The sequence below is a fragment of the Aquarana catesbeiana genome, linkage group LG13 (assembly GCF_042186555.1).
Source record: "Aquarana catesbeiana isolate 2022-GZ linkage group LG13, ASM4218655v1, whole genome shotgun sequence".
NCBI classification, from domain to species: domain Eukaryota; kingdom Metazoa; phylum Chordata; class Amphibia; order Anura; family Ranidae; genus Aquarana; species Aquarana catesbeiana.
Genome location: NC_133336.1, coordinates 75,576,079 through 76,152,794, shown reverse-complemented (window position 1 = coordinate 76,152,794; position 576,716 = coordinate 75,576,079). Strand labels below are relative to the sequence as shown.

Below are 576,716 nucleotides of genomic sequence, written 5' to 3'. Positions count from 1 at the left end.
TTACTCCATATGTAAGGGAGCACCAAAAACTAAAGCAAACTATAAACTGATCAACCATGAAGAGAAAGTTAGGATTTTTGGTTCCTGGAGAACAGAGAGCACAGAGGAGGTGGTATTCATGATTACTTGGGTTATGCTGCTACATTCAGGTGAATGGGCATTGGACAAAAAAAAAAAAAAAAAGCACAATTATTATGAGATAATTGGACATGATTAGAATTTAATATCACATTTGTGTTATCATTTGCACTTTATGAATTTTACTGCACTGTATACTGCTAACATTTATGCTATATTGAGGATCTGTCGCACTCCGTGAGTCCACACCCATTGTTTTGCTGACAGTTAGTGTGTTGTGTAAATATTATATATATATATATACACACATTTTCTTTTATTCTAGTTAGCGCCATATACTTTATTTTTATAAGCCCATTACAAAGCCGTCTGTTAGACCTTCCAGCCAAAACTGGTGTCCACAGAGGCATGAACATCTACCTGCTAAAACTTAGTAAATGTGTGTGTGTGACCAGAAGATCAAGTACAGCCTTACAAACTTGATCAACAGAAGCATGATGCTGTATAGTCCAGGAGTCACTGACATTTGTGGTGAAATGGGCTTTGATGGGGAAAGAAAACCTGCCTGAAAATACACAGGCTGTGGACCTTTGTAGTGAGGATTAGGCTGGACAACCTCGCCCACAAGTCACAAACTGTTTCCAATACTGAAACCTTACAAAAGGTAGTTCTGGAGAGATCTTGCAGGTTTTAGACCCTTTGAAAAGACGCCAACTAGATGGATCCACTAGATCCATATCTGGTCATCTGAATGTGCCACAATTGGTAAGCAAGGAAGAGGCATTAGGCTAAACACAGGAGCTAATGCTTCAAGAAGTATCAGTTGTGCATCAATGACATTGAGCATCCAGATCTATCTAGGTAGGAGGCAACCTCAGCTGGTCTCAGTCAACCTAGTAGATCAGGGGGTCTGTCTGGAGAGGAAGTAAGTTGAAGGGTACCATTAAGGTTGCTACATATTTTGAGGACAGGGACTTCTGAGGTGTGGTGGCTCAGATGGGACACAGCTCCAAATACTGGGTTGACATATGGACTGTAGCAAAGGGTCTGAAGGGGAGGGGACCCAAAGAGATGAGGGGAGGTGCATCAGTTTGTACAGTAGCACAGGGGAGAGAAGAGGGGGTAGCTTTAGGGAACTCCAGAGGCAACAGATTAGCCTTTGAGCCTAGGGAGGTGCCTTCTGCATGTGAAAGCCTAGAGGTAAACTACCCAAGGACCTACTTCTAAGAGGGGGCAAACCTTCATGTATAAGGATTTTCAGTGGGCATTGCCAATCTCTGGGCCCTAGTCCTAATGGCATAGTATCCTTGATCAAGTTTAGGATCAAAGAAACAACGTTCCTTGAAGGCCAAGCATTTCAGATGCTTTTTTGATATAGTATCAGCATCCCAGCAGCTTAACTAAAGTGTTCTGTGCATCTGTACAGACATCAGATTCTTGTAAGGTTACACATTAGGATGCTTGCAACAATCCAACACAACTGAAGGGTAAGAATGCAGATGTCTGCTCCACGTGCTCAATCCAAAACAGATCTACTCTGGCAGTGGAGAGATCCTTTTTGAGGGATCTAACCTATTCTGCTACAGCTTGACAGATTAGGGTTACAGCTAATGCAAAACTGAGGAAGAACCTACCAGAGCTAACTGGGATTTAAGAAGGGATCACAACTGCTGGTCAGTAGCATCCTTACCCAAGGATCCATAGGTATGCATTTACCGGTTTAGTAGTAGTTTAAGTTAGGTCACTGGTGGCTCCATACTTTTAGTAATTCCCCCTCATAAAGGAACAATTCCAACCCACTCTCAGATAGGACCACAGACCCTTCATTCCTTTTTTGTCTGGGAGAAGACGTTCTACATCAAGTTCAAGGGAAAGTAAAAAAGTGCAGACTAAGAGATATGGGCTCCTAGGGAAATCAGCAGCACTACTGATAAAGGAAATATCAAATTCCCAACGTTGGTTCTAAAAAAAAGCAGTTAATGGATAGGTCCAACAATGGGCTAGAATCCCAGTGACATTTAGAACGATAGGACACTACATTTCCTAGTTATCTGTCAAGTTCTACTCTACATTTACCTTGGAAGGCATGCAGATGATTTATGTCACTACTATTTATCTCTCTACCTCATGAAAAGGTGGTGCACATTTAAACTTTAGTATGGTAATCTCACCTTCACTTTTTATCGGTGGGTTTGTTGAGAACTTATCCCGCCAACCTTTAATCTTTGTATAGTCAGTCGTCTTTCCTGTCCTAGACACAAAAGGAAGACCTAAAGCAAACAAATAGAGAAAACATATTTTAAGGCCAAGTACTCAGGGATGATTAGACCAATTTGTATGAAAAACATTTATACATGGGTTATCCAGCCGTGACAGGCCACCCTCCTCCTCCAGGTCCAAGCTGAGCAACTTGACAGTTGGAACAGATCAAACACCAAAGAAGTGGTGCAGAGAATCACAGCCAAAACCAAAAAGGTACAGCATCATCCCCCAGGCTATCTTCGCCCAGAGGGTGCTGTGCTGGTCGCAGGGAACCTTCTAAGACCTTCTAAGGAATCCCAAACCTTGGAGTAAACTGAAATCTGGCAGGGAGACCTTCAGAAGGATGTGGAAGTGGCTGCAGGAGCCTGAATTCCAAAGAATGTTGGCTCTCAAACTTGCAGGCGAGAGGGGTTTGGGGTGTGCACCGTGACCGTGCAATGACGGCCCAAAACTAGCCTGCCCACTTAGGATGACACCATGTTTTCCCGCACCAGGTGACACCAACCCTAGTGACGCCACTGCCTTAATGACCTTATTGTGGCGTCGCTCAACATGTATCACGGAGGTGCTCCTGACGATGTCAAGAAGTATTTGATAGAAAAGTCAAAATTTAGCACACAAGAAATCATATTTATACCAATTAATTTCTATTTGAACATATACAAGTTTGAATTAGAGTGAGAGGTGGAATTCCAGGAACTATTGCACTTTTAAAAATGTCCTGTTTTAAAAAAGGCATGTACCATGCATTATCAGCAATTTCATTTAACATAATAAATCATATGAAAACAGCTACATTTAAGTGCATAAGACTGCTTATTTGTATAAATGGGGAGATACATCTCTTGAGGTGAGAGTACATCTTGAGTGGCACGATGGTGATTGTGGTGCACTATTTCTGGATAAATATTTCACAATGAAGATTAACAAACTGGAACACAGATACATTTGAGGGCGCTACAAGCATTTAGGAAGATGTCCTGTTCTGTAATGCAAAAGGACATTATTAAGGAGGCCATGATGGTCTCTGGCAGCTTGGGACTCAGTGGACAGATGTATGTGAAAAGAAAGCGGGTTAATGAGATTTGAAATGCTCTGGGTATCCTGTTGTTTACTAGGCTGAGGAGGGGGGAGATCACTGTTTGTATTGTTAATTGTGCTAATTAGCTCACCTATTGTCTGCTAGCAAACTACTGTTGGGATATGTTTATACTTGTAATAATGCGTATTGTACTTTGTGAGCTCGATTCCGGCAAGTCTGACCTGGAATGAGACCTCTGAGTGTTCAGGTGGCTAATTGTTTAATTAACTTAATGTTTATAGTGTTACCATATATACTAGAGTATAATCCGAGTTTTTCAGCCCATTTTTTAGGCTGAAAAACTCCCCCTTGTGCCGTACTTTTTATTACTAAAACAGCGTGTCTCCCGTTGTGTATTGCATTCTGTTCAGCCGTCCATTGAAACAAAGCCCACCCTGCCTCCTCCTCGTCTGTGATAGGCGGAACACTGATACAGTTTCCCAGCATCGTATCAGTGTCCCTCTATCATGGACGGACGAGGAGGAGGCGGGGCGGGCTTTGTTTCAATGGACGGCTGAACAGAATGCATTACACAGCGGGAGACACCTTTCATTACTAAAACAGCGTGTCTCCCGCTGTGTAATGCATTTTCTTCAGCCATCCATTGGAACAAAGCCCGCCCCGCCTCCTCCTCCTCCGTCTGTGAAAGAGGAACACTGATACGATGCTGGAAAACTGTATCTGTGTTCCGCCTATCACAGACGAGGAGGATGCGGGGTGGGCTTTGTTTCAATGGACAGCTGAACAGAATGCATTACACAGCGGGAGACACACTGTTTTAGTAATAAAAGGTACGGCTGCAACTGGGCACAGTGAGGCTGCAACTGGGCACAGTGAGGCTGCAGATGGGCACAGTGAGGCTGCAGATGGGCACAGTGAGGCTGCAGATGGGCACAATGAGGCTGCAGATGGGCACAGTGAGGCTGCAGATGGGCACAGTGAGGCTGCAGATGGGCATTGTTTACCGGTAGCTACTGCATTTTCCCACCCTCGGCTTATAGTTGAGTCAATGTGTTTTCCCAGTTTTTTGTGGTAAAATTAAGTGCCTCGGCTTATATTCGGGTCGACTTATACTAGAGTATGTACGGTAATCATATTTCTGTATACATTTGCATTAGATAATGTGATCAGCCTCACCTGAATGTAGTGTATAAAAAGCCTGTATTCATGTTTACTAAAGAGTCCCAGGTTTGCAGCTAAACTAGTCCTGCCTAGTTCTTGGTTGCAATATGCGGCTATAATATCCGATACCTATGTTCAGACTAGAGGAAGCTGTATACTGATGGAAGCACTCAAGCTGAGTGTAAGACGGTTCTGTCACACCTCAGACCGTTTCACACAGTAGTGTTGTGTTCATGTGCAGCTTTCCTGGGGTGAGCAGAGCGGTTGCAAACTACTCCTATAGCTGCAGGATCAGATACCAGAAGATCCTGGGTTGGAGTGCTGGAAGTATAGCAAATAACTGCACTCCCAGTGCTCAGTAAAAATGTAAATGGTAAATAAAAGAGTAGTCCACAAGGTGGCAAATACTTTATTGGACTTAACCCCTATAAGCCAGCTTAGTTTTAAAAAGCGCATTTATTTCTGGAGTTCCTCTTTAAATGTACACCTTTCAAGTGGACATTAGATAAACTTAGTCATACCAGGAGAAATTTTGTGCACAACAGCTTTTAGGAAGGTGTACATATTTATATAACAAGTTACAAAATACTGTCTTAGTATCCAGCTTCCTATGCTATATCTCGGCTTCCTCTGCGTTTCTCTTTGTGCAAGGCAGTAAAGTTTTACTAATAAGACATTTACATTACTGATTTCCTGTTCAACGGGGCAGCGCTAGGATACTGCCGGCAAAACGCCGCTATTGCGGCGCATTGCGGGAGGTTTTAACCCTTTCAAATCTGATGGTAAAACGCCGCTATAAATAGCGGCGTTTTACCGCCGACGCTATAGGCGGCTCGGTGTGAAAGGGGTCTTAGTGTGGTGAGCATAGCTTTCAATCAGTCTGAGCAAACATTGCTATGCACTAATTAAAAAAAAAAAAAAAAGAGAATAAAGCACTGTCATTGTGCAATATTACTGCACAGGAATCATATTCTGCATTTTAATGAAATAATTAAAAGGACTACATGAATTAGTTGCACTGACCTTCCGAGCTTAATCCACAGTTATCCCATCTGGAGTCACTGGTGATGTAAGGAAGTGGAAGCTCAACTCCTAGATACCGTAGGTCAATACTCATTGCATGGTCTACAATGTTCAGCCTTAGCCCCACTATGCAAAAAAAGTGCATTATTAGAACATAACTGAGGAAAATATACTGCAACCAAATAAACCAAACAGGGATTTAAACACAGATACAGAAACACAAATTAATACCTTGCTGAAGGGCAGGGTGAATGACCTGTCTGTGTTTCATTGCCTTAAGCTGAACCAGGAGCTGTCTCTCCAAATTTACAATTTTTTGTTGTTCCTCTAAAAGAAAGCAGAGAAATGCAAAACAGCTATTGTGACAACTGGGATCTGGAAATGAGAAAGAATGATTTGCACAAGGTGGCATGCTTGAAAATTCCAAGTCTTGCAGTTTCACTATAAAAGGGAGTTTGATAGCGATTTACAAGAACACTTGATATATCTTATATTCATGTGGTGATAAAAGAGAACTAATTTAACTGAGGCGGACTGGGAGGGCTGTGTCTCTTCCTATGTCACGAATTTGATCTCTGCATGAGATTGCTTTATTCAATTGAAGTTTCTGCATAGAGCTTACTTAATGCCTCAGAGACTAGCTGCTATTTACCCTGATAGGTCCTCGTCATGTCCCCGCTGTGGGAACATGGAGGCTTCTTTTCTACATATGATTTGGTCATGCCCCCCTTTTGCAGGAGTTTTGGGAGAAGGCCCTTGCGGATATTAATCAGGCTGCAGAAACTACCCTTGCACTAACCCCTGAGGTCACATTGCTGAATGTAATTGCAGACTCCACTGTGCGGAAATATACCAAACTATTCATAATATAGCTACATACTATGCCCGTGGAGAGATTTTGCTGAAATGGAAGGCTACATGCCACCCTTTCTTGTCTCCTGGAGAAATACCCTGAATAATGTCCTACCTTTGTATATAATTACGTACATTAATAGGAACTGTCCGAGTAAATTTGACAAGATCTGGTCCTCCTGGATAGACTCTTGGGGCTCCCTGCAAATGGAGATTTCTCCACCTAGCCCAAAGGTGGACCCAAAGAATTGAACATGCTATTTGAATGGGTCTCCCCTGGCATGTTTACGGTACCCCTCCCTCTCCCACTTACACCCCCCCCCCCCCTTTAGTGATCTCCTTCTTCCTTCTTTATCCTCGGGCCCCCCCCCCCCCTTCCGTTCTATCATCCTGCCTCTTCCCTCTCCTACCCTCCATTCCCTTGCCCCCCCCCCCCCCTTTCTATATGAGACACTCCAATGTATGTCTAGGACCCACTGGTTCAGGTGATGATGTGATCCTGACCTCTATCAGATGCTCCAAATAAGTAGTCTATTCTGTCAGTTGTATATGAATGGTCTCCCCTTGTACAGTTTTCTCTACAGTACAGTGTTGTGAACATGTGTACCTGCACTTTTATGTATGCCATGCAACTATTTTCTGTTACTGACATGCGATTACTTTAATAAAAGTTCTTTTAATCGTATTAAAAAAAAAAAAAAAAAAAAAAGAAGATGAATTAAAGAAGTATGGCCAAATTTGTTGTCCATACTTCTATGGATTACAGAAGTGCAGTTCATTCTGCAACTCCTATGACCCGTTCTCAGCCAACAGCAGGCTAACACCTGCTGTTGGCTGATGTCACTCAGCCAGTCCAGGGAAAGATCCCGACCATATGGTCAAGATCCACCCAGATGCCTAGACTGGCACCTGGCTCTGCCTCTCAGTGATCCGCTGAGAGCCTGAGCCAGCCCCTCCTGCCCCCCTCCACAGCCCAGCACTCCAGTGAGCACTGAAGGGGAGATCAGAGAGCCACTGACAGACTATCACAGCTCTCTGCTCAGAGAGGAGGGAGAGAACTGAGTAATCAGCAGTGTTTGACTGCTCAGTTCTCACTGCAGAGCCGGCAGGGGACAGATGCAGCATTGGGTCAATGCTGCAGTCACCTAGGTGAGTATAATGGTTTACTTTTTTTTTTTAAATCCAGAGCTTCTCTTTTAAGTTAAATATTGGTTTTACCTGTCAATTCTACATGCACTGCTGGGTTTGGAGGAGGTAATGGTATATCAGTCTTAGGCTTTCCTCCTGTGTGAACATCCAGTGCTTCCTAAGAAAATAAACATTTACAACCTGTATATTATCAAGAATTAGAAGTCCATTCTCATTAACACAGCTTGACATAAAGCAAGTAATTAAAATAGATATAAAAATGGTTTGGTTTCTTCATAGCATCTCTTCACAGAACAAAGATGACAACATAGTAAGCACTTAATTTAGGTTAACATCGCGATTCTGGCCACTCACACAGCCAGAGTCCGCGAACCCAGACAGAAGACGGGTGAAGATGGAAGCCCCGTCAGTGAATAAAGCTCATCAATAGAAGGGCTTTGTTCTAAGGTAAGTGTCACATAATGTTCTAGTATACGATTCATGCTAAAACACATAATGTTGCTTTGCAGGGGGAAAAAAAACAAAAAACACATACACTACTTACTACCGCTTTAACATGTACATTTCTATATACTGTAGTATGCAAAATTACTATACCTGGCTGATACAAAAGCTTGTATAGAATTTAGTTAGGTAACGGTCTTGGACTTCTTATGCTGCTGTGAAGAGAGCTAAGCATCTTTACACAAGGGCAGCAAACCTATTAAGGTTGCTATGTTACCTACTGGATGTAGTCACCAAAATGTATGACTTAACATAGGAACACATATTTATGGCTAAAACATCTTTAAGGTTAACAATTCATAAGAAAAATATGGGTGTTGCCTTTGCTGATGGTTTGAAATTGCCAGGCTAGTTTCCTGGCAAAACACAGGCTTGGGCCTGTCTAGGACCCTATGGCTAACTCAACAAGTTGAGTGCCCAAGCAGGATCCAGTGCCCTAAAGATCATGACAGGCTGACTGTACTTCTTTAATCTGGTGGCGTTCAGGTACAGTCCCAAAGGCATAGCCAAGGAGTTAACTGCAGTTACTATGGTGCAGCAGGACCCTAGATGGTCCATCACCTAAGAGCACTAGCCAAAAAAAAAGATAGGATTTTTATTACAGCTTATTATTTATTACTGGTCAAGTAAAGTTTACTCCTCTATATAACCCCTCCTCCTTCCAGGAGCACATCAGTTTTTGCAACAAAGCAATATACTTGTATCCCAAAAGAGAGGTGGGACCTCTGTGTCCCATGATGTACTCCAAGAAATATGGCTCTTTACAAGAAAGAGCAGCCAATTCTGAAAACCTCCTTGCTGAGGATATAGCAACCAAAAATACCAACTTCCTTGTTAGAAGGACTAGGGGAATCTGTTGTCTTGGTTTAAATGGCTGTTTTTGTAACACAGACAAAACTAAGTTTAAGTCCCAAAGGTTCAAGGGAGGTTTGATGGGCAGATTAAACCGTGTCACCCCTTGTATAAAGCCCCGGACTAAGAATGAGTAGCAAGTGGTCTTTGAAATAAGACAGATAAAGCTGAGACTTGGTCTTTAATAGTACTTAAGGCCAATTTCATTTCTACCCCTAATTGTAGAAAGGCAAGAATTCTGCCTAGGATATATCTCCGAGGGTACGAACCCTTGGATTCACACTAGGAAACATAAGCCTTCCAGACTTTATAATATATAGTTCTGGAAGCTGGCTTCCTAGCATTAATCAGGGTAGAGATAACTGACCCGGAAAGCCCACGTTTCTTTAGAATGTGGGTTACAATAGGCAAGCCATTAAATTTAGAGACCGTAGGGAACGATGGAATATTGGTCCCTGAGAGAGCAGATCTGGCCATAGTGGGAGGGACCATGGGCCCTCTGCTGCCATCTTTACGATTTCTGCATACCATGACCTTCTGGGCCATGCTGGTGCCACCAGAATTATCAGCTTTCTTTCCAGCTTGATCCTGCAAAGAAGTCGAGGCAACAACTGAATAGGGGGAATGCATAGATCAGTGAAAACGGATCCCATGGGGTCACTAACGCATCCGTTCCGCATGCGAATGGATCCCTTGCTCTGGTCACAAAGTTGACCAACTTTGTGTTGAACCTGTATGCTAGAAGATCCACGTCCGGAGCCCCCCATCTTTGACAAACAGCCCGAAATATGTCGGGGTGAAGAGACCATTCCCCTGGGAATAACTGCTGACGACTTAAGTAGTCCGCCTGCCAATTCTCTACTCCCGGAATGAAGATTGCAGAAAGGCATGGAACATTTCTTTCTGCCCAAGTTAGAATATGGTTCCCCTCTCTCTGTGCTGAGACTTTTGGTGCCCCCTTGGTGATTGATTTAGGCTACAGCTGTGTCATTGTCGGATTGAATCAATCCCGTAACCTGAAAGTCCAGGCCTTTAGAGCCAAACGTACTGCCCGAATCTCTAGGATATTGATGGGCAAGATTCTTTCGGTTCTTGACCACTGTCCCTGGACAGTTGTCTTTTCTAGTACCGCTCCCCAGCCTGAGAGGCTGGCATCCGTCGTTACCACTTTCCAGATGACTGGTCTGAAGGATTTTCCTTTCAGCAGATTCTGGGTTAATAACCACCAATTAGGCTTTGGGCCACTCTTGGGGACATCCGCATTGGTAAGTCTAAAGCTTGATTTGTTTTGTTCCAAGCAGATAGGATACTGCAACAGTCTTGAATGGAACTGGGCATAGGGAACTGCTTCGAATGAAGCTACCATGGTTCCTAGCAACCTAATTCAGAGGCGAATGGAGGGATTGCCATTTGACCTGACCCTCTGCACCAGCTCTCTTATGGAATTGATTTTTGCTTGAGGCAAGAACTCCCTTTCCTGGGCTGTGTCTATGATCAGACCCAAGTACTCCAGCCATTTTAGCGTTATTTAAGGAAGATTTCTCTAAGTTGAGAATCCAACCCAAACTTTTCAGATAGTTGGTTGTAGTGCGTACGCTTTGCTCCAAACGAGTCACTGATTGATATACAAGTAATAGATCGTCTAGGTAAGCTACAATTGTTATGCCCAGTGCCCTTAACCTTGCTAGAGGTGGGGCTAGCACTTTGGTGAACACCCGAGGTGCTGTGGCTAGCCCAAAGGGCAGGGCTTCAAATTGAAAATGCTGCTGTTCCAACTCGAACTGCAGAAACTTTTGATGAGCAGGAAATATAGGGACATGCAGATATGCATCTCTGATGTTGATTGACGCCAGAAGTTCTCTTCCTAGGATAGAAACTACCAACCTAATTGTTTCCACGCGAAAGGAGCGGATCTTCAGGAATTGATTTAGCTTTCTTAGATCTACAGACTGAAACAGACTGTCCTTTCTCTGGATCTTTGGGAACGCTTGACCTCAGTAAATGAGACGGTGGAAAGTCCCGAAATTCCAGCTTGTACCCCAGCGTTACCGTGGAGATGACCCATCTGTCCTGAATTTCCCTTTTCCAGAATTCAGAAAATTGCAGAAGTTTTCCCCCCACCTTCGTGAGGGGGGTTGTCTCTTCATGATGAGGCTTTAGGATTCTGTTTTGCAGATTTTCTACCCCAGGGCTTCTTTTGTGCCTGGGTCTGACCCTGAGGTTTTCCTCTAGAGTCTAACAGCAAAGGCCGTCGCCACTGCCTAGAGGCGGAAGCCCCTAACGCAGGGGAAAGAGCCCATTTAAATGAAGGGTGTTTATATTTTCTTTTGACTGGTAAAAAAGTACTTTTCCCAGCAGAAATTGTGTTGATATATTTATCCAAGTCTTCTCCAACCTGTCGGTCCCCATGAAAGGGGAACCCAGTTAGGAGGTTTTTACATGGTGTTTCAGCTGACCAATTGTTTAACCACAGGATTCTGCGCATATGTACAAGGATAAGCGTAAGGCGGGATGCCTGGTGAATAGAGTCTTTAATGCCATCTATGGCAAAACATAATGCCTTAGGTAGTTCAACCAAATCCCGAGCTTGTTCTGTAGGAAGCTCTCCTTTAAGGATTGGTAGATGCCTATCGCGGCGACTGCGGGCTGAGTGACGGCACCTGCTATGGAAAAAGAAGATTTTAGCAGGGATTCCAACTTCTTATCTGTTGGATCCTTAAGCATCTGTGCATTGTATACAGGACAAGTTAAGTCATTATTTACATTGGAAATCGCAGCATCAATTGCTGGTACTTTCCATCTTTTGGAGACTTTCTCCTCCAGAGGATAGAGAATTGAAAACCTCTTTAGGAGGGAGAAAATGTTTATCCGGTTTATCCCATGCTGCAAAAATAAGATGTTCAAGTAATGCATGTGCAAAAAACGCATGCAAAGGATGGGAAGGTTTTTAAAGAACCTAAGGAAGAAGCCAAGTTTTCATGAGACTCTGTTAGAGGCAGCATGAAAGTGGAACGAACCATTTCTGTAAGAGATTGTATCAGCAATTTTTCAGATTTGAGAAGCTGAAAAAAGGTTCATCTACGGTCGTTTCCTCTGCAGAAGAATCATCGGTTTGTTTCTCTTCCTGATGGATTGAGGGTAAAACCTCATTGTGTGCCCACTGTTCCCCTTGCAAAGCTGAAGCGGGGGAGGGGGACCTAGTATGCTTCCAAACTATTTGAATGGAGGATGCGATTAAAGCTGCTAATCTTTCTTCCAGACCCTGAAGGGAGGAGGAAAGGGCATCTTTAGTCACGTATACAGGTGCTGAGATGTGAGAGGCAGCTGCACCATCAATTTGCTCCAATGGCTCACCCCGAGTTGCAATAATTGGCAATTCAGGCAAGGATGACAGCATGGAAATACAGTTGGAAATCCCAATGCCTGGGGGTGAAACCTTTACTCTTTTGGCTTTTGTGGGGTCTTTTTTGGCAGGCATAGTCTTAAGTACAAAAAACAGGAGGTGCTATACACATTGTACTAAATCGCTGAAAATAGTCATGACTTTTTAAAGCTGCTATAAAGTTCAGCCTAGTGCTGGAAAAGAATTTCCTTCCTGTATCAGGAATGCCAGTTTTGCAACTCATACATGTTCCACAGCTCGTGTGTCCCTGTGTGCATGCAGCTTGTTTCCTCCTCATCAGCAGAGGAGAGACTGACACAGCTGTATATTTATCTGCTTTTAGCCTGCCGTGCATCCTCGTGGACGTTTCACGGCACCTGCGATAGGCCCGCCCGCCCCCTCCAAAAAATCCTGCCCCCCCCTTTTTTTTATTTAAAATGTTTCCGGCGCCTGAGCACGGCGTTTGCAGTGAGGCACAGACATGAGTAAAAATACAGCCACAGTAGCAAACATTAGCTGTAAAATAGCGGGACCTTCTGCATCCCCCGTGGCGGGGGGGGGGGGGGTAATGTAAGGGGGGTGCAGAACTGCTGTCCCCTTAACCCTCTGGTCTTATCAGGAAAAGAAAAAAAAAAAAAGAAATTTTTTGCTGATTTTTTACCTTGCAAATTCTCCTCCACACGCTGTGCAGCCAGACACGGAACTGAGCAAACAGTGAGACAACAGAATAAGGTATGTGCATAGACTCCATCTAGTGGAGATTTTAAGGCATGACAACATCTTTTCCCTAAATGAAAGAAAATGCATAGATGTTTTTAACATCTAAGTTTTCTTCCCTTACCTTGTCGCCGCCGCAGGATTGTGCTGAATTAACAGAAAATCCAACTTTGACCCATCACGGCGGGTTACGTTTAGCAAACCTTCAAAAACTGGGTCCAACTGCCTTGGGCCTTGTATAAGCACCTCATCAGGAAGCTTAAGGTAATGTACAAGACCTAAGCCCTGGGTTCCTGGGGTCCAGCCCTACAAAGGGGCATTACAGGCAAAACCTCGTGCTTCGGATACGAGGCCCAGGTACCATCCACTTTAGGCCTCAGTGGCACTTCTGAATGGATCTGGCTTCTTTTTATGGAGGAATTTAAATCCAGCATGGATCCCTCCTGGAGCTCCTCAGAGCACTTCTTCACTCGTGACCAACACCTTAGACACTGGCGAAAAAACTGATGTGCTCCTGGAAGGAGGATGGGTTATATAGAGGAGTAAACTTCCTTTGATTGGGTTTACCAGTGTCAACACCTGAAGGTGGCCTATAACCCATGAATTACTTAAGGCTCTGTGTCCCATGATATACGATAAAGAAATAGGATTTTTATAACAGCTTACCTGTAAAATCCTTTTCTTTAGAAGTACATCACAGGACACAGAGCCATAGTAATTACTATGTGCGTTATAGTCCACCTTCAGGTGCTGGACACTGGCACACCCTTAACAGGAAGTTGCCTCCCTATATAACCCCTCCCATACCGGAAGCATCTCAGTTTTGTAGCAAAGCAATACACGTGTATACTAGAAAGAGGGGCGGGACCTCTGTGTCCCGTGATGTACTTCAAAAGAAAAGGATTTTACAGGTAAGCTGTTATAAAAATCCCATTTTATTTAATTGTACATCACGGGACACAGAGCCATAGTAATTACTATGTGGGATGTTCCAGAGCAATGCCAACTGAAGGGAGGGAGACACAACAAAAGTAGGGCACCATGAGATTAGAGGATTTATACTGCAGCTTGCAGCACACTGCACCCAAAGGCGACATCCTCATGTCTTTTTACATCCACCTGATAGAATCTGGTAAATGTATTGATTGAAGACAAAGTTGAGGCCTTGCAGATTTGAGCCATGGAGGCTTTGTGATGCACTGCCCACGAAGCACTAACAGCCCTAGAGGAGTGCATTTTGATTTGAGAGGGTAGAAACTACCTCTTTAAGCCATAAGCTAAAATGATTACTTGTCGAATACATTTAGAATAGTAGATTTCCATGCTGCCTGTCCTCTTTTAGGACCTTCAGACAATACGAACAAAACATCCGTTTTCCGAATCTAAGCAGTCGTCTTTAAGCAGACTGCTCTCACCACATCAAGAGAACGTAGCGATTTTTCTTCCATAGAACAGGGTTCTGGAAAAAAATGAAGACAGAACAATATCCAGGTTTAGATAAAAACCTGATACTACCTTCGGTAAAAAGATAGGATGAGGATGCCATGCTACCTTATCCTTGTGAACAATAATGACATGGCTCTTTACAAGAAAAAGCAGCCAATTCTGATACCCTTCTTGCAGCAGATATGGTTACCAGAAAAAATAGTTTCCTTGTCAAAAAAGGACCAAGGGAATATGTCGTATCGGTCAAAAAAAAAAAAAAAGGCCTTTTTTTGTAACGCCGCCAAAAACTAAATTCAAGTTCCAAGGGTTCAGGGGGTGACCTAACCGGGCATTAAGCAGTGTTACCCCCTGAATAAAGTTACGAACCAAAGAAAGCGAAGCACGTGGTCTTCGAAATAATACCGATAAGGCCGAGACCTGTCCTTTGAAAGCACAAGGCCAGTTTTATTTCTCACCTGATCTGCAGAAAGTCAAGGATTCTACCTTTGACCTATTTCCTGGGGTGCAACCCCTGGTTTCACACCAGGAGACATATGCTTCCCAGACTCCATAATATATAATTAAGGAGGCCAGCTCCCTTGCATTAACCAAGATAGAAACCACTGAACCTGACAGCCCATGTTTCTTCAGAGTGTGGGTCTCAATAGCCAAACCGTTAAATTTAGTGTTTGTAAAGTAGGATGGAATACCGAACCTTTGCGAAAGAAGGTCTAGCCGTGGTGGTAGGGTCCATGGGTCCCCTACTGTCATCTTTACGATCCCTGCATACCAAGATTTCCTGGGCCCCGCTGGAGGCCACAAGAATCACAGACTATCCTTCCTGCTTGATCCTGCGAAGAAGTTGTGGACGCAGGCAGAATAAGAGGGAATGCATAAATCAGCGAGAACCGATTCCACGGAATAGCAAGGCATCTGTTCCACATGCTAGCGGATCCTTTGTTTTTGACACAAAGTTGTCGATTTCTTTGTTGAACCTGGACGTAAACAGATCTACGTCTATGATCCCCCATCTTTGACATATTGACAGGAAGATATCAGGGTGAAGGAACCATTTTCCGGGGAACAACTGCTGGCGACTCAAGTAGTCCGCCTGCCAATTTTCTATTCCTAGAATGAAGACCGCCGATAGGCAAAGTACATTTCTGCCCAAGATAGGATTTGATTCACCTTTCTCTGGGCCACACAACTTCTTGTGCCCCCTTGTTGATTAACCCTTTCATGACTAAGCCTATTTTTGAAATTTGGTGTTTACAAGTTAAAATCCGTATTTTTTGCTAAAAAAATTACTTAGAACCCCCAAACATTATGTATATTTTTTTTAGCAGAGAATCTAGAGAATAAAATGGAGATTGTTGCAATATTTTATCACACGGTATTTGTGCAGCGGTGTTTTGAATGCAAATTTTTGGAAAAGGGACACTTTCATGAATATTAAAAAATCCAAACAGTAAAGTTACCCCAATTTTTTTGTATAATGTGAAAGATGATGTTACGCCGAGTAAATAGATACCAAACATGTCACGCTTTATAATTGCACGCACTCGTGGAATGGCGACAAACTACGGTACCTAAGAATTTCCATATGCGACGCTTAAAATTTTTTTTTACGGTTACCAGGTTAGAGTTACAGAGGAGGTCTAGTGCTAGAATTATTGCTCTCACTCTGACGATCGCGGCGATACCTCACATGTGTGATTTGAACACCGTTTACATATGCATGCGCGACTTCCGTATGCGTTTTCTTTGCTGCGCGAGCTCGCGGGGATGGGGGCACTTTAAAAAAAAAAATTTTTTTCTTATTTATTTTATTTATTTTTAAATTCATAAATTGTGCTTAAAAATAACGTTTTGATGACTTTTATTGCTGTCACAAGGAATGTAAACATCCCTTGTGACAGTAATAGGTGGTAACAGGTACTCTTTATGGAGAGATGGGGACCTCCCATCCATCCTTTACACTTCAAAGTATTCAGATCGCTGAAAACGGCGATTCTGAATACTGTGTACTTTTTTAAAACCGGCGCCATTGGCAGCCGAGTAAACGGGAAGTGACGTCATGACGTCGCTTCCGCGTTTACAATTTGAAGGCTGGAATGAAGCCGCCCACAGCTTTGTTCCAGCCCACCCCCAGCCGCCGGAGGCATCGGATTGGTCACCGAGCCTCCGGATCGACCAAGAGGCCCGGTAAGAGCAGCCGAGCGGCTTTTAGCCGTATCTGTTGTTATACACAGATAGCCAATCGCCGGCTCTAAACAACGGTACCGGGATGATGCCTGCAGCTGCGGGCATCATCCCGGTATAACCCCCGAAAGCCGATTACGCACATCTGCGTACGGTCGGTGGGAAGGGGTTAATATAGACCATTGCTGTGGCATAGTTGGATTGAATCCTGGCAGGACCGTAAACTGAACGTTCAGGTCTTCAGAACCAAGTGCTCTGCCTGAATTTCTAGAATAATGGGCAAGGTCATTTCTGATCTGGGCCACTTCCAAACTGAAGGAAGGATTTTCCCCTTTGCAGATTTTTGGATATCAATCATAAACTGAGGCTCTGGCGTACCCAGCCTACAGTACCTGATATTTCCAGGTGGTCCATCCAGGTGCTAACCAGGCCCGACCCTGCTTAGCCTCCAAGATCAGACGAGATCGGGCGCTTTCAGGGTGATGTGGCCATAGGCTTTGAAGTCATACACATTGGGAATCTAGAGCTTGAACCCTTTGTTTCAAGCCGATAGAATAATGTTTTGCAGCAGTCCCAAATGGAACGGAGCATAAAGAACGGCCTTGAATGAAGCCACCATCTTTCCCAACAACCTCATGCAAAGTTGAATAGAAGAATTAATCTTGCTTTGATCACCTACAGTCAGGTCCATAAATATTGGGACATCGAAATCTTTTTGGCTCCGTACACCACCACAATGGATTTGAAATGAAACAAATAAGATGTGCTTTAACTGCAGACTTTCAGCTTTAATTTGAGGGTATTTACATCCAAATCAGGTGAACGGTGTAGGAATTACAACAGTTTGTATAGGTGCCTCCCACTTTTTAAGGGACCAAATATAATGGGACAGATTAACAATCATCCATCAAACTTTCACTTTTTAATACTTGGTTGCAAATCCTTTGCAGTCAATTACAGCCTGAAGTCTGGAACGCATAGACATCACTAGACGCTGGGTTTCATCCCTGGTGATGCTCTGCCAGGCCTCTACTGCATTTGTCTTCAGTTCCTGCTTGTTCTTGGGGCATTTTCCCTTCAGTTTTGTCTTCAGCAAGTGAAATGGTGAAATGCATGCTCAATCAGATTCAGGTCAGGTGATTGACTTGGCCATTGCATAACATTCCACTTCTTTCCCTTAAAAAACTCTTTGGTTGCTTTCGCAGTATGCTTCGGGTCATTGTCCATCTGCACTGTGAAGCGCCGTCCAATGAGTTCTGAAGCATTTTGCTGAATATGAGCATATAATATTGCCCGAAACACTTCAGAATTCATCCTGCTGCTTTTGTCAGCAGTCACATCATCAATAAATACAAGAAAACCAGTTCCATTGGCAGCCATACATGCCCACGCCAAGACACTACCACCACCATGCTTCACTGATGAGGTGGTATGCTTTGGATCATGAGCAGTTCCTTTCCTTCTCCATAATCTTCTCTTCACTCTGGTACAAGTTGATCTTGGTCTCATCTGTCCATAGGATGTTGTTCCAGAACTGTGAAGGCTTTTTTAGATGTTGTTTCCAAACTCTAATCTGGCCTTCCTGTTTTTGAGGCTCACCAATGGTTTACATCTTGTGGTGAACCCTCTGTATTCACTCTGGTGAAGTCTTCTCTTGATTGTTGACTTTGACACACATACACCTACCTCCTGGAAAGTGTTCTTGATCTGGCCAACTGTTGTGAAGGGTGTTTTCTTCACCAGGAAAATAATTCTTTGGTGATTCACCACAGTTGTTTTCCGTGGTCTTCTGGGTCTTTTGGTGTTGCTGAGCTCACCAGTGCATTCTCTCTTTTTAAGGATGTTCCAAACAGTTGATTTGGCCACACCTAATGTTTTTTGCTATCTCTGATGGGTTTGTTTTGTTTTTTCAGCCTAATGATGGCTTGCTTCACTGATAGTGACAGCTCTTTGGATCTCATATTGAGAGTTGACAGCAACAGATTCCAAATGCAAATAGCACACTTGAAATGAGCTCTGGACCTTTTATCTTCTCCTTGTAAATGGGATAATGAGGAACTAACACACACCTGGCCATGTAACAGATGAGCAGCCAATTGTCCCATTACTTTTGGTCCCTTAAAAAGTGGGAGGCACATATACAAACTGTTGTAATTCCTACACCGTTCACCTGATTTGGATGTAAATACCCTCAAATTAAAGCTGAAAGCCCGCAGTTAAAGCACATCTTGTTAGTTTCATTTCAAATCCATCGTGGTGGTGTGCAGAGCCAAAAAGATTAGAATTGTGTCGATGTCCCAATATTTATGGACCAACTGTAAATCAGTTCCTTTATGGCGCTGATCTTTGCCTGGGGCAAGAATACCCTTTTCTGGGTGTACCTAAGATCAGATCCAAGTATCTTAGCCCTTTTCATGGTTTTAAAGAAGATTTCTCCTAGGTGAGAAACCGACATAGATATTCCAGGTAGTTGAAAGTGGTGACCATACTACTCAGCCTCATGAAGAGGGGAAGAGTTCAGCCCAGGTGGGGGAGTCCGGAGGAAGCAAAACCCCCCAAACTTACCGGAGGTCTGCCTGCTAGCCCTTCACGGTGGGTTCTGGTAACAAACCTTCAGGAACCAGGGACCCCACAATCCTGGACCTGTAATAGCACCCTGCCAGTAAAACTTTATGGCCTTAGCACCAAAAGTACTGGATCCCGGGGCCCAGCTCTGAAAAGAGAAGCGTTTACAAGCAAAACCTCGTTTCTTCGGATACGAGGCCCGAGCACCATTCAATTTGGCCTAAATGACACTTTGAATGGATCCGGCTGCATAGCTAGCCCCAGCAAGGATTGCTCCAGTGGAGCTCAGCACAGCACATCTTCACTCGTGACCAACACCTTAGACACTGGCGAAAAAACTGAGATGCTCCCAGTATGGGAGGGATTATATAGGGAGGCAACTTCCTGTTTAGGGTGTGCCAGTGTCCAGCACCTGAAGGTGGACTATAACCCACATAGTAATTACTATGGATCTGTGTCCCTTGATGTACGATTAAAGAAAAAGCACAGAAAGCATTAAGGTAAAAAACTCTCTCACTTTAGAACCACTTTAATACATCCCAGGTGTTTTGCACACAAAAAGGTGTGCGAAGTTTTGTAGATTTCTTTAGAAAAGTAACAACAGCCTGAGTAAAAAGTCCTCTTCCCTACCAGCTGTAGAAAATGGCCCTAGCTCTGATTCTGCAGACAGACCACCGCTTCCACATAAAGTGCAAGGGTCCTTCTGTAAAGCATGCTGTCAAGGAAAATGCATTTCTTCTCAGACTAAGACTTTGCATCCCTTTTGGAATGTATTTAGCTCAATTAAACAGAAAGTACAAATACATATTGCACAACTAGCCTACATAAGAAAGTCCACTGCTTTAGTGATGTCACTGGGGGGTAACACAGAGAAAAGGAAAAATAGGATTTTTATAACAGCTTACCTGTAAAATCCTTTTCTTTTAAGTAAATCACGGGACACAGAGCCATAGTAGTTACTATGTGGGTTATAGGCCACCTTCAGGTGATGGACACCGGCACACCCTAAATTAAAAAGTGCACTCCCTATATAACCCCTCCCACTGGTGGGGGTACCTCAGTTTTTGTAGCAAAGCAATACACGTGTATACCAAAGAAGGGAGGGACCTCTGGGTCCCATGATGTACTTCAAAGAAAAGGATTTTACAGGTAAGCTGTTATAAAAATCCTATTTTTTTATCGTACATCACGGGACACAGAGCCATAGTAGTTACTATGTGGGATGTCCCATAGCAATGCCAACTGAAGGGAGGGAGAAAAAACAAAGTAGGGCACCAAGAGACTAGAGGACTCATACTGCTGCCTGCAGTACACTGCGCCCAAAGGCGATATCCTGATGATCTTTTACATCTACTTGATAGAATCTGGTAAATGTATGGACTGAAGACCAAGTTGCGGCCTTGCAGATCTGAGCCATGGAGGCTTGGTGATGCACTGCCCAAGAAGCACTAACAGCCCTGGAGAAGTGCGCTTTAATATGAAAAGGAGGAATTTTCCTCTTTAAACGATAAGCTTGAACAATCACTTGACGACTCCATTTAGGAACAGTAGATTTCGATGCTGCCTGTCCTCTTTTAGGACTGTCTGGCAACACAAACAAAACATCTGTTTTATGAATCTGAGCGGACACTTTCAATAGACTTTGACCGCTCTCACCACATCAAAAGAATGTAGTGACCTTTCTTCCACAGAACGAGGTTCTGGAAAAAATTAAGACAGAACAATATCCTGGTTTAAATGAAAAACCGATACTACCTACTAGAAATTCAGGATGAATAAACCAATATGGTTCTTTACAAGAAAGAGCAGCCAACTCTGATACTCTTCCTGCAGAAGATATGGCAACCAAGAAAATTATTTTTCCTCGTCAAGAGGACCAAGGGAGTATCTCGTATTGGCTTCAAAAGGCCTTCAAAAGGCTGCTTCTGTAAAGCCGACAGGACTAAATTTAAGTCCCAAGGGTTCAGGGGTGACCCAACTGGAGTATTAATCTGTGTTACCCCCTGAAAAAAGTTACGAACCAGAGAGTGTGAAGTGGTAGTTAAAAAAACACAGATAAAGCCGACATCTGGCCTTTGATAGTACTCAAGGCCAGCTTCATTTCTAATCCTATCTGTATGAATTCAAGGATCCTACCTATGACATATTTCCTGGGGTGCCAACCCCTGGATTCACCCTAGGAGACATATACCTTCCAGATTCTATAGTATATGACTCCGGAGGCCGGCTTCCTAGCATTAACCAAAGTAGAAACTTCTGAAGCTAAGGGCCCACGATCTTTAGAATGTGGGTCTCAATAGCCAAACCGCTAAATTGAGCACTTGTAAGATAGGATAGACTATCGGACCTTGCGAGAGAAGGTCTGGCCATGGCGGTAGGGCCCAAGGGTCCCCTACCGCCATTTTTACGATCTCGACAAACCAAGATCTCCTGGGCCACAAGAATCACCTCCTTCCCTTCTTGCTTGATCCTGCGAGAAGGCGCGGAAGCAGCAGAACAGGAGGGAACGCATAGATCAGTGAAAAACTGATCCCACGGAAAAAACCAAGGCATTTGTTCAGTATGCCATCGGATCCCTTGTCCTTGACACAAAGTTGTCGATCTTATTGTTGAACCCGGACGCAAACAGATCCACGCCCGGAACTCCCCATTTTTGGCATATTGACATAAGATGTCGAGGTGAAGGGACCATTCTCCCGGGAACAATTGTTGGCGACTCAAGTAGTCCGCCTGCCAATTCTCTATCCCTGGAATGAAAATTGCTGATAGGCAAGGAATGTTGTTCCCCCAAGACAGAATATGATTCACCTCTCTGGGCTGCATGACTTTTCGTGCCCCCTAGTGACTGAAATAGGCCACAGCTGTGGCATTGTCGGATTGGAACCTGAAAAGAGTCGCCCGAATCGCTAGAATATTGATGGGCAAGGTAATCTCTGATTTGGACCATTTTCCTTGGACAGACGTTTCTTCCAGGACTGCTCTCCAGCCCAGAAGGCTGGCATCTGTTGTTACCACTTTCCAGGAAACTGGTAGAAAGGATTTTCCCTTTTTGAAGATTCTTGGATATCAACCACCAATTAAAGCTCTGACGCACTACGGGGGATAAAAACGCATTGGGAAGTCCAGAGCTTGGACCTTCTTGTTCCAAGTTGACAGGATACTGTTTTGCAACAGTCTTGAATGAAACTGCGCATAAGGAACGGCCTCGAAAGAATGATCAGCCCCAAGTACTGCAATCTGCTTGATGGTTTTAAGGAGGATTTTTCCAGGTTGAGAATCCAACCTAGGTATTCCAGGTAGATGACTGCTGTGACCAAACTTTAATTTTAAGCAGGCTACCGATTGATCTATCAAGAGAAGAAGATCGTCTAAGTAGGCTAGTATCCTTATACCTTGAGCCCTTAACTTGGCTAAAGGAGGAACCAGGACCTTTGTAAACACTTGAGGTGCAGTAGCTAGACTGAAGGTAGAGTTACAAACTGAAATAGAAGATTTTCTACCTGGAAGCGTAGAAATTTCTGGTGAGCAGGGGAAAATCAGCACATGGAGAAAAGCATCCTTGATGTCGATTGACGCCAGAAGTTCTCACCCTTGTAGGATGGAGACTATTGATCGGATTGACTCCAATGCGAAAAGAACGGATATTCAAAACAACCGGCTTAGATCTTTGAGATCTAAAATGGGTCTGATATCTCCGTTTGGTTTTGGAACCGTGAAAGGGTTTGAATAAAACCACTAATCCTTGCTCTTCCAAGGGGACCACCGATATCACTCTTTGAGCCAAGAGATGATCCAAAGCTAGAAAGAGACTTTTTTCACTGGATCTCTGGGAACGTCTGAACTGAGAAAAACTAGGAGACAGGAACCCTCAGAACTCTAGTTTGTAACCTAGAGAAAATTGAGTAAGCCACCCATCTGTCTTGGCATTGTTCCTGCCAGACCTTTGAAAACCGTAGAAGCCTTCCCCCAACTCGAGTGAGCGGGGGTGCCCCTTCATAAAGAGACTTTAGTATCTTGTTTTATGGGTTTCCTACCCCAGGTCCTCTTTTGGCCCTGGGAATGACCCTCTTGAACCTGACGGTGGAGGCCATCATGACTGCCTGGAGGCTGATGCCCCCGACACCGGAGAAGAATCACGTTTGAAAGAAAAAATGCTCAAACTTCTTTTTAACTGGTAAAAGGGAACTTTTCCCATTAGAAATTCATTGGATATACTTATCCAGATCGTCTCCAAATAACCATAAAATGGGAAACTGGCCAAGAGCTTTTGCATGGCGCTTTGGCTGACCAACTTTTCAACCATAGGATTCTACACACATGTACCAGCCCTAGCATGAGCCATGAGGCCTAGAGAATAGAATCTTTCATAGCGTCTACTGTAAAACACAACACTTCTGATATCCCGGCCAAATCTTGGGCATGCTGATCAGGAATAATCTTGAGTACCTCCATAAACTGGTCCTTTAAGGACTGAGATACTTTGATCGCTGCCAGCGCAGGGTAAACCTGCGAGCAAAAAAATAGCTCTTTTTTTTTAAAAAAAAAGGAATTCCAACTTCTTATCTGTTGGGTCCTTTAGCATATGAGCATTGTCTACTGGACAAGTCAGGTTTTCATTTACAGAGGATATAGCAGTGTCAACTGCTGGAAATCCCACCATTTCTTATAGAACTCTTCCTCCATAAAAAAAAGTACTGAAAAACTTTTTTTGGAGGAAAAAAAAACTGTTTATCTGGGTGCTCCCACTCAGAGTACATAAGCTTTTTTTAGCCATGAATGGATAGGAAAAGCATGAACAGATTGAGGAGGCTTCAGTGAACCCAAACTAGAAGTGGGCTCATCGATTGACTGCGGCTTATTGGCAGTAAAAATGTGGAGCGGACCAATTCAGTGAGAGACTATACCAATCGTCATCTCTCGCCCTTGTTCCTCAGCATGAGGGTCCTTAGCAATGGACCTGTTATGTTTAGTCCCACTCTGGGATGCAATTAAAGCATCAATTTTTTTGCTCCAAACTTAAAATGGTTGGAGAAAAAAAAAACTCCTTAGTAATATACACGGGCTGCAGTGTTATGCCCTGTACACACGGTCGGACATTGATCGGACATTCCGACAACAAAATCCATGGATTTTTTCCGACAGATGTTGGCTCAAACACACGGTCACACAAAGTTGTCGGAAAATCCGATCGTCCTGAATGTGGTGACGTAAAACACGTACGTTGGGACTATAATCAGGGCATTAGCCAATAGCTTTTGTCTCTTAATTTATTCTGAGCACGCGTGGCACTTTGTGTGTCGGATTTGTGTACACACGATCGGAATTTTCCGACAACGGATTTTGTTGTCGGAAAATATTATAGCAAGCTCTCAAACATTGTGTGTCGGAAATTCCTATGGAAAATGTGTGATGGAGCCTACACACGGTCAGAATTTCCGACAGCAAGGTCCTATCACACATTTTCCATCGGAAAACCCTATCGTGTGTACAGGGCATTAAAAGCAGCTGCAACACTTGCCCCTCCTGATGGCTCACTCTGATCACCATACTCTCAGGGGAGGATGCCCTCTTTATTGAGATGGTTCTAGGCTTCCGTGTGACTGTAGAAGTCTTACAAGAGCACCTTTTGAGGTGTTTTTACCCCCCCTTCTTCCATAGCCCAATGCACAAAGCAGAGGTACTACCAGAAGGAATGTATACACTTGCTTGAGCAATAGTTCAGCTCTGTTGCTGCCATTAATGCCCAGCCTGATGCAGCAGTAAATGTGTCAAAGGAATCCCTGTGTCACCAAACCATTTATATGCCACCATTGCTCGTGTCCCTCCGAAGCCTGCAACAGCAACAATGGTGTCTATTAAAACACTCCTTCCCGCGCTGGGCGTTGGAGGACGCCAATGCGCGCTAAGCCCCGCCCCCCGTCGCCTACGACTTCCCCTCCCTTTTTAAAAAAAAAGAGCTTTTTCCCACGCAAGCGCAGGCTCCAATCCTATGGGATCAACAGAGAGAGGGAAAAAAAATGGCGAATGGGGGGGGGGCTGGAAGCCGCCGAGCAGAGTGGGGTTCGCGTTGCTTAATTTTTTCTCGTTGCGCTCTTTCCCTGAGAAGAGGGGAAGAAAAACAACACCCCCCCCCGCCTTACCGGAGGTTTGCTGCTGGCCGGAGACTCCATTTACCTTTCCCATCACAGGGTTTTCTGTGGTAAACCAACAGACCCAATGTTCAACCTTCACGGTGGGTTCCTTTAAACCTTCAGGAGCTGGGGATCCTCGAGAAAACCCACAATCCTGGACCTGTAATAGCACCACCGCCAGTAAAACGTTATGGCCTTAATACCAAATAGTACTGGATCCTGGGGTCCATCTCTCTAAAAAGAGAAGCGTTACAGGCAAGACCTCGTTTCTTCAGATACGAGGCGTGGGCCGGGTACCATTCAATTCGGCCTAAAAGACACTTTGAATGGATCCGGCAGCATGGCTAGCCCCAGCAAGGATTGCTCCAGTTGAGCTCAGCACAGCACATCTTTACTCATGACCAACACCGTAGACACTGGCTAAAAAACTGAGGTACTCCCACCAGTGGGAGGGGTTATATAGGGAGTGCACTTTTTAATTTAGGGCATGCCAGTGTCCATCACCTGAAGGTGGCCTATAACCCTCATAGTAACTACTATGGCTCTGTGTCCCGTGATGTACGAAAAGAAATATGCCCTCTCCCTAACCACATTGTTTCTTAGCCAATCACAAGGCTGCATACTGATTGAATCAGCAGAGGTTATTTTAGACTGAACACTGACCACTGCATTTTATTTTTTTACCTTTGAAGAAAAAGCGACAAATAGCACTCCATCCACATCCTCTAGGTCTGGCTTGAAATCTGGGAACTGTGAAGTTTCTATAGGCGGCTTCTTCTTTGGGGGGCGTCCTACTTTAGCACCTTTGTTCTTCGGAGGTCTCCCTCTTCTTTTCTTTATAGGTGCCTCACCATTCTCATTTCCTGGGGTCTTGGTTGCTCTGGGCTTGCTTGAAGCAGAAGGGGACTTCTTTCTGCGTCCACGATTGGATCGTATATTAAGTGGGACAGCGTAGTCAGCATAAATTTTTCTTTTAATAGGTCTTTTCTCATCAGTTCTGCTAAATTCTTCCCTTTTACAAGTAATAGTGCTTGGGAAAATGTCACTACACTCTTCTTGTTTAATGCTCTGCATTGCTGTATTAGGTAACGCAAGCTCTTGTGAATTTGAAACATTCTCAGCAGTCTTCTTAGTGGAACATGACTCCAGGTACACCACTGGCATTTTACCATCTTCAAGTTTCAGCAATTTTGCTTTTGCCACTCCAGATGGGCTTCTTACAGAGTGCTTCCTATCCGAATGAAGCTTTGTACTAAATTGTGCAAAGTGCCTCTCTAAAATTGGATAGTCATCATCACTGTGTGAGTACTCATCTGTTACGTCCTCATCAGAGTCCTCTTGTTTAACCTGTACTCCCATGTTAGATTGAGTCTTATTGTAATCATAGTTGTCCTCAGGTTCTTCCTTGATTTTAATTTTAGGCTGGCTTGGAGGTACAGATGGAGTTGTCGCAGTACGCGTGTCACCCAAACTATGAAGAGAAAAAAACATTTCAGCTTGTCCAGTACTTAACCACTTCAATACCAGGCACTTTCACCCCCTTCCAGGCCAATTTCAGCTTTCAGAGCTGTAACATGAATGACAATTGCGAGGTCATGCAACACTGTACCCAAATGAAATTTTGATCATTTTTTTCCCCACAAATAGAGCTTTCTTTTGGTGGTATTTTATTACCTCTGGGGTTTTATTTTTTGCGCTATAAACAAAAAAAAACCAACTATTTAGAAAAAAAAAAAAAACACAATATTTTTTACTTTTTGCTATAATAAATATCCCAATTAAAGAAAAAAATGTTTTCCTCAGTTTAGGCCGATATGTATTCTTCTACATAATTTTGGTAAAAAAAAAAAAAAATTGCAATAAGCGCATATTGATTGGTTTGTGCAAAAGTTATAACGCCTACAAAATAGGTTATTGATTTATGGCACTTTTATTATTATTATTTTTTTACTAGTAAAATCTGCAATTTTTATCGTGACTGCGACATTGCGGTGGACAGATCGGACACTTCTGACACTATTTTGGGACCACTGACATTTATACAGCGATCAGTGCTATAAATAGACATTGACTACTTTTATAATGTCACTGGCAGGGAAGGAGTTAACACTAGGGGGCGATCAAGAGGTTAAATTTGTTACCTAGGGAGTGATTCTAACTGTGGGGGGATGGGACTGACTGGGGGAGGAGACCGATCAGTGCTCCTATATACTAAGAACACACGATCTGTCTCCTCTCCCCTGACAGGACGTGGATCTGTGTGATTACGAACGATCGCGGGAGCCCGGGGGACACCGCGGCCGCCAGGCACACGCATCGGCTCCTCGGTGACGTGGCTTGTGCACGGCGCCCCCTATGCCGGCAGGAAGCCGTGGACCTCATATGATGCCCGCCCAGGATGGGAGATCCCATCTGCGGACGTCATATTACTTACTATAGCCGGGTAATGAAGTGGTTAAAATTGGTATGGGTTACATGTACAATGCAACATTCTTAACCTAAGGGCCTTGTGTAAAAAAGTGAGTGTTATTGTCACAAACATCAGCCAGTCAGCTTCCGATTCCCTTGCTCAAGGCAGCGTCTAACATTAACAGCGCAAAATACTTCTGTGGGTCACAGGAGTGCACTTAGTTATGCACTCCTGTGAACAGAGTCTAAAGCCCACTGTTGGCTGACATCACAGAGCTGGTTCATGCTCTGCAGGGAGCCCAACAATAATTTTGGGATCAACCCATATGCCTAAACAGTTGGCTCAGTCTTTAGGCGAAGTGAGAATAAAAAAAGCGGCTTCTTCTGAGAAAAGCTACACTGTTCACCCTCCCCCTTCTCCTTGCTTTTCCATACACAACTCCTACTGTTTCTGTCCCACAATACATTGTGTTCTGTGAATGAAGGAGTAGTTGGATGACAGACGATCCTCTGTCCATTCATAGAACACGATGCACTGTAGGAATGTAGTAATACTGGCAATATGAATGGCAGAGGGCAGTGGGTGGGCAATATTTGGCAGCTATAAAGGCGGAACTGCAGGGATGACTTGGCAGTTGCAGCCAAATATAGGTAATAGGGCACACACCATTACCTAATGTGGTTGGTGCTGTGTCTACAAAAAGAAAAAACACACCATTCAGCTTTAACCGCTTCAATACCAGGTACTTATGCACCTTTCTGCCCAAGCCAATTTTCAGCTTTCAGAGCTGTTGCAATTTGAATGACAATTGCGCAGTCATGCTACACTGTACCCAAACAAATTTTTTATCATTTTGTTCCCACAAATAGAGCTTTCTTTTGGTGGTATTTGATCACCTCTGCGATTTTTATTTTTTGCGCAACAAATAAAAAAAAAAGACTGAAAATTTTGAAAAAAAAAATACAATTTTTGTTTCTGTTAAAAAAAAAATGTAAATAAGTAAGTTTTCTCCTTCAATGATGGGCACTGATATGGCTGCACTGACGGGCATCGATGAGGTGGCATCAATAAGGTGGCACTGATGGCCACAGCACTGATGGGCACTCATAGGCAGCACTGATGGGTGGCATTGCTGGGCATCACTTGTCTGATCTGCTGCATAATGTTGCCAGTCAGTGCCCATTTGTGGGCACTAATTGGCATATATTTAGCCAATACGGCATATACGTACCCGGCCATCCACATATTGGGGGCTTCCCTGGTGGTCCTGGTGGCTTCCCTGGTGTTCCAGTGTTGGCATCCAAGGGTGGGCTGCTCTGATAAACAATCAGTGCAGACACCCCTGTCAGGAGAGCTGCAGATCGTCTCTCCTTGCGTCTGTCAGATGCGAGTGAGAAAAAGCCAATCAACGGCTCTTCCTGTTTATATCGTGATCAGCCATGACTGGAGGCTCTTTACTGAGATCGGTGTAGCGGTGTGTCAGACTGACACACCGCACCACCGATTGTGGCACGTGGCGGCTGTTATCCTGCTGGATGTCATTGCCCCCTACCATGCTGAATCATGAATGAACTGTGATTAACCACAATTTTTTGGAAAGCCGAGTTAAATTTCACTTGCCACACCCAGGCCTGATTACTGCCAGACCTGTTGAATCAAGAAATCACATAAATAGAAGCTGTCTGACAAAGTGAAGCACGCTAACAGATCACAAAAAGCCACACGTGTCACGATCTAAAAAAATTCAAGAACAGATTAGAAACAAAGTAATGTACATGTATAGGTCTAGGAAGGATTTCAAAGCAATTTCTAAGGCTTTGGAATTCCAGTGAACCACGGGGGGGCATTATCCACAAATGGAGATAACTTGGAACAGTGGTGAACCTTCCCAGGAGTGACCGGCCTACAAAAATTACTCCAAGAGCATGACGACTTCTCATCTGGGAGGTCATAAAAGAACCCAGAACAACATCTAAAGAACTGCAGGCCTCACTTGCCTCAGGTAAGATCAGTGTTCATGATTCAACAATAAGAAAGACTGGACAAAAATGGCATCCATGGGAGAGTTTCCAAGACCAAAGCCACTGCTGACCAAAAAAGAACACAAAGGCTCATTTCACATTTACCAAAAAACATCTTGATTATCCCCAAGACTTTTAGGCAAATATTCTGTGGACTGAGACAAAAATGTAACTTTTTGGAAGGTGTGCGTCCCGTTACATCTGGCATAAAACTAATACAGTGTTTCATAACTAGATCATACCAACAGTCAGACATGGTGATGGTAGCGTGATGGTCTGGGGCTGCTTTGCAGCTTCAGGACCTGGACGACTTACAATAATTGATGGAACCATGAATTCTGAGCTCTACCAGAAAATCCTAAGGCCTCATGCACACTGGACGTTTTTTACAGCAGCTGTTTTTCGGCTTCAGACGTTTTTTCTACACTCAATAAACTCCCAATCATGTTATCCTATGTGTCCATGCACACATAGGCTGTTATCAGCAGTGTTTGGCTGGGGCGTTTTTTGGATTTAAAAAAAACCCAAAACTAGTGGGTTCTGAGAGGAGTTTTTCAACTGTTGTCAGCTGTAAAAACGCTGTAACGTAAAAAAACGATGATAAACGCTCACCAGCATTTTTGATCCATTGAAAAAAACACGCTAAAAGAAACGCTAATAAACGCTATTGCAAAAACATTCAAAAACTCACTGCAAAGCTACTGGCCTCTAGACCTGACCTCAAGCTCAAGTGCACTTGGGTTATGCAGAAGGACAATGATCCGAAACACAACAGCAAGTCCACCTCCGAATGGTTCAAACAAAGCAAAATTTAGGTTATGGAGTGGCCTAGTCAAAGCCCGGGCTTAAATCCAATTGAGATGCTTTATCATAACCTTACAGAGGCCGTTCATGCTGGAAAACCCTACAATGTGGCTGAATTAAAACAATTCTGCAAAGAAGAGTGGGCCAAAATTGCTCATTGCCAGTTAATGCAAACACTTGATTGCAGTTGTTGCCACCAAGGGTGACACAATCTGCTATTAGGTTTAGGGGGCAGCTACTATTTCACATAAAACCAGGTAGGTTTGGACAACTTTTTGCCTTAATAAATGAAACCATCACTTAAAAACTGCATTTTGTATTTACTCGGGTTAGCCTTGTGTAATAATAAGATTTGTCTGAGTCATTTAAGGGTGACAAATATACAAAAAAAAAAAAATCAGAAAGGGGCAAATACGTTTTCACAGCATTGTATGTGGCCGTGATGCAATTAAGCTCAGAGGACAAGGCAAGGCCTCAGGAACACACAAAAACCCAGACAACTGGCAGTCAGTGAGTGTTGGATGGCCTAGGTCACAGTAGACAGGCAGTGGGAACTGATCAGGGATCAATATTCCAATTGGACCTTTGGAAAGCAGGAGCTGGAAGGTGCTTTAACGCTTAATAGTTGGAAAAAGAGCGACAAGCACACACAAAATTTAAAAGCAGGGAAAAAAACAAACATCAAAATCCCTTATGCCGCATACACACGGTCGGACTTTCTAGAAAGCTAGGTCCGACGTACTTGCCGCCAGACTTCCGGCGGACTACCGCCGGACTTTCTGAACGGCCGGACTTGCCTACACACGGCCGGACTTTCCGGAATCCGGTCTTCCCGACGGACTTCCGCCGGACTTTCAGAATGAACGGACTTTCCCACACACGGACAAGTCCGTTCATTTTGAACGTGACTTGGGTACGACGGGACTAGAAAATGAATTCAATCTCGCCGCTTTTTTTGGCGAGATTGAAACCTTGCGAGCCCCGTCGCAGGCCCTTAGGTCTGGTATGGAACTTTAAGGGGAACCCCCTACGCCGAAAAACCGGCGTGGGGGTCCCCCCAAAATCCATACCAGACCCCGATCCGAGCACGCAGCCCGGCCGGTCAGGAAAGGGGGTGGGGACGAACGAGCGCCTCCCCCCCCTCCTGAACCGTACCAGGCCGCATGCCCTCAACATGGGGGGTGCTTTGGGGGAGGGGGCGCCTTGCGGTGCCCCCCCCACCACAAAGCACCTTGTCCCCATGTTGATGAGGACAAGGGCCTCTTCCCGACAACCCTGGCCGTTGGTTGTCGGGGTCTGCGGGCGGGGGGCTTATCGGAATCCGGGAGCCCCCTATAATAAGAGGGCCCCCAGATCCCGGCCCCCCCACCCTATGTGAATGAGTATGGGGTACATGGTACCCCTACCCATTCACCTAGGTAAAAAGTGTCAATAATAAAACACAACACAGGTTTTTGAAATAATTTATTAAACAGCTCCGGGGGGGGGGGTCTTCTTCCGTCTTCGGGGGTCCCTCTGGTTCATCTTCTCCCGGCGTCCGGTTGGTTCTTCTCCGCTCTCCGGCCTCTTCTCCCGGTGTCCCAGGTCTTCGGCCGGCCCCTCCGCTGTCTTCAGGTAGCTCTATTGCCAGCGGAGGTCCGGACTTCTTGGCTTCTTGTGTTCTCTTCTCTTCTCTTCCCCCAGATGTTGACACGACGCTCTCTCCGGCTGGACTGGTCTCTGAGGGCTGCGTTGTGACTTATATAGGCGGAGACCCCGCCCCCATAAGATGTCACAGTCCCTGGGCATGCTGGGACTGTGACGTTTTAGGGGGCGTGGTCGACCACGCCCCCTAAAACGTCACAGTCCCAGCATGCCCAGGGACTGTGACATCATAGGGGGGCGGGGTCTCCGCCTATATAAGTCACAACGCAGCCCTCAGAGACCAGTCCAGCCGGAGAGAGCGTCGTGTCAACATCTGGGGGAAGAGAAGAGAAGAGAACACAAGAAGCCAAGAAGCCAAGAAGTCCGGACCTCCGCTGGCAATAGAGCTACCTGAAGACAGCGGAGGGGCCGGCCGAAGACCTGGGACACCGGGAGAAGAGGCCGGAGAGCGGAGAAGAACCAACCGGACGCCGGGAGAAGATGAACCAGAGGGACCCCCGAAGACGGAAGAAGACCCCCCCCCGGAGCTGTTTAATAAATTATTTTAAAAACCTGTGTTGTGTTTTATTATTGACACTTTTTACCTAGGTGAATGGGTAGGGGTACCATGTACCCCATACTCATTCACATAGGGTGGGGGGGCCGGGATCTGGGGGCCCTCTTATTATAGGGGGCTCCCGGATTCCGATAAGCCCCCCGCCCGCAGACCCCGACAACCAACGGCCAGGGTTGTCGGGAAGAGGCCCTTGTCCTCATCAACATGGGGACAAGGTGCTTTGTGGTGGGGGGGCACCGCAAGGCGCCCCCTCCCCCAAAGCACCCCCCCATGTTGAGGGCATGCGGCCTGGTACGGTTCAGGAGGGGGGGGGGCGCTCGTTCGTCCCCACCCCCTTTCCTGACCGGCCGGGCTGCGTGCTCGGATCGGGGTCTGGTATGGATTTTGGGGGGACCCCCACGCCGGTTTTTCGGCGTAGGGGGTTCTCCTTAAAGTTCCATACCAGACCTAAGGGCCTGGGATGCCCCCCGCGCTCGCCGCAATGGGAAAATTAGTTTTTCCTATTGCAGCGAGCGCGAGATGCAGTAACCTGCTCCTCCGTCGTATCTGGTCCTTCGGACTAGCATACAGACGAACGGCTTTCCGTCAGGAACTGAGTCCGGCGGAGGTACGACGTAAAGATTTGAAGCAGGCTTCAAATCTAAAGTACGTCGGATTTCCGCCCGAAACGGTCCGTCGGAAGTCCGATGGAGACCACACACGGTCGGATTGTCCGCCGGACTTGGTCCGGCGGCGTCTGTCGGACTTTTGCAGGTGAAAAGTCCGACCGTGTGTACGCGGCATTAGTAAAAGCAGCACATAAAACACACAGTAAACATTGTGTGGCATACATTTAACTCCTTGATCGCCCCTAGATGTTAACCCCTTCCTAGCCAGTGTCATTAGTACAGTGACAGTGTAAAGTATTAGCACTGATCAATGTATTAGTGTTACTACTGATGTCAGTGTACCCCCCAGCCAGTATCAGATTGCCTACCACACTATCACAGTCCCACTATAAGTCACTGATCACCATCATTACGAGTATATATATATTAAAAAAAAAAAAAAAAAAAAAAAAAAATTCCAGTATCTGTACCAGACGCTATAACTTTCACGCAAACCAAATTATATACACTTACTGGGATTTTTTTCACCAAAGACATATAGCAGAATACATTTTGGCCTAAATTAATAAAGAAATTAGATTTTTAAAATTTTTTTATTGGCTATGTTTTTGTTGCAAAAAATAAAACCCAGTGGTGATCAAATACCACCAAAAGAAAGCCCTATGTGTGTAAAAAAAAAAAAAAAAGGATAAAGATGTAATTTGCGTACAGTGTTGCATGCCCTCACAACTGCCAGTTAAAGTAGCGCAGTGCCGAAAAGCAAAAAAATGCCCTAGACACGAAGGGGGTAAAACCTTTCGGAAGTCAAGTGGTTAAAAACATCTGTTACTGTTAGAAAATTATTATGACAGAACATAGAACATAATTTCTGTTTACCTGCTAAGTTGATTTAGTTTTAGAAGTAAATTCTGTAGGACTGTGTTCTGCGAATTTGAAAGACTCCGTAATTCTTGCTTGGCATTGACAGATTCATTTTCAGTGTCAGCATCAGACTGCTCAGACAATGAAATAGACGCTTTTCGTTTTTCAGTGCTTTCTGGATCATCATGTTCTAACTTTTTGCTACCCGGTGAATCTTTTGCTTCTGTGTAAATCTTAGGCTTGGCTTCTTTAGGAGGCCGCCCCACCATAGTCCCTTCCCTAAAGCCTTTGGCAAAAGGATTGCAGTCAATCTTTAGTTGGGTAATCTGAACATTCTGATATGCAGTTACTGCAAAAAACTCTGTCTGTGGGAAGCTGAAGGTGTGAACATCAGGTCCATTAAGCTGTATTACTTCCGTGGCCTTGTCAGCAGGGATAACATGTAGCCTTGGCAAGTAGCGGTGCATAGAGTGGAGGATAATGTGACCTTCTTGGTCCAAAATATTATTAGTTAACTTTAGCTTATAGAAAGAAACAGGTTGGTGCATCCAGTACTGCCCTGTTGACGGAGACTCAGGGTGAATGAATGCCCTTCCTAGTACATGCGGTTCTGCTTTTCCACCAGGCTCCCACCACTTGCCATTCCACTTGTATTTGTGAGTGTCCAATGGAGTGATGTCCATAGCAAGGATGTACTTCTGGTAAGGGTCCATACCCGATATCCAGTAGCGACAATAAGGAAACATCCTTCTTCCTTGCTTTGTTAATACCATCTCTGTACTACAGCGGTAAAACTCATTCCACATGTTGTTGTTATCCAGGGTTACAGTAATTCCTCCAGAAATACAATCAGCTGACAGAAAGGTATTCGACTTTGATTCATGAGGTCCAGGCTGGACAAGTGGTGCAACTGCCGATGCATCCCGGTTGGCTACAAGGATCCTTTCTTCTTTTTCATCACCCTCAGACTGGTGTAAGATAACGAAGTAAGCAGGCGTTGTTGATGGAGGTTTACTCCCACTTTCTGGAGCTGCTTCTAGCATCTTATTTTCCTCCATGATGGTCAAAAATCCTGAAAACTTACTCACTCATCAGGCTTCAAATACCATTGAAAATTCATTTTCCTAAAAACAATATATGGAAATTTTAATTGGACATTGTCAAAAAAATATTTTATGATGTACAGTTCAGAGTATGAACATTATTAAAGGGACTAACATTAAAAAACCTTCCCACTGTACTGGTGACTTCTAAAGGGGTTCTGTCCTGATCAAGGTTACCATTTAATTTGTTTGGTAGGATTATTATATTTAAAATTATATTTTTACCTTGTTTCCTTTATATGCTCTTGAACTTTACTGTGCTGATCCACAATTTTTTTTTCTCTGAAGTGTATAAGAGCTTAACCTTCTTCTTGGGGGGGCAAGCAAAACCACCCAAAATATCATTATGACCAACATATAGAAGTGAGCTGGCATAATTGAATTTAGATTATGTAGCTTCACAACTGACGCATAAATACTAGTGGTTATACCTAAAGTTAATACCTCAGCCTTAACAGTGGATGCAGCTATACTTTCATTCTTAAAGTCCTTAGCTAATTTATGTAATTGGAAACATATACCCCCAAATTTATTCAGGATCTAGCTTTAAATCATTTGAGGCTCTTCAGCAGAATACATTGTTTTTGCCCTATATTCAATGTTAGCATGCAGTGGCGGCTTAGTTTGGGTTAACAGGTGTAGTTGTGCAACCACATTCGCTAGAGAAAATGTTAGTTATCTCTGAACATAAGAAATTGCCCCCTACTTACTATTCAAATTTGATATCCCTGAAATTTCATAAACCTTTCAAATTAAATAATCAATGGAGGTTGGATGTCCTTTATATTCCAGAAGAGATTTGGAAGATAGTGTAGTCTTAAACCATCTTCTCGGTTATATCCTCTAGGGTAGGGGTCTCAAAACTGGCGGCCCTCCAGCTGTTGCGAAACTACGAGTCTCATGAGGCTTTGCAAGGCTGACAGTTATAAGCAAGACTCCCTCAGGCAGAGGCATGATGGGACTTGTAGTTCCACAACAGCTGGAGGGCAACCATTTTGAGACCCCTGCTCTAGGGTATGAGTGCTCAACCTGTGGCGCTTCAGCTGTTGCAAAACTGCAAGTCCCATCATGCCTCTGCCTTAGAGAGACATGCTTGTAGCGGTCAGCCTTGCAATGCCTCCTGGGACTTTTAGTTCCGCAACAGCTGGAGGGCCACTGGTTGAGCATCCATGCTCTAGGGAAACCTGATTCAGCTTAAATTTATACACAGAGTGTACTTCTCAACTCTATGTCTTGATCACATGAAACACATCCCCCTAATCCCTATATTTTTAGGGGCTCCAGTGAGCCGACTTTCTACAAATGGTGTGGAACAGTCCTATGATTTAAATGTATTGGATGCAAATAATGGCCTTCAATAGCGAGTACACCCAATATCTTTAGTCCCCTTTGGTTCTAGGAATTAGCAGGGAACTCCATTTTAGTGCTCCTCCTGTTTTATGCTAAAGGTTGATAGCTTTAACTTGCAAAAGGGTGAATCCACCCAATATTAGTGAATAGAAGGGGCTGCTTAATTTGATGGTGATTTTTTTTTTATGCCCTTACTTGCAAGTCCAGGAGCTGCCCCCAAAATTTTAAACCATTTGGTCTAAATGGGCAAATATGCCAGACACTTTTGACTGTTAAGAGAATGATGTGTTGTAATGGTGTGGACCACTGACCCTCTGTCTGGACAGTGCCAATTGGCCCTGTGCTGATCACATGCACTCTCCCCAGGAAAAAAAACAAACAAAACTTCTAGCAATACACACCAAACTGAGCATATGCAACTTGCCCCAAGGCTCTGTTCTATTAGCAGATAGATTGGGGGCTGTGGAAGAAGGGGAGGATCAGAGAAGACAGGATCAAACAGCGTTTTTACACAATGCAGAGGATTAACCTCTTAGGTTCCACAGTGAGTATAATAAACATGCTTTACTGCATATACAGACTGATTTTACGGTTGTGGGTTTAGTAACACTTTATTGAAAACTCTATTGAAAATCTTGAAGACTGCAGTCCACAAACGGTCACCAACAAATTTAACTGAACTTGAGCAGTTCTGAGTGGGCAAAAATAGCTATGTGCAAAGTTAGTAGAGACATATCCCAACAGACTAAGGGCTATAATTAAAGTAAAAGGTGCTTCAACAAAATACTGACACAAGGGGGGGTTGGGTGATCCTTTTTCCAACATTTTGGTGTCATATTTTGCACTTGGATGTTATAAGTTGCACTGAGTAAATACAGCTGGATAAAATAAAAAAAATAAAACTGTTTGTGTTTTCATTTCAGGCCACACAGCAACAGTGTGATTATTTTAAGGGGGGCGATTCTATTCTATACCCACTGTATGTCTAATCTATATATGGATGCATGTCTCCTATATTCTAGGCCATTCCTTCCATCACCCTCTATTTTTGCACTTCAATTTTCCCCTTGATGTACTAATTTTTACCTAATTTACAAAGATATAGAGCATGGGTCTCCACATTTTTTTTAGTATGAGGGCCATATCATATTGTGACAGTCCAAGGCTCTGCCACTGTCTAAAAGTGGGCAAACAAATGATTGTTCTCATGAATGCTGAGTGTCTATCTATGCTAAGGGGAGAAAGTTGATCTTACAGCTTTCTCTGGGTTTTGTAATATCTAGGTTTGTATCTGCAGTTCAAAGAGGAGGGACGAAGCCTCCAATCCGGTGTACAGGAGACTCAAATTCAGAATACTTTATTAATCCCAAGGGAAATTATTAAAATACAGTTACATTCAACTGAGACACAAAAACACAATAACGAACGGTTAGAAAACAAGACAAAATAACAAACAATAAAATTACTATTAACAGCAAGTTAAAGTGTTACTAAACCCAAAACAGTAAAATCAGTCTGTAAATGCAGTAAAATATGCTTGTTATACTCACTGTGGAACCTAAGGGGTTAATCCTTTGCATTGTGTATAAAGGCTGTTGTAGCCTGTCTTCTCTGATCCTCCCCTTCTTCCACTGTCCCAAATATATTTCCTGATAATACAGAGCCAGGGGACAGGCTGCACATGCTCAGGTTGGTGTGTATTGCTAGTAAAGCTACACGATTCTGGATAAAATGAGAATCACAATTTTTTTTGCTTAGAATAAAGATCACGATTCTCACGGTGTAACATCTTTTACATTATAGAAAAAAAATTGGGCTAACGTTACTGTTAAGTTTTTTTTTTTTAATCGTTGAAGTGCATTTGTTCTCACAAAATTGTGTTTGTAAGACTGCTCTGCAAATACAGTGTGACAAAAAATTATAATATATATATATATATATATATATAAAATTTTTGGGGGGTTCTAAGTAATTTTCTTGCAAAAAATAATGATTTTAAGGCCTCATTCACATGAGGCGGACTCTGTTTCCACGGAGCCCGCCTCGGTCCGCCGGCTCAGCGGGAGATCTCTCCGTTCATCTCCGCTCAGCCGGCGGATGACAGGTCCCTCTCTGCTCACTGAGCGGGGAGGGGCTTGTCAGGCGCCGCTGCTGCCTATGGAGGGATCGGATGAAAACAGACAGCGTGTCCATTTTCATCAGATCTCACCCGATCTGATAGCGACGTATCTGGACGTAGGGCCATCCATCTGCTTTCAGCGGATCGGACCGGGTCGGATGTCCGCAGACATGTCTCCGCTGACATCCGTCGCTCCATAGGCTAACATGGAGCACCCGTTCAGGTCCGCGTCAAAACTGACAGGCAACCTGAACGGTCCGATCGTGTGAAAGGGGCCTAACTTGTAAGCAACACGTGTCAGAAAAAGGCTTAGTCTTTTAGGCCCGATTCACACTGGTGTGACATACGCTCCGACTTTGGGAGCACATGTCACATGACGTGTATAAATCAATAGTTCCCTATGAGAGCCGTCTTAACTGGCCTGACACGAGTCGACCCAACTTTGGTCCGTTTTCAGCCTATTCAATATCATTAAAGTCGGATCAAAATCGGATCCTTATCCTAACCATCCAACTTGTGACATCCGACATGGTAATTACAGCAGCAGGAATAGGAATTTTTGCCACACTGGGATTGTTTTAATTGGTCAAAAAAGGACAAGTGTCAAAGTTGGAGCAAAATCGGATCCTGTTCATTTAAGTCGGATGGAAGTAGGACCGATGTTGCAGGGCAAAGTGGGATCGACAGTTGTACAACAGTCGTGTCATACCAGTGTGAACTCGGCCTAAGTGGTTAAACTGACCTCATTTACAGACCGAAGTTCATCCCTTTGATCTAAAAGAACCAAATGATACAATATTTCTTTTTATATCTCTCAGCACTGAGCAATGTTGTGATAAACATTGCTTTAATTTTGTAGTTAAGTCTATCTATATGCTAGTGCATCTAACACTAACCTTTCCTGGTTTAAGATTCCTGGGACTGCCACATTTGACAGGAGGCATGAAGGACTTTATTCAGTTATCTTTCATTTGCTCTACACCTACAGTGAGGGAAAAAAATAATTTGATCACCTGCTGATTTTGTGCGTTTGCCCACTGACAAGCGTTTGCCCACTGACAAAGAAATGATCAGTCTATAATTTTAATGGTAGGTTTATGTTAACAGTTTAAGACAGAACAAAAATATCCAGAAAAACGCATTTCATAAAAGTTATAAATTGATTTGCATTTTAATGAGTGAAATAAGTATTTGATCCCCTATCAATCAGCAAGATTTCTAGCTCCCAGGTGTCCTCTATACAGGTAACGAGCTGAGATTAGGAGCACTCCCTTTAGGAAAGTGCTCATAATCGCAACTTGTTACCTGTATAAAAGACACCTGTCCACAGAAGCAATTAGATTCCAATCTCTCCACCATGGCCAAGACCAAAGCACTGTCCAAGGATGTCAGGGACAAGATTGTAGATCTACACAAGGCTTGAATGGGCTTCAAGACTTGGTGAGAGGGTGACAACAGTTGGTGCGATTATTCGCAAAGAAGAAACACAAAATAACTCAATCTTCTGAGGCTCCATGCAAGATCTCACTTCGTGGAGTTTCAATGATAATGAGAACGGTGGGCCAGAACTACACAAGAAAATCTTGCCAATGATCTCAAGGCAGCTGGGACCATATTCACCAAAAAAACAATTGGTAACACTACTCTGTGAAGGACTGAAATCCTGCAGTGCCCCCAAGGTCCTCCTGATCAAGAAAACACATGCACAGGCCCGTATGAAGTTTGCTAATGAACATCTGAACCATTCAGAGAACTGGGTGAAAGTGTTGTGGTCAGATGAGCCCAAAAATCAAGCTCTTTGGCATCAACTCAACTCGGGGTGTTTGGAGGAGGAGGAATGCTGCCTATGACCCCAAGAACACCATCCCTACCATAAAACATGGGAGGTGGAAACAATATGCTTTGGAGGCGTTTTTCTGCTATGGGGACAGGACAACGTCACCAAATCAAAAAGGGACAATGAAAGGGTACATATACCGTCAAATTTTGTGTGAGAACCTCCTTCCCTCAGCCGGGGCATTGGAAATGGGTCATGGATGGGTACTCCAGCATGACAATGACCCAAAACACATAGCCAAGGCAACAAAGGAGTGGCTCAAGAAGAAGCACATTAAGGTCCTGAAGTGGCCTAGCCAGTCTCCAGACCTTAATCCCATAGAAAGGGAGGGAGCTGAAGGTTTGAGTTACCAAACGTCAGCCTTGAAACCTTAATGACTTGGAGAGGATCTGCAAAGAGGAGTGGGAAAAAATCCCTCCTGAGAGGTGTGCAGACCTGGTGGCCAACTACAAGAAACGTCTGACCTCTGTGATTGCCAACAAGTTATGTTTTTTGCGAAGGGGCCAAATACTTATTTCACTCATTAAAATGCAAATCAAATTTAAAAACTTTTTTGAAATACATTTTTCTGGATTTTTTTGTGGTTATTCCGTCTCTCACTGTTAAAATAAACCTACCATTAAAATTATGGACTGATCATTTCTTAAGTGCTTACAGCGATAAAGACTCTTTTCTTACTTTTTGGAAGGTCAGAGTGAAATAAAGGGCCCAATGCCTCACTTATATTCAATTGAAGCCAATGGAGCGCACATCACGGAAACTGGATGAGACGTTTTGCACATCATTTCCAGGTTCATTTTAGTTAAAGTGATTTTTTTTAAAAATAACAAAACAAAGCTTTACAAACATATCATACTTACCTCCACTGTGCAGTTCGTTTTGCACATTGTGGCCCCAAACCTGGTCTTCTGGGGTCCCCCGGCTCCTCCTCGCATCGGTAAACACCCTGGGAGAAGCGCTCTCCCTGGGGGTTACCCTTGCGGGCGCGCTCCCGAGTCCAGCATTTGCGTCCATAGACACAGAATGCCGGACTCGGCCCCACCCCCCGCATCATTGGATTTGATTGACAGCAGCGGGAGCCAGCCGAGAACCCCGGGCAGAGAAGGTGAGCGTGTCTCCGCCGAGGGAACAAACGAGCTCAGATGAGTAAATTGGGGGGGGTCAGTGTCAGAAGTTTTTTCACCTTAATGCATAGGATGGGAGATCAGTAAATGGATGTGTGCTGTAGGGCTGAACAACTAATCGATTACGAAATTAAGCGATTACTATTTTCATAAATCGATTAAACCGGCCAGTAACATAATGGGAAAAAAAAAATAAAAAAATCGCTACTGTAAATATTACTTTCACAGTTCTACAGTAAAAAAAATGCACCCCTTACAGTAGCGATTATCTGCTTTTTTTGTACTATAAAAGGGCTCATTTTAGTTTTTTTAACCCCATTATGTTACTAAAAGTCTTAGACCTGGTTCACATCTATGTGTTTTTGGTGCTTTTTGCAGAAACGCACTACAGTTTATTTACACGGTTTCCTATGGGACATGTTCACATCTATGTTTTTTTTCCAGCCACTGTGTATTTGGAAAGCGTCAGGGACTTTTTTTTTTAAATGCAAAACTGTGCTTTTTTTAGTTCAATATACTTCAATGGAGAAGCTGCAGAAAAGCATGTAAATGCGTTTTTTGCAGCAATTTGTGTTTTTTAATCTGCCCAACAACAAATTGGCCAATAAAAAAAAAACACAAACAAAAAAAAAAAAAAAACAAAACAAAAAAACGCAGAATCGCAGCAAAATCACGTGCACAAAAATCAAAACGCACAGCAAAAAGCACTGCAGAAACAGATCAATAGCAAACTGCATATGTGTGTACCGAGCCTTATGCTGGCCACACGGATCAATTTTCAGACAAAAAAAATCTTTGTACATTCGCTGAATAAAAGAATATTTGAAATTTTCACTTGTTTTTAACTTTCTGTTTTTAAAATAATTGTAATTTCTGAACGAAAACCGCATACGTGGACTGAAAATTCCTTTGACCAAGAAATTTTCTATTATTTCCAAATTTTCCCATCACTGTGGTTGAAAATGAACGTCGATTTGACCCCACTAATGATTAAGAAAATCGAACGAATGTTCTTAAAATGAAATTTTTTTTTGAAGGAAGACATTGTTTTTGTTTTTTTAAATAAAAAAAAATTGATCTCTGAGTCTGATGATATTTACCAGATTCACCCTTTAATAGTATATATCCTCTAACAGCATATACAGAATATCGCTCCTCTAATAGTATATACAGCATATCTCTTCTGTCTGTTATTCTCAGAGTGGTTTAGATATTTTACTCCCTAACCATATAGTTGGTTATATATATTTATATTTACCACTGCATAGAGCTATTTAAATATAAACTGCCTTTTTTAAAAACTTTACACATTAACTAAATTATACACCACACATCTTTTTAAGGTTATTAACCGATTGAAACAATAATTGGCCAACTAATCGATTATGAAAATAATAGTTAGTTGCAGCCCTAGTTCGCTGATCTCCCTCCCATCTGTGGTCACACTACAGGGGCCAACGAAAGCAATCTGGTAAACACTGCGCAAACTGTTGGTGCTATATAAATCCTGTATAATAATAATAATAATAATAATAAATTAATAATTGTAGGCAGCTGTTCAATAGAAAGTCAACAGATTGCTTGTGAAACACACATATTCCTAGTGGCTGCAGCCACTGGGAGCGTGTCTGAAAATGCCACTGTCTTTAAAAGTGATTGTAAACTCAATATTTTTTAAAACAAACAAACAAACAAAAAAAAAAAAAAAAAAACGTACCTGCTCTGTGCAATGTAATTGCACAGATCAGTCCTGAACCTCCTCTTGTCGGGTCCCACCAGTTCTCCTAGCTCCTGCGCTTCTTGATGTGCCGCCATAGTAGGAAGCCATTTCCTATCATAGAACACCTACGAGCTTGATCGCGAGCCGGGCTGCCAGTGTCCATAGACAGAGAAAAGCACAGCTTGGACCCGCTCTCATCTCAGGATTAACTAATGGCTGCAGACGGGCACAGGGCTGGACAGAGTGAAGACTCAAATATTATTATATATTGGGGCTGGGGGGGGGGGGGGGGGGGGGCTTGATACATTAAGGTAAAAAAAATAAAATAAAAAAAGTTTAGGCTTTAGAACCACTTTAAGCCTTATGCAGGTGGCGGTAAAATGGTTTAAGCTCATTGAAACTGCTTAAAAACCCTTTTCGCATTAGAGGGTCTGCCGTAAGGTGAGGAACCTGCCGTAGATGATGGCGCTCTAAGTAGGCAAACGGCTCACATCCACACGGCAGGAGAGGCCCATTCATATAGTGAAGCATGATTTTGTATTGTGGGGTAGAACTCCTTTCTTCAGTAACCACCTTAATGCACTAAAGGAAATTCCCAAAGAGGGATTTGCTTTTGTACAGCATGTGCAAAAGACAGCTTTTACAAGGACAGTCCACCTATCCAGCTTTAAGCCATAAGATTCTATGCATATGCACAGAAAGTAAAGGCATTCTGCAAATTTGACAGATTACACTCTCCATGGCTTCTATACTGAAGAACAATGCGGAGAACAAGAGTTGTAACTTTGCAGCAAGATTAGAATTATCTGCAAAATCTGAGAAAGTTCACTATTCATTTCTCTAATCCAGTTTGCCATGGTCCGGCAAAATAAATCTCCAACTGCCTATCAACTGAATCCTTAGACTGCATTCGCACAGGAGCCATGCTACGAAAGCCAGCGACAAGAATCTACAGATTCCTGTAGCTGGTATTGACAACAGTGTATGGATAGCTGTGGCTGCCAAGCCCATACACTGCATGGCAGGCTGTTGGCAGCTGCAGCTATTTGTGACTGTTTGCACAGGCAGCGATTACCTGCAGTGATCATGGCTGGAAGCACTTTTCTGGGAGATGAGCAGCATATATAAATGTACAGGGAAGCTCTGTCTTAGCTTATCGACATAGCTGGTCCTATACCAGATATAGGTTTTACTTGTCATGGTGGGCATACCAAAGGGGTCTTCAGGGTCTGGGTGCCAAAAGGAATGGACCATGGCCCTGGACTTGTATAACACCCTACAGCTAACTCACTTGCTGCATCATGTACTGAGGTAAATGTCAAAAGCGGGATCCAGTGCCAAAGCAAACATTACAAGCCTGCCTCAGTGTTGTTGGTTTCAGATACAGTTCCCAAGATGTACATCGAGGGTAACCAATCCATAAACTCGTAATGAGCCATAAGCAGTAAGATCTTGATAGAAGTGTCAAAGAAGTAAAACTGGTGAAAATTAGAAAAATTCTTCTCCAACAGGAGAAGGGGTCCATCTCCTAAGGGCACTACTAAAAAAACAAAGCCTCGGAGTGGTAGGGTTGTATGGGTACACCGTGGGGGCTAGCTTCCAGCAACCTGAAGGTAGCAGCATATAACCCATGGTCCCACTCAGAAACAACTTTTCTGTACAAATAAAGATCATCACAGCACAGTGATACATCACAGGACACAGGAGTTCATATTTATGACGACTTGGGTTATGCTGCCACCATAAGGTCAATGGAAACCGCCTCATGGAAACTTCACAAAAAATGCAGGAAACCCCACCCAAGCATAATCGAGGTGATGGCCACCAAACAGGCAAAAAGCAACAAGAAAATCTCTTGAAGAGATTCAAAAGGATGCATGCAACTGCATGACAAGGCGACCCCAGCCCTAAATACAAACCTCAGCTGCATCCAAAATGCATTGGAATCGCACTAAAAACTCACTCAAATAGCACTGCATAGGTGTGACCCTAGCCTAAAGCAGGATGGAAGATCGAACCCTGCAACAGCAACTCTGGACAATCTGGCAGAACTCATGGCTCACCTGCCAGAGATTCAGCATTCATTTTTCTTGGCCAAGTAGGTGCGACCAGAGTGAACAGAATGCCCTCTACCTTTATAATGCGTGACAGATGATCAAGAAGCTGAAGTTGAGGGGACGCAAAGATAAGAGAAAACTGATTCCAAGGAGTTAGGCCCTTTCCACTAGAGGTACACCGAATGGAAATTTTGGTGCCAAAACCGAAACAAACAAAAACTGAAAATTACATATTTAAAAAAAAAATATATATTATATTATGAAAAAGTGTAACGGAGGAGAAACCTACTTTTCCATCCGTTTTCGGATCGAGTGACGACGGACTCTACGGTCCGTCATCACCCGATCCCCCATAGGGGAGAGCGGCGCTCTGACAGGTCCGTCGCTGCACAGTGTGCAGCGATGGACCTGTCATTTTCCTGCTCAGCGGGGATCGGTGGAGCGATCCCCGCTGAGAAAGCGGATGTTCATGGGGCGGATCACGACTGATCCGTCCCATGTGAAAGAGCCCTTAGACTTACTGGTAACTTGTTTTCCAGGAGTCTTTCAGGACAGCACCTTGAGAGAGAGTGACTCCACCCACTTGTCAGGAAACACACCTCCACCAATCTTTAAAAGGAGGCTCCTTCCCACTTATCAGTAGTAGTAGAGAATCTCCGGCCCAAGCTGGAACACATAATCAGAATATGGTTAGTCACAGCATAGTAATTTAAAAACAATAAGGGCGGGTTGCTGCTGTCCTGAAAGACTCCTGGAAAACAAGTTACCGGTAAGCCTAACTTGATTTTTCCCTTAACGTCTTTCAGGACAGCACCTTGAGAGGATAAAAGAGACTTACCCACTAGGGAGGGACCACAGCCTGCAAGACCTTTCTGCCAAAAGCCTGATTGCTTGCTGACAGAAGGTCTAGTCTGTAATGACGGACAAACGTTAGGTAACTTGACCATGTAGCCGCCTTACAAATTTGATCTTGGGTGGCACCAGCTATTTCTGCCCATGTAGTGGCCTGAGCCCTGGTAGAATGTGCTTTAATTCCCAGCGGGGGAGATAGCCCCGACTGAGTTTAGGCTGCCAAAATAGCGGATATAAGACCATCTAGCTATTGACCCCTTTGATGCTTGGTGGGCCTTCTTTTTTTCCAGAAAAAAGTATAAAACAAAGAGTCCGAAGACCGAAAGTCCTTTGTTACTTTGAGATAATGTAATAAAGTCCTTCCTACATCCAAATTGTGAAATTGGCTTTCTTTCTCCCCTGAAGGGTTTGAGCAAAAGGTTGGTAGGATGATCTCCTGCGACCTGTTGTGGGCCGACGCTGACTTTGGCAAAAACCCCGCATCGGTTTTGAGTATAATCCTATCTGTGTAGATGGATAAAAAGTTTTTTAACCAATAGGGTGAGTAGCTCACTAATTCTCCTTTCTGATGTTATTGCAATCAAAAATAAAGTCTTAAGAGTAAGATTCTTCAGTGAAATTGCTTGTAGTGGTTCAAAAGGTTCCTTTGTGAGGGCTTGTAGGACCACTGATAGATCCCAATTGGGAAAGTGCTTAGCTGGAGCTGGTCTGGATCTATTAAGTGCCTTGAAAAATCTTGTTACTAAGGATTTAGAAGAGATTGGTCTTTCCAGAAAGACTCCCAATGCGGCTACTTGCACCTTAAACGTGCTGACTGACAATCCTTTGTTTGCACCATTTTGAAGAAATTCTAAAATTGACACTAAATTTTGTACCATTCTATTTGTCAAACGACAACAGGAGTTGTAGACTTTCCAATATTTAGCATAGATTTTTCTGGTTACGGTTTTTCTACTGGAAAGTAAGGTAGTTACCAAAGGTTGAGACAAACTTATTTCTTAACAACTGCTCCTCAGATACCAGGCGGTGAGGCTTAGACCGGCCACTTCCGGATGATGTATCGGACCTTGTAGAAGCAAGTCTTGCCGGAGAGGCAGCTGCCAGGATGGTTTGACTGCCATCTGCAGAATGGTGGTAAACCATGCCCTTTTGGCCAAAATGGAGTAATTAGAATTACTGCCACATTCTCCCTCTGTATTTTCCTCAATACAAACGGGATTAGTTGAAACGAAGGAAACCCAGATGAAAGTTCCAAGGCTGTATTAACGCATCTATCCCCTGGGAACTGTTGTTTCTGTGAATGGAGAAGAAAACTGGGAGTTGCGTATTTTCTTCTGATGCAAACAGGTCTATTTGTGGCTGGCCCCAGGCCCTGGTGATCACTGCAAAGACTTCCGGATTCAAACTCTATTCTGCCTCTTGAATCCGTCTTCTGCTTAATCTGCCACTACATTTAGAGTGCCCTTGAGGTAAACTGCTGATAAGGACAGCAAATGATTTTCTGCCCATCCTAGGATCTTTGAAGCCAGTAACTAAAGTCTTTTGCTTCTTGTGCCCCTCTGCTTGTTCAGATAGGCTATGGTAGAGGCATTGTCTGAGAGAACCTGGACATGGAAACTTTGAAGACTTGGAGAGAAGGCATCCAATGCTAAGGTCACTGCCCTTAGCTCCCTCCAATTTGAGGACCTTTTCTCTTCTGCCTGGGACCCAGCTCCTTGTGCGAAGTTCTGACCTAGGTGCGCTCCCCATCCCCTTACGCTGGCATCCGTGGTTACCACTTTTTCTATTGGAAAAGACCATAGCAGGCCATCTGACAGATTTGCCTGATTTCTCCACCACCAAAGCGATCGCTTGACCTTGATGGGGATTTTTATCTTTGTCTCCAGAGTTTCTGTCCTGTGATCCATGTTCTCAAGAGGAAACTCTGAAGAGGTCTGAAATGTAACCTTGTCCATTAAATGGCTGGCATGGTTGAGGTTAGGGTTCCTAGGGCTGACATGACTCGTCTGACTAATAATTCCTGATTTGCCAGGGATGCCACGACATTTTGGACTTTTACCATTTTCTCTTCTGGGAAAAAAACTCTCTGCTCCACTGAGCTGATTTGATACCCCAGAAATTGTACTTCTTGGGCTGGATTGAAATTTGACTTTTGCACATTTACGATCCAACCCAAGGCTTCTAGATGATCACGGCTTTTCCCAGGTCCTCTAACAATTTCTCCCTGGAAGGGCCAAAGAAGAGCAGGTCGTCCAGGTAAGGAATTACAGCTATCCCCTGCAGGCGGAGAGGTACGAGAGCTTCTGCCATCACCTTTGTAAATATTCGCGGGGCAGAAGAAAGGCCAAAGGGAAGGGCCTTGAATTGTAGGTGCAGAAACTCTTTCCCCATATTTATCACCATACTTAGGAACTTCTGAGACTGAGGGGCTATAGGGATATGTAGATGCGCATCTCGGTCTATCGATGCCATAAAGCACTCCTTTGTCAATAGGTTTCTGACCGTGAAGATGGAGTCCATATGAAATTTTTTGTATAGGACCGATCTGTTCAGCGGTTTCAAGTTGAGGATTAACTGAAAACTTCCGGATGGCTTTTTTATCAGGAATATATGGGAGTAGAATCCCTGATAAAGCTCCCTCTGTGGAACCTGAGTCACAACCCCCAGATTTATCAGATCCTTTAACAGGTTCTTCATCGCTAAGGCCTTTGTTGCATCTTTTGGTAGATTTGTTATAAAGTACCTTTCTGGGGGCGATCCAAAAATTCTATTCTGTACCCTCGGGCCAGCATGTACTGCTTTTCCGTTATGCTTTACCAATAAGGGAGAAAACCCTGAAGTCTTCCTCCCACCTGTAACCAGCTGTCATTGCGTCTTGCTGGTTGACGCAGGAGGATGGAAAAGGACATTTCCTTTGCCTTTTCCCCTCTGCCGACCAATTTTTCTTTTTCTCGAGGCTTGTTTTGTTCCTGAGCCCTGTGAGGACGAAAAAAACCTTTGACTGGCTGTTTCTTCTTCTAGACAGGAAAAGAATTCTTTTTATCTGCAGTCCTGTCAAGAACTGAGTCCAAATTGGGCCCGAACAATAAGCCCCCTAGAAAAGGGACCCCGCATAATTTGTTTTTAGATGCTGCATCCCCCGGCCAGGTTTTTAACCACAGAGCCCTTCTGACTGAATTAGTAAGGGCTGCGGCTTTTGCTGTCATCCTGATAGGCTACAGCTGCTGACAGCGTTGAAAAGGGATCAAGGATTTCTTGCTTAGGAGAATCAGCTATTATATGAGCCTTAACCTGATTCACCCAATACTCCTGGAGACGCAAGTAGTTGCCATTGCTGGCTTAAGGTTTCCCATGATGGATTGCCAAGCCCTCTTCAGTTGTTGATCCATCTTTTTATCCATGAGGTCTTTTAAAATCCCCATGTCCTCAAAATGCTAGATCAGTTGATCTTGACACTTGAGAAAAGGCTGCATCGAGTTTTGGAACCTTATTCCAGAGAGCCGCTGGGTCTTCATCAAAAGGGAACCTTCTCTTATGAGCCCTTGAGAAGAAAGGTTTTCTTTCAGGATCAGTCCATTCTTTCTTGATTGTCTCCGAAATTACTGCATGGACTGGAAAGGTACGCGTTTTGGACTTGCTGAGTCCTGCATGCATCCTGTCATGCAAAGACAAATCTTTACGCTCTTCCTCTAGGCCCAAAGTAGCATAAATTGCCCTCAAGAGGCTGTCTACTTGATCCAAAGACAACTGTACTTGGAAGGCATATTTTCCAGCTTGTCATCATCCTCATCTGATTCTTCATTAGAATGTGAGGGGGAAAGCCCTTCCTGGTTCAGAGGACCCATTTCTGCCTCCACTGCCGGGACTAACAGTGAGCCTTGAGAGGATTGCGAGGTAGTAGGCTGACTTGAGGATGGATTTGTAAGTGAGGATCTAAAGGATTGAATGGTAGCATCCAATTCTTTTTTGACAGATGTGATCAGATCGCTGCATGCGGAAGAAGCTTCTTCATTTAACCAAAGAGTCAATGCATGCTTGACATAAAGCCTTTTTCCAGCTTTCGGGTAACTTAGTTTTGCGTGAAGGACATTTCTTTTTAATCCCAGGGTCAGAGCTCTTGACCTGCCATGATAAGGAAAAAAAAAGACAAACCATCCTTTTGGGTCAGCCTGAAACCATTCAAGATGCTCACCACAGGTGCACAGTGAGAGAAACACCAGACTCGTGTGCCCAGACAGGCCCCCGCCACCAGGGGGAAAACACACTCTAACCCCACTAAAAACTAGGGAGAGCTAGAGAGAGACCCCACAGTAAAATAGAGCAGAACATCCAGCCTGCTCCTTACCTGGGCCTTGCTGGTGCCTGTGCCTGTCCTACTTGCTGCGGTTCCTGAGTCCATGTTGAGGAAGCAGCGCGATGCTTGTGGCGAAAAAGCACCAGACGAGACCCCCCCCCTCCTCTCCCTGCGCTTTCCGATGGAAATGACACCCAGCTCCTGCTTGTCGGATGCCGCCCCACTTCTGGCGGATGCAGTCCTCTGACTGCCCTTCCCAAGATGGCGGCGTCGTCGTCAGGAAAAAAAAAAGCACATGTCCTGGAGCAAAAATGAGCGACCGAACATGCCTAACGCCCCCGCCTGGGAGCGGCGACCTCTGGAGCAGTCCTGGATCTCCCCGAGCACTGACGAGGGAGAAGGAGCCCATCCACCCGGCACTACATCAGCCTGTGGAGATGGGAGGAACCGGCTCTCTGTAGTGGAGTAGGGAGCCTGGCCTTTCAGGACAGCACCTTGAGAGCTCCTAACTCCCCCCATGTGTTCCCTCTGGAGGAAACACAAAAACTGATAAGTGGGAAGGGGCCTCCTTTTAAAGATTGGTGGAGGTGTGTTTCCTGATAAGTGGGTGGAGTCACTCTCTCTCAAGGTGCTGTCCTGAAAGACGTTAAGGGGAAAAAAAAAAAAATGCACCAAAACACACACCTCCCATTTGAAATGCAGTGAAAAACGCAGCAAGAATGCACCAATAAAAGCATCCGTGTTACATTTCTGATCTGTTTTTTGAGTCACATGACCTATGAAAAACACCATAAGCACAGTAAAATCGTAGTAAAAAAAAAAAAAAAAAAATTCGATGCAAAAGTGTTTTTCGGTACTATTATCAGCACCTTTTTCTCTTATCGGCAAGATCTGGGGCACATAACTGTCAAGTATGCTATTAAATCTTGCCACCAAGAGATCTACGTCTGGCATCCCCTAGCAGAAACAAATCGGTGGAAATACCTCTGGGTAGAATCCATTCTCACACAATCAGCTGCTGATGGCTGAAAAACTCTGCCTGCCAATTTTCCAAGCCAGGAATGTGCATGGCAGAGAGGGCAAAAGTGTACAGTACTATCCAAGACAAAATCAGGTCCAATTCTTCTTGAGCAGCTACTTCTGGTCCCTCCTTGATGACTAATGTATGCCACAGCCATGGCATTGTCTGACTGCACCCTGACAAAGAGCCAAATCGCCTAAAGTTATAGGATTTTACATTCACTGAACCATGAGGTTTTCTGGAACACCTCCACAGCCCGACAGGCTGGTATCAGTCATCAAGATGTTCAACTTCAATGGAAGGAAGGATCTCCCGGTATCCAGTATCTGCATGGATACACATCATTCCAGAGTCACTCTGATTTTGGTAGACTGATGCATCTGTAGATCCAAGGACTACCAACTTCAGACCCATACTGAAAAGATATTGCACTGAAGAGCTCTACAATAAAATAGAGCATAGGGGACTGCAACCCAGCTACCATCTTCTCCAGTACCATCATATAAGCCTTCATCAAGGGCTATCCAAGAACCTCAGGGACTCCACCTGGGATTAATGAGCTAGGAATTTTGCATTTCTCCTACGGATCACTACCTTCAACTAAGCCTAAAGTTCTCCATACGTTGCATCAGAACCAAAGTCAGCTTCTGAAGGTCTGACCATCCAGCTGTACCTCTTCAGAACTTGGACCTTCTGCTGGACATTTGACATTAGTTTTTGAGTCCACCGCTCCTTAAGAATCATGTCATTCAGGTATCCCCAATCTTGATACCTAAGCAACTGCAGAACCGAAGCCAATATCTTGGTTTTCACACACTGGGGGCCCATGGACAGGCTGAAAGGCAATGCTACAAACTGGTAGTAGGGATTCTCCACTACAAACTGCAGAAACAATTGGGGAGGCTGGAAAAACATGTTGGGAGGTAGGCATCCTTGACGAAGCAAAACAAATCACCGACTGGGTGAACTTGATCCAGAATTTTGGTGCCTTGGGGAACCTGTTGAGATCCTTAAGGTCTGGACTTGGCTTGGAAACCATGAACAAGACATGAGACCTCTCCTCTTCTGGCACAGGTGAGTAGTCCCTTGGAACAACGGTTCTTACAGGGCCACAAAGAAAACTGCTTTTATGTGGATCTGTAGACATGTGAGCAAATAAAGTAGTGGTCTCCAAACTACAGCCCTTCACTTGCTTCTATCTGGCCCTTGGGGCACCATTCCATTGACACCAACGATGGGGCACAATTCCTGCCAATGACACCAACAATAGGGCATTGTTTACCCCCATTGATGCCGGGACATTTTCTACTCCTGATGGCCATGGTTCGGCCCCACTAAGGTCTGAAGGACCCTTAACTGGCCCTTTGTTTAGAAAGTTAGGAGACCCCTGACAAGGGGAGGAGGGGGAAGCAGCAAAACTCTAGCTTGTAGCTTCTAGACACCACAGTCTGTGACTTCCCAAGTTCAGACAGCCACAAAGGCCAATAGATGTCCTCTTCACCCATGGAAGTGTGGGCACCCATTCACTGTGAGAATATACCTCCAGAACTGGATGACTTGGGGGTCCAGCACTTCTTGCGGAATTGGGATGTAGGCTATCGCATAGAGTGTGAAGCTGTTTGCTTACAAAAGGAACTAAGAAGGAGTCCCCAGTTTCCGACCCCTTGGAAAACCCCATGTCTTGGAAATTTCCACATCCTTGTGGTACCAGTGAGCAGAATGCTTTGAAGGTGCAGACGCCTTCTCTGAGTGAGCCCAATCACATATATCTTACATAACTTCTTGTGAGGGTGGACTGGAAAGGACTTCTTATTTTTTGACAGTTGCTATGACCCAAAACCAGGGACTTTAGAAGAGGATTCTGGCAGCAATAACTTCAGGTTAGTGTGTACCACATTTGCCAGGAAGCTCATTATGGTCTTTTATGTCTGAGACAGGCATGGACCCCGAGGTACCTCCTGGGAGGATTTGCCTACAAAGGATTTCTGATGCTCAACAGCTTCCTCATCATAAGGAGTTTCTTCCACCACCTAATCCTCCCTCAAAAGGGAAGGAAAGGAAAGAAAGTTCCCATATTAGCATCCCCAGAGTTCCAAACCAGTGACTAACCTTGAAAGCTGATCACGCAGCTCAGATAAAACTGAACAAAATCTCTTCCTTGACACACAGAAAGTGAAGGATTGTCCCATGAAACAGTGGAAATAGCAGATAAGAGCAGGGGTTCATAGCTAATCTGACCCCTTGGCTGAAGGGCAAACTTTGCAGGGGTCGCTGTACCCGATGGAGATTTGGAAACCCAACCCAGCGACCCCCCCACCCACTTCTCTGCTTGCATGAGGCCATGGCCTAAGAAGGGTTAAACAGACCTCTGAATGCCTGCGGGTAGCACTCACCCAACTAAGAGGAATGTCAGCCTATGCTGACAAACGTGGCAAAGCAGCCCTTAGCAGACAATTGTCCCATTACTTGCTGTGCCTGCCAATTGCGACTGATCAGAGCTGAAGGTGAAAATGGAGCCGATTCCAGTATTCCTCATGATTTGTGGATTCCAGCGCCGTGGCAACAGTGTAGGACCAGAAGCTCAGGGACACGTGTACTGCCCTGCGCACGATGATGTAATCACGCACACTTCAGACTGCCTCCTTTGAGATCCACTACTGCCTTATGTCGCTTCCATAGGGAAAAATTGCACAATCACCTCAGAAACACAGGGAATACTGCCAAGGGGGAATGCCACATGCTCCATTATAACCTCAGAGGCACTCACCAGTCTAAGGTTGAGGGCCAGCAAGCCCAATTTTCATCCATCACAGCAGATGCACCCTGCAAGGCCTTCATAGACTATACTCCCCTCCTGCCTACAGGATCCAGCGATGACCAGCAGGCATTACATTCTGTCCCCACTCTTAAATGCAGGTTCTGGGTACAGTCCTTCTTGGCCTATTGGCTATAGCAATTGATCTATATGAAATCCACCTCTGCCACATCAACGGTGTTAGAACAGGCGGGACATTGGAACTAAGCCAATAACAGGAACATCTTCAGACACACACCTGTAGGCATATCCATCACCGAAGGACACTAGCTAATAATGGAGACTTTGATGAACTGGAAGGGGTTATGTCTGCGCAGGGTGTCCATTCATCTAAAGGTGGCAACGCAAACCAAATAGTCACGCGTATAAAAGGCCTCTGTGTCCTGCAATGTATGATTAAGAAAACAAAAAACATGCCATAAAACATAGTTGGGGGTCTTTTGCAACACACACACACATATATATATCTATATATATATATATATATAGATATATATATATATAATATATACCAATGGAAGAGGCACTCGCAAATCTACCATTGAAGCAACATAAAACACGTTTCTTGGCCAACGTTTTAGCAAGTTTATGTTGCTTCAATGCAAGGCCCATGAGCGAGTCTTCCACTCCACTGTTTGTATGTACTTTCCTTGAGTACTCCCAGGTAATCTTTGCTCTTATCTGAGTGTGGTGCCCAACAGTGCACTATAATGTTTTGTACTCGGTATCAGCAACAAAGGAATCAGAGAACAAAATTCCTCAACTTCCTCTTCATATTACAGCAGTTTTTCTCTTCACTCTTCAGGGGAGGAAATATTTTACAGTCAGTCAGGTGCTTTTATGGTACCTTATTCAACTGGCTGTCAGTATTTATTCACAAGACCACTTCTCAATGCACTAATATGAGATGTTGAGAATGTCCTCTCTACTTCTCATTGCACCTTCATAAACTGCTCCACAGAGATAAGTCAGCAATACTCCTAAGACCCCATTCACACAGGGACGACTTGTCAGGCGACCTAGTCGCCTGACAAGTCGCCTCCCGTTCTGTACTATGGAGCCGTTCTAAGGGGAGCGACGCAAGTCGCTCCGACTTAGAAAAAGGTTCCTGTACGACTTCGGGGGCGACTTGGGGCGACTTGCATAGACTTCTATGCAGAAGTCGTTTTGCAAGTCGCCCGGCCATTCGTTTGCAGGTCGCCTCGCTGAGGCGACCGGCAAGTCGTGTTGCCCCTGTGTGAATGGGGTCTTACAGTGTGTTATTTCCATTCAACAAACATACATCACAGTAATTATTAGGGGTTCCCTGAAACCAGAAACATTTTTTAGGCCCCTTTCACACTGGGGCGGTGGGGGCTTCGGCGGTAAAACGGCGCTATCTTTAGTGCCGCTTTACCGTCATTTTAGTGGCATATTCGTGCCGCTACAGCGGCGGTATAGCCGCGCTGCCCCATTGATTTTAATGGGCAGGAGCAGTGAATACACCGCTCCTTCACTGCTCCAAAGATGCTGTTTGCAGGATTTTTTTTTTCTCTCCTGCCAGCGCACCGCTTCAGTGTGAAAGCCCTCGGGCTTTTACACTGGAGAAACAGCAGAGGCAGTTTTAGGTCGGTTTGCAGGCGCTATTTTTAGCGCAATAACGCCTGCAAACCGTCCCAGTGTGAAAGGGGCCTTAAAGTGCTTCTAAACTCAAACTGATTTTTTGTTTTGTTTGTTTACTTCCCTCCCTAAACACTTACCTGACTCATCTTTCTGCTCCAGTGCCATCCCGACTGCAGCATTGCTCTGCGGTCTTCCTGGATTCACAGGAGACTGAGGGCAGCAGGATCCATAGGCTCCTGCCACTGTCAATCTCCTGTGAGGAGGTAATAGGTGGTGCGGCTTGCCAGAATAGTGTGTCTATGGATGCACAAAGACCAGCTCTAGAGTTGCCACCTCATCCCTTTGAACCCGAACACATATTAATGTACCTATTACACAGGTTCTGTGGCTGATTAAGGTGGTAATTAAACTCACTTGGTGCCTTATCTGCATTAAATTAGCCACAGGTGTGTAATTCATATGTGATCGGGTTCAAAGGGATGAGGTGGCAACCCTAACCAGCTCAGGAGCGTACGTGCACAGGTGCTCCCTTGGAACCCGGCTTGCTAAGGGGGCACCTGGAAGAAGGAGCAGGCAGCACTGGTGGGGCACCGCCAAAGAGGAGATAAGGGAGTGCTCTGTGCAGCATCATTGCACAGAGCAGGTAAGCAGAACATATTTTTTATTTTGCATCACTATGGTAAAAAGGACGCGCTATGTTAAGTGACTGAGAAGAGGGGAAATCTGTTCTTAGAGTGACAACGCTGCTCCTTCAAAACAAATGAGTGCTGTCATTCCAAGACTGAAGCATTTAACTGTCATTAAACTAAAAAAAGAAAATGGAAGCATCCATCTCATCTGCAGACTAGTGACCTGCAATCTATTAGAATTGTGTTTTTTCCATTGGAGTTGCGCTTTAACCAGTAGAGCCCTTTATTGCCGCTACTCGGATCTGGCACGTCTTCCATGCAGAGCAGTGATCGGCCTCTTTGTGCTTTCTATGACTTCCGGCCACAGCCAGTCCCTCCCTAACACTTCTGACAACAAGCTCCGAGCACGGCACATCGCCCTCCCCGATCCCATCCTCATCTACTCCGCCTAACACTGACATTAATAGCGGAGAGCCATATCTCCCCCCATCACACTGTGCACCGCACAGTCACACTTTCCCACCATCCGACCTCGGAGTGCCACTTACACTGCTCGCCGCAGGCTGTGCATACAGCTGACCTTTCCCTCCAAGCAGCACACAAGCACCGCCGACAAGCCCCGAGTGCAGGGGACACGTCCCATCCGGCCGCTTTACTCTACACGTGTCTTCGGGGTTTGTTTGTTTGTTTTTTTTTTAGCTTTTTTTTAGCTTTATCCTAAAGAAAAAAAAGCTGCTCCACCGTTCTTCCAACCACACGGGAGACACCGACTGCGCAGGCGCAGAGCGGGCGGCGACGTCACTCACCTGGCATCGCCAGCAGGAAGAGCGCGCGGCTCCAATCACGTGCTGCTCACAAGTCTGGGAGCAGGAGGGGCGGAGCTTACCGAGCAATCGGCACATAACCCCCCCACATCATCCAATTAATTCATTTTATAGACGGGACACCAGAGGAAGCGTGACCCCCATATCAACTCCAACACTACATCTGTCATTGGAAAAAATAAATCAATAATGAAAGGTGCCAAATTTCACACCTTTACACCATTTACACTATTAAACATCATTATCTACAGCCACATATATTCTAGGGACGCTGTGCTTCTTAGTACATATGCAATGTTGTCTTACATTATATAAAAGCATACATTTCACCAAGGAACAAATTGTGAGCTGGACTAGAGAATTTCCTATTAAAATAGAAGTTCACCCTAATACTAAAATCTCTAAATCTACAGGCATCCACAATCTAACACTAACCTATCTAGCCTTGTAAAGAAGAAATTAGCTATACATTCATTTTCTAAAGCCACTCCGCTCTGGTCTCACACTAAGCTGTGTAGGAGGGTGCAGAGGAGGCAGCTGACAACAGAAGCCCCATATGGGCGAGGTCACTTTCCTGACATTTTACAACAATTGTCGGCTGTGTCCTCTGCAGAGCTTTCATCGGGCAGGACCCGAGCGGCTTCAGAAAAGGTATGGATAGCGATTTCTTCTTTACAGGGTGTACTGACTGGGAGTAGAGATAAATCGCTGTTCCTGATCACTAGGAACAGACAATCTCTCTCTACTCCCCTGACCAGGGGCGGATCCTGAGCCTAGTCTCGGGAGGGGCACTGCCAGAAAATTTTGCGGGCAATTTGTCGGGGCAATGGCTGGTGTTGGCGCTTCAATCATCACAGCGCCATGGTTGATATGGTGTCAGGATGATTGAAGCGCATTATTTCTATTATTACATTGTAATATAAATTTAAATAGTTCAACTCACCATAATGCAGAATCAGTGGGAGCCCTGAGTGTGTCACTTGCTACCGTCGCCTGCCACCAGATGCAGCGTGTCACTTGCCACTGTCGGCTGCCACCAAATGCGGATTGTCACTTGCCACATCCCCTGCCACCAGATGAGATTTGTCACTTGCCAATGTCACCTGCCACAAGATGAGGATTGTCACTTGTCAATGTCACCTGCCACAAGATGTGAATTGTCACTTGTCAATGTCACCTGCCACAAGATGTGAATTGTCACTTGTCAATGTCACCTGCCACAAGATGTGAATTGTCACTTGCCAATGTCACCCGCCACAAGATGCGGATTGTCACTTGCCAGTTGCTGTGTCCCAGAGTCAGGGCGGGTAGTGAGAGATAATGTAATCTCTCTGCTGCCCATGCCTGCACAGCGATGGCGGTGTTCTGTCAGAAGCTGAGCTGTGGTGATGGTGATGCAGGGTGAGAGATGATATCAGAAAGCCGCTACTCATCAGAATATGCAACCAAAGTGATGTTGCATTGCGGCCATCTTGGTACACCCCCACTTGTCATCAGTAAGCCTAGAGTTAGAAGTCGGCAAGCGGACATCTTTATACACCCACCGGAGTCTTGCTTTTCACAGTTATTTTTAACAGTAAACTCAGCTTACTTAGTGAAATATCAGTTGAGTTTACTGTTAGAAATAACTGTGAAAAGCAAGACTCTGTTGGGTGTATAAAGATGTCCGCTTGCCGACTTATAACACTAGGCTTACTGTGGACGAGTGCGGGAGTACCAAGATGGCCGCGACGCAACGTCCCTTCAATCACATATTCAGAAGGGGAGCGGCTTCCTGACAACACCTGCCTGCTCGCCTCGCTCAGTCACACGCCAGCCCGCTGGCATTATTGTTCACTCACCAGCCTGCCCGTCCGATCGCTCACCCGCCGGCCTGCTCAGTCAGCCACCGGCTCACCCGCTCATTCTTTTCTCGGGGGGAGCAATTGCCCCATTGCCCCCCCCCCCCCTGGATCCGCCCTTGCCCCTGACACAACGGGGTTCTGTTTGTTTACATTGACAAATCCCTGTTCTGGCTCTCCATAGAGCGATAGTGGGTGGCCGGCAGACATCACGGCTGCTGGCCACGCGCAGCGGCACGCGCTTGCTATAGCCTTTAAAGGGACCGCCATACCGGTACGGCGATTCCAGTAGCCGAGCCAACCTGCCGCAGTATAACTGAGGCGGCTGATCGGCAAGCGGTTAACATATATTTTCACATTGAAAAAAGCTCAAAATTAAAAAAAAAAAAAAACATTTATTTCATTTGTAAATAACTTTTCAATGCTTTGTACCACTGCTGACAGCTGAAGTGTAAACAAAACAGTTGCGTTAGGTATCGGTAATTGGTATCGGTGAGTACTAAAAAAAAATAAAGTATTGCTATTTGTACTTGTAAAAAAAAAAAATGGTATCGGTGCATCCCTAATAGCAACCAAATCTGATCCGAACCTGCGCTACGAAGGTCTATGACCTGGTCACAAGGTACAGGTCACCTTGCCAGGTACCACGCCTATCGACTAGTTGTCTGTAGCTTGTTTCTTCACTTGGTTACCCTTAATAACTACATTCCTCTACTTGTCTTGCCAAGTAAACCCTTTTGTAGTGGTGTTACTTTATACCCCATAGTGTGTTTACAGACCCAGGTTCCTTTACTACACTAAAACCAACATGCACTCCTTTGAATAACTTCAGACCCGGCTTATACTGAACAAGTGTGGCATAACAGTTCAATATGAACGTCTTTCCCCTAACTCCCCTAACGTCTAATCCCTTACCCCAGCACGGGCCAGCCACTAATTTACTAAAACCAAACACAGTTCAATCCCCCTACAAGTTGGAAAGCTAGAGGAAGTGTCAATGGACTATGAGTGAAGAGATCACTGCACTTGTATTCTACTGAGAACTGCAAGCCATCTTCTGCAAAGGAAGATGGGAATTGTAGTTCATACATTTACAGATTTCTGTGAATGAATGACGTGGACATGAAGGCACAGTCTCGCCAATTTCAAAAGTGACAGCAGCTGTTGGGAATAAGATTCCCCACATGCTATCATAAGGGGGCATTCTGGTGGTGGGGTGGTCCATTTGGCACCATATTATATGTTATAAACTAAATACAGGTGTAACATGGTGTATAAGATGGAGTTTGCCTTTAAAATACTGTAAATTGTAGCCACGATAGGGAAAGAAAACTTTCCGCAATGGGACTAGACCAGGGATGAAGACAAAAACTTTGATTGACAAATTCTGAAGAAATAATATCTAGTCATAGAACTAGCAACTGTCACATAACAAGTGCATAATGACTGTTTAGATATTTGCATACCATTGTTACACTAAATAAAGGCTGATCCACTGCAGATATAGTCCATCTTTATCCAGTGTTCCATAGTACAGATGTACGCAGGAATGTGCATGTGCCCTTACTACCATGGTTAGAATTAAATTCAGGAAACATAGCCAAAAACAAACACATCAAGTCAACACATGACAGATGTGACACCCTTAGGACAAATAAAAACAACTGCAAGCCAAGTAAGGTGTGAATTTAAACCACATCCCAGAGAGAAGGAAGGACACTGCCAAACCATTACAGTCTGTACACAAAAAATGCAGAAACTCTCATACAGTGTCAGGTGAGCACCCTTTTCACACAGGCCGTTCAGCTGATTCACCCTGGCATGTTCAGGTGATCCGTGAACAGATCCTCTGCTGAATCGGAGCAGAATGGGAAAGATGTAATTTTTGTGACCTTCATGTCCGTTCAGAGTTTATCTCCACTTAAAAAATGGAGCCTTCCGGATTTATATTAGATCTTTGGGCAGCCAGATGTAAACCAGGGGCGGATCCAGAGTCTAGTCTCGGGAGGGGCACTGCCAGAAAATAAGGTATTGCTTACAGAACTGTATTTATCGTATCATACAGTCCTAACGTTGTTTAACCACTTCAGCCTCGGAAGATTTGGCTGCTCAATGATCAGGCCATTTCTTGCGATACGGCACTGCGTCGCTTTAAACTGACCATTGCACAGGTGTGCAATGCTGTACTTAAACAAAATTGACGTACTTTTTTTCCCCACAAATAGAGCTTTCTTTTGGTGGTATTTGATCATCTCTGCGGTTTTTATTTTTTGTGCTATAAACAAAAAAAGAGCGACAATTTTGAAAAAACCACAATCTCTTTTACTTTTTGCTATAATAAATATCCCAAATGAAAAAAAAAAAATGTCCTCAGTTTAGGCCGATATGTATTCTTCTACATATTTTTGGTAAAAAAAAATCACAATAAGCGTATATTGATTGGTTTGCACAAAAGTTATCGCGTCTACAAAATAGGGGATAGATTTATGGCATTTTTATTATTATTTATTTTTTTCTACCGTCTTTCTATGGTGATCAGCGATTTTTACTGGGACTGAGATATTGCGCCGGACACATTTTTGGGACCAGTGACAATTATACAGCGATCAGTGCTATAAAAATGCACTGATTACTGTATAAATGTCACTGGCAAGGAAGGGGTTAACACTAGGGGCGATCAAGGGGTTAACTGTGTTCCCTAGTGTGTGTTCTAATTGTGGGGGGGGGGGGACTGACTAGGGGAGATGAAAGATCGGTGTTCATACTTTTTATGAACACACGATCTGTCTCCTCTCCCCTGAGAGAACCGGGATCTCTGTGTTTACACACAGAGATCCCGGTTCTCGCTCTGTTCCGAGCGATCGCGGAAGCCCGGCGGTCATCATGCCCGTCGGGCACTCGAATTGGCTCCGGCGCAGAGCCACGGGCACGCCCTACTAGTGGTCCAAAGGCGAAGCGATGTAAGGTAACGGTACTTCGCCCAGGGGATCCAACCTTCTGCAGTAAATCTGTGGCGACTGGTTAGGAAGGGGTTGAAACAGTGACACGTTTATCATTCCAAATGAGATTATTACATTACAAACAGACACATTTGTAATGATTACTGTACCCCACTTGTGTCACTGTCTTCTTCATTACTGTCCCCCACTTGTGTCACCTTCTTCATTACTGTCCCCCACTTGTGTCACCTTTTTCTTCATTAATGACTCCCACCTGTGTCACCACCTTCTTCTTCATTACTGTCCCCCACTTGTGTCACCTTCTTCTTTACTGTCCCCCACTTGTGTCACCTTCTTCATTACTGTTCCCCACTTGTGTCACCTTCTCTTTCATTATTGTCCCCCGCTTGTGTCACCCTCTCCTTCATTACTGTCTCCGCTTGTGTCACCTTCTCCTTCATTACTGTCCCTCTTTTCCACTTGTGTCATATTCATTACTGTCCCCCACTTGTGTCACCTTCTTCTTCATTACTGTTCCCCTCCACCACTTGTGTCACTCACTGTCTCCTTCATTACTGTACACTACTATTCCATCCAATCCTCACCTTATCCCCTCTCTGGGGCAAGGCTCTGGTGAATGGTATACTCTGGAGGGTGGCTGTGCTTTGGAGTCTATAATATTTTCTCTCCGGATCCGCCCCTGATATAATCAGTTTTATTTGGATTGGAGAAAAAAAAAGGACACAGATATTTTCCTTTGTTTTGGACCTGGACAGACTCATTAATTTACATCTGCTTGCCCGTGGAATATAATGTAGTTTCCAATCAGGTCTGATTTAAAAATTGGCTGCCTGCACACAGAACCTGGCAACTCAAGCCACATAAACAAATAGCCAAATCATGGTGTACAGTCTTAGTGCCCAAGTAAATGAGACCATACAGGATGATAGGGTTGCACCAATACCACTTTTTTAAGACCAAGTACTGATACTTTTTTCAAGTACTCGCTGATACCGATACTTTTTTTAAAGTCATGTGACAGTGGCATTAATATGCAGCACTGATGACGCGTGGACTGTGTCAATAGTTTTTTATTTTATTTTTTTTTAGTGTGTGGTGAAGAGATTAGCTTGGACGTGTTATTTGGATATACCGTATGTACTGGCATGTATCACGCACCTTCACTTTAAGAGGGAAGTTTCAGGAACAAAAACTTACATTTTAAATAAAGAACTGTGAAGCAAAATAAGGATCAGTGCCCATATGCAGCCACACAAGTACCATGAATGCAGCACCCCATTGCCATGAATGCAGCACCCTCATTGCCATGAATGCAGCACCCTCATTGCCATGAATGTAGCACCCCCATTGCCATGAATGCAGCCCCCATCATTGCCAGGAATGCAGCACCCACCATTGCCCTGAGTGCAGCCTGATTGATGCCCATCCATCTGCAGCCTTGGAGGGGGACAGGGAGGAGGCGGGACGAACGCCAAAAGATTACATATAGGAAAAACTCCTGTTTTCTTGGGGGCCTCTTTAATAGAAAGTCCCGCCTCCTATGATGGACAGAACAGTCCTCCAATGGCAGTGCAGGAGACGAGACTTCCTATTACTGAGGCTGCATGTAAACAGGAAATTCTCCTGTGTGTACGGCACTCATCCCGCCTCCTCCCTGTCCCCTCCAAGGCTTTCGGCATATAAATCTTTTGTGGCCCCAGCGCTGGGAGATTGTTGGGGGCCACAAAAGATATATATGTCCAAATAACCAGGCGGGCTGTTCAAAACCGTAACGCGGGCCGGACTTTGGACGTGCCTGCTGTAATATATGCATATATGTCCTGTAATAACTAGAACAATAATTATATAAATATCCTGTGCATACAATGGGCATAGAAAAGAATCACCCAGCTTTAAAACAATCACATTTGTTGCTTTGCAGCCTGAAATGAAGACACACAGTTTTTGTTTTATCCAGCTGTATTTATTCAGTGCAACTTATAACATCCAAGTGAAAGATATAACCCCAACATGTCAGAAAAAAAAATTAAAAGCATAATCACTGAGTTGGAAAAAGGATTAGCCCCTCCTAAAAAGACTTGTAAACTCAATCAGGTGTAACTAACCTTATCAATGGCACACAAAGTCATATGACTTTTAATTGTTATCAGCTGTGATCATTTTGATTACCTCAGCCTGAAAAGAGCTTTCCTGGAGCATTTCAGTCCCTGGTAGTGCAACTGAAGCAAACAGTCAACTATGGGTGGCAAGGCACTGTCAAAAGATATCCAGAAAAAAAAGCTGTGGACAGGCACAAGTCAGGAGATGGATACAAAGAAAAAAAAATTCAAAGGGACTGAAATGCACCAGGAAAGCTCTTTTCACGCTGAGCTAATCAAAATGACCGCAGCTAATCACAGTTCACAGTCAAATGGCTTTGTGTACCATTGAGAAGGTGATTAGCTACACCTGATTGCGTTCACAAGTCTTTTTAGGAGGCGGTGATACTTTTTCCAACTTGGTGATTCTGTTTTAGATCTTGTTTTTTTTGTTTCGGACATGTTGGGGTTATATTTTTCACTTGGATTTTATACTGCAGCTGGATGAAACAAAAACTGTCCGTGTTCGTTTCAGGCTGCAAAGAAACAAAATTGCATTATTTTAAAAGGGGGGGGGGGTGATTATTTTTTCTTTACCCACTGTATATATTTCAGGGCATTTATACAATTTATTGATTACATGTTATATATATATTTTTATGCTCTGTAATAAATGTCCCGTAAAATAACATTTATATATTTATTTCAGTATATGTATACAATATACACTTGTCCACTAATAATTGTATAAATGTCCTGCCATGTAATGAATATATAAATGTCCTGTGACCCCCACTAGTGAAATAGATGGTAAGCTCTGCAGTGACATCCCTCCTCTATCTCCCTGTGTGTGTGATGATTGTGAATTCTCTGATCTTTCTCCGTGTAATGATGACCCGACATACAAGCAGCCCCTTTCCTCCCGGTTGGGTGGTGGGGGACGTTACCCTCGAAGCTCTGCGCACACCCTGAGCTCGCGCATGCGCGTTATGTGCTGGCGGTCACGTGCTCTCCCCTCCACCCGCCACACTGCACTCAACACGTTCCCTCGTCCGCCATTGCTCAGCTGCTCACACGTAATCATTTTAACACCCAGGAGAGCCGCTCTTTACGCCCGGCGGGATCAGCGGTCGATAGGACACGGTCCCGTCGTCAGAACATAATTATTGCAGGGAACAGTACCGCCCGCGGTGCCGCATAAATCGCCCAAACCGCTCCGGCCAATCAGACGTGGACCATACGCCGCCAAAAACACAATGCTAGAACGCCAGTGATTGGCTAGCGGCGTCACGTGTCCCCCCACACCTTCATCATCGCCTGTTCGATAGATAGGGCTGTGTCGTACAAAAAAAAGCAGATAACGGGCGAACCCGAGCTAGGGATGTGTTTATAGAGCGGGCACAGGCTGTGACATGCATTGTAGTGACCGGCGTGCTTACTGCCACATGTTGGAGGATGGAGTGTACCTTTCACAACGGGGCTCACTTTTCCCTCTGCGCCACACCTTCTCCGCGCCCCAATACACTCCGCTATCAGCGGCCGCCACTTCGCGTGGAGGAGGGCTCTGAGCGCCGCATTGGCTGGGGCGGGGTCACGTGCCGGCTAAGCGGGCTCCGCCCACGGCTGCGAGGTGGTGGGGGTGTGGCCGCTCTGTTTGCTGTCAAAATGAAGACAGTAATGACACGTGGGTCCATGAGGTGGGGGGGATGGGGATGGATTTTAAAAATACCCATGGCTCCCAATTGTCCCTGATTACGAGGGACTGTCCCTGATTTGGTACAAAGTCCCACTGTCCCTCATTCTTCTTCATTTATCCCTCTTTTTGGTCTGAGCTACATAGTTGTATATTAAATGCACTATTTTATCTTTCAAAATGTGTTTCTCAGTGCTAAACCTTTCATCCAATTTCTAAATTGCTGCATTTGTAAATTTTGAAAGCCAATATAAAGGAATAGTAGTGATAAAAAAAAGCAATCGTGGGTTTAACTAATCTTTTTTTTTTTGTATAATTCTCCTTTAAGAGGGCGTGGCAGGGGGTGTGTCCTATGCCTACATACTTTTGCTAACTGTGTTCCCATCTCAAAAAGTTGGGAGGTATGAAAATACCACCCAGATGTCAGAATTCAATCGATAAGAGGGAGACTTTCCCAATGATTTATACATAAAGGTGGTTTGACCCCTGTACAATTTACCCCCTCCATGACCAGGCCCTTTTTTGCAATACAACACTGTGTTACTTAAACTGAAAATTGCGCGGTCATGCAACGCCGTACCCCCCCAAAAAATGTATGCCCTTTGTTCCCACAAATAGAGCTTTTTTTGGTGGTATTTGATCACCTCTGTGTTTTTTATTGTTTGTGCTATAAATAAAGACCGGCAATTGTGAAAAAAAAAAAAAAACCTCTAGTAGCGGCGATCAGCGACTTATAGCTGGACATTCTGACACTAAGTGACACTTTTTGGGGATTAGTGATACTAATACAGTGATCAGTGCTAGAAAATATGCACTGTCACTGTACTAATGACACTGGCTGGGAAGGGGTTAACATCAGGGGTGATCAAAGGGTTAAAGTGATTGTAAACAATCACCTTGTAAAACAACCCATTCAGTTTAAAATAGAAATGAAAGGCAAAACATTTTTGTATAGATATAAAAAATATATATTTATAAAGGTTTTTTTTTTATAAGTGATCACTTTTCCTCTGTTCTCAGCTGCATAAGAGCTGGGGGCAGAGAAGAGGCAGCACACTGAGTTTGCCAGTGAATGACTGTACAGCGAGAGGCATCTCAGGACCTGATCATTAGAGGAGAGCAGTCTGAGTTCCCAGCATAGCTAGATAACTGAGCATGCTGTGCTCTCTCGATTAGTGTGGTCAGTTTTTATTAGGAAAGCATAGGACTAGCAGGAACACCAGGGCTTTCACATCACAATACAAAGAGAAGAGGATGCAGGCACATATCAGGAATATGAAATGGGGTGACAAACGCTTTAACTGTGTGCTTAGCTAGTGTTAGGGGAAGAGATGGGATTTTTTCCCTGCTTTGCAAAGACCCAAATTCCATCTCATCCCCCCTGTAAGAACGGCAATCTGCCTGGTTTACATAGACGGATCACAGTTCTATCTCTCTGCTTGATGATCAACAGGTGGCGGAGGACATCGATCATCTGGCATCCACCGATCGGCTTCCGCTATTTGTAATCACAGCAGAAGCGAGCCGGCGCGCATTCACACCCCCTACCTGGCTGTGTATATATACGTCATCCAGTGCACAGGTGCCGCCTTGTAGCAGTAAAACTGCTATAGGGCAGACCTTAAGTGGTTAATATATCACTATCTGAGTATATCGAGAGACAGGGCATTTCCAGCTCACAGCTTTCTGACCTTAAAGCACTAAGTAGGAAGGCAAAGGTCCCCCGCCACACCCCAGTTTTGCAAACCAAGAAAACATTAAAGTGGTGTTCCGGCCGAAAATATACTTTTTAAATAAAAATACCCCTATAATACACAAGCTTAATGTATTCTAGTAAAGTTAGTCTGTAAACTAAGGTCTGTTTTGTTAGTTTATAGCAGTAGTTTGTTATTTTATAAACTTACAGCAGGCCGTGGCCATCTTAAGTGTGGGCATCTGAAGCCAGACTGTATTTCTTCCTGGATCTCATCCTTGCAGACCTCGCACATGATCAGTGCAGCACAAGCAGTGTAATAGGTTTCAGGTCAGGTTTCCATAGCAACGGCAGTGTCAGAGGAAGTTTCCGCCCCTTCCCAGAAGGCATTGCAAACAGGAAATGATGCGATGGGCCGCGGCCAGGGAGGAGGAAGTGAAAAATGAATACAGCAGATGTACAGTAAGTGCTGAGAAAAAAAAAAAAAAAAATATCCAATTCGTTTACAGTGCACAGTTTAGTGAGGGATGCTGAAGAGTTGTAAAAGTGAGTGGAACTCCACTTTAAGTAGAACTAAATACTTGATAGAAGCCAGAGTTTTAGTAGTCAGCCCATTTAATACAGGGGACCTTAAAGATGTTGTAAACCCTTACAGGCCACTTTTACCTACAGGTAAGCCTAGATTAAGGCTTACCTGTAGGTGCAAGAAATATCTCCTAAACCTACACGGTTTAGCGGGTATTTGCAAAAGACTGGCGCCGTAGACAACGGGGCGCAGGCGCACTGAGCGCGCCGTTTCTAAGGGCAATTGTGCCGCTAGTGGCGGCTCCCACGCGCATGTGTGAGAGTGACGTCATCGCGGCTCCGGCCAGTCACAGCGCCGGAGCCGAGATACCTGGAAGTCACTCTGGGAGATATGGCAGCGACGGAGGAGGGGAATGAGGACTGCTTCCGGGGCTTCGATCTCAGGTAAGTAATTTATAATGAGCTAGTATGCTATGCATACTAGCTCATTATGCCTTTGTCTTGCAGGGTGTTTATTTTTTTCCCAGAGAGTTTACTTCCTCTTTAAATGAATCACTTCTGACAAGTTTTCCTGACACCAAAAGAAAAAAAAGGTGGCAGGAGGGAGCTCCAGGACACAGCCCACGATTGAGAGCCTCAGCTCTGTTCCTTCCCTCCAATCAGCTCTCAGAGCTTTCCTCACCGAAACATGTGATGACACGCCCCCCCACCCCCACCCTTTGCTATATCAACAGAGCATCTTATTCATGATTTGAGAAGATATTCTCTCTTTTGTTTGCAAAACTATTTTCTATGTTGTGCTGAGAGATCACTAGATTTGGTAAGTGACTGTTTGATCTGTGGTGGAGGATTCACGTGGAAAGCACTTACCTGTCGTCTTTTCCTTGCACCTATTTGATAATGTTTGCACAGACTTTTATCACAATTATTTATCAATTATCATGGTGATAACCCCTGGATGACTACACGTACATTATGTATCACTAATCTTATATAGTGTATACTGTTATTACAGTAAAGGGTCACTATCATAACCAACATAAGGATGCAGGATGCTACTACATTTTTAATGTGATTTTAATGACCTTTTAACCACTTGCCCACTGGGCACTTAAACCCCCTTCCTAACCAGACCAATTTTGAGTTTTCGGTGCTCTCAAATTTTGAATGACAATTACTCAGTCATGCAACACTGTGCCCATATGAATTTTTTGTATTTTTTTTTCACACAAATAGAGCTTTCTTTTGGTGGTATTTAATCACAGCTGGGTTTTTTATTTTTTGTGCTATAAAAGAAAAAAAAGACAGAAAATTCTGTAAAAAAAAATGCATTTTCTTTGTTTCTGTTATACAATTTTGCAAATTGGTAACTTTTCTTCATACATTTTGGCCAAAATTTATACTGCTACATATCTTTGGTAAAAAATAACAACAGTAGAAGTACTGACGGCCTATCTAATTTCTTGAGACCCTAAGGCCCCTTTCACACTGGGGCGGTGGGGGCGTCGGCGGTACAACAGCGCTATTTTTAGCGCTGCTGTACTGTCGTTCTTGCAGCGGTATTCGGCCGATAGCGGTGCGGTTTTAACCCCCGCTGGCGGGCGAAAAAGGGTTAAAATCCCTCGTACAGCGCGGCTATAGCCGCGGTATTTCCACGGTATAGCCGCGCTGTCCCATTGATTTCAATGGGCAGGAGCGGTTTGCAGGACTTTTTTCACCGTCCTGCCTGCGCACCGCTTCAGTGTGAAAGCCCTCGGGCTTTCACACTGAACAAACAGCGGAGGCTGTTTAGAGGCGGTTTGCAGGCGGTATTTTTAGCGCAATACCGCCTGCAAACCGCCCCAGTGTGAAAGGGGTCTAACAAGCCAGGAAAGTACTAATACCCCTCAAATGACCTCTTTTTGGAAAGTAGACATTCCAAGGTATTTAGTAAGAGGCATGGTGAGTTTTTTTGAAGTTGTAATTTTTTTTCCACAATTCTTTGCAAAATCAAGATTTTTCTTTTCTTTTTTTTTGCTTCACAAAATTGTCATGTTAGCAGGTTATTTCTCACACACAACATATGCATAGCACAAATTACTCCCCAAAACACATTCTACTACTTCTCCTCAGTATGGCGATACCACATGTGTGAGATTTTTACAGCCTGGCCACATAGAGAGGTCCATTATGCAGGGAGCACCATCAGGCGTTCTAGGAGCATAAATTACACATATCATTTCTTGACTACCTCTTGCACTTTTGAAGGCCCTGGAGCACCTGGACAATGGAAACGCCCCAAAAATGACCCCATTTTGGAAAGAAAACACCCCAACGTATCTATGAGGCATAATGAGTCTTTTGAACATGTCATTTTTTTCTACAATTTTTTGGGAAATGTGGAAAGTAAATGAAAAGGCATTTTTTTTACACAAAGTTGTCAATTTATACAATATTTCTAACACATAGCATGTACCTACCAAAAAATTACACCCCAAAATAGATTCTCCTCCTCCTGAGTATGGTGATACCACATGTGGGAGACTTTTCCACAGCCTGGCCACATACACAGGTCCAACTTGCAGGGAGCACCATCAGGTGTTCTAGGGGCATGAATGTTAAATCTAATTTGACTACCTCTTAAACTTTTGTGAGACACTGATGGGCACTGTAGTGGCATGGATGTGGCATGGATGAGCATGAATAGGGATGGCTGGGTATTGCTTAGTATGGCTGGGTATTGCTGAATATGGCTGGGTATAGCTTGGTATTTCTCAATATGGCTGGGTATTGCTGAGTATGGCTGGGTATTGCTGAGTATGGCTGAGTATTGCTGAGTATGGCTGGGGGTGGATGGGATGGCTGAGCAAGGATGGGAAGACTGAGCATGGATGGCTGGCTGAGTATGGATGAGCATGGATGGATGGATGGCTGAGGATGGACGGATGGATGAGTGCTGGAATGGGCACAGATCAGCGCTGTGGGCACTACAGATCCAGCCCACAGCACTGCTGTACCCGATCTCTCCGCTCACACTGTACTGATCGGTACAGAGAGGGGAGAGAGGAACCGGACATGACACCGTTTTGTTTACAAGTGATCGCTCCGTCATTTGACGGAGTGATCACGTGGTAAACGCCCGCTGTCAGCGGCCATTTACCATGATCCGTGATGTGCCGGGTCCTCGGGACCCGGCGGTCACAGATACTTCCGTGTGCGTGCCCCAGGGGCGTCCTAGTACGCCCTCCCAAAGTTATCGAGCTGCGCTGTAGCCGTCATTTGGCTATAGCACAGTTGTTAAGTGGTTAATTGTGCATCAATAAAGTTTGTATCAAAAGAGAAATATGGGATTTTAAACATTTTTAGAATAATACTTACCTAGGTGAATGCTGCATCTGTCCCTCGCCGGCTCTAATGCTCCGTACACCTGATCAGAAATTCCGCCAGCAAAAGTCGGATGTGAGCTTTTGGTCAGAACCTCCGACCGTATGTATGCTCCACATCGGACTTTTGCTGGCAGAATTCCAGCCAGCGAAAGATTGAGAGCAGGTCCTCTATTTTTCGGTCGGAAAAAGTTCCTATCCGGAAATGCGTTTGTCTGTATGCAATTCGGACGTGCAAAAAATCATGCATGCTCGGAAACAATTCGACGCATGCTCAGAAGCATTGAACTTCATTTTCTCGGCTCATCGTAGTGTTGTACATCACCACGTTCTTGATGGTCGAAAGTTCAGAGAACTTTTATGTGACTGTGTGTATGCAAGACAAGCTTGAGCGGAATTCCAAGATTTTTCAGACGGAAATTCAGCTTGTGTGTACGCGGCATTAGACTGAGAACTGAGCGATCAAACACTGCAGATCAGTCGGTTCTCAGAGCTCCCTGAGCAGAGAGCTGCTGACTGTCAGTCACAGCTGTCTGCTCTGCCCTCCAACTGCGCTCATTGGATCGCTGGGCAGTGGAGGGGGTGGGAGCAGCTCACTGAGAGGTTGTGCCGGGTGCCAGTCCAGGCATGTTTCATTTGAAATTAAATCATTAAATCTTTATTATTTTTTTAGCTGTAACATTGTGTAGGTGGCTTTCTGCCAGTCAGGCCCCTCCAGCTTGTGTCTTAGAATAACAGGGAGGTGAGACATCAATCAAGATGTAACATCCTGCCCCCATTGTGTTTAGCTGGTTAGTGGGCATGGAGGAGGAGGGAGGGCTTAAGCTGTCATTTACCACTGTGTATACACTTACATGTGTGATTCTATAGTCACATGGGCTGCTCAGATGTCATAGGAAGGAAAGGCTCAGCATAGAAAACTGAGCATGTGCAAAGCTGCCAACACTGCTCTGCAAAATCCCCAACTGCAGTGGGGACATGGACAGAAGGGGGAGGCAGGGAGCAGCAGGATGAACCATTTTTTTTTTTGCAGAATGCAAAAAAACAAATCTCATAGGGAGTGAGTATTAAAAGCATGTAATACCCCATTTATTGATATGTTTTAACCACTTAAGCCCCGGACCATTTGGCTGGCCAAAGACCAGAGCACTTTTTGCGATTTGGCACTGCGCCGCTTTAACTGACCATTGCGCAGTCATGCGACGTGGCTCCCAAACAAAATCGACGTTCTTTTTTCCCCACACACAGAGCTTTCTTTTGGTGGTATTTGATCACCTCTGCGGTTTTTATTTTTTGCGCTATAAACAAAAAAAGAGCGACAATTTTGAAAAAAACGCATTATTTTTTACTTTTTGCTATAATAAATATCCCCAAAAAATATATAAAAAAAATTTTTTTCCTCATTTTAGGCCGATACGTATTCTTCTACATATTTTTGGTAAAAAAAATCACAATAAGCGTATAGTGATTGGTTTGCGCAAAAGTTATAGCGTCTACAAAATAGGGGATAGTTTTAGGGCATTTTTATTAATAATTTTTCTTTTTACTAGTAATGTCGGCTATCAGAGATTTTTAGCGTGACTGCGACATTATGGCGGACACGTCGGACAATTTTAACACATTTTTGGGACCATTAGCATTAATACAATGATCAGTGTGATTAAAAATGCATTGATTACTGTAAAAATGTCACTGGCGGTGAAGGCGTTAACACTAGAGGGTAGTGAAGGGGTTAATGTGTGTCCTAGTTTGTTTTCTAACTGAAGGGGGATGTGGACTGTACTCTGTATGAACAGACGATCTGTCAGTTCTCCCCTCATAGAACCGGAAAACTGTGTTTACACACACAGTTCCGGGTTCTCCGTGTGCCCCGAGCGATCGCAGGAGCCCAGCGGTGATTGGGACCGCTGGGCACTCGCATCGGCTCGGGGGGGTGAGCAGGGGGGGCGCACGCCCCCTAGTGGCCACAGGGCGAAGCGTCGTTATATAACGTCGTTTCGCTCAGCAGTGCCATTCTGCCGCAGTACAACTGCGGTGGCTGGTCGGCATGTGGTTAATGATGATGTGGGTTTAATTACATTTAATAATGTTTTTCTTTTTTTTATAGATTCAATGAACTTGTTATTTATTTACTCATTCATATACTTTGCACTGGCACTATTGAATGAGAAACTGTCACCACTCTTCATTAGGCATGAGCTCGATGTTCGGGTCGAACATAAGTTCGACTGGAACATCGGGTGTTCGCCCGTTTGCAGAACAGCGAACATTATGGGGCCACGTTCGTGGGAAATTCGAGCGCTGCGGAACGCCCCATAATGCACTGCTAAGAGAGTCATAATTGGTCAAAAGCAGGGTGCCTTTGGCCAATTATGGCTCAGGGGGACTCATTTCATGCCCCGCACTATATAAGGCTGCCTATATGGCGGACCTGTGTAGTGTTGTTGGTGTGGACAGAGACAGTGGCGGAACTATCAGGGTTGCAACAGTCGCACTTGCGACTGGGCCCTGTAGTTCTCTGCCACTTCAGGGGGCCCGCCGACTCCCCGTTCGTCAGCATGAGTGGCCCACCTGACTTCCAGTGTGAGTGTGTGTCTATTTGTCATGTGTCGGTGGTTCGTTCCATGCCACGGGGAGGGGGCTTTCGCAGACTTCGAAACCAACAGAGCATCCACTGGGTTACTGGGTCTTGAGGCTGGACCACTAGCCAGAACTTGCTCAATATGCAGTTGAGCTACTGGCCTGTCCTGCATCCAGCGTTTTATTCTGAACGCACATTCAGTGCTGCTGGAGGGTTTGTAATAGATCATAGAGTGCGCCTGTCCACAGACTCCAGTGATAGGCTCACATTCATAAAAATGAATCAGTCTTGGATCAGCAGCTATCAAGCACCTGATGCTGATGTAACTGATGGCATTTTCTATGGATATGGGATCCCTTGAAGACTGCCTATGCTGAGTGACTATCCTATTTCTCCTCAATCTTGATGATGCTAGCTTCCAACAATATTTTTTATTTAGGGCATCACCACCACCATCTAAGGCCCAATTTTTCTGCCCCTGTTTAACAGGGGCATGTAATTACAATTTTTGATCTAATATTTCACAGCAGGGCCTGTTCCTGCGCCCAACAAGAGTATATGTGAGGGGTTACAGTGTTGTGGCACCACCACCAGCACCCATGGCCCAATTTTTCTGCCCCTGTTTAACTGGGGCATGTAATTACAATTTTTGATCTAATATTTCACAGCAGGGCCCATTCCTGCGCCCAACAAGTGTATCTGTGAGGGGTTACAGTGTTGTGGCACCACCACCCAAGGCCCAATTTTTCTGCCCCTGTTTAACAGGGGCATGTAATTACAATTCTTGATATAATATTTCACAGCAGGGCCTGTTCCAGCGCCCACCAAGAGTAACTGTGAGGGCTTACAGTGTTGTGGCACCACCACCAAAGGCCCAATTTTTCTGACCCTGTTTAACAGGGGCTTGTAATTACAATTTTTAATCCAATATTTGACAGCAGGGCCCGTTCCTGCGCCCAACAAGAGTAACTGTAAGGGCTTACAGTGTTATGGCGCAACTACCACCACCACCAAAGGCCCAATTTTTCTACCACTGTTTAACAGGGGCATGTAATTACAATTCTTGATATAATATTTCACAGCAGGGCCGTTCTTGCGCCCAACAAGATTAACTGTGAGGGCTTACAGTGTTCTGGTACCACCAACACCTAAGGCCCAATTTTCTGCAGAGTATGTATGGCAGGCCGTATAGTATATATACTGCTGTTCAGAGTATATAGTGCCTGGGGGACCCCCACGCCATTTTTTTAAAACATTTAGGTGCGGGGGTTTCCCTTAATACCCATACCAAACCCAAAGGGCCTGGTAATGGACTGGGGGGGGGGGGACCCATGTCATTTTTTTCAATGATTTTCATTTATATTGTCGGGACCCAACAATACATTACAGCCGCAAGCAGTATTACATGTCTTTTTTTCCTCTAGAAATGTCATTTTGCTGTGGTATTGTTCTAAACACAGAAAACTGTGCCACTTTACAGGCATACTATAAACACCCCCCCCCGGCAGGTTATTTAAAGGAATACTTAATTTTTATTGTTTCACTTTAAGTATTATTAAAATCACTGCTCCTGAGAAAACTGAAGTTTTTAAAACTTTTTTTTGCATTGATACATGTTCCCTGGGGCAGGACCCAGGTCCCCAAACACTTTTTATGGCAAAAACTTGCATACAAGCCTTTAAAATTAGCACTTTTGATTTTTCACGTTCGTGTCCCAAAGACTTTAAAGGTGTTCGCATGTTCAAACTATTTTTTTGCCTGTTCTGCTGTGAACCAAACCGGGGGGGTGTTCGGCTCATCCCTACTCTTCATACCTGAGGAAGCGCACCTTATACATACAGTGAGGGATAAAAGTATTTGATTCCCTGCTGATTTTGTATGTTTGCCCACTGACAAAGAAATGATCAGTCTATAATTTTAATAGTAGGTTTATTTCACCAGTGAGAGACAGAATAACAAAAAATATCCAGAAAAACGCATTTCAAAAAAGTTATACATTGATTTGCATTTTAATGAGTGAAATAAGTATTTGACCCCTTCGCAAAACATGACTTAATACTTGGTGGCAAAACCCTTGCTGGCAATCACAGAGGTCAGATGTTTCTTGTAGTTGGCCACTAAGTTTGCACACATCTCAGGAGGTATTTTGTCCCACTCCTCTTGCAGATCCTCTCCAAGTCATTAAGGTTTTGAGGCTGACGTTTGGTAACTCGAACCTTCAGCTCCCTCTCCAAATATTTTCCATGGGATGAAGGTCTGGAGACTGGCTAGGCCACATCTTAATGTGCTTCTTCTTGAGCCACTCCTTTGTTGCCTTGTGTTTTGGGTCATTGTCATGCTGGAATACCCATCCACAATCCATTTTTAATGCACTGGCTGAGGGAAGGAGGTTCTCATCCAAGATTTGACGGTACATGGCCCTGTCCATCATCCCTTTGATGCGGTGAAGTTGTCCTGTCCCCTTAGCAGAAAAATACCCCGAAGGTATAATGTTTCCACCTCCATGTTTAACGATGGTGATTGTGTTCTTGGGGTCATAGGCAGCATTCCTCCTCCTCCAAACACGGTGAGTTGATGCCAAAGAGCTCAATTTTGGTCTCATCTGACCACAACACTAAACCCAGTCCTCCTCTGAATCATTCAGATGTTCATTAGCAAACTTCAGACGGGCCTGTACATATGCTTTCTTGAGCAGGGGTACCTTGAGGGCGCTGCAGGATTTCAGTCCTTCACGGCATAGTGTGTTACCAATTCTTTTCTTGGTGATTATGGTCCCAGCTGCCTTGAGATCATTGACAAGATACTCCCGTGTAGTTCTGGGCTGATTCCTCACCGTTATCATGATCATTGAAACTCCACAAGGTGAGATTTTGCATGGAGCCCCAGACCGAGGGAGATTGACAGTTATTTTGTGTTTCTTCCATTTGCAAATAATTGCACCAACTGTTGTCACCCTCTCACCAAGCTGCTTGTCGATGGTCTTGTAGCCCATTCCAGCCTTGTGTGGGTCTAAAATCTTGTCCCTGACATCCTTGGACAGCTCTTTGGTCTTGGCCATGGTGGAGAGATTGGAATCTGATTGATTAATTGCTTCTGTGGACACAGGTATCTTTTATACAGGTAAGGAGCTGAGGTTAGGAGCACTCCCTATAAGAGAGTGCGCCTAATCTCAGCTCCTTACCTGTATAGAAGACACCTGGGAGCCAGAAATCTTGCTGATTTATAGGGGATCAAATACTTATTTCACTCATTAAAATTCAAATCAATTTATAACTTTTTTGAAATGTGTTTTTCTGGATATTTTTGTTGTTATTCTGTCTCTCGCTCTTAAAATAAACCTACCATTAAAATTATAGACTGATCATTTCTTTGTCAGCGGGCAAACATACAAAATCAGCAGGGAAGCAAATAATTTTTTCCCCTCACTGTGTATATATATATATATATATATATATATATATATATAAGCGCTTTTCAATCTAGTGCTTATAGGTAAATTTAGTGGGTTATCTGTTCATACATATATCAGATTTGCCTCTGTTCCAGCTTGGCTGAGTTGCATGTAGTTTCTCACTGTGCCTGTGGGTGTCGTTGTCGCCATGGGTCGGTGTTGGAAAGGGAACACGCTGAAGTGTGTGAGTGCTCCTCTGTCCCGGAGATAACTCGGTGGAGGTGGTCCTCCGAGTTGCATTTTGGGAGAGGGTATTTATGGGACAGACGCCATGTTTTGGGGTTCGTTTTCGTTCCGCCTGCTGGCCCTCCTGGCCGACAGGTATATGCTAGGAGTACTACCTCGTGGTCCTCCATCCGGGAGGCCCACGTCGCTGCAGCGTGTGGGTGGGCCCAGAAGCCTGTCTGGGGCCTACCACAGTGGCAGAGGAATGGTCCTGGGCTGTCTGTCCTAGAGGGAAGAAGCTGGACAACTGAGAAGATCCCAGGGGAGGACCCGTCATGGAAGGATCATGCAGAGTGCTGGTCTGGAGAGGGGCCTGGTGACTCAGTTGGAGGACGCATCCTAAAGTAACCCTACCGCATAGTACTGCCGGGTCGGCTTAAAGGTTCTAGTGCTGTGTTTGCTATTCATCTTAAACCATTACATCCTGTGGCAGAGGATCGTACGGGTTTTGTTCCAATCAAGTCTGTGGCAGAGACTTTTGTTCGTGCTGCGTACTGGCTGCTAGGTTAGTGAGAGAAACCTATCCAGGCGGGCAAAGATTCAACTATAAAGAGAGAGTACATTCATCTGCAAGCTCTCAATTCCTAATACTACACCAAGAAAAGGTATTTGAACTTCCCTGCAACTCTCCTTCTACCTCTTTCCTGCTACTTCCTTCAATCTACGTTTATTAAAGCATTGGAAAAGATACTCAAGTGTCTACATTGTCTGGTATTAAACTCAACGGAACCCTAGACCCGGTTCTGGTGAAATAGAGGTGGCGAAGGTGACAGTAACAGCCCGCTTTAAACCAGCAGCTCCACCGAGAGTTATTGCTACATATATATATATATATATATATATATATATGTTATGCTATTGGCTACTTTTGATATAGTATACTGAATGTTTGTAGGGTGGTGAGGGCCACATACAGGGTACTTTATTATATGTGTTAGATTATTAAAATGATGTTAAAACAGAGCTCCACTCAAAAGTAGAAGCTCCGCTTGTTCGCACCCCCCCCCCTCCACTGCCACATTTGGCACTTTTTTTGGGGGGGGGGGAGCGGATACCTATCAAAACCAGGTACCCGCTCCTATTTCCAGGTAAGATCGCTGCACAAAATTTTTCCTTCCCCCCGCTGCCTTCTGGGAGACACACAGGTCCCAGAAGACAGCAGGGACCATTCAGAAAGCACAGCGGGACTCGCGCATGCACAGACTGTGAAGCCGCAAGGCCTCACTTCTTGTTTCCCTTAGTAAGGATGCCGACGCCTGCACCTGAAGTCGATAGACAAGTAAGTGTCCTTAAATTAAAAGTCAGAAGCTACAGTAGTTGTAGCTGTTGACTTTAATTTTTCTTTAACACAGGCTGGAACTCGACTTTAAATTATTTTTTTGTTTGTTTAAAAATAACAAACATGTCATACTTATCTGGTCTGTGCAGTGGTTTTGCACAGAGCAGCCCAGATCCTCCTCCTCTCAGGTCCCTCACCAGCGCTCCTGGCCCCTTCTTTCTGTCAAGTGCCCCCATAGCAAGCAGCTTGCTATGGGGTCACCTGAGCCGAGCCGCAGCTCCATGTGTCCATTCAGACACGAAGCCCCAGCTCGGCTCCACCCCTCTCTCTCCTCATTGGCTCACTGATTTTGACAGCAGCGGGAGCCAATGGCACTCATTGCTGTGTCTCAGCCAATCAGGAGGGAGAGTCCCGGACAGCCAAGGCTCTCGTGCAACATGTCTGGATCGAGATGGGGCTCAGGTAAGTATTAAGGGGGCTGAGAAGGGCTGCTGCACACAGAAGGTTTTTTTTATCTGAATGCATAGAATGCATTCAGATAAAAAAACCTTCTGCCTTTAGAACCCCTTTAATATTTTATGTGGCTATATTATGCACTCAATTTTTGAAATGAACTTAACAACTTCTGGACCAGCCACCGCAGTTTTACTGCGGCAGGTTGGCTCGGCTGGGCAAATCGACGTTATCTTACGGCGGCTGCGCTGATTGGATTCGCTTCAGAACCGATCAGTCTCCAGGCCCAGGCTAATGATTTCTGGCCTGGACTTGCTGATCGGTCCTGACGAATGAAGTGTAAACACAGACAGGGAAAGTGATGTGATCTCCCTCTCTGGAATTCTTTTCCATTCCAGAGAGAGGAGAGAGGACATCCAAATGTAAGTTGCACCAACACAACACTGACACAGTACACATAGGCACATTTTTCACCCCCCGATCACCCCCCCGATTGCCCTGCCCCCCAGTTAACCCCTTCACTCCCTGTCACCGTGTCACCCAGTGCAGCGTTCATATTTTTCTTTGATCACCGCACTGGTGTCATTTGTGACACTAATCAGCATTAGGGTACTTAGTAGTAGCCCCAGATAGGTCTAGGGACCCACCTAACCCCCCCTAATAAAGGTTTAACCCCTTAATCACCCCCATGTCACCAGTGATCACCGTATTAGTGTCACGGCTGATGCTGGTTAGCTAGTTATTTCTTAATAGCGTCAGGGCACCTGCCGTACATTACCTAATAAAAGGTTCAACCCCCTGATCACCTGGTGGGTGATATCAGTTAGGTTTTAGCGTCAATTAGGGTCTGCGTTGCCCCAGGCAGCGTCAGATTAGTGCCAGTAGCGCTAACACCCAGGCACGCACAATACACCTCCCTTAGTAGTATAGTGTCTGAACGGATTAATATCTGATCTGATCTATACTAGCGTCTCCAGTAGTTTAGGGTTCCCAAAAACGCAGTGTTAGCGGGATCAGCCCAGATACCTGCTAGCACCTGCGTTTAGTCCCTCTGCCCAGCCCAGCTCACCCAAGTGCAGTATCATAGTTACATAGTTACATAGTAGGTGAAGTTGAAAAAAGACACAAGTCCATCAAGTCCAACCTATGTGTGATTATGTGTCAGTATTACATTGTATATCCCTGTATCCCTTTGTCTCCACCCGCCCCTGTGCTGGCCCCTGCTGGCACCTGCCGTGTATGTTCCTGGCTCTCCTTTAGTATGGAGGGACTTCTCAGTGCTGACAGTTGCTTCCCCAGATTCAAAACCTGGGATTCCAGGGAAACAATGTGCTTACATTTTGCACATCAGTATTCGCCCTCGATCGGATGATCAAGGAACGCATACATGCAGCAAGATGTACAAAAAGTCTCCTCTCCACACCAGCCGGGCATCGTACCTATTAAATTTAGTGAGGATTGGGGATTTTACCCTGTCCAAATTACCTAACAGCTAGCTTCCTGGCACTAATACTCAAGACAATACACAGGTACACAACAAGACAATACACAGGTGCTCCCAGACCTACGTGCACTCGCAGAACAGTCGCAGACCTACATGCACTCGCAGACCACTCGCAGACCTACGTGCACTCGCAGACCACTCGCAGACCTACGTGCACTCGCAGACCTACGTGCACTCGCAGACCACTCACAGACCTACGTGCACTCGCAGACCTACATGCACTCGCAGGCCACTCGCAGACCTACGTGCACTCACAGGCCACTCGCAGACCTACGTGCACTCGCAGACCTACGTGCACTCGCAGGCCACTCGCAGACCTACGTGCACTCGCAGGCCACTCGCAGATCTACGTGCACTCGCAGACCTACGTGCACTCGCAGGCCACTCGCAGACCCACGAGTCAATCGATCACTGTCACTTACAAAACACTAAACACATAACTGCAGCATTCGCAGAGTCAGGCCTGATCCCTGTGAATGCTAACAGTTTTTTTTGGTAGCGTTTGAAACAGTCTCTGACAGTCAGGTGCTCTTTTTGCCTGTGAGTCTCACTAGTGTACCAGTAAATTTAGAGGCCAAAATTTCCAATCGAAGGTACACTAGTGAAGAGGCCTACACATTTCTGAGCCTGACAGATGAGAGTGAAGAGGTAGTCACCCATCTGTCCGATTCTGGCTCAGAATACGAACCAGTAGACAGCAGCGGCACCCTGACAGATAGCTCTGATGATGGAGTAGTGGTCCCTACCAAGGTCAGGCATACCCAACCCCATTTTTCTGCTGTTGTTGAGGTGCAAGAACCGCAGGTCCCTCATATGGAACAGAGAGCCAGTACTAGTGCCGCTCATCCTTCTGGTGAACTGGCAAACACCAGCAGCCTAGTACATCCTGGTCCTACATCCAGCACTGCAGTAACACTTGGTGATGTGGCGAGTTCTATAAGTGCAGTTCAAGCTAGTGAGGTGGCTAGCACAACTAGTGTCCCGCAGCCACCAAGAAGACAGACCCATCAAGCCCATAGTTCCCTTCCTGCTGCATTTGCCAATCCAAATTGTGAGCCCACCACTTCTGCAGCACCTATATTTTCCCCATTCACTGGTCAACCCAGAATTCAGGTGGAAACAGTTGATTTTACGTCACTTGATTTTTATTCGCTGTTTTTCATGGAAGATCCCTTATAGATCTGTTGTGCACCAAAGCAATTTGTATTCTGGTCAATTCATCGCCGCTAATCCCCTTTTGCCACTTGCCAGAGATTGGAGACCTATTACGGTCTCTGAATTTAAGACCTTCCTGGGCCTATCCCTCCTCATGGGTGTATTATCCCGCAACTTGTGGCAAAATATAAAATATTCCATGGACTCAACATGCCTCTAAGCATATAGCTTGGGGTGTCTACTTTCCAAAATTGGGTCATTTGGGGGGGTTTGTGCTATCATGGCATTTTATGGCCTTCGAAACTGTGATAGGTAGTGAGGAGTGAAATAAAAAATTTACGCCATTAGAAATCGGGTGGTGATTGGTTTTCGGGGTCCTGCACGCGGCTAGGCTCCCAAAAAGTCTTACACATGTGGTATTCCCATACTCAGGAGAAGCAGCAGAATGTATTTTGGGGTATAATTTCACATATAACCATGGCATGTGTGAGCAATATATCATTTAGTGACAACTTTGTGTAATGTTTTATTTATCATTTTTCAATCACTTGTGACAAAAAAATAAAATATTTAATGGTCTCAACATGCCTCTCAGCAATTTCCTTGGGGTGTCTACTTTCCAAAATGGGGGTTTTGTACTGTCCTGCCATTTTAGCACCTCAAGAAATGAGATAGGCAGTCATAAACTAAAAGCTGCGTAAATTCCAGAAAATGTGCCCTAGTTTGTAGACACTATAACTTTTGCGCAAACCAATAGGTATATGCTTATTGACATTTTTTTTACCAGAGACATGTGGCTGAATGCATTTTAGCCTAAAAGTATGACTAAAATGTAGTTTATTGGATTTTTTTATAACAAAAAATAGAAAATATCATTTTTTTTTTTAGAAATTTTTGGGCTTTTTCTGTTTATATTGCAAAAAATAAAAATCGCAGAGGCAATCAAATACCATCAAAAGAAAGCTCTATTTGTGGGGAAAAAAGGACGCAAATTTTGTTTGGGTACAGCATTGCATGACCGCGCAATTACCAGTTAAAGCAGCGCAGTGCCAAATTGTAAAAAGTGCTCTGGTCATTGAGCAGCCAAATCTTCCGGGCTGAAGTGGTTAAATATTAAATCTACACCCGAGCAAAATTACATAAAAATTTGTTATATAAAAACATGTAATTAATTTATATGCCCAACAAGTGATCAGAAAGAATATACAGTAAAATCTTGGATTGCGAGCATAATTCATTCAAGAAACTTGCTTGTAATCCAAAGTACTCTTATATCAAAGCAAATTTTCCCATAAGAAATAATGGAAACTCACATGATTCGTTCCACAACCATTTATTCGTAAGTCCTTGAGTTTATAGTCCATATAAAAAAAAGATTATAGCAATGTGATAGGTTGTGTAACCATAAAATGTCCATCAACAAATGGAAGCCTCCACGAGGGGATTAGAAGCAAAATCCAGCAGGAGCTACAGAGTATAAAAGAGAAGAGAGACACCCAGATGCCTGCATACTTAGATGTGCCTGTTTTAATCATCAACCATGTGAGTTGCTAAATGTTGTACCTTCATTAAATGTAGCCATATTGCTACACTTAAAGGTGCCTCTCTTCTCTTTTATACTCAGTTTTGATACAACGCTACTTGTATATCAAGACATCGCTTGTATATCAAGTCAAAATTTATTAAAAAAATTAGCTTGTCTTGCAAAATGCTCTCAAACCAACTTACTGTCAAACCAAGGTTTTACTGTATACAAAAAACAAAAAATATATATAAATCCACATGAAAGAGCTGTGAGTCTTTCAGCTTAATTAAGCCAAAGATGTAAAGAAAAAATAGACAGTGCTCTTTTAAATGTCTAATAAAAATAATACCCAAAATATCTCATCCTAATTAAAGTGCTCAGTGCAAAAAAATATATGTAAACAAATCAATAGAACAATAAGCAATTGTGCAAAAAGTCCATAATATGCAGTCCTTAATTAAAGTACTCAGTGCAGGTAAATTCATCCAAATGTAAAGGAAAGTGACACCCTGGGGAATAGTGCTCTTCCTTTCTCTCCCAATAGAAGCACACCGCACTCACCATAACAATAGGTGACTATGAACATATCTTATACAGCTATGAGAAAGACTGTGGGAGGAGAGACATCTAATGGACAAAGATATGTACTGCAGGTTCCATAGAACCTGTTAGCTTTAGAAACTGTTAATTCTATTACACATGGACAATATATATAAAAGAGAGACAAACTATTTTTTCTTCTGTTAATTGTAAAACATTACCAAATATAGGAATGAAAGATGGACTGAAACATATAATTAACAATGATTGCAATTTAGCAAGTGAGGATATGTTAATTAACAGGTATGTTTAAACATGCTTTATTAGGTCACAAAGATTTATAGTACTTCCCCTATTCTTCTTGCAGGCCAGTCCAATTTTTGGAAATCACAACATTGTCATTGTAAGTATTATAATTAATTTCATTTAAATTCATTTAAGCATATAGGATTTACTAGAGAAGTATTTTTTATGAACTATGGGACCAGGGAGAATTGTGACACCAATATCAAAGCACCAAGTTAATCAATCTCACCTTCTAGGCAAACCCATATAGATGCAAATTCAATCTAACATTTGTCATTGTCAGAATATCCAGGTACAAATGAGTAACAATGTTAAGTGACTAATTTTGAGGAATAAGAGAAGGGAAAGTTAATATTGACATTGATGTGGTATTCCCTGCAGTTACAGATATGGGGCAATTTAATTGCAATTCACCTAAAAGAGAAGCCCACAAGGGTGGAATGTAACAGGTAGACTAAGAGATATCCCCTGTAGCCTCTAATTGGCTGTCTGGGTCAGAGTTTGCAGAGTAAGTCACATGTAATTTTTTAACTTAAGCTTCCTGGGCTCTTCAGCACTTTCCTTCTTGTTCCTTGACATCAGGGTCTTTATTCTTTTACAGCCTTTAAAAAGGGCTTTGTACATCTACTACCCGAAGGCAGTAACAAAAATAGGAGGAGGAGGGTAGATCACAGTCTCGTTCCTTGTGGGGGTATGCCTTTAACCCAATAGCAGCAAGCAGGTGAAGCCAAGTTTAATCAACGATCCTTCAATGCTGATCAGAGGGTACCCCACAAAGACCAAAGGATTGGGCAGATCATAGATGTGCGCAGCCAACTGCATTAGGGTGTGCCTCTCAAAGCTCAAGCACACATGCATGTGTGTGTATATCACCAATCCAAAAAGAGCTCCCAAGACTGAGCTATCCCACTGGGCCTTGGTCTTGCGCATACCTCTCAATTTTCTAGGATGGGGATGAGGGATACCTATTAGCAAAGGTATGTAGGCATAGGACACACCCCTGCCACGCCCCCTTAAATGAAAATTGTACAAAAATATGATTGGTTAAATTCACAAGTGCTTTTTTACCACTACTATTTCTTTATATTGGCTTCTGGATTTTACAAATGCAGAAATTTAGAAATTGTATGAAAGGTTTAGCACTGGGAAACACTTTTTGAAAGATAAGTAGTGCATTTTATATACAATTATATAGATCAGACCAAAATGAGGGACAAATGAAGAGAAAAGAGGGACAGAGTGACATTGTTCCAAATCAGGGATAGCCCCTCGAAATCAGGGACAGGTGGGAGCTATGCTTATGGAACTGTGGAGATGGCAACACCCTAACACTAAATGTTATTCATATTTATCCTCAGTATATCCTACTTCCTCCAGAATTGATCTGGCCTTTGCCACTGCTGCCCTGTTGCCGGTTGTGCGGGATGTTACTTACCCCCCCCCCCGGGGGGTTGTCAGACCACTCAGCATTACAAGTATCCCTGCAATTAGCTGAACGCAGGCCTTGTGATTCTTGGCGACTGACTCCGGGCTGGATGAGTGACACTTTGGTCAAGCCACAGGTACAATCTCACATGGTTATTTACTGGCAGGTGAATGAGGAGTCTTCTACGGTACCGATGGTGTGGGATGCTTTTAAGGCAACAACTAGGGGGACTATATTTCTGCCATTAAGGTGGCGAGAGTTGAGCATAACCATGTCACCTCGGTGTTACAAGACCGCAAACAGGAGTGTGCCCGGTCCCATGCTCCCTCCCCTGAAACCCTAGCTAACCTGCAGTTTGCCAAAAGGGAACTGAGTCTACACTACAAAGCCTGACACATGGCTCAGCAGGGGGCTGAACGCATTTTTGAACAGGGTGATAAAAATTGGAAACTTTTGGCTCTACTTACAACAGATGTTGAACCCCAAACTGTTATTCCCTGTCTTACCTCCCCTTTTGGTGACCTAATCACCTCTAGAGAAGAAACCCTACAGACCCTGGTATCTTATTACTCCGATTTATATTCACCTATTGCACCGTACTCTAGGGGAGATTTGGTGGCAGTGCTTGAGCCCTTACGATTACCCACTTTACCCGAGGAGACTTGTGCCTTGCTCAATGCCCCCTTAAAGGAGGAGGAGGAGGTGGCTGGTGCGATTGGCTGCTTTACTAATCACAAGGCCCCTGATCCTGATGGGTTGCGAGTGGAGTGGTACAAACATTATTTAGAGCTCCTTTCCCCCACATTTTTGCATTTATATCATGATTGTCTCCCACAAGGCTGCCTTCCTCCTTCTTTTTATGATGCTCATGTGGTACTGATAGCTAAACCCAACAAAGACACCCTGCTTTGTGCCTCCTACACACCCATACCCCTATTTGATATGGACTTAAAAAATCCTTATGAAAATACTGGCACGTAGACTTACAGTATGTCTGCAATTTAATTTGTTATTTCCCTGGATCAGACAGGGTTTATGCCAAAAAAAGCTATGGATATCAATCTTAGATGGATTTTTACACATGTCCAACATCAGGAAACATCTAGTGGGTGCACATTAGAGTTTCCAGATTTAGAAAAGCTTTTGATCCAAAGACTGGTAGTATATGGAAATAATATTGACTAACATTTTGTTAATTCGAATGTATTTCATGTCTCCTTATTAAAACCTTTAGTCTGCAACCGCTTTACCATCTCAGGTAAAGGTTATACAGGTTGAGAACCATGAGGACTATGAAGTACAGTCCATTGTTGACTCCCGTAGGTTCTGTTGGTGCATACAGTACCTGGTGCATTGGAAAGGGTACGGTCCGGAGGAACGCTCTTGGGTCTCATCCTTGGACATACATGCCCCTGCCCTCCTCCGTGATTTCAATAGATGTTTTCCTCTCAAGCCTGGTGGCCCTTTGAGGGGGAGGGGTCATTGAGGTGGGGGTACCATCAGGGCTGGGCTCAGCCCTTCCTTCTCAAAGCTGGCCACTCAATTGTCGGCTAATTGCCAGCTCCTATCTCTCCACAGTGACTCACCTGTTGATGATATCCTGTTTGTCAGTCCTGCGTACTTAAGCCTTCCAGTCCAGATGATCTCTGCCTTCGCCTTGGTCACATCTCTAGAGACGCTCTCCTGTGTTCCTGTTTAAGACTTTCTTGGCTGACATTCCTTCTGGCTCCAGATCCTGCTTGATGTTCTACTACACTCATCTCTGGCTCCTTGATGTTTTGGCTTGGCTGACTATCCTTTCCGGTTCCTGAACTCTGGCTATGTTTTGACTACGTTTACTCTGTTTACCTTTTTATTATTATTATTATTATTAAACAAGTTTGACTTAACTGTACTTCTGTCGCAGTCTGATTAACGGTTTCTGACACTTATCTAACTAGTCTGATCTGGCCAGTACTGTCATGACGCCGCCCATATTTTCTTTCACTTTCTATCAGTCACATGATGTTACCACCTACTTAACTGTTCCCTTGCTGTTAAGAAGATATGAACAGGGCCGTCTTTAATATTGATTGGACCCTGGGCAAACATTTCCTTGGGCCCCCCACCATGCAATTTCGCTCTCCACCTCTGAGACATACAATAAATGGCAGATGCTTAAAATACATTTTTTTTGCAGCAGCAGATCAGGTAGCGATTGTGATTGGTAGCATATCATTACCGCTCACAGACTGGTTGCTAGAGGTTACAGCTTATCATTACTGCTTGCTGGCCGTTGCTAGAGGTTACAGCACATCACTACTGCTTGCTCATTGGTTGTTAGTGGTTACAGCACACATTACCGCTCACTAATTAGTTGCTAGGGGTTATAGCACATCATTACTGCTAACTGGTTGCTAGAGGTTACAGCATATTATTACTGATAACTGATTGGTTGCTAGAGTTTACAGCACATCATTACCGCACACTTACTGGTTGCTAGAGGTTACAGAACATCATTTCTGCTTGCTGGCTGGCTTGTAGAGGTTACAGCACACATTACACCTCACTGATTAGTTGCTATTGGTTACAGCACATCATTACTAACTGATGGTTGCTAGAGGTTACAGTATATCATTACAGATCACTGACTGGTTGCTAGAGGTTACAACAGATCATTACTGCTTTCTGACTGGTTGTTAGAGGTTACAGCACATCATTTCTGCTTGCTGATAGGTTGCTAAAGGTTACAGCACACATTATGGCTCACTGATTAGTTGCTAGAGGTTACAGCACATCATTACTGTTCACTGACTGGTTGCCAGAGGTTACAGCTTATTATTGCTAACTGACTGGTTGCCAGAGGTTACAGCATATAATTACTGCTCACTGGTTGCCAGAGGTTACAGCATATCATTACCACTCTCTGACTGGTTGCTAGAGGTCACAGCACATAATTTCTGCTTGCTGGTTGGCTGCTAGAGATTACAGCAGCACATCATTACTGCTAACTGATGGTTGCTAGGGGTTACAACCTATCATTATGGCTCGCTGACTAGTTGCTAGAGTTTAAAGCACACATTAAGGCTCACTGATTAGCTGCTAGAGGTTACAGCATATCCTTCCTGCTTGCTGATTGGTTGCTAGAGGTTACTGCACATAATTACTGCTAACTAATCAGTTGCTAGAGGTTACAGCAAATCATTACTGCTAACTAATTGGTTGCTAGAGAGAATATGCTACAGACTCACACAGCAGTCCCCTTGCCAGAATAGAAGTGTTGTTGTCACGTACCTGATGGCGGAGCCCAAAATGCAGGGAGTAGCTTCTCGTGTGCCTCTGGCTCAAGAACACCTGATAGAGGAAACAGGGACTCAAGAGCACAGGGGGCCACAAGTGCTTGGCAAGTGGCAGATGTAGAGCTGATCCGGACCTCTGGTGCAGCAGAAGGAAGGCATGCAGGAACACTGGAACAGCTGACTGTGCAGAGAAGTACCGTAGCTGGCAGGAACTCAGGAACAGCAGGCAGCAGGGAGGTGTTCTGTAGTTCAACTGGAGCACTGGAACAGCTGACTGTAGTAAGATGCACTGCAACTCTGGCAGGAACACTGGAACAGCTGACTGTGCAGAGAAGTACCGTAGCTGGCAGGAACTCAGGAACAGCAGGCAGCGGGGAGGTGTTCTGTAGTTCAACTGGAGCACTGGAACAGCTGACTATAGTAAGATGCACTGGAACTCTGGCAGGAACACTGGAACAGCTGACTGTGCAGAGAAGTACCGTAGCTGGCAGGAACTCAGGAACAGTAGGCAGCAGGGAGGTGTTCTGTAGTTCAACTGGAGCACTAGCGAGGTCGGGTCAAAACTGGCGGGCAGAGCAGGTACCAGACAGGGGCAGAAGAGTAGTCAGGGCACGGACCGGGTCGGCAACAGATAGGCAGCAAACAGCCGTAGGAGAAGGCAGGAGAATAGTCAAACAAGCCGGAATCAGGGACTGGCAGCAAACAGGAGTAGTCAGGAGCAGGCCGAGTAACAGGAATCAGGTAGACAGGAATACTGGTAGCTTAGGGTCACAGGGAACGCTGTAGACCGGACAGCAAGAAAGCATGCTGACAGGCTCCTTTAAATAAGTCCACTGGCGCCAAACACTGTCACACTGCACGTCTGCGCGCACCCACGCGTGCCCGAGTACTGATCGTACATGCCCGCTCGCACCATCGCGCACCCGCATACACTCGTTCATGCTAGCGCGCACCCGCATGCGTCCGTTCGTGCTAGCGCGCACCCGCACACGTCCACCGGCTCTAACAACAGGAGTTTTGTGCACCGATCCTCCGCCCACAACTGTGCTAACAGGTGCTAACAGGATGTCTTTCATGACATTGCCCCCCCCCCCAAGGGGCAGCCTCCGGATGCCCAACTGTGCCATCTTACTTGGATGGGACCTCTTAAAGGCAAGAATCAACCTCCTTGCATGAATGTTAGACTCCGGCTCCCAAGAGTTCTCCTCGGGCCCATATTCCTTCCACTTTACCAGAAACTAGACTTGGTTACGTCTTCTCCTGCAATCCAGAATGGACTCAACCTCATATTCAGCTTCTCCATCAATGATCACAGGTTCAGGGGGACCGACCTTCTGGTTGACAAAAGGATCAGGAACTGCGGGTTTGAGTAGGGTCACATGAAAGACCGGGTGGATCCGGAATGACTCTGGTAACTTTAATTCGTAGGCCACATTATTAATTTTCCTTAGGACTGGGAAGGGACCCACGAACTTAGGGCCCAATTTCTTGGAAGGACAGGCCAGTCTTAAATTCAACGTCAGCCAGACCTGATCTCCGGGGTTAAGGTCAAGCCCCCCCCCCTTCTCTTCTTGTTGAACACCTCTTTATTGTAGTTCTGGGTCCTTGCCATAGTCTCCTGCAGGAGTTTGTTATTTGACTCAAAGAAATGTAGGTTCTCTTGGACAGCTGGTACTGGGCACTCCGGGATATTATTAGACAGGAACAGAGGATGGAAACCATAATTTGCAAAGAACGGTGATTGCTTCATGGCAGAATGAACAGAATTGTTGTAAGCAAATTTGGCAAGGGGTAGAAGCGGAGCCCAATCGTCCTGGGAGAAAGAAGAAAAGCAGCGCAGATACTGCTCCAGCATCTGATTTGTTCTTTCCATCTGGCCATTTGTTTGAGGGTGATAAGCAGAGGAGAAGGAGAGGTCAATCTTCAGAGATCCACAAAGAGCTCTCCAAAACTTGGAAGTAAATTGCACCCCCCCGATCTGAAGTGATATTTGCAGGGATGCCATGAAGCCTCACCACTTCCTTGATAAATGTCGTAGCAGTTTCAGCAGCAGTAGGTGTGCCCTTCATTGGTAAGAAATGAGCCATCTTGGATAATCTATCCACTATTACAAAGATTGTAGTGTAACCTTCAGAGGGTGGCAGCTTGACAATAAAATCCATGGAGATCATCCTCCATGGCTTCTCCGGGACAGGTAGTGGTTTCAACAGACCCCAAGCTTTAGACTTGCTGCCCTTGTTTTGAATGCAGGTGGCACATGCTTCCACATAGTCCTTGCAATCTTTTCTTAACTGCGGCCACCAGAACGTGCGCTGAAGAAGTTCAGATGTCTTATGCACGCCGAAATGGCCGGCCAGCATGTGATCATGACAGGAACTAAGAACTGCTGCTCGCATCTCCTGAGGTATGAAGATTCTATCCCTAAACCACAGAAGGTCATCTCTAGCCTGTAGAGCTGTATCAGGTGGAGCAGAAATGTCCCTGGAGACTTGCTTGATTTGTGAAAGTAGATCCCCTTGGAGCAACAGAAAGTTTCCTGAGGACAAGATGGTGTCTGGAGGAGAAGATGCTTCAGATCCGCTGTACATTCGTGACAGCGCGTCGGACTTGGTGTTTTTTGACCCGGGACAATAGGTTATATGGAATGAGAATCTGGTAAAGAAAAGTGCCCATCTGGCCTGTCGTGGTTTCAACCTCTTGGCAGTCTTCAAATATTCCAGATTCTTGTGATCTGTATAAACAAGAATCGGATGAGCTGCTCCCTCTAAAAGATATCGCCATTCCTCAAGCGAGGCTTTAATCGCTAACAACTCTCGGTCGCCCACATCATAGTTCCTCTCTGCTTCAGATAGTTTGCGAGAAGAAAAAGCGACTGGGTGCAGAAGAGCCCTAGGCCCCTGTCTCTGGGAAAGCACCAACCACTATTTCCGAGGCGTCCACCTCCAAAATATATGGCAAAGTGGAATCAGGATGTTTCAAAACTGTGGCTAAGACAAACAGATCTTTCAGCGTTGTGAAGGCCGTCTGCGCTTCAGTAGACCAGTGGAATTTAAGGCCCTGCTTGGTGAGCCTTGTAATGGGAGAAATGATGGTGGAGAATCCTTTGATGAATTTTCTGTAGAAATTTGCAAATCCTACAAAACGTTGGATTCCCTTCTTGTCAGTAGGAGCGGGCCAGTCCAGGATGGCGGAGACCTTCTGAGGGTCCATTTTAATGTCCTCCACGGAGATAATTAAACCAAGGAACTGGATACTTTCTTGTTCAAAGACGCATTTCTCAGGTTTGGCGTAAAGGCCGTGCAGGCGAAGTCAGGTCAAAACATTTCTGACATGTCCACGATGTTCAGCTAAGGAAGAAGAAAAAATCAGGATGTCATCTAAATAAATAATAACAAACAGGTCAAGATAGTCTCTGAAAATGTTATTCACAAAATGCTGAAATGTAGCAGGAGCATTACAAAGTCTGAAAGGCATGACTAAATATTCAAAGTGCCCAAACCGGGTACGGAAAGCAGTCTTCCATTCGTCTCCCCTACGAATGCGGACAAGTTTGTAGGCACCACGAAGATCTAACTTAGAAAACACTACTGCAGACCCCAGTCTTTGAAAAAGTTCTGGCACTAATGGCAAAGGATAACGGTTTTTAATCGTGATCTTATTAATTGCCCGATAATCCACACAAGGGCGTAGAGAATGGTCTTTCTTCTCCAGAGATTCCTGCTCCTGCCGGGGACGTGGAGGGTCGGATGAACCCTCTTTCTAGATTGTCATCAATGTAAGTCTTTAATACTCCTAGTTCTAGTTCTGACAAAGGGAAAATTCTCCCAAAAGGAATCTCTGCTCCTGGAAGGAGCTCAATTGGGCAATCGTATGGCCGATGGGGAGGAAGAGTTTCAGCGCCCTTTTGACTGAAAACATCCAAAAAGCTGTGGTAGGCCTCAGGTACAATTTGACAGATCTCAGCGTCAGTTTCCATGCATTGTAGGGAAGAAAAGGCCTTGGTGACTTCTGGTAGACAGTGTTGATGGCAATAAGAAGATAGGAACTCAATCTTCCCTGAGATCCAATCAATTTGCGGGTTATGGGCCTTAAGCCACAGCATGCCTAGTATGATGGGAAATAGAGGAGACTCAATGGCATCTAGACAAAGTAGCTCTTGATGAGTGCCGGCAATGGTGGTGTGCAGAGGTGCAGTCTCCTGGGTTACTGGCCCTGATCTGAGAGTAGAGCCATCGGCCAAATATACTGAAAGTCCTTTCGCTCTGGGCCAAAGGGGAATGTGATGTCTAGAGGCGAAGGACAAGTCTATGAAGCCGCTGCAAGCCCCGGAATCAATGATAGCGCTGGTTGGTATATTCCCTCCTGGGAGCTGTAAGAGAATCGGAACTGCCAGATGAGAAACATTATTCAGTACAGCAGGGGAAACAGAAAAGCACTTACGAAGCTTTGCCGGGCATGTTCATACAAAATTTCCAGATTCCCCGCAATACAGGCACAGGTTACCAGCCCAACGGCGTTAACGCTCTTCAGGAGTGAGTGAAGGGCGTAAGAGGCCCAGCTGCATCGGTTCCGGAGTATCTGAGGCAATGGTGGTTGAAGCTGGAGGAGCAGAGTGGGGAGAACTAGGCATATGGAGCAGCATCCAGACAGGACGAGAGGGACCAGAGGATCGCTCCGTACGCCGTTCTCTCAGACATCTGTCTATTTGAATAGAAAGGTCTATGAGGTCCTCTAAAATCTCTGGAATACCCACTCGGGCTAGTTCGTCCTTTAAGGATTCCGAAAGGCCCATACGGAACTGATACCGTAGGGCAGCATTGTTCCAATTCGTGTCAGAACTCCAACGTCTGAATTCCGACACGTAGTTCTCCACAGGTCTGCGGCCTTGCTGTAGGGTGTGCAAAGCTGCCTCTGCAGTAGCGGTTAGCTGTGGGTCCTCATATAATAACGACATGGCCTGAAAGAAGGTGTCCAGGGTATCGAGTGAGGTATCTTTCTTTTCTAGAAGGCGGTGGGCCCAGGACTGGGGCTCGCCTGACAGCAGCGAGATCACGAACCCCACTTTGGTGGCCTCCAGAGAGAAAGTCCTTGGTTGAAGGGCAAAAAAGAGTTCATATGAGTTACGGAAAGACCTGAATTTACTCCGGTTACCCGAGAATCTTTCAGGCGTGGGGACCCTGGGTTCAGGCGGCAGCATCACCACTGAGGGTGCAGCAGAAGTCCCGGAAGCTGGAGGTGTGGATGCTGCTAGAGCTTGGATTCGACCTTCCAGCTGGGTATAGCCCTCTTGTAGGCTTTTTACTGCCTGGGTAAGTCCAGCACGATGGCAGCAGAGCTCATCCATGGGAGAGGCTCCCTGCGTGGGCTCAGACATGGCTGTCCGGTACTGTCACGTACCTGATGGCGGAGCCCAAAATGCAGGGAGTAGCCTCTCGTGTGCCTCTGGCTCGAGAAACCCTGATAGAGGAAACAGGGACTCAAGAGCACAGGGGGCCACAAGTGCTTGGCAAGTGGCAGATGTAGAGCTGATCCGGGCCTCTGGTGCAGCAGAAGGAAGGCAAGTAGGAACACTGGAACAGCTGACTGTGCAGAGAAGTACCGTAGCTGGCAGGAACTCAGGAACAGCAGGCAGCGGGGAGGTGTTCTGTAGTTCAACTGGAGCACTGGAACAGCTGACTGTAGTAAGATGCACTGGAACTCTGGCAGGAACACTGGAACAGCTGACTGTGCAGAGAAGTACCGTAGCTGGCAGGAACTCAGGAACAGTAGGCAGCAGGGAGGTGTTCTGTAGTTCAACTGGAGCACTAGCGAGGTCAGACAGGCCAGGTCAAAACTGGCGGGCAGAGCAGGTACCAGACAGAGGCAGAAGAGTAGTCAGGGCATGGTCCGGGTCGGCAACAGACAGGCAGCAAACAACCATAGGAGAAGGCAGGAGAATAGTCAAACAAGCCGGAATCAGGGACTGGCAGCAAACAGGAGTAGTCAGGAGCAGGCTGAGTAACAGGAATCAGGTAGGAACGCTGTAGACCGGACAGCAAGAAAGCATGCTGACAGGCTCCTTTAAATAAGTCCACTGGCGCCAAACACTGTCACAGGGGACGTCTGCGTGCAACCGCGCGCGCCCGGGTACCGATTGTACATACCCGCTCGCACCATCGTGCACCTGCATATACTCGTTCGTGCTAGCTCGCACCCGCATGCGTCCGTTCACGCTAGCGCGCACCCGCACACGTCCACCGGCTCTAACAACAGTAGTTCTGTGCACCGATCCTCCGCCCACAACTGTGCTAACAGGACGTCTTTCATGACAGTTGTCCTGAATTGCAGCAAAATGTAACATGTGGCAGAAAAGATGGGGTTAATGAAGCCGACCAGGATTACCTTCAAAACAGTACTGTCAATGATCATAGCAAGCAGAGATAAGTGATAGTACAGTGGCTAAAGCTGTGAAATAGTTCAGCTTGTTGAACATTCCAGCTGCCTGCTCGTCCATGCCGACCAGTATGCACAGGCAGCGCTGATAGTGTTAATAGTAAGCAGAGAAGGGTAATAATAGTTTAGCAGCTAAAACAGTGGAAAACATCACCTCAACTAAGCACACATGCTCATTCAGAGTCAGAACTCTCCCCGTCCACTGGCTTTCGGCTCATCCATGCTGCCTGTGGAATGTCATTGCCTCCTCTCTGTGATACTTCCTCACTTCCTCGGCTACTGCAGCTGCTTGTCAGTGTGTTTCTCCACTCAGCCATCTCTGCTGTTAGTAATGGTGCCGCTTACTGCTTCCCTTTCTTTTCAGCTACAGCTGCACATGGCTAGATGGTGGGCCCTACAACAATGTTTGGGGCCAGGGCAGCTTTCCCGTTTGCCCCACCTTAAAGACGGCCCTGGATATGAATTCTGATTGGACTAAACTATACAGTCACAGCTATAACACGCCTAGAATACACTTAACACACACCCATATTTTATGCATATTCATACATATAAAATTGTATAACCTGTAGACGTAACCACAGAAACACTTTCACTTTACTCGCCTATGTTGCTGAGAACTGTGTTGTATTTCTCCACTGCAGTGAAATAAAATTGCACCTATTTGGATCTACTATCTTACCTGAATAGTCTTGTTTGGAGACTCCCTAACCTGATTTAACAGAATAGTTCCTGCAGCTCGGATCCAGTTCAGTGGGCTCCCGTCCAGAGAGACATGAAACCCATGTTGAGCAGACAAGTGGCCACAGTAAGAAACTGTTATTCTTACTTATTCTGCTCTCTGTGGCGAGTAGTCGGTGTCTGGGGACCATTGGCTGAAGGAGTCTTATGGTGTTGATGAGATGGTGAGGTTAAGGTAAAATTGAGTGTAAACTAGAGTAATGTTGATGTTACACAGTTTGACCCAAATAACTTCTTTACTTTACCTGTTGCAGAAACAATAGAGCTGATAATAATTATCATTGTTGATGTTTTGTTTCTATGCTTGGGGTGTCAATAGATTTATGAGACTTGTGAGACAGTCTGACCAGAGGACTGTAGCAATGAGCCTGTGTGGCGAGTAATGCCTATGAGGCAAGTTTATAGTCCTGTGTGGTCAAGTGTAATAAAGTGCCATTTGACAGCTACTGTCAGGAGAAAAAAAATTTGGGTGACGACCCACAAATTTTGTAAGTAGAGTGAGGACTCTAGATTGGGAGCACAACGCTTCCATAGACCTCTCAAGCTGGGAGAGGTAGAAGTGGCACAAGTAAATGAAGTCCTATGACAGACAGATATGGACAGTGGTTAAGAAATGACACCAAGACTATTATAGGCTGGACCAAAACAGAACTGATCTAATGCCAGAAGGAGTTATGATCTATTTCCTTGGGTTTCTGTGTATGTTAATTTTTATGGCAGATTGACAGAGTTGGATAAGGGGATTAAATATGTACAATATTGGATTTTTGAAAGTAAGTATGCAACGTGATTGAACTTCAACTAGTTATGAGCCTGTCGAAGTTTTTCTAACGTATATCACTGATGGGTCCAGCAAAAGAGAATTAGACCAGACAATGCACGTGTTATCTAAATGTTTAAGAAATGTTTGAGAAGCAGAAAGATAATGCTAAATATGGCTGAGTTTAAAAATAAGTGTGAGAAATAATTTGGGAGATGAGAGCTGCTCATTTTTCCACACTCCTCACCCCTCCCCTCGCGTGTGACTCTGTGTAAGAAAGGAGTGAGGTGCCCCTCCCCTTCACATTCTGTCAGAAACCATGAATCAGACCGAGACAGAAGTGCAGTTAAAATTACATTTGTTTAATAATAATGAACGGTAAACAGAGCAACATAGTCAAATCATAGCCAGAGTTCGGTAACCAGAACGGATAGTCAGACAAGCCAGGACGTCGGGGAGCCAGAGATCAACATACTTCAAGACAGGCCTGGAAATCAGGAAACCGGAGAATCAGCGTAGTGGAACAGCAAGCAGGATCAGGAACCAGAAGGGACATCAGCCAAGCAAGTCTTCAACAGGTATACAGGAGAGAGTCTCTGGATGTGTTGACCAAGGTGAAGGCAGAGAGGAACTGAACTGAACAGCTTAAGTAACCAGGACTGACAAACAGGATATCATCATCATGACAGCTGAGCGGCCTGCTCTGAGAAGGAAAGGCTGAGCCCAGCCCTGACACATTCCCGTGTACCATTGTGTGTTTGTAGAAGAGAGAAATCAAAAGTTTATTGATGATTTAAAGAAGTAGATAGGAAACATGAAAGTGAGTTGCACTAGAAAGAAAGTGGACAGAATGTTGTAGAATTATTAATGAGTGGCCCTCGTAGAACAAATCAGGTGGCTTGCTGGATGTGAGACAAGAACAGGCTGAAGATGTTTTTTATTATTTTAAACGTGTCCAGACCATGGCAGAGACAGTAGGAGTGGATCTGGCTGACCGCACTAACATTACTGCCATAGGTTGTAAGAATGCTGTTGTGATGGGACTTTAAGAATCAATAAGGAAACGGTTAATGGCAACAAAACCAAAATGGAGGGGGTTTGAATGGGCTTTGCTAAGAGAAGTGTGCAGTAGCATTGAAGCCCAGAGAGAGGTGAGAAAAGAGAAGACAACAGACTTAATGTTTTTATAGCTCAAGATAATGTGTTTTTCAAAGAGATACCAGGAAATGTTTAAATTATAATAAATTGGGCATCTTGGCAAGAGGCACAGATACCAAAGAACATTGTGAACAAGAGAAAAGGAATAACAGAGTTGCAGTTGAGGAATCAGAGCTATGATAGCCTTTGTTTGGCTGGTGATTTTATGGTTGCATTCATTTCTGACCCTGCTGAGATAAATCACATTAATAAATTTAGCGAGAAAAATGAGAAGCAAAATTTAGTTTATGCTCATCTAATGCCAGAGACCAGCAACATGAAGAAAAAGATGGTGACAAAGGCAAAGATGGGACTGGTGCCAGTACTTTAGCATCAAGTTCAACTGAGAGGTGTCCAATTTGTCTGAACAGTCTTTTCCTGGAGGTTGGCTTTCCAGAAAATTGTTGTCACACTTTCTGTATATCCTGCATTCTTAAATGGTGTGAAACCTCCTCATCCTGCCCTGTTGACCGCAAACCCTTTCAAACCGTGTATAAAATAGATCCGGTTGGTGGATGCACCAAGACCTATATCGTGGCAAGAACACAAAAAGAAAACTGTAGCTGCAACCTGTGCCAGTGGTGCTGTACAAAAGAGAAGATATGCTTTAGAATGGATCTTATCAGGAAATATGCAAATGAAATCTTGAAAAGTGCAAGGACAAAACATTTGTCATCAGCAAGGCTGAGCAAGTATGAAGCAATCCTGCTTGAATTAAGAGAAATAGAAGTGAAAAGATGTACTACAATTAATCCTGCCAGAATTTTCCCAGAGAGAGAAGAAGACCTCGAAGAGGAGGGTGACCACATCTGTTTAAAACTCACAGAAGAAGAAATGCAACAAATCTCCCCAGTAAAGGATACTCCTTTTTAAAATCCTGATCTGATCCTGTTTGTAGACAGCTCACGCCTGTACAAAGATGGAGTCCCAAAAATGGCATATGCAGTGACAACAAGGAGGAAGTGATTGAGACCCAACTACTCCCTTCATCACTTTCAGCGCAGGTTGCCAAAGTGGTAGCACTCACAAGAGTCTGTGAGGCCACAAAGGTTTAAACAGCCAACATCTACACTGGTAGCAAATATACTCTCGGAGTAGTCCATGATTATGGACCTATATGGAAGAACAGAGGATTCACAACTGCTGTAGAAGAACCAATCCAAAACTGGAAATATGTTCAAGAACTTTTTTTTTTTAAGCAGTCACCCTTCCAAAGGAAGTAGCTTTTCTGAAGGTCAAGGCACATACTGGAGGACAACCCATGGAAGAAAAAGGAAACCAGCTGGCTGATCATAGTGCCAGGAAGATCACTGAAACGCCATTGGAAGCAATCATGACTTTAATTACTGATTTTCAAAAAAAAAAAAAAAAAGAAGTAGCCCGTAAAAGATTGAAGGAAAAGAAGAGAAAAAATACAGAAAGCGAAGAATTGATTAAGAAATTGCAAGAATCTGCATTTGATGATTGAAATAAAATCATGTAAAAGGGACAGAGCAAAGAAGGATCAAGATGGACTCTTGTGCAAGGAAAAGGGTATATGTGTTCCTCCTCAAATGGAGAACATGATCATACAACTAGCTCATTGCTCATTTCATGTAGGCCCTAAGGCAATGGAGAGAAATATTAAAATGCTGGATGGTTTACTCACTCCAGAAACGCATGTCAAGGCTTTGTTGAGGAATGCATACTTTGTGCTAGAAATAACCCAGGAAAGACATTTGGCCAAGCCGCTATTCCCTTTCCAAAGACTTCAGCTTGAATACATCCAATTGCCCAAATCAGGCCAATACCAATATGTTTTGGTGTTCGTAGACATGTTTTCAGGCTGGATAGAAGCCTGGCCGGTGGCTAAAGCAAATGCCAAGACAGCAGCAAAGGAGATCCTTTCCGAAATATTATGCCACTTTAGAGTCACTGAAACCATAGAGTGTGACAGAGGAACACATTTTACTGGACAGAGCATGCAAATTATATGCAAGGACTTGGGAACTGAGCAGGCCTTCCATGCCCCTATCTTCCTCAGAGTTCAGAGAAGGTAGAACAGTATAATGGAATCATTAAAGACAGGCTAGCTAAATTAATGCAGGAAAGGGAAGACGGGTCAGTAAAGAAACAATGGTCAGAACTGTTGCCTCCGGTTCTTTACAGCATCAGGACTACCCCTACTTATAGGTCAGAGAACTTGAGCCCTTATGAGATTTTGTTTGGGGAGCCCACCTAAGACAGGGTTTGCATTTTCCACATCAAACTGCTGTAATGTATAATGATTTTTTTTATGCAATTGGCAAATACGAGCAACTAACTGCGATGCACAAGCTTGTTTTTGATTAAATTCCAGATCCAGATCAAGTAAGTGGAACACATCATTTACAACCAGGTGATTGGGTCCTAGCAAAAGAACATGTGAAAGTACCTTTGGGACCAAAGTTTGAAGGACTCAACCAAGTGCTCCTGACAACTAGCACAGTTGTAAAGTGACATGGATACATGCCAGTCATTGCAAGAAAGTACAGCTAATTTCAAAAGATGAGTAAACTACTGTTATGCCTTTGCTTGATCTTAGCAGTCAAGGCTATTGAGGAAAATCACCTGAACAAATTACACATGCTAACAGGCATAAGAAAAACAAAAACAATAACAAGAATATGTGACAATATCAAGTAGATAAATACAGTTCAGCAAAAAACAGGGGAGAACTGCTTACCCAACAGGTCAATTGCCAGGTACAAAACCCAGCCACTCAAAAATCACCCCCCGCGGCGGACCAGAGGATTGTGCGGAATTAAAATCTAATGAGAATAGGGGTCAGAGTGCAAACATTGGTTCAGATAACACCCGTATATGGCAAAAACTGTGCTCCAGGGGGAGAAAGTGAGGGCGAGGGGGGGGGGGGGGAGAGGGTGGAGAAGAGTGAGAAAGAGGGGATAGAGATATGAAGGGAAAGAAAGAAAGAAGGAGAGGGGGAGGAGGGAAGGAGGGGGGGAAGGTCGAAAAAAAAAGAAGAAGTGGGGGAGGAGGGAGGGAAAGGGGGGGAAGGAGGGCAAGGGGAGGTGTTGAAATGGGAGGAAAAGCAGAGGGGGAAGAGGAGAGAGAAAGGGGGGAAGGTGGAAAACAAAACGGGAAAGGAAAAAGGGGGAAAAAAGGAAAGGTGAAACGGGGGGGAAGGATTAATTTAACACCTGGAAAACTGTATCCTTATGAGCCAACCAGAAATTGGCCTTAACAAGGCCCCAGACGTTAAACCCATTTACCGTCATTCTGAGTTTAAGCAATACAAAGCTGCCCAAAAACTAGTATGCCCAGAAATACCACAAATGTTCTATTATTGTGAAAATATATTTTATGCTAAATATAACTTAAAGTGGTTGTAAACTCTCCCCGACAACTTTGTCCCGTGTAAATTAGCATAAAAAACCCTAATGAACACTGCTTGTAGATATCTCCTTACTTGCTTAGTATTGTTGTAATCCTTTTTGTTCTTTAGAATGACTTCACTGAGCATGGCCAGATCTCCCCTGATTTACGGCATACTCTGTGTACTTGTCTGTCTATTATCAGATCTTCCTATGGCACAACATTGAAATCCCACAAGACTGCATATTCATTCAGAGCTTCCTACTACACCCCATGTGACATCACATGGAGTGAAAACTTGGGCATCGGACAGCATTACTGCAGCCTTATCAGCTGAAGCTGATAAGACTGACACAGGCAAATACTAGATAATCGGCACAAGTAAACACTCTGAAATAAAACAAGTCAGCTATGAGCAGTGAAGCAGGGTTGCCAAACGTTAGATTGAGAAGGAGGCTTAGTTAACAGTACAGGAAGTGCTCAATGTAGGGGCAGAAATACACTCTACTGTGGACAAGAAAACAATACTTAAGATGGCGATGCCTTACCCCTGGAAACAAGTTTTTTATAGTTTCTTTAAACAGTAATATGCGATTTGGGCCGGATTACAGTTGCTATAGTTTGATAATTACTCATTATAATGGACTAAATAAAAAGATGCATCAGAGTGGGAGAGTTTACTTACTCTTTAAGGCCCTTGGGAATATCCCCTTGTTTGACAAGGAAAAAAGGTATACAATGTGGCATTATGATAGGAAATATGACCAACCCAGATTACATTTTGTTTAGAAATGGTTAATTTTCATGGATTCAACAGATTCTTTTTATCCTCATAGGAATAATTGTCATAGGACTGCTTGTTTATTTGTTTTTCAGTTGTGCTTAAGATTCGTATGGTGCCGAGATGGGTGATGCGAATGACTAAAGATATGTATCCACATACACCCTAAGAGGAACTTTACACCACTTAGATGTGAAATAGTACTGTGGACCCTCTGGTATCATACTAGGTAGGGAGGATATGGTAGTGAGCCCTCTATAGGGGTCAAGAGGAGGGAAATGAGTAGAATCATAGGGGTCTGACAACTATGATGACCTTCGCTGCCAGATAAGAAGCAACAGTTTATTCCCTTTTTGTTCCGAGAATGGACTGTCTTATCTAACTAGTCTGATCAAGGTACAGGCAGAAGCACCCAAGATGCGACTGCTTGATAAGGGATATGGCCACTCTGAAATCAACTCAGAGATCTCTTGTACTCTGGAGGTAGACAGGGCTTCTTTACTCACTACCAAACCCAAGCTGGACACTGACAATAAGTTTAGATGGGCTATGCTGACTACCTTTTCCACCCAATATCGCCAGATCAAGGCAATTTTCACAAAACATTGGGATATTCTTAAGAGTGATCATATTCTTGGGCCTTCTTTACCCGAACAGGCCAAGATGATTTTCAGGGGGGCACCCACACTTCAGAGCAGAATAGCCCCCAACATTATCAATCCTCCTACACGTACGACATTTTTTCAGGAACTAACTGTTTTTTTCCCATGCAGGAAATGCACGGTGTGTCAACATAATACGGGAGTAGGTCGGAAAGTGGTCACCTTCAGTTCTTCTGTCACCAACAAACAATATTCTATCAAACATTTTTGCACGTTTGCGACCCACTATATTGTTTATTTAATCACCTGCCCTTGCGGGAAGTAATATGTGGCTCGCACCATCCGCACTTTTTCTATCAGAGTGGCGGAACATATTTCCCTAATTAAAAGTGGGGACACAAAACATCCGGTGCCCAGACATTACAGATTACACCACGATCGTAATCTAAAAGGCACCTCATTCCTAATCATTGATAGATACATAGCCCCGTGGAGAGGAGGGGCCAAAACTAGGGGGGTCTTGCAACTCGAGACCTTCTGGCTCTACGAACTACGCTCCTACTCGCCCTATGGCATGAACATAGAGTGGGATATTAATGCCTTTATTAGTCAGGCCTGATTAGATTTATATTTATTTCATATTTTGACCCTATAGTTACAAATCTCTCTCTTCATTTGTTCTTAATATTTGAACCTTTGGTTGCCAATCTCTCTCTTTATTTGTTCTTAATATGATTATTTGTGTGTGATCATTTGTGTACAGGTGGCGCCACATGAGAGTCCATTCCATAAGCAGCTCATCTGTCCATTTGCACCACTCTTACACCCGTCAAAGATTTTTATACCCTTTTTTAGGTTATATATATTTGTCCTTTAGAGAACATCTAATATATTATCTAATACATCGTACTATTTTTAATTCAAACATATGTCATCCTTATATAAAACAACTTTTTGTTATATAAAACAGCTTTTTGTTACACAGCCTTGTTCCCTATATTTAGTGGATGTTGAACATCTTCCTTCTGCTTTACAGGGATTTTATTTATGTAGTCACACACACGGTTGGTCACATGACCTTACCACGCTCAAGGTAGAGGGATACTTTTCCCTTTTAGTGCAGTTGCGTGGTGGCTGTGACGTAAGACGCACGTTATGTGTCAATATGACATGAGCGCTTCTCCTCCTATTGGGCGCGACCTTGGGTGTTGGTAGTGCGCATGCCCTGGATGGTCGACTTTACGTAGTTTCCGCCCGATGGTTAGCACGGACTTGATTTTACGTGCCTGTGAAGCGCACATCCTGGAAAGACGTTGTGACGTCGTCTCCGCTTATTGATTGGTACGGGTCATATCTGTTTAGGCCATACCGCTTCCCTTTCAGTGTACCTCCCACTATGTGGACATACACTGTGGAACGCATTTCCCTACTGTCTAGTGTAGTAAGGTGGAACGCACGCGGGATCGCCATCTTGGGCGAAACCGGAAGTACATCCTACACGCACCGCAATGGCTTGTGTTTTTGGCTCTCATGATGGGGGTCACTTTCTATATAAACATGGGATCAGCAGCAGTGGTGGGATACCCCAGATGTTGTCCTTTTAGAGACGAAACGCATGGGGGCGATCCCCACTGCTGCCTACATTGTTCTCGGTGCACTTCTATTTCTAGCGCTACACTTTGTTATTTCACTTATCTAACTAGTCTGATCCAGTACTGCCCATGTTTTCTTTCACTTTCTATCAGTCACATGATGTTACCACCTGCTTAACTGTTCCCTTGCTGTTAAGATATGAATACTGATTGGACTAAACTATACGGTCACACCTATATCACGCCTAGAATACACTTAAAACACACCCATATTTTATTGCATAGTCATACGTATAACATTGTATAAACTGTAGATTTAACCTCAGAAACACTTTCACTTCACTCGCTTATGTTGCTGAGAACTGTGTTGTATTTCTCCACTGCAGTTAAATAAAATTGCACCTATTTGAAACTCATTTTTGGGAGGCGTGGTCTTGCTGCGTGCCGTGTTGCCAGGGGACTCTATGGAGACAAACCGCGCAATTAGATTGCGCGGTGTTCACCCATGCTCTGCACCAGCTGTCTTGCATTTTGATTACTATCGCGATTGGTTTCTCCTCTTCTTATAGTTGTTCATATACTGGCCCTCAGACCTCTTTTTGAGATGCTGAGGGAGTGATTGTTCATGAGCATTTGCAAAGTTAGTTCGTTTATTGTTTTCTGACAGGTTCTGGCATGCTTTTCTCGGTACAAACAATGTTGGGGCACAGGATTGCTGCAACCTTTTTTGATTGTTGGACACAATTTGTTAGCAATCTGACTTTGATACAGATATACATATATCTTTTTTGTATTATTTTATAACAGCAATGGCTCCTGTTTTGGTGGGTGACTACTCTGCTCCCCACCATGTTTGAGTCCTCGTAGTGAAGCAAGCCCCGATTCCCACATATGATTTGGTTACCCGGTGGATTTGGATGGTACATGCCCCACTGACCAATTAGTTTCCTGACATAGTCAATCCTTTCAGATACTTGCCTTACCTGAATTGTTTGCCATGTAAGTAAACAAATTCATGTATTAAATCACATGTCATGTTTATGTGCTGCATGGTTTGCTATTTGGCTGAACAGTTATAAATATTACCTTGTACTAAATATGAATTACCTATATACTCCCTTTTTCTTTGTAGAAATTCTATACCCATTTGAGTCAATAACATAAAACCTCAGAAGAAGGACTTTTAGTCCATAACATGTAAGGTGTTATTTACATTGTATCGATTGCCGCCAGTCCTTTGCACCAGGATGGCGATTCATCTATACAATTGTATCAATCAGGGTATTAGATATGGCATTTATGCTCTGAATGTAGTGTCTGTACGTGTATATTATTGATATTTTGTAATAAAATGTATACTTTTATACTACTGGTTTGATCTGTCTATTAACAACCCCAAGGGGTGCCTCACCGTACCTTTGGTACCAGGTGTTCTTTCTATGTTTGTTATAATTGGGTCAGACAGATCAAGCATTTTCACACACAGTCACATCCCTCCTCTAATGTTTTGACTTTTAGGAACTAAAGGCTATTCTCAATAGACACAGACAGGGCGGCTTGGGAGTGACCATGCACAGGTGCCCCCATGGAAAGCAGCTTTCCATGCGGGCACTTGCCAAAGAGGAGGAGCCTGGAGCGCCAGCGGGGGGACCCTAGAAAAGCAGGATTGGAGCAGGATTGGAACTGCTCTGTGCAAAACCAGTTTTGCACAGAGCAGGTAAGTATACCATGTTTGTCATTAAAAAAAAAAAAAGCTTTAATGTCGCTTTAAGGGAGGTGTTTTTGTCCCTGCATATTTAATCATAAGGTTGCAGCCTTAACTAGTTTAATTCCATACCTCCCAACCTTGAAACTTGTTAAAGACGGACACCTTGGGCCAGAAAAGACATGTGGTGCACACAGCATGCTGCAGCGAGATCAGGCATAGACTACATTGCACTGAATATTGAGCTTGGCTTAAAATGGCATGGTAAAATAAAGTCTTCGTCTTAGTCCATGTACCTATAATGCCCCGTACACACGGTCGGATTTTCCGATGGACATTGTCCGATCGGAGCGTGTTATCGGAAATTCCGACCGTGTGTGGGCTCCATCGGACGTTTTCCATCGGATTTTCCGACATACAAAGTTGGACAGCAGGAGATAAATTTCCGACAACAAAATCTGATCGCGTCAATTCCGACCGTGTGTGGCCTGTTCCGACGCACAAAGTGCCACGCATGCTCAGAAGAAATTCCGACACGGGACAGCTCGTTCTGGTAAACTTAGCGTTCGTAATGGATACAGCACTTTCGTCACGCTGCAATGTTCAAAATGGTTTAATACAGCGCACTCTCTTCTTTATAATGTGACAAGAATTAAGTAGTTTTGCTGCTCATATTCACACACACTTCTCACAAACTTCTTTCGTTACTATTTATCGGGATTCCCTCAATATATTTTGATTTCTCACATCTGACAACATATTTTTTTTATTTTTTTGACTTTAATGTAGAATCTTTTTTTGTGTTTCTCTTTTTTAATTTTTTTTTTTTGGTGATTTTGATTTGTACTCCCGAAAATGTTTGTGTGTTTTTTGTGACAAGTTCCCACAACACCATTGATATGTTGTTCTATTTAATCTGTAGGAGATTGTTTGTTGTTGTTGTCTCTTGTTAATTTCACATTTTATGTTAGAAATGTACCTGAATCGTCACCAACAAACTGTCCTTTTTGGATGAAAACACACACAGGAGAGTAGAATTTACCTAAAAATATTTTATTAAGGGGTCACAACTATAAACAAAGAGGGAGGCAACGCTGGAGAAACTGCAGAAGTGGGCGAAGCCTTGGACCCCCAGGGCAGACATCAATTATTTAAAAGCAAAATTGGTGGCCTGAGGAGTCCATATCTAAGGGAGGGCAGTCTGGTCCAGAAGTCCCAGAGATGCGGAAAGCAGCAGATGACATCTGTGTCCCCAGGCTGTGGTCATACGAGAGACTGCAGCTTTTGTCAGACCAGACTGAACCCAGGGCAATCACTCTTTGGTCTTCCTTCCACGCTTCCTTCCAGCCTTTGGCTGTGGTGGTGGAGTTGTGGCAGCAGGAGGAGGAGCATCGTCGATCTCAATGACATCCGTCTTGTGTGTCAGTTCCCCACTCTCCCCCTTACGTAGGACTTTATAAATCAGGTCCTCAGAGATCTTGCGTTGGCCCTCCTGCATGCCCTGCAATTTGGTGGCAGCCATGCAGGCAAAGGCCTCTTCAGGACTGGGGAAGGCTCTGAGGGACGCCAAAGCCTCCTGAATCAGCCTGTATGCTGAATCCTGCACAGGACTGGGAGTGGCCTTCCTGGCCCTTTTGTATGGCAGGTGGAGGGGAGGAACCTGAGACTCAGTCAGGCTGCGACTTGTCCCAGGCTTCTCTTGGCTGACACTTAGCCCCGCCTCCTCCTGGCTGCCACTAATCCCCGCCTCCTCCTGGCTGACACTAATCCCCGCCTCCTCCTGACTGCCACATTCCACAGCCTCCTCCTGGCTGAGGTCTTCCTGTGTATGAAAAAGGGACATAGTTTTAGTTTTTTTTACATCAATCACACACAATTTTCACCTCCTGACTGCTGCAAATTGAATGTTAACAAATATAACAGACTATCCTTCTGAGCCCAGCATTTTTCATTCTTGTCCCAATTTTGGGTGCCCACTACTGTCTATTGATATGTAAAACACTTTTTTTAATCAGCAATTAATGATCAATAATAACATCTATAGTAAACATCATTTCTTTATTGCCCAGAAATCTGTAGAAGAATGCTATACCTGACTCCAGCTGGGCTCCTCCACTTCTTCCTGGCTGGAAGGCCCAGGTTGGACATCAGAAGCCTCAGCTGGGATGGAAGGAAGAGTGGAAGGAAGAGTAGAGAGGGATTCCCTGACTTCAGTGTGGTCTGACAGAAATCGCAGTCTCTCGTAGTACCACAGCCTGGGGACATAAACGTCATCTGCTGCAGCTCCGGATCTCTGGGAATCTGTGACCTTCTTGCGCTCCCTAAGATATGTGCTCCTCAGGCCACCAATTTTAGCTTTTAAATAAGGGATGGTTGCTGTGGGGACCACCGGCTTCACCAACTCCAGCAGTTTCTCCAGCGCTGCCTGCCTCTTTTGTTTGTGATTATAGTGGGGGTGTCTCACCTGCCACAGACAGGGCAGCTCCCTGTACTTGTCTATGAACAGGGGCAGGAAATTGTGGTCGTTGAACCCATCCATTTTCTCTGCAAGACACAACACAAGACAAACCCTAATGTCAGGCCAAACTCCCCTAATCTTGTTACAATATAGGCTTCAATTTCGAAGCAGTATAGGCCCAAGTTTAGATCCTACCTTCTTTAGCACGATCGGCGTTTCCGATGCTCCTTCCTCCGCTCACAGATCGTACGTAAGACGCGCGCGTTACGATTTATACACACTGCGCATGCGTATAACTCCGCCCGCCCCTGACGTTCTTTCTATTCTATTCCCCGCCCCTTTTCGTTCGGCGCAGTGGAGGAAGAGCACATGGCGGATAGACAGCAGGATCGTGCTAAGTACAGCAACGAGGAGGAGGAGGAGGAAAGGCCGGAGCCTGAAACATCCCAATCCAGAAGGAGATTAAAGGACTCAAATATGTCCTTTGGGGAGATGTTGGAGATGGTGGACATCCTGAAGAAGGCCGACTATGATGGAAAGTATGGGCCTTACCTCAACCCCAATGTCCGAAAGGCCAAGATCATGGCGAAAGTGGTCAGGAGTCTGCACCGGAAATTCAGGGTACGACGATCGAAAGATCAGCTCAGGAAGCAGTGGTCGGACCTGAAATTACGAGAACATGAGCAGTACAGAAAGATCCGGAGAGTGCTGCAAAAAAGTAAGTAGTTGTGCTGTGTTCCTATTGTTCTTGTGTTTATTACGTTCGTGCTGCTCCATGTGCTTTTAGGAACTGTTGTACAGTTTAAAATGGCAACTTTCATGTTCATGGGCACATTATTCGTTCGGATCACACATTGTTATTTCGGACTATAAAATACCATTGTTTAGGCCATATGCATTTGGCCACCATTTTGAGGCCCTATACTTGTCTTCAAAGAATTGGGTTGTGTAGATAGCTTTGTTACTAGAATGAAATGCAAACTAGATTCTGTGTAAGGAGAGGACACAGAGCAGCTGTTTTCACATCTGGACACTGGAGCACTAGTGTGGGACCCCAGAACACCATTTTTATTAGGGGGGCCACACAGGTGCTCCAGTGTATACTATAGGGGGGGGGCTACATCTGTGAAGCTTGTATCAAACAGGTAAAGTATCGCAGATTGACAAAGGACACTAAAAATGCTACATCTTGGAACTCTGCTAAAATAGATCATTGTACCCCACTTCCAAACAATGTTTCATCTTTATAGTTCTGCCATCAAATATCTGTGTGCTAAGTATACCATTTTTGTTTTACATAGGGGAGAAAAGACTCGGAGGACACCCCTCATCCGAGGAGACCAGAGCCCCCCCCCCCCTCTGGAAGAAGGGGAAATCCACCCAACACAAGATGAGCAGGAGGAAGAAGACGTGGTGGAACTAGTCACCACAACAGGTGAGTGTCTGCGACCACAGGCTCCGATAAGAGATGGATGGCGGCATATTTTTTAGACCTAATTTATTTTGGGTTCCTCTCTTTTTAGGTGATCGTGAGGTTGTGGATGAAGATCCTTTCACATCAGAAAGTGCCCAGATCGTGATCGGGGAGATCATGGGGTGTAGTTTACAATTGGAAATCATCAAGCAAAACATCAATGATGTTATTCCAAAATATAAAAACATCATTGATGTTTTGGGGCGAGTTTAAAGCCCCTCCAAATCACTTTCTTCTTTTGTCTGCTACAATGTGCAAAATGTTTTTGTGATTTTTCCCAAAGCCAAATTTGGAGGATGCACACAGTGTGTCAACATGTGCTATCTGCCATCACGGGAGATCAATGGACGCGTTTTGGGGGTGCAACCCCTTCCTCAATAATAAAGTAGCGGTGAGCAAGGGCTTTCTCCCCCAAAACACGTCCCTTGATCCCCCGTGATGGCAGCTAGCACATGTTGACATTGTGAAATTTGTGTGCATCTTCCAAATTTGGCTTTTCCTGGGGTGATTTCCCCCCATCTGAACGCAATATCAAACACAGTTCCTAAATACTCATGTCTGATATTGCCTTCAAGTTCTACCAAATGTGAACTTTGTAAGATCAAGATTTGTGTCTTTCTTGTGGGTTTTACACAGGCCTGTTTTCTATAAAATGCACATTTTGATTTTGGATAATGCCACCACAAAAATTGTTATACAACAAACATGTTGGTTTGTCAGAAAAACCTTTGGTAAATGCACATGTGATTGTGCAGGTATTAAAAAGATTGCTCATCAAGAATGTGTGGATTATTGTCTCAACGCTACAACACTTTTGGGGTGATGTAATTGTTGTTTTCTGAGAAAATGGGGGTAATTTCCTAAGGACAAATCCTCTTTGCACTACAAGTGCAGTTTCAGTGCAGTTGCAAGTGCACTTGTAGTGAAAAGTGTCTTTGCATTTAGTAAATAACAGCCAACAGTGCTTTGTATAAGGTTACACAATCACGACATTTTCTGGACTCCACACATTTCTGTCAGGGTCAGCTCAAACAAACACAAGCAGTAAATGTCCACAAAGAAGAGCCTGGGGGGAGATGCCTGTCGAGAACTTGAGGTCCTGCAGGCTTCTTCCTGTGGCCAAATACCGCAGGGTAGCGACCAACCTCTGCTCCGGAGTGATGTCTTGCCTCATGCAGGTATCCTGCCTGCTGATATAGGGGGTCAGCGAAGCCAACAAACGGTGAAACACGGGGTCCGTCATCCTGAGAAAGTTCCTGAAATCATCAGGATTATTCTCACGGATCTCACGGAGCAAAGGCATATGACAGAACTGGTCACGCTGAAGCAACCAATTCTTGGTCCATGAACTCCTCCCCACCCAGTTCATGGACTGGACTTGTGTCAAGGTCAGGACCCCAACACCAAGCACCCGCACAGCACGAACTCTACGAGGAGTACGCATACGAAACATGGCTAGAAAACGGTCGGCTGCTCAGAACGAAGTAACAGAACGCACTGAGGAACAGCAAGGCCTGTGAAGAGCGACCTGAAAAACAGCAACGAGCGGGCAAGATCGCACAGAAAACTCTGATACGAACTGACTGCATGCACTGAAGAGCAGATACAAACCCACAAGCACAAACTGAACGGCAGAAAACGATCTGAAAGCCACGAGTCTGAAAAAGCGCGAATCGTCTCTCACCAAACTTTTACTAACACGAGATTAGCAAAAGGAGCCCAAAGGGTGCCGCGCTTGGTTCTGAACCGGCCTTTTCTAGTCTCGTCGTACGTGGTGTACGTCACCGCGTTGTTGGCGATCGGAAATTCCGACAACTTTGTGCGACCGTGTGTAGGCAAAACTTTGTCCGACCGTGTGTACGGGGCATAAGAGTCTCACACCCATAAACCTAAAGAATCAATATAAAAAAATATAAAAAAAACAAAAAAGGCAGTGAGGTAACTTTTTGAGCCTACCTTGTCATGGAAATTCCACTATATGATGTGCGTATTCCATGTCACTTTCTGCTTTTTGGTATAATGCATCTTAGTACGCCCGTATAAGTAAACAGACACGACCACCATCTTACATCCTCAGTTCCACAGCACGACTGTCCTCTGGAGAGCCTGAGTTTTGTTTATTTATAGTACTTAACAATAGAGCTTGACGGTTTTACAATCGGCCAATCAAGCACAGGCATTCCTTCAAACAGGAGGAGTTATACAAATCTCAACCAATGAACAATGACTAGGGGAGTCTTATGGGCCTGTCTGGGCAGGGTGTATGATTTCCCGCCCCCTGTCTCTGTAAGCTATCATCATGGCTGGCCTTGGAATCATGGACACTGTCTCCGTGGACAACGCGCCCAAAAGATTCCAGTTTTTACCGTTGGTGTGAATCCTTATTCTGCATTGTTCAGATAACAATGCATACCCGGGATTATTCTACCATTCCTGTGGATGGGAGATTATCTGCAGGGGCACGCCACGGTCCCCCAAATGTGTTGATCAGGCATACAGGGGTGACACGAGCGTACATCCGCTCATAACTGATAATGTCTTTGCAGAGTGAACACATCCCCCTCAGATGATTGTCTGTGCTTCGTACAGGGGCCCTTCGCTGGCGGACATATCCCCACTCTGCAAACACTTCTCTGCATCCTCAAGAAGCTTTTCACTACCAGATGGATCTCAACCAGCGTCAGTCTGCCCCTGGCAGCACTTTAGAGCGGGCTGCGGGAGAACTAACACTGGGAGACACTATGACAATACATATTAAATGCATCATCATAAAATCTCAACAACAAGCTTAAAGTTGAACTTCAGTAAAATGCTTGCATGCCTCACAGCAAAGATAAACTGTTAGTGTCAATAAACCCACATTATAAAAAAAACTATCAATAAATGCTATATTACATGCTGTTCATACTCATTTAGTAAATATGAGATTCAATTTCTATATCCTACTAAAACCTGGTTGATCCTGCTGTTCTCTTTCTCCACCTTCTGTTTATGTCCTTAATTTAGCTAGGGAATTTGCAGCTGTTGTGGCAACTCTGCACATGCTCAGTTTTCAGTGAATTTCTATGCTGAGCATTTCCTCCCTATCACATCTCAGCAACCCATGTGACTATAGAGTCACACATGTGGGAATGTGGGAGTATACATAATGGTGAATAGAGAGAATAAAAATGGGGTGAATGGCGCTCCCTAACTGGGGGGGTAAATATATCTATTTGTACATCAACAGTGCTACCAAATCACTAAAGTGATTTACACTATGTGATAACCCCCTATACCGTATAACTGTGTCCAATCAAATCAGTCACTGCTGATAGTTAATGATCAGTTATACCATAAACCATTAATAACAAAGTGTGAAACTCAGTGGTATAAAGTCATATACAGTGCTAAACATATATGCAAAATTGTGTCAGTCTATTAAAAAATGTGCATCATATCAAGTCCAACATGTAGATATCCAAAAAATGAAATCATCCAACAAAAAATATGAAATATAATAGAAATAATAAAGGTGTCCAAAAAATAAAAAGAAAATAAGTGAAGCTCCAAAAAATGGCAAAAAATTGTGCTCAAATTGAAAGGTGACTTCTGTGCTCCCCCTATGGCTCCCCACTCACCAGCTCCTTATACCCCTAGAGAGGTGACAGGCAATATGGAACATCATAGGTAGTCCTCATGGATGGTCTTCTGTGATCCCTCTGTCAATGGCCCGTGCTTTCACTGAAACAGGACATCCGGATCGGTCAGCCGCACATCACAACCCCTGCCACCATATCCAGAAAGGAGATCCTGCAGGTCTTCAGGGATAAGTCTTCATTGGAAGAGATAACACTCCCATAGTGTAGTATTTTAGAAAAAAATGCTTTTATTTAAAATAATGTAAAAATACAAAAAATTCCCTATATCAGGAATAAAAGCTACCAAAACATTACAGAGTATGTTCAAACGGTATACAGGAAGAGCCGTCTCGCAGAGTGCGGTCCTGCTGTGTTCCAGGCTCCCTGTCTCCGTACCGGAAGTGACGTAAGTGCGTAGACCCGCCTTACGCGTTTTGTCATCGTTTTCAAAGGCGGCACCATCTTGCTACACCTCAGTTTATGTAGCGAGGGGACATGCGAGATCCTCCCCTCTCCCACTGCTATGGAGGACATTATTGGGCGTTCTAGATTAACCCTCCCTCAAGTGCAGGCCATAATGGAGAGTATAAGGAAACAGGGACCGTCCGTCTGAAATAGCCTAATCCCACTACTTGTTAATGCGGACCAGTGCATCTCCGCTCGCCTTTACAAATATATGCAGACATACCTTGCAAAGTGTATATATATGTATATGTAACAGGCATCATAAATCTTCATAAATATACAGTTACAAAAAATAAAAGTAAAAAGTAAAAAATAAAAAACAAAATAAAACATAGCTAAAACATGTCCCTGAATGAAATCATATCCATACCTATAGTGGGTCATTGGCCGAAAAAAACCCCAGTGGTGAGTACCAGCATTACAAGTAACCTCCTTGCAAAGCCAGATACTACCCTGCAAAAAACCCAAAAGTAAAGGCAAAGCCTAGATATGTTCATTCATAAAAAGGATACCAGAAAAATATAAAGAGTATAGGAGTAGTGAACCATAAAAGATCCTGATATTAGCTACAAAAGAAATCCCATTAAAAAGTTATTATATAAAAAAAATATATTTTTTTATTTTTTCCCTTTTATTGGAAAGAAACATTTATACATATGTGTATATAAGTGTATGTGAAACATGTATATTAAAGTGTATACTCAGATGATGACCAATAAAAGCTGTAAGGGTCACCCTACCCAATGCGTATCTACATGTAATAACCTATATAGGGGCGAGTGGTTCTCCCTACATATGTAGATGACAAGGGCATTCGATAATATAAGTAACATGAGTACTATGACATGTTATTAATTGTCTTATCTGATATTCTTTCTGATCCACTGTAGATCTGAATACTTCCTTCTTTCTTGGTTGAGGTTTACTGACTCTACAGGATAGGCATCTGCGACATCTGTAAAATCCTTTCATGTCAGAAAAAATTTGGATTTGCTTGGGGGATCAATGACATTATGTACAAGGTGGTTGTGAAGGGTAGGTGCTTTCCAATATACCAATTTCGGTTTTACAGGGAGAATTTTGGATAGAACACGGTTTTAGAATGGGCCAATATTTCTTAATAATACGCTCAACATCCTTGTATTGGTTGTTGAACCCTGTAATGGACGCTATTTCCAATTGTTTCCATTTGTTCATTTTTTTGTCCTGGTTTTTTTATTGTTGAGCAAAGTGTTTCTATCCATATTCATAATCTCTAATTTGAGCTTAACCAGGTTGTCCTGTATATATCCCTTCTCCTGGAATCTTTGGATAAGGAAGTCAGCCTGCGCTTCAAAGTCCTCAAGTTTGTTACAATTCTGGCGTAACCTAAGTAGTTGACCTTTCGGGATGTTAGATTTCCACTTAGGGTGATGCCAGCTGGAAATGGGTATGTATCCGTTCCGATCAGGACTTTTAAAAAAAGTACGGGTACTTAGGGAATCCCCTGGTTTGAAGATCTCCAGATCTAGGTAGTCTATCTTCTGAAGGTTCCATTTTCATGTGAACGTAATCCCATATCTGTTCATGTTTGGATCTTCAAGAAATTTCTCAAAGTATCCGGTGTACCCGTATCCGGTGTACCATCCCATAATATGTAAAATCATCGATGTATCTCCTGTACATTTTAATTTGGGGAATGTTCCTACTGTAAACATATTCCTCCTCCCACATGTTCATGAACAGGTTCGCCACGCTAGGAGCGTAGCAAGCCCCCATAGCAACACCTTTTGTTTGCACAAAATACTCCTTGTTATACCAAAAGTAATTACATTCCATTGCTAGCTGTAGGCCCTCAAGGATGTAATTAATCTGCCTTTGCTTCATCCCTGTATTTTCATGTAATGCTTTTTCTACTCCAAGCAGCCCATCTTGTTGTTCAATGCTTGTATACAATGAATTAACATCTATTGTTGCCAACACCCAGTTATCCACACCCTTTATCTTTTGGAGTTCTTGGATAAGCTGTAAGCTGTCACACAGGTACGATTTGCCCTGCTGTACCAGTGGTTTCAGATATTCTCATAGTTGTGAAAAGACCGAATTGATCCCACTGATAATGGGCCTCCCAGGTGGTTTTTCGAATCTCTTGTGGATCTTCGGTGTGTAATATATAACTGCGGTTTTTGTAGAATTTGAGAACAAGTATTCAGCTTCTTTTGCATTCAGTATCCCCATATCCTTTTCTTTTTTTACAAACTTCCTTAATTTTTCCTCATATTTTTTCTTTGGGTTTACCTTCAGCTTTCTGTACGTATTTTCAACTCTTAATAGGTTATCCATCTCCTCTTGATAATCCTTTTTATTCAAGATAACCAATTCTCCTCCCTTGTCGGCCGGGCGTATGACTACTTCATGTCACTTGCCTATCTCCTTGATGGTCTTCCATATATTTTTGCCTTTCTTGTCCTTTCTTTCCAGATTTCTCAACTCCTCAACCATTTTCTTAAATGAAGTCAGACATTGACTCCCTGGCATTTTGGGGTTAAAATTAGAATTATTCCTCAGGTTGGTTTGAATATACTCTGGATTTTCTTTAGTTCTGCTATCTGTATTCATGGCGAAGTGTTTTTTTTAAATTTAGTTTCCTCATGAACTTCTGGAGGTCAATATAGGCTTCAAATGTATCTAAAGTCTTATCAGGTGCAAATTTTAATCCTAAATTAAGAACCTGATGTTCTTCATCTGTAAACGTTGCGTTACTTAAATTGTAGATGCCTTTTCCTAATGCACTCTTCTTCTTTTTCTTCCTACCTCCTCTGCATCCTCTTGTCTGCTTCTTCCTTCCGGGTTCCTTTGTATTTCTTCTGTGTCTCTTCAGTCCCTTACGGGGCTGTAATCCCGGCCATAATTGGGGTTTGTCCTCTCTCCATATCCCCAGTTCATGATTGGGGTTTGGTCTTCCCCAGTTCTCCGTTGGTCTCCTCTCTGAGTGCCACCTGTTCCCATTCTGTCCTCTCCATCCATGGACCCTGTAGGGGGCGCAGGCCTTCCATCTTCCTGGAGGTCTGTCCCGCTGCCTTTCCCTGGGAAAATCCCTCTCCTCCCTAAAGTGTCTCCTATAGGGGGAATAAGGGCCCTGTTGATTTCTCAGGGGTGAGAACCTATTATATATGGGTACATTGTATCTCATATTATTCAGTGTTCTATATTCAGGAGGTTCCTGATAGCTGACTCTCCTATAATCGGGTCTGTCCGGAATCCTATTAGGTGGTCTTGGTCTACCACTATTCCGTACATTGGGATTTACTGGGGGTGATGGTTGGGGATTGTTGTCCACTAGTCCCAACATCCGAGCTCCAATAGCTTCCTCTGGGGTTTCATCCATTATTGTGTCATCCAGCTCATCATTGTGATCTCCCAACAATGATTGCCACTTGTACACTTTCTCATTCCTATAGTCAAGGACGTCCCTCTTAATTTTTTTTCTGTTTTTTGGTTGATCCTGCTGTTCTCTTTCTCCACCTTCTGTTCATGACCTTAATTTAGCTAGGGAATTTGCAGCTGTTGTGGCAACTCTGCACATGCTCAGTTTTCAGTGAATTTCTATGCTGAGCATTTCCTCCCTTTCACATGTTAGCAACCCATGTGACTATAGAGTCACACTTGTGGGAATGTGGGAGTATACATAATGGTAAATGACAGCCCACTCCCTCCCTCCTCCTCCATGCCCACTAACCAGCTAAACACAATGGGGCAGGTATATTACATGTACCTCAACCATGACATTGTACTGCCATCTCTTTGTTTACCTCACATTCAGTGTTTTCATTAGGATCACAGACTCACTCTTTGTTATCCCAGATGATCCTGGCAAAGGGGAACCAAATTCTCAATCCACCATTTTTTAGTGTCTAAAATGGATTATTGTTCATGCCTATGGTCTCAAAAATTGGGTTGCACCCTTTGCTGTCAATGCACACTCCACTGGATTTTTAAGTATTTCTTGAACCTTTTGTCATCAGGCAACATTTTCCCAGATTTGGTCCTTTGTTCACATGTTTTCTTAAGTTTTGCCAGGTAGAAGTTCAGGTCCCAGCTAATGCCAGCTTTAGGCATAAGATTCTTCAGGCAGCTCTGGAACTGCAGGCACTCCCCGTTTTTTTTTTTTAAAGTGGTCCTGTTAAGCTTTGTAAACACGGTATGATTGTTGGCCAACCGAGCATCTGATTTTTGTCAAAAGGGCATGTGCCCACTGGGAGGAAGAATGTGTGTTCAAAAACCGACCCCCTGAATTAGTATGCTACCACAGGGAAAGGTGGAGTGCAGCTGATATCACTCTGCTCTCCCCTCTCTTAAGACTCCAGCCAGAACTATAGGAGTTGTGTCGGCTTATGAGGCTGTCAGCTCACTCTGCCGGCCGGCAGCAGCATAAACCAACTATTAAAAAAAAAATCCTCTACTAATGTGAAGATGGTTCTGGACTACAACATCCAATACAAAAAGTTTGATATCACTCTGCTCTCCCCTCTCTTAAGACTGCAGCCAGAACTATAGGAGTTGTGTCGGCTTATGAGGCTGTCAGCTCACTCTGCCGGCCGGCAGCAGCATAAACCAACTATTAAAAAAAAAATCCTCTACTAATGTGAAGATGGTTCTGGACTACAACATCCAATATAGAAAGTTTGAAAAAATATCCAAAGACATTGACCAATATTAAAGCAGGATAGGATTTTGGGTCCAGCCCTACATGAAAGGCCTCAGTTCATCTATAAGAAGGCACCCACGCTCAGGGACAGACTGGCGCCAGGTGTAATCGACCCCCCTAGCCAAGTAGAGAATAGGCTCTTTTCTTTTCTGGCTGGCTTCTATGCATGCGGGCAATGCCCAGCTTGTAGGCAGGCCAGGAGCAATGTGAAGAAAAGAAAGGATTTTGTGGCAGCTGCCACAAATAAGACCTATAAAATCAAAGAGTTGATTACTTGCGCAACTACAGGAGTTGTATATATGTTGGAATGTGAGTGTGGCTTGCAATACATAGGTAGAACTTCTAGACCGTTACATGTCAGAATTAGCGAACATGTTAATAATATTACGAAAGGACTCATGCCCCATAATGTTTCTAAGCATTTTAAATTGTTTCATAATAGTGATCCCAGACACCTAGGGGTGTTGAGAGAGTTAAAAAACATTTGGAGGTGGGGTAATTTTAGCCGACAACTCAGCCGTCGTGAATCATACTGGGTATATGAAACCAAGGTGGCAGCTCCCATGGGTATAAATGTAGGGTTTGATTTAAATTGTTATATTTCGGATTGCTAATTGATTATTAGGTTCTATATAATTTTTTGCATTTAATCTTAGAAATTTCTCAGTTTCTATTAATTTTTTGAATAAAAAATTATTTTTTAATATTAATATGTATTGTAGAGTGGAGGTTGGTTGTTCTGATGTTTTTAGTTTTAATTTTTCTTCTTTTATATATTGCGCAATGGTAAGTTTTGCTTTACTTGTAACTCATCATAACATTTTGAGCACCATTGATGGATATATTCTATCCTAATTGTGCCATTACGATCCTTCCCCTTTCAGGTGTGTTTGCCTGGGACAGGGCTTACTGGGTATGCGGGTCAGTTTTTGCCCTGTATGTCCACGTTTGACTGGGCTCCGGCTGACTTACTGTACTGAGTTCAGCCACTATGTCCGTACGGCGACTAACATCGTTAGGATCACCACTGTGCATGTCTGGTAATCAGGTGGCTGTGAATAGGGCTGTGTTGTACGTGCCTCCGAACACCGCTGATGAAGTCCCGCCTATTGGGACGATACACATGCGGGAGGACCCGAACAGGTCAGCAGCAGCCACCTTCCACTCAGTCTCTGTGAGACATGCATGCAGCGAACGTTTTTATTCTTAGCACTGGGACCACAGTGCTTCATTTGTGAGAATTCTTTTGGATACTAATAAAAATGTATTGCGTATATACAGAGCGCACAATGCATGTTTTATTTTGATCTTACATGGTACAACGAGGTTTGTCTGTAACAACATTGATTGGGAGATCCGATGAGCGATCTGGAGCAGTAAAGCAGTGGAAGTTTATTATCAGCTGGGTCTCTGGAAAAGCACTTACACCTCCATTTAACCCTTTGTGAGGGGAAGGCTTGTGTTGACCTGTTAGTTCAGTAGGTCCATTGTGCAAGGTGAGCGGCTTGTATTACTGTCGGTGGCAGTATTTTCACAAATCTGCACAAGATTGCAAAGCATTTTTACAAGTGTTCACAGCTTAGGACTTTTTCTGCTTTACTCCCCATTTACCTGTTTGCATGGACTATCTCTCTGAAGATTTTATAGCTATCCATTTATAATTTTTATGTATTTTAGTTTTTAATTAGTGCTGCACTATTTATGATTTAAAAGTAAAATAACCTGACAGGGAAAGGAAGGGTTAAAACCCCTATCTAGAAGAAAAAAAAGCTTTGGCTAAACATACATTTTGGGCCCATTAATACTTTGCCATGTTTGTGCATTGTGTCTTGCGTTAATGCGCATTGTGTTAGGCAGTGCATTTATTTTAAATGGGCTGCTAATGCACAAGAATGGACAAAAGAAATGGATATTCAGCATTTTATCCAATACCACACATAGCAGCATATTACCATGTGTGCGCTGGAGCTGTGTTGCCTTAGCAAATTGAGGTGCCATTCAACATGAATGAACAGAATCACAATGCAGTAATGCATATAACGTGTTACATGCATTAAAACACCATGCATTAATGCGCAAAAGTGTTTCAGTCCTTGAAGTATTTTCCTTACAGGATATAAGACCAATAAAATATAGCGAGAGTTGTCATGAACAAAATTCTCACATTTTACTTCCCACAGGGCAAAATTTAAAAAAAATATATGTAACAATTTGGATTATTTAAATAAAATTATTTAAATTGAAGAGGGGCCTCAAATGATTTTCTTTTAGTCTTGAATTTATCGCTCTGCTTAAATGCTGGTCACATAACCAACGCTGGGATACTAGGCATATGATATCCACTGAAGGGCTGATAAGTTCCCCTTCAGTAGAGAGCACATGACCATGGCATTTGGTCACCAAAAGATAAAATGTTTTACGGGTTTTAAGAAGGTAAAATGCTGACATCTCTCTAATGTTTTCCACAATGCCTGGCAACATCATTTTTGTAAGTCAACATATACACATGGCTAGGTATTTCTCTGCAAAATTGCAGCATTTCTTTAATTTATGAAACATTGTCATATGACAGCAGTCCCCATTGTGCAAATGTCAGCATTGATTACTTCTTGTAATTGTGTCCCCTGCTGACCTGCAGCATAGGCAGTGACCCATACAACTGTAAAAATACCCACTTTTTTAATATAAAAGATACCACAATAGCAATGAGCATTATGTCTTTTGGCCCTGGCATAGAACATTTTTTACTGGAATAGCGTGTTGTCTAAGCCCCACGGGTGGGGCGAAACATGTTGGGGTGTGGCCTGGATGGTGTTAGGCTGAGGCTGCTATCACTTATTACATGCAGGGCTTGTATGTTGTGTAGTGGCTGAAATTTTTCTCTATTTGTTTTGTGCATACAAAATAAACATTCATTTAATATCGGTATGTAAGCATATACATTTGTGCAGTGCTATACTTACAGTAAATAAATATATTAAACTTAATATTGTGATCTTAAATAAGTATAATGTGCAAAAAAATCTGTACATTCTTAAAAAAAATCAATGCATAAATAGAAAAAAGGTGCCATAAATTTCATGTGTCAAATGATGGTGGGGCGTGCGGCTGTCGCTCTAGGTGGACGTCATATGACGGCTCCAAGAACTGCTGCTCTCGCGCACACGTGGGGGCGCGCAGCGCGGCAATCAGTGGTGCGGCGTGTCAGTCTGACACACCACTACACCGATCTCTGTAAAGAGCTTCTGATGGATTGGACACGGCTGATTAAGATGTAAACAGGAAGAGCCATTGATTGGCATTTCCTCTGACAAACCCGAGTAGAGAGCCGATCGGCTGATCTCCTGACAGGGGGGGTCTGTGCTGTTTATCAGCACAGCCCCCCCTTGGATGCCTACCCAGGACCACCAGGGATTGCCACCACACTGGACCACCAGGTATGCCACCCTAGACCATCAGGGAAATGCCAATCAGTGCCCAGGCAGCTGCCAATCAGTGCCCATCCCCAATGCTTGCCAGTGCCATCAGTGATGTCTATCAATGCCATCTATCAGTGCCCAGCAGTGCCCATCAGTGCCGCCTATCAGCGCCCAGCAGTGCCACCCATAAGTACTCATCAGTGCAGCCTTTCAGTGCCCACCAGTGCCACCCATGAGTGCCCAGTGCCGCCTATCAATGCCCATCAGTGCTGCATATCAGTGCCACCTACTAGTGCCCATCTTCAGTGCCCATCAGTGTTGCCTTATCAGTGCCCATCAGTGAAGGAGAAAACTTAATATAAACTTTTTTTTTCAAAATTTTGTTTTTTTTTATTTGTTTAGCAAAAAAAAAAAAAAAAAAAAAAAACGCAGAGGTGATCAAATACCAACAAAAGAAAGCTCTATTTGTGGGAACAAAATGATAAAAATTCTGTTTGGGTACAGTGTAGCACGACTGCGTAATTATCATTTAAACAGCGACAGCGCTGAAAGCTGAAAATTGGCCTGGGCAGGAAGAGGGTGTAAGTGCCCAGTTTTGAAGTAGTTAAATAATGCAAATACAAAAGTTCAGTAACCAAAAAATTTTGACCATTTTTTTTTCATATACATCTTTTTATGGCGAATCAGTGAACAACTCCTTCCAACACCACCACACCGTTTGTGTTTGTGAATCTGCCCCCCTTTTTATTGACCTCCAAGTTATAAGAGGTCTAACCAGGCAAAATGGTAACACTGATGGGAATTATGTTATACACTTCCAGCCCCATGGGTCATCATCAAAAACAACAATTAACTGTCATCCAAGCGGCTCAATCCGTTTCCAGTGTCCCTCAAGGCAATAAGACCAAACATAATGCTCTCTGTTTAAAGTCTTTTATTAATCAAATAAAATAATCCAATATACTCACACAACAGAAAACAGCTGGCGCAGAAATAGTAACATCTCTGCTTCCTTATGGACCGGGGACACTAAAGCCAAAGAGAGATTAGAAACACTGTTGCCAGCAATTCTGATGCTGAGAGGCTCCACTATTGCATGTTATAACATTACACCAGTAGGCTCCCCCTTATGCGTTATGTCCCTGGGAGGAGACTTCATCAGATGGTGACCCGCAAAGCTGGAACTTTAGTAAATTATTCCCATCAGTGTTACCATTTTGCCTGGTTAGACCTCTTATAAATTGAAGGTTAAAACAAAGGTGAGCAGATTCACATACACAAACGGTGTGGTGGTGTTGAAAGGAGGTGTTCACTGGTTTACCAGGAGATGTAAATGTCAAAGAATGCGCTACATTTTTTTTTTTTTTTTTGGTCACAGAATGTTTTTATTTACATTATTTAAAGACACATGAACTTGATTGCACTTTTTCTAATTTATGCATTCATTTTTTTAAAGATTTTTTTTTTTGCACACAATATTTATTTGAAATCACAATATTAAGTTTAATATATATACAGTAAAAATGAATAAATTCACTTACACCAATAATATCTAATGCAGCTGCCATTCCAAACCTTTGATAGGTATTATCTCACAAATATAGGCTCAGAGGGCAAACCATATGTGCAAATAGCGTCTGCAATATAATATAAGAACCCTGTAATCAGTGCAATTAACCAAATACTGTTGAACTGTAAATAGGAGCCCCAAGATGGATTCCTATGTGCAACTATCAATAAATCTCAAATCATATTCAAAAAAGATATATATGTGCCACAATATATTAATATCAAATGTTCAAAGCAAAAACAGTCTATTGTATTATAAAATGCTTAGTCTCAGTACATATATGCAAATAGTGGCATCTTGCACATGAATAAAGGGCCTTGCGCTTTTCTTCATATAAGGATTTCCTCTCCAGTGCCACCAAATCACCACGTGTATAATGAGGGTCCCTACTCACCAGACGTAGTTGACCCTCTTGTCATATGACGAAAAGGAGTCAGAAATCTCTTTGGTGGTCTCTCAAAGACCCGTGATCACTTCTGGTGTTAGCCAGTATCCTTTTCCCGCAATGGATTCTTGTGGCATGAGGAGTTAATTATAAAGAAAACGGAGAGAAGGATGGGCCTCCCATAGTGTAAAAAGTTCAGTTTTTTTATTAAAAGTCAATCCGAAGCTGGCATACAGTAAAGCATTGCTGTGCGTTCCAGCTGTGTGCGAGTCTATGCACCGTGTGTTCCAACTTGACGCGTCCTTATTATACATGCGGTGATTTGGTGGCACTGGGAAGGAAATCATTATATGAAAAAAAGCACAAGGCACTTTATTCATGTGGAAGATGGCACTATTTGCACATACAGTGCCTTGAAAAAGTATTCATACTCCTGGAAATTTTCCACATTTTTGCACGTTACAACCAAAAGCATAAATGTATTTTATTGGGATTTTTTGTGATAGACCAACACAAAGTGGCACATAATTGTGAAGTGGAAGGAAAATGATAAATGATTTTCCAATTTTTTTACAAATAAATATGTGAAAAGTGTGACATGCATTTGTATTCAGCCCCCCTGAGTCAACACTTTGTAGAACCACCTTTTGCTGCAATTACAGCTGCAAGTCTTTTTGGGGATGTTTCTACCAGTTTTGTACATCTAGAGTGGGGAATGGGAATAAAAAAGCATCACATCAGACCTCTTGGTAATGCAGAGATTAAAAGAACTGATTTCCTGGCCTCCAACAATATCAAAGGGGCTAGATATAGACTGAAATGCTGACCTGGGTCAAGGCATTTGCTTGCAGTGTAACACCACCACCCGGTGGAGGCCAGCACCATACTTTCTGGAGGATATTCAGGGTAACACCATATTTCCTGGTGCTTAGAAAGGACTGCCCCTTATAGTTATAGACAGAGGACTATACGGGGTGGATAAAAGGGCATCTGAGTGAGTGGTGTTTGTGAGTGCTTTAAGACTGCGAGGGCCAACGATGAACTGTCTCTTTTTTTCCCCTGAGCCCAGCTAAAATACAGAACACAGAGGATGGACTTGCGTAATGTAGCATCTCTGTTCTTTACTTTCTATATGCTCTGTAATATGCTTTTAGATTTCTAGGTTAGTGTTGTACATTCTTTGTAAATAAATAAGACCTTTGCTTCTTTGAGCATTGTGTTTATTTTTGTAGCCAATATTGTCATTATATTAGCACCATTAATAATCAGAAGTTTGATAGACTAGCTAATTATTGAAACAGACAAGATATGTATTATATATATATATATATATATATATATATATATATATATTAAAGTGAGTACACCGCTAAGTAAAAATGTCCAAATTGGGCCCAATTAGCCATTTTCCCTCCTCTGTGTCATGTGACTCGTTAGTGTTACATGGTCTCATGTGTGAATAGGGAGGTGGTGTGTTAAATTTGGTGTTTTCGCTCTCACTCTCTCATACCGGTCACTGGAAGTTCAATATGGCACCTCGTGGCAAAGAACTCTCTGAGGATCTGAAAAAAAATTGTTGCTGTACATAAAGATGGCCTAGGCTATAAGAAGATTGCCAAGACCCTGAAACTGAGCTGCAGCAAGGTGGCCAAGACCATATGGCGGTTTAACACGACAAGTTCCACTCAGAACAGGCCTCGCCATGGTCGACCAAAGAAGTTGAGTGCACGTGCTCAGAGTCATATCCAGAGGGTGTCTTTGGGAAATAGACGTATGAGTGCTGCTAGCATTGCTGCAGAGGCTGAAGGGGTGGGGGGTCAGCCTGTCAGTGCTCAGACCATATGCCACACACTGCATCAAATTGGTCTGCATGGATGCCGTCCCAGAAGGAAGCCTTTTCTAAAGATGACACACATGAAAGCCCGCAGTTTTCTGAAGACAAGCAGACTAAAGACATGGATTACTGGAACCATGTACTGTAGTCTGATGAGACCAATATAAACTTATTAGTTCAGATGGTGTCAAGCGTGTGTGGTGGCAACCAGGTGAGGAGTACAAAGACAAATGTGTCTTGCCTACAGTCAAGCATGGTGGTGGGAGTGTCATGGTCTGGGGCTGCATGAGTGCTGCCAGCACTGGGAGCTACAGTTCATTGAGGGAACCATGAATGTCAATATGTACTGTGACCTACTGAAGCAGAACATGATCCCCCTCCCTTTGGAGACTGGGCCTCAGGGCAGTATTCCAACATGATAACGACCCCAAACACACCTCCAAGATGACCACTGCCTTACTAAAGAAGCTGAGGGTAAAGGTGATGGACTGGCGAAGTATGTCTCCAGAATTAAACCCTATTGAGCAATTGTGGGGCATCCTCAAATGGAAGGTGGAGGAGCGCAAGGTCTCTAACATCCACTAGCTCCGTGATGTCGTCATGGAGGAGTGGAAGAGGACTCCAGTGGCAACCTGTGAAGCTCTGGTGAACTCCATTTCCAAGAGGGTTAAGGCAGTTCTGCAAAATAATGGTGGCCACACAAAATATTGACACTTTGGGCCCAATTTGGACATTTTCACATAGAGCTGTACTCACTTTTGTTGCTAGCGGTTTAGACATTAATAGCTGTGTTTTGAGTTATTTTGAGCGGAGAGCAAATTTACACTGTTATACAAGCTGTACACTCAATACTTTACATTGTAGCAAAGTGTCATTTCTTCAGTGTTGTCACATGAAAAGATATAATAAAATATTTACAAAAATGTGAGGGGTGTACTCACTTTTGTGAGATGCTGTGTGTGTGTGTATATATATATATATATATATATATATATATATATATATATATATATATATATATATATATATACATACATACACACACACACATTTTATATATATATATATATATATATATATATATATATATATATATATATATATATTGAAAATTCATGTATTTTTTATTTTAAAGTAAAAAGTACACTGAAATAATCAGGGGGTGGTTTTCGGATTCCCCCCACTTAAATTAATAATCTGTACTATCTATCTATCTATGCATTTATTATATACAGCAGGTGTCTTTAAACTTTCTAGAAAAAAAAAGGCCAGTTTATTGTCCTTCAGACTTTAGGGGGGCCAGACTGTGACTAGTGGGAGTGCAAATTTTCCTGGCATCAGTGTGAGTAAACAGCACCACATTTGGTATTAGTTGGAGGAATAGTGCCCCATCATTGGTATTATTGGCAGGAATCTCACTCCATTGTTGGTATCAATGGGAGAAATGGTGCCCAATTGTTGATATCAAGGCCAGATAAAGGCAAGCAAAGGGCCACATCCGGCCCCTGGGCCGCAGTTTGGAGACAGTTTGATCTACAGTATAGCACTGCACACATGTATATACTTACTTGGTTTTTTTTGGCTGTGAGGTGATTACAGAGTAAAACTAACTTGTTGCATAGTGACATTTGTTATTATCTGTATGTACCTGGATAAGCGCTAGGTACTGAAGGTTTAGAATGATGGAAAACTACCTGGATTTTCAGAAGTGGTCAACAATGGCAGCCACCATATTTTTTTAATGACAGGTTTACTTCAAGAATGGATGGCTTCCGACAGCTGCATCATGGTCATAGCAGTCTAGCCCTTTCTTGCACTTTATTTATAAGATACCATAAGTGGAAGGAAGACAAACAAGTATCTAAGTGAGGAAACTTAGGTCGCTGGACTAATGTTCTTTATTTAGAGAAAACTATTGATACAATGAACCTCACTTATGTGAAGATGTATTTTAGATGTGCTTGGTCTAACCCTGAGTGACAGCTGCTAAAGAGTTCATCCCCAAACACAAATTTCAAATTCCAATAATCTACAATGCGCAGACATGAAGGAGTCTATTTATAAATGTTTTCACACAACATTAACACAACTGAATCCAATAAAAATGTGTGAATCTTGCATTTGCATGACTTTTGTATGAAAACATTTATAAATAGCCTCCTAAGGTACGTCTGGCTAGTCTGGTCCTCTCAACAGAACAACTGACTGGTGCAAAGAAGGTCAAAGTCATATATTCTAGAAAAATATTATTTTGGTTCTGGAAGCATAATGGCACAACAATTTTTCTCTTTCTGGAAAAAAAACATGAATTAAATATGACACATGCAACCAACTGTTTTTTCTAAGATAGCAAGGAACCTACAGGCGTGATTTAGCCAACATTATTTTCAACTGAACACATCAGTACTCGCATCACACTTCTCTTTCTAATTTCCCTTCTTGGAAAAGTCTATTATTTAAAAGAAAATGGGATGCCTATAGATAAATCAGGGTTTTAACCAAAGTTTATAAGTCTTCAGATATTGCATTGAGTAGTTGATCTTGTAGCTCTATAGAAACAGGGAAGCTTTAGCTGAGCAAGTTGATGCAGCGGTGAGGCTGTGATACCATTCAAACAGAGAAAGAAGAGTTGGTTATCGATGAGCTTTAGTTGTGTAAAAAATATGTACAGTAAAGTCATTTTAGGAATTCATCTATCGAAGGCTGTTTTACAGCCCATTTCAATACTTACATTGTCTATACAATTTTATATAAAGTTTTACAGCTGAAAAAAAAAAATTTACATTTTTATTGATGCAAATCCATAAACAATTTATAATGCCTAGAATTCATAATGTCCACCTGGATCGTGGGTTGAGCTTATACAGACACATGGCTTTAAAAGGATGCAGCTAAAGGTATCACATCCCGCTGTAAGCTTGAAGTTTTTACTAAAGGTTAATGACCACATGAGCTTCCTGAATTTCTTCCTCATCGTCCTCATCTTCATTAAGGAGGCTTCTGGCTTCCGGCGCTTGTGCTGATGGAGGCCGCTCGTCCGTGTCTCTAAGGCACCCAGGGTTCACAATATAGCGATAGTCGCCAGAGACTGCTGCAGCCCCGCATGTCTGTGAAATGTCTATGCAGCAGTCATCGCTGTCAAAACCAGAGTGAAAAATGGAGTCCGCAGCAGTGGCTCCACAAGTCTCCCCGAGATTTACATACAGTGGATCTTGACTCTCTGATAATATAGATAAGCGGCCCAAGATGGTCTCTAGCCGTCTTTTTAGGTCTGTAAAGCAGGGCCTCCTCTTGGGCTCAGTGATCCAGCACTGGCACATCATTTCATACCTGCAATAAGAGGCATTGATTTATTTCTTGTCACATTAAAAATAATCTGATTCAATCAGGAAAAGGCATGAGGAGAAGGATCAGGAATCTTATTATTGCATTATATTTGTAAAAGCGTATCTAAACCCAAGAACAAAAATGTGAAATATCACAAATTACCATTTCCTAGGTGTGGTGGCTGTATTTATGTCTAGGATTCTTCTTCTTTTTTTTCACCTGGTGATGTTGCCAGTAACAAAGTTCCTGTCCTAGGGTGCCAATGCTCTCTCACCGTACTGTATCTATTGAAGAGCAGTTTTGGTGTCCAAGGACAGGACAACACCTTCCTCTCTTCTCTTTTCTGTATCATATTGCAGTTCACTTAGAGAACTAGGAACAATGCTAACTAATGAGAGGTAGTAGAGGCAAAGAGCAAAAGGAAGCTATCCATTCAGATCTCTCTGGAAGGATTAATAGGTATATTTTGCAGTTAATGAACAGACATATAAAAATATTTTGAATGGTATATTTGACAGGCCAAAAGGGAACACATACAGTGGGGAAAATAATTATTTGATCCCCTGCAGATTTTGTAAGTTTGCCCACTTACACAGAAATGAAGGGTCTATAATTTTTATCATAGGTATATTTTAAATGATAGAGATAGAATATCAACCAAAAATCCTGAAAAAACACATAATACAATGTTATAAATAGAGTTACAGTTCAGTGAGTATTTGATCCTCAAGCAAAACATGACTTAGTACTTGGTGGGCAAACCCTTGTTGGCAAGCACAGAGGTAAGACATTTCTTGTAGTTGGTTACTAGGTTTGCACACATCTCAGGGGGGACTTTGGTCCACTCTTCTCTTTACAGATCTTCTCTAAATCCTTAAGGTTTCTTGGCTGTCACTTGGCAACTCGAATTTTCAGCTCCCTCCATAAATTTTCTATAGGATTAAGGTCTGGAGACTGGCTAGGCCACTCCATGACCTAAATGCGCTTCTTCATGAGCCACTCCTTTGTTGTCTTGGCGGTATGTTTTGGGTCATTGTCATTGCTGGAAGACCCATCCACAACCCATCTTCAGTGTTCTGACTGAGGGAAGGTGGTTCTCATCCAAGGTTTTACAATACATGGCCCCGTCCACTGGCCCCTAAATGCAGCAAAGTCGGCCTGTACCATTAGCAGAGAGCATAATGTTTCCACCTCTGTGCTTGCCTTAGTCAGAATTTTTCTTCCTCCAAACACGGCAAGTGGAGTTAATGTCAAAGAGATCAATATTGGTCTCATCTGACCACAGCACTTTTCTCCCAATCCTTCCCAGAATCATTTAGATGATTATTGACATGACTGAGGAGGGGGACCTTGCGTTGTGTTGTCAGTGGTTTGTTTGGTGACTGTGCTCCCAACTGCCTTGAGATCATTTACAAGCTCCTCCCGTGTAGTTCTGGGCTGATCCCTCACTTTTCTCATGATCATCCTTACCCCATGAGGCAAAATCTTGCATGGAGTTCCAGGCCAAGGGCGATTGAGTGTTATTTTGTATTTCCTTCATTCATGCTTCTTGCTGATGGTCGTGTAGCCCATTCCAGCCTTGTGCAGCTCTACAATCTTGTCCCTGACGTCCTTTGACAGCTCTTATCTCTTTCTTGCCCATGATGGTAAGGTTTGAATGGAAGAAAGATTCTGTGAACAGGTGTCTTTTATACACATAACAAATTGTCGTTAGGAGCACCTTTTTAAATTGCCAGGACTAATCTGTGTACCACATGAGTACATACTGTAGCCAGTCTGTGGGAGTCAGAATTTTTGTTGGTTGGTAGGGGATCAAATACTTATTTTACTCACTGAACTGCAACTCAGTTTATAACATTTTTCAAACATCATGTGTTTTTTCTGGATTTTTGGTTGATATTCTGTCTTTATCATTTCAAATACACCTATGATAAAAATTATAAGTTTTGCTTTGGAAGTGGGCAAACTTAAAAAAAAATTTGATCACCTTCAGATTTTGTATTTTCCCCACTGTAAGAGAAATATGTTGTTAGGGTTGCATACACTTTAAAGCGGGGTTCTGGCCGGGAAAAAAAAAAATTGAAAGTCAGCAGCTACAAACACTGTAGCTGCTGACTTTAAGTAAGCACACTTACCTGTCCTGGGTGCCCGCGATGACAGCCGACGCAAGGCCGACCCGTCCCTCGGCTCTTGGGTCCTGGCACCGCCATCCTAAGGGAAACAGGCAGTGGAGCCTTACAGCTTCGCTGCCCGTTTCCTACTGCTCATGCGTGAGTCACGCAGCGCTTTGTGAATGGGACGCGATGTGTTGTGGGACACACACAGTTCCCATAACACACCGCGCCCCATTCCCCAGAAGACAACGCAGGGAGGAGAAGACTGAACATCACCGCGGAGTAGGAAGAGGCAGATTAGGAAGACTGCCTAGCAACAGCCATTTCAGGTGAGTTAAAAATTATTTTTTTTCTTCCATTTTTTTAGGGATTTTTTTATGCATTTTTTTTTTTTTTTTAGTGGTGGACCTCCACTTTAAATATATTTTTTCTAACTAATCCAATATTCATGAAACTGAAGACTAACAATATCCATGCTGTATACCAGCTATACAAAAGACATGCTAGAAGACGAGGTAGAAAATCTGATGTCCTTTTAAGTGCCACACAAAAGTCAGATAAAAGTCAGTAAAGGTCTGCTGGTATGCTATAGTAGGCACCTCCAGGTCTATGCAAAACTGTTTAACTTTTTTTTCTTAAAAAAAAAAAAAAAGAGACCCTTTCCCTTGCTCATGTAATACAAAGTAAAAGGGTAAATCAACTCCATCTCTCCCCAGCAGTGTGTACTCGCATTTCCTTGCTACTACGCCATCCTGTTTGGCCTCCAGCAGTGAAGTGGAATACAGGCCACTTTGGTGTATGGGTGAGCCTGCTATTCACTCCCCCTCTCTTATGTGACAGTTCTGGTGCCTACTTATTTCTCCAGGGCTGTCAAATGTCATGATAATAGCCCATAGCCCTGTGTAAGCTTCGACAAGTCCATACAGGCAAAGAAATGGGTTATTTTCTGCATCTGCTCACCCCTAACAGACAAATCATTTTTCCCCTGGCCTATAGGATCAGTATTTCTGTTGTCATAATATTCTTCTTTAGGGATTCGTGCAGGTAAGGAAGGAAAGAATAAGTTCTAAATGTAAAAGGTAAGCTTTAACCAGAAGCAGCCAACTGCTCATGGAACATGGAAGCTCTGTTTCAATGTGGGTTTTGCACAAAGCAGTGTTTGCACTTTCGGGATGCTGAATGCTGATTTTCAATTCGTCGTTGACATTGATCTCTCAGCAAAAGTAAATAAGCAATGTTTTATCTGCACATCTGCCACAAGGTGGCGCTGTATTCCCAGTTTTAACTTTGCCTGTTGCATCACCTCTTTCTCTATTGTTATTATAAGAGCTAGTAAAGCATATGAACTTTTCTGCCCACCTGTATATTTAATTATTGGCACACAGGTGATTCAAAAATTGGCATTAATGCCTAATTATCATTAAGAATACCATATTTACTGTTTGGCAGAAAAAAATCAAGCTGAAGGTGTTCGTTCACTGGTGAGCACTTTACATTGTGGGAACAATGCGCCTTTAACTTCTTAGCTTTCCATGTCTGCCACATAATAGACTTCCACCCACTTCCCAATGTCAGGCCTGCATGGGATTAAAAATGTTCTTAAAAAGCCATTATTACTATTAACACTTCTGACTCCTATGGGGAGGTGGGCGAAATCTGAATATGATTTTGTGCATGCTGATGATGTAACTTTTAAAGGGTCTTAGGCATCATCTAGAAAAGCAAGATCACTAGAAATAACTGTTCGACTAAGGTCCGGATCACACATGTGCCTTTTAGAACTATTTTGTGAGAAACCAAATTCAAGATGTACAGTATCTCACAAAAGTGGGTACACCCCTTACATTTTTTAAAATATTTTATTATATCTTTTCAAGTGACAACACTGAAGAAATGACACTTTGCTACAATGTAAAGTAGTGAGTATACAGCTTGTATAACAGTGTAAATTTGCTGTTCCCTCAAAACAACAACACACAGCCATTAACCACTTGCCGACCGCCGCATGTACATATACGTTGATACAATGGCACGGACAAGCAAATGGGCGTACAGGTACGTTCCTTTAAATTTGCCGATGTGTCATCGCGTGCATGCCGCCGGCCGCGAGCTCCGTGATTGTGATCGCGGGTCCCGCAGACTCTATGTCTGCGGGGATACCCGCGATTGTCTCATGGAGAGGAAGAACGGGGAAATGCTGATGTAAACAAGCATTTCCCCATTCTGCCTAGTGACACTGACACTAATCACCGCTCCCTGTAATCGGGAGCGGTGATCAGTGTCGTGTCACGCAAAGCCAATCCCCCCTACAGTTAGAACACATCCTTAGGACACACTTAACCCTTGCAGCGCCCCCTCCTGGTTAACCCTTCACTGGCAGTCACATTTACACAGTAATCAATGCATTTTTAATCGCACTAGTCGCTGTATAAATGTGAATGGTCCCAAAATAGCGCCAAAAGTGTCCGATCTGTCCACCATAATGTTGCAGTCACGATAAAAATCGATGATCTAGTAAAAAACTAGTAAAAAAAAAAAATTATTAATAAAAAATGCCATAAAACTATCCCCTATTTTGTAAACGGCTATAACTTTTACACAAACCAATCAATAAACGCCTATTGCGATTTTTGTTACCAAAAATATGAAGAAGAATATATATCGGCCTAAACTGAGGTTAAAAAAAAAATTTATATATTTTTTGGGGATATTTATTATAGCAAAAAGTAAAAAATATTGCTTTTTTCAAAATTGTCGCTCTTTTTTTTGTTTATAGCGCAAAAAATAAAAAAACAGAGGTGATCAAATACAACCAAAAGAAAGCTCTATTTGTGGGGAAAAAAGGACATCAATTTTGTTTGGGAGCCGCGCCACACGACTGCGCAATTGTCAGTTAAAGCGACACAGTCCATCACCTTTACCCTCAGCTTCTTTAGTAAGGCAGTGGTCATCTTGGAGGTGTGTTTGGGTCGTTATGTTGGAATACTGCCCTGAGGCCCAGTCTCCAAAGGGAGGGGGATCATGTTCTGCTTCAGTAGGTCACAGTACATGTTGGCATTCATGGTTCCCTTAATGAACTGTAGCTCCCCAGTGCCGGCAGCACTCATGCAGCCCCAGACCATGACACTCCCACCACAATGCTTGAATGTAGCCAAGACGCTTGTCTTTGTACTCCTCACCTGGTTGCCGCCACACACGCTTGACACAATCTGAACCAAATAAGTTTATCTTGGTCTCATCAGACCACGGAACATGGTTCCAGTAATCCATGTCATTAGTCTGCTTGTCTTCAGCAAACTGTTTGCGGGCTTTCTTGTGCATCATCTTTAGAAGAGGCTTCCTTCTGGGACGACAGTCATGCAGACCAACTTGATGCAGTCCGCGGCGTATGGTCTGAGTACTGACAGACTGACCCCCCACAATGCAACAATGCTTTCAGCACTTATATGTCTATTTCCCAAAGACAACCTCTGGATATGACACTGAGCACGTGCACTCAACTTCTTTGGTCGACCATGGCGAGACCTGTTCTGAGTGAAACCTGTCCTGTTAAACCGATATATGGTCTTGGCCACCATGCTGCAGCTCAGTTTCAGGGTCTGGCCAATCTTCTTATAGCCTAGGCCATCTTTATGTAGAGCAACAATTCTTTTTTTCGGATCCTTAGAGAGTTCTTTGCCATGAGATGCCATGTTGAACTTCAAGTGACCAGTATGAGAGAGTGAGAGCTATAACACTAAATTTAACACACCTGCTCCCCATTCACACCTGAGACCTTGTAACACTAACGAGTCACATGACACCGTGGAGGGAAAATGGCTAATTGGGCTCAATTTGGACATTTTCACTTAGGGGTGTACTCACTTTTGTTGCCAGCGGTTTAGACATTAATGGCTATGTGTTGAGTTTTTTTTTGAGGGGACAGCAAATTTACACTGTTACACAAGCTGTACACTTACTACTTTAGATTGTAGCAAAGTGTAATTTCTCCAGTATTATCACATGAAAAGATATAATAAAATATTTACAAAAATGTGAGGGGTGTACATACTTTTGTGAGATACTGTATGTAGAGCTGTGTGTCATTATAATAAATGGCACTGGTTACACCCATGGTTATGTAGCCTTGCAAGTATTTTGTCAAAAGGTCAGGGCCATAGAGATGGAATCTGTCTGCATGAAAAATGCACACTATATTGTGCTTTACATAATTTTCTTTTTACAGAAGTATTGTTTCTACCAGAAAAACATAAATACACATTAAAATGTGCTTGATGTCCTTGTAGGGCTCCCAAATATATAAAAAGACTAACTGTATAAAGGTAATGACCTCATGCACAAAAACAATTCACAATGCTATAGATTAAGGCAAAAAAATCCAGTCCAGTTTAATATTAAAAGGTAATGTACAATAGACAATGTGGTTAATGCTCAGCTCCTGAACCAACAACTGCTGCACTTGGTGTGATGTTAGGCTATAGAGGCCTGACATACCTGACCTTGTGGCCATTCAATGCGGGGGAGCAGCAAGACATCATCCAGTACCAGGATGCTGGTGAGCCAACACAATGCAGGTGGTGTACAACCACAGGAACTGAAGGTGCTGTCCCCAGAAGCCACATGACGTGGATGTGCTGTTAGTGCTCAGCCATACGGCTGGTACAAGAAAAGGACCACAGAGACAGTCTGCCAGGCGGATAACACGTTTCTAAGTTCTGGCTTCTTTCTCAAAAAAAAAAAAGCAGCTCCAAAACGTGTTGTCCACTTGGGAGACCTTGTGTGTGGTCCATCCTTTTCTTGTCCTGTTTCAGAAGCTGGCCATTAGACCTGCTTCTGTTGAGGGTTCCTACTGAAAAAAATCAGTATTTGTTCAGTGTATTCTGATGGGGGGCTGGAAGGAATGCGTCAGAATACAATATCATAGCAAGAGAAATCCCTGCATTCATCTCGCTTGCGTGGATGTGGGAATCCTGTGAGTCATTTTTGTTCAGCCCACTGGTTGAACGAATAAAAAAACTGAGTATACCTAGCTTAAGTTTGTAAAACCTGCTTGAAGCAGGTCAAACGCACGTAAGCAGGAGAGCAAGTCAAATGCACCGGTCGATGAATTCTGTATGATCTCAGAATCGCTTCGCATGGATACCACTGACACAAGCCCAAAGCCAACCAACCATGGTCCAAAAGTCCAAAATGATATCCATAGTGTTTGTAGCCCTTTAATTGCTTGTATTTTTTTTTAATTCACTTGAAATAGGTCTTTCAAAATCTTTATGCTTCAGTGGTGTGCTCCAGCTATTAGCTGTTCCTAGGTCTCATTCCTCCTGAATGATATTTTCACAGCCAATTTCCTGCAATCTCTCCTCCTCAGTACAATGTAAATAAATTCACTTTTAATAGGATGCAGAATCCACACTAAGTGTACAGCAGATGTTATTATTAGGTCCTATTTTTACTCAGGCCATCTTCAGATCTCTCGCAGAAAAATCTTAAAAAAGTAAAAAAAATAGCACAGCATTTCCAGGTTTCAACGTCCACAGAATGTGACACAGGTAAACACTTTACTTACACCTCATCCAGACAGTCCGGCGGTTGCTTCAATCTATTCCCAGCAATGAGGTAGCTGTAGATTTCAGAGTTTTCAATGCCAGCATAGGGTGTCTGTCCCAGGGTCACTATTTCCCAGAGGGTGATGCCAAATGCCCACTAGAGGATTGAAACATTTTAGTTACAATGACAATTGCTTTTGTATAATAGGAAAACAAATGTTGCACATAAATTAGAATCCACTGTGTTAAAGCAAACCTAGACCTAACCCATACAGTACTAGGGAGTATTTTACAAAGACCAGGAAAATATTCTATATCTGCTTGTTTTCTCAATGTCCACACTACCTCAAACTCATACTCCTTGCACATTGCCATCCTGTGGGTATAATGGGGTATTTTTTTAAAACTATAAGTTAAATTTTTTTTTTTTTTTTTGGATAAAGAATTTTCCAAAAATATACATATGACGTTTACACTTGACCTCATAATTGTAAACATGTATCTGTCAAGGAGGTATAAGATATTTGTATGTATTACATCAATATGACATAGTAAGCATCACTCTGGCAGATATGAGTAACCACACCAATAGATCGCACCTAAAAGGAGTTTGTAAACTTCACCCAATATTTGTAGACATACTCATTTTGAATACCCAATTGTGCAGATGAATTTGCTTTTCACATGATTGGATAATTTATTGAGTGAAGATTCTAAACTCCTTAAAGGCCTCATTTAGACTTGCAGCTGGGGGGTGTCAAAAATGCGCATCTGAGCCACATTTTTTGCCGCCTGCCAACCACCCCACTTTAAGTTGCATTAGGAAGCGATGGGGGATGTTTACATGCAGTGGCCACAATGCTTCTGGTCCGTGGCCACGACATGTAGCGGTACTCTCTACAAAAGAAAGTTTATAGGGAAGTGCCACAAAGCCCTGCAATCACGTGCAATGCACGCAGTTGCAACGTGATTGTCTGCAAAATTGGGGCTGAAACATGCAGTGAGGTGGCGTTGCATCTCTGGAAATGGATCAGGCTTCAGAGGCAAAGGAGATTTAGATGCAAGTCTAATACTTTTTCACTCCAGGTACATTAAGCTGCTTTGATATGCATTGTTCAACACAGTTTCAACACAAGGACACATAGAAAACATTTATTCTCTATGTGCCCTGATCACACCATTTTTCCCCTTTATTGGTTGAACACGATGGACTTGTGTCTTTTTTCAACCAGACTATGTAACACCATACATGTGCTTTTCGCAAATACACAGCATATCAGGCCCTTAGTAAATTAGCCTCATTCCAGCTAGTGTGATCTGGGAATAAGCTCTTCCCATTTGGATATTGGACTTTTCCAGGAAACACATTTATAAAATACCCGAACCACCTCAGCTGATACTAGTTGATTAAAGCCATTTTTTCCCATTTAAATGTATTTATTAAAAGTTTTTGATAGAGTGGCAAGAGTTAAAATTACTGTCAGGTTTCTAATTTCTGTCTGTGACCCCATTGGGGAGATTGTCCTTCACAGGAAGGCACAGAAAGTAATACAATTACAGTTTGAGGTTTTAAATCACTCTAAAAATGAGTTTCCCTGCCACCATGTTGGAGAGATTTACCATCACTTTTTATCATGACGGAGGCTTTGCCCTTCTTTGATCCAAAATTAAATGAAAGTTTTGGTTGAAGTTGAACATTAAACATTTTATTAGCCAAATAACTTATGCTTAAAGTCAGCAGAAAGTTTAAACTGTTCTCCACAGATTGTGTTACTTTAGGTTAAATTGTCTCTTGAAACAGAAGTTAGCAATCCCTTGAAAATGAAAACACATGGTGCAGTTGCCAGAACTGAATTCCTTCTCATTGTTTTGTCATTGGTTGTCACAGAAAACTCTTTGACACACATTGATCAAAAATTTGGCTGAATTTAAATCAGTGTGTGGACTTCACTGCTTTACATAAGTCGATTGTTAAGCCCTTGTTCACACTGATCTGATGCAGGAAACACACAAGATTCGCTGCATTTCCCTACATTGCATCACACAGCAAGCGCATGGCGTCCATGCGATCTGCTGCAGGTCTCAATGTTAGATTAACGAAACCCCTAAACAGATTGCAAAACACAATGCGATTGCTGGAATGCAGTGCGATTCAGGTGCAGAAAAAAAGGGTCCTGCGCCACTTAGGTCTGGATGCGATGCAATTTGAGCCATACAAAATGTATGGCTCAAAACGCACAGCACAGATTTCGTGCATGTGATGCGCGCTGGAATGTGGTGCAACTCCTGTGCGTATCACGCACTAGTGTATCAATCAGCAGCTGTAGCCAATCAGCTGCAGCTGTTCATCAGTACACTGTCAGAATACAATGTCCTGGCGGGTGTGGGGGGATTCCTCCATCCATCTTGTTAGTGTGAATGGATGGAGGGAAGAAAAAAGTGAACCTTGTATGGCCATTTTCAACCAACCAACCATGCAGTCGTAGGTGTCCCAATAGAAAATATAGCTGAAACTGTAACTAGGCAAAGATACCCCTTTCATAACAATACATGCTTCCCTATATCTGTAAAAGCCTCTCCATACTTATGGCTCCAGTGCTGGAAAAGATGTTGATCTGTATTGTACTGTACTGTACAGTGCAAACCCCAGTGCTCTCTGTCTAATTTCTACTGTCAAGAGGATTGAGGGAAGACAAAATAAATAAATGATTCATATAGTTATAGTAGCAGCAATTTAAATAGGATTAATACATTTTAATTAATGAATAACTTTACTAAAAAAAAAAAAAAAAAAATCAAAAACAATCTGACCTTCACATCTGCAAACCACAAAGTAAAATGGATATCCATCGTCAATAAAAGCAATTATTTATATCTCCTGTGTACCTGGATGCTGGTCCACTATATGAAGAGATACTTGTAAGATCTACAAGTAATCAATACACACACACTGCATCCGGAAAGTATTCACAGCGCTTTACCTTTTCCACATTTTGTTATGTTACAGCCTTATTCCAAAATGGATTCAATTCCTTATTTTCCTCAAAATTCTACAAACAATACCCCATAATGACAATGTGAAAGAAGTTTATTTGAAATCTTTGCATATTTATCAAAAATAAAAAAAAAAAAAACGAAAAAGTACATAAGTATTCAAAATAAAGAAAATAATGAATGTAATCCTGGTAATACTTTCCAGATGCACTGTAGATACACTTGTGCATGTTAAAAATTCAGGCAGAGAACGCAGACATCCCAGGGTTCTACAGAATGTAGATTGAACAGTACATTTGTAACAAAAAGCACCCACCACATCACTGTACACGGTGTAAACATTGTCTGCCAGGCTCTCCAGTGCTAGCCACTTGACTGGAAGCTTAGATGCACACCCTTGGCGGTAGTAGTCTCCGCTGTAGATTTTCTTAGAAAGACCAAAGTCTGCAACACACACTGTCATGTCCTCATGTAACCTGCGAGAGGAGAAACAGAAACAGCCATTGCATACTGTATCTCATGACATCTGTTCAAGTCATCACATGTTTTGATGTGTTGGACACCAACCACTGCAAAATATGATTTTTGCCTTTGGACATATTAGGAATTATACAAAAAGTCACCAGTAAAGAACTTAAAGTGGCTGTAAACCACCTTTATTTTTTCTTAAATAATAAACTTGCCATACTTACCTGCAGCCCGCTTCTCCTCTTCTAGGGTCCCCCCGCTCGTGCTCCTAGCTCTACTTCTTCTACGAGCAGTTAACACTTGCAGTGTAGGCACAGCCCAATACAAAAGAGGACTTTTTAGTTTTCCAGAGTTCAGCTTTCATATAAATTTCAGATTGCCTATCCAGGTACCTGCTTTTTTAATCCTGCAAATCAAGCACCGCCTGTCCCTGGGTGACTACACTCCTTTCTACACTGTATTTAGGTGGTCACACAGGCTGGACTTCAAACATGTCTGCCTTTGTTCATCTACATTGCATGGAGGCTGATGGGATGAGTGGTTTAGATCATGAAGAAATGATTCCTTTTATTTCAGCTCACAGGAAGCAACAAGAACACTGCATTTCTGGCAAAATTAACAGGTATTTTCTGTACTCGCTGAAAATATTTTTAGCCTTAAAAAAGGAAACAAAAAGCAGCCTGCACACATCTATGGACTGGTAAGCTGCAGTATTTTACATTTTTCAGCAAAGCTGCCAGCTAGGCATCTGGGTGTCCTGCAGAGTCTGGACTGGCTGTGTGACATCAGTTATCAGTGGACTTTAGGCCGCTGTTGGCTGAATACGGGTCACAGGAGTGCAGAACGAAGTACACTCCTGTGACTTACAGGAGAAGTAGGCCCAAAAGAGCTTTGGCCCTACTTTTTTTAAGGTGCGTGAGGAGAGCAGGGTCCACCTGAACCTGGAACACTAAATATAATATTTAAAAACACAAATGGGGAATACTGCCATTCACCTCCAGAAGGTGATAGAGGGTATACCTCTCATCACCGCCAAGAAGCTGAGATGGTTAACACCTATAACTGGAGGAAGGAAGGGGGGGGGGTGTGAAAGGTAGAAGGAAAGGGTTACAGGAAAAGAAAAAGAGGGGGGGGGGCGCGGGTTGGCCAGCATTTCGCGGTAAATATAGAAATGAGGAGAAGGAAGCCTTAATGTGATGACACTTGGGGGGTTATTTGCTAAAGCTGGAGTTCGCAAAATTTGGTGCATCTCTGCAATGAAACCAATTAGCCTACAGGTTTTATTGCCAAAGCCTAATTGAACAAGCTGAATTTAGAAGATGATTGGCTAACATGTGCAGATGCACAAGGTTCTGAGTGCACCAGTTTTAGTAAATACATCCCCCAAGATAGGAGGGTATTTTGTTGTTGAAATGAGGCATCTTGTAAAAAAAAAAAAAAAAAAAAAAAAAAAGGTTAACCAGTTTTTGGCTGATGGTTTCCCAAATATATATATATATATATATATATACATAGAGGTACAGGGGGTTTATGAAATACAATAATGTTTAGAAAACCATTTCCCAGTGGCATTGGGCTTTGGACCAGAAGGTATGGCCCAACAGAGCCACAGATCATACTCCTTTATTATCCCTATTTACCCATCCCTATGTCTTCCCTGTGAAAAAAAAAGCAGCTAAACAATTAAAAATTGTGGGAACTATTTCAGGTGCCAAATGTTTGTTATTTATTGGATCCAATCTTGTGACTTACACAGTACAGCCAGGTTCCTGACCCCCTCCGAAACAGAGATGGATCAAGAGCATAATGCCAACTTGCTGATTAAACAGTGAGGGAACAGCATCACACTAGCATGGTAAGTTTTTCCTTCCTGTCAGCATGTTCAAATTATTTTCCATCTGAAAATGACATGCTAATTACCTAAACTATAGTCCTAAAGTAAACTGCACACCCTCCGTTTGTCTATAGTTGTCAATGTAAATAAAGTGCTGTTCAATTAAACACAAAAAGTTCAATCACTGTCATCACATGGTACACTGCAGAAAAACCTGATTGGTTGCTGGTGATAGCTCTCCCTATCAGAGTTTGCGTTCTGTTGTATATGGCAGGAGTGTCCAAACTTCTCAAACTTGGGCCAGTTTACTGTTCCTCAGACTTTGAGGGGTCAGTCGGTCAGTGTGAGTAGAAAATGCCCTGGTGTCAATGGGTGTAAACGATCGTCCATCATTGGTATTAGTGAGAGGAGTAGTGCTCTATAATTGGTATCAAGGGAAGGAATAATGCCTAGTCATTGGTGTCAGTGGGAGGAAATGTGCCCCGTTGTTGGTGTCAATGGAAGAAATTGTCCCTTAAGGGTACTTTCACACTGGGGCGGAGGAGGGCGTCGGCGGTAAAGCGCCGCTATTTTTAGTGGTGCTTTACTGTCGTTTTATCTGCGCTTTTCGGCCGCTAGCGGGACGCTTTTAACCCTCGCTAGCAGCCGATGAAGGGGTTAATAGCGCCCGCAAAGCGCTTCTGTCAAATCGCTTTGCAGGCGCTTCGGCGGTGCTGCCCATTGATTTCAATGGGCGGGGCGCTTTAGGAGCGGTGTATACGCTGCTCCTAAAGTGCCCCAAAGATGCTGCTTGCAGGACTTTTTTTTAATGTCCCACAAGGGCACCACCCCAGTGCGATAGCACTCGGGCTTTCACACTAGAGTGACAGGAGAGGCGCTTTACAGGCGCTATTTTTAGTGCTAAAACGCCTGTAAAGCACCTCGGTGTGAAAGTAGCCTAAGGTCTGGATATAGGCAGGCAAAGAGCTGAGAGTTTGGAGATCACTGGTATACAGCATTGCAGGAAGCCTGTATTAAAGGAGAAGTACAGCCAAAGTTTGTTTGGCTGTACTTCTCCTATGGATCACAGAAGTGCAGTTCGTGTTGCACTCCTGTGACACGTTTTCAACAGACAGCAGGCTGAAGTCTGTTGTCTGCTGACGTCACAGAACCGGCTTAGGCTCGGGCAAGATTGCGACCAGGGAGTCAGGATCCGCCCACATGCCTGGACTGGCAGCCCTCTGCTCTGCCCCCTCCTTGCTCACTGGAGCGGGCAGAGCAGAGGGCTGCTGACTGACTTCTCAGGGAGATGCGAGAACCGAGCGATCAGCAGTATTAGATTGCTTGGTTCTCAGCGTCAGAGCCGGCAGGGGACAGAGGCAGCATCAGTCCGATGCTGCATTCACCTAGGTAAGTATGCATCAAAAAATAAAAGTCCACACTTCTCTTCAGGCAAATTCAGGAGCTCCAACGCAAACAGCTAAATACACAGATAAGATACATATATGGGAGTGTTATTTTTCTGCCAAATATTTGTATTTCTGTTCATCCAGTCCTAAGATTTCCACAGCTCTACCACAAAGCACAGTCATGTCTAACAGGGCAGGAGACCAGACTTCTCTGCTGCAGTTTAGTAACACTTACAGGTCTTTTCCCTCCCCCAAGCTTGTGATTGGACAGTAAAAAAATGAAGCAGCAGGCTGATGAGCTTGTATCCATCATTCTGCTCTCTCCTACGGTCAGGATGCTCCCTTTAACATACCTGACCGGCTAATATTTGAGAGCGGCGCTCACATGACTGGCCGGCTCTCTCCCCCTCTCGTCTTGACTGACATCAGCGGGGGAATCTCAGCCCCGCCTGCTGCAGCTGTCAGACAGGGAGAGGAGAGAGCCGGGCCAGTCAGGTGAGTGCTGAGCGGCGCTTTGAAATCAGGTATAGCCGGCATTTTTTTTTTATAAAACACAGAGACAGGAGCACCTAGCATTAGGAAACAAACAGCATTATATAAAGTTATAACAGTGGGTTAACAACCACTTTAATATAAGCAACACATGTCAGTGGCAAATGGTTTGTTTCGTCTCTCTAACTACTAAATCTGCAGGAAATCTGCAGGAAATCTTGTTCTGAAAGAGCTTGTTTTGAAAAACAACAGACTTACTGGCCAGATCACCAGATAAAAATAAGGCAAACAAAGCCTGAAAAAGAAAACTAACGCAGCCAACACATCTAAGGATTGGTAAGCTGCAATATAATAAATGTTTGCTTTTGGGTTTCAGTTTTAATTCTATATTTTGAAAGACTTTACATCTTTGTTGCTTCTGGTTTTCGTCCATGTGCCTGGAGGTCCGCTTACACACACACACATACAGTAATGGTAAATTCACCCAGTGAAACTAGCACTTCCCTAATCTGTTACTTACTACTTGAAGTATACAAGGAAGGGATGCTTAGTGCTCGCCCACAGACACTGAGCTGAGTGGTTGCCAGGCAACAGTATACTAACCAGTGTAAACTATTTTAAAAAGTCAGAAAAAAAAGAAAACCCACAGCTTTCTTATGGCAGCGGCTGCAGCTTAGCATGGGAAAAAATAGAGGTTTCCAGACAACAAGGTAAAAATAGCTTTAGCTAACAGAAGAAAACTGTCACACACAGCTAGAAGACGTTTCATTTGCTTTTTTAATGAAAAATTGAGAAGACGTCATACCTAAATAAGCATATGAATAGTTTATCACCTGAGCAGCACTATCATACAGGAGACGTCAATTCGCTAGCCAACAGTTTAGTTATGGATCACGCTTATATGAATACTTAGGAGGTTTATGTTAATGCAAACGTTTTCTGAAAGCGGAAAAATAACACACAAAATTTCCGCACAGGCAGTCTTCTGCAATAAAATAAACGTACGAAATCACCATTAAAGATATTTGCGCTGCCCCTACACTCTGTACTCTATACAATATATACAGTGCCACAAGTCATAGGCAGGGCCGGATTAACATAGGGGCTATGGGGCTATTGGAGCTGCAGCTTCAGGCCTCTTCCTTAAGATAAGTCCAGCCCAGTGGTGTGAGTGAATCCCTAATGCTGCCCAGCCCTTCTCTGTGTGCAGCGTACACATCACTGATATGCAAATTGTGACGGCATTGATATGTAAATCATGGTGGCATTAAAATGTAAATTGCGGTCGGCATTGATATGTAAATCGTGGTGGCATTAAAATGTAAATTGCGGACATCATTGATATGTAAATTGTTAGCCCATTCATAGGTATTTCTGGTCCACCATCACCTTTGCTGAATGCTGCTGATATTGGGTATATCCAACAAGCCCTGCATGTCACAGTCACTGAGCCTGCCATCAGCCTGTATGGCAAAGGTGAGCAGATGGATGGATTGGGGGGCGGGGTGTCCAGAGGTAAACAGAGAAGGTATTACAGTTTGGAGGGCAAAAATGACCAAAGAAAGGGCGTGCAGGGGGGGGCTGGTGTGCAAAGATCAGCAGAGGCATGGAGTTAAGCAGAGATGAGAGGGTGCAGGGGATGATTTGGGGTGCAGAGGTTAGCAGTGAGATTTAGAATGCACAGGTGTACTGAAAAGGGGTGGCTAAAGATGCAGCGATAAGTAGAGAGGCAGAGAAGGGTCTGTCATAGTAAATATCCCTGTTACATAGTTGGTAAGTGTAAGACTCGATTCACATCAAGCAGATGTGACAGAGCGCGCACGTTCCCATGCATCACATGTAGGGCAGTCCCTCCCACTCTTACCGCAATGTGGCTCCACAGACATTTCACCGTGGCATGCTATGCCCGCCACATTACTACCCTACTAAATCTACCCAAAGGCACTCTCTCTCTCACCCCCTCTCTCCCCCCAACCCCCCCTCTCTCACCCCCGCCTCTCTCTCACTCCCCCACCCCCTTCTCTCTCTCATATCCCCCCTCTCTAATTGATTGCATTTTCATTTTATTTATTTCCATTAAAAGGCCCGCCAAAATCATCAGCCCCAGGCCCATGATGCTATTAATCCGGCCATGTTCATAGGATACAACATTGACGTTCTAACAGTCCATAAAAGTGCTTCAAATAAAGTGCTCCAATTCTTGAACATAAAGTGACTGTGCTCCGTACTGATAGGAAAAAAACGCTTGTTCCTGTCACTACTCTCGTCCCCTTCTAGGACCGAACTCACCGCAACTTGTTGACCTCTTGAGTACATACTGAGGTAGGTCAAATTGCGATTAAGATCTTTGGTCAGCCTCTCAAGGTAAATCACCATCCACAGCCCCACAATATTCCACACACGAGAAAGGAACCCAAAAGATCTCATTGTGCAATGTTGTTCATTAAAAGCATTCCCCACATAATCATTAAGTGATTGTAAAGTCGTTTTTTTGTTAAAAATAATAAACATGTTATTATACTTACCTGCTCTGTGCAGTGGATTTGCACAGGGCAGCCTGGTTCTTACGCTTCTCGGGTCCCTCTTTGGCTCTCCTGGCCCCTCCCTCCTGACAACTGCCCCCACAGCAAGCAGTTTGCTATGGATGCACCTGAGCCGAGCTGCAGCCCTGTGTGTCTATTCAGACACGGAGCTGTGGCCCAGCCTCCTTTCTCTCTCCATTGGCTGACTGAGTGATTGACAGCAGTAGGAGTCAATGGCGCTGCTGTTTCAGCCAATGAGGAGGGGAGTCCCGAGCAGCCGAGACAGGTAAGTATTAGAGGGGCTGAAAGGGGCTTCTGCATAAAATGCATTTAGATAAAAAAAAAACCTCTGACTTTAGAATATGCACTCACAATGTTTAGTGCCTCTGTTTGTCAAAATGTACTAGGATGCCGTTGCTCTAATGCTCCAACACATGGTGCTAACTATATTATAATTCATAATAAAATGAACTTACCTGCCTGCTTACAGACTTTTGTACAATACATAGCTCACTTTACATTTCTGGCATGGTGCAGAAGTGGCAGTATAATTGTACTCCCATGCATGTGCAGGAAAAACATCATCCAGCGCTAGCAAATTAAGACGGGCGAATACAGACACCCAGAAGAAGTGGGGAGAAGATGTCCTCACCTGTAAAGAATGTCACCCTGCACCTGACAATCAGGACAATCGAAAACTGACACATGGAGGAAGCTAGAGAGAAGATGTCTACACCGGTGAGGGAAATTGTGGGTATCAGACCATTCTGGAGGATAGATAAATATGTTAGTGCCACTTTAAGTGAAACATGAAAGCTGCCTTTACCAGCTTCATTCTGCAGACACTATTTGCCTGGCTATCATGCGGAAAGAAACCTAGTCACCAGTCAATTAATTTCAGCAACAATCTTCTCATGAGATTTGATGTGCATTTAATGTATGCTATTTACCTATAAAAATCTCCCTTTGCGTAGACATCCAATAGCTCTGAAATTTTTGATGGGTGCTGCCATCTTGGTTGTGATATCAGCAGTCCCAGCAGACTCAGAGCATCAGACTCTGAGCTGTCCTTGGCAGCTACATAAACATTATGTAGGGAGGTGAAGGAAGTGGCAGAGGAGCTGGTAAGCACAGAAAATGATACATGTCAAGAAGACGAGAGGGCTATGATGTGCATGGAGGGCAAGGGCAGTGCTACGAAATTTACTTGTCCTGGAGAAATAACATTTTCTAGCAACTTCAAAGGCAAAAAAAAAAAACTTTTGATGAGAAGGAAATACACTTAAGGTAATCATTTAAAACACTTGAATATTCTGCGCTTTTACCTGCATTTTTTTTTTAACTTTGCGAAAGGATCTCCTTCATACATTTGGTAATACAATGACAGTATGCAGATAGGAACTTTGGATATTATTTTGACTTTCCTGATTTGCTATTTGGTCCAGGTCAATGACTCAAAGTACTGAAGCCAGAGAGTCGGTATTACAGCCAAGCAACTAGCAGTTTTAGAAGGTGGTCAGTAATGGCAGTTTTCAAGTTTCTTTCGGAAAAAGTTTTCTATGAAAGACAACTGCAGTTTTGTATAATCGTGGTCCATACTCTGCTACTGTCTCTCCCCACTCAGATCAGAAGTTCTGGCTTCTCAGTGTTCTGGTCAGGATGGATTACCACCATTATTGTCTATGACTACAGTTAAAAAAGAAAACCTTCTTGGCTTATAAATCAAGCTTGGAAACTTCAGCCTTGAAGGAAAGTGCAGTATCGTTTTAGTTTACACTCACCTCAATGTTAACAACCCTCTTCTGATTCACTTACTAAAACACCCTTTTTGGGTGTTTCCATTGGCACTCACCTCATATTCTTTGTAACATTTAAATGGATGATAGTGTTCCTTAATTTTTAGATTTTTTAAAAGCGCTTTTTAAACTTTGGCCGTGAGCCACATAGGTTATATCCTTTTAAACTTATTGCCCATGGGATAATACTTTGCAGTGAGTTCCCATACAGTCTTTTTGAAGAATTCCCATTTCTGTTCTGTGTTCATCAATGCTAATATTCCCTCCCAGTCTAATGCCGCGTACAGACGATCGGAATTTCCGACAACAAATGTTCGATGTGAGCTTGTTGTCGGAAATTCCGACCGTGTATATGCTCCATCGGACATTTGCTGTTGGAATTCCCGACAAGAACTGTTTGAGAGCAGGTTCTCAAATTTTCTGACAACAAGAATTGTTGTCAGAAATTCTGAGCGTGTGTACACAATTCCGATGCACAAAAGTCCACGCATGCTCAGAATCAAGCAGAAGAGCCGCACTGGCTATTGAACTTCATTTTTCTTGGCTTGTCGTACGTGTTGTACGTCACCGCGTTCTTGACGTTCGGAATTTCCAACAACATTTGTGTGACCGTGTGTATGCAAGACAAGTTTGAGCCAACATCCGTCGGAAAAAAATCCATGGTTTGGTTGTCAGAATGTCTGATCGTCTGTACGCGGCATAAGTCTTGTAGAGCAGCCCTCAACCTTGGAAATTTTGCTATCTTAAAGTGGAGTTCCACCCACTTTTACAACTCTTTAGCATTCCTCACTAAACTGTGCACTGTAAACGAATTGGATATTTAAAAAAAAAATTTCTCAGCATCTACTGTATATCTGCTGTATTCATTTTTCACTTCCTCCTCCCTGGCCATGGCCCATCGCATCATTTCCTTTTTGCAATGCTATCTGGGAAGGGGTGGCAACTTCCTCTGACACTGCCGTTGCTGTGGAAACCTGACCTGAAATCTATTACACTGCTTGTGCTGCACTGAGCATGTGCGAAATCTGCAAGGATGAGATCCAGGAAGAAATACATTCTGGCTTCAGATGCCCACACTTAAGATGGCCACGGCCTGCTGTAAGTTTATAAAATAACAAACTACTGCTATAAACTAACAAAACAGACCTTAGTTTACAGACTAACTTTACTAGAATACATTAAGCGTGTGTATTATAGGGGTATTTTTATTTAAAAAAGTATAATTATGGCCGTTATGGTCACTGCTACCCAGATGTTCCTTTAAATGAATATTGGTAATAAGCTCTGCATGGTTTGAGATTATCAGGTCCAGCAGAGCATCATTCCTAGTCGGGGGCCTCAATAAGCTGCACCATAAAATCGTCTTGTAATAGTTTTTTAAATTTTTGCCCTTCAACGGTTCCAGCAGTGCCATTACTTCACTCAATTTCTGGGTAGTTAAAATCCCCCATTATTATCACTGTCCCAGCCCTTGCAGTGCTTTCTATCTGTGCAAGGAGCTGAGTCTTCACCTTCTCATTAATACTGGGAGGTCTTTAATAAACTCCAATGATAACCTTTGTAGTACGCATACCCATGTACATTTTTACCCATTATGCTTCAGATTCATTACACTCTCGATCAACTAGGTTCTCTTTCACACTCGCTTTGAGATCACTTCTCACATAGAGACAGACACCACCACCCCTCCGTTGTACCCTGTCTTTCCGAAAGAGAGCATAGCCAGGAATATTAATAACCCAGTCGTGTGAAGAATGAAGCCAAGATTCAGCAATACCAATTAAATAATAGTTCTCCTCATGCACCAGAGCTTCCAACTTATTTTTCTTGGCAGACTTCTGGCATTGGTGAACACTTTAATTCACCCTCCCCCCTCAATCCTAATTTAAATACCTCTCCAGCCTTCTCTAGACCTCTCTCCCTATGCACAGCAGACCCCCTTCCATTAAAGTGCAAACCATCTTTAGCATATAGGTTGTACCACAATGGAAAGTCAGCCTAATGCTCTAAAAACCCAAATCCCTCCTTCCTACACCAGGTGTTTAGCCATGCATTAATTTCTCTAATCTCCCACTGCCTTTCCTGTGTTGTGCATGGCAGCAAAGGCAATATTTCAGAGAATATCACCTTGGAGATCGTTCCTCTTAACTTGCAGCCTAGTTCTTTAAATTGGTTCTTAAATAGCCTCCACGTTCCATATATTCTGTCATTGGTTCCAACGTGGACCAAGACAGCTGGGTAATGCCCAGCCCCTCCCAGTAATTTATCTAAACCGCCACCACATGCTGAACCCTAGCACCAGGGAGGCAGCAAACAATTTGGTTGAGGCGATCCTGACGACAAATTATTCTATCAGTCCTTCTGATTATAGAATCCCCTATTGCCAATTGTCTAGGCCTACCTGCACTACCCTTCCCACCTCTACTAGATAGGCTGTTAGGGGTAGCAGTGACATTTAGGGCTGACACCTCTGAGCTTTCCACCCCCACATCTTCACCCAACTTGGCAAATCTGTTAGGGTGCTCAAACCTAGGGCTGGCTTTCCTTTTCTGTGAGCTCTACCACTCCCTCTAACTGCCTTAACCCATCTTCCTACCTGATAATCCTGACTTACCCCTCCACCCTCCCCATTAACCCTACTAGCCATCTGCTCATTGACCAGAGGACCCCTTTCAAGGCTGTCAGTTCTGCCCAGTATTGCAACTTGCTCCTCCAGATCTCAAATGTGAGCTTCCAGAAGGGCAACCCACTCACATCTGTCGCATCGGTATCCATCCTGGAGCTGTTGCTCCTTTACAGTCTCCTTTACAGTATACATGCGGCACACTGTGCACTGCACAAAACCTTCAATCTTGCTAGCACACATTTTCCCAGGTACAAAAATGATATTACTAACAGGAAATTTCAGACATTGCTTGAAGACTCCTGTTATAATCTCCCGTTTTCAACTCTGGTTTTTAACTCACCACCTAGTCAAAGTTCCAGCAAGCAAAAAAGTGCAAGCTCAAGGATAAGCAAGCTTAGAAATGAGTTCTACAGGAAGTTATGTAGGAGCTGAAGCACCTGTAATCAATTAACCACTCTCCTTAAATAGTAGTCTGCAGGAAGGCAAGCAAAGAAAAAAAGGCTATTTAAAAAGTGACAGAAAAGGTGCTTAAAAAGCTGCAAGGAAAGACACCAAAAAAAAAAAAAAAATAAAACTAAAAATGCAAACACAGCAATCACCAGCAGTCAAAAGCAAAACTGTTTTTCAATCTCCACTCAAATTTCCCACTCTTCAGCTTCCAACCAGCAAAATCTGGCAAAATCTTACAACCCCTTTAATAAAATAATTGTTGGGTATAATTCTCAGAGAAGTCTTCATTATCATCTGGAATGTAAAAACATTAATTGGGAGTCCTTTACCATACTGTCCACTTTTATTGTATTTTTGTGGGAACGTGTCAGCATAATGTCCAGGCAGAAGGCCGCAAAATAAATTCCTACCCTCAACACAAGGACGTCTTATACTTGCTAGGTCCTTCATACTCTTGGGAAGGAAAGGAAAAAGAAAACCATCTGCTTTACTGGCCTCAGACTCCTACTGCTTTGGAAATTGTAAATTTAGTTAAGCAATGAAATTTAGCTTTCCCAGTCTTTTGGCAGGGAACATTTGTGAGGGGCTCCCATTTAAATTCAACTGCCACCCCCTCTAATTGGCCTTTAACAATATTGTGCGAGTATGTGTCCTAGATTCCAGGAGGCTGCGCAGTAACTGAGCTAAGTGAACAAAGGAACTGAACACTCTGGGAAGATTATCAAGTCACTTAATATCTATTTAACATTCAGGTGTCTCTCGGGTGACACGAGGAGCAGCTGCAAGGATTTATGAAATACATTTGCCATAGAAAGTCAAATGAGAATTTATCATTTAAATATAATGTCAGTTTTAAAGGGCAATTGCAGCCAATAAGTTAAGTACAATTTCTGACTGCCCCATAGCAGATTTACTGCTACAGGGAGGCTGTGCTGCGCAGGCTCACGTATATATATGTGATCCTGCACTTCCGGGTATCGGTGCGAGTGCACACCACTGGCGGCTCACTCCTGTTGTGATTTTACACAGCGAGAGCTGATCAGCGGGTCTCGTGGACCAGATGTCTGCCAGCACCCGCTGATTGTTCAGTACACTGGCAGAATGGCAGTATGTAAACAAGGCAGATTGTCATTCTGTCAGTTCAGCAGGCATGGATCCTGTGTTCCTGTAAAGCAGAAACACTGATCCATGCCGTCCACTAGTAAAAGCACCTCTCCCTCTACACTAAAACATTAGCTAGGCACACAGTTAACCCTTTGATTGTCCCTGATGTTAACCCTTTCCCTGACAGTGTCAATGTATATCTTTAGCACTGATCACTGTAATAATGTCACTGGTCCCCCAAAAAAGTGTCAAAAGTGTCAGTTAGCGGTCCTATTTGTCCACCGCAATATCATAGTCGCCCTATAAGTCGCTGATCGCCACCATTACTAGTAAAAAAAAAAATATATTCCATAGTTTGTAGACGCTATAACTTTTGCGCAGACCAATCAATATACGCTTATTGGGATTTTTTTTACCAAAAATATGTAGCAGAATACATAATGGCCAACATTTTTGAAAAAATCTGATATTGTACATTTTTTTTATTGGATATGTTTTATAGCAGAAAATAAAAAATATTGTTTTTCTTTTCAAAATTGTCGGTCGTCCTTTGTTTATAGCGCACAAATTAAAAACTGCAGAGGTGATCAAATACCACCAAAAGAAAGCTCTATATGTGGGAAAAAAAGGACATGCATTTTATTTGGGTACAGTGTTGCATGACCACGCAATTGTCAGTTAAAGTAACGCAAAGCCGTATTACAAAAAATGGCCTCGTCAGGAAGAGGGGTAAATCTTCCGGAGGTCAAGTGGATATACAGAAACAATTTTCGCTGCACAAAAAGAAAAAGGGAGCATGTACAGTTATGTACCATATTGTGATGTAATTTATCCACCCCTGCTTTGTCATGTGACTGTACAATAAAAGAAGTACATTTAGAGCCCAAAATGGCAAATCGAAGGTACACTAGTGAAGAGGCCTACACGTTTCTGAGCATGACAGATAGTGAAGAGGAAGTCACTCATCTGTCAGATTCAGGCTCAGAATACGATCCTGTAGACAACAGCGGCTCCATGACAGATAGCTCTGATGACAGAGTTGTGGTCCCTGCCAAGGTCAGGCGTACCAGACCCCGAACTTCTTCTTCTGTCGTTGATGTGCAAGAACCACAGGTCCCTCGTATGGAGCAGAGCAGTACTAGTGCTGCTATTCCTTCTGGTGAACTGGCAAGCACCAGCAGCCTAGTACACCCTGGTCATACATCCAGCACTGCAGTAACACGTGATGACGTGGCGAGTCCCATAAGTGCAGTTCAAGCTGGTGAGGTGGCAAGCACAAGTAGTGTCCCGCTGCCACCAAGTAGACGAGCACAGGCCCATCGTGCCCATAGTGCCCTTCCTGCTGCATTCACCAATCTTAATTGGGAACCCACCACTTCTGCAGCACCCGTACTTCCCCCATTCACTGGCCATTCATGTGGAAACAATTGATTTTACGCCACTTGATTTTTATTCGCTGTTTTTCACTGAAGATCTCTATAGATCTATTGTGGACCAAAGCAATTTGTACGCTGGTCAACACATCGCCACTATTCCCCTTGCCCGTGGTTGGAGACCAATTATGGTCTCCAAATTTAAGCTCTTTCTGGGCCTTTCCCTCAACATGGGCATAACTAAAAAGAATGAGTTGCGGTCATATTGGTCCTCCATGACCAGGGCACGATACGAGCAGATCTTGCGGTTCATGCACTTCAATGACAATGAACTCTGTCGTCCTTGTGGAGACCCTGGATACGATCGGCTCTACAAAATTCGGCCCCTTGTAAACCACTTCAACCAACGTTTTGCAGACTTGTTTACTCCCCATCAAGTTGTCTCCGTTGATGAGTCCCTGATTAAAGGGGTTGTAAAGATAAAAATTTTTTCACCTTAATGCATTCTATGCATTAAGGTGAAAAAACTTTTGACAGTACCGCCGCCCCCAGCCCCCCCGTTTTACTTACCTGACGCCTCGAATCTTCGCTGCTCGTCCTCATTGCAGCTCAGCCTGGTCGCTGATTGGCTGCAGTGGATGGATTGAAAGCAGCGCAGCCATTGGCTCGCGCTGCTGTCAATCACATCCGATGACGCGGCGTGCCGGGGGGCGGGGCCGAGTGATACAGCGAGCGGCTATAGCCGCCGGCTGTATCACGGGAGCGCGCCCGCAAGCACTCACCACCATGCGAGGGAGCTCGCATGAAGGTGGTAAATGCTTGCGGGGAGGAGCTGAAACAGCCGCCGAGGGACCCCAGAAGACCAGGTTCGGGGCCACTCTGTGCAGAACGAGCTGCACAGTGAAGGTAAGTATGATATGTTTGTTATTTAAAAAAAAAAAAAAAATTACCTTTACAACCCCTTTAAGTTTTCTTGCCGCTTGTCATTCAAACAGTACCTTACCAACAAGCGTGCCAGATACGGGGTCAAGATGTATAAGCTCTGTGACAGGGCCACAGGCTATACATGTAGTTTTATGGTTTACGAGGGAAAAGATGGCCACGTAGAGCCGACAAACTGCCCTGGCTACATAGGAAGCACTGGCAAGATTGTGTGGGACTTGGTGTCACCCTTATTCGGAAAGGGGTACCACTTATATGTGGACAATTATTACACGAACGTGCCACTTTTTAGTCACTTGTTTGATCAGCAGATTAGAGCATGAGGCACCGTGCGACCTAATCGCCGGGGCATTCCCCAGCGGCTTGTAGATTCCCGTCTTAGGCTGGGGGAGAGAGCCTGCTTCAAGTGTAATAACTTGCTCGCTATGAAATGGAGGGATAAGAATGTTTTCGTTCTTACCTCCCTTCATGCAGTCCAAGTCCAAATTACTACGGCGACTGGTGTTGTGGAGAAACCCCTCTGTGTCCATGAATATAACCAAAATACGGGAGGGGTGAACCTCAACGACCAGTTGTTGGTGCCGTACCTAATTGCCCGTAAGGCCAGACGCTGGTACAAGAAAGTGTCTGTTTATTTATTTCAATTGGCTTTGCTGAACGCTTATGTGCTATACAGAGCTTCAGGACGGACTGGATCCTTCCTTAAATTCCAGGAAGAGATCGTCAGAGCCCTTCTGTTTCCAGACGGTGCTCCACCTCACCTTCCCCAACCAAATGCAGTAAGCCGGCTGCATGAGAAGCATTTTCTTTATCTGCTCCCAAGTACCCCTACCCAACGGGCCCCCCCAAAAAGATATTGTGTCTGCAGCAAGCGCGGATATAGGCGTGACGCCCGCTATTATTGTCTCCCCTGTCCTGACAATCCTGGTCTTTGCATTGGTGAATGTTTTGAACAGTACCATACACTAGTTGAGTATTAGCGCAGGGTACAGCACTGCACAGACTAGGCACACTTTCACAGGGTCTCCCAAGATGCCATCGCATTTTGAGAGACCCGAACCTGGAACCGGTTACAGTTACAAAAGTTACAGTTACAAAAAAAAGTGTAAAAAAAAAAAAAAAAATGAAATAAAAAAACAAAAATAGTTGTCATTTTATTGTTCTCTTTCTATTCTCTCTTTATTGTTCTGCTCTTTTTTACTGTATTCTATTCTGCAATGTTTTACTGTTATGTTTTATCATGTTTGCTTTATAGGTATGCAATTTTTTTATACTTTACTGTTTACTGTGTTTTATTGTTAACTATTTTTTTGTTTTCAGGTACGCCATTCAGGTGCAGAGAGGATTTATTTATCTGGACAGCAACAGCATTTGCTCCCATGATACATAAAGTCGTGACTCCAGCGCTGTCAGAGGTGATTTCACCACCACAGTTAAAAAAATAAAAGAGCATATTTGCCGAAGCATGGGGGCAGCAGGGACGAGGGGCGATTTGCTCCTACCTTTTGCGGGTGGATGCCCCCATGCTTCGGCATATATATATATTTTAGGCACAGGTTGCGTTAAAAAATGTTTTATTTTTTACTATGTTTTTTTTTGTATTTGCTTTGCAGGTATGGTAAGTGTTACTGTTATACTGTAATGTTGCTTTGTTTTATTGTTAACCATCATTTGCTTAGGAGGTACGCCATTCAGTTGCAGCGCGGATTTATATATCTTGACAGCAACAGCGTTTGCTCCCACGATACATAAAGCCGCTGTAGGAGGTGATTTCACCACCACAGTTAAAAACAAGAGCATATATGCCGAAGCATGGGGGCAGCAGGGGCGGAGGAGCGATTTGCTCCTACCTTTTGGGGCGGATGCCCCCATGCTTCGGCATATATAAACGGTGTAAGTATGCCCATCATTAGAAGTGGGTGGATGAAGGGAGGTATTCTAATGGTGGACATACCCACCAATCAATCTCTTTTTTTCATGCAGCCCACAGGCTGCATGAAAAAAAAGTTTACAATATATGCCCAACAAGGACCAGCAACATACTGGTTCTGGTTATACCAGAATGATGCCTGCAGGTTTAGGTATCATCTTGGTATCATTCTTTTCAGCCAGCGGTCGGCTTTCATGTAAAAGCAATCCTAGCGGCTAATTGGCCTCTAGACTGCTTTTACAAGCAGTGGAAGGGAATTCCCCCGACCGTCTTCCATGTTTTTCTCTGGCTCTCCTGTCCCAACAGGGAACCTGAGAATGCAGCCGGTGATTCAGCCAGCTGACTATAGAGCTGATCGGAGACCAGAATGGCTTCAAACATCTCTATGGCCTAAGAAACCGGAAGCTACGAGCATTTCATGACTTAGATTTCGCTGGATGTAAACAGCGCCATTGGGAAATTGGGAAAGAATTTTATCACACCGATCCTTTGAGGGCAGAGGAGAGATCTAGGGTCTAATAGACCCCAATTTTTTCAAAAAAAGAGTATCTGTCACTACCTATTGCTATCATAGGGGATATTTACATTCCCTGAGATAACAAAAAAAAAATGATTAAAAAAAAAATGAAAGGAACAGTTTAAAAATAAGATAAAAAAAGCAAAAGCACCCCTGTCCCCCCCTGCTCTTGCGCAAAGGCGAGCGCAAGTGTCGGTCTGGCGTCAAATGTAAACAGCAATTGCACCATGCATGTGAGGTATCACCGCAAAGGTCAGATCGCGGGCAGTAATTTTAGCAGTAGACCTCCTCTGTAAATCTAAAGTGGTAACCTGTAAAGGCTTTTAAAAATGTATCCAGTTTGTCGCCACTGCACGTTTGTGCGCAATTTTAAAGCATGTCGTGTTTGGTATCCATGTACTCGGCCTAAGATCATCTTTTTTATTTCATCAAACATTTGATTTAAAAAAGTGTGTTTTTTCCCAAAAAAAGCGTTTGAAAAATCGCTGCGCAAATACTGTGTGAAAAAAAAAAATGAAACACCCACCATTTTAATCTGTAGGGCATTTGCTTTAAAAAAATATATAATGTTTGGGGGTTCAAAGTAATTTTCTTGCAAAAAAAAAAAAAATTTTTCATGTAAACAAAAAGTGTCAGAAAGGGCTTTCTCTTCAAATGGTTAGAAGAGTGGGTGATGTGTGACATAAGCTTCTAAATATTGTGCATAAAATGCCAGGACAGTTCAACCCCCCCAAATTACCCCATTTTGGAAAGTAGACACCCCAAGATATTTGCTGAGAGGCATGTCGAGTCCATGGAATATTTTATATTGTGACACAAGTTGCGGGAAAAAGACAAATTTTTTATTTTTTTTCACAAAGTTGTCACTAAATGATATATTGCTTAAACATGCCATGGGAATATGTGAAATTACACCCCAAAATACATTCTGTTGCTTCTCCTGAGTACAGGGATACCACATGTGTGAGACTTTTTGGGCGCCTAGCCGCGTTCGGGACCCCGAAAACCAAGCACCGCCTTCAGGCTTTCTAAGGGCGTAAATTTTTGATTTCACTCTTCACTGCCTATCACAGTTTCAGAGGCCATGGAATGCCCAGATGGCACAAAACCCCCCCAAATGACCCCATTTTGGAAAGTAGACACCCCAAGCTATTTTCTGAGAGGTATACTGAGTATTTTGCAGACCTCACTTTTTGTCACAAAGTTTTGAAAATTGAAAAAAGAAAATAAAAACAGTTTTCTTGTCTTTCTTCATTTTCAAAAACAAATGAGAGGTGCAAAATGCTCACCATGCCTCTCAGCAAATAGCTTGGGGTGTCTACTTTCCAAAATGGGGTCATTTGGGGGGGTTTGTGCGATCTTGGCATTTTATGGCCTTCGAAACTGTGATAGGTAGTGAGGAGTGAATCAAAAATTTACGCCCTTAGAAATCCTGAAGGCGGTGATTGGTTTTTGGGGCTCCGTATGCACTTAGGCTCCCAAAAAGTCCCGCACATGTGGTATCCCCGTACTCAGGAGAAGCAACAGAATGTATTTTGGGGTGTAATTCCACATATGCCCATGGCATGTTTGAGTAATATATCATTTAGTGACAACTTTGTGCAAAAAAAAAAAAAAAAAAAAAAGTTTGTAATTTTCCCGCAACTTGTGCCAAAATATAAAATATTCCATGGACTCAACATGCCTCTCTTTAACTAGCTTGGGGTGTCTACTTTCCAAAATAGGGTCATTTGGGGGGGGGGGGGGGGTTGTGCCATCTTGGCATTTTATGGCCTTCAAAACTGTGATAGGTAGTGAGGAGTGAAATAAAAAATTTACGCCCTTAGAAATCCTGAAGGCGATGTGATATCCTCATACTCCGGAGAAGCAGCTAAATGTATTTTGGGGTGCAATTTCACATATAACCATGGCATGTGTGAGCAATATATCATTTAGTGACAACTTTTAGTAACATTTTTTTTTTATTTATCATTATTCAATCACTTGGGACAAAAAAATTAATATTTAATGGGCTCAACATGCCTCTCAGCAATTTCCTTGGGGTGTCTACTTTCCAAAATGGGGTCTTTTGGGGGGGGTTTGTACTGCCCTGTCATTTTAGCACCTCAAGAAATGACATAGGCAGTCATAAACTAAAAGCTGTGTAAATTCCAGAAAACGTACCCTAGTTTGTAGACGCTATAACTTTTGCGCAAACCAATAAATATACGCTTATTGACATTTTTTTTACCAAAGACATGTGGCCAAATACATTTTGGCCTAAATGTATGACTAAAATTGAGTTTATTGGATTTTTTTTATAACAAAAAGTAGAAAATATTTTTTTTTCAAAATTTTCGGTCTTTATCTGTTTATAGCGCAAAAAATAAAAACCGTAGAGGTGATCAAATACCATCAAAAGAAAGCTCCATTTGTAGGAAAAAAAGGACGCAAATTTCGTTTGGGTACAGCATTGCATGACCGTGCAATTAGCAGTTAAAGCAACGCAGTGCCAAATTGTAAAAAGTGCTCTGGTCAGGAAGGGGGTAAATCCTTCCGGGAAATGGTTAAGGGAAAAAATAAAATCAATAAATTCCTTATCCTAAACCAGCCCACTGATGATGCCTTGCCTGATCTTGTGCATGCAGTTTACAAGCTGTGGAACAGTTTTTTTTTACTGAACAATCCACAGCCCACACAGTGCATGCACCGGACCTGAAGGCAATGTTCATGTGGCCTTCCCAGGGGACCTTGTGAGGTGCAAAAGTTAAATGTAAGGTAATCAAAAAACATTAGCCTCTAACATGATTTTAGATCATCATACACAGGGAATTTTTAGGTTGTGGGGGGGGGGGGGGGAGTCTACTTTAATACATAATTAATTGTATTTTTTAAATGCTAGTGGCGCAAGTACCTGAATTTGGCACACTAACAGTCTCTTGAAACACTCCTACAGAAGAGCCCAGACAGAGAGGGAGAAGCAACACAAGGAGCCAATCAGATGTGCTGCAGTGCTAACACGGAACATCAACTGATAGCGGAACAATCAAACTGACAGAGAGATGAACTCATCAGTTTGCTGCTTCAATATCACTGTCCAGTCACAGGAGGGCAAAAAAGACTTCTAAATATTACTTCATTGCAGTACAAAAAAATCTGGTTCTCTGTCTCACAAGAGGAGTTGTGCCTTAGTGTGGAACTGTGGAAATCTCAGGACCTGATGGACAGACATAAAAATCTATTGGTAGGCAAAACAACTTCCGTATACAGAATGTAGTTCACCATTTTCTTTTAGCTGTTCACCTAAACTTCAGCTCAGTTCACACCAGGATCGCACAGAAATGTGTGCTGCAGGAAAATGCACATGGAATTGGCCTTTCCCGCACTTCTGGTTTGAACCAGCCCCAAAACTTATTAAACAAAAAAAATTAGAAGAAGAGGAGCCAATACGGAAATCCCTTTCTTATTCTTACAAAATCTTACTGACCCTTACATCCCAACAGGATCCCCCATACCTGAGGAAGTGGGAGAGATCTTAATATCACGTTTACAGAAGGTCAAAAAAATCAAATCCTCTTTTTCACACAAATCCTCCTTGTGTAGCAAATACCAAGAAGTCACCTACAAAATCCTGACACGTTGGTACAGGACCCCCTCTCTGTGTTAGCATCCATATTCCCAGGACATAGTCCCCTCTGCTGGAGATGCGGCACACAGAATGGCACATTACTTCACATTTTCTGGGAGTGCCCAGTCTTGACCCCTTTCTGGAGACAGGTTTTGGGAATCATCCACAAACTTACTGATGTGGCTCTCCAGGACAACCCAGCAGCAATACTCCTGAATCTGACTCCAATGTCCAGTAAGCGTTACCGCAAATCCCTATTGAAACACCTCTTGAACGTGGCAAGGGTGTGTGTTCCCAGCATGTGGAAGCAGCAGTCCCCCCCGACAGTGACACAGTGGTTTGCTAGGGTTTGTTTTGTTCAGTGGATGGAACACCTTACAGCTGCCTTGAGGGAAAAGGAGGAGGAACATATCACTCGATGGATACACTGGGATCTGTTTCGATCCTCAGATGAGTACCAGTCTTATATTTAGGTGTCCTGCCCTTGGATAATAGGGTCGCGGGTCGTCAGCCTCCCCAGAACTTCACACCCACCCCCCCTTCCTTCTTATTTCCCCACATTTGTTCCTCTTTATCCCTATCCCTTTCTTCCTCCAATGACACCACAGGTGTCACTTACCCTTCTTCCCCATAATTAAGAAAAGACCCTCGGTTTGCGATATCCCATTTTGGTAGCACTCCTATGTTTCTAGGATTGAGAACCATACCTCATATGGAATACGACGCCTAGAATTATACCACCAAAACATAGTAGTGTGATATCTGGCCAACAGAGATAAGCAAGTCTTACCTCTTGGGGGGGTCACTTATCCCCCAGTTAGTCTTCCTGAATAATCCGTGCAGCTCCATTGGAACTATGCTTAATTTACTTCTATTCTTATCTTCGGTTTGAGGATTTTCTCTTCTGTACTGCCAGATAAGACAGGCCGAAGTCGTTAACCCACGATTTCCTGCTTCACTTACACATTCCAATGGAACCTGACTGCTACCACACCAATGTACATTGTATTGCTTGAATATTTTTTTTTTTTATGTCTAGCGATTAACAGAAACAGTTAAATGCCTTATTGTATTCCTTGTTTACTTGTATAAACCGCATTCCTTAAATAAAAATAAAAAATAAAAATTGAGGTAGAACTAAATATTATACGAATAGTGGAATAGCTGAGCTGCACTAAAGTATAGGAAAGAAATGAGCAGATAAGAGACTTTGTTTATGAGACAAACTGCTTCCTATTCATTCTCCCTGAATCTTTAGAGATTGAAATGTGGACAAAATAAAGGTCATAGATAGAGTGCTACATTATTAGTATTTAAATATTCATGTTTAATTCTCAATTCAATTTTAAAAGAGGGTCACTGGGGCCCACACAAAGGTTCCATTGGCTGTTCCAAAAGCCACCAAACCCGTGAAGAGCGCCTACCAGTAAACATCGGTCAACGAAGCTTCCATTCACTGTACCAGTGGGTGCTTTTCACATTCATTGGGACCTTATTTGCACTTGACTTCAAGACTGGTCTTCTTTCCAGTAAAAAAAAAAAAGCAAAACAAGCAAGCAGACAGATGCGGCTATTCTTAGTATGCATTATTTTTGAATTTCCTGATCCACCTGCAGTTCTCTCCTTTAATTTTAGTTTTGGAGCCATTCATTATTCTCTAACAAAGGACAGCTCAGTTCTTGACAATCTTCCAGAATAATCAAATAATCTAGATAGGCTTAGGGTTCAGGTGCATTGTTTTCGCTGGGTCTCCTAGCACAGCATGGTTCTGGGCAACAGACACAAACAGGGGTTAATGACTTTACTGGCTTTGAAAGAGAAAATTTCCTCACTCTGCTCTTCATCGAACATTTGCTGTTCCAGTCATCAGCATGGCATGCGTCCCTGTGCCAGCTTTTCTCAGACTGGAGATTGGAGTCTTCTTAAATGCTATTTGTGCCTAGTTTCCTATGCGATATGATGTTTTCCCTACACACAATTCCACATCTTTGGAATCTGTTGGTAATTATTATTTTTTTTTATTGGCTCTAACAAAACAAGGGCAAATTCTAGCCCAGAGTATAAGGATCAATTTATTGCAGCAAGGTGACTGTGCTTCATCCATATGTATCAGACATAATGAAGGAGAAGAGAAGAGCCTGTGCAAATGAGCCACCATATGGTGCCTTGTGGAAAGCCACATTTCAGTAAATATGGTCCTTAGATATCCCAAGCTTCGGGAAACAAACACTATATTTTTATCTCTGCAACACTAAATAACTGTACTTTACAACACCATATGTCGTTAGTGCTGCAAGGAATATATTAGCATCACCCCTGAGCTATAGCTTCGTAAGGATTTCTTGTTCTTACTCCTAAGCTCTCTTTCTCTATCCCCTCTTTGATCTCCTCCTTGTGGGGTTCTATCTGTTCCCGGCTCAGCTAATGACCTTAGGGTTACCATAAAGGAAAAGCATTGTGGAATTTCAGCGAGCATAGGTTTGTTTTAAAGTCAAACTCCGGCATGAAAACTTTTATGAAAATATATTCCTTAAAGCAGAACTTCACTGAAAATTAAAAGTTCCACTCTTCCTCCTCTGCCAATAAGTAAAACACTTTTTTATGAGTGGGTACCTAGTTTTGACAGGTATCTGCTCCCAATTCTGCTGGAATTCCCTAGGTGATACCAGCAAAAATGTAACCCCCTCCCACCCTGCCCACAACCTCCTGGAAGACATTACAGGTCCCAGGAGGTTGAGGGATCATTCACAGAGTGCAGCGTGGCTTGTGCATGGGGAGCCAGCTGTGAAGCCACAGGGAGTCACAGTCGTCTCCTCAAAGTCAACATGGCAGCACCGAGGACCCAAAGACTAGCAAAGAACCGCTCCGGGTGGGGATAACGTTGGATCCTGGGACAGGTAGGTTTCTGTTTATCAAAAGTTAGCAGTATTTGTAGCTGCTGACTTTAAATTTTTCAAAAAATGACTGAAGATCCTCCTTATATTCCGAAAAGCCATTATGGGGGGGGGGGGTGTCTCACTATCTGTTGGATTTTTTCAAATGCATTTTATATCATGGAAAATGCAATGGCAGTTGCTGAAACACACAAAGTTAGAAGGAACAACCAAAACTCCCAGATGGGCAACGAGGAATTAATTAGTAAGGATTTATGGCCAGACCACCTTGTTATTGGAGTATTTAACAGTGGCAGCCCATCCATACAGGGCGCAGGGGTGCCCCCCCCATCCATGCGTCTGGCACCCTAATTTACATGTTTTTTTTTTTTTTTTGAAGCATGTGATTAGAGCCAGAGGCTCTAATAAGCTTCAAAAAAGGTTGGGCTCGGGGTGCAGAGCACACCCACTTGTGTGACAATAGCGAATTATTATTCACTATTGTCACCGATTCTCCTCCTAGCCAATCAGGAAGCGGGTCATGAGACCAGTCACCTGATTGGCTGAAAGGAGAGGCGATCCGATAGGCCACCTAGGAGGAGAAGGGAGGAGACGCATGGAGGAGAGGAGGGAGGAGACGCACGGTGTGATGCAGGGGAGGAGGAGATGCAGGGGAGGAGGAGATGCAGGGGAAGCTGCCGCCCGCCACCCAGAGCTGCCGCGACCTAGATGGGGCAAGTGCGGGGTCGGTGACCCAACTGACCGACCTGACCAGTGGGCAGGTTGGCTTGAGGTGACCTGGCGATCGACTGGGGGGGGGGGGGAGTCCAAAAAAATATACCACCGGCTGGTATCCAACATACAGTATCACAAAAGTGAGTACACCCCTCACATTTTTGTAAATGTTTTATTATATCTTTTCATGTGACAACACTGAAGAAATTACACTTTGCTACAATGTAAAGTATTGAGTGTACAGCTTGTATAACAGTTGCTGTCCCCTCAAAAAATAACTCAACACACATCTAATGTTTAAACCGCTGGCAACAAAAGTGAGTACACCCTTAAGTGAAAATGTACAAATTGGGCCCAAAGTGTCAATATTTTGTGCGGCCACCATTATTTTCCAGCACTGCCTTAACCCTCTTGGGCATGGAGTTCATCAGAACATCATAGGTTGCCACTGGGGTCCTCTTCCACTCCTCCATGACAACATCACGGAGCTGATGGATGTTAGAGACCTTGCACTCCTCCACCTTCCGTTTGAGGATGGCCCACAGATGCTCAGTAGGGTTTAGGTCTGGAGACATGCTTGGCCAGTCCATCACCTTTACCCTCAGCTTCTTTAGCAAGGCAGTGGTCATCTTGGAGGTGTGTTTGGGGTCATTATCATGTTGGAATACTAACCTGCGGCCCAGTCTCTGAAAGGAGGGGATAATGCTCTGCTTCAGTATGTCACAGTACATGTTGGCATTCATGGTTCCCTCGATGAACTGTAGCTCCCCGGTGCCGGCAGCACTCATGCAGCCCCAGACCATGACACTCCCACCACTATGCTTGACTGTAGGCAAGACACACTTGTCTTTGTACTCCTCACCTGGTTGCTGCCACACACGCTTGGCAACATCTGAACCAAATAAGTTTACCTTGGTCTCATCAGACCATAGGCCATGGTTCCAGTAATTCATGTCCTTAGTCTGCTTGTCTTCAGCAAACTGTTTGCGGGCTTTCTTGTGCATCATCTCTAGAAGAGGCTTCCTTCTGGGACAACAGCCATGCAGACCAATTTTATGGCAGTGTGCGGCGTATGGTCTGAGCACTGACAGGCTGACCCCCCACCCCTTCAACTTCTGCAGCAATGCTGGCAGCACTCATACGTCTATTTCCCAGAGAAAACCTCTGGATATGATGCTGAGCATGTGTACTCAACTTCTTTGGTTGAACATGGCGAGGCCTGTTCTGAGTGGAACCTGTCCTGTTAAACCACTGTATGGTATTGGCCACCATGCTGCAGGTCAGTTTCAGGGTCTTGGCAATCTTCTTATAGCCTAGGCCATCTTTATGTAGAACAACAATTCTTTTTTTTTCGCATCCTCAGAGTTCTTTGCCATGAGGTGCTATGTTGAACTTTCAGTGACCAATATGAGAGAGTGAGAGCGATAACACCAAATTTAAACACACTTGATCCCCATTCACACCTGAGACCTTGTAACACTAACGAGTCACATGACATCGGGGAGGGAAAATGGCTAATTGGGCCCAATTTGGACATTTTCACTTAGGGATGTACTCACTTTTGTTGCCAGCAGTTTAGGCATTAATGGCTGTGTGTTGAGTTATTTTGAGGGGACAGCAAATTTACACTGTTCTACAAGGTGTACACTCACTACTTTACATTGTAGCAAAGTGTCATTTCTTCAGTGTTGTCACAAGATAATAAAATATTTACAAAAACGTGAGGGGTGTACCCACTTTTGTGAGATAATGTATATAAGGGATGACGTTGCCCACCAGCCTCCACCAATAACAATTATCATTGTTGTGTGGACTTTAAGTCATTGGAAGCCTGAAGACTTCAGATTGGAGGGTAAAGTTGCATCAAAGAAGAGGTAGGTGTAGCTTTGTATAGTGATTTGTAGATGAATTTTGAACTGTAAAGTCTGTGCCAAGGCTAAGAAAACCAATGCATTCAATAAAAATCAAAACCATCATAAATAAAAGATAAATTATGTACTTACATGCAATTGCGGGTGGCGAGGTCCCGGTGGATAAAATTTTTGGAACTTAGATATTCCATTCCGCTACAGATGTCAATCATGAATCTTATTAATGTCTGTATAGGCAGAGTCTGTACAAATGAAAGCACAATAATGCAAATTAATGTATACAATGTATCAACATTTAAAAAAAATGAATATCGATTTAGAATGGACTAGAGCGTGAAATCAATCAATCAATCATATCTTATCGCTTTTACATACTTTTCTTACAATGGCAGAAAAGAATAGTAGTTGTCTGGAAGCCAACACCCTCAAAAAGTATATTATGTTCCCGTAAACTCATTAACATTGTGCAACATATTGCAGAGCAAAGAATCCTCCAATTGCATAGTAAAAGCTGAAGATTTTTTCCCGGTTCACAGCTTTTTTTCAAAAATGTGTAACTGAGCTTAGTTTTTTCTATAATTATGTTAAAGTCCTGTGACCAGTTAAATGCTTAGCTTGCATGACCCATTAAAGGCTTAATGTACACTAGCCTACACTGGCAGCTAAACTTGAGTTTAGGTGCTCTTGGTGTTTATTGGCCAAAGCTCCTAAACTCAACTCCATAAAAGCCTGTGTCAATATACACATAGGCTTTTAGCAGAGTTTAGGAGCTGGTGTGTTTAGGTGAGCTTCAACCTCCGTCTCCTGAACGCAGAAGAATCGCGTTCAGGATAGAAACGTTTTGGGCGCCAGCCACTGGAAAACATAAAACGTGGCAAGACCGCAGCAAAAATATTCTGCAATTTGCATTTTCCTGTGGCTGCAGTAAATGTAGGCCAGTGTACATGAAGCCTTAGACGAAAGGGAATATATATGGGTTTTTTTTTTTTTAAAAAATTGCTGTGTGAACGTCTCAATCATTCGCACAGCTGTCATCAGTAATCCCTGTACTTTACCTACTATGTTTATTTCCATTGATTGTAAAGCTCCATCTAATGGCCATAATGTAGTATTTTTCTGAAATACCTAAAGCATGAATATACCACATTATGGCCAATAGATGGATTTGATGATCATAGGAATTAAACGCATCAGGCTACATTTACACCGGCGATTAGGATAGGTGGAAATAGTAGCAGCAGGAATCATTGATTCCTACTGCGACTCTCAGTGGCTAGGTGTGACAGCCGGCCCTGATCACTATAATGACACGTTGCCGGCGGCCACAGCTGTTCGTGACTCTCTACACAGCCAGCGATTACCTGCGGTGAGCACTGCAGGTTGCACAAAAATGGCTATGCGGACAGCAGCGAATAGCTGCGGCTGCTGGTGACCTGTCATTAATGTGAACAGGGCTGGTGGTCTCACCTAACCACAGCAGCAATCTCTGAGTCCTGCTGCTACTATTCGCACCAGCCCTAATCGTTGGTAAAAAAGTAGCCTTAAGCAAATTACAGGAATTATTTGCGACAGCTGTGCCAATTTTTTAGACAGAATATTGTTTTTATATATAGAGATAACATAGTGTTTTCATCAAATTTTACATACATGTGTAAAAGAAATCAGCTTGATGTAAATAATATTACCAATGTGTGTTAAACCTTGTTTCTATGTATAATTTGTGATCAATTTGTGATCAGGGCAAACATATTTGCTCGTTGCATGCACATGGCTCCCCCTGCCTTGCAGTGTGACACTATGGTTGTGCCTTGGGCAGAGTAAACACTAGGAAAATTATATGAAAATCCTCTGAACATTTGAACATCCTTCTAAAATAGTTTGAGATTTGGTTCGCTTTTAACATTTGATTGTGGAATGAATGGACCAAACAAAAACCATATACACTGATAGAAGTTCATATATTTAAGAAAAATTTTCCATCCTGCTCCTTCAAATTTTCTCATCGCTGTGGTGGATAACAAATGTCTACTTTATCCCACTGATTAGAAAATTGAAGGAACGTTCTAACAAAAAAGTTTAACTAAATTCTACTAGTGTATGACCAGTCCTACTGCTCCTTCTTACAATGCAAGTCTATAAGTCAGTTGACTCACTAAAAACAATGCACTTTTTGCAACTAATATCTTATCTCAACAGTTGTTAAAGGCTGCGAGTGAATGCAAGTTAGTGGCTAATCTACAAATTGCTATTTTTAATACAGAAGAGGAATCAAGTTAAAACATGATAATCACTGCAATTATAGCTCAAAATATCTTCTTTCTGAAAATACATTACACTATTTAACAACGGTGATGTTTCCTTAGGGCGTTTGACTACAACCTCTCCAATAAATACGACAAGCTGGAGGCTCTAAATGATTGACAGTGTGTGCAACTGCATTCATGCACGACACCCAGATGTGATTATGTCCCCAGCAGGCACAATGACTTCATATTATGCTTATCAGATACACCCCTCTCCCATTAGAGACCTCCTAGAGTTTGTTAAACCTCAAAAGTTTAAGAAGAGTTGGTAGGCAGAAAAAACTTTTCATCTCCTAAATAAAAAGTTCAAGTTAAATTATCTTTGCATCAGAAAAACAACATGTGGCTAAATCTGCCAACTAACACAGAATTAGTGCCATTGCAAACAAGCCTGAAGCGGCAGAGAAAGATTCACGCAGAGCCTGTAAATGAGTCCTCCGCCACCACAAATAATCTGGCCAATTTACAACTCAAGTCTGTGTTCTCCAAGGAATGGAGCTCTGAGCGGTGTCACTCTCAGCCAAAAAGAAAAGTCAAAACCAAGCGTTATACTGGGTAATCATGCATCTATCCAGAGCAGCTTTTCCTAATCTTTTTAACCCAGAGGAACCCTTAAAATAATTTTCAGGTCTCAGGGAACCCCTGGTTAGATAAGTCTATTGGAGTTCATTAGGAAAACGCCCCTTACATTGGTGGTAGTAAGTGGGAAGAATATTCCCCTTGCAGAGGTGGCTAGAATGACACCCTTGCAGTCATGTCGCTGGTTCTGCCAAGTGGTATTGGACCTGGAACCATGCAGGCACCATCAAATGGGAGGTCAGTTAGCCACAGCTCAAGAAACTCCTAGCTATCCCTGGAGGAACCCTGAGGTTCCACTGAACCCTGGTTGAGAATTTCTCCTAGCGGAGGATGTTCTATATTTCTTCTTGTAAGCGTAATCAGTGCCATATTAAATGGTACTAACTACATACATCCTGGCAATCTCACAATCACTATATATTATATGCACTTACTCAAAGACACAACGCCACTGTCTCTTGACGATTTCGAAATCTGCAGGATCAGCATGTCTAAGATTGAATGCTCTCAAGGCGTAAATCCTATTGGCTGGGGCGGGGCTTATTGGTCGATGGTCTACCGGCGATAGAAGTACCTGCTCTGCATTTAGACATACGTTTTTATCATAGGATAGCATAGACTTTAAAATCCTCTTGCTCACCTATAAGGCGCTTCATGGCTTGGCACCCCATTATCTCTCTGAACTTATATCAACTTACTCCTCCCTTGCAACCTCTGCGCCTGAAATTCTGGTCTGCTGTGTGTGTGTCCCCTACTCACCTACACTCGATGGGAGACAGAGCCTTGTCCTGCCATGCTCCAAAACTCTGGAATTCATTTCCAAAGAACATCAGAGAGTCATCTTCTCTAAACGCAAATCAAATCTAAAAACTTTGTTTAGACAAACTTTTACATAATTGTCCCTTTTTTTCCTTTTGTTACCCTGTGTATTTGTGTTTTCTTCTTTCACTGCTTTGAGAAGCTATCTTTAAATGCGCTTTATAAAATAAAGTTTTACATAAGCTCATACATAGAGACCAGTCAGGGTTCATTCCCACTAGATCCACAGCCCAAAATATTAGGAGACATTTTCTAAACTTACAGCTCCCTGTAGACAACACTGGAAATCTTCTCACTGGATGCAGCTAAGGCCTTCGACAGTGTCGAATGGCCATACTTGCGGAAAGTGTTGGATCATATAGGCCTAGATATAAATTTCATTAGCTGGGTTAAATTATTGTATGCCCAACCATCGGCCTGGATCAGGGTTAATGGGGAACTATCTGCTGCTGTTTGCCGTGGCCTTGGAACCTCTCGCGTTGCGAATACCGGGGGACAGTAACATAATGGGGTTTCAGCGCGGTACGCGCACTGATGTAGTGTCATTGTATGCTGATGACACACTACTATATTTGGGTGATACGCAGGAATCATTGAGTGCAGTCATGACTCTTATCAAGGCCTTTTTTGCATTGTCTGGCTTCTCCATTAATTGGAACAAGTCAGTACTAATGCCAATAGAACCAATCATGGCCCCCTTGCTTGAGTGTGCGGCAGTGGTGCAGGTGGCGCCCTCCTTTCGCTATCTAGGCGTCCAGGTATCCCCGGATATATCTCAATATATAGTCCCTTAACTTAATCCCCCTACTTGCTAAATTTCAAGATAAATCTAATGCTTGGTGCAAATTGCCACTATCCGTAGTGGGGAGAATTAACCTTATAAAAATGGTGTGGGCCCTCCAATTACTGTACATATTTAACAAGTCCCCAGTCTGGATTCCACAACTTTGGTTCGACAGGATAGACTCCCAGTTCAGGGAACTAATCTGGTGCAAAAAGACAGCCAGAATTAGCTTATCAACGTTACAATACAACAAAGATGAAGGGGGACTAGCGGCACCTCACTCTAGAGCATTTTACCTTGCTTCCCAGCTACAGTAGCTGGGGGGGGGGGGAATTGATAGACACATCAGACCCAATTTGCAGGCTTCTCCACACCACAACAGCACTGACATGCCTGGAAGCGAGTTATCCACATTTAGATCCTGGGGCCCCAACTATACTTCTTTTAAAGACACTATGGTCCTCCATTAAGCGGCTGCTGGGGATATGAGGTTTCCTGACTCATACCCCCCTTTGGCGAAACTTGAACTATAAAGAGCTATTCAAACTCAGAGGGTTTGGGAATTGGGAAAGAGCAGGAATAAGATACATCACACAAATATATAATGGGCCTAACCTCAAATCATTAATGGAATTACAAACCGAATTCGATATACCACGTGCTAACTTCTACAAGCATTTACAGCTGCGACACGCACTACAAACGCAGTCAAGGCAAACATTGATTAGATTGACAGACCACTCATTAATATAGGAGATCCTAATGGAAGGTAAAAAGAAAGGTGTGATCTCTAGATGTTACAACATGCTTTTCAATGCAATCCAAGATCCCGCCAGCCTACCTTGTAGGCGTAAATGAGAGGAAGATGTGGGAGCCATGGATGGGGAAATATGGAACTTTTGCCTCGCCTCCGCCCCCCCGGGTCTCAGGATCCGTCTCTCAAAAATTATCTCATCTTTATCTGCTACATCGGGCATATAGGACTCCGGTACGACTTCATAAATGGGGAGTACGTGACACACCCCTCTGCCCAAAATGTGAGAAGGACAATGGTGACCTCATGCACATGCTCTGGAAATGTCCCAAACTCTTCCGCTATTGGAAGGAAGTCCTTGACGCAATATCCCAGGTTTATACTATCACTATACCACAAAACCCTATGGTATGCCTGCTGGGTGCCCTGGATGAGGAGATATTAACACCATCAGCTCACGCGGTGATTCTTCATCTGCTATATGTTGCCCGTAAGCTAATTGCACAATTTTGGGTAACTCCCAGGGTTTCCACTAGGCGACAATGGGTTGAACAGGTTAATAGACTGCTAATAAGAGAAAAACTAACATATCAGCACAGAAATGCACCACACAAATTCAATGCAATGTGGCAGGCTTGGTTGGATGTTCCGGGGGTTGGCACCACATCAATTGGTCAAAGACAGACTTTTACAGGGATAGGAGTTAAAAGACGCTAACTTTAGTAGCTGAAAAGAGAACATACATAGCACTTGATTCAAGTAGTATTTATGACTTTGGTAGGTCATGTAGAATGCTTGGGAGCAGGATGTCCCCAGGGCCCTGGGGGAATGTAGAGCCCATTAGGAATATTCAACGGTCTTATTTTTCTTTATGATTTTCATTTTTTAATTGGTTCCTTCTTAATTAATTCTATCTGCTATGCCTTTCTCATGTATCATTGCATATTATTTAGGATGTTTGAATCACAATACAATGTTTGACAAAGCAACTTATGATAACAATTGTTTTATATCTTATCCTGTAATATCCTGTATGACATGTGTTCGGCACAATGAACAACAAAATAAAAATCTTTTTCTGACTAAAAAAATAGAAATAAAGTTTATTATTATTGGCTAAATAAGTCTATATACATGAAATGATAGTCATCTGATAAGGCCAGATTGATCTATGACAGCCTTTCATAACTTATTTTCCCATAGAAACCCCTAAAATAATTTTTAGGTTTGGGAGACCCCTACTAAAATCAAATTATTGGGAGTCAATGGCAAAAATGCCCCTTACATTTGTGGTCAATAGAAAGAATGTGATCATTACAGTGACAGAAGGAATGCCACCCTTGCAGACAACTAAAATGAACATTGGTGTAGTTTTGCCAAGTGGCATTGGTCCTGTAACTATGCAGGCACCATCAGATGGAAAGTATGCTCAAGGAACCTTTACCCCTAGCAATCTCTGGAGGAACCCTAAGGTTAAGAATGGCTGGTCTAAGATCTCTTGTCTGGTGGAAAGCAGATGCCCGCCAGCAACCCTAATGAGACAGATTACAATTTTTTTTCCTTTATCATTACAATTCTCCCTCTGAGCATCTCTCATTCACTGCATCCTCCTTCCACTCTGCATTAACATAAACTTGCCTAGTCAGCAGAGCTAGAATGCCTGGGGTTGTCAGAAAATATCTGCACTTGTGACCTATCTTTTAAAGTCTATATGCAGTAATTAAGTGCATTCAAACTGTGCAGTGTCCAGTTTTGCAGTCAAATTTGAGAAAACTCCACTATATTTTTATATGTTTTCCCATGTACACAGCATACCTAAAATACTTTCTATCTTTTAGCTGCTTGTTTTGAGCAGGCCTTTGGAAGACAGCAAGCTACTCTGAATAATTTAAATGAAACGAAACTCAATCTGTCTCCACTGACAGTGAGGGACACACTGAGTTTCCCCTCATTATCACAGCAAAGCAGAAGCTCAACTTTTAGTTCTTTAACCCTTTGTTAGGACAGAATGTTCAAAATTACAACCGATAATGAGATCTGCAAGCACAGTACAGAAGAATTAATTATGGTAGTCATCAACTCTCCAGTCTCATCTGCATAGCAGGGGGAAACTTCAGTGTTGGAGTTTTTAGAAAAGGACATGTAAAAAAGTACACAGTTTTTTGCTTTTAATTATGCTATGTGAATGAGAAGATGTAACAAATCTTATGGAGCTGCTGCAAAAGTGGAAGTACACTTTAAAGTAATATTAAAGGTTTGTTTTGTTTTAAAATAGTAAACATGTCAATTACCTGCTCTGTGCAAGGTTTTGCCCCGCCAGTGCTTTGGGCTCCTACCCCCCATGCCAAGTGCCTCAAAGCAAGCCACTTGCTATGGGGGCATTCATGCATGCTCGCTCCCGAGCCCTGCTCTGCATGTCCATAAGGCACACAGAGCAGGGCCCCGTCCCCCATTCTCTCGTCACTGGCTATGATTGACAGCAGAGGGAGACAATGGCTCCTGCTACTGTATCTGAGTCAATGAGGATCGAGAGAGCTGAGGGAGTCTGGGTTCTTGTGCACATCACTGGATGGAGAACGGGCTCAGGTATGTATTTAGGGGGGCTGCGGCGGAAGCTGCATGCAGGTTTTTTACCTTACTGCAGAGAATGTCCCAGCCACGGCACTACCTGCACGGAGTTTGCATGTTCTCCCTGGGTCTGTGTGAGTTTTCCCCCACACTCCAAGGACATGCTGGTAGTAGCTTTATTCTGTCTAAATAGGTCCTATTATGTGTATTTAGGAATGTGAGTAAGGGACGTTAGATTGCAAACTCCTTGAGGGCAGGGGCTGATGCGAATGTACAATACACATTTATATATATATATATATATATATATATATATATATATATATATATATATACACAGTATATATATATATAAAGCGCTGCATAAAATTACAACGCTATATAAGCACCTGTGATAAAATATTTGTTTGTATAAAATGTCCATATTATCCACATACAGGATGATCACTGCTTCTTTCTGAACAATGCTTACCACTGCAAGAATACATAAATCACCCATGAGAGCTCAGAGTTAATGTTGCCTGTAAGGCAAAATACCTTAGACTGCCTTGTTATGCTGTTGCAGTCAGGGTTCAAGACAGTTAAGACATAACAAACATCATTTATAAAAATAAAAAAAAAAAAAAAAAGGGAAGGATCAGGGGCTGACCAAGACTCTTTATATTCAGTCAAATGATCATAGATGTGCAGGTTTTCCCTCATTCACTTCGTCTTTAAGCACACCATTACCCATAACAACTTGATACAAAATAATATTCTTTAGCAAGAAAAATACATTTCACAAAATAATTATGCTTCAAAAATGAGTGTGTGCTGTAAATTGCCCCCAGCATTGCTCTTGTTTCTTCTAGCTGGAGGCTGCTATTTTGCTGAAGCCCAGAGTGCCTGAGCAGAAGTTAAACATAAATCAGAACTAAACCCAACAGTTTAAAAAAAAAGTTACATTCCTGAAATGCCACCATTGCTGTCACATTTGCTTGTTTCCTCAACTAAGCTGTCAAATCTTCAAATAACTAGTGTCATAACAGACCACATGTGTAGCACCCCAGCAGTTGCAGATTAAACAAAAACAGCTTCCTTGGCTATAAAGGATAAGAGGATTTAATGCTACCAGCAAATCGGCTTCTACAAATTCGTCAGCGCCTAAAGGTGCCTAAACATGGAGAGCAACTGAGCATGTGCACAGCAGGGTGAAACAGTGTATTGCTGAATTTTAAAACAGTGTAGGCACTTCTTTTTAATGTTTTACATAGTTATAATTGCAAAGTGGACTCTAGGCCCAGGAAGTTAGAGATGAGATGTCATCTAAAATCTGACAGCTGTTGTACTGCCAACTGCCATATCTTATGTGAGAGCCCCATGTTAAGAGGAATGTACACTACAGAGCTCTGGGCTTGATACTGATATATTAACTTAGGAGCTAGAAGACGGAGTGTGATATCGGCATTCAAAATCCAGACAGCTGACAGAGCAGCAACTGTCACATCTCCAGGGGTCTTTTACCTTTGACAAAGAGTAATCCTAAATCAAAGCTAAATTGGAAGGTAAACATGTTTCCATAGGCACGTATATAGACTTATATACCTAAAGACTATCAGATTCAAATCCTTGCATAAGATCAAAGATACTAAGGATGCACCAAAACTTTGGCCGCCAAAACATATCGGCCGAAAAATGGCCTTTTTGGCAAAATGCCAAAAAGGAAATCATACCGATAACGGTGCCGAAAATGGGTGCCGCCTAGTACGGGGGTGTCGTTCTGGAGCGTCCCCGTCCAGCCCTCTCCTCCCTCCTCGACAAGGTGGCTGAAAGCAAAACAGTGCTCTATCTATGGAGGAAAGCTGTCAGCACACCGCGTTAAGGAGCAGCTTGTCGGTATGATCAGCGGGAGGAGCACTATCAGTGTGCAGCACCGCAGGGGGTTAATGCTCCTCCTGCTGATCATACCAACAAGCTGCTCCTTAACGTGGTGTGCTGAAAGCTTTCCTCTATAGATAGAGCACTGTTCTTGGCTTTGCCTTGCTAACATTGCCCTGTCCTGATCCTGTCTGACATACTAAGGCAGGCTGCATGATGGGCACTGGTAGGCTGCTGGGCACTGGTGAGGCACAGGCAGGCTGCAAATAGTGGGCACTGGTAGGCTGCTGGGCACGGTCAGGCTGCATTTAAAGCAACCTGGTGAGGCTGCATTGATCTCCTGTACCACGTCTGCAGTCTCTGACCATCTTCTGTACCACTTCTGCAGTCTCTGGCTATTTCCTGCACCACGTCTGCAGTCTCTGGCCATCTCCTGTACCACGTCTGCAGTCTCTGACCATCTCCTGTACCACGTCTGCAGTCTCTGACCATCTCCTGTACCACGTCTGCAGTCTCTGACCATCTCCTGTACCACGTCTGCAGTCTCTGACCATCTCCTGTACCACGTCTGCAGTCTCTGACCATCTCCTGTACCACGTCTGCAGTCTCTGACCATCTCCTGTACCACGTCTGCAGTCTCTGACCATCTCCTGTACCACGTCTGCAGTCTCTGACCATCTCCTGTACCACGTCTGCAGTCTCTGACCATCTCCTGTACCACGTCTGCAGTCTCTGACCATCTCCTGTACCACGTCTGCAGTCTCTGACCATCTCCTGTACCACGTCTGCAGTCTCTGACCATCTCCTGTACCACGTCTGCAGTCTCTGACCATCTCCTGTACTACGTCTGCAGTCTCTGACCATCTCCTGTACCACGTCTGCAGTCTCTGACCATCTCCTGTACCACGTCTGCAGTCTCTGACCATCTCCTGTACCACGTCTGCAGTTTCTGACCATCTCCTGTACCATGTCCGCAGTCTTTGACCATCTCCTGTTGTATGTCTGCAGTCTCTAATCATCTCCTGTACCATGTCCGCAGTCTCTGACCATCTCCTGTACTATGTCTGCAGTCTCTGACCATCTTCTGTTGTATGTCTGTAGTCTATGACATCTCCTGTATCATGTCTGCAGTATCTGACCATCTCCTGTACTATGTCTGCAGTCTTTGACCATCTCTTGTACTATGTCTGCAGTCTCTGACCATCTCCTGTACCATGTCCCAAGTCTCTGACCATCTCCTGTATAAAAATATTTTTTAAAAACAGTCATTTTCGGTATCGGTTTTGGTTTTGGTCCTAGAGTATTTTTCATTTTCGGTATCTGTTTCGGCACCAAAAAACCCATTCAGTGCACCCCTAAAAAGATACTCAGTTTTTTTTAGTTTCTGGCAGTGGAAAATATTGGTATGTCAACACAAGCCAGGGTTCAGCAGCCAACTGAAACATCAAAATATCAAAGCTACACCTCCTGACAAACTTACAATGGGTTCTTCTCCAATGCGAGACATCAACAGGAAGGTGTGGAGATCACCATGCTTCATAAATGGTAGGATGACCATTGGAACTGGCAGCCTTCCCTTTGTACGGCTTCTCAGACTCACTCCTGTGAATGATATATGCAGAATTAATACTTTGGGTGCCGTTCAATCAACTACAAGTGACTAAACTGCACAGCATACTTTATATATAGAGGTCTTCAAGCATAGACAATCTCAACACTGATGCCTGCAGCAAATGACTAAGAGAATGTTTAGTGTTTTGTACTGCAACTTGTTTTAATTGATTGTAGCATTGTTTTTATCTGCAAAACTCTACTGCTACCCAAATGAGTTATCATGCAGCAAGACCAAATTTTATGTGTATGCTCCAGGCTTCCATATAGACTCTATGGCAGGTCTATGAACTTCCACTTGTACATAGTACCACTGCACCTTTTATAAACTAATTGCATTTGCCTGCACTATTAGCACCTAACCAATCACAGTTTTGTAATAAGAAAAGAACACCATCTGCCCTAAGGATCTTGGAAAAGGGGCTTTCTACTCCCCAAAACCTTGGGTTCTTCCTCCTCTATTCTTTTACCAGGGTCTGGTTCTGCTTTCCTTCTCATCATTTTATTCTGGGTACTGTATTCCTCCTGGTATCTTTGAATATTTGGTATATGACTAAGGTTGGCCATAGACAGAGTGAATTTCCTTCCTGCAGTCACGGGTTGCAGGAAAGAAATCTCCTTTTTTCCCCCCATTAACACAGTGTTGACAGGGGAATGCCTCCCGTGGAGCCACTGTGTTCTCCCGGGGGATGCTGTGAGGGATACCATTTGGATCACACTTCTTGATGTTGTAACCCCAATTGTGTACAATATTTTATACTAGGGTTGTCCCGATACCGATACTAGTATCGGTATCGGCACCGATACCGAGCATTTGCCCAAGTACTTGTACTCGGGCAAATGCTCCCGATGCTTCCCCCGATACCTAGAGGACAGCTGTGATCGGCGCGTGGGGGAGTTACAAGATTCTCCCCCAGCGGCTTTCACCAGCTTTAGTGACATACAGCGGTGATCGCTCACAGCTGACTGTCACTGCATCCTCCTCCGTGCCCCCTCCGTTCCTCTGTGCCTCTCCGCTGTCCCCTGCATTCCTCTCTCCTTATCTGTCCCCCTCTGTACTCCCCCTTCGTTCCTCTCTCCTTATCTGTCCCCCTCCGTTCTCCCCCTCCGTTCCTCTCTCCTTATCTGTCCCCCTCCATACTCCCCCTTCGTTCCTCTCTCCTTATCTGTCCCCCTCCGTTCTCCCCCTCCGTTCCTCTCTCCTTATCTGTCCCCCTCCATACTCCCCCTTCGTTCCTCTCTCCTTATCTGTCCCCCTCCGTTCTCCCCCTTAGTTCCTCCGTCCTCCCCCTCCTTCCTGTGTGTATGGATAGAGTCAGCTGACTCTGTCCATTCACATAACTGAAACATTGTAATCTCCTGTGATTACAATGTGTCAGTTTATGAATGGAGAGAAGCCGCTGTCTTCTCTCCATTCATTCTCAGTGCAGCTGAGGCTGCAGAGAAAGGGACTGGGGAATCTCTATCCCCTGTCTCTTTCTCTGTCTCAAGGGGGAGATATCAGAGGTCTGTTAAGACCCCTGATATCTCACCAAAGCCCCCCAAAAGGGCTGATTAAAAAAAAAAAAAACAATAAAGAATAAAAAAATATTATTGTAAAAAATAAAAATTGTAAAAAAAACCAAAAAAAAACACACACACATACAACGTTCACCCCCCCAAAAAAATAGCAAAAAAAACTGTCACGTGACATTAAAAAAAAAGTATCGGTAATCGGTATCGGCGAGTACTTGAAAAAAAGTATCGGTACTTGTACTCGGTCCTAAAAAAGTGGTATCGGGACAACCCTATTTTATACTATGTAATATGTGATGTAATATGTGTGGTTCAAACCTTTCAAATCGAGAAAATAAATGTTATTATTTAATCTTATTTTTTTGGTTAGAAGTTGCCTTCAAAGTCCTATAAAGAGCAACTGTGGTTTTCCTAATGTAGACATTCGAATACAAGGACATGCATTACAGGTTGATCAACAGATGAAATGAAGAAAAAAAAATAATGCAGCCACCACATCTATGGACTGGTAAGCTGCAATATATTACATTTTTGTTTTAGGGTCTATTACTGCTTTAAGCCAATAAGTTTAATTTTTATAGCTGGAAGGTTTGGAGTTTAAGTGATACCCTTTATTGTATAAGTAACAACTTGAAACACTATAGACGCGATTTAAACAATGTGTGTTGACATTTGATCACAATCAGCCAAGAAAATATTGTGCAACAGGAGAAATCAGAGAACCAAGGTTATCTCAGCACTCACGTGACAACCACTAAAGCAGAAAATTTGTCAGACCGAAAAAAATAAAAAAAGATCATGGAGGAAGAAGGAGGCAATACCAAAATGTCATAGCTAGTTGGTCACGTTCTAAATCAACCTCATTTATCACAATAATATACACAGGCAGATATGACTGATCGTCAGTTTAAGGAATAAACAAGTCTATAAATCATCTAACCAGAGTGTAAACAACCAGGAATGGAGTGATTGAATGGGGTGCAGTCATTGGCCCCTAGTAGGTGGTCATGATAGATTAAAGCAGTCGTTAAGCCACTGTAATATAAACTTCTTATTCCCTCTGTATCATAAGAACATGTGTCCCTGTGCTTGTGTAATATAAAAAAATCCGCCGATCTGTAATGATATAAGCCCTGCTCCGGGTGCACAGCCGATTGCTCTCCTCTCTTCTGTCTCGGGCTCTGGCTCATAGCTGCAGTGGGCAGGGACGAGCTGTCCCGCTGACGTCAGTTGGGGAGGCAGAGGAGAGAGAGCGCCGACGATCAGCTGAGCGCCGGGAGCTGTTTATACAGGTACAGATCGGTGGAGTTTTTACATTACACAGGCACAGGGACAGATGTTCTAACAATACAGAGGGGATAAGAAGATTTATGATAGGTAAGAGAGGAGCAGGAGCAAGGGGGGGCAGCCCAGGGGAGAGGAGGACAGAGGACACAAACAGGGAGAGCTGAAGACAGGAAAACTGCGGCTGACGGAATCACATAAATAGACCATGGTATCAGGGGCTTAGCAGCCATGATTATTGTGGTCTGTTTGCAGGGGAGAGGGTATAGCCAGGCAGGATCAGTTTTTTAGGGTATACAGGGGGCCAAATGACACAGCACAAGCACTGGGCTGTATAACATGCTTTAAGGGAACAGGATCAGGTTTTTTTTTGGGGGGGTTAAAAAACGCTTTAACCATGCAGCACAATTGCTAGGACTAGAATATTAAACTAAAAAAAGGAAAGTGTGAGGGTTAGCAAAGGCAAAGAGACAAAATATTCTAGAGCAGGACTGTATTGGGGTATTATACTTCTACAAGCACACCAGAATGTTTACACCCCCAGCACAGGTTCCATCCCTTTGTCATGCACATTTGAATGTTGTTTCTCAAAGTCTAATTGAATGAGCATGTTGTCTCCTTTATAGCCACAGCTAAATTTTAACTGTACTATACACAGAAGAGTGATGGTTACATACTTCTTTAAAGCAGAACTAAACTCTCTCAATCAAGATTAAAGTGCTACTAAACCCAGGACCCTGCATTCACTATATCTGGTCTCCCACAGTACACGGAAATTCAATTATTTTAGTAAATATAAACTGCTAAACACCTTTTCTCATCAGCAGTATACAGCAGTCTTGTGACTTCTATCGGTGCATGGTTAAAGCTTGTAGGAGGAAATTTCATTCTCCTCTGACTGTCCTATGAGGCTGCATGACCCCTGATCCTCTGTCTGGACAGCGCTGATTGGCCCTGTGCTGATCACATGCACCCTCCCAAAAAGACAAAACAAAACAAAAAAACTCAATAGCAACACACACTAAACTGAGTACGTGCAGAATGCCTCCAAGGCTCTGTTCTATCAGCAGATGGATTGGGGACAGTGGAAGAAGGGGAGAATCAGAGAAGACAGGACCAAACAGCCGACTTTTTACACAATGCAGAGGATTAACCCTTTAGGTTCCACAGTAAGTATAACAAGCATGCATATACAGACTGATTTTACTGTTGTAGGTTTAGTAACACTTTAACTATTTTTCAAACCTAATGCTTCTAGCATTGGTAAAAAAGGGAAGAAAGTGTACTATATTTTCTTGCTTTAAAGCTGCAATAAAGCCAAAACTAAACATGTATCGTATTGCAGCTTACCAATGCTTAGATGTGGTGGTTGCATTTGTTTCTTTTATTAGGCTATTTTCTCTCTGTTTCTACCCGGTGATCTGGCCAGTAACACACCTCCTGTATTAGAGTGCTTTGGACAGCAACATTGTCAGTCTGGGGGGGGGGGGTTAGATGTACTAGCAGATTTAAATACACGAACAAATAGAAGCCAAACTCCAGCTCACACTTTATATTCAGTCGTTGTAAGCATCCCTGCTAGTGTTTAACAGTTTGTAGCATCTCTATAACTGATACATTCTGCTTGTGAGCTTGTTCTTTTGAAAAACAATAGACTTACTGGCAGAATCACCAGATGAAAATAGAAGAAAATAATAGCAGCCATCACATCTAAGAAATGGTAAGCTACAATATAATAGTTTTTTTTTTAACACATTTCTTCATTTGCATCCTGGATTCTGATGTAGGGATCTGCAGCCCTTTACTGTACATGTCTGTAAATATATTATGGATACACTTCCTGCCACTGGTTGTTGGCTTTGAAACCCCAGGAGGAGGAAGTGGAGAGAGAAAGTCTCAGCTGCATGTCCTGTCCATGCTGCTAAATCCTGTACCAGAAGAGACCATTATAAACTCCTAGGGAGGGACTAAAGGGCAGAGTAGATCAGGGACGTGGGGTGAGGTCAGTGGCTGGTGAGGCACTGGCTAGTATCAGAGCCAGATACACACAGGTTACATACGCCACAATCGTTAGAACGAGAGCAATTATTCTAGCACTAGACCTCCTCCGTAACTCTAAACATGTAACCTGTAAAGAATTTTAAAATATCACCATAACAGTGGTGTGATGTAAGGCGGGATGAAATGCAGACATTCTGGATAACACCATGTAAGCAGGTGCTTACAGGTGTGTGGTACAAAATAAAGCTCACTTTATTTTCAGTGTACCATTGCGTTAGTAAGTTAGCAGGCTGCTTATGAGTTAGGAAAGGTTCAGCCTGCCTACTCCCGGATGTTCATGGCTCTGCCCCTTTGTGGTGGACTATAAACACATAGGCAGCCTATCGAAAATTTTGGATCTTCCACTTGAGAGTTGACAGGAGAGTGTGCTGCAGGATGTAATTCTACCAAGAACATGTGGCTTCCCCTTTGGGGTACCAGAGCCAGAATATGGACCTTACAAGGAACTCTTCCTTTGCTTAGAAGTATGACGTGGTAAGCCTAAGTTACGATGAGTTGGAACCGTGTCTGTAATGAACTGTGTTGGATTAATGCTGTACTTGCAAGGAAGCTTCAGTAAATTTTCTAAAAGTGCTAAATGCCTGTTCTGAAGTTCTTTAAATGGGTGCATTAAGGAACATGGTATATCTAAAAGAACAGGGTCTGAAACATCAAGGGGGATGAGGAGAAGTAAGAGAGCCACCATGTAGGGGTTAACCGGACAGTGGACTTGGCAGGAAGATGTCCAACATGCTGAATGCTATAGCAACCAGCCAGCGAGGAGTCCTGGGCATGGGTGGTAGCAAGAGGGTTGGTGGTCTGACTCCCTTCCCAGTGTTCATTAAAAAATAGGAAATCACCCTGGGACTTTAAATTAGGTAAATGCAGTCTCAAAATTTAATAAAAATGTCATGCAAACATAAACAATATGAATCATAGCCAAGCCACTAAAATGATACATACAGTAAAAAATGTAATTACACGTATCATGGTATAAATTGTAAATTCCTAGTGTTCAGTGCTCCACATGCAGCCGGGACTGAAATTGCAGCACAAGGAACCTATGGACCTAGCTGGAGGTACTAGGAGAGTGAGAGAAGTGGATCCACATGCTTCAGATACTGGAAAATGTATTTGGTAGATTTTTGCATTTATTTCACAAAAAAAAAAGGTTATTGGGTTTTGAGTATTGGTACAACTGTGGGGCTACAGAGGCAAGAAAACAATAGGAAGATGTCCACTGAATAGAGCAGAGGTGACACTGCAAATTACATCTTAATCTATGAGGCACAGTTAACTGCATACAGGGCCTTGAAAAAGTATTCATACCCCTTCAAATTTTGTCATGTTACAACCAAAAAACGTAAATGTACTTTATTGGGATGTTATGTGATAGACCAACACAAAGCATCACATAATTGTGAATTGGAAGGAAAATGATAAATGGTTTTCAAATTTTACAAAAAAAGTCTGAAAAATGTGGCGTGCATTTGTATTCAGCCCCTTTTACTCTGATACCCCTAACTGAAATCTAGGGGAACTAATTGCCTTCAAAAGTTACCTGTGTGTAATTTCATCTCAGTATAAATATAGCTGTTCTGTGAAGCCCTCAGAAGTTTGTTAGAGAACCGGGATAAAGTTGTGGAGAAGTTTAAAGCAGGGTTAGGTTATAAAAAAATATCCCAAGCTTTGAATCTCTCACGGAGCACTGTTCAAATCATCATCTGAGTATGGCACAACTGCAAACCTACCAGGACATAGCCGTCCACCTGAACTGTCAGGCCTGGCAAGGAAAGCATTAATCAGAGAAGCAGCCAAGAGGCTCATGACATCTCTGGAGGAGCTGCAGTGATCCACAGCTCAGGTGAGAGAATCTGCCGGGGGGGGGGGGAGGGGGGGGGGGTTGCGGCACAGGAAACATGTGGAAGAAGGTGCTCTGGTCAGATGAGACCAAAAATAGAACTTTTTGGCCTAAAAGCAAAACGCTATGTGTGTGGGATCCCCACCGTGAAACATGATGGTGGCAGCATTATGTTGTGGGGATGCTTATCTTCAGCAGGGACAGGGAAGCTGATCAGAGTTGATAGGAAGATGGATGGAGCCAAATACAGGGCAATCTGATACCGCGTACACACGACCGGACTTTACAGTATACTTGGTCCGGCGAACCTGAGTCCGTCGGACAATTCAATCGTGTGTGGGCTCCAGCTGACTTTTTTTTTCTCAAAAGTTTGACGGACCTAGAAATGAAACATGTTTCAAATCTGTCCGACGGACTCGAGTCCGGTCGAAAAGTCTGCTCGTCTGTATGCTAGTCCAACGGACAAAAACCGATGCTAGGGCAGCTACTGGGTACTGGCTATGAACTTCCTTGTTTTAGTCCGGTCATACGTCATCACGTACGAATCCATCGGACTTTGGTTGATCGTGTGTAGGCAAGTCCGTTCATTCGGAAAGTCCGTCGTAAAGTCCGTCGAAAAGTCCGCCGGGCAAAGTATGCCGTAAAGTCCGCTCGCATGTACGCGGCATTAGAAGAAAACCTGCAAAAGACTTTTCACCTTCTAGCAGGACAACGACCATAAACATACAGCCACAGCTACAATGGAATGGTTTAGATCAAAGCATATTCATATGTTAGAATGGCCCAGTCAAAGTCCAAACCTAAATCCATTTATGAATCTGTGGCAAGACTTGAAAATTGCTGTTCACAGATGCTCTCTATCCAATCTGACAGAGCTTGGGCTATTTTGCAAAGAAGAATGGACAAAAATTTCACTCTCTAAATGTGCAAAGCTGGTAGAGACATACCCAAAAAAGACTTGCAGCTGTAATTGCAGTGAAAGGTGGTTCTACAAAGTATTGATTCAGAGGGGCTAAATACAAATGCACGCCACACCTTTCAGATATTTATTTGTAAAAAAAAATGAAAACAATTTATCATTTTCTTTCCACTTCACAAGTATGTGCCACTTAAATATTTTATGCAGAATTAAGTTATAAAAATAAATATTAACAACAACTTTATCCGTGCCCAACAATGCAGGCTGCCCGTGTCCGCCAATGCAGCCTGCATCCGCCAATGCAGCCTGTGCCACCAATGCAGGGGAGGGGAGCCACTGCCCGGAAGATCAGAGCGCGGGGAACATAACTGCTTTCATTTCAATAGCTGTGTGTTCCCCGCCACACGCCATCAAATACAACCCCTTCCCCTTATCCGGGGAACTTTGATAGACAAATCAACCGTCCCAGGATTGGACGAGTGCTCTGTCTATCAAAGTGCCCAGGACAAAGAGGAGGGGCTGTATGTGACGGAGCGTGGCAGGGAACACAGCTATTGAAATGAAAGCTGTTATGTTCCCGGCGCTCTGATCATCCAGGCGGTGGCTCTCCCCTCTCTTCCCCTCCAATCGCTGGGAGAATGGCTCCCAAACAACCCACATGCCAGCAGTGCTTGACCCCCCCCCCCCCAACCTCCCAGGCAGCCATAGCTCGCCAGCCCTCAAAATCCACTCGCAAAATGCGAGCAGGTGAGTTGAATTTTTGAGGGCTGGTCTATCACATAAAATCCCAATTATATACATTTACGTTTTTGTTTGTAACATAACAAAATGTAGAAAATTTCAAGGGGTATGAATACTATTTCAAGGCACAGTATGTTCAACTGCAATGTAAGCTGGAAGAAGCTCCATCAGTAGCACTACTTATGAGGGACTGTGCCTCAATGGGGGTAATAGAAGGAGTAAGGTCTTCCAGAGTCCAAGATAGGGCTAAGATGTGAGAAGGGGGGGGAGAGCATACAGGAGAAAATCCATCCAAAATCTGCCAGGGGAAAGGGGAGAGAGGGGGAGGCGGAATCTCGTGTAGGCCAAACCATTACACAGCCAAAAAGAAAATGTCCATCCAGACGATCATACGGAGAGTAAAGAACAGTTGTAGATGGTCATTATAGGTTATCCATGGATCCCAAATCTTCAAGAATTTGGCGTGAGTGTCGGTAAATATAGATGCGAAGCTTCTCATGGACCATGGTTCCCATGAGCTGCTGTGTAACTTCAGCGAAATTAAGGAATGGTTGGCACCAGGCTCTGGCCAAGGTCTGCCGGGCTGCTAGGAACACAAACCCCACCAGTTTTCTCTGGGCTTTAGTCAAAGACAGGATCGACTTATGCAGCAATGCTTCCCAGGCTTTGCGTGCAAGATATATGTTTAAGACCATTCAGAACATTGCATAGATCCAGCATCAAAATCATAGGACCTTGGGGCATGTCCACCAAATATGGAGAAGGGTGCCTGGTTCCCTGCATCCCGAAAACACAGAGGTGATGCAATGGAGCAAATTTGCCTACCCGCATCACGGTCATGTACCAAAGTTAGGGGTGCGGAAATTAATCGCTGCATCGCGATTCGGGTGTCCCCAATGCGGTATCGATGCATACGACCAGAAAGTCGATTGCCGGGTGACGTCATCCAGATTTGCCCCGCCCCTCCCGGGAGAGCACTCCGAAGTGCCCCGCTGTATGTGCTTTTTAAAAAATATGGAACTTCATACCGGATTTCACAGTACAATACATGCCGCTCATGTGACTGCCCTGCCTCTCTCCTCTCACGTCTCAGGTCTCTCCCGGGTGGGGCTGAGAAATCCTCGCTGACGTCAGGAGAGACATGAGACGTGAGAGGAGAGAAGAGAGAGGCGGGTCAGTCAGGGCAGTCACATGAGCGGCATATATTATATTGTGAAATTCGGTATGAAGTTCCATATTTTTAGAAGGGGTATAGAATAGAAGGGGATTGGCCGGAAGATTGAGAGACCGGAAGTGATGCAAGGAGTGTGTTTGACACACGGCTACATACAAACAAGCTTGTTTTGAACTCTTTTGATGTAAGAGGCAACTTGCATTTTAAAATAAATTGTATTATCTTTACATATTACACTATGTGAGGCCTGTTTTCTTTTATTTCCTTTAATGGCAAACACTAAACGTCCATAACGGAACCACAAGATTTTGAGGCCATTCAAGCTGTCAGCAGAGAGAGGGCTTGCTCAGCGGATCGTGAACCACGTCCATAACCACCTACACGGACATCGATTGGGAGTACTGACGGCACATAGGCGATCCCATCCCAGGATATTGATCCAAGGTGTATTTTTCTCCATTTGGAGGTAAGGGCTCTGGGAGCATTACGTGACTATTTAGTCAGGAAGATTAACATCAATTTAACAACACAACTGTTTATTTAGAAGATTCACCACGATTATGGATACTCATGATTATTTTAATTAAGCTATCACTTTGATGGACTTTTTTGATGTATACACATTTTATTTTGGATTTCAGCTATTGTGTTTACTTTTTCACACTATTTGGGATTATTTTTCTATAATATTAATGTATTAGAAGTCTGCGCGGATCACTTTCATCATTATTTACTGTTTTTTGTGTTTAGTGTACACTTCAGATCTTGCAGCCATTTCATGTATTTCACATTATTAGTTTTCATTGTTTATTCACTTAATTAGTAGCGCGAAGGACCTCACTTTAAAAATCCAGCGACGTGGCCATCCAAACCCTCCCTTCTCTCCCCCGCCTGTCCATGGCGCTGGCAGCAATACTACTGTGGGCATCCGGCTGTGACAGCTTGCAGCTTCACAGCCGGGTGCACATGTCTCACTGTGCTGTCCTGCATAGCCGGGCAATCTTTTGGGACCTGTGATGTGTCCCAGAAGATTGCAGGGAGGAAGGCCCAAGCGGAAGTGGGAGCTTGACGGTAATCGTGATGCATCACGGAATCTAATCGAATCGTTGACCAGATAATCGTAATCGAATCGATTTGTGAGACCAGTGAAGATGCGCACCTCTAACCAGCATTTTTTTTTGCATTTAAATAAAGATAAGCTAAACAGACAGTACCACATTCACATGGCGTGAAATATACATGCTTTTATAGGACATTTCTAAATGCATATATTGTAAATGCATGTAATGATTTTAAATGGTTTAATGCAGAATGTGCATTTACTTTAGGTGCCTTCAGTTTAGCCATGTTTAGAGAAAATAGAAATCTGTGTGTCCGGGGCATCCAAACGCGTGTAAAGACCAGTACATTTAAAAGCAGGAGAGCTTGAACTGAGGAATATGATGTTTGTGTGTTTAAATGAAACAAGGCAAGATGTCCATATGAACAAAGGCTTATATTTCAGGGCAGTTACCGTACTTGCTTTTTATTTTGTTCTCTCATCATTGAATTGTATACCAGTATCATGCATTTCCTCTTCCATGTAAAAATATTTTTATACAAGACCCATCGTGAAATTAAGCTCCAAGCAAATTAAAAGTGTATAGCTCTGAGTTTGATAACATGAGCTGTAATATTTTGGCATGTGAAACTATCTGTGAAAACATCATTAGAACAGTAAAAAAGTGTAATTCCTAAAGGATGTGACAGGGCATCTGCTCATTTTAATAACAGCAATATATGTTATTAGTCTAGAACAAATCTGCCTGGTTTCTAGGCAATTGTTTTTGGTCTTGATCAAAGTGGAGAAGAGCTTCAGTCAGCTTTTTATTTTTGCCTCCACTAGGGAAGTTTCCACTCCATCGCTTGTCCCTGTGACACCAGGGCAAAAAAATTAAAGTAACAGGTCACAAGGACAAGAAGGCAGAGATGGCAATAAAAATACTTTACATAGGTTCTCACTTTTCCCTACTGTGCAGCTGTCTCTGTCCCTATGGTCAGGCCTGCATCCCTGGAGCCTGCAGGCACACAAATTTTGACTCCTAAAACAACCTACCCTCCCCTCCCCACCACTTTACTAGCATCGCTTATTTTACAGGGAAAGCTACCCATTTGCCTTTAGCCACAGGCCTATCATGCCTAATGGAAAACTTGGCTCTGTATTACACCACTGGAGAGATTTCACTTCTTGCCCCTCTGATTTCCTGTCACCAGGATAGGAAGTGAAGATACATCTCCTCAATGGGAACACAAGCAAAAAAACCTCCCCCACTACTTTCCAAAAGAATCAAAATATTTGGTCATTGCTGGGCTGTGGGGTGGCACAGTGGTGTAGTGGGTAGCACTCTCGCCTAGCAGTAAAAAGGGTCGCTGGTTTGAATCCCAACCACGACACTACCTGCCTGGAGTTTGTAAGTTCTCCCTGTGCCTGCGTGGGTTTCCTCCGTGTACTCTGGTTTACTCCCACACTCCAAAGACATGCTGGTAGATTAATTGGCTTCTGTCCAAAATTGGCCCTAGTGTATGAATGTGAGTTGGGGACCTTGGATTGTGGGCTCCTCGAGGGTAGGGACTGATGTGAGTGCGCGATGTATGTGTGGAGCGCTGCGTAAATTGATGGCACTATTTGGGTACATTAAATAAATAGGGTTACTTGTAGACACGCAGCCACACTCACTCAGGTTGAACTGGATGGACTGGTGTCTTTATTCAACCTTACTATGTAACTATGGCTTTAGCATTCCACTGTAAATGGGAACCCGTCTCATCCATCACTGTATTGGCTGGTAAAAGATTCTCAAGGAGACAATAAATTACATATACTCAATAGCTTTAAGTACAATGAGGAAAGTGCCAAGGCAGTTAAATAAAGTCCAGAAAAGACTTTTATTGAAAGTTGTCTTTAGTAACACAGCAATGCATTTGGGACCTTCAAAGGCCCTCTTTACCTGGCTATAGGAGATTACAATAAAAGTACAATAAATATATGTCCTAAATGGTTCACATTGGGTAATATGTATAACTGATTATATATTTAAACAATACTAACCCAATGTGAGCCATTTAGATGATATATTCATTGTACTTTATAAGTAATCTCTTAAAGTCCTGATGAAGGGGAACCTTTAGAGCCCTTGAATTATGATCTTTTTACTAAACAACTTTTAATAGAAACCTTTAGTAGACTTTATACCGATGAACTTGCGCTTCACTCCCGGTACTTTAGGTTGGTCTGAGACACAAGCCAACCTATGGCCCTTGTCTGTAGATTTGTCTCTTTCGAAGTGCAGCAGTACAGAAATGCAACAGGACAAATTTGCATAGTTTTGAACAGTAGTAGCTTAAAAATAGCAGGAGTTTGGAGACAGCTAACTATCTTTGGTTAGTACCTGTGTTTGATTTTAAGTAAATCTTTTTTAAAATGCCTGGTTTAGTTCAGTGCAATACTTGTTTGGCATTTGTTTATCGTGGTACTTTTTGGAAGCTGGAAAGCTGTTCCATTTGTATGCAGATTTCTAGTCTACATGATGAAAATGCTTGTCTAAATTTCTTGGTTTGTGCCCTGCAGTCTGAGATCAGCAAGCGGTCTAATCGTGTTAGTTCTGTTGAGCTGCCCTGCAAAAGGCCACCTTTTCCTCAAAGACTATGCAGGAGAAGAGTGAGGCTGTGGACCATAAACATATAGCTTTTGGTGTGACACTGCATAACCCGTATAGCGTTCTTTCTGAGCTAGAAGCAGATACAAAGGTTGCAAACATAGCTGCTTGTGAGATGGGCAACCCTTCTCTGTATAGAAAGGAGGACACTGAAAAAAAATTGCACTGCCAAAAGTAACTGTTTTATCTGAAGTTGCAAACCAGGCAAGTGTTGTAGATAAGGCTCCTAAAACGAGAAGTCACATTGTTGGTGGTGATTCAATTGTAAGAGGTGTTTCTTTAGGAAATCATGTGGAAGTGTTAAAGGAAGTTAGGTGTTTGCCAGGTGCTACTGTTAGGAGAGATAAAAGGCGCGTTTTAAAAATTGCGTAAAGAGTGCAGTGTTGATGTTGTTGTGCACCTTGGCATTTTCAGAGGTCTTAATTGTGCATAATGGACAAAAAGAGAAAGTACTTCGTATAGCACATTTCAATGTTCGGTTAAAGGATTGGTGCAAAGCTGAAGGTTTTGGTTATATTAGATGTGATCAGGTGGTCTGGCATTGAGCTGTAAAAGAGAGATGGTCTGCATCCCTCACGCCAGGGCCGTCTTTAATATTGATTGGACCCTGAGCAAAAAAATCCCCCCCCATGCAGTTTCGCTCTCCACCTGCTCACTGACTGGTTGCTAGAGGTTACAGCACACATTACGGCTCACTAATTAGTTGCTAGAGGTTACAGCACATGATTTCTGCTTACTGATTGGTTGCTAGAGGTTACAGCACATCATCTCCTCACTGCCTACACACCATGGACTGGGGAGGTGAGGGGACTCATTAATAGACAGAAAACTCCTAGGGATCCTAGGACTCAGTGGCACTGCTAGGGGGAGGGGAGGGTGTGATCAATGGCAATGATGATTTATTTTTTTCCCAACTACCAATATAAAGAGGAGTTTCAACACTGGCCACCAATGTAATAGGGTTTTACACTAACCACTAATGTAATAGGGGTTTACATTGACCAGTAATGTAATAGAAGCATTCACAGTAACCACCAATGTAAGGAAGGATTTACACTGACCACCAATGAAGGGGGACATTCACACTGGCCACTAGTGGGAATGTAAGGATTCTACACCAAGCACCAATGTAATGAGACGATTTACACTGACCACCAATGTAACTGAGACATTTAGCCTGTGTTCATATTTGTGTGTGTGTTGGGAATGCATGCAAAATCGCTTTCCTGACACCACAGAAACGTGCTGCCCTTTACCAGATACACAGCAGTGCCATTAATTGTTTTTGTGTGATTTTGAAAGGGTTTGGGACTTTCTTCCGCATTTGTAGCACACAGAGCAGCCCACTGAAATGAATGGGCTGCCTTACACCTGACCTACATCTTTTATCCACTCTGTCAGTGCACATTTTCATACTAAAACCCATGCTAACCTCTACACCCCAAACCATCCCATCCTCTCCACTCCAATCCCCCTCCTTAACTCTACCTGCCTCCTCTGCTCATCTTTGCACCCACCTTCCTTACCTCCATACATAACCTCCTTGCTCACCTGTGCACCCCAAACTGTAATTCCTTCTCTGCCTACCTCTGCACACCCCACATGACCCTCCATCTCACTAATTTGCTTACCTTTGCAGAACAGGCTGATGGTAGGCTTAAGGACCACAGCTGAAGGCAGGACTTTCAAGCATGCCCCTTTATCTCCCCAGTGGGCAGCATTCAGTATAGGTGATGGTGGATATGACCTCAGGGAGGCACGATATATATATATGAATACTGCCTCTATTTACATATGAATGCCAGTATTTACATGTAAACACAGGGTCTGCAGGTGAGTCATCTGTACACAACAAAAGGGTAGAGCTGGGCAGCAATAGTAACAGAACTTCACACTGAGATATCAGGACACAGCACAGGACTAAAACCTCAAGGGAGAAGGGGCAGCTGCCCCTTTTGCCCTGCCTTAAAGACAGCCCTGCCTCACGCAAAAGCATTGAGCTTCTTAGTATGGAATTTAGGAGTTTTTTTGTACTTGCATTTAAACTGAGAAATGGGGGCAGAGATGTAAGTGATGAGGAGCATTCCTGTCCCCAGCAGGTTGAAACAAATGTGAGGGTTTGGGTTGCTAAGAACTGGGCTGATGGGGTGGTCACTTTAGGTAAAGTTTCTCGTGGTAAAAATAAAGCAGCAAATAGCAGTATTTGTCAGGTGAATGTCCTTTAGGCAACAAGCTTTGTGAGCTGATAGCTCATATGTCTAGGGATAACTTGGACCTTGTTGCATTTACAGAGACATGGTTCAAGGATTCAAATGACTGGGAAAGAACTATAGCATGGAATACACTATACAGGAAAAACAGAGTAGGGAGGAGGGGAGGTGGAGTTGTCATATATGTCAAAAATAGCATAATGTGAAACATTAATTCCTGAAAACAAATGAAATACTCAAAACCCTCTGGGTCTGCTTTCCAACCAGAGAGGGAGCGTCCCTTAGAATTGGTGTAGTTTACAGATCCCAAGGACAGATTGAAAATTATGATAACTTGTTGATTGAAGAGATAACTTAATGGCAATGAAGGGAGGGGTTTTGATTATGGGTGACTTTACATGCCTGACATTAACTGGAATTCTTAAACTGCTATTACAAGCAGGAGCAGTGGTGTAATGGAAGCACTGAATGGGGTTTCTATAAAACAGTTAGTAAAAAGCCCAACCCGTGTTGATCAGATTCTAGACAAATGGGGATCGACTGTCTGATGTTAAGTTGGGAGAAAATTTGGGTTTTAGTGATCACCAATGTGTTTGGTTTGATATTGATACAAGAACTAAAAAAATCATATAAAAAAACAAAAGTTTTAGATTTCAAAGGGTCAAATTTTGCTGAAATGGAGAAATGTAAAAAAATAATAATTGAAAGGTTGGAGTAAAATGACAGGAGTAAGTAATTAGTGAGCATTGTTAAAGTGTACCATCCAGGAGGCTACTAGATTATATGTCAGGAAAGTTACTAAGAATAAAATGTAAGAAAAAAACAATATGGTTCACTATAACAAAAGGAGATACAATGGTAAGTGGGATACTAAAGGGAAAAAAATCTGCATATAAAAGATTCAAGGAAACAGGAGGTGTAGCTGACAGAGAAGAGTATAAAAATAGACAAAAGGAGGCCAAACACATCAGTGCTACAAAAGCAGAGGAAAATTGCTAAACATATTAAGAAAGGAGATCCAACCTTTTTTCGATACATTAGTGATAAAAGGAAAAAATATAATGGGATCACATAAAATTAAAACTGGACACAACACTTATGTTGAGGGAGATCTGGATGTAGCAAACCCTTTAAACAATTACTTCTGGTCAGTCTTCTATATAAATTGCACTAACAATAGCAAGTTGGGGAATCATATTGGTTCTAGTAATGACGGTTAATTTTTAGGATTTCTGGAGACAGAGGTAGCAGAGGAACTCCTCGGTTAAAGCTTAATAAAACAATAGGCCCTGGTATTCATCCCAAAGTTCTAAGAGAACTTCGAGGTATATGCGTTGGACCATTAACGGATCTTTTTAATCAAATCTCTTTTAACAGGAGAAGTTCCCCACGACTGCCGGACAGCTAATATTGTACCTGTCCACAAGAAGGGCAGCAAGGTAGAAGCTGGCAATTACAGACCAGTGAGTTTAACATCAGTTGTAGTCAAGTTAATGGAATCACTCCTGAAGAGAAGGATCATTGATAACTTAAAAATACACAACTTGCTGGACCCAAAGCAGCATGGCTTCACTGAGGGCAGTTCATGTCAGGCTAATCCTAATGAGTTTTTTGACTATATTACCAATGTTTTGGACCAGGGTGGTGCTGTGGACATAGCATATCTTGATTTCAGCAAGGCATTTGATACAGTTCCACACAATGATCTAACACAAAAGCTGTACAAGCTAGGACTTAACCCTTGGGTGGTTCAGTGGATATGCAGTTGGCTAAAGGATAGATACCAGAGTGTGTTTGTAAATGGGCTTCATGCGGAACAGAGACCAGTCACTAGTGGTGTACCACAAGGCTCTATGCTAGGTCCTGTTCTATTTAATCTATATGTAAGTGATATAATTAAAGGTTTGTTGGGCAAGGTATGTATTTTTGCTGATTATACAAAAGTGTGTAATAGGGTTGATATCCCTGGAGATGTTTTTAACATGGAATATGATTTGGCATTGCTGGAGGATTGGTCAAAGGCAGTGGAAACTGCAGTTCAAGGTTTCTAAATGTAAAATAATGCACATAGGGAACAATAATCCCTTGAGAGAGTACAACATTGGGGGCAGTGTTAGCCAGCACCACAGAAGAAAAAGATTTGGAGGATACTTATTTCAGACGATCGCAAAATGAGCAAACAGTGTGACCAGGTAATGGGAAAAGTGAATAAAATTTTAGGATGCACCACTGGAGAGATCATCAGCAGGAGGAAGGAGGTTCTGATTCCCCTATATAGATCTTTAGTGAGACCTCATTTAGAATACTGTGTCCAGTTCTGGAGACCAGACTTACAGAAAAATATTGATAAGATAGAATAAGCCCAGAGACAGGTAACAAAAATGGTGAAAGGTCTGGGGGATAAAACATATCAAGAGTGACTTCAGGAAATTAAAAGCGGAGTTCCACCCAAAAATGGAACTTCCACTTTAAGTGCTGGTGACCCCCTGACATGCCACATTTGGCATTTCATTTTTTGGGGGAGGAGCTGGTACCCTGTTTTTTGAGGCACCCAATTTTCACTTCCTCCCCTGGCGCCACGGCGCCAGAAGGAAGATACCTCTCCCCCTTCCCTCCCTGCAATCTTTTGGGACACGTCACAGGAGATTGCCCGGCCATTCACAGCGCGGCTGGCACATGCGCAGTTCGAGCCTGGCTGTGAAGCCACAGCCGGGCGCCCACAGTTAGAATGCCGGCGCCGCAGAGAGGAGCGAAGCTTCGTGCGCCCGCATCGCTGGACCGTAGGACAGGTGAGTGTCTGATTATTAAAAGTCAGCAGCTACACTTTTTGTAGCTGCTGACTTTTAAATGGATGGAACTCCGCACATGATCTCAAACTACCTGGAGGAAAGTTCAAAACAAATTTTGTATTATTTTAGTGAAAGGGTAGTTGATGCTTGGAATAAACTTCCAGCAGAGGTAGTGAGACAGTCAATAGTAAATGGCTTCAAAGATGCTTGGGACAAACATATATCTATTCTCATATATCTATACTCAGACAAAAAAAATAACGGGAAAAGAAAAAAAAATGGGCAGACTCGATGGACTACTCATCACTTTTCTATATTTCTATGTGCTCTGGGAGCAGCCAATTGGAACATCCTGGGGTGCCTTCTGGGTTCTTCAGAGGGGCCTTTGCAAAATACCTAAAAATTCTCAACAAGCTGGCAGGTGGATTAAGTCTGCATTTTTTTGTTGCACAAAACCACAGGTTTTTATTGTGCATCATTACAACCTTTGGCGCTGCTTGGGTCAGCTGCCAGCTTCCTAAAAAACTATGCCATCATAGGCTGATCAGGATGACACTAGGCACCTAAGGACATCCTTGTTTGCCTACCCCTTGCCACTTTCCATGAGCACTGGGGTCATGTTAGCTGAATGAGGAAGAGAAACTGAGCGAGAAATGCCAGAATACTAGTTAGTACCAGTGTGCAAAGATGTATTTGTTTTGTAAGAATAAATCAATGCTAAGGTTGGGTATCCCACATGTGTGGATGTTGCTGCGATATGTAAAACGAAGGTTAATTTTTTTACATTTTAGAATGGGGTACCTCAAGATTGTAAATATTTTTAAAGGATGCCTTGACTGAAAATAGGTTAAAAAACACTGCTCTGGAGAGTCACCTAAGGGAATATTCTCCTTCACAATAAAACTAAAGTCTAACCAAGATACCTACCTAGATAAGGTGATCCTTAACCCAACACCTTTCCCTCTCCATTCATATACTCAACAAGTCAGAAAGGTACAAAGATGATGATGGGCAAAGTAAAATATATCTAGCAAACAATAAGCTTATAGTTTACATTATATCGCTTCCTGGTCGTTCACTATGAATACAGGCATGTTGTCATTTGCCTCTATGGATGGGCCTAAACTGGGCTTGTTCAGTAAAAAAGTACAAAAAGAGCAAAGCTAAAGTCCACCATACACTATTCCCTAGCAACCAAACATTTAGCACACTGTCGTCCTTTCAGTGAAGTAATCTCTGCCTGTTTTCTGTGGCAGCTTTTTCCAACCAGGGTGGTGTGGCATTCTGGGGTGCCTTTGAAAAATGCCTAAAAATTGCCGCAAATTGCCCAATAATTGTCAGAAAGCCAGCAAATGGATCAAGCATGCCTTTTTGTTACATAAAGCAACAGGTTTATATTGTATGGGCCAGCCAATGGCATCCTAACAAACAATGATGTCACCGGTTGATAAGGAGGACTTCAGACACCTGTACAACATCCTTGTTTGGCCCTCTTGGCATCTCTCTGTCCGTTCTGTGGAAGCAGAGAAATGGAGAGAAACAGAGAGAAGAAAAATGCTAGAATATTAATCAGTAGCAGTTTTCAAAGGTGGAGGAATAAATCACCTCTAATGTTGGGCGGCTCACGTGGGTGGATGCTGTTGTGACATGTAAAACTGGTCACATTTTAAAATGGGGTGTCTTGAGATTGCACATACATTTAAAAGTGAAACACTGTTCTGTGGATAACCATCCCCTGTACCTCTACCCTATTGAACAAGCCTATGTATCTCTATATTTCAGTGTGAATTATGAGCACTGATTCTGTATTAGAAAAAGTTTATCATAATTAGCTATACATACAATAGCTATCTAGACAAAACTTTTAGACATATCCCAAAATAAGACCACTTTTGCAATGCTATCATTAACAGAGCGAGCAATGCAGAGCGAAAGACGTGTCAAACATCTTCCTTCTTTTTACCTATTAATTTGCAGACGTTCGGATGGTCAAATTCTTTCATAAAAGCAGCTTCTCTCAAGAATTCTTCAATATCGCTGGAGCAGAAAATTTCCGCTGGCAGGAGAAAGGGAGAAATGTTAGAAGAGGCGAGAAGTGCGGAGGAACAAGCTCTGAAATTAGAATCCGGAAGGCTCATTATATCTGTGCTGGAACTGAAATCTGTGCTTGTCTATTGGAATCGCATCTAACAAGGTTCTTATGATGTAGATGCCAGCAATGGTTTAAAGACCTCCCTTAAAGACTGGCACATAATGACCTTCACTCATCTGCTCTCCAATTCTATGCCTACGGCAGGATGGAGTCGTGTTTAGCAGTTTCTGCAAATGGAACAGGTCCTCTTAACCAATTATTATACCAATGTAGAACAGGTTTGTATGAGGTGGGTTAAAGAGAATCTATTTTGACAGAAATAGAGAAGTTTCTAGAGCTGAAGTTGCATGCTCATTGCTTTGCAAGTCCCTGACCGTGAACCAGGATGGAAGTTTAGAGTTTTGACTTCACTGTTTGCATGCTTATTGAGGGTCAGGGGCTTACTAAGTAGTAAGCTGGGTAAGTACTTGAAGCACCATCAAAAAAAAAAAAAAAAAAGTCAAAGACACCATTTTCACTGACATGTAGGGTATTTGATCTGATGACCCAAATAGAGACTAATAGTTATACAGTACATGGGAACTTTGAAAAAATTCAGATTTTTTTGTTCATGTTACTCTAAGCAACAGTGATGATCCTAATGTTTTAACTTTCAACACACCCCTGCCCATACCATGGGGGACATTTATCAGTTGATAAATGTCCCCCGTGGTATGGGCAGGGGTGTATTTCATGGTAGAACTTTAGGATTATCACTGTTGCTTAGAGTAACCTGAAAAAAATCTGAATCTGAAATTTTTTTTAAAAGTTCCCAAGTACTTGCCTTGCGCAGCAAGACAATGCTAAACAGGAGCAAAGACAGATTTATGATACTATTACTTTATTCATAAATTCCTCTTTCTGCTGCTCTAGCAGTAGCACTGCACACAGAATAAAACCTGCCCACGTCCTGACTGTGCATCTGCTTTGAGGGAAAGTCTGTCTCATCTTCAGTGCTAAATCTGTCTCAAACCTTTCAAATCTGTCTCTGCTGCCTGGAATTCCAGGTGCAGGGGTCAAAAATATACAGAAATGCTGTTTGCACCAACTTTGCTAAATGAGAGGCAGCATGGTTTGCATCAAATTATGTCACTAATTTACTTGGTACATGTCTCTCCATCCAAGAGAACAGATAGAGCCCATAAAAGTTTGATTTTTACTCTTCTGAACAGTTTTATGTTTGACTATATGGATACTTTCCAGTATGTTTTCTGCTGGAAAATTACAAAGTTAATACAAAAAGCTTGCTAAAAATTCCCATGATACAAACAACAGTTATGTATTTAATGAAAGTGTGGCAAGTTAGAAGAGGGGAAACACGTCTTTGAAGACTAAACCTGGCCATACGTTAGTAGATCTTCAATTTAAAGTGGTAGTAAACTTCAGTTTTTTTGATTTTTACCTTTTTTTTGAAATTTTTAATTTTTTTTATTTTTAGGCATGCTTATAATAAAGCTTACCTGTAATTAAAATTAATATCTCCTTAACACCAGTGCATGTGCTCTCAAGGAAAAGCATACTCGTGCTGTTCCTTCAGAGCTGTGTGACATGGCAGAGACTTCTGCATGCATGCATCGAAGTAACGTCATCTGGGCTCTGCCAGTCAGAAGGCCGGAGTCCATGAACCCGGAAAGAAGACCGGGTGAAGATGGAAGCCTCTGTAGTGGTGACAGTGTGCCGCTGGAGGGCCTCGTTTTAAGGCAAGTCTTTCATATGCATACTAGAACACTATGATATAACCTTGCAAAATGAAACTTAGATATATATAGATATATCTATATACACAATAGTATATAAACATATGATTCATAGATAAAATAGTCATATACTAAAAACAGTGCTAGTGTTGAGCTCATAAACGAAAAGATATTGTGTGGCCAACTACACACATAAAAAGTCCATATAAATAGTGAAGTAAAAGACATGGTTCAGAAAGTGTTCAAAGTAGATCCTATAGAATGTCACAGCGTGCACATTCACCGATGACTCCAACTCCACCTTGCGTGAACACACTCCCCTCGGGGGATCAAACTCACCAGAGCTAAATTAAATAAGAGCCTCCAAGGAAAGAAATTTTCTGGGCCACACTGATACAACACTTTTCCAGGTGATAGGTAGATGGAAGGGCTCCAAAAGAATCATAAACAAGAGAAGAATGCATATAGCGTAATTCTGTTTATTGATATTAAAAAACCGACCGTGTGTAGTTGGCCACACAATATATTTTAGTTTATGAGCTCAACACTAGCGCTGTTTTTAGTATATGACTATTTTATCTATGAATCATATGTTTATATACTATTGTGTGTATTTATTGTTTTTTAAACAGCAGCTTAGCCTCCACACCCTGAGTTTCAACCAGTTGGGTGTTTTGGAAGGCATATCTCTACTATGTCATCTCTTATGCTGGCTACTTTGGAATAGTGGTTGGTTCTCTGTGGCACTGAGTGGTGTATTATAGGCCTTAATATACACTTTTTGTTAGATATATCTATATATCGACTTTACTACCGCTTTAATGTTCGAACCAACACTCAAAAAAATCATTTGATGACATAACAAATGTTGTTTGAAAGCACTTAAAAAACGTTTTCTTTTAACAATCAATTTTGTAGTGAACGGACTTTCCTAAATGAAAACCACACATTCACTGTTAGAAAGTCATTGGTTAAAGAAAAGTTTTCAATTCTGCCCCTTGGAATTTTCCTGTCACTGTGGTAGAAAATGAACTTCAATTTAACTCCACTAATGATTAGAAAATTGAACGAATGTTCATAAAAGGAAAATTTTTTGAATAATATGTTATTAGGGAATGGCCAGCTGGATATTAGAGATAGATAGGAGCTAATGGTACTTGTAGGACAAGGTCAGAAATAATTAACTCCTACAGTGAACAATAAAGTATACAGACCCAAACTTCTGGCATGGTAATGCAGTACAGTACGTTAAATTTAAGGAAAAATAACAAAGATTTCCTACCAATCCCTAAGCTAAAAAGTGTCTCTGGCAATAAAACCCCTATCAACATTTAACCTAACCCCTAAACTAATGCATTAACTATTAAATTCTCCCCAACATCTCCCTTCTCCATTCCCCTTTAAAGCCTTACCACTTAGCCCAACCCTTAAATGTACCCCTCACCCTAACACCTAAACCTAAATTCCAGCCAAACCAATGGGATTTACACAGATCGGGACAGTCCTGTTTGGCAGGAATCTGATTTTCCTCTTCTGTAGGTTTATTTTACTTCCAGGTGTCCTCCACACCTCACCCTGTAACTGCACAGTGAAAGAAGAAACAGCAAACTACTGAGCTCATCTTTCTTTAACTCTACTCTCTCCTCCTATCAGCATGCAAGTTGCACTGCTGTGCACCGGACTGGATTCTTTGTGCTGCTTCTTCCTCTCTGCTAAACAAAGATCCATAGGATGCTGACTGTCAAATTCCGATACACTGCTAGCATTTTAAAATTAAGTAATGTTTAACTTTTATATCTCGTTGGGTGTTCAGTTTATACCTTCACCGGCATGCATATGCCATAACTGTGCGACCACTGTGGAAGTGGTGAATCACTGTAGTAATCGCTGCCCCATGTCGTCCAATCAGAGAATGTTTTACATAAATGAAGAAATATGTGAGGCATTGTGTGAATGGCACCTGTGCTGAGCAAACAACCCCCTTTACAGAAGGGCAGAAGCTTGCCACGGGACACGGAAGACAACAGAAATCACTGTAGTAGCGTTGACTACTATACAAAAGTGTGGTGTGCATTTGTATTCAGCCCCCAAGTCATTACTTTGTAGAACCAACTTTCCCTGCAATTACAGCTGCAAGTCTTTTTGGGGATGTCTCTGCCAGCTTTGCACATCTAAAGAGTGACATTTTTGCCCATTCTTCTTTGCAGAATAGCTCAACCTCTGTCAGATTGGATGGAGAGCATTTGTGAACAGCAATTTTCAAGTCTTGCCACAGATTCTCAATTGGATTTAGGTCTGGACTTTGACTGGACCATTCTAACACATGAATATGCTTTGATCTAAACCATTCTATTGTAGCTCTGGCTGTATGTTTAGGGTCGTTGTCCTGCTGGAAGGTGAACCTCTGCCCCAGTCTCAAGTTTTTTGCAGACTAACAGGTTTTCATCCAAGATTGCCCTGTATTTGGATCCAACCAGCTACCCTGTCCCTGCTGACGAAAAGCATCCCCACCACCATGTTTCACAGTGGGGATGGTGTGTTCAGGGTGATGTGCAGTGTTAGTTTTCCACCACACTTTTTGCTTTTAGGCCAAAAAGTTAAATACTGGTCTCATCTCACCAGAGCACCTTCTTCCACATGTTTGCTGTGTCCCCCACATGGCTTTTTTTCAAACTGCAAACGGGACTTTCTTTTAACAATGGCTTCTTCTTACCACTCTTCCGTAAAGGCCAGATTTGTGCAGTGCATGACTAATTGTTGTCCTGTGGACAGATTCTCTCACTTGAGCTGTGGATCTCTGCAGCTCCTCCAGAGTTACCAGGGACCTCTCGGCTGCTTCTCTGAATAATGCTCTCTGTGCCCGGCCTCTCAGTTTAGGTGGACGCCCATGTCTTGGTAGGTTTGCACTTGTGCCATACTCTTTCCATTTTTGGATGATGGATTGAACAGTGCTCCGGGAGATCTTCAAAGCTTGGTATTTTTTTTTTCATAACCTAACCCTGCTTTAAACTTCTCTACAACTTTATCCCTGACCTGTCTGGTGTGTTCCTTGGCCTTCATGATGCTGTCTGTTTACTAAGGTTCTCTAACAAACCTCTGAGGGCGTCACAGAACAGCTGCATTTATACTGAGATTAAATTACACACAGGTGGACTCCGTGTACTAATTAGGTGACTTCTCAAGGCAATTGGTTCCACTAGAATTTAGTTAGGGGTATCAGAGTAAAGGGGGCTGAATACAAATGCACACTCAGATATTTATTTGTAAAAAATATTGAAAAACATTTATTATTTTCCTTTCACTTAACAATTATGTGCCATTTTGTGTTGGTCTATCACATAAAAAAACATTTATGTTTTTGGTTGTAACATGACAAAATGAGGAAAATTTCAAGGGGTACGAATACTTTTTCAAGGCACTGTATCTAAGGACTAGAAGACTGCAATGTATTACATTTTGGTTTTTGGGTTTAGATAGGCCTAAATCAGCAGAAAATGAGTTTGCCTGCATGCAACCCAAGAACACCAGTTTGACTTCTCTGTCCCAACCTAATCTTCAATACTAAATAGAACCCTTCCATAACATATAGTCCTTCTTTTTCCTATGCTGGGAGCTGTATCACTGAATCCTTAACTCCTGCAAGTAAACAGTATAGTGCAAAGATCCCAGCACTGAGGGCTACTGATCTATAAACAGTATGTAATGCTTACTCTTCAGCATCTTCACAGCGACCTTCTGGAGCGAACCATCTTCCATTTTTAATTGAGCTTCTCTTACAGAGCCAAACTCTCCTAAAGCAAACAAGAAATTTTAGTTAGGTGAAAGGAAACATTTCAGAAAAGTTTTCAAATCTGTGAAAGCCATTTCCTTCTCACTAACCTTTTCCTAATGTCCTTCCCAAGGTAAACTGCTGCTGCTGGATGAGGACGTCTGTAAGCTTGGATTTCAGCTCATCACTGATCCCGATGCTGTCCACTGTAGATTCAGCAAACACACATGAATATTTTAATACTTAGCAAACACTAAAACACGTGAATATATTGCAATACTTCGAAAAGAAGATGTTTTAATATCATAGCCTTGTCTCTGGCAACATTAAAGAGTAACTCCAAGCAAAAGGGTTATCATTACTCTCAGTTTTTTTTTTTTACTACTGTGTCCATGTTGGGGAGGTTAAGATATTCCCACTGCACACTAGGAATGGACCTTTGCAGATAGAATGCATTAGCAACTGTCCATTGGCATCACATAAGCATTGGTGGACTATGTCGTCAGAACATCTTGGGTCTCTAAAGTAAAGTCCAAAATTATATTAAAGCATTCACATCATAAACAGAATATGTATATTTTTTTATACTTAAATGTTTGGACTTAACCTGAAGCATCGAAGGTGTACTGCCAACATATTTCACCTATTGGGTAGGTTTCATTTTACTTCATGGTAGGTTAACTAAACAGAAGAAGAGGAGATGGACAGCAATGAAAGTCCAACAAAGGTTCTTGCCTTGCTCACTGTATTCTAATGCCCTGCACACACGGTTGGATTTTCCGACGGAAAATGTGTGATAGGACCTTGTTGTCGAAAATTCCGACCGTGTGTGGGCTCCATCACACATTTTCCATCGGAATTTCCGACACACAAAGTTTGAGAGCTTGATATAAAATTTTCGGAAATTCTGATAGTGTGTACACAAATCCGACGCACAAAGTACCACGCATGCTCAGAATAAATTAAGAGATGAAAGCTATTGGCTACTGCCCCGTTTATAGTCCCGACGTACATGTTTTACGTCAGCGCGTTTAGAACGATCGGATTTTCCGACAACTTTGTGTGACTGTGTGTATGCAAGACAAGTTTGAGCCAACATCCGTCGGAAAAAATCCATGGATTTTGTTGTCGGAATGTCCGATCAATGTCCGATCGTGTGTACAGGGCAAAAATCTTTTAATATAGTCTATTCCTCAAGTGGGGAAATTCTGGTCAATTTTCATTTCAGTGACCACCAAGGATGTGATGGAAGATCACTCAAATGGCTACAAAAAAAAAAAAAAATCCATGGATCACATCCTTTCAAAAAAACAAAAACAAACAAAAAAACAAAACAAAAACAACCCCCCCCCCCAAAAAAAAAAAACACAGTTTAGCAGTTTTGGAGTTGGGCTCAAACCCGCTCTAATAAAAGTCCCCCAAAGTCAAATAGCCCGCAAAAGCATTTTAAATGTACTGTATTTAAAAAGAAATGCTTACCTTGGCCCAGCTTCTGATGCTTCCTGAATGCAGCTTTATTTTTAAATTAAATAGCCTTTGAAGGCAACATGAGTTGGCGGGGTAAGGTCTTTCAGTAGTGTGTACCTTCCATTTTTATGGAAGGTCTGCTTTAAGTCACTTGCAGTGATTTAAGTTTGCTTTAAGTCACTTAAATACGTTTCCAAGCCCTGTTGGAAAATGAACTAATATTCTGCTTGGCAATTTAATTGAGAGTATTAGAAGCAGTAAGATAGAATACTCCCTTTTAATACATGAATCTAAGAGTGTCTTCAAGTAGTTTTTGGGCTAAGCATATAGCACTGTCATATTGTAAAGGGAAATGTTTGCGCATTTCATTTTTTTTTTTTTTTTTTTTTGTACATTTTTTTATAAAGGTAATTGTTGTTGTGACTTTTTCTCTTGTGCCATGTTATTAAGGTGTCATTTCATACATAGTGGGAATTGTGAGTTGTAGGAAAAGGCAATCAATCACTTTGGCTCCTGGAAAAAAAGTAAAAATATCCAGTATTTCTGGGTATGTGAAGCCTCCTCTTCCTCCTTTATAACAGTGCTAGTGCTTGATAAATGTCCATTCCACTAGCAGCATCACAAAAGGGTGGGAGAGTCCTCAGCCCTATGTAAACTCCAACTAATATAGACTTGGAGTCTACATAAGGCTTTTCCTTCTGTTGTTGTTGGCGGTATATGGAACAACACTTTAGAGGATGGAAGTAAAGTATAAGCCTCTGTCTGTGTGGTCCTGTGGTAAACCTGTTGCCCTCCATGGCCAAAGCACAGTTCAAACTTTGCTTTAAAGACAGTTAAATGGGTAGGTTTCACATAATGTGCTAGTATGCGATGCATACTAGCAAATTATAACATTGCCTTGCAGGAGAAATTTTCTTTTTTCTACTGAGTTTATTACCAATTTAAGAAGAAATTAATTACCTGTTAATCCATGGAAGATTTTATTTTTTCTATAAATTATCATGGGTCAGAGCCTAATCAAAAAATGGCTATTATAAAGATGCTTCAACAAGAAAGACTGGGAAAACACCTGACTCTACCACTGTACTGTAGCACCGCAGTGCCACAATGTTCTCAGTTAGGTGTTAGCAAAACACATGGTAAAAATCCTATCCCTTCTCTCCATAGGAAAGAGAATGATTGATTCCCACTCAGATGAAAATAAGCTTTACAAATGTGTTACAAGCCATAAGAATTGTTAGAAATGTGATTATTTTTAGCTCTCATTACTAAAATAATGATACATTTTGTGTATTGAGCATTGTGCACTGTGACACTTAAAGCGTTTGTTACCCCAGCTCTTCATATTCCTGATATGTTCTAGCTGTACCATGTACTTGTATGAGAAAGTCTTCTCTTCTTTTTGTATTGCTTCCTTTATGCAAAATCCCTGGTGTTCTTGCTAGTCTGTTTGCTTTCCTATTAAAAACGGACCACACTAAGCAGGAGAGCACACCGTGGTCAGTTCTCTAGCTTTGCTGGGAACTCAGTGTACTCTCCTCCAATTATCAGACTTGTCCTGGCACCCCCCCCGCACAGCCATTCACTGACAAGCTCAGTGTGCTGCTACTTCTCCTCCCCCCCAGCTCTTATGCAGCTGAAAACAGAGGAAATGTGATCACTTATAAAAAGGGAAAAAAGGGAAAAAAGGTTTTTTTTATATCTATACAAAATATTTTGTCTTTCATTTCAGTTTTAAACTGAATAGTTTGTTTTACAAGGTGATTGTTTACAATCACTTTAGTACATTTTTGCTGCACAATCCTGCCTTTCAAACACAATGGAGAATGCTCCTATACTAAACTGCAAGTGCGCATTCTGAGCCAAACTGTCATGGAGCTATTGGTAAAAAGACCCCGACACCTACTTAAAAAATTGCAGGTAAAAACACAGAAAAATCAAGCATTTCAAATGCTTATGTGCAGAGTTTTTCTTTCCATAAATGATTTTTAATTCACTTGCAATGTGCCTTTGAACTTTTTAGAAAATGTGACTATTCCAGGAAGAGTTATTTCCCTAGTACACCTCCCTCCTCACACATTATAGTCCTTCTTCTCTTCTGGGAGCATCTAATTGCTTTCTGTGCTGGCCCTTTTGTTGCTCAGAGGTACACTAAATAAGTACACCTTTTCTTTGTTACTGTAATGCAATTGCTCTAAAATTACTGTTTATCCCTTTCACTGCCATTGGCCTTTTTTTTAGTTTGCTCATAAACATATATAAATGTGCACCTTTTATATGTAAATCCACTTTAAACCTGAAAATATTATATATGTTATTTATGCTACTTTTTTATCAAATCTATATTCTCAGTAAAAAATATACACAAATTTCATTTAGTGCTCACAAACACAATATAATCCCTGTTTTCTTGGTAAAATATAAAAGGTTAAGTTTTGCTAAAGAGGAGCTACAGTAGTTTCTAAAAAAAAAAAACAAAAAAAACAAAAAAACCCAAAAAAAAAAAAAAAATTAATACACACTTGCCAGTTTAGGGATCCAGCGCTGTTTTCACCCAGGCCAGTTCTTCGCCAGTCTTCGGGTCCCCAGCGTGGTCATCTTGCTTGTGAGAAGCGGGCTCTGACTTTCTAGAGCATCACAGCCAGCAATGTAATATCTAATATGTGTGCAAGCATCATTTTGTACACATGCACACCCAAAGCGGGCACTGACAAAAATGCTAAGGGTTATTACTGTGCTCACTGACCCCAATGCTGGGGGTTACTGCAGTCACGGACATCAGTGCTGGGGAGGTTATTACTGTTGGGCAGGATTATTGTGGTCACTGACACGGATACTGGGGGTAATTTACTGTGGTTCCTGGCAACAATGCAGGGGATCATTATTGTGGTGACTGATACCAATGTAGGGGGTCATTATTGTGGTGATTGACACCAATGCAGGGGGTCATTTATTGTGGTGACTGACACCAATGCAGGGGGTCATTTATTGTGGTGACTGACACCAATGTAGGGGGTCATTATTGTGGTGATTGACACCAATACAGGGGGTCATTTATTGTGGTGATTGACACCAATGCTGGGGTTTATTATTGCAGTGACTGATATTAAAGTGGTTGTTACCCACTCGGTGTTGTTTTTACCATCCTCTCTGTAATATTAAATAATGTACTGCCCTGCATGTGTTTTCTAAAAAAATCAGCCACTAAATACCTTATTTCATAGCACCAATCTGCGCTAATGTGTCCGGTCATTTCTCTCCTCTCTCGAGCTGACAGAAAAGTGGGCGGAGCTGAGAAACCCCCACTGACGTGAGTCGGGAGGAGGAGAGGAGAGGAGGAGAGGAGAAGAGGAGAGGAGGAGAGGAGGAGAGGAGAAGAGGAGAGGAGGAGAGGAGAAGAGGAGAGAGACGGCCGGTCACGTGACCATTGACCGCCGTTATAAAAAAGGGTATTTAGCTGCGGATTTTGTAGAAAACACAAGCAGTACAGCATATCATTTAATATTACAGAGAGGATGGTAGCAACAAAAATATGTTATACCAGCAGGAGTGGGTGGGGGGGCTGGTACTAGCTGACAGGCAGAGAGCGGAGAGCGGAGGGGGGAGGAGGACAGAGGAAGACAAAGACACAGCAGAGCAGGCTGCGGATGTCCGAGGCAGGTAAACTGACCACAGTGTCAGGGCTTTACATCCATGATGCACCCTGGTCAGTTTACATAGGGGAGGGCAGAAACTGGCAGGATCAGCCAGGTTTTTTTTAGGTGTTACAGGGGGCCAAATGACACAGCACAAGCACTGTGCTATATAGCATGCTTTAAAGGGACAGAATCAATTTTTTTGAGGGGATTAACAAATGCTTTAATGCTGGGGGTTAATACTCTGTTAAACGACATCAGTGCTGGGGGTTACTATTGCAGCCACTGACACCAATGCTGACAGTTACTATTGTAGCCACTGACACCAATGCTTGAGAGAGTTACTATTACTAACGATGGCGCTCATTTAGCTCCTACTTTCTCTTCAGTGTGTGTAAAACATACAGCAGGACTGAAATGTTCAGGAATTGAGGTGTGTGTCTGTTTAAATGTGCTGTCTACTCAAAGCAATGCACTTTAGTTCATGAAAACAAGCTGCTATTGTGCAGCTCCATGGAGGTGGCAGGGCTGTACTTGGGGCCCTCTATAATTTCCAAGTTGAGCACCACGGCTATACAGTGTCACTTGTCTAGTGATAAGCAAGAATCTCAAAACTCAGTATGCATGCTCTCTGCAAGTAAACGGGCTAGTCACATTCCCAAGACTCCTCATGAGCATGGTAGTTACCGCACAGTTTGTGACACACAGTCAGTGTAACACATGTTTAGTTATATGCTGTGCCTGAGTGTTGTGTGTAGGTGACAGATCCTTTTGTTAAAGAATAACAGCAATAATGGAAAGCCTTCATAGATCGTAGTCCTCAAGAAGCAGAACTACAGGGTACCTCCAACTGCCAGAGTTGTACAATCAGTTGCAATTGACACCCCGCTTGGAGTGCAAATTGCATTTGAAATTGACCTATTTGTCCCAGCAGAAAATAGGAGACAGCTGTGTAAACTACCCAAATAAAAAAAAGCACATATTCACTTACATGTTGCTTCCAGCATCTCTGTACCTCTCCTATTAAATGACCTGGCTGCTGTAAACTGGATAACGGGACCTCCCCGACCCAACATTGAGCCGAACATATGCCTGCAAAAAGAAAAAAAAAAAAAAAGATATTTACACATCAAATCAATTTCAATTAAAAGATTGTTTTGATAACATTAAAAATAGCACAGATTACCGTCAGTGGTGGCTCGTCCATAGGGGGCGCACAGGCACCGCCCCCCCAAGCTTTTCACAAAAAAAAAAAAAAAAGAAAAAGGTCACTTTAAGAGTGTCCGGGCGCCGGACATACGGCTGTCTATGGGAAGCTTCCCAGCTTGCAATCAGCTGATTGCAAGCTGAGAAGCTGATTTGCCCATGTTTAGGGCGTGTTCGGGATGCAAACAATGCGCCCGCAAGCACTCCTACTCTCCAGTCATTTGCCTCTGGCTCCTGTCCTATTTTTTTATTGGCCGGGACCGGAGGGCGACTGGGCGGTGCTTTTTCGGCACCAAGCCTGACTTCTTGTTTCCTTGCTGGCTCACTGTTGTGCTATGGTGGAGTCAGAGTGGTGTGGGGACTGCGGAGACTGACTGACCCTGTGATGTGAGGCGGGGAGCGGATCACTGATGTAGCGGATGGGCATGGAGCTGGCAGTGCTGAGCCTGAGTGTAGCCAGAGCTTGAAGGTGAGTGCGGGGGATTGGGGGTGACAGCAATGTGCAGTAACCCTTTTCACTGCAGATCTCTCGCTCATTTTCTTTTTTCTTTCTATCTTCCCTCTTCATCTTTGTAAAAGCAAGCTACGTTTTCCATGGTACATCAAAACCCTTCTATTCTGTGTCTCACTCGACCTCACACCCCCTCTTCCTCCATTCCCAGGAAGTGGCAGCAGCTTGTCATGGTGCTGGCCACATATTAGACAGAGGATGAGGCTGGAAGCCCTTCAGTGTTATTAGTGGAGGACTCGGAGAGAGCACTGTGAATTTATCTTGGGTTCGTCCTCCTTCTCTCATGTAAGGAGCAACTGATTGAAATTTGGCCAGTCCCTGCTTTGTTCAATGTATGCCCAGCTTACCCTGATCTGTCAGCTGTATACCGTGATCTGTGATTCTAGGGCTGTATACAGTGATCTGCGATTCTAGGGCTGTATACCGTGATCTGTGATTCTAGGGCTGTATACAGTGATCTGCAATTCTAGGGCTGTATACCGTGATCTGCGATTCTGGGGCTGTATACCATGATCTGCGATTCTGGGACTATATATTCCTGTTCTGCGATTCTGGGGCTGTATACTCCTGTTCTGCGATTCTGGGGCTGTATACTCCTGTTCTGCGATTCTGGGGCTGTATACTCCTGTTCTGCGATTCTGGGGCTGTATACTCCTGTTCTGCGATTCTGGGGCTGTATACTCCTGTTATGCAATTCTGGGGCTGTATACTCCTGTTATGCGATTCTGGGGCTGTATACTCCTGTTATGCGATTCTGGGGCTGTATACTCCTGTTCTGAGATTCTGGGACTGTATACTCCTGTTCTGTGATTCTGGGGCTGTATACCGTGATCTGCGATTCTGGGGCTGTATACCGTGATCTGCGATTCTGGGGCTGTATACTCCTGTTCCGCGATTCTGGGGCTGTATACTCCTGTTCCGCGATTCTGGGGCTGTATACTCCTGTTCCGCGATTCTGGGGCTGTATACTCCTGTTCCGCGATTCTGGGGCTGTATACTCCTGTTCCGCGATTCTGGGGCTGTATACTCCTGTTCTGCGATTCTGGGGCTGTATACCGTGATCTGCGATTCTGGGGCTGTATACCGTGATCTGCGATTCTGGGGCTGTATACTCCTGTTCCGCGATTCTGGGGCTGTATACTCCTGTTCCGCGATTCTGGGGCTGTATACTCCTGTTCCGCGATTCTGGGGCTGTATACTCCTGTTCCGCGATTCTGGGGCTGTATACTCCTGTTCCGCGATTCTGGGGCTGTATACTCCTGTTCCGCGATTCTGGGGCTGTATACTCCTGTTCCGCGATTCTGGGGCTGTATACTCCTGTTCCGCGATTCTGGGGCTGTATACTCCTGTTCCGCGATTCTGGGGCTGTATACTCCTGTTCCGCGATTCTGGGGCTGTATACTCCTGTTCCGCGATTCTGGGGCTGTATACTCCTGTTCTGCGATTCTGGGGCTGTATACCGTGATCTGCGATTCTGGGGCTGTATACTCCTGTTCTGCGATTCTGGGGCTGTATACTCCTGTTCCGCAATTCTGGGGCTGTATACTCCTGTTCCGCAATTCTGGGGCTGTATACTCCTGTTCCGCAATTCTGGGGCTGTATACTCCTGTTCCGCAATTCTGGGGCTGTATACTCCTGTTCCGCGATTCTGGGGCTGTTTACTCCTGTTCCGCGATTCTGGGATTGTATACTCTTGTCGTGCAATTCTGAGGCTGTATACTCCTGGTCCTGTGATTCTGGGGCTGTATACTCTGTCCTGTGATGCTGAGCTGTATACTCCTGACACTATAGGTGGAATACAGAGGACGGAGTGGGTGGATTCTATAAGGGGTGCGACTTTTAAGTGGGAGGGGTCAAAAAGGAAGGGCAGAGTCTGGCGCCCCCATCCTAAAACTTCACCAGCCGCCACTAATCACCATATCAAAAACCTGACCTAAAAAATACTTTCATTTGAAAACATACACAACAAAACAGGATATCAGCAATTAAAATCACACTTGGCCTGGATAGTTTTGTAACACCTGTGCAGGAAGGTAGCTTCAGATTTATTTTGCAAAATATCCCAATATTTGGAAATCGAAGGTGCTCTAATTAAGCAAAGTGTGTACGCAGGCACCTGAAAATACTGCACTCTGACCTTGGTTCCGGTTACTGTACTTTTGTTTCCCAGAGGTACACTAAATCAGTACACTTTGCTTTGTTACTGTATTGCATTTGCTCTAAAATTACTGTTTATCTCTTTCCCTGCCTGTACTTTTTTTTTTTTTTATTTTGCGCGCAAATACATACATGTGCCCTTCTTTCATGTAAACACACTTTAAAGCTGAAAATATTATATATTTTCTTAAAGTAGTCAATGCAGGATAAAATGGTGGTAGTTGCAATTGTTTATTTTGAAAAATATTTACGCTACTCTTTATCAAATCTATACTTTCCATAAAAAATACACGCAAATTAAAAGTGTTCACTAACACAATATATATCCTGGGTTTTTTTTTGGTAAAATATAAAAGATAAGGTTTTGCTAAAGAGCAGCTACAGTCGCTTCTTAAAAAAAAAAAATCAAAATTAATAAACACACACTTAGCAGTCCAGGGATCTATTGCTGCCTTTGTGGGAAGCCAGCTGGGACTTCCCAGCCAGCTTTCCACTGCGCATGCACGAATCGCGCTGTACTCTGTGAATGGACCTTCAGCTTCCTGAGACCTGTGACGTGTCCTAGGAGGTTGCAGGCAGTGAGTCTCTACATCAATTTAGCATTAATCATGAATAAGGGTCCCATAATTATTGTTCTCACTATGGTGTGTAAAGCAATATCCCACTATGTGTCGCGCAAGCATCATGTTTGTATGCATGCACACCAAAAACACGCATTTGCATTCATATGGATTCATTTATATGCACTCATTTGCATTCACACATGGGAGCCGGGGACTTTTGTAAAATATTTCGTTTTTTTTCCCTTTAATATTAAACCCTAGATTTTAAAACTTTTCTTTTTTTCACTTAACTTCATTGCCATCACAAGTGCAGGTGATAGGTTCTCCTTAAGGAGAATTCTTTCCTGAAAGAAACATGCAGCCTGCCATTGCTGAACTCTCATTTTACACAATCTGGTTGTCTGACTGTCATAGTGACCCTCTTGCTTCAATACTTTGAGCCTACATACTTGTTTTAGTTCAAAGACTCAAAGTATTCAAGCCACAGGGTCAACATAAAAGCCAGGCAGAAGGTGGTCAGCAATAATGCTGCTTTGTCCTGAATGGGCAAAGCATTGGTTTTGCATTAAAGATGGCATGTCACCAACTTCAAAAATGCAGGCGAAGGCATGGAACAAACCAGTATTTAAAGTTCATACTCGCAGTGTTTTTCTTTTCAAATTATTTTCCACTTGTATTGTACATTCCCTAGTATGGCTCCCAACTCTTTGCATGTCAAACGTCTCTACTTTTCTGGAAGTGTATAATTATTCTCTGTGCTGGCCCAGCTAATTCAGCCCTTCCCTGAGCTTCTTACACTTCTTAGAGTGTCACTCGAGTGACTGTTCTGAGTCTGCTGGGGTTGCTGACATCACATTCAAGATGCTGGTGCCCAGCAGTAGTCTTAGAGCTCTTGGATGTCTACACAAGGCTTTTACATGCATATAATACATTAAATGCAAAAACAATAGGAAGATATTTGTTGAAATTAATAGTCTCACAACAGGGTCTCTTTAAAGATGGCCAATCTGATTTAAAAAAAAAAAAGTGGCCTTGCAAGCTTGCATATTAATTCTTTAGTGAGCCAGTGCATGGTATCCCCTTAGCCTATCATGTTTCCTGTTGGGTGTTCCCATCATTGTGGAATACAGCCATTTGGGAAGCTCTATCAATGGTTGCAAAGATGACGCCAACCAATGTATGAGGAACTTCGGGTTTATGTATATACGAGTCAGAAATAGCTGGTCACTTCCAACAATTACACATTTCATCCACAGCAATTGCCTATTCCAAATGTTAAACATTTCATTGAGCAAAATGTGAAAATACACAATAGACTTTGACAAACCGTATTCATTATCATTAATAGGAGCTACTGTGTTCTCCCAGTGGGGGTGTGGGGGGGGGGGGGGTTAGGGGAGGCCGTCCCGGCCAGGAGAACATAGTGATTATTGCTAGCAGCTATACAAATTGTGTATATTCAGCCTATCCATACATGGTTCGAATCTCAGCCGGTTCCTGCTGAACTAGCCGTGATTCGAACTATGACTGCCTTAAGTGAAAGCATGATAGTTAAAAGGGGGGGGGTGTTATATCCCCTAGGGGCTATCCTCAGTTGTTTGTGCCCTAGTGTTTAATCTCCTGTCAACCAACATAACCCATGGTTCATGAATACTAAATGCTGTGCCACTCCATGAATGACGTAGAAATCAATGAGATCCTGTGAAACTTAAATTGCTATACAAAACTAAATAATCCTTTGACAGTTTAGTCTTACTTTAAAGGCAATTAATAAGATAATAAATATCAGCAAATTATCTCTACAGCAATACACTTTCCATTTTGTGGATGTCTTGAAAAAGTGCTATTCTCATATCAATAACTAGAAAGTCACATATAGTGTACTCACCCAAATCTTGTTTCTTTTCTTCTCTTTCTCAGAAAGATTAAAGTCATAGCCACAACTGTGACTAAAGCAGTGAGAATACCCAAGACTAGGGGGACCCAGGACATTCTAGTATGTGGATTACGTTGCCGATCTGTGTAAAAAGAAAATTAAAATTTCAAATAGGTTTCAGCTACTAGAAAAATTATAGTGAACCTGCACTTTTCCTATAGAGGTGCTGATAAAACTGATGATTCCCTGAAACGTGTTCCTGCCTACTCAATACAGTAACAAGAGAAGGTGAACCTACAGTTTAGAAGACAATCACAGTGACCAAGTTACCCTCCAGGTTTCTGGACCGCCAGCTGCAGACCATGGTTGGTGACATCGCACTATCTAGGATTTGTGATAAGCGCTCTTATTGCTCCCCTTTGTGAGTGCATGTTTTATTACACAATAAACCGTTAAAATTTTATACGATATGCCAATGTGCTCTTCTAACTTTTATTTTGCTCTATAATTGTCCAGAGAGCCCCATCTGTGTGTGCATCAGCAGCGAGGCATAGCAGTCCGGAACCAGCCCTTCACAAATGGTCCCAGCACTCCTCACCAATAGCTGATATCTTCTCTAAACTACAAACTGGTGCTTGGATCTCTATCAGATTTAATGTACTTGGCTGTCAGCTTATTCCAGGAGTATATGCTTTTTTCACCTTGCTGTATCTGGTGTCAGAGAATAACTCTTACCTTTCATCTTAGCCTACTACTGGAGAAGTACAACTTTATGAAAATAGCATACAAGAGTGTTGGGTACTAAAGCACCATAAGCTTGTTTTCTAATCACTTTAAGGCAGATCACGCCAACAGCTTAAGCTTAGTTCACCTTTACAAAAAAACTGCCTATGCAGGTAGGGGGCGCCGTGTCTGTGGATAAAACAAACTGTGCAGCTCTGGCTAAAGTTGAATGATGCCTTTGCTATAAGGTGTAGGCCATTTACATATCTCCCAAAGCCTGAATGGAATACACCCAGGACATTGCTAAGTGAGGCCTAGTCATTACTGCTCATCTCCACCATCACAGGAGTGCACTTCTTCTTGGATTTAAACCTCCTTGCATGCTCTCTCTCTCCCCTGACACAGAAGCTCTGAGCTCAGAGTTTGAGTGATGGAGGTGGTGAGAAAAAACGACTAAGCCTGACTTTCCGACATCCTAGCAACATCCTGGGAGTATTCCAGTCAGGCTTCAGAAGGCATATAAATGGCCTACACCTATAGCAAGCACATATAAAATAAATGAAAATAAACTCCTTATACAGTATAAGATTTTTTTTTCTAAAAAAACTTTTTATATACTTGTATTAGAGCTGCACGATTCTGGATAAAATGAGAATCACAATTTTTTTGCTTAGAATGCAGATCACCATTCTCTCACGATTCTCGTGGCATAACATAATTTTTCACATTATATAAAAAAAATTGGGCTAACTTTCTGTTCAGTTTTTCTTTAATTCATTAAAGAGTATTTTTTCCCCAAATTGCGTTTGAAAGATTGCTGCGCAAATAAAGCATGATATAAAATATTGCAACGACCGCCATTTTTATTTCTAGGGTCTCTGCTAAAAAAAAAAAAAAAAAAAAAATTATATATATATATATATATATATATATATATATATATATATATATATATATATATATATATATATATATATATATATATAATGTTTGGGGGTTCTAAATAATTTTCTAAGAAAAAAAAATTGTGATTTTAACTTGTAAGCAACAAGTGTTAGAAAAAGGTTTAGATTTTAAGTGGCTAAACTGACCTCATTTACAGACCGAAGTGCATCCCTTTGATCTAAAACAGGGGTAGGCAACCCCCGGCACTGGTGCCGCAAGTGGCACACAAAGCCTCTTTTTCTGACACTTGACTCCCTCCCCATCAGCAGAGGAGCGCAGGGAAGTGTCATTGAGACACTAATGCATTCCAATTTCAGATTTTCCCATGCCGCACCTGCATTGGGGGGGGGGGGGTGGGCACTGTGCCCCCACACATTGTAAAAGATGGGAGACATTGTTTGGTTCTCTAACTTTGCTGTAGCTGGGATTGTCAGCTTTTGTGATGGGGAAGAGATTGGGTGCAGTTCTGCTGGGAGGAGGAGGACCGTCAGTGGCCACTGCTAAAGCCAATAACAGTCCTGCTAGCCCCGCCCAACATATGGAGGAAGATGACATGCTTGGTTGCCACTACCAATCTCAGAAAGAAGGGATTTTACTGTGATTAAAACTATCAGGTGACAGTTTATGGAATTACTGTTGAGTTTTTGGGAACTTTGTTGAAATTATTCCTGAACCTTTGCGTCACTTACTACTGGACCCCAGCACTCTGTGTCCCTTTAAGCCAGAGCCAGTATTCAGCGCAATTAACTTTTCCTGTGGCGCAGAGCGCCTCGCTTTTTCTCAGCTGCGGGGGCCCACTGCTTTCAGAAAATGCCCCTGACCTGAGCTCACCATTGCGCATCCATTCCAGATGCTTGTGTGTGACATCACATACACCACATACAAGCACGTGGGCTGGATGCGAGAGGTGGATTAGCAGGATGAGTGTGCCAGGACAGGTAGATGTGTCTCATCTCTGCTTCCTTTCACCACTCTGCATATCACGCATATCACAGATGAGAAGATGGTACAGCGGTGGAGCAGATGAGCAGGAGGGTACAGTGGTGGGGACAATGAGCAGGAGGGGTTCAGAGGTGGGACAGATGAGCAGGAGGGTACAGCAATGGGGCAGATGTGCAGGGAGGTACAGTGGTGGAAGAGATGAGAAGGAAGTTTAGCGGTGGGACAGAAGAGCAGGGGGGTACAGTGTTGGGGCAGATGAGCAGGGGGGTTCAGTGTTGGGCCAGATGAGAAGGGGGCTACAGTGCTGGGAAAGATGAGCAGAGGGGGGGTTCAGTGTTGGGGCAGATGAGAAAGGAGGTACATTGGTGGGACAGATGAGCAGGGGGTTACAGCAGTGGGGCAGAAGAGCAGGGGGGTACAATGGTGGGGCAGATGTGCAGAGGAGTAAGGAGGTACATGGGTGGAACACCCGGTGGGGTAAAAGAACAGGTGGTACAGTGGTGGTGCAGATATGCAGGAGGTACAGTGGTGGGGCAGATGACAAAGGGGGTTACAGTGGTTGGGCAGATGAGCAGATAAGTTCAGTGTTAGGACAGATGAGAAGATGGTTCAGCGGTGGAGCAGATGTGCAGGGAGGTACAGTGGTAGGATAGATGAGAAAGGGGGAACATTGGTGGGGCAGATGAGCAGGGGGTTAAAGTGGTGGGACAGAAGAGCGGGGGGGGGTTACAGTGGTGGGACAGAAGAGCAGGGTGGTACAGCGGTGGGACAGAAGAGCAGGGGGGTACAGTGGTGGGGCAGAAGAGCAGGGGGGTACAGTGGTGGGGCAGAAGAGCAGGGGGGTACAGTCGTGGGGCAGATGAGCAGGGGGTACAGTGGTGGGACAGATTTGCAGGAGGGACAGTGATCTGAGGTGTGAAGGTGCATGAATTGGGTTTGATCTGAGGCGTGAGAGTGCAGGGTGTTAATTCCTCACTACTAAAGTAGTTTACAGCATTTACTTTTAGACCCCTGTCTCACTGAGCCGCCCGGGCGTCAGCGGTAAAGCGGTGCTATTTTTAGCGCCGCTTTACCGTCGTTTTAGTGGCGCTATTCGGCCGCTAGCGGGGTGGTTTTAACCCCCTGCTAGCGACCGAAAAGGGGTTAAATCCGCCCACAAAACGCCGCTGCAGTGGCGCTTTGCCAGCGGTATGGTGGCACTGACCCATTGTTTTCAATGGGAAGGGGCGGTGGAGGAGCGTTGAGGGAAGGGGCGGTGGAGGAGCGTTGTATTCAACGCTCCTCCACTGCTTTAAAGAAGCTTCTGGCAGGACTTTTTGTGACGCCCTGCCAGCGCAGCGCCCCAGTGTGAAAGCACTCGGGCTTTCACACTGGGTTTGCAGCTGAGGCTTTTTTCAGGCGCTATTTTTAGCGCTGTAGCGCCTGAAAAACGCCTCAGTGTGAAAGGGGTCTTATAAAAAAATCCTTTTCGTGATTGTGTTAAGTTGACATTTTTTTGTTATAAAATCAGCACGCTCAATTTGTTTGAAAATATTTTCTGGCACACTGTGCTCAAAAGGTTGCCTACCCCTGATCGAAAAGAACAAAATTGTTACAATGTTTTTCTTCATCTCCGCTAAACTATGTTGTAATAACACTTGGCAGGCTGCCTATTTTTTTTTTTTTGACAGCTGTCTGCAGTGAGAACTCTCTGCATTGAATCGTAAAAATGCTGTTTTAAAGAGGAGCTGCACCTTAAATAAAAAATATTAAAAGCCAGCAGCTACAAATACTGCAGCTGCTGACTTTTAATAAATGGACACTTACCTGTCCCAGGGTCCAGCGATGTCGGCAGCCAATGCCGATTGATCGCTTGTCTCTTGGCTGCCCCCACCGCCATTCTCGGTCAGGGAATCAGGAAGTGAAGCGTTGCGGCTTCACTGCCCGGTTCCCTACTGCGCATGCGCAAGTCGCGCTGCGCGTCTACACTGGTCCCCGTTGTGTTGTGGGAACTGCGTGTTTCCCACAACACAACTGGGGGGGGGGGCGGGTATTTGCGGCTAGCTATTCCCGGAAGTGGGTGCAGATACCTGTATTAAACAGGTATCTGCACCCCCCTGAAAGGTGCCAACTGAGGCACCGGAGGGGGGAAGGAATCCGATGAGCGGAAGTTCCACTTTAGGGTGGAACTTCGCTTTAAGATCGTGAGAGGGGTCGATTATTCTAACTTGTATGATTTATTTAGTTTTTTTAATGTATGTGTATATATATATATATATATAAAACATTCATATATTTTTGGATAACTAATTATTTGGTGATGTATTTGATCATAAAAAGAAATAGATTTTTGGTTTTGTATTTATGTTATATGTACTTATGATTTTTTTTAAGAGTTTTTATATATTGGGTTATTAATATTAACTTTTGTAGTAAATTGAAAAGTTTATATTTTTATGTAATTTATTGAGTGAGATTTGATGATTTTAACGTGTTTTTAATTTTATACTGCTATGGAACTTACGGTGTTGGATTTATTCATCTCTCACCCTAGATCTAATCAGCTAGTAATTAATGAATTAAATTGTTTTCACTTAATATTGAAGTTTTACTTTATTTCTTATTTATCTTGTTGATAAACATGCTTGTCAAGGTTGATGCTATTTATTGTAAGTGCGTTCTCTATGTGTGTTCTGTGATATGTTCTGGCCCTGGGGATCCATCCTGCATGGTATGGGCTGGAATATATTAGAACGACCATAGGCATTTTCCTTGATGAAGTCAATAAATGACGAAATGTGTAGGGGCAGAGCCTAATGCTGGGGGCTTCTCTCTGGTCTGTGTTGGATTATACCCATGAGAGTTTCTAGGATCTGAGCAGCCGGTGGCTTGCTTGCTTGGTGGCTTGCTGACTGATTGTCAGTTTCATCTGAATATTGGTTGCTACACTACAAGCCTGCTTTTGTATTGTGATATGCGAGTATATTACATCATGTTTTAATAAACTTTAATTGAACGTTCGCACACTATGAGAGTTTTCTTTGGAACCTATATATCCACCTGAGGGATTGAGGAGCCGGAAACGGAAAAAACAGTCTTTAAAGTGGAAGCCTTGGAGAATACCACTTTTTCTGGAAGCATACAAGCTGTGTCTGCCTAATCTGTTATTTTACTTTTTAAATTACCTTTGGTAAGTGTGTTTCTTGGGGATGGTGAAGGACACTTGGTTTTGGAAGTCCTTTGAAATTTAAAGTTACACATGTTGGCGGAAATTTTCTGATTATTCACCATTGTACTTCACACACTTGTTATATGTGCACAGTGTTTGATATATTTATATGTATATATTTATTTTATTATTTATTTTATTTCAGGTACTTATATAGCGCCGTCAGTTTACGCAGCGCTTTACATATACATTGTACATTCACATCAGTCCCTACCCTCAAGGAGCTTACAATCTAAGGTCCCTAACTCACATTCATACATACTAGGGACAATTTAGACAGGATCCAATTAACCTACCAGCATGTCTTTGGAGTGTAGGAGGAAACCGGAGTACCCGGAGGAAACCCACGCAGGCACAGGGAGAACATGCAAACTCCAAGCAGGTAGTGTCGTGGTTGGGATTCGAACCAGTGACCCTTCTTACTGCTAGGCGAGAGTGCTACCACTACACCACTGTGCCGCCCATAATATATATATAAACTATATTACTGAAAGTATTGGGACGTCTGCCTTTACACACACATGAACTATAATAGCATCCCAGTCTTAGTCCGTAGGGTTCAATATTGAGTTGGCCCATCCTCACAGCTATAACAGCTTCAACTCTTTTCGGAAAACTGTCCACAAGGTTAGTAGTGTTTATGGGAATGTTTGACCATTCTTCCAGAAGCGCATTTGTGAGGTCAGGCACTGATGTAGACGAGAAGGCCTGGCTCGCAGTCTCCGCACCAATTCATCCCAAAGGTGTTCTGCCGGGTTGAAGTCAGGACTCTGTGAAGGCCAGTCAAGTTCCTCCACCCTATACTTGCTCATCCATGTCTTTATGGACCTTGTTTGTGCACTGGTCCAAATCACTCAAAAAAGTTTTTCCATAGCCGGAAGAGTTTTTCATTTATTAGGTAACTATTTACATCTTTCATACACATGTTAGTTAGCATAGGTGTTAGCAGGTGGGAAGGGACAGTTTTAAGGGTAGTTAGGTGTAAGCTGGAATTCCACTTTTCCTTCTTTTTGCTCCCACTACATTCAGCCAGTGGAATGACCAGGTCATTTCTTGCCACCCACCACTGTACTATGGGGTTCATTTACTAAAGCTGGAGACTGGAAAATCAGGCTCACTTCTGCTTAGAAACCAATCAGCTACTAACCTCAGCTTGTTCAATTAAGCTTTGGAAATAAAACCTGGAAGCTAAATAGTTTCTATGCAGAAGCGAGTCTGATTTTGCACTCTCCAGCATTAGTAAATTAACCCCAAAGTGTCCATGAGGAAAAAGGAAAGGTAAGTATATGCTGCTAGGGGTGGGGAAATAAAGTAAACCTGTTGTTGACCCTGAATAAGCAAATTGTGGGGTTTACACATGGACATTCAAGCAAGGATAAGCAAAATGCTTCTGCAGGTCTTAAACTAGGCTAGCTGGGGAGATTAAATGCCCATTACAGCCCCTAAACAAATCACTGTTCATGACTGATGCATTATTTCAGGCTATGAAGCAAGCCAATATAGAATTATATCAGAACCCCTTTTGCTATTAAAGTTAAATTAAGCTATCAAATAAGCAATCAGAAAGAAATGTCAATTTTTAATTCACGCTGTGAAAAAAAAATAGATATCATCAAAATACCCAGACTGCTTAAAAGCCACTTTTGCAAGTTGTTATTTGTTAAGAAACCAGACCCTGGAAGACAGTCTACCAATCCATCAGTTTATCCTAAAACAGCATCTATAAGCTACCTGTAGATTACACCCACTGAAACCTAACTGGGGGAATGCTAAATATACAGGTTTCGTAGCTGTGATTTTAATTTTTTACTTGTCAAGAGCCTTTAAAGGGTAAGCATAGGAGCTTGGACCAATGTAAGTATGTATGTGCCATACCTGTGTGATCCCTGTGGAAGCTGTAATTGACTGTTGTAGGCACCACTACTATAGTGATCTCTATTAGCTTTGAGGCCCCGTGTCAAGCGGTTGCCCTGTGCATTGTGAACACATGAAGTTGCTCACTCAGCACAAGCACTATTGAGGGAAAACTTTGCATATACACAATTAATGCAAATGGTTCTGTGATTGGATGAGATAGAGATGTGGGACAGTGACATCACAATGTTATATATTGCCATACCTACACTTCGGTTTTGAGTTATCAGGTTCATCTTAAAGATTTTTTTTTCCCAAGTGATTTTCACATTTCTTTTTTTTTTTTTTTTAAAGGTAGGAAATGTAAATTAGCTTCTATAAATGACTCTGTTCAGCTGCTTAAAGTAGAAAAATGTCAAACTATAAAATCACATGTTGGCTACCCATACCAGTAAGACTGGGCTTTCTGTTTTCTAAGTACCCCCTAAAATATTTAGTACACGCCTGTTGATTCTGCCCGTAGAACCATGGGGTAGGCACTTCCTTTGATAGGATGACAACACTCTTTCTTTTGTTGTTAATAGCCACAACCAGCACAGCCTACAACCCCTTAGGTTGCCAGCACATTGCTCTATCTGCAGAAGCCTAGGAGGTGCGTGATTGGCCCCAAATTAATTCTGCAGCAGGACCACGACCCCACACTTACAGTCATTAAGAACTATCTTCAATGTAAACAAGAACAAGGGGTCCTGAAAGTGATGATTTGGCCCCCAGAAAGCTGTCCTACTGATGGCTGTTCAAAAAAATCTGTGGTTAGTTCTCCAAGATGTATGGAACAACCTACCTGCTGAGTTCCTTCAAAAACTATGTGTAAGTGGCTCTTCAAAAAAATCTGTGGTTAGTTCTCCAAGATGTATGGAACAACCTACCTGCCGAATTCCTTCAAAAACTGCATGGAAGTGTACATGGAAAAACTGATGATGTTTTGAAGGCAATGGGGGGGTCACACCAAATATTGATTTGATTTGGATTTCTCTTCCATTAATTTATCTTCTATTTTGCTAATTAATAAAAATAAACTATTTCTATTTCTGAAAGCATTCTTAATCTACAGCATTTCTTCACACCTGCCTAAAACTTTTGAACAGTAGTGTATGATCAACTTTTGATGTATTATTGTTATGGTTAAATGATTAAGGCAGATTGATAAGATTATTTATATCCACCCGATCTGTTTTAGATGTTTTTAGATAAACAAAGAAGACTACATTGCCTTTACCAATGGGGGCTGTTGCATATACAAGTGCTGTCTGACAGTATTCTAAATATACAGAACACTTCTTTATTATATATTCATAAATCTACACACATCCATTCACTGCTGACTCGTGAAGCTGTAAGCTTTTCAGTTTCTAAAGTACCGTAATCCAAACAGTATGAACAAGAGATAAGATGATGTGTTGTGGGGGCGACAAACTGACTGTGAAAGAATTTGAGAAAGGCGGAGATTTTCAAAAGAGCGTCAGGAGATGAGCATCAAGAAAGACGTCTGTGAGGGGTGCGCCTGGCTAAATGTGGCACACGCATCAACTGCCCACTCAAAATTTTAAATAATCACTATTAGGATATCATGAATAGAACTGGTAGGTGCGTACATGAGTGCAACTTTTATGTGCTTATACCAGTCACCAGCCGCATTGGGCACAAAAGAAATGAAAAGCCTTGCAGGCTGCTGGGGAGTTATTTTTGGAAAACTCATCAAGGCGCAGCTTATACAATCCCCTTAATTTAAATTAATGTTAGCTGTTCTGGGCGGACTACATAGCCAAAAAAAAAAGGACAATCAAAACTCATTTGTCTTAAGATTAAAAATAATGAGACCAATTGCCACAAACTGTGCTGTTTTCCATTTGTGCAAGTTATGCTTCCAAGGGATTACTTTGGGGAAAAATAACAAGTTAACCCTTGAAGTTTCAGGCAGATTCCATGTAACCACCCTTATGCATTTATAAAACCATTTGTGCAGAATTTATTTCATAGACACTTATCAGGGAAATACAGGCCTACCATTGTTGAGCTTTTAAAATTGGCTTCTTGGCTGTCATGCTAATCAACCGGCTTCAGTTGTTTCTGAACCACTGGCATGGACAATAGAGACACCAACCACATGCAACTAAAGTAGACCTGAGCTCAAACAGTTAAGATTTGCCATGTTATAGTGAACATCTAGAAATGTTAAATGTGCTCACCCAGTACCCCAAGAGATGTACCCTTTGTCTTTAAACTAGCTGTGAACATACAGTTGTATGGATACTTTCTAATACAGGTATACTTATGCGGCTTAGCTTCAGAAAGGATCTTTCTCACCCTTTTCACAACGTTAAAAAGCATTGTCATATGACCATGCATCTCTTCTTCCTCAGAGTGGGGGATGGGGTTAAAGGACACTGTGCAGACGCACAGTATACCGGTGTCCTGTCAGATTCGGCGACCCATCAGAATAGGTAACGGAAGTGACGTTGAGTCAGCTGCGCATGCTCGTTCCACCGATACCAGGTCTGCTAATCTGATAGGACACCTGCAGTCAGAAGAAGCCAGCGGACATCTTACTACACCCAGCTAAGTCTTGCATTTAAGAGTAATTTTAGCAATAAAGTGAGCGTATATAAATAAATAAAGTATATTGACATCTGTGATGCGGTTTTGATATTACATTTTGCAAGAAGGTAGACGTCAGCAGTAGGAACATGGCGGAGGTCATGTTGGTACACCCTGCACTGTTTAGCGCTAAACCTTTAGGCTTTCAAAATTAAACATGCAAATATACTATATTTATTTATATATGCTCACTTTATTGCTAAAATTACTCTTAAATTCAAGACGTAGCTGGTTGTATTAAGATGTCCGCTGCCGCCTTCTGACTGCAAGGTGTTCTGTCAGATTAGCAAACCTGGTAGCATCACTTCCATTACCTAATCAGATGGGTCGCCGATTCTGATGGAACACCTGCATTCAGAAAGACAACACAGATGACTAGTTCTTTGCAACCTGCTTGCCTTTTTTGGGCACCGCTTCCTTACTTCAAGTCTGCTTTGATTTCTGTTCCATTAAAATGTATGCTTGTCATGACTAGAGTCTTCAAGTTAAAAAGAGCACGTTGACACACTCAAGCAGAGGTGGGACAAAGGCCATACAGAGCCCAGGGCGAACATGCCAGACTGTGACCCCCCAAAGATGTATGAGCATTATGTGTTAGCAAAAATTCACCCCCCCCCCCAAAAAAAAGTTTGAGCACAAACCTGCATGCTTACCCCCCAGCATAAATTCCCCCCCTCCCAGCACAAATTTTTGCCCCCCCATCCCTCCTCGCAAATCCTCTCTCCCCCCCAAACCCCCATCACACATCTCCCCCTTCCCCTGAAAAAATATCACTCCTCCTAGCCCAAATCCTCTACTTCTCAAATTTCCCCTCCGAGTACACATCCTCTCCCTTCACTCCAAATTCCCCCTCTCAGCACAAATCCCCCCCCCAAATTCCCCCCCAGCACAAATACCCCCAATAATCCCTACTGGCACAAATCCCCCCCCCAAAAAAAAATCCCCTCCTAGCACAAATCCCCTCCCCCTTCTGCCATATCACCTCTTCTAGCACAAACACCCCAAATCCCCCCCTCCTAGCACAAATCCTCTTGCCCCATCCCCCTCCCAACACAAATCCCCCAATCACCTTTCCTAGCACCCCCTTCCCCAAATTTCCCCTGCTAGAACATTTCTTACCCCCTGCTGCCCCACAAATTCTCCCACCCAACTCCTTGTGGTGCCCCCCATTTCACATGATACTACAGTGCCCAGGGCAGCCGCCTCTCCTGCCCACATTTTCCCGGCCCTGCACCAAAGGCACTGGCCTTATTATAGGGGAATCAACAGCACACGGTCAAAAAAAATAAAACCCAACCACCAAGTCAATGTCAGCTGTTGGCACAAACATCGTCACCTAATATGTAGCTGGAGTGTCAGAAAACGTCAGAAGAATCTTTAACAAACATTGCATCCCTGTGTTCTTCATGTCCCAGAATACAATGAGACAGAAGCTTGTACATCCTAAAGACCCAACACCCAAACACAAGCAAAGTAATGTTGAGGAATGCAAAGACCTGTACATTGGGAAGACAAAACAATTTCTCCCCAAGTGAATGGACCAACATAGGAGGGCAAATTCTACAGGTCAAGACTCAGCAATATTCATACACCTTAAGAAGTAATTTAAATTTTTTTGAGAAAAACAATCCCCTCTGGTTGATCAATATACATTGTGAAGATTTTACCAAACTTTATTGCAGAATCCTACCCATTTCTGCTCTGAAGAAACAGCTGTTTGTTTGACCATGTCTTTTGAATACAGATTTTGAATAAGAAGGATGGGTTCATTATAAATCGGCTGATAAACTTTCAGTGTTCTAGGAAGAAAAGTGTCTGTATCCCTTTGGAACTAACCCATATCTCATCAAAAATAACAATTTTGATGCAGAAGATGTCTAAAATCTGACTTATATATTGCATTGAATTTTACAGAAAATCACAACACTGCAGATTAAAATTAAAAGGTAAATAAACATTTAAATAACATTTAATTACAATATGGCTTGTTTCACAATTGTATATGCTACATAAATTTATATTTGCTATAATTTTACCACAAAACCGGGGTTATCATTGAGGAAAAAGGAACTTCTCTCAAGAAGGGTAGGTAGCCGGCAACTCCAGTAATCCAGACAGAAAGTCTTTATTGCTACATACAGGTGTGGTATAAGAACAGTACAAAAGCTGAACTTCTCTCAAGGACAGTAAAGCACACAGTTTGGACAGAGAGGACAACTAGTTTGCAAACTGCATGAAAGAGGTTATTTACATGAAAATGGAAAGACCATCCCTGAACAGGCTGGGCTGGACTTTCTTCCGTGGAGCCTTGGGTCCTGTAATAAAGATCGGGAGCTGAAACTCCCAGTTACGGGTCACCCGATTGCTGTCATAAGCTTTGATTGGCTATCACAGTGATCAGTCACTGTGAAGACCGCCCCCGTGTTTTCTCTCCCTCTGAATGGAGGGGAGAGATACATTATTTTTCTCTCTGCAAGGAGAGAGAGAGATGCAAACAAAAACTGTGTGTAAAAAAAGAAAAGAAAAATGAAAGAAAAAATACCTATATCAAGGTTTGCTCTAGCTCAGTGCCAGGGTTAATGTTTGGGTCAAATAAAGGTAAAAGGTCAAGGTCAGGGTCAAATGTCATGGTCAGTATATTTTGGGCAGCATTTTTTAAATTAGTATCAGTGTCAGTTAGTGTGTTTTAGGTAGGATAAGAAAAAATAAAAAGCAAAATTCGCACTGTTGTTTATGGGCTGTACTATGGGTACAAACAACAACATACACATATGTGGTATCACTGCGATCGTCGGGAGCAGGAGAATTTATTTTGGGTTGTACTTTGGTGGTAGGTTATGGTAGTAGCAAGTAATATATAGCAAAATTCATTTTTTTTTTTTTTTTTACTATTTTGGGCCAGTTTTCGTTTGATAATAGTAATTAAAAAAACAGGCAATGTCCATTAGCATTTACCATCAAATGAAAGCCCAATTTGTCCTGAAAAAAAACAAGGTATAATCCACCTGGATGCACAATGTCAACACAAGTTGCAAAATTGTGCTTAAGCATGAACATTTGTTTTACCCTTAGATGGGAAGGGGTTAAACACCATCTGTCTTCCATACACATGCTGTTTTAACATCTCTATCCTGACCGATTGACGACAATTCAAATCTATATTTTCCCTTATTCTGGTACCGTTAGACATAATGAGCATTTAAGCCTAGCAGTATTGGAGGGAACCATATACAAGGGTATTTTTTGTTCCAGCCTTGTATTCAACTTAAAAGTGATTGTAAGGCAGAAGATTTGTTTTTTATGCTAATGCATTCTATGGATTAAGATAAAAAGCCTTTTGTCTGCAGCAGCCCCCCTAAGACTTACCTGAGCCCCCTCTTGATCCTGCGATGTTGTAGGAATGTCTTGGCTGCCTGGGACTCCCCTCCTCATTGGCTGATACAGCACCATGCCGCCTATGGCTCCCACTGCCATCAAAGAAAGTCAGCCAATGAGAAGAGAAAGGGGGTGGGGCCACAGCTTCATGACTTAATGGACACAGGGAGCTGTGACTCAGCTTGGGTGCCCCCATAGCAAGCTGCTTGCTGTGGTGACACTCAACAGGAAGGAGGGGCCAGGAGCACCGAAGAAGGACCCAGGAAGGAGGAGGATCTGGGCTGCTTCGAGAAAATCCACTGCACAGGGCAGGTAAGTATGACATGTTTGTTATTTTTACCTAAAAAGAAAACAGGAGCTTACAATCACTTTAAGTGAAAACCGAAAGTCAAAATCACCTGCAGATCCAGAGATGCAGGTATCTAAAATTATATTGGAACTCAGATTTTTTGTTGACCAAGGCCAACCATACACGGAGCAAATTTCTTTCCTGCAACCATGGGTTGCAGGAAAGAAATGCGCTTGATTCCCTTATCAACACAGACAGTGTTGATAAGGGAATCCCTCCTACCGGGCCATTGTCTTCTCCCAGCAGGGGAGCGGGGGAAGCTGCCCACGCTTGGAGAAGACCGTTATAATTGCTAGCGGCTATAACAGTCACTAGCCATATTCGCAAGAAAATACGTCGGGCTGGTTGTACCCTGCTGAACCTCCGGGGCTCGAACCGTGTATGGCCAGCCTAAGTGGGGTCGGTATTGCCCAGTATATTTTGCTGAACTACTAAACCCCTCCCACTCTCAGAACATAAATGCTAATAATTCTGAAATTCAAGATAAGAACTAGAAGGGCTCTTTGAGATAACACAAGAAGCATGCAAAGGATGAGGACAGATTTGAATTGTTAACATTTTGCTGAAATGTTTCTGTATAACATTAGCAACTATAATGATAAATTGAAATTATTAAGCAGCAAAAATGAAAAGGAATACCAGAATCTTGTTCATAGAATCCAAAAACCCAAGCCGATACCAAACCACAAGGTTGAAAAAATGTAAAGAAAAATAAATTCACCCTTTTATTTATCAACATTTAAACAGTTCACTCTCTGCAACTTCTACCCATCAACCATGATAAGTAATGCCCCGTACACACAATGGGACTTTCCGACAACAAAACCGTGGAATTTTGTTCGAAGGTTGTTGGCTCCAACTTGTCTTGCATACACACGGTCACACAAATGTTGGCCAAAAATTACGAACGCGGGAACGCGGTGACATACAACACGTACGATGAGCCGAGAAAAAGGAAGTTCAATAGCCAGTGCGGCCCCTTCTGCTTGATTTTGAGCATGTGTGAACCTTTGTGCATCGGACTTGTGTACACACAATCAGAAATTCCGACAAGGGAGTTTTGTTGGCGGAAAATTTGAGTACCTGCCTACCAACATTTGGTGGCGGAAAGTCCAACAACAAATATTCGATGGAGCATACACACGGTCAGACTTTCAGCCAACAAGCTCACATCCAACATTTGTTGTCGGAAAATCCAATCGTGTGTACGGGGCATAAGAGTCCAACTTTACCAGTGGTTCATGCAGGATATTACAGAGAAAATGAACAAATTCAGTACTCACCAGGTTCTTCTGTAGAAGCTACGAGAAGAAAGTCACTCCATGGTCCACATCCAGCAGAATTAGCCATGCATACACGCACGGTTAGGTCTTTCTGGGGATCCCAGACCGTCAAGTTGGCTTGGTTTCCCTGTACAAATTCTTCTCCCTGGTAATAAAGAGAGAAGTATTCAAAAATTGCATAGGCACAAACCACAGGTGGATGTAGTACATGCGGGTCAATGAAAACAAAATATGAATAGAGGACATTGAGAAAGACTCTGGAAAAAAGCGAATGGACTGGAGGGTCAATTATATGCTTCAGAGCCATGGAGTAGTAACATAGTAACATTGTAAGAAAGGGTTCAAAGAAAGACCAAACTCCTTAAAGTTTGACATGTTCTAATAATAAAGAAAAAGCAAAACTGCTATGAGACAACTTCCATTAAAAAACAATGTCTAAATTTCCCCCCCTAAAAGGCAAGCAGGCAGGCGTTTCGAGAACGCTATATCACTGCTCTTCTTCAGGGGTATATACCCCTGAAGAAGAGCAGAGATATAGCGTTCTCGAAATTCATTGGTATCTACATTTTGGAAACTATCTCAAATTTTGATCCACGTTTGGTGGGAATATTGTGTATCCAACATAAACTATGAATAGCCTTTGTATCTATGCTATTTATTGTTTTTATCTTGAATGTTTTTTTGTCAATAATAAAGCTTTTGTTACTTTTATAATACACGACACCATTTTGAGTGCTATATTTTTGCACATATCCCTGTTGCTGTTAAAGTCCCACTCATGAGGTTTCCTTTTCATTGCTTGTACATATTTGGGATGTTGGCAGCCACAAATTGCGGCAACAAAAAAAAAATCCTCTTCCAGCTGCCTACACCAGATTGCAGATGGAATCACAGGTGCATGTGAATAGCAGCAGCTGGTCAGCCTATAAAAAAATGATGACTGACTGTTGCCGCAGCTCGCATGTAGCTGCACATCATGAGTGGGACTGTGGTTTGGGACACTTGTCCTGTTGTGTGCATGCACCTCAGATTCCAGCCACAAGAACCTGCTGATTCTGCAATCCGAGTAAGTGGTTAAATGGCCATGTGAAGAAGACCTAACACAGTGTTTAGCTGCAGTGCTCATTAAACTGTACACAATCTTTGCTACATTTTAGTTATCTGCTGTTGCCAAGAGAAGAGAATTACAATGTATCTTTTTTTCACAAGACCCGCTTAGGCAGGGGTAGGCAACCATTTGAGCACAGTGTGCCGAAAAATGTTTTCAAAGAAATTGAGCATGCCGGTTTTCTAATAAAAAAATGTCAACTTTACACTCTCAATCATGAAAAGGATTTTTTATACAGTAAATGCTGTAATCTACTTGAGTAATAGTGACAAATTAACATCCTGCACTCTAACGCCTCAGATCAGCCCCAACTCCTGCACCTCCAGCCCTCAGATCAGCCCCAGTTCCTGCACCTCCAGCCCTCAGATCAGCCCCAGTTCCTGCACCTCCAGCCCTCAGATCAGCCCCAGTTCCTGCACATCCAGCCCATGATCAGCCCCAGTTCCTGCACCTCCAGCCCTCAGATCAACCCCAGTTACTGCACCTTCAAACCTCAGATCACTATACCCATTACCTGCAAATCGGTTTACCACCGTACCCCCCTGCACATCTGCCCCAGCGCTGTACCCTCCTCCTCATCTGCTCCACAGCTGTACCCTCTTCTCATCTATGATATGTGCGATATGCAGAGTGGTGCAAGGAAGCAGAGATGAGACACATACACCTGTCCTGGCATACTCATCCCCACTGATTCTCCTATCGCATCCAGCCCACGTGCTTGTATGTGATCTATGTGATGTTTTGTGATGTCACTTACAAGCATCTGGAATGGATGCGCAATGATGAGCTGAGGTCAGGGGCATTTTTTGAAAGCAGCGAGCCTGTGTGCAAGATCACAAGTCAAGCCCCCGAAACAAGAAAAAGTGCGGCACAGAGCACCACAGCAAAAGTTGGGTGTGATTTTCATTACGCTGAATACTGTCTGTGGCTTAAAGGGACACAGAATGCAGGGGTTCGGTAGTGAATGCAAGGGTTCAGGAATAAGCGACGCAAAGTTCAGGGGTCAGCTGTAAGTGATGCAGAGTTCAGAGATTGGGAGTAGGTGATGCAGAGGTTGGTATTAGTAGATGATGCAGAGCTGAGGAGTCAGTAGTAAGTCACACATACACACACATAAGCGCATCTACTGTGTGTGTATATATATATATATATAATTTAAACAAAGTTCCCAGAAGCTCAACAGTAATTCCACAAACTGTCACCTGATTGTGGTTTTAGAAGTGGCCAATCACAGTCCTCCTTTCTCCTGGAAACAGGAACCACCCCCCTAGCAGAACTGCACCCAGTCTCTTCCCCATCACATAAGAGCTGACGATCGCAGCTACGGCAAAGTGATAGAACCAAAAATATTTCATATCTTTTACAATGTGTGGGGGCACAGTGCCTCCACTTCAGTGCAGGTGTGGTGTGGGGAAATCTGAGATTGGAATGCATTAGTGCGGCAGAAGCTGCGTCTGACCAGGGCCGATCCCAGACGGGGTGAACGGGGTGCAGTGCACCCGGGCACCAGAGAGGCGGGGGCGCTGAAGCACCAGAGTGCTCCCTTCCCTCCTCCTCTTGTTTGTGTCTGGCGGCGGCTCTCCGCCGGTGTTCTAAGAAGAAAGGCGTCGATGTGATTGCTGCTCAAGCCCCTCCCTCCACCTGTCAGAGAAGGAGAGCAGCTGCCAGCCGGAGATGAGATTGGAGGCAAAGCGGCTGGTCTCTGTGGTGGTGAGAGACCAGCCACGCAGTGATGTTGCGCGCGGGGGGCGGTCAGTGCCTGACACAATCTCCTCTCTGTCTCCCACTCCTGCCTGCTTTGAACTTCTCTGCTCTCCACCCGGGCAGCGTGGCTGCACACTGTCCTCACCTCTCCAGCTGCCGCCCGGGTGTATTTATGTACCCTAATGGAGGAGGGGGGGTCTGTACTAATGGAGGGGGGGTCTGTACTAATGGAGGGGTCTGTACTAATGGGGGGGTCTGTACTAATGGAGGGGGGGTCTGTACTAATGGAGGGGGGGTCTGTACTAATGGAGGGGGGGTCTGTCCTGGGGGGTCTGTACTAATGGAAGGGGGGTATGTCCTGGGTGTCGGTACTAATGGAGGGGGGATCTGAACTAATGGAGGGGGGGTCTGTACTAATGGAGGGGGGGTCTGTACTAATGGAGGGATGGTTTGTCCTGTGGGGGTCTGTACTAATTGAGAGGGAGATCTGTACTAATGGAGGGGGGGTTTCCTGGGGGGGATCTGTACTGAGTAAGGTCTGTACTGAGGGAGGGATTTATACTTAGTGCGGGTTCTGCACTGACGGAGGGGGGTCTATACGTAGTGGAGGGGGGTCTGTACTGAGGGGCGACTATAGTTGGTGGAAGGGGGGTGACCCCAACCCTAGTAAAGCCAATGCAGCTGCAGGCTATTCTTTCCCCCCTCCCTCTCCTTTCCCCCTCCCTCTACTCCTCCCCCTCCACCTCGCCCTCGCCAGTGCTGCTGTACTAGTGAGCGGTGCTTGCCAGCACAGCTGCCCACTATGTTTCTTCCCCCGCCTTCATATCAACCAGGGAGGAAACAGAATAGAAAAAGGAGCAGAGAAGAGGATTGTGGGACATATAGTCCCGAGGACTGGCAGCCCCACTGTAACACGGAAACTGCAGCCCACGCAGCATGCTCAGCTGAATGGGAAAGAGAGAGAGAGAGACAGGAGCCCGGGAAAGCTTTCAGGGAAGTACACCCAGGACTCCAGAGGGAGAGGTCAGTGCTGAGAGAACACTATCTGAGATAGAACCCCGCTGCCCTGCGCCACCAGAGGGAAAACCACACAGCCTAGCGCCATCCCTGGCAGAGAAAGGAATGGAGTCATTGCCGGAATACAGATCTGGGTGCTACCCAGTGGAGTCACCATGGGCAATTCAGCGTGAGCAGACTCCTGATCAGAGGAACCGTTGCTGTATCGCTGGGTCAGGTGAGAGGACCGATCGGCCATTATCTACTAACATCCTATGGAACTGCAGTCTCTGACCATCTCTTGTAACATGTCTGAAGTCTCTGAGCATCTCCTGTACTATGTCTGAAGTCTCTGAGCATCTCCTGTACTATGTCTGCAGTTTCTGGGCATCTCCTGTACTATGTCTGCAGTCTCTGACCATCTCCTGTAGTATGTCTGCAGTGTCTGACCGTCTCTTGTATCATGTCTGCAGTCTCTGACCATCTCCTGTAGTATGTCTGCAGTCTCTGACCATCTCCTGTAGTATGTCTGCAGTCTCTGACCATCTCCTGTAGTATGTCTGCAGTCTCTGACCATCTCCTGTAGTATGTCTGCAGTCTCTGACCATCTCCTGTAGTGTGTCTGCAGTCTCTGACCATCTCCTGTAGTGTGTCTGCAGTCTCTGACCATCTCCTGTACTGTGTCTGCAGTCTCTGACCATCTCCTGTACTATGTCTGCAGTCTCTGACCATCTCCTGTACTATGTCTGCAGTCTCTGACCATCTCCTGTACTATGTCTGCAGTCTCTGACCATCTCCTGTACTATGTCTGCAGTCTCTGACCATCTCCTGTTCTATGATTGCAGTCTCTGACCGTCTCTTGTATCATAAAACCGTAAGCAATAATTGCATTCCAAGTTTGTGCTGCTCCTGTAATTTGTAATTACACTGACAATATAGAAATCACACTGGCAACCAATTAAAATGCTGAAAAATTTACTCAGCCTTTCTGTTGTGTGTCTCTGTGTGCCACATGGAGCATGGAGAAGATTAAGACGAGCAAAGAACTGTCTGAGGATTTGAGAACACAAATTGTGGAAAAGCATGGACAAACTTAAGGTTACAAGTCCATCTCCAGAGATTTGTGACCACTGTGCGCAACATTGGCAAGAAGTTTATAGCCCAACCCATAGCTAATCTCCCTGGACGTGGACGAAAGAGAAAAAGTGATCAAAGAATTTGCCAAAACTTACCAGAGGAAGCCAAAATCCTTTTGGGAGAATGTGCTGTGGACAGACGGAACTAAATTACAGCTTTTTGGTAAAGCCCATTATTCTGTTTTCAGAAAAAAGAAATAAGGCCTTAATCAAAAGAATACAGTCCCTACAGTCAAGCATTGGTGGAGGTTCACTAATGTTTTGGGGCTGCTTTAGGCACTGGTGGTCTTGACTGTGTCCATGGCTTTATGAAATATCAATACTATCAAAGAATTCTGGGGTGCAATGTAGGGCCCAATGTCAGAAAGTTGGGCCTCTGTCAAAGGACATGGGTCTTACAGCAGAACAATGACCCAAAGCACACGTCAAAAGCACCCAGAAATGGTTTAAGGACAAAGCGCTGGAGAGTACTGAACTGGCCAGCAATGTGTCCAGATCTAAATCCCATAGAACTCCTGTGGAGATATCTCAAAACAGCAGTTGGGAAAGGGAACCCTTCCAATCTGAGACACCTGGAGCAGTTGGGGGGAAGAGGAGTGGTCCAAAGTTGCAGTAGAGAGGTGTAAGGAACTCATTGATGGTTACAGGAAGCGACCGATTTCAGGTATTTTTTCCAAGGGGTGTATAACCAAATATTAAATTGAGGGTGGCAATAATTTTGTCCAGCCCATTTTTGCGTGAAATGTGTCAGATTTGGTCTTTTGTTTCGTAACTTTTTTGTATCATACCAATATAAACAAAAGAAATAAACATGAGAATGCCTAAACATTTGTAATTGCAACAATTTTCTGGATGAAGTGGTGCATTATCGGACAGAAATTTAGGGGTGTCAATTTTTTTGGCCATGACTGTAGTCTAAGATGTGATGGCTGCATTAGTTTTCCATTTGCAGGCTTTTTTTTCCCCACTACTTAACTCTGGTGCTCCTGCCAATCACACAATTCCTGTGGAAACACTCACTCTACTGTATCTATAAAGAAGCAACACAGTCAACAGGAAAGACTACCAAAACACCCCTCTACTCAGGGATAACACTTGCTTAAGATAATATTTCTGAGTGCACAGGAACTTATGAACTCACTGGATTCCTGGCAGGATCAGCATTTTTTTTTTAGACATAACAAAACAGTACACAGTATATAACAGTAAATAGTATATTGAACAGACCAAAGGACGTAAAGAAGGGTTCATTAAAAGAGCTTACATACATGTTAAAGTGGTTGTTACGCAAGTCTAACAAGTATTCACCATCCACACTGTCTCCTTATGCAGTGTCCCCCTCGGTGTGTGATTTATAAAAATAAATGCTGTAAATACCTCATGTAAGAGCCGATATCTGCAATCACATGACCGGCCGGGTCTCTCCTTTCCTTCTTTGTCAGATGCAGTGGGAGGGGCCGGGATTCCCCCGCTGATGTCACTCGGGAGGGGAGGAGAAGGGGAGGAGGAGGGGAGGAGAGACCCGGCCGGTCACGTGATCGCGATCTCAGCTCTTACATGAGGTATTTACAGCATTTATTTTTTTTAATTACACACAGAGGGGGGACACTGCATAAGGAGACAGCATGGATGGTGCATACAAATTACAGTTATTTGAGCAGCAGGAGCTGACAGGCAGGGAGGGGAGAGGGAGGAGGACACAGGAACACAGAGGAGACAGACAGCAGGCTGCGAAAGACGGAGAAATGTAAACTGACCACGGTGTCAGGGCTCAGCAGCCATGATACACCGTGGGAGTTTACATAGGGGAGGAGAGAAACTGGCAGGATCAGCCAGGTTTTTTAGGTGTTACAGGCGGCCAAATGACACAGGACAAGCACTGTGTCATATAACATGCTTTAAAGAAGCAGGATCCATTATTTGGGGGGTTAATAGACGCTTTAAGTGAGAACTATTTATATAAATTGAGCTCTTTGAGGGCTTCTGTTTCTGAGTTTGCTAAGCAGGGATCATTGTTCAAGCTGCTACTGTATGTGACAATTATAGAACTTTCTTTAACCTGTCCAACTGCAGTGGAGTTTCATGAGTATTGGTACTATTTTATTTAATCTGAAAGATCTCTTTAGGGTCAGAGTTCTTGATCTTCTTCGGTCAAGAGAAATTTTAACAGAAACAAAAACACAATTATCAGGTTGGTAATCACTAATAAGTCTACTAATATTGGTAGGCCAAAGTCCTTTTTATACTAATTTGAAAAGCTCTGCATTGTTTCCACCCAAAGCAAAATATAACATCTTGCATTTGTCAAGATCAACCAAACAGCAGGTCTTTAAACAGACCAGTGTTCTAAACATCTGGAACATTTTCCTAGCTTAGTAATTGCATTATACCTTGTACTGTGTGTACATTTAATAGGATGTAGTGTACAGTTTAAAGATATCTTACTTGTGTTACATTCTCCTGCTCCCACCGTACTTTGTATCCCAGCACTGTATAGTTTTGCAGACTCAGAGCAATCTCTTCCCATTCTAACATCAAGCCGGATTCAGTCCTGGTGACATGAACATTCTGCGGAGCGAGTGCTGGCACTGAGGACAAAACAAAAACGTGAACATTTGTGTAGGAGCTGATTTACAACTGGTACAAAAAAAACCCAAACCAAAATGCAGCAGGCTTTATTTAAAGATATTCTATCAATACAGAAAAAAGTCTGAATCAGAATCTATAAACACATGCTCAGGGTGCACATGCCTTTACCCCTTTACTATAGCAATATGCATATACAATATGCAGTAGTAGGGCGCATGGGTCTTAGGCTGGCCATACAGGGATCAATTTTTTTCAATCAGCCAGTGGGTTGAACTGAACAGATTCCCCTAGCCACACAAGGTAGATGGAGAAATCCTCCCCACCGTTTTATTGTATTCTGACAGCAGGACTCCTCCACTGTCTGAATATACTGATCAAGTAAATACCATGAACAAACATTTTTCTAAAAAGCCCATTCGTGAGAACAGGTACGGCCATAGCTGGATTGAAATTCGAATGGTCCCTGCTGAACCATCCAAATTTCGATCCATCTATGGCCAGCTTTAACCTTCAGCCATGATGCATATGCATCACTTTTTTGTTCTTGGGTGCATTCTATTGGTGCACTATGAACAGTGATTATATCCAGTTGTGTTTTATACAATAAATGGCATCTCAAACTTTTTTAGTCAAGGCACCCTTTAAAATTATGGTCAGCCTAGAGGTACCCCATTCTAAAATGTAAAAAAAACTATTCTAATAGTTATACATAATCTAGCAACATCCACACATGTAGGGCACCCAACATTGAAGGTGATTTATTCATTCAAAGCAAATACATCTTTGCATACTGCTACTGACTAGTATTCCAATGTTTCTCTTCTGCCTCAATTTCTCTTCCTCACTCAGCTAATGTGACCCCAATTCTGATGGAGGGGGGCAGGGGGAAGACAAACAATGATGCTGTGCAGGTGCCCGACGTCCTCCTTATCAACTGATGATGTCATTGGTTGTTAAAGCGGGGTTCCACCCAAATTTTGAACATTATCTCTATGCATTCTCTTCCTTGCCTAGATGCTGACATGCTGTGTAAAAAAATTTAAATCGCCGTAATTACCTTTTTTTTCTAATCTTCTTAGCACTTCCTGGTTTTCCTCCCATGGGAGTAGGCGTGTTTCTAGCCTCTCCCAGACCTCCCACAGTCCCCTGGGAGCTATTCTCAGGCTTCCCAGCATGCATTGTGCAACAGCGTCATCACAACATCTCGGTGAATGCTGGGAGCACAGCATTCACCGCATCCAGAAAATACATGCTTGTGGGCTTCAAATGCCCACAATGAAGATGGAAACCGCCTTCAGTGAATTTTATAAGTTATTCTTTACAACGAAATCGGACACAGGCGGACTTATTACACAGAACATGTGAGTAGATAATCATGAGAAGAAAAGTTTGTGAATGAACTCCAAAAAAAAAAAAAAATGATAGATAGGTGGACCCCCGCTTTAAGATGCTAGTGGCTAGAACTTTATAATGATGCACAATGAAAAAAATGTGGCTTTGTGTAACTAAAAGGAAGGCTTGATCCAACTGCTGGCTTGTATACAATTTTTGGACAATATTTAGGCATTTTGCCAAGGCATCCCTGGGGAAACCTGAAAGCACCCTGATTGAAAAAGGCTTTCTTAGGTAATACACAAGGCTGAATGATGCGCCCCTTTTTATGTCTTTATTGTATTTGTTCAGCTACTATGATTCCCCATGTCCAGAGTGGGCAGCAAGGCCCAGAGCAAACCTAGTTACCTTTGGGAGGCTGAAGTCCATTTAAGAGACTGCTGTGAGATGATGGTTACATTTATCAGCCAGTGACCCCTCCCCCCCCCCCCCCCCACCTCAAAGACTTGTGCACTGAAGAGGTTTTTATGTTTATATCATTTGTATCCTCCATTGATAGATGCAAAATGAGTGTGTGTCATGAGTGTGTGTCAAGCAACAAGCTTTTTTAGAGAATGGTTATTGTAAAGGAAATTTGTAAGTTCTGTATATAATTGTATTGTATGTATTGCACACTGCCCTCACTGTGCACATGGCACGAATAATGTTTTCATTACATGTTTGCATTCTTTTGAGTCCTGATTAGAATTAGTCCGCCCATGTTACGCCCCTTGTTACCATAAACGTACAATTGTAATATTAATGTGATACCTACGTAATCACGTGTATAAAAACCTTCAATTGCATCATAATAAAGCAGAACAGTTATTTGAAAAGTTGAAAGCTGAGTGTATCTTTTGTGTCTGTTCCCTACTGCAGTAGTTATTATTCATTTGGAACCACTAATCAATATGAGGATAGGAGTTGCCTATCTATAAAATTCCATGTCAGATGGCGAGCTTTGCCTAGGAGGGGATTTACAGGCGACCCAGAGAATCTGAAACAAGAATGCTTGAGAGGATCCGGGAATTTCTGATAATCAGCCAGCTGAGGTAAGCCCTTCGCTTACATTTGAGTTATCAGACTTCCTTGATCGGTAAGGCATTTTCGGGACAAAGGGTATCTTTTTTACTCCCCTTAATCATTTGTATTGATTGGTGGTTATATGTTATGTTGTTACTGTCTACTGTCCATCGGAGTGTTATAGATAAGAAAGGGAAGAATAGTGCTGTTCACAGGTATATGTAGTACACATCAGCTAGATAAAGTAGTTTAGAGGCAAGAGGGTAAAGGCACAAGTAGGGAAGAGAAAGACTGGCCAGTCATTATGGGCATTAAATTAAGTAAGGAAATGAAGGGTAAGAGACCCTCAAAAAATGCCCAGTGCAAGAGGAGCGCTATAAAATACATGAACCGAAGGTGCGGTACCGCCTATACTGAGCCCCTAGATAAATGGTTAGAGTGGACAGGGATCCACTATGGGTGACTGGGTTACCACAGTCCACAGGGACTAAGAATCATGTAGAGTAAACAAATAGAGAAACAGCTATCTATGTGAGCAGGATGGATCAAGGGTGACAATTAACACTAGACAGAAAGGGACATTTTGATGTTAGGTTGTGGGATGAATTTGGGGTCAGGCACTACAACTACTAAAGTCAAAACAGAATACTTTATATGTTGTCAGAGAGGGAAGATGGGATGAGCACTACGGCTGCCCGTCTGATCATAGAACCATAGAAACTATTAGTATGTGAAGTATGGGATTACAATACATGGGATGCAAAGGATATCACAACAAAATAAGGAAAGCAGAATTTAAGCAGGGAAATATTAAAGCGTTAAAAGAAAGTAAGAGAATGATATGCATGCGTTGTGTACAAATGGGAAAAATGTAGGCGATTTTAGAGAGATATTCGTGTGTGTGTAAATGCTGGAACCTTTAGTTTTATCTCTTGTGTGTGTCATGTATGCAGATGTGATCCCCTCCTTTGCGCTCTCATGAAAGAATGTAGCTGAGATGAGAGATCAGTGATAAGCTGCAAGGACACCATGCCAATTTCTGTTTTTTAGACAAAACATTAATAACAAAAATGTGTCGGGTTAAATAATCTAATGATAAACAATGTGATCACAATTATTTTTTAATCTGTTTTCCAAACATGGTAAAATAAAGGTTACATTTAACCATGTATTACACAAATTGAATATTCTTTGATAGTGGAAACAGTGCATTTAAAAAAGGGAAATTACGTAAAATGTCCTCCTTTAAGGAGATATATCTGTTCATATATATTAGAATTAGGGTGTGATATTGAGATTATCACTTGAGTATTAATTTCTGATATGAGTTTAACAATTTTATTAATAATATAGATATATTGTAACTGGTTTAGACAACCTTTGTATATTGTAACTGGTTTAGACAACCATATTAACTTTAAAACTCACACATTGAAGCAGGCCAGGCGACTCTAAGGATGCTGCATTTACAGCCCTGGACATTTGCTGGGTCTGTGCAATTCACTGATTCCACCCTAGTTCTAGTCCAGTATAGCTGGGATTAATAATTCAACTTTAAGGACCCCAGAACAAGAACAACAAGTTGTCCACAGGGGGAAAATTCTTATGAAACAGGACTTTGGAAAAAGGTGTGCCAGCCACATCCTTTATGTGTGCCAGCCACTCTTTTCCCTCCAACTTGTCATCAGTCACAAGCAGTTATGCCTTACTTAGTAAATAAGCATGGGATAGAGCAAGGGTTCACCACAGTTGTATTTTTATAACATACTACTTCTTGTTTTACCTGTTACCAAAGGTGTTACCAAAAGCTGAACATCCCTTCCAGAGATTACAAAAAGATATGCCCAAGTCAGGATCTTGCAAGTATGCATTTTATCTGTATGGACATGTTTTCTGGATGTCCAGTGGCAAATGCTACTGCAAAGGCCACAGTAAAAAGTGTTATCAGAAGTAGTTTGTAAATACAGAGTGCCAGAATCTACACAGAGTAACAGAGGAAATAATTTTTATAGGAGAGTCCTTACTAGAATTTTTGAGGTTTTATTTTTACACCCCCCCTACTGTCTACAATGTAGTGGAAAAAGTAGAGTAAGAAATTAGAAAACGATTGCCTGAGCCCCCGTTCACACCTATGCGAATTAGATGCGGCTTACACCGCATCCAATTTGCAGGACATTTTAAAATACATTCATTTGAATGTATCTGGTTCACATATGTGCGTTGCATTCACACTGCGCATTGCACAAAAAACGTGTGCATTTTTTAGGCATTGCGGTGCGAATTACAAGCCCATTACCTCCTATGGGATCGCATCTGATTTGCAGATGCATTGCGTTCTGAACAAGGATTTTCTCCTTCTCCTCACTACACCTCCCCCTCCCTACCCCTCTCCCTGCTCACTGATCCGCAGGTACAACGCAGAGAAGCCTTTGAACAACAGATTTTTATCTTCCCAGTAAACCTGAGCTTCAATTCGCACCGCACATGTGTGAACGTGGGCTGAATGTTTTCTTATATTTTATTACGCCCCTAAGGGGGTATTGGACTATGATATTTTGTTTGGGAGTGTGTTACTCACTTGCTTATATTTTGTCTCAGCAGCTGAAGTTCTCCATTTGGATCTCACAGAGAATGCTGCCGATCTTTTAAAGTTTTTGACAAACTCATTTATGTGTTTTCTCCCCAATTCCAGATCCTAACAGTTTGGAAGGATCTAAAACTAAAGCCAGGTGACTTGTGGATTGTTAAGCGGCATTTATATATAAGGAAATGTTTGGAGACTCAATACAGCATCTATTTCATGTACAGTTGTGCAAAACTTGAAGGAAAAGTCACCTGGATTCACACCAGACACTGCAAAAATTACTAAATTAAAGAAATCTCTGTTTGATTTGTTTCCCTCTTGCGATCACAGTCTAGGGTACTATTTATTCAAATACTTTAATTGTAAGGAAGATATAGATAGATAGATAGATAGATAGATAGATAGATAGATAGATAGATAGATAGATAGATAGATAGATAGATAGATAGATAGATAGATAGATAGATTTGAAAAGTAGTTTAGCCATGTTGAAGTCATATTTGTCTTTTGTATATCTTCCATTTTATGTAGAATTGTCTGTGTTTACATATGCTGATAAGTCAGCATGCCAACAATTAAACTAGCTATTCTGGCCACAGGAGTGTACAGCCAGTACTCTGTAAATATGTCTTATCAATCATTTGTTTTTCACAATGAAAAGTCATTTTGTAATGAAAAAAGCTGCTCAGCTATTATATCCTCCACAAAGTGTTTTTGCCTCTTTGGCCAGGACTACTTCCACCTAAGCGTGTGGAGGTTCCAGGTTAAAGGTGATAGCAGGTATGGTTATTGATCAAAATATTGATCAAAAGAGGGGAAACTGTAAAGGAAATTTGTAAGTTCTGTATATAATTGTATTCTATTTTGTATGTATTGCACACTGCCCTCACTGTGTACACGGCACTAATAAAGTTTTCCTTACATGTCTGCATTATTTCGAGTCCTGATTAGACTTAGTCTGCCTATGTTATGCCCCTTGATACCATAAATGTACAATTGTAATATTAATGTGATACCTATGTAATCATGTGTATAAAAACCTTCAATTGTGTCATAATAAAGCAGAACAGTTATTTGGAAAGATGCGGAGTGTATCTTTTGTGTCTGTTCCCCACTGCAGTAGTTATTATTAATTTGGAACCACTAATTAATATGAGGATAGGAGTTGCCCGTCTATAAAATTCCATGTCAGTTATACAGCAATGGTAACCCCCATATTTTTATGGACATGACACCTTAACAATGAGTAATGTCTGTAAGATGACAGCTCAGCAAGCTGGAACTTTCATAAGGAGCAACGATTCATCAACATAATTGAATCCACATAGAAGTGTATTTTTAGTACAGGGTAGAACTCTCTTTACATACCAGTGATATTATCAAGTAGAATTTTACTATTGTGCACAGCAAAGCCTAAACATTGTAATACTGCAAATAATAAATGTGACGAATAACTGAGATGTTGACCATAAGCACTAGAATTTATCCACAGACCCACATCTCAGAAAATAACAGATGATACATTAAAAATATATTCTGCTTCCATTTGAAGTGTCACAATATGTAAGTACAGCTTAACATCTACTAACAATACCCAAATCACGAGGTGATGACACATGGGGGAGATGCTGAAATAGTGAAGCCGTGATTCAAGCTGACACAAGATAGAAACTGTACTAGCTGCTCCAGCTCTGCCTTAACAAGTCTCATCATTAGACGGTTCACAGACATTTGTATATAAATGGGAGAATATGCAGAACACATCCGAAAGAATGTTCAGCGAAATGCAAAAAAATGACAGGCTGTGCAAAACGCATTCCAAATGGATCCTGAGTCACTTGTTAAATGACAGTAATAGAGATGTCTTATGTCATCCTAAGCAAAATCTCTTGGGGACAGCATTAGAACAATCATTATTTACAATATGAAAGTTATTTCTGGGTTTACGTTTAACTTGGACACTCCCTTTTCTGTTAAAAGGGAACTATGTATTTTCCCCCTAAAATTTGGATAGTTTTTGGTCTTAACCCAAAAACAAATATAGGAAAAATTGTAGCTTACCAGTCATTATATGAAGGGGCCGCATTTGTTTTCTTTTATTCAGGTTTCCACCCTTATATTTTCACCTGGTAATACAGCAAATAAAATACTTCATGTCCCTAGGTGGCTATGCTCACTCCTCCACTTTATCAATGTTGGAAGCCATGACTGTCACTCAGGCTGGATTTTAAGTAAGCATGTCTCCTTTATGCATCCCAATACATGGTTGTTGGCCCGGACTGATCATTTACAAAATAAAAATAACATTGTTTTTGTGTTTTTCTTAGCTCACCAAAGGTGACAAGGACACTGCATTTCAGAAAAGTTTAACAGGTATCTTCTGTACTTGCTGCAAACGTTTTTAGCTTGAAAAAAATAATACAGCAGCAACATCTAAGGACTAGCAAGCTGCAGAATATAAAATGTTTGTTCTTGGGTTAAGTTATGCTTTAATTGTGGTCTGTGACTTCAGAGAGATTCAACCACTCTGTCCTGGTGACCATTGTCACTTGAACAGAAATTGATGGGAAATCTATAATTGTACAGATTATAATAGTAGTGATGGAGGGATTAGATCAGTTCAGGACTGGTGTTGACTGCAGTTGGACATTTTTTGTAGGGCTTAGATGAGGGTGACTATCAAAGAAATACCTGTCCTTCCTATTAGATGATCTTCTTGACTGTACACACCCACCCCCCCCAAAAGATATATGAGCATTATGTACAGTGCCTTGAAAAAGTGTTCATACTTCTTAAAACGTTCCATATTTTGTCATGTTACAACCAAAAACGTAAATGTATTTTATTGGGATTTTATGTGATAGACCAACACAAAGTGGCACATAATTGTGCAGTGAAAGGAAAATGATAAATGGTTTTCAATTGTTTTTACAAATAAACGTGTGAAAAGTGTGGCGTGCATTTGTATTCAGCCCCCTGAGTCAACACTTTGTAGAACCACCTTTCACTGCAATTACAGCTGCAAGTCTTTTTGGGTATGTCTCTACCAGATTGGCACATCTATGGGAGTGAATTTTTTGCCCATTCTTCTCTGCGAAATAGCTCAAGCCCTGTCAGATTGGATGGAGAGCCTCTGTGAACAGCAATTTTCAAGTCTTGACACAGATTCTCAATTTGATTTAGGTCTCGACTGGACTGGGCCGTTTTAACACATAAATATGCTTTGAGCTAAACTATTCCATTGCAGCTCTGGCTGTATGTTTAGGGTTGTTGTCCTGCTAGAAGGTGAACCTCTGCCCCAGTTTCAAGTCTTTTGCAGACTCTAACAGGTTTTCTTCGAAGATTGCCCTGTATTTGGCTCCATCCATCTTCCCATCAACTCTGACCAGCTTCCCTGTCCCTGCTGAAGAAAAGCATCCCCACAACATGATGCTGCCAACATGTTTCACAGTGGGGATGGTGTGTTCAGGGTGATGTGCAGCGTTAGTTTTTTGCCACACATAGCATTTTGCTTTTAGGCCAAAAAGTTAAATTTTGGTCTTATCTGACCAGGGCACCTTCTTCCACGTGTTTGCTGTGTCCTCCACATGGCTTCTCGCAAACTGCAAATGGGACTTATGGCTTTCTTTCAACAATGGCTTTCTTCCTGCCACTCTTCCATAAAAGCCAGATTTGTGGAGTGCCTGACTAATGCCACGTACACACGAGCAGACTTTTTGACCGGACTGGTCCAACGGACCGAGTCTGGCGGACAATTCGACTGTGTGTGGGCTTCATTGGACCTACAGCGGACTTTTTGGGTCGAAAATCTGACGGACTTTAGATTTGGAACATGTTTCAAATCGATTGAAAAGTCCGCTTGTCTGTATGCTAGTCCGACGGACGAAAACCGACGCTAGGGCAGCTTTTGACTACTGGCTATCAACTTCCTTATTTTAGTCCGGTCGTCGTCATCATGTACAAATCCGTCGGACTTTGGTGTGACCATGTGTAGGCAAGTCCGTTCGTTGGGAAAGTCCATTGGAAGTCCGCCGAAAGTCCGTTGTGTGTACGCGGCATAATAGTTGTCCTGTGGACAGATTCTCCCACCTGAGCTGTGGATCTCTGCAGCTCCTCCAGAGTTACTATGGGCCTCTTGGCTGCTTCTCTGATTAATGCTTTCTTTGCCCGGCCTGTCAGTTTAGGTGGATGGCCATGTCTTGGTAGGTTTGCAGTTGTGTCATACTCTCCATTTTCGGATGATGGATTATACAGTGCTCCATGAGATGTTCAACGCTTGGGATATTTTTTTTATAACGTAACCCTGCTTTAAACTTCTCTACAACTTTATCCCTGACCTGTCTGGTGTGTTCCTTGGTCTTCATAGAGCTGTTTGTTCACTAAGGTTCTCTAACAAACCTCTGTGGGCTTCACAGAGCAGCTGTATTTATACTGAGATTAAATTACACACAAGTGGACTCAATTTAGCAAATGTTGTTTTAAATATGGATAGTAAAACTTTTTTTCTGTCAGTAAATACCTTATACAGTCCACTTCTTTGTTGTCTGGTCATTAGCCTAGGCTTATGACTTCATGCACAGCTCTCTCTCACTCTCATGAGAGTTTGTCAGGAAGGGAGGTAGGATGAGTCATAAGAGGGCCAATAAAAGCTGCAGGGTTGCAGAGCTGGGAAGTGTGTCTGTGTAAATCCATGAAGTGAACAGGCAGCAGCTTCAGCTGCCCACAGTTAAAATGGATGCAGCCAGACTTAGTAGAGGCAGATTTCTGCAGCATATTTGGCAAGTACAGAATCACAGTGTTTATAAAATAATATGCAAAGTGGTTGGAGGGAAGCTTCATAATGACAAAGGTTTTTATTACAAATTATGTGAGCAGACTGCAGTTCCTCGTTAAAGGGCAAAAATGTATAAACCTATTACAAGACAATTTTATGGTCCAGTTTATTGAGGCCCCTACTAGAAAAGATGCTCTGCTGGACCTGGTAATCTCAAATCATGCAGAGTTCATTACTAATGTTCATATAAAAGAACATCTGGGTAGCAGTGATCATATGATTTAATTTAAAGCGTTTGTTAACCCAGAAAAAAAATGGATCCTGCTCCTTTAAAGCATGTTATATGACACAGTGCTTGTCCTGTGTCATTTGGCCGCCTGTAACACCTAAAAAAATCCTGCCCGTTTCTGTCCTCCCCTATGTAAACTGACCACAGTGTATCGTGGCTGCTGAGCCCTGAAACCGTGGTCAGTTTACGTGCCTCCATCATCTGCAGCCTGCTGTCCTGTGTCTCTTCCTTCCCCCTCCCCTCCCTGCCTGCCAGCCAACTCTGGACAGTACTGCCCCCTCCGCTCCTGCTGCTCAAATAACTGTAATTTGTATGCACCATCCGCGCTGTCTTCTTATGCAGTGTCCCCCTCGGCGTGATTTATAAAAATAAATGCTGTAATTACCTCATGTAAGAGCCGGGATCCACGATCACATGAGCGGCCAGGTCTCTCCTCCTCTCCCTAATGACGTCAGTGGGGGATACTTGGCCCCTCGCGCTGCATCCAACAGAGGAGGAAGAGAGAGACCCGGCAGTCATGTGATCGTGGATCTCGGCTCTTACATGAGATATTTGCAGCCTTTATTTTTATAAATCACACACGGGGGGGGGGGGGTTAGACTGCTTAGTAAGACAGCGCGGATGGTGCATACTTGTTAGAGTGGCTTAACAACCACTTTAACCCCTTTGCGCCAACCGTTTATGGCTTGAAGGGGTAGCTGCAGGCATTACCGTGGTATTGTTTTTTTAGAGCCAGCAGTTGGCTTTTTAGTGATAACTATCTTCCGGGCCTCCCGTCCTACCAGGAGACCCGAGCCACCAGTCGGCTTTGATCGGGTCTCCAATGTAAAATCCCAGGAGTGACGTCACAATGTCACTTCCGGTTTACTCAGCTCGATTTAAAAAAATTACAGTATTCAGAATCGCCGATTTTGATGTTCTGAATACTTTTAAGGGCAAAGGAGGAATTTGGGGTCTTTTAGACTCCCGATCCCTCCATAAAAAAGTACCTGTCACCACCTATTACTGTCACAAGGGATGTTTACATTCCTTGTGACAGCAATAAAAGCAATCAGAATTTATATATTTTTTTAAAGGAACAATGTATAAATAAATACGAAAAAAAAATAGATTTTTAAAGCACCCCGTCCCTGCGTGCTTGTGCAAAGATAACGTATATGTGCCCGCAAATGTAAACGGTGTTCAAATCACACATATGAGTTATCACAGCGAAGGTCAGAGTGAGAGCAATAATTCTTGCAAAAGACCTCCTCTGTATCTCTAACCTGGTAACCGTTAAATTTTTTAAAGCGTCGCCTATGGACATTTTTAGGTACCGTAGTTTGTCGCCATTTCACGAGTCTGCGCAATTTCAAAGCATGACATGTTAGGCATCTATTTACTCAGCGTAACATCATCTTTCACATTATACAAAATAATTGGGCTAACTTTGCGGTTTATTTTTTTTTTTAATTCATAAAAGTGTCTTTTTTCCCAAAAAATTGCATTTGAAAGACTGCTGCGCAAATACCGTGTGATATAAAATATTGCAACGATCGCCATTTAACTCTCTAGGGTCTCTACTAAAAAAAAAAAAAAAAAATATATATATATATATATATATATATATATATATATATATATATATATATATATATATATATATATATATATATATATATATATATATAATGTTTGGGGGTTCTAAGTAATTTCCTAGCAAAAAATACGGATATTAACTTGTAAACAACAAATGTCAAAAATAGGCTTAGGCATGTCACGGTTAATGTTAGCTGTAAGCAACACACACATACGGGAAATATGAAAACACAACTTTAAGAACAAATTTTCCAAGGATGAGGGCTGCTCTCCAAGACTCAGACTGTGAACACACTGCAAAGTATATTCCCATGGGCAATAAGTTTAAAAGGCTAAAAATAAAAACTATGTGGCTCAAGGCCAAAGTTAAAAAAAGCTATAAATAGGAAAAGAAATGAAGAAACACTACCAGCGTTTAAATGTTACAAAGAATATAACAGAATATGTAAAAAGGAAATCAAGGGCGTAAAAATTCCAAACAAATGACAGATTGCAAAAGATAGGACAAACCCCAAAAAATTCTTCAAATATATTTATAGTAAAAAGAGCAGGTCTGAGCATGTAGGCCCTTTACAAAATAATCTAGAGTGGGTGACTGAAGACAAAGAAAAGGCAAATTTATTAAATACTTTCTTCAGCTCTATGTATACAAAGGAGCATGGGGGAGCTCATGTCCATAATGGGAATGATATTGACACAGTCCCAAATGATCCACAATGGCTCCAAAGTGATATGGTCCAGAGATATTTAGACAGAATAAAGGTGGATAAAGCACCTGGACCAGATGGCATCCACCCACGAATCCTTAAAGAATTGAACTCTGTCATTTCAAAGCCATCGTTTCTATTTTTTAGGGACTCTTTAAAGACTGGAATAGTACCACTGGATTGGCTTAGGACCAATGTGGTGCCTATATTTAAATTGGGATCAAAGTCTTTATCAAGTAACTATAGACCTGTTAGTTTAACTTCTATAGTCGGGAAGATACCGGAGAATTTAATAAAAGACCACATAGACGAGTTCTTACTTGAAAAAACTTTTTTTAAGCAACAGACAGCATTGATTCATGAAAGGCAGAAGTTGACAAACAAACTTGATTTCTTTTTATGAAGAGGTAAGTAAAACCTTGGACAGAGGGGTGGCGGTGGACGCGGTATACTTGGATTTTGCAAAAGCGCTTGACACAGTTCCCCACACACGGCTAATGTGTAAGGTAAAGTCTACAGGCTTGGAAAGATGAGTTTGTAAATGTACAGAAAACTGGCTAAAAGACAGAATTCCAAAAGTAGTGGTTAATGAGTCTTACTCTGAATGGTCTAAGGTTATAAGTGGTGTACCCCAAGGCTCAGTGTTGAGACCCTTACTATTTAATATCTTTATAAATGATATAGGGTCTGGGATTAAAAGTACAATTTCAGACTTTGCAGATAACACCAAACTATGCAGTGGAATAACGTCCTTACAGGATGTCGCCAACTTACAAGCCGTCCTCAGTGCACGGTTTAATTGGGCAACTATGTGGCAAATGAGGTTTAATATTGATAAATGTACAGTTATGCACTTGGGGGCTAAGAATATGCATGCATCATACATACTAGGGGGAGTACAACTGGGGGAATCCATAGTGGAGAAGGATCTGGGGGTTTTGGTAGATCATAAGCTTAATAAATAGCATGCAATGCCAAGCTGCGGTTTCCAAAGCGAGCAAAGTCTTTCCTTGTATCAAGAGACATATAGACTCCAGAGAGAGATATCATTTTGCCCCTGTACAATCATTATAAAGCCTCATCTGGAATACACAGTTAATTTTTGAGCACCAGTTCTCAAAGGATATTGGGGAACTGGAGAAAGTGCAAAGACGAGCAACCAAACTGATAAGATGCATGGAGGAGCTCAGCTATGATGGTAGATTAGAGGAACTGAATTTATGCTCTTGAGTAGAGGAGAGGAAGGGGGATATGATCAACATGTATAAATACATAAGGGGTCTATATAGCGAACTTGGTGTTGAGTTATTCACTTTACCCACCCCAATACAGGGCACTTACACCTCCTTCCTGACCAAGCCAATTTTCAGCTTTCAGCGCTGTCGCTGTCTATTTCCCACAAATAGAGCTTTATTTTGGTGGTATTTGATCACCTCTGCTTTTTTTATTTTTTGCTAAACAAATAAAAAAGACCTAACATTTTGAAAAAAAAAAAGTTTTTCTTTAATTTTGTAAATAAGTAAGTTTTCTCCTTCACTGATGGGCACCGATAAGGCGGCACTGATAAGCCGGCACCGATGAGGTGGCACCAATGAGGTTAAACTGATGGGCACTGATAGGCGGGACTGATAGGCATTGATAGGCGGCACTGATGGGCACTCATTGGTGGCACTGGTGGGCACTGATAGGCGACACTGATGGGTACTTATGGGTGGCACTGATAGGTGGCACTGCTGGGCACTGATATGTGGCACTGATAGATGGTATTGGCAGGCATTGAGGATGGGCACTGATTGGCAGCTGCCTGGGCACTGATTGGAGTTTCCCTGGTGGTCTAGGGTGGCATAACCCCTCTGCACAAATCCTCCTCCCCCCGCAAGCCTCCCTCCTAGAACGTATTTATTCCCCCCTCAAAACCTCCCACCTAGCACTAATCCTCTTATTCTTCTCCCCTCCTAGCACATGCTCATCTCGAGTTTCTTACTTTGCACCCCCACCATGTCCCCAGTACAATTCCTCCACTCCCTCAAGCACACCTCAGATGTAGCGTGGTAGTGGCTGTGTTATGTCCTTCCCCCAGGCTCCTCCTCATCTTGGCATACCAGAGTTGAGGAAAAGCCAAGGGACAGCGGACCTTTAAAAATTTCTCTCGGCAGGGAGAGATGCTTGGCTGCTGCAGGGGTATAGAAGAGTGGCTGGAGGACACCTGTTGTCAGATCGGGACTTTACAGAGTCTGCTTACCCTGCACAGTCCAGATCTGACATTTCCGTTGCAGGAGCAATCAATGGCAGGAGATGGAGCTAGAGTGGAGAGAGAGCACCTCCTCTCGACTCTCTTCTGTCCTCCAGATTAGGCTTGTGACTTGCAGCGCTGAACTGAAAGGAGCAGAGAAGCTGCTGTCACTACTTCTGTCAGCTTGTAGTGACAGGAACTTTCTTTCAAGCACCCCCTCCACCTCACATGATAACAATGCCTGGGGCAGCCACCCCTCCTGCCCCCCCCCCCTGCCCCCTTCTCCCATGGATATGTAGAGCAAAGAAAAAAATCTATATATGGTGCTTCTAGACCACATTTTTACCAAATATTATACAGTTGATACAGGAAGAAAAAAGGGGAACTCTTCCAAAAAAAACACACTTTAATGTATGGAATTTTAAAGCATATGATTTAATAAAACAAAAAAATGATCATGTCTGTGCTATGAGACAGCTGTACTCACTATTATTGGATACAAAAAAAAATAAATCATATATAAGCAAACCGCGCTTTGCTGTCTCTTTAAGTAATAAACTCAAAGGGATGTAGAGCAAACTTCTTTCAATATACAGTATATCACATAGCCTTAACCATTAATGTGAATCAGTGCTCCATATACAGTACATAAGTGATAAATTAAAATAAAGTCCAAAAGCATGTGAATAACAGCACGTGAAAAGGTGTAGCTCCTCTGTGCATTAAATTCATCCAGTGCTCCTCCATCTGCACGCCAAGCTGCTTAATAGATTGCTAGACCCCACAATTACAGAGGTCTGACATCGCTGAATGGTTTTCATACAGATCCCTGCTGGATGGCTGGATCGGACATTCCCCCAATAAATCAACCATTGCTGGTCTCTAAAGATCAATAGTACTCAGAATGGAAGAGACACAGAACTCCATAGTGCATAAATGCGTGAACCAGTTTATTAGAGGAGGATAGGTACTTAAACATAAAAAATAATCCAACATGTCACTGAAGTGTTCCGCTCTCTCCGGGGGCGCGATGACATCACTGCTAAGTTCTGCAGTATGTAGTCTATTCATAGACTCCATATTTACAGCCTGACAGAGGAAATAAAAGATGCCAAAATGTTTGTGCCACAATGACAAGTAACGTAGCAGCTGGGGAGAGGAACCACAGTACCAGCATCGTATACCAGTGGGCTTATAGCTCTTCAAGAAAGCGAAGATTTCATGCACTAGCCTCCCAAAAGGTAAGTATTGAATCTCTGCTTTGACGGGCTACTTTTTTTTTTGTTTTTTGTTTTTTACAGTGGCAATAGGATCCCTTTAAGCAAAGAGAAATTTTAATGGCAAAGGCATAATTCACATTTACTAAAAACTGCCTATGCAGGTGGGTGTCTGCAGAATAAAACAAACTGTGCAGCTTTGACCAAAGTTAAATAATGTCCTTGCTATAGGTGTAGACCATTTACATACCTCCCAAAACCTGACCGAAAAACTCCCAGAGATCACATCATTCCTGTCTTGCTGTGTTGCATAGGCATTTTTTGGTAAAGGTGAACTTTGCTTTTAACCACTTGCACAATGTGTATGTATGTGTACATCTACATCGACAGGGTGGCTGCTTTGCCCCGGATCACGTTTATGTATTTGATCTGCCATTTCCAGGTAGGGAGTACGCCCACTGCCTCATCTGTGGTGTGATTCTGTACAGCACAAGACGATCAGCAGGTTCCCAAATCATCAGCCGGAATCTACTGATCGGCTTAACATATCAGAGTACAGAGCCCTATGTTAACTAACGCCATTGCTAGATTAAAAAATGTATACAATTCCAGTATATACAGTATACCATCATTTGAAGACGGTATAACATTCACGCAAACCAATCAATATAGACTTATTGGGATTTTTCTTACCAAAGACATGTAGCAGAATACATATTGGCTTAAATTTATGAAGCAATTTTTTTTTTATTGGATGTGTTTTATAGCAGAAAGTAAAAAATATTTTTTTCCTCAAAATTTTCAGTCTTTTGTTTATATAAATAAAATTTAAAAAACTCAGTAGTCATCAAATACCACCAAAAGAAAGCTCTATTTGTGTGAAATAAATTACATAAATGTCATTTGCGTACAGTGTTGCATGACCGCACAATTATCAGTTAAATTAGCACAGTGCCAAATAGCAAAAAATGCCCTGGTCACGAAGGGAGTAAAATCTTCCGGAGGTCAAGTGGTTAATGCAACGTGAAAGTTAATTTCAAGGCTATTATTCCCTTTGATTAAATGAAAGGATGGTGAATATTCGAAATTGTGCAGATTTGCTAAAAACTCATAATTTTGTGTAAACTGTATAATTGCAAATTTCAAACTAATTAAACACATCACTCGTTAAACTTGATTAAACTGGATTACATGGACTTTTCCCTTGTACTCTCTCCTATTTTGCCAAATTCTGCTGATGATGGAATTCTAACAAGCTTAACAAGGGCTAGCTCAGCCTGCTAGCCTTGGGAAGACTGTAACAATGATTGCTTTGTGACCTAAACCAAGCTGTGACAGTGGATAATTGTGCTGGATGCAGGCAGTAATATTAGCATGAATTAAGTTATTGAACTGCAAGTGCCCAGCACTAGAACGTCCTGTCCAAGCAGCACAGATGCATCAGAGCTTTTAGAGGCATATTAAAACTTAGAACGGCACATAAAAATAGAACTTTTCTCTTTATATAGGAAAATTATTAGCAACGTATAAAATTTTCATCCAGTGCCTTATATAAAAGTTCTTAATACCCATGATAGGTGAATATATTGAAGATGTTGATGCCCTGAACACAATATTACCAAAAGTATTGGGACACCTGCCTTTACACGCACATGAACTGTAAATGGCATCCCAGTCTTAGTCCATATAGTCCAATATTGAGGTGGCCCACCCTTTGCAGCTATAACAGCTTCAACTCTTCTTGGAAGGCTGTCCACAAGGTTTAGGAGTGTCTATTGGAATGTTTGACCATTCTTCCAGAAGTGCATTTGTGAGGTCAGGCACTGATGTTGGACGAGAAGGCCTGGCTCCAGGGCCGATCCTAGGGTCACAGACGCCTGGGTGCAGAAATATTTCTGGCGCCCCCACATGGGCGTGGTCATGTTACAAACTCCTCCCCTTTACACATGTTTCTATGGCAACGACTCAAACACAGAGATGCTCCCCTAAAAAGTCTTCTAGGATCCACCCATGATCTTCTAACAATAAAAAAAAAAAATACAGGACGAGCGTACACTAATGAGTCTCTCTGATGCACACAGAGAGGGCTTCTGTTAGAAAGAGCTAGGGTTGTCCCGATACCGATACTAGTATCGGTATCGGCACCGATACTGAGCATTTGCCCAAGTACTTGTACTCGGGCAAATGCTCCCGATGCTTCCACCGATACCTTTAAGACAGCTGTGATCGGCGCGTGGGGGAGTTACAAGATTCTCCCCCAGCGGCTTTCACCAGCTTTAGTGACATACAGCGGTGATCGCTCACCGCTGACTGTCACTGCATCCTCCTCCATGCCCCCTCCGTTCCTCTGTGCCTCTCCGCTGTCCTCTGCATTCCTCTCTTCTTATCTGTCCCCCTCCGTACTCCCCCTCCGTTCCTCTCTCCTTATCTGTCCCCTGCATTCCTCTCTCTTTATCTGTCCCCTCCGTTCTCCCCCTCCGTTCCTCCATCCTCCCCCTCCTTCCTTTGTAAATGGATAGAGTCAGCTGACTCTGTCCATTCACATAACTGAAACATTGTAATCTCCTGTGATTACAATGTGTCAGTTTATGAATGGAGAGAAGCCGCTGTCTTCTCTCCATTCATCCTCAGTGCAGCTGACGCTGCAGAGAAAAGGACTGGGGAATCTCTATCCTCTGTCTCTTTCTCTGTCTCAAGGGGGAGATATCAGAGGTCTGTTAAGACCCCTGATATCTCACCAAAGCCCCCCAAAAGGGCTGATTAAAAAAAAACAAAAAAAACAAAAAAAAAACAATAAAGAATAAAAAAATATTATTGTAAAAAATAAAAATTGTAAAAAAAAAACAAAAAAAAACACACACACACACATACAACGTTCACCCCCCCCCCCCCCAAAAAAAAATAGCAAAAAAAAAAAACTGTCACGTGACATTAAAAAAAAAGTATCGGTAATCGGTATCGGCGAGTACTTGAAAAAAAGTATCGGTACTTGTACTCGGTCCTAAAAAAGTGGTATCGGGACAACCCTAGAAAGAGCCCCCAGACATAGTACAGGAGACGGTCAGAGACTGCAGACATGATACAAGAGACGGTCAGACACTGCAGACATACTACAGGAGACGGTCAGAGACTGCAGACATAGTACAGGAGATGATCAGAGACTGCAGACATAGCACAGGAGGCGGTCAGAGAGTGCAGATATAATACAGGAGATGGTCAAAAGACTGCAGACATACTACAGGAGATAATGACCGATAGGCTGCAGTGATGTCACTATGGTTGGTGTCATCCAGTGTGGAAAAACATGGTGTCACCCCCCTCTCCACCAACTATAGTCGCCCCTCAGTACAGACTCCCTCCATTAAGTATAGACCCCCTCCGTCAGTGCAGACGCCCCACTAAGTATAAACCCCTCCCTCAGTACAGACCCCCCTTCATTAGTATAGACTCCCTTGACAAACCACCCCCCTCCATTAGTACAGACCCCCCCTCAGGACAAACCTCCCCCCTCCATTAGTACAGACCTCCCGACAAACCACCCCCCCATTAGTACAGACCCCCCTCAGGACAAACCTCCCCCCTCCATTAGTACAGACCTCCCGACAAACCACCCCCCCATTAGTACAGACCCCCCTCAGGACAAACTACCCCCCTCCATTAGTACAGACCCCCCAGAACAAACCTCCCCCCTACATTAGTACAGACCCCCCATAAGCCCCCCCCATTAGTACAGACCCCCCTCAGGACAAACCACCCCCCCCTCCATTAGTACAGAGTAGACCCCCCCCCACAAACCACCCCCCTCCATTAGTACAGATCCCCCTCCATTAGTACAGACTCCCCCCCACAAACCCCCCCTCCATAAGTAAATACCCCCCCTCAGGACAAACCCCCCCTCCATTAGTACAGACCCCCGATAAACTAACCCCCCCATTAGTACAGACCCCGTTCAGGACAAACTACCCTCCCTCCATTAGTACAGACTCCCCCCCACAAACCCCCCTCCTCTATTAGTACAGACTCCCTGAGTCCCCCCCCCAGGACAAACCCCACCCGGGCGGCAGCTGGAGAGGACAGTGTGGGTCCACCCCACCCGGGTGGAGAAGATCGTGACCGAGAGGAGAAAAATAAATGACAGGCACCGTACGCCGTGCGGCACGGACCGCCCCCCAACTACGTCACTGTGCGGGTCGCGCTCCGAACAGAGACAGCCGCTCCGATCTCCTCTGACAGGAGGATGGAGCAGGCAGGGACGGACTTGGCAGGAAACACAGCGGCTGCGGAAAGAGCGGCCTGTGGACACCAACAAGGAGAGGAGGAGGAGGGAGGGGAGCACTCTGGCGCTTGAGCGCCCCCACCTCTGTGGCACCTGGGTGAACTGCACCCCGTGCACCCACCTAGGATCGGCCCTGCCTGGCTCGCAGTTTCCACTCTAATTCATCCCAAAGGTGTTCAATCGGGTTGAGCTTGGGACTCTGTGCAGGCCTGTCACGTTCCTCCACCCCAAACTCGCTCATTTATGTCTTTATGGACCTTGCTTTGTGCACTGTTGTGCAGTCATGTTGGAACAGGAAGGGGCCATCCCCAAACTGTTGGGAAAGAAAGTTGAAAGTTGGGAGCATGAAATTGTCCAAAATGTCTTGGCATGCTGACGCCTTAAGAGTTACCTTCACTGGAACTAAGGGGCCAAGCCCAATCCCTGAAAAACAACCCCACACCATAATTCCCCTATACCAATTGATTTGGACCAGTGCACAAGGCAAGGTCCATAAAGGTATGGATGAGCGAGTTTGGGGTGAGGGAACTTGACTGATCTGCACAGAGTCTTGACCTCAATGAGATAGAACACATTTAGGATGAATTGGAGTGGAGACTACCAGGCATTTTCGTACAACATAAGTGCCTGACCTGACAAATGCGCTTCTGAAAGAATGGTCAAACATTCCCATAAACACTCCTAACCATTGTGGACAGCCTTCCCAGAAGAGTTGAAGCTGTTAGAGCTGCAAAGGGTGGGCCAACTCAATATTGAACTCTACAAACTAAGACTGGGATGACGTGTGTATAAAGGCAGGCCTCACAGTACTTTTGACAATATAGTGTATTTTAAATCATGCGACCTAATGCCAGGTTTAGGTTACGTGACACAGAACGTGGAAAGACCAGTTAATGGGCTTATTATGTAGATAGACAAAAAGGGTTAACAGAGATCAGGAAATGAGCTGGAATTGATGGGTAATGGCTGCAATGAACCACATGTATACTCAAAAAGGTTCCTGGTGATTTATTTCAAAGATTAAAACAGTACAAATTTGGATGACGTTACCACAAGGCTTTAAGGCTGGCTCAGGCACTGATGGACTGACCGGGACAACCAACCAAGGGACACTGACCATGGAAAGCCACAAGGATAATGCCAGTTGCAGTGTGTGGTGTATAGAGCCGGACCCGTCGGCAAGGGAAGATGGTGTCATTGACACTGGCGATGTGAATAGAGCCAAGCAGCTGACTGTGTCCAGGGGAAAGTGCCGTGGTGAGCTTCGAAGGAAGTGAATGTCACCGAAGACAAGCCGAAACTGAGGTATCGGAAAAGGTACCAGCCATGGCCAAAGTGGAGCAGGGTGTCTCTGTTGCAGTGACTACCGGTTTGTCAAGGACTTGACAAGACACACAAGCGTGCGAAACATGTATGCCAACATGTACTGTGCCATACTAAATCAGAGCATGATCCCCTCCCTTCGGAGACTGGGCCAAAGGGCAGTATTCCAACATGATAATGACCCAAACATACCTCCAAGACGACCACAGCCTTGCTAAAGAAGCTGAGGGTAAAGGTGATGGACTGGCCAAGCATGTCTCCAGACCTAAACCCAATCGAGCATCTGTGGGGTATCCTCAAACAGATGGTGGAGGAGCGCAAGGTCTCTACCATTCACTAGCTCCGTGATGTCATTATGAAGGAGTGAAAGTCCTGCCAGTGGCAACCTGTGAAGCTCTGGTGAACTCCATGCCCAAGAGGGTTAAGGCAGTGCGGGAAAATAATGGTGGCCACAACAAATATTGACACTTTGAGCCCAATTTGGACATGGGGTGTACTCACTTTTGTTTCCAGCGGTTTAGACATTAATGGCTGTGCGTTGAGTTATTTTGAGGGGACAGAAAATTTACACTGTTATACAAGCTGTACACTCAATACTTTACATTGTAGAAAAGTGTCATTTCTTCAGTGTTGTTACATGAAAAGATATAATAAAGTACTCACTTTTGTGAGATAACTTAAAGTGTTACTAAATCCACAACAGTAAAATCAGTCTGTATATGCAATAAAGCATGCTTGTTATACTCACTGTGGAACTTAAGGGGTTAATCCTCTGCATTGTGTAAAAAGGCTGTTTGATCCTGTCTCCTCTGATCCTCCCCTTCTCTTCCACTATCCCCAATATATTTCCTTATAGCCAGTAGACAGGCTGCACATGCTCAGTTTGGTGTGTATTGCTAGAGAGTATTTTTTTTTTCTTGGGAGGGTGCATGTGATCAGCACAGTGCCAATCAGCACTGTCCAGATAGAGGGTCAGGGGTTCTACATACTGATAGGACAGTCAGTGCAGAAGAAAAACTCCTCCTACAAGCTTTAACCAGACATGCATAGAAGTCACAAGACTGCTATATACCGCTTATGAGAAAAAGGTATTTAGTAGTTTAGATTTACTAAAATGATTGCATTTCCATGTCCTGTGTACTGTGGGAGACCAGATATAGTGAATGCAGGGTCCTGGGTTTAGTAACACTTTACAGACCTAATTCCACAGTTACATTGGTCCAGTTTGGACCACTGGAAGCATGCATTTGCCATATCTGTGTGGTCTCTGTAGAAGCTGATAATCACTGTAGTAACCTCCACTACTGCAGTGATAGCGACTAACTTCTGGGTTCCATGCTGGACAGCAGAGAACACCTTGCATTTTTCTCAACGGATGCAAAGCATTCCCTGATTGATTGAGGTAAAGATCGTAACATCACCGCCTTGCCACATCAGAGCATGCCTTTTGTTTAGTGAAAAAAAAGGAAAGCGTTTTCTGAATGGCTCCCATGCTGAGCAAACCTTCCCGTGTTCACTATGCAGCGGGGCAGCCACTTGGCACGGAACATGGAAGATAGCAGCTATCACTTTAGTAGTTAAAAAAAAAAAAAAAAAAAAAAACTACTACAATCATCTGCTTCTACAGTGATCCCACAGTTATGGCATATACTGACTTACGTTGGTCCAAAATGGCTATAAACTCTCAACCCCTTCAATAAATTAGCCTCATGGTTAAACTAGTTTGGTCTAACTGTAAAGCAAGAATCACTAAATGGCAGACCAGGGGGCCTTATGTGGACCAAGTCACTGTCCCATCCGCACCGCTGCGGTTCTGCCATTTAGGAGCTGGTTCTTTGACGCCACTGTCATCACAGCACGGCACCCGCGGGACAATGCTAGACAGAGGCCGGGAGACAAAGCAGCTTTGGATAGAGGGCAAGGACTGCTGGAGTTTTCAAATGTCCCAGCAGGCGATTGTTTTTTAGGATGAAGGGCGGTCCTAGCAACCAGTCACCTGCTAGGATACTTGAAAAGTTAACTCCGGCAGCTCCTACTCCTGCCCTTCATCCAAAGCTGCTGTGTCTCTCACTGTCTAGAGCAGCCCTGCCTCTTGCTCTCTACTCTGTGTACCCGAGAAAGGTAGGAGTGAACAGGCAGAGCTGAGGGGGCTACAATGTGAATGGCGAGACAGATTTAATGGGAGTCTGTACTGTGAATGGAGGGCAGTGCTACAGGGGCTTAGTGGGGTTGCACTGTGAATGAGGGGGGACAGAGCTCTGGGGGTCTGTAATGTGAATGGGGAGAGCAGAGCTGAGGGGCTGCAATGTGAATGGGGGTGCAGAACTAAGGGGGGCTGCAAAGTGAATGGGGGGGAGCAGAGCTGAGGGGGCACAGCAATGGGAATGGGGGGCAGGAATTTAGGGGGACTGCAATGTGAATGAGGGCAGAGCTGAGGGGGGCTGCAATGCAAATGGGGGGCAGAGCTGAGGGGGGGTAAAATGGGGGCAGAGGACATTACTTTGGGAGGGGTGGGAAGGTGGGGGCAGAGGACACTACTGAGGGGGTCCGTGTGAAGGGAGGACAGGGGACACTACTGTGGGGGGTGGAGTGATGTGATGGGGGCAGAGGACACCACTGTCAAGGGAAAACTGTGATATAAAGGGGGACTGAGGAAACTGATGTAAAAACGAGATTGTGATTTCAGAGGAGGGGGTTGTGACGTGAATAATCTGAGTCATTGCACAAACAGGCGATTCTTTCGGACCACGGCTGGAAGAAAATTTTACGGATCGGATTCCATGAAATTTAATTCAATACCCCTGCTGTAAAGTAACTTGAGTGGCCTGCACAGTGCCCTGCCTTCAACCCTACTGAACATCTTTGAGATAAAAAGGAATGCCGATGGCTGCCATGTATGCTCGTCAAACATAAGTAACTAAACCCACAAATACTGTTTTGACTGAATGAGCATAAATTCCCATAGACACAATCTAAATTCTTTTAGAATGCCTTTCCAAAAATGTAGGCTGTTATGGTTACAAAGAAAAACAACCTCATATTAAATTCCCAAGGTTTTAGCATGGAATGTCCAAAAAATGTATATACAGTGCCTTGAAAAAGTATTCATACCTCTTGAAAGTTTCCACATTTTGTCATGTTACAACCAAAAACGTAAACGTATTTTATTGGGGTTTTATGTGATAGACCAACACAAAGTGGCACATAATTGTGAAATGGAAGGAAAATGATAAATGGTTGTCAACATTTTTTAAATATCTGAAAAGTGTGGCTTGCATTTTGCATTTGTATTCAGCCCCCTGAGTCAATACTTTGTAGACCCACCTTTCACGGCAATTACAGCTGCAAGTCTTTTTGGGGATGTCTCCACCAGCTTTGCACATCTAGATAGTGACATTTTTGCCCATTCTTCTTTCCAAAACGCTCTGTCAGATTGGATGGAGAGCGTCTGTAAACAGCAATTTTTAAGTCTTGCCAGAAATTCTCAACTAGAATTAGGTCTGGACTTTGACTGGGCCGTTCTAACACATAAATATGTTTTGATCTAAACCATTCCATTGTAGCTCTGGCTATATGTTTAGGGTCGTTGTCCTGCTGGAAGGTGAACCTCTGCCCCAGTCTCAAGTCTTTTGCAAACTCAAACATGTTTTCTCCTAAGATTGCCCTGTATTTGGCTCCATTCACCTTCCCATCAACTCTGACCAGCTCCCCTGTCCCTGCTGAAGAAAAACATCCCCACAACATGATGCTACCATCACCATGTTTCACAGTGGGGATGGTGTGTTCAGGGTGATGTGCAGTGTTAGTTTTCCACCAGACACATAGCATTTTGCTTTTAGGCCAAAAAGTTCAATTTTGGTGCCATTTGACCAGAGCACCTTCTTCCACATGATTGCTGTGTCCCCCACATGGCTTCTCACAAACTGCAAAAGACACTTCTTTATGACTTTCTTTCAACAATGGATTTTTTCTTGCTCACTCTTCCATAAAGGGCAGATTTGTGGAGTGCATGACTAATAGTTGTCCTTTGGACAGATTCTCCCATCTGACCTGTGGATCTCTGCAGCTCCTCCAGAGTTACCATGGGCCTCTTGGCTGCTTCTCTGATTAATGCTCTCCTTACCCAGCCTGTCAGTTTAGGTGGATGGCCATGTCTTGGTAGGTTTGCAGTTGTGCCATACTCTTTCCATTTTCAGATGATGGATTGAACAGTGCTCCGTGAGATGTTCAAAGCTTGGGATTATTTTTTTTATAACCTAACCCTGCTTTAAACTTCTCCACAACTTTATCCCTGACCTGTCTGATATGTTCCTTGGCCTTCATAATGCTGTTTGTTCACTAAGGTTCTCTAACAAACCCCTGAGGGCTTCACAGAACAGCTGTATTTATACTGAGATTAAATTACACACAAGTGGACTCTATTTAGCAATTAGGTGACTTCTGAAGGCAATCGGTTCCACTAGATTTTAGTTAGGGGTATCAGAGTAAAGGGGGCTGATTACAAATGCACGCCACGCTTTTCACATATTTATTTGTAAACAATTTGGAAAACCATTTATCATTTTCCTTCCACTTCACAATTATGTGCCACTTTGTGTTGGTCTACCACATAAAATCCAAATAAAATGAATTTACATTTTTGGTTGTAACATGACAAAATGTGGAAAATATCAAGGGGTATGAATACCTTTTTTCAAGGCACTGTAGATTTAATAGTCAGATGTTCACCAATGTTTTGCCATAAAGTGGATTTATATATTGTATCAACAGGGTAATAAAAAACAAAGTAGCATAATCTAACAAATGACCAGAATGGTTTTCTGTAACTGGCTATGATATTTTGCAGTTGGCAGATACAGTGTGTAAAATTCAAATTCCCTCCAGTTGCTCATTCAAGAGAACAGTAATGAATGCCAACTATGACCATACTGCAAACTGCCCTGTGGTATGCATACTACATGTAGGTTCCCCTGGCTCCAATGTTTTGCATCGCTTTATAGTCAGTATAATTTAAAGGAAACAGTCTGCCTTTACTGACTTCACTTTCTGAAAATACTATTATTTAATTCAGTAGTTTAGTATTGTGCTAGGAAATGCTTTTATTTTTGTTTGTCCATTCACGGACTTCGACTTCTGCAGCCAACCTCTGATCAACCAATTTTAGGAAGAGGGGAGGTGATGGTTTCACAAAAAATATGATATAAGCCAGTGCCAGGGTTGTTTGTTCAGTATATAAACACCCAATTTAAGAGTATTTAGGAATGCGCTTTCCAACCCCATTCTCATGTCTATGGCTAGGCTCCTCAGAGCTTCTGACGAATTACAGAATTAACAGGCTGACAATCCTGGCCTAATCATTTTAATTTTTTGTTTGTTGTAGTATAATAATGCAACCTTCAGATCTGAATTTAGGAAATGCTTCTGTGTGTGCAATAAATAGGGGGAAAAAAAAAAATCACACTCAACAATCACTACATTGCAGAAAAATATTTTTCTTTGATAAGAAAGTTGACATTTCTGCAAGCGATGGTAAAAGTACAGACATGCCTAAAGGAGATCATCAATCACTCCCACACATATAAATAACTGCAGGGTACACAAAGTCAAAGATTTATACATTGTGATGTCACAGGACAAGCCTCTGCCACTAGTCTTTGGCTTTTTTAGACTATTGATTTTAAAGCCCATTATAGTTTTGCTGAGCAGTGGAAGACCTTGCAGAATGATTTACTGCATGGAAGGAAGTTGAAAATAGCATATTATAGATCTGAGAACTTTGGAAAGCATTGGTGAAAAGTAAAAAAAAAATAATAATAACACCACAATGTACAATCCTGTTTTTTATATTTTAACTTATCCTTTTGGCTCTAGGCTAAAGTGAAAAAAAAAAAGTACAGTTCCTTGATAATGACAGAATTAAGCCGCTATTTACACCTGTGTGATTTGTTGTGTAATGTTCGAATCATGACAGTGCTCAAGATGAAAGATACCATTATGCTCACCTGAGTGTTGTGTCACTTGTCGCCTGTCTCATGCTCAAGACTAAGAGATTTGAATGACCTACTGTAGTAAGTACCTGACTTGCCAGGATTTATTTTGTGTGTTGATACTATAAAGTATTCTGATGAAAGCTCTATTCTGACAAATATTTAAAAACTCTACTTACAGGGCTACCACCACACAAGTCACCTTAGTTGGATTTCTCTAAAGATTGAATACAGCTGTGGTTTTGCATGAGGTGACTGAGAGGATCTTTAAGAGGGGATGAGAAAGGAGGCTGTAAAGCCAATATCTTATCAGAGCTGGGACAGGAGGACAAACAACCTTGGAGGAGATGTGGGCTGGGGATACATTTATTAAGCATTAATGTGTAACTGCACTAAAAGTGCAGTTGCACCTTAAGTTAAGGAATGGTCTGGAGTAGGGTTAGTGTCAGAGTTACAGGGATAGGCTAGTTTGAGGGTTAGAGGAAGGGTTTGGTGTGAGGGTTAAAGGAAAGGGGTAGGGGGCGTGGTCTGGATATGGTCGTGTGAAGACGGGTGCCTGAGGAGCTCCCGGTCCGACCCGTCCTTAACCAGCTTTAGAACAGTAACTATTCACCCGTTTTACTCGTCATTTACTCCGCTGGAAAGCGAAGGGGCAGATATCAAAAGCGGGTGTCCCCCAAGCCACACAGGAGTGGAGACATACAGAGATTTCTTTCAAACAACCTTGGGGCCTCTCCGAATACCAAGATGGCGGACACCACGAGGTCTGACCCTCATAGCGAACATCAGTCGCAGGCCCCTCTATCCAGGCACCACTATCGATCGCCTCCAACATAGACTGTACCCATCCCAGCAATGTTCCGATTGGAACCTGAGGGACCTTCGCAACCCTCATAGACACCATTAACCCTGAGAGCTGACACTGAGCTGAAAGCGCTCCTGCAGGCCCTCCCTACTAGGACAGGCATAGAAGCCATAGTGAGTAAATTGGAGGTGTCCCACTGCCAGGAAATAGAGGTGGTGCGGCAAGAGGTACAATTATTAACTGACCGAGTCGACGGTTGAGACATCACACACCGCCCAAGCAAACATGATTCTCACTCAACAGTTCAGTTAGAGGAGATCGAGGACTGCAGCAGGCGTAACAACCTGAGCTTGAGGGATCTTCCAGAGGCTACTGGGACAGAGGACTTGGCGGCATCCACCCTGGTGATCTTCAGGGACATGATGGGAGAGCTCTACCCACATAGCCTATCCTTTGACCGGATCCATAGAGCCCTCAGTCCCTGTTCGGCTGACCCAGACAGACCGAGGGATGTCATCTTTCGAATTCACCAATATGCTCATAAAGAGCTGCTACTATGGGCTGCCTGGGAGAAGGGAGACTTTGAATCAGATGGAGCTAGCATACGGATTATGCCAGACACTACAGAGAAGAGCCCTCCTGAAACCAGTACTAGAAGTGGCTAGACAGGTTGGGATAACATACCGATGGGGCTTTCCCATCTCAGTGACTTTCAAGAAAGCCCAACAATCTTTCACCCTCCGGACCCCCGCTGACCTCCCTGCTCCGTTTGCATCCTTGGGAACTGATCCGATTGAAGTACCTGATTGGCTCCAGATGTTGCAACGCTTCACCCCCCCCCACTCTGGATCATTCAACCTGAGGAGAGCTTGATCCCCGAGGCCACAGAGGAACCGGCGCAGATCTCGCTATAACTCGGCAGACGCACCTAGAGAGGACTGAGTGACAGCGTCTGAATGGTAAGCTGAGGGAATCCGATTCCCCACTCAGATACTTCTCTTTGTGCACTGCATTTGCCCCCCCATTGCCTCTGACCCTCCTCCTCGTTGCCCCCTCTTATCTTTTACTTATACATCATATACATCATGGACGGAATCCCCGCAGATGAACCTCCATCCCCCCGGAGCTCCCCCTTTCTGGATTTGAGACAGCACGGGTGGAACTGCCCCTTATCTATGGCGCTATGTAAGCCCGGTTATTGGGGGACCATACTGGCACTCATGGAGACCAGAGAGGGGAAATTAATCACAAAGGAAGTCAGGGATGCCTATCCCCTACTCAGACACCCATATAAAGCTGTCCTGTGCCAGGAGAATAACCTGAGTGGGAGAGCCAGGAAAAAGAGGGGAGATGTCACTTGTCCTTTCCCTACGTATACCGCGTTTGCAGTGGGCTAAATATGTGTGACTTCCTCCATTGAGGAAGTCACTAGTCAACTAGGTTGACTAGTTGATTCCCTACACAAACCTACAGGGATGATGGCCCAATGGGAGTATGAACACATAATAGCAGACCCCATGGGGTTGGGATCCTTATACACCTCCCCCCATTGATCCCACCACGACCAATGCTAAGGAACAGGACACATACTATAGCTACTTGGGCCTGAGGACTTAATATAACAGATGGTTCAATTTCAGTTGTGATGACCTGTTTTTCTTGTTTTACATTCTGTTTTATTTTCTGTTATACGCATGTCTATTTAGGGTAGATATTTGACTTACGTTACCAAGCTGGGAGGACTGGGTCGTGCTGAGAGGGCCTCTCCCGGTCGTCTCTTACCTCTTCCCCAGTAGGACGAAGCATACTTCCTGGTGTAAACCAGGGCGAGCTTCTTTGCATATTATTGTTGCAGGGTATTAACATAGAGTGGGACATCAATTCTTTCATTAATCAAGCATAATAACTACTATGTTCTCCCCTTTCTAGTTGGTCCCAATATATCAACTGGATCCAAGTAATGTTATATTTACATACTATTTACTGTTTGGGGGATGCCCCTATATGATTATGATAAGATCTTTTCCAAGTCTTGTTGAAAAAGATCTTATCACAATCTCAATATTATAACAAGACTTGAAAAAGATCTTATCACAATCTCAATATTATAAGTCTTGTTATAATATTGTTTATCATATTACTAATTATGTCATATGATGCCCCTTATTGGTAGTGTCATTTCATGATTTATATATATAATCACTATACACTTAAGGCAGATTCCCCTCTATGACCATAGTGTGATCCCTTTAAAGCTAAGGTGGATTGGTATCATTATGTTACAGTAACTTATTAGGTTTGGTTTCAGGTGTCCACCTTTGCTGACACTTTAAGAATTAGGGAGTGACCGATCCCGGATGGAGGCTTGGTCTAGCTCTCTGGAGCGCAACAGTGTTCTCTATATGATGTGGCTAGTACCATGTTAGCGAGGCTTGGCCAGCAAGGTGGAGCGCACCGACTCCGCACTGGACGTGCGGGGATGACGTCATCGCGCTGTACGTCAGTGAGGCTTGACTGGATGGGTGGAGCGCGACGGCGCCGCTATACCCCTATGACAAATGACGTCTGGCCACACTGACAGTGTGGTTTACTTCCGGATTATTTCCGGATTAGTTGTCCAAGCTCGCTGTCATTTCGGATTCTTTCTTTATAATTTATTAGGAATAAGTCCTTTTAACAGACTACAATTGTCCTTTTGCCCCTAGGTGTGTGGGAACACAATAACTAAAAGTAAGATCTATATTAACTGGAAGTGATGTTAATCGTTACACTTCCGGTACCATGACACTCCCAGTGGGGGTCATTATGTGTTTATTAAGCGGTGAGGTGAGGGGGTTCCATACCCCAGATGATGGCTTCTTAGCTGAAACATGTCGGGTGGACCCCTCACGATTGCCGCTATATGATATTTGAGCTTTTTTCGATCTTCAAAAATGTGAGTTTGTTTTTTAATTATTTTAATAAATTAGTGTTTTAAAAACGTTATTACGCTATGTGAGTTTTCTTTGCTCCTCGCATGGCATATGAATTATACGTTTGGCTTATGCTGGATTGTCCATGAGTGAGGAAGCCGTGCAGTTACCCCTTTCTCCACCATACGCTGATGACATCTGACAAGACGCACTCCTCAGAATCGTTGGTCATTAAGCCTTTCTGACTTGTTTGGCGTATGCCACTTCAGGTCATATATTTCCGGTAAGCCTCCTCAACTCCTGGTGATGGCCCCGGCACTGATGTAAAATCTTTGCACACTTGTGGTTTTCCTACTGTCTACCTACTTGCCAGAATTGGTGAAACCATCCATCTGTGAACTTGGGAGTTTTTTTCCATCACTGGCCATTTATTACCCCCATAGACCTTGGGTGACGTTGTTCTTCACAATTTTTTCACATATTTTTACATATTCAATATGGACTGTTATGCTTTATGATTTTTAATTTTTTTATTTTGAGGTGTTTGGTTTATGGAACCGTCACGGGTTTCTTATTACTAGTCACTGGTACATTTGATAACTAAGTACATTTATCGTTTTATTTAATTTTTCCTGTGATTAATACAATTTAATTATTTGGTATTATCCATATTTATGGTCATATATGTTTTGTTAGCATTCACTTTATATATGCACTTATGTACTGTGATGCACACGTTTGTGGATGTGGATTATAGCGCTACACTTTTATATTTTTTTTTTGAAGCCTCCATGGGTTGCAAAATTTTCTCCATCGTTAGCTAATTTATACATGGGATATTGGGAAGAATGTTTTCTTTTTTCACATCTCAATATCTATGCACTGCACATCCACTGGTATGGGCGATACATAGACGATCTGATCTTAATTTGGAACCACACGGATTCCTCGTTAACTTCTTTTGTTTCATACCTCAACAATAACAGCCTTAATCTTGAATTCTCTTATGTGAGCAATAAGATCATGATTGATTTTCTAGATATCACACTCAGGGGTGACCCCAGCACTGGTCTTATAAATACTGGAACCTTCCGCAAACCTACTGCCGGAAATTCCTTACTTCTGGCCTCCAGCTGCCATCCACCCCATACTATTCGTTCCATCCCGGTGGGTGAGTTTATTAGAGCCAAGCACAACTGCTCCACCCGGAAAGTTAGAGCTAGAATGCTCCAACATCTCAAAACGATTAAGCGCTAGAGGCTATCAGAAGTGGCATATTAATAGAGCCATTTCCATAGCCTCAGAGAAGGACAGGTACAATCTATTGCACAACAGAGATAAATCCCCTTGCTCTTCAAAATATACACAACATAAAACTCAAAAGAACAAGGACAAGAGTTCCCTTACCTTTGTCACCACTTTCTCCAGAGAGTTTAATCAGATCAAACAGATTGTAAATAAACATCTTCCCATTCTTTATGGTGACAAGGACCTAATAGATGTGCTTTCTAAAGGGTGTAATTTCTCTTGTCCTCGTGCCCCAACTTTAGGTAACTCCTTGTCGCCCAGTCTACACAAAACCACCACTATTTCCAAAACGTGGCTCAGTACTAATGGCTCGTATAGTTGTGGTTTAAATACTTGTAGGTATTGTAACAAACATAACAAGAATCATAAATCTATCACCTCGTACCATAATAAATAAGGTATTTCCTATTAAGGATTTTATAAATTGTAGTACTCAATATGTAGTCTACGTGATAGAATGTGATGTTTGTAAATTACAATATGTAGGATGAACCACTAGGCCCCTTCGCACAAGGATTAGTGAACATTTTAACGGAGCAGCATATAGTAATGAGAGAAGGTTATCCAATGTATCTAAACACTTTAAATTTATACATGATGGTAATATGGATTCCTTCTCTCTTTCTCTGCAGTTCAAAAAAATCAAAATGTCGGTACGTGGAGGAGACAAGCACAAAGGGCTACTGGAACAGGAAGTTAAGTCAATTTTCCTGTTGGGGACACGTTTTCCCACAGGCATGAACCACAGATGGGATGTGGATCTATTTCTCAAATGACATCATCCTCTTCAGTTTTATTGTCACCTGCTTCAGTATTTGTCTTTTTGTCCCAGTATGTTCCTTCTGTGCTTGTTTTCTGCCCTCAAAAAAAAAATTTTTTTTTCCTCCTGCCCAACAAAGGGAAGGAATAGGGAGAGAAGGGGAAAGGAAAAGGAGAGGGAAAGGGAGAGAGGAGGGAGAAAGGGGGAAGAAAAAGAAGAAAAAGGAAATTATTTTTTTCTTTTTTTTTCTTTTGATCCTGCCATAAATTGCATCCCTCTTTTTTCATTAATTGTACCTTTTGTCTTTGTTCCTACTATAAATTGAATCCCTCTTTTTTGATCCTGTTATACATTCAATCCCCCCTTTTTTGCGATTCTGCCATATATTTAATCCCCCTCTTTTTTGAACCTGCCATAAATTGCATCCCTCTTCCTTAATCCTGCCATAAATTCCATCCCTCTTTTTTCATTAATTGTATTTTTTTCTTTCTTATTTTTTTTGATCCTGCCATAGATTCCATCCTCTTTTTTGTGATCCTGCCATTAATTTAATCCCCCTCTTTTTTGATCCTGCCATAAATTGTATTCTTTTTTGATCGCGCCATAAATTGAATCCCCCCTCCCATTTTTTTTTTCTCTTTTGATCCTGCCATTAATCTTGACTTTAGATTTTTTTGCTACCACAAAGTATCTTATTTGAACATTTTGAACATTTTCCCTTCTTTTAAGGAATATATTTCTCCCTTGGAGTATTGAGGTCCTAATATCTCATGTAGCATTTTTTCTACACACTTCTTTTTGGCTCAACAAAATAATTTTATATTGCCTTTCTTTCCTCTCCCTCTTCTCATGCTGGCTAAAAACAGGTGTAGTCACTAACCACTTGAATAATTGGTGGTATCAAATATGTTAATTTTCTGTGACACTAACCTGATAGGCCAATTTTGTAGAGATGGCGTTTGCCTGTGTGTATGTGAGTATATATATATTTTACCATATCTGTTTCAAACTAACTACGACTAAGGCTAATGCCGAAACGTGTCAGATTTATTGTCACTCTGATGTACCAATAAACGACACTTCAAGGATTACAGTTTTACCGGCTCTCCTTATTACTGGGGGACATTAATGTGCCTCTAAACCCCGTGGTCCACACTTCGTCAAATACCTTCTCTATGCGTATGAGCACTCACAAGCGTATAATACGAGACTTACATAACGCCCAACTGATAGATGTCTGGAGACTGCACCATTCTGGGGAACGAGACTATACTTATTTTTCAGCTCCACATAAAGTATACTCAAGAATAAATTATTCTTTTCCCCCCCATAGTCAGCTGGAAGCAGTCCACAAAGTAGAGATAGGCAATGTCACCTGGTCAGATCACGCTCCTATCACTATGCGTTATTGCCTGTCATCCTCCCTGACCACTAGATCCAGATTTTGGAGACTCAACGAAAGCCTTCTACAAACACCAGAGGTCCTGACAGACATCAAGACTGAACTGCAACAATACTTCCAAACAAATGACGTTGACAACTGTGACCCGGGCATCTTATGGAAGGCCCACAAGGCTGTGATAAGAGGGGTGTTCATCAAACATGGGGCACGCATCAAAAGAGAAAGAGAACACTTGCTGTTTGAACTCCTTCAGAAGATGCATGACATAGAATTAAAACACAAAACAACACCGACCGCATCCCTAGAAACAGAACTGACGTCCCTTAGAAAACAAACAGTCAGTGTGTTACATTATAGAGCCAAAGCAGCATTACAAATCTGCCGTAAACTTTCTTACGAGTCAGGAAATAAATGTGCGAAACTACTAGCCAAAGCGGTAAGGAGTCACTGACTTAACACATATATTCCCCAAGTCATAGACCCATCAGGACAAAAGAAGACCACACCAACTCAGATAGCGAAAGAATTTAGGGACTACTACACATCCCTCTATAATCTCCCCGTTAGACCACCAAATGACATAACGATAAACGACTACCTCTCAGCATCACAGATTCCCCAACTAACACCAGAGATCAGAGCAGGGCTAGAGGATCCCATCACTTTAGAAGAACTACAGCGAGCAATGAAAGGGATGAAACCAGGCAAAGCCCCGGGACCAGATGGGCTTACACTGCAGTATTACCAAACTCTACTACCACTCCTAGGCCCTCATATGGTGAGGTTGTTTAACGGTCTAAGCGAAGGAACCTCATTCCCTAGAGACACGCTGAGGGCACACATATCCCTCATATTAAAAGAAGGAAAAGACCTGGCAGCATGTGGCAGCTATAGGCCCATATCCCATCTGAACGTGGATCTTAAACTATTCACAAAAGTGTTGGCCAACAGATTGACCCAGTTCATGCCAGACCTAATTCACCTGGATCAAGTAGGGTTTATCCCTGCCTGAGAAGCACGGGATAACACCACCAAAGTACTTAACCTCATTCATATAGCTACCAAAAATAAAACCCCATGTGTCTTTCTCAGCATAGACGCTGAGAAAGCGTTTGACCGCGTCAACTGGGGCTTTATGAAAGCAGTCCACAAACAGATCGGTCTAGGACGTAAAATGCTACAATGGATCTCTAGTGTCTACTCTATACCCACGGCCCAAGTCAAAACAAATGGGATTCTCTCAGATCCCTTCACAATAGCTAATGGCACTAGACAGGGATGTCCACTCTCACCTCTACTTTTTGCCCTAACCTTAGAACCCCCTTTTGTGCACTGAACGATCAAACCCTGACATATTGGGTGCGACAATAAAAGGTACTCAACATAAAATCTCTGCATACGCAGATGACCTTATGTTTTCCCTATCCAGTCCGGTGAAATCACTACCACACCTCCTCAAGGAGTTCGATAAATATGGAAATTTAGCCAATTTAAAAATCAATTTTGATAAATCAGCTGCAATGGGGATCAATATACTACCAAGTAGAATGGACTCGCTAAAATCACAATTCAAATTTAAATGGTCGGATGTTTCCCTCAAGTACCTAGGAACTTTAATTCCAAACGACTTAAAACGTACCTTTGAACTCGACTTTCCACCCCTACTGACTGAGACCCGATTACTGCTGGAGGACTGGAAAAAAGGACTCCTCTCCTGGTTCGGCAGGTGTAACTTGCTTAAAACGTCTATACTCCCAAAATTCCTGTACTTGTTTCAAGCCCTACCGAACAAAATCCCACCTAAATACTTTAAACAAATACACTCCCTATTTATCCAATTTATCTGGGTAAAATCAAGACCTAGGCTACGTAGACGCTATTTAACCTTACCCAAACATTATGGAGGAATAGCACTCCCTGACGTAAAAAATTATTATTTGGCCATCCACTTAGGGAGAATAATAGATTGGAACCACGATTATAAAAACAAATTATGGACACAGTTGGAACAGACACAGTCCGAGGCCACACTGAAAGGAGCAGTCTGGTGCTATGACCAGATTTCTCCAATGTTGAAGTCACACCCTGTAATTGGCACTACCCTCCGGATAGGGGCATCCATAATATTTGCAACATCCCTCTCCACTAACAACTCCCCTCTTTACCCTATACTAGGTAATCCTGCCTTTCCTCCTGGCCTGAAACAAGAGGGATATGGGACACTTGCACTATCTGGCAGGGACAGAGCATCACACTTTCTAGTAGATAATACCTGGCCCTCCGTACAAACCCTTACTGCCGACAATGGTCACTTCCAGCTGTCGTTTTGGGAAGCAATACAGCTACACCATTTCTTACACTCACTCCCCAACCCAGCACAATTTAATCGAAACTTGACGACTTTCGAAGACTATTATAGAGATGAGGGAGTCTTTCCTCAAGTACTATCTAAAACGTATGTTTTACTCAACTCCCCCACAGAACAACCTGACTTGACATACATACAAAAATGGGAAAATGACCTACAACGCCAGTTTATTAATGCTCAAAAACAAACTATCATCAGATTTTCCCTGAAAACATCCATCTGCACAAAGACTCAGGAACTTACAGTAATTACAAGATACTAACTAGATGGTACTATACCCCTACCAGACTTCACAAGTTTTTCCCGACTACCTCAGACAAATGCTGGAGGTGCCAAACAGATAAAGGGACACTCCTCCATATCTTCTGGTCTTGCCCTCTACTGAAACATTTCTGGACGACAGTCCGAATGATCACTCAAAAATTTACGGAAACCCCATAAGCGACGACCCAGCTTTCATTCTGCTGCATGCCACTACCATCCCGGCATCGAAATATAAAAAGAATCAATAGTATGACAGCTATTAAACGCAGCTAAATCTTGCATCCCACTATTGTGGAAAAAAAGCTCGCCCCAGACTATAGGGTTGTGGCTGCGCAGAGTGGAAGAGATCAGGAGAATGGAGGATTTAGTCCTTACGGCACAGAACAAGCAAGAACACCACCTCCAGGCATGGACACTCTGGAGCTTATTTATATACTCAGATGAAGGAGTGGCTATGTTAGCTACTTGATAGTACAACATTATAGAATATATTTCACATAGAAGATCCGGGTCTATCGCTCCCACAACTCTCTCCCCCCTCCCCCCCTACCTTTCTTCCTCTCCCCTCATCCCCTCTCTGACCCCCTCTCCCTTTTTATTTCTTTCTCTTTTCCTCCTATCCTCTTTCTTCTTCTTCTCTTTATGGAATCTTTATGTTCCCAACTATTTGGTCTCTGGAATATTTCTCGTTTGTCCCCGAACTATGGGAACACACGGTTCAACAAGACATATAACTACGAAGAAGTAGTGCCAGAAACCATTTTTATATATCCAGTTTCAGTTGATTTATATCAGCCAATGTTAATTACAAATATTGAATGTCCAACCATAAATATTGTGGTAATTATCTACGTTAGGTCATGTACTCATCTGTGAACACCAAATATGATGATGGACACTGTACTGTGTTTTATATGTTGACTCTCTGTTTATAGAAAATAATAAAATTTATATTTGAAAAAAAAAGGAAAGGGGTAAGCTGGAGAAGCCACGTGATCAGTGACGCAACACGTCGGGAGGAGCCGGATGACGTCACTTCCGGTCACGGACGAGACCGGAAGTACCTGATATTTGTGAAGCTGAACCGTGGTATTTTAAAATGTAAGTTGATGCTTTTAATAAAATACTTTTATTGGGATTCTGCACATGGAGATTCATTTCTATTGCATGTGAGCTTACTACGGAGGAGCATGGAGGTGTTGAGATATTAAGTATCCATTTGAATTTCCAGTATATACTGAGAAGCTTATGGTTTTTGAGTGTTTCAAGGAGAAGGAGCCTGCGGCTGCTGACACCTAAAGAGTGATACCAGAAATGCGACTAGACCTGTAGAGGTCTTTCCCTGAGCTGAGAGGGTGAGAGAGATCACACTATGATCACAGATGGTGGAAGTTCTTCACTTTGAAAGAATTTGAACATTATTTATGTGTGCACTTTGGATGGTGACATCACTATATGAACGTTAATTTTTGCACGGAGCACTTCAATATTGTATTGCAATTGTTTGCGCACGGAGCACTTTTTATATTTCATTGGAATTGTGTATGCAGAAAACAGACACTTCATTTGATTATTTGCAATATATTGCTTACACAAATATTTATTTAGTGAAGTTTATGCACTTTATTGTATTTATTGTATTGAGGAAGCACCACATTATTTGTTTTATATGTGGGTAGATCATGAATACTTGAGTAAATTAATGATGCTACATGTAAAACTCCCACCTCCTACCCTGGTCTAATAGTGTTTATTTTTAGATGACAAGCCTCAGAGTACCTGGATATGTTACAGAGAGCAATCCCACGGAGAACAGAGCACACAGAATGGAAAAATCTGTCTGTTCTCCAAAAGAGCTGTGTATGCCAAACTGCCTTCAAATGCCAACTTTAGGTTATGTTTATTCTGCTTCAAGGGGGAAACATATCCAGTTCATAGGGAAGCTTTAACTTTTCATTTTATTTTATTATGAATAAACAGCAACATTGGGCAGGAGAAATTCTTCCCGAGGAATCTTATTTTTCCTGCATTATCACAACACTCGCCAAAGCCATATTAATTGTAAGCATTAGGCAGAGTGATATATTGACTGAGCAGCTGTCCAGGGTATTCAGGGTAATATGCAGATGCAATTTTCAGGGCTATTTAATAAAGTAGTCCAAATTGCACAGATTTGAAATGTACGTCAAAGCAATCAAAGATGCCATCTAAATCGGTAACCAGGATTTGCTGCACTTTGTATTACCTTGTAAAGCCGAACTTCACAAAAAAAAAAAAAATCAAATATACAGTTAAATGTATATATCAAAGCAGTATAACCTTTCAAATGCTTTGTACCATTATCCAGTTATTTCCAAGATTTGCTCAGCCCTGCCAGACATTACAGCAATGCTGGTGACCCTACTTTTCTCTACTGCAATTAAGTAATACAATCTAGTCACCTCCCTACCCCCAGGCTGTGACTGGACATTGAAGGGACAGCAGCAGGGTGATAAAGTCATCTCTCTCTTCCTGTCAGCATGTTCCTGGACAGCACGTCTTTACAGCAGATTATGATTTACAGTGTTGACCCTTTTTCTCCCAGTGCTGCTATGTAGGGATTACATAGAGTTTATAACAAGTTGATTTCTGTATTAATTTAGAACTGCATTAAATGGTGTTCATTTTATCTACTAGCAGTCTTCCCTTTAAAGCTCAAGTTTAGTTAAATATGTTTTAAATCAGCACAAGGGACTGTACTTACATTGAATTAAAAGTGTCCCTTGTTTTGGTGGCTGTTGTGTTCTTTTACATCTTTATTCCCCTGGTAATCAATGTAGTAAACACTGCTACTACATTGATCTCCTCTAGCTAACTGGTATGCGGCAGTATGGACAAAACCTTTATACACTGCTATCTGTGCTATTCAGAAAGCTTAAATGAAACCAACTTCTCTTAAGCTGGTAGAAGTTTGTCACATGATTGTTCAAGAACATGATTATGGGTGTAAACTTGTGAAAACACTCAGCTCTAACGACAAATATCAATCATCATGGTGCCATAAATTTCATATCTCTTTATATATTTTTTTAACCAACTATAAGCTTTCATGAGTCTGCTCAAAGTTAATATATGACCATTTGTCAGCATTCAGAATGATCAGAGAGGAAGACACCCCTTGAATTCACCTTTGAAATAAACTCCAGTGGGACTCTTTATGCACTTCCAGAACAGAAAAGGAAATGTTTGAGTCAGTGAGCCAAACTATGGAAGGCATTGGGGGTGATTTACTTAAGGTAAATAGGTTGTTCATTTTTCAGAAGGGAAGTTGCTCTTTGCAAGGGAATTTGCCCAAGAGCTTTTTGAATAAGGTGATGTTTCACTTTGCAAAGAGTACCTAATCACGTGCAAGGAAATAAAAAATAAAAAAAAAGAATTTTTGCTTGCATATGATTGGATGATGGAAGTCAGCAAAGCTTTACATCATTCACTAAGTATAGGGTTAAATAATTGTTTAATATAATGAGGAATAATATTTCGGGCTGTAGAGTGCTACTTTAGGCTCTGTTTTGAAGCGGTTTGTTCTAAGTATATTTGAGAAAGGTATATAGTAATTGTGAAACTTAATATGAGGAACTTGTAAGTGAACATATGTATCGGACAAATGTCTCAGCTGTTAGAAAGGAAGATAAGAAACCACTTTAGTGTTTTATAAACTCTACTAATTAACAGTATAGTTTGCCTAGCTACGAATACGTAAAGAATTCCAAATACAGTAAAACCTTAGATTGCGAGCATAATTCATTACAGAAATATGCTTGTAATCCAAAGCACTTGTATATCAAAGCGAGTTTCCCCATAAGAAATAATAGAAACTCAAATGATTCGTTCTACAACCATTTATTCATAGGTCCTTCAGTTTATATTCCATATAAAAAGATTATAGCCTGGTTGTGTAACCATAAAATGTCCATCCACAAATGGAAGCCTCCACAAGGAGATTAGAAGCAAAATCCAGCAGGAGCTACAGAGTATAAAAAGAGAAGAGAGGTAGCAAGTGCACCAATATGTTGCTAAATGTTGTACCTTCATTAAATGTAACCATATTGCTACAATTAGAGATGCTTAGAGATGCTTCTCTTCTCTTTTATACTCAGTTGTGACGTGACGCTACTTGTATATCAAGTCAAAGTTTAATAGAAAATGTAGCTTGTCTTGCAAAACGCTCTCAAACCAAGTCACTCTCAAACCAAGGTTTTACTGTATGTGTATCTCTATGATTGGTTAAATGAATAAAGGAAATGTGTTATCTGATGCACTTATCACAATGCATTACATTTGTATCTGATTGGTGGGCAGAGATGTTCCCTCCCACATGTCTTTTGTATATTTAACATGATGAACCATACCCAATAAACAAGTCTCTGTTTTCTATGATCCAGTGTGTGGTCTGAATAAGCAAGGCTTCCAGGGTCCCGATAGTCAAGGTAGGTGACAGGGAGACCGATGGTAGAATTTAACCCCTACAGTTCAGTGGTCTCAGAAGTGGGATTCGAACCCACGCCTCCACTAAGCTCTGGGGATAATTCCCTTGCAAAATGAACAGTCTGTTACCCTTCAGCAAGTCAACCCCATTGGCTCAGCATGACAGGGAACTAGCATTTTCAGGAGAGCACATCAATGGCACGCAGCATACTTCCTCAGTTCAGACTTCCTTTATATATAGATCATAAAAAGCTATCCTATCTTTGCAGCTAGTGCTTGATTTTATTCACAAAATAGCAGCAAGTAAAGCAAATTTAACAATATTCACGCATATAGCGTATTTGTTTAAACAGGTGATCTCTCTAGTTTTTGTGGAAGATTACTCTCTGAAATACTCTCATACAATTACAACAAATCACTCTCGGAATGCAAAGTCCCTAGGGAGAAAGAAAATAAGACATATTTCCTGTATCTGCAGCACGGAAATCCCAGTAATGCTTCTTTGAGTAAAAAAGGAGTTATGTAAGCTTGTTCCGCGGTGATTGCACGACAGACAGGTAATTCCATTTCCATCAGATTGCAGAAATGCCAGCACTTATTCTATCTGTAGGGGTGCAGTCAGGGCTCGGCAAACCACATTGTCACTGCCATGTCACAATGTGGCAGCTTCACCTCTATAAATAGGAAGGAAGGTTGTGACCCTGTAATTCAGTGATTTCAGCAATTCTCTGATCTTGGACTATGGTCAAATGGCCGTTACTGTCACAACATTTAGAATATCCTTGTAGTTTTTCAAATTTGTATGAAAAAAATGTAAATATCTGCAGGGGGACAGGAGACAAAATCTTACTACACTAAGCCATACCACAAGCCCTAGAGCAGCGACGGATACCACTGTATACCACATCGTTACATGCTGATACTGCTGTTTATGCTCCATTTCTATGCTGCAATGGACCTCTAATCAGAGGGACATTCATAAGTCTTTATTTAAAGAGGAAAAAAGAAGCCATAAGGATTCCAACCAACTCTCCCTTAAAGAGCACATCTCTTCCTGAAAAAAACATTTGAAAAGAAATGGGACTTCTAAGCTATACAAGAAGTCTACATTGTTAGACAAATGTAAAAAAACAACAACAAAAATTCCACAATTCATTGTTTTCAGTACAAAATCATTTTTTAAAAAAGAAAATTAATTTTAGTTTTCGTGCACAGGAGCGAGCACATAACTTGGTGCTCAGTGGCGATATGTCCCTTCCAACCCTCTCCCTCTGAATGTTTTTAAATGGATGCAGTAATATACACATTCCCCCAAGCAATACTACATGGTCAGTACTTACTGTTCTTATTTTATATACATATCATATGCGTTTACCATAATGGTCACATTTTTTCTCATGTTGATGTTGATTATGCAATGCTTTACATTTGGCTCATAATTGTCTTTTTTTTTTTGTGTCTGTGTTTTTATTCAGCACTGTGTGAGACGCTGCCTTCCAGCACAAACAGGACCCCGTACAAAGGAATGAGACACCCCCCGCCACCCCAATTACAAATCTGATCGTCTTTGAATGCTTAAGAGCTCCACCTCAAATATAAGAGTGGCTCCTCCTGGTATTTTGGGTGGTGCACCTCTATCTCCATATCCCAGCTCTGGAGGAATAACCAGCTTCCTTTTCTCCCCCTCACACATTCCTAGCAGACCTTGGTCCCCTCCCTTGATGACCTGTCCAGCACCTAGAGTGAAAGTGAAAGGTTGATTTCTGGGTATGCTGCTATCAAACTCAGTGCCATCTTCCAGCTTCCCTGTGTAATGCATGTTGAGGGTGTCCCCCTTTACGAGATTTAATGGGGCAATTTTCCACTCTTTTCTTCACCCCAATTTGTAACTTTTTGCTGCCTTCTTTACAAAAAGCTGGGGGTAGCAGGGATATAGCAAGTAGGCACCACAAAGGTGTAAGTAACATGGGATTCATGATGGTGGCAAGATGAGCCCCTGCAGTGAAAAGTCACACACAGTTCTATGCCCTCTCTCCTGATCTGTCTGCACGCCGCCGCTTCACACCGACCCATAATTGTCTTTCTAAATTATAGACATACCTCTGTTTGTGCTGATTCAAATCAGACACCCCTGAAGAAGAGTATATCTCGAAACGCGTCGGGTACTCCCCGTATGTGTATTCCATATGTATCGGAGTTCTACGATTGTGTATCTTTGCATACTGTATTGCAAAAACATTTTTTTGTTGTTATCACGCATCCTGTATCCCTTTGTATCCCATGTATATTCACCCTGTGTACTGCAGATCTGTTTAAGTCTATACCTTAATAAATACCTAATTTCATTTCAAACTCACACTCCTTATACTCCTGATTACTCCTGAGTAGGTTCTCCCTTTAAAGTCCCGCAAGAGGAACAAATTTCCATTTGCCTAGACACATTTGGGATGTGGGTCTACCCTACTCTCTAGACCAACGCAGCACCACCGCTACCTAATTTATACACTTCTGTGTGTGCCCCCATAGCAAGCCGCTTGCTATGGGGAAACACCTTTGGGCTCTGTGACAAACTCACCCGGGACAGAGGCTATTGGAGGGGACTGAAAGCAAGCCTCTTGCCCACCGATTATGGGCCCTAGCATTTGGGGGAATGGTGCTCTCTGTGAGCTGTATGCCTGGGGACCCTGGGGTTGGTGTTACTTTGGATTCAGCTCCATGTCCCTCCAAAACACACAGACTCTGGAACCCGTTATATGCCATATTAGAATGATAAGACTGAATTATACTGTTGGGACACATACTGTGAGGAGATGCTAATGTCATCAACTCCACTCACCTGTCTGATGTCAGCTATAATGTGTTTAATGTAAATAAGTTTAGTCTAGGTTCTAAGGGTATTCAACTCATTGTTGTTTGTTCTAATTAACCCTGTGTTGATGTTTATGGTAATGTGTGTAAATTGAATGAGCTGATCACATTGTCCTCTATACAATGTAGGAGACGGGACGACTCCTATTGGAGCTCATGTTAATTAGGTTAGCTTTGAGTCATCCTGGTGTATAAATGTGTGGGAGATCTCAAATAAAGAGTAGTTCTGATGTACTCCAAGACTGATGTTGTCTAGTTCTTGGGGTTCCTATAGCCAGATCCATTGGACTCGTGTTCCAGAACTTAAGAAGCAGTATATGACGGAAGCACTCAAGCGGAGTGTGGGACGTTCCGTGACATTGGTGGCAAGCAGCGGGAAAGCTTCCTGAAGTCTGGGACATCCAAACCTCCAACTGGATCCAAGATCAGCATAGCAGACTTCAGTCACCCCAGCGGAGATATGGACCTGGCATCAGAGTTCCCGGGGCTGCTGCGGATCATCCTTTCAACATACACCAGGACTGTGTCTGAGGATGAATACCTGGAGCTTAGGCAGCAAATTCGGGTGGAGCTCTGCATTGCAGCCCTCCGTCTCGCTGGTATAAAACAGGGCAAGTGCTTTCCAACCCAAGAGCAACGGGCCAGTGACCAACGGGCATTGCGGATGGCATTCCTGGGAGAGCAGCCCCCAGGAGCAATGGGTGACTGAGTTGGACAGGTTGGTCAAGCAGGAGATAGAGCTGGACAATCGTTATCGGGCTCTGCAATGGCATGCAGAGGAGGGATATTTAGGGGAGACAACAGAATGCTCTCCGGAGGGATATGACTTTGGCGGCCCTGGATTGCTGTGGGAGAGCCTTACAGATCTTTTTATGTTTGGCGATGAAGGGGAACCTGACCTTGAGGACCTGAGAGACTATAGAGAGTCTATGCTCGGTCTTGCAGGGGTCTCAGAGCTCAAACCTGATCTGGACCATTTGCTAAGGAAGGAACAGCATCTGGAAAGGGCATACAGGAAACTGCTAGAACAAGTTCAGCAGCATGCCAGAGAATCGGCAGTGGAAAATCCGGAGATTGCCGTCCCCAAACCTGAAGTGCTGACAACAGGGCAGAGCTCTGCTAACCTCTGCCCAGAAATGATAGCATCTTCTGGGTTCCATGGACAGGAGATGGTGAATCTCTATCCCCAGACATCAGTTGCAGAGACATGGGATTTGATAGACTTTTCTGCTGAGCCTCCAGCAGAAGAGCTGATATCAGGGCCAAAGTTCACTGTGTTCTGCCCAGCACCAACAGTGGCTTCGGCCTTCTTGAGAGAAGAGATAGTCGGCCTTTCTCCCACAACACTGACAGGGACATGTGATTTTCTGCCAGCAGCATCTATGGAGTTAAAACAAACTTCTCCAACTGAAGATCTGGTAACTGAACAGAGGGTCCAAGACCTTTGTCCCACACTTTTACCAATTCCAGAGACTGGGGATTTAATAGACATTTCTGTAGAGGAGGAACCACCTAGCAAACCCCCAGCAGAAGTGCTGGCAAACGGACAGAGGGTCCAAGACCTCTGCCCCACACCTGTGGCAGTTTTGGAGGCTCAGGGTGAGAAGGTGGCAATCACTTCCCAGCAGCAGATACAGGGGGAGAAGGGAGAGGAGGTGTGTGTTATCCCTCCCCAACAGTTGGCCAGCGTGGAGGAAGCGGCCTTCCCTCCCCAGCAAAGATCAGTGCACCTGGGAGACAGTACCATCGACATGTCGTCCCAGCAGCCAGATGAGGGAATGGAACAGGAAGCAGCCAGCTCACCTCCCCAATGGCAGCTACACAGTTTGGGAGTGGAGGAAGCCAGCCTCCTGCCCCAACGGTTAGCCGGAGCGGAGGATGCAGAGTCCCCAGCAGAAGTGCTGGCAACAGGGCAGAGTGCTACCAACCTCTGCCCAGCACCGGCAACAACTGCAGAGTTCCAGGGAGGCGGGGCAGTCGGCCTCCCTCCCCAACAGTTAGCTGGAACAGATGGTGTGGGGTTTCCAGCAGAAGGGCTGGCAACAGGGCCGAGGACTGCTGGACTCTGCCCTCAACTAACAGAGGATGGATTTCCTGTGAAGGTGGATGGGACTTCAGTCTCCACCTGTATACCCCAGGGATGCTGGGCAGTGGGCCCAGATCCCCAACAGCATGACAGAGTGAGCCCAGTCACCCTGTCTTCTCTCCAGCAGCAGAAAGGACTCCAGGGAGAAGGGTCAGTCCAGGCCTCTCCCCAGCGGCAGATATGTTCTCTGAGAGAGGCAGAGGATGGCTGGGTGAGTAATACTCTGTTTGGAACAATTTGTTTGGGGTACTGTGTGGGTACAGGCATTAGAGGACTGGAGCTACTTACTAACTTCGGAGTCAACCCGTCTGGGGTCTCCTCCTTTGTTAGTCTCCTGCCGAAAGGGGAGAAATGTGACAAACTCACCCGGGACAGAGGCTATTGGAGGGGACTGAACGCAAGCCTCTTGCCCACCGATTATGGGCCCTAGCATTTGGGGGAATGGTGCTCTCTGTGAGCTGTATGCCTGGGGACCCTGGGGTTGGTGTTACTTTGGATTCAGCTCCATGTCCCCCCAAAACACACAGACTCTGGAACCCGTTATATGCCATATTAGAATGATAAGACTGAATTATACTGTTGGGACACATACTGTGAGGAGATGCTAATGTCATCAACTCCACTCACCTGTCTGATGTCAGCTATAATGTGTTTAATGTAAATAAGTTTAGTCTAGGTTCTAAGGGTATTCAACTCATTGTTGTTTGTTCCAATTAACCCTGTGTTGATGTTTATGGTAATGTGTGTAAATTGAATGAGCTGATCACATTGTCCTCTATACAATGTAGGAGACGGGACGACTCCTATTGGAGCTCATGTTAATTAGGTTAGCTTTGAGTCATCCTGGTGTATAAATGTGTGGGAGATCTCAAATAAAGAGTAGTTCTGATGTACTCCAAGACTGGTGTTGTCTAGTTCTTGGGGTTCCTATAGCCAGATCCATTGGACTCGTGTTCCAGAACTTAGGAAGCGGTATATGACGGAAGCACTCAAGCGGAGTGTGGGACGTTCCGTGACAGGCTCGCTCCTGAGTAATGCTGTGTGTGTTCATAGACACACATTGTGGCTTGGCTCCGCCCCATGCTCCCTCCTCACAGGATTTGATTTACAATGGCTCCCACTGCTGGCTCTGTGTCCTGTGAGGAACACAGGCCAGCACCGCTGCAGTTGGGCACAGCGTGGATCAAGATAGGAACTAAGAATATAGGGAGGCAAGTTGCGATGCAGTTATTGTAGAGCTGCACGATTCTGGCCAAAATGAGAATCACAATTTTTTTGCTTAGAATAAAAAGATCACAATTCTCGTGGCGTAAAATCTTTCACATTATACAAAAAAAATTGGGCTAACTTTACTGGTTAGTTGTTTTTTTTTTAATCCATTAAAGTGTAATTTTTTTTCCCCAAAAATTGCATTTGAACCAGGGGCGGACTGACAACTCATGGGGCCCCTGGACAATAGGTGATCATGGTTCCCCCCCCCCCCCCCGTGTCCCTGCCACACTGCCCACTTCACATACATTGGTCTCTACCCCCTTTAGCTGCAGAGGCAGCAGCTGAGGATGTACACATGCTGCGGCAGGAATTATACTCCCTGTTGCTTTTGGTGGGTGATCGTGACCCAATCAAGTCAAAAGGGCCATTCTGCAAACACCCAGCAACCAAGTGTAATGCATGCAGTAGCAGCATGCTTTAACCACTTGGTCATTGTACTGTACAAGGTTGCACAGCCTTTGCAGAGCAGCCCCATGCCAAGCGTGACAGGGTGTACACTGTAATTTCTGCTGAGGCTGTAACATGTGTACACCCATGGACCCCTAGGATGGGGGCAGAGAGGGACCCCTGGGACGGGAGCAGAGAGGGACCCCTGGGACGGGAGCAGAGAGGGGCCCCTGGGACGGGGGCAGAGAGGGGCCCCTGGGACGGGGGCAGAGAGGGGCCCCTGGGATGGAGACAGAGAGGGGCCCCTGGGATGGGAGCAGAGAGGGGCAAGTGGCAACTCTTTGCTTTGGGGAAGTGGGGTCAGATTCGAAATCCCCCCCCCACTAGCACATGTCCTCTTCCCTCAAGGACCCCCCACCCCCCAAGCACATTTTCTCTTAAACCCCCCTCTCCCATCACTACTCCATGTGTTACCTGCCCTCTGCCCTCTAGCCACAAACTATACACAGACCTCAGAATCAGCGTGGCTCCTGCAGTGTAAGATCTCTTCTCCCCTGCTCCTCCCCTTCCTGTCTGTGTACTTTGGAGCCGAGGAGGAGGATCCTCAGTGAGCTGTGTGCAGGCTCAGGAGGGAGAGATGTTGGCTCAGCTGTCACAGAGGGGAATCACTGCAGGAGATAGCCCAGGCACAGACAATATTCTGACTCACTGCCCAACACTAGCGAGCCCCTGTCAGCCTAGTTACCGGAGCTCAGTGCTAGGACTTGTTCCGGAACTGGGCTCTGGGATAAGCAGAGATTGGGACGGACAGGGGGACTCTCATGGGGCCCCCTGCTGGCCTTGGGCCCTCGGGCAGTGCCCCAATGGTCAGTCTGCCCCTGATTTGAACGACTGCTGTGCAAATACAGTGACACATAAAATATTGCAACAACCACCATTTTATTCTCTAGGGTCTCTACTAAATATCTGTCCATATATATATATATATATATATATATATATATATATATATATATATATATATATAATGTTTGGGGGTTCTAAGTAATATTCTAACAAAAAAAATGATTTTAACTTGAAACCAACAAATGTCAAAAAAAGATTTAGTGTTTAAGTGGTTAAACTTCCCTCAATTACACACCAAAGTGTATTCCTTTGATTTAAAGGACAAATTGTTACAATATTTAGACTTAGATCCCTTTCACACTGGGGCGATTTGAGGGAGCAATAATGCTAAAAATAGCGCCTGCAAAGCGCCCTGAAAGAGCCGCTGCTGTCTCTCCAATGTGAAAGCCCCGAGGGCTTTCACACTGGAGCGGTGCGCTGGCAGGAGGGTAAAAAAAGTCCTGCTAGCAGCATCTTTGGAGCGGTGAAGGAGCGGTGTTGGGGCAACGCAGCTATACCACCGGCATAGTGCTGTTAGCGGCGTTTTACCGCCGACGCCCGCCCCAGTGTGAAAGGGGTCTTAGTTTCACTGCTAAAGAATGTTGTGATTCTTGGCAGACTGCCCAGATTTTTTTTTCCCTTTCTTTTGACTGCTGTCAGCTTTAGCAGAGCAGAGAGAATTCTCTGCATAGAAAGAATGGGGAAATACTTTTTTCAAGATCGCAGCAGGGAAAAAAAATTGCGATAACGATTCTTAACGATTAATCGCGCAGCTCTAATTTATTGTGACACTTTTCATTTTAATGCAGGGAATGCAATAAGGTAGAAAATGTCCCGCCCTTTAGAACCACTTTAACCACTTGCCAACCAAGCATTTCTGGTACCTTTTGTTTACAAGTTTAAATCAGTATTTTTTGTTAGAAAATTACTTATAACCCCCAAACATTAGACATTTTTTAGCAGAGACCCTAGGGAATAAAATGGCGATTGTTGCAATTTTTTATGTCACACAGTATTCGTGCAGCTGTTTTGCAAACGCAATTTTTTTGGAAATAATACACTTTATTGTACTGCAATGGAACAAAAACTGGACCTGCACTTTTCTTGTAAACACAGCCAACCACAAAGCATAGTATGTGTGCTGTGGTGAGTTAATTAGCACTTCCAAATGTAATAATTAGATCAGAAACCTCGGAATTTACTCTGACTCTACTGATTTGCACGCTTGCTACAGGTCAGTGACAAGGTATGAAATAACATAATGCCAGGCCACTAGCATTTTTCAGAAGGATTCAGCTTTATTACAAGACTACCATGACATAAAAGTGGAGACGACTACTGCTGACCTTTTTTGAAACTGGTAATTTACTGGCTGTAATGTCGACCCTCTGGCTGAAATACTTTGAGTCACTGACCTGGAGCAAGCTTGCAGCTCAGGACTTCTGTCCAACTTTGCTGATCTGCATGCTTGCTATGGGTTAAAGTGTTTAAGTGTACCTAAACCCAAATACAAAAATGTAATATATTGCAGCTCACCAGTTTTTAGATGTGGTGGCTGCATTTGTTTTGGGTTTTTTTTGGGTTTTTTTAGGCATTTTTACCCTTTACATCTGGTAATCTAGTGAATAACACACTTCCTGTCCCAGGGTGGCCATGTTGACTCCTCCACTGTATCTATGGAGGAAGCCATGGCTGTTACCCTGGCTGTACGTCAAGCATGTCTGCCTTTGTTCGTCTTCATTTTATGAGGGATAATTGGATTAGTATTTTTTTTAATTCACTTAAAAGGCAACACAGGTCCATGTACGTTGAATCTGGGGAAGAGGGCTGGTGATTCCACCCAGTCTGGTTCTTGCCTTGACTTCTTTCTTTACCCTTTAGGGTCCCCCTTTTTTTCGTTCTTTCTCTTTTTGTATATTTAAAGGCTTTTCCAAGTACTAGTAGTAGAACTCCCACCCACATACAAACAATACTAGGAAAGATTGGCAGTTGACAGACTGTATGGTATAATGGAAATAAATGCAGCACTTGGGGGACAATGTGCTTATAAACATGTTCACGAGTAGACATTCCTTCTCATCCTCAATATAACTATGACCAGGTTTAGGCTATGTGACCATTTTATTTCTACTGTGCGAATCACCGTAGGTGTACGTCGGCTGCTTTAAGAGCGATAGGGCGCCCGCGGCGCGATGCTGGAGCCGATGCACGTAGCTGGCGGCTGTGATGTCTGCCAGCCACCTGCAATCGTGCCACAGAGAGCCAGAATGGGGATCTGTCTATATACACAAACAGATCCCCGTTCTGACAGGGGAGTAGAGAGAGATCTGCTATTCCTAGTGATCAGGAACAGTGATCTCTCTCCTCCTCCAGTCAGCACACTGCCCCCACAGTTGGAAACACCTCTCTAGGGAACACTTAACCCCTTGATCGCCCCTTAGTGTTAACCCCTTCCCTGCCAGTAACATTTATACAGCAATCAGTGCCTATTTTTTAGCTGATCGCTGTATAAATGTCAAAGGTCCCAAAAAAGTGTCAAATGTGTCTGATCTGTCTGCCGCAATGTCGCAGTCCCGCTAAAAATTGCAGATTGCCGCCATTACTAGTAAAAAATAAATAATTAAAATGCCAAAAATCTATCCTCTATTTTGTAGACGCTATAAAACTTTTGCGCAAACCAATCAATATACACTTACTGCGATTTTTTTTTACCAAAAATATGTAGAAGAATACATATTGGCCTAAACTGATAAAGAAATTTGTTTTGTTTTTTTTTTTTGGGATATTTATTATAGCAAAAATTAAAAAATATATTTTTTTTTACAAAAATTGTAGCTTTTTTTTGTTTATAGCGCAAAAAATAAAAACCAAAGAGGTGATCAAATACCACCAAAAGAAAGCTCTATTTGTGAGAAAAAAAAAGGAGGTCAATTTTGGTTGGTTACAACATCGCTCGACCGCACAATCCATTAAAGCGACGCAGTGCCGTATCGCATAAAATGGCCTGGTCATTAAGGGGGTAAATCCTTCCAGGCCTTAAGTGGTTAAAGCAGAACTTCACCCAAAAGGAGAAGTTCGACTTGTTTGTCTCCTCCCCCCTCCTCTGCCACATTTTGGGGGGAGCTAGTACCTGTTTTTGACAGTTAGCCGCTCCCACGTTCGCCCGGATCACTGTGGCAATCCGAGCAGAAGTCACCCCTCTGCCCCCGCAGCCATCATAGGTCCCAGAAGACTGCAGGACTATTCACAAAGCACAGTGAGCTGCTGTGAGCACTGTATAAACTGTATGTGGCATCAGCTACAAACAGTATCCACTTAAGGACCGAGCCTCTTTCTGAGATTTGATGTTTACAAGTTAAAAACAGTTTTTTTTGCTAGAAAATTACTTTGAACCCCCAAACATTATATATATTTTCTCTAACACCCTAGAGAATAAAATGGTGGTTGTTGCAATACTTTTTGTCACACCGTATTTGCGCAGCGGTCTTACAAGCGCACTTTTTTTTGGAAAAAATTAACTTTTATTAATTAAAAAATAGGACAACAGTAAAGTTAGCCCAATTTTTTTTTTATAGTGAAAAATGTTACCCCGAGTAAATTGATACCCAACATGTCATGCTTCAAAGTTGCGCCCACCCGTGGAATGGCAACAAACTTTTATCCTTAAAAATCTCCATAGGCGATGTTTAAAAAATTCTACAAGTTGCATGTTTTGAGTTACACAGGAGGTCTAGGGCTAGAATTATTGCTCTCGCTCCAACGATCACGGCAATACCTCACGTGTGATAAATTATTTCAGAACTTTTTCGACCTTTAATGTGACCTATAAACTGTAAAACTCAATTGAAAGACAAACTGAAATCTTTGGGGGGGGAGTAAAAATAAAAAACTAAAATAATGTGGTTGCATAAGTGTGCACACCCTCTTATAACTGGGGATGTAGCTGTGTTCAGAATTAAGCAATCACATTCAAACTCATGTTAAATAGGAGTCAATACACACCTGCCATCATTTAAAGTGCCTCTGATTAACCCCAAATAAAGTTCAGCTGTTCTAGTAGGTCTTTCCTGACATTTTTTTTAGTCGCATCCTACAGCAAAAGCCATTGTCCGCAGAGAACTTCCAAAGCATCAGAGGGATCTCATTGTTAAAAGGCATCAGTCAGGAGAAGATACAAAAGAATTTCCAAGGCATTAGATATACCATAGAACACAGTGAAGACAGTCGTCATCAAGTGGAGAAAATATGGCACAAAAGTGACATTACCAAGAACTGGACTTCCCTCCAAAATTGATGAAAAGATGAGAAGAAAACTGGTCAGGGAGGCTGCCAAGAGGCCTACAGCAACATTAAAGGAGCTGCAGGATTATCTGGCAAGTACTGGCTGTGTGGTACATGTGACAACAATCCTGTATTCTTCATTTGTCTCGGCTATGGGGTAGAGTGGCAAGACTGAAGCCTTTTCTTATGAAAAAAAAACATCCCAGCCTGGCTAAATTTTGCCAAAACACATCTGAAGTCTCCCAAAAGCATGTGTGAAAATGTGTTATGGTCTGATGAAACCAAGGTTGAACTTGGTTAGCCATAATTCCAAAAGATATGTTTGGTGCAAAAACAACACTGCACATCACCAAAATAACATCATACCCACCATGAAGCATGGTGGTGGTAGCATCATGCTTTGGGGCTGTTATTCTTCAGCTGCAACAGGGGCCTTAGTCAAGGTAGAGGGAATTATGAACAGTTCCAAATACTAGTCAATATTGGCACAAAACCAGGCTTCTGCTAGAAAGCTGAACATAAAGACGAACTTCATCTTTCAGCATGACAACGACCCAAAGCATACATCTAAATCAACAAAGAGATGGCTTTACCAGAAGATGATTAAAGTTTTGGAAAGGCCCAGCCAGAGCCCAGACCTGAATCCGATTGAAAATCTGTGGGGGTGATCTGAAGAGGGCTGTACACAGGAGAGGCCCTCACAATTTGACAGATTTGGAGTGTTTTTGCAAAGAAGAGTGGGCAAATATTGCCAAGTCAAGATGTGTCATGCTGATAGACTCATACCCAAAAAGACTGAGCGCTGTAATAAAATTAAAAGATGCTTCAACAAAGTATTAGTTTAAGGGTGTGCACACTTATGCAACCATATTATTTTCGTTTTTTATTTCTACTTCCCTCCACCTAAAAGATTTCAGTTTGTTGTTCAACTGAGTTATACAGTTTATAAGTCAGGATTAAAACTGGGTGGGACTTTAGTTGTGCCTTTTCTATAAATTCAAGTATGTGTATATATATTCTTTATTATACTAAGGCACAACTAAAGTCCCACTCGGGTTTCATCTTCTTTTTGAAACATAATTGCATATTCTCAGGGGATGGTGCCTTTGTTGAAGTACTTGTGACTCCACGTCTACCCCAACCCCTATACATAAAGGTGGAAGAAGTTCTGAAATGATTTATCTTTGTCTCATTTTTTTTTACATGACAGAAACCTGACATATTAACAGGGGTGTGTAGACTTTTTACAGTACCTCACAAAAGTCAGTACACCCCTCACATTTTTGTAAATATTTTATTATATCTTTTCATGTGACAACACTGAAGAAATGACACTTTACTACAATGTAAAGTAGTCAGTGTACAGCTTGTATAATAGTGTAATTTTGCTTTCCCCTCAAAATAACAACACATAGCTATTAAAAGAGATGTTTTATTTATTTTTTGATTCATACGTACCTAGAAGGATGCAGCATCGGATCGATGCTGCATCTGTCCCCCGGCACCTCTGCACTGACAACCGAGCGATCGAACATGCCCGATGACTCGGTTCTCTCAGCCCCCTGAGCAGAGAGCTACTGACTGTCAGCCAGCAGCTTTCCGCTCTGCCCCCCCAGTGCTCACTGGAGCGCTGAGGTGTGGAGGGGCATCAGTCTAGGCACCTGGCAGATCCAGACCTTATTGTCGCGATGACGCGGTGCCTAGACTGATTCCAGTGTCGTCAGCAGAGAGCGGACTTCAGTCTGCTCTCTGCTGAAAATGGTTCACAGGAGAGCAAAACAAATTGCAATCCCGTGACCCATAGGAGAAGCCCAGTCAAACAAGCTCAGGCTGGCCTTCTTTAATGTCTAAACTGATGGCAACAAAAATGAGTACACCCCTAAGTAAAAATGTCCCAATTGGGCTCAAAGTATCAATATTTTGTGTGGCCACCATTATTTTTCCAGCACTGCCTCAACCCTCTTGGGCATGGAGTTCACCAGAGCTTCATAGGTTGCCACTGGAGTCCTCTTCCACTCCTCCATGAGGACATCACAAAGCTGGTGGATGTTAGAGACCTTGCGCTCCTCCACCTTCCATTTGAGGATGCCCCACAGATGCTCAATAGGGTTTAGGTCTGGAAACATGCTTGGCCAGTCCATCACCTTTACCCTCAGCTTCTTTAGCAAGGCAGTGGTTATCTTGGAGGTGTGTTTGGGTTGGGGTCATTATGTTGGAATACTGCCCTGGGGCCCAGTCTCTCAAGGGAGGGGATCATGCTCTGCTTCAGTTCAGTTCAGTTCCATTAATCCATGTCCTTTGTCTGCTTGTCTTCAGCAAACTGTTTGCGGGCTTTCTTGTGCATCATCTTTAGAAGAGGCTTCCTTCTGAAACGACAGCCATGCAGACCAATTTGATGCAGTGTGCGGCATATGGTCTGAGCACTGACAGGCTGACCCCCCCACCCCTTCAACCTCTGCAGCATCGCTGGCAGCACTCATACGTCTATTTCCCAAAGACAACCTCTGGATATGACTCTGAGCACGTGCACTCAACCTCTTTGGTCGACCATGGCGAGGCCTGTTTTGAGTGGAACCTGTCCTGTTAAACCGCTGTATGGTCTTGGCCACCATGCTGCAGCTAATTTTCAGGGTCTTGGCAATCTTCTTATAGCCTAGGCCATCTTTATGTAGAGCAACAATTCTTTTTTTTCAGATCTTCAGAGAGTTCTTTGCCATGAGGTGCAATGTTGAATTTCCAGTGACCAGTATGAGAGAGAGCGATAACACGAAATTTAACACACCTGCTCCCCATTCACACCTGAGACCTTGTAACACTAATGATTCACATGACACTGGGGAGGTAAAATGGCTAATTGGGCCCAATTTGGACATTTTCACTTAGGGGTGTACTCACATTTGTTGCCAGCGGTTTAGACATTAATGGCTGTGTGTTGAGTTATTTTGAGGGGACAGCAAATTTACACTGTTATACAAGCTGTACACTCACTACTTTACATTGTAGCAAAGTGTCATTTCTTCAATGTTGTAACATGAAAAGATAGAATAAAATATTTACACACTGTGTGTGTGTGTGTGTGTGTATATATATATATATATATATATATATATATATATATATATATATATATATATACATATACACACACACACACACACACACACACACGTATACATACATACATACATACACACACTCTGATAAATAAATGTAAGCATGTATTAAAACATGGACAGTTTCAGAAGGGCAGTGTCGGTAGAGCATTGTACGGTGCCAGTAGTCCAGTAGTTATATTAATTTTTTAATTATTTACAATTTTATTTTTTTATTATTTTTCACATTATTATTATTTATTACAATATTATTTTACAATTGTTTTAGGAGCCCCGTTGGGGGGATTTGGTGAAATATATCAGGGGTCTAAACAAACCCCTGATGTTTCTCACCTTTGAGACAAAGAAAGGCACTGAGATTCCCCAGTTCCTTTCTCTCCAGCCTCCGCTGCACCAGCTCCTTTCCCTAGTCTCCATCCTGAAAGATCCCCCACAGCAGCTGGCGGGAGAGGAGAGGTGGGAAGCTGGAAGCACTGTGGGAGGGGGGCCAGGTGAGCAAGAGGGTTCTATCTTGAAACGTGTCAGCCTAGCCATCATGGACGCCATCTGGTCTCCTTGCATCATTGGAGCATTCCCGCAGTCCTAGAGGCGACTTGTTTACATTGTGCTTTGACGTGCGTATATACAACATGCGTTTGTGAGTATTGTGTGTGTCACTTTATTGTCCTTTTTATCCTTTAATAAATGTTTATAATGGAATTGCACTAGATCGGTGCGCCCTTCTCTTGTTTTTGTGGTCTTCTAGTATGGGGGGGCCAGGGCAGCAGGGGGAATCTGCACCCTACAGGGTGATACACCACGCACACCCTGTGCGCACGCCTACGACTAAGGTATGGAGGCGATCAGATGATGTCACAAACGCCATTTCAGCCATTCAGGGGAAGCCTTGTATTGATTGATATAACACAAGACTTCCTGTGAATGGCTAAGAAGCCCGACACAATTCTGTTCTGGGAACAGAGCAGAAAGTCCCCATACCACTGCCAGAACAAAGCCGATGCATCGTACAGTTTATACAGCGCTAACAGTAGCCACATTTTTTAGTGAAGCAAATAGTTTGTTTGGCCCATGTGATGGTGAAGCTGGAGTTAGGAGGAGCAGGAACCGGCCGAGATTCGAACCATGTATGGGCAGGCTGAATGCACCAAGTTGATCGATCTTACATGCAAAGCCGCCCCCTGCTGGGAGAACACAATGACTCGGCTGGAGGGACTCCCCTATCAACCCCTGGTTGCAGGAAAGAAATTTGAACTGTGTATGGCCGTCTTTAGGTTTTAAGAAGGAGAGAAGCAGAGCGATTGGACAGCATAGTGACAATTAAATGGAAGTTTTTTTTCCAGGTAAGGCTGTTGTGGGTACCTGTGCACTATACGGCCCCTCATAGTTGATACCCCAGCACAATATGAATATCTCACAGTTAGAGGTGTAGTAAATGCAGACAGAGAAATCTAAGCATAGCTGTGATTGTTGGTGTACAGTCCTTAAAAGTAACTCATATAAAAACAAAGTCAGGTTGGTTAACCAACACGATGTGACAATGGCAAACTCTAAAAATAGGTATTTATTGATCTAACCTTTAAACACATTACTGATATGGAGTGGATATCTTTATCAGCCTGGTTACTCCCTCTCTAAGTCCACTGTAGAGGAGTTCTGCCCTCACAGAAACTAGATTTGAAGGACATGCAGGATTATGACAAGTATGCTTTAACACCAAGAGTCTCCTTCAATTTCTGCTTCAAGTGCTGTCCAAAGCAGCCTCAGGAATTAAAGTGTTTCAGCTTATGAGGTCCTGATCAATAAGTCAACAAGAAAAGTGTATTTTAATATTATTGCACTGCTTACCGGCTTCCAGTGTTTGAAAGGACAGCCATTCAGTGAAAATAGAGGAGCCCACTTCGTTAGCACACTGCAGGCGGATGCTGTGATTCGTCAATGGCTTAAGCTCTTCTAAGGTGACGGCGTAAGGAGGAACGATGACATGCTGCGAGTACACATCGTGCAACACTAGAACCTAAAAGACAAGAGGAGGGTATTGTTAGGCGACAACCATTAAAACAAGCACTTGTATTTAAGGATTACGCAACTTTTTAGTTAACATTTGCTTAAAGCTGGGCATAAATAAGCAATATTTCTCCAGGAACAATTGGTGGTTGTTTGCCATCTATGATTAAAGTGATTGTAAAATTTTTTTTTTTTAAATTAAAATAACAAACATGTGTACTTACCTGCTCTGTGCAATGGTTTTGCACAGAGTGGCCCTGATCCCCCTCTTCTCAGGTCCCCTCGCTGGCACTCTTTGCTCCTTCCCCTACTGAGTACTTGCTATGGGGGCACTTGAGCGTGCTTCCTCCCGAGCCCGGCATCCTCATCACTGGCTGTGATTGACAGCAGCAGGAGCCAATGGCTTTTGCTGCTTTAACTAAGCCAATAGGGGGAGAAAGAGTGTCGAGAGAGCCTTGGCTCTCATGCACAGCGCTGGATTGAGATTGGGCTCAGGTATGTATTTGGGGGAGAGGGGCTGCATGCAGAGAGAAAAAATCTGCCTTTACAATCACTGTAATGCCCCATACACACGGTCGGACTTTGTTCGGACATTCCGACAACCAAATCCTAGGATTTTTTCCAACGGATGTTGGCTCAAACTTGTCTTGCATACACATGGTCACACAAAGTTGTCGGAAAATCCGATCGTTCTAAACGCGGTGACGTAAAACACGTACGTCAGGACTATAAACGGGGCAGTGGCCAATAGCTTTCATCTCTTTATTTATTCTGAGCATGCGTGGCACTTTGTCCGTCGGATTTGTGTACACACGATCGGAATTTCCGACAACGGATTTTGTTGTCGAAAAATTTTATCTCCTGCTCTCCAACTTTGTGTGTCGGAAAATCCGATGGAATATGTCCGATGGAGCCCACACACGGTCGGAATTTCCGACAACACGATCCGATCGGACATTTTCCATCGGAAAATCCGACCGTGTGTACGGGGCATAAGGCCTTGTTTACACTTGTGGTTGAGGGGCGAGTAGTAAAAACAAGCAGTTGAGCCACGTTTTTACCACCCCTCTCCCCAAATGCTCCCCCTTAAGCAACAAAGGTGGGGAGACAAGGCTTACACCATAAATACAGTACGATGAATGAGAGCAGGGAGTGTGGTACTGGCAGGAACACTACCTGATAATAAAGGGGAAAAAAAAAGCATGACTTTTTTTTTTTTTTTATGTGGCCACCATTTCCAAAGACTGGTCAGCTGCAAAATATTATATTTCCGTTTATGGGTTTAGACACGTTTTAGATACAGATACCCAGATATTCAGTGTATGATAAAACTATAAAGATACAAGCGAATTAGTTGTGAGAATTTGTTTTCACTTTGCAACACCTTTTTAAGGCTGAACTCCAGACATACAGCTAAATACATAGTTGCTAAAACACATTTTCTTCAAGCATTTCAAATATTATCAAAGCCCTGCCTGACAGCAGACAGGTTAGTGGCCTCTTTTTTTTTGTCTGTTGTTGCAATACACCCTGGTCACCAATCTGCTCCATGCCTGTGATTGGTCAGTGAATATGAAAAGGTTTATCACTCTGCTCTCCCCTCCTGACAGCATGTTTAAACCGTTGACTTAATGCACTGCGCAAAGCAGCGAAAGCTGATTATACACAGTTACTTTATTTTTTTGTTCAGGCAGCTGCCTAAACAAAAAAAGTCTAACAGATTCCACCATCCACACAAAATCTCCTCCTCCACCACTGGGACTTTGTATTCTAACAGCTGATGCTAGAATATACTGAACGCTGCAGCAGCTGATCGACAAAAGTTTTCCGACATGTCCCATTGACAGAAGTTTATCACAATGATTGATTTCTGTTCAATGGGGATGGCCACACACTGATCGATCAGCGTATAGCCAGCTTTAGACAGCTTGCACTGACTGGCTCAGAGTCTCACCCTCCGTGCCTCAGCATGATTTCCAGTTTAAGGACCTATGCAGGCAAATATGGTAATTCAATATAAAAAACACAATTTTTTTAAGTGATACAAAACTAGATGAAAAAGTGTTCTTTATATCTACCTCAAGCCCAGCTTTAAGAGTTTTAACAGATATAAAGACCTACGAGGGGCGTCCCAAAAGTTCTGAACCTGACGTAGAAGAAAGTGACTGATTTCAAGGGTGCTCTAGTGCTCGGATCCCTGTTGAAAGAAAATCTTTAGTCTGATCATCCGAAAAAGTAGTCATGGCATCAATTACATCATTGTCACTGGCGAAACAAACACCAGACAGTTCATTTTTCAGTTTTGGAAATAGGCGGTAGTCCGATAGTTCCAGATCTGGTGAGCATGGTGGATGGGTAACCAGAGAGAATCCACAGGAATGGATGGCAGCCATCGCCACAGCAGATCAGTTTTTGGAGCATACCAACGTCTTTTCACCTTGATGGCATCACACAAATGATCAATCAAGGTTGCATAGTAGTCCCTGCTGATAGCCTGTTCATTCTAAAAGGTAACAAATAAGCAGCACACCCTAGGAATCCCAGAAGCCTGTTTTGACTGAGATTTGAGGCTGGAAGTGGTGGACCCAAGTTTCATCCATAGTTGCAAACCTGGCACAAATGTTCCCTGTATCGCTCCTGAACAGCTGCAGATTGTCCCTAGATGTCGTGAGTGTTCTTGATCAGGTGTCCACAATTGTGGGACCCTTCAGGCAGAATCCTTGTGCATATCAAGATTTTGGGTCAAGATGTGCTGAACTGTGGTTTTTGATATGCCCGCTACCTTAGCAATTGTCTGGAAGTCAACTCGGCGATCTAGAATTACCTGATCAATGTTTTCCTGTGCAGTCACATCCGCAGGTCTGCCAGGGAGGGGGTCACCTTCGAGGCTGTCATGTCCCCACATGAAATCTGCTGCTCAATTTTTAACAGTGCTGTAGGATGGGGCATCCTCCCCCAACATTGCAAGCATATCCATGTAGATGCCTGCAAGAGTTAGGCCCTTCCAAAACAAATATTTGATGACCACTTGTGTCTTCACTTTCTCAAATTTCAATTGGACTACAGGGATTGCCAACTGTTTGCAAGAAGTGCACGAAAACTGTATAGCGTGCATGCATCATTTTCAGCGGCAAACATCTGGAGGAGTGACTTAGTGCGGTGCTAACATTTCACATTTGTCAGATCACTCTTTCCACATCAGACTGTAAACTTTTGGAACACCCCTCGTGTTTTCCAACCTGCAAGCATTTTTTAAGCAAAGCTCAATTTTTCAAGTGTTCCCATTTATCTAGGTACTATCCCCTGAACATGACAGCATTCACAATGACACCATAGAACCGCTCTTAAAGAGGAGTTCCGCCTCCACCCCCAAATACTGTTACGGCTGACTTTTAATTATTTTTGGGGGGGAAGGGCAAAACTCTTTAAGAATATTAGGGCACATAAAGTGGTATCCTCACCTGAGTGTATTCTTAAAGTGGCTCTCAGGTGCTGGCGCCACCATCTTAACTAAGGGAAACCGGCTGAGAAACCTTGCAGCTTCACAGCCAGTTTAATACTATACATGCACTTTGTGAATTGGCTAGCTAAGGAGGAAGGAGGGGAGAGCAATCTTTTGGTTCAGCACGCTGTGGCAAACTGAGCTGGAAGTCAGAGTGGGTACCTGTCAAAACCAGGTACCCGCTCCCCCCTCCCCCCAAAAGGTGCCAAATGTGGCAGTGGAGGGGGGAGGAGGCAGACAAGCGGAGCTTCCCCTTTAGGGTGGAGCTCCGCTTTAAGTGGCCCATAAATAGTAGAACATTCATACAAACATTTGTAAGAAAATTCTCATCAGTACACTTGACGTCTTAAAATTTGCTTTTGACATACGATTTTGGAGTGAATGGACTTTCCTGAATGAAAACCACATTACTATTAAAAATTTGTTCGAGAAAAAAATTTTCATCCTTCTCCTTTGATTTTTTTGACCTTCTTAATAAGAAAAATCAAAATAGCAGAATTTTACTAGTGTATGGCAAGCTTTAACCTAGATTCATTGTGCTATACCAGGAGATTGTTTGTCCTCAGAACTTGGTGTTACATATGTGGGAACTACAAAAAAGTTGTGCATGCCAATTTCCAAGATAATCACTGGAAAATACGAATGTTGGGAAACGGACAATTCAGGAATGCAAAAACTCTGAGAACAGTGCGATGATTTATATATTAAATCTAAATGCCTGAGAGAGAGAGAGGGCAGTAACTTTGCATCTGGGGTGATTATTTTAAAATCTCACACACTTGTTTTTGCTTAAAAAAAAAAAATGCTTAAACATAACATAAAATAATAAAAATAAATAAATAAAATGCTAGCAGTTGCAATTATCTACATTGCAGGATATTTGTGCAACTGTTTATCTAATTTATATTATTAGTAAAAAATACATCTAAATGCAATTAGGTGCACACAAACACAGAATAATATCCAATTTTAAAATAAAAATACGCGGTTGTATTGAGTAAATAGATACCTAAGGTTTCAAGTCTTAAAAATGCTCATGAAAGGGTGAAAAACTAGAACACCTAAAATATTTATTAGGTATTGCTTTAAAAGTATTTACAGGTTATTTATTTAGAGTTAACCATTAATTAGACTTTTTGCTCTCACATCAAAGTTAACAGCAATACCTGTTAATTGTAGTTTACACACGTGCCGGCTCTAATTTTTTTTTTCATTTACCGTATTGGTATTACATGCAACAAGCCCCCTATTTGATAGCACAGGCAGGTGACAGGTCCTCTTTAATGAGATATCAGGGGCACGGATGAGCTCCGGTGTGTCCGCACACTCCGCGTGGAGAACCCGCCAGGAATTTGGCACGGCGCTGTGCTAATCACAGGCAGTGAAACATTTTCCCGATGCGCAGCTGCAGAGATCGGGAAATGTCTCACTGCCTGTGATTAGCGCAGCGCTGTGCCGACTTCCTGGCGGGCTCGGCACGCGGAGTGTGCGAACACGCCGGAGCTCATCCTTAATCAGGGGTATACTAGACTTCCAATGTTTCCCCTGCAGCTACTTCCCTGGGTACAATAACCAGGGAATGAATCAACTGAAACGGATAGTGACACAACGTTCTTTGCTTCCGGTTTTAGTTACTCGCAGAGGAGATCAGAGAGGAAAAGGAGAGCCAGGGAACCACCCCAACGGGGGAAGGGGGATAAGGTAGCTCTTCCCACTAATATAAAAGAAATCACTTTTACTGATCAGCTGATAGCTGGCTGAATACAATGATATCAAGCTCATAAAAGGTGAACATATTCAGTGAAAAGAGCCCTGCAATATGTGCTAACCAACTTAATTGCATGTATTAAATTATATTTCATAATAAAATCTTTGGGACATTTAAAGAACACATTGAGCTGTTTTTGTATTAAAATCTGTATGCACATACTCAAGCCAATTAGAAAAACAAAAAAAATATCCTTCTGTAAAATATAGATCCATTTAATCACAGATGTATGGCTTTTCAGCCTGCACTTCTTTTCGAAGTAAGGAGGTTGAATGAAGCTAAACCAGCAGGAGACAGACAAAGGCTGCAAATAGCTATAACAAATGGGTCCCTTGGAGGCAATGTATCTTATATCTCCCTATACCCATGCATACATTACAATGTGGTAGTCCTAGTACTTTTGTGTGGACTGCAAAAATACTGTATGGGCCAGACCTGCTGTATACTGAAATGTAACTATATTATAATAAAGTATATGTTAATCACTGGGTATAATGCAGCCATACCTTTTTCAGTGGTCACATAACCGCTATAGCAAAGCTTCTGTCCCTGCAGGGTCAGGGCTGTGGATATGGAGTAGCCGCAGAGCATTTTCACCAGCACTGATGTCGCTGTATAGTAAACTACGTCAATTCCCATCTTCCTTTGAGGTGTTTTTCACTGTTGGGAGCTCCAGGCTGCTGTCAATGAGCCATAGTTAGGCTATGCTGGAGGCATCGGCAGAGTTGAGGGGCTGGCTGATATGAGCCAACTACAGGCACCCTGTGTATCAAGGGTGACAACACCACTTCTGCATTGCATTACAGTGGGTTTGCATTGCCGACCTGTTCAAGGAAGTCCATTAGATTGCTTTCTCTACCTATCTGCTTGCTCCTTGTTAGAAAATGAACTAATTTGGCTCCTTATGCTGTTTCCATACACTTTAAAATGTTTCTAAAGGCTTAAGATTTTTTTTTCCTTATTGCATTCTATGTGTTTTGTACCTTAATGCATTCTGGGTGCAGCTTCCACCCCCCCCCCCCATTATACTCACCTGAGCCGCATCTCAATCCAGTGATGCTCTCCTGGGTCTCACTCTCCTCATTGGCTCACATACAGTAGCAGCAGGAGCCGTTGGCTACCCCATAGCAAGAAGCTTAATATTGGTGGGTACTTGGCAATGGGGAAGAGCCAGGACCGCCAGCGGGGGACCCAAAAAGAAGAGTGTTGGACTGCTCTGTGCAAAACCATTGCACGGAGCAGGTAAGTGTAACATTTTTTTTTTCTTTTACTCTTTCCCTTAGAATCACTTTAACTTTCTTGCTAGAATGAATAACAAAACATGGCTGCAATACTTCTTACAGAAGAATATGCTACTTCAATTTCTCTTGCAGCTCACATTACAAAAAGAGGGAACAATTAGTAATTTGTTCTGTAGAAACGTGCAGCTCAGCTCCCCGTTTTCCCTTTTACGTTAAAATTTGGGGAAGGCTGCTGAGTCACTGCTGGGAGGGGGGGAGCAGGTTGAGCTAAGCAGCTGAGTAAATGACATCAGTGTTGTAAACTCTGAGGATGAATTGTTCCATGGTGCCTGCAGCTACAGAGGTCAATGAGAGCTTCATTTAGTACTCATTAAGATTAAGAAAATACTTGGCTATCCCTATTCTGGCCAGTAATCTTCTTTACACTGCTCACTATCTCCTCTGAGAAGGGTTGTGTTGAGCTCTTAAGCCTCGTACACATGCTATGATTGTTGGACGACCAAGCGTCTGATTTTTGTCAAAAGGGCGTGTGCAGGATTTTGTCTAGCATACCAACTATCCGCAAATTGTTGTTTGACAAACACGAATGTAGTGACGTACAACGAGAGTATAAAGAGGAAGTTCATTTCTCAAGCGCCACCCTTTGGGCCCCTTATGCCAATTTCGTGTTAGTAGAAGTTAGCAGAAGTTTGCTTGAGCGTTAATTCGCAATTTTCAAATCGTACAAAACAAATGCCTTTTAAAATATGTTTGGCATAACTACAGTACATCAGCAAAACTGCTTCATTATTATCCCATTAAAGAAGATGAGAATGCGCGCTGCATTTTGACATTTTATCAATTGCCGCATCACAAATGTTAATTGTAGATTACGAACAGTAGTTTACAAAACCAAACTCTTCCCAATCGTTCCTCGATTCCTAGCATGCCCGTTTGTACTTTTGACTTTTGTGTGACGATTTCCGTACTGACCATCCGAAAATCAGACGTTAAGTTCACATCCGACAAAAATTTTATAGCCTGCACATCCAGCGTCTGATGAAAAAGTCAAAATTGGCTGTTGAAAGCACCGTGCTAACGATCCGAAAATCCGCAGACAGCGCGTCTTCAGACTTTTCCCTTCTGATTTTCGTACCATGTGTATGAGTCTTTAGACTATTCCAAAAACATTAGATTGTCCTTATCTACCTGAAAATGTCCAGATTGGAAGCCTGTCATCTAATATCCACAGGCACCGTGAAACATTGAGCAGCCTGTGCTTCTGCTGCTGTAGATTGGAAGTAAGAAAGAAGTATTTTTATCCTGAGGAAGATAACTGTATGAGTCAGAGCCATAAAACTCTGAGTCAGCAGATTCACCAAGCCACACGATTTGGAAAAACACAACCATTAACCTTGTTTTCTTATTTAAAACATTGCTAAGAAAATGGGTCTGCTGCGACTTAAAAAGAACAGGGTTAAAACATCCAAAGGCAAGCATTTGCATTACAACTGTACATTATCAACACATATGAGTATTACGGTAGATATGTACGTTACAGACGGATTTATCTGTTTCTCTCTATGGCACCCCGCAGGTTACTATAGTAACCTGTAGACTTCACGGGGCTCCAGAGAAACATCCACTTTATACACTCGGGCAATTAATACTTCAGCATTGTGACTAACAGTACCACACAGCAAAAACGATGAAAAAAATCTGAGCAGTAAATTCTAAATGTATATAATACAAAAGCAGAAATGGATATAAAATGACATTTCAAGAACACTGTGAAGGTTCTGGATGAAAAGGTTCTTTAAAGCATTTAAAGTTAAAGTCCTGAACCATTCATTATTTAAAAAAAAATTTAAAAAAATCTTAAGCCTGTCAGCATTTTGGATGCAGCAAAAGCATACTAAAGCTGGCAATACATTATACAATTTCCTTTATAATTACATCCAACTATGTAGTGCAAGGGCCTGCCTGTTTGCATACAAGTCGAACGTGTTTAGGTTAGGCCTTATATTACATGGTTTTGGTAAATCTAAAGGAAAATTGTGCAAGAAAATTGTATAAAGTATGACCAGCCTTACAGTTATATGAAATGAGAGACACCTGGTCCAATTGACGGAGGTGGAGAGCAGTCGGTACGCTGGTTTATGGGGTCTTCCTTGCACCCAAGCATAGCAGAGAAAGGAAAAAGCCAGCAGCTCGATCTTCCACAATTAATACATTTCTTGTAGGCACAGGTGAAATATAAAATACAAGGGCTTGCGTGTTTTAGCGTGTAGCCTTATTCCTAGCTACTTACTGCTGCAGTCCTGCTGCCATAATGGTTTTGATGCTATATACCAGGTCTCCAAACTTTCTAATTAAAGGGCCAGTTTACTGTTTTTCAGACATTAGAGGGGCTGGACTAGGGTCAGTGGGAGTAGAAAATGTCCTGGCGTCCAGTGAGAGTAGACAATGCCCTATCTTTGGTGTCAGTGGGAGGACTACTGCCTGTTCGTTGGTATCAGTAGAAGGAATAACAGACATCGGTCTGAAGGAATAACATTGTTGGTGTCAGTAGGAGGAATTGTGCCCCACAGTTGGTATCAGCTAAAGGAATTATGCCCCATTGTTAGTGTCAGCTAAAGGAATGATGCCCCATTTTTGGTGTTGGTGGAAGGAATTGCGCCCCAAAGTTGGTGTCAGTGGGAGGAATTGTGCCCCACAGTTGGTGTCAGTGGGAAGAATTGTGCCCCACAGTTGGTGTCAGTGGGAAGAATTGTGCCCCTTTGTTGGCATTAGTGGATGGAATAGTACCCCAAGGGCCAGATAAAAGAAAGTAAGGGGCTGCAGTATGGAGACCGCTGGCCTATGGTAAAATGTACACATTTTGAAGTCATGGTATTAAGAAAGCCATTAGGAAGGGATCTCATAATTGTATTATTTATATAACATCTTTAACCACCTTAATACTAGCATTTTGTTTTTTTTCCAGACCAGTTTTCTGTGCTGCAATGGTGTGACTGACAATTACTTGGCCATGCATTTTTTAGACAGATGGGGCTTTCTTTTGGTGGCATAATCACTTTATTCTTTACTACATAAAGGAAAAAAGACCAAACATGTTGAAATAACCTGTTTCCCTTACAAACACTGCAAATTACACAAGGCAATGTAATTTTTTTTTTTTATTTGAAACATGTTGTTTTGGACAATTGGATGGAGAAGTTTTTACTCTCCTCCCAGGAATTATATTATTCTATAGGGGAATATCAGAGTCCTACCAAGCCAAGGCTGAGGAGATACATATAGGAGGGGCTGTAGTATTACCATCCTCACAGAGTACTTATCTAGGCAGCTTTCATTACACAGGAGTCAGGTCTTAATCAAGGTGGTTTGAATTGCAGTTAGTAGGGACCCACTTGATTAATTTGCATCCTATGTGTCTTTTCTTATCAACATTACAAAATCAATAACAAAAGCTGGAATATCTATGCAGGCTTGGTCCGGTCGGCTCCCCTTCCAGCGGGAGTTATGGTAAGGCATAGGCCTCTAGTGCTAGGTCATCTGCTCAGTCAAATTAAATATCATCCTTCACAATCCCTGATGAAGTGGGCATAGCAACCCCATGAAACACGTTGTAATTCGTACGACCCCACAATCTGATCAACATGCAAGAGATCACAGAGATAATACAAGAGATCACAGATAATCAATTTCTTTGAGAGATACAACATATGCTGAAGGGTGGGTATCAATGTGAAGGAGTGTATAGGTGTAAAAACATTTTTTATATTGCTTACTGTAAAATATATATAGGAATAGATTGGCCTTGTAGACAAAACAAGTACTGTACTTTTACTGCTGCTAAATACATTTTTACCAGAAACATAGTAAATACAGACCATTTTATGCTATAGAAATGTATGTGTGTGGTTTATATATAATGTATAACACCTTCAAAGTCCCAACATTTAGATTTGTTGGGTATATATTACTAACAGGGATGTAATATAATATTCTATGTGGCCAATGGGAATATTAGGTCATATGCTACAGTATGTAAATAATGTGTGATAGATGACATAAGGCTGCATGTTTGTTGTCTAATACAATGAATACTAATAAAATATGTTTGCCTAAGGCCCATTAGCTGCCAGGCATTAGTGTTAATTATAATAAAATAGTAGCATTTTAGGTGATTACTTAGTGATACAAATGTATAATCCTACAAAAACCTGCAGGTGACTACAAACTAGTCATCCCTGGCAGAAAATGAACTGCGTCTCTCTGACATCAGAGATCTACTGCGTACCTGGCACAGGAGGGGATCACACAGACTATAGGTAAGGACCTCTTTAAACTTTGCGTCTGGCAAAGGAGAGAATCACATAGTACTGTGTACACCTTGTACAAGAGAGGATTTACATAGTCCAGCACAGTGTACCTGGCATTGGAGAAGATCACATTTAATCCAGCACAGTGTACCTGGCATTGGAGAAGATCACATTTAATCCAGCACAGTGTACCTGGCATTGGAGAGGATTACATTTAATCCAGCACAGTGTACCTGGTATTGGAGAGGATCACATTTAATCCAGCACAGTGTACCTGGCATTGGAGAGGATCACATTTAATCCAGCACAGTGTACCTGGTATTGGAGAGGATCACATTTAATCCAGCACAGTGTACCTTGCATTGGAGAGGATCACATTTAATCCAGCACAGTGTACCTGGCATTGGAGAGGATCACATTTAATCCAACACAGTGTACCTGGTATTGGAGAGGATCACATTTAATCCAACACAGTGTACCTGGTATTGGAGAGGATCACATTTAATCCAGCACAGTGTACCTGGCATTGGAGAGGATCACATTTAATCCAGCACAATGTACCTGGTATTGGAGAGGATCACATTTAATCCAGCACAGTGTACCTGGCATTGGAGAGGATCACATTTAATCCAGCACAGTGTACCTGGCATTGGAGAGGATCACATTTAATCCAACACAGTGTACCTGGTATTGGAGAGGATCACATTTAATCCAACACAGTGTACCTGGTATTGGAGAGGATCACATTTAATCCAGCACAGTGTACCTGGCATTGGAGAGGATCACATTTAATCCAGCACAGTGTACCTGGTATTGGAGAGGATCACATTTAATCCAGCACAGTGTACCTGGCATTGGAGAGGATCACATTTAATCCAGCACAGTGTACCTGGCATTGGAGAGGATCACATTTAATCCAGCACAGTGTACCTGGCATTGGAGAGGATCACATTTAATCCAGCACAGTGTACCTGGCATTGGAGAGGATCACATTTAATCCAACACAGTGTACCTGGTATTGGAGAGGATCACATTTAATCCAACACAGTGTACCTGGCATTGGAGAGGATCACATTTAATCTAGCACAGTGTACCTGGCATTGGAGAGGATCACATTTAATCTAGCACAGTGTACCTGGCATTGGAGAGGATCACATTTAATCTAGCACAGTGCATCTGGCACAGGAAAGGAACATTGTTTACCTTACTGGTTTGTTAACATCCATGCTGCACAATCCTCCTTCCTCTCTTTCCTTTACCATGAGAGGAAGAGGAGGGTTGACTTTGCGTAAACATCAATGGCAGTGATTCGTTTACACCAATCACAAGGCAAAAAAGCTTGTCTTGAGGTGGTTAACCCACAAATATTTATTTTATACAAGTTGACCCCATGCAGAGCATTCAGATTTTATTTTTATTTTTTTAAAAAGAGAGAGCACAGCAGTAGCTTCTACATTTGTGACAATCTCAGATTGAGAAACTATGGCTACTTTCACACTGAGGCGCTTTACAGGCACTATAGCGCCTGTAAAACGCCTCTCCTCTCACTCCAGTGTGAAAGCCCGAGTGCTTTCACACTGGAGCGGTGTGCTGGCCGGACGCTCAAAAACTCCTGCAAGCAGCATCTTGGAAATCAATGGGCAGCGCTGGCAAAGCACCGCTGTGGGGGCTTTTAACCCTTTTTCGGCCGTTAGGGAGGGTTAAAAGCGCAGCAAAAACGACGGTAAAGTTGACGCCCGCCTCAGTGTGAACGTGCCCTAAATAACAGAATTACACACTTAGGACTTTTTCTAATGTCCTGCAAGTGCACCACCCCAGTGTGAAAGCACTTGGGCTTTCACATTTGGGTGGCATGGGAGGCAGTTTTTTTTAAATGGCGCTTCACAGGCGCCATTTCTAGTGCTAAAATGCCTGAAAACTGCCTCAGTGTGAAAGGGGTCTTACTGTATCGGAGTGTGTAAACTTCAGCTACACAGCTCCCTTAACAGTATTTAATAAGCAAACCTTGCACCCAAATTCAAGGGCCACATATTGAATACTGGCCCACCCCCATGGGAGAAAGGTTACTTTCTACCTGGCTTCTGCAGAGAAGAGGGTGCTAGTCCAATCCTTCTGGTGAGATCCTGGGAAGGATCCATATCTTGCAAGAAGACCCACCAACACAGTGCATCTTGTCCATTAAATTTAAAATCCTCCACATTCCCAGGATCTCGTCTTTATGCCGCAAAAGGAAGCCAGGTGTAGGGTGACTATTTTTTTACATTTAATTTTAAACATTTTTGTTTGTGTGGAATGCAGTGTTTGGGGGGGGAGGGGGGGGGAGTTGTAGCTAAAAGAAAGCCGGCTGCTCCATCATCCGCAATGAATACATTACTCAAGGTGAGATAATAAGACAGGGCTTGTGCGTTTCGGCATGTAGCCTTTATCATAGCCCTTAGCGCGTGTGTGTGTGTGTGTGTGTGTGTGTGTGTGGGGGGGGGGGGGGGGTAGTTAGTATTTAATAAGCAGCCATTGTAATTTGGCTTATATACTTTAGCCTATAAGCATGCAAAAGGGTGCCTAGGACTCCATCTGCCAGTGGGAAATAGTATAGATTAAAGTGGTTCTAAAGGCAGAAGTTTTTTTTTATCTTAATGCATTCTATGCATTAAGATAAAAAAACCTTCTGTGCGTAGCAGACCTTCTTAGCCCCCCTAATTCTTGCCTGAGCACCATCTTGATCCAGTGATGTTGAACGAGAGCATCGGCTGTCCGGGACACTCCCTCCTGATTGGCTGAGACACAGCAGGGGGCGCCATTGGCTCCCGCTGCCGCCAATCAAATTTAGTGAGCCAATGAGGAGAGGGGGCTGGGCCAAGCCGCGGCTCTGGGTCTGAATGGACACGCTCTAGTGCCCACATAGCAAGCTGCTTGCTGTGGGGGCACTCGGTAAAAGGGAGGGGCCAGGAGTGCCGGCGAGGGACCAGAGAAGGATCTGGGCTGCTCTGTGCAAAACCACTGCACAGAGGAGGTAAGTATGACATGTTTGTTATTTTTGCCCTCCTGTCCCTTCTGTATTGAACTGTACTGTAATTGTGCTGTCCCCCCTCTACAGTGTAAACTGTTGGCGCTATATAAATCGTGAATAATAATAATATTTTTAAACACTTTAATATCACTGTAAATATGTATATGGAATATTTGAAATTTACGTTAACTTAGAGATATGCTTGAACCTTCTAGACCTAAAATAGACATAAAAAGAAATGTTCAATTCACTAAATTAAACGGTGGAAGTAAAAGGCACACTTCGCATAAAAACCAACCCTCCCTGTCCCAAGTTGTAAAAATTGGTCCTCAAAATGTCTCCATAAATACCCTCAATTTTCAGTCCTGATTGATGTCTCAACAAAATGTTCTTACTTTGAAAAAATTATATTTAAAATATTTGTAAAGGGTAGCATGCAAAATGTTAAAAATGTGTTGTACAGAGTGACCCATTCTCGACTTGGCCGCTAACCAAGGCAGTTAAACACACAGTTGGACATGCCAAAAACAGTGCAAATAAAAAACAAACCTCTGGTCTTTGCATTTGCAAGTTAAAGGAGAAGTTTGGGGTTTATAAACTACCAGTCACTGCTCTCCACTCTACTCTTTCAGCGCTGGGAGCGACAGACATGAAAGGAGGCGGAAGTGGTAGGCCCCAACTCTTAGCCCCATGCTGGGAGGTGGAGCCAGCTGTCAATTGGGCAGCTGGTTGTTTCCCCAAAACACAGTTCAGTCCTTCCAGAGCCTGGAGTGGCTCTGCCACATCAGATGACAGCAGGCAATAGCAGTAGAGCAAGGGCAAGTGCACTCCTGTGACCCACAAGAGAAGTAGGACCAAAAAAGCTTTGGCCATACTTCTCTTTTAATGTCTTGCTATTGCAGTTTGTTCACGTTTTAATGTAAACGATTAGCATATTTAGGGTTTTATAGAACTGTTTGCCTAAAAGTAATTTTTAATGAAACTTTCACATTTTTACACATTTGCTATTCCATATTTTCAGTATTGCAATAAAGACATTTGTAGACTAGCCCCTAGAACAGGGGTCTCCAAACTTTCAAAGCAAAGAGCCAGTTTACTGTCCTTCAGACTTTTTTTTTGGGGGGGGGGGGGGGGGGGCAGACTGTGGCCATTGGAAGTAAAAAAGGTCTTGACATAAGTGGGAAAAAACAATGCCCCATCTTTGGTGCCAGTGGGAAGAATTGTGTCCCATCATTGGTGTCATTGGGAGGAATTGTGTCCCATCATTGGTGTAAGTGGGTGGAATTGTGCCCTATCTTTGGTGTCATTAGGGCAAATTGTGCCCTTCACCGGTATCAGTGGGGGGAATTACAAGTGCATCTAAAAAAATGATATAAAAAATAATCAAAAAGTTAATTTAAGTAACTCAATTTAAAAAATAAAACTCATATTTAATAGATTCATTACACTCAAGAGTGATACATTTCAAGCATTTTTTTCTTTTAACGTTGATAATCTCAGAAAATTAAAATATTACATAAGACCAATTAAAAAAAAGATTTTTTAATACAGAAATGTTGGCTTACTAAAAAGTATGTCCATGTAGAGTATAGTATGCACTCATTACTTGGTTGGGGCTCCTTTTGCATGAATTACTGCATCAATGCGGCGTGGCATGGAGGCGATCAACCTGTGGCACTGCTGAGGTTTTATGGAAGCCCAGGTTGCTTTGATAGCGGCCTTCAGCTCGTCTGTATTGATGAGTCCGGGGTCTCATCTTCCTCTTGACAATACCCCACAAATTCTCTATAGGGTTTTGGACAGGCGAGTTTGCTGGCACAGGGATACCATGATCATTAAACCAGATATTGGTACTTTTGGCAGTGTGAGCAGATGCCAAGTCCTGCTGGAAAATTAAATCAGCATCTCCATAAAGCTAGTCAGCAGAGGGAAGCATGAAGTGCTCTAGAATTTCCTGGTAGAGGTCTGCACTGACTTTGGATTTAAAAAAAAAACAGTGGACCATCACCAGCAGATGACATGGCTCCTCAAATTATCACTTACTGTGGAAACTTCACACTGGACCTCATGCAACTTGGATTCTGTGCCTCTCCACTCTTCCTCTAGACTCTGGGACCAAATGAAATGCAAAGTTTACTTTCATCCAAAAAAAGGACTTTGGACCACTGAGCAACAGTCCAGTACTTTTTCTCCTTAGCACAGGTAAGACGCTTCAGATGTTGTCTCTGGAAAAGGAGTGGCTTGACACAAGGAATGTGACAGTTGTAGTTAATGTCCTGGATACGTCTGTGTGTGGTGGCTCTTGAAGCTCTGACACCAGCCATAGTCCACTCCTTGTGAATCTCCACCAAATTCTTGAATGGCCTTTGCTTCACAATCCTCTCAAGGTTGCGGTTATCCCTACTGCTTGTGCAACTTTTTCCTTCCACTCAACTTTCCATTAATATGCTTGGATACAGCACTCTGAACAGCCAGCTTCTTTAACCACTTGCCGACCAGCCACTGTTATATGGTGGCAGGTCGGCTCTCCTGTGCAAATCGCTGTAGCTGTACGGCGGCTCAGGCACGCGCGTGCTCATTGCAGGAGTGTGCCCGCAGGTCAGGCGAACTCGATGTCTGATGGTGACCTGCGATCGCCTAGTACAGAGGCAGAATAGGGATCCGCCTTTGTAAACAAGGCAGATCCCCATTCTGACAGATGACATGACAAAGATCTACCGTTCCCAGTGATCTCTGTCATGTCCCTGCCAGCCCATCCCCCTACAGTTAGAACACGCTGAGGGAACACACTTAACCCCTTTCCTGCCAGTGTTATTTTTACATTGATCAGTGCATTTTTATAGCACTGATCAATGTAATAATGTCACTGGTCCCCAAAAAGTATCATTTGGAGTCAGATTTGTCCGCCGCAATGTCTCAGTCCCGCTAAAAGTCGCAAATCGCCACCATAACTAGTAAAAACAATAATAAAAGAAAGTCCCTAAATTTATCCCATAGTTTTTAGACGTGATAAGTTTTGCGGAAATCAATCAATATACGCCTACTGCAATTTTCTTTACCAAAAATATGTAGAAGAATATAAATCGCCCTCAACTGATGAATAAATGTTTTTTTTATATATTTTTTTGGATATGTATTATAGCAAAAAGTAATATTTTTTTTTCCAAAATTGTCTCTCTTTGTTAATAAATTGTCGCTCTTTGTTTATATAAAAATAAAAACCGCAGGAGGTGATCAATTACCACCAAAAGAAAGCTCTATTTGTGGGAAAAAAAGGACGTCAATTTTGTTTGGGTACAACGTCACACGAATGCGTAATTGTCAGTTAAAGCGATGCAGTGCAGTATCATAAAAAATGGCCTGGTCATTAAGGGGGCAAATCCTTCTGGGGCTGAAGTGGTTAACAAGGACCTTTTGTGACTTACCCTCCTTGTGGAGGGTGTCAATGACTGTCCTCTGGACAACTGTCAAGTAAGCAAGTCAGCAGTCTTCCCCAGGATTGTGTAAACTACTGAACCAGACTGAGACTAAGGCCGGGTTCACACTAGTGCGACAAACGCTCCGACATTGGGAGCTCATGTCGCATGACGTGTGAAAATCAATGTTTCCCTATGGGAGCCGTCCTAACTGGTCCGACACAAGTCGGTCCGACTTTGAAAATGCTCCCTGTACTACTTTGTTCCGACTTTGATCCTACTTTAGCCCATTGACTATCACTGAAGTTGGATCAAAGTCGGATCGCCGTCTTGCATGATCCGACTTTGGCATGCGACTTGTGCTCAGATGATCTTGAGGGGGAACTCCATGCCAAATTTTAAATAAAAAAACAGCAAGGGTTCCCGCTCCAAGTGCATACCAGGCCCTTGGGTCTGGTATGGATTTGAAGGGGTACCCCCTACGCGTGGGGGTCACCCCCAAATCCATACCAGACCCTTATCCGAGCACGCACCCCGGCCGGTCAGGAAAGTTGGTGGGGACGAGCAAGCGCCCCCCCCCTTCTGAACCGTACCAGGCCGCATGCCCTCAACATGGGGGGGTGGGTGTTTTGGGGCAAGGGGGCGCCCTGCGGCCCCCAAACCCCAAAGCACCTTGTCCCCATGTTGATGAGGACAAGGGCCTCTTCCCGACAACCCTGGCCGTTGGTTGTCGGGGCCTGCGGGGGGGGCTTATCGGAATCAGGTAGCCCCCTTTAATAAGGGGGCCCCCAGATCCCGGCCCCCCACCCTATGTGAATGAGTATGGGGTACATCGTACCCCTACCCATTCACCTAGGAAAAAAAGTATCATTTAAAAAAAAAAAGCACACTAGACAGGTTTTTAAAGTAATTTATTAGGCAGCTCCGGGGGTCTCTTCCTTCTTCTCTGACTCTCCGCTATCTTCTGCCCACTCTTTTCTTAGCGGTGGCCCGGTCTTCTCCGCCGTTTTCTTCCCTCTTCTCTTCTTCCGATGTTGACACGACGCTCTGTAAAGCCGTGTGCGCAACGTTTTACATAGGGATGGGGCGTGGTCACTGGGTGACCCCGCCCCTTATGACGTCACAGTCCCATCATGCCCCGAGACTGATGTCATAAGGGGCAGGGTCACCGGGAGAGCGGGAGAAGAGGCCGGAGAGCGGGGAGAAGAAGAGACCCCCGAAGTCGGAAGAAGACCCCCAAAGCTGCCTAATAAATTACTTTAAAAACCTGTCTAGTGTTTTTTAATTGACACTTTTTGTTCCTAGGTGAATGGGTAGGGGTACGATGTACCCCATACTCATTCACATAGGGTGGGGGATCTGGGTGGTCCCTTATTAAAGGGGGCTCCTGGACTCCGATAATCCCCCCGCCCGCACCCCGACAACCAACGGCCAGGGTTATCGGGAGGAGGCCCTTGTCCTCATAAAGATGGGGACAAGGTGCTTTGGGGTGGGGGGGGCCGCAGGGCGCCCCCCTGCTCCAAAGCACCCACCCCCTCATGTTGGGGGCATGCGGTCTGGTACGGTTTAGGAGGGGGGCGCTCGCTCGTCCCCACCCCCTTTCCTGACCGGCTGGGCTGTGTGCTCGGATAACGGTCTAGTATGGATTCTGGGCGGACCCCCACGCCGTTTTTTCGGCGTAGGGGGTGCCCCTTAAAATCCATACCAGACCGAAGGGCCTGGTATGCTCTTGGAGAGGGAACCCATGGAGGTTTTTTTATTTAAAATTTGGCGTGGAGTTCCCCCTCAAGATTCATACCAAACAAAGTGCCTGGTATTGGCGGGGATCCAAGTTCATTGAAAGTCGGACGTATGTCGGCTTCAAGTCGCAGGGCAAAGTCGGATCCAAAGTAGGACGGCTGTCATGTCGCACCACTTTACAGGTGTTTACAGGGGTTTTGAGTTAATTAGCTGATTAGAGTGTGACACCATGAGTCTACAATATTGAACTTTTTCACAATGTTCTAATTTTCTGAGATACTGAATTTTGGGTTTTCACTAGCTGTAAGCCATAATCATCAAAATCAAAAGAAAGAAATGCTTTCACTTTTTGAATTTAATTACTGAAATAGATTAACTTTTTTGATGATATTCAATTTTCAATTTTTTTGAGATGAACCTGTATGCCCCGTTGTTAGTATCAGTAGATAAAATAGTGCTCCAAGTGCCGGTTTAAAGCAAGCAAAGGGCTGCATCTGGCCCCCGGACTGCAGTTTGGAGATCACAGTCCTAGAGGGAGCTCTGAATTTGATTCCAATTCCACCTCATTCAGCCATTCTGTTTAAAAACTATTGAGATAAGATAAAAGTCGCCCAGTGAATCCATACGTTGGCCAACTCTTACACGTGCATTATAGGAAGGAGCACAACAATGGTGTAGCACTGCATAGCAGGAGAAGGTCCGTCATATATGGTTGCTACCATGTACATATATATTTACAAATTATACATAGAAATAAAGTTTTAAAACATTAAAGTGGAACTTTATCAGAAAATTGAAGTTCTATTAGATCACTACAGGCTGGCCCCTTTTGTAGGTATAGCTATGTAAAACATTAAAAATAAGCGCCTATACTATTTAAAATCCAGGAATACACTGTCTAGCCCTGCTCTGCACATGCTCAGTTGCTCTCTATTTTTGGGCACTGTGCCAAACATGAAAAGGCCAATCTACTGACAGCCTAAAGATTTACTGCTGCTTAGGGGCTCTGGGCTTCAAGAATGGGAGCAACGCTGGAGGCAATTTACAGCATACACTAGTTTTGGTAGCATAATTAATGTGGAATGTATGTTCTTGGCAAAGTTATGGTTAAAAGTTCCGCTTTAAGACCCAATGAATATAATTATTATTTACAAGTTGATCATTTTCACATGTAAATTAAAAAAAAAAAAAAAAACATAATTGAAAAGACTTTGCATTCCCTTGAAGAGATAATATACCACAACGATGGCTTTTGCAATACGATGGTATACTATCTCTTTTGTGCGTTTTCTACTTTCTTCATAAACTCTCCAGCTTACTTCACCCACTGGTTATTCACAAAATTGTCATTAACTCCATGCTGTAGGGATTGCCATAGGCTTATAATAATAAGTGCTGCGCCTAATTTTAAGCACTACTTTCATTTATAAGTTAATTTCCAGCCTTCTAAAGTGGCAATAATGAGCACCTCCAGGGGTTGAAGGAGCTTGTTATTGTGCAGGGAAATTTCCACCTGCTAGAAAGTCTCCCCATGAGTGGGTCTGATTCTTTAATCCTTTCATCCCTCCCTCTACTTCGCAGCGCAGAAAAGTACGGAACATATTACGCACAATGAAGGGATACAAGTGCAGTGCAACCCCTTAGGGACTGTTTAGATGTTTTTCTACTCTCTACTTAACAGTTTATAACCCCTGTCAGTTTTTTTTTTTTTTCATTTGTGTCCCATTAGGAAAGTTTCCCTTCACTTCCTGTCCATAGCCACTACAGGAAGGGAGAGGAAACACCAAAGAGAGGGAAATCCCTGATAGTCATCAGGGTCACCAGAACCCCATTGAAAGATTCCCCTTCTATTCCTGTTCTGGTGACCACTCAAGATTTGGGAATTTCTTTTACTTTTGGTGAGAATAGTCACCAGGTCAAATTGAGAGGGTGAATCTCCCTAATGCGGACACAAAACGCAATACAATTAATTCAATAATACTTTTGCTTCACCTTTTCTCCTAGTTGGTGTACCTCAGGGCTTGGCTCTGCAACCTTTTGGATTTTAATAATTTATTCAGATGATTTCATTCGTGATATAATTTTATGCTGGTGACACACATACCTGTGAGCTGATCCAGCATGATCATAGATGATTGAAAGTACAACGATAATTGCAGGCGATTCTAATACAGTTCATATTCCACAATTGGATAAATCACCTTCAATTAAAGTCACTAAATCTTTTGACTTGAATCCCTCCTCCTGTAATTTGACCCATCTCTTTTCTCAATATTGTAAAACCTTGGTTTGAGGGCGTTTTGCAAGACAAGCAAATTTTGTAAAAAATTTTTAAACAAATTTTGACTTGATATACAAGCGATGTCTTGATATACAAGTAGCGTCATGTCACAACTGAGTATAAAAGAGAAGAGAGGCGCCTCTTAGTGTAGCACTACAATTACATTTTAATGAAGGTACAACATTTAGAAACTCACATGGTTGATGATTAAAACAGGCACATCTAAGTATGCAGGCATCCGGAGTAAAGCTGTCCACATAGACCATCCTCCTCACCGCCATTGACGTTATCCCTTCCACTCTGCGCTCCACGAGTGGTTCAAGCCTCGCTTTCAGATTGCTCTACTGCAGGGTAGTCTTCCCGGTCACGATTGCAGACTGACAGCGCTGAGAGCTGGCGGCGCGGGGGATGGTTTATAGGGACCGCTTTACCCTGGATGCCTGCATATTTAGATGGGCCTCTTTTAATCATCAACCATGTGAGTTGCTAAATGTTGTACCTTCATTAATTGTAACCATATTGCTATACTTAGAGGCGCCTCTCTTCTCTTTTATACTCTGTAGCTCCTGCTGGATTTTGCTTCTAATCCCCTTGTGGAGGCTTCCATTTGTGGATGGACATTTTATGGTTACACAACCTATCACATTGCTATAATCTTTTTATATGGACTCTAAACTATAGGACTTATGACTAATTGGTTGTGGAACGAATCATTTGAGTTTCCATTATTTCCTATGGGGAAATCCACTTTGATATACAAGTGCTTTGGATCACAAGCATGCGTCCGGAACAAATTATGCTCGCAATCCAAGGTTTTACTTCATTATTAGATACCTGGAGGGAACTACATCCACATAAAATATATTCTAGAATTGTCCATGTTTTTATTCCATTATAATCTTTACCATTGATTCAGTCATGTGGTATTCTTCCTATTTCTTGGTTTGACCATGATGCAACTTTAACCTGTTTTAAATCACTTTATACCAAACCAAAAGAATTTAGAGGGTTATTAAATGACTCTTCTAAATAAACCTGATATTCTCTCTGAAATCCAAGTTTCCCTAAAAGAATATTCAGGGCCGGTGCTAGACTATTTTGCACCCTAGGCGAGACCAGCTACTTGCGCCCCCCCCCCCCCCCCCAGAAAAAAAAAACTTCTGTACCGCTAAAATATAATTTCTATATCTCTATATGGTATAGAAAGGGCGCAAAACAGTCTAGCACCGGCCCTGTCTATACCCCCTGTAATGTTTGTTGCCCCCTCATTGAACTGCCGTACACAGCGAGCATAGTTGCCAACATTTCAAATTCTTTTTTTAGAGAAATGGGCGACAGCAGGGGGCACGGTGACAGCAGGGCAGAGGACTGGGCGACAACAGGGGACTGGGTGACAGCAGAGGGCTCGGTGACAGCAGGGCAGAGGACTGGGCGACAACAGGGGACTGGGTGACAGCAGAGGGCTGGGTGACAACAGGGGACTGGGTGACAGCAGAGGACTGGGTGACAGCAGGGCAGGGGGCTGGGCGACAACGGAACTGGGTGACAGCAGGGGGCTGGGTGACAGCAGAGGACTGGGTGACAGCAGAGAACTGGGTGACAGCAGGGCAGAGGACTTGGTGACAGCAGGCAGAGGACTGGGTGAACGCAGGGCAGAGGACTGGGCGACAACAGGGGACTGGGCGACAACAGGGGACTGGGTGACAGCAGAGGGCTTAGTGACAGCAGGCAGAGGACTGGGTGACAGCAGGGCAGAGGACTGGGTGACAGCAGGGCAGAGGACTGGGTGACAGCAGGGCAGAGGACTGGGTGACAGCAGGCAGAGGACTGGGTGACAGCAGAGGGCTGGGTGACAGCAGGGCAGAGGACTGGGTGACAGCAGGCAGAGGACTGGGTGACAGCAGAGGGCTGGGTGACAGCAGGCAGAGGACTGGGTGACAGCAGGCAGAGGACTGGGTGACAGCAGGCAGAGGACTGGGTGACAGCAGACAGAGGACTGGGTGACAGCAGGCAGAGGATGGGTGACAGCAGAGGGCTGGGTGACAGCAGAGGGCTGGGTGACAGCAGGCAGAGGGCTGGGTGACAGCAGGCAGAGGATGGGTGACAGCAGAGGGCTGGGTGACAGCAGGCAGAGGGCTGGGTGACAGCAGAGGAATGGGTGACAGCAGGGCAGAGGACTGGGTGACAGCAGGCAAAGGACTGGGTGACAGCAGAGGAATGGGTGACAGCAGGGCAGAGGACTGGGTGACAGCAGGTAGAGGACTGGGTGACAGCAGGGCAGGGGACTGGGTGACAGCAGGGCAGGGGACTGGGTAACAGCAGGTAGAGGACTGGGTGACAGCAGAGGGCTGGGTGACAGCAGGGCAGAGGACTGGGTGACAGCAGGCAGAGGACTGGGTGACAGCAGAGGGCTGGGTGACAGCAGGCAGAGGACTGGGTGACAGCAGGCAGAGGATGGGTGACAGCAGAGGGCTGGGTGACAGCAGGCAGAGGGATGGGTGACAGCAGGCAGAGGATGGGTGACAGCAGAGGGCTGGGTGACAGCAGGCAGAGGGCTGGGTGACAACAGAGGAATGGGTGACAGCAGGCAGAGGGCTGGGTGACAGCAGGCAGAGGATGGGTGACAGCAGGCAGAGGATGGGTGACAGCAGAGGGCTGGGTGACAGAAGGCAGAGGACTGGGTGAGAGCAGAGGGCTGGGTGACAGCAGGGCAGAGGACTGGGTGACAGCAGAGGGCTGGGTGACAGCAGGGCAGAGGACTGGGTAAAGTTGGGTTGAAAACTGCTCTGCCCAATATCTCACAGTCAGGACACTGCTACAGGAAAAAAACAGATATTATCTTGATCTTTGTCAGATAACAGAACTTTTTTACTTATGTGCAAAAGTCTAAAGATAGAAATAATAAAGTTGACAAAGATCAAGATGACATCTGGTCTTTCCTGTAGCAGTGTCCTGACTGAGATATCGGGCAGAGCACTTTTCAACCCAGTGGCTGCATAAAAAACAAAACAGCATTTTTAGAGCCTTTTTTTACCTCCATGTTGCTCTGCCTAGAAGGACCTGTGATCATCCCTGAGGCTGGCCGCTCCGCCCCCTGCCCCCCAGTGATAGGCAGGATGACCCCTTGGCTGGCCACACCCCCTCATGAGTCCCGACTAGTGACAATGAAGGAGGCGGGCCAGCTCCTCGGCATCAATCAGAGCCCTGATCTGCCGAACAGCTCTGCAGCTGGGGGAGTCGGGGGAGGGATCTGTCAGTGTACTGCATGTGATACATCCCTCCCCGCGCCCATTCATGATCCAACAGACATTCCCACACCTCCTCCGGACCTCCAGTACACACTCCTGCAGACCCGCCACACAGGGACAGCGGCTCCATAGGTTACATCCAGCAGGGATGAGGAGGTGACAGGCCATGGCTGCGCCCTAGGCAGCAGTGCGCCCTAGGCGGCTGCCTTGTTCACCTAGTGGTAGCACCGGCCCTGAGAATATTTTAATCTCAATACATCCCCTGATATATCTCACTGCACTCTATGGAGTGCACATAAGGCGGGATACGTGGTAGGATAAAAATCAATCATTGGTGTTGCGTTCTAAGTAGTAACTAAAATAACAATAATATATAGGAAGTGTTGTGGGAACCACAGTAAATAGAAAGTGGACACATATAAGATCAAGTCCTAAATACTGATCAAACAATGGTATAGACAACCATTAAAAGATGGATACATACTACATACTAACATAGTGATGAAAGTGAAAGAATTGACATATAATCTTCAAATTGAGTAATAATAAGGTGCCAATAATTACAAATGTCCAAATTAAAACTCTTCAAATAAATATAAAAGTGCTCCAAAATCCAATCATAAGGTGTGGGACAGCCATTGGCGATACAGTTATACTGACATTATGACTGAAATATGACATAAAACAAACGGCCATTTTAATAAAACCCTATATAAATAAATGGTATGGCAGCTATTTTATTGTGGATATAAACGGCAACCTACCCCCACAATCTTTCTCCTCTTGTCCTAAGGTTTACCATAGCCACAATAGTTAGAAATTATGGGCTAAATCACAATTACATATTAAAATAATTTTGATAAAACATAAGGTGTGGAACGGCCAGTAGATATTCAAAGTTGTAGCACTAATACTTAAAATAGGACGCGCTCTGGGCACCAGATAAAAGGTCACATATTTCTATAAATATGTCACATCAGACACAAAGTAAAAATGGGGACACCGGAAGTGATGTCAGCAGTATCATAAAAGTAATAATCGACATAGGCAGGTGCCAGAGTGTCAGGTCACCTGAGTCCAGGTGACAGATGCACTCCGTAGGAGTCAGGAGTGCACCGCTAAGGTAGTGAACCCTAGGACTGACTGCTGCAGATTGAACTCTGGGAGGTTCAGGAAGCAGGACCACTGGAGCACCAACACAGATCCCACTGGGAGCTAGATCATAGATTCCCCAGGGCGCGGAGTCTAAGAGCCAGCAGGTGTTCACCAGAGCCTCCAGTGGTGAGGATGGACTGCGCTGCAGTCTGGCTCCAGGTCACAGCCCCCAGGGTCTCACAGCTCACGATCACGGTAAACTTACAGGAGAAAGAGGAAGGAAGCAGCAGGGTGGAACAACAAGCATAGTAAAGGGATAAGCCAAAGGTCGGCCGACTAGCAGACAAGGATAAACATAAAACACACCAAAGGTCAGGGTCACAAGCAGACAGGGATAGTCGAGAACAGGCCAAGTTCGGTAACTGGAATCAGATGTAGGAGACACAGCAAGTTGCACACAAAAGCTAAGCACACAGTGGTTGATCAGCAAGGTTGGCTTGCAATGCATAGGTTAATATAATGTTCCTAATTAGAGGCTGAGGTGGAGCTGTGCTGAGGGAAGATTATATAAGCAGTCAGATGAGAGTGGCTGGCCTCTAAAGGTGAACACATGGAGGAGAGGTAAGCTGACAGAACCCCCCCCCCCCCCCCTTACGAGGCCTCCCGCGCCTGGGCCAAGGTTTAAAGAGAAACTCCAGATGAAACCTCCTCAACAGACGAGGTGCAAAGATCTCAGATGCAGTAATCCAAGACCTCTCCCCAGGACCAAACCCTTTCCAATGTACGAGGTACTAAAGGATGTCTCTACGGTACCGGGACCAAACCCTTTCCAATGTACGAGGTACTGAAGAATGCCTCTACGGCGCCGGGAATCCAGAAATTGACTAACCTCTTACTTTAGATTATCCTCAGAGACCGAAACCAAGGTAGGGAGAGGATGAGAGGACTTATTGAGGACTAAAGGCTTCTTAGGAATGGGTAAGGGCATGAGAAGACCATTCAGGAGTCTGAGCAGGGTCCCCCAGACGCTTAAAGATGAGCTGGACATCCAGCACAGGACCATCAGACTGGGCAGAGGTCAGTGGATCCCCGAGACCAGGTTGGTTAGAAGGAGACATGTCACAAGAGTCAAGCTGGATAGCTGAAACACAAGCAGAATGCAGAGAGTCCAGAAAGAAAGGTTGAAAACCCCACCTGGCCGAATAAGGCAGTCTATCCAAAGGATGGATTGAGCCTCAGACAAGTTTGAATGGATGTAGTAGTAGTGTGAGGCCAGGTTACAGAAGGTCCTGAATAGGAAAAAGCAGGAAGCTCACTGGGCATGGGCTGAGCTGACATAACTGGTACAAAGGCCGACTGAATAGCATTGCCAGGTGTAGCGACTACTTCAATCGCATCGTAGGGCGTATAGACTGTGGAACTTGCAGACAAGTTAATCTGGCTGTGCGTCCAAGTGAGTTTAGGGACAGGCAAGGGTAAATGGTTATGCAAACTGGAGTAAATGATCGGCTCAGGTTCACAGGTGGGCTCCTCATCCAGAGTGCCACATGACCTAGAAAGTGCCCCGGCCCGACTATTGCAGGACACATCCCAGAAATCGCTATATACAGCGGGAAGAGCAGAAGATACTGGAATGGTGGCAACAGGAAGTTTCTCTTTTGGGGAAACCTTGAGTAGGCAGGAAGAGGAACAGGAGGAACCCCAAGCCAGGATCTGTCCAGCAGTCCAGTCCTTTGTGGAGAATGGAGCCGTAACCAGGGAAGACCTAAAATGATAGGAGATGAAGCCTTAGGTAAGACAAGGAAGGATATCCACTCCTGGTGGAGTGTCCCTACCGACATCTTAACAGGAAGAGTCTGGAAGTGGATTGGGCCCCCTGGGAGAACAGTGCCATAAATCACCAAGACCACTAATGGCATTGTGAGGGGCAAAAGGGTAAGCCTCAAAGAAGATGCTGTTAGCCAGTCCATGAAGTTGCCAGCGGCTCTGGAATCCAGATATGCCGAGACCGAATGAGAGGAAGCGCCGACATGAAGGAACACAGAAGGGAGAAGACGAGAAGGTGAAGGTGATATTTCAGGGTCCAATACTCCACCTTCCAGATGTATTAGCCCTGAGCGTTTTTCCGAACGAAGAGAGCAAGTGTTACGAAAATTACCTTTGACCCCACAACAGAGGCACAGGCCCAGAGTTATGCGCCTAGCGTGTTCTTTGGGAGATAACTTGGTCCGGCCCAGCTGCATAGGTGCTCCACGGGATGAAGAGATGGGACAGGGAGCTCAGGCTGCCTAAAGAACGGGGAGCGCTGGTGTCTTTTTTCCAGAGTCCTTTCTTGAAAGCGAATATTGATCTGGTTACACAAGGTGATGACACCATTCAGATCAGCAGGAATATCTCTTCCTGCTAATTCATCCTTCATTCTATCAGAGAGGCCATGTAAAAAGGTTGCAACTAAGGCCTCATTATTCCAGCAGTCAAAATACGAAAATAAAGAGCGTACTGTCCCACAGAAGCGGACTCTTGACGGAGACGTAAAAGGGCTCTGGCCGCTGAGGAGACACGACCCGGTTCCTCGAAGATATTCCGAAAAAGTTTCAGGAAGTCAGACAAGCTAGATACCACTGGATCATTCAGTTCCCACAGAGGGACAGCCCAGGCTAATGCCTCGCCAGACAGGAGGGATACAATATAGGCTACCTTTGCCTGATTGGACAGGAAGTTTTGGGGCTGAACTCAAAATGAATTGTGCACTGGCTAAAGAACCCCCTGCAGGCCTTGGGGTCCCCAGAGTAACGGGACGGAGCAGGTAAATGCAAAGAATTTGTGGATGTGGCTATGACCAGGATAGGTGCGGCAGCAGATAGCGGTTGAGGTTGTTGAATCGGGGGTCCTAAGGAGGCCTGAACCTGTTCAAAATGGGAGGCCAAATCCTGAAGGAATTGCATAACCTGGGTCTGATTAGATTCCTGGGTCTCAAGTTTGCGAACTATGCCCTGCAATGGATCATCTGCGGGTAGCGGCACATCAGCCGGGTCCAGGGCTGACCAAACTGTCAGGTCACCTGAGTCCAGGTGACAGATGCACTCCGTAGGAGTCAGGAGTGCACCGCTAAGGTAGTGGATCCTAGGACTGACTGCTGCGGATTGAACTCTGGGAGGTTCAGGAAGCAGGACCACTGGAGCACCAACACAGATCCCACTGGGAGCTAGAGCATAGATTCCCCAGGGCGTGGAGTCCATGAGTCAGCAGGTGTTCACCAGAGCCTCTAGTGGTAAGGATGGACTGTGCTGCAGTCTGGCTCCAGGTCACAGTAAACTTACAGGAGAAAGAGGAAGGAAGCAGCAGGCTGGAACAACAAGGATAGTAAAAGGGATAAGCCAAAGGTCTGGGCGACTAGCAGACAAGGATAAACATAGAACACGCCAAGGGTCAGGGTCACAAGCAGACAGGGATAGTCGAGAATAGGCCAAGATCGGTAACTGGAATCAGACGTAGGAGACACAGCAAGTTGCACACGAAAGCTAAACACACAATGGTTGATTAGCAAGGTTGGCTTGCAATGCACAGGTTAATATAGTGTTCCTAATTAGAGGCTGAGGTGGAGCTATGCTGAGGGAAGATTATATAAGCAGTGAGGTGAGAGTGGCTGAACACAGGTGAACACATGGAGGAGAGGGAAGCTGACAAATATTACTGCATAACCATGACACAAAGAAGCAGAATAAAATGATACAATGATACACAATAATGAGACAGCCAGGGGCAGCTACTATTAAAAGAGGTTGGGGAAGCTAAATGATGAGAGAGAAGAGGGTGTCATATTATGCCGCATACACACGACCGGACTTTCCATCAGAATAGACTCCGACGGTCTTTCCGAAGGAGTTCCACTGAAACAAACTTGCCTACACACAATCACACCAAAGTCCGATCATTTAGAACGCGATGACATACAATGGGACTAGAAAAATGAAGTTCAATAGCCAGTAGCCAATAGCTGCCCTTGTGTTGTTTTTTGGTCTGTCAGAATAGCATACAGACGAGCGGTTTTCCCGATAGCAACTGATTCCGCCTGAAAGATTTGAAACATATTCTATTTCTAGGTACGTCAGAATTTTAGAAATAAAAAGTCCGATGAAGCCCACACACGATCGGAATGTCCGAAAGAATGACCTTTTCTGACAGAAAGTCTGGTCGTGTGTACGCGGCATTAGAAAGAAGCTAGATAATGCCCTCTAGGTAGCAGAAAGGCTGGAGGCTAGTGTTAAAAATCATTAATAAAGCAATTAAGATCAAATTTAATGTTCAATCCCCGAGGTGTAAAAGTATATATTATAAAAATCCATTTGGATTCTAACTGGCTCAGGGTCTTTACTTTGTGACTACCCCACCAGTGTCTTTTGTACGGTTCTAGCCCCCAGAACTTCAAATGAGTAGGATCTTTATTGTGGCAAGTAGCAAAGTGTTTAGAAACACTATGCTTGTCAAATCCTTTAAGGATGTTCTGCACATGTTCTTTAATGCGTACTCTTAATGGTCATTTTGTACGTCCTATGTACTGTAGTCCACAAATACATTCAAGGGAATATACTGCCCCTTCTGTGTTGCAGCCTATAAAGTCTTTTATCTCATAGGCGTTTTCTGTGCTAGTAGATGTAAAATTGAATTTGTTCTCATTTGGTCATTTTGTTTTTGTACATGCAAAACACCGTTTGCAAGGAAAGAAACCTTTAACCGTAAAAAAACATCAAACTCCTTGGTGGTGGGCCTAGAATGCTTTTGACAATCTTGTCGCGTAATGTGGGTGCTCTCGTATAAATAAACTTGGGATTGTCTGGAAGTACCCCTTGGAGATGTCCATCTGTTAGAAGTATATGCCAATGCCGTTTTATAATCTTTTCTATCTTCTTATGTTGTCCATTATAGTCTAGAATGATCAGTACTGTATCCATCTTGGGCCCTTGTTTCTCTTTGTCTTTGATTCATCTGTTTCGGTCCATTTTCCCTACTTCTGTTATTTGTTCTTTTACATATTTGCTGTCATAGCCTTTCTTGACAAATCTGTGTCCAATTTTATCTGCTTGGGCTAGAAAGATATTCTTTTTGGTGCAGTTGCGTTTGAGGCGCATCAATTGGCCCTTAGAGATATTGGTGGCAGCTCTCAAGTGGGAGGTAGCTGTTCCTATACACATTCTTAAAATGGGTTTTTGTGATGAGCCTCCCGTTTTCTTGTTTGATATCTAGATCTAGAAAGGATATACTCTTCTTGCTGATATCCCAAGTAAGTCTAATATTTCTGTCATTGATGTTGAGTTTTCCAAGAAAGTATATCAGCTGATTCTGGTCACCTTTCCATAAAATGAAGATCTCATCAACATATCTTTTAAAAATGACGCGTTCTGCTGGTGTATTCGTGAAGATGGTTTCATCTTCCCATTGGGCCATGAACAGGCCTGCCACAATGGGAGCAAATTTTGCTCCCATGGCAACTCCTGTTCTTTGGAAATAATACTCACAGTTATACTAGAAGTACCTTTTTTGTAAGCAGAAATCAAGACATTTCACAAAGTACTTTCTTTGGACACAAGATGTGGTGTGTGTTCTTAGACCCCATTTTGTGGTTTTGCATGCCTGATGGTGTAGTATTACAGTATATAGCGAAGAGAAATCCGCTGTGGCCATAATCCAGGGCCCTTATTCATTAGGTATCTGTATCATTTGCTTGGTATCTCTCAGATACGCTCTTGTTTTCTGTACGGCTGTATTTATCTATATACTGACCGATCCTAGCAGTCAGGGAATCTATCCCATTCACTAATCGGTCTTGGTGGGGGATTAGCCTTATCTTTATGAATCTTGGGTAACGAGTATATGATGGGTGTACGACAAGATTCAGGTATTAGGAATTTGGCCTCTTTTTTATTTATTATATTCAGATTTAGTCCCAAATGTACAACCTGCTCAAGTTCTTTCTTACATCTAAACATGGGGTTACTGGGTAGTCGGGTATAGGTACTTTAATTTCCTAAGAGTTTGAGCATGTTTTATGTTATTGTTATTATATTATATTGCTCTTTGGAGAGGAGGATCACAAACCCGCCACCCCCCCCCCCCCGTCCGCTGGTCGAACATCTTTCCTTTTAGTCAGTTTCCTAATGCCACTTTTGATGTAGGTAGGTTTTTCTTTTTTCTTAATTTTCGAATCTTTCAGGTCCTAGACTACTCTCTTAAATACCTCTATGTGTTTGTTGTTGTTAATAGGGGGATTGAAAATGGTTTATTCCTCAAATCACTATGTAAAATATCCTGATTTCCAGGTGGAGGTTTAGCTTTAATTGGGTTGCTCACTATATACTTCTTGACGTTCAACTTTCTGATGTATTTTTGGATTCCTATGTTTGAAATGTATCCAGGTTCTTTGTGGGTGTGTATTTTAGCCTTTGTCTAGTACTCCAATTTCTTCTTGTGTGAGTGGTTTACTACTCAGGTTAAAAAGATACCCACTTCTTTCACTCTTTTTCGCTTGTCATCTCTTCCCTGATCTGCATCCTTTCTTCTTTCTGGACTTCTTCTCGTCCCTCTTGTCTCTTCCGTTCTCCTCAATGGGTGATTTTCTGTTCCCCTCCCTAAAAAGACCTATCATACTTGGGGTCTTGATGTTGTGTCTGATAACATCTACCTCCTCTTTCATCTTCATATCGGTCTCTCAAGGGAGTGCAGTAGTTGTATATAGGTATTGGACATAAGGGTGATGTAATCCTTGAGGTGGGCCCCCCTTATCTCCCTATTTATATTTGCGGTTTGGTGGAGGACTTCTCCCTCGTTGCCCATGTGAGTACCAAGCTGGCTGTTATTTTTTAATAAATTCAAGTTTCAACATACTTCACGATCTGGGCCCCCTTCTTTTCTCCCCTGTATACAGCCTTACTGGATCTGGAAATCTTCCCCTTTTTTTCATGCATTGCTGAACTGCACAGAAGAGAAACCCCCAGCTATCTACAACAGGAGTCTGGATTTCACTGACTGCTATTTTAATTCCTCACGCTGTTACCTTACAGCGGTAAGGTAAGGGGCTAACCCACACAAAAGGTGTAATTGCACAAAAGAAATCAGCCACCATGTCACCGTTCACATTCTCTGAACAGAGTGTCAACTGGAGCAGCACGTCACAGCTTCAGTTCACTCACCTATATGGACACTATTTTTGATTGGAGCACTTCTATATTTGAAGAGTTTTATATTTGGACATTTGTAATTATTAGCACATTATTATTACTCAATTTGAAGATTATATGTCGCTTCTATCACTTTCATCACTTGCACTTTATATATTAGTATGTATCCATGTTTAGTGGTTGTCTATACCATTGTTTGATCAGAATTTAGGACTTGATCTTATATGTGTCCACTTTCTATTTACTTTGGTTCCCACAACACTTCCCATATATTACTGTTATTTTAGTTACTACTTAGAGCGCAAAACCAATTATTGATTTTTATCCTATTTATTTTGTTGGTTTTGGTTGACCAATCGGGTGTTTGCTACAACTAGTATCCTCATCCCTATAGCCACAGGTAGGGCGGGAATACTTAATTTCTTCATTCTGGATATACGTGGTAAATTCATACAAACGCACTGAAAAAAATAACTACTAGAGAAAGAATTTCATACTCTAAATAACCAACATAAAAAAAAATCCCTCTGAATCCTCACTCACTAGTTTGTCCACTGTTCAGACACAAATAAACCAGTGTTTATCAACACAATCTGAAATCTATATTAATTGAATACATTCTATATGTAGATTGATAAACCACATACTCTTGGTTAATAAATTGCGAAAATTCGACCATAAATTTAAACCTATTTGTCTTAAGAGACACACAAACTCATGAATGAGCACTCCTACTAGAATTTTTCATGAACAATTGTCGAAACTATCAACTCCCAGCCACATGTGATAATAATCTAGCCAAAAATGTTTTTTTTCTTTAGTGCACTTATCTACAATTCCAAAACCTCAGAAAATAGTATATCTATTCCTGAAATTCTTTTAGCCATTAAATCTCTCAAAACACATAACAGATAACTTCTGATGACGAAATGCGTGAAGCCAGGACGCACGGTGCAACATTCAGAGCACTAGGTGAAATGCACACCACAACACCCGAGCGGTTTATATTTTATTTGCTGATATGGATGTCTGTACAGGAAGGGTTTGCAGAGTCTATCTGTTGTAAGCTGGACCAGCCTGAAGGCTTTTAATAAAGAGTCAAAACTTTTTTACGTTAAGTGGAGCCCGTTTTCTGTTTTTTCTGACTGCCACGAGATTCATCCCTGGAGGTATGGAATGCAGTAAGGAGGGAACGATTGGAGCCGGTTGGTGGAACCCTTGGTCACGGAGACCGTTTAAGCCTATTTGACTCCTCTTGTCATTTGACATTGAGGGTCAACTTCATCCGGTGAGTGGGGATCTTCATTTCACTTCCACGAGGTGTTTGCTTGAGAGCAATGTGAATTACAAGTAACTCTTTGTGGGAGTTACACGGCAGGAACATGCTTTTTGGAAAAGAAGTTCTTCATATTAACCGTCATAGGACTTATGAACACTGTTTTTATCATGTTTAAAGTTTTTTGTGTTTTATCTATAACTATAATAACTTTTTAGAAGTTTTGTTGATTTACGGTATTAGCAAGCATTGTTTGTTCACGGGAATCTAGATTTTTGTCAGTCTGTTAATCACTGGATTTGAAACAGTTGCTGCAATTAACACATTATTCGTTTTTAAGGTTTTTACTTCTGGTGTGAGTGTTTATCACATTTGTACAATATGCCGGATTTTGATCACCCCCTTTTGATATTCCAAGAGGCAGTAGACAAGGATTACCTTTATCCCTGCTGTTATTTCTACTAGCAATTTAACCTAGGAATCTAGGATGGAAAAGGACCTGGGGTTCCTAGAAGATGATAGGCTCAGCAATGGCATGCAATACCAAGCTGCTGCTAACAAAGCAAACAGAATATTGGCATGCATTAAAAAGGGGATCAACTCCAGAGATAAAACCATAATTCTCCCGCTCTACAAGACTCTGGTCCGGCCGCACCTAGAGTATGTTGTCCAGTTCTGGGCACCAGTCCTCAGGAAGGATGTACTGGAAATGGAGCGAGTACAAAGAAGGGCAACAAAGCTAATAAGGGGTCTGGAGGATATTAGTTATGAGGAAAGGTTTGTGAGCACTGAACTTATTCTCTCTGGAGGAGACGCTTGATAGGGGATATGATTTCAATTTACAAATACCCTACTGGTAACCCCACAATAGGGATACATTTTAAAACTTTTTTGCGGAAGGGAGTTTAACAAGACACGTGTCCACTCATTAAAATTAGAAGAAAAGAGGTTTAACCTTAAACTTTGTAGAGGGTTCTTTACTGTAAGAGCGGCAAGGATGTGAAATTCCCTTCCACAGGCGGTGGTCTCAGCAGGGGGGCATCGATAGTTTCAAAAAACTATTAGATGAGCACCTGAACGACCACAACATACAGAGATATACAATGTAATACTGACATATAAACATAGGTTGGACTTGATGGACTTGTGTCTTTTTTCAACCTCACCTACTATGTAATTATGTAACCTCTTGCGATATTAATTAAATATATCAATATTAAAGGTTTGGACATTGCAAATTACCATCACAGAAGTCATCTTGTTTGTAACACAACCCTTAACCACTTCACCCAATTTAAATGAGTAACTAGATAGCTTTCAAAAAATTTCTGGACTTTGTGGTAACAATATTAAATCTAAAGCCCTTAATATAAATATATCGGATGCAGATACTGCTCATATTAAAGCAAAATTTCCTTTCCCATGGGAAGACATTTCCTTATCTTATTTAGGTATTAAACTTGCCTCCTCTTACGATTCCCTTTATAAAGCCAATTATGCTTCCATTATATGTCACTCAAAATCCCTTCTTGAAACATGGAAAAAATATAAAATGTTGTGGTTGGGACGCATATCGTCAATCAAAATATTTTTATTTACCTAAATTACTTTACTTATTTATAGAGTGCTTCCTATTAAAATTCCTTCCCATATTCTAAGATCAATTCAAAACATTTTCCTTTATATGGCCAAATCATAAACCTCAAATAAATAGAGAAACTCTTTTCCAGACAAAAAAAAAAAAAAAGAAATGGAGGTCTGGCTGTTCCAAATATTTCTGCGTATTACTCAGCAGCTCAAATTGCACAACTTACAGGTTACCATAACTATTCAGACCCACCCCTCTGGATTTCCTTAGAGGCCTCCCAGCTGGGCCCTATATCCGTTGATACTATTTTTTGGATTCCTAAAAAAATTGGGAAGTCTATTGATAACCCCATTGCCAAACATTCCTTATGAATATGGGATACATACAAAATTAGAGGAAACCTAATGTCCTCTTATGCTTCCCTATTACCAGTAACCCAATGTTTCTGCCAGGATTCCATAAACCCCTCCAATTCAAACGGTGGACTTCTAACAATATTTATAAAATAGCTGATCTGATATCTTCCTCTGGGAGTATTGAGTTTTTCCTCAGTGAAACAAACACACGACTTACCTCAACAAGAAATTTTTAAGGAACCTTGAAATTAAACAATTCGTGATCCAAACTATAGTATCATCTTCAAGTTTAAAAACCCTCACTCTTTTTAAACATTTCTGCAAACATGATCCTACTACTAAAGGGCTTCTCTCAATGATATATTCATCTATACTTAAAAAACAGACACCTCTGTCTCATTCATACATGACTAAATGGGAAAGTGATCTTGGTGAACCTATAGCAGAAAAAGACTGGAAACAAATTTGGTATACTACGTCCCACTGTTCTATCAGCACAGCAGCAGTAGAATCCAACTATAAATTGCTCATGAGATGATATTTAGTTCCCCAACGCTTACCCAAATTTAAACCAACAGTCTCTGATAAATGCTTTAGAGGTTGCTTGAGTACTGGTACCCTCTTACATATATGTTGGGATTGTCCTAGAATAAAGCAAATTTGGACTGACATATACCAAATAATTTTCACCATGTTTGGAAAACAGCTTTCCAAGAATCCACTAGAAGCTTTACTAAATTTCAAACCAAAAAGTGTCACAAATATTCAATTCCGCCTCCTAACATTCTTATTCACTGCTGCAAAACAAACTTTTGTAAAAGCTTGGTAGTCTTCTACTCCAAATTCCTTATCAGTTAAAAATAAATGAATGAAATCGATAGATCCCTTTTACACCTATGATGTACTTTTAAAAACTCTTGTACGTTTCCTGATCAATTTTTTTCATTTTGATATTTTCCTCCCATTACACCCCCCCTCCTCTTTTTTTTTCTATTTCTTTTTAACTGTTACTTTATTCCTATATACTTTAAAATGTTATTTATTGTATAAATTGTATACATTGTTATAATGTCTATTCTTAAAATTAATAAAAAAATATTCATGAAAAAGAAAGTATTGCTTTATACCACATATCCAGTGACTACAGTCAACTAACATTAAGCAAACTTTTGACCAGTGCCTTGTCACAGGTGTTCTTGTAAGAAAGTAGAGAAGTCTTATGTAATTCTAGCAATCCATACAAACCAAGATATGTATGTGAGCCACTCAGGCTGTATGGGAATGAAATTCTGTGCCCACCGCTGTGAGTGTTGGCCGGGAAGGGAGTTTGTCTATGCTCCAAGCAATGGTAGAGAGAGTGATGGGTGTCCCGGGGGCTGCACATCAAGTCAAAGCCTGCTGTGTGATACTGAATGCCAGTCTCAGCCATGCCATTCCCACTGGAATAAGCTCATGAGTAAACTCTGGTGGCCAGAGTGAAACATATTGGGGGTGTGACCTGGCTGAGACTGCCATTCACCCTCACACAGTAGGCTTGAACTTTATGTGTGGCTCCCGGACACCCATCACTCTATAGCACTCCATGCACTGAGAGCGCCTATCTGCAGTCTGTTACCCATCGAGCTGTCATAACACCTATTCGCAATTAGCAATTTCACTACATGACTTTGTCTGGCAGCTCACATAAACCAGCATAGAGGAAGCTCCTACTGCATCATGGAAGTGGCTGTTAAACCCATCAAAGATGAAGCTTACGGATGGATATTTTTGCACAGTTACATTGGCCTAGTTTGGACCAATGTATTTTCCATACCTGGCCAATCTCTGTGGAAATCATCACTGTAGTAGGCAATACTCTCCAAGATTAAGCCCCAGGGGTGGGGTGAAACATGTTGAAGTTGTGGTCTGGATGAATTGAGCCGAGGCTGCTTTTATTTACTTGCTTTCCACTCGGGCTGGCTGAGGTGTGCTGCGGTTGGGCTATGTTTTTCTGTTTTGCAGTAGGCAGCACTACTACAGTGATCAGCGCTAGCTTCCGGGTCCTGTGCAGAGTGGCTGCCCTGCTGCATAGTGTGCAAAAGAGGTCGCTCGCTTGGCGTGGGCACCATTCAGAGAACACTTTGCATTTTTTCAGTGAAAATAAAGTGTTCTTTGGACACTGTGAACATTAACAACATCACCGCCTTGCACCTCATCGAGTCAGAGAATTCATTGAAAAGATGCAAAGCGATCTGTGTGCTGAGAAAATTACCTCCTGTGTAAACTAAACAGCAGAGCAGACGCTTGGCATGGGACCTGGAAACTAGCATTGATAACTGTAGTAGCTGTGCATACTACAGTGATTTCCAGCTTCCACAGGGATTAGCCAGGAATGGCACATCCATTCTTTCATTGATCCAAGCTGGACCAATGTAACTATGCAAAAATATCTATAAATTTCAGCTTTAACATGGATGTAAACCCCATTCATGAAATTTGACCTGGGTACATCTATCTGTAGTGTTTACTTATCTCTCTCCAAAGCCCCAAGTCCCATGTCTTTCTGCTGCTCGGTTCCTCTGTTATCAGCATGATAACTTCTGACAAGTTCTCCGACAACCGAGATAAAACCAGCCTGAAATTAGTGTTGGGGTGGGTGTTATAAATAGATTAGCAGAGAGCTGGTCTATTTACAGCACAGCTTTCTTCCTCCTCCTATTGGGGGGGGTATGCCTTTACTCCAATCAGCTGTCACACAGTATATGCCAAAAATCCACACCCAGTGGTGGAACAGGAAGATTCTAACATGATGTGCACTTTCTAAACAGTCTAGAAAGCTGAAGACAGCACATATACAAGTAAAACTTATGTAGGGAGATTTGTTTCATCTCTGTGTATCATCTGAGGCTGTTCACGTCACTGGGTATATGTGAAGATTTACATTCACTTTAAAAGGGGTTGTAAACCCTCTTTTTTTTTAAATTAAAATAAACATTTCATACCCCCATTGTGCAGTTCATTTTGCGTGGCCCCGGTCCTCCTCTTCTGAGGTCCCTCAGCGGCGCTGGTGGCTCCTCCCCGCATTGAGTATCCAAGATGGAGAAGCGCTCTCTTTGGTGGACACCCAAGCGGGCGCGCTCCCAAGTCCCGCATCTGTGTCCATTCACACAGAATGCAGGACTCGGCCCTGCCCCCCGGTGCCGTGTCAATAAATTTGATTGACAGCAACAGGAGCCAATGCCTGCACTGCTATCAATCTATCCAATCAGGACACGAGACACCAGCTAGAGATGGTGTGCTTGTTCCCAGACGGAGGATGACAGTGTTCAGGTAAGTAAAACGGGGGGGCTGCAGCACTACAGAAGGTTTTTCACCTTAATGCATAGAATGCATTAAGGTGAAAAACCATGAGGGTTTAAAATCCCTTTAAACCTAGACAGGAGCTGCCATACAGACTTTTCCCTATTTTGGCTATATTATATGGTCATTTGTACACCTAATAAAGTCATTTTTTTGATGGGATGGTAAAACACCTTGAGGCTGATTAGTTAAAAATGTTGCACATTTTCAATAACTTGACTGAGATTCACTTCAATAATCCAATCATCATGTAAAAACCAAATTCCTGTTTATTTAATCTGCACATGATTGGGCATTCAAAGTGAGCACAGCTACAATTATTTGCGAGAAAATTCTCAACTCGTTTAGTAAATCATCCCTCATGTGCATGCATGGGTAAAGCACTATACAAAGTAGGGTTAGCTTTCCTTATAATGACACTTGCTGTGAAAACGAATGCTATCCCTTTTAGACATACCTGCATTGTGCATGACATGAGGGGAGAATAGTTGTCAAACCCTGGCCTCCATGTGACAGTTGCAGTGGTGCTGGTCACTTTATTCACATTTACATTTGTAGGCGGGTGGGGCAGACCTGTAAAGAGAAAACACAAATGTTGTACTCAAAGCATATATAGTATGCCAGGTCAAACAGGATACTTTATTTAAAAAAATAAAATAAAATCGAAAAGGTATATTTGCACTAATATGATCAGTTTCTGCAGTGACCTATGTTGATCCAGTGCAGAAAACCAGTATGTGTCAACAAGCCCTAACATCTCAGAACAAAAAAAAAAGCAACAGGTCCACCTGACAATACAAAGATTTGTTTCACCCGGACGTTTTGCACACCATGGTATTGAGTGGGATTGTACAAAATAAAGTATAACTAAGGGCAAAACTTTTGTTTTTAGTTTTTATAGAGGGGAGAGGGATTAGAAACACCTGTCAGTTTTTATTGCTGTCTGTGCCCCCATTAGTGAGATTCATACTTTCTATATGTCCTGTTTACCATTATCATGGAATGTGAGAGTAAATCCCACATTTTGGATTGTCCCCAGAAAAGTAATAGAATGGAAATCTTCCAATGGAGACACTAGTTTTGGTGACCTGGGGGTCCAAAAGGATCGCCTGACCTTTCAGCCAATCTGGAAACAGGTATTAGACCCCTGCTTCCAGATTGGCGGAGAGGCGATTCAGTGTTAGAAAAGTGAATATTCATTTGCTTTTCTAACACACCTGGGTGGGCTCTGAGTGCAATGCTCTGCGCTCCGAGTCCATCCTATTAGAGTCTATGGCTCTAATCAGGTGCTTAAAAAAAAAAAAAAAAAACACCCCGCCACTGCGCCCGGCATCCTGAAAGGGGCTAAGCATGAATCTATTCATTAACCATATGGGGGGGTGGCATGGATAGAGGGGGCCCGTGCGCCCTTAATGGACGGGCCGCCCATGACTATAACCACTTGACCTCCTGAGGATTTACCCCCCCATCACGACCAGGCACTTTGTGATACAGCATTGTGTTACTTTAACTGACAATTGCGCGGTCATGCAATGCTGTACCCAAATACAAATTTATGTCATATTTTTCCCCCACAAATAGAACTTTCTTTAGGTGGCATTTGATCACCACTGAGTTTATTTTTTGTGCTATAAACAAAAAAATTACCATCAGTTTTGAAAAAAAATAAATAAAAAATAGGCCAATATGTATTCTGCTACATGTTTTTTGGTAAAAGAAATCCCAATAAGCCTATATTGATTGGTTTATTCGAACGTTATAGCGTCTACAAACTATGAGTTAATTTATGGAATTTGTATTTATTTATTTTTACTAGTAATGGCTGCAATCAGCGACATAGCATGACTGCGATATTGCGGCAAACAATCAGACACTAACTGACACTTTTGGCACTTTGTGGGAACCAGTGACACCAATACAGCGATCAGTCCTAAAAATATGAACTGTCACTTTACTAATGACACTGGCTGGGAAGGTGCTAAACATCTAGGGTTAAATGTGTGCCAACAGTGTTGTGGTGTACACTGTGTGTTGTTTTTACTAGGAGAAGAAATGGATTCTAGTCCCTGCTTTGCAGTAACATGAAATCCATGCCTTTCCCATGTCAGAACAGCGATCTGCCTTGTTTACATAGGCAGATTGGCATTCTGTGCTCTTTACCAACGTTTGGCGTGTGCCGGAGGACATCAAGTGCCCAGCACCTACAGAACGGCTTCTGCAATGAATATTCACAGCATAAGTGGCGCATCCCCTACAGGTGCAAATGCCAAATCACATATATATTTTATATATATATATATATATATATATATATATATATATATATATATATATATATATATATACACACACACACACACACACACACTTGTGCTCATAAATTTACATACCCTGGCAGAATTTATGATTTCTTGGCCATTTTTTAGAGAGTATGAATGAGAACACAAAAACTTTTCTTTCACTCATAGTATTTGGCTGAAGCCATTTATTATCAATCAACTGTGTTTACTCTTTTTAAATCATAATGGCAGCAGAAACTATCCAAATGACCCTGATCAAAAGTTTAATACCGTGTATTGCCCCCTTTAACATCAATGACGACTTGAAGTCTTTTGTAGTATTTGTGGATAAGGCTCTTTATCTTCTCAGATGGTAAAGCTGCCCATTCCTCTTGGCAAAAATCCTCCAGTTCCTGTAAATTCTTGGGCTGTCTTGCATGAACTGCACGTTTGAGATCTCCCCAGAGTGGCTCAATGATATTGAGGTCAGGAGACTGTGATGGCCACTCCAGAACCTTCACTTTATTCTTCTGTAGCCAATGACTGGTCGACTTGCTATTGTGTTTTGGATCATTGTCATGTTGGAATGTCCAAGTACGTCCCATGTGCAGCTTCCTGGCTGAATGCAAATGTTCCTCCAGCATTTTTTGATAACATACTGCATTCATCTTGCCAACAATTTTGAACAAATTTCCTGTGCCTTTGTAGCTCACACATCCCCAAAACATCAGCGATCCACCTCCGTACATTTCATCATAGGCCTTGTTGACTCCTCTCCAAATGTAGCGTTTATGGTTGTGGCCAAAAAGCTCCATTTTGGTCACATCACTCCAAATGACTTTGTGCCAGAAGGTTTGAGGCTTGTCTCTGTGCTGTTTGGGGTATTGCCAGTAATTGTGGCATTTGTATAGTAATGGCTTTCTTCTGGCAACTTAACCATGCAGCCCATCTTTCTTCAAGTGCCTTTTTATTGTGCATCTTGAAACAGCCACACCACATGTTTTCAGAGAGTCGTGTATTTCACCTGAAGTTATTTGTGGGTTTTTTCTTTGTATTCCGAACAATTTTCCTGGCAGTTGTGGCTGAAATTTTAGTTGGTCTACCTGACCTTGGTTTGGTTACAACAGAACCCCTTATTTTCCACTTCTTGATTAGAGTTTGAACACTGCTGATTGGCATTCTCAATTCCTTGGATATCTTTTTATATCCCTTTCCTGTTTTATACAGTTCAACTACCTTTTCCCGCAGATCCTTTGACAATTCTTTTGCCTTCCCCATGACTCAGAATCCAGAAACGTCAGTGCAGCACTGGATGAAAGATGCAAGGGTCTGTCAGGAGTCCAGAAATGCATTGACCTTTTATACACACACATTAATTACAAGCAAACAGATCACAGGTGAGGATGGTTGCCATTCAAACCCCTTTGTGTCAACTTGTGTGCATGTTATCAGGCCAAAATCACCAGAGTATGTAAACTTTTGATCAGGGTCATTTGGGTAGTTTCTGTTGCCATTATTATTTAAAAAGAGTAAATTGAGTACTGTCCGTGATACTTTTTTTATTTGCACTAACATACAATTTTTCAGGACAAGCTTTCGGGGTATGTCCCCTTCTTCAAGGTCCAAGCAGTACTGATTCACAAATTTTTAAGCAGAATGTTAAAGAAAAAAAAAAAAAGAAGAGAAAACCAAACACATACAAATCAATGGTAATAAAGATAGTAGCAGAGTTAGTGAGATAAGACAGAGGGGAATGTAGGGGGGGGGGGATACTAATCACAGAGCGGTCGTAAAACTTTAGCATAATGTGTAAGGAAACCAATATCTAAATTCAGGCCATTATTCTTCGTGTCAAAAAGAAGTATCATTCTTAGTTCAAACGTTTTCCTTTCCTGGATAGTTCTGAAATTCCCTTTAAGAACTAAGACATTGAGGTCTTCTATGGTGTGGTCCGATTGTGAGAAATGATGTCCCACAGGTGTGCATAAACTGTCTTCTTTATGTTCTTTAATGGTATGTCTGTGCAAATTCATCCTTGCACAGACATACCATCAAAGAACATAAAGAAGACAGTTTATGCACACCTGTGGGACATCATTTCTCACAATCGGACCACACCATAGAAGACCTCAATGTCTTAGTTCTTAAAGGGAATTTCAGAACTATCCAGGAAAGGAAAACGTTTGAACTAAGAATGATAATTCTTTTTGACACGAAGAATAATGGCCTGAATTTAGATATTGGTTTCCTTACACATTATGCTAAAGTTTTACGACCGCTCTGTGATTAGTATCCCCCCCCCTGCATTGCCCCCAGCTCTCCCTCTGTCTTATCTCACTAACTCTGTTGCTATTTTTATTACCATTGATTTGTATGTGTTTGGTTTTCTCTTCTTTTTTTTTTTTTTTTCTTTAACATTCTGCTTAAAAATTTGTGAATCAGTACTGCTTGGACCTTGAAGGGGACATACCCCGAAAGCTTGTCCTGAAAAATTGTATGTTAGTGCAAATAAAAAAAGTATCACGGACAGTACTCAATTTTCTCTGTCACAATTGCACTAATACGGCTACAACAAATCAAGTATGATTAAAAAGAGTAAAAACAGTTGATTGATAATAAATGGCTTCAGCCAAACACTAACCATGAGTGAAAGAAATGTTTGTTTTATCATTCCTATTCTCTGAAAAATGGCCAAGAAATCATAAATTCTGCCAGGGTATGTAAACTTATGAACACAACAGTATATATATATATATATATATATATATATATATATATATATACACACACACACACACACACACGTAATCCAGTGCACAGCTGCCACCCTGTAGCAGTAAAATTGCTATAGGGCGGTCAGCAAGTGGTTAAGGAAATTGTCTCAAAACTCCTTGGTGAGGCTTGAAGTGCTGGATAGCCTAGTGGAAAGATTTCACTACCCAATCTTTGATAAGACAACACAATAAGTTGGTAAGGAATTCAACTCACCATTGTCTGTGTGTAATTAGTTATAAAGTAAGACATGAATTAGTTCTCAGATGAGAGGAGCCAAGAAGGGGTTCTCACTTTGCATGCAGGCTTGGTATGTAGTACCCAATTCCCAATATAATATGGTGTCCAAATCCTTCCCAGGAAATTAAACAAATTTTTGTCTTTACGTTTTCTACAGCCAGAAATCTGGCTTTCACAGAAATGATTATATTTTACACTTGGAAGACAGAAGTTATAAATTTCCGAAGCTGGAATTTTGTAGGAACTGGAGTTTTAGCCAAATAACTTTCAAAAGGACATTTCGCTTGTCAATATAAAACTGAGCTCAAGAAAACGGGAGCATGACCTGAAACTAGCAGGAAGACGGTGTGACTGTTTGGAACGGACTGCCTGCAGCAGCGAGCCAATCAACAGTAAGTGAATTTAAACAAGCTTCCAATAACAAAAGGTCTATTCTCAGACAAAAAAACAAAATTCAAAAACAAAAATAAGGACAGACTGAAATAAATGTTTTTTTCTGCCGCTGGTCTTTTATGCTTTTCTGAATTCCAAAAATTAGGAATCATAAATCTGGTATTTAATACAAACTTTTATTGTCTGTATTTGTACTACGTTTGTCCAGCTTTAGTAAGGTAAATACATATTGACAGCTACATCATTCTGTCTTCTGCTCCATGCATTGTGTATTAAAGTGGAACTCCAGGTATATAAAGGCACAAATTATTGTAGCCCTGCAATCATAATACATCATTGAATGCAAGCGGTGCAAGTTTCCAAACTTGACATCAGCCTCTTGAAGTCCACTGTACAAAAAAGAGCTCAGGAAGGGGGAGGGAGAAGCAGAACACGGAGCCAATCGGGTATGTAGCAGTGCAAACTGCATGCTCACAGGAGGAGAGGGCAGAATGAGAGAGAAGTGAGCTCAAATCATGGAAATACAGAAAGGAGTGCCATACTAAAATGGATGAGAGAGTCCAAAATCACTTTAATTGTTGTTACAGAAGTTAAATAAAAGCATTCAACGCATTTGGGGACAACATCACCCCCCCTTTTCAGGGCTCAACAGAGGATAAAACTTAAATGAACTGAGAGAAAACAGTGACCTCGCAGATCTATACAAACAACAAAGAACAAAAGGGTGTGAATGCCTATCGTATTATCGCCAGCACTTTATTATAGGATAACAGATACAAATTATACTTGCAAACCAAAATGGAATGGTAGCGTATCATAAATACAGAGTCCAAAAAGTCCACCCTCCAATCTCACAAGATCACAATGATGACGAGTTTCGGGGGGCTGGCCCCCTTCCTCAGAGCAATGGCTGGTGCCGCACAGATTTAGGTTAGAACCAGTATTATACTCTCCTCATAAAGTAACAATGTAACAGCTGCTGAGGAGCAGGTCACCTACTTAATGGTGGGTGCAAGATGCAAATAAAATGCCCCTTTGGTTAAGCAGTTCATGCAAAACCTGTCAAAGTGCTTTCAGTCCTGCCATGGCTTATATGGATTTGCTTTAATAAAACAATCTTCCTTATATACTTGACCAGTTTTACTTTAGGTAACATTTTTTGTTTTATGTCTAGTGGTTTCTAATAACTGTTCTTCTAGGTAAATAAGTAACATACCTCCCCAGTAGATTCACACATGTACAATACACTATGGGAAGCTCATGCAGCATGGTCACTTTGTAGCAAAGACATCACAAATTTTCAGTTTTGTTAGATCTCTGCCAGGGGGATATCTACACGTGCTTGTGGTTACACAGATCAGTGGCTCACCCACTTTCTTTAGCCCTGACCTAGATTCTCTTTGTCTTCAGCCATAAGCGCACAGCTGAAGCATGGACATGCATAACAAACAGCCAGCTAACTCACTGCTGGAAACCTTCTATTGTCAGACTCGCATTCCTTCTACATTTTTTTTTTCCAGGCTGACAATCTATTCCCACCCTGCAGCCCTTCCCCATAAAACACAGCCGAGTTTGCCCATCGCCACTGCAGAACTTCAAAAGTCTGTGGACAACATCTAAAACAATTTGTTAAGTGTTTTTTTAAGTCTTTGGTGACATTTATCTTTCATCAAATTATTTGTATTTTAGCGTAGTTCCCTTTTTCAGAAAAATTGGGATTTGCATACAGGAAATACACAATATTACCAAAAGTATTGGGGCGCCTGCCTTTGCACACACATGAACTTTAATGGCATCCCAGTCTTAATCCCTAGGGTTCAATATTGAGTAGGATCACCCTTTGCTGCCCAAACTCGCTCATCCATGTCTATATGGACCTTGCTTTGTGCACTGGTGTGCAGTCATGTTGGAACAGGAAGGGGCCATCCTCAAATTGTTCCCTCAAAGTTGGGAGCATGAAATTGTCCAAAAAGTCTTGGTATGCTGATGCCTTAAGAGTTCCCTTCACAGGAACTAAGGGGCCAAGCCCAACCCCTAAAAACAACCCCACACCATGATCCCCCCTCCACCAAATAATTTAAACCAGTGCACAAAGCAAGGTCCATAAAGACATGGATGAGCGAGTTTGGGGTGGAGAAACTTGACTAGCCTGCAGAGAGTCTTGACCTCAACCCGATAGAGCACCTTTGGGATGAATTAGAGCAGAGACTACGAGCCAGGCCTTTTCGTTCAATTTCAGTGCCTGCCCTCACAAATGCGCTTCTGGAAGAATGACCAAAAATTCCCATAGACACACTCCTAAACCTTGTGGACAGCCTTCCCAGATGAGCTGAAGCTGTTACAGCTGCAAAGGGTGGCCCAACTCAATATTAAACCCTACGGACTAAGACTGGGATGCCATTAAAGTTCATGTGCGTGTAAAGGAAGGCATCTCAATACTTTTGGTAATATAGCATGTCCTAAGGCAGTATGATGAACGCCACTGTTGACTTCGTCCTCTGAAGATACTAATTTCTTGATCACCATGCTAATCCGATGTCTTCAGTGCCTTCAGCCACTAACTTACAACTAGTATGTTGATTAGGAGATCTCACTTGACCCGGACTTCTAATCTGCATCCTATTTCTAGGACAATGTTGCTGAAACTCCTGAAACCAGGGACAGCCATGCAAACAACATTTGTGAAGGAGATCAACTTCTGTTTCTTTCAGTATAGGTTTTCTAAAAAATATTCATACACCTTCATCCCTGCTTTCACGACCCTTTTGTTAAGAAACCAGTGCAGTTATCGTAATGTAGCTTATATCACTTAAAGAGGTTGTAAACTCATAAAAAAAAACCTGTAAGACAAAAGCATAATGAGCTAGTATGCATCACATACTAGCTCATTATGAAACACTTACCTTAGAACAAAGCCTTCCAGCGGCGCCCGCACACCGATGAGACAGTTGACATGCTGTGATGTGAAGGGGAACTGTGGACACAGATAAGAAGTGGAGACTGCTTCAAAAGGGTGGGAGGTTTGTAGTGTGAAGGGGGCTGAGGACAGACTTTGCGAATATCCTGCCCCCAGCCACCCCGATCCCTGGGAAAGTTATCTGCCCTGAAACCAGTCCCTGCTGCCAAAACGTTTGGGGGGTGCTGACCTAAACCACTAATGTTATTGGAGTGCAATTATTTCAGCAAGGACCGTCCAAAATAGCAGAATATACCAGTAGGTGTTGCTACAAATAAATCCTGTAAATGTAGTTCCCAATTCCAACTTTTCTAGAGAGAATTCTAGAGATATTTAGAGTACATCTCATATAGATTTAACAATGAACGTGTAGCATGAGGGCCTACCTGACTCGATATATGTTGAATGGATATTAATTAAGTACTTCACACTATGAAGTAGTTGGTAAATCTAAAGAAGATTGAATGGAAATTGTACAATTAATTTGTAATGGATATCGCCATGAGTGGTACTTTCTTCAGCTGACTATCACATCAACCAAGACAGCAGCTTCTAAAAAAACAAAAACCGAATAGTCCATGAATGCCTGGTTTGGCCCTGTTTTGACCAGAAAGTGAATCACATGATTTAGAGCAGTGAATTTGAGATCACATGGTTTATTTTCAGTGCTTGGTGCTAACCCCCAACAGCTGAAGATTGGCATTCGTTTGAAAAGAACTTATGACATCAGATGACTGCAGTCTGCCAGCAACAGAGCGGTCCAATCAGTGAAGTGTAAAATGTTAAAAAATACAGTACTCATGGGGCCCATTCATACTGTGTGCCGTTACCTGCATTTCTCCTAATGGAAAAAAATCTCTAGGTGTCATGTTCACACCAGAACTCGATGTTTCTTTGCGTTTTCAATAGTTGTGCAATTTCTGGCAACATAATATTTTACATAATTTGTATAAAATAGCACTGCAATGAACAGAAAGCCATGTAAAACACATACAAAACACCTCTCCCCCACAACAATATGGTCAAAGGAAATATGCCTTTAAAAAAAAAAAAAAAAAAAAAAAAAGCTATGCAGAAAACCAGAAACATGCATAAAAATGCACAAGAGCACAACTGACTATAGGTGCATTTTTAAGTGCATTGTAGTGTGAATGGGCCCTTACTGTGAGTTTATAGCTACAATCCCATTTCATCCTCAGTGACTGCGCACAATAAATGTTCTCTCCTCTGCGTGAAGTGAACGAGAGGTATAGATTTCTGTGCTATAGTGTTAAAAGTAACACGGGAAGGGTTATTCACTTAGGCTGCATTCACACCTGAGCATTTCAAAGGTGCGCTTTTTACCACGATTTTCCTGCTTTTTTGTTCAGGTCACCAACGTAAAAGGCAGAAAAATGCCTATAATCTTCCCCAAACAAGCTCATGTTCTTTCTTGAGCTTAGGACGTTTTTCAGGCATTTTGCTTCAGGTGATAAAACGCTCATGTGTTAACAGGTGCCATTGAAATGAATGGAATTTTGTTTGTTGGGTGTTTTTCAGGCGTTTTTTCGGGCGTTTTACGAGAGTTTTATGAGCTGAAAACGCTCAGGTGTGAATGCAGCCTTAAGGATCTGCTTATTAAAGAAAGCATACTCTGAATCTACAAGCAATTCATTTCCAAGACATAAAACTGCCGCCAATGTAAAGCTAAATTTACTTGTAGGCCATTACATAAATCATTCTACTATTTCTAGCCTCTGCTTATTCTTCAGTGTTTAACCCCTTGTTGGCTACCAACATCAAAGCCACATTTTAAAAGGGCGATATTGTACAGCAGAGGCAACTTCCACTTGGGGAAGCCATGTAAATACTTAAAGAGTATGTAAACCCCAACATTTACACCCCAATGAATTTCTCTTATGTTCTCTTTTTTGGTCTTTTAAACATACCATAAAAAGAATTTTGTTATATACAGTATCTCACAAAAGTGAGTACACCCCTCCCATTTTTGTAAATATTTTACTATATCTTTTCATATAACAACACTGAAGAAATTACACTTTACTACAATGTAAATTAGTGAGTGTACAGCTTTTATAACAGTGAGAAATTGCTGTCCCCTCAAAATAACTCAACACACAGCCATTAATGTCTAAACTGCTGGCAACAAATGTGAGTACACCCCTAAGTGAAAATGTCCAAATTGGGCCCAATTAGCCATTTTCCCTCCCCGATGTCATGTGACTCATTAGTGTTACAAGGTCTCAGGTGTGAATGGGGAGCAGTTGTGTTAAATTTGGTGTTATTGCTCTCACTCTCTCATACTGGTCACTGTAAGTTCAACATGGCACCTTAAAGTTGTTGTAAACTCATTGCAACAACTTTATGCTACAGGTAAGCCTATAATAAGGCTTACCTGTAGCTATCCAGGATATCTCCTAAACCTGCACGGTTTAGGATATATCCCCTGTCCCCTGCATGTGCTGATGACATTGGCACATGCGCACTGGGGCAAACTGAAGCAATGGCACGTATGTGCTGTTGCTTCATTTTGTGTGCCGTTATCAGTGGCTCCCGTGCGCATGCGCGGGAGTGACATCATCGCGGCTCCGGCCACGGTGCTGGAGCCGTGATACCCGAAAGTAACCCCCGGGAGAGATGTCGCCGGCCGGAGGGGGAGACGAGGATGGCTGCAGGGGGCTTTGTTCTCAGGTAAGTAATTCATAATGAGCTAGTATGCTATGCATACTAGCTCATTATGCCTTTGTCTTGCAGGGTTTTTTTTTTTTTTTTACCAGGGTTTACAACCACTTTAATGGCAAAGAACTCTGAGTATCTGAAAAAAAGAATTGTTGCTCAACATAAAGATGGCCTAGTCTATAAGAAGATTGCCAAGTTCCTGAAACTGAGCTGCAGCATGGTGGCCAAGACCATACAGCAGTTTAACAGGACAGGTTCCACTCAGAACAGGCCTCGCCATGGTCGACCAAAGAAGTTGAGTGCATGTGCTCAGTGTCATATCCAGAGTTGTCTTTGGGAAATCGACATATGAGTGCTGCCAGGATTACTGCAGAAGTTGAAGGGGTGGGAGGTCAGCCTGTCAGTGATCAGACCATACACAGCACACTGCATCAAATTGGTCTGCATGGCTGTCGTCCCAGAAGGAAGCCTCTTCTAAAGATGATGCACAAGAAAGCCCACAAAACAGTTTTCTGAAGACAAGCAGACTAAGGACAGGGATTACTGGAACCATGTCCTGTGGTCTGATGAGACAAAGATACATTTATTTGGTTCAGATAGTGTTAAGCGTGTGTGGCGGCAAACAGGTGAGTTCAAAGACAAGTGTGTCTTGCCTATAGTCAAGCATGGTGGTGGTATCGTCATGGTCTGGGGCTGCATGAGTGCTGCCGTCACTGGGGAGTTACAGTTCATTGAGGGAACCATGAAAGCCAACATGTACTGTGCATTACTGAAGTAGAGTATGATCCCCTCTCTTCAGGGACTGAGCCGCAGGGCAGTATTCCAACATGATTCCAAACACACCTCCAAGATAACCACTGCCTTGCTAAAGAGGCTGAGGGTAAAGGTGATGGACTGGCCAACGACTACAAAATAAATAGCCCCTATGAGGTGGAGAAGAGGACAGTTGAAGGAATATAGTAATTTATTAAACAACTGGGCATCATATCAACAGGTATTTGTCTGTAACTGCAGGGTCATTAAAGTGATAAATCATGGAGAAATGTGCATGTATTGCAGGCATGTAATGCATATGATTTTGCCTTGACATACACTATAGTCCATAATGAGAATTATGGACAGAAATTGAGATAGGAGCATGCACTGATCAGCCATAACTTTGAGACCACTCACATAATATTGAGTAGGCCCCCTTTTGCTGTCAAAACAGCCCTGACCTGTCGAGACATGGATGCCTCTAGAAAGTATGCTGTGGTTTCTGGCACCAAGCAGTCAGTAACAGATACTTTTAGCCCTGTAAGTTGCGAAGTGAGGCTACCATGGATCGGACCTGTTTTTCCAGCACATCCCACAGATGTGGTGCCTTGGAGCGGCTCTGCAGCTTATGCATGTATTTACAAATGTGTGCTAACTAAACTCCTGTTCTTAACAAAATAACTGTTAGACAGGATAATTTGGTTGGTAGCAGACTGGTTGGCGAGTTGAGCTGGGAATTTTCTTTGGTTTTGTTTTGCATCCCACAGATGCTCAATTGGATTGAAATTTGGAGAATTTGAAGGGAAGTCAACTCCTGGAACTTGTTATTGTGTTCATCAAACCATTCTTGAACCATTTTTGCAGTGTGGCAGGCGCGCATTAACCTGCTGAAAGAAGCCACTGCCACCAATACCGTTTCCATGAAGGGGTGCACTTGGCCAGCAACAGATTTTAGGTGGGTGATCTGTCATAATATCCACATGAATGGCAGGACCCAAGGTTTCCATTGCCAAGAACATCGCACTGCCTTTGCCCGCTTACTTTTTACCTACTGCAGGTAAGCGGCGCACATGCACCCAGACATCCATATGATGATTCATTAGTCCAGGCCACCTTTTTCCATTACTCCGTGGTCCAGTTCTGAAGCTGATGTGCCCATTGTAGGCACTTCTGGCTCTGGTCGTGGGCACACTGACTGACCTGTGGCTACGCAGCCCCATACACAACACACTGTGATGCCCATTTCTTCTGCTTTAAACACATCAACTTCAGGGACAACATGTATACTTGATGCCAAATAAATCTCACCAACTTTCATGTGCCATTGGAAAGGAATAATCAGTGTTATTAACTTAACCTGTCAGTGGCCATAAAGTAATGGCTGATCGGTATAGATGTCTAAATTGAAGAAGCAAGAGGAGGAAGAATTGTATGCACGTATACACAAGGTCTTTACAGAACATACCTTATGTTTTTACTCAGGATCTTTCTACCAGCCTTTGCCAGCAACATCCTGGCTAAACATCAGTAAATTATTACGTCTGTGTTCAGAGGCCCAAATTTGTAAAAAGGTGATGTGTCCTTGTATATGCCTGCAGAAGTATGCATGCTCATTGGAGCTGCGTGAGAATGACAGCTCCACTGACACCAAGTGAGGAATATAGCCTGAAAAACATGCAGCAACACATGAGGATGGAAATAAACACTGTACAGCTCTTCTGAGCAACACCTAAATAATAACCAGCCAACTGCAATGCCACACAACTGCTGAATGGTGCTTAGTACCATTTCTATCTAGGATGTTCATATAATAAATGCATTAAAATGTAAGAAAAACTGGTACATTTTCTGAAAAAAAAATATTGTTCTCATTACTCTATAAGTACCATGAACAGCTTTAGCTGAGTAGGTGTGAAGCAGCAAAAATAACTCTGCTCCCAACTGTGTCCTTTGAGTACCTTGTGTAACTAAATTACCATGAACTATTCAACAATCGGAGGATAGAAATCGCAGTTAAAGGAGCACTATTGTGAAAAATTTTGCAGTCAGGTAATTGCAAGTTGTAAAAGCCCAACATCAGCCAAACCTTTATATTTCATTTTGTTTAGAAAGGTTAAAGTGGTTGTAAAGGCAGAAGATAAAAACCTGTGTTAAGCAGCTCCCCTCAGCCCCCCTAATACTTACCTGAGCCCATCTCGATTCAGCGATGTTGCATGAGAGACTTGGTTGCCTGGGACTCTCCCTCCTCATTGGATGAGACAGCAGCGTGGTGCCACTGGCTTCCGCTGCTGTCAAAGTCAGTGAGCCAATGAGTAGAGAGGGGAGGTGGGGCTGCGGCTCTGTGTCTGAATGGACACAGGGAGCTGCGGCTCGGGTGCCCTTAAAGGCAAGCTGCTTGCTGTGGGGGCACTCAACAGGAGGGAGGGGCCAGGGGCGCCAAAGTGGGACCCAAGAAGGGGAGGATCAGGGGCAAGTATAACATTTTTTTTTTTTGGTAAAAATAACAAACAAGACTTTAGTATCGTTTTAAGGTTAATAACCTTTTTAATGCTACTTGTACCCCTAAAGCAGTGTTACTAATCCCACAACAGTAAAATCAGTCTGTCTGCAGTAAAGCATGCTTGTTATACTCACTGTGTAACATAAGGGGTTAATTCTCTGCATTGTGTAAAAAGGCTATTTGATTATGTCTTCTCTGTTCCTCCCCTTCCTCTACAGTCCCCAAACCTTCTGCTGATAGAACAGAGCCTTGGGGCAAGCTGCACATGCTCAGTTTGGTGTGTAGAAAGTTTTTTTTTCTTTTAGAGAGTGCATGTGATCAGTACAGGATCAGCATTGTCCAGGCAGATGGTCAGGGGTCCTGCAGTCTCATAGGACAATCAGGGGATAACCAGACACTGATAGAAGTCACAAGACTGCTATATACTGCTGATGAGAAAGGGTATTTAGCAGTTTATATTTACTAAAACTATTGCATTTCCGTGTTATAGTGAATGCAGGGTCCTGGGTTTGGTAACACTTCAACTTCAATAGGTTGTAGGATGTCAACAGGATGTGATGGCAAATTTCTACAAATGGGAACACAGATCAAATTAAAAACACTTTAGTAAAGTGGGGAAGGGATAAACTAATGACAACTTTTTTATGTTTGTATCTTCCTGTCCTGACGATTCCCGCACCCATCATTTCTTGTATAGGCATCACAGAAAAAAGAGGTAGAGAAAAATCCCCATAGAGGGACCACTGACAGAAATGATAGCTCTGGCCCACACTAACCATAACAAAAAACAATGGCTGGGGTTAGGCTTTAATGCATAAAATGATAATTCATTTACCGAATCTTGTTTTTTATTTCACATGCCTTTTTTAGATTTTCTGTACATCTACGTCCATATCAAACAGTCCAACAAAAGTGACAGGGGTTGGGACAAACTAACACTGCCAAGGGTGCTTACACTGGTCAATTTTTATTATTATGGTTTAAATCAGGGGTCTCCACACTTTCCAACTAGAGGGCCAGTTTATTGGCCCCTATCATTGGTATCAGTGGCAGGAATAATGCCCCATCATTGGTGTCAATGTGAGAAATAGTGCCCCATCATTGGTGTCAGGAGGAGGAATAGTGCCCCATCATTGGTGTCAGTGGGAGGAATAGTGCCCCATCATTGGTATCAATGGGAGAAATAATGCCCCATCACTGGTGTCAGTGGGAGGAAAAATGGCCCATCATTAGTGTTAATGGGAAAAACAACTGTTTCCTGTTGTTGACGTAACAAGAATTATGCTCCATTGTTGGTGTCAGTGGGAGGAGAAGTGCCCCAAGGGCCAGATAAAGGCACGTTAAGGCCACAGTTTGGAGACCACTGGTTTAAATCATTAAAAAAAAAAAAAAAGTCTACGACCCCTGGAGTTGTTATAGCCCATGGTCTCGGACATTCTTGCTGGACAGCTTGGCCTTCCATGTAAATGTTAGGAAGAATACAAAAAAAAAAAAAATGGAAAAAAAAAAGGAATGCATATAGTGATTCCTGTTAGCTGAATTCATTATTCTTAGTGATCCTTTAATAAGTGTTAACAATACTAAGCAGACCTTTTATAGGTCAACTGTTGATCAATTCTCTTGGGATCGAGAAAGACCTACTGGTTAAGGATGGCTATAGAATGTTATTCCCCACCAAGCTGGACCAACTGTCGTTGTGTGACTACCCAATGGACAGGAGATGCGTAGGTATGGTTAGCACCTTTTTTAGACTTTTTTCATTGAGAAGAAGAGATCTGCCCAGCAAAGAAACCCAAAAGTAACCCATATTTTCCATTGTAGCATCACACTACATCTTTGGACAAAAAGCTCCACATTAGACCTTCGGCTGAGGGTTGGGATCATGCGGTTTGTTGGTCAGCCTTCACAAAATGACGGTCCACTTTTATTCCTTTAAAATGTGAGTTTCTGCAATCACCTGTGTACACGCTTCCTAGCCACAAATATAAATTTCCCCTCAATATTTTCTGGAACTGGAGTTCTATTTCCATATTTCCCCTGCTGTGTCATCCAGTGGTGAAATGCTATATTGTGCTTCAAGCAGTAGTCTGTTAAAAGGGCATGCAAAGACCATATTATACAAAAGAGCTGTACAAATATATAGAGAGCTTTTACCTTTGACATGTACAATGGCAGTCCTTGATGATGATAACCCCTTTGAGTTGTGAGCTTCACAAGAGAAGACTGTGGTTTCTCGAATTCCTGCAGAGAAATATTATTTGTAGTAAATTGTATGTACATCGTTGAGGGAAAACTATAGCATTTTTGAGCCTTGGGCTCAATGGCTCAAAGAAAACAAGCACAAATAGCAGTTATTGCCCCATGTGCTCATTTTCTTCTTTTCAATAAGTGTCCTTTTTTGATTAATATTTAAACTTTACAGGGTAAAACTTTACGTTACTTTTTGCTGTAAATACACCAGAGTTAATTTCTTTGGGTGGCTATCAGAATCCAGGCTGAATGATTGCTCTAAGAAAATTAATTGAGTCGATTCACTAAAGCATAACCCATATGGTATCTCCCTGCAGCTAAATTCATGAAAGGTTCACTTTAACCAGAGTTCCAGGCATTTAAAAGATATATAATTAACTCAATAATACATCTTTTTTTTAAATGCAGCCTCTTGTAGTCTCTGTACAGTAGAACACAGACTGGGAGAGGAATAAGCAGTACTAGGAGCAAATCAGTTGTGCTGCAGTGTTGATGTGCTAACAATGGGTATGTTATAAGGGAGAGAGAACAATCTGATGCTTCTTATTTCATTGTCCATCACAAGCTGGGGAGGGGAAAAAGACAAGACTTGTAGGGGTCAATAAACTGCAGTAATAAAAAATATACAGTCTCCTTCCCTTCCAGATAGGTCTGTGTGGAAGAGCTGTGTAAATCTCAAAACTGGATGGATAGAAATATGCATTTTTAACTGCATATTTAGCTGGAGTTCAGATTTAGTATGTCAGTGCTTATATAATGTCACTCTACAAAGAACCATTATTGAATAGTGGCCCGCCCAATCTGGAGTCTTCCAACTTCTGCTTGCAGGCGTTAATAGATTACCACTGCAAGGGTTAGAACCTAGGCCCAAAAAGCATACAATTACATATGGTTGCAATCATGTACATAATATGCTATAAACAAAAAAATTAAAACCAAATACACACACAAGGGTTTTATTCAGTGGCGGCTGGTGGGTTCTTCTTTTGGGGGGGACAGCAAACACCCCCCCTGTGGCTCGGTACCCCGTCCCCCTGCTGGGCGGCGCGGCACTGCCAGCAACCCCCCCCCCAGGCACTTACCCGCTCGTGTGGCTGGGCTGTGGTGTCCTCTCCTGAAATGCGGACAGCGGCGGCTCCAGTGTCCACTCCTCAAGCTTCCTCCATCGTGTGTATCCTCTTCTGCCAAAGCACTAGGCATCCAATAGGATCACCTTATGTTTTGGCCAATTGGGAAACAGGTCTAACGGCCCGCCTCCTGATTGGCGGGGAGCAACTTTAGTGTGAAAATAGCAAACATTTATTTGCTAATGTCACACAACTGGGTGGGCTCGGAGCGCAATGCTCTACGCTCTGAGCCCACCCTTTTTTGAAGCCTATTAGAGCCTATGGCTCTAATCAGGTGATTCAAAAAAAACACCCACCCCGCAATGGAATCGATAGTCTGGTGCGCATGCGCCCTCTATGGACGGGCCACCACTGATTTTATTATATATGCTAATAAGATTATGATCACATCCACAAACAACTAAAAATCAAAGAAATCTTTCCCTTAAAACCCATAAAAATGCAGCGATCTAAATTTGGCTGCTAAATTTGCCTAGCAAAATAAATTCTGTAACATTTGCTTACACTCGTGCTAAAGCACAATAGCTTTTCTGACATGAATATCACAGGCAGAGCTGGATTATGGCCAAATATGGCCCCTGGCAAGAGAACAACTTAGGGCCATGTTAGTTTATTACCAGATGCCAGTGTTACATTAGGGACTCATTTAGATTTTTGGATTGCGATAAGTCGTGCATTTCACCATGTTACAGCATTGCGCCCATACTGCATTACACCAGTGGTATGTTGCAAAAAAATGTCAGGTCCATTTTTTTCTTGTGTTAAAATGTACTGCTGTCAATTGCATCATTCCTGCTTCTTTTCATAGACTAAACTTGAATGGTGGACCATGCCTTTCTAGTGTCGAGCTAAAAAAATGACCCCAAAACTGCAGATTTCTACATGCATTTAACTGGTCTTGAGGCCTTAGTACTTCCAGGGACACCAATGATCAGGCACTAACATCAGCAACAGGGCACAATTCTCCCACCGATACCCATGATGGAGCACAATTCCTCCCACCAACACAATTGATGAGGCACAGGTCCTCCTACCAACAACAATGATGGGACACTATTCCTCCTTCTTAAACCAATGATGGGGTACCATTTCTACCACAGACAACAATGTTGGGGTACTATTTCTCCAACTGACACCAATAACAGAGTACCATGCCACTGATGGACAATATTCCTTTCACCAACACTAATGATGGGGCACTGGTCTTCCCACTGATGCCAACTTTGGGGCAGTATTCCTTCCATAGACACCAACATTTGGGAAGTATCCACTTCTATTCCTCTCAACTGACCACCGGCATTTTTTCTCTCACTGACCACGTGGCATTGTTTAATCACAATTTTCCCAGGGAATTTTCTACTCCTACTGGCCATAATCTAACCCCCAAAGCCTGAATAAAACTGTCCCTTTACTTAATAAGTTTGAGACCCCTTAACTAGAAACTTCAGATGCCTCCACATTTCCAGCTACCCCCCTAGGATTCTTTTATTCCACTATGTATTTAAACTGGGGGCCAATACCAAAGATTAGTCACTAAAATGCAGGCACTTCCTTAAAGCTGTTGAAATTTGTACACCAATCTGTTTTTATTAGTAAAATGTTTTTTTCAAAAAGACATAAAACCTGTATTGTTACATTGCTGATGCTTTAAAAAAAATTCTGCTGTTGATTAGAACTGAACAGGCACATCAGGTGAATTCCTTTACTGCCTGAACCTGTTGTGCTGCCACTGACAATTAACACAGCACAAGTCTTAGCTCGCCATCAAGCATATCTATGTAACACGCATGGCTTAGACGTAGTTGGTTTGCTTTATCTTTAATGTGCTGTGAAGTGCTCTGTGCCATCTATTTTCATGTTGATTGTTGTCAGCCATATCAAGCAAAAAAGATTAAAGCAGCAAACATACAAGTATGATCTGACTAGGAATACTCCATAAAATTGAAAGGTTATTTCTACCATCTTTACAGACCTATGTCAAGGAAAAGAAAAAGAGAAAATAAAAATAAAACTGGCCATAGATGGATCGAATCTTGGCAGGTTCAGCAGGGACCGGACGAGATTCAAACCATCTATGGGCAGTCTAACTGTACCCAGGTTACTTAGGTACAACTTTTCTACATACGGTTACTGCCAGTGGCTATAACCGCTAGCAGTACCAATGTATTCTGCTGGCTGGGATTGCTTCCCACGCCCTCTGCTGGTGGACTACAAAAGCACCTCCGGAGGCATTGAAATTGAGCAATTTTCTTTCCTTCCACCTATGGTACTAAGGCCAGAACGAAGTTATCATGATGGAACAAAAGTTATCTGGAGTTAATATGACACTGTTGTGTTCCTACAACACTGTTGTGTCCAATCAATAGTTTCCCCCAACAGTGGCCAGCTGGCTCCATTTACAGACATGAAAGATGGGGGATCATCACCCCATCTGATCACAAACAGTAATTTCAGAGGGCAATTTTCTTATATGTTCTAAAAGGAGAACAAAGCTAAGTGTGCTAAATTGTACAGCTGCCTGAGCTGTGGAATAATTTTCATTGTGTCTGTTGCTGTAGGATATGAGGAAAAACAGACCTTAGGGTCCCCTTAGACAAGAGAGCGCATATCTGACTGTTTTGGGAAGGTCTCATGTCTACAGGAAATCCTGATACTGCTGGCCTCTTTGTATCTGTGGTTCTTTTAATTGAAAATGAAAGAAAACCTGCCTGACTGTCATCTTAGGCAGCTACTCCAAGTCAGCAGATCTAAGAAAATTCAAAAGGGGAGGAGTCTACCAGCGGGTTTGCACTGTTTAAGCTATTGTGCCTCCAAGATATGAGAGGGGAAGGGTGTCTGATTCACACAGTGATATAAATACATACATTTAGCCTGTGTGTCTATGAGCTGATCAATAAGAAAAACATGTTCAATGGCCATATGATGCACAGATGTCAAATGTCTCAACTCATTCTGGCCACCACACTTCAAGCCTCCCTATTGGTCCCTTAATGTGATAGATGATCTCAATGACAAATATACAAATATACTCTATATACAATGGGTAAAGAAAAGAATCACCCCCCCCCCTCTAAAATAATCACATTTTGTTGCTTTGAAGCCTTAAATGAAGACAGACACAGTTTTTGTTTTATCCAGCTGTATTTACTAGTGCAACTTTTAATACCCAAGTGATAGATATAACACCAGCATGTCAGAAAAAAAAAATTCAAAAAAAGAATCACGGAGTTGGAAAAAAGGATCACCCATCCATGTCTCTTCTATCCTGACAAGTGCTCCAGTCCCTGCTGCAAAGAAACACCCCATAACAGGACATTACCACCTCCATGCTTTACTGTAGGAATGGTGTTATTTGGGTGAGCTGTATTGGATTTCCACCAGACATATCATTTAATTTTAATCTCAAAGGTGTTATGGTCAGATGAGACTAAAATTGAATTATTTGGACTCAACGCCAAAGGATATGTCTGGCAGGAATCCAACACAGCTCACCATCCAAATAACACCATTCCTACAGTAAAGCATGGAGGTGGTAATATCCTGTTATGGGGGCGTTTCTCTGCAGCAGGGACTGGAGCACTTGTCAGGATAGAGGAAAAAAATGGATGGGCCAAAATACCATCAAATTCTTGAGGAAAATCTGCTGCCCTCTGGGTCATTGTCATGTTGGAAGTTATACCTTCTCCCCATAGACATCTTTCTGGCAAAGCACACAGCAAAAATGACCACACAGTGGTTGAAGGAGAAAAAAGGTGAATGTCTTTGTATGGCCTAATCAGAGCCCAGACTTAAACCCCATTGAAAATCTCTGGAATGACTTAAAGACTGCAGTCCACAAACAGTCACCATCAAATTTAACTGAACTTGAGCAGTTCTGTAAAGAAGAGCGGGCACATATTGCAAAGTCTAGATGTGCAAAGTTAGTAGAGACATATCTCAACAGACTAAAGACTCTAAAGAGTAATTAAAGCAGAAGGTGGTTCAACAAAATACTGACATAAGGGGGTGATCCTTTTTCCAACTCTATGTGATTCTCGTTTTTGACATTTTTTTTTTCTGACATGTTGATGTTTTATCTTTCAGTTGGATGTTATAAGTTGTAAATACAGCTGGATAACAAAATCTGTGTCTGTCTTCATTTCAGGCTGCAAAGCAACAAAATGTGATTATTTTAAAGGATTTAAAGAGGGGGGGTTGATTCTTTTCTATACCCACTGTACATACAAAAATTAGTTCAAGAAGTTAATGGAACGTTTTGTACACAAACTACACAGCCACTAAAAGAATTTTCAGAAAGGATTTGTACAGAATAAGTAGAAGAAAGGCTAAAACACAGGTAAAACAGGTTGTTGTTACTCACCTTGCAAATAATACATTACACAAGACGTCTCTGACAATTCTTGGGAAATAATCTAGATTATTTCCTAAGAACTATCAACACAGTGTATTAAATGAGACCATCATTGACTTTATCTAATAAAGAGTCCTGTTTCTTAAATGCTGCTTCTTAAAGAGATCCTGTGACCAGACCATTAATTTGAGGAACAATCTTATCATAAGGTTATGTATGCATTCAATGCATATTATTTACCTGTACTGCTGTGTCTATCTAATAAACAGCTGATATATGCAAAAGTTTAAACCAATAAATATATGTGATAAACTTAACAATATCATGATGAAAAATTAATTACATGACATAAATAAACTTAAACGTACAATAAATGTGCAAAATAGCAAAACCACTATAACTTCAGCTGAACGGCGCGCGCGCATGCGCACTAGTGCACGCATAACGTGAATCCTTTGCCTGCCTATAAAAGCTGCGTTGCTGTTTAGCAAATTGCTGGTTTGTCTCTCAGCTTCCCTGTGATTTTGTTCCTGTTTCCTGCTGATCGATTACCTGTTGTGACCTGGATTGCCTTGACCTACTCTGACTCTCTCCTGGATCTTGACCTTTGGCTTGTTTAATGGACTTGTTTACCTCTGGTGTTTGACCCTTAGCCTGTACCCGGATTTGCCTTCTGCTGCCTTTCCCTCTGCCTGTGACCCGGATTTGTCTTCAGACTCCAGTATCCTGACCCTCTGCCTGTTTCTGGAACTTGCTGTTGTCTTCTGTGTTTGACCCTCAGCCTGCTCCCGGATTTCCTCCCAGCCTTGAATCTCGGCTCCCAGTCTGTCCTGGACTTTGTTCTCCTGCTGACCCGCTAGGTCCAACACCTACCTGCACAGCTACCCGGCTCATCGCTGACCTTCACGCAAGATCTGCCCAGCCTGCTGGTAGCTTGTGCCTCTTCATGCAATTCGCCCTCTGTACCATCTCCAGGGGGTGGAGTGCGCTTAGTCGCAAGAGTGAACCGCTCTCTGCATCTTGGTCTCGGTGAGTACCTAACCTGACATCACCTCTGTTATGCGAGTCCATTGAAGGACGTATTACTTTTAAAGGGCCATACCATACATCCAAATATATGTGATCATCACATATATGCATATAAGAGGAGATTTTCAAGAGGGACCCTAACTGAGTGGAACCACAAGGCAGCCCCTAAGAGGGGAAAGCGATACCTGACCTGGCATTTTGCGGATCCACCATTTGAGGTGAACGTAGGAGTAAACGGTGGTGGGAATCACTGTTTGATATAATTAATACCACACGTACATGTAAGAAGATCCTTTTGAGAAGTTAAGAATTTACTGGATGTTTATGTTTTTCATTGAGAGACTTTGAATCTATTTAAGAGAAGTTTATTCACATTTATGCACTGGTGCAATTGATAATCGTTTGTATATGTACACATTTACAGAGTATATGCAATAGAAGATAGTGGAATGATGATATTTTGCACATTTATTGATATTTTGCACATTTATTGTACTTTTAAGTCTTATTTATTTAAGGTAATTAATTTGTCATCACGATATTGTGAAGTTTATCACATATTTTTATTGGTGTTTATACTTTCCAATTTATATCAGCTGTTTATTAGGTAGGTGCCGCAGTGTCACTTTAATATTATTTCTATATATACACTGTAGGTGTGGGAACACATTTTTACTATTTGTGACATTTGTGAAGAGGTAGCACAGGATACATTTATTTATTTTTTTTGTATTTACCTGCATTGCCTCCCTTGTATAGAAATTCAATAGTTCCAAGACTGCTATTGGGTACCATGTGTGCCATCCAGGGCCATCTTTAATACTGATTGGACCCTGGGCAAACATTTTCTCAATTCTGAGACATACATTAAATAGCAGCTAGACTCGAAATCAGTTTACTGCAGCAGATCAGGCAGCAATTGCGATTGGTTGCCAGAGCTTGCAGCATATCATTGCCATATCATTGCCACTCACTGTATGGTTTCTAGAAGCTAAAACACATTATTTCTGCTTGCTGATTGGTTGCTAGAGGTTACTGAAAATCCTTACCGCTGGGTTGAGGGGTGCGCTACATATGGAATTTGGTATTAAGGGGTGCACTACATATGGAATGCGAGCTTGAGGGGTGCGCTGCGTATGTAATGAGGGGTTAGGGGTGCGCTACATATGGAATGTGCTATGTATGGAATGCGGGTTTGAGGGGTGCGCTACATATGGAATGCGGGTTTGATGGGTGCGCTACATATGTAATGCGGGTTTGATGGGTGCGCTACATATGGAATGCGGGTTTGATGGGTGCGCTACATATGGAATGCGGGATTGAGGGGTGCGCTATGGATGGAATTCTGGGTTGAGGGGTGCACTACGTATGGAATGCGGGATTGAGGAGTGCGCTACGGATGGAATGTGGGTTTGAGGGGTGCGCTACATATGGAATGCGTGGTTGAGGGGTAAACTTTGTATGGAGTGCAGGGCTGAGGGCTGTGTACATCCAAGTTCTCCATCCCCCTAAGTAGAAAGCTCTCTCCCCAGATAACAGTTCAGAGCTCACCCCCTGTCCCCCCCACTACAGTGCAGAGATTTTCTCCCTCCCCAAAGCCTCTCCTAGCATCTAGAAAACCTCACAGTCAGAGTGTAGCTACAGAAGATCAACTAAACTAAAAGGACGTCTGTCTGTGCAGGCTGCTTCACGAGGAGCTTCTTCTGCCTGTGTACATTCCCTGCCCCCTCTCTCCTCGCTCTCACTCCTCTGCTCTCATATAGAGATGTGTAGAGAGGACAGGGATCGGAGCAACCGCTGACAGAGGAGCGCTGTCACTTGTAAATAAAGAAGCAGCCCTTCTCTGTATCTATAACTGACAGTAGTGACAAGTGGCGGGACTCCAGCAGGCAGCAGCATGGGCTCAATTGGCAGCTGCTTTGGGCCCCCCAACAGTGATTGGGCCCTGGTGCCATCCACAGCAGACTCTGAGCTGTCAATTAAGTGACATTCTACAGTATTCCCCTTCACTAATCCCCAGCAGCTGTCATGTAGGGAGTGGCAGGGAAGGAATCTGACTTTTCCTGAAGTAGTCAGATATTTTAGCAAGTTTAAAGGTACATTGGAAGTTAAAGCAGAACCGCACTTCCGCTGTAAGAAACAGCGAGCAGGCAGGATTTTATTGCAGAAGAGACATGTACTGTCTCTTCTGCAATAAAATGCTCCTACCTGACTGCCTGCCCACTGTCTTCTCCAGTGCTGTGAACTGAGCTTTGCATGTGCAGCTTAGTTTACAGTGCCGAGATGACTAGGTCCTGCGCAGGATTGAGGTCACCCCCCGCCGGCTAATGAAATGGCCAAAAGACCGGCATGTATTCAAACATTTTGGCACCAACAAGGGACTGTTGGACAGGTAAGTGATCACCCTTTAGTTCCACTTTAATAATAATAATAATAACCCACCACCCCAAAAAAAAAAAACAAAAAAAACGCTGCCAGTATTTGCTTGATGTTTCTTTGCTTTTCCCTGCAATTTTTTAAATGGGTGACAGGGTCTCTTTAACCACTTGCTTACTGGGCACTTAAACCCCCCTCCTGTCCAGACCAATTTTCAGCTTTCAGCGCTGTCGCACTTTGAATGACAATTGCGCGGTCATACAACACGGTACCCAAATGAAATTTTTATCATTTTTTTCCCACAAATAGAGCTTTCTTTTGATGGTATTTGATCACCTCTACGGTTTTTATTTTTTGTTAAAAAAATTTTAAAAGACAGAATTTTTGAAAAAAAATTATATTTTTTTTAATATTTTGTTATCAATTTTTGCAAACAGTTAATTTTTCTCCTTCGTTGATGTACGCTGATGGGGCGGCACTGATGGGCACCGATAGGTGGCAGTGATGGGCACTGATGGGTGGCGGTTATGGGCACTGATGGGTGGCAGTGTTGGGCACTGATTGGGCACTGACTGATGGCAGCACTGCTAGGTGGCACTAATAGGTGGCACTTGTGGGCATTGATAGGTGGCACTTGTGGGCTTTAATAGGTGGCACTTGTGGGTTTTAATAGGTGGCACTTGTGGGTTTTAATAGGTGGCACTTGTGGGCACTGTGGGCACTGGCAGATGGCACTTGGAGGCACAGATGAGGCATCTGTGCCTCCTTCCTCTTCGGGACCGATGTCCCTTTGACATGAGCCGGTGATCGGCTTTTTTTTCCTCCTCACGCTGTCAGCGTGAGGAGAAAACGAAACCGATCACCGAGCTTTTGTTTACATCATGTGACCAGCTGTCATTGGCTGACAGCTGATCACATGGTAAGGGGCCGGGACCGGCCCCTTACTCGGATCTGTGATCATCCGAGTCTCTGTGACTCGGTGATCACAGCGCGCACACCGCGCGCCCTGCAGGGTGCGCGCGGTGCGCGTGCATAGGGGAGGACGTCATATGACGTCCTCCCGGAGATTGAGGTCCGCGCTGTAGCCGTCATTCGGCTATGGCCCGGACCTCAAGTGGTTAAAGAGAAAGGCTGGCCATAGACAGATAAATATTTTGATCCACCTATGGGCAGGCAAGTTGTACTGCAATCAATCTATCATTTGACCTTAGTACAACCAGCCTGTTGGGTTTTTCTTATGCGATCACTGGTGGTAGCTATTGTATTCTGAAGGCAAGGAAACCTCCCGCTGCCAGAATACAATAGCGCACCGGGAGGGATTTCGTCATCAACACTGACTATGTTGATGGTGGAACCAAGCGACTTTCTTTCCTTCAACACATAGTTGAAGGAAAGAAAATTGCATAATCTATGGCTTGCTCAACCGAGAAAAAAAACATTCCCTCTGGGTAATCTATGTATTGTGCAAGGATTTTAACAAACTTTTTTGCAGATTACTGCCTTTTCTTATTCTGAAGAAATAACTGTTTGTTTGTCTGTGCCCATCTGCAAAGTGAATGTGAATGGGAGTGGCTTCATAATTATCAGTCAGCTGCTGCACTTGCAGGACTCTCAGGAGGAAAGTGGCATGATCTGCATGCCTTTACAGGTGATATACCTTTGGGAGTATCTCACCAAAAATTACCGTAAATTTTTGTTGCATTGGATGACCAAAATCTGACTTATATCCTTATATCTTAGTGCATACTTCTGGGAAAAATCAGTAAGCCAATCACACAAGAAAAATTACATTTCAGGGGGGCGTCCCATGCACCACCTTTGTACAGAACGCCTCCAGGTCGCCATATTACAACGCTGTAGATTGAAAAGGAAAGATAGTTTTTAATAACATTCATTTGCAATATGACTTATGTAGCAATTGTAATTGCTATATTATTATTTTTTTATTTGCTATTTTTTTCTCATGAAAGCAGAGTTGAGTGACCCTTTAAAGGAAATGTATATATCCTTCCCATCCCCGGCTGCCTCTGCAGAGAGCAAAATTGCAGATGCAAATTTCACCTCCAGCTACAGATGAACGCAGGTACCTGGTATAAACAGGACTGATGGTGAGCTATCTGGTGTCTCCCCAGCAGTAGACCCTCTCACAAACCACAAAATGGTCAGCGGCCCAGGTGGTCCAACAGCTGCACATGTAATGTTGAAGGGCGTGTTGGGTAAAACAGCCATATCTTTTGGTTCCATGGTGAAATATGGGACACCTAAAGCCAATTAAAAACATAAAAGATTGTAATCAGAAACAGTAGAATCCAGTCAGCAGGAGAAATTCACAAAAGTATTGGTTGCATGAAGAATTACCACAGGAGTGACCTACCCTCCACCGTGATCCAGAAGCTATCGGACACAGCTTTCATTCCTTTATGTTCAGCTTCGCACCAGTATCTTCCAGCATCCGGATGCTCAACATTTTTCAAGCTGCAAAGACAAATGAGTTAATGTTCGCCAAAAGTGTTTAACACCAAAAAAAGGAACCCCATGCCATGGAGGAATACAACCTTACGAAAAGCTGCATTTTACTTTAACTAGTTTTCACTTGTTTCAGATACATTTTCACATTTTGGGAATAAATTTGAAAAGACATATGGAACAAACGTTTTAGAAAGGAGGGCTTTCTTTTGGTGGGACTGTCTTTCAAGGGGAAAAAAAATATAATTAAGGCAAATTAAAGCAGAACTACATTGCATCTGAGCACCACAAACCATAAACACCATTTACTTAATTTTTAATATTTAAAACAAACTCCCCCATCCATCCATGTCTCCATGCTTTATTTTGTCGAAAAGTCACTTTGAAAAACACCCCCTGGCATTTCTGGCTGTGGTCATCATGAGTAAGGGCAGAGGATTCATGTAGCATTTATTTCCTGGAATCCATCTGCCCATTGCTCAGACATACAGGCAGGAGGGTGTGCTTAGCTGAGAAAACCCCTCCTGAAAACTCCTGCGATGTATGACATAATTTGCCTAGGCCACAAAACCAGGAATTAACTGGAAAAAAAAGTTTAAGACAGGAAAATATGATATACTTTCCTATCTATTTGCAAATACAAGCAAGTATATGGATTAAAAATAGTGTTGATTGAGAGAGTGAATTTCCTCTTAAAATAAAACGCTAAAAAAATACTTCTCTTATCTGGTCAGTGATCATTGTAGCCTCCCTGGCGGTATTCCCGAGTGTGGCTCGGGGTTAAAATTCAGTACCATTAGCGGTAACCCCGAGCCACACTCGGGATCGCATTGCAGGATCCTGGGGCGGCTTTACTTACCTTGTCCCCGGGATCCTGCGATGTCACCCGCAGTGTCCGAGGACTCCGTCCTCCTCTGAAGCCTCTCCGTGCCAGGCTCCGTTCCCTGCGAGAGGCGCGACACACGGGGCGGAGCCTGGTGGCAAATTAAAAAAAAAGTAAAAATCATAACACATACAGTACTGTAATCTTACAGATTACAGTACTGTATGAAATGATTTCACATCCCTTTTGTCCCCAGTGCTTTGGCCCATGCCCTGCATGCAGTTTTACATGATATATACTGTTCTTTCTGCCTGGAAACTGGAGATTGTCCATAGCAACCAAAAAGTGTCCCTTTACGTCAAAAGTGGCTTTAGACCAGCTAGAAAACAGCGATAGTAAATTAGAACACTTGCAGAATTGAGCGATAGTGAATTGTGGGGAAATTTATTTTATTACTATTTTTTTTTTTTTTTTTTTAATTATTTATTTTTATTTATTATATTATAATTTATGTTTTTGTGTTTCAAACTTTATCATACCCGGGATATCTACTAGACTCTGGTTTGGACAGATTTAAGTGTGTTATTGTTAAGATTTACAGACCTACAATATAAAACGCCAAATTTCCATGCAAAATAATTGTACCGCTTTCAGCGCCTAAAATCCGAAATAATCATACCGCCAGGGAGGTTAAAAACTACTAGATTTAGTATAAAGGGAATACTTTTTTAAATATAAGTTAGGTTTCTAGTACAAAGCATGGCAAAGTTACTTACATATGACATTTAGGGCTCATGCACACAAGACGTATAAAAAACACCAGCGCAGTTGCCACGAAAAAGCAGCTATAAAAACACACTTTTAGTCGCTTTTTTGACTAGTGTTTATGCGCTTTTTTGCCATTAGCGGTTTTGGGCGTTTTTACAATAAAAACACTCCCTTATAATGTAAAAACACCTAAAAACGGCAAAAGCGTCTAAACAAAAAAAAAAAACTTCAGACGCCCCTAACAGCAGCTGTAAAAACGTCTTGTGTGCATGAGCCCGAAGGGTTTTTTTTTTTTTTAACCGTAGTGTCTACAAAAAACTAACCTCAATGAATGAAAGCACAAAAAACACCAATGCAAGAATGGTATGCTTTTTTAAAATATATTCTTCAAAAGAAAAAATTAAGTTTAAGTGGGAGGCACTCACCTATGTGAATGTAGCATTGGTCTGGTGTGGCAGCTTTGTCCCCTTCTGCCTTCTACACCAAGAACTGAGCAATCAAAGAGCACTGATTGCTCAGTTCTTGGTCTTCAGTCAGCCGATGACTGTCAGTAACCAGCTCTCTGCTCTGTCCCTCCAGCAATCACAGTGTCTGGCTGTGGAGGGTGTAGGAGCAGCTGGCTCATCAGGCTCTCAGCAGCGCGCTGAGAAGTTGAGCCTGCTGCCGGTCAGATCCTGACATTATTATTGGGATCCTTTTAGAGCCTAGACTGGTTTTGTGATGTCAGTCGATGTTGGCTAAATCTGGGTCACAGGAGTGTAGAGCTAAGTGCTTTGACCATAGTCTCCTTTAAGTCTAGTTAGAGATAATAAGGTGTTAATTAGGAAAGCCCTTTAGGTTTGCTTCAGCAACTCTTCCTGTGTAAAAAATGTACACACTGTAATGATTTGCTTATGGCCAATGACACAAATGATTCTGTCACTAGCAACAAATTGCCAGCGTCAGGATCACTAAAAAGGCTGCCCGAGTGTCCCTATGGAATTGCTACATTTGAAACAGAGGCAGCAAGATGTTGCTCTGTCGCTGGCCTGAACGCTGCTAAATCTTGATCACTAGTGATAGGAGCCACATCTCACTGTCTTAGCTAAAGATGAAGCTACTCCACAGGGACAAAACAGGCAGCCTCCTAGCAATCCTGCCTGTGCCCATTTTGACAGATTGGCAGCAGTGGGATCGCTAGTGGCATAGTCACCTGTGTGTCATCAACCTTAGACAGCAGCCGCTAACTACAATGTGTTAAACTCTGTTTAGCTTTGCAGCTGAAACACTTGTTTCTGCTGATCAGTGCTTAAAGAGCTGCTAACTGCAGCGCTGCTACAAAGATCAGGACCTCTACTGTCAAGCTGACAGCTGCATAGAAGGGTTGATGCTCAGCAGGGATGGACTCTGGGGGCATAGGAGGCATCTGCTAAATCCCTAATTGGTTAATATCACCTACTAGCTATATAACTGTAATAAACACAGGTTAAAATAGGCACACATCCCCTAAATAAATACTACAAGGTAGTTTCAGTAAATATATATTTTAAATTAGAAATTATGTTTATCAAAAAAAAATATATATTGCCGTTGCTATCACATTTATCTATATATAAAAAAAAAATAAAAAACAGAAATACTACTGTGCCTGTGTCAACATGAATGGTAAGCTGCAAACACAACTGTGAGATATTTATCACAACCAAAGAAAAATTAAAGCGGGGTTCCACCCAAATTTTGAACAATATCTGTATGTATTTTCCTTGCCTAGATGCTGACATGCCATTTAAAAAAATTTTAATCGCCGTAATTACCTTTTATTTTTCTATTCTTCTTTGCACTTCCTGGTTCTCCTCCCGTGGGAGTAGGCGTGTTTCTAGCCTCTCCCAGACTCCTGGGAGCTAGTCTCAGGCTTCCCAGGATGCCACTGAGCATGTGCGGGAACGAGCGGTGAATGCTGGGAGCACAGCATTCACCACATCCAGGAAATAAATGCTTGTGGGCTTCAAATGCCCACAATGAAGATGGAAACCGCCTGCAGTGAATAATATAAGTTATTCTTTCCGACAAAATCTGACACAGGCGGACATATTACACAGAATATGTGAGTATGTAGTGCTGAGAAGAAAAGTTTGTGAATGAACTCAAAAAAAAAAAAAACGATAGATAGGTGGACCCCTGCTTTAAAGTGTTGCGCTATTAAAGTGACATAAAAAAAACGAATTGTGCTCAATATTAAATAAAGTCTCAAATTCCAGTCTGTGTCAAAATAAGTGATCTATATTCTTGTGATCTATAGTCCTGTAGCCAGGGGCCAGAGATGAGATAAATCATGTTCCCTCTACCGTAGAGGCCAACCACCACCAAGCCAGATAAGGTGTATTCTTACCAGAACAATAGGACCCCCTGTCAGGAAGGTCAAACACGCTTTGGGGTTACAAGGGTAATGTGCATATTCCAGCAAGGCTCACAGATCCAGTAGTGGTGTCATCTCCCAATGCGACCGCCAATAAGATCACGAACTCCCACAGCGTAATGCAAAGGAATAAAAACACTATATAGTGTAAAACCTTGCGAGCTGATATTTATTAAAAAAGGAGTAATGCTCACAAAATCAGATGAGAGATACGCATAAAAACACATCCAGGCAGGGAAAATGGCATCCGGCTAAACTTCCGGGTAGCGCGATGACATTGACATGTAACTCCACCCTGAGTTACATGTCCATGTCATCGCGCTACCTGGAAGTTTAGGCGGATGCCATTTTAAATGCAACAAATTGTGCTCAATATTAAATAAAGTCTCAAATTCCAGTCCATGTCAAAGCAATCGATGATGTGGACATCTCGCTACCCAGAAGTTCAGGCAGACGCCATTTTACCTGCCTGGATGTGTTTTTATGCACATCTCTCATCTGATTTTGTGAGTGTTACTCCTTTTTTAATAAATATCAGCTCATATATAGTGTTTTTATTCAGTTGCATTACGTCGTGGGAGTTTGTGGTCCTATTGGCGGTCGCATTGGGAGAGGACACCTCTACTGTATCTGTGAGCCTTGCTGGAATATGCACACTACCCTTGTAACCCCAAAGTGTGTTTGACCTTCCTGACAGAGGGTCCCATTGTTCTGGTAGAAATGCACCTTATCTGGCTTGGTGGTGGTTGGCCTCTACTGTGGAGGGAACGCAATTTATCTAATCTCTGACCTCTGGCTACAGGATTCCTTAATTCATATTCTTCCTTCCGTCATCCTTTTTTTTATGCTATTTGGAATATATATCACTTGTTTTGACATGGACTGGAATTTACATTTACAATTTCAAATTACATTGACATTAGGTAGTCAATCTTATATGAAGATTGGACAGACCGATTTTGGAAAGTTTTGATGAATTGTCAGTAAATCTCTGTACCACTAGGGTCATCAATAGCAGCAAACAGTGGGTGATATCAGTCGAAATGGTTTTCCAAAGTTCAAAAATTTGAGGGAATCTCTCGTCTGTCAGGTGTCCCTAGGACGGGAAGGAAGTAGAAATGTCGGTTTGACTGCATTATACTTTTAGAAATATCACTGAAAGGTCCTTAAACAATCCAAATGGGCCCACTACATGTATTAAATACAATATGGGACAATTTTTAATACATGATTTTCTATTCCAAGTTAAGAAAAATATACTAAGCATGCCAAGTCAGAGGATCTGCATACTGATCTCAGTGTGGATAAAGGAGTGTCTATATATGGTAAACTTGCCAAGGTCTCTGTATGCCAAATAAGACAACAGACATTATTAACTGTAACCCAGTCTGGACAAGATACATCACCTGAGGAAGCTGGTCCAATGATCTTCATTCTTTGGAATGTACAACTGATCAGCACTCTGCACCGGAATACCATCCTTAAACCACTGGATCTCTGGTTCCTCCATACCAAGCAGGCTACAGTTCAGTTTGGCTTCTCGCCCTTGAGGCACTGTTAGATTGTACCCATGACCTGTAAACCGGAATCCAATTGTTTTCCCTAAACAAAACAGAAGGATAAAGAAACAGCTCAAATCAGCGCTCTTAACCAATATTAACAGTGCAAACTCATCAGCTGTTCAATGCTACCAAAACACAAGAGGGCCTAACATATCAACACGTTCTTTACCAGCCACCAATCACCATCAGATCTGTCCTGGAAGGCTAAATCATATTGGTGGCTATGAGGAAATAACTCTACTTAGTAAAACCATGAGGCTCAAAGGGTTTTGAGTGCTTATTTGGGAATGATTGCAGTATTGAAAGATGTTGTATGTAAATGACAGGCACTTACACGATCAAGTCAAACAGGCACATAAACTGTAAAGTGGAAGAAGAAGATTTTCTGTAAACTCTGCAAATGAGGAATTTTGAAAACATACTAGACAAAATCGGTTTTGATAATGCTACCCTATTTTTTTTTGTTGGAACTAAATTTTAGGGTTGTCCCGATACCACTTTTTTAGGACCGAGTACAAGTACCGATACTTTTTTCAAGTACTCACCGAATACCGATACTTTTTTTTAATGTCACGTGACAGTGTTTTTTTTTTTTTAACAGTGCTTTTTTTTTTGGGGGGGGGGGGGGGGGGAGGGGGTGAACGGTGTATGTGTGTGTGTTTTTTTTTTTTTAATTTACAATTTTTATTTTTTACAATAATTGTTTTTTATTCTTTATTGCAATATGTGTTTTTTTTTTTTTTTTAATCAGCCCTGTTGGGGGGCTTTGGTGAGATATCAGGGGTCTTAACAGACCTCTGATATCTCCCCCTTGAGACAGAGAAAGAGACAGAGGATAGAGATTCCCCAGTCTCTTTCTCTGCAGCCTCAGCTGCACTGAGAATGAATGGAGAGAAGACAGCGGCTCCTCTCCATTCATAAACTGACACATCGTAATCACAGGAGATTACAATGTTTCAGTTATGTGAATGGACAGAGTCAGCTGACTCTGTCCATACACAAAGGAAGGAGGATGAGGACGGCGGAACGGAGGGGGAGAACGGAGGGGACAGAGAAGGAGAACAGAATGGAGGGGACAGCGGAGAACCAGCAGAATGGAGGGGACAGCGGAGGGGGACAGAAAAGGAGAGGGGAACGGAGGGGACAGCGGAGGGGGACAGAAAAGGAGAGCGGAACGGGGGGGACAGCGGAGAGACACAGAGGAACGGAGGGGGCATGGAGGAGGATGCAGTGACAGTCAGCGGTGACCGATCACTGCTGTATGTCACTAAAGCAGCTGAAAGCCGCTGGGGGAGAATCTTGTAACTCCCCCACGCGCCGATCACAGCTGACTTCCAGGTATCGGGTGAAGCATCGGGAGCATTTGCCCGAGTACAAGTACTTGGGCAAATGCTCGGTATCTGTGCCGATACCGATACTAGTATCGGTATCGGGACAACCCTACTAAATTTGATAACTGACTGCAGGCTTAAGCTGGCCACAGATGGTTCGTATCTAGACAGGGCAGGGACGGGCTGAGATTCAAACCATTTATGGGCAGGCCGATTATACCAAAGTTGATCCATCGATCAACTTGGGTACAACCAGCATGTCAGATTTTTGGCATGCGATTGTTGCCAACAGCTATAATCACCATGTTCTCCCAGCAGGGAGAACATAATAGCTTTGTGGGAGGGATTCCCCCATCAACACTGACTGTTGATAGGGTAATCGAGCAATTTTCTCTCCTGCAACCAATGCATCTATGGCCCGTCTGAGATGAAACTTGAAGAAGTCTCTCCAACTTATTTTGGTAGCTTTGGTCTTTCAGGGTACAAGGCACATGTAGCAATTTGTCCCATCTTTCTACGTGTTCTCCAAGCTGTGCTAGTGTGGTTGTCAGTACCTCCCCCTACAGCTGTCTGACCAAGCAATTAGCAAGGAGAAAAATAAATAACTTATGATTCTTGATTGAGGATGATGGTCTCTGGCTCCATGTGCTTGCCCAAGGTGGGGGGCTATGCTGGTGGCCAGGAAGCACAACTTCATTGGTTGATAGGACACTGGTGACCCAGCCGCTTGCATCCTAGCAAAAGACAGAGGTAATGCAACATGGAAACTAGTTGGGTCCCTTCTAGCCAACACTCTTCTCCCCTATGCATGCTCACTGAGCAAGGAAATGTGGCAACTGAGCTCAAGGTAATACCTACAAATGGGTCTTCTATCAGGGGAGGAGCAGAGAAGCTAAAAAATTAGGAATAAAGTAGAGATATTCTTCACATTTCAATACCAATTCATTGGACAGTCCAATACAGATATTTGATGTTAATGTATGGACTTGGTTTTAAAGTGGTTGTAAAGGTGGAAGTTTTTTTTTATCTTAAAGCATCTATGCATTAAGATACAAAGCCCCCCTAATACGTACCTGAGCCCATCTTGATCCAGAGATGTTGCAGGAGTGTCTCAGCTCAGCGGGACTCTCCCTCCTCTTTGGCTGAGACGGCAGCGTGGTGCCATTGGCTCCCACTGCTGTCAATCAAAGTCAGTGAGCCAATGAGGAGAGAGAGGAGGCAGGGCCGGGCCACGGCTCCGTGTCTGAATGCTCGGGTGCCCCCATAGCAAGCTGCTTGCTGTGGGGGCACTCAACAGGAGGGAGGGACCAGGAGCACCGAAGAGGGACCCAAGAAGAGAAGGATCTAGGCTGTTCTGTGCAAAACCACTACATAGAGCAGGTATTACATGTTTGTTATTTTTAACAAAAAAAAAAAAGACTTTAATATCACTTTCATTTTTTTAATGCTCATGAGAGCTCTTCTTTAAAGAATACTGTTAAGAGTTATAAAAGTTTATATGGGAGAGCTAGAAGAACTCAAGTTTTTATTGCTGTCTGTTTTACAGTTTTCACCAGAACCGGAGCAGAGGTTAAATATTTTACTAAGGGTATTTGTTCCATTAATAATTTTCTAAAAGAGATTTACCCTATGCTTTGGTATGCAACTTCAGAGCAGGATAAAGAGGGCAATCTCCCCAAAGGACCGCTCACTGGATATTTTCTCTTTTTCAGACCATTCTCTGTAAACCCTAGAGATGGCTTGCATGAAAAGTAGATTAGCGGTTTTTGAAATACTCAGACCAGCCCATCTGGCACCAGCCACCATGCCATGTTCAAAGTCCCTTTCTTACGTATTCTGATGCTCGGTTTGAACTTCAGCAAGTCGTCTTCACCACGTCTAGATGCCTAAATGCATTGAGTTGCTGCCAAGTGATTGGCTGATTAGCAATTTGTGTTACCAAGCAATTGAACAGGTATGCCTAATAAAATGGCCGGTGAGTGTATGTATGTATGTATGTACAAACACATACACACGCAAATATACACAAACATCCCCAAACCTGAACTTCAAGCAAACAGAAGTGTTAAAACGCTTATAATGGGTCTATTTTAGTCACCAAATATTTGTAACACTGCAACCATTTTTTTTTTTAGGGACAGGATTGCCTGATAAACTGCACAGTCATTAATTCAACCCCCACTGCAGCAGCAGCAGCACATCTTAGTCAGGAATGCATTTCCAAGTCTTCAGACTGTATCATAACTGTGTAGCTACACTCTAACCAAATTATCCCTCTGCTCTCTCCTCCTCTCAGCAAGTTCTCCATCAAGTCCAATTGGCTCAAACTGCTGCCATTCCCTCTCATAGTCTGTGAGATGCTGTTTGGGTGATTAGAGGAGGCTTTTATAAAGATTGGTTGCCAAAGAAACAGTGAATTATTTTAATTACTACATAAACTAAATGCTTTTTTAATACATCTGTATGGAGATCAGCTATACCTACAGAAAAGATAACCGCTGAAATTACTCTAAGATCCCGTAACAGTCTCGGGATGGAAGCAGTACATGCAAGGAAACCTGAAAATGTTAATATGATTAGCTCTTTCTATATAACATGAACAGCAAAGGACACTGTAAGATCAAAACACTTAGGGAATTAAAAGGAATATGGCTGGATGTGATAGATTTTACAATTACTCTTGCAACTATTTTTTGTGTCACAATCCAAACAAAAACAGCAGGAAATGGGACTGAGTTCACAACCCACATTATTAGATGTGCATGTTCAACCTGTATGTTCACATTCCCAACAGATATTTGGTCTAATTCTTGTACAATAAATTCCACCGTGCAACCCTCTTCTGTCTGGGTTCAAGGTACCTGCGGACTTGGTCTTTCAGGTAGAAACCACCGCATACAAAAAATGTTGCAGCCTTGTATAACACATCAATAGAGGTTTCCTCATTCACACTTTCATTGACATTTGACAGATTTGAAAACAACAAAGCTTTGTGTCACAAAAAAGCTCAAGCTCCAAAACTTCAGCAATTTACAGTTTGGCAAGTCTTTCAGTAAAATCTATTATTTTGCTTTTAGGTGAAATAAAACAGAGACAGATCGAAAATAACATTGTAATGGCAGCATAAGGTCATCTGATCAGTGATCGCCAAACTTTTTGACCTCAAGGACCACTAAACTCACATTTCTGAATGCAGTGTACCACTAACATGAATGTATATGACTCATGCATACAATACTTTGGCTCTCTTCCCCCCTCCACCTGGACCACACTGCTGCCTTTTTCACACACACAATGCTCCGGGCTCTCTGCCCCCCTCCACCTGGACCACACTGCTGTCTTATACACACAATTCTGCATCTCTTTGCCCCCCTCCACCTGGACCACACTGCTGCCTTATACACACAATGCTCTGGCTCTCTGCCCCCCTCCACCTGGACCACACTGCTGCCTTATACACACAATGCTCTGGCTCTCTGCCCCCCTCCACCTGGACCACACTGCTGCCTTATGCACACACACACACACAATTCTCTGGCTCTTAGCCCCCCTCCACCTGGACCACACTGCTGCCTTACACACACAATGCTCCGGCTCTCTGCCCCCCTCCACCTGGACCACACTGCTGCCTTATACACACACAATGCAGCAGCTCTCTGCCCCCTCCACCTGGACCACAGTGCTGCCTTATACACACACACACACACACACACACACACACACAATTCTCTGGCTCTTAGCCCCCCTCCAACTGGACCACACTGCTGCCTTACACACACAATGCTCCGGCTCCCTGCCCCCCTCCACCTGGACCACATTGCTGCCTTATACACACACAATGCAGCAGCTCTCTGCCCCCTCCACCTGGACCACATTGGTGCCTTATACAATTTGCCAACTTTCTGCCCCCACCCCCCACCTTCTGCATCACACTGCTGCCAGACTCCTTTATTGCATCTAATTTCTTTATCCAGCCTTCTGCTTGAGCTCCATGCTCCCTCCCACAATCTGTGATTAGCACTGCGATTGGAAGTCCCCTTCTTCACCTCCCTGCACTACTCCCGGTGCCTCCCTCTGAGTTCACAGCAGCCGGTACTACAGAGGAGGCATCGGGTATCAATGCTCACTGACAATGCTCTCAACGCACATTGAGAACAACACTGGAAACATAGGGCAATATACATCCACCACAATGTTGATTTGCGGGAGAACCCATGGGGTGCCACCAAAATTTTCTAGTGGACCATCAGTGGTCCACGGACCACTGGTTGGCAACTGCTGTGCTGTCAATGTCCTCACCTATCTGCTTTGCAATATCACCATCATCAGTGATCAGTTACCAACCTCAGTCCTCAAGTATCCAAAACATGCCACGTTTTGGGAACTTCCTTGAGATAAATTAGCTATAATAAACACCAAGCCATTGACAGTGATTTAAAGCAGTGGTTCTCAACCCTGTCCTCAAGTACCCACAACAGACCATGTTTTGGGAATTTCTCTTAGATAAAATAGCTGTCCAAAATACCAAGCCATTGACGCTGATTTAAAACACCTGGGCAAGATAAAGGAAAACTTGCAAACATGGCCTGTTGTGACTACTTGAGGATAAGGATGAGCTCTGGTGTGTTCGCACACTCCGTGTGCAGAGCCCGCCAGGAAGTCGGCAAGGCGCTACGCTAATCACAGGCAGTGGGACATTTTCCCGATGTGCGGCTGCAGAGATTGGGAAATGTCTCACTGCCTGTGATTAGCGCAGCGCCGTGCTGACTTCCTGGCGGGCTCTGCACGTGGAGTGTGCGAACATGCCAGAACTCATCCTTACTTGAGGACAGGGTTGACAACCACTGATTTAAAACACCTGTGCAAGGTCAAGGAAATCCTGAAAACAATAGCTGTAGGGCAGGGATCCTCAAACTACGGCCCTCCAGCTGTTGCGGAACTACACATCCCATGAGGCATTGTAAAACTCTGACATTCACAGACATGACTAGGCATGATGGGAATTGTAGTTCCTGAACAACTGGAGGGCCGTAGTTTGAAGACCCCTGCTGTAGGGGGTACTTGAGGCATTGAAAACAAGGCCAACATCACACTCTATCAGAGGAAGAACCAAGTTGAAACCACATTGTGCTACACATAAACAGAACTTGCAAAAGTAAGTATTAACATGTCGTGCCGGCAACTCAACGCTTACAAGACTAGGGGCTGAGCCTTTCTTTCAGATTCTAATATCTAAAATTACAGAGCGAGACTATGGGATCCATTATACAGAATCTGCATGTTAATCTGATTAGAACTTCCCTCCCTCCTCTCTGTTTTCCATAAGACTGTCACTAATGGGAATGTAGGTGGAGATATACGGAGGATTCTGTTAGTCATTGCATGATTTTTGGCCTATCATTTCTGTCGGAATCAAGCAACAAGCCTGATGTCACCAACACTGACAGAAAACTCAGGGCGGCACCACCAAAACAAACTGAAATGTAATAAAATAAAAACAAATTAATGGCAATGACATGAACTAAATAAAGAGAGTCACCTGGGATGGTAGTCAACCATTAGGCAATGACCTGGCTATCAAAAGAGGATTTCCCAAAAAGAATATCTGTGTACTTTGACATTTTATCAAAAGAGAAACTCCACTGGGTATTGATTTTAATGAGGTGCTGTGGAAATTTCCAAATATAAGCAAGAAGGAATAAGCAGTGCAAGAAGCCAATTCATTAACGTGTGGACAAGAAGCATGCTGATAAAAAGAGAAAGCAGAGTAACAAGAAGATGAGCTCACCATTACGCTGCTCCTCTGTTCAATGTCAAGTCATGAACTGGGGCAGTGTTGGACTGCATAACATTTTTAATATAGATCTTTTAGAACTATTAGGAAATAATGACTGGACATTTCTGGATGGCTAGTCTATGTTTGGCATAAACAAAAAATTATTGCACAGGTAGAAAAATAAAATGAAAATTAAAAAGTGTAAGCTGCCGGCAACAACACAATAGGACCATTTGTGATATAACAGAATAAGTAACAAAAAGTTGCCGCACTAAACATTCAAAATAAATGAAGAAACTGTTCTCCATAGTAGAAAGAAATGGTGATTACAAGTAAAATTCCCTAATAAGTGTCCAATTTAGGTGAACAGGTAAACGTAAGTGCCGATCATCCAGGTGCACCTCCACCACAAGACACATAGAATGCCTCCTTACCGGAAACCTAGACCCCAAATTATAAGATTCTACACAAATGTGGTTTATAAGCACAGAAGATCTAATTGGCTCCCTCTGTTATGCTGAAGGCGATAGTGTCATGGCTGATGGAAAGGATCGCTCTGTATCAAAGCCCATGGGAAAGAGATAAAAAATGCCCACATAGTGTAAAATTGTAGAACAATTTATTGGAAGACAAGGATGCTAAAAACTCACAGAAATCCAGTATGTAGTTATCAAAGGTTCCCAGGAACCTATCTGCATGTACACAAGTTTGACGTGTGTGGTAGCATCACAGACATGGATGTCCTCTCTGATGAAATGCATAGAGAGGAGTCCATGTCTGTGACGTTATCATGCATGCCAAACGCGTTTACATGTGGATTGGTTCCCGGGAACCTTTGACAACTACATGATGAATTTTATCTGGATTTCTGTGAGTTTTTAGCATCATTTTCTTCTAATAAATTGTTATATAGTTTTAATATACATGGGCGTTTTTAATCTCTTTCCCATAGGCTTTGATACGCAGCGATCCTTTTCATCAGCCATGCCACTATCCCCTTCGGCATAACAGAGAGAGCCAAATTAGATCTTCTGTGCTTACAAACCAAATTTGTGTAGAATCTTATATTTTGGGGTCTAGGTTTACGGTAAAGAGGCATTCAATGTAAATATGTGGTAGAGGTACACCTGGGTGATCAGCACTTACATTTACCTGTTCACCCAAATTGGACACTTATTAGGAAATTTTACTTGTAATCATTGTTTCTTTCTACTACGGAGAACAGCATGAACCGTTTTCTTCATTTATTTTGAATGTTTAGCGCAGCAACTTTTTGTTACTTAGTCTATTTGTGGACATCAATAGGCCATTTGTGGCCACTGCTGAGTTATAGCCTTAAAAACCAGTAGAACAGGATCATCTTGCAGGACGTATGGCAGGGGAGTCTGAAGGAAGATCCCATCTCTTGGGAAAAGGATCCACACATATATGCTGTCGTTGTTGTATTTGCATCAAAGCATATTTGAGGATTTCTGCAGAACTAAAGATTATCTGTCAAGGTGTCCCATCACTGGAAAAAGAAAGGGCAGGCGATGGTATGCTTTTCTGGCCTCCAAAAGGCATTGGCCATTTTTTAGTGCAAACCAATAAACTATTTGAACTGTTATCTGGTTTGATGCATGTCTTTTCTGATGATGACCTATGTCAGAGAGCTTGCTCACATTGTGTCAATGACCTTGCTTTGTGCACTGGTCCAAATCATTTGGTGGAGGGGGGATTATGGTGTGATTATGGGGATGGTCAATTGCTGTTCCAACATGACTGCGTACCAGTGCACAAAGCAAGGTCCATAAAGGCATGGATGAGCGACTTTGGGGTGGATGAACTTGACTGGCCTGCACAGAGTCCTGACCTCAACCTGATAGAACACCTTTGGGATGAATTTGAGTGGAGACTAATGCACTTCTGGGAGAATGGTCAAACATTCCCATAGACACTCTCCTAAAACTTGTGGGCAGCCTTCCCAGAAGACTTAATGCTGTTATAGCTACAAAGGGTGGGCCAACTCAATATTGAACCCTATGGACTAAGATTGGGATGCCATTACAAGTTCATGTGCTTGTAAAGGCAGGTATACCAATACTTTTCACAATATAGAGTAGATGTTTACCGGCATATTAGAAGAGAAGCGTTTACAGGCAAAAAAAAATTATATATATATATATATATATATCTCACCAGCGTGTTCAGAAGAGGAGCTTTTGAGCAAAAAAAAAAAATATGGCAGACACATGTAAATGCATCTCAATGCGCTTAAGCGCTAGACACATTTGGTGTTTGAACGTTAATTTCTTCCAATGGCCAGAATAAACCAATATTCTGGCCAATGGAATCCATTAATGCTCAAACGCTTGACATGCTTAAACGCACGTGCAATGTGCAGCTTTGGGTGCATTTTTTTTAATCCGCTTTTTCCTGACAGGAGTAAAAGGCATTCATAGGAGAAACACCCTGTGTTCATGAGGCCTTATAATTACTATTAATATTATCAGAGCACTCACAGATCAGCTAAATTCAGGAACAGGCAAGATAGAATAAATATTGATGACTGGGATACAGAAGTGGCTTGAATGATGCTGGCCATCAGATTGAGGTCATCTAGTGGCAGAAAAATAGTACTGTGCAGGAAATCTGCGGATTGAATGTGGATATTGCAGCAAATGCTGGTTTTGTTGTTTTATCTTTGCATGGGCTATTCATTTTTGTCTGGAGGTTCGCTTTATTTCTTAACAGAGCACACAAAACATGATACTTTAAAGTGGTTGTTACCTTTCAAACCCCTTTCACTGCCAGACCCTCTGTTTTATCCAAGGATAATGCACTGTATAAGTGTTTTTTTATAAATTTAGCCTCTAAATACCTATTTTGCAGCTACGTTCAACCAGGTCATGTGATTTCCAGCTGCTCTGCTACTCCAATCCAAGGCTACAATGGGAGGGGCCGAGATCTCCCTTTGACGTCACCCAGACAGGCCACACGCCCCTCCCACTGTAGCCCTCGATCGGTGTAGCAGAGTGGCTGGAAGTCACGTGAATGGCCTGAATGTAACTGCAAAAAGGGATTTAGAGGCTTTGTTATAAAAAAAAAAAAAACACTTATACAGTTAATTATCCCTGGATAAAATAGAGGGGCTGCCAGTGACAATTATTAAACTTTTTTTAAATACTGATAGTGGAAGGAAGGGGGGGGGGGAGACACAGGCACGGAGCTAACAGGCAGGGAGGGAGGGGTGAGGGGGACAGAGGAGAGCTGTGGATGACAGAGGCATGCAAACTGACCACAGTAGTCGGGGCTCAGCAGGCATGATTAGATTGGTCAAGACACAGAGGGGGGACACAGGAAATGGCAGGATCAGCCAGGTTTTTTTACAGCGTAGAGAGGGGCAGGTGTCAGGGCTGGGCTCTCAGCCCTTTCTTCTCTGTGCTCAGCTGTCGGTTAATTGCCAGTACTCATCGTTGCACAGTGGCTCACCTGTTGATCATCTCCTGCTCGTCAGTCAAGCCCGCAGCCAGCCCCTTGTGGCTAAGTAAACTGCCTGGTTCATTTCATGAATTGCCTTCGCCTTGGTCAACATATCTAGAGACTCTCTGCTATGTTCCTGTTGAAGACTTGCCTGGCCTATGTCCCTTCTGTTTCCTGATCCTGTCTGCTACCTCCGACTACACTGATCTCTGGCTTTGCGGTTTCCTGGATTGTTCCAACTACTCGATTTGGCTACTGAACCCTGGCTATGTTTTGACTACGTTTACCAGTAGCATTTTTACCAATTTATTAAAAGGTGTGATTTTTACTGCATTTTCGGTCTCTGTCTGTTTCATGGTTCCTGACAGCAGGTTACACAGCACAAGCACGGTGCTGTTTAACCACTTCCCGCCCGACCTATAGCAGATTGACGGCCGGGCGGTGGTTCAGTTATCCTGACGTCCTTCAGGATAACAGCCGCCGCGCGCCCTTGGGGGCGCGCATCGCGGCGATCGGTGGAGCGGTGTGTCAGTCTGACACACCGCTCCACCGATCTTGGTAAAGAGCCTCCGGCAGAGGCTCTTTACCACGTGATCAGCTGTGTCCGTTGATCGGCTTTTCCTCACTCGCGTCTGACAGACGCGAGTAGAGGAGAGCCAATCGGTGGCTCTCCTGACATGGAGAGTCTGCGCTGATTGTTTATCAGCGCAGCCCCCCTCGGATGCCCACACTAGACCACCAGGGAAGCCGCCAGGACCACTAGGGAAGGGGGCAACATGTGGATGGCCAGGTATGTACCCCATGGCCATCCACATGTGCAAATTATGCCTGATCTGTGCCAGTGCCCACAAATGGGCACTGACTGGCACCATTATATATCAGTGATGCCCAGCAATGCCACCCATCAGTGCCACCAGTGTCATCAGTGCCACCCATCAGTGTCCATCGGTGCCACCTGTCAGTGCCCATCCGTGCCACCTATCAGTGCCACCCATAAGTAACCATCAGTGCCACCCATAAGTACCCATCAATGCCACCTATAAGTGCCCATCAGTGCCACCTATGAGTGCCCATCAGTGCCGCATACCAGTGCCACCTATCAGTGCCCATCAGTACCAGTTAGTGACAACTTATCAGTGCCACCTCATCGGTGCCCATCAGTGCAGCCATATCAGTGTCCGTCATTAAGGAAGAAAACGTACTTGTTTACAAAAATTTTTAACAAACAGAGAAAAACTTGTTTTTTTTCAAAATGTTCGGTCTTTTTTTTTATTTGTTGCGCAAAAAATAAAAACCACAGAGGTGATCAAATACCACCAAAAGAAAGCTCTATTTGTGGGAACAAAATGATAAAAAATTTGTTTGGGTACAGTGTTGTATGACCGCGCAATTGTCATTCAAATTGCGACAGCGCTGAAAGCTGAAAATTGGCCTGGGCAGGAAGGTGTCTAAGTGCCTGGTATTGAAGTGGTTAATCTGCTATAAAAAAACAGGAGATCACTTTTTTTCTTTTTTTAAGGGTTACAAACACTTGAATAGTTATCTTGCTACTAAACTTAGCAAGAATATGCTTTCTGCTTACTGAACTGTGGTCATTGCTATACAGAAACCTTATATATTTACAGGGGTGTGTAGACTTTCACTATCCACTGTATAATTGCAGATTTTCTATTGTAGCCTGTTGGCTGCAGAGATAATGCTGTCGCCACATAATCTATACACATATCCTGATCAAAGGCAGTTTACAAAAAGACTCCATTCTACATTTTGAATTGTCTGTGACTTGAAAGCACAACAGTCTTTTGCAAATTTGCTATGAGGTTACTTCATACACAAAGCAAACAAGCAATCACAAATATTTTAATAAAAACAACCAATATGTACCTTTTCGTGCAATGCGGCACTTACTTTCCGGTGGCAGACATTCAGCCCTGATAGTCACACATTTGCACACCTGAAGCCCAATCAAAGTACTGGATTAATTTCCAATAAATCCTCAGCAATTAATTTATTTTTAGCCCATAGAATAGGGATTACTTTTGGAATTGAATGTATCCTTCAGACGGGGTATGTTTTCTGATCTCTGCTTATAGTCTACAGACATTAAATGACAGCTGTCGGAACCCAGATCAGGCTGGCTGTAGTGGAGGGGTGGTGTTGGGGCACTTGAAAGTGTGGGTTATATACTGGATCCCAATCGTTGTGATCAGATGATAAATCAGCATTATCATCTGCTCTACCCTCTCACTACAAACATTTGTAAACTTGGCCAAACCAAGCTTAATGGCTCGTACACACAATTAGAAAATTGTACCAAAAATACCGCTTTCGAAGCGATCGTATGATAATATGATCATTAGTACACAGCTTTCGAGAGCCAATCGCAACAGTTCATCCGATATTATCCAATGGGGCAAGCACAAAAATTTGTCGTTCAAAAATACAATACAAATACACTACAACACACTACATAACTTCCAAATTTTTATTCTGTCATACAAGAATTTTCATAACTTTAGTAAAACCTTCATTTTAGATATGAGATTAGCATGCAAAAAAAAAAAAAATAGTGTGTACTGGGCATAAAAGTTAGAAGGGCTCTGATAGTTGGCTGCACCGAGAGCAGCTGGATTGTGTATGTAGTTTTAACTGTCCTCCGTGTACCTTGCAGAATGTTTAACTACTTGCCACCTGCCAACAGTAGTTTTCCTGCGGGCGAGCTGCACAGGTATGCTGGATAACATACCTGGAATGTCGCTATCTGTTAGCCTGTCAGTGTCAGTTAGTGCCAGATTGCTTGCCACCCTATCACAGTTCCACTATTAAGTTGCTGATCACCGCCATTACAGTATAGCGTTTATAGCGGTGCTAAATCCAGTATATTAGGGCTGTTGAAATTAATCGACGAATCGATGCATCGGCATCCAACCGTCCACGATGCGGCATCGATGCTATAGCTTTAAGGCATTGATTGAGGATGACGTCATCCTCGCGCCGCATTATGCCCCGCCTCCGCGACCGAACGGAGCCGAAAGCCATCGAATAGCCGCGGGAGTAAGCCGCGCCTGCTTTTCCTGCTTGCTGCCCCTGACTGATGTCATCCCCCTGCTGCCCTGCGAGGAGCGGCGCTGTGTGCATGTTCGCAGGAACATGGAGCACCAGTGGCTGGAGCTGCTGCTGGTAAGAGTGGCGGCGGCCGGCTTGTGGAGCACGGAGCTCCAAGGAGGAGAGTGGAACCGCGGCATGTCAAGCAGGTGTGACGGAGATGAGGAAGAGAGTGGAGCTTTGGCATATCAAGCCAGGTAAGGGGGCCGCATAGAGGACACCTCTGCTCTTCCCCCACCTCTACACAGTGAACATGCAGATAGGGCAATAAAACAAAAAATTGTGTGCAGTGCTTTGTGGTGATAATAAATACACAAAAAAGTCTTACTTATTCAAAGTAATTCCAGTGCTGAGTGTTCTCTGCTGTGTCATTCCTGATTTCTGGTGAATGATTTGAACACAGCAGAGAACACTCAGCACTGGAATTACTTTGAATAAGTAAGACTTTTTTTGTGCATTTATCACCACAAAGCACTGCACACAATTTTTTGTTTTATTGCCCTATCTGCATGTTCACTGTGTAGAGGTGGGGGGAAGAGCAGAGGACTGTGTGGATGCTGGTCAAGAAGGATGGGAATTGGTCCGTGATGACACTGGGCAGGGGAGCGCTATGGTAATAGTATTATGTGGGACAGGTTAGTGGTGAGGGGGGCGGGGTATTATTCATCTTGGATAGGACAGTCTGACACCTCCCTTACCACGTCCAGCAGGTCTGCAGTCTCTGACCATCTCCTGTATCATGTCTGCAGTCTCTGACCATCTCCTGTACCATGTCTGCAGTCTCTGACCATCTCCTGTACCATGTCTGCAGTCTCTGACCATCTCCTGTACCATGTCTGCAGTCTCTGACCATCTCCTGTACCATATCTGCAGTCTCTGACCATCTTCTGTATCATGTCTGCAGTCTCTGACCATCTCCTGTACCATGTCTGCAGTCTCTGACCATCTCCTGTACCATGTCTGCAGTCTCTGACCATCTCCTGTATCATGTCTGCAGTCTCTGACCATCTCCTGTATCATGTCTGCAGTCTCTGACCATCTCCTGTATCATGTCTGCAGTCTCTGACCATCTCCTGTATCATGTCTGCAGTCTCTGACCATCTCCTGTATCATGTCTGCAGTCTCTGACCATCTCCTGTATCATGTCTGCAGTCTCTGACCATCTCCTGTACCATGTCTGCAGTCTCTGACCATCTCCTGTACCATGTCTGCAGTCTCTGACCATCTCCTGTATCATGTCTGCAGTCTCTGACCATCTCCTGTATCATGTCTGCAGTCTCTGACCATCTCCTGTATCATGTCTGCAGTCTCTGACCATCTTCTGTAGTCATTTGGGGGCAGTCTGGAGCTCCTCTTTAAGTTGTCTGCTGTGTTTACACTTTGCTACATGCAAGGAGTGTTGTCTTTTTTTTAAGAACAGATAGAATTTAAAAAAATTTAAGTTCTTCTGACTACTTTTTTTTGGATGAAAACCGCGCACAGTAATCGTGATGCATCGTGAATTGTGGACCTGATAATCGTAATCGAATCGAATATATATATATCTATATATCATATTTTTTAGACGCTATAACTTTCGAACAAAAATTCATGCAGAATACATTTTGGCCTAAATTTATTTAGAAATTTGATTTTTTACATTTTTTTTATTGGATATGTTTTATAAACAGAAAGTAGAACATATTTTCTCTTTTTTTTTTACATTTTCAGAATTTTTTGGTTTATATAACAAAAAATAAAGAACCCAGTGGTGATTAAATAACACCATAGGTGTGCGCAGCCTAGTGCATTAGGGTGTGCACCCCAAAGCTTAAACACACACACTTTATATATATATATATATATATGACAGTAGAGCAGTGGACGGTGTCAGTGGGGCAGAGATTGGTGTCAGTAGTTTATTTTTATTTTTTTATTATTATAACTTTTTTTACAATTGTATTATTTTTTACAATAATTTTTTCTTTTTTACAATAAATTATTATTTTTTACAATAATGTATTATTATTATTATTATTTTTTTTTTTTACAATTTATTAGGAGCCCCATTGGGGGACTTTGGTGAAATATCAGGGGTCTGAACAGCCTCACTTTTGAGACAGAGAAAGGGACTGAGGACAGAGATTTCCCAGTCCCTTTCTCTGCAGCCAAGCAGTAAGGGGAATCTGCGCAGCACAGGGTGATTAGGGTGTGCCCAGGCACACCTGGCACACCCTGTGCGCACGCCTATGAATAACACCCAAAGAAATCTCTATTTGTGTGAAACAAATAATATAAAATTTAATTTGTGTTGCATGACCGCGCAATTGCCAGTTAAAGTAGCATAGTGCTGAATAGCAAAATATTCCCTGGTCATGAAGGCAGTATAAATTTCCACGGGTCAAATGTTTAAAATAATAATTGCACTTATAGTACAGCTATCCCTATTAGACCCTCAGCTATCCTTATGAGAGCAATCATTTCAACTGATGGCCCTTTTGTAGGTATAAAAGGAGATATCAGTGCACATGTGCAGGAGGTAGACAGTCTAGCTGGAAGAATTTTGTGGGCTGTTCAGCCGAGATGCACAGATTCTCTTTAATTACACATCTTTGTTTCTGGTAAAGCAAGGATTTCTATGCAGTTCATATTTTAAAAGATAAGTATGGGAATTTTTTTTTATCCCATATTCATACTTACCTACTGTAGGTGGATGCAGCATCAGACCGATGCTGTATCTGTCCCCCGCCGCCTCTTCACCGAGAACCAAGCCACCGAACACCAATCGATGGCTCAGTTCTCTCACCTCCCTGAGTGGAGAGCTGAATTCCACTCTCTGCTGACGTTACCAGGATCAGTCCAGGCACTGCATCATCCCGACTTCAGAAGTCTGGATCTGCCAGGTGCCTGGACTGATAGGCATCTCAGCCTCTCAGCGAGCTGCTGAGACAGCCACTCCCCGCCCCTCCACAGCCCAGCGCTTCAGTGAGCATGGAGGAGCAGAGCAGAGAGCTGCTGATTGACAGTCAGCAGCTCTCTGCTCGGTGAGCTGTGAGAACTGAACCATCGACAATGTTCGATCGCTCTGTTCTCAGTGAAGAGATGACGGAGGACAGATGCAGCATCGGACCCATGCTGCATCCACCTAGGCAAGTATAAATCTGAAAAAAACAAACAAAAAAAAACCCCTTTACTTCTCTTTTAATTTTGGTAAATTATGCATTAAAGGGCAAAGCAGCAGGTTCAGTTTTTGGTCTCCCCATCTCCCCTTAAGTTCATTCAAACAACCCGCCATCTTCTTAGTTTAGCTGGTAGACATATTTTCTTGCCAATTACAGTGGGCCAATCAACAAGAGTTTAGGTAGTCCATGAACTGCACACTACATGGAGTCCCCAGGGGGTTACTTTTAGCTGTTCCAAGAGAGACAGTTAAAGGATGTCAAACTCTGCCCTATAGAGGCAGGCAAAACACCTGAGCGTTATTTATGATAATCAGGTTAGGAACCCCATAGTTCCAAGCAAGCTTATTTTTGCATTTGGTTAAATTGTCTTCTACCAATTGTCAGTCACTTTTCCATGATCCTTTCCATGTCTGTCTATGACAGGGAGATGCGGCCATCTTTCTCATTAAAACATTTGCTAGCCTTTGGTCATCCAAAAGGGGCAAACTGACACAAGATGGCGTCTGACCGTGCATGCACAATTCTGGCGCCAAATATTCATTTCACACAAATCTTTTCAAAAACACACATAATGGTTTTGGCTAAATATACTGAAGATACATTGGGCCAGGAAAATCCATTCCAAAAGATCAATTGCCTTCCACATCAGACTGATTAGCCTTGGGGTGTCTGTAAAAGTTGCGAACAATTGCACATGGTGTCTACAACCAACCTCCAATCTGAGATTAGTTTGATCAGACACTGTTCATCTAATGTCTAGAAGTTCTGGTCATTGTTCACTTTTGGATATTCACGTGAAAGTAATCCGATTAATGTATAGCCTAACATGCGCATTACAATTTTACAAGGTTTGTTGCTTTGTATACTGTGTAACAATAAATGCACAAAGGAGCAGCCCAATTTGTTTATTACATACAGTATGAAAGCTGTGTTTTCTGTTTAGTGGTGCTGCACAATCTTTTGCCTTGCTGATCCTCTCATCTCACCACAAGTCTGCCTGTAAACAATCTGGCTGGTGAAAAAGCGATTCTCTGCCGTTTTTATTAATGTGAAACTGCTATGATCCTTTGGGGTGCAAAATCCATACTGTAGGACTAAGACTACCTAGGCTTAAAGGAATTGTAAAGGCAGAAGGTTTTTTTTATCCTAATGCATTGTATGCATTAATATAAAAAACCTTCTGTGTGTAGCAGCCCCCCAGCACCCCCCCAATTACCTACCTGACCTCCTACTCTCTCCAACGATGTCCACGATCATGATCACCACAGCCATCCAGTACACTCCTCCTGATTGGCTGAGACAGAGCAGTGGCACTATTGGCTCCCACGGCTGTCAAAGTCTGTCAGTCAATCAGGGGAGAGAGGGGGCGGGGCCAGGTCAGGGCTCAGTGTCTGAATGGATACAAGGGGCTCTGACTCGGTTTGGGTGACAACCTGTAACAAAATGCTGGCTGAGTGGCACTCAAAGGAGGGAGGGGCTAGGAGCAGCAAAGAGGGACCCCAGAAGAGGAGGATCTGTGCTGCTCTGTGCAAAACCAACTGCATAGAGGAGGTAAGTAGAACATGTCTGTTATTTTTTAAAAAAGCAAGCCTTTACAATCACTTTAAGCTCACATGAGAGCTTAAGAGCAGGAAAAAATGATTGAAACAAAATATCTGTAAACAGTAGGCTCCATAAAGAGCAGATCTTACATCTGTGGAAAGTGCAGGAATCCGCGAAAATGTCTTGACTTCCAAGCTGAAATGCGACGTGTGCCACACCCCAAAATGACTGCCAGGTTGAAACGTCTACAAGCCAGGTATAATCCGGCATCTCATAGTGCCTACCATCTCCAAACAATCTTGGCCTAATAACAAAGTGTACTTTAAAATGTCACCTGGCAAAAGCTGACCGATCCTACTAATTCACTTGAAAAATTAATTTTAAAAACAACTACTAATGCTACATATGTATTTTATACATATTTACAAAGGAAGCCACAATGTTTAAAGTGGGTGTTAACCCTCTGTGACATATTGTTAATATTAAACACCTCTGAATTTCCATCCAGTAAAGAATCTACCTTGAATCTCTGTGCCTACCTGAACACAGCACTATTATGTGCAAACAAAATATAGTATATAGTAGGCGAGGTTGAAAAAAGACACAAGTCCATCAAGTCCAACCTATGGAAAATGAACTCCTGCGCTCAAGGTAGCTGTTCCCAAACCTGAAATCTTCAGCAACTTGACACTAAGCAAGACCTTTCAGCCCCCTATTAATTAGGGGGAGTCCAAAAGGAACACTAGAACAAAAATAACACAGGGTGCATAGCCTTGGACTTTACCTTTATAAAACCTTTTATTTGGCTCTGAGGGATCCACTCTCTCAGAACATATCAGCCATTTGAAGAGTCTTTTCCATGTTGGGATTGGAACAGTGGACCTGGCGATGTAGGACACTGTGGACATTGATGAGCTTAATGAGTGGTTTTAAAGGCACAAAGTTTCTAACTTCATGCATTCAATGCATGAAGGCCAAAACCTTCTGTGTGTACCAACCTTCCGCCCAGTGATCTATCGATGTGTACGAGAGCCACGGTTCTCCGGGGGGACTCTCCCTCATCATTGGCTGGGAGAGCAGCGGGAGCTATTCAATCACAGCTATCAATCACAGCCAGTGAGCCAATGAGAAGAGAGGGGGGCAAGGCCGAGCTGCATCTGTGTGTGAGTGGACATGCAGAGCAGCGGCTCGGTAATGAGCCTTCTTGGGTGCCTCAACAGCAAACTATTTGCTCTGGGGGCACTTGGCAGGAGGGAGGGGCCAGGAGCAGCAGCGGGGGACCCGAGAAGAGGAAGATCGGGGCTGCTCTGTTCAAAAACACTGCACAGAGCAGGGAAGTATAACAGGTTTGTTTTTTTCTTGTTTTTAGCCTAGGTTCACATTGGTACGATTTGGCATGCGATTTCACATGTCAAATCGGCGGCTATTGCCAGCAATGGCACCGTCCGAATCGGTGCGACACCGCATTGATTCCCAAAAGTAGTTCCCGTACTACTTTCGGCGACTTCGGAGGACAATTTGTATAGACATCTGTGCAGGAACCCACATAGATGTCTGTCAAATCGTCGCTGAAGTCGGACTGCATTGCAGGGTTGAAATCGTGCAAGCTCATCTGAATTCACAGGATTTCTAACCTGCAGCAATGTGAACCTAAGCTTAATATCACTTTAATACCGCATATGCAGTTTTGGGAGTACAAAACTGTTTTATCTCTTTGATAAAGGTTTAATAAAAAGGTAGTGCGCCCTCTGTTTTTGTTGTTCTAGTGTTGACAGCACCAAGATCCCTCATGCTTTCTTTGGCCCTACACTATGACATCCACTAATCAGTAGAACTGTACCTTTCACGATTCCTGGTGCCAGTAAGGAAGCGTGTACTAGGAGAACACTGATCACTCCCCCTCAATGATGTGTTGATGTACATTACTTTGTCTGGTGCAGCAGTAATTCAGCTTTAGGTGTAAAAACCTGATTACCTTTTCAGTGACAGATTATCAGTGTTGTCCTTCCATTAAAAGGAAGTGCCTGGACAAGTTAACTTCATTTCTGGCAGGATCTTTACCTATGGATTTTTCCTTTTTGCACGCTAATCACTACCGATTTGATTAACTTAACAAATTACCTGTGTAGTTTGGGACAAACCTTAAACTGGCCATATACTAGTAGAATGTCATTATAAATTGCTCCTTTTAGGAACATTCATTTGATTTTTTTAACCATTAGTTGGGTCAAATAGACATTCGTATTAGACCACGGTGATAAAAAAAAAAATTGGAAGGAGCAGGATGGAAAAATGTTCTCAAATGAATTTCTAACAGTGTATGTGGTTTTTATTCAAAATAATATAATTAAATGTTAAAAGCAAACTAAATTTTGAAGTTCCTATAGATATGTATACAGTAAGGCTTGCACGTTATACAATTTTCTTGCACAATTTTCCTTTAGATTTACCAAAATCATATATTACGAGGTCAAACCTAAACCTTTCAATTGTACTACAGAGTGAAAGGTAAATCTAAAAGAAATTGAACAAGAAAATTGTATAATTTATGGCCATCCTTATGCACTCACTTGTTCTCTAAGACTGACCCACTACTGTATTAGATGGATTTTGTTGCCCTGCAATACTTTTAAATCTTCCCAGTTGCACCTTGTACTGTACATAGTTCCCACAGTTCCGATTCTCCTGATAAGATTACAAGTATATATGTTTGTTTAAATGTCAATGTATTTAACCAGGAAATTCTTTACTGCCATATTAGGCTATGAAACCTAGCAAACACTGTATGTTTTCCGCATCTCCTCTTTAATTATCTTATTACTATTCAGAGCATAATCACAAAACATTGACTACATCTGGCCACCTTATTAAGCTTTCCTGAATAATGAGGAACATCCTCTTTGTTTTATCTAATTGACACTTTTAACATCCAAGATTTTCTCTTACTTTCAACACATTCATTTGCTAATGTGCTATTTTGCCTTTTACCGCGTAAAGTAGTACTGAATATGTTCACGGGTTTATCGTGTTTGTTGATGTGACAGGGAAATCTCCACAAGTGCAAACAGCAGTCTTCGGAAACATAATTTTCACAGTTAAAGCGGAGTTCCGCCAAATTTTTTTTTTTTTTTAAAGTCAGCAGCTACAAATACTGCAGCTATTGACTTTTGTCAAATATGGACAGTTATCTGGCCAGGGAGCCCGCAATGTCGGCACCCAAAGCCAATCTGTCCCTCGGCTCTCGGGTGGAGGCGCCACCATCTTCAGTAAGGGAATTAGGAAGTGAAGCCTTGCGGCTTCACAGCCTGGTTCCCTACTGCGCATGTGTGAGTCGCGCTGCGCAATCCCACTGGTCCTTGCTGTCTTCTGGGAACTGTGCGTCTCCCAGAAGACAGCGGGAAGGATGGGGGAGGCGCTGGACATGGCATAGATCTCCGCAGATACTGTGGCTATCTATGCCCGGATGAGGGAGCTAATACCTGGATTAGACAGGTATCTGCTCCCCCCTCCCCCCTGAAATGTGCCAAATGTGACACCAGAGGGGGGGGGGATCCGAAAAGCGGAAGTTCCATTTTTGGGTGGAACTCCGCTTTAAGTAGATATTTTGCAGCACAGAAGAGGGCAAAAATATACACTTGCCAACAAAATATTAGGTCATCCATCCATTACATGATACGGTTAGGCTACAGATGTGATTTTAATCTCTTGGTGCTGATGAGTTTAACCTCCTGTTGGCAATCTCTTCATTTGCAGAAAAGTTTTCAAGGTGTTGCCAATACTGGCAGCAAGTTTCTAAAGCCCATCATTAACCAAAACTACACAAACCAAACGTTTCTGGACAGCTGGCCATTACACCTATACAGTGAGAGAAAAAAAAGTATTTGATCCCCTGCTGATTTTGTACATTTGCCCACTGACAAAGAAATTATCAGTCTACAGTTTTAATGGTAGGTTTATTTTAACAGTTAGAGACAGAATAACAACAAAAATATACAAAAAAATACATTTCAAAAAAGTTATAAATTGATTTGCATTTTAATGAGAGAAAAAATACTTAACCCTTCGCAAAACATGACTTAGTACTTGGTGGCAAAACCCCTGTTGGCAAGCACAGAGATAAGACGTTTCTTGTAGTTGGCCACCAGGTTTGCACACATCTCAGTAGAGATTTTGTCCCACTCCTCTTTGCAGATCCTTTTTCAAGTCATTAAGGTTTTGAAGCTGATGTTTGGCAAATCGAACCTTCAGCTCCCTCCACATATTTTATATAGGATTAAGGTCTGGAGACTGGCTAGGCCACTCCAGGACCTTACTGTGCTTCTTCTTGGGCCACTCCTTTGTTGCCTTGGCCGTGTGTTTTGGGACATTGTAATGCTGGAATACCCTTCCATGACCCATTTTCGATGCCCTGGCTGGGGGAAGAAGGTTCTCACCCAATATTTGAAGGCACATGGCCACGTACATCGTCCCTTTGATGCAGTGAGGTTGTCCTGTGCCCTTAGCATAAAAATACCCCCAAAGCATAATGTTTCCACCGCCATGTTTGACGGTAGGAATGGTGTTCCTGAGGGTCATAGGCAGCATTCATCCTCCTCCTACAAATACAGCGTGCTGAGTTGATGCCAAAGAGCTTTATTTTGGTCTCATCCAACCTGTACACGTGCTTTCTTGAGCAGGGGGAACTTGCAGGCTCTGCAGAATTTCAGTCCTTCACAGCGTAGTGTGTTACCAATTGTTTTCTTGGCGACTATGGTCCCAGCTGCCTTGAGATCATTGACAAGATTCTCTCGTGTAGTTCTGGGCTGATTCCTCACTGTTCTCATGATCATTGAAACTCCACAAGGTGATATCTTGCAAGGAGCCCCAGACCGAGGGAGAATGACAATTATTTTGTGTTTCTTCCATTTGCGAATAATTGCACCAACTGTTGTCACCCTCTTACCAAGCTGCTTGGCGATGGTCTTGTAGACCATTCCAGCCTTGTGTAGGCCTACAATCTTGTCACTGACATCCTTGGATAGTTCTTTGGTCTTGGCCATGGTGGAGAGATTGGAATCTGACCGATTGCTTTTGTGGACAGGTGTCTTTTATACAGGAAACAAGCTGAGAACAGGAACACTCCCTTTAAGAGAGTGCTCCTAATTTCAGCTTGTTACCTGTATAGAAGACACCTGGAGCCAGAAATCGTGCTGATTGATAGGGGATCAAATACTTATATTACTCATTAAAATGCAAATTAATAACTTTTTTAAAATACGTTTTTCTAGATTTTTTTTGTTATTCTTTCTCTCTCACTGTAAAAATAAACCTACAAATTAAATTATAGACTGATCATTTCTTTGTCAAATGTTCAAAATCAGCAGGGGATCAAATTCTTTTTCCCCTCACTGTATGAGCTTGTTGAATGTCCTATTCCAAAATCAAATGATTTAGTTCAAATGTTTCCACTGAAGAGTACAGTGTAATGATATAGTAAACAAAGACATCTTGGATAACTGTGTGCTTCCAACCCTGTGGCAATAGTTTATTGAAGGTCATCATTTGTTTTAGCATGACTTTGCTCCTGTACACGAACCCAGCTTCATAAAACTTGGTTTAATGGAGTTTGGTGTGGAGGAACACAAGTGGCCTATGCAGTGCCCCGATCTCAGCTCGACTAAAAGCCATTGGGATACGAGACAGGTGTTCTCCTCCAAGGTCAGTACATGAGCTCATAAATGCGCTTTTGCTTGACTGGGTTCACACCAGACATAATCCAATATCTTATGGAAAACCCTCACAAAACATTGAAAGCTGCAATATTTAGATTAAGGGATGTTTAACAGGCTCATATAGATTTGAAGATGATCAGATGTCCACAAACTAGGCTTTAATAGGGTAAGGAAAGGAGGGGGCAGAACAACTCTGTAAGGCTTGTGTTAACCATGCATGGAGCCACCCTCCCCCCACACAAAATAGTAAAAAACCTCTATGCCTATGAGAATTCTGCAACCTCTTTTTTTGTTCCTTATCCACAGGAATAAGAATGCAAACTGAAGTGGTCCAAACATGCATGTCTATAGTAAATTATAATGTAATAATAAATTTAGTGATGGTCAGATCATGCTTATTCCACTACCACTGGTTGTCTATGGGTCAAAGGACTCTCTCTGCCTTATCTGCCATGCAACATCGACAAATCTGCATGCAGCACCTGATTGATTGCTACTCCTGCCCCACTCTCTACCTGTCTGAGTGCTGTTGTACAGATCACAAGAGGCTAATAATAAGTCAATTGCAGGTACTTGTACTAGTTGCATTACTTGGCGTCTTATACCTGCATTGGATTTAGATTGAAATGACAATGTCCCCTGCAGAAAGTGGTCTTTTAATAAATCCCCCACCCCCCTGAGCAAATCCTTCCTGGGATAGTACTCACCTTTCTCCCCGATCCACCAATCCTTCCTCTGACAAGGTTCCTGCTGGCTCCTTTTTATACTACATATGTGCACTCTGGCCCCATTGATTCCAATCGGTAAGCTGCACTCTGTGGGACCTCTGGAGGCCACAATGGGTATGGCTTACCCATATAAATGATAGAAGCCACACCACACATGAACAGTATGAAGAGAAGCTGGCTATGACCTTGCTGAGGTAAAGAATGCTGGATTGGGACGGAAGGTGTTATCCAAAGCTGGCTTACACTCAGGGGGTTTAATAAAAGGGCAACTTCACTAAAGGTGAAGTTGTTATTTAGAGGTGGCAATAAGCAGCCTGAATCTGCCAATGACCAGATGTCCATTATAGAATCAAGCCAGTTAAGGTTAACCTAAGGGATCATAATTGGCTTTGAAAAAAGCACATTGGTTACATGGAGATTTATCACACTATTGGACAATCTATGATCTGACCTACCCTTCTCTCAACTGGAAGAAAGTCACGCAAGGAACAGCAGCGGAACCCTTCAAAAAACAGGCAGCTATTTTCCCAAGCAACATTCTCAGGGACACATCTGTAAGTCTATGAATGGGTTTACTGTCATAAGATATCTGGACATGTAAGCAATCAAAATGGCATAGTAGCCAGTGGTAGAGCTCTTTTACAGAATTTTTCAACATGTGGAAAAACGAAAACCCCCACACACAATGGATATTTCCAATATCAGGTCCCATATCTCCATATCTATGGTAGCATAAGCGCCCTTGAGAGGAGGGTAGAAAAAAAAGTAAAGGGAAAAAAAGACAGACGCACAAAGAAAACATTCTTCAAAGGCCCCATCTGTCTAGCTGCATAATGATTTATAGAGGCCGCTATATCATTTGGGAGATAATTAGGATATGTACGGTAATATTGCTCAGGCACATGTGCCAGACTGCTATAAAGGAATAATCTGCTGCAGTGCTGCTTAGGCAGTATATGGTTAAATTTTTTTCTGAACAATTTATCTGGAGGCTACCATTACAATATTGCGCACAGTATGCTCTATTAAAGCCCAACTCCAGGCAAAACCTTATTTTTGGGTTTTGAGTTCAGTGGGGAGAGGTTACTTCCTATGCTGGATTTCTATTGCTGAACACGTCTCCATCTTAAAGGATTTGCCCTCATTTCATAATCAGATGACAGGGTGTCACGGTAACAGGAAATTATTTGAAATTTCCATAAGGACACCACGACACAGACAGCAAAAAAAACAAAAACAGCAAGAAAAAACTATTTTTTCCGGTTTAGGTGATACCTGTTCTCGTCATTTCCAGTCCTGGTGTCACTGGAATAAAAAGTTATGACTGGAGTTGGCCTTTTACTGTTCAAAAAGTTGATTTGTAAAAAAAAGCCTTATTTTTTTAATGGCTCCTTTGCCTACTCTCCTCAGTAAGAACTTTATTGAAATTCATTTATTGCCAGCCAGAGGTTAGTAGTATTGTCAAAAACAAATACACAAACAATATGTAGAGCCTATGAGGAAGGCAGCTGTGGCCAAAACGTGTTAGTATATTGACATTGTATATGCTGGAATGTAGCCAATAAAGACTGTGCAACTAATGCCCTGTACACACGGTCGGACATTGATCGAACATTCCGACAACAAAATCCATGGATTTTTTTTCGACGGATGTTGGCTCAAACTTGTCTTGCATACACACGGTCACACAAAGTTGTCGGAAAATCTGATCGTTCTGAACGTGGTGACGTAAAACACGTACGTCGGGACTATAAATGGGGCAGTAGCCAATAGCTTTTGTCTCTTAATTTATTCTGAGCATGCGTGGCACTTTGTGCGTCGGATTTGTGTACACACGATCGGAATTTCCGACAACTGATTTTGTTGTCGGAAAATTTTATAGCAAGCTCTCAAACTTTGTGTGTCGGAAATTCCTATGGAAAATGTGTGATGGAGCCTACACACGGTCAGAATTTCCGACAACAAGGTCCTATCACACATTTTCCATCGGAAAATCCTATCGTGTGTACAGGGCATAAGAGTTTACCGAGTTGTCGGCTGTCTGATTGTGATCAACAAGCAAAATGTAGACAGCTAGAAGTGCTTACTCATACTTTAAAAAACATGATCACAAACCCCCCAAATCAAGGGTTTGACAATATAGGAACTGCAACATTTCCTGGTCAACATTTGAAGCACCCAATCTTCTATTTCCCCATTGACCAGAGAGCCCATCAGTCATATTGATGGGTAATAAGAATCTTGACTTCACCAGTATATTAGTGCTTTCATACTTCCCTTTGCTGCTCTCCCCTACCCTCTATACACAGGCAAGAGCCCTTTGCTTATGCAAGGTACTTCTTGGCTAGGATGAGCATGTGCCCTTCTCTGTTGGGTGCGCAGCATTCAAAATTCCAATACCCATCAGGTAGGTGGTGATAAACTCCAATACGCAGGCCTTGAAACTCTGGACTCCATCAAGCAACAGGTTCACAAGTGAGTGTAGAAAGGGTAGGTTTCAGAAGTAAGGGTGTTGTCACTTTACCCTGAATGGACAACCACCATCCTAACATTCACATAGAGAAGAAATACATTTTATCAGAGTTAAAAAGCTTTGGTAGCAGAAAAATGCCACTTTACATATCAAGAATCTGTTACTGTTGTTTGATAAGCAAATTCAGTTTTTGTGTAACAAAACCTTAGACAGACACAAATGATGGAAACGTCATAGAAACTGTTAAGAATATGAAAGATACTTCTATACTGCTAATATTTTATCTCATCCAAGATAGCATTTGTGGCTCATTCAATGCTAAAGCTTTCTCTGTGTGACAGGACTTCCTTTATTATTGATATATACCATCAAATGCTCAAGGATATATGGCTGCATATTTAACAAAGCCAGAGGCACAGAGAACAATCCATTAATTTGCTCTAGACAGCGGCTTTAGAAAACGTGTCCGCTGACACCTGTCGCTTCATAGAAGAGACTGAAGGGTTCGATCAGGTCCGCCTGAAAAACGGACAGGCGGACCTGATCAGATGGCCACGTGAAAGGTACCTGAAGCACAACTATGTTTTGCTTTAACACATATAGCGCCTGATGAAGAAGCACGCATGCTCTGACTGCAAGCTCTGCCACGCCCCCTCACGGCTGAAACGCTGACTGCTTGCCCAGCTGATCACCTCCAGCCAAGGACACCACCGGAGCAACTGGGACGGATGATCTCTGCCCAGCTGTACGGAAGGGATCCTCGTAGTTACTCTGTTATACATCTACTCAAATGGGAGTTGAATATGACCCATTAAATTTGATGCTTTTAACTTCATGCTACACTCAAAGTGTCGCCGATCTCTCTTCCATCCTTATAGTCCATTGACACTTCCTGCAGCTCAATAACTGTCTGCCAGTACAGAGGTATGGGCAGAGAGCTGTAGGCAGTGTCTGCAGGAGCCTCACATTGCACCTGCGATCCTGGGTGCAATGCTTTGCAGGCTGCTGTGTAAAAAAAATAAATAAATAAAGGTACATTTTTTACCTGCAGAATCATGTGCATTTATTATTTTTTACCAAAAGTAAACTTGGCCTTTAAATTTTTTATTTTTAAAGCTGAACTTCAGGAAACTTTAAAATCCTCCCTTGCCGTAGCGCAACGCCTGCACTGCAAGAGGTAACTGCTTGTGAAGGTCTAAGGGGCATGGGAATGTGGATTTAATTACCTGATCTCTTTCTTCTGCAGGCTCCTCCACATTGCTAGACTGGTCCCCACAGTGTTTTTGCCCTGGTGGTTTAAAGCAGTAATAAAGCCTTGTTTATTATTTAAAAAATTGGTCCTCTGAGCACTTTTAGGTTATAATGTACCAGTATGCCCTGCATACTGGTACAACATGACAGACTCACCCGTAGATGGAACCCTCCAGCGCTGCGCTATCATGGCTCTCGCTGGTCTCTAGCGGCTTCCATCTTCGCCCAGTCTTCCTTCCGGATTCCCTTTCTCTAGCCGCTTTAATGGCTGGGCCGCATGTGACGTCAATTCCACACAGGAGCCACGGCACAGTGAGCAGCTGTAAATGTTTTCTGAGCCATGGCTCAGTTCACATTACCTGCTGACAGGCAGGGGTGATATTTATGACAGAAGAGACCTCTACGGTCTCTTCTGTTAAAAGAAAAACCCTGTCTGTCAGCGCATTTTAGGTTTCAGGTCTTTACTACCACTTTAAGGTCCTGCCAACATCAAGATCGATGCTTTGGACATGAAGGCGTTAAGGGAAAGTCCACTGCTAGAGTATTTAGGGTGTCAGTTTCCTGGGGAGTGAAGGATCAGGTAAGTGAAATTGCTTTTATCATTCTTTGCAGTGCAGGAGCAGTCCCACCACAAGAGTGAATTTTCAGGTTTCCCAGAATTCAGCTTTAAAGGTGATTGCATTAAGATTAAAACGCCTTCTGTGTGCAGCAGACCCCCTAATACTTACCTGCTTCCCCTCTAGATCCAGCTATGTTGCACGAGACACTCGGCCGGCGGGGACTCCCATTGGCTCCCGCTTCTGTCAAAGTCAGCCAATGAGGAGAGAAAATGTCTGAATGGACACAGGGACCTGTGGCTCAGCTCAGGTGCCCTATAGACAGCTGCTTGCTGTGGGGGCACTCAACAGGAGGGTAGGGCCAGGAACACCAAAGAGGGACTCGAGAAGAGGAGGATCTGGGCTGCTCTGTGCAAAACCATTACAGAGAGAAGGTAAGTATAACAAGGTTATTTTTAACACAAAAACCCCAAGGACTTTACAATCACTTTAAGGCCCCCCTTCACATCTAGTAATTTGGGATTGCGGGCGGTTTTTAAATTGCAGTGCAAAGTGCAGCATGCAAGTTTGTGTGCTATTCATTTTTAATGGCACCAAAACACGGTGCAGTTTTGCTGCGTTTTATCGCAAGGCAAATCGCATCGAGTGAAGCTTGTCGCCCAAAGGAAGCTCCTGCTCCGCACAATGTGAATGGGGCCAAATCCCTAGATGTGGACGAGGACTTATACTTTTTAGTTAAAACAAAAAAAACTTTTTTATACTTGCTTGGTGTTTCAATCTAACATACAATAAACATGCTTACAGAGTACAACTACTGCTAATTTAAAGGGAATATATGGTCTTTTTTTTCTTCATGTAAACATGTAAAAATCAGTTTGAAAAAAAAAATGGATCAATGTTTTTAAAATCTTGTTTCTGTAAGTAACTTGTAATACAGAAAACAGACCCCTCTGGGAAATGGGATTTTCCCAATGGAAGTGACCAAAAACACCAAGTATTAATATAAAACGTCAAACGTGTCTTTAAAAACTCTTCTGTTTCTTCCTCCTCACAGCCAATCTTTGGATAAAAGAAAAAAAAAAATCACAGAAAGATAAATGCAAATCATCAAACATGGAATCTCAGTTCACTAAAAAATGTATGGTGGAGGAATTTTCAAGTGCACAGTCTTCTATTCACCCTACTAAGGCTTTACAGGTACACAGGTAACTGAGGCACGTGGTGGGCCCTCTGGGCATATTTCACATAAACTATCTACTTCACACACTCTTAGGATTAATTCTAGAGCTATCACCAGTCAGGAAATGGCTGATAATTTTTCTCACAATTTGAATCAAGAAGGTAATCTTTCATAGCTGAACCCCTCACTCACCAATGAGAATTCACTTAATATTATTAATCTTTCGGATTATATGCTTTCAAATGAGGAAACATCAGTTCTGTCGAAGGGATTAAGTTCTGCCCTGAATCTGATATGGATAAATTTGAAATTATTAAAGATCTCCAGCTCTTTGCAAGAAAACTCTTGCTAGAGTATGTATAACAAATATATATTATGCACAGAAGAGAAAACACAAAATGAAAAAGCTTTGGACAATTTCATCGACTTGCTCGATAAACGGGACGGGGCGGACCTAATCGACAGACTTGATATAGAAACACTCCTCAATGAAAGCATCACTATTAAGGATGACAAATCAAAAATTAAATCTAAGCCTAAAAAGAAATCGGACAAATTTCCCTTGCCAAATTCCAACATTAATTTAGGGGCGTTTCTAGCCATGACCACTAGAGAAATTAAAAAACTCAATACCCGCACCACGATGAGACATAACATGTCTACTCAAGAACAAAAAGCCATTGAAACTCTGATTAACCAACACCATCTAACAATGAAACCATCAGACAAGGGGGGCAATATTGTCATTATGACTAATTTCCAATATAAGACTATGTGTCTAAAAATCTTAAATAACAAATCATGGTATAGACAAATCTCAAGATCCTTGATTGAAAAATACGACAGAGAATTCTACTTATTGGTAGATAACGCATACTTAAATAATTTAATAAACAAACAAATCTGGGACTTCATACGTACCCCTAATTCAGAAATACCTACTTTTTTATAGTTTACCCAAGATTCACAAAAACAAAAATAATCCTCCAGGACAACCGATAGTATCCGGTTGTGGTGGAATAACTGAAAACTTAAGCAAATTTATTGACGAACAGATTAGACCCTATGTGATTAATTTGCCATCTTATATTAGAGACACAATGCATCTCCTCCAAAACTTGGAGGGGCTGACCATACCTCCTGATGCCCTGCTGGTGGCAGTTGATGTCAAAGTACTTTATAGCGCCATCCCCCACCAGCTGGGCATTAGTGCCATTGGTCATGTCATTTCACAGTCACACAGGGACAACCGGCCTTTCAATGAATTTATACTCTCGGCCCTGGAACATATACTTACACATAATATCTCTTCCTTTGATGGTTGCCACTACCTCCAGGTACAGGGCGTGGCTATGGGGACCTGTTATGCCCCATCCTATGCCAATCTGTACCTGGGGGAGTGGGAACAGGCACTTTTGGCGGATGACAATCTGTCCTTTTTGACGGAAAACATATTAAGTTGGTATCGGTATATAGATGACATTTTGATTGCCTGGAGGGGATCGATACTCACTAAATCCAAACAAAAGGATGGCACACTTGCTAGCTCCCTGTACCGCAAGGACACAGTGAGCAACACGATACTTCATGCAAGCAGTGCACACCCACTACATTTAATCAGATCTATCCCCAACAGCCAATATCTGTGGATACGCCACAAGTGCTCAGATGATGCTGTGTTTCTAGTGGAGGCCAACAAACTCAGAGAGAGATTACTACATAGGGGTTATTCCCCTACATGCCTGAAAAAGGCATATAGAAAATCTACAAAAAGATCTAGACAAGACCTGCTTTTTAAAAAGGAAATTCTCAACAAAGTAATGATCAATCAAATAATTTGAAGATCATTACGCGATATACTAAACACCACAATAGAATCAGAGCCATTATATCAAAATATAGGCACCTTTTATATAATGATCCCTCTCTGAGCGCCTTTATCTCACATGAATCCATCCATAATGTAGAACAAGATCCCTAAAAGATGTACTTGTACATAGTGAATTCACAGGAGAATTCCGCAAGGATCCATGTAAACATCCGGGCACCTTCCGATATGCGGCTATTGCCAATACATGTATACAGGAAGCAATATTAGACTCCCCAATGGTAGGATTTTTAAACCTACACATTATGCCAACTGTAAGACAGTGGGGTGTTCTACATGCAGCCCTGTCAATGTGGCTCTTTCTACATAGAAAAGACAAAACAAGAATTTCACAAAAGAGATTATAGGCATATCCTCAGTATGCAGAAGTCAAAACCAGATCTTCCAGTAGGCAGACATGTTAGGGATATACATGGGGGTAAGTTTCCACATATAAAATTTCTCATTCTTGATCGAATGCATCCCAGCACCCGGGGTGGAGACTGGAACAGACTTGCTCCAGCATGAAACACGCTGGACAACAAGTCTGGATTCCACCTTACCCTCTGGCCTTAATGACATGGTTAGCCATCGCCCCTTCCTTGAAGGTTTTTCGTCTGGGGGATGGGAAGAATAGGAGATTCAGACGATGATATATCCGATTGACTATCGGGATAAACTATATTAGTCTTCCCCTTGGATAAAATTAAAATCTCCCATTTCAATTTTCTATTTCGTGTTCTACTATATGGCAGTATATATGGTGCCATATGGTCGAACAGAGAAATACACCTCTATAAAAGGTTTTATTAAGAGTTTCTTCCATCATCTATGGCTTCTCTGCTATGCTAATATTTCAAATGCTTTCTTACATCTCCCCCCTTTTTTTTGACTGACCCGTTCAGGGTCTAATATAGCACAATATGCTGATAATGATGCTACTTTATTGTGTTTTTCAGACTCCTTCACAATCCTCCTTTTTTCCTTCCCTCTTTTTCCATCACTTGACGGTGGGACTCCTTTTTTCATGCCCCCTCCTTGTTTTGCACATATCTCACCCGGCGCACAAAGGGGGTGTTCGGCATTCGCCCCCCCTATTTACACTGCGCTGACATGATCGGGTACTTACCGGAGTCCCGCCCATTGTCGGCAGGCCGTGATTGTGCATTGGTGTCCCTGGAGCGCAGGACACCGCCACGCCTATTTGGGGCGTGCCGTGCACTCTGAGGACAGTTGGTCCTGGTTGGCCACAAATGTGCATGATCAGCACATTTGGCACCACTGCACATGCGTGGGTATCTGCAAGTGTATATCAGATCCCATTGCCACGTGCAAACACAGCTGCTTCTTTGTAGTTTCCTGATCTACTCAAATAACTAGCTTGAGGTGATTCCTATCTTTATAATACTACCCCTTTGCATCCCAAACAGGCATACCTCCCGTGCAGGGGATTCATGGGAATTCTCCCAGCCATTTTCTTGGGATTGTTAAACCAGAGACATCTTCCTGTGTAGAATCTATGTATATTTTCTATCCATTTATGTATGTCTTGTGTACATTAAATCATGTGTAACTTCATTTGGTGCCTGACTTTAAAAGTACATTGGATATTAATACACTTCGTTTTATATTTCAGATCAGTTCAGATCTGACTTTTTCTTTGTGGCCTTCCTCCTCTTTTTGGACCTTCTCTGAGATATCCATACTTTCTTTGGGGTTATCCGAGATTGAGTCTCATCCGTCCAGCCTCTCTGCTATATGGGGCCCAAGGGCTCTTTTACCTATGTACAATTTATTGATACCATTGGTACGTGATATGCATTGCCATTTAGTTGCTTTTCATGCCTTACATCGATGTTCTTCTATTGCCTCTATAATGATATATACGTTTCTTTGTTAGACATTTTGCTCTGTTTGTAAAAAATCCCTGAAGAAGGGCATCAAGCCGGAAACGTCAGGTTCATCAGAGATGTCATAAATGTCTGTATATGTATCAAAACTATTTTTATCTTTATGCTTTTGTGCATCCCTGTCTATACGACAAAGGTTTTTACGATTATATTATATTTTTTGTAATAAAATACTTTTTATATTAATAATTGGTGTTTTTGGTCACTTTTAAAATCCCATTTCCCAATAACCGACATTTACTTCTTGGAAGGCAAGTCTAGAGTCTACAGACTCAGAGACTGAGTAATTTAACTGCATGCATTTAGCAAATAAGAACTTTGGTGGCTAATGCACACATTTTTATACTTACTACAATAACAAAGTTATGTGAGAGCAATTTGGTAAAAAAAAAAAAAAAAATAGTTTAATTTAAGGGTCTTAGCAAAATTGCTGTCTGTCTCTGATAAAGGTCAACAGGTACTGCATTAGATATACTTCCAGATGTGTTGATTGCCTCTATGTCACTACTGATTCCAGTAGTGAGGGCGAAGGCTGGTGGGATCATACCACCTTCCACTGGACAGGTAAGTATTTCACAAAGCCCTTTTTTGTTTTTGTTTTTTTGTTTTTAGAAAACACAGGGTCTCAAAAAATAGAACTGCAAAATTAACCATTAACACTATGTACAGAATTACACTGTGCTTTCCCTTTAAAATTATCAAATTACAAACTGCAAGCTTATTTGTATATTGTATATATAAACCAGAATACAATTACTATGATTATTAATGCAGAGCTTTAAAAATCCAATTACGTTGTTTATGTGATTAGCATTTCTTTGGACTCTTGAGGTTTCCAGTTAGCTTACTTCCCCATTAAGACAAATGATTTAATACACAGTTACAGTAATTGTTTCCAAATGTTTCTGAGCAGTAAAGCTAGTAAAACAACTGTATTGCCCACTAGTAATTAGAAATCTCTGAGCAGTGTAATTTTATACCAGTCACCTAGCAGCTGTGGACAGCTGGATGCTCACCCCTCTGAGATAAATGAAAGACTAAGATTTCTGAAAAGCAGGCCAATACAGTAAGAGTATCACTACGTCCTAATCCAACAATGATCTAAATGAAATATTTCAGTGAGTCATGCTGTGCCACAACCCAGGGTTTTAGAAGGACCTTTCCAGTAAATGACATCAGTTTATCCCTCCAGAAGCATCAGGCAAGCAACTGGTACTTTGTTCGATGTGTCATTGTTGTTTTGGCCAGATCAAACTTATAATTTTCAAGTTCTTTTCTCACATAGTCATAGAGGACATGTAATATGCATGCTTAAAATGTTGTTTCAGAGGGCAACTAAGTCTACATTAAACACATTACTACATAAAAAACTTCTAAATATATACATACACACGATATACTATATGTACATACACACACACTTTTTTTCTTTTTACCAAAAAATCCCACTGCTTGTACTTCCACCTTGATTTTTAATTCATAATCGAATATGCATGCTTAAAGAGGAGCTCCAATCTATAAAAAAAAAAAAAAAAATTAAAAAGTCAGCAGCTACAAATACTGCAGCTGCTGACTTTTAATATAAGGACACTTACCTGTCCAGGAATCCCATAATGTCGGCACCGCAAGCCGGTCCATCAATCGGCTTCGGGTGCAGGCACAGGTATTGTATGTAAGGAAAACCGGCAGTGAAACCTTCAGGCTTCGCAGACGGTTTTCTTACTGCACATGTGAGTCCTGCTGTGCTTTCTGAATGGTCCTGCCATCTTCTGGGACCTGTGTGTGTTCCAGAAGGCAGCAGGGGGGAATGTCGTAGATAACTGATCTTCGATCTTACCCGGAAGTGGGAGTGGGTACTTGTCAAAACCAAAGTACCCGGGGCACAGGATAATGCATTGGGTTCAGGCCATTTACTCATGCCCTTCTGCCCAACTTAAGGTGACTGGGCACCTTTCACAATCGTTTGGGATAACTAATGGCATTCGCCAGGGGTGTCCCCTGTCCCCTTTGATATTCATATTGACCCTTGAACCATTCCTGAGTACCGTTCAAAACAATCCAGATATCACCAGACTTCATCTGGATGCCACTCTCTCTCCAAAGATTGCGGCGTTTGAGGACAATCTTTTTTGTCTAACCCTCTGATCTCTATACCAAACTTTCTCTTGGAGCTGAAGACTTATGAAACGTTGTCCTTTTTCCACGTCAATTATCAGAAATCAGAGGCGCTGAATGTATCTATGTCAACCTCCACATTGACACTGTTACGAATGGACTTTCTCACTTTATTAAATATCTGGGGATCAACCTACCCTGAAGGGTGAAAGATTTATTTCTGCTGAACTTTCCTTCCCTTTTGGCAAGGATTAAAAAGGACCTACAGTCCTGGCAGGGTGGTATGTTCTCATGGTTCGAAACGGTGCAACATTGTGAAAGTGAATGTTATTCCCCGCTTGTTGTACCACTCCTGAGCTCTTTCCTTAGGGAGATGAACCGAGCTTTGGTCACTTTCCTAGGGGCACTAAACTCACCCCATGTGGCACAATCTACTCTGAGACTACTGAAGCTCAGAGGTGGCATGGTTTTGCCAGATGCCAACCTCTACCACATGACGTGTCATCTGACTGGTGTCGCCATGGAGAACTTAAATAATGGGTTAGAGTGGAGCAGAATTTGTGGGGGATACCACTTGAGTCGTTACCATGGTGCCAGAGAGATCTCCCTCGACAGGTACTGAATCACCCCACAATAGGGGAGACTAGGAAGATCTGTCAGAAAGCATTCCAAGACTTTGCTATGGCGACATTACCATCACCACTCACGCCCATAGTGGGCAAGCTGGCTTTTAATCCTGGACTTCAGGACCCCAAATTTCAAGACCTGAAAATAGTTGATCGTTCACAGGCCTGACACTTTGTTGTTAATGGACAATAGATGACTAGACAACAAATCATTGACGGTCCAGTCCCGTAAGGTTTGTCTTTTTTGCAAAAAATACAACTGGCTCACTTCCTTTGGTCCCTACCCCCTCCAGAGTCTTTTCGAACTGCTATCTAGATCAGTCTTCTCTTCCCCACGCGGTCTCTCTGACTTAACAATTGCTGATAACACCGCCAGCGGATCACAAGCGTCCATATATTGCAAGCTAGGAAAAAGAGTTGGGACTTCGGTTGAATGAGAAACAGGTAGATAGAATCTTTCTGTTCTCTTACAAGACATCGATCTGTGCTAAACACCAGGAGGCGAAGTTCAAAGTGTTGACCCAGTGGTACCATACCCCAGTAAAGAGCCTCAGAATGTATCCCCAATGCTCGGACTTATGCTGGACATGCTGGGAGGACAATGGTTCTCTCTTCTACATCTTCTGGTCCTGTTGGCTTTTGCAGTCTTACAAGACAGAAGTGCACTGCATTGTCCAAAAATTCACTGATAGAGTTTTACCAAGTGACCCAGCTTTTTTCCTCTTGCATCAGCACAATATACCAAGTAAAGCATATAGGAAGTCCATTTTGCCCCTCCTGATCACAGCCGCAAAGGCTTGCATCCCGCTATTCTGGAAGCAGACGCAGCCTCCGTCGATTGCCGTCTGGCTGAAAAAGGTTGTCGACATCAATCCAATGGAAGATTTGGTAAGCACAGAGAAGGGCCTCCATGATTTTATTGCCTAGAGTTTGTCTACTCTGAGGAGTATGCAGAATTAGTTGTGTGAATCATTGATAACTGAAGACTAACACGGTAAACCCTCTGGCCTGGATGCGGTTTTGGGCTGTCGGCACTTTACCCCCGTCTACCCCCCCCCTCTTTTCTTTTTCACACCCCCTCCCTCCTACCTTTTCTCTCTTGCTGAGATCTTACAGGTCTATTCTAACTACTTGGTGCTTTTATTACATGGTATGAATCTTTAGATCCCGACGCTCGCAGTCTGTACTTTAGTCTACTGTTCCAGAATACATGTGTAATAACTTGTGTGAAGCAGGTCTTTGTATTTTTGGAATCTACTTCATGAGTTTGGTCTCTGTATTTCCCGTGTGTTCCTTTGCAAAAAATAAAGTATTTGCAAAAATATTCACCTGGGATCCCACTCCCACCACAAAAGAGGCCACTAAATACAGAGCTCTCTGTGTGTCAGCTCACATTACATTAAAGAGGAGTTCCCACTAAAAAAAAAAAAAAAAAAAAATTAAAAGTCAGCAGCTACAAATACTGCAGCTGCTGACTTTTAATAATCGGACACTTACCTGTCCCAGGGTCCAGCGATGCGGGGGATCGGAAGCCCTGCTCGTCTCCCCCTCCGTTCGGCGGCGCCGGCATTGCAACTGTGGGCACTCGGCTGTGGTTTCACAGCCGGGCACCCACTGCGCATGCGCGAGCGGCACCGCGCGCCGTGGTTGGCCGCGCAATCATATGGGACTTGTCACGTGTCCCATATGATTGACAAGAGGGAGGGGCAGAGCTGAGCCCTTCCTGCGCCGAGGGGAAGTGATGTCATCAGCCCAGACACTGAAGGAGGCAGACTACGAGGGACCCCCTAGCAACAGGCATTTAGAGGTGAGTAAAAGAAAAACATTTTTTCCAAATTTTTTTTTTTTTTTTTTGGCACATTTATGCATTTTTTTTTTTTTTTTTGGGTGGAACACCACTTTAACTCAGTGAAAAACAGGAAGAAGGAGGGGGATGAAAAATCCCCCTAACAACTGCTAGCAGGAAGCTCTCCCTAACTCAAGCTGGAAAGCCTGTGTACATCTTTCCGGCCAGCTTGGCGGGATTGCAGGTTTTAGAGTGAGACACCCGCTACATATGCATACACAATTACTCAAAAAAAATTTAAAATAATAATAATAATCAGTGCGGGTTTGATTTAAATCACTAGTAAAAACGCTTAATTTAATTTAACTCGATTTAAATCATAATTTTTAGAGAGAAACTGTCATCACTGACCCGCTGTGGACTCACCGACAGTTCCATTCAATTTAATGGGTCAGCTGGTGATGCAGCAGTGACACAACAAGGTGAGGGACGTGGCGGCAGCTGGTGAGTGGATGCCCGCTAACAGGCGCTGCAATGACGGATCTGAAATGACAGGTGCTCTTTAAATTTAAAGTGGAGGGCCACCCTGGAAAAAAAAAAATTCCACCAAAAATTAAAAAAAAAAAAAACATTTGGAAAAAAAAAAATTATACTTACCTAAACCCCTGTTGCTAGGCAGTCTTCCTAATCTGCCTCTTCCTATTCCGCGGTGTGTTCTTCTCCAGAACACCACGGGGCCATTCACAGATGTTCGCGCGTGCTCAGTAGGAAACTGGCAGTGAAACCGTACGGCTCCACTGCCTGTTTCCCTTACCTAGGATGGCGGTGCCAGGACCCAAGAGCCGAGGGACGGGTTGGCCTTGGGTGGCCGACATCGCGGGCACCCAGGACAGGTAAGTCTACTTATTTAAAGTCAGCAGCTACAATGTTTGTAGCTGCTGACTTTAATTTTTTTTTTTTAGCTGGCCGGAATCCCGCTTTAAGGCCTTATTCTTGCTGGTAGTTAGAATCTTTATTATTTGCAAACAAAGCAAAAGTTTCCTATTTAGAATAATAAGCTGTCAGGTTAGTAAAACCGCGATATCAGAACCGATTCAATCATACAGTTTATAGTGTACATAGATTTGCAAAACAAAGGCATAAATAAATATTCCTGAACTTTGGTTTATCTCATGGTTACTGTGAAATTGTGTGAATGCATCAATGCAGTGCATGTTAGCTCAGCTTGCAGAGCTTTTATTCATTGAATGAGTTTACCAAAAAATGTAAATATTGCAGAATATATAGCCTCATGCTACATAACTAAGCTCCATTGCATGCTGAATAAACTAAATATTAATGCATCTTAAATAGAAAACTATCTTTGGATAGATTTTTACTCCAAAAGCATTTTATTAAAATACATTTAAAAAAAAAAAAATCAATTTACATGAAAAAATCAGTTTAAAAAAAAAAAATCAGATAAAAAAAAAAAAATCAGATTTTTTTTTTAAATCATTGATTTATATCCACCCTGATAATAATAATAATAATAATAATAATAATAATAATAATAATAATAATAATTGTTTAACTTGTATGCAAATATTCAAGAAAATTACAAAAATGTATTAAATTATCAAATATGACTTTTTAAAAACAAAATAAAGCTCTTCTTTCATCCAACATAGGCGCACAGTTACTGTATACAGTATTTTTTATCATTTCTGCAAATGATTATTTTTTTAATATTTGCAAACGAGTTAAACATTACAATGGAGGATTGTCTCCAAAGGAATGCTTCCATATGAGCAGGGAACTTTTTTGCAAAAAGAATCTAAAAAGAAGTAAACCATATTTTAAAGTATAATATAGTGGTTGCTACTGTACACGTATCTAAGAGAAAATTGGCCCAGGTGCTCAGCCAAGCATTAGATGCCTATAATCCAAAGGATAATTCGGCACTCAGAGGGCTTTAAAGTGGTTGAAAAGGCTGAAGATGTTTTCACCTTCTGTGTGCTGCTCTTCCCACAGCCCCCCTAATACTCACCTGAGCCCCCTCTCGATCTAGCGATGTACACGAGAGCCTCAGCTGCCCCGGGAATCGCTCTCCTCATTGGTTGAGACAGCAGCGGGAGCCATTGGTGTCAACAACAGCCAGTGGGCCAATGAGGAGAGAGCATAGGACGCATTGAGCAGGGCTTGGGGGCGAGCACGCACCAGTGCTCCCAAAGAAAGTGGCTTGCTCTTGGGAGCACTGGTCAAGAAGGAGGAGGAGCACCGACAGGGGACCTGGGAAGAGGAGGATCGGGGCTGCTTTGTGCAAAACCTCTACAAAGACCAGGGAAATATAACATGTTTGTCATTTTTTTTCCCTTTAAAAAAGTTGAACCTTTCATGCTGTAAAGGAAATTTGTAAATTCTGTATATTATTGTATTCTATTTTGTATGTATTGCACACTGCACTCACCGTGCACACAGCACTAATAATGTTTTCATTACATGTTTGCATTCTTTTGAGTCCTGATTAGAATTAGCCTACCTATGTTACGCCCCTTGTTACCATAAAAGTACAAGTGTAATATTAATGTGATACCTACATAATCATGTGTATAAAAACCTTCAATTGCATCAAATAAAACAGAACAATTATTTGGAAAGATGCAGAGTGTATCTTTTGTGTCTGTTCCCTACTGCAGTAGTTAATAATTTGGAACCACTAATCAATGTGAGGATAGGATTTGCCCATCTATAAAATATCCAAACCAGTTGGCTAGCCAGCCAGGAGGCAATTTATAGGTGACCCTGAGAATCCGAATCAAGGAACTTGAGACGATCTGGGAATTTCTAATAATCAGCCGGCTGAGGAAAGCCTTTTGCTTACATTTGAGTTATCAGACTTCCTTGATCATTAAGGCATTTGAGACAAAGGGTACCCATTTTACTCCCCTTAATTGAACTGTATTGATGGTTATTTATTTATTTCAGGTACTTATATAGCACCGTCAATTTACATATACATTGTACATTCACATCAATCCCTACCCTTACACTCTAAGGTCCCTAACTCACATTCATACATACACATTGTTGTGGAAATTTTATGAAGATGTATTTTAATATGTATTGTCATAAGAGTCTCCCAGAGTTAGTACTCCCGCAACCCGCACTAAAGAGCTGACTGGGGCAGACTGACGCTGGTTGTGCTCCATTTGGTAGTGGAAAGCTCCTTGGGGTTGTAAAGAAGTGTTTGCGGAGTGGGGACATGTCCACCAGCAATGGGCCCCTGTGCGATGCACAGAACGATCGTCGGGGGGGGGGATGTGTTCGCTCTGCAAAGACATTATCGGTTTAGTGGATGTGCGCTCGTGTCACCCCTGTATGCCTGATCAACATATTTGTGGTGCCATGAGCATACACCTGCAGATAATCTCTCGTCCACAAAGACAGTAGTATAGTCCAGGTATGCTTTGTTCTCTGAACAACGCAGAATAAGGATTCATGAACAAACGATTCTTTGAATCGTTGTGGTCGGGAGAAGTTATGATCTCAGGCTTTCTGTGATACAGAGACAGGGGGCTGGAGATTGTACATGCTGCCCCCACCCAGACATGCCCATAAGACTCCCCTAGTCATTGCTGTATTGGTTATTGTATAAATTAATTTCTCCTGTGTTGACATTCACATCCTGTGTTGTTACATACTGTGTTGCCATATCCTTATTTGGTCATATCCTTTGAGGTCACATCCTGTGTAGGAGGCAATTGGCTGTTGGAGGCAGGGCTTCCAGTTTGTGGCTTCCTGTTTGTGCGTGAATAAAAGAACCAGTGAACTGCTCGGTAAGGCAATCGTGCTGAGATGAGGACATAAGAATGTGGGGGAGACATGGGTTACTTAAAGTGGGGTTCCACCCAAAAAAACAAAACTACATGAAAAATCCTAAAAAAAATACAAAAAAACATTTGGATATTTTTTTTTTCTACTTACCTCTAAATGCCTGTTGCTAGGGGGTCCCTCGTAGTCTGCCTCTTCCAGTGCCTGGGCTGGTGACATCACTTCACCCTCGGCACAGGAAGGGCTCGGCTCTGCTCCCTCCCTCCTGTAAATCATCTGGGACCCATTACAGGTCCCAGGTGACTGAGCGGCCAATCACGGCATGCGGTGCCGCTCGCGCATGCGCAGTGGGTGCCAGGCTGTGAAGCCACAGCCCGGCGCCCACAGTTGCAACGTTGGCGCCGCTGAACGGAGGGGGAGACGAGCGGGGCTTCGATGCCCCGCATCGCTGGACCCTGGGACAGGTAAGTGTCCAATTAAAAGTCAGCAGCTGCAGTATTTGTAGCTGCTGACTTTTAATTTTTTTTTTTTTTTTGACTGGAACTCCTCTTTAAGGATGCATTATACCAAAAGGCTGGAAGGGCGCTTAATAGCGCAAGAGTATAGTGGGTTTATCCACAACATACTAGGGACAATTTAGACAGGATCCAATTAACCTACCAGCATGTCTTTGGAGTATGGGAGGAAACCGGAGTACCTGGAGGAAACCCACGCAGGCACAGAGAGAACATGCAAACTCCAGGCAGGTAGTGTCGTGGTTGGGATTCGAACCAGCAACCCTTTTTACTGCTAGGCAAAAGTACTTTCAACTACACCACTGTGCCGCCCCATATATGTCATGTCGTCACTGTCTACTGTCTATCAAAGTGTTATAGATAAGATAGGGAAGACTAGTGCTGTTAACAGGTTATATGAAGCACACATCTGCTGTAATAGTAATTTAGAGGCAAGAGGGTATAGGCACAAGTAGAGAAGAGAAAAGACTGCCCAGTCATTATGGGCATTAAATGAAGTAAGGCAATGAAGGGTAAGAGACCCTAAAAAAAAAAAAAAAAAAAAGCCCAGTGCAATAGGAGCGCTAGAGAATATATGAACCAAAAGGTACGGTTCTGCCTATACTGAGCCCCTAAATAAATGGTTAAAGTGGACAAGGATCCACAATAGGTAACATTTTTACCAAGTCCACAGGGACTAAGAATCCTGCAGATTAAACTGCTAGAGGAACAGTTACCTATGTGAGCAGGATGGACGAAGGGTGATAAATAAATTAACACTAAGCATAAAGGGAAATTTTAATGTTAATAGGGTTGTAAACCCTCACGTTTTTCACCTTAATGCATTCCATGCATTAAAGCGGAGTTCCACCCAAAAATGGAACTTCCACTTATCCGGTTCCTCCTCCCTGAAAGGTGCCACATTTGGCACCTTTCAGGGGGGAGCAGATACCTGTCTAATACAGGTATTTGCTCCCACTTCCGGCGATAGATCGAGGCAGAATCAACGGCGATCTACCCCATGTCTGGCCCCTCGTCTGTCCCCCCCCACTGTCTTATGGGAGACACACAGGTCCCAGAAGACAGCAGGGACCTGTCAGGATGTGCAGAGCGACTCGCGCATGCGCATTAGGGAACCAGGCTATGAAGCCACAAGGCTTCACTTCCCGATTCCCTTACTGAAGATGCCGGCACCTCCACCCTGGAGCCGAGGGACGGGTCGGCTTCGGGTGAGAACATTGCGGGCGCCCTGGACAGGTAAGTGCCCTAATTTTAAAAGTCAGCAGCTGCAGTATTTGTAGCTGCTGACTAAAAAAAAAAAAAAAAAAAAAAAAAACATTTAGGCGGAACTCCGCTTTAAGGTGAAAAACCTTTTGTGCCGCAGCACCTCCCCCAGACCCTCCTTTTTCTTACTTGAGCCCGATCGTTCCAGCGACAGGGACTAGCACAGCAGCTCCAGCCGCTGTCTTGGGTCCTCATTGGATAGATTGATAGCAGTGGTCTGTCAATCAAATCCAGTGACACGGGGAGCCGGGGCCAAGTCCTGCCGTTTGTGTCAATGGGCGCAGCAGCAGGACTCGGGAGCGCGCCCGCATGAGTGCCACCATGAAATGCGGCTCTCCGTGGGGGCACTCGAGAAGAGGAGGAGCCAGGAGCGCTGCTGGGGGACCCTGGAAAAGGATGATCGGGAGGGCCGGGGACACAACTGGTAAATTCTAAAACATGAGAAAAAGCCAAAACAGACAAAGGAGTCAAACTGAATGGGAGTAACTTTATAATTATCAATCAGCTACTGCACTTGCAGGGTTCTAATGAGGAAAGTGTCAGGATCGGATTCCCTTCAAATGTGATTTCCATGAGAGTATATCACCAAAAATTACATTTTTGTTGCAGGGAAAGCGTACTACCAACCAGATAAAAAAAAAGAAAAGAAAAACAAATGCAGCATTTTATGATTTCTAAGCTGCCTTAAAATATTTTGTTTTTGTACAGACAGCAGCATTTGGAAAAAAAGACCTTTCACAACAGAACTAAAATGAACACAGTAGTGTGGGGCACACAAGGGGTTAACCAGAACATACAGTCCAGTCTATTGATTGTGAGTGTATCTATACACTTTCAGCCTCTATATATTGAATTCTTTTGAGAATATGGTACTTAAAATAGCCCCAGAGTGTAGCGGTTGTTGAAATATTGATTTTTTTTTTCTAATACTCAGCCTCAAAGCTTGAAATGCATGATAATAATTGTACCTTTCAGTGTCTGCTTACTACTGGAGAGACTAGAGGACTTAAACTGGACCCAGTAAGGGCACCAAGTAGTTTAATGGGATCATCCCTGGAGCAAGTCTTTTTTCTATTTTAACAGTGTACATTTCCATGCTTCCATACATTCTGCATGTTTTATTAATATTAATACTGTCCCCAAGCATGGAATACATTGGCACCTTATAAATAAAAGATCATATGCTCAAGATCATTTGTTCTCAATGCTGTCCTCAAGAGGCATCCTGGAGAGTCCGGGGCTATTAATATGAATGGGTCTCTATCTCCCGGACGTCGCGATTACGCCTGTCACATTACCATTTACACACAGTGTCAGAGTCCTCATAGTGTCTTTACGATCGGCATTTGTTCTCAGGTTCTGAGCCAATATCAAAGCCAAGAATAGGCCAATTAGTATGCACAAGCTTATTCTTCGGTATCAAGCTGTCAACTGAGAACTGACAGGAAGCATCTGTACAGAGAGCTTTATGAGAGCGAGCCTAAGATGCTATCATCTGCTCATTCTGTTTGCTTTGTTCCAATCGTCACGATTTAGACAAAATTGATCAAAGAATATTCCTTAAAATGAAAGTCAGCCTGTCATGAAATACGGGCAATGCCACTACTGCCCTCCTTCTAAAATAGGCTAATTTTCAGGCTGATCTCAAAATGTTAGTTTCTTGGCTGTTATACTAAGCGGCTAGCTTCAAGACCTTATGAATCACTGGAAAGGACAGTGAGAAAGTGAGAAGACAATCATCGGTGAGAATCTGATACTTTCTCCAAGTCACTGACTCAAAATATTTAAAGTGAGAGAGAGGGTCTAGGATACTTTATTGGTTGAAGTCACCAATGTAAGCCTTCATGTTTCTAAACATTTAAACCTGTATGGCTAGCCCAACATTTTTTCATATAGGAAGAGCTATTAAATAATGGGAACTCACATTTGCCTCAAAGTGGATGTAAACAATCACCTTGTAAAACAACCCATTCTGTTTAAAATTTAACTGAAAGGCAAAACATGCGTGTATATATATAAAAAATTAAAAACACCCTTTCCCCCCTTTTTTTTTTTTTTTTTTTATATAAATGATCACCTTCCCTCTGTTGTCATCTGCATAAGAGCTGGGGGAGGAGAAGCAACAGCACACTGATCTTCCCAGTGTAAGGCTGTGTGGGGAGGGGGGTGCGTCAGGACAAGTCTGATCATTGGAGAACAGCCTGAGTTCCCAGCAGAGCTAGAAAACTGACCATGATGAGCTCTCCTGCGTAGTGTAGTCAGTTTTTACCAGAAAGCAGAGGGACTGGCAGTAACACCAGGGATTTCACACAAATGAAGCAAAAAAAAAAAACAGGAGAACAGGATAATTTTTCATACAAGTACATGGTACAACAGGCACATATTTGAAATGCTGGAGTAACAAACACTTTAAGGTTGTTATTAAAAAAGAAAAAAAGTTTTTTTTTGTTCAGCTTGCATTCTGGGGGGTTTATTTTTGCGCTGATGCACATTCTATTTTACATTACTACAGATTGGTTGGGTGTGTGTAGAAGGCACAGTGCTCTTTGTTTGAGACTGAAAGTGGAGCTCCACCCAAAAAGGAGAAGCTTTGCTTGTCTGCCTCCTCCCCCAATGGGGGGGCTACCTGGTTTTGACAGGTATCTGCTCCCATTTTCGGCTCAGTTTGCCACGCCAAACAGAGCAGGAAGTTCAGTCCCCCACTTCCTTCCCCCGCAGCCAGCCCATTCACAAAGCGTAGTGTACTACCCGCATGCGCAGTAGGAATCCGGCTGTGAAGCGACAAGGCTTCACTGCCGGTTTCCCTTAGTCAAGATGGCGGCACCAGCACTCTATAGCCAGTAGAAAAATTGTCTTGGGTAAGGACACTGCTGAATTCCTGGCCAGGCAAGTGTCCTAATATTAACAGTCAGCAGCTACAGTATTTGTACTGTAACATTGTAACTATGTAGAGGTTGCAACAGGGGCTGATCTGTCTTAGGCACCTTTCACACAGGCGGACCTGATCGGACTATCCATTGCCCTCTATGGAGTGGCGGGTGTAAACAGACATGTGTCATACTCTTCTTTTCTGCGATTTCCACACATAGGTCTACGCTTTGAAATGAATGGTGTGCCCAAAACGCAACGCATAAAAACATGCACACCACTGTACCTGCATAGGTATGAGCAAAGCCTTAAAGTACTAAAAAAAAAAGCTTTCAAAATCAGTCATATGATGCCATTGTCCTACTCCCGATTTTAAAAGATGTAGCCTAGGAAAAAGGTTAGCTGCAGACTCAAGTTGGTGTCACGTGACTTAAAGCAGTAATGAAACCCCAAAACAACATTTTATTATATTGCAGTTTACCAATTCTTAGGATGTAGTAGTTTTAATTTTTTTGCCTTTTTTTCCCCCCTTAATTTCACCTGGTGATCTGGCCAGTGAATCTGTTTTTCAGCTTGTAACCTTTAACAGACCAAGCTGTCCAGCAAACATGGCAGCTAGAGGGTTGAGACAAACCATATAACACTGACAGGCATGCTTACAATGGTCAGATTTTATTCCTAAGCCCTCATGCACACAGGCTGTTAAAAAAACGTTATGAAAACGCCAGTATCTTTGCAGTGATTTTTTTTTACTTTTTTCAGCGTTTTTCAGCGTTTTTGCAATAGCGTTTTTGAGCGTTTTTTTTTTTTTTTTCAAATTTATTTATTTATTTTTTTTTTCAATGGATCAAAAACGCTAAAAAACGTTGGTGAATGACGTTTTTGAGCGTTTTTCAGCGTTAGAGCGTTTTTACAGCTGAAAAACGTCTCTCAGAACCCACTGGTCCTGGGTTTTTTTTACAGCTTAAAAACGCCTATGCCACTTGCAGCTCAAAAACGCCTAGGTGGGCATGAAGCCATAGACTAACATAGACAGGCCTTTTTAAGCTGCAAAAAAAGCTCAAAAAAGCAGCTGTAAAAACGTCCGTGTGCATGAGGACTTAATCTAAAAACCTTTATCCCATAAATTACTGTTTATAAAGTGTTAGCTGGAGTTCAGCTTCAATTTGTTAAGCAGCCCATAGCTTATTTTTTTGTTCAACCTGTAAGTGATCTGATTCCCCCCATCCATACATTGTATGTGGATGTAGGAATCCTCCCCAGTATGCCTTTGTGTTCTGACAGTGGGGAGACATCTATGCTGTCAGACTATATAGATCATCGCTGCTTGCTATAGCTGGCTAAATTCTGTCTAACCAACCTGCCTATACATGGATCAAAATTTGGTCGGCTCCTGGGTTCTGCTTGCGCTGGAAGTGGCAAGAATGCTGCCATTTATCGCAATACCAGAACTATAGCTCGTTACCCAGATTGGGACTGAACTTTATTACCCAATACATCAAGAAGAAGGGCAGCAGATCAATAAAAAACAAAATGTTGTTTTAACTTAAACTTTAAACAGGAAGATTTACTCGCACATAGGCACAGCTTGCACTTAACCTTCAGTAACTTAAAGGGTAACTCCACTTTTGTTAATACAAAAAAATAGCATGTACAATTGCTACACAAGCCATGTTGTAATTTATTAGAAATGATCTTTCCTTTTTAATCCGCAGCAGCTGTGATTTTCTGGAAAATTCAAGGCGACATCTAGGAGTTCTGTACACCACTGGTGTAAAGAATGCCCCTAGAAATGTAATTTACGGCTTGTGTGATTAACTCACTAATTTTCCCAGATTTCTACACCAAGATTCAAGTTAGATTTTAGGCATCCACTGCAATAGGAATTTCGGTTTTAGTGAGCTAATCTACAAGGGCTGCGTACTTCTAAAGGGATGCAGACCAGTGGCGGCTGCTCATGCAGGGACGCCACCCCCCTAATCCATGTGCCCGGCCCCTAATCTACACGCAGTGTGCCAGGCGCATGGATTACAATGGGTTTTTTTTTTTCAAAGCACATGATTAGAGCCTGAAGCTCTAATTGGCTTCAAAAAGGGTGGGCCCGGGGTGCAGAGCACTGACATTAGCCATTAGCAAATTATTATGCGCAAAGGTCTTCCCGTTTCTGTCCTAAGACCCTATTGGCCATGAGTTCTAAGCCTTGATCGGCTGGGAGGAGAAGCGACCGCCAGGACTCAGGAGGAGACACAGGGGGGAGGTGGTTGATTGGTTGGCTGACTGGTGGGGGGGGTTGGTTGGCTGCCTGGGGCAGCCGTTGACCCCCCCCCCCCCCCCCCAAGAAAATTGAGCACCAGCCTCCACTGATGCAGTCACTGCATATTTTCTCATCAGAATAATGCGAGTGCACTAGCTGATTATATTGAACCAAACCCCCCACCCCCCCAACAGAATCAGTCTGCAAAGGACGTGGTGAAAAAAGGTAAGAATCTGCAACAAAATTTGTGAAAATGCCTGCAATGTACACTGATCACCCAGAGGGGATTTTTTCTTTCTTGTCCCAACAAACGCGGAGCTACTTCTTAATATCATATTTATGGAACCAATACAAATATTTCTAAAATGATTTGCCTCAGTTTACAAATATAGGCTTGGTATGCTTCGTTAGCCAGAGCTGCATTCCTGTCTTTGTGCAGCTCAGAGACCTAAAGTCATTTTTTTTCTTTTTTTCTACGGGTGTCACACAAGGTAAATGAATAGGTATTGGCTTAACCAAAACTATCAAGCTGGATTTAACATACGTTCCGTAATGTTGTACACAACTGCTATATGCATAGTTAAAAGACTAAAAGCTTGTACCCAGGAACCTAACAAGTATGAATTGAATGGAAACATCAGGTTCAGCCTAGGTATGAGAACAATACAAGGCTAAGAATACTTTTAGAGAAATCACCATGAATTTAAAATTTAGAGGGTTCCTTCAGAGTACATCAATTGAAACTATGGAGCATTTACTAGAAGTGGTTTACAATGCAGGGATCTTATAAAAAGGGTGAACCTAGGACAAAGTATTCTCTACCACTGTAGAGACTACAGAAGTGCATGCAGCAGACCTTGGTGGCTCATTAAAATGCAAGAAAAATAGCTATATTCTTGGAAATAGAAATTCACACCAAAAAACTGCATTAAGTCAACTAAAAAGAAACTTTTCTGCACAAATTGAAATATGAGCTTGTAGTATATAAATCAGACCAGTGGTTGAAAGACTAGATGTGTACTTAGGCTTTGTTCATACGTGCAATGTCGTCTGTACAGCGTAAACAGGCTGTTTTTTGCAGTGCTTGTTACGGTCATGTAGTACACAGACACAGCCTTTAGTCCTAAATTTGGAGGTGCGAGGGGGAGCGACATGATCACATACCTTGTGCGTTTGGGGCCGATTACCTGCACCCTGTCATATTAGGACCAGTGGCTGTGTCCACTGCATCCTGATAAACCTCCACGATTTGCCTGCAAGCAGCACCTTGAAGTTGCAGATGATGCAAAAAACAGTCCATTCACGCTATACATCACCCCTATAAATAAAGCCTTAGCCCCCCATTCACACTTAAGAGTTTTTCAGCTTGCTTCCCTACACCTATGTTCACATTCAGTATCCCATTCTTTCCATTTGTTCCTGCTCACACTTGTACACTCATTTACCCTACACTCAAGAAAGAGCACATGAGCTTTTTGGGTGGGTGTATTCATGGGTTTTTGGCCCCATAGACTTCAATGAGAGAGTCTGAAAAACATGTAAAATATGCTTTAAAAACTCCTCTCCTCCTCTAGAACTGCTCTTATCCCCTTACCCAGTCCAGAAAGCAAATGCCTGAAGTTTGATACATGGGTAAAAACATTAGTGAAAGGCCTGAAAAAGTGCTTTTAAAATAACCAAGAACATACTCTGCTTAGGTGTGAATGCAGGTTTGACTGTCTGTTCTACCTCTTGTTTTGATAAGCTGGTGAAAAGGAAAGCCTTTTCTGTATCATTGCTTCCATCCTTTCTTAAAAGATCTCTAGTTTATAAAAGAACAAAGCCTTCATATAAAGATTATATTGCTTACATTGAGCAGAGCCCTCCTAGATCTTCCATGGTTTACAATGAGAAGAATCTTCCTGAAGGTTCAATGGACTATAAAGAGAAGGACCTCCCTAGATGTTCTATGATTTACAATGAGTAGGGCTATCCTGGAGGTTCAATGGTTTGTGAGGAGCAGGCCCCTTCTAGAGGTCTCGTGGTTTACAATAAGTAGGTCCTTCCTGGAGCTTCAATGGTGTATAAAGAGCAGGACCTTCCTAGAGGTCTCATGGTTTACAATGAGTAGGGCTTTCCTGAGGGATCAACTGACTACAAGAAGCAGGACCTCTAAAGATGTGTTCCACAGTTTACGGTGAGTAGTGCCTTTCTGAAGGTTCAATGAACTATAAAAAGAGCAGGACCTCCCTAGATGTTCCATGGTTTACAATGATTAGGGCCTTCCTGAAGGTTCAATGGACTATGAAGAGCAGGGCCTCCCTAGAGGGTCATTTTTTTTAATGAGTAGGGCCATCCTGAAGACAAATTAATTATAAAGAGTAGGTACCCTCTAGAGTTTCAATGGTTTACAATGAGTAGGGCCTTCCTGGATATTCAAAGATTTTTAAGAGCAGGACCTTCCTAGAGGTCCCATGGTTTACAAAGTGCAGGGTTTTTCTAAAGGTTCTGTCATTAACAATTGGTAGAACTTTTTTTAAGTTCTATAGAATAAAATAAGACAAGCCTTCCTAAAAGGTTCTTTGCTTCAAGAAGGGTACAGTCTTCCTGGTGGTTCCATGTTTTTTAAAGTGTCGTTTTTAAAGGCTCTGTAATTGAAAACAAGTAAGGCCTTCCTAAATGTTTAAGGTTTACAAAGGGCAGGGTCTTATAGACCAATCCCCAGGGAAGGTTAATACTACAGTTAATCACTGTTAAGTGAATACATAACTTCTATAATTAAAGCTTCCATTATACTGTGCCATTTTTAAGGTGATTGCAAAATTAGATTACCCAAGGCTGGGCGTTTCCGGAAAGGTTTTTAAAACTATAACTATCCCATCTTGCTAAATACTGGGTTATTCTTTTGTTACATCCAATCTATCTTCGGCCAAATTAGGACCTTGTGTACATGGAAGTTGTTTTCTGCATGCCCTGACAATAAGTCCATATGGGACAAGTTTTTACAAAAAAAACTTGAAAGGAATAAAAGCTCGTCCCATATAGGCTTATTGAGTAGCTCAATAGCAGCAGTTTACAACAGATCCATCTGATGTGCAAGGATGTATATAACAGCTAACGCCAGACAGCTTTCGCTCTATGACATTTTTCATCAGCTACACAGTAAACAGTTTTTTTCCTGAAAAATACTAGTGTATGTGGGAGCACAAAATAAAGATCTAATGCCAAGTGTTTTAGTTTCAGCTTTCATTTGGGCCCCTGCCATCGGTTCAAGCAGTGAAGTAACTCATTAGGATCTTACAGAAACCGGGGGTCAGGATCCCAGCCACCTCTATTTAAATGAGCAGGAAGCTCACGCAATTGTACTGTGGGTGGACTGAAAGAATGAGAGCAGCTACCTACAGTTTGCAGCTGTGTACCAGCATCACTTAGCTGATTGCCACGCAGTGAAAAGAGCTGGTAATGACTTATTCCTAAAGAGGAGCTCCAGGTAAGATATAAACGGACAGCAAACATACATTATAGGTTACAGCTGATGGTTTTCTCTTTTGCTGTATGGGTGGGTGGGTGCCTTCTACAGAAAAAGCCTGTGCACAAGATTAAAATTGACTCCCATCATATGGCTAAGAATTAGCAATCAAAGCATATGCAGACTAGGGTGTATTGCCTGGCTAGTCAGTTGTGCATACAAAAGCGAGAAGATGTAGGGGGTTGGCTGCCATTTTTTCTGTATATCAGAACATTCTAAAAAGATACAAAAAGTTGACAAGCTAATACACAAATAATATTTTAGCTTATTGAATGTTTAGTTATTTATAGGGTTATAGAAAGCACATCAGACTCTACAGACAAAACTACTGAAAATAGGACCTTTAAAGAGGTAACACACCAAAAAAAAAATCTTTTATTTCACACATTATAAAAATTGATGTTTAGAAACCCCACAGAATAAAACAGCAGAGTAAATTGCACTGGCATGTACTAAATGATAATCATATATTCATATACAGTATATAGCTGTACATTACTGTCAGCACCCTGAGCTGATCCGACAAGTGGGGGTGGAAGAGAGTGCGAACAAGCGAAGCTTCTCCTTTTGGGTGGAGCTCCGCTTTAAATTGTACCGTAATTGTACGATCTACTCTTATGTTATAAAGCACTGCGTAAACTGTTGGTGCTATATAGATCCTGTAAAATAATAATAATAATATAATGACATATAGTATATTTAAGGTAACAATATATGGCATTATATATACAGTATCTCACAAAAGTGAGTACACCCCAGACATTTTTGTAAATATTTTATTATCTTTTCATGTGACAACACTGAAGCAATGACACTTTGCTATAATGTAAAGTAGTGAGTGTACAGCTTGTATAACAGTGTAAATTTGCTGTCCCCTCACAATAACTCAACACACCGCCATTAATGTCTAAACCACTGGCAACAAAAGTGAGTACACCCCTAAGTGAAAATGTCCAAATTGGGCCCAATTAGCCATTTTCCCACCCCCAATGTCACGTGACTTATTAGTGTTATAAGGTCTCAGGTGTGAATGAGGAGCAGGTGTGTTAAATTTAGTGTTAGCGCTCTCACTCTCTCATACTGGTCACTGGAAGTTCAACATGGCACAAAACTCTCTGAGGATCTGAAAAAGAATCGTTGCTTTACATAAAGATGGTCTAGGCTATAAGAAGATTGCCAAGACCCTGAAACTGAGCTGCAGCAAGGTGGCCAAGACCATACGGCGGTTTAACAGGACAGGTTCCACTCATAACAGGCCTTGCCATGGTCGACAAAAAAGTTAAGTGCACATGCTCAGCGTCATATCCAGAGGTTGTCTTTGGGAAATAGACGTATGAGTGCTGCCAGCATTGCTACAGAGGTTGAAGGGCTGGGGGGTCAGCCTGTCAGTGCTCACACCATGCACCGCACACTGCATCAAATTGGTCTGCATGGCTGTCGTCCCAGAAGGAAGCCTCTTCTAAAGATGATGCACAAGAAAGCCCGCAAACAGTTTGCTGAAAACAAGCAGACTAAGGACACGGCTTACTGAAACCATGTCCTGTGGTCTGATGAGACCAAGATAAACTTATTTGGTTCAGATGGTGTCAAGCATGTGTGGCGGCAACCAGGTGAGGAGTACAAAGACAAATGTGTCTTGCCTACAGTCAAGCATGGTGGTGGGAGTGTCATGTTGGGGTGCATGAGTGCAGTACATGTTGGTATTCATGGGTGTACAGCTTGTATAACAGTGTAAATTTGCTGTCCCCTCAAAATAACTCAACGCACAGCCATTAATGTCAAAACTGCTGGCAACAAAAGTGAGTACTACCCTAAGTGAAAATGTCCAAATTGGGCCAAAAGTGTAGCCACCATTATTTTCCAGCACTGCCTTAACCCTCTTGGGCTTTGAGTTCACCAGAGCTTCACAGGTTGCCACTGGAGTCCTCTTCCACTCCTCCATGATGACATCACAAAGCTGGTGAATGTTAGCGACCTTGCGCTCTTCCACCTTCTGTTTGAGGATGCCTCACAGATGCTCAATAGGGTTTAAGTCTGGAGTCATGCTTGGCCAGTCCACCACCTTTACCCTCAGCTTTTTTTTACAAGGCAGTGGTCATCTTGGAGGTGTGTTTTGGGTTGTTATGTTGGAATACTGCCCTGCAGCCCAGTCTCCAAAGGGAGGGGATCATGCTCTGCTTCAGTATGTCACAATACAATGTTGGCATTCATGGTAACCTCAAGGTCCTCAGATATGGATGAGCGAGTTTGGGGTAGAGGAACTTGACTGGCCTGCACAGAATCCTGACCTCAACGCGATAGAAGACCTTTGGGATGAATTAGAGTGGAGATGACGAGCCAGGTCTTCTTGTCCACATCAGAGCCTGACTTCACAAATGCGCTTTTGGAAGACTGGTCAAACATTCCCATATACACTCCTAAGCCTTGTAGAAAGCCTTTCCAGAAGAGTTGAAGCTGTTATAGCTGCAAAGGGTGGGCCAACTCAATAATGAACGAAAGAAAATCGCTCTGTCTATGGGCTGCTTTAGGCTGGCTATAGATTGTTAAAGTTTCTTTCCTTCAACCATGGGTTGAAGGAAAGAAAAACACTTGATTCCTCCATCAACATGATGATGAGGAGGAATCCCTCCCGCTGTTTTATTGTATTCTGACACGGGAGATGTCCCCATCGTCAGAATACAATGATTACTGCTGCCAAGTATAGCTGTAGCTGGTGGCAGTAATTGTATGAAAAAAAAAAAAAAACTAACAGGTTGGTTCAGTCCTTAAGGTTAAGTCCTTTGATGACGCCCTGGGGGAGGGGCGAAACGCGTCGACGAAACATCCGGCTCACGTCTAACCAGTGACGCTTCTTCCTGTTCCAGTGGAACGCACGCTGTAAGCGGCGATCGCGGAAGTTTTCTGACATGCCTGATTGCAACCAAGGATTCTGTGAGTAGCGCTTTGATGCGCAAGTGACTTTTTAGCTCCGCAATACTTCACCATATTGCCTTTCTTTTTGTTTTTTGGGGTCGACATCTGCAAGTACATGACCTATATGTTATGAACATCAGCCATTTCTTATCTGTATTTACATCAGAGGCATCACTTTATAACATCCATGGTGATTGACTGACAGTACAGGGTGAAGAGCTGCTGTTTGCGTTCCAGTGAGGCTGTTGTTAAGAGCCTTGTGCCCTGTGTAGTAGCCCAGCGGATGGTATTTATTTAGGATTATTTACCAGCACCCATTATTTTAACTTTGTACACAATATACTTTTCACTTTTTTCCAGCAACTGGGTAGCACCGATTGCGTATCTTTTGTAATTTGCACTTTATATATGTGGTATATTGGCAAGTAGCAGCCGATTTGTGTATTGCACCTACTGCATATCAATATTCACTACCTATGTTATTTTTTCTAGCAACTGGGTAGCACCGATTGCTTATCTTTTGTAATTTGCACTTTACATATGTGGTTTATTGGCAAGTAGCAGCCGATTTTTGTATTGCACTTATTGTATATTAATATCCACCTATGTTATTTATGGATAGCAATATTGCACTAAGCACTTTATATTTAGTTTATTTATGGTGTGGTTATATATTTTCTACCAGCGCTGTATATGTTTTGAGATATATATATATATATATATATACACACACACACACACACACACTGTAGTTTCCCTGTCTAAGTATCCCTTTGTCTCATTACTTTTATCACAGTAAACCAATAGTTCAAAGCCTGGGAAGTCAAAGACCTCATAAATGATTTTCAGACAAATTAACTACATAAGCTGACAGATAAATTAAGAATAGATAAGGATGTAAAAAAATAAATAAATAAAAAAGATATTAATTGCTATGCTCTTCCCTTTGATCTTATGCTGAAGGATGGCTGGCAAAGATAAGACACAGTGTGCTCCTGAAGATAGGAGACCCAGTTCAAACCTTCCACAGTAAAATAAAGATTTTATTCAAAGCGTAGTGCTTATACTACACCTCCAGTCATTACCGCAATTTAACCTTAAACTTTCCTCTCCCCCTCTAGGGCATGTCCCTGGCATTAACTTTTCTTTTACATTGTTCCTGTTGAGGGAAAAGTCTCTTATAGCTCCCTGTTTCGTCGTTACCAGGCTTTTAAAAGTCTTGCAGCTGTTATGCCCCGTACACACGGTCGGATTTTGTTCGGACATTCCGACAACAAAATCCATGGATTTTTTCCTACGGATGTTGGCTCAAACTTGTCTTGCATACACATGGTCACACAAAGTTGTCGGAAAATCCGATCGTTCTAAACGCGGTGACGTAAAACACGTACGTCGGGACTATAAACGGGGCAGTGGCCAATAGCTTTCATCTCTTTATTTATTCTGAGCATGCGTGGCACTTTGTCCATCGGATTTGTGTACACACGATCGGAATTTCCGACAACGGATTTTGTGGTTGGAAAATTTTATATCCTGCTCTCCAACTTTGTGTGTCGGAAAATCCGATGGAAAATGTGTGATGGAGCCTACACACGGTCGGAATTTCCGACAACAAGGTCCTATCACACATTTTCCGTCGGAAAATCCGACCGTATGTACGGGGCATAAGAAGTTTAGTTCCAACTGACGCAGGCACACCCCCCAGAACTACATCTCCCAAGAGCCTTTCCCCTACAGAAAGTGTGCATGAAATACTCTTAGGAGTCAAGGTCACAGTGTTGTTTTGCTGGAAAATAAATCAATGTATATATGTAGAGTGGGATGGAGGAGCGGGGGATAGGCAGAGTTCTGTAGTTCAGCAGGCAGGGCTGTCGACACTGCTTGGGATTTCAGTGAAGCAGAGGCAATGTGTTGTCAGCTCACACATGAAATTAGGAGCACAGTGGATATCTGGCATACACTTCTATTTGCCTGCCGGTCTCTGGCTTCATCACTTTGTAAAGCTCCTTTGACATATATGCAAATTGGATGCATTTTGAACCACATGCAATTTGCATGACATGAATCAAACCGGCTTTCTATGAAGCCAGTTCACATATATGCAGTGCAGTGGCAGTGCAAATTTGCTGCAAATTTTAAAAGAGTCTTGTGTGTTTTCTGAGCACTGCGGTGCATTTCAGATGCAAATTCCAGGCTCATTACCTTCTATGGGAATGCATCTGAATCGCACATATGATCAATTGAATCGAAAAAAAAAAAAAAACACAGCGTGCAGGTCGTCCCTCCATATCCATACTAGGTCCTTCTGGGCCTCACATCATTCATTTGAATGGGTCACATTGGGCAGCTGGTAGTGCCTGCTAAGTGCGCCAGGGGTCATAATTCCTGCCGCAGCCACAAAGCATAGCATGTGTACACCCCTGGCCACTGCCATTCCAGCAAAAGGGGAGTGGCCGAGGGGTGGTAAAAATGTGGCTCAGCTGTGTGGTTTTTACTGCCCCCAACTAATAGTGTAAGCGAGCTCAAACTGTTCTCATCCAAACTGGTTTTCCCATTGTATGTGTCTCTCCATCTTCTGTTCCAATGGCCACCCTAAAGGAAAAGTAGGGCTAAAGCACCTTTGGGCCTACTTCTCCTGGGGATCACTGGAGTGCACTTCATTCTGCACTCCTGTGGCCTGCTGTTGGCTGACGTCTCTCAGCCAGTCCAGACTTGTCAGGATCCACCCAGATGCCTGACCAGCAGGTGGCCGAGCGTCTTAGCACGCTGCTAAGAGGCTGTTAGCCGCTCTCACCCCGTCCACAGCCTGGCGCTTCAGTGACTGCTCAAGGGGCAGAGCATAGTTACATAGTAAGTAAGGTTGAATAAAGACACCAGTCCAGCCAGTTCAACCTGAGTGTAGGTGTGTGTCTACAATTGTCCCTATCCCTGTACATTGTGTCTCCTTAAGATGCTCCTCTATTATATATTATTTATTTAAGGTACCCATATAGCGCTGTCAATTTACACAGTGCTCCACACATACATCACACACTCACATTGGTCCCTACCCCCTCAAGGAGCCCACAATTCAAGGTCCCTAACTCCCGTTCATATACTAGGGCCCATTATTGGACAGAAGCCAATTAACCTACCAGCATGTCTTTGGAGTGTGGGAGGAAACCGGAGTACCGGAGGAAACCCACGCAGGCACAGGGAGAACATGCAAACTCCAGGCAGGTAGTGTCGTGGTTGGGATTTGAACCAGTGACCCTCTTTACTGCTAGGCGAGAGTGCTACCCACTACACCACTGTGCCGCCCCACAGAGAGCTGTTGACTGGCAGTCACCACGCTCTGGTCAGTGCGGACCCAAGAACTGAGCGATCAGCAGTCTTTGATTGCCCAGTTCTCAATCTAAAGGTGGCGGGGGACAGATGCAGTACTGGACTGATGCTGCGTCTACCTAGGTCAGTGTGTGTGTGTTTTTCCAATTCCGAATCTCTCTTTTAAAAACGTTAGGTTGCTGTCTTAGGACAATGGTCACCAGGATAAACCCCAAAGATGTTGCAAACAGCAGAGCTTCTACCTCTTCCCTATGCTATTCAAAATGAAAACATTAAAGTGGAGCCAAACTTTTCTTAAATACAGTTTTTTTCCCTTTAAAACTGAAAACACTAATAATCTATACCTCGCCTTAATGAGCTCTAGCAGGAGTGAAACATACTTTGTCAGGCTAATGTGCGTATGGCCGCTCATAGTAAAATACCCATGACCTTTTTGTTTCCTTGCGTGCTATAATGACATCATTACGGCTTGTTGGCGAACAAGATGAAGCACATTGCTGCAAATGGCCTGAATAAGACACTGATTATGCACTTTTAATTCATACTTCATCTGTCTGGGTGTGCCAACAGGATTAAAAATGTACCTTATGTAAGAGAGGCTGTAATTATTTACTAGTTAAAAGGCACAAAGCTATTCCATGATGCTGCATTACAAGCATTTCTCAAGAATTTGGAATATTTCTATTAGGTGGTGATGATCAAATTAAGTCTGTGCATGATAAATCAGATGATTTCTACCCAGCGAACAATACAAAACCACAACTCATTGTAATAAATGCATAGGAAACAAAAAATATGTCTCAGCCTGCAGAATTTGCTGGAAAATAAACAATAAAAACTGGCTAGTAATGAGGCCATATACATTCAGGATTACTTGCGTCAAGCCTGGGTTTGCGCAACAGAGAAATTTACAGTTATTAAATTTGGTATATACATATTTAGTAATAAAGTATACAGAGACATGGATTGCAGTACCTGACTGCTACTAATCAGAAACCAGGTTTCACCAGTCGGATTCAGTTCTGAAGCCAATCTATGATTGGCTGCTATTATAATTCACTGTTGCAACATGCTAATAAATACATAATGCTAACAAACCTGCAGTTTATTGAAGGCGTACATTTATTTCCCTCCATTGCGAAAGAATCGGTGAGATGTGATGCCAAATCAAGCCTGTGCTTTCTGAATTTCCACCACAACATACTCTTTGCAGGTTTTGTTATCAGTAAAATAGGAATGGTTGTATTCCACAGGTACGTAATAGAATTCATTAAAGGATTGTTATAACAGCATGATTCCCGTACACACGATCAGAAAGTCGTAAGAAAAATACCACTTTTGAATCGATCGTATGATAATCTGATCGTTAATACACAGCTTTCAAGAGCCGATAACGACAGTTCACCTGAAAATATTCTGACAAAACCAAAATGTTTTCTTGTATGATACCAGGTTGTACGATTTTTGTTTTGATCAGCACAGTTGTCATTCGAAAATGCAATACAAATACATTACAATACTTACAAAAATTTTTATTCTGTTGTACAAGAATTTTTGTCACTCTAGTAAACTATTAATTTCCGATATGAAACTAGCATACAAAAAAAAAAAAAAAAAAAAAGGGTGATCATTCACCTGATAACCTCATCGCGAGTACCAGGCATTAAACACAGTGACGGTCAACTTTCTTAATGAAGGGGGCCTCAAGTCGGGCCCCTGGTATCTTCAAAGGTATCTACAGTATCTCACAAAAGTAAGTACACCCCTCACATTTTTTGTAGATATTTTATTATATCTTTTCATGTGACAAAACTGAAGAAATGACACTTTGCTACAATGTAAAGTAGTGAGTGTACAGCTTGTATAACAGTGTAAATTTGCTGTTCCCTCAAAATAACACAACACACAGCCATTAATGTCTAAACCACTGGCAACAAAAGTGAGTACACCCCTAAGTGAAAATGTCCAAATTTGGCCCAAAGTGTCAATATTTTGTGTGGCCACCACTATTTTTCCAGAACTGCATTAACCCTCTTGGGCATGGACGTCACCAGAGCTTCACAGGCTGCCACTGGAGTCCTCTTCCACTCCTCCATGAGGACATCACGGAGCTGGTGGATGTTGGAGACCTTGCGCTTCTCCACCTTCCGTTTGAGGATGCCCCACAGATGCTCAATAGGGTTTAGGTCTGGAGACATGCTTGGCCAGTCCATCACCTTTACCCTCAGCTTCTTTAGCAAGACAGTGGTCATCTTGGAGGTGTGTTTGGGGTTGTTATCATGTTGGAATACTGCCCTGCGGCCCAGTCTCCGAAGGGAGGGTGGGTTATCCCCCCCCCTCTCACCAGTAGATAGATTCATGCATTGCATGAATCTATGGCCACCACTGCCACCCCCTATTCAGGCGCCCAGCCCCTTTTTGAGCGTCGGGCGCCTGAATTACAGTGGGGGGGGGGGTGTTTTTGAAGCACTTGATTAGAGCCATAGGCTCTAATAGGCGTCAAAAAAGGTCACTCAGCTATGTTAGAAAAGCAAATGAATATTCGCTTTCCTAACACTAAACCGCCTCTCCGCCAATCAGGTGCTCGGATCTGTTACCCATCACCTGATTGGCTGAAATGAGAGGCGCTGTGATTGGACGCCTATCAGGTGTCCAATCATAGCAGACGACGGGATGAGAGGACAGGAGAAGGAATCGAGGATCATTGAGGAGCTATGCTACCGAGACAGAGTAAGTAGATGGCAGATGGTGGGCGGGGGGAACACTGGCAGCATTTAATATGGCACAGTGGGAGCATCTGATGGGGCACAGTGGCAGCGTTTAATGGCACAGTGGCAGTGTTTAATGGCACAGTGGCTGCGTTTGATAGGGCACAGTGGCTGCGATTGATGGTACAGCGAGGCTGCAAATGATGGTTTTTTTTTTTCAGCATCTTTCAGTTTATTTGCGCCCCCCCAAAAAATTTTGAGCACCAGCTGCCACTGATGTCACAGTACATGTTGGCATTCAGGATTCCCTCAATGAACTGTAGCTCCCCAGTTCCGCCAGACCATGACACTCCCATCATCATGCTTGACTGTAGGCAAGACACACTTGTCTTTGTACTCCTCGCCTGGCTGCTGCCCCACACGCTTGACACCAAATAAGTTTATCTTGGTCTCATCAGACCACAGTAATCCATGTCCTTAGTCTGTTTGTCTTCAGCAAACTATTTGCAGGCTTTCTTGTGCATTATGGAAAGTGACATCACCCATAGAGTTACTACGGGGCTCCAGTTGACGGACGTGTCCTCTGCACCCACCCACACAGCGGAGCCGTGGCTGACAGCTCAGTGTGGGATCAGAGCTTCCGCCGCTTGAAATCGGGTCGGATCGCCTGTAGAAAAGGTATGTATACAGATTTTTTTCTTTTCAGGGCTAGATAGGTTAGTGTTAGAATGTTGGTGGCTATAGATGCAGGGATTTTAGTTTTGCATGGACTTCCACTTTAAGTTTACCTTTAAACAAAAAATAAATGCACATTTTTTGCAGGTAGAAAAATGTGCATTTATTATTTTTTGCTTCTGGAGTCTAAAGCATTGCACCAGTGATCAGCAGACCAGCGAGCTGCTGCAGACCTGTTAGTGTATATATATGTGTCCGTAGACTGTCGGGACTTGTAGTTTTACATTCACAGAAGACTGTGAAAGAGTGGCGTGGCTGGGAGGGTGGAGCACCGCTTCCACACATTTTTTAAAATTGTGACAACTAGCAGGGGGAAGAGAGAGAAGATCCCCGCTAGCTGTCAGAGCTGGGGCAAGTGAGGGTCAGTCTGTTCGTAACATGTTACACCCCGAATATGGAAATAACATGTTATGAAAGGTGGACTTATCCTTTGAGATCAGCTCTAAATTGGTGTAGAGCGATACAGTTAGGTCCATATATATTTAAAAAGCTCGCGCACACACAAAACCTCAAAGGAAAAGAAAAAATGCCAGTGAAACCTATCTGACTCAGATTGATTCTAAATAAGTTTATGTTGTAAGCTCTAACGAGCAGGGCCCTCTGATTCCTCCTGTATTGAAAGTGTACTGTCTGCCCTCATGTTGTAAAGCGCTGCGCAAACTGTTGCTGCTATATCCTGTTTATTAATAATAATAATAATAATAATAATAATGTTGTAATTTTCAGGCACAAGTATCGTAACATTTTCCACATTCAAAGAAATACAAAACAAACAGGGACAGACAAATCTGGAGGACGACACATCAATGTTCTCTTCTGTAGGTGATTTCACATCAAACACAGCCCAATAAAGCTTTAACATTTAGGCACCATTCACACAGGCACAAAAAAAGCTGCATTGTGATGCGTACTGCGCATAGTTTTGTGTGCATCTGAACGCAGCACTGTAGTAATCAATAAGCACATGCACATGACTGTACCTACCTGTGAAAATATGCATTGCATTTAGCTGTGCAGAAAAAAAAGTAGGCCACCTCTGGATTCAGGGCCACACAGATTGGCAGATTTTACGTGCAAACATGCCTAAACCTGTACGCGTGTAAACTTGTTGCCACTCATTTGAATGAAAGAAGAATTGTACACATCTAAGCGCGAGTATATTAGATGCATATTTTCTGCAGGATCTTCTGCCAGCAAGGACCTGCATTCATGCAGAAAACATTCATATGCCTTTGTGAATGAACCCCAATGCCCCATACACACGATCGGATTTTCTGACAACAAATGTTGGACGTGAGCTTGTTGGCGGAAAGTCGGGCCGTGTGTATGTTCTATCAAACATTTGTTGTTGGACTTTCCGCCAACAAATTTTGGCTAGCAGGTTCTCAAATTTTCTGCCAACAAATGTTTGTCTTCGGACTTTCCGATCGTGTGTACACAAGTCCATCGGACAAAAGTCCATGCATGCTCAGAGTCAAGTATGAGCCGGAAGCGCTCGGTCTTGTAAAACTAGCGTTCGCAATGGAGATGTCACGTACGTCTTGTACGTCACCACGGTTGTAATTGTTGGCCAACATTTGTGTGACCGTGTGTATGAAAGACAAGTTGGAGCCAACATCATTTGAACAAAAATCCATAGTTTAATTGTAGGAAAGTCCAATCGTGTGTACGGGACATTAGGGTTCATGCACATGGCGATTTATAGCAATTTTATATGCCTAGCCTATATTTCCTGGTGCTTTTGCGCTCCCAAGGAGGTGCAGGTGCCATGAACTCCCTGACATAAGTGAATGGCTGTACGTGGCCGTACTCTTGTACATGACAATTTTTAATCTTGCATAATAGCCATGTCAAACCTTTGGGTTCATAAACAGCAGTGGTCTCCAAACTGTGGCCGTTTGCTTGCCTTTATGGGGCACTATTCCTCCCACTAATACCAATGATGGGGCACTATTCCTTCCACCAATACCAATGATGGGGCACTATTCCTTCCACCAATACCAATGATGGGGCACTATTCCTTCCACCAATACCAATGATGGGGCACTATTCCTTCCACCAATACCAATGATGGGGCACTATTTCTTCCACCAATACCAATGATGGGGCACTATTCCTTCCACCAATACCAATGATGGGGCACTATTCCTTCCACCAATACCAATGATGGGACACTATTCCTTCCACTAATACCAATGATGGGGCACTATTTTTTCCACTAATGCCAATGATGGGGGCGGTGCACTACTCCTTCCACTAATACAGATGGGGCACTATTTCTTCCACTGCTTTGTCCTGCAGTTAACACATGATATAAGGATATCAACAAGGGAGTATCTGGGTCAGGCTTGATGAGGGACAGAAGGGCCTACTGGTATGGCATCTGCATCTAACTTTCTTTTTTTTTAAAAGCACAGTGTATTTAAACTACTGGGGCCCCTTGTCTGCATGGGCAATTTCTGTACAATGTAAACTTAGCCAGTATTTGACACTTTAGCTTCTGTCAGGGGGTCAGATGTCAATTCATATCTAACATTTGCTGGCATGTCAACTGCCTGTCCTCATAAAACCACTTTTCAACAAGGAGTGCGTGAGGTCAGACAGTTGACAGGGTAGTTCTAGGAGGTCAGGACCAACTGAATCACACAGATGCCACATTGCATTCGGTGTGAAAGGTGTCTGGTTGGTGGGAGTAACAGTTTTTGTTTAGAACCAGTGTTACCTTTTAGATAATATGTTCTGGTTGCGGATTGCACAATAATTAAAAATGGCAATTCCCTGTAAAAGAGGGCACAGCAATGGTTGAGCAAAGAGTCTGATGGAGGCTGCAATGCTGGTATAGACCAGTAAGTCAGATGGAATCTGCAGTGTCAGTACAAAGCAAGGAGTCTGATGAAGGCTGCAGTGCTGCCACAGAGAACTGACATGCCCCGTACACACGGTCGGATTTTCCGATGGAAAATGTCCGATCGGAGCGTGTTGTCGGAAATTCCGACCGTGTGTGGTCTCCATCGGACATTTTCCATCGGATTTTCCGACACACAAAGTTGGAGAGCAGGAGATAAAATTTTCCGACAACAAAATCTGTTGTCGGAAATTCCGATCGTGTGTACACAAATCCGACGGACAAAGTGCCACGCATGCTCAGAATAAATAAAGAGATGAAAGCTATTGGCCACTGCCCCGTTTATAGTCCCGACGTACATGTTTTACGTCACCGCGTTTAAAACGATCGGATTTTCCGACAACTTTGTGTGACCGTGTGTATGCAAGACAAGTTTGAGCCAACATCCGTAGGAAAAAATCCTAGGATTTTGTTGTCGGAATGTCCGAACAAAGTCCGACCGTGTGTACGGGGCAACAGAGTCACAGAGAACTGTAATTTTTGTTTTACAGGCAACTGACCAGAGTCCCTTTAATAAACACAATGTAAACTCCAATAACTCAATAAAAAGCATGTGTGACCTCTTAAGCGTTGACTAATCCAAAATAATAAAACATGACTTCTGATTGACTGTTCTAGGAATCATGCCAGGTATCGGACACAGAATCACGGTATCGGAAGTGCTGAATGTTGAAGAGTCTGATGGAGGCTTCTGTACTGGTACGGAGCAACGAGTCTCATGAAGCCACAGTGCTGGTACAGAGCAAATAGTCTGCTGGAGGCTATAGTGCTGGAACAGAGCTTAGAATTTGCTAGAGCAAAAATTCTGGCCAAGATCCTAGCCACACGCCTATCGTCGGTTATATCAACACTGATCCATGCTGATCAGACTGGTTTCATGCTGGGCAAGGGCACGGATATCAATATAAGACGTCTTTTCCTCAACTTGTCCATAACACATGACAATACTGGAAATAGGGTGCTCGCCTCTCTTGACGCTGAGAAGGCATTTGACTCTGTGGAGTGGGAATATCTCTGGGGTGTGCTGCAACCATTTTGGTTTTGGACCTGGATCCAGTTGCTATATCGGGCACCAAGGGCTAGGGTACACACAAACGACAGAATCTCTGATCCCTTCCAGCTCCACAGAGGCAATCGTCAAGGATGTCCGTTGTCACCTAGTTTATTTGCCCTCGCGGTAGAACCCCTTGTTTAGGGAATCTTTGGAGGTCAGGGGGTTGCAGATAGGCAGACTTCAAGAGAAAATATCCCTATATGCGGACAATGCACTGCTCTATTTAAATGATGCAGAGCTGTCCTTAGCAGCTGCCCTGGACCTTTTTGACAAATTTGGCACCCTGTCAGGGATCCGTATAAATTGGTCAAAATCGGTCCTCTTTCCCCTGGACAGCCGGGCTTCTGGTGTGGCTAACAGTGCGCCTCTGACATGGGTATCGGAGTTCAAGTATCTCGGGATTAGGGTGACCAGGGTTGTTGCCCAGTATTATAGTCTTAACATGCTCTCTCTGCTTCGTCTCCTCAAGGAGAGATGTCAATAATGGTCTGGACTCCCCTTAAACCTACTGGGGCGTATAAAAACATTTTTAAAATGATGCTACTACCCAAGTTTAATTACCTCTTCCGAAATAGTCCGATTTGGATTCCGGTGTCCTTCTTCCGGGAGGTGGACAGATGTGTCATTTCTTTTATCTGGAATGGTTCTGTTCCACGACTGGCAAAATCCTCACTGCAATTGCCCATACAGTTGGGAGGGCTCGCTCTCCCCAATTTAAGGACCTACTACTGGGCTGCGATGCTTATAACGACCTACTGGTGGTTTGAAGAGAAACAATCTAATGCCGCGGTGTGTGTGGAGGCGGCTTGGCTAGGGTCTATGCAGGCACTACAAAATTTAGTGTACAGAGGGGTGAAAGCTTATGCGGAGATACCTGCCCCAACAAGGGCAATGATTCAAGTGTGGAATACGGCCAGATGTAGGTTTTCCCTCGCGGAGCAATGGGCACCTGCCCAGCCTCTCTGGGGGAAACCTAACCTACCTCATTTTCGAACGATCCCCGATCCCCAGGTATGGGCAGGATTTGGCATAAAAACACTGAAAGACATCATGCCCACTGGTTCATCGATATCCTTTGCACAGATGTCCAGGACATATGAGCTTCCGGGATGGATGTACTTCCGTTATGCCCAGTTACACCATGCAGCCAGGGCACAGTTCCCTGTGCCCCCACGCCTTCAACTAGACCCAGTGGAGGACCTATTATCCTGCAGTGACTTAGAGAAGCCTCTCTCTGCTTTATATAATACCCTGCTGCCCAAGGACTCGCCCAAAATGGATAGGCTGTGGAATGCATGGAAGTTAGATATCCCCGCCCTGGACAAGGAGGACTGGGAGGACTGCCTGGAGCATGGTCCCAAATTGGTAATCTCGGCCGGAGATAAATTGACACAAATAAAATTCCTACATAGAATTTACTTTGCTCCGGCAAGACTGTCCAGGATGTATCCCGATAGGGATCCATACTGCCCCCGATGCCGGACGCAGATTGGTACCTATGTGCATATGTTTTGGGATTGCCCCGCGGCTTTTTGGTAGGGGGTATTTGAGCAATTAAATGTCCGGCTGGACTTGTCTGTCCCCAGAACACCGGAGTTGGCCCTATTGGGAATATATGAGGACGAGCAAAGACCACACCACAGTAAGCTTCTAATCTCGTTCATCCTCTACTATGCCAAAAAAGAAATTATCTGTAAGTGGTCTTCCGCCTGCCCCCCCACCCTCTCATCCTGGAAAAATAAAATGAATGCTGCCCTGCCTCTGTATAAGTTGACCTACATTAGTCAGGGTTGCCCCTGGAAGTTTGACAAAGTCTGGTTGCCCTGGACTACTTAGTGGGGAGGTTATAGTACTATGCATAACTGCTGCTCTGTTGGAAATTCTGTGAGCCATACAGGGACCGAACAGTTTTTCCCCTCACCACCTCCTATATGCCTCCTCCTTCCCCTTATCTCCTCACCCATGTCCCCACCCACCATTCCCCCCCTCATGTTTCTCCTCCTACCCTGACTGGTATGATTTATAAATGTGACATTCCCCTATTGCATCAAGTTAATTCTATTTTCTTAAATTAGACAATGTGAGATGGATATCAAGTAGGGGTGCTGAAATTAATCGTTGCATCGCGATTCGGGTGTCCCCGATGCGGCATCGATGCATAAAAACCCGAAAATCGATGTTCGGTGACGTCATTAGTAGCCCCGCTCCTCCCGGGAAAGCGCTCGAGCAAATTTTTAAAACGTCTTTATTTTAATAAATGTGTTACAATTGATGCTGTGCCCCCGCTGTATGTGCTTTTTAAAAAACAATGTCACTTCATACCGAACTTCGCCGGTATACGATCATGTGACTCCCGGCCCGCCCCGCCCCGCCCCTCTCCGCTCTCCTCTTCGCTGTCCGCTTCCGTCTCCTGAGTCCTGACGTCAGCGGGGATTTCTCAGTCCCGCCCGCCTCTCTTCTGATACGATAACTATAGTCAGCGGGCGGGACTGAGAATTCCCCGCTGACGTCAGGACTCAGGAGACACGTGAGCGGAGAGGGAAGAGGAGAGCGGAGAGGGGCGGGACGGCCGGGAGTCACATGATCGTATACCGGCGAAATTTGGTATGAAGTGACATCGTTTTTTAAAAGCACATACAGCGGGGGCACACCATCCATTGTAATATATTTATTAAAAGAAAGTAATTGTGGGGGGTCAGTGATGGCTGCATTTAATGGGCACAGGTGGCTGAGTTTGGGCACAGGTGGCTGTGTTTGGCGGGCACAAGTGGCTGCGTTTGGGCACAGGTGGTTGCATTTGGCGGGCACAGGTGGCTGCATTTGGCGGGCACAGGTGGCTGCATTTGGCGGGCACAGGTGGCTGCATTTGGCGGGCACAGGTGGCTGCATTTGGGCACAGGTGGCTGCATTTGGGCACAGGTGGCTGAGTTTGGCGGACACAAGTGGCTGCGTTTGGGCACAGGTGGCTGCGTTTGGGCACAGGTGGCTGCGTTTGGGCACAGGTGGCTGCGTTTGGCAGGCACAAGTGGCTGCGTTTGGCAGGCACAAGTGGCTGCGTTTGGGCACAGGTGGCTGCGTTTGGGCACAGGTGGCTGCGTTTGGGCACAGGTGGCTGCGTTTGGTGGGCACAGGTGGCTGCGTTTGGTGGGCACAGGTGGCTGAGTTTGGTGGGCACAGGTGGCTGAGTTTGGTGGGCACAGGTGGCTGCGTTTGGGCACAGGTGGCTGCATTTGGGCACAGGTGGCTGAGTTTGGGCACAGGTGGCTGAGTTTGGGCACAGGTGGCTGAGTTTGGGCACAGGTGGCTGAGTTTGGGCACAGGTGGCTGAGTTTGGGCACAGGTGGCTGAGTTTGGCGGGCACAAGTGGCTGCGTTTGGGCACAGGTGGCTGCGTTTGGGCACAGGTGGCTGCGTTTGGGCACAGGTGGCTGCGTTTGGCGGGCACAAGTGGCTGCGTTTGGGCACAGGTGGCTGCGTTTGGCGGGCACAAGTGGCTGCGTTTGGGCACAGGTGGCTGCATTTGATGGGCACAGGTGGCTGTGTTTGACGGGCACAAGTGGCTGCTTTTGACGGGCACAAGTGGCTGCTTTTGACGGGCACAGATGGCTGCGTTTGACGGGGGAGGTTCAGTATTTTTCAGTTTGTTTGCGCCCCCAAAAAAAATTTTGAGCACCAGCCGCCACTGGTCAGCACAGAGACAGTACAGGGAACTTCACAGGGCTGTTTGTCATCTGTGGATTCTTTCACTTTTGACCTCCCAGCAGCAGTGTGTGTGAATGTCTGTACCCTGTAGTGCACCGGATTACTGCACTTTTTAGGGAGTGAGGTTATTTTTAATTCAAAGCGGAGTTCCAGTCAATTTTTTGTTTATTAGAAGTCAGCAGCTACAAAAAAAGTGCATCTTCTGACTTTTAATAAAAAGACACTCACCTGTCCCACAATCCAGCGACGTGGCCACCCAAACCCTCCCTTCTCTCCCCCGCCTGTCCACAGCGCTGGCAATACTACTGTGGTCATCCGGCTGTGACAGCTTGCAGCTTCACAGCCGGGTGCACATGTCTCACTGCGCTGTCCTGCATAGCCGGGCAATCTTTTGGGAACTGTGATGTGTCCCAGAAGATTGCAGGGTGGAAGGGCCACCTAGGCGGCCCAAGCGGAAGTGGGAGCTCGTCGGTAATCGTGATGCATCATGATGCATCGCGGAATCGAATCGAATCGTTGACCAGATAATCGTAATCGAATCGAATCGTGAGACCAGTGAAGATGCGCAGCCCTAATATCAAGTGAGGAAAGATATTGTTAGAAGATTCATATGTTAACTGCATGACACTGTGACAATTGTATACCTTTGTTTTTGTACTGTGAATATTTATTTTCAATAAAGCACTCCTGAGGCTGCAGTGTGGGTACAGAGCAAAGAGGGTTTTTTTTGGAGGTTACACTGCCGGTATGGAGCAAATGTAGGGGACATGGAGATAATTATAATTGCTCTTCTATTGCAAGGAACTGCTATTCATATTTCTTTAAGGCAACTGACAGGGGTCACTTTGTTAAGTCAATTACAGAAAATTTGAACTGTTAAAATGTTACTAAACCCAGGGCCCTGCATTCATTGTATCTGGTCTCCCACAGTACACAGAACATGGAAATGCAATTATTTTACTAAATATAACCTGCTAAATACCTTTTCTCATCAGCAGTATATAGCAGTCTTGTGACTTCTATCAGTGTCTCAGTTAAAGCTTGTAGGAGGATGTAGGACCCCTGACCCTCTGTCTGGACAGTGTTGATTGGCCCTGTGCTGATCACATGCACTCTCCCAAGAAAAAGTAAACTCTCTAGCAATACACACCAAAACGAGCATGTGCAGACTGACTCCAATAACACTGTCTTATACAGAGACATTTTGGGGACAATGCAAGAGGATGATCTGGGCATACAGAATCAAACAGCCTTTTTTTACACAATGCAGAGAATTAACCTCTTAGGTTCCATACTGAGTATACCAAGCAAGCTTTACTGCATATACAGACTGATTTTACAGTTGTGGGTTTAGTAACACTAAGTGTAGAAGAATCCAAGCAAAATATGAATTGCTGTTCAAGGAATCATGCACTTTACACGACACTCTTCACCTTATTAAATAAGGTACTTATTATACTAAACACAAACTAAAATCAAGCAAAGGATAAAATGCATAAATCTGAGTTCCCAACAAGCTATCTGCCCATTATTCTTTCTATTTTCACGCAGAACTACTGTGCCCCCAATCCTTCCCCCTTCCAGGATGCTATCAAAAGCCACGGAACTGAATCACTTTCTCATGACATTGAAGGAAAACCTGATGCCGGTTCTATGACACGAGCATGATTTATCAGACACAATTGCGAAAAGAACAGCAGACGGCTCTTCTCAGCGCAGTTCCCCAAATCACTCACCTACGAAAGCAAGCTCTTTTATATACAGTATTGACAACAGAGGCGCAGTGTGAGCATGACTCATACTATTAACCCTGGAGAGAGATATTTAATATTTCATCAGTTTGCCATCATTAGAAAGCAACGACGTAACCAGCAGATCTAACTAAGGAATCAGAAGACCTTGCTTGCCAAAAAGGCTTATCCTTGTCTGCATAGTGTGATTAGGGCAAAGCGTGAAGCTAGCTGCAAGCATACTATTGGCTAATAGTGAAAGTATGGTCCAAGTCCAATCCTTTTTGACATACGTACACTTGAATTAACTGAGCATGCCAGGCAGGGCTTGAATAAGGGAGTGCAGACAAACCCCATGCTAACCTGATCACTGCAACAACTGCAGTCAAAGAAACAAAAAAATAAAACAAAAAAGAAAAAAACCCCGCAAAGACCATTTCCCAGGAAGCAACCACTAGGGAGAGATGCAAGTGATGAAAGTGAGTGATAATACCCACCGGCACAATGACTGTTCACTAGTCCAGAAGAAACTGCCTAAGCTTGATAAGATTCATCTTATATACATAGGTGCCATACAAGCTCTAGATATGTGAAAGACAAAGGGACCAATCCGAGTGCCAATAAAGATAATGTGACCTTTTAGAAAGAGAACAAGGATGTGGAAGTCATAGTAGCTGGCCCGCCAAGGATGATAAAACCAAACTGAACCCTAATTTTATAGTAGCTAAGTATATTACAGTTGGATGTATCTAAAAAAAAAGGTGCATAGTCTTATAGAAAGAAGTGCATTTCACCCACTTACAGGCTTAATCATAGGAGGTCACCTCTATGACTAAGCCTGTGACTGGGAGAAACACGGTAGAGGGGCGTGGCTTGGGAGGCATAAGCTGAAGATGAGCTGTCATATTACCAAATCAGGCAGTTTGCTGGTGTGCACTTTTTTTTTCTTTCTGACATCTAGTTTCACCGGGCCAGTCTGGCCCTTTGGAAGCTGGCACTCCACAGTGATTGAAGTCACCAGGTTGATATGCAGTGGAGCTTGGATTGGAACTTTTTGTGTTTATGGGCAACATAATACAGTGGAACCGCGAATTACGAGCATAATCCATTCCAGGAGTATGCTCATAATCCAAAGTACTTGCATATCAAAGCGAGTTTTCTCATTGAAGTCAATGGAAACAAAAATAATTAGTTCCACATTGACTTCAATGGAATGCAATACCACATGCGGCCAGAAGCGAGGGGCACCGGAGAGCCTTGGAAACGTCCGAAAAGGCCCGTGGGACACTTCGACTGACCTCGGCAAACCTCGGAAGGACTTCCTACCTGAGTTTTGCCGAGGTCAGCCTCGCTGTCCTCGGGTCTTTCCGAACGGCTCTGGCGCCCCCCCCCCCACCTCAGGCCAAAAGCGGTACTGCACACCGCTTTGGCCTGAATCGTGCTCGTTTTGCGAGACAACTCTCGCAAACTGAGTTACGATTGTTAAAAATACAGTGCTCGTATTGCAAAACGCTTGTTAACCGCGTTACTCGCAATCCGAGGTTCCACTGTATTATAGTTTGTTCTTTCAGAGTGAATGTGCGGTGACATCATTGGCTACATATACAGGAAATATCTCCTAAAACAGTGCACGTTTAGGAGATATTTACAGTACCTATAGGTAAGCCTTATTAGAAGCTTACCTATAGGTAAAAGCCAGAGATTGTAGTTTACTCCTACGTTAAGGCTGAACTCTAGGCAGATATAAAAGACACACAAACACCATGAAATGTATTTTTTTCGGATGCAAGTGCATAAATTGTAAATACCTGAATTTGAGCAGCTATTGGCCTTTTGCAGTTCATTTATAGCAGATTTGGAGAGTAAAAGGAAAAAGCAGCACAAAGCTCAGAGGAAAGGGGTTTAATGATGCTGACCATCTAGTGGCAGGAAAAAAGTACTGCGGAGAACATTTCTGGATTGAAGATGACTATTGCAGCAAAAGCTGACTTATTTCATGTTTTATTCGGCCATTCTTTTTTTAATTGCTATGCTTTAAGGAAGATATTGTACATTGTTTAAAGATATATAAAATAAATGAGGAGGGGCAAAGAGAGGTAAAAGAAAGAAAGAAAAGTGGGAATAAGAAAGGGGTAAAGAAGCTAAATTGTGCTACACTTTAAGAACATTGAAATCATGACAGCAGGAGTCTTGCTTGATTGCAGTGCTGTAGAGGTGACAAAACAGGAAGTGTGTCAGACTACAGTAGACAGTCCGCTGTTCTCACACAGAGTGTATCCTTTAGCCACCTGTACCCACCAGGAAAAGAGCATTTTAGCTGTTGCTTGAAAAACTCTAAGAGCCCATTTACAGTTGTGTATTATGCCACATGTTAAGACAGTCCTTTCTAAATGAATGGGCTGCCTATGCACACAACATGCTAAAAATAGTAGATGACCCTTTCTCTAATGCAATGCACTACAGTACTTTGTAACTCATTAAAATGCAGGTACGTCGCCTTAGTGTTTTTTGTACTCTCTTTAACCGCTTCAGCCCCGGAAGATTTTACCCCCTTCCTGACCAGAGCGTTTTTTGTGATTCGGCACTGCGACGCTTTAACTGACAATTGCGCGGTCGTGCGACGTGGCTCCCAAACAAAATTGACGTCCTTTTTTTCCCACAAATAGAGCTTTCTTTTGGTGGTATTTGATCGCCTCTGCGATTTTTATTTTTTGCGCTATAAACAATATAAGAGCGACAAATTTGAAAAAAAAAAAAAAAACGCATTATTTTTTACATTTTGCTATAATAAATATCCCCCAAAAATATATAAAAAAAAAATTTTTTTCCTCAGTTTAGGCCGATCGTATTCTTCTACATATTTTTGGTAAAAAAAAAAAAAAAAAAGCGCAATAAGCGTTGATTGATTGGTTTGCGCAAAAGTTATAGCGTTTACTAAATAGGGGATAGTTTTTTAGCATTATTATTAATAATTTTTTTTACTAGTAATGGTGGCGATCAGCGATTTTTATTGTGACCGCGACGTTATGGCGGACATTTTTGACACATTTTTGGGATCATTGTCATTTATACAGCGATCAGTGCGATTAAAAATGCATTTATTACTGTGTAAATGACACTGGCAGTGAAGGGGTTAACCACTAGGGGGCGGGGAGGGGTTAAGTGTGTCCTAGGGGAGTGATCTCTAACTGTCAGGGGGATGGGCTGGTGTGTGACGTCACTGATCTCTGCTCCCGATGAGAGGGAGCAGAGATCGAGTGACACTTGTCACTAGGCAGAACGGGGAGATGCTGTTTACATCAGCATCTCCCCGTTCGTCCTCTCCGTTAGGCGATCGCGGGTATCCCTGCGGTGATCGAGTCCGCAGGACCCGCGACCCGACTCACGGAGCTCCCAGCCGGCGCGCACGCAATGGCACGCCGGGGAATTCAAATGGACGTACAGGTACACCCATTTGCCCAGCCGTGCCATTCTGCCGATGTACATCGCGTGCGCCGGTCGGGAACCGGTTAAACTGTCCCCTTCCTCTTCCTATGCTTACTAACCTGCATAAAAAAGCTATATTATACTTACCTATTTTCAGGCCAATTCAGTCTGGTCACATAATCCTGCTCCCCTGTGCCAGGTGGTGCTGCTGCAGGGGAGCGGCGAAGTGCTGGCTGTAGATGGGCCATTGAAGCCTATGGGCGATGTCACACTCCCAGGCATTAATGTAGGTATGGATAAGTGCAGCGCTAGTAATGTACAACAGGTGAGGATGTATATATCACAATGTATAAACACCGTTCGAACCCCCCCCCCCCCAGTGCCCGAGGCGGTCGGCTTTGGTCTGGGAGCGTTCAGTGATGAGGGGGAGGCCATCCATTCGTGGCCCCCCTCGCGATCGCTCCCAGCCAATCTGAATCTTCCCCTGCCTCTGTATAGTACACAGAGGCAAGGGATGTGACGTCATCTCTCCTCGGCTCGGTATTTTCCGTTCCGGCGCCGAGGAGAGAAGACTGCAATGTGAGTGCACAACACTAAACATCCCAGTAGAACATGCCAGGCACACAATACACCCCCCTTTACCCCCCCAATCACCCCTCCCTCCCCCTGTCACACTGACACCAAGCAGTTTTTTTTTTTCTGATTACTGCATGGTGTCAGTTTGTGACAGTTAGTGTGGTAGGGCAGTTAGGGTTAGCCCCCTTTAGGTCTAGGATAACCCCCTAACCCCCCTAATAAAGTTTTAACCCCTTGATCACCCCCCGTCGCCAGTGTCACTAAGCGATCATTTTTCTGATCGCTGTATTAGTGTCACTGTTGACGCTAGTTAGGGAGGTAAATATATAGGTTCACCATCAGTGTTTTATAGCGTCAGGGACCCCCATATACTACCTAATAAATGTTTTAACCCCTTGATTGCCCCCTAGTTAACCCTTTCACCACTGATCACCGTATAACTGTTACGGGTGACGCTGGTTAGTTCGTTTATTTTTTATAGTGTCAGGGCACCCGCCGTTTATTACCGAATAAAGGTTTAGCCCCCTGATCGCCCGGCGGTGATATGCGTCACCCCAGGCAGCGTCAGATTAGCGCCAGTACCGCTAACACCCACACACGCAGCATATGCCTCCCTTAGTGGTATAGTATCTGAACGGATCAATATCTGATCCGAACAGATCTATACTAGCGTCCCCAGCAGTTTAGGGTTCCCAAAAACGCAGTGTTAGCGGGAACAGCCCAGATACCTGCTAGCACCTGCGTTTTGCCCCTCCGCCCGGCCCGGCCCAGCCCAGCCCACCCAAGTGCAGTGTCGATCGATCACTGTCACTTACAAAACACTAACCGCATAACTGCAGCATTCGCAGAGTCAGGCCTGATCCCTGCGATCGCTAACAGTTTTTTCGGTAGCATTTTGGTGAACTGGCAAGCACCAGCCCCAAGCAGCGTCAGGTTAGCGCCAGTACTGCTAACACCCACGCACGCACCATACACCTCCCTTAGTGGTATAGTATCTGAACGGATCAATATCTGATCCGATCAGATCTATACTAGTGTCCCCAGCAGTTTAGGGTTCCCAAAAATGCAGTGTTAGCGGGATCAGCCCAGATACCTGCTAGCACCTGCGTTTTGCCCCTCCGCCCGGCCCAGCTCAGCCCACTCAAATGCAGTATCAATCGATCACTGTCACTTACAAAACACTAAACGCATAACTGCAGCGTTCGCAGAGTCAGACCTGATCCCTGCGATCGCTAACAGTTTTTTTGGTAGCGTTTTGGTGAACTGGCAAGCACCAGTGGCCTAGTACACCCCAGTCCTAGTCAAATCAGCACTGCAGTAACACTTGGTGACGTGGTGAGTCCCATAAATGCAGTTCAAGCTGGTGAGGTGGCAAGCACAAGTAGTGTCGCGCTGCCACCAAGAAGACAAACACAGGCCCGTCGTGCCCATAATGCCCCTCCTGCTGCATTCGCCAATCCTATTAATTGGGAACCCACCACTTCTGCAGCACCCGTACTTCCCCCATTCACATCCCCAACCAAATGCAGTCGGCTGCATGAGAGGCATTTTCTTTATGTCCTCCTGAGTACCCCTACCCAACGAACCCCCCCCCCTCCAAAAAGATGTCATGTCTGCAGCAAGCGTGGATATAGGCGTGACACCCGCTATTATTGTCCCTCCTGTCCTGACAATCTTGGTCTTTGCATTGGTGAATGTTTTGAACGCTACCATTCACTAGTTGAGTATTAGCGTAGCGTACAGCATTGCACAGACTAGGCACACTTTCACAGGGTCTCCCAAGAGGCCATCGCATTTTGAGAGACCCGAACCTGGAACGGGTTACAGTTATAAAAGTTACAGTTACAAAAACAGTGTAAAAAAAACAAAAAAAACAAAAAATAAAAAAATAGTTGTCGTTTTATTGTTCTCTCTCTCTCTCTATTCTTTCTCTATTGTTCTGCTCTTTTTTACTGTATTCTATTCTGCAATGTTTTATTGTTATTATGTTTTATCATGTTTGCTTTTCAGGTATGCAATTTTTTATACTTTACTGTTTACTGTGCTTTATTGTTAACCATTTTTTTGTCTTCAGGTACGCCATTCACGACTTTGAGTGGTTATACCAGAATGATGCCGGCAGGTTTAGGTATCATCTTGGTATCATTCTTTTCAGCCAGCGGTCGGCTTTCATGTAAAAGCAATCCTAGTGGCCAATTAGCCTCTAGACTGCTTTTACAAGCAGTGGGAGGGAATGCCCCCCCCCCCACCGTCTTCCGTGTTTTTCTCTGGCTCTCCTGTCTCAACAGGGAACCTGAGAATGCAGCCGGTGATTCAGCCAGCTGACCATAGAGCTGATCAGAGACCAGAGTGGCTCCAAACATCTCTATGGCCTAAGAAACCGGAAGCTACGAGCATTTTATGACTTAGATTTCGCCGGATGTAAACAGCGCCATTGGGAAATTGGGAAAGCATTTTATCACACCGATCTTGGTGTGGTCAGATGCTTTGAGGGCAGAGGAGAGATCTAGGGTCTAATAGACCCCAATTTTTTCAAAAAAAGGAGAACCTGTCACTACCTATTGCTATCATAGGGGATATTTACATTCCCTGAGATAACAATAAAAATGATTTAAAAAATAAAAATGAAAGGAACAGTTTAAAAATAAGATAAAAAGCAAAAAAATAGTAAAGAAAAAAAAAAAAAGAAAAAAAAAAGCACCCCTGTCCCCCCCCTGCTCTCGCGCTAAGGCGAACGCAAGCGTCGGTCTGGCGTCAAATGTAAACAGCAATTGCACCATGCATGTGAGGTATCACCGCGAAGGTCAGATCGAGGGCAGTAATTTTAGCAGTAGACCTCCTCTGTAAATCTAAAGTGGTAACCTGTAAAGACTTTTAAAAATGTATTTTTTTTGTTGCCACTGCACGTTTGTGCGCAATTTTAAAGCATGTCATGTTTGGTATCCATGTACTTGGCCTAGGATCATCTTTTTTTATTTCATCAAACATTTGGGCAATATAGTGTGTTTTAGTGCATTAAAATTTTAAAAAAGTGTGTTTTTTCCCCAAAAAATGCGTTTGAAAAATCGCTGCGCAAATACTGTGTGAAAAAAAAAAATGAAACACCCACCATTTTAATCTGTAGGGCATTTGCTTTAAAAAAATATATAATGTTTGGGGGTTCAAAGTAATTTTCTTGCAAAAAAAAATAATTTTTTCATGTAAACAAAAAGTGTCAGAAAGGGCTTTGTCTTCAAGTGGTTAGAAGAGTGGGTGATGTGTGACATAAGCTTCTAAATGTTGTGCATAAAATGCCAGGACAGTTCAAAACCCCCCCAAATGACCCCATTTTGGAAAGTAGACACCCCAAGCTATTTGCTGAGAGGCATGTCGAGTCCATGGAATATTTTATATTGTGACACAAGTTGTGGGAATAAGACAAATTTTTTTTTGCACAATGTTGTCACTAAATGATATATTGCTCAAACATGCCATGGGAATATGTGAAATTACACCCCAAAATACATTCTGTTGCTTCTCCTGAGTACGGGGATACCACACGTGTGAGACTGTTTGGGAGCCTAGCCGCGTACGGGACCCCGAAAACCAAGCACCGCCTTCAGGCTTTCTAAGGGCGTACATTTTTGATTTCACTCTTCACTGCCTATCACAGTTTCGGAGGCCATGGAATGCCCAGGTAGCACAACCCCCCCCCCCCCCCAAATGACCCCATTTTGGAAAGTAGACACCCCAAGCTATTTGCTGAGAAGTATAGTGAGTATTTTGCAGACCTCACTTTTTGTCACAAAGTTTTGAAAAAAGAAATAAGAAAATTTTTTTTTCTTGTCTTTCTTCATTTTCAAAAACAAATGAGAGCTGCAAAATACTCACCATGCCTCTCAGCAAATAGCTTGGGGTGTCTACTTTCCAAAATGGGGTCATTTGGGGGGGTTTTGTGCCACCTGGGCATTCCATGGCCTCAGAAACTGTGATAGGCAGTGAAGAGTGAAATCAAAAATGTACACCCTTAGAAATCCTGAAGGCGGTGATTGGTTTTCAGGGCCCCGTACGCGGCTAGGCTCCCAAAAAGTCCCACACATGTGGTATCCTCATACTCAGGAGAAGCAGCTAAATGTATTTTGGGGTGCAATTCCACATATGCCCATGGCCTGTGTGAGCAATATATCATTTAGTGACAACTTTGTGCAAAAAAAAAATTTTTTTAAAATGTGTCACTTTCCCGCAACTTGCGTCAAAATATAAAATATTCCATGGACTCAACATGCCTCAAAGCAAATAGCTTGGGGTGTCTACATTCCAAAATGGGGTCATTTGGGGGGGGGGGTTGTGCCATCTGGGCATTTTATGGCCTTCAAAACTGTGATAGGTAGTGAGGAGTAAAATCAAAAATTTACGCCCTTACAAATCCTGAAGGCGGTGATTGGTTTTCGGGGCCCCGTACGCGGCTAGGCTCCCAAAAAGTCCCACACATGTGGTATCCTCATACTCAGGAGAAGCAGCTGAATATATTTTGGGGTGCAATTCCACATATGCCCATGGCCTGTGTGAGCAATATATCATTTAGTGACAACTTTTTGTAATTTTTTTTTTTTTTTGTCATTATTCAATCACTTGGGACAAAAAAAAAAATGAATATTCAATGGGCTCAACATGCCTCTCAGCAATTTCCTTGGGGTGTCTACTTTCCAAAATGGGGTCATTTGGGGGGGTTTTGTACTGCCCTGCCATTTTAGCACCTCAAGAAATGACATAGGCAGTCATAAACTAAAAGCTGTGTAAATTCCAGAAAATGTACCCTAGTTTTTAGACGTTATAACTTTTGCACAAACCAATAAATATACGCTTATTGACATTTTTTTTTACCAAAGACATGTGGCCGAATACATTTTGGCCTAAATGTATGACTAAAATTGAGTTTACTGGATTTTTTTTTTATAACAAAAAGTAGAAAATATCATTTTTTTTTTCAAAATTTTCGGTCTTTTTCCGTTTATAGCGCAAAAAATAAAAACTGCAGAGGTGATCAAATAACATCAAAAGAAAGCTCTATTTGTGGGAAGAAAAGGACGCAAATTTTGTTTGGGTACAGCATTGCATGACCGCGCAATTAGCAGTTAAAGCGATGCAGTGCCAAATTGGAAAAAGTCCTCTGGTCTTTAGGCAGCCAAATGGTCTGGGGCTGAAGTGGTTAAAGTGATACTAAAGTCTCAATTTTTTTTGGTTTAGGAATAACAAACATGTCATATTTACCTGCTCTGTGCAGTGGTTTTGCCCAGAGCAGTCTAAATCCCCCTCTTCCCGAGTCCCTCGCTGGCGCTTCTAGCCCCTCCCTCCTGCTGAGTACCCCCACAACAAGCAGCTTGCTATGGGGGCACCCGAGCCGAACTGCTGCTTTGTGTGTCCATTCAGATACAGAGCTGCAACCCGGCCCTGCCCTCTCTCTCTCCTCATTGGCTCACTCACTTTGACAGCAGCGGGAGCCAATGGTGCCCCGTTGCTGTCTCAGCCAATGAGGAGGGGAGTCCCGGACAGCCAAGCCTTATGTGCAACATCACTAGATTGATATGGGCTCAGGTAAGTATTGGGGGGGGGGGGGGGGGGGGGGTCGGGGGCTGAGGAAGTCCGCTGCAAACAGAAGGCTTTTTATCCTAATGCATAGAATGATTGAAGATAAAAAAATTTCTGACTTTGCAACAAACTTTTGGGATACAGCATGCTTATTACTTACATACCTGTAATGATGTGGATCCCATTTCTTGCAGACTGCTGCTTCATGTAAAAATCCTTCCTTCATTCTGCTGGATACTGCTCAGAGCTGCAATTATCTGGTGCTGCAGGGGTTAACAGCAGGGGCTGCAAATGTGAAGGAAATGCCCTGCTCACCTGCCCCTCCGCTATTAGTACAGTACAGAACTTGTACTAATATTTCCCCACATGGCAAGGAATTCTGTGAATAGCAGTGAATGTCCTGTCAATCATCTACTCCTCCATTCACAGAATGCGCTGCTGCTAACATTGGCAGCCACTGCCGTTACCCCTGCAGCACAGAGGGCTGCCACGATGAGCAATATCCAGAGGCATACACATCATTACAGAAACTGATGCATTTACAGCTGAACGTTAGCTGTAAAAGGATAACCATGCTAAAGTTACAGATTATGCAACCCTGTGAGCATTTTTTCGAAGTAACCTATCTCCAGCAGGGAGTGCCAGGACTTGTAATTACACAGCAGGATGCCTAACTCTGGATGCTTATCATGTTAGAGTCTGTTTATAAAATTTTTTAATCGTAATCATTTTTCTGTAATAAAAACATACTGAATGATCCCAAAGCAATTACATGGCTACACAAAAAGCCTTGCTTTCCGATGACAAAACATGAGTCAATTCTCAGGAAACAATCTGCGGTTTGTTATCAAGTATGGATATTTCACAGGGGCCACTAATTCTTTTCTGGAGCAATTCAACTTCTAGCTATCCTCTAACTTCTCTGCACGCTCCTCCAAGTTTACTCATAGAAATGGCATCCTACCTATCGAGTGAATCATAGAACGATACATACTAGACTCCTACCCCGTTTCCCCGAAAATAAGACCTAGCGTGATTGTCGGTGATGGCTGCAATATAAACCCTACCCCCCCCCCCCCCCAAATAAGCCCTACCCTGTTTCCCCGAAAATAAGCCCTACCCTGAAAATAAGACCGACAAAGACTTTAACTAGGGCTTATTTGGGGGGTAGGGCTTATATTGCAGCCATCACTGACAATCACGCTAGGTCTTATTTTCGGGGAAACAGGGTATATTAAAAGGACATAGTAATGCCTTATTCCTGATTACATCTCCATAGTTTACAGTTGTGTTCATAAGTTTACATTCCCCTGGCAGAATTTGTCAGATGTGGACCATTTTTTAAGAAAAGATGAGTGATCAGACCAAACATAATTCTTTCATTTTTAATGTAATTCAAATCAAGCAAAACAAAACACAAAATTACTATTGCACAAACCATAGCAATAACCAAAATACAAAAGGTCTGTTGAAAACTTTGTATACCCTCATTTACTAAAATATTTACTAAAATATTGTATTGCCCCCCTTAAAGTAGAATGCCAGGTGTTAAGTCACTTTAAGGGCCAATTCACACTGCTCCTCCGTGAAATCGGCGAGCAGCTGGAGCAATTCACGGCTCTGCGTTGCCACTGCGTTAGGGTGCAGTGCGATGCACAATTAGGCCCCTTACACACAGGGCGGGTTCTGTTGGAGTCCACCTGCTCAGCGGGAAATCTGTCGCTGATCCTCTCTGAGCAGGTGGGTGGCTGGTTCGTGTCCGCTCCGCTTATGCAGAGCGGACACAAAGCTCACTCTCCTCTATGGGTGGTCCATGTAAATGGACTGCCTGTCCGTTTACACCCAATTGCCATCCGATAGAATGAATGGGGAATGGTTCCCCATTCGTCTGTCTTTAGTAGATCGGATCAGATGTTGGCAGGTGTCAACGGACACGAGTCTCTATAGAGGATACTGGAGGGTTTGATCCATGCGCCTGAAAAACTGACAGGCGGACCCGATCGGTCCGCCAGTGTGACCAAGTGAAAGGGTTCTTAAATCGCATCACACTGCTCCTTTTATTTTTTTGGACCAACTTTATTTGAAGTTTACAAAACCTAACTTCATTCACTGTGATGTCGGGCAGCGCGATTCAGACAGGTATGCTGTGATAAATAGCAGCATGTCTGCATTATAGTGCAGCACTAGGCTGCGTTGCAGTGTGAATAACAATGCAGTAAAATGTCTGTCACCGCATACAGCGTGAATTGGCCCTAAAGTGGAACTAAACCCTGCTGTCCCTTTCAGCCAAGGAAGCTGCCATTTTAGCCTCTGACCTGCAACTGCCATTGTGCTGCACATGTGATCAGTTATGACACCAGCCATTTGATGTTATGACAGTTTGGTTGAAAGCACAAGCAAATGTGACAGTTAGGCCTCATGCACAGGAGACGCTGTTAAACGCGCATTCGGAGGCAGTTGGACAATTTTTTCAACTGCCCCTGAACTCATTCAATGTTATCCTATGTGTCCATGTACACAGTCTCGTTTTTTGGCGTTTTTAGGCAGTTGTGTTTAACTTCGTTTTTCCAGATGTGAAAAAATGAGTTCAGACGCAAACGTTTTCCACGTTTCAGACGCCAAACGCGGCTAAACGCGACTAAACGCCGGTACTGCGTTTATAAGTGTTTTTAAAAGGAACCCTATTTTTTGGACCAGAAAACACAGAAATATGATGGTAAACTGCAGCAGAGAATGACATTTTGCAACCTGATTTTGAGGCCCCATATCTTGGGGCCACTTGGTGCTAGGAACCCCAAAATTTGTCATGCAAATAGAGCGGAACTAGCACTACAAAATATTCAAAGTTGGGGTTCCTAGCACCAAGTGGTCCCCGAGATACAGGGCCCCAAATTCGGGTCGGAAAATGTCAAGCACTTTTCTGCAGCAGAGAATGACATTTTGCGACCCGACTTTGGGGCCCCATATCTCAGAGCCACTTGGTGCTAGGAACCCCAACTTTGGATATGTTGTAGTGTTTGCACCAGCGTCTCGTGTGCATGGGGCCTTAGCATTCCCAGCATGCCAGAAATGTTTTCTCTTTAAACCGTTAAATTGTTGTGTTTAGTTCCGCTTTAAATATTTCTTTTGGGCTAAGCTGGCCCACATGAACTAATTCCATTACATAATTATGTGGCTGCAATATACTGAAGTAGCATTAGCTGCATACAGTAAGCGGTGACTTGAGGTCTGCTGCCGGAATAAAAAGAAAAAAAAAAAAGGAGTTGAGTAGTGCTTTTCAGTTATGGAGAAGCCTTGTATTTTATCATTGAAAACAAGGGTTCCTCTGATAAGCCAAGGTGATGTGGTGGGCGGATGACATTAAGGTTTCCACCTCAGCTAATCAGAGGAAGTCTTGTATTCACCAATAAAATACAAGGCTTCTCCAGAATGGCACAGAAGCACTTGGGAATTCACTCATACTGCTCCCTGAACACAGTGCCACCTACTATACAGTATATAGCTAATGCTACTACAGTACATTACAGCACACACACACACACACACACACACACACACAGCAGCCACATCATTATGTAATGGAAATAGATTATTTGGGTCAGTGTGGAATGAACAGTGACATGAAACCTGGAATTCTACTTGATAAATCAATGACAGCTTGCAGTTTTTTGTAACCGTTGTGAATGAACCCCTTTTTTTTCCTCGTATGGCAAAGATGCATTTGGAAAGCCTCCAAGTCCTGAAATATTTTTTGGTTGTCAAGCTTTAACTGCATGTTTGAGATCTCCCCATAGTAGCTCAATGATTTGGAGGTCAGGAGATTGTGATGGCCACTCAAGAACCTGAATTTATTTTCTGCTGAAGCCACTGAAGGGTTGACTTGGCCATATGTTTCAGATCATTGCCATGTGGGAAAGTTGAAGTGCTCCCCATGAGCAAATTTTCCTTTGACATTCTCTGATAATGTGCTGCAGTTTTAATCAAAATTCCTTGTGCCACTGTAGCTTACACATCTCCAAATAGGCAAAGATCCATCTCCATACCTCATGGTAGGGATTTCGTACTTTTCTACAATTGGCCTTGTTTACTCCTCTCCAAATATCACATTTATGGTTAAAACCATGAGGTTCAATGCTGATCTCATCACTTTTTGTAGGCTTCTTAAAGCAGGGTTCTGCCAATTTTTTTTTTTTTTTAAAGTCAGCAGCTACAAATACTGCAGCTGCTGACTTTTAAAATATGGACATTTACCTGTCCAAGGCGCCCGCGATGTTGGCACCCGAAAGCCGATCTGTCCCTCGGCTCTCAGGTGCCATCTTCGGTACGGGGAATCAGGAAGTGAAGCCTTGCAGCTTCCCTTCCCGGTTCCCTACTGCGCATGTGCGACTCGCGCTGCGCGTTCCCACTGGTCCCTGCTAGGGATAAGCAGGGTATCGAATTCAACTCAACTCATCTTTAACAAGGGAAATCTTCCAGTGGGGGCAATTGGTAAAGAGTAACTACACTTTTGTTGAGAAAAAAAAATTCCCCTCTAGGTCATCAATATACACTGCAGGGATTTTAACAAAATTTGTTGCAGAATCCAACCTTTTGTTCTTCTGAAGAAATAGCCATTTGCTTCTCTGTGTCTATGTGCAAAGTGAATGTGAATGTAAGTTATTTTAGAATTATCAATCAACTGCTGCAATTGCAGGGTTCTAAAGGAAGAGAGTGACAGGGTCTGCATCCCTTTGGATGTGATTTACCTTTGGGAGTATCCCACCAAAAATGACATTTTTGTTGCAGGGGATATCCAAAATCAAACTTGTATCTTAGTGCAAACTTCATACAAAATGCTTCCGGATTGCCATGTTGCATTTTACAGAAAATTACAGAGCTGCAGATTGAAAACCAAAAGGTAATTTTTAATAACAATTACAATATGGCTTGTGTAGCAATTGTACATGTTATATCAATTTTTTTTTTGCATTTTTTTTTCCCCTTGTGTCAACTTAGAGGGGGTTTCTTTCACATTGGAAAGATATCTTCTCACTGTCTGTTGAGTATCATCCCCCGGGCCCCCAGGTGCAACTTTTCATGCAATTTGACAGTTTCAAATTGCATGACAAGTCACACCCTATTGTCCGCAATGGAAATTGATTTTGAATGTAGTTCCTGCACTGCTTTTTGCATGTTCAGGTGCGACTTGCATGGACATCTGTGCATAAAGTCACACAGATGTGTTCCGCTGCGTTTTTGATACCCTCCAGTTTGTTTTTGATGTCTTTTGCCATGCTCCAGAGCAGTTTCTTGCAGAAAAAAAATGCAACATATTCTACTTTTGTTGACTGTACTGGAACACACTGCAATGGTGTGAACTAGGGTCACTAAAATCCATGTGACCTATTGTTTATGTGTTTTTGATGCAGAAAAAAAATGCACTGTACTGCATGTGGTATGAACATGCCCTAATGTATAATATTCAGTTTCAGAGCAGCATTGTCAGCTCCCTACAGAAGTTGAAAGCTCACTGGACTTCTGCCAGATCTACAAAGATTTGACACTTTTCGAAAAGATAAATATGCAATTGAAAATGTTGTATAACAAATCAAAAAGAACCAAATAAAAACGGTTGTGCATTATAAAGTGACACAAATTGTTACATAGTATCCTAATGTGGAACTGACATGGGAGGAAAATGAATGAAATCCATCAAAGATGTCGTTCCATTTCTTCCATACCCACCACCCACTACCCTGCTCAGTATCCTGTGCCAGCTCTGTCGTTGTGATTCACTGTTAAATGATCAGAATTGTCACTGAATCAGGTGGTAATCATGGCTTATCACCTGCTGTAAATCTTATCAAATCTTTAAAAAAAAATAATCTAATGCAAAGTGTTTTTGGCTGTATATGTGAAAGAATTCAATGCAATGGAGAAAGAATCTCATCAATGCTTCTTTTCTTGTACAGTATAGTTTAACCTGGGGCAGCAGCACCTACTCATAATCTAACTAAGCTCTGCGTTCTGGTTGTGCTTGGCTGATTCTTGTATTTCACTACATATTTATCAGACAGGGTCTGTCTAACAGTCATTGAACCTGCAGTCTCTAATGATATGAAACACACACACACACACACAATGCTCCTGCTAAGCAGAGACCATGTAATCTTCTGCTTAGGCTTTTGGTACAAGAGCTTGGGAATTGGTAAACTTTTCACTCAAAATAATGTGATATAGTAAGGCTTACATATACCCTGTTGATTAATGTTTAGGCTGTAATGAATAAAGTAGACCAATACTCAAATGATAATGCTCACTTATTCTGTCAAACTGACCATTATACAAAAGCAACAAAATAGCGTTTTGCAGAAGCTCCCCTTTTGTGGGTCTGTTTATGTGGACTCTACTGACTGGGCTTGAAAGACTGACATTCAGGAATAGCCAGCTGGTTGGCAACTGACAGCCTCAACAGTGATCCTCCACTTTGTCAGCGGTCATGTGACCAATACTGGAGGGAGCCCAGAGACATCGAAAGGAGACTATGGGGCCATGAAATGTTGTCTATAGGGCCATAAATAATTTATGTTTAAAATAAACTCCTCAAAAGTTGTCACATTGAGCCATTATTGGGATCACCAGACACCCCTGGTGAAAGTCCTATTGGACATATCTGAAATACTTTCTTCCCAGCTCCACAAAAATAAAATGTTGAAGATATTTCCTAGTGACACCTTGTCACAACCTGTCCAGGATGTCATCAGTCGGGGAATGGCTTTTCCCAACGCCACCCACCAGTCGGGGGAATGGCTTTTCCCAACGCCACCCACCAGTCGGGGGAATGGCTTTTCCCAACGCCACCCACCAGTCGGGGGAATGGCTTTTCCCAACGCCACCCACCAGTCGGGGGAATGGCTTTTCCCAACGCCACCCACCAGTCGGGGGAATGGCCTATTCCAATGCCACCCATCAGTCAGGGAATGGCCTATTCCAACGCCACTCATCAGTCAGGGAATGGCCTATTCCAACGCCACCCATCAGTCAGGGAATGGCCTATTCCAATGCCAGCCACCAGTTTGAAAATGTCTTATTATTTTACAACCTAATAACACAAGTGGTTAGTTGGCTTTTAAAGAGATTCCACAGAGAAAAAAAAAAAATCTAAGGCAAAGGCTCCCCCTCTCCCAAAAATACCTTATCTGTCACCAAGCCCCCAAAACTTATGTGAAACGTTATATATATATATGAAAGTGGAAACCCGGCAAACCAAGATTCCATGTGATAGTGCCTAGGCCCACTGATTGGTCTCATGCACGAAGGGATGAATGGTGGGAGGCAGGGGGAGAATAACATGTTTCTGGAAAGGTACCTGAAGGAACCTTTTTGTGCCAGCGGTGCACCTTTTGCCTTGATGGGGGAAGTAGAAACATGGGAAGCTAAATCACATACAATAAATAACCATACATTTTTTTTAAATAATTTATTTATTCTTTTTATAATTAAATATAACCTTATATTGTAAGCACCCAGAGGTGCACAGCATGTGTGGATTAATCAGAGCATTATCATTATACCATAAAGAAGGCTGTAGCCCACATGGTTATATAAGCCCACACTTAAGATGGCAGATTGAGAGCTTGCTGATGACAGCCATTTCTATTGGCTGAAACGCACTGAGGCATGATCGCTTCATCGTGACTATACATCCGCCCGGAATAAATAATAATAAAAAAATTACGGTTTTACATTATGGGAGCCCCCTTCTGTTATTCTTTCTCCCCATCCATGGAGGGCCATCCTAAACATTAACCTGACTTGGAACTCAGCATCTAGGGGTTATACATCCCCACAAAGCGCAAGTGACCATTCTAGCGATAGGTGGTCAAAGTGTAAGGGTGAGTGTTCATCCACGTGGGACACCTCGGTCTGAACACCGAATACTGGAGCACCTATAATTGATTTACACACAAGCATTTAATTCACAACAAAGTGGGACTGTTAACTGAAATGTTTGTTTTATACACTGATGATTATTGTTAGAAAATTCATATTAGCCAAGCACGGTGTTTAACTTTTTCATGTCACTGTGACGCTAGTCAGCTCACATTCACACTGCTGCTGGCAATCATTTGATTAATTCTTTTTTCTTTGGCGCAAAGGTTTTTTTTAATGAATAACCAACACCTTACAAGATATCCAAATAACTCCCTTCACAGCTCTAAAATATATTACATAAAAGAACACAAAATGCGTTCACAAAATAAAATAGTACACAAGAGTCAATATTTTTTGAGTTTGTTAAAATTTGCAGTTGATCGAACATTGGGCTTAAATAGTCAAGTAACCAGCCAGTGAGAGAAGCATCTACATAAAAACAATGCATGGGGACGTTGAACAGTAAATTAAGCTAGCATAATAAACAGCGCTAAAAAACAAAAATAAAGATATTATTGAAACATTATGATTTGGCCTGTAATTTTATTAGACTATAAAGTTTTGTTGACTTTTCCATGAATTACAACATCCAGAGTGCATAGACAAAAATGTGAAAAGAAAAATTAAAAAAAAAAAATACAATTTCAGAGAGATAAAGGGTGCAAGAACCCTCAATGGTTGTAGCAAACTATTCTCAGGGTTACACAAATGCTCCAGAAGATATCCGTAAAGCAAGCACCGAGTATTGTCAAAGACAAACTTAGCATGAACACTCTCAGGAGCCATCATCTCCAGTTTCTCCTCCATGGGGTGGTGCTATACCTATCGGGACAGTAGAGTTGCAAGCCACCACGCGGTATAAAGGACAGGGGGGGGGCCACAGACACCTAAATCGGTCATGTCTAAACTGGTGTCATTTGAGCAATGGGGCCATAATGGGCTTGTCCATTTTCCCCCAGAATCAAGGTGCATTGGTTACATATCCATATCTATTGTAAAGAAAGAACTGTGGAAAAAATATTTTTTGGGCCCCAGAACAGGTACATACAGGCCCAATGAATAATCAGGGTCAAAAATGTATTTTCAGCTCCTACTACAACGATACGCCAACATACTAAAGCCTCTTCTACCACGTATAATCCAACAGCACACGGTACATCTCCATTCATTAACAAGAACTGTCTACTGAACACTAGAAGGTCCTTGTTAAAACTCCCACATGACTCCCACAGGAACTGGCCTTGCAACACACCTCCAGTGAATACAATGCCATGTGCTTTGTGGCCTCTCAAATAGATGTATTTCATTCAAATACAAAGCAGTCTGGAGGTGTTTTATATCAAATAAAAGCTGTCAGAGCAAGATATGGTTATGACGTACATGGATCACATCCGTTCACTGACAGATCAGAAAAGCTACTCTGGTTACCTATTCTTTTTGGGAAATCAGAGGTATACAAGGCTCAGCAACTCCTGAACACAGTACATTGAGACCTGTACTTCTTACCCTGCTAGAAAGTCACAAATTGCTAATTTCGGATAAGCTTATGATGGAGGTCATAGGGGCCCTGGGTGCCTTTGGCACACTTCCCTCTTCATTTTCCCTTGTTCAGTGCGGACAGGTCCACGTTTTCTGCTGCCGTCAACTTCTCCGCCACGTGTTCCAATTCTACCGCCTCTTCTCTTCTGCCATTGGGTGCCCAATGATGATTTAACTCCCATGTAGGCATGCTGGAGTTACATTATCCTAGCACCCAGCTCCATTCTTGGCATCTACAGATTGCATGCGCCACAAATAAAAGGGAAAAAAAAATTGCTAGGGGAGAGGCAAAGGAGTTTGTTTGGCAGAAGAAGATTTGTCTTGAACAATAAAAACCTCTACCCCCTAGCAATTTATTTCTCTAGAATTTCTGCCTTGAGGGCCGGTTCACATCAGAATGCAGTTCGGAACGTGCGTTCCGTGTTCAAAAAGCACTGCTTTTGGGATGGGGACTCGTGCTGGCTTATCATAAGTGACGTCGTCAGAGGGCGGCTCATAAAGTGGGGATGTGCTCCCTGACTGGCATCGCATACACCCGTGGCTGAACAGGCCTGGAGAGTGAGGCATTTGGGGTGCCACTGACAATGAATGGATCTGCAAGAGCAATGTGGAGCCTAAACTGACCCTAGTATGTGTATGTGAGATAGGGACCTTAGATTGCAAGCTCTTTTGATCAATATGAATGTGTAATATATGTAAAGTTCTGCGTAGATTTCCTGCCATATATAAATACTAGTAATAAATTAACATTGTTGGAATACTCTCGTACACTATACTACTGTTTACATGAGTGCCGGTGAATACCTGACACTTATGTCTATGGGCGTCTGTATGCAGTACCTGGGAATCCCGGGTGAGGGGGTGGTGAGTTTGGACATGCCGAAATTTACAGTGCGGGGTCCCAGGTGTCTGCATCTAAGGCTACGATTTAGAATCTGGGGCAGAACTGGCAAAATTCTGCCTGCATTTCCAAACTGCCCCATTCACATCTCATGTAGCGGGAATCCGCTTTTTTATTGTGTGTGTGCTATTTACGCGCTTTACTGTGTGTCGTGCAAAAAGGCTTGTGCACTTTTTTTTGGGCGACGAGCTTCATGCAATTTTGCGAAGCACGTTTTACCACGTGTTTTTGACATGCAACAACTGTAGCAAAAAAAAAAAAGGCACTGCACTCGGGTGCTGTTAAGACAGCATGCCACCCAAAAGCAGTCCGGAATTCCAAATTGCTACTCGGGGTGCCGTTAAGATTCCATGGCATCCAAATGTGTGCCTTGCCACAATTTTTCAGAGCGGTCCAGAATTCCAAATCGCTTTTCGGGGTGCCATTAAGATTGCATGGCATTCAAATGCGTATCTTGCTGCAATTTTGAAACGGTTCGGAATTCCAAATCGCTGTGTGTGAATGTAGCCGTAAATTGTGGCAAAAACGCGTAATGCGCTTTTGGGTGCCATTAATTCTTAACGGCTCCCCAAACTCGGTGTGATTTTTGCTGCAACTGTTGTGCAGCAAAATGCAGGTGCAAAAAAAAAGTGCCTGGCTTGGGACCAAAGTTTAGTCCTTTTAGAGCTTCTTTGGCTTGACAAACTCACGTAAATGGGCTGCTCTATGTGTGGCACACAGAAACACAGGTACATCATGCAACAAAAAACGCCTGATTTGGCTACGTGAAATGTGAATGAGGTCTTACAGAACGGTCCTGACTTCCCTCGCTGCATGCTTGTCCCAGGGCAATAAGTGTTGCAGCCAAAGCAGCCAGCAATGCGCTTCTTCAGAAGGAGGGGTGCAGCAGACTCGTCTTTATCGATCTTATTTTAGGTTCTTTTATTGGTCAGAGAACTACAAGTATCAGCATGCTGAGTAGTATATGGGAAGCATGTGCCCAATGTTGTCCCCCCTCCTCATCTTACCTGCCAGGATGACATGCACGGTGCAGACAAGGAGCCCGGTGATGAGGCTCACCAGCCCCGGGGTGCCCATGCTTCCTCACCGGCCAGCCATCCCTCCTGGCAGCTTCATAGCAGCGCCGTCCCCTCCTCCGATCACCTGCGGCACACGATGACAGCTGACGGTCAGAGAGTGACAGCTCACATCCCAGCCGGCGATCAGTGTATGGGGGTCATCGCACGATCCAGGGAAGGGGGGCAGACAAGCAGCGATCATCCACTAGAAGAAGCTCCAATGCCTCCCGCTGTGTATGGAGATCCCAGTCCCAATGCTATATAGAAGAGCCAGTCTATGGATCGGGGGAGAAGAGACACTCTATCCCCGCTCCAGCCGCACACACACCGGCCGACGTCTCCTCCTTTTCCTGATCTGAGCTGTGTGTACCGGAGGACGGAGCGCCGGGAGAGCAGCAGGAAGAGGCGTGCGAGTATCCCGAGCCCCCTCCGTTTGTGTGCCGCGCTCCCTCTGCTGTCACATCCAGGGTACTACACTTCTCTGCATTTCTTCAGGTAATACGAAAAGCTCCCTGGGGGTTCCTGATTGTGTGGCCCTGGGGTGGGGGCCTGAAGGTAGTAGTCTGGGTTTTCATTAATATATTCTTTAGACAGGCTCCTGGTAGTTCATGTCCACAGGTAAATCAAATTTCACACCTGCATGTAATTTTACAATTTAATAATAATAATAATACATTTTATTTATAGTGCCCTTTTCATCAAAAGATCTCAAAGTGCTACAAGTTAAAAAAAAAAAAAAGAAAATTAAACAGTTTATACAATAACTGTGTGTCATTGTATACGAATAAATGAAAATAATCATAAATAAAAAAATGAATACTATAAACGAATACTATGTAATAATAAACAATTAACCCCTAACCCTTAAAAAAAAAAAAAACTAAACACCTAACACAAACTAAATAATACATTGTTATTAATAATAATGATAGTTTTAAACATATTTATACATTTATTTTGACACATGTTAGTAAAACCGTACAAATCATCGCAGCCATAAACTTAGACTAGCAGGAGGAAAGTTTCACACTCATCTTGGGCCTGATTTACACCTGCGTGTCAATGCACTTTTTTTGTCATGATTTTCACACAACAGCATTAGGCTGCATTCACAGTAGCGTCTTTGAGTGTTTTTCTGGCTTTTTTTTTTTTTTTTTATGTGCAATTTGCACATCTTATCCAGTGTTTTTGAGCTTTGTTTTTTTTTTTAATTTTATTTTTATTAGCCAATTAAGAAAACTATTATCTGTTGCACAGGGACGTGCGGTCAGGTCAGTGGCTGGTGAGGCACTGGCCAGTATTAGAGCCAGGTACACACAGGTTAAATATGCCACGATCGTTATGCCCCATACACACGATCGGACTTTGTTCGGACATTCCGACAACAATATCCTAGGATTTTTTCCGACTGATGTTGGCTCAAACTTGTCTTGCATACACACGGTCACACACGGTGACATGTTAGGTATCTATTTACTTGGTGTAACATCATTGTTCACATTATACAAAAGAAAAATCAGGCTAACTTTACTGGGTTTTTTTGTTTTTTTATTCATGAAACAGTTTCTTTCCAAAAAAACACGTTTGAAAAAATTGCTGCGCAAATACCATGTGACATAAAAAGTTACAACAACCACTAAAAAAAAAATCTATGTATGTGTGTATGTATGTATATATATATATATATATATATATATATATATATATATATATATATATATATAAAATGATGATTTTTACATGTAAGAGAGAAGTGTCAGAATTGTCCTGGGTGGCAAGGGGTTAATTACCATAAGTAATATACAAATAATTATTATATATTGTTTTTAAGGTAATTTACTATATTTTCAAAAACTGTATTCAAGCAGGTGGCTTAACGGACAAATTACTGAAGTTTGAAGTTATAACTTCAAATCAGTAATTTCACAGTAAATAGATAAATAATAAATGATTATGTCATTACATATAGCATAATAATATATGATTTAGCTTCATTAAAACAGTACCTTTTCAGCAGGCAGCAGATTCTAGCAGATTCTCCCTCTTAACTTCTATAGTCAAATGACGGCCATAAGGTGTTTCTCTCATCCTGGGCGGCCGTCATATGATGTCCTCAGCTTCCCCGCAGCTAGGGGGCGCGCGCCCGCCGCGTCACTCGGGAGACGATGCGCATGCCAGGCACCCTCGATTGCCTGTCACAGAGCAGGGATGTGGATCTGTGTGTGTAAACACACAGACCCACATCCTGTCAGGGGAGAGGAGACCGATCGTGTGTTCCCAGTAGAGAGGAACAATGATCGGTCACCTCCCCCAGTCAGTCAGTCCCCCCACAGTTTGAATGACTCCCTAAGTAAAAAATTTAACCCCTTGATCGCCCCCTAGTGTTAACCCCTTCCCTGCCAGTGACATTTATACAGTAATCAGTGCATTTTTATAGCACTGTTCGCTGTATAAATGTGAATGGTCCCAAAATAGTGTCAAAACTGTCCGACCTGTCCGCCTTAATATCGCAGTCCAGACAAAAATCGCAGATCGCCCCGATTTTTGTAGATTACTAGTAAAAAAATAAAAATAAAAATGCCATAAATCTATCCCCTATTTTGTAGACGCTATAACTTTTGCGCAAACCAATCAATATACGCTTATTGCGATTTTTTTTTTTTTACCAAAAATATGTAGAAGAATACATATTGGCCTAAACTGAGGAAGAATTATGTTTTTTTTTTTTTTTTTTAACCGGTTCAATACCGGGCATTTTCACCCCCTTCCTTCTCAGACCAATTTTTAGTTTTCAGCGCTGTCGCACTTTAAATGACAATTGTGCGGTCGTGCGACGTTGTACCCAAACAAAATTGACGTCCTTTTTTCCCCACAAATAGAGCTTTCTTTTGGTGGTATTTGATCACCTCTGCGGTTTTTATTTTTTGCGCTATAAACAAAAGAATAGCGACAATTTTGAAAAAAACACAATATTTTTTACTTTTTGCTATAATAAATATCCCAATTTTTTTTTTTAAAAACACATTTTTTCCTCAGTTTCGGCCGATACGTATTCTTCTACATATTTTTGGTAAAAAAAATCGCAATAAGCGTATATTGATTGGTTTGCGCAAAAGTTATGGCGTCTATAAAATAAGGGATAGATTTATGGCATTTTTAAAAAAAAATTATTAGCGGCGATCGCGATTTTTTTTCGTGACTGTGACATTATGGCAGACACATCGGACACTTTTGACACATTTTTGGGACCATTCACATTTATACAGCGATCAATGCTATAAAATTGCATTGATTACTGTGTAAATGTGACAGGCAGTGAAGGGGTTAACCACTAGGGGGCGGGGAGGGGTTAAATATGTTTCCTAGCGAATGCTTCTAACTGTAGGGGGAGGGGACGTACAAGGGGAGGAGACCGATCAGTGTTCATCTGTTCTGGGAACACAGATCGCTCTCCTCTGAACTGACAGGACGTGGACCTGTGTGTTTACACACACAGATCCACGGTCCGGCCCGGTTAACGGGCAATCGCGGGTGCCCGGCGGACATCGCGGCCGCCGGGCACACGCACCGGGTCCAGAGCGACGCGGCGGGCGCGCGCGCGCCCCCTAGGCAGCCGGGAACCCGAGGCCGTCATATGACGTCCACCCAGGATGGGAGATCCCATCTGTGGACGTCATATGTCTATAGGCGAGTAGGGAAGTGGTTAAATTGGGATATTTATTATAGCAAAAAGTAAAAAATATTGTGTTTTTTTCAAAATTTTCAGTCTTTTTTTGTTTATAGCACAAAAAATAAAAACCGCAGAGGTGATCAAATACCACCAAAGAAAGCTCTATTTGTGGGAAAAAAAATGATCAAAATGTCATATGGGTACAGTGTTGTATGACCGTGCAATTGTCATTTAAAGCTGAAAGCTGAAAATTGGCCTGGGCAGGAAGGTTATGAAAATGCCCTGTATTGAAGTGGTTAACTGTGTGAGAAAAACATGGAATTGTGGCAGTGGCGGCTGGTGAAGTTTTAGGATGGGGGGCACCAGACCCTGCCCATCCTTTTTAATCCCTCACACTTATCATAAGCCCCACCCGTTATAGAATCCACCCACTCCTTGTATTCCACTTGCTTCCACTCATAGTGTCAGGACTATAAAGCCCCAGTATCACAGGACAGAGTATCAAGTGAAATAATGTGTTGCGCTAATATTAACCTTCCAATCAATATTAAATCCAGTGCACAATTGGTTAATAAATCAATCCCTCTAAGTGTCAATAAAATTATAAAAAAAATATGGAAAGGTCAGAAAACATATAGCCACTAAATCATGATAATATGCTCCACACAATGAATAAACCACAGGTTACCACCTGTAAAAATAAATAAATAAATGACTGCTATATATATCGTCCAATATCTAGTTCATTCAAAAAACTCCTCTTATAATATTATTATAGCTTGAAGCTATATGTTGATAGCCGCTCTTAATTGCAGAAGATTATACGCTGCACTGGTATATACTATTTTGAACAAAATCCCATATGTGCCAAAATTAAAGTCTGTTCACAAAATTCCCTTATACTGCTGTATAAAGTAAAGGGCGTGCGGATGAATGTTCTTAATTAGCTAGGGGACATGAAATAAAAAAGAAGGGACATCATTGCGCAATGAACGAAGTATGGATTGCTTTAAACTAGAAAGACTTTACTGGATACACTCACATAAGCCTGGATAGTTAATGCCTGGATAGAAAACAATCAGCCGCTTGGGGCGCGGTGAGCCCTCACACCGCTAGTATCGAGCTGTTGAACAGCCTCGATACTGTACGTCACTGACTCCTCCTACGCGTTGCGTCACCCAACATGTGTCGGGTGACGCAACGCATAGGAGGAGTCAGTGACGTACAGTACTTATTATGTCTGTCGCACCGCCAGGGCCAGTGGCTCAATGGCCAGTGCGAACAGAAGTGGAGAGAGAGAGCACACCTGTCTGGTGCCTCTCTTCAAAGAAAATAGTTCAGATATATCTCTGTTAGTGCGAACCCTACCTTTTGGGTCTGCGGGCCCATTGAATAAATTGTGGACCGATATCCACTCGTGCCATGGTTTCCCAGAGAAAGGGCCAGCTCACAGTATCAAAGGTTTTTAATACATCTAGGGATAGGACCAATCCCCCTGATTTCGTGCGTGCTGCATTATGGACATGTAGGTACAATCTGCAAATGTTGTCAAAGGTGCTTTTGCCAGGCATAAAACCGGATTGATCCGGGGGTATGAGGGACAGAATGACCGTTTGCAGTCTAAGAGCAAGGATCTTAGCTAGAATCTTGACATTGTTATTTAAGAGGGATATGGGACGGTATGATCCACATTGCAGTTTGTCCTTGCCAGGTTTTGGTATAACCACTATAAGTGCTTCATTCATAGAGTCTGGAAGTTTCCCCCGGGTAAGAGATTCCTGGAAAGTCTTAAGTTCCTATATGTGTGTCTGGTACCATTCTGAGGGGAGTCCGTCAAGGCCTGGAGTTTCATTGGTTGGTAGTAAACGTATGGCTGTGGTTACCTCTTCTAGTGTAATGGGTTTGTCTAAAGAAAGCTGCTGGAGGGGTACTGAGAGTTGGGAGGTCAAGTGATTCAAAGAAACCCAGGAAGGTTTGTTCTGAAGGGATAGTCGCGTTGTTGTACAACGTTGTGTAGAAATCTGCAAAGGTCTGGTTAATGGTCAGAGCGTCAGCAGTAGTTGACCCGTTGGGAAGTTGGATTTCAGCGATTGAGCTATCCTGGAGATCCGTGTGGGCAAGGTACGCAAGGAGCCTACCGTTTTTCCCCCCATACTCACAAATGCAAGCAGAAAGGTATAGTTGTTGCTTCCTGGTCAAATCGACCATATGAAGCTGTAGTGCCCGATGAGCGTCTGTGAGTATACCTCTGGTCACAGAGGAGGGGCTACCCGTATGATGGGTGCGAGCCTCCTCTAACGCTTTTTGGAGAGTCTCCTGCGTAGCCCTCCCAGCGGATCTGTACCTTTTAATGCATGAAATATATGAGCCCCTGACTACCGCCTTGAAGGCGTCCCAAACAGTGTCTCCCCCTGCAGAGTGAAGGGACCAGTAGTAGACAAGTCAGTCGGGGTTAGGTCAGAGATTTCCGGTGTGGAGATCCAGAGAGGACTGAGTCTCCAGGTCCGAAACGTTGGTCTATGGCCAAGTGTCAAAGCCACCTGTACTATAGAGTGGTCAGAGATTGTTTGAGATAGGTATGCTATGGACTGGACATGGGGTAAAAAAAACTCTGTGGCCAGAGCATAGTCTTTTCTGGAGAGGGTTGCATAAGACCTGGATTGGCAAGAGAACACTTTGACATAAGGATATTTCCAGCACCATATATCAACATATCCATAGGCACTGCACCACTCATGAAACAACTTAGATTCAGATGGTAGAGGTTTCAACCTGTCCAGGGCCAGCTGTAACACAGAGTTAAAGTCCCCAAGGATGAGCGTGGGACAGTTAGGTAAGAAGGTACAGTGCATGCTGAGTTCAGCAAACATTGTAGCCGTGACCGGAGGGGGGAGATAGACTGAGGCAAAAATAAGGGGGTGCCACATATGGTTGCATATAGGATAACATATTGTCCCTTAGGGTCTAAAATGACTTGGTGACACAGGAAAGGTGTCCCCTTGCGGATTAGAATTGCAACCCCATGTGCATAGTTAGAATAAGTAGAGTGGTAACTATCAGCCACCCAGTGTTTTTTCAGGGCCAGGATTTTGGATCCCATGAGATGGGTCTCATGGAGGCACAGAATGTGTGGTTTGCTGTGCTTCAGGGCCTCAAAGATAGAAGCCCTTTTAAATTTAGAATTCATTCCACGGACATTCCATGAACAAACTGTTACTTGAGACATGGAACCAAGAAAGAAATTATTGTGGCAGGGGGGAAAGGGGGGGGGGGTGTGAGGGGGAGTCTAAAAAGCTCCCCAACCCCGATCACAGCCACCGGAGTTTGTGAGGGTCGCAGTGCTGCAAAAAAATAAAACCAAAATAAAGAAAATCTTGTGAGCCACAACGGTCCTGTGCCAAACGTGTGCTAGTCTCCAGCTGCCTGCGTGATCACGTTTAATATACCGTGCAAGTAATACTGATAGAGAGTATGCGCTGCGCTAGAGTAAACCCAATAGCTTCTTAATAATAAATGTGAAAAATAGCTGAAAATAACAAAGACCAATAACTTACTATACATCTGACGTATAAAAGTGCAAATCAGGGGGAAGACACGTGATCCCTGTGTCGAACACGCATAGGGGAGGGGCCAGGACGGAGAGAGCAGCACGGAATCCACACAGAAGGAGCATATCACACCATACCACACCATATGTCCAGCGATTTTTTGCTTTTTATATTGGAGGCTGATTATAGAGTGGTGCACTGACGCACCAGGACCATGTGAGTACCCCATTGTGGAAGGTGATTTATTAATAAATTTACCCAACAATATTACACCATATATTTTTTTCTCTTATTTGTACACATGGAGCTACATTGAATCAAGCTGGAGAGTTACATCTGATATCAGCACTGAGCCCGGGGGTGGCTCCAATGCGTGATTTGACTCAGGGTAGCAGCTGGGTCACATGCTGTGAGGTGAGCATATTAGCCTAGGGAGACCACTGAAGTGCACCGGAGCATGGTTTGCGGCACCTAGGATGTATGAGCATGACAGATGACATCACATTTGGACACTATCTATACGCACAGATTGGAATTATTATATGAGACTTTTTCACCTATCACTTTGTGATTATGTATTAGGGCATCTGTGATGTCTATTATGGAGCACTAAGCACTTTTTGCATTCATTTATGCACTTCACTGTTTACAATATGGATTATTGATGTTTTTTATATTTACAATTATCATTATATAGATAATTATATTTTCAATCATTATTTGCACATTGCACTTTTATACATCAGATGTATAGTAAGTTATTGGTCTTTGTTATTTTCAGCTATTTTTCACATTTATTTTTTAGAAGCTATTGGGTTTACTCTAGCGCAGCGCATATTTTCTATCAAAAAATAAAACCACACATACATCATACATAACTATGTACAGAACAATAATCATTACCCAGTAAGGGTAGCTTTACCCCTGCCCTGCTCCAGAACAAGGGAAAGGCCCTATACCCAAAACTTGTACCATGCATGGGCGCATGGCCAGCAACAGGAGACAAAAAAAGATGTCAGGAAAACAAACAAAAAAATAGTTAGTGTTCAACAGGTATCAATAGGGGGAGTGAACCCCAAGGTAGCTCAGGCCTGTTCAGAAAAGAACAGGACAAAGTACTTTCCTCACAGGAGATGTAAACGGTAAACCATAGTCATCTCTGAAAAAAGCATTGCTGGTGATTGAAAGAAAGGGGCATTGGGAATGGTTCTGGGAAGAAAGAGGAATGCAGGCTCTCCAGTCTTTCTAGCAAAAAAGCACGTGGGCTGACATCAGGCAGGTGGTTTAGGGGGATGGGGTAAAGATTCCCACCAGGCCAGGGCATCCTTTAGGGATTGGAAAAATTGGACTTTCCCCTGGTAGGTGACCCGGAGGCAGGGCCGTCTTTAAGGCAGGGCAAAAGGGGCAGCTGCCCTGGGCCCTGTCATTGTTGTGGGGCCCAAAGCAGCTGCCTCATACTTGCCAACTTTCCCAGTTTAAATTCCCTTGTCCCTTAAGATTTTAGTCTCATGCTGTGTCCTAATATCTCAGTGTGAAGTTCTGTTATTAATGCTGCCCAGCTCTTCTTTGCTGTTGTGTACAGGTGACTCACCTACAGACCCAGTGTTTACATGTAAATACCGTCATTCATATGTAAATAGCAGCTGCATTCATATGTAAATAGTGGCAGACTGGCAGCATTCTATGTAAACAGAGGTGGTATTCATATGTATATCATGCCCCCCTGAGGTCATATCCACCATCACCTATACTGAATGCTACCCACTGGGGAGATAAAGGGGCATGCTTGAAAGTCCCGCCTACAACTGTGGCCATTAAGCCTAACATCAGCCTGTTCTGCAAAGGTAAGCAAATTAGTAGGGGGGGGGGGTAGTGTGTGGTGTGCAGAGAAGGAATAACAGTTTGGGGTGCACAGGTGAGCAAGGTCCAGTCCATGGTGTGCAGCCAGTGAGGAGATGATGTGCTGTAACCTTTGGCAACCAATCAGTAAGCAGTAATGATGTGCAGTAACCAATCAGTGAGCAGTATTGATGTACAGTAATCTCTAGCAAACAATCAACAAGCAGAAATCATGTGCTGTAACCTCTAGCAACCAGTCAGTGAGCGGTAATGATACACTGTAACCTCTGGCAACCAATCGCAATCACGGTCTGATCTGATTCAATAAACTGATTTTGAATCTAGCTGCTATTTATTGTATGTCTCAGAGCAGATGGAGAGTGAAACTGCATGGGGGGCCCCAAGAAAATTTTTGCCCAGGGTCCAATCAATATTAAAGACGGCCCTGCCCGGAGGGTGGCAGGAAACAGCATGGAATATTGAATATCTTGCTCCCGGAGTTTCTGCTTGACACGTTGATAGCTGGCTCTGCGGTTGCGGACTGATGCAGAGTAGTCGGGGAAAGGGGACACCACAGCATTATTGATGCGAAGACTGCCCTTTTTTCTGGCATTCCCCAGGATATAGTCCTGGTCTCTGTAATTGAGGAGACAAATCACCACAGTACGTGGCGGGTGTCCTTCAGGGAGGGGGCACCCAGGAACACGGTGGGCCCTCTCAATCACAAAACAAGAGGATAATTGAGTGCAGCCAAATTCTTGCTCGAGCCAGCTTTCAAGGAAGGCTACGGAATCAGGGCCCTCTACCCATTCCGGGAGACCAACCAGATGCAGGTAGTTTCTGCAGAGACGATTCTTGAGGCCAGGGTGGCAATCTTCCCCCCAATGCGTATTAAGTTTGGGCAGGATGGGGTTAATAGTGTCTTCTATATCACTAATGCGTTGCTCGGTTTCAGTGAACGGGCCACGCAATTTCTGCCGCATAATGGTCAGATCAATCTTCAGCCCATCCACCTTCCCCATAAGATCCACATGGTTTACCTTGATAATGGTAAGGACCTCCGAAAGAGTGGGTTCCCTGCCGCCATCCGCGACCGCCGGGCCCGGGGTCGCCTGCGGATGCACAACCGGATGGACAGGCCGGTGGGAAGGCATCCTGGCTGTCTGCAAAGAGATCCGGAGTGGAGGCTGGTGATGCACTAGGCCCATGGCTGGTGCGGTGGCCATCTTGGAAGGATTGGGTGGTGATGCTCATCTTTGGAAGAAGTTGTTTCTTCCCTTGCCGCTTTCCCATCCACCAAAATGCCTCCGCAGGGTACAGAAGATGCCCCAGGTCGTTGTGGGCAAGAAATAAAACGTTTTCTGGTTAAGGTCGAACAGGATGGAGCAGGATTGCAGAAGGAGAGACCGGAGCTACACAGAAACACGTCTGCTCACATCCCGCTCCAGGCCACACCCCTGGGGTTTGGGTGTTTATTATTATTTTATTATTATTATTATTTTCTTACTGATAATAATTTTATTTACTATACTTTTAGAGGTTAATTATGATTAAACATATTACAAATTTATTGTATTTATTTATGATGATTTTTAGTTATTTGTGTCTTTACTTTACTTTTATTTATTCATATATTATTACTGTATACTTTTTTTTGCATCTTTTAATTTGAGCAAAAAATTGCGTAAAAACACGCGAGAAATTAGAAATTGTGTGTTTGCATTAATTTCTATTAAAAACACACCAAAAACATGCAAATCTGCCAAGTTTGAGCTAAAAAAAAAAAATCCAGAACTTTATTGATTTTCGGGTATTTGGCTTCAGGTGACTTGGAGTGGAGGTGTGAACCAACTCCATAGAGAATAATTGATGTTTTCTCCCCTAGCATTTTGGAGCTTGGAGCTTCAAGCTCCAAAACGCTGAGGTGTGAATGGGGCCTTAGGGTTGCCACCTTTCCTCAAAGCCAAAGCCAAACTCAAACACTTTAGTAGTGCTTGCCAATTCCTTTTGTGAGCTACGCTATAGGAAGGTAAAAGACCTGGGACACCTTTGGGTGCCCCATGAAGAGAGGATGTGGCCAAATTGTGTTAACAGTGGGAGGTGCTTAAATGGGGCATAATGAAATAAAACAAAGCATTCTTGTACCCAAGTAATAAAACAAATGTCATTGTTAAAATATAAACTTAGCCTACCTTAAAAGTAGACCGTGCCAGTCAGTAGAGCAGTGGACAGTGTCAGTAGAGCAAAGGTTGGTGTCAATAGGGAAGAACACGGTGTCAGCCTGTAGGCAGGTGCCTACAAGGGGATGCTCTGCCTAGCAAGTAAGTTTAGGCATTTTAGGCTAGGAAAGAGTTAAAGTGTTTGTCATCAGATTTCTGGGCTTTTTGGGTCCTGCTTTTCTTCCTGGTTGATATATATACAAGGGGAAAGCCGTGCTACAGGGGCTCTGCATGGGAGCCAGATGGCCCAAGCCAGACAGAATTATTCAGTGTTGTCACTAGGGTTGGTGCAACCTGGTGTGGTAAAAAATGATGTCACCCCCACCCCCCTAATTTCAGGTCGGCAGCCCAGTGTTGGAGCTCATTGGCACGTGTTGCGGCAGTCAACAAGGCCTGTAGGCAATATTAGGGTTAGAGGATAGCAGGTTAGGCACTTCCTAATGGCTTAGTTCCTAGGAACAGTAATGGATAATGGTCAACAAGCCTTCTTATCAGACCAAAGTGAAACTGCAGCAGTGATCCCTCTGGCTGGATGTTCGCCAGCTCTGGTCAGTGTGTACCCTGGCAGTGGCTCAGTCTTTCTAACTCTGGAGGTGCTGGGCAGCATGGCTCTATCTCTGGTGGTGTGTGTGCAGCATGGCTCTCTCTCTGGTGGTGCAGATACAGCGTGGATCTCTCTCTGGGGGTGTGGGTACAGCGTGGCTCTCTCTCTTGTGGTGTGGGTACAGCATGGCTCTCTCTCTGGTGGTGCTGGGTAGCAGCATGGCTCCTTCTCTGGTGGTGCTGGGTAGCAGCATGGCTCTCTCTCTTGTGGTGTGGGTACAGTGTGGCTCTCTCTGCTGGTGTAGGTACAGCGTGGCTCTCTCTCTCTGGTGGTACTGGGCAGCAAAGTGATTCTCTCTCTGGTGGTGTGGGTGCAGAATGGCTCTCTCTCTGGTGGTGTAGATACAGCGTGGCTCTCTCTCTGGGGGTGTGGGTACAGCGTGGCTCTCTCTCTTGTGGTGTGGGTACAGCATGGCTCTCTCTCTGGCTGGTGCTGGGTAGCAGCATGGCTTTTTCTCTGGTGGTGCGGGTACAGTGTGGCTCTCTCTGCTGGTGTGGGTACAGCGTGGCTCTCGCTCTCTGGTGGTGCTGGGCAGCAGCGTGACTCTCTTTCTGGTGGTGTGGGTACAGCATGGCTCTCTCTCTCTCTCTGGTGGTGCGGTTACAGTGTGGCTCTCTCTCTGGTGGTACTGGGCAGCAGTGTGGCTCTCTCTGGTTGTGCGGGTACAGCGTGGTTCTCTCTCTGGTGGTGTAGGTACAGCATGGCTCTATCTCTTGTGGTGCTGGGCAGCAGCATGACTCTCTCTTTGGTGGTGCAGGTACAGCGTAGCTCTCTCTCTGATGGTGCGGATACAGCATGGCTCTCTCTCTGGTGGTGCTGGGCAGCAATGTGGCTCTCTCTCTGGTGGTGTGGGTACAGCATGGCTCTCTATCTGGTGGTGCAGATACAGCATAGCTCTCTCTCTAGTGGTGCTGGGCAGCAGTGTGACTCTCTCTCTGGTGGTGATGGGCAGCAGCGTGGCTCTCTCTCTGGTGGGGCGGATACAGCGTGGCTCTTTCTCTGGTGGTGCGGGTACAGCGTGGCTCTCTCTCTGGTGGTGCTGGGCAGCAGCGTGTCTCTCTCTCTGGTGGTGCGAGTACAGCGTGGTTCTCTCTCTGGTGGTGTGGGTACAGCATGGCTCTATCTCTGATGGTGTGGGTGCAGTATGGCTCTCTCTGGTGGTGCGCATACAGCGTGGCTCTCTCTCTGGGGGTGTGGGTACAGCGTGGCTCTCTCTTTTGTGGTGTGGGTACAGCATGGCTCTCTCTCTGGTGGTGCTGGGTAGCAGCATGGCTCTCTCTCTTGTGGTGTGGGTACAGTGTGGCTCTCTCTGCTGGTGTAGGTGCAGCATGGCTCTCTCTCTCTCTGGTGGTACTGGGCAGAAAAGTGATTCTCTCTCTGGTGGTGTGGATGCAGCATGGCTCTCTCTCTGGTGGTGTAGATACAGCATGGCTCTCTCTCTGGGGGTGTGGGTACAGCGTGGCTCTCTCTCTTGTGGTGTGGGTACAGCGTGGCTCTCTCTCTGGTTGGTGCTGGGTAGCAGCATGGCTTTTTCTCTGGTGGTGCGGGTACAGTGTGGCTCTCTCTGCTGGTGCTGGGCAGCAGCCTGACTCTCTCTCTGGTGGTGCTGGGCAGCAGCGTGGCTCTCTGGTGGTGCAGATACAGCGTGGCACTTTCTCTGGTGGTGCGGGTACAGTATGGCTCTCTGGTGGTGCTGGGCAGCGGCGTGGCTCTCTCTGGTGGTGCGAGTACAGCGTGGTTCTCTCTCTGGTGGTGTGGGTACAGCATGGCTCTATCTCTGGTGGTGTGTGTGCAGCATGGCTCTCTCTCTGGTGGTGCAGATACAGCGTGGCTCTCTCTCTGGGGGTGTGGGTACAGCGTGGCTCTCTCTCTTGTGGTGTGGGTACAGCATGGCTCTCTCTCTGGTGGTGCTGGGTAGCAGCATGGCTCTCTCTCTGGTGGTGCTGGGTAGCAGCATGGCTCTCTCTCTTGTGGTGTGGGTACAGTGTGGCTCTCTCTGCTGGTGTAGGTACAGCGTGGCTCTCTCTCTCTGGTGGTACTGGGCAGCAAAGTGATTCTCTCTCTGGTGGTGTGGGTGCAGCATGGCTCTCTCTCTGGTGGTGCGCATACAGCGTGGCTCTCTCTCTGGGGGTGTGGGTACAGCGTGGCTCTCTCTCTTGTGGTGTGGGTACAGCATGGCTCTCTCTCTGGTTGGTGCTGGGTAGCAGCATGGCTTTTTCTCTGGTGGTGCGGGTACAGTGTGGCTCTCTCTGCTGGTGTAGGTACAGCGTGGCTCTCTCTCTCTGGTGGTACTGGGCAGCAAGGTGATTCTCTCTCTGGTGGTGTGGGTGCAGCATGGCTCTCTCTCTGGTGGTGTAGATACAGCATGGCTCTCTCTCTGGGGGTGTGAGTACAGCGTGGCTCTCTCTCTTGTGGTGTGGGTATAGCGTGGCTCTCTCTCTGGTTGGTGCTGGGTAGCAGCATGGCTTTTTCTCTGGTGGTGCGGGTACAGTGTGGCTCTCTCTGCTGGTGTGGGTACAGCGTGGCTCTCTCTCTCTGGTGGTGCTGGGCAGCAGCGTGACTCTCTGTCTGGTGGTGTGGGTACAGCATGGCTCTCTCTCTCTGGTGGTGCGGGTACAGTGTGGCTCTCTCTCTGGTGGTACTGGGCAGCAGTGTGGCTCTCTCTGGTTGTGCGGGTACAGCGTGGTTCTCTCTCTGGTGGTGTGGGTACAGCATGGCTCTATCTCTGGTGGTGCTGGGCAGCAGCATGACTCTCTCTTTGGTTGTGCAGGTACAGCATAGCTCTCTCTCTGATGGTGCGGATACAGCATGGCTCTCTCTCTGGTGGTGCTGGGCAGCAATGTTGCTCTCTCTCTGGTGGTGTGGGTACAGCATGGCTCTCTCTCTGGTGGTGCTGGGCAGCAATGTTGCTCTCTCTCTGGTGGTGTGGGTACAGCATGGCTCTCTATCTGGTGGTGCAGATACAGCATAGCTCTCTCTCTAGTGGTGCTGGGCAGCAGCGTGACTCTCTCTCTGATGGTGCTAGGCATCAGCGTGGCTCTCTCTCTGGTGGTGCGGATACAGTGTGGCTCTTTCTTTGGTGGTGCAGGTGCAGTGTGGCTCTCTCTCTGGTGGTGCTGGGCAGCAGCATGGCTCTCTCTCTGGTTGGTGCGGATACAGCGTGGCTCTCTTTCTGGGGGTGTGGGTACAGCGTGGATCTCTCTCTTGTGGTGTGGGTACAGCGTGGCTCTCTGGTCATGCAGGTACAGTGTGGCTCTCTCTGCTGGTTTGGGTACAGCGTGGCTCTCTCTCTATGGTGGTGCTGGGCAGCAGCATGACTCTCTTTCTGGTGGTGTGGGTACAGCATGGCTCTCTCTCCTGCAGTACGGATACAGTGTGGCTCTCTCTCTCTGGTGGTGTGGGTACAGCGCAGCTCTATATCTGGTGGTGTGGGTACAGTGTGGCTCTCTCTGCTGGTGTGGGTACAACGTGGCTCTCTCTCTGGTGGTGCTGGGCAGCAGCGTGACTCTCTTTCTGGTGGTGTGGGTACAGCATGGCTCTCTCTCTCTGGTGGTGCTGCCCAGCATGGCTCTCCCTCTGGTGGTGCTGGGCAGCAGCATGGCTCTCTCTCTGGTGGTGCAGATACAGCGTAGCTCTCCCTCTGGGGGTGTGGGTACAGCGTGGCTCTCTCTCTTGTGGTGTGGGTACAGTGTGGCTCTCTCTGATGGTGTAGGTACAGCGTGTCTCTCTCTCTCTGGTGGTACTGGGCAGCAAAGTGATTCTCTCTCTGGTGGTGTGGGTACAGCATGGCTCTCTCTCTGGTGGTGCGAATACAGCATGGCTCTCTCTCTGGTGGTGCAGATACAGCGTGGCTCTCTCTCTGGTGGTGCGAATACAGCATGGCCCTCTCTCTGGTGGTGCGGGTACAGCGCAGCTCTCTCTCTGGTGGTGCGGGTACAGCATGTCTCTATATCTGGTGGGGCTGGGCAACAGTGTGGCTCTCTCTCAGGTGGTGTGGATACAGTGTGGCTCTATCTCTGGTGGTGCTGGTACAGAGTGTCTCTCTCCCTCGTGGTGCGGGTACAGCATGGTTCTTTCTATTGTGGTGGTGGGCAGCAGTGTGGCTCTGTCTCTGGTGGTGTAGATACTGCATGGCTCTCTCAGCATGGTTCAGTGTGCTCTCTCTCTGCTGGTGTGGGTACAGCGTGGCTCTCTCTCTCTGGTGGTGCTGGGTAGCAACGTGACTCTCTCGCTGGTGGTGTGGGTACAGCATGGCTCTCTCTCTGGTGGTGCAGATACAGCGTGGCTCTCTCTCTGGTGGTGCTGGGCAGCAGTGTGGCTCTCTCTCAGGTGGTGTGGATACAGTGTGGCTCTATCTCTGGTGGTGCGGCTACAGCATGGCTCTCTCGTGGTGCGGGTACAGCTACAGCGTGGTTCTCTCTATGATGGTGCTGGGCAGCAGCGTGGCTCTGTCTCTGGTGGTGCGGGTACAGCATGGCTCTCGCTCTGCTGGTGCGGGTACAGCGTGGCTCTCTCTCTGGGGGTGCGGGTGCAGTGTGGCTCTATCTCTGGTGGTGCGGGTACAGCGCAGCTCTCTCTCTCTGATGGTGTGGGTACAGCATGGCTCTCTCTCTTGTGGTGTGGGTACAGTGGCTCTATCTCTGCTGGTGCTGGGCAGCAGCGTGGCTCTCTCTCTGGTGGTGTGGATACAGTGTGGCTCTATCTCTGGTGGTGTGGCTACAGCATGGCTCTCTCTCTCGTGGTGCGGGTACATCGTGGTTCTCTATGGTGGTGCTGGGCAGCAGTGTGGCTCTAATAAATGTAAGTAAGGTCCTTTGCGCTATCAAAGTGAATGTATAATATAGTATTCTGATAAATTGCAGCTAGATCTAAAGTGTATGAGTGCACTAAACTGGTATAAAATAAATAAGTGATCAGCGCAACTTAATATTATAAATATTGTGAAAAATTGCTAAGTGCAAATATGAGCTTGTGTTCAAATAAATCAATACCAATGAACGCTCATGGCGCTCTGCAAAATACAAATATGAATCTGTGCACATAAGATGATTTCAGTGCAAAAAAATGATATAAATATCAATAATAAATTCCTATGCATATGCAATATATCAATGAGACACATGTAATTATTATAGATGAATGTAGCAATAATCCATATAATCTCTCTTTATCACACTGCTGACACAACAGATAGTGGTAGCCCAATGATAGATGATTTAGCACTGTGCGATAATCTGTGCAAAAATTGCTAAAAATGCGACTGTGCAGAAAAACGCTAAAGATGTTGTGCAAAATTGCTAGGTGCAAATATGAGCATGTGCTCAAATAAATCAATGTCAATGAACGCTCATACTATAAATAAATGTAGATGATTTAGCACTGTGCGATAATCTGTGCAAAAATTGCTAAAAAATGCAACTGTGCAAAAAAACGCTAAAGATGCTGTGCAAAATTGCTAAGTGCAGATATGAGCTTGTGTTCAAATATCAATGAATGCTCATGGCGCTGTGCAAAATACAAATATGAATCTGTGCACATAAGATGATTTCAGTGCAAAAAAAAAAAATATATATATATATATATATATATATATATATATATATATATATATATATATATATATATATATATATATATATAAAAATATATATATAAATATCAATAATAAAATTCCTATGTATATGCAATATATCAATGAGACACATGTAATATATAGATGAATGTAGCAATAATCCGTATAATCTCTCTTTATCACACTGTTGACACAACAAATAGTGGTGGTTTGGGTATAGCATGGCTCTCTCTGGTGGTCCGGATACAGTGTGGCTCTCTCTCTCTGGTGGTGCGGGTACAGCGCAGCTCTCTCTTTGGTGGTGCAGGGACAGCATGGCTCTCTCTCTGGTGGTGTGGGCAGCAGCATGGCTCTCTCTCTGGTGGTGCGGATACAGCATGGCTCTCTCTCTCTGGTGGTGCAGGTACAGCATGGCTTTCTCTCTGGTGGTGCTGGGCAGCAGTGTGGCTCTCTCTGGTGGTGCAGGTACAGCATGGCTTTCTCCCTGGTGGTGTGGGTACAGCATGGCTCTCTCTCTGGTGGTGGTGGGCAGCAGCATGGCTCTCTCTCTGGTGGTGTGGATACAGCGTGGCTCTCTCTCTGGGGGTGTGGGTACAGCATGGCTCTCTCTCTTGTGGTGTGGGTACAGTGTGGCTCTCTCTGCTGGTGTAGGTACAGCGTGGCTCTCTCGCTCTGGTGGTACTGGGCAGCAAAGTGATTCTCTCTCTGGTGGTGTGGGTACAGCATGGCTCTCTCTCTGGTGGTGCTGATACAGCATGGCTCTCTCTCTGGTGGTGCGGATACAGCGTGGCTCTCTCTCCGGTGGTGCGGATACAGTGTGGCCCTCTCTCTGGTGGTGTGGGTACAGTGCAGCTCTCTCTCTGGTGGTGCGGGTACAGCATGTCCCTCTATCTGGTGGGGCTGGGCAGCAGTGTGGCTCTCTCTCAGGTGGTGTGAATACAGTGTTTATTTAAAAGCCAAGTGGAAACTTACAACAGAGTAGTGAAAAAAAAACAGATCTGTAATTTGGACGGCGTTACTTGGGGAAGTGATGTAAGAGGCACTTGTAACGCTGTCCAAAATACAGATCTACTGTTTTTTCACTACTCTGTTGTAAGTTTCCACTTGGCTTTTAAATAAATGCATCAGTTTATACATTCTACACTATGGGAGATTCTTCTTTATCCCCTGTACATATCCATTGGGAATGAACGTCCGAATGGACTAAGCCAGAGCCACCATCTAATATACAATACCTGGAGAGGGCCATCTACCATCACAACATCTTGGAAAGGTCTCCAGCTACACCCATCTCCACTAATTTTCACTATCCATATGGAGGTAATGGGGCGTACACACGGTCGGACTTTTCAGCTACAAAAGTCCGACAGCCTGTCCGACAGACTTTCAACGGACTTTCGACGGACTTGCGGCGGACTTTCTAACGAACAGACTTGCCTACACACGATCACACAAAAGTCCGTCGAATTCTTACGTGATGACGTACACCGGACTAAAATAAGGAAGTTGATAGCCAGTAGCCAATAGCTGCCCTAGCGTGGGTTTTTGTCCGTCAGACTAGCATACAGACGAGCGGATTTTTCGACCGGACTCGAGTCCGTCGGAAAGATTTGAAGCATGTTTCAAATCTAAAGTCCGTCGGATTTGAGGCTGAAAAAGTCTGTTGAAAGTCCGGAGAAGCCCACACACGATCGGATTACCAGCCAGCTTTAGTCCGTCAGCGTCCGTTGGACTTTTGTAGACGAAAAGTCCGACCGTGTGTACGCGGCATAAGAGTCTAGTGAACACTGAGTGATACACACGAAGAGTGACACACCGGCGATTTTATTGAAGAGCACTTATTAAAGCACTGTCTGCACTTTGTTTTATCATAGACTTTATTTATCTTCACTTCATGAACTATTGCAGCACCACTATTTGTTGTGTCAGCAGTGTGATAAAAAGAGATTATACGGATTATTGCTACATTCATCTATAATAATTACATGTGTCTCATTGATATATTGCATATGCATAGGAATTTATTATTGATATTTATATCTCTTTTTTGCACTGAAATCATCTTATGTGCACAGATTCATATTTGTATTTTGCAGAGCGCCATGAGCGTTCATTGGTATTGATTTATTTGAACACAAGCTTTTTTGCACAGCATCTTTAGCATTTTTTTTTTTTTTTGCACAGTTGCATTTTTTAGCAATTTTTGCACAGATTATCGCACAATGCTAAATCATCTACATATATTTATAGTATGAGCGTTCATTTTGCACAGTGCCATGAGCATTCATTGATATTTGAACACAAGCTCATATTTGCACTTAGCAATTTTGCACAGCATCTTTAGCGTTTTTTTGCACAGTCGCATTTTTTAGCAAATTTTGCACAGATTATTGCACAGTGCTAAATCATCTATATTTATAATATTAAGCAGTGTGGCTCTGTCTCTGGTGGTGCGGATATAGCGTGGCTCTCTCTCTGCTGGTGCGGGTACAGCGTGGCTCTCTCTCTGGTGGTGCTGGTACAGCGTGGCTCTCTCTCTGCTGGTGCGGGTACAGCGTGGCTCTCTCTCTGGTGGTGATGGTACAGCATGGCTATCTCTCTGGCGGTGCGGGTACAGCGTGTCTCTCTCTCTGGTGGTGTGGGTACAGCGTGGCTCTTTCTCTGGTGCTGTGGGTATAGCGTGGCTCTCTGGTGCTGCAGGTACAGCATTGCGCTCTCTCTAGTGGTGTGGGTCTCTCTCTGGTGGTGTGGGTCTCTCTCTGGTGGTGTGGGTACAGCGTAGCTCCCTCTCTGGTGGTGCAGGTACAGCGTGGCTCTCTCTCTGGTTTCCCCCAGCACAGTCCTCTCTTTTTCCTGTAGCACTCACTCCCGCAGCTTTTTCCCAGATTCCAGGCTCTCTCTCTCCCCCAGTAAACTGCATGCTGGGGGGCTGTAGCCTGCTCCTGTGAACAACACTGGGGCTGCCAATCTTCTGGGACTACATCTCCCATGATGCTCTCTACTAGGGTAGTCTCTTCTGATTGGCTTTGCTGTATTCAATGGGGAGGGAAACAGACCGGTAGCAAGCTAGGTGGCAAATCAGATGATATATATATATATATATATATATATATATATATATATATATATATATATATATATATATATATATATATATATATATATATATATACACAGTCAGGTCCATAAATATTGGGACATCGACACAATTCTAATCTTTTTGGCTCTATACACCACCACAATGGATTTGAAATTAAATGAACAAGATGTGCAGACTTTCAGCTTTAATTTGAGGATATTTACATCCAAATCAGGTGAACGGTGTAGGAATTACAACAGTTTGTATATGTGCCTCCCACTTTTTAAGGGACCAAAAGTAATGGGACAGATTAACAATCATCCATCAAACTTTCACTTTTTAATACATTGTATTCAATTACAAGTCTGGAACACATAGACATCACCAGACGCTGGGTTTCATCCCTGGTGATGCTCTGCCAGGCCTCTACTGCAACTGTCTTCAGTTCCTGCTTGTTCTTGGGGCATTTTCCCTTCAGTTTTGTCTTCAGCAAGTGAAATGCATGCTCAATCGGATTCAGGTCTGGTGATTGACTTCGCCATTGCATAACATTCCAATTCTTTCCCTTAAAAAACTCTTTGGTTGCTTTCGCAGTATGCTTCAGGTCATTGTCCATCTGCACTGTGAAGCGTTGTCCAATGAGTTCTAAAGCATTTTGCTGAATATGAAAAGTTTGAGAGCAGGCTATAAAATTTTCCGACAACAAAATCTGATCACGTCAATTCCGACTGTGTGTGGCCTGTTCCGACGCACAAAGTGCCATGCATGCTCAGAAGAAATTCCGACACGGAACAGCTCGGTCTGGTAAAATTAGCGTTCGCAATGGATACAGCACTTTCGTCACGCTGCAATGTTAAAAATGGTTTAATACAGCCCACTCTCTTCTTCTTTATAATGTGAGAAGAATGAAGTAGTTTTGCTGCTATATTCACACACACTTCTCACAAACTTCTTTCTTTATTTTTTATTGGGATTACCTGAATATATTTTTATTTGTCACATCTGACATAAATAATTTTTTTTTTGTTTTTTTAAAGCCATTTTTATTTTAGATTTTATGTTTGTATTTTTTCAAAGGCTGATCTTTGTTTAATGTTATTTTTAGTTTTACTCCAGAATATTTTTGTGTGTGTTTTGTGTGTCAAGTTACCACCACACCATTGATATCTTTTATTATTGAAGCTCAAGGAGATTGTTTGGTGTTGGTGTCCCTTGTTAATTTCACATTGTATATTTGAAATGTACCTGAATCCTCACAAACAAACTGTCCTTTTTGAAGTAAAACACACATAGGCAAGCATAATTCAAACCAAAAATCCTTTATTAAGGGCTCAGAACCAAACAAAGAGGGAGGCAACGCTGGATAAACAGCAGAAATTAACGAAGCCTTTGACCCCCAGGGCAGACATCAATTCTTGAACATCAAAATTGGTGGCCTGAGGAGTCCATATGTAAGGGAGTGCAGTCTGGTCCAGAAGTCCCAGAGATCCGGAAAGCAGCAGATGACATCTGTGTCCCCAGGCTGTGGTACCACAAGAGGCTGCATCTTTTGCCAGACCAGACTGGATCCAGGGTCATCACTCTCTGGTCTTCCTTCCACGCTTCCTTCCACGCTGTGGCTCTGCTGTTGGAAATGTGGCAGGAGGAGGAGTAGGACCTGGAGGAGGAGGAGGACTAGTAGGACCTGGAGGAGAAGGAGGAGGAGGACCTGGAGGAGGAGGAGGAGGAGGACCATGTGTGAGTTCACAAAGATGTGTATCAGATGTTATTTGGGCCCTCAACCCCTTATTGAGAGCCTTCAACATTAAGGACTCACACATGAGTTGTTGTCCCTCCTCCATCCTCTGCATTTTACAGGCAATGATGGCAGAAAAGTCCTCCTCCACGGTGTGTGGTGCTCCCAGGGCCTCTGTAGCCTTCCAAAAGAGGCCTATGGCAGCCTCCTCTAGGGCACTCCTCCTCCTGCCACTTTCTCTTTGCAGGTGTAGGGGAGGGACCTGCAGATCAGGCAGCCTGCTCGGCCCGGCCACCTCCTGGCTGAGACTTCCCTGTGTATGAAAAAGGGACATGGTTTTAGTTTTTGCATCATCAATCACAATCATAAATTAGTACTCCAAACTAACATCTAGTTAACATCATTGATTGGACAAGCAGAAATATTTAGAGGAATGCTATACCTGGCTCAATCTGGGCTCCTCCACATGTTGCTGTCTGGAAGGCCCAGGTTGGGCGTCAGAAGCCTCAGCTGGAGGGGAAGGAAGCGTGGAAGAAAGACTGGAGAGTGATGACCCGGGTTCAGTCTGGCCTGCCAGAAAATGCAGCCTGTCATAGTACCACATCCTGGGGACATAGGTGTCATCTGCTGCTCCGGATCTCTGCGTATCCTGGACTTTCTGGCGCTCCCTTACATATGTGCTCCTCAGGCCACCAATTAGGATCTTCAAATATGTGATGTCTGCCGTGGGGATCACCTGCTTCACAATTTCCAACAATTGCTCCAGCGCTGCCTTCCTCTTTATTTGGTTCCTGTAATGTGGGTGGTTGATCTCCCACAGACAAGGCAGCTCCTTGAACATGTCAATGAATATTGCCATGAAGTCAGTATCTTGAAAGATATCCATTTTCACTGCAAGACACAACACAAGACAAACCCTAATGTCAGGCCAAACTCTCCTAATCTTGTTACAATATAGGCCTCAATGTAGAAGCAGTATAGGCACAAGTATGTCTCTTACCTTCGTTCTTACGATCGGCGCCTCCAATGCTCCTTCCTCCGCTCACAGACCGTACGTAATACACACGTGTGGTACGCTTTATACACACTGCGCATGCGTGTAACTCCGCCCGCCCCTGACGTTCTTTCTAGTCTATTCCCCACCCCTTTTCGTTCTGCGCAGTGGGGGAAGAGCACATGGCGGATAGACAGCAGGTGCGTGCTAATTACAGGAACGAGGACGAGAAGGAGTAAAGCCCGGATCGTGAGACGTCCCGATCCAGAAGGAGATTTAAGGCCTCAAATATGTCCTTTGGGGAGATGTTGGAGATGGTCGACATCCTGAAGAAGGCCGACTATGATGGAAAGTATGGACCTTACCCCAACCCCAATGTCAGAAAGGCCAAGATCATGGCGAAAGTAGTCAAGAGTCTGCACCGGCATTTCGGGGTACGACGATCGAAAGATCAGCTCAGGAAGCGGTGGTCGGACCTCAAATTACGAGAACATGAACAGTACAGAAAGATCCGGAGAGTGCTGCAAAAAAGTAAGTAGTTGTCCTGTGTTCCTATTCTTTATGTTTATTACGTTCGTGCTGCTCCATGTGCTTTTCTTAAAAGTGTACATTTTAAAATGTCAACTTTCATGTTCATGGGCACATTATTCGTTCGTATCAAACATTTTTCTTTCGGACTATAAAACACCATTGTTTTGGCCATATGCATTTGGCCACATTTTTTACGCCCTACTTGTATGAAACTAATTTGGTGGTGTAGATGGCTTTGTTACTAGAATGAAATGCAAACTAGATTCTGTGTAAGGAGAGGACACTGAGCAGCTGTTTTCACATCTGGACACTGGAGCACTAGTGTGGGACACCAGAACACCATTTTTATTAGGGGGGGCACACAGGTGCTCCAGTGTATACTATAGGGGGGTCTCCATCTGTGAAGCTTGTACTAAACAGGTAAAGTATTGCAGCTCGACAAAGGACACTGAAAATGCTACATCTTGGAACGCGGCTAAAATTGACAATTGTACCCCACTTCCAAGCAATGTTTCCTATTTATAGTTCTGCCATCAAATATCTGTGTGCTAAGTCTAGCATTTTTGTTTTACATAGGGGAGAAAAGACTCGGAGGACACCTCTCATCTGAGGAGACCACAGTCCCCCCACCTCTGGAAGAAAGGGAAATACCCCCAACCCAAGAAGAGCAGGAGGAGGAAGACGTGGTGGAAATTGTCACCACAACAGGTGAGTGTCTGCGACCACAGGCTCAGGTAAGAGATGGATGCCGGAATATTTTTGATACCTGTTTTTGTTTGTTTTCTCTCTTTTTAGGTGATCGTGATGTTGTGGATCCAGATCCTTTCACATCAGAAAGTGCCCAGATCCTGATCGGCGAGATCATGGGGTGTAATTTACAATTGGAAAACCTCAAGAAAAACATCAATGATGTTATCCAAAAAAATAAGAACATCATTGATGTTTTGGGGCGAGTTTAAAACCCCTCAAAATCACTTTCTTCTTTTGTGTTGTACAAATTTTAAAATGTTTTAGCGATTTTTCTAAAAGCTAAATTTGGAGGATGCACACAGTGTGCCAACATGTGCTATCTGCCATCACGGGAGATCAATGGACGCGTTTTGGGGGTGCAACTCCTTCCTCAATAATAAAGTAGCTGAGAGGAAGGGGTTTCTCCCCCAAAACACATCCCTTGATCCCCCGTGATGGCAGCTAGCACATGTTGACATTCGTAAATTGGTGTGCATCTTCCAAATTTGGCTTTTCCTGGGGTGACTTCACCCCACCTGAACGCAATATCAAACACAGTTCCTAAATACTCATGTCTGATATTGCCTTCAAGTTCTACCAAATGTGAACTTTGTAAGTTCCAAGATTTGTGTCTTTCTTGTTGGTTTTACACATGCCTGTTTTATCTTAAATGGACATTTCTATTTGTGATAATGCAACCCCAAAAATTGTTATACAACAAACATGTTAGTTTGTTTTAAAAACCTTTTCTAAATGCACATGTGATTGTGCAGGTATTAAAATGATTGTTAATGAAGAATGTGTGGATTATTGTGTCAACGCTAAAACACTTTGGTGGTGATGTAATTGGTGTTTTCTGTGAAAATGGGGGTTATTTCCTAAGGGCAAATCCTCTTTGCACTACAAGTGCAGTTTCAGTGCAGTTGCAAGTGCACTTGTAGTGCATGGTGTCTTTGCCTTTAGTAAATAACACCCAACAGTGCTTTGTATAAGGTTACACAATCACACCATTTTCAGGACTCCCCACATTTCTGACAGGGTCAGGTAAAACAAACACAAGCAGGAAATGTCACCAAAGATTTGTTTTTTTTTTTTTTTTATTTGATAAAGGCTTCACAAATTGTCTGGCATATTGATGGCCCCCCTACCCACAAAGAACTCAAGGTATCTTAACCGGACATCACGGGCACTCAGGGAGGGCAAGCCAGGACGGCCACTTTCAAGCGCCGTCAGGGTTGGTTCATTGATCATTCCGGCCTCAGGCCCAACTGAGCCAGCATAGTTGGCAGAATGTTTGCGTAAAAAGTTATGTAGAACACAGCACGCCAGGATTAGATGATTAAGTTTATACTCCGCCATATGGATGGGTGTCAGAAATAGGCAGAACCGGCTGGCCATGATTCCAAATGTGTTCTCCACCACTCTTCTGACTCTGGCCAGTCGGTAATTAAAAACCCCCTGTTCCGGGGTGAGGGTCCTCATCGGGAATGGCCGCATAAGATGGTCCCCCAGCGCAAAGGCTTCATCTGCAACGAAGACGAATGGGAGTCCTTCCACATTGTCTTCCTGAGGTGGCAAGTCCAAGCTGCCATTCTGGAGACGCCTATAAAACTCCGTCTGGGCGATGACTCCACCATCGGACATCCGGCCATTCTTCCCCACGTCCACATACAGGAACTCATAAGTAGCCGACACCACCGCCAACATCACAATACTATTGAACCCCTTGTAGTTGTAATAGTACGACCCCGAGTTGGGTGGTGGGACGATGTGGACTTGTTTCCCATCAATTGTCCCTCCACAGTTAGGAAAGTGCAAGCGCTGGGCAAAGTGGGAGGCCACAGTCTGCCATTCCTGTGGCGTGGAAGGAAACTGTTGAGGAAAAAAACAAAACATTATTATTGCACATAACCATGGAAAGCAGATTATAGACACAAAACATTCTTGGCCAACATCCAGATCACATTTATTAAGGGGAATTTTACAACACCAAAGTATAAGGTACACCTATCATATTCCCCCTCCCACCCCCTCTCATGGGCCATTTCTAACATTATAGGGGGGGTGATCTTGGACAGGTAACCCTCTTCACTTCATTGAGAGATGAATGCCTAAATACAGGGTATTACTTGGAACAGCCCCTCCTAAGTTACACTATTGGCAGCCCACTGGACAGGTAAGAAGTTTTCATAATACAAAGATATAAATACACATTGTACACATTAGAGCACATGTTGACATTCTGCTATTACCTATCAAGATAATAATAGGATACAAAAACTTGAAACAGTACCATTTGAAAGTATACAGGCAGGCCCTTGCACTACATGCTTTGGGGAATTCATCCATACATCTGACCACAAAAGAGATGGGTATAGTGTGTATGGGTTTGGCAAAGTCAGCAGATAGATGATTGAGGATAGATAGAGAATTGGTATCAGCTGACTTAGCAGTTGGGGGGAGGGAGGGTTAATAAAAATTATATGGGGACACTACAAAAAAAAGCCTCTGGCACTCTGCCTGAATTTAAAGCACAAATAACAATTATAAACATTTTAGGGGGTGTTTGGGGTAAAGCACTACTATGGAGCTGATAAAATACATTGTTAAGTGACTACATGAGGTGAATATAGGGCCAGAAGAACATGCTGGGGAGGTTAGTGAAGGCAAATAGGTATGAAAGAAAAAAAAAAAGATTACCTAAAAATCCAACATGCATGAGAACAAAGGGGACATTCACAGCATATTACAATCATGGTAATTAGGGAATGAGGAAAGAAATACAATATATTAGCAAACATTCAATACAATACAATGTGATATTAAAGGATAAAAATCTTACCTTAATATACTCCTTCTACAGGACCTGAATGATGGCAGAACAGGTCTCTGGGATAATGATCCCCAGAGCCTGGGGGGAGATGCCTGTCGAGAACTTGAGGTCCTGCAGGCTTCTCCCTGTCGCCAAGTACCGCAGGGTAGCGACCAACCTCTGCTCCGGAGTGATGGCTTGCCTCATGCAGGTATCCTGCCTGCTGATATAGGGGTCAGCGAAGCCAACAAACGGTGAAATACGGGGTCCGTCATCCTGAGAAAGTTCCTGAAATCATCAGGATTATTCTCACGGATCTCACGGAGCAAAGGCATATGAGAGAACTGGTCACGCTGAAGCAACCAATTCTTGGTCCATGAACTCCTCCCCACCCTGTTCATGGACTGGACTTGTGTCAAGGTCAGGACCCCAACACCAAGCCCCCACACAGCACAAACTCTACGAGGAGTACGTATACGCAAATGGCTAGAAAACGGTCGGCTGCTCAGAACGAAGTAACAGAACGCACTGAAGAACAGCAAGGCCTGTGAAGAGCGACCTGAAAAACAGCAACGAGCGGGCAAGATCACAGAGAAATCTCCGCTACAAACTTACTGCACGCACTGAAGAGCAGATACAAACCCACAAGCACAAACTGAACCGCAGAAAACGATCTGAAAGCCACGAGTCTGAAAAAGCGCGAATCGTCTCTCACCAAACTTTTACTAACACGAGATTAGCAAAAGGAGCCCAAAGCGTGCCGCGCTTGGTTCTGAACTGGCCTTTTCTAGTCTCGTCGTACGTGGTGTACGTGACCGCGTGGTTGGCGATTGGAAATTCCGACAACTTTGTGCGACCGTGTGTACGCAAAACAAGTTTGAGCCAACATCCGTCGGAAAAAATCCTAGGATTTTGTTGTTGGAATGTCCGATCAATGTCCGATCGTGTGTACGGGGCATTACAGTTATAGTTACCTCTACCTGGGTGCTGGTAGCTCCACCTGCAGGAGAAATGACAACACTGCACACAAACTTCAGTAATAACCAAAAATAACTTCTTTCTTTGGGTAAATAATATATTTATATAAAGAATTATTACAATGACTATAATATCACAGCAACGTAGTGTAACAGTATAAGAAATGGTTATAACAGTCAGTAACAGACACAAATATCTCTAAATATTTATATATATATATATATATATATATATATATATATATATATATATATATATATATATATATATACCCGGGAGCTCCCCCTGCTCTAGACCTTAAAGTCACTATCCTTTGTAACTAAATGCAGGGCCCTGCAATGAAAAGGTAGTCCTGACGTCTTCAGTCTTCGCTAGCTTTTATAATTGTAATCCGCAAAGGGGTTCCTTTTTTATAATTGTAATCCAACAGATTGACTAAGTGTTCTTATATGAAGAAACAAGCATCTAGCATCTGTTCTTGAATACTGAAGTCTATTCGGGTGTAAAGTTCTCCAACTTCACTTGTTCAGTGGGACTATCAGTCACAGCAACACTCTGTAACAGTTCTAACGGTGTATGCAATAGTTAAACAAACTTCTGGGTGTTAACCCTCTCACCACACAGGATTCAGGCAGTTGAATGTCTCCGTTTCAGCAGTTCTCAGTTCGTATGGAGGCACCACCATGCCATCACACTGTTCCGTTCACAAATGACTAGGAGTCCTCGGTTATCAATGCAGCCTGTGCCCACCAATGCAGCCTGTGCCCACCAATGCAGCCTGTGTCCATCAATGCAGCCTGTGTCCATTAATGCAGCCTGTGTCCACCATGCAGCCTGTGTCCACCAATGCAGCCTCTGCCCACCATGCAGCCTCTGTCCACCAATGCAGCCTCTGCCCACCATGCAGCCTCTGTCCACCATGCAGCCTGTGCCCACCATGCAGCCTGTGTCCACCGTGCAGCCTCTGTCCACCAATGCAGCCCCTGCCCACCATGCAGCCTGTGTCCACCGTGCAGCCTCTCTCCACCAATGCAGCCCCTGCCCACCATGTAGCCTATGTCCACAAGGCAGCCTCATGCAGCCTGTGCCCACCATGTAGCCTGTGTCCACCATGCAGCCTCATGCAGCCTGTGACCACCATGCAGCCTGTGTCAATCATGCAGCCTGTGTCCACCATGCAGCTTCATGCAGCCTGTGCCCACCATGCAGCCTACCTGTGCAGGGGAGGAGAGGAACAGGAGAGCCACCCAGATGATGGAACACAGCGATAACTGCTTTCATTTCAATTGCTGTGTTCCCGCTGCTCAACGTCACATATAGCTCCGCCCCCTGGCCGGGGAACTTTAATTGACAGATCGCCTGTCCCAGGATTGGACGGCTGATCTGTCTTTCAAAGTCCTGGGACTAGGAGGAGGGGCTATATGTGACAGTGAGCAGAGAACACAGCAATTGAAATGAAATCTGTTATTGCTGTGTTCCCTGTGCTCTGATCATCTGGGCGGCTCTCCTTTATCTTCCCTCCATGATCGCTGGATGCCCATTCAAGGAATGGGTTGAATGGGAGGAAGGGCTCCCATTCAACCCAGGCTGCTGGAGGTGCTCGCCCCCCACTCCCAGGCAGCCAAAAGCTAGCCAGCCCTCAAAATCAACTCGCGAGCAGGCGAGTGGAATTTTTGAGGGCTGTATATATATATATATATATATATATATATATATATATATATATATATACACATACACATATATACAGTTGTGCACATAAGTTTACATACCCTGGCAGAATTTATGGTTTCTTGGCCATTTTTCAGAGAAGATGAATGATAACACAATAAAATTTCTTTCACTCATGGTTAGTGTTTGGCTGAAGCCTTTTATTATCAATCAACTGTGTTTACTCTTTTTAAGTCATAATGACAACAGAAACTACCCAAATGGCCCTGATCAAAAGTTTACATACCCTGGTGATTTTGGCCTGATAACATGCACACAAGTTGACACAAAGGGGTTTGAATGGCTATTAAAGGTAACCATCCTCACCTGTGATCTATTTGCTTGTAAATAGTGTGTGTGTATAAAAGGTCAATGAGTTTCTGGACTCCTGACAGACCCTTGCATCTTTCATCCAGTGCTGCACTGACGTTTCTGGATTCTGAGTCATGGGGAAAGCAAAAGAATCGTCAAAGGATCTGCGGGAAAAGGTAGTTGAACTGTATAAAACAGGAAAAGGATATAAAAAGATATCCAAGGAATTAAGAATGCCAAGCAGTGTTCAAACTCTAATCAAGAAGTGGAAAATGAGGGGTTCTGTTAAAACCAAACCACGGTCAGGTAGACCAACTAATGTTTCAGCCACAACTGCCAGGAAAATTGTTCGGTATGCAAAAAAACCCCCAAAAATAACTTCAGGTGAAATACAGGACTCTCTGAAAACATGTGGTGTGGCTGTTTCAAGATGCACAATAAAGAGGCACTTTGATGAAAGATGGGCTACATGGTCGAGTCACCAGAAGAAAGCCATTACTACGCAAATGCCAAGAAGCATCCTGTTTTCAATACGCCAAGCAGCACAGAGACAAGCCTCAAACTTTGTGGCACAAAGTCATTTGGAGTGATGAGACCAAAATTGAGCTTTTTGGCCACAACCATAAACTCTTCATTTGGAGAGGAGTCAACCTGGCCTATGATGAAAGGTACACCATTCCTACTGTGAAACACAGAGGTGATCGCTGATGTTTTGGGGATGTGTGAGCTACAAAGGCACAGGAAATTTGGTCAGAATTGATGGCAAGATGAATGCAGTATGTTATCAAAAAATACTGGATGAACATTTGCATTCATCAGCCAGGAAGCTGCACATGGGACGTACTTGGACATTCCAACATGACAATGATCCAAAACACAAGGCCAAGTTGGTGAAGTGAAGGTTCTGGAATGGCCATCTCAGTCTCCTGACCTCAATATCATTGAGCTACTCTGGGGAGATCTCAAACGTGCAGTTTATGCAAGACAGCCCAAGAATTTACAGGAACTGGAGGCTTTTTGCCAAGAGGAATGGGCAGCTTTACCATCTGAGAAGATAAAAAGCCTCATCCAAAAATACCACAAAAGACTTCAAGCTGTCATTGATGTTAAAGGAGTCAATACAAGGTATTAAGAACTGGGGTGTGTAAACTTTTGATCAGGGTCATTTGGGTAGTTTCTGTTGCCATTATGATTTAAAAAGAGTAAACGCAGTTGATTAATAATACATGGCTTCAGCCAAACACTAACCATGAGTGAAAGAAAAGTTTTTGTGTTATCATTCATATTCTCTGAAAAATGGCCAAGAAATCATAAATTCTGCCAGGGTTAGTAAACTTATGAGCACAACTGTATATATTAGATAGCTGGCATTCCCATCCCCCCCCCCCTTTTTCTTATCAGACCAGCACAAGGCGCCGGACACAAACACTCCTCCCTCTTATCACACCAGCTCTGGGCGGCTCAGGTGTAACTGGGTGGCAGACACCATGCCATATCCACCCCTCATTGCACCAGCTCACCTCAGGCTCGGGAGGACACCCCATCACAATCCTCCACTCCTCCGCCCATTACTGCACCAGCTCAGGGCCATGGTGGGCGGCTGAGCCTCAGGTACACCTGGGCGGCAGCTGGAGAGGACACTGTGCAGCAGTAGCTGCACTGCCCGGGTGGAGAATAGACAGTGACAGGCTCAGGCTCAGCAGTGCAGTAGTGAGAGAGGAAGAGGAAAACACAGGCCAGGCATGGCGCCGGAGGTGTTTTGGCTGAAAAAAAAACTGCCAAAGAAAGCCAGGGCTTTCGCCAACCTCGGGATGGTGTCACCCCTCTGGCGGGTGTCACCCGGGTGCGGACTGCACCCCCCTGGCAACGCCACTGGAGCCTTTACCTGCATCCTCTAGGACACTACCAGTCATTCACACTACCTTTGTGCAATCTCAGGTACGCCTGGGCAGCCACAGAGTAGTTAGTTAGGAATTGGATTAAGATGCTGTAATGTTTCTGAAATGTTTAAAGTAAAGTTCTTCAATTGGTGCATGATGGCACATGGTGTACTGAAGGAACAAGGCCTGTAACGCACACATGGGGTATGAAGCAAAGCCACTACAAAGGGTTAACTCGACAGAAGAGTAGGAGCATAGTAGAGTAGGAGAATAGTTGCCATGGGTAACCAAGAACTGGTGGGAATGTATAGCAGTCAAAGTGTGGTGCCTGGCGTAGGTGACAGATCCTCTTTTAGCAAGGGGGTCAGTGTTCTGGCTCCCTCCTTAGCAGTCGGTTTTCCCAAAAGCATTCAGGACCGAACCCATGGTACGGAGACACCATATGCCTAGCCACATGGTACGGGAGAGAAAAGGAACAAATTTTGAGCACCCATGAGGTCTGCGCTAGTGCTTGTCAGGACCCTATTCTGTCACTGGGATTGAGGTGGCAGAGGGACATTGGACTAGTAGAGAGGGCATGGAATAAATGGATTTTGCCAGCTATCTGGATAAACTGTTTCTTGTCCACATACTGTCAGGGCTGGGCTCAGCCCTTCCTTCTCTGAGCTGGCCGCTCAGCTGTCGGCTAATTGCCAGCTCCTATCTCTCCACAGTTACTCAGCTGTTGATGATATCCTGCTCGTCAGTCCTGCCTATATAAGCCATTACCCACTGACAGAAGCAAAGTAGGTTTCGTGATATCTTTGCTTTCTGAGAGAGCATTGGCCTGGGCAAACCCTCTATGGGAGACGCAAAAACCTGTTGTCTTGAGTTACCCTGAGTTTGTGGCCTCCTTTAAAGGGGTATTTGATGTTCCCGCACGCTCTGCTTCTGCTGCCAAGTGCCTCATGTCCATCAGAGTATGAGAACTGTTGTCGACTACGCCATTGCATTCCGTACTCTGGCAGCAAAGGTTGCTTGGAAAAAAGAGGCCCTTGTGGCTGCTTTTTCTCATGATCTCGGATTTCATCAAGGATGAGATAGCAGTCTGAGATATACCCACTGAGCTGGGGAAATTGATCATGTTTGACATGGTCAGTGACGCCAAACTCAGAGAAAGACTCTCTTTTAAGGAGCGCTTGTGGAAGCCTCCTGTACGTTTGCCTCCGTGCTTTGCAGTCCCACCCGTGCCTCCCTCACCTCCCATGCCTCCTGGTACCGAGTCGGTCAGTGAAGATGAACCCATGCATTTGGGCTTCATGCGTCTCTCTGCAGATGAGAGAACCTTTAGGAGGAGGGAGAGATTGTGCCTTTATTGTGGCCAGGCAGGTCACTTTTTGAAGTCTTGTCCTACCCGTCCAGGGAACGCCTGAACCTTGAGGTCCTGTCACGGACAGACCTTAGGTGGCGTTGTTTCGTCCCCAGTTATCCAGAAGGATAAGCCCCTGGTTTCGGTCACCCTTTCTTGGGCTGAGTCATCGTTCGAGATACAGGCTCTAATCGACTCTGGGGCTGCAGGCCTGTTCATTGATGCTGCCTTTGTATCGAAGCACTCGATTCCACTGTAGCTGCGTGACACTCCACTTGCCATTGAGGCTCTTGACGGGAAACCCCTACAGCCTGCCCATGTGACTCATGAGATGGTTCCGTTGTCCGTGGCCATAGGGGCTCTTCACCATGAGATAATCCAATTCCAAGTTATTTCCTCACCTAACTTTCCGCTGGTTATTGGTTATCCTTGGTTACAGAGGCAAAACCCCTCTTTTGATTGGCTCTGTGCTGAGGTTCTCTCCTGGTCACCACAATGCAGTAAGACATGCCTCCAGAAGGTAGCCAAGGTCCTGTGCACCTCTTCACTCTCCTTCCTGCCGGAGGAGTACTGCGATTTTGGCGATGTCTTTGACAAAGGTCAAGCTGGTAGTTTGCCTCCACACCGGCCGTATGATTGCGCAATTGACCTTCAACCTCGTGCCATACCCCCTCGTGGCCAGGTTTACCCTTTGTCAGTCATGGAGGATAAGGCCATGGAGGACTATGTTGCAGACGCACTTTCTTGGGGATTCATCCACAAATCCTTATCCCCTGCTGGTGCTGGTTTCTTCTTCGTGAAGAATGGTGAACTGAGACCTTGTATTGATTATAGGGGTCTCAATCATTTCACGATTAAGAATGCCTATCCGATTACAGAGTTATTTGACCGCCTCAAGGGTGCAACGGTTTTCATGAAGTACCTCATAATGCCTTTAGGCCTTTGTAATGGCCGGCAGTTTTCCAGGAATTCATTACCGATGTCCTCCAAGATTTGTTGCAGTTATGTGTGGTGGTTTATCTGGATGATATCCTCATATTTTCCAAGTCCCTGGAGAGCCACCACACAGATGTCTGCCGTGTTCTTCAGAAACTAAGAGAGAACAATCTCTATTGTAAATTGTAGAAGTGCGAGTTCCATCGTGAACAGGTTAAATTCCTGGGTTATGTCATTTCCACTGCTGGTTTTTCGATGGACCCAGAGGAACTTTCAGCAGTCCTACAGTGGCCCCGACCCGTGGGTTTACGTCCTCTGCAGTGTTCCCTGGGCTTTGCCAACTATTATCGGAAGTTTATTCGTAACTTCTCATCTCTGGTCAAGCCCCTGACTGCTATGACCAGAAAGGACAGTAACCCACAGAGTTGGTCTCCGGAGCCCGTTAAGGCCTTTGAGAGTCTCAAGGCTGCCTTTGTTTCTGCTCCTGTGTGCATCCTGATCCTACACATCCTGATCCTATGTTACCTTTTATCCTGATCCTATGTTACCTTTTATCCTTGAGGTTGATGCTTCCGAGACTGGTGTTGGTGCCCTTCTGTCTCAACGTCCTACCTCTGAGAGCGCTTTGCATCCTTGTGGCTACTTTTCTAAGAAATTGTCACCTGCGGAGTGCAATCAAGAGATTGGTGACAGAGAGCTGTTGGCGATCATTTTAGCCCTGAAAGAATGGAGACATCTCCTCGAAGGTACCACTGTGCCGGTTCTCATTCTTACTGACCATAAGAATCTCACATTCTTGTCTGAGGCTAAACGCCTCTCTCCCAGAAGGGTGCGATGGGCTCTATTCTTGTCAAGTTTCAATTACATTGTCTCATTCTTACCCGGTACTAAGAATGTAAGGGCTGACGCCTTGTCACAACAATTTTCCTCCACTTCCAAGTTGGTTTCGGTTCCTGTGATTCCTCCTGATCATATTCTGGTTATTATGGTTCACACCAGTCTCACTTCTCCTTTAGGTGACAAAATTCTTGTTGCTCAGGTCGATGCTCCTTCTGAGAAACCTTGTGACCGCTGCTTTTGTCCCATAGAGTCTCCGTACTGCCGCGCTCCAGACTTACCATTCTCCCAAGGCTGCTGGCCACCCTGGGAAGAATCAACTCTTTTGGGCCATTTCCCAACAATTCTGGTGGCCTAGTCTGCGTGCTGATGTAACCCCCTTTGTAGCTGCCTGTTCTGTGTGTGTTCAGAGTAAGACTCCACAACATCTTCCAGTGGGCCTCCTACAACCCATACCCAATGGAGAGAGGGCCTGGACCCACCTGTCTATGGATTTCATTGTGGAGTTACCCGACTCCCAGGGCAACATAGTTATCCTTATGGTGGTTGACCGGTTCTTAGTTACATAGTAGGTGAGGTTAAAAAAAGACACAAGTCCATCAAGTCCAACCTATGTGTGTGATTATATGTCAGTATTACCTTGTATATCCCTGTATGTTGTGGTCATTCAGGTGTTTATCTAATAGTTTCTTGAAACTATCGATGTCCCCCCACATCCTTGCCGCTCTTACAGTAAAGAACCCTCTACGTGGTTTAAGGTTAAACCTCTATTCTTCTAATTTTAATGAGTGGCCACGTGTCTTGTTAAACTCCCTTCCGCAAAAAAGTTTTATCCCTATTGTGGGGTCACCAGTATGGTATTTGCAAATTGAAATCATATCCCCTCTCAAGCGTCTCTTCTCCAGAGAGAATAAGTTCAGTGCTCGCAACCTTTCCTCATAACTAATATCTTCCAGACCCTTTGTTAGCTTTGTTGCCCTTCTTTGTACTCACTCCATTTCCAGTACATCCTTCCTGAGGACTGGTGCCCAGAACTGGCAGCATACTCTAGATGCAGCTGAACCAGAGTCTTGTAGAGTGGGAGAATTATTGTTTTATCTCTGAATTTAATCCCCTTTTTAATGCATGCTAATATTTTGTTTGCTTTGTTAGCAGCAGCTTGGCATTGCATCATCTACTAGGACCCCCAGGTCCTTTTCCATCCTAGATTCCCCCAGAAGTTTCCCTCCACCAGTGTATAGATTGCATTCTTATTTTTGCTACCCAAATGCATTATTTTAATTTTTTCTACATTGAACCTCATTTGCCATGTAGTTGCCCACCCCATTAATTTGTTCAGATCTGTTTGCAAGGTTTCCACATCCTGCGGAGAAGTTATCACCCTGCTTAGCTTAGTATCAACTGCAAATACAGAGATTGAACTGTTTACCCCATCCTCCAGGTCATTTATGAACAAATTAAACAGGATTTGTCCCAGCACAGAACCCTGGGAGACCCCACTACCCACCCCTGACCATTCCGAGTACTCCCCATTTATCACCACCCTCTGAACTCAATCTTGTAGCCAGTTTTCAATCCATGTATTCACCCTATGGTCCATGCCAACAGACCTTATTTTGTACAGTAAACGTTTATGGGGAACTGTGTCAAATGCTTTTGCAAAATCCAGATACACCACGCCTACAGCCGTCCTTTATCTAGATGGCAACTCACCTCCTCATAGAAGGTTAATAGATTGGTTTGGCAAGATTGATTCTTCATGAATCCATGCTGATTACTGCTCATGATACCTTTCTCATTACTAAAATCTTGTATATAGTCCCTTATCATCCCCTCCAAGAGTTTACATACTATTGATGTTAGGCTAACTGGTCTGTAATTCCCAGGGATGTATTTTGGGCCCTTTTTAAATATTGGTGCTACATTGGCTTTTCTCCAATCAGCTGGTACCATTCCAGTCAGTAGAAATTAGGAACAATGGTCTGGCAATCACTTGACTGAGTTCCCTAAGTACCCTCGGGTGCAAGCCATCTGGTCCCGGTGATTTATTAATGTTAAGTTTCCCAAGTCTAATTTTAATTCTGTCCTCTGTTAACCATGGAGGTGCTTCCTGTGATGTGGATAAACACTGAAGTTTTGGTTACTGAAGCCCCGCGATTCCCTTGTGAAGACTGAGGAGAAGAATAAATTAAATCCCTTCGCCATCTCCCCATCCTTTGTAACTAAATGTCCTTCCTCATTCTTTATGTCATGGAACTACTTACAGTGAGCCCACAGGTGAGCAGGGGACACGGGATCCCCCAGGGCGTGGAGTCTAAGGGCCAGCCGGTATTCTGCCAGGGACCCCCTCACGAGGGTTTGGGCTTAGCTGCGTGCTGACCCCAGGTCACGACCCCCGCTCGCTAGGGAGGTACCAGAAGACACTGTCAGACAAGGATGGATGGATGAAGCAAAGGAGAGCCAGATAGCGAGCCAAGGTCAGGGCGGGCTGCAGACAGTGTAATCAGAACAAGCCGAGTCGGTACACAAGAGATCAGTTCACGAGAGGTCAGGTTAAGGCAGGTTACAGAAGGGAGCTCAGAAACAAATGTTGCTCAAGCAACCAGAACTAGCCTCAGAGGGATTTAAATAGAGAAGCACATGAGGGGCTGAACAGGAAGTAGCAGGAAGGAATCATATATAAGCAACAGGTGAGGCCAGCGACTCCCATAGCTGCAGAGTGCAGCAGAGCTGAACACAAGCTAGTGGAACAAAAGGTGCCAGCCGGCCTACAGCAGTAAAGGTAAGACACAGATCAGCTCTGCAGCTGATCTGTGACACTTTATGGGGCCAATATGGTCTGTCCTCCCTTTTTTGCTGTTTACATCCTTAAAGAATTTCTTGGGATTTTTTTTGCTCTTCTCCACTATGTGTCTTTCATGTTCTATCTTAGCCGTCCTTATTGCACCCTTACATTTCTTGTTGGATTCTTTATAAAGTATGAATGCTGATGATGGTCCCTCAACCTCGTATTTTTTTGAAGGCCTTCTCCTTTGCTTTTATATGCATTTTTACATTGGAGGTAAGCCATCCAGGACTTTTGTTCTCTCTTTTAAATGTATTACCCAATGGAATGCATTGGCTAATGCACTTATTTAATATGCTCTTAAAGCAAACCCATCTCTCCTCCGTGTTCTTTGTTCCTAAGATTTTATCCCAATTTATGCCTTCTAGCAAGGGTCGTAGTTTAGGGAAGTTGGCTCTTTTGAAATTCAGTGTCTTTGTATTCCCCTTATGTTTCCTATTTGTGTGATTTATACTGAAGCCAATTGACCTGTGATCGCTGTTACCTAAATTGCCCCGTATTTCCACATCTGTGATCAGGTCTGTATTGGTGATAATCAGTAGATCCAGTAACGCTTTATTTCTAGTTGGTGAATCTACCATCTGACCCATAAAAATTGTCCTGCAAGACATTTAGGAACTGACAAGCTTTGGATGAATGCATGGTTCCCTCCGCCCAGTCTATGTCTGTGTAATTAAAACCCCCCATTATGATGATAATACTTCCCATCCTTGCTGCTAATCCAAATTGTGCATACTCCCAGTATTATTTTCCCCTTAGCTTCATCCCTTTGGACCTCTACCCATAAGGATTCCACCATAGGCATACCCCTCCCCCTTTTTTACCCTTTCTATCCTTGCGATAAGGGGTATACCATTGAATGGTTGCCAGCCAATCATGAGAGCTGTTGAACTGAAATTCCCACAAAATCCAAATCCTCCTCGTACAACAGTATCTCTAGTTCACCCATCTTGTTTGTCAGGCTCCTGGCATTGGTGAACATGCCACGTAGTTTAAACCGGTCGCATATTATCCTCTTATTGGGTGTTCCGAGATTGCAACTAGGACTTGCTACTATACTTACCTTGGGTTTATAGGCTTTGGTCAACCTACCACTAATGCCCCCAATACTACCCTCTGGAATATGTTCCACCCTGACTATCTCTACCTCTGGACCCTCCCCCCATTGCCTAGTTTAAAAACCCCTCTAACTTTTTGGCCATCTTCATTCCCAGCTGATCTGCACCCTCCTCATTTAGGTGCAGTCCATCCCTTCTATAGTACTAGTTATCGACTGAGAAGTCAGCCCAGCCCTTCAGGAACCCAAACCCCTCTCAAAAATGTCTCATTGTATTCCACTTAAGAAGTTGCCCACTTCTAGGGAACTGGCTTCTATTTTTGCTCGGGAAATCTTTCGCTTACATGGGCTACCCAAGGTGATTGTCTCAGATAGGGGTAATCAGTTTGTGTCCCGTTTCTGGCGAGCCTTTTGTGCACAGTTGGGAATTCAGCTTGCCTTTTCCTCTGCGTATCACCCGCAGTCCAATGGGGCTGCAGAACAAGCCAATCAGTCCTTGGAGCAATTCCTACATTGCTATATTTCTGACCATCATAACAACTGGTCAGACCTATTACCGTGGGCAGAGTTTGCTCACAATAGTGCCTTGAATTCCGCTTCCGATTGTCCCCGTTTATGGCGAACTATGGTTTCCAACCTTCCATGTTCCCTGACTCATTTGTTCTGCAGAGTATTCCTGCATTAGAGGAGCATCTCCGTGGTTTTCGTTCCACTTGGGCACAAATCCAGGACGCTTTGCGACATGCTAATGATAGGTACAGACTCCATGCTGACTGCAGACGCCTGCCTGCGCATTCCTTCCAGGTTGGGAACAGGGTCTGGCTGTCATCTCCCAACCTCCAACTTCATGTTCCCTCACTGAAGTTCGCACCTTTATTGGTTTATTGGGCCTTTCCATATTCTTCGCAGGATTAACCCAGTGGCTTACGCTTTAGACCTTCCTTCTAATATGCGTATTTGCGTATTTCAAATGTACTTCATGTCTCCTTATTATCTGCAACCGCTTTACCACCTCTGTGCCACGTCCTCACCCTGTACAAGTTGAGAACCATGAGTGGTACGGTCTGGAGGAACTCTCTTGGGTCTCATCCTCGGACATAAATGCCCCTGTCCTCCTCCTTGATTTCCATAGACATTTTCCCCTCAAACCTGGTGGTCCTCCGAGGGGGAGGGGTCATTGAGGAGGGGGTACTGTCAGGGCTGGGCTCAACCCTTCCTTCTCAGAGCTGGCCACTTCGCTGTCGGCTAATTGCCAGCTCCTATCTTTCCACAATTAGTCAGCTGTTAATAATATCCTGCTCGTCAGTCCTGCCTAGTGGATCTCTGCCATCGCCTTGCTTTGCTGACATCCCTTCTGGCTCCAGATCCTGCTTGCTGTTCCACTACATTGATTCCTGACTTCTGGCTTGGCTGACTATCCGTTCCGGTTACTGAACTTTGGCTATGTCTTGACTACATGTAAGAAGAGGGATTGGGATTTTTAAGGTGCAAATTGATTGGAATAGTATCAACTGTAATGTATAAGAAATTTTTTATTCTAAAGAGCAAAATAAAAAATTGTTAAAACATAACAATTGCCAAGTACAGATCAACAAGGTTTTATGGATACAGCACTATAAAATGGAGTTTATAGTGCTGTATCCATAAAACCTTGTTGATTAATTAAGGGATGTGGTGCCAATATCAAGTTGATCTGCCCGTGATCATAAAGTCCTTTTTTCTCTATGTCTTGACTATGTTTGTTCTTTTTACTTTTATTATTAAACAAGTGTGATTTGACTGTACTTCTGTTTTGGCCTGATTTCATGGTTTCTGACAGCGTCGGGGCGTGGCTGTACGGCAACCAGTTGTGACGTTAGACATCAAACCGGAAGTGACGATCCAAGTCTGATGAGTCAGTGTGGGTGAGATACAGGTTGAACACCTCGGGTCCGATGTGAGCACAATACACCACCACTTACTAGTAATAGGAGGATTTTTTATGCTTACTTTATTTGGAACTATGCGAGTGCAATAGTTGGAGATTTGTTTTTATCCATTAAATTGTTTTAAACATTATCACACTATTGGACACTTATTTTATTTTCATGTGGAGAGAATGATCCTCATCTCCTAAGGTAAGGCCGCCTTCCTGTCCATCACCCACCAGTGGGGGGGGATGGGTGTTGGCGGAGGTGGCAGCGGTGCAAATATTGAGCACTAGCCACCACTGGTTTTTACCATATCATTTCAGCCCATCCATTGTCAAAATTAAAATAAATAATTTAAATATGGGCCACAAACAAAGTGGAAGAAACAACATGGTATATGTGATGAAATGGCCCCTTGGGCCAGTAAAAATACACGAAGATGACAAATCCCCATATACAGTGCCTTGGAAAAGTATTCACCCCCTTGGCTTTTTACCTATTTTGTTACATTACAGCCTTTAGTTCAATATTTTTTCATCTGAATTATATGTGATGGATCAGAACACAATAGTCTAAGTTGGTGAAGTAAAATTAGAAAAATATATACATAAAACTATTTTTCAGAAATTAAAAACTGATAATTGGCATGTGCGTATGTATTCACCCCCTTTGTTATGAAGCCCATAAAAAGCTCTGGTGCAACCAATTACCTTCAGAAGTCACATAATTAGTGAAATGATGTCCACCTGTGTGCAATCTAAGTGTTACATGATCTGTCATTACATATACACACCTTTTTAAAAGGCCCCAGAAGATGCAACACCTAAGCAAGAGGCACCACTAATGAGACACTGCCATGAAGACCAAGGAACTTTCCAAACGAGTAAGGGACAATGTTGTTGAGAAGTACAAGTCAGGGTTAGGTTATAAAAAAATATCCAAATCTTTGATGATCCATAGGAGCACCATCAAATCTATCATAACCAAATGGAAAGAATATGGCACAACAGCAAACCTGCCAAGAGACGGCCACACACCAAAACTCACAGATAGGGCAAGGAGGGCATTAATCAGAGAGGCAGGACAGAGACCTAGGGTAACCATGGAGGAGCTGCAGAGTTCCACAGCAGAGACTGGAGTATCTGTACATAGGAGGACAATAAGCCGTACGCTCCATAGCATTGGGCTTTATGGCAGAGTGGCCAGAAGAAAGCCATTACTTTCAGTAAAAAACAAATTGGCACGTTTTGAGTTTGCAAAAAGGCATGTGGGAGACTCCCAAAATGTATGGAGGAAGGTGCTCTGGTCTGATGAGACTAAAATTTAACTTTTTGGCCATCAAAGGAAACTCTATGTCTGGCGCAAACCCAACACATCACATCACCCAAAGAACACCATCCCCACAGTGAAACATGGTGGTGGCAGCATCATGCTGTGGGGATGTTTTTCAGCAGTCAGGACTGGGAAACTGGTCTAAGTTGAGAGAAAGATGGATGGTGCTAAATACAAGGATATTCTTAAGCAAAACCTGTACCACTCTGTGTGTGATTTGAGGCTAGGACAGAGGTTCACCTTCCAGCAGGACAATGACCCCAAACACACTGCTAAAGCAACACTTGAGTGGTTTAAGGGGAAACATGTAAATGTTTTGGAATGGCCTAGTCAAAGCCCAGACCCCAATCCAATAGAAAATCTGTGGTCAGACTTAAAGATTGTTGTTCACAAGCGCAAACCATCCAACTTGAAGGAGCTGGAGCAGTTTTGCAAGGAGGAATAGGCAAAAATCCCAGTGGTAGATGTGGCAAGCTCATAGAGACTTATCCAAAGTGACTTGGAGCTGTGATAACAGCAAAAGGTGGCTCTACAAAGTATTGACGTTAGGGGGGGTGAATAGTTATGCACATTGACTTTTTCTGTTATTTTGTCCTATTTGTTGTTTGCATCACAATTAAAAAAAAAAAACATCTTCAAAGTTGTGGGCATGTTCTGTAAATTAAATGATGCAAATCCTCCAACAATCCATGTTAATTCCAGGTTGTGAGGCAACAAAACACGAAAAATGCCAAGGGGGTGAATACTTTTGCAAGGCACTGTACCTGTAAACACTAGGGGGTCTATTTATAAAAAAAAAAAAAAAAATGCATAGCTTTTGTCCAGTGACTCTGCATGTACACCTGTTTAGTGAGAATTGGGTGAATTGCTGATTAGGCTATTTTCTCTACTGAACAAGTGTTCTTTTACTATGGGCAGTAGTAAAATACTGCATTATGGCCACCAGATGGAGCCAAGGAGCATAAGAAACAAGAGGTAGAATTTAACAATTCTATGAAACGCCAGAAGGACAGTAGAATTGGTTACATTTATTTCCTAATTCTTTCTGGATTTATAAACACTCTGTGCTATGGTCACATACAAACTACCTTATTAGCTGTGGCAAAACTCTGGGGAAACGATGGCCCTGGATGCACCACTGTCTGCGTTCAGGTTGGTCAGAAGCTCTGTTCTCATACTGCTCAGATGGGTGGTTTCATGTGAACAACAGTTCCACCAGCCATTGATTTTTAAAAATCTGACAGCTGCTGCTATTTGCACACAGTACTGCAGGGAGGAATCTACTGACTCTTGCCAGCGGCTGCCCCTGGCCGCCCCCATGTAACTGTAGGCTAAATTTGTTAAAAACAAACTTTTTACAATTAATAAAAAATATACAAAAAAGTTAATAAGCTGTTAAACCTAAAATATAATACAATTAAATTTACCACAACCCATTTTTTATATTTTCCCTTGAATTGATTCCTCCTGAATTAAATTGTATTGTAACTGTACTGTGCTCAAGTTGTAAAGTGCTGCGCAAACTGTTGGCGCTATGTAAATCTTGATTAATAATAATAATGAATCCATGTTTGTGTTGTTTCAATTTGTTAAGCTGAGTGTCAGTGTAAATTCATGAAAAGTTTTTCTGCAAAAGACATTTCTACCATATGATAAGGAGAACTAGTGTGTTGAAATTTTGTACCGTCTTGAAAAATGTTTTTTCTTGCACATGTGGCAGGGGTGTGTTTGCCTAAAAGCTTTAACACAAAAAGTATCCCTCCATCAAATCCCAGGAAGTTGGCTGGTATGCATATCTGACATTCTCTGCAATCCATTGAGACATACAGCAGTCAGTTATCTCTCCAGTCTTTCTTCAAGATAAGTCCACTTTAACACTAAAATCTCTACATCCACAGACATCCAGGATCTAATACTAGGAAAATAAAAAATGCAGCGCTAAGTGAATGTTAGCAAAGTGAAATCAAGTCCACAAATCTTTATATTCGATAGTGCATCTTGTGATAAATAAATCATAAAGTCTCAAAGTGAACAACTGTAAAATGACGAAGTGTCCAATAGTGTCAGAACACGGAATGGGCCATTCCTGGATAGTGGTTAACAAACATAAGCCGATAGAAGTGGTATAGATCCGTGAATGGAACCAACATCAATATTACTCAACATCGGTGAATGGAAAAAGAATGGGTACTCTTACCAGATAAGGTGGACTCCCCTGTCAGAGACATGGAGTCAATCAAGCAGTGAGCCCAGCTGGGCTGATGGGAGAGTTTCAGGATGGTAGAGCTGGCTGGGAGGACTTCAACCGGACCTCAAGGGATCATCGACTGAACCTCCAAGAATTATCCAGGCAGATCATCAAAGTGAGGACACCAAACTCCAGGCTCAGGAGACAGGATGTGTCACAAGTAGCCCATGGTGGGCAAACACTCTCTTCCGGATGGTATGTAAAGAAAAATTAAACTTCCGCATGGTGCAGGTAAAAAGGGGGAGATTTATTTAAAAAAACTGTACAAATAAAATAGTGATCACATAAATGGCAAAGGCAGCATGGAGAGGGGGCAACCGCCCAACGCGTTTTCGACCTAATGGTCTTCTACTGGGGCATGGATTACCCACTCCATACTGCTAATATTTATAAATAATCATATGACACATAACCAATAGGAAGGAGGAATTCCCATTGGATTTCATTGGGCAGGGACAGCAACCCGGTCAAAAGGCTTGTCACATGGTCCAGTAAGCCAATCAGCAAAGAGGTAGGGAAGACAGGCGGGTGTATCCTCCAATGAGTCCATAGACCGTAAATCATCAGTCCTTAGGAAGAGCCACCCGCGTGTCAAACACAAGGATGTGATGTAGCACTGTGAAGCCCGCTAAACAGTATTCCAAGATCACATGATCGGGGGCGGAAATGTCACATGACCGCAGGGAAATCCCGCAATCTCCGCGAGAATATACACCGCGGCCAGGTGAATAAATCCCAGCCCATCACGCCAAATGTCATTCCCAGGCCACATGATCGGGGGGGAAAACACATCACATGACCGCAGGGAAACCTCGCGATCTCGGCGGGAATCGCCACCGCGGTCAGGGGGGTGCAACCCATCCAATCACGGCCAGGTCAAATGAACAAAGAGGAAGCAATATCACGTGACAGCGGGGAAATCCCGCGAGAACAGCGGGAAACATCACCGCGGCAATGCGAACATGTCTCAACCAATCAGAGCCAAAAGGGCCCAAAATAACTAAGTATGTAGAGGAAAATGTTCTGCACATTGTAACAAGAACAAACATATCTCTCATAACAAATGAAAATTCTATAAACAACCTATGGCATAATAAAAACATAAATAGAAGACATCAGACTATAGATAATTAGTGGATAATGTCTAAAATGAACCAGCTAAAAATGGAAAACCTAATCAAAGGAAAAATCTCTGAATGAAACAAGAAAAGTGTGTGTAAATATGGAAAGGAGTTCCATGTGTTCCTCTAGCTCCACCTCAGGGGGCCAGCTACAACCAGAACACCCCTAAGGGGAATAAGAGAGAACACACAAAAAGAAAACCACAAAAGAAAAAACAGACCTTTTCAGGTATTAAACACAAAGGGCTACACATTAAAAATGGACCATATTAGGATAAACAGAAAGTACTAAGATTGATTAATGAAAGAGTTGAGGTCCCACTCAATGTTCAATCCAAACGGAAAGTAGGACCTCAACTCATGGATCCAGTACGTTTCGAGGCGTGAAACGCCCCGAAGTTGCGATTCACCCCTCCAATGAGGGATGAACCTATCAATCACCTGGAAAAGTGTACCCGAGGGGTCTTTGTTATGATACTGTAAGTAGTGCCGTGGTACTGTATGTTTACTTTTCCCCCCTTTGATTCCAGCCACGTGCTCATTAACACGGATGGAAAAGGTCCTGATGGTGCGGCCAACATATTGTTTATGGCAGGGACAGGTGAGTAAGTAAACAATATATTGGGAGGAACAAGTGGCAAACTGTTTCATATGATAAATATGAGACGTAACAGTGGACAGAAATGTTAACATTTTATGCCGCCCCCCAATATTGTGAAGGCATACGTTGCACCTGCGACATGGGTAATAACCCTGACAGTTTTGAAAAAAGGATACCTTTTTGGGGGGGTCAATCACATTCGGGGCAACCTGCCCCTGAATGGATTGGGCACCTCTAAAGATAACTGCCGCCCATTCAGGAAGAACCGGACCCAGTAGTCTATCATTCAAGAGCACTTTCAAGTATTTTCTAAAGATGTTTCTAATTTGTTTGGATTGAATAGAATGGGTGGTAGTAAAGGCCCATTTAAATCTGGAGTCAGAAGAGGTCCTGGAATGCTCTATCAAAGTGGAGCTCCTCTCGAGCGACAAAATCGTATTAATCTCCTTGTCCAAAAGATCTGGACTGTAACCTTTTTCTAGGAATCTATTCCTAAGTATCTGAGACTGGAATAAAAAGTCAGTAATTCTAGTGCAATTGCGACGCAACCTCAAAAGTTGGCCACGTGGGATTGCCTTCAACCATTGATCCTGGTGGCAGCTGTCGACCGGAATGTAACCATTCCGGTCGGTAGGTTTGAAATAAGTTCTAAATTCCAAATGATGTTCTACCACCAGGATCTCCAAGTCTAGAAAATGAACATTAGAGGAACTAGCCTCATAGCTCAGAGAAATTCCCCTGTCATTCATGTTCAATGAGGCCATGAAATTATCCAATGAGGAGCGATCGCCGTCCCAAAGGAGGAGGATGTCGTCTATGTACCTAGCCCAGAGAACCAACTCGGGCCTCCGGGCGGCATAGACGACATCCTCCTCCCACTGGGACATGAAGAGGTTGGCAAGGCTAGGTGCGAATTTTGCCCCCATAGCCACACCCCTCTTCTGCAGATAAAACTGGTTTTGGAACCAGAAATAGTTATGCCGGGTGGCAAATTTCAAAAGCTGCATAATGAAGTTCCATTGCAGAAGAGGGAGTCTGGCATCTCTAGACAGATAGCCCTCCACCGCATTGAAACCCAAATCGTGGGGTAAGCACGTATATAATGAAGCCACATCGGCTGTGGCAAGAATCATCCCTTCTCGAAAATGAACTGATTCCAAAAGTTTAGTGGTGTCCCTAGTGTCCTTTAATTAAGAAGGGGTGGAACGAACCAAAGGTTGTAGATAAAAATCCACATACCTCCCAATCCGGGCTGTGACTCGAGTCAATCCCGCTGACTATGGGTCGGCCAGGGGGATTGACGGGGTCCTTGTGGACCTTGGGAAGATAATAAATGGCTGGAATACGCGGGATTTGGGGAACAAAAAAACTTTTCTCCTTCTTATTAACAATACCTAAAGCAAACCCTTCGTTAATTAACTGTAACAAAGCCTTTTTATAGGTCGTGGTGGGGTCAGTGGGAATGAGGCTATATGTATCTGAATCACTCAGTATCCTACCCATTTCTCTCAAGTAATCTGTTTTGTCTAAAAAAACAATCCCGCCGCCTTTGTCGGCGGGACGAATTATAAGATTTTTCCTTTTGCATAATGTCTTAAGTCACATCTTGATATCGGGTTTAATATAAACCCTTTTCTTCTGGCAAGATAATTTGTCCAGATCCTCCAACACCAGGTTTTTGAAAACCTGCACAAATGGTGCTAAAGTCCCAGGTGGATTGAATAAGGAGGGATTTGTTAATCCCGAGTGTAAAACGGTATTTTCTTTAGACGAGGTGACATCAATCATGGTGGAAGCCAAATTGGTTAGGGGAGGTTTGGGTGGTTGGGCCAAAAAATGTCTCTGAATACTCAATTTATGTGTGTATTTTAGGACATCTATAAATGTGGTGAATCGATTAAGGGGTCTGGGGGGGGATGAATTTGAGCCCCTTATCCAGGACAGTTTGTTCTGCCCTGGTAAGTGTTATAGAGCTCAAATTGAAAATACCAGCCCCCCCAAGTCCTTTTTCTTTTGGCCTTGGACCCTCCACCCCCCTCTGGTCACTCTTTTCCTTCTCGATTTCCTGGGTATCCTTCCATGGGTCTCTGAAAACCCGAAGTTTGTGTTGGACCAGAATGGTTGTGGTTATAATAGTATGGCGATCTATTGTAAGAATCATCTTCTCTATCGTATTGGGAGTATGAATCTTGGTGGGCTTTATAGGGGACGTTATCTCGAAGAGGAGTATAGCGATTGTTTAAACGAACTGGAGTACGATAACCATAGTCAGGATCATGTTGTGGTCCCCGACTGTTTTGTGAAAGGCCTCTAATGGGAGGAGGGCCGCCAAAGTTGTCTCTAAAGTAAGGGTCAGCTGGATACCTATTTTGTTGGCCTCTCCCTCTACCTCTAAAATTTCCACCACCACGTGAAGGAGGAGGGGGAAGAAGGGGGTAGGAGGAGCTCCTGAGGGCCAAGGGGGTGCCTGTCTAGAATTTTGTTTTTTAGGTATAGGGCCCTTAGGCCCTAGGGTCCGGGAAGGTTCATAAACTAGCCTTCTATCTAGAAGATTGACAGGGGAAATGGATGTATCCATAGGGAGTGGTTCACCATTGGCAGAGGAAGGTATCGTATTTTTCTTCTGCCAATTGAAAACTAGATGTGTCGTGTAATCAGTAAAATCCCTATTATACTTGTAAGGAGCCCCTGCTCACTCGGTTCCACTCTCCCGACACTCCTCTGCTGCTATAGAATCAGATTGCAGATCGCAACATCTGATGGTTCAGTCATCCGATGCTCCTGGATTAGAACTACAGCTATGTGCCGTTCGAATCCAGTTGTGATAGCTCAGAACAAACACCAGGCAGGCTGTATGTAAGTATAAACAGGGATCTCTTTTATTGAAAGGAATACAGGCTCTTTTATACAGTAAAAGAGGAGGTGCATTCCTCCTGCTCATATTACTCTGAACATACACCTGTGACCAGAAACCTAATTAACATGGGCTAATTAACTAATCCCTTTATACAGCCTAGATGACTCAGTCGTGACCTTTAGGCCAGACTGGCCATCTTGTAGGTCAGAAAACACAATCAACATTATCACAAATCAACACCGAACTCTTCTTCACACAATAGCAGAGTTAATTAACACAAACAACAATGGGGATCTAATGACTCTTAGATCCCATACTAGACTTATTTACAATACACATTGTAGCAGGCAACAGACAGACAAGTGGCTGGAATTGACATCAGCATCTCCTAACAGTATTTGTCCCAGCATTATGAATCAGAGGAGAAATACTTCAGTATTCCAAGCTTCATGACAATCCAGTACTCCAAGGTTCATGACAATACTCCCCCCTGGGAAACAGTCCAACAGCCACAGTGGGACCCCAAACGGGTCAACTCGAGGATGTTGAAAAAGTAGTCTTAAGGTTCCAGGTCCGTCTGCCGGGATAACCCGTCCGCATTCCTGTTTTGAGGCCCTGGCCGATATTGTATGGTGAAATTTTACGGTTACAAAGCCAGGCTCCATCTTAGTAATCGGCCGTTCTCTCCCGCCACCCGGTTAAGCCATATCAAGGGATTGTGGTCCGTCATGAAGGTAAAAGAGTGTCTATACACATAGGGCTGCAATTTCTTTAAGGCCAAACACTCTTTTTCCACGGCAGTATTTCCAACTTCACGGGGTAACAACTTGCGGCTGAGATACGCCACTGGGTTCTCTTTCCCGTCATCGCCAACTTGACTTAGTACAGCTCCCAGTCCGAACATGGAGGCATCTGTATGAATGACAATGCGTTTGTTAGGATCGGGTGCCGCCAGTATGGGAGCTTGCGCTAGGGCGTTTTTTAACTGATGAAACGCTGTCTCGCACTCCGGGGACCACAGGACCTGTCTAGGGAGAGTCTTTTTGGTCAGGTCCGTCAGGGGTTTGGCTATGTCACTATAGTGGGGTACAAACTTCCTGTAGTACCCTGCTGTCCCTAAAAATGCAAGTACCTGGGTCTTGGTTCTGGGAACTGGCCAGTTTAGGACGGCCTCGATTTTTGCAGGTTCTGGCCTCTGCTTCCCACATCCCACTCTATGTCCCAGATATTGCACCTCAGACATCCTGATATTACATTTGTCTGGCTTCAGGGTCAGGTTAGTGGCTTGGATCCTATCTAGCACTATTCCCAGGTGTCTAAGATGTTCCTCCCATGTCTGGCTATAGATTGTGATGTCATCAGGATATGCGCATGCAAAATCTTGCAGACCATCGAGAAGTTCATCTATCATCCGCTGGAAGGTAGCCGGAGCATTCTTCATCCCGAATGGCATTACCCGAAACTGGTAAAGGCTGAACGGGGTGATGAAGGCCGACTTTGGAATTGCTTCCGTTTCCAAGGGAATCTGCCAGTAGCCCTTACATAAGTCAATAGTCGTCAGATAATGTCCCTGAGCTATTTTGTCCAGCAATTCATCCACTCACGGCATAGGGTAGGCATCTGTCACAGTACAGTCATTCAGTCGCCTATAGTCCACACAAAATTGGGTCGTGCCATCCCGTTTTGGGACTAATACTACAGGGGAAGCCCAGGGGCTTGCCAAAGGTTCGATCACCCCTAACTCGAGCATCTCCCTAATCTCCGCTCTCATCCCTTCTTGCACTGCTCCGGGAATCCTATAGGCTGGTTGTCTCAGGGGCTTCTGCCCGGGGGTCTCTACCTTGTGCACAGCTATACCCAGAGTGTACCCAGGGAGTGCCGAGAACATCTCCTGCCGGTCCTGGAGTAATTCTCTGGCCTGTTCTCGTTCTTGGGATCTTAATCTATCTCCTAGCCGTATATCTTCCACACCCCTGGAACAGTTACTGATTTCGGGAAGCTCCAGCATCGGTAGATATTCAGAGTCCCCGGTGGCAGGCGCGCATATGGCGGCTATGGCCTCAGTCCTCTCATGATAGGCCTTCATTATATTAATGTGGAATGTCCTCTTAATGTTTGTGTCTGCACAGCTGGCAACCATGTAGGTGGTATCGCACAGCTGTTTTACCACCTGATAGGGGCCCTGCCAGGAGGCCTGTAATTTATTTTGCTTCAGGGGTTTAGGGTTAGTACCAGGACTTTCTGTCCGATATAAAAGGTGCGATTCCGCGCAGACCGATCATACCAAACCTTCTGCTGACTCTGGGCCAATTGCACATTCTCATGGACTAGATCGTTAAGTTCCTGCAGGTGCTCCCTGAGTTCCAAGACATAACTAAGGATGGGGAGGCCTTCTGGATCCTCTACCCCCTCCCACTGGGCCCTCACTAAGTCTAAGGGCCCCCTAACCCTTCGCCCATACAACAGCTCAAATGGGGAAAACCCCGTGGACTCTTGGGGTACCTCTCTATAGGCGAACAGTAGATGGGGAAGATATTTCTCCCAATCCTTCCTACTCTCCACGAAGGCCTGAAGCAGCTGCTTCAGGGTCCCATTAAATCTCTCACACAGCCCATTAGTCTGAGGGCGGTAGGGGGCGCTCTGGAGGGGTTTAATCCCACAGAGACGTCAGAGCTGCTGCGTCAGCTCGGCTGTGAACTGGGTACCCTGATCGGACAATATCTCCTGGGGAAACCCTACCTTAGTGAATACCCGCAGTAAGGCATCTGCTACTGTATCAGCCTGGATATTGGATAAGGGAATGGCCTCCGGGTAGCGGGTGGCGTAATCCTCCACCGTAAGAATATACTTCTTCCCAGTGGCACTGGGGCGGGCCAGTGGGCCAATAATATCAACCGCTATGCGGCTAAAGGGTTCTCTAATGATCGGCAGGGGTTGCAGCAAGGCTTTTGGGTGATCCCCTGTCTTCCCTACTTTGTGACAAGTCTCACAGGTCTGGCAGTATTCTCGAACCTCAGCATGTAACCTGGGCCAGAAGAACGCATGAAACAACTGACTCCGGGTCTTAGCTATCCCTAAATGTCCGGCCAAGGGGATGTCGTGAGCCACCCGCAATAGCTCCCGTCTGTATTTCTGGGGTACAACTAGCTGTTTGTGGGGACCCTGTCGCTTCCCGGTACCCATTCCCTCAGTGTAACAATAAATAAACCCTCCCTTCCACTCTATTCTGTCTTCCCCCAACCCCCCTGGATCCTTACCCGCCCTGTCCCGATAACCAGCTAATGTTGGGTCATTTCGAGTCTCTTGCCTAATGTCGGAGGGAGAATCCCAGGACACAGGGTTGTCAAGTCGGGGTAATGTAGGAGGATTTGGTCTTACCTGGGTCCCCATAGGAGTGGAGTTGCCTTGAAGTTGGCTCTGACGTCAGGTGGTCATGGCCATGGCGGCCTCTGGGGCATATGAGGAAGTCAAATGCCCCAAATTGTTCCCCAAAAGTACTTCCGCGGGTAACTCACGTAGTAATCCCACTCGCACTTGTCGCTCCCCTGAGCCCCTTTCCAAGAGGACTTGGGCGGTGGATAAACATAGCACCTTGCCCCCTGCTACCCTGACTGCAACAGTTTGGAAGGTCTGGCCGACTGGGGAATCATGTGAGGCTGGATGAGGGTAATTGTAGCCCCGGAATCGCGGAGTCCCTGGGCCAGCTGCCCATTAACCCATACTGCCTGATGATGGTGCTGCCGATTATCTCCGGCAGCAGCTTGGACGGGATCAGCCTCAAAAAGTTCGCCACACTCTTCCTGAACATCTCGATGGTTGGGCTCGTTCTGGAAGCAATGAGCCACTGGTCTAGATGGATGAGCAGTCTCTCAGTACCTTGTGGATCGGGTAGGACAATATCGCTGCAGATGACCGGTTTGGTTACAGGTATAGCACTTAGGTCCGTTAGGAGGGTTGGGTCGGGTTGGGGGTCTAGAGGCAGACCACTGAGGTACTGAAGTTGGGTTAGAGGCTGGTAAACTGGGCCGAGATAGTGGATAGCGCTCACTTTCGCCTGACCTTCGAGAGTCCAGATATTCATCAGCCAAAGTAGCCGCTTGCTGTACAGTCTGTGGTCGCTTATCTTGCACCCAATCCCGTACTACCGGAGGGGTGTGGTTAAAGAACTGTTCTAAGAGTACTAGCTGGGTGACGTCCTCTTTGGTATGAGCGTAGCTTCCCTGCAACCAGCCCTTAAGGTTCCACTGCAGACAATGTGCCCACTCCACGTATGTTATGTTGGCTTGTTTCCGGGATTCTCTAAACTTAATCCGACTGGCTTTGGGTATAATGGCAAGTCGGGCTAGCAGAGCTTCTTTTACCCAGTCATAATCTTTAGCGTCCTCGTCCTCCAGGGCCCGATACACATCGGCTGCTCTGCCAGTCAAATTACTCGCCAGTAAGGCAACCCAATCTTGGGACAGTACATTATGTATCTGGCATAGTCTCTCAAAGTCCTACAGGAACGCTTCAATTTCCTCCTCTCCTTCCTTAAATAGTTTGAACGCCCGAAAGGGCAACTTATGGAAAGGCGCTGTATCTTTAGGTGTTGTCTTAGATTGCCGTATTTCCGCCATTCTCCGCTCATGTTGCCGCTCTAGTTATCTCTCTTGTCGCTCATCCTGCAGCTGGATGTCTTTAATAGCATTCTGTATGGCGGTCTCTGATGGGTTAGCACCATATAATGCCAACCACTCTCGAACTCATTGCTGAAACAAGTCTTCAACTGACCGGGGTCCCGCATCACCATCCCTCTGATCCATCTTGGCTAGCTCACTGATCAGGGTGGCCTTGTTCTTTGTCCCACCGGTCCCTCCAAGGCTCTCAAGTAAATCTTTCAGCGTGGCTCTCCTGCAGGCTGCATAGCTGGCCATTCACTGTGGTGGTTTGGAGTGTCCCAGTAACTGGAGAGCAAATCCCACCGCTGCCAACCAATGTAACGAGCCCCTGCTCGCTCGGTTCCACTCTCCCGACACTCCTCTGCTGCTATAGAATCAGATTGCAGATCGCAACGTCTGATGGTTCAGTCATCCGATGCTCCGGGATTAGAACTACAGCTATGTGCCATTCGAATCCAGTTATGATAGCTCAGAACAAACACCAGGCAGGCTGTATGTAAATTCAAACAGGGATCTCTTTTATTGCAAGGAATACAGGCTCTTTTATACAGTAAAAGAGGAGGTGCATACCTCCTGCTCATATTACTCTGAACATACACCTGTGACCAGAAACCTAATTAACATGGGCTAATTAACTAATCCCTTTAGCCAGCCTAGATGACTCAGTCATGACCTTTAGGCCAGACTGGCTGTCTTGTAGGTCAGAAAACACAATCAACATTATCACAAATTAACACCGAACTCTTCTTCACACAATAGCAGAGTTAATTAACACAAACAACAATGGGGATCTAATGACTCTTAGATCCCATACTAGACTTATTTATAATACACATTCTAGCAGGCAACAGACAGACAGGTGGCTGGAATTGACATCAGCATCTCCTAACAGTATTTGTCCCAGCATTATGAATCAGAGGAGAAATACTTCAGTATTCCAAGCTTCATGACAATCCAGTATTCCAAGGTTCATGACAATACTTTATTTGTTTTTTGTTTCTTTGGTCTTTTTCTTCCTTTTCTAAAATACTTTTCAAATTGGTGGATAAGGCAATATATTCAGCAGTGGTCCTATGAGGAATCAACTTGTCTCTCAATTCTTTAATTTCTGTATCTATGAGGGACAATTTGATCTTTTTCTTATCCACCAAAAATTGTAGGAGTTTTAATCCTGTTTCGTTAAAGTATTTGAACCAGGACTCTAGGTCCGGTTCATCTTGTTGGGAAAAAATTTCCTACCTAAGACCTCTGGGGACCATCTGTTCCTTGACATATTGTTCAAGGAAAGCCCAGTGTCCCACTGAAGATGGAGTTCACTAATCATCAGGTTCTTCAGCCTGGTGAACAAACCTCCCATCTCTGAGTCTGGGTTAGTGCTAACAAAAACACCATCCGTATTAAGAGACCTGGACGTCCTGTACTCAAACACGTCCATGTTCTGAAACTCGTGAAAGAGTGCAGAAAAGATAAATAAAAATAGAAAGCCGCTGTGTACCAAAAAGTTAGAATAGCAATAAAAAATTGCTATTACAAACAACACTGCGCTCACTATAATATAACAAAAAAGCGGCTACATACGTTGTGACAAAGAACAATAAAAGGAAAATAAAAAATGCAGCGCTAAGTGAATGTTAGCAAAGTGAAATCAAGTCCACAAATCTTTATATTCAATAGTGCATCTTGTGATAAATAAATCATAAAGTCTCAAAGTGAACAACTGTAAAATGATGAAGTGTCCAATAGTGTCAGAACACGGAATGGGCCATTCCTGGATAGTGGTTAACAAACATAAGCTGATAGAGGTGGTATAGATCCGTGAATGGAACCAACATCAATATTACTCAACATCAGTGGATGGAAAAAGGATGGGTACTCTTACCAGATAAGGTGGACTCCCCTGTCAGCGACATGGAGTCAATCAAGCAGTGAGCCCAGCTGGGCCGATGGGAGAGTTTCAGGATGGTAGAGCTGGCTGGGTGGACTTCAACCGGACCTCAAGGGATCATCGACCGAACCTCCAAGAATCATCCAGGCAGGTCATCAAAGTGAGGACTCCAAACTCCAGGCTCAGGAGACAGGATGTGTCACAAGTAGCCCATGGTGGGCAAACACTCTCATCCGGATGGTATGTAAAGAAAAATTAAAATTTCCGCATGGTGCAGGTAAAAAGGGGAGATTTATTTTAAAAAACTGTACAAATAAAATATCACATAAATGGCAAAGGCAGCATGGAGAGGGGGCAACCGTCCGACACGTTTCGACCTAATGGTCTTCTACTGGGGCTCACTCACCCACTCCATACTGCTAATATTTATAAATAATCATATGACACATAACCAATAGGAAGGAGGAATTCCCATTGGATTTCATTGGGCCAGGGACAGCAACCCGGTCAAAAGGCTTGTCACATGGTCCAGTAACCCAATCAGCAAAGAGGTAGGAAAGACAGGCGGGTGTATCCTCCAATGAGTCCATAGACCGGAAATCATCAATCCTTAGGAAGAGCCACCCGCGTGTCAAACACAAGAATGTGACGTAGCACTGTGAAGCCCACCAAACATCATTCCAAGATCACATGATCGGGGGAGGAAATGTCACATGACTGCGGGGAAATCCCGCGATCTCCACGAGAATAGCCACCGCAGCCAGGTGAATAAATCCCAGCCCATCACGCCAAACGTCATTCCCAGGCCACATGATCAGGGGGGGAAAACACATCACATGACCGCAGGGAAACCTTGCGATCTCAGCGGGAATCGCCACCGCGGTCAGGTGGGTGCAACCCATCCAATCACGGCCAGGTCAAATGAACAAAGAGGAAGCAATATCACGTGACAGTGGGGAAATCCCGCGAGAACAGCGGGAAACATCACCGCGGCAACGTGAACATGTCTCAACCAATCAGAGCCAAAAGGGCCCAAAATAACTCCAAGTATGTAGAGGAAAATGTTCTGCACATTGTAACAAGAACGAACATATCTCTCATAACAAATGAAAATTCTATAAACAACCTATGGCATAATAAAAACATAAATAGAAGACATCAGACTATAGATAATTAGTGGATAATGTCTAATACTAACCCATCTAACCCTGTAAAGAAGAAATCAGTATACATACCCTTTTCAAAGCCGATCCGACCCGATCCCATGCTGAGCTGTCAGCTGCGGCTTTGCTGTGGAGGCGGGTGCAGAGGAGGCAGCCGACAATGGAAGCCCCCAAGTCTATGGGTGACGTCACTCCTCATTCATTTCACAGCTGTTGTCGCCCATGTCCTCTGCAGAGCTTCCGCCGCTGGAGACCGGATTGTCTTCAAAAAAGGTATGTATACTGATTTCTTCTTTACAGGGCCAGATAGGTTAGTCTTAGATCATGGATGTCCGTAGATGTGGAAGTTTAAATGTTTTTCCCCCATACACACGGTCGGATTTTCCGACGGAAAATGTTCGATAGGAGCTATTTGTCGGAAATTCCGACCGTGTAGGCTGCATCGGACATTTTCCATCGGAATGTCCGTCGCACAAAATTTGAGATCTGGATCTCAAATTTTCCGACAACAAAACCCGTTCTCGTAAATTCCGAGTGTGTGCACACAATTCCGACGCACAAAGTGCCATGCATGCTCAGAATAAATTACGAGACGGAAGCGCTCGGTCTGGTAAAACTAGCGTTCGTAATGGAGATAGCACATTCATCATGCTGCAATTTTTTAAATAGTGTAATGCAGCTCATTCTCTTCTTCTTCTTTATAATGCTAGAATAATGAAGTTGTTTTGCTGCTCATATTCACACAGAGTCCTCACAAACTGATTTCTTTATTATTTCTCATGATCCCCTGAATAATATTATTTTTTTTGTCACATCTCCATAATAATATTTATAATTTTTGTGTATATATATATATATATATATATATATATATATATATATTTTTTTTTTTTTTTTTTTATCAAGATCTCCTATTTTTTAAATTTTTTTTTATAGTGATCTCCATAATATTTTTTCTCGTTTTGTGTGTCAAGTTACCACAACACCATGATTATCTTGTATCTTTTAATCTCAAGGAGGTTGGTTTGTGTTGGTGTCCCTTGTTAATTTGACATTGTATTTTTGAAATGTACCTGCCTACTCACAAACTATCTTTTTTGAAGTAAAACACATAGGCAAGTATTTCTGCAAAAAAAATATCCATTTATTCTGGGTCATAACAAAATAAAGAGGAAGGCAACGCTGGAGAAACTGCTGAAATTTGCGAAGCCTTTGTACCCCAGGGCACACATCAATAATTTTACAGTCAAAATTTTTGGCCTGAGGAGTCTCTATAATAGTGAGCACAATCCGGTCCAGGACTACAAGAGATCAGAAACAGCAGCAGATGACATATATGTCCCTAGGCTGTGGTCATACAACAGCCTGCATCTTTTGTCAGACCAGACTGAACCCAGGCCATCACTCTCTGGTCTTCCTTACACACTTCCTTCCAGGCTTCCTTTCAGGCTGTGGCTCTGGTGTTGTAGTTGCGGCAGGAGATGGAGGAGGAGGAGGAGGAGGTGGAGGAGGAGGACCAGGAGGACCATGGTTGAACTCACAAAGGTGGCTTTGGTTTGTGAGTTCGCCCCTCAACCCCTTATTTAGGGCTTGTAAGATGAGATACTCACATAAGAGGCGTTGGCCCTCCTCCATTTCCTGCATTTTGCAGGCTATCTTGTAAGCAGATTCCTCTTGATTATTGGGGGGGGGTTCTGAGGGCCGCGGTAGCCTTCATAAATAGGCCAATTGCAGCCTCCTCCAGGTTACTCCTCTTCCTGGGCCTTTTTGTTGGAATGTGGAGGGGAGGGACCTGGGTTTCAGGCAGGCTACTGGGCCCGGCCACCTCCTAGCTGACACTTTCTACTGCCTGGCTGAGGCTTTCCTGTGTATGAAAAAGGGACATAGTTTTAGTTTTTTGTTCAGCAATCACACACAATTTTCAGCTCATGACTGTTGCAAATAGAATGTTAATAAATAGAAATGACTATCATTCTGACCCCAGCATTTTTCATTCTTGTCACAATCATTTGTCTACTACTGTCTATTGATATGTAAAACACTTTGTGAAATCATAAATTAGTGATCAAAAATAACATCTATTTAACATCATTAATTTGACAACCAGAGATATTTTTAAGAATGCTATACCTGACTCAAGCTGGGCTCCTCCACATGTTGCTGCCTGGAAGGCCTAGGTTGGTCATCGAAAGCCTCAGCTGGGGGGGAAGGAAGCCTTGAAGGAAGACTGGAGAGTGCTGGCCTGGGTTCACTCTGGTCTGACAGAAAATGCAGTCTGTCATAGAACCACAGCCTGGGGACATAAATGTCATCTGCTGCAGCTCCTGATCTCAGGGAATCCTGGACCTTCTTGCGCTCCGTAAGATAAGTACTCCTCATGCCACCAATTTTGGACTTTAAATACTTGATGTCTGCTGTGGGGATCACCGGCTTCACAAATTCAAGCAGTTTCTCCAGCGCTGCCTGCCTCTTTGTTTTGTTATAAAAAAAACGGGTGGTTTACCTGCCACAGACAGGGCAGCTCCCTGAACATATCAATGAATATTGATTGAAATTCTATATCAATGAAGAGATCCATTTTCTCTGCAAGACACAACACAAGACAAACCCTAATGTCAGGCGAAACTCTCATAATCTTGACCCAATATAGGCCTCAATCTATAAGCAGTATAGGCCACTGATGCACCAAATTAAAACTGTACCTTCGTTATAACGATCAGAGCTTCCGATACTCCTTCCTCCTCTCACAGATCGTACATACGATGCATGCGTGTTACGCTTTATATACACTGTGCATGCGTGACACTCCACCCGCCCCTGATGTTCTTTCTAGTCTATTCCCCGTCCCTTCTCTTTCGGCACAGTGGGAGAGCACATGGCGGAGACACAGCAGGTGCATGCAGAGAGCAGCAACGATGAAAGCCCGGAGCCACGAACGTCCCGATCCCGGAGGAGATTGAAGGCCTCAAATATGTCCTGTGAAGAGATGGTGGAGATGGTGAACATCTTAAAGAGGGCCGACTAAACCCAAATGTGAGAAAGGCCAAGATCATGACTAAGGTTATTAAGAGTCTGTGCCAGAATTTTGGAGTACGATGATCCAAGGATCAACTGAGGAAACGATGGTCAGACTTGAAATTGAGGGAGCACGATCAGTACAGAAGAATTAAGAGAGTTCTTAAAAAAAGTAAGTAGTTGTCGTGTGTTCCTATTATTATTATTATTACTTGCATGCTGCTCCATGTGCTTTTCTTTACTGTTGTACAGTTTAAAATAGAAACTTTTATGTTCATGGGCACAGTAATCGATCGTAGGAAACATCGTTCGTTCGCCCACTTATAAGATGTTTTTGGCAGATACAGGTTAACTACATTTGTTCAGGCCTATTGTAGTAAAAGAAGTTTGTTGTCTAGATGGATTTGTAACTAGAATGATATGGAAACTTGATTCAGTGTAAGGAGAGGACACTCAGCAGCTGTTTACACATCTGGACGCAGAAGCACTAGTGTGGGACACCAGAACAATCTTTTTAGGGTGTCCCACACAGGTGCTCCAGTGGATACTAGGGGTGTCTCCATGTGTGAAAATTGATGAAAAAAGGTAAGTATTCCAGCTTTAGAAAGAAAAAAAAATTATTCAGCTTGAAACTCGGCCAAAACAGACAATTGAACGACACTTCCAAACAATGTTTCATATTCCTATTTCTGCCATCAAATATCTCTGTGCTAAGTATACCTTTTTTTTATTCACATAGGGGAGAAAAGACTCGGGACATCTGAGGACACCAGGGACCCCCCCACCTCCGAAAGAAGGGAAAATCCCCAAAACACAAGCTGAAGTGGGTGAAATTGTCACCACAACAGGTGAGTGTCTGAGATCACAGCTTTAGGTAATAGATGTATGCCTGCATATTTATAATACACAGTGTGTTTTTTTATTTTAGGTATGTGGATATTGTGGAAGAAGAAACTCATTTCACCAGTGAAAGTGCCCAGATCCTCATCGGGGAGATAATGGGGTGCAATCGTGATTTAGAAAATATAAAGGAAAACATCAATGATGTTCAACAAAAAAATGAAGAACATCACTGATATTTTAGGCAGAATATAAAAGACAAAAAAATGGTACCGTTTTATGTGTATTTTTCCTTTTAACAACAATTTTTAAAGTATTTTAAAAACCAAATTTTGAAGATGCACACGGTGTGTCAACATGTGCTATCTGCCATCACGGGATATCATGTACGTGCTTTGTGGGTGCAACCCCTTCCTCTCAACTGTAGTAGGTGAGAAGAAGGGGTTGCACCCCCAAAACACGTCCATTGATTCCCCATGATGGGAGCTAGCACATGTTGATATTAGGCATGGGATCAGGAGGGAAATCCCCAGTTTAAATCCCAATTTGTGTGCATCTTCAAAATTTGGCTTTTACAGGGGTGACATCACCCCATCTGATGAAGGCAAGATCAACACAGTTTGGACATACTAATGTCTGATATTGCCTTCACTTTGTCAAAGTTGAACTTTGTAAGTTCCTGAGTTGTGTATGTTCTGTTTGGAAACATGCCTGTTGAACCAAAAAAAGGCTATTTCTAATGTGACCAAAAAAAGTTATACAACAAAGATGTTGGTTTGTTCAAAAACCCTTTTCTAACGCACATGTGAATGTGCTTTTGAGTGAAATGTTTTCTACTCAACAATATGTGGCTTCTTATTTCAATGTTCAAAAGCAGTTTTTGTAGTAAGTTGGTGTTTACAGTGACAATGTGGGTTATTTACTAAAGGCAAATCCACTTTGCACTACAAGTGCACTTTCATTGCAGTTTCAAGTGCACTTTTGCAGTGCATTTGGAGTGCAAAGTGGATTTTCCTTTAGTAAATAACTCCCACAGTGCTTTGTAATTTGCCACAATCACCCCATTTTCGTGACTGCCAAAAAATCACAAAAGAAAGAAACACAAGCAGTAAATACAAGGAAATATTATTTCTGTTTATCCAAAAAAAATGTATTTTTAAAATGTTTCTTGATTGTGTGGCATATCAATGGCCCCCCTACCCGCAAAGTACTCCAGATATTTTTGTCTCACTTCGCGGGTGCTTTGGTGGGGCAAGCCAGGACGGCCAGCTTCAAGTGCTGTCAGGGTTGAAGGATCTGGAAAGCCGGCCTCAGTCCCAACTGAGGCCACATAGTTTGTAGCATTTTTTCTAAGAAAATTGTGCATAATGCAGCAGGCAAGCACAATATGGTTGAGTTTATATTCCGCCATGTGGATTGGTGTCAGAAATAGGCGGAAACGGCTGGCCATTATCTCTAAAGCGTTCTCCACCACTCTTCTGGCTCTGGCCAGCCGGTAATTAAAAACCCTCTGGTCCGGGGTGAGGGTCCCCATAGGAAATGGTCGCATAAGATGGTCCCCCAGTGCAAATGCTTCATCCACGATGAACGGGAGTCCTTCCACATTGTCTTCTGGAGGTGGCAAGCCCAAGCTGCCATTCTGGAGCTGTCTCAGTGTGGGCGATGACTCCACCATCCGACATCCGGCCATTTTTCCCCATGTCCACATACAGGAACTCGTAAGTAGCCGACACCACCGCCAACAACACAATACTATTAAACCCCTTGTAAGTATAATAGTATGACCTCGAGTTGGGGGGTGGGACTATGTGGACGTGTTTCCCATTTATTGCCCCTCCACAATTGGCAAAGTGGGATGCCACAGTCTGCCATTCCTGTGGTGTTGAAGGAAACTGTGGAGTCAAACAAGAAAAAATTTGTACTTTTGCACATAACATTGCAAACAGATTATACACAAACATTCTTGGCCAACATCAGTATAATATTTATTTTAAGGAGTACTTAAAGACAAAAATATAAGGTCCACTTATCAGATTCCTCACCCCCTCTGAAGGCCCATTGTAAAAATTTTAGGGGGGGATGTTTTGGACAGGTAATCCTCTCCACTTCATTGAGAGCTGAATGCATAAATAATGTGTTTTTCTTTGGCCAGCCCCTCCTTACTTTACACTATTGGCAGCCCACTGGACAGGTAAGAAGTGTCATAATACAAAAATATGAATACACACTGTCCTAATTGAAGCACTTTTTTACATTCTGCAAATATCAAGATAGGAGAACAAAACTTTAACCGAATGACGGCTACAGCGCGGACCTCAATTTCCGGGAGGCCGTCATGGGACGTCCTCCCCTGTGCACGCGCACCGCGCGCACCCTGCAGGGCACGCGGTGTGCGCGGTGATCACCGAGTCACAGAGACTCGGATGATCACAGATCCGTGTAAGGGGACGGTCCCGGCCCCTTACCATGTGATCAGCTGTCAGCCAATGACAGCTGATCACATGATGTAAACAAAACCTCGGTGATCGGTTTCGTTTTCTCCTCACGCTGACAGCGCGAGGAGGAAAAAAAAGCTGATCACCGGCTTATGTCAAAGGGACATCGGTCCCGAAGAGGAAGGAGGCACATATGCCTCATCTGTGCCAACAAGATCCATCTGTCATTGCCACCTGCCAGTGCCCACAGTGCCCACAAGTGCCACCTATCAATGCCCACAAGTGCCACCTGTCAATGCCCGCAAGTGCCACCTATCAATGCCCACCAGTGGTGCCAATTAGTGCCACTTAGCAGTGCTGCCATCAATCAGTGCCCCATCAGTGCCCATCACTGCCACCCATCAGTGCCCATCACCGCCACCCATCAGTGCCCATCACTGCCACCTATCAGTGCCCATCAGTGCTGCCTCATCAGCGTACATCAACGAAGGAGAAAAATTACCTGTTTGCTAAATTTTATAACAAAATATAAAAAAATATAATTAAAAAAAAAATTCTGTCTTTTTAAATTTTTTTAACAAAAACTAAAAACCGCAGAGGTGATCAAATACCATCAAAAGAAAGCTCTATTTGTGGGAAAAAAATGATAAAAATTTCATTTGGGTACAGTGTTGTATGACCGCGCAATTGTCATTCAAAGTGCAACAGCGCTGAAAGCTGAAAATTGGTCTGGACAGGAGGGGGGGTTTAAGTGCCCAGTAAGCAAGTGGTTAAACAGTACCATTTGAAAGTATTCAGGCAGGCCCTTTCACTACATGCTTTGGTGAATTCATCCATTAATATGAAAACAAAAGAGGTAGGTATAGTGTGTATGGGTTTGGCAAAGTCAGCAGATAGAGGATTGGTATGGGTTGACTTAGCGGTTGGGGGGAGGGATGGTTCCAAATGATTTTGGGACCCCAAAAAAATACCTCTGGCACTCTGCATGAATTTAAGCACACAAATAACATTTGTACACATTTTAGGGGGTGTTTAGGGTAAAGCACTACAATGGAGCTGACAAAATACATTGTTAAGTGACTAGGATAGGTGTATATGGGCCCAGGATAGCATACTGAGGGGGTTAGTGAAGGCAAATATGCATGAAGGACAAAAAAGGAACTTTAAAAAAATCCAGCATGTATGAGGACAAAGGGGGCATTCACAGCATATTACAATCATGGTAATTAGGGAATGATGAATGAACTACAATACATTAGCAAACATGAAATACATAGAATGTGATGTTAAAGGAGAAAACATACCCTAATATAGTCCTTCTGCAGGACCCGAATGATGGCAGAACAGGTCTCTGGAATAATAATCCCCAGAGCCTGGGGGGAGATACCTGTCAAGAACTTGATGTCCTGGGGACTTTTCCCCATCGCCAAGTACCGCAAAGTGGCGACTAGCCTCTGTTCGGGAGTGATGGCTTGCCGCATGCAGGTGTCCTGCCTGCTAATATAAGGGGACAGCAAAGCCAACAAACAGTTTCCCAGATTTCCTCAGACAAACTGATGGTACTCCTACTTACTGCCCCCTCACCATATCCAAAGTTTTTGGAGAATTCTATCACAAATTATATAACTGTCTACAAACTGACCCTAACTATGATTTTACACAGAAGAGGTTTGACTCTTTCTTTGACTCGCTACATATACCCAAACTATCCCCCGATCATCTCCTTTCTCTGAACTCTGCAATTACTCCTGAGGAATTAGCTGAAGTAGTTAAAAATCTTTCTACCCAAAAATCCCCTGGCCCAGATGGCCTGCCATAATTATAAAACCTTTTTACCTATTTTAAGCCCACATTTGATTTCTCTCTATACTTCCTTATTTCAAGGCACTGAACCTCACTCCCAATTCCTTCATGCCCACATCTCCGTGATCCCAAAACCCGGTAAAGATCCCTCCCTCCCTGACAACTACAGACCTATTGCTTTACTTAACTCCGACTACAAAATATTTACAAAAATCTTACATAAAGACCAAGTAGGCTTTGTAACAGCCGGACACACTGGAGATAATACAAGACGTACCATAGACCTCATAGATTTGTTAAACAAAGTGTCCCACCCAGCCTTGATCCTGAGCCTTGATGCACAGAAAGCCTTTGACAGGCTCAGTTGGCCCTTTCTCTTTGCTACACTCTCCAAATATGGTTTCGATGGCTCCTTTATAGCAGCACTACATGCCTTACACTCTAATCCTTCCTCCCAAGTTCAGCTATCATCCTATCTATCACCTTCTTTCTTTTTGAGTAATGGAACCAGGCAGGGATGTCCGCTTTCCCCCCTACTTTTTATCCTCTGTCTAGAACCTCTAGCTACAGCCATCCGCACTCACCCTGACATCCGTGGAGTCTCCCTGCGTCATAATGAGTATAAATTGTCATTGTTTGCAGACGACATTCTACTGACTTTGACCAGACCCCACATCTATCTCCCGAACTTACACGCTCTACTGAAAGAATTTAGCTTCCTCTCAGGATATAAAATCAACACAAGCAAAACAGAGGCCCTACCACTACATATTCTACACTCAGACATTGCCATCCTTCAACAAAACTATTCCTATCACTGGTGCCCGAATTCTCTTAAATTTTTAGGGATACATCTCACCCCATCATACCCCTCTCTCTATCAGGCCAATTCCCCCCCCCCCCCCCCTTCCGTGACATTGACCGCCTCTTGCAACAGTGGGATACATATCCCATTTCTTTCTTGGGTCACATCAATGTCCTGAAGATGTCTATTTTGCCGAGGCTCCTTTATCTATTTGAAACCCTACCGATCCTTGTCCCCATGTCCCAACTCAAAGCCACTCAGGTCATTCCTCAACTTTATTTGGCACTATAAGACTCATCGAATAGCTAGTTCAGTAGTGTTAGCTCCTAGGTCCAGAGGTGGATTGGGAGCCCCAGACCTTATTAAATATTATTTTACTACTCACCTCAAATCGATTATCACCTGGTCTTCCAGAATGGCATCCAGCATTTGGGCGGAGATTGAAATGAGCATCACCAGCCCGGTTCATCCCTGCTCCATGATTTGGACAGATCTAGAGGCCTCTATGACACAACTTTGAAGCCTTTGTTTAAACCCGATGCTATTCACCCTCTCCATATGTAAAAAATGTTCCCGCCAATTCACCCTTTCCTCGCCATGTCCACCCCTATTGAATGTATTGTTTAATCTCGACATCTGAGATAGCCTCTCCTATACCCAAATGCTCCCATGGACACAGGCTGGAATTTTTCAGCTCCAAAACCTGTTACATCCACTCACCCACACACTCCTACCTTTCAATGAACTGCAGCATAAATACCAGATCCCTAAACAATCATTCTATTCCTACCTCCAATTTAAACACTATTTTCTCTCTAAATTCTCTGATTTAACCTTGGATAAGCCCACCCAATTTGAACTCTTATGTTCTCAAGGTCCATACCAAACCCATCTTATCTCTGATATCTATAGATAGCTACATGAAGCTCTCTCACTCACTAACACATATCATTCCTGCATGCAGAAATGGTCCCAGATCATTAAGCAGCCTATTCAACTTCCTCAATGGCAGAAGATATGAGAGACAGCTTCCAAGTCTTCAAGATGTGTGGAACAGAGGGAGACAACATATAAAATACTTCTTTTTTGCTATAGAATCCCAGAGGTCCTACATAGATATGACCTCAAGACTTCCCGGGTGTGTTGGCACACACACAGGCTCCTACTTTCACATTTTTTTGGGAGTGCCCCATTATCCAACCCTTTTGGGCTTCTATACATGCCCATCTACAGAAACTCCTTGAAATTACTCTACCCCTGGACCCGATCCAGTTTCTTCTGGGTCTGTCGTTCCCTGGCATCCCCAAACACACCCAAAAATTAGTTGCCTATATTCTTCTGGCAGAAAAAAGGGCTATACCCCTGAGATGTCCACCTCCCCTCCTACCCTTGCACAGACGCTGTAAATATTGGAACACATCTGCAGAATGGAACACCTAACTGAAACAGTCAAGCCGACAAATGGTGAAAAACTGGGTCCGTCATCCGGAGATAGTTCCTGAAATCATCAGGATTATTCTCACGGATCTCCCTCAACAAAGGCATATGAGAGAATTGGTCACGCTGGAGCAACCAATTCTTCGTCTGTGAACTCCTCCGCACCCTGTTCATGGACTGGGCTTGGGTCAAAGCAAGAACCCCAACACCAAGCCCGCATAGCACGAATTCTACGACGAGTACGTAACCGCAACATGGCTTCAAAACGGTCGGCTGGTCAGAACGAACTAACAGAAAGCACTGAAAAACAAAAAGGCCTGAGAAGAGCGAGTTGAAATTCAGAAAGGAGCGGACAAGAACACGCTGAAAATCAAATACATACTATAATAATAATAATATGCACTGACAAACAAATGCGAACTGACTACACGCACTGAAGAACAGATGCGAATCCACAAGCACAAACTGAAGAGCAGTAATAACGATCTGAAAAGCACGAGTCTGAAAAGCACGAATCGTCTCTCACCAAACTTCTACTAACACGAGATTAGCAGAAGGAGCCCAAAGGGTGGCACACTTGGTATTGAACTTCCCTTTTCTAGTGCCATCGTATGTGTTGTACGTCACTGCATTCTTCCAACATCCATCGGAAAAAAAACATGGATTTTGTTGTCGGAATGTGCGATCGTGTGTATTAGGGTGGACTTATCCTTTAAGCCTAAAATAAGCCGAAAGATAAATGTAACGTAAAAAATGTAGGACCCACAACATTAGTTTAAAGCCCTGATTTGTGGGTGATATATTTCCCACCATGCTGCAGGAGAAGGAACCAACACCAAGCAGTGCTGGATTAAACTCTGTGTAGGCCCCTAGGCAGACAAAACCTTGGGCCACCCCTGCAGGTTTCTAGAGGTTTCAGTTCGGCTGTCGGGCCGGGGGGCGGAGACTACAGGTCACGTTACCCGTGACCATGAAGAGGGAGGGTATCTACATGAGACGCCAGTTACAGGAGGGACAGTGAGTGTAGCTCCCCATGCATGTGCCTGGATAGGAGGAGTAGCTGCATACACAGTAGAAGAATCCATCTCTTTAGTATTCTCCAGCCACTTCTATCCAGCTTCTTTCTACTGCCCCCTAGTGCTCTCAGGCTCCCACCATGCTCTCAGATGCCCCCCTCCTGTGCTCTCAGGCTCCCCCACTGCTCTCCAGCCCCTCCCAGTGCTCATCGCCCCCCTGTACTCTCCCAGCTGGATCGGATTACTGTGTCCATCAGTGCAGCCTCACTGTGTCAACATTGCAGCCTCCCTGTGCCCATCTGCAACCTCACTGTTCCCATCAATGCAGCATTACTGTGCCCATCAAATACACCCTCACTCTGCCCATCAAATGCAGCTTCACTCTGCCCATCTGCAGCCTCTCTGTGCCCATCAATGCAGCCTCACTCTGCTCATAAAATTAAGCCTCACTGTGCCCATAAAATGCAGCCTCACTGTGCTCATCAATGCAGCCTCACTGTGCCCATCAATGCAGGCTCACTGTGCCCATCTGCAGCCTTATCAGTGCAAATCAATGCTGCCTTACTGTGCCCATCTAAGCAACATCACTGTGCCCATCTGCAGCCTCACTGTGCCCATCTGCAGCCTCACTGTGCTCAATAATGCAGCCTCACCTGCCCATGAAATGCAGCCTCATCAGTGCCCATAAATACAGCCTCACTGTGCCCATCTGCAACCTCACTGTAGCCATCAATGCAGCATTACTGTGCCCATCAAATGCACCCTCACTCTGCCCATCTGCAGCCTCTCTGTGCCCATCAATGCAGCCTCACTCTGCCCGTGAAATGCACCTTCATCAGTGCCCATCAATGAAGCCTCACTGTGCTCATAAAATTAAGCCTCACTGTGCCCATAAAATGCAGCCGCACTGTGCCCATCGATGCAGCCTCACTGTGCCCATCAATGCAGGCTCACTGTGCCCATCTGCAGCCTCGTCAGTTACCACCAATGCAGCCTCACTGTGCCCATCTAAGCAACATCACTGTGCCCATCTGCAGCCACACTGTGCCCATCTGCAGCCTCACTGTGCCCATCAAATGCAGCCTCACTGTGCCCATCTGCAGCCTCACTGTGCCCATTAATGCAGCCTTACCGTGCCCATGAAATGCAGCCTCATCAGTGCCCATAAATACAGCCTGACTGTGCCCACCTGCAGTCTCATTGTTGCCCATCTAAGCAGCATCACTGTGCCCATTAATGCAGCCTCACTGTGCCGATGAAATGCAGCCTCATCAGTGCCCATAAATACAGCCTGATTGTGCCCATCTGCAGTCTCATCATTGCCCATCTAAGCAGCCTCACTGTGCCCATCTGCAGCCTCACTGTGCCCATCAAATGCAGCCTCACTGTGCCCAACAATGCAGCCTCACTGTGCCCATCTACAGCCTTAATCTGCCCATCAATGCAGCCTCACTGTGCCCATAAAATTCAGCCTCATCAGTGCCCATCTAAGCAGCCTCACTGTGCCCATCTGCAGCCTCACTGTGCCCATCTGCAGCCTCACCGCGCCCATGAAATGCAGCCTCATCAGTGCCCATCTGCAGCCTCACTGTGCCCATTAATGCAGCCTCACTGTGCCCATCTGCAGCCTGCTCAGTGCCCATTAATGCAGCCTGATCAGTGCCCATTAATGCAGCCTCACTGTGCCCATAAATGCAGCCTCACTATGCCCATAAATGCAGCCTCACTCTGCCCATGAAATGCAACCTCACTCTGCCCATAAAATGCAGCCTCACTGTACCCATAAAATGCAGCCTCATCATTGCCCATCAATGCAGCCTCACTGTGCCCATTTGCAGCCTCATCAGTGTCCATCAATGCAGCCTTGCTGTGCCCATCTGCAGCCTCACTGCGCCAACAATGCAGCCTCACCTGTGCCTATCTGCAGCCTGATCAGTGTCCATCAATGCAGCCTTGGCAGTGCTCGTCTGCAGCCTCGCCAGTGCCCATCAATGCAGCCTCACTGTGCCCATCTGCAGCCTCATCAGTGCCCATGAATGCAACCTCACTGTGCCCATCTGCAGCCTCATCAGTGCCCATCAATGCAGCCTCACTGTGCCAACAATGCAGCCTCACCTGTGCCCATCTGCAGCCTGATCAGTGCCCATCTGCAGCCTCACTGTACCCATATGCAGTCTCATCAATGCCCATCAATGCAGCCTCACTGTGCCCATGAAATTCAGCCTCACTAGTGCCCATCAATGCAGCCTCACTGTGCCCATCTGCAACCTCACTGTGCCCATCTGCAGCCTCACCAGTTCCCATCAATGCAGCCTCGCTGTGCCCATGAAATGCAGCCTCTTCAGTGCCCATCAATGCAGCCTCACTGTGCCCATCTGCAGCCTCATTGTGCCTATGAAATGCAGCCTCATTGTTGCCCATCAATTCAGCCTCACTGTGCCCATCTTCAGCCTCACCTGTGCCCATCTGCAGCCTCGCCAGTGCCTTTATTACAAAGAGCGGGCATCTCCCACTGTGTCACGGAGCTGGGGTCTGAACTGTTCGACGGCCGTCCACTGTAACAAAGCCCCGCCTCCTAGATTGTAATAGACGGAACACTGATTCAGTTGAATCAGTGTTCCAGCTATCACGGTCTAGGAGGCGGGGCATTGTTACACTGGCTGAACATTTCAGATCCCAGCTCCATGACACAGTGGGAGATACCTGATCTGTGTGATTATAAAAGCGGAGAGAGGGAAAGGAGGACTCTGCACTTGGATCGGCCCTGGGCACCACTGCAGCAGCAGTTTAAAGAGGCCCCAGGGCAGGCAGCCTACCAAGAAAGTTTTTGGTATCCCCGTAGGCCAGTTTGGCCCTAGCCTGGGCACACTCTAATCACTACGTGCAGTGTTGCCTACTGCCGGGCTTCCCCCATGTTGACCCCCCGCCCTGCAGTGCTGCTGGCTTTCCTCCTCTTCTCTTGCCCCCAGCTGCTGCAGGTGATGTTTAAGCATGGAGAGTGGAGGAAGGGGCTAGTAAGGGGCTAGTAAACATGTATTATCAGCATCTTCCTTTTCTAAATTAACACAGTGAACACACTCACTCACTGTGTTCATTCATAACTGAAGCATAAAAACCTGCGTTTTCTATGCTTCAATGTGTGAATGAACAGAGCACAGAGCACTTCCCATTCATCCACTGTCCAGTGCAGATGAGGCTGCAGAGAAAGACATGTGTGTTTGAGCTTTGGAGTGCACACCCTAATGCAATAGGCTGTGAACACCTATGCTATCACTACAGTACATTATGTAACAAGGTCTCTGGCCTCCTTCAGTCTAATGAGAACCTCCAGAGCCAGAGATAGCTGACATCCTTCTGTATGTAGTGGGTTGTGAGGCATAGTGGGTGCAAGGTGGAAGTTATTGGGCGCCAGACACTTCTTGAATGCAAAAGAGTTGTTTATTTCTCCTACAAACTTTTATGGGGGAAAGAGGGTTAGGGCCAGGAGACCCTTGAGTAGTTGCAAGTTCACTTAGCAAACTCCAAGACTTCAATAGGAGGACAGCTGTGCAGGGAAAGGCCTCCAGCAAGAAGCCACACCTGCACGTGCGAATGCTGTCTCCTATGGCAACAGTCTTTAACAGTTCCTAACCCAAAGTGTAAAAGTTCTTTCACCTTCACTACAACTTGTCCTTGTAGTTCTTCAGCCCACTGAGCTCCCGGTCTCTCACTAGACCCTCTGATTCACTGCCACTGAATCCCTTGAGCTTCTCCAATCTTCACGGTGGTATCTTCCTCAAGTGTAACCCCTGCCTCTCTGCTGGGTCCCTAGCTTGGCACTACTGATATTTCTCAAGCTTCACCCCACTGGCCTGTTCGGTCCCAGGCTTGGCACACAAGGCTGCTCTGCAAGCGTCACCTCCGCTGGCTGGGTCTCTAACTTGATTACTGCCTGAAGTTTCCCGATTCTCCACCGTGCCCGTTCTGTGAGAATACTGTTTCAGTACTTGCTTCAGTTACTCACTGTGGTCCACGGTAAAAAGGTGGTTGGCCACTTAGTGGCAACAGCTTTCCTTCTACCTCCTACCACTGACAGGTTCTCCGGGAGGCAGAATCGTCACTTCTGGTTGGACTGCAAACCGCAATCCCAACCCTGCATTGCTCTCTTGGTTCTGGGTAGGCCCTCAGACAGCCTAGCAGCCAGATGCCCCTGGGATAGGCCCAATCTCCGGCCTAGCAGCCCGGGGCAACATGACACCGGAATATATAGGCTCACCCAGCAGGCCAAGGGATTCAAGTCATAACCTGACCTTGGGTTGCCTTTCTCATATCTAGTACCACCAAGTACCCGGTACCTAGTGGTAGAAGAGAAAAGTGCAATAAGGCCAAAATTAAGGAGAAATCACTTGTGTGGGACTTTTTGGGAGCCTAGTCGTGTACGGGGCCCCAAAAACCAAGCACCGCCTTCAGGATTTCTAAGGGCGTAAATTTTCGATTTCACTCCTCACTATCTATCACAGTTTTGAAGGCCATAAAATGCCAAGATGGCACAAACCCCCCCAAATGACCCCATTTTGGAAAGTAGACACCCCAAGCTATTTGCTGAGAGGCATGGTGAGTCCATGGAATATTTTATATTTTGCCACAAGTTGCAGGAAACTGACAAACTTTTTTTTTTTGCACAAAGTTATCACTAAATCATATATTGCTCAAACATGCCATGGGCATATGTGGAATTACACCCCAAAATACATTCTGCTGCTTCTCCTGAGTATGGGGATACCACATGTGTGGGACTTTTTGGGAGCCTAGCTGCGTACGAGGCCCCGAAAACCAATCACTGCCTTCAGGATTTGTAATGGCGTAAATTTTTGATTTCACTCCTCACTACCTATCACAGTTTTGAAGGCCATAAAATGCCAAAATGGCACAACCCCCCCAAATGACCCCATTTTGGAAAGTAGACACCCCAAGCTATTTGCTGAGTGGCATGGTGAGTATTTTGCAGCTCTCATTTGTTTTTGAAAATTAAGAAAGAAAAGAAAAATTTTTTTTTTTTCTTTTTTCAATTTTTAAAACTTTGTGACAAAAAGTGAGGTCTGCAAAATACTCACCATACCTCTCAGCAAATAGCTTGGGGTGTCTACTTTCCAAAATGGGGTCATTTGGAGGGGGTTTGTGCCATCTGGGCATTCCATGGCTTCCGAAACTGTGATAGGCAGTGAGGAGTGAAATAAAAAATGTACACCCTTAGAAACCGTGAAGGTGGTGCTTGGTTTTCGGGGTCCCGTATGCGGCTAGGCTCCCAAAAAGTCTCACACATGTGGTATCCCTGTACTCAGGAGAGGCAACAGAATGTATTTTGGGGTGTAATTTCACATATGCCCATGGCATGTTTGAGCAATATATCATTTAGTGACAACTTTGTGCAAAAAAAAAAAAGAAATGTGTCTTTTTCCCACAACTTGTGTCACAATATAAAATATTCCATGGACTCGACATGCCTCTCAGCAAATAGCTTGGGGTGTCTACTTTCAAAAATGGGGTAATTTGGGGGGTTTTGAACTGTCCTCGCATTTTATGCACAAAATTTAGAAGCTTATGTCACACATCACCCACTCTTCTAACCACTTGAAGACAAAGCCCTTTCTGACATTTTTTGTTTACATGAAAAAATATTTTTTTTTTTTGCAAGAAAATTACTTTGAACCCCCAAACATTATATATATTTTTAAAGCAAAGGCACTACAGATTAAAATGGTGGGTGTTTCAATTTTTTTTTCACCCAGTATTTGCGCAGTGCTTTTTCAAACGCATTTTTTTTGGGAAAAAACACACTTTTTTAATTTTAATGCACTAAAACACACTATATTGCCCAAATGTTTGATGGAATAAAAAAGATGATCTTAGGCCGAGTACATGGATACCAAACACGACAAACGTGCAGTGGCGACAAACTACATACATTTTTAAAAGCCTTTAAAAGCCTTTACAGGTTACCACTTTAGATTTACAGAGGAGGTCTACTGCTAAAATTACTGCCCTCGATCTGACCTTCACGGTGATACCTCACATGCATGGTACAATTGCTGTTTACATTTGACGCCAGACCGACGCTTGCGTTCGCCTTTGCGCGAGAGCAGGGGGGGACAGGGGTGCTTTTTCTTTTTCTTTATTATTTTTTTGCTTTTTTATCTTATTTTTAAACTGTTCCTTTCATTTTTTAAATCATTTTTATTGTTATCTCAGGGAATGTAAATATACCCTATGATAGCAATAGGTAGTGACAGGTACAGAAAAAACAAAATAACTTTGCGCTTACTCAATTGTGCAAGCAGCTAACACGGCAAAATTTTGCTATAAAGGATATATGTAAAAAAATGTAGCGCTAAAAAATGTACTTGAAGTGAAAAAACACTCTAATGTTTATAAATGTCCATCATATATATTATATTAAATCATAGTCCATCGTTGTGTGAAGCCATTATGGTCACCATGTGCGTATGTAACTGAATAGTGAAAATACCATCACCAACATAAATGGAGGCATACCAGAAAGTTTGAACCCAAAATAGCATACGCTATGTGGGTCAAACCAGCTTATATTGCCCACCTACAATGGTGGAGAAGTTGTGATAATCAGCCGAGAGTATAGTCCTGGAAGCCTTCATGAAAGTGTCATACATATAAACCAAGGATTGTGAGGATACCAACACCCAAGTGAATGGAGGCTTATCGGAAGGTTGGGACCCAAAACAGCATATGTTGTATGGGTCAGACAAGCTTATATTGCCCACCGGCAATAGAGGGGAAGCCCTGATGGCCAACAGGGGATGGGGTCCTAGGAGTCTTCACAGAGATGTCTTCTCTATATAGATGTTTAAACGTCCCAGAACATAACCCATACAGAATAAAAAAGGGGCCATATAGTGTAATTCCGTAAACAACGTAAATTTTAATAAAAGAGAAACACTTACATTTGAGTAGTTAAAAAAGCGCTTGTGTGTAAAATAATGGCGGCAGTGGAGTCCTCCCTAAGTAAGTGTTTCTCTTTTATTAAAATTGACGTTGTTTACGGAATTACATTATATGGCCCCTTCTTTATTCTATATGGGTTATGTTCTGGGACGTTTAAACATCTGTATGGAGAAGACATCTCTGTGAAGACTCCTAGGACCCCATCCCCTGTTGGCCATCAGGGCTTCACCTCTATTGCCGGTGGGCAATATAAGCTTGTCTGACCCATACAACATATGCTGTTTTGGGTCCCAACCTTCCGGTAAGCCTCCATTCACTTGGGTGGTGGTATCCTCACAATCCTTGGTTTATATGTATGACACTTTCATGAAGGCTTCCAGGACTATACTCTCGGCTGATTATCACAACTTCTCCACCATTGCCGGTGGGCAATATAGGCTGGTTTGACCCGCATAGCGTATGCTATTTTGGGTTCAAACTTTCTGGTACACCTCCATTTATGTTGGTGATGGTATTTTCACTATTCAGTTACTTACGCACATGGTGACCATAATGGCTTCACACAACGATGGACTATGATTTAATATAATATATATGATGGACATTTATAAACATTAGAGTTTTTTTTCACTTCAAGTACATTTTTTAGCGCTACATTTTTTTACAGGTAGTGACAGGTACTCTTTTTTGAAAAAATTGGGGTCTATTAGACCCTAGATCTCCCCTCTGCCCTCAAAGCATATGACCACACCAAGATAGGTGTGATAAAATGCTTTCCCAATGGTGCTGTTTACATCCGGTGAAATCAAAGTCATGAAATGCTCATAGCTTCCGGTTTCTTAGGCCATAGAGATGATTGGAGCCATTCTGGTCTCTGATCAATTCTATGGTCAGCTGGCCAAATCACCGGCTGCATTCTCGGGTTCCCTGTTGGGACAGGAGAGCCAGAGAAAACCATGGAAGACGGTGGGGGGGACATTCCCTCCCACTGCTTGTGAAAGCAGTCTAGAGGCTAATTAGCCGCTAGGATTGCTTTTACATGAAAGCCGACCGCTGGCTGAAGAGAATGATACCAAGATGATACCTAAACCTGCAGGCATGATTCTGGTATAACCACTCAAAGTCCAGCAACATACCAGTACATTGCTGGTCCTTGTTGGGCATATATTGTAATCTTTTTTTTCATTCAGCCTGTGGGCTGAACGAAAAAAAGAGATTGATCGGTGGGTATGCCCACCATTAGAATACCTCCCTTCATCCACTCACTTCTAATGATGGGCATACATGCACCATTTATATATGCCGAAGCATGGGGGCATCCGCCCCAAAAGTTAGGAGCAAATCGCTCCTCCGTCCCTGCTGCCCCCATGCTTTGGCATATATGCTCTTTTTTTAACTGTGGTGGTGAAATCACCCCCTACAGCGCTGGAGTCATGGCTTTATGTATCGTGGGAGCAAACGCTGTTGCTGTCAAGATAAGTAAATCCACGCTGCAACTGAATGGCATACCTGCTAAGCAAATGATGGTTAACAATAAAACAAAGTAACATTACAGTATAACAGTAAAACATACCATACCTGCAAAGCAAATACAAAAAAATAGTAAAAAATAAAACATTTCTTAATGCAACCTGTGCCTAAAATATATATATGCTGAAGCATGGGGGCATCCACCCGCAAAAGGTAGTAGCAAATCGCTCCTCCGCCCCTGCTGCCCCCATGCTTCGCCATATATGCTCTTTTTTTTAACTATGTATCGTGGGAGCAAATGCTGTTGCTGTCAAGATAAATAAATCCGCGCTGCAGCTGAATGGCGTACCTGAAAACAAAAAATGGTTAACAATAAAACACAGTAAAGAGTAAAGTATAAAAAAGTTACATACCTGAAAAGCAAACATGATAAAACATAATAACAATAAAACATTGCAGAATAGAATACAGTAAAAAAAGAGCAGAACAATAGAGAGAGAATAGAGAGAGAGAGAGAACAATAAAACAACAACTATTTTTGTTTTTTTTATTTTATATTTTTTTGTGTATTTTTTTTTATACTTTTTTTTTTACACTTTTTTTTGTAACTGGAACTTTTGTAGCTGTAACCGGTTCCAGGTTCGGGACTCTCAAAATGCGATGGCATCTTGGGAGACCCTGTGAAAGTGTGCCTAGTCTGTGCAATGCTGTACCCTACGCTAAAACTTAATTAGTGTATGGTAGCGCTCAAAACATTCACCAATGCAAAGACCAGGATTGTCAGGACAGGAGGGACAATAATAGCGGGTGTCACGCCTATATCCGCGCTTTCTACAGACACATTTTCTTTGGGGGCTTGTTGGGTAGGGGTACTCGGGAAGACATAAAGAAAATGCCTCTCATGCTGCCGGCTTACTGCATTTGGTTGGGGAAGGTGAGGTGGAGCACCATCTGGAAACAGAAGGGCTCTGACGATCTCTTCCTGGAATTTAAGGAAGGATCCAGTCCGCCCTGAAGCTCTGTATAGCACAAGAGCGTTCAGCAAAGCCAATTGAAATAAGTATACTGGCCTTACGGGCAACTAGGTACGGCGCCAACAACTGGTCGTTGAGGTCCACCCCTCCCATATTTTGGTTATATTCGTGGACACAGAGGGGTTTCTCCACAACACCAGTCGCCGTAGTAATTTGGACAGTCGTGTCTGCATGAAGGGAGGTGAGAACGATAACATTCTTATTATCCCTCCACTTCATAGCGAGCAAGTTATTTCACTTCAAGCAGGCTCTCTCCTCCAGCCTAAGACGGGAATCTACAAGCCCTGGCGATTAGATCGCACGGTGCCACATGCTCCAATCTGATGATCAAACAAGTGACTAAAAAGTAGCACGCTTGTGTAATAATTGTCCACGTGGTGGTACCCCTTTCCGAATAAGGGTGACACCAAGTCCCACACAATCTTGCCAGCTCTTCCTATATAGTCAGGGCAGTTTGTCAGCTCTACGTGACTATCTCTTCCCTCGTAAACCATAAAACTACCTGGCCCTGTCACAGAGCTTATACATCTTGACCCCGTATCTGGCACGCTTGCTGGGAAGGTACTGTTTGAATGACAAGCGGCCAGAAAACTTAATCAGGGACTCATCAATGCAGACAACTTGATGGGGAGTAAACAAGTCTGCAAAACGTTGGTTGAAGTGGTTTACGAGGGGCCGATTTTGTAGAGCCGATCATATCCAGGGTCTCCACGAGGATGACAGAGTACATTGTTGTTGAAGTGCATGAACCGCAAAATCTGCTGGTATCATGCCCTGGCCATGGGCATATGGTGAATTGGGTCAGTGGACCAATATGACCGCAACTGACTCTTTTTGGTTATGCCCATGAGGAGGGATAGGCCCAGAAAGATCTTAAATTCAGGAAACCGTAATTGGTTTCCAATCTCTGGCAAGGGAGGACTGGGGAATAGTGGCGATGTGTTGACCAGCGTACAAATTGCTTTGGTCCACAACAGATCTATAAAGATCTTTGGTGAAAAACAGCGAATAAAAATCAAGTGACATAAAATCAACTGTTTCCACCTGAATGCCGGGTTGGCCAGGGAATAGGGGAAGTATGGGTGCTGCAGAAGTGGTGGGTTCCCAATTAGGATTGACGAATGCAGCAGGAAGGGCACTATGGGCACAACGGGCCTGTGTTTGTCTTCTTGGTGGCAGTGGGACACTACTTGTGCTTGCCACCTCGCCAGCTTAAACTGCACTTATGGGACCAAGTGTTACTGCAGTGCTGGATATACGACCAGGGTGTACTAGGCCGCTGGTGCTTGCCAGTTCACTAGAAGGAATAGCGGCGCTAGTACTTCTCTTCTCCATATGAGAGCCCTGCGGTTCTTGCACCTCAACAGCGGAAGAAGATTGGGGTCTGGTACTCCTGACCTTGGCAGGGACCACAACCGTCGTCAGAGCTATCAGTCATGGAGCCGCTGCTGTCTACAGGTTTGTATTCTGAGCCTGAATCTGACAGATGAGTGACTTCCTCATCACTATTTGTCATGCTCAGAAACGTGTAAGCTTCTTCACTACTGTACCTTCGATTTGCCATTTTGGGCTCTAAATTTAGTGGTACACTAGTGAGACTCACAGGTAAAAAAGCTCCTGACTGTTATCGACTGTATCAAAACGCTACCAAAAAACTGTTAGCGATCGCAGGGATCAGGCCTGACTCTGCAAACGCTGCAGTTATGTGTTTAGTGTTTTGTAAGTTACAGTGATCGATACTGCATTTGGGTGGGCTGGGCTGGGCTTGGCGGAGGGGCAAAATGCAGGTGCTAGCAGGTATCTGGGCTGATCCCGATAACACTGCGTTTTTGGGAACCCTAAACTGCTGGGGATGCTAGTATAGATCTGATCGGATCAGATATTGATCTGTTCAGATACTATACCACTAAGGGAGGTGTATGCTGCGTGCGTGGGTGTTAGCGGTACTGGCGCTAACCTGATGCTGCCTGGGGCGACGCAGACCCTATCTGACCCTAAAACTTAACTTATATCACCGCCAGGCGATCAGGGGGTTAAACCTTTATTAGGTAATAAACGGCAGGTGCCCTGACACTATAAAAAACAAACGAACTAACCAGCGTCACCCGTAACCGTTATACGGTGATCACTGGTGAAAGGGTTAACTAGGGGGCAATCAGGGGGTTGAAACCTTTACTAGGTAGTATATGGGGGTATATGACGCTATAAACACCTGACGGCGAACCTAAATACTTACCTGCCTAACTAGCGTCACCTGTGACACTAATACAGCGATCAGATAAACGATCGCTTAGTGACACTGGCGACGGGGGGTGATCAAGGGGTTAAAACTTTATTAGGGGGGGTAGACCTAAAGGGGCCTACCACTAACTGCTCTACCACTTATAACTGTCACAAATGACACCAATGCAATGATCAGTAAAAAAAAAAAAAAACTGCTATTGATGTCACTGTGACAGGGCTGCAGGGGGGGTGAAAAGTGTGCCTAGAGTGTTCTACTGTTCGTGTAGTGTTTGGTGCACTTACTTGATGTCTTCTCTCCTCGGAAGCCGTAACGAAAAGGCTTCACGAGGAGCGATGACATCACTTTGTCTGCCGCTGTTTACATTACAGCAGCAGAGGAAGATTGTCATTCGCCAGGAGAGATCATGAGGGGGTGGCCATGAATCAGTAGCCTCCCCCTCAGCTTGCATCGCTCCTGACGCTAATCCGACCGTTGCAGGCACCGGGGGGGGTCCGATCCCCGCGGGCAGGCAGGGACGTACAGGTAAGCCCTTATGCCTGCCTGTGTCATTGTGCTGACGTACATTGGCGTGCGGCGTCGGCAACTGGTTAAGTGAGTTTAGGAGTGTTTAGCATTTTTTCTGCCAGAAAGCCTCCAATCAGAAACGCAAACCAGAGGGCTTTTTTTTCCTAAAGGCTGAGCATAAAATTTACCTCTAATCTTCCTAATGCATAGACACATAAGAAAACATTATCTGCTTCTACAGGCAAAACACAACTCCTGTAGAAGCAGCGGTTTTTAAGCCAGTGTGCATGGACCCTAATACAGTATTTTCTCTATAGAGACTTTAATGAAAAGCTTTTGTTTCTTTGAGTTGATTCAATTTTCTTATCATTTGAAGAAAGCTTCAATGCAGTTTTCTTTCAAGACCATGTCAATAATATTTTGATCCATTGTCACTTGGCCCTTAAATGGTGTGGGGCACATAAACTGTTGCCTAATCTGCCTATTTGGTAATTCGGCACTGGCACCAAGGGAGTACCATCTCACTGTAATAAAGCAGAAAGCATTTTGTGACTATGGGGTCTATGTACAGTGCCTTGAAAATGTATTCATACCCCTTGAAATTTTTCACATTTTGTCATGTTACAACCAAAAACGTCAATGTATTTTATTGGGATTTTATGTGATAGACCAACACTTTGAGGGTCATTTACTATAGAGCCGTGTGCTAATTACTGCTCAAATTACTGTGATCTTGGTAATTAGCGCTAAAACGAAATTCACTATAGTGCTGGTGAAAAAATACTCCCAAAAGCACCCCTTGATCGCCCCCTAGTGTTAACCCTTCCCTGCCAGTGACATTTACACAGTAATCAGTGTATTTTTATAGCACTGATCGCTGTATAAATGTCAATGGTCCCAAAAAAGTGTCAAAAGTGTCCGATCTGTCTTCCGCAATGTCACAGTCCCACTAAAAATTGCAGATCACTGCCATTACTAGTAAAAAAAAATAAAAAAAATAAAAATGCTACAAATCTATCCGCTATTTTGTAGAAGCTATAACTTTTGTGCAAACCAATCAATATACATTTATTGCAATTTTTTTTTTTACCAAAATATGTAAAAGAATACCTATTGGCCTAAACTGAGGAAGAAATTTAAATTTTTATTTTTTGGGGATATTTATTATAGCAAAAAGTAAAACATATTTGGGCTGATTTACGAAGCATTTGCGCCATGACTTGCGGTGCACGCCGATGCACAAATGACATTTTCGTATTTACAAAGCATTTGCGCCGGTAACACAGCGCGATCCCCCATTTACTATTCTCTTCCCGGCGCACGGGAAGAGGTGATCGGTACGCCACTATAGACATGGTGCACGGCATCTTTAACTTCAAATTTAAACAAGCTGGAAGTGCCAATATTATGGGGGTGATGTGAGGAAGTGTAGTACTAACTGTCCAAGTAAAAATATGGCCAAAATAGAATGAGAAAGTAACTTTCTCTGAACAAGCCGGCAAATACATTTAGAACTGCGGGAGGTGAATTTATGCACTGCGCATGCTCAAATGGCATTTGCGCTTGTTCAAGTGCGTTGGTTCACTGCGCCGGCAAAATCTTAGTAAATGTCAGGCAACATAAATGCATTTGTATAGGTTGAACGGGCACACCTCTAGACTTTTTTTAATTTTTTTTTTTTTAATGCTGGCTCACTTCGCGGCTATAATGAAATGTCGGTCTGGCATAACACATAAGAATTCATTGATAAAAACAGCATTAAGAAAAAAACAAAATTCTGAAAAAAAAATGCGTGGGGTTCCCCCGAAATTCAATACCAGGCCCTTCAGGTCTGGTATGGATATTAAGGGGAACCCCACGCCAAAATTTAAAAAAAAATGGCGTGGGGTCCCCCTAAAAATCCATACCAGACCCTTATACCAACCTGGCTGGCCGCAGAAAAAGAGGGGGGACGAGAGAGCGGCCCCCCTCCTGAACCATACCAGGCCACATGCCCTCAATATTGGGAGGGTGCTTTGGGGTAGTGGCCCCCCAAAGCACCTTGTCCCCATGTTGATGAGGACAAGGGCCTCATTCCCACAACCCTTGGCCGGTGGTTGTGGGGGTCTGCGGGCGGGGGGGCTTATTGGAATCTGGAAGCCCCCTTTAACAAGGGGAATCCCAGATCCCAGCCCCCCCCTGTGTGAAATGGTAAGGGGGTACAAAAGTACCCTTACCATTTGACAAAAAAACTGTCAAAAATTTTAAAAATGACAAGAGACGGTTTTTGACAATTCCTTTATTTAAAGCCTTCTTCTTTCCATCTTCTTCGGGTCTTCTTCCTTCTTCCTTTGGTTTCTTCCTCCATCTTCTTCTTCCTCTGCTTCTTCCTCCGATCCTCGGCTTCTTGCTCCGGTGTTCTCGTCCGGCATCCTCCTCCGCGGCGTCTTCTTTCTTGGCCCGCTCCGCATCCATGATGGGAGGCTCCCGCTGTGTGACGCTTCTCGTCTTCTGACACTTCTTAAATAACGGAGGGCGGGGCCACCCGGTGACCCTGCTCCCTCTGACGTCACGGGGAAAGCCATAGGGGAAGTGGGGAAGTCCCCATCAAGTCCCCGTGCATCAGAGGGGGCGGGGCAAACTGGTGACCCCGCCCCCTCTGAAGCACGGTTCCGTTATATAAGTGTCAGAAGACAAGAAGCGCCACACAGCGGGAGCCTCCCACCATGGATGCGGAGCAGCCCAAGAACGGAGTGGGGAAGAAGACACCACGGAGGAAGATGCCAGACGAGAACACCGGAGCAAGAAGCCGAGGATTGGAGGAAGAAGCAGAGGAAGAAGATGATGGAGGAAGAAACCAAAGGATGAAGGAAGGAAGAAGGAAAAAGACCCGAAGAAGATGGAAAGAAGAAGGAATTGTCAAAAACTGTCTTGTCATTTTTAACATTTTTGACACTTTTTTGTGAAATGGTAGGCCCTTACCATTCCACACAGGGGGGGCCGGGATCTGGGGGTCCCCTTGTTAAAGAGGGCTTCCAGATTCCGATAAGCCCCCCGCCCGCAGACCCCCAAAACCACCGGCAAGGGTTGTGGAGATGAGGCCCTTGTCCTCATCAATATGGGGACAAGGTGCTTTGGGGGGAGCCCCAAAGCACCCTCCCAATGTTGAGGGCATGTGGTCTGGCACGGTTCAGGAGGGGGGGAGCTCTCTCGTCCCCCCTCTTTTCCTGCAGCCTGCCAAGTTGCGTGCTCGGATAAGGGTCTGGTATGGATTTTTAGGGGGACCCCACGTCATTTTTTAAATACATTTTGGCGCGGGGTTCCCCTTAAAATCCATGCCAGACCTGAAGGGTCTGGTATGGATTTTGAGGGGGACAACACGCCATTTTTTTAAATTTTGGCGCGGGGTTCCCCTTAATATCCATACCAGACCTGAAGGGCCTGGTATGGAATTTCAGGGGAACCCCACGCATGTTTTTTAATTTTGTTTTTTTTCCTAATGTTTTTATCAATGAACTTTTATGTGTATTGCCGGACCGACATTTCATTATAGCCGCAAGTAGTTTTAAATAACTTTTATTCCTTAAGGGCCAGTTCACACCACATGCAGTCCACTGCGTTTTTTTTCTGCATCAAAAACACATGGAAAGTAGGTTATATGGTTTTCAATGGCATAGTTCACACCAGTGCTTGCAGTTCCAGTGCGTTTCCAGTTCCCGGAAAAAAAAGTAGAACATGCTGCTTTTTTTATGCACTGTACTGGAATGCTGTAAAATGCATCAAAAACGCACTGGAACACACCTAAATGCACCAAAAACGCACTGGAACACACCTAAATGCACCAAAAACGCACTGCAACACACTTGTCCTTATTTAAGGTTAATAAAGAAGAGGGAGGGGGGAAAGCACTGGACTACATCAAAAACGCAATAGAATGCATCAAAAACATGCATGCAGAAAAGCACCTGGAACGCATCCGGACTGTGTTTCTATGTTGTGATCTGGCCCTTAGGGCCCTTAGGGCCAGTGCACATCATAGAAACGCAGTCTGGACACGTTCCAGGTGCTTTTCTGCATGCGCGTTTTGATGTGTTCCAGTGCGTTTTTGGTGCGTTTTTGATGCAGTCCAGTGCTTTTTTTCCCCCCTCTTTTTTCTTACTCTTAAATAAGTGCGTTCCAGTGCATTTTTGATGCGTTTTACAGCTTACCAGTACAGTCCAGTGCAGATAAAATGCAGCATGTTCTACTTTTTTTTCTGGAACTGGAATGCACTGGAACTGCAAGCACTGGTGTGAACTATGCCATTGAAAACCATATAACCGACTTTCCATGTATTTTTGATGCATAAAATATGCACTGGACTGCATTGGTGTGAACTGGCCCTTAAGCAATTTGGCATATTTAAAGGCATTTCTCTATGTTTCGTTTTTGGGGTTGTCCAATTGGTGACATTGATATATGTCCCTTAGGGTGGGACCTGGGCCCCCATACCCATTGTAAGGCCAATAACTAGAAGATAAACCAGCCAAGCGGGAACTAGTAAAATTGCCAAGTCAGTTCCCTTAGACTGCAATGGTATTTGTTGTATAACTTTTGCACATGTTAGGATCTTTAGTTGCCCCCCTGGACTGGGGGGTGTTTTGTCCCATCTGTAATTTTGGTGCATGCTGGATGATGTGCTTAATTTTAGACAGGGGGTGGCTTATTTTGTGCTAGCTGCATTTGGGTTGTTTTGGGCATGCTCAGGGACTTTGTTTTTTTCCTGTGCCTTTTGGTGTGTGAAATGCATTTGGGTTGGTCTGGGCATGCTCAGGGACTTTGTTTTTTTTTTGGTGGTGCTTTTTGTGTGTGAACAGCACTTGGATGTTTCTGGGCATGCTCAGAGTGTGTTTTTTGGGTTAGTAATTTAAGGACATCCTTAACAGGTGTACCCACTTTGAAGTTCAGTCTCTACATTGGGTGAACTTGCATTTAAGGCCCCTTTCACACGGGACGGATCCGTGTTGATCCGCCCCGTGTTTATCCGCTGCTCAGCGGGGATAGCTCCGTTTTCCCCAGCTGAGCAGGCAGATGACAGGGCGGGACCCGCACACTCTGCAGGGACCGCCCTGTCAGATCTCCGCTCTCCCTTATGGGGGATCGGAGGAACACGGACTGTCTGTCTGTGTTCATCCGATCCGCTCTGCAGACGGATAGAAAAATAGGATTTTCTTCCGTCCGCAGAATCGGACGAGAGCAGAGCCGGACAAGATCGGGTGTTAGCGGATGTACATCCGCTGACACCCGCTATCCCATAGGGATGCATGTATGTCCGTATTTCATCCGAAAAGGGATGGATGAAATATGGACATACTGTCCGCATGTGTGAAAGGGGCCTTATGTGTTTCATGGACTGTCCATGTGTTTGCAATTGCCTCATTAGCACGCAAACCTATGTTATATAAAGCTTGCAGATAGCATTCTTTACTTTGCCCTGAAAAGAGCCAAGATTGTGTGTGTGTGGGGGACTTGCAAGAGAGTACATTTGGGTGTCCCTATTGAGTTTCTAGCACATGTATTTTCTATTTGTATTTTGTTTATGTTGTTGCAAAACAGCTGTGTTTTTATGCAATTTATTTGTTACTTTGGTTTGTTGTTTTTTTTTTTTGGGTGGTGGTTATTTTACCATGAAATCTTTTTTATGTTGGCAATTTTTGTTGTTTTTACGTTGTTCACTTTGATTTAACTGTCTGTGCTGCATTATTTTTAAAATTCTTTCTCAAGATGTTGTGCCTAATGTTGTTTTAATCCTTAATAGATGTCCATTTGTGGGTGCACTCCTTTTAACTCCTGTTAATTTACACTGCAAAAGGGTCAAACCTAAAACATATTCTGTTAGTGTCTCAAATTAACATACATGTGTGTATTTTGCTTTCCTTGCTTCTTTTCCAAGTCCTGTTTTTTTTTTTTGGACCAATAAAATTGTTTCATATTTTATGTTTTATGTGTGTTCTTTTCATGCAACGGATTTCCCAGCTGCAGCTTAACTAGGCTGATTGGCATGTCTTAGACCAGTGGTTCTCAACCTGGGGGTCGGGACCCCCTCGGGGGTCAAATGACGATTTGCCAGGTGTCACAGAATCCTGAGCTGTTCCTGAAGCCCACGCTGCTCTCCCAGCCTCTTCGTGCCCGCCCAGCAGGGCTGTCCCTGAAGCCCACGGCCACCCACTCAGCCTCTTCCCAGCCGCCCACTCAGTTCACAGTAGACTATAGGTTAGCTGATTGGTGAGGAATGTGAAGTGGGAGGGGCTGCAGGAGACCCTATCTCCTGATTTAGGCATAGGTGTCACTGGTACGAGACTCCACAAAGCTAGAGCCACAGTGAGTAACACTACCTGTGATTAGAGTTGGCATTAAAAGTCCTCACTACAGTTCTCAGATCAGCAGATGACCCTGATCAAGAGCACCTAAGTTGGCTGATCAGAATCCCCCCTCAGCACTGCCACTGATCCCATCCTCCACCAGCACTGCCACTGATCCCAACTCCCCACCAGCACTGCCACTAATCCCAACTCCCCACCAGCGCTGCCACTCATCCCATTACTCCCCACCACCACCAAGGAGTAAGAGAAGGAATAAAAATAGAGAATACATAGAAGGGAGAGGAAAAGAGGGGGTGGAACAAAGAAAAAGGGAGAGGAAAGAATAAGAGAGAGAACAAGAAAGATGGCTAGACAGAGGGATGGGGAAAAAACAAGAAATTAGGATAGAGAGAGATAAAAGGAGAACAAAGAGAAAGAGTGATACATCTTAAAATGTACCATAAGGGGTTTTAATACTGTACGAGTGGAAGGGACTCGGGGAGCGCTAAATGTCCGTGGGTTAGGGGCACAAATTACTTATCTTGCCTTGGGTGCTGACAACCTATGCTATGGAAATAATTTTACTGTTATGGGTCCCCACAACTTGGGAAATTTTATCAAGGGGTTACGGCTCTAGTAAGGTTGAGAACCACTGTCTTAGACAAATCCCCCTTTTAAAAAATTTTTTTTTTTTAGTTTTAAGTTACTTTCCTGGTGCCTTCATGGTAGCACATGCATGGATTGTGCGTATGCTGCCATGGATAGTGACCAGGAAAGTAATATTTCAGAGTGGTAAGTATTCAATTTTCCTTTTGAGCAGTGGTTTTCAGCCTCAGTCCTCAAATACCCCCCCGACAGAACATGTTTAGGAAATGTATCTTATCTAAAATAGCTGTCCAAAATACAAAGCCATTGACTTTGATTTAAAGCACCTGTGCAAGCTGAAGGAAAACCTGCAAACATGGCCTGTTGCGGGGTACTTGAGGACAGGGTTGAGAAGGACTGATTTAGAGCACTGAACTAAAATCAAGCTGAAGACAATCCTATTCCAATTTTGGACATTTGAGGAAAATCAAGATTTTTTCTTTCTTTCTTTCTTTTTTTAAGGTTGGGCTTTGTGTCCCTTTTCTTAAAATTGGCTTCGCTTCCTGTCACATAGCCAAACAGGAAGTGAGAGTAAAACCCTAACAATATTTTTCCTTGGGGACACACAGGTCAATCTAACTAGTGCCCCCATTATGCAAATTGCACTCTAGCACTTTGTTGTGTACACCCCAAATTATTAGGTATTTTGGGGTTTATTAAAGGCAAATCCTTTCTGCAATACAAGTGCAGTTGATGAAAATCAGAGGGGAAGCACTGGTGATTTTATCATCCAATCATGTAGAGGCAAAGATGCTGTTTTTTTTCTTTTCCTTGCTTGTCCCCCTCGGATCTCCAGCAACTGCACTTCTAAGTGCACTTGTAGTGCAAAGTGGATTTACCTTTTAGTAAATAAACCCCAAGACACATAATAATTTGGGATGTACATGGCAAAATGCTAGAATGCAATTTCCCGAATGGGGAAACTATTTAGATTGACCTGTGTGTCCCCAAGGACATACATTGGTAGGGTTTTACCCTCACTTCCTCTTTGGCTATGTGACAGGAAGTGAATAATTTTGAATGAGAAATTGGCAAAATTTGGGAGGTGTCTTCACCCTATCAGGGGTGTAGACATCCCCCAAAACTTCTAATCCCTCTGCAGTCTATCCCCAAGTAAAAATAAGAAAGGATTTTAATGAGTTTAACTTTGCAAAGACACATTCCTAAGTTCAATTGTGATGCATGTTAATGGCCCATTTAGACCTTTAATAGAAAGTCATCAGTTGCCTTTGACTCTAAACATTATTTTTGGCCAGTCCTAGAAATCTGCATCTGGTTTTCTAATAACCGCTTGGTTTCTGTGCTATAGCCAAACGACGGCCACAGCGTGGACCTGAATTTCTGGGAGGCTGTCATAGGACGGGCTCCCCGCGTGCTCCCTGCAGGGCGCGCAGTGTGCACTGAGTCACTGAGACTCGGGTGATCACAGATCGAAGTAAGGGCCGATCCCAGCCCCTTACCACGCGATTAGCTGTCAGCCAATGACAGCTGATCACATGATGTAAACTAAAGCTTAGTAATTGTTTATTTTTTCTCCTCACGCTGACAGCATGAGGATAAAAATAAAAGCTGATCACTGGCTTAGGTGCAAGGGACATTAGTCCCGAAGAGGCAATTCTGAATCATCTGTGCCCACCAGTACCACCTGCCAGTGCCACCTATCAATGCCCACCAATGGTCCCAAGCAGAGCTGCCTATCAGTGTAACCAATAAGTGCCCATCAGTGCCGCCTCATCAGCGTACATCAATGAAGGAGAAAAATTACCCATTTGCAAAATTTAATATCAAAATATCCGAAAATATACAAAATTATTTATAAAAATCTATCTTTTCTTTTTTTTGAACAAAAGAAAAAAACCACAGAGGTGATCAAAAGAATGCTCTATTTGTGGGAACTTAAAAAAACCCCCAACATTTGGCTAAGTATGACCGCACAATTGTCATTCAAAGTGCATCAGCGCTGAAAATTGGTCTGGACAGCAGGGGGGTTTAAGTGCCCAGTAAGCAAATGGTTAATTTCTATGCCAAATATGGATTTCTGTAATAAAGATGTGTGTCCGCTGTGTATACGTCATGTGCGCATGGGCGTAAGCAAGTCGCACACATATAAACGGTACTGATTGTAAATCATGGGGTACAACTTGTGATGCAACTTTTCAGTCCCAAGTGGCCTTAGGCTCTCAGATGTTCACGCACACGCTCCAGGTGTGCTCCACGCCGGCCCCTAGTCTCTTCCTGTTGGCCACAGAAGGAGCTCCCGGCTGGTAATCCACCTTCTGCAGCCCAGCATCCCTGCAGCGTCACCACCACAGGATCAGAGGGAACACCGAGGACCACATAACTATACAGATGAGCCTTTTATATGTTTTATCCTGTAAGTGTGTTTTTACCTGGTGTCATTAAACATTATTTGTTAATACTACACTCAGGTGGCGCTTCCTTCTCTACCCCTCTCTCATCCATCATAGAGCCAGCTCTCTGAGGACAGCAGCCGCCTAGCCTACCAGCCTACTTTAACCATTACATTACCGGTTACCACTTAACCCTTGAACTTCCAGCCTGTCCCCTATGGACTAAGTTGCTCAGCCCTTTATATCTCCTGTTATATATGGACTTGTGTGTTTGCGCTTACGGTTACAAATACTCTAGATGACAGGTCTGTCTCTGCACACTGTGCAGGGATGGACCTGTTAGAGTGCCGCTCTCCTCTATGGGGGACCGGATGATGATGGACCGTAGATTCCGTTGTCACCCGATCCGCAGACGGATGGAAAAATAGGTTTTTCCTCCATTACACTTTTTCGGATTGTAGTGGGTCGGATGTCACCACTGACATCCGACCCTCTATAGAGGTCTATGGAGTGTCCTTTCAGGTCCGCAGGTCCGAGGTGGCCTTAGGCCCCTTTCACACTGGGGCGTTGCGGGCGGCAGCGGTAAAACGGCACTATTTTTAGCGGCACTTTACCAGCAGTATTTGGCCACTAGTGGTTTTAACCCCTGCTAGCGGCTGAAAAGGGGTTAAATCCGCCCGCAAAATGCCGCCGCATCGGCGTTTTGCCGGCGGTATGGCCACGCTGTCTCATTGATTTCAATGGGCAGGAGCGGTTTATACACCGCTCCTTCACGGCTCCAAAGGTGCTGCTAGCAGGACTTTTTTTAAGCCCCTTTCACACTGGGGCATTTTTAGGTGCTACAGCACTAAAAATAGTGCCTGAAAAATGCCCTAAAGAAGTGGCTCCATTCACTCCAGTGAGGGCTTTCACACTAGAGTTGTGCGCTGGCAGGGCTTCTTTGTAGCGGTGAACTCACCGCTCCTCCCCATTGAAATCAATGGGGCAGCGCTGTGATACTACCGACAAAATGCCGCTCCAGCGACGTTTTGCGGGTGGATTTAACCCCTTTTCGGCCGCTAGCAGGGGGGGTTAAAACCTCCCCGCTAGTAGCTGAATAACTCCGCTAAAACAACAGTAAAGCGGCGCTAAAAATAGTGCCGCTTTACCGCAGACGCCCCCACCGCCCCAGTGTGAAAGGGGCCTTACTGGCCTGCTAGTGCACCGCTCCAGTGTGAAAGCCCGATTCACACTGGAGTGAATGGAGCCTCTTCTTTAAGGCATTTTTCAGGTGCTATTTTTAGCGCTATAGTGCCTGAAAAACGCCCCAGTGTGAAAGCATGTCCCAGGACTGTGCCGTCATAGGGGGCGGGGTCACCCGGTGACATCACACGGTGACCACGCCCCATGCCTATATAAGTCACCCCACACCTCGCAGACTGCATTACAGCAGGAGAGAGCGTCTTGTCAACATCGGAAGAAGAGAAGAGAAGAGGGGAGAAGACGATGACGACCGGGCCACCGCTAGCAAAAGAGCTGCAAGAAGATAGCGGGGGAGCCCGGCAGAAGATACCGGACAGCGACAGAAGAACCGGACAGCGGGAGAAGACCAGGCCACCACTAGCAAAAGAGCGGCAAAAGAGCAGAAGATAGCGGAGGAGCCCGGCAGAAGATACTGGACAGTGACAGAAGATACCGGACAGCGACAGAAGAACCGGACGGCGGGAGAAGATCGGGCCACCGCTAGCAAAAGAGCGGCAAAAGAGCAGAAGAGGAGGAGCCCGGCAGAAGAACCGGAGAGCGCGGAGAAGAGCCGGAGAGCGCGGAGAAGAACCGGAGACCGGGAGAAGATCTGGAGAGCGCGGAAGAGACCCCCGAAGTCGAAAGAAGACCCCCAGAGCTGCCTAATAAATTACTTTAAAAACCTGTCTAGTGTGTTTTTTTGTTGACACTTTTTTTCCATGTACCCCATACTCATTCACATAGGGTGGGGGGGCCGGGATCTGGGGGCCCCCTTGCTCCCAGATTCTGATAAGCCCCCCGCCCGCAGACCCCGACAACCAACGGTCAGGGTTGTAGGGAAGAGGCCCTTGTCTTCATCAACATGGGGACAAGGTGCTTTGGGGTGGGGGGGCCGCAGCCCCCCCTTCCCCAAAGCACCCATCTCCCATGTTGAGGGCATGCGCCCTGGTACGGTTCAGGAGGGGGGGTGCTCGCTCGTCCCCTTTCCTGACTGGCCGGGCTGCGTGCTCGGATAAGGGTCTGGTATAGATTTTGGGGGGACCCCCTACTCCGTTTTTTCGGCGTAGGGGGTTCCCCTTACAATCCATACCAGACCGAAGGGCCTGGCATGCACCCAGAGGGGGAACCCATGCCGGTTTTTCTCGCGCTGCTTTAATAGGAAGATGTGTTTTTCCTTTTGCAGCGTCGGCGAGATGTACCTCGCCGAGAACCAGCGTGATCCTATCGCGCTGGAAACATTCTCGCGTGTAGGTACTCCTGTGTGTGCGCCGGTTCACACGCTGAGTTAAGGCTCTATCCAGCGCACCAATTAAGGTCTAAACCAGCGCAGTGCATTCATCTTAGTAAATGACCCCCATTGTGGTTTTTTTTTTCAAAATTGTTGCTCTTTTTTTGTTTATAGCACAGAAGTGATCAAATACCACCAAAAGAAAGCTCTATTTGTGGGAAAAAAGTATGTCAATTTTGTTTGGGTATAAGGTTGCACGGCTGCACAATTGTCAGTTAAAGCGATGCAGTGCCACATCGCAAAAAATGGCCTGATCAGGAAGGGGGCAAATCCTTCCAGGGCTAGAGTGGTTAAACTATGTGAAAAAAGTGATTTCTACACTGAAATATCTTTAAAAGTCTGAGAAGAGATAAATTCCCCATCTCTTTACAACTAGGTGCCAGCACAACTGAGCATGCTCAGACATGCAAACTACTCTCATTTTAACTCCCATGACTTTTTTGCCAAGAGTTATAGTAAATACCAAAATAAGTGCTGGTTTAATCACTTCAGCCCCAGAAGATTTTACCCCCTTTCTGACCAGAGCACTTTTTACAATTTGGCACTGCGTTGCTTTAACTGGTGATTGCGCGGTCATGCAATGCTGTACCCAAACAAAATTTGCATCCTTTTTTTCCCACAAATAGAGTTTTCTTTTGGTGGTATTTGATCACCTCTGCAGTTTTTATTTTTATGCTATAAACGAAAAAGAGTGACAATTTTGAATAAAAACAATACTTTTTTTTTACTTTTTGCTATAATAAATATTCCCAAAGATGTCTTTAAAAAACAAATTTCTTCATCAGTTTAGGCCAATATATATTCTTCTACATATTTGTGGTAAAAAAAATCACAATAAGCGTATATTGATTGGTTTGCACAAAAGTTATAGTGTCAACAAACTATGGGAAAGATTTATGGCATTTTATTAATTTTTCTTACTAGTAATGGCGGTGATCTGTGATTTTCTGCGGTACTGTGACATTTCAGCAGACAGATCGGACACTTTTGACACACTTTTGGGACCATTGACATGTACAGTGCCTTGCAAAAGTATTCACCCCCTTGGCTTTTTACCTATATTGTTACATTACAGCCTTTAGTTCAATGTTTTTTAATCTGAATTATATGTGATGGATCATAACACAATAGTCAAAGTTGGTGAAGTAAAATTAGAAAAATATATACATAAAACTATTTTTCAGAAAAAAACCTGATAATTAGCATGTGTGTATGTATTCACCCCCTTTGTTATGAAGCCCATAAAAAGCTCTGGTGCAACCAATTACTTTCAGAAGTCACATAATTAGTGAAATGATGTCCACCTGTGTGCAATCTAAGTGTTACATGATCTGTCATTACATATACACACCTTTTTAAAAGGCCCCAGAGGCTGCAACTCCTAAGCAAGAGGCACCACTAACCAAACATTGCCATGAAGACCAAGGAACGCTCCAAACAAGTAAGGGACAATGTTGTTGAGAAGTACAAGTCAGGGTTAGGTTATAAAAAAATATCCAAAATCTTTGATCCCTAGGAACACCATCAAATCTATCATAACCAAATGGAAAGAATATGGCACAACAGCAAACCTGCCAAACCTGCACACCAAAACTCACGGACGGGGCAAGGAGGGCATTAATCAGAGGGGGCAGCACAGAGACCTAAGGTAACCCTGGAGGAGCTGCAAAGTTCCACAGCAGAGACTGGAGTATCTGTACATAGGGCGACAATAAGCCGTACGCTCCATAGAGTTGGGCTTTATGGCAGAGTGGCCAGAAGAAAGCAATTAGTTTGAGCAAAAAACAAAAGGTGTGGGAGACTCCCAAAATGTATAGAGGAAGGTGCTCTGGTCTGATGAGACTAAAATTCAACTTTTTGGCCATCAAAGAAAATTCTATGTCTGGCGCAAATCCAACACAGCACATCACCCAAAGAACACCATCCCCACCGTGAAACATGGTGGTGGCAGCATCATGCTGTGGGGATGTTTTTCAGCAGTCGGGAATGGGAAACTGGTCAGAGTTGAGGGAAAGATGGATGGTGCTAAATACAAGGATATTCTTGAGAAAACCTGTACCACTCTGTGTGTGATTTGAGACTAGGACAGAGGTTCACCTTGGAGCAGGACAATGACCCCAAACACACTGCTAAAGCAACATTTGAGTGGTTTAAGGGGAAACATGTAAATGTGTTGGAATGGCCTAGTCAAAGCCCAGACCTCAATCTAATAGAAAATCTGTGGTCAGACTTAAAGATTGCTGTTCACAAGTGGAAACCATGCAACTTGAAGGAGCTGGAGCAGTTTTGCAAGGAGGAATGGGCAAAAATCCCAGTGGTAAGATGTGGCAAGCTCATAGAGACTTATCCAAAGTGACTTGGAGCTGTGATACCTGCAAAAGGTGGCTCTACAAAGTGTTGACTTTATGGGGGGTGAATAGTTATGCACATTGACTTTTTCTGTTATTTTGTCCTATTTGTTGTTTGCTTCACAATAAAAAAAAAATCTTCCAAGTTGTGGGCATGTTCTGTAAATTATATGATGCAAATCCTCCATCAGTCCATGTTAATTCCAGGTTGTGAGGCAACAAAACACGAAAAATGCCAAGGGTGAATACTTTTGCAAGGCACTGTAAATGTCAATGGTAGGAAAGGGGTTAACACTAGGGGGTGATCAAGGGGTTAAATGTGTTCCCTAGTTAGTGTATCTTACTGTATGGGGATGTCACTGACTGGGGGAGGAGACATATTGCTGTTCCTATTTACTAGGAACAAACAATCTGTCTCCTCTCCCTTGACAGAACAGGGATTTGTGTGTTTACACACACAAATCCATGTTCTGGCTCTCGTGCCCTAGATCGCGGGTGGCCAGTGATGATCGCATCCGCCGACCACATGCATTAGGTCCCCCGCCGTGCCAAGAGAGCGCACCTCCAGCGGCTCTTAATCTCATGCCGACCGGGCCATAGTCGAAAGACGGCTACAGTGCAGGGCTTGGTCTGGGAGGGCGTCCATGGGGCGCGCACCAAGAACATCTGTGACCGCCGGGTCCTCTGGCGCATCACGGATCACGGTAAACGGCCGATAATCGCGGCCGTTTACCATGTGACATGACGCCGGTTTGTTTACATGTGATCGCTCTGTCATTTGACAGAGCGATCACATGTAAACAAACCGGCGTCATGTCATGACATCGGTTCCTCTCTCCCCTCTGTGTACCGATCGGTACAGTGTGAGAGGAGAGGGGGAGGGATCGGATGGCAGCAGCGCTGTGGGCTGGATGTGTAGTGCCCAGAGCGCTGCTCTGTGACAATTGCAGTCACATCCATCCATCCATCCCTGCTCAGCCATCCCTCCATACTCTAATACCCTGCGATACCCTGTAATACTCCGCAATACCCCGCAATAACCCGCAATACTCGGCAATACCCTGCAATACTCCACAATACTCCACAATACCCCTCAATACTCCGCAATACCCTGCCATACTCTGCCATACTCTGCAATACCCAGCCATACTCTGCAATACCCGGTGATACCCAGCCATACTCTGCCATACTCAGTCATACTCGGCGATACCCTGCAATACTCTGCCATGCTCAGCCATACTCGGCTGTACTCGTGCCTCTGTAGGTGGCCAGTAGGGATGAGCTTCGAGTTCGAGTCGAACCCATGTTCGACCGTTTGTCGAATTGCGAATGATATGGGCCGTTTGCGCCAAATTCGAGTGGCGCGTCACGTCCCATAATTCACTGCGGCATTGCAATGCATTGCTGGCTGATGATTGGTCAAGCATGAACTATGACCTGCATGCTTGGCCAATCATAGCGCCGTCTGTACAGACGTGTACGTGCAGCTAACTGACTCGCCTGCTTACTCTATCTAACTTAAATCAAATGACACTGTCTCTCTCTAGCTCTCTCTCTCAATGCCAGAACACACTACACAGGGCCGACATGCAGGTGGCTTATATAGTATGTGGCGTGTACTAAATCCCCTGAGCCATAATTGGCCACTGCAGGCCATTAGTATGTCTGGAAGGACAACAAGGAGAGGCAGACAGTGACGAGCCAATAAAAGCGGGCAAGCAGGCTCTGTGTCTAGAGGCAACAGTGCTGGTTGTGGAGACGGTGCATCCTCATCAGCACGTGGCCGTGGGACATGCTTGTCCTTTTTTTCGGCAGCTGGCCGCGTTGAGCCGCAACATGCGGAAGACTTGGTAGTGTGGATGACCAAGCCGTCCTCATCCTCCTCATCCTCTTACCCAGGCTCAGGGTATTTTGTCTGGCAAAGCAGCTGCCAAGGCGGCCTCTTCCCTCGGCTCAATGGCATCAGTCACTCCTTCCCTAGCCCCACCATGTCCTCCTCCTGAGGAGTTCCCCGAACTGTTTAACCACAGTGTTGGGTACATGATCCAGGAGGATGCGAAGCGTTTTGAAGGCTCCGATGATGGTACCCAGCTAGAAGAAGGCAGTAACGTGAGCCCAGAGAGAGGGGGTGACCAAGAAGGACAGCAATCTGGCAGTCATGTTCCCTCAGTTGCAGTATACTGCCAGGTTTGCTCCAGTGATGAGGAGGGAGGAGATCATGAGGTCACTGACTCCACGTGGGTGCCTGATAGGAGAGAGGAGGAGGAGGCACATCTCCAACGAGGCAGGATGCCCTCCAGGGGCCAGCTTAAGGGCAGCACACCGACTGCATCACACCGCAGAGCTCCGCATGTGCAGGGCGCTGCTGTCTCTGCACGTTATTCCAAAAGTTCTTTGGTGTGGGCCTTTTTTGAGACAAGTGCATCAGATCCCACCGCTGCTATTTGCAAAATATGTCTCAAGCGTATCTCCTGTGGCCAAAACATCACCTGCTTGGGCACCACATGCTTGACCAGACATATGTCGACCTGCCATGCAGTTTGTTGGCAAGCGTTTCTAAAAGACCCACACCAAATAACAAAGCGGACCTCTCCTTGCTCCTCAACAGCTGGGATCTCCAACCCCACTATACCTTCAGTCCTCTCTGAAACCTGCACTGAGAAGAATGAAGGTGTAGAATTAGGTGTGTCACAGCCAAGTACTTGCGGGCAATCTGCTATCAGTACACCAACATCAGATTGTACCAGGCAAATTTCCCTGCCCCAGCTGCTGCACCGCCGAAAGAAGTTTGCTCCCAGCCATCCACATGCCCAGCGGTTGAATGCTAGCTTGGCTAAATTGCTAGCACTTCAACTGCTGCCTTTTCAGTTGGTAGACTCTGCCCCTTCCGTGAGTTTGTGGAATGTGTGGTTCCTCAGTGGCAGGTTCCCAAACACCACTTTTTCTCACTGAACGTGATTCCGGCTCTCTACCGGCATGTGGAAGGCAATGTCCTGCCTCGCAGGACAGGGCGGTCAGTGGTAAGGTGCATATTACCGCTGACTCATGGTCCAGCAGGCATGGACAGGGATGTTACCTATCTTTCACCGCGCATTGGGTGACTCTTCTGGCAGCTGGGAAGGGTGCAGGACAGGGTGCGGTAGTGTTGGAGGTTTTTCCTCCACTACGCCTTCAAAATTCTACTAGTGGTTGATTCTGCCACACCTCTCTCCTCCACCCCCTCCTCTTCTTCTTCCTCCATGGCCTCTTCCTGTGCTGATTTGTCCTCAGAACCAGCGGTGCTCCGTAGACGTTCAAGGGGCTACGCAAGCACGCAGGCAAAAAGATGCCATGCGGTGCTTGAGCTGTTGTGCTTGGGGGACAGGAGCCACACTGGGGCAGAGATTCTGGCAGCTCAGCAGGGGCAGGTTCAGAGTTGGTTGACGCCACACCAGCTTAAGGCAGGTATGGTGGTTTGCGACAATGGCACCAACCCCCTCTCTGCCCTCCGACGGGGACAACTGACCCATGTGCCCTGTTTGGCTCATGTCCTTTTTTTTTTTTTTTTAATAATCAAAATTTTATTGTTATTTTGTTCCATTTATATATACATTTATACAGTCATACTATACCCCTACATTCCACCCACGAAAGAAAAAAACAATCTACAAATTACATCATTCCACAACTGCCACAATTAACCCCTTCTCCCATCAACCCAAGTTTACATATACAGAAAGAGAAAAAAAAACAAAAAAAAAACACAACCCCTCCACTTCTCCCTCCCTCCTTCCTCCTCCCTCTCCCTCTCCTCCCCCCAAATTCTGTGATCTCTCCCTCCCCTCTCTCCTTAACATTATTTATATTAATTTATTCCATTTCTTCTCCTTCAGTGTAAAAACGTGATTAATGAGATTATGAAGTGCATTGAGTAAGGTTATAGGGTGAATTTCCCCCTTATTCTATTCATGACATTAAACACTGTGATCCATAATTATATAAATTGTGTATGTGGACCCGGGAACAACAACAAAAAAATACAAAGTGAATTTCCCCTTTATTCTCCTTGTGTAGTAAATCCTTTCAATTCATAATTATATAATTCATGCATATGTGTTTGAAAATAGTGAAAAAGAGATGTTCCCTTCCCTTCAAAACTTCTAGTGCCCATTCGCTTATTAACGTGTAAGTGTGTATATTTATATTAACCCTCATTACCCCACAAAAAAAAATATATATATAAAGTAAATTCCCCCTTTATTCTCCTTGTGTAATAAATCCTTTTAATTCCTAATTATATAATTCATGCATATGTGTTTAAGAAATAGTGAAAAAGGGACGTTCCCTTCCCTTCAAAGTGCCCATGAGCTTATTAATGTGTAAATGTGTATATTTATTTTAACCCTCATTACCCCACACACAAAAAAAAAAAAAAAACCCTGAGGGGAAAACCCCAAGAAGAAAAGAAAAAAAGGGGGAAAAAAAAACAAAACAAAACAAAACCTATCCATATAATCACATATTACCTTACCCCCCTCCCTCTTGATTAGCATTAGAGAATCTGAGTGGACAAATCACTATTTAAATCTTTCCTTCAGGGCTAATTTCTTATTTTTTTTTTTTAACTTCACGACTATACCACTTCTTCCTCCCTTACCCATTTATATTTCCCTCTTCTATTATCTCCTTATCACACTGTTCCCAGTTCACCCACGTCATTTCAAATTTCTTTTTTTGCTTTTTCACCACATGTATCCACCTCTCCGCTCCCTTTATTGGCTCATGTCCTTAACTTGGTGGTGCAGCGGTTCTTGGGCAGGTACCCGAGCTTACAGGATGTCCTGAGGCAGGCCAGGAAAGTCTGTGTGCATTTCCGCAGGTCATAAAATGCCAGTGCTCGGCTGGCTGACTTCCAAAGAATTTAACCTGCCCAAGAACCGCCTAATCTGTGACATGCCCACCAGGTGGAACTCAACGTTGGCCATGCTGCAGTGGCTGCACACACAGCAGAGGGCCATCAATGAATACCTATGCGACTATGGCACCAGGACAGGGTCAGGGGACCCTGTTTTTTTTTCCCCACGCCAGTGGGCTATGATCAGGGATGCATGCACTGTCCTGTCACCATTTGAGGAGGCCACGAGGATGGTGAGCAGTGACAGTGCATGCATCAGTGACACTGTCCCTCTTGTCCACCTGTTGGAGCACACGCTGCGTGGAATAATAGACAGGGCACTTGAGGCAGAACAGAGGCAGGAAGAGGAGGACTTCCTTACCTCTCAAGGCCCCCTTTATCCAGACAGTGTTCCTGCATGCCTGCCGATCACACAGGAAGAGGAGAAGGAGGATTGTGTCAGCATGGAGGTGAAGCCTGACACTCAGCATCAGCAGCAGTCTTCAGGGGATCATTTACAGTTCGAAGAAACCCATGGACTTGTACATGGCTGGGAGGAGGTGGCTGCGGATCATGTTGTCCTTAGGACCCAAAGGACTCTGAACCGAATGCCTCAGCAAACCTACACTGCATGGCCTCCCTGATCCTGCAAAGCCTGCAGAAGGATCCTTGTATTTGTGGTATCAAGGGGAGGGATGATTACTGGCTGGCAACCTTCCTTGATCCACGTTACAAGGGTAAGGTTGCAGACCTTATCTTGCCATTGCAGAGGGAGCAGAGGATGAAACATCTTTGGGAGGCCTTGCAGAAAGGTTTGTGCAACACGTTTCCAGAGTCTGGGAGGTTACAATTCCCTGGTCCTCCTGGACAACGTGTTGCTGAGGCTTCAATCAGTCACAGAAGGAGCGGTGGAGAAGGTGGCCGTCTGACCGATGCGTTCAGACAATTTTTTTAGTCCGCAGCCCCAAAGTCTGATCGATTCCAGCAACCATCGCCAGCGTCTGATTAACATGGTGCAGGATTACCTAGGGGCAAGATCAGACTTGGACACCTTTCCCACCGAAAATCCTCTGGGTTACTGGGTCTTGAGGATGGATCACTGGCCAGAGCTTGCACAGTATGCATTTGAGTTACTGGCCTGTCCTGCACAGAGGCGTATCTAGTGAAAATGGAACCTATGGCAAGAACTGAAACTGCGCCCCTGTCCAGCACCCAAAAATGCGGTAACATCAGCACCCATAAATACAGTAACATCAGCACCCATAAATGCGGCCTTACCAACACCCATAAATGCGGCCTAACCAGCACCCAAAAATGCAGTAATATCAGCACCCATAAATGCGGCCTTACCAGCACCCATAAATGCGGCCTTACCAGCACCCAAAAATGCGGCCTCACCAGCACCCAAAAATGTGGTAACATCAGCACCCATATATACAGTAACATCAGCACCCATAAATGCAGCCTTACCAGCACCCATAAATGCAGCCTTACCAGCACCCAAAAATGCAGTAACATCAGCACCCATAAATGCGGCCTCACCAGCACCCAAAATTCGGTAACATCAGCACCCATAAATACAGTAACATCAGCACCCATAAATACAGTAACATCAGCACCCATAAATGCGGCCTTACCAGCACCCATAAATGCGGCCTTACCAGCACCCATAAATGCAGTAACATCAGCACCCATAAATGCGGCCTAACCAGCACCCAAAAATGCAGTAACATCAGCACCCATAAATGCATTAACATCAGCACCCATAAATGTGGTAACATCAGCACCCATAAATGCGGCCTTACCAACAACTAAAAAAAAGCAGTAACATGAGCACCCATAAATGTGGCCTAACCAGCACCCAAAAATGCGGTAACAAATACTTTGAAGTTGGTGCTGGTTACTGGTACACATGCACAAGATGATCAATATCATGGTGACAGGTGCTGTACAGTACTAGTACCTGCTGCTGCTGCCTGGGGGGGGTTCCAATTGGTTTTCTACTCTCTGATGTCTCTTTCTTCTCCTGGTCGCCAGCCTCCATGTTCCCCTATAGAGTCCGTTGCCGACCACGTCAGAGCACCGGGCGTCAGCACGTCAAAAAGACCCGACCCGGCCCGTGAGACCCACCAGAAGAGAAGCCGAAGTAGCTGCGCAGATGAGGGTAGGCGGAGCATTAGGCTCCGCCTCCGCAGTTACTTTATCTCTACGTAGATGACCCAGGGGCGGTCACTCTGGCCAGACCAACTCATCGGCCGTCAGGGGGGGTGCCTGTCACTAGCTTCCCTCCTGGCCTCCTCACTTGCTAATTTGCTGTGCCGGCGCTGCGCTCCAGCAGGCCGGTCGTGGCGCCGGGGACAAGAATATAGCGGGAGGCGGCCGCGAGAGGACGGGTGGTGGGACTTTATTTTTTGTGCTTTTTTGCCCCCCCCCCCATGGCGCCCATGGCACTTGCCATGGCTGCCATACCCTAGATACGCCTCTGGTCCTGCATCCAGCATTCTTTCGGAACGCACATTCAGTGCTGCTAGAGGCTTTGTAACCGATCACAGGGTGTGCCTGTCCACCGAATCGGTCGATCGACTGACCTTCATAACAATGAATCAGTCTTGGATCACCAGCTACCAAGCACCTGATGCTGATGTAACCGATTTTGATTTTTTTTTTTAATGTGAGATCCCTTCAAGACTGCCTATGCTGATGCTGAGTGACTATCCTGTTATGCTGAGTGACAATCCTCTTCCTCCTCAATTTTCATGCTAATAGCTTGTAAGAACATTTTTGGTTCTGGGCACCGCCACCAGTGCCCAAGACCCAATTTTTCAGCCCCTGTTTAACAGGGGTGTATAATTACAATTTTTGGTGCAATACTTTGCAGCAGGGCTCATTCCTGTGCTCCAACTAGAGTATCTGTGAGGGGGTTGCAGTGTTGTGGCACCAGTACCAGTGCCCAAGGCCCAATTTTTCAGCCCCTGTTTAACAGGGGCGTATAATTACAATTTTTGATGCAATACTTTGCAGCAGGGCTCATTCCTGCGCTCCAACTATAGCATCCATGAGGGGTTGCAGTGTTGTGGCACCAGTGCCTAAGGCCCAATTTTTCTGCCCCTGTTCAACAGGGACATGTAATTACAATTGTTGATCTAATATTTCACAACATGGCCCGTTCCTGCGCACACCAAGAGTAACTGTGTGGGTTTACAGTGTTGTGGCACCAGCACCACCACCACCACCACTAAAGGCCCAATTTTTCTACCACTGTTCAACAATGGCATGTAATTATAATTCTTGATCTAATATTTCACATCACAGCCCGTTCCTGCGCCCACCAAGAGTAACCGTGAGGGCTTACAGTGTTGTGGCAAGACCAACACCTAAGGCCCCAATTTCTGCATAGTATATTTTATATTATATTTCTATATACTCAATTTCTGAGTATATAGGGCAGGCCCCTACTTTCAAACATCCAACTTACAAACGACTCCTACTTGCAAACGGAAGGAGACAACAGGAAGTGAGATGAAATCTACCCCTAGGAAGGGAAATTCTCTCCTGTAAGAGTTAATATGGGAAAAATGTGTCTCCTCTTCACTGATGCTTTATCACCAATCCTTGTTTCACTAAAAACCCCAAATTTTCAAAAAACATTTGTCATTGGGACAGAAAGTGAGGTGAAATCTTCTGAAGAGGTGCACAGACAGCAAAACAAATGTTACAGGGGTGATAACCCTTCCCTATGTTTTCCAAGAAGCTTAAAAATAGATTTTTTGGCTGGAGCTACACTTTAATGGACTGGGGGGGGGGGTAATGGACTGGGGGGGTACCCATGCCGTTTATCAAACTGATTTTCATCCATATTGCCAGGACCCGACATTACATTAAAGCCGCAAGCAGTTATAAATGACTTTTATTCCTTTAAAAATGTCATTTTGTTCAGGGACTGTTCTAAGCTTGGGAAACACGTGCCACTTTACAGGCATACTATAGACACCCCCAGGTTCGATATTTAAAGGAATATTTCACTTTTTTTCACTTTAAGCGTCATTAAAATCACTACTCCTGAAAAAACGGCCATTTTTAAAACTTTCTTTTGCATGGATACATGTCCCCTGGGGCAGGACCCGGGTCACCAAACCCTTTGTAGCCTCCCTGGCGGTTTTCCCGAGTGTGGCTCGGGGTTAAAATTCAGTACCATTAGCGGTAACCCCGAGCCACACTCGGGATCGCATTGCAGGATCCTGGGGCGGCGTTACTTACCTTGTCCCCGGGATCCTGCGATGTCACCCTCAGCGTCCGAGGGCTCCGTCCTCCTCCGAAGCCTCTCCGTGCCAGGCTCCGTTCCCTGCGAGCGGCGCGACGCACGGGGGGGGAACATGGCGGCAAATTAAAAAAAAAGTAAAAATCATAACACATACAGTACTGTAATCTTACAGATTACAGTACTGTATGAAATGATTTCACATCCCTTTTGTCCCCAGTGCTTTGGCCCATGCCCTGCATGCAGTTTTACATGATATACACTGTTCTTTCTGCCTGGAAACTGGAGATTGTCCATAGCAACCAAAAAGTGTCCCTTTACGTCAAAAGTGGCTTTAGACCAGCTAGAAAACAGCGATAGTAAATTAGAACACTTGCAGAATTGTGCGATAGTGAATTGTGGGGAAATTTATTTATTTAAATTTTTTTTAATTATTTATTTTTATTTATTATATTATAATTTATGTTTTTGTGTTTCAAACTTTATCATACCCGGGATATCTACTAGACTCTTGTTTGGACAGATTTAAGTGTGTTATTGTTAAGATTTACAGACCTACAATATAAAACGCCAAATTTCCATGCAAAATAATGGTACCGCTTTCAGCACCTAAAATCCGAAATAATCATACCGCCAGGGAGGTTAAGACAATAACTTGCATATTAGCCTTTAAAATGAGCACTTTTGATTTTGAACTAGGGGGTGTTCGGCTCATCCCTAACAGGGATATACAATATAATACTGACACATAATCGCACACATAGGTTGGACTTGTGTCTTTTTTCAGCCTCACCTACTATGTAACTATGTAACATCACAATAGTGTGATCCCAGTCTTAAAGTGGTTGAAAAACAGTACATTCTATGCATTAAGGTAAAAAAGCCTTTCACTGTCTGTTCTAACACAGCCACTCCCTACGCCCTTTTCACACTGTCAGACTGTTCAGGTCCGCCTGTCAGTTTTGTTGGCAGACCTGAATGGGTGCTCCATGTTAGTCTATGGAGCGACGGATGTCAGCGGTGACATGTCCACTGACATCTACCCGGTCCGATCTGCTAAAATCAGATGGATGGCCCTACGTTCACATCCGTCCCTGGCTGATCGGATCAGGTGAGATCTGATGAAAACGGACATGCTGTTCGTTTTTGTCCGATCTCTCCATAGCAAGCAGCGGCGCTCGACAAGCCCCTCCCCACTCAGTGAGCAGAGAGAGGGACCTGTCATCCGCCGACTCAGCGGAGATCAAAAGTGACATTTCCCGCTTAGCTGGTGGACTCTGGTGGACTCCGTGGAAGCGGATCCGCCTGAGGTGAATGAAGCCTTAGGGCTCGTTTACACTTTCTTCAAAATGTGGCATTGTACACGGTTTTTTAAAGCACTCTGAATGCCAATCAAAGCCACGCCACTAAATAAAAGGGTAAGCTTACTGTCCTGTTTACACATTGTATTTGCTTTGCTTCACTTTAAGGCTCGATTCACATATATGCTTGCCACTTTTGAGAGTTCCTGCACTGCTTTTTTGCTGTGCTTTCCGCATTTCTTCCCCACGATTTTGCTGCGATTTGCATTCTTTATGCTTTTTTTTTGGAAAATTTGTTGTTGGGCACTTTTAAAAATGTAAAATGCAAATCATGGCTAAATCACGGTAAAAAGGAATGATGTGCTTTTCTGCAGCTTCTCCATTGAGCCATCATTCACATTGAAGCGATTTGTCATGCAATTTGACAGGTCACATCACATGACAAATCGCAGCCCATTGCCGGCAATGGCACCATGCACTACTTTTGACGATTTCAGGTGTGACTTCAATAGACATCTGTGCATGAAGCCACACAGATGTCTTTCGAGTCGCACCCGAAGTCGAATGGACATGCTGCTTTGAAATCATGTGGATTCAGATGAAGTCGCATGATTTCAAAGCCTTGTTCAATGTGAACGAGGGCTCAGCCCCGTTCACATCAGCGCAATTTATAATGCGATTTGATGCAGTCAAATCGCATGTCAAATTGCAGCCTATTGCTTACAATGGCACCGTCCCAATCGTTACAATACCAATTTTGCGGCGCCGCACTGATTTCCAAAAGTAGTTCCTGCACTACTTTTGGCTACTAGAGGGGTGACTTCAATAGACGTCTGGCAATGAAACCCACACAGATGTCTATCAAGTCCCCCCAATGTCGGACTGAAATGCGGCTTTGAAATCGTGCGAGTTCGGATGAAGTTGCATGATTTCAAAGCCCTGTTCAGTGTGAACAAGGGCTGAAGTCTTTTGAACCAAAAACACAAAAAAGCACCACTTTCTGTTTAAAAAAGTCCCTGACCCTTTCTGAAAAAGTAGATGCACAAAAATGCATTGATGTGAACGTGTTCCATAGGAACCCATGTTAAAAATATGTCCTGCGTTTCAGCAAAAAGCATGAAAAAACGCATTGGTGTAAACGGAGCCCAAAAATGATACCTCACGTTGCTTTGTTGGTGCATCAAAGCTTCCATAGAAGTTTATGACCATGCTCGATTACAGCACCTGCAGCTTTTGAGAGGCTTTTATTCAGCTTTAGCTTCGCTTTGTTCTGTAGGTATTGCAAGTATGAGATATCCCAGGATGCAATACCAGAAACAAGTCATCAGCAGTCACTTCCGGTTCATGTGTATCTATTCTGGAAGTGTCTGGTGCAGACGTCACATCTGGTGTGCAGCGAGGAGCAGCAGGAAGGTGAGCGGGCTCTGGACTGGAGCAGAGCAACTAGCAGACAGCACACGTGGTATGTAACATGGGATCGCTATTTGTGTAAGTTGAGCGGGAACTGGAGAGAGAGGACTGAGCGGCAAAGGATCAGCAGAGCTGGGGGACCAGAGGAGGAGAAACTAACAATGTCACACGTGGTGCACAGTGTAGGAGCAATATAGCAGTAGGTGAGCCTGGATCAGAGGAGAATCGGCAAACCAGAGGATCATCAGAGCTGGGGGTACTACTGAGCAAGGGATCTGCTGAACAAGGGTATCAATGAGCTGGGAATCTGCTGAACAGGAGTACTATTGATCTGGAGTTCTACTGGGCCCCTTTACAACAAATCAAAAATCGACACACACACACACACAGCATTTGCCAAGCTTCATTAAAGCTTAAGCACACAGGCTGTTAAAAAAACGTTATGAAAACGCCAGTATCTTTGCAGTGATTTTTTTTAACTTTTGTCAGCGTTTTTCAGCGTTTTTGCAATAGCGTTTTTGAGTGTTTTTCCGCGTTAGCGTTTTTGAGCGTTTTTTTTTTCAATTTTTTTTTTTTTTTTTTAATGGATCAAAAACGCTAAAAAACGTTGGTGAATGACGTTTTTCAGCGTTAGAGCGTTTTTACAGCTGAAAAACGTCTTTCAGAACCCACTGGTCCTGGGTTTTTTTTACAGCTTAAAAACGCCTATGCCACTTGCAGCTCAAAAACGCCTAGGTGGGCATGAAGCCATAGACTAACATAGATAGGCCTTTTTAAGCTGCAAAAAAAGCTCAAAAAAGCAGCTGTAAAAACGTCCGTGTGCATGAGGACTAAAAAAAAAGCATAATCAAAGCATCACCGAAGCATCAAATACCCATCATGTTGAAGTGGTAGGTGCTTTAAAGTGTATTAAAGTTGAAGCAAGTGTAAATGATCCCCAACAATTACCTAAGTCTTCACTCGCTCTAACTTTGTACCCAGCTGCAAGTCTTCTCCCCTCCCCTCTCTTCCTGGCCTCATGGACTTTGCAGATAGCAGCTGGAGCCATTGGCTCCTGCTGCTGTCAATCAAATCCTGTGAGGAGGGAGTAGGGAGCAGGGCTGAGCTTCGCTCTATGTGTCTATAGAGCAAGCACACTTTTCTGCCCCATAGCAAGTGGCTTGCTATGGGGGCAGACAAAGAAGAGGAGGAGCCCAGGGCAAAATCACATATCCAAAAACCCTCTGCAATACACATACATGTGTAGTACCATCATGGCCTCAAGCTTCACCCAATATGTTTAGTCAAAAATGACATTCTCAGTGGTATGAAGCATGCTCAAAACCCAAGTCACTATTGGTGGTTCTCACCATCATTCATAAGTTATATTTAGGTTTTTATTATCTTGTGTATTAATGTAAAATCACTTTATTGTATTCCAAAAGGGTTATAATATTGTGATAAGAGGGGATTGCTAGCTAACTGTTTAACCACTTCAGCCCTGGAAGATTTTACCCTCTTCCTGACTAGAGCACTTTTTGCGATTCGGCACTGCGTCACTTTAACTGAAAATTGCGCAGTCGTACCATGTTGCACCCAAACAAAATTGACGTCCTTTTTTCCCACAAATAGAGCTTTCTTTTGGTGGTATTTGATCACCTCTGCGGTTTTTATTTTTTGCGCTATGAACAAAAAAGAGCGACAACTTTTAAAAAAACAAAATATTTTTTACTTTTTGCTATAATAAATACCCCCCACAAATATATATAAAAACATTTGTTTCCTCAGTTTAGGCCGATACGTATTCTTCTACATATTTTTGGTAAAAAAATTTGCAATAAGCGTTTATTGATTGGTTTGCGCAAAAGTTATAGCATCTAAAAAAAGGATAGTTTTATGGCTTTTTATTTTTTTTTTAAACTAGTAATGGCAGTGATCTGTGATTTTTGGACTGCGACATTATGGCGGACATGTCGGACAATTTTGACACATTTTTGGATCCATTGGAATTTTAACAGCGATCAATGCTATAAAATTGCATTGATTACTGTAAAAATGTCACTGGCAGTGAAGGGGTTAACCACTAGGGGTCAGTGAAGGGGTTAAGTGTGTCCTAGTATGTGTTCTAACTGAAGGGGGAGGGGACTGTGCAGGGGAGATGACAGATCGCTATTCATACTATGTATGAACAGATGCTCTGTCTGTTCTCTCCTCAGGAAACCGGAAACGGTGTGTTTACACACACAGATCCCGGTATTTGGTGTTCCCCAAGCGATCACGGTTCAAAATGACCAAAATCGCACCCCTGGCCCTTTTAGCCAAAATCGGTCCAAAATGACTAAAATCGCACCCACGGCCCATTTAGCCTGAAATCGATCCAAAATGATCAAAATCGCACCCCCGGCCCTTTTAGCCAAAAAACAATCCAAAATGCCCAAAATCGCACCCACGGCCCTTTTAGCTGGAAATCGGTTCAAAATGACCAAGAACGCACATGCGGCCCTCTTAGCCGGAAATCGGTCAAAAATGACCAAAAATGCACCCCTGGACCTTTTAGCCAGAAATCGGTCCAAAATCGCACCCATGGCCCCATTCAGCCCGAAATTGGTCCAAAATGACCAAAATCGCACCCCGGCTCTTTTAGACAGAAATCAGTCTAAAATGTCCAAAATCGCACCCCTGGCCCTTTTAGGCAGAAATCGGTCCAAAATGACCAAAATCGCACCCCCGGCCCTTTTATCCTTAAATCGGTCCAAATTGACCAAAATCGCACCCCCGGCCCTTTTAGCCAGAAATCGGTCCAAAATGACAAAAATCGCACCCCCGGCCCTTTTACCCCGAAATCAGTCCAAAATGACCAAAATCGCACCCCCGACCCTTTTAGCCAGAAATCGGTCCAAAATGACCAAAATCGCACCCCCGGCCCTTTTAGCTCAAAATCGGTCCAAAATGACAAAAATCGCACCCCCGGCCCATTTAGCCAGAAATCGGTCCAAAATGACCAAAATCGCACCCCCGGCCCTTTTAGCTCAAAATCGGTCCAAAATGACAAAAATCGCACCCCCGGCCCTTTTACCCCGAAATCAGTCCAAAATGACCAAAATCGCACCCCCGACCCTTTTAGCCAGAAATCGGTCCAAAATGACCAAAATCGCACCCCCGGCCCTTTTAGCTCAAAATCGGTCCAAAATTACCAAAATCGCACCCCCGGCCCTTTTAGCCGGAAATTGGTCCAAAATGACAAATCGCAACCCCGGCCCTTTTACACCGAAATCGTTCCAAAACGACCAAAATCGAACCCCCCGACCTTTTAGATGGAAATCGGTCCAAAATGACCAAAATCGCACCCCCGGCACTTTTAACCAGAAATCGCTCCAAAATGACCAAAAACGCACCCCCAGCCCTTTTAGCTGGAATTCGGTCCAAAATGACCAAAATCGCACCCCCGGCCCTTTTAGCCGGAAATCGGTCCAAAATCGCACCCACGGCCTCTTTCAGCCCGAAATTGGTCCAAAATGACCAAAATCGCAACCCGGCTTTTTTTAGACGGAAATCGGTCTAAAATGTCCAAAATCGCACCCCCCGGCCCTTTTAACCAGAAATCGGTCCAAAATAACCAAAATCGCACCCCCGGCCCTTTTAACCAGAAATCGATCAAAAATGACCAAAATCGCAACCCCGGCCCTTTTACACCGAAATCAGTCCAAAATGACCAAAATCGAACCCCCCGACCTTTTAGATGGAAATCGGTCCAAAATGACCAAAATCGCACCCCCGGCCCTTTTAGGCAGAAATCGGTCCAAAATAACCAAAATCGCACCCCCGGCCCTTTTAACCAGAAATCAGTCCAAAATTACCAAAATCGCACCCCCGGCCCATTTAGCCAGAAATCGGTCCAAAATTACCAAAATCGCACCCCCGGCCCTTTTAGCCGGAAATCGGTCCAAAATGACCAAAATCGCACCCCCGGCCCTTTTAGGCAGAAATCGGTCTAAAATGTCCAAAATCGCACCCCCAGTCCTTTTAACCAGAAATCGGTTCAAAATAACCAAAATCGCACCCCCAGCCCTTTTAGCTGGAATTCGATCCAAAATTACCAAAATCGCACCCCCGGCCCTTTTAGCCGGAAATCGGTCCAAAATCGCACCCACGGCCTCTTTCAGCCCGAAATTGGTCCAAAATAACCAAAATTGCAACCCGGCTTTTTTTAGACGGAAATCGGTCCAAAATGACCAAAATCGCACCCCCGGCCCTTTTAGCCGGAAATCGGTCCAAAATCGCACCCACGGCCTTTTTCAGCCCGAAATTGGTCCAAAATAACCAAAATCGCAACCCGGCTTTTTTTAGACGGAAATCGGTCTAAAATGACCAAAATTGCACCCCCGGCCCTTTTAACCAGAAATCGGTCCAAAATAACCAAAATCGCACCCCCGGCCCTTTTAACCAGAAATCGGTCCAAAATGACAAAAATCGCACCCCCGGCCCTTTTAGCCAGAAATCGGTCCAAAATAACCAAAATCGCACCCCCGGCCCTTTTAGCCCAAAATCGGTCCAAAATGACGAAAATCGCACCCCCGGCCCTTTTAACCAGAAATCGGTCCAAAATAACCAAAATCGCACCCCCGGCCCATTTAGCCAGAAATCGGTCCAAAATGACAAAAATCGCACCCCCGGCCCTTTTAGCCAGAAATCGGTCCAAAATGACAAAAATCGCACCCCCGGCCCATTTAGCCAGAAATCGGTCCAAAATGACTAAAATCGCACCCCCGGCCCTTTTAGCCGAAAATCGGTCCAAAATCGCACCCACGGCCTCTTTCAGCCCGAAATTGGTCCAAAATGACCAAAATCGCAACCAGGCTTTTTTTAGACGGAAATCGGACTAAAATGTCCAAAATCGCACCCTCAGCCCTTTTAAACAGAAATCGGTCCAAAATGACCAAAATCGCACCCCCGGCCCTTTTAGCCCAAAATCGGTCTAAAATGACCAAAATCGCACCCCCGGCCCTTTTAGCCCAAAATCGGTCCAAAATGATAAAAATCGCACCCCCGGCCCATTTAGCCAGAAATCGGTTCAAAATAACCAAAATCGCACCCCCGGCCCTTTTAGCCCAAAATCGGTCCAAAATGATAAAAATCGCACCCCCGGCCCATTTAGCCAGAAATCGGTCCAAAATGACAAAAATCGCACCCCCGGCCCATTTAGCCAGAAATCGGTCCAAAATGACAAAAATCGCACCCCCGGCCCTTTTAGCCCAAAATCGGTCTAAAATGACCAAAATCGCACCCCCGGCCCTTTTAGCCCAAAATCGGTCCAAAATGACCTAAATCGCACCCCCGGCCCTTTTAGGCAGAAATCGGTCCAATATTACCAAAATCGCACCCCCGGCCCTTTTAGCTCAAAATCGGTCCAAAATGACCAAAATCGCACCCCCGGCCCATTTAGCCAGAAATCGGTTCAAAATGACCAAAATCGCACCCCCGGCCCATTTAGCCAGAAATCGGTCCAAAATGACCAAAATCGCACCCCCAGCCCTTTTAGCTGGAAATCGGTCCAAAATTACCAAAATCGCACCCCCGGCACTTTTAACCAGAAAACGGTCCAAAATGACCAAAATCGCACCCCCGGCCCTTTTAGCCGAAAATCGGTCCAAAATCGCACCCACGGCCTCTTTCAGCCCGAAATTGGTCCAAAATGACCAAAATCGCAACCAGGCTTTTTTTAGACGGAAATAGGACTAAAATGTCCAAAATCGCACCCCCAGCCCTTTTAGCCAGAAATTGGTCCAAAATGACCAAAATCGCACCCCCGGACCTTTTAGCTGGAAATCGGTCCAAAATTACCAAAATCGCACCCCCGGCCCTTTTAGACAGAAATCGGTCCAAAATTACCAAAATCGCACCCCCGGCCCTTTTAGACAGAAATTGGTCCAAAATGACCAAAATCGCACCCCCAGTCCTTTTAACCAGAAATCGGTTCAAAATAACCAAAATCGCACCCCCGGCCCTTTTAGCCAGAAATTGGTCCAAAATTACCAAAATCGCACCCCCGGCCCTTTTAGCTGGAATTCGGTCCAAAATTACCAAAATCGCACCCCCGGCCCTTTTAGACAGAAATCGGTCCAAAATGACCAAAATCGCACCCCCGGCCCTTTTAGCCGGAAATCGGTAGAAAATCGCACCCACGGCCTCTTTCAGCCCGAAATTGGTCCAAAATGACCAAAATCGCAACCCGGCTTTTTTTAGACGGAAATCGGACTAAAATGTCCAAAATGGCACCCCCAGCCCTTTTAGCCCAAAATCGGTCCAAAATGACCAAAATCGCACCCCCGGCCCATTTAGCCAGAAATCGATCAAAAATGACCAAAATCGCACCCCCGGCCCTTTTAGCCGGAAATTGGTCCAAAATGACAAATCGCACCCACGGCTCTTTTACCCCAAAATCGGTCCAAAATGACCAAAATCGCAACCCCGGCCCTTTTACACCGAAATCGTTCCAAAACGACCAAAATCGCACCCCCCGCCCTTTTAGCTGGAAATCGGTCCAAAATTACCAAAATCGAACCCCCCGCCCTTTTAGCTGGAAATCGGTCCAAAATTACCAAAATCGAACCCCCCGCCCTTTTAGCTGGAAATCGGTCCAAAATTACCAAAATTGAACCCCCCGCCCTTTTAGCTGGAAATCGGTCCAAAATGACCAAAATCGCACCCCCGGCCCTTTTAGCCGGAAATCGGTCCAAAATCGCACCCACGGCCTCTTTCAGCCCGAAATTGGTCCAAAATGACCAAAATCGCAACCCGGCTTTTTTTAAACAGAAATCGGTCCAAAATGACAAAAATCGCACCCCCGGCCCTTTTAGCCCAAAATCGGTCTAAAATGACCAAAATCGCACCCCCGGCCCTTTTAACCAGAAATCGGTCCAAAATAACCAAAATCGCACCCCCGGCCCTTTTAGCCCAAAATCGGTCCAAAATGACCAAAATCGCACCCCCAGCCCTTTTAACCAGAAATCGGTCCAAAATAACCAAAATCGCACCCCCAGCCCTTTTAGCTGGAATTCGGTCCAAAATTACCAAAATCGCACCCCCGGCCCTTTTAGACAGAAATCGGTCCAAAATGACCAAAATCGCACCCCCGGCCCTTTTAGCCGGAAATCGGTCCAAAATCGCACCCACGGCCTCTTTCAGCCCGAAATTGGTCCAAAATGACCAAAATCGCAACCCGGCTTTTTTTAGACGGAAATCGGTCTAAAATGT

The 576,716-nt window shown here is 43.6% G+C and overlaps 2 protein-coding genes and 2 pseudogenes across 3 annotated transcripts in view; all 4 read right to left on the bottom strand.

Moving 5' to 3' along the window:
- Window positions 1-66,057, bottom strand: part of MGA (MAX dimerization protein MGA) — a 191,213-nt gene extending 125,156 nt beyond the window's left edge. Inside the window, exons 1-7 of one of the 2 annotated variants that reach the window (XM_073610788.1) lie at window positions 65,942-66,057; window positions 34,265-35,373; window positions 26,030-26,816; window positions 7,637-7,724; window positions 5,798-5,893; window positions 5,567-5,692; window positions 2,250-2,348 (exon numbers count right to left, since the gene is read on the bottom strand). In XM_073610788.1, the coding sequence (XP_073466889.1) occupies window positions 2,250-2,348; window positions 5,567-5,692; window positions 5,798-5,893; window positions 7,637-7,724; window positions 26,030-26,816; window positions 34,265-35,307 (2,239 nt within the window). In that variant the 5' untranslated portion in view covers window positions 35,308-35,373; window positions 65,942-66,057. Of the gene's footprint in view, window positions 1-2,249; window positions 2,349-5,566; window positions 5,693-5,797; window positions 5,894-7,636; window positions 7,725-26,029; window positions 26,817-34,264; window positions 35,374-57,320; window positions 57,897-65,941 lie in introns of those variants that run through there. The other variant, XM_073610787.1, reaches the window with a different exon arrangement.
- LOC141120681 (5S ribosomal RNA) lies at window positions 17,030-17,145 on the bottom strand (annotated as a pseudogene).
- Window positions 66,058-128,409: 62,352 nt separating the features above from the next.
- TYRO3 (TYRO3 protein tyrosine kinase) lies at window positions 128,410-463,300 on the bottom strand. The gene is made up of 19 exons (XM_073608643.1): window positions 462,847-463,300; window positions 369,888-370,083; window positions 364,404-364,504; window positions 364,117-364,290; window positions 353,051-353,137; window positions 336,779-336,894; window positions 296,824-296,992; window positions 238,298-238,440; window positions 230,909-231,053; window positions 215,584-215,713; window positions 210,250-210,350; window positions 204,267-204,362; window positions 204,098-204,178; window positions 198,523-198,615; window positions 178,201-178,322; window positions 167,189-167,298; window positions 140,845-141,004; window positions 137,555-137,691; window positions 128,410-129,877 (listed from the first exon to the last, which is right to left on the bottom strand). Exons 1-19 carry the CDS (start codon window positions 462,914-462,916, stop codon window positions 129,478-129,480), a joined length of 2,631 nt encoding a protein of 876 aa, XP_073464744.1. The 5' UTR covers window positions 462,917-463,300; the 3' UTR covers window positions 128,410-129,477.
- On the bottom strand, window positions 281,526-282,185 carry LOC141116394 (peptidyl-prolyl cis-trans isomerase FKBP2 pseudogene; annotated as a pseudogene).
- Window positions 463,301-576,716: the final 113,416 nt, after the last annotated feature.

Coding starts and splice junctions, on each gene's coding strand:
- TYRO3 (XM_073608643.1), bottom strand. CDS start 462,916: ATGGGCACCCCGGGGCTGGTGAGCCTCATCACCGGGCTCCTTGTCTGC. Junction 364,505..369,887: donor CATTGGACCAGCTTCCTCAG/GTGATGTATCTT, acceptor TTGTCTTTGCAG/CTTGAAAAATGTTGAGCATC. Junction 204,179..204,266: donor GGGAAGGACATTAGGAAAAG/GTTAGTGAGAAG, acceptor TGTTTGCTTTAG/GAGAGTTTGGCTCTGTAAGA.